Raw genomic sequence first — 454,628 nt, forward strand, 5'->3', positions numbered from 1 at the left:
TGACAAAACAGAAAATAGGAAAACAGGCGCTGGTGGAGCAGTCGCAGGCGGACGTGAAAAAAGTTACCAAAACAAAGCAGAATACCCTCCCCCGAGATGACACACCTATCGTCTTCTAGCAAGCCCTCCCCCCCCCCCCCCCCCTTCTCTTTATTTGACTCCATCGCGGTCTCTCGTCGCGAAAAAAGGAAAAGGGATTATGTACCTTTTGGCTGTGGCAAGTAGGTATCGGATATACATGTGCGTGGGTAATGCGAAATACGATATGAGGAAACATAAGTGGTAGGACATAAAAAAAAAAAAAATTGAGGGCTGGAACGAAGATGAAGATGGGTTTCGTTAGAGCTCCAGAATAGCCGCCGCCTTCTTCATGAGGGCCGCCGTCTTGGCGATATACTTGTTGGCATCGTCCCACGCCCCTGCGTCGACGAGATCGCGGACGGCTGGGAAAAACGCCTCGTCGTAGCCCGACCACAGCTGCGGCCCGAAAACGACGTGCTTGAACTGGGTCCGGTTGGGAATCTGCAAGTTCAAACCATCAGTAACCACCCCTTCACACGAAGAAACACACCCATCGTCAAAGAGCAACTTACGCCGCCGCCAAGCTCCAGATCCAACAGGGCCGTCTCAAAAGCGGCCATCTTGTCATTGTACTCGATCCTCGCCGTCCCCAGCTCCTTCGTCTCCCACCCGCCGCTGCGAATCACCATCCGGTCCCACTCCATCTCCCACTTGGAAAACTGCTGCGCCTTGACAGAGACCGTCGCCGCCGCGTCCTTGAGCTCCTCAAACTTGAGCACGTCCTTGTGCTTCTTCTTGTCCGCCTCCTTCTTCGCCCACGCCTCCAGCTCCTGGACCCACGCCTCGAGGCTGCGCCCGTAGTTGACCATGTCAAAGGGCAGAATCGGCCGGTCCGCCAGATCGAGGATGATGAGGCCGACGACCTGCGCCAGCAGCCCGTGATACGTGAAGCCGGGGTCAATGACCTGCTCCATCAGCTCAAAGTTGTCGTAGCTGGAGTGGTAGGGGAACGGCTCGCCCGTGAACTCGAGATCCAGCGAGCTCGTCCCGGCAATGTCCTGAAAAGCGACGTAGTCGCTGCCCGCTCCCAGACCCTCGAGCTTGCCACCGCGACGGTCCCAGAGATCCTTGAGCGTGGTGTTAAAGTTCGGGTCGACAACCCGTTCCAGGGCGTGGAACAGGCTCTTCCGCAGGGGCGGCGAACCGGCAGCTCGAAAGTCGCCGCCAGAGACGACCGTGTCCAGGTTAATGTAGGCGAATGCGTTCTCGCGCAGGGAATCCAGGTTCTTCTCGACAAACTCGGTCGACCCAATGAGGTTGTACTCCTCGGCGTCCCACGACATAAACTCAATCGACCGCAGGGGCCTCCAGCCGCGATCCACCAAGTCGCCAAAGATGCGGGCCAGCTCAATCATAATGGCCGTGCCCGTGTGCGGATCCGTCGCGCCAAACGCCCAGGCATCCCGATGGTTGCCCAGAATGATGGACTTGGCGGACTGCTCCATGCCTATAATCTTGCCGTACACGTTCCAGATGGGCTGCTTCTCGTTCTCGTCCTGCTCGTTCTGCAGACGAACGACCGGCGAAGACGAGTTGCCAGTCCACCACTCGCCCACCTCGGGCACGCCACCCCGCCATTCGACCGGCGCCATTTCCCCAAAGCCATCAAGGTTCTTGAGCAGGACTTGTGCGTCTCTCCACGAGAGTGGAAGACTGGGGATCTGGACCAAGCCGGGGGTTTCGTTGACCTTGAGGCGCGGCACCTCCTTCTTGCTCTCCCATCCCGGCGTCAGCACATCGCCCACCACCCAGCTCATCAGGCTGACGGAGCCTCGCTGGACGCCGTCCTCGGGCATGTACCGCCCGTTGGGGGCGACGTCGCCCTTGAGGAAGCCGTCGTCCATGGGGTCGCTGTAGATGATGCATCCCGCAAAGCCCGCCAGCTCCGCTCCCTTGACCTTGAGCGCGCGGTCCGTCTGCGTGCCGTAGTATCGGACCAGGGCAATCGCCCCGGTGGCGTTGATGCCCATGTCCTTGATCCTCTGGTAATCTTCCCTGGATCCGTAGTTGGCGTAAATCAGCGGGCCCCGGACGTCGCCAGACTTGGAGTGTCCGTGGAAAACGGGAGTCTGCCTCCCGGCCGTCTCGCCGCCGCGCTCAACCTCCTCCAGCGCGGCCGTCCAGACGGCGTACTCGCCGCTCTCGTCCAGGATCTGCACGGTCCGGCCGTTCTCGCGGGGGTAGTTGAGGTAGACGTAGTAGTCGTCCATCTCGACAATGTCCAGGCCGGCCTTGTTGAACATGGACTCGACGTCGAGCGCCGTCGCGTAGTCGCCCTCGGTGCCGGCAATGTGGGCGTAGCTCGAGAAGATCTTGACGGCGGCGCGCATCCTCCGGGGATCCACGCTCTTCTGCAGGTGGACGCGCAGGTCCTCCGGGTCGAAGCGCATGCCGCCGTTGTTGACGCCGTTGGTCAGCCCCGTCAGCATGCCGCTGGCGAAGAGGAAGTACATGAAGCCGATGACGATGGCGAGCGCCAGCAGCCGCGCCACGGTGACAATCACCATCATGCTGTTGACCTTGGGCAAGGCAAAGTCGCGCATCCACGACCGCACGTTGTCGAGGTCCTCCCGGTCCGCAGCAGCCTCCTCAGCGGCCGCCGCGCTCTCCCTGTCCCGGTCCGCCGGCGCTGCGGACGGCCGCGACGGCAGCCGGATTCGGATCCGCGGCAGCCTGGGCCGCCACGACCACTTCCACGCCGGCAGCGACAGGTTGAAGCCTATCCTCTTCCCCCATATTGACCCGGCCGAGCGGCTGGGCTCCTCAATCTCCAGCTCCTCCATCTCGCGGCGCACCTGGTTCGTCTCGTCGGCATCGCTGTCGCTGTCCCACAGGCCGTCCTCGTCGTCCGTTTCGACCGTCGGCGCCCGGTAGCCGTCGGGCCTTCTGCTGGAGCCCTGGCCATGGGCGCTGCTGTCGCCGGCTCGGGGCAGCAGTGATCGCGATTCCGTCTCGGTCGCGTTGCGCTCGTCGATGGCGTCTCGGGTGTGCGAGGGCGTCCAGCCGCGGCTGCTGCCGGCCAATGCCTCATCGTACGTCGGCGGCACCGGGTCGTAAAACGGCACCTTTTCCGAAGGCATGGTGGGCTGGACGTGAGAGGGCGGAAGGAGAAAACAAGGGTATCGCCGTGTGCAAGCACGGTTGCGCAATCATCCGTAGGTGATTGTTTCGTCTTAGAGATGGGATGACTGGTATGGAAGAGCACGCGATGTCGGTGCGGCCATTCAGATCGAGTCGAGGGGGCGATTGTCGGAGCCTTTTTGTCCGTCGAGAAACACAGCCGGAGCGGGCTAACTAATCAAACGAATGTCGAGAAAGCGAGAGAGAAGAGATAGAAAAGGGAGAGTAGAAGCAGGCAGGTAAGCGAAGAGGTGAGAATCGAAAGAAGTGCGAAGCAAGAAGTTGACCAAACAAGAACCGACTTTCGAAACGTCTGGGCCAAAAAGAGGTCGGATAAAAAAAAGACTGCCGGAATCACCAGCGCCGCATAATTATCCAGAAAGAAACAAGAAAGAAAGAACGGGCTGAATGACAGACGCAGCCGATTCTCGACAGTCTGTTTCGCTGGGGAGGGAAACTTGAGGGCGAAGAGGGAAAACCGGGAGAGGAAAAACGAGGCGAATGGGATTGGGATCAAGTTCCAAGTTGCTGACGACGAAAAGATAAGGGATGACGATGCTGCAGGACCGCTGCAAAGGGCCGGGGGCTCCGCTTTGTCTTCTGCTGCTCTGCTTCTTTTGATTGATTGCACTGCCCGCTTTTTGAGACGACGAGCCTAATGCGGAGTAATTGGACGTTCAATAATACCTGAAGTTTAAGAGACAACTGCAGCTGATATTTGAGATGAAAGATGCAACAATGGTGAAATGTATTTGCACAAGGTAAACTACCTTATTGCAAATGATATTGTGCCTTTCATGTATCGCCAAACCGTCCCTGATCCTCCATCAAAGCCCCCTATAGATTTGCAAATCGCCTCCCCGACCCTTCGAAACATGCCGGGTTACATTAAAACCCGCCCCAGCTGCACCTCATTTGGCCAAGTGCTATTATTAACACTATTATTCAACCAGCAACACGCGGACTTTTTATACTTCAACCCCAGTTGACGTGGCAATTCATCTTCATTTCACCAACTAGAACCAGCTGAGAATATTGACTAAAGGAGATAAGGAAGCAAACCACAAGAGATACTACAGAGCCTGACAACCTCGATACGACCTCCGCACAAGATGCCAAACCTGCGAACCTGATCTGTCAAGATTGTTAATACAGTGGGATCATGGCTAGGCTACTAAGCCACGCTCGACTAGTGCTCAACCAGCAATTAGAGGGAAATGCGGTACGTCGGAGTGATGGAGACCTACAGTAGAAGCTCATCTCTCAGCTCCGATCGGAGTCGAGTCAATGTGAGCAATTGGCGACTATCTGGAACACTATGAGATATAAGATCATGAGACAATGATAGCAGATGTAGGAAATATGCAAAGGGGAACAAAAAAAAAAGGTGTCTACTGTTGATACTCTACACTTGCGAGAAGCATCTCCAGGTGTGGAGGTATATTAACCGATTAAAGTACATCAATTGTCATGCCCTGTTCCTGCTCCGGCTGCGTCTCAGTGAAATCATGCATCTTTACTCGTGCGCTCTCATCCCGTGCCGTCTTTACTCGAAACACTGCCGAGCATCTCCCTTCTCAGCATGTGTATATATACCTTCTGTCTCCCTCTTTCTTCTTGACTGTATCGCAAGTTTCAACCCTCAAAGCAACCTAATCGATCGAGCAGTCACCCCAATCTTCTAGCTTGGATACAGCACAACCCCCTCATACTGCCTGGATTTGATATTCTCCAGCGTCTGATAAAAGTGCTTTTTGCTGGCCTCGACCGAAGCCGAGTCCGGCTGGTTGCCCGCCACGTTTGAGTGAATTAGTTCAATCAGTCCGTTCAGGTATTTCGTAGTCACCTGCAAAAGTAAAAAGGTCAGTGATAGCTTCACACGCGATGGTCTCGGCTCAACGTACCGATTCGTTCTGTTGGTCATAGTAGTAGACGTAGCGGTCCAGAATCTCGACAAACAATTCTATCGAAGTGGCCGACTCCATGCACGAGTCCGCCACGCGAAGGGCACGCTGTAAGCACTCGAGCACCCGCTTGCCGTCGCGGTAGAGCTGTCAAGCAAGTATTAGCGCATGCTGCTTTACTCTTGCTCTTCTCTTCATGTCTTACCTCGGTCTCTTCCGTCTCCCCATTGACAGCATTCGGGGTCGCCCACCACAAGTGACTCGCCAGATAGACCGCTCGGCACTGGTCTGGTTTCCGCAGAAGCTTGCTGCCGTGCTGCGCGCACTTGGTGATGAGTGTGTCGTAGTTCTCCTTGCCAAAGTTGCGAGTCTGGTGAAGAGAGGTGGCAATGACGCAAACGGCCTGGAACTGGGCTTTGGAGTCTGAGATGGACTCCTCGTAGGCGGTAAAGGCCTGGGCGTAAAACTCATATGCCACCTCCTCGAACCCTGTCAGGTCTGCCGTTTGCCCTGCCCAGCAGAACAGACGCAGGGCCAGCTCAGCCACCCCCGCGCCGTTCACGCGCGTGTACAGCGTGCTGATGGCAGAGTGGATAAACTTGTACAGAGCGTTGATCTGCGTCTCCCAGTTGTCGTCGAAATGCTCCCTCAGCTTGAATTGCCTCGCCAGCTTCAAGGACGCTGTGATCAGCGGTGGCGTGGTTGTCCGGATGCGGTCGTTGCCCTCCGCGAACGCCTTCCGCGTCATCTGAAGCAGCTTGAACTGGGTGTCGTTGTCCTCAGCCTGAAGCAGATGCACCATTCTCGCCAGCCACCCTTGCTCCTCCATGGTCTCATCCGTCTCTACGGCTCGTCGCTGAGTTGCTCCGGGGTATCCTTGGGGCGCCTGGGTTCCCTCCTTAATGAGCACCGACAGCACGTCCAGAACATGCTCCAACTGGTCTGTCTTGGAGATCTTGATTTGGTCCTTCAAGAGGCCGCGGATGATGCCGCCAGCAACCGCCCGACGGGTTGGATATGACTGAGCCTGGAATAGGGGGACGTATGTCGGAAGGGATAGGGCGGTAAAGATGGACACGTAGCGGTTGAGAGGCGCCTGCAACAGCGCAAGAAGACTCTGCTGGGCCGCGGGGGAATGGAGATCTGCGTTGTTGATATTCTCTTTTGTCTTCGTGGTGGCATAGGCCAAGATCTGGTCAACATAGTCCAGTCGATCGGGGTAGTTGTTCAGCGCCAGATTACAGAGCGATACCAGGAGCGCAATGGTGTCTTGGATAGGGAGGTGCTGCGCTTCGACAAGGTTCTTGACTTGTGTAAAGAAGACTTCATACAGCGGTACGTCTGTCGCGTCAAGCCCTTGCTGCCCGTTGACAGCCGTTGTCTCTGTTTCGGCGACGGACGGCGCCGTTGCATCCACCGCAGCGGCTCCATCCGTCTCGGCGGCTTCAGGAGGCGCCGATGGCTCGCCGCCTTCTGGCAGCTGTTCAGCCTCGGCGCTGGCCTTGTTGTCGCTGGCATCCTCTGCAGGAGCCTGTTCGGAAGCGGCCGGGAGGGCAACCTCTGGCTCGGTGCCTTTCTGAAGCTTCACCTTCTCGAGCAATTTGGCAAGGGCTTCGGCTTCGGCCTTTTCCTGATCCGGTCCCTTGTCCCTCCCGCCTTCGCGTTCGGCATACTCGGATAGGCGGTCCATAAGGCCGCTAACAATGGCCTTGACATTGACGTGGGGGTTGAGTCTCGATACGGCACCGAGGAACTGATCCAGCGTGTGTAGGTGGAATTCGTCGGGGAACACCTGGGTGATGACTTCGAGGAGATACTCCTGGGCCAGGACGTCTCGACACTGCACGACTTGTTCCAGCAGAGGCCCAAGAATGGCCGTCTTGTACGTCTCGAGATCAACCAGCTGGCTCAGACGCACAATGTTGCTTCCCACGAGAAGCTGGAGCTCTTTTCGTTCACGGATCCTCTGCTCCCTCTCTCGCGAATGTCCTTGGTGCTGTAGACGGACCCACAGCTTGTTCATCTCGACAAAGTTGGTCAGAATGAAGCTGATGGAGTCGTTGAGGTTGCCCTCAGGGCCATCGCCGCTGCCGGTAGGAAGGTAGTCCCTAGCCTGACCAGACATGTAGTACCGCAGAAACAAGCCCCTGATAGGGTGCTGGACGCCGCGGCTCATGTCCATCATGTCCTTCATCAGCTCCTTGACCGGCGCGTCGGGTATGGACATGTAGGCGGTTCCCACAGTGACCATGAGGTAGAGCCTGGGGATGATGTTTCCCGCATATTGGACCAGTTCGTAGAGATCGGCCAGGTGATTAACAGGGTGGTTTTCTCGAAGATGGACCGCCAGGAAGCGCAGGGCGTCGAAGATGGCCATGTAGAGCTCGTAGTACTGCTTGGGGCCGAGGCTGCTGGTGCGGAGCTCGGAGACGAGCGTCGAGCTGCATCGAGAATATCAAGTACGTCAGCCTTCTGGTCTCTCACAATCTCTCCCGCCAATTCCCCTCTCATCCTTCTCTTCGCTCTCCATATCCACGTCGCATGGGCACGTACCAGCACTTGAGGGCGTCCATGAGCTTCCCCGGCGTGTCGAGGCATTTCCGCATCAGCGACGTCTGCTGGCGCACCGCCACCAGGGCATCCTCCAGCAGTCGGGCCTGATCCTCCAGGGGGGCCGGCGTGGCCATTGTCGCTTCTCTTGCAGCAGGCGGCGGGGTAGCTTTGGAGGGACGGTCAGGCAGAGGATGGTGAGCCCCTCAGCTGCGCATTGATCGAGCAGGGCGAGGCGATTTGCGCCGGTATTCGGGTGGTGATCGGAGGTTTGGTGAGGACAAGGCAAAAGGGCAGCGCAGAGTGGCTTGGCTGTGCCAGTGACGACAGCTTGAGAATTATGGATACTGTGAGGCTGCAGCAAGTTGGGGAGCTCTGGGAGAGGTACGAGGGGCTTGTACCGTCCTGGGCAGCCACGTGATTTGAGGCATGGATACAAGGAGATGTCAACCGAATCATGAGCAACGGACTTCCAACTCATTCAGGACTCTTAACATCACTTAAGTTCGCTCATATCGACGGTACAGCCATCTCTCTGTCATGATCATGTTCGAGGTGACCGATGATATGGCGTTGCGCAGCTTGACCCCCACATCAAGGTCACGACTGACTCTGGGGGAGTAGAGACGAAGGACGAGATCCCATCACGACAATGGGCTTCAAGAGCAACGGAAGCTTACTCGCTCGACGTGTCTTTGCTTGGCTCGTCAAAACTCTGATCATAATGTAGCCTTCAAAGTGGCCGAGAAGCAGCCTTCTATTCCCAAACATCATACCAAAACATCGCTAAGAACAGTAGAACAAGACCCAAATCCTTGAGAACAAAAGCCCGCCTCATACAAAATCCCTCCCAACCCTCAACTTTCACCACTTGACAACCTTTTGTGGAAAAAACTCATCAATGAGCTCCATATAATAAGGCTTCAGCTCCTCCACGCTCGGCACATCATCACTCTTGCTGTACAAGTCATACGGGTTAAACGCCTGCACAGCCTTCATCATCGCCCAGTCCTTGTCGCACATAAACTCCCTGTACGCCCCCTCGCGGTGCCAGGGATAAAAGGAGTGGTAGCGAATCATGGCCAGCGCCTCGTCCGGCAGCGTCGACTGGTCGCGGACCACGTGGTAGAGGTACTCGTCGTGGCCCCAGCTGAGCATCATGTTGTCCAGGCCGCAGCCGGGCGAGTAGATGCCGTACTTGGTCGAGTACACGGGGTCCCTGGTGTCCGGGTTGCCGGCAAAGGTGTCGGAGAGGATGATGCGCTTGTCAAAGGCGCAGCCGACGGGGAACGTGTCGCCGACGACGTCCCACTGGCCCTGGGTGCCGAGGTCGTCGAAGAAGAGCATCAGCTTGCCGAGATCGTGGATCAGGCCGGTGACCTGCATCCATCGCGGCTTGCCGTCGCGGCGGATGGCCTCGGCGGACTGGAGCAGGTGCTCGATCTGGGACAGCGACGTGTCGGGGTCGGACTCGTCAACCAGCGTGTTGAGCTTCTCGATGGCCTCCCAGACGGTCATTTCCGGGCGCACCCGCGAGGCGCTGTGGAAGCGGTTGCGAGCAGCGAGGTTGTAAGCCACGGTCTGCTTTTCGTGCTGCTCCTTGTAAAAGTTCTTGACGCGGTCGCAGGCATCCTCGTACTGGCGGAAGTTTGTCTTGTCCTTGCTGGCGTCGAACTTGGACTCTGAGTCGTACTTGATGCAGTTTACATCGTCGATGGCGTCGGAGACGCTTTCCAGCTTCTGGCCGGTAGTGTAGGCGACCGTCTCGCCGAGGTCAGCAATAGCTGTTGGCGCCATTATATATGTAAGGTCTGGTGTACTTGAAGGGGGATATCAGCCCAAGTATGTGAAAGGGGTCGTGAGATATGAGTGTAAACTGAGAAAAGATGTGCTTCAAAGACGGTTTTTTAAGGAGCTGTAAATGCCTTGAAGATACTCCTCGAGGTCTCTTGTATAATTCTCTCAATCCAGTAAACCTCCTGAACGAAGAGAGCCCTCGAGGAGACAGCAGCCCTTAAGTATCTCGCCATCCCATGCCCGCCGTTCCCTCCTCTCGATAACTCACCTTTTTACGTCATTCAAGACCCTCCTCCGCCCCTAAAAAGAGAAAAATATGAAAAAAGCCATCGCCATGTGCTGCTCGTCGGTTGTACGAATGGGTCAAGCTTCCCCTGGTGGTGGAACTCGCATCTCGTCCCCCCTTCACCTCGGCGGCGGCGTTTCCATATTCGGGACCACCTCAAAGGGTTAGCGCCGCCGAAGACTTTCCCAGTCAGGAGATTCCCCAGATTTTCTCTTCTCCCCTGCGGACCTGGATCTGGATCTTGGATGGCGGGCGCCATTGCTCGTTCAGGCAGACACCAAGCTGTAGAATTGGTCGTCGGTGGTGTATGTACCGAGATGGAGGAGAAGATCAGAGGACCTGGGTTGTGGTGGTGCCAGCCTCAGCTGTTCATCGCATCGGGGTAGATCTGGCTTGCTCATCTTTCATCATATTCTGTGCATTTCTTGTTATATCCGGTGGGATCTCACCAATGAGGACCCCCTACTGCCCATCATTTTATATCTTATACGGTATACCAGGGGACTGACACTGTCCGACGATGCACATCATGATGCATTGCCACAGCTTCTCCTCCTCACGGAGCCCTATGCTATTCCGAACGAGACTGACGATAAGCAGCTTCTCCTCATCATCCCTCCCCGCCGCTTCCCGTTCGAGGCTCTTTTTCTTCTCCTTTACTTCGTCCGCTGGAATCGGACATATATACCGTGGCTCATATGGTCGGGTGACTTGCAAGATCCACCCTTCGCCGCCGGTGTCGCCCTGGATTGTCTCGAAGCTTGCAGTTGACGCCTGCGATACCTGCTCTAATCGGACAGTCCACACTTCACTACTACGTTACTCCCGATAAACATTTGATGAGATAGGTCTTTTCTTTTATCTCGTACGATGGAAATATGTTCGGACTGATAGAACCGAAGTAAAAGCTGCTCAACAGGTCTCTCTGCTAGGTCTCCTTCTTATCTGAAAGTTCACAGTCCCAAGATGGATCCGGATATGGCAACCGTCGGCTTGCCTCGCTATCTGAGAACATACCTGGGTGTCTTGAAAATCTGAAGATGCGCAAAGTTTTTTTTCCCCCTCTAGATTCTTGCTAAAGATGAGAGTAAAATGTCTCAGAGAGCCTATGCCTCTTGCCGACGCTATCCCCATCCATCTTTGGCAAGAAATGGCTTAAACATCCGTTCTTCTTTTACAATACGAGCACGGCTAAGTGGATAGCATGCCATGCCAAGCCGAGCAGGTCATTATCACTTCGTTATTACCGATAGATAATGAATATCAGCCTGGTGATAAGCCAAGAGCGAGTGTCTCTTGGATCAACAAGACGCCCGTTCGCATAATGGTCCTTTCACTCGGTTTCGTTGCGTCTATAGTTTGTCGCAAGTCATTCATATCGCACAATGAAGAGCACCAACTGCTGGAGCTCTTCCGCACTGTTCTAAAGCGACTGAGTCGCACTTCTCGTTCGCCGGGTAGTTCATGCCGTTTCGTCACCTCAGGAACCACCAAAGTCCTTCTTCCGAAGCCTTCTTCACTCTATAGATGACAGTAATGACTTAGAGTGGCTTAGTCTTGAAGGGCCTTGACTCTTTAACAAAACTGGTCTCCAACACTCCTCAGCAACCTCTTCGAGACAAAAATCACGCTCTCAGTCAACGAATATCTACCGGCTTCCTTACTCACACTAGACGTTGATCCATGAAGCATTAGAAGAGAAAACCTTGTTACTAGGGATATTGTACAGAAGCAAGAGACAACTGCTCCCCATATGACAGCACGGTAACATATACGGCTGTTTTACCAACTCCGTCTTTGATTTGGTGGAAAATGATCAGTGATCCAGTTATCCTCCCATGAAACGGCGCCTTTAGGAGCACAATCCCAGTGTGAAGCAATGCCCTTTCATCATTCGTCGCAATGATCTCTCACCGACGCACAATGCGAACTCCCCTCAGATGCAACACCCTTCGCCCAGAAATCCCCCCTTCCTCGCACCTACAATACACCCCTCCACATCACAACCTCTTCCCCCCCTCAAATCAACATAAACGCTCCTCGCCCTCACCAAAACCTCAACATCATTCAACTTCTCCCGTAGTCGCCTCACCAAACGCATCACTCCTCGCGCTCTGAAGCCCCTGGGTCAACTCCAATACTCGGCCAGAGCACCATCCCCCAACCAGCCTTCCAGAAAATCCCCTCGGAAGCGAACACGCCGCAGCCCTGGACGCATTCTCAAACGACGCATTTCCAGATCAGAAACCAAACAAAATCATCCAGACACTCTCCGAAAGATTGACAACATCGCTGCGCTCATAATTGTTAGCTCAGCGCAAGTTGCATGGCGGTGTTACACGCCCATGCAAAAGACGTGCCCATAGAAAGGACGGCTCATCGCCCGTGACCTCGATTCTATGCAGCATGAGCGCGTTCCGAGCCGGCACCAGCCGGACAAGTAGCACGCTAAACGGGAGCGCGGTCATCCTGAGGACCCGGGCGGCGATGAGCAGGACAGAGGAGCCGGGATCCAGAGATGAGTACCTAGCCATCAAGGTATTTCTGGACCCGTCGAGGCGTGGCACCGGCCCAGTCAGGTACACAGGACGATGACTCGCGGGCAAACAGCGCTCGTCTTTGGGGTTCCCTTTGTGTCCGTGTCCGTGTCTGTATTCCTGGTTCGATCGGGATCTCGATGCCGATACATCTTGTCCTATCCCCTCGAGAGACCAGAACATTGCCGAGAGGTCATTGCACCAACGGGATACAACCTCTCACAGACTCGAACCTCGATTCCATTCTCTGTGCGAAGCATGGATGCGACAAAGGAGGGCAGAGCGCCTGTTGGCTCCCCCGTGGTCAAACGGCTTCTTCCACCGTTGGGCGAATCCTTTGTGCTGGAAATCTGCCTGCAAGTGGTTTCTTGGCTCTATGCTTTTGTTGTCCATCGTCCCTCTTCCAACCACAATCAACTTCACATGTTTGCATCCTGAGGTATCTCAGAATGGAATCGATATTGGTCGAAGTCTCTGAAAGTTTGGACTTCTTCTTCTTGAACACCTCATGACTCTTGAGTTACAGAGATCGTCTCGGCCTTATAGGCATTTCCATGCAGTACAAAGTACAGGAGATTGCGTAGCGCAGGCTGACAGCATCGTATTGCAGCTCCCAAAGGCAAAGGTGCGAACGAAATGTCGTATTCGCAGGCATCACACTCTCACGCCTTGCAGATGTTGGTCATTGTTTTTGCCAGAGTTTGCGGATCATTACGTGTGAGCGCAGAATTGCACCACTGCAAGCATCACGGCATCCTCTGAAAAAGCACATCGATAGCGTCTTGAAGCGAATCTGGTGAACCCAAGGCTTGAACGCTGCCGTCTTCATATCGTAAGGACGCCTTCACATGATTGAGACACGGCACTGTCCTGCCTGCTTGGCGTATCCCCATGTTCAGGACTTGGGATCACAACGGTCTTGACTCGGAAAAGCTCGTTCGGTAGGCTATTCCTGGGTTCATGATCAGTTGCATGACTTTGGTCCCGCTGACTCCCAGAGTGGCCGATATCCCTCGAAGCCCATTCGATGCCCATCAAGATACAGAATGACAATGTCTGCACCTCAAAGCTCGTGGGCATCCTTCTGCTTGGGTACTGGCACCACCGTCATGGCTGCTGTGGTGCGACTGGACAAAATTTTCGGTCTCGGGCGGCAGCGATCCTGTCCTACCTCTTAGTGCTGCTGAGAGCGTCACATGGGGCGCCTTGGGATGAGTGAAGGTGACGCTACCATGATGGAGAGTGGATGTCAAGCTCGCCGCGATGCCTGTGTCCTACCCTACCAAACCCTCCAGCACCCGAAGTCCAGCGGTGAGTGTTTCCATATTGAATTGATGGGGCAACCCGGCGTCTTTGCGTGTTTGCCCGGGAGCTGGTTTGCTCTCTTTGGACGAAGTAATCGAAAATGGGCGTGCTTGTCAACTTTTTTGTGCGATTAAGTACGTTCGACATCAACAATTTAATGCGCGAGAAAAAGACAAACAAAACAGACGACGACCAACGTTGGAATCACCTACACAGATACACATACAACTCGGTACGTCGTCATGCATCGATATGATGCACGGCGTGGCCTTTTGGATCAGGACAAGTTGTAATTCCCATGGTCTTTTGGCATCTTGCTGACAACAGACGAGGATCGTTTTGCGCGGATGCAGCTTGCATCAGCTCAGGCAGCAGAGACAATGATCCATAGGTCCGCTTTGGAATCCCACGCCAACACGTGTGTGCTGGGGCGATACAGCGTCAATGCCGTCGTGGATTCCGTTTGCCGAGGTGGCAGCTCGAGGCACAAAAGACCCCAAATCGTGCAGACACACTCCCTGGCCGCCATGCCCCCCGCCAACCACTCGGGTCTTTCGCTGCGTCGCCGCACAGGGTCCATCATCGTCACTGTCGTTGTCGCTTAGTGAAGCGTCAGGCATAGCTGCCTTACTCTGAGGGAGAATCCAGGCGGGTAAACTGTGAAATTAATGCCGCGGCCTCCCTATGACTGCACGCACCTGTGGCTGGTGTTGGATGAGTTGTCGGCCCATCACCACCACTAATACCCGAAGAACTGACTTGACGCCGAGGCTGCGGTTGCCGCCCGCTAACAAGCCGGTGAATCCGGATGAGAGACACTAATTAGCTGGTAAGGGACAGAGTGGTGGTCCATAACAAGCATGTCTTCGTGAAACCAGTTGCTGAATGGGGGACAAGTTTGCCGGTTGATGTAGAACTCGCAGTAGCTCTGGTGGCAGCACTCGCAGTTTCGGGCATTGATAAGAGACTGGATACCCTGGGGGTTGTCTTGTTTCCGGCGCATGATTTGGTATTGGCTCATGTAGACTTCTTCGTACAGCTTGAGGAGGAGCTGCTTGCCTCAGGGGCGACAGCGCAGTCAACCGGATCTCTTACCTCCAGTTTGACGCTGATGGTCGTGTTGGCAGATGGAGCATGGGACCCCCGTCTCTCCCCCACATGGCCATGTTGCGTCAATGGGGAAACATGAGAAACACCTGCTTGACCGTTAGACGTGGCTCACAATGATATGCCCAGCATCAGAGTGATAAGTGGTGCGCCGAGTCGTGGACCTGCCAATAGCTCGAGCCTCACCACTTCACGTGGCATCAATACATCGAGCTCGGTGTTGCCCTTGCTCAATGAGGATGCAAACATCATATTACCTGGTGCTCTGCTGCCGCCTATCAGGCACTAGTACAGGCGCCTGGAAGAGGCTTTGCATATGCAGGCAAGCCGACAAGAGCATGGAGCAGAGATCTTAACGTCACAGCCGACGAGGGCCTTGGTCGGCTCCGAGTGGATGGGTCAGCTCTAGCCACTGCTCTCTTGGCGAATATGGTCTTGCCGCAAGGCGTACTCCGTCAGCTGTGATGGTGATAGGCAGAGCCACGGCGAGAGGGTTTCGGGCCGTAACGGTGGCTGCACGTCATTGCTCGGTGGTTGTCTCTTTTCTCTTTGTTGGGTTCGTGATGTGGCGCTCGAGCACCTCAGCGTACCTCGTTACTCAACCCGTACCACAGTCCGTCCCACGCTTCGAGAGAACGCCTTGGCCCAGTCATCTTTGCTTGGCCCCTCCGTCCGCTGCTTGGGAACAACAGCTTCGTATACTCCGGCTGGACAGGGATTCTTGTGTGTCCTGGCCTCTGAGTGCTTCAGACTGACCGCTCGGTGCTCTCATGGACCACTGCTTCGTGCCAAGGCAATCCTAGCCCGGCCCAACTGAGCTAGAGGAGTAGCTCTCTGATGGGCGGCCGCAGCAGTTTAGACTTTCAAACACTGTTTTATTGGCACACCAGCGGCTGTCGATTGGCGAGTGATGCGGGTGGTCGATAGCAAATGTGGCCGTCCATGATGAGAGTTGAAGGCCGCGGGGATGCAGGACAAAAGTCTCAAGTTGGTGCCTGAGGATCGACAAGCGGTAGAGACAGGTACCGAAGCCACTGCAGTGGTCAAGCGTTTTTAGTCTAAACTCTCTGCTACAGGACAAGGACCAGGAGAAATGAATGAAAAGCAAACATTGCACAGCAGCAACCGCATGGGAATAAGCATGCAGCTGATTCAATACGCGCCTGCGCCAGCACCGCAAACAATTCGGACATGATGCCTTGGGTTTGATACGGCCTTGCGTGTACGAAGTACGAGCACGTACTTCGCAAAGTAACTCGAAGCAAGGGGCCCGTGGACATATCAGGCCTTCAATGAGTACATGTACTCCAGACTCGGCGCAAGGCGATGGGGCGACAGGGGATCCCGGGACTCTGGGCGTCCTGCAGCCCAAGCTGCATGCGCTCCCTCCGTTGACCTTGATGGGCTTGAGCTTCGCCGGAGCGAGTACTCATACATACCGGTACAAAAGCAAGCATGGCACCTCAAGCAGCTCCAGAGGCGGCTCCAGACGCGAAGCTTGATGCTTTGTTCATGACCATTGCCCTCCGTCGCACGGTTGACAGTGGCCAGGGGGAGAGAGACTGACAGCCATTGGAAGAACAACCTTGAAGAGCTCGAGCCACGACCAGGACAAACTGCAGACGGTCGAAAGGCGCTCGAGTGGCCAGAGGCGCGAGTCAAACAAGCATCTCGAGCTGGAGGCCAGGCCTAGCAATTGCCGTCTGTGCCCGTCCTTTGTTTACCGGAGGTGCCAAACCTGATATTCTCCCCGAGTGCCTCTTCTCTTCCATCTTCATCTCCGTTTTATTCTCTCCTTGTTTCCTCTCGCCATTGTGGCTCTTTTACGTCACCTGCTGCACTTGACAATCAATTGCTGCGTCTCGATTTAGCAGGAGTGTCCGGCCGCCTGCCCGAGAGCTTCCTGCCTCATCATTCGAGTTCCGCTGGGTTGTAAGTGAAGGACCGCGACTCCCTCCTTCCTCCTCCGACTACCAAACCACCATCCCTATTCCTCCTCCCTCTTTGTCCTTCTCCTCACCTTCACCTCCTTCTTCCTCCTCTTCCTCCTTACTCCTTCTTCCTGCAATTTCGCCTCGAACCCATTGTTTACTGTTTACTCGCATCTCGCAAACAGCGCATGCCAACTCAAAGTCCCAGCGCTGCATCTTCTCGCCCATCTTCAAGCCGTGATCCGGTACTCTAGTCCGCTTCATACTACCACGTTACTGCAGACATTCTCGTCGAATCTATTTTGTCTAGGTAGTCAGCTTTTCTCTCTTTTTCCGCAAGACCAAGCTTTGTCCCGAATCGACACGGCCATACCGCGTTCCGGTATCTCTGAATCTCCCAGCCGTCCGCTTATTGCAACTCAGCCCTCGACATCGATCGACCTGGGCCTTGGGTCTACATCCCGCCTGTCATCTGGATCCGCAAAAGCGGTAGCCCATATCACTCCGTCAAGGGGTTCCTGGCATCTGGCTGTTGGCTCAACATGGCTGCCGTTGCCAGCGAGGGCGCGGTCCTCGTGGCTCTCAAGTATTTGTATCCAGCTGCTGTCTTTCTCTATTATCTCGTCTCGTCTCTCCTGGCTACATGCACTCTGCAAGCTCTCAAGAAGACTCAGAATGCCCGGCCGGAGCGTCCTAGTCGTAGGGCCGTCATCTACATACTCGGATTCTTCCTGTCTACATACGTCGTTCAACTGATCATCCTCGGCACACAAGCCATCATCGAAAAAGCTGCTCCCCTCGAGCATCAGGTTATCAACTATTTGTCATGTACTCTTGTCTTCGGCATCCTGTTCATTCAGCTTCGTGAATCCGACACCATCGTATGGTATCCTTTCCGCGGGTCATGGTTTATCGCGCTGTTCTTTGAGGTCCTCATGGTGGTTCTGGCGGTTCTTCATACAAGTCGAACGGTACAAACCACTTATGACATGCTCCATATGGCAGTCCTCTGCCTGAGACTTGCTTCGCTCCTCACTCTAGCGGTATGGACTTGTCTTGGCATTTGGACGAAAGCCCAACCCCCAGCGACAGATCAGGAAAGGCAGTCACTTCTACCCAAGCCGGATGGAGACCAAGCCGACACTCAAGCAGCTGCTGGAAAGCATGGCGACAGTTCCACCTATGGATCAACAACACGAAGCGGAACCGCGTCCGACACAGAGTACAACTGGGAAAGAAGACAAAGAGAAGCCCGTGAAAGCATGGAGAAGAGGCTCGAAGAAGTCGGAAGTTGGTGGGAATATGCCAAAGGCTTCGCGGTATGCAGTTCCCGTATACATCTTCTCGATCCAGACACACTCACGCAACTGCCGTGATCCCATCTCGAGCCATGCTGGCTTCATAGCTTATGGCTACACGGCACTGAGACCTCCCGTCATCGGCAGAGGCTATACTCTCAGACAATAACTGAATCATGTTCAGCTGACAACCATTCCTCTTCTAGATCCTATTTCCCTACATTTGGCCTGTTGGGAACCGCACACTGCAGCTACGCGCGGCAGCCGTCATGCTATGCCTTCTCATTTCGAATGCGCTGCATCTTCTTATACCACGTCAAACCGGCATCATCATGGACACCCTTAGTGATGCATCTGGTAGCCCCTGGGCAGCCGTCCTGGTTTTCGCGTTGCTTAGACTGGCAGCTTCTGAGTCTGGAATTGAGCTTGTCCGCCAGCGGCTGTGGATACCCGTCAAGTACTATTCTCAGGATGCGTTGACTCGCGCGTCATATTCTCATATGATGAACCTATCGGCTGATTTCCACGACTCTAAGAACTCGTCAGACATGCTGATGGCCATCCAAGGCGGCTATGCTGTCTCAAACGGAATCGAGAATGTTCTCCTCTCTGCCGTCCCCATGCTGGTTGACATGTGCGTTGCCGTTGTTTACCTTTCCATCACTTTTGGTCCATACGAAGGCCTGATTACCGTGGCCACCGGGACCGTCTTCATCATGTTCGCAACCCGCTTAGTTGCCGGGTCCAAGTTGGCCAGCCGCAAACGCGTCAACGCCATGTATCAAGAGCATCACATTCGACATTCTGGGCTGGTTGGGTGGCAGACCGTCAGCGCCTTCAACCAGATCGGCTTTGAGGACAACAAACATGCCAACGCAGTGACGAACCGATGGCTTAAGGAGCAGCAGTATATGATGAGTTGGTTTGTTTCCATTGCACTTCAGACGACTGTTCTCATTGCGGGCCTCATGGCCAGTGCCTTTCTCGCCGTCTTCCGTATTCACAATGGACAGGCGACGCCGGGACAGTTTGCGATGCTTCTCATGTATTGGGCTCAGCTCACTGCGCCGCTGCAGTTTTTCGCGAGGCTGGGCAAGAGCGTGAGTGATAATTTCATTGATGCGGAACGTCTCTTGGCCGTCATGAAGACCAAGCCTACGGTTCAGAACAAGAAGAACGCGCGACCACTCAAGTTTGTATCTGGGGAGGTTGTGTTTGAGGATGTATGCTTCAGCTATGATAAGCAGAAGAATATCATCAACGGCGTCAGCTTGCGGATCCCGGCAGGACATACAGTGGCCTTTGTAGGGGCAACTGGAGCAGGTAAATCGACCCTGCTTAAACTCTTGAACAGGTTCTATGATGTCACAGGAGGCAGTATCCGGATTGACGGTGAAGATATTCGCGATGTTGATCTCTTTAGGTAAGTTGTCATCCATACGGCCTCCCTAACATTGCTGATTCATGTCTTCTAGTTTGCGTGATCGTGTGGGCATCGTTCCTCAGAGTCCCATTCTCTTCGATGACACCATCATGAACAACGTGCGCTATAGCAGAATCACTGCAAGCGACGAAGAAGTGTTTGAAGCGTGCAAGGCTGCCAGTGTTCATGATAAGATCTTGAGTTTTACGAATGGTATGGGCTATAGGATCTAGTATCGGTATACGTATGTTGACCTTGTGACCAGGCTACGAAACGCGGGTTGGCGAACGAGGAGTGTGAGTACTTAGCTTTATTTCTTGGATTATTCTCCTATCCAGTTCCAGAGCCTTGAGCTGACCATCACAGGAAACTGTCTGGCGGAGAGCTCCAGCGTGTGGCGATTGCCCGGGCCATCTTGAAGCAGCCTGACATTGTGCTTTTAGATGAGGCTACAAGCGCAGTCGACACAGATACCGAGCAGCAGATTCAGCGCTCGTTCAAGAAGCTCTGTCAGGGCCGCACTACCTTCATTGTGGCGTATGTTTCCTCTCGTACTTACTGAGTCGTCGGGACATTTACTGACCAATGTCGACGCAGTCACCGGCTCTCCACCATCGTGAATGCAGACCGTATTGTCGTCGTTGAGAATGGTACGGTCATCGAGCAGGGCACTCACGATGAGCTCATCAATACCAACGGGCGATACGCGGATCTGTGGTCGAAGCAAGTATTCTTGAAGCCGCAGGACAACGACTCTGCCAAGGTGTCGGATGATGCAAAGACTCTTGCCAACGATTCTTGCTCGGAGAGAACGTCCACTGAGCCGTGCGAGCCGCAAGACGAAAGCGCACCCGCTAAAGTGGCCCAAGAAGGCGATGCCAGGGCGGTGCAAGAAAGCAATGGCAAAGCGACACAAGAGAGCGATGTCAAGGCGCCCGCAGGCAAGAAGTGTCAGAAGGAGGTAGATTCTGACATTAACTCTGAGGCTCCACAAGATACTGACGGATCCTGTTAGGGGTCCCGATTGAATCCAGTGGCCCCTGAATTCACCCCTCGGTCAATGGCAGCAACCGCGACGATTCCCTCTACCAAATCGACGTCCGCGGCCTATCCGATTGTCTCTTCGACCGCTGGAAAGACTGGGACTTAGGCAGTCACCGGCCACCCAAGCAAACTACGATGGTCCGACGAAGTGTCCATCATGGACGAACGCGGGATGAACAGTACACCCAAGAGCCTCTTGACCGACTCAAGTCGGCACTCGGAAGCAAAAGGCAGTTCTGAGAGCAGTGTCACCGTCTCTGAGCTCCGCGCACCAAGCATTATGCCCGTAGTGATTGTCCAAGGTTCGAACGTGAAGCCGCATCTCGTGGAGAAGAAAGCCAATACGAACGACGCTGTACCGTCTACACAACGTAAACTCAACCAACCCACACTTGGCGATGCAAAAAGCACCGCAGATACAGATGCCATACCCTCCAAGAATGGCAATGTCACGTTCATGCGACCGCGCTACTCCCGTCGCGTCCAGTCAAGGAGCGAGCCCGTTTCGACCTCCCCTGTGTCCGAGTTCGCCGAGCGCAACCTGTCTCCAGCGAAGCCAGCAGATGACACTACCGTATGTATACCTGACAGTTCCACTGAACTGAAATGGCAAGCCGACTAAATCATTTGACAGGAGCAACGTCGTGTATCCGCCCCGATTTCCCAAGCCATCAGCAGCGGCAGCGGCACCAGCAACAGCAGCCCGGCGCCATCTCTGATCCCCAAGCCTGGCAACAAAGGCCTGCCCGCCGTGAGGCAACTTCCGATCCCCCCACGCAACTCAAGCGATGGCAAATGCGGCATATACCCAAGCCCTGCTCCCAAGGAAAGCCCGGAGCGAAGATTGGAAAGAACCCCTACGGTCACCAAAGTGGTGAGGGATACGACCCCCGTTCCGGCAACAGGTACCCCCGCCAGGAACGAGAATCAACCACCGCAAAAGACTGGCGAGAATCTGTCGGCCGTGGCAACTTCCAGCCGACCTGGTCGAAGCATCAGACGCATGCGAGCCGGAGCCGAACGTGCACGCCGAGGCCGCGCTCCCCAAGGCCCAGCAGCACCCAACAGCTAACAACCACAATCAGAACCAGGGGATAAAGACAGAAGACACCCAGGACTATGTAGGTGCTTTTTGACGCAATATTGTTTTGGTTTGTATAGACATTATCATATACATAATGGTTAAGCACGCCTAGACCGAGTTGCACAGCATGCATTTGCTGGGCGATGAACATCTTGCGTGAGTCTGGTGAGGGAATGGATGGGACTGCTATCAGAATGAAGAATGGAAGAGCAGCACGGGAGAATGATCAAAGAAAGGCGACAGTATACCAGTGTTATATATGTATATACTAGGGATGGTTCCAGAGGCACTCTGCTTGGTGTCGATGGGGACTCCCAGTGCGAGCATCATCATGATGGAAAAGGAGTGCCAGTTTAGCTTGCTCTATTCATATCATTAACAACGCGCGCTTCGGCCATTGCGCCCATTACTCGGTCCTATCTAGCTGAAGATGTAGGGCCTTTTGTTTCTGTACCTGTTTCCTTGGTCCCGCTTCGTCCTCCTCTTGCAATATCGAAGTCGCCTTACCGTCCCGCACCGCCGGAGCCAGGAGCACCTCCAGCACCGCCACCACCCATCATATTTCGTGCCCTAGAAAACCCAGTGATGAGCATGCTACACATTGCACCATTGCACATCGGTGTGGGGGAAAAGGGAACTTACATCTCGGCAATGTTGGGGTCGGACATGAGAGATCCCAAGTCGGGCATGCCACCTCCGCTGCTGAACTGGTTGGCCATGTCGCGAAGGCGAGGGTTGCTCATCAGGTTGTTCATCAGGTCCGGGTTGCTCATGAGGTTCTGGGCCATGCTGGCGAACATGGGGTTGCTCATGATGGAGCCCAGGTCGGGCATGCCACCGCCGCCGCCGCCGCCGCCGCCGAACATGGAAGCAAGGTTGCTGAAATCGGGCATGCCACCGGCACCGGCACCGGCGCCGGGCCCGCCGCGGGAGGAGGCGACGTTATCCTCGGCCTCGAGCTCCTCGACGCGGCGCTTGGCCGTCTCGTAGCCCTTCTTCATGGCGTCGGAGCCGCCGTTGCCCTCGTACTCGATGCCCTTCTGGTAGGCCTCCATGGCGCCCTTTGGATCGCCGAGGGCGAAGCGGGCGAGGCCGAGGCGGGACCAGGCCTTTGTGTAGGAGGGGTCGATGGCGACGGCGGCCTCGGCGTCGACGCGGGCGGAGGCGTGGTCCTTTGCGGCGGAGTGGGCGGCGGCGCGGTTGGAGAGGAAGACTGCGTTGCGGGGGTGGAGGTTCAGGGCCTGGGTGTAGAGGTCGATGGCGGCGGCGTAGTCCTTTTGGGCCATGGCGGCGTTGCCCTTTGATTTGAGGCCTTCGGCTTCTTTTTTCTGGGCGTCGGTCGGTTCCGGGAGGGAGGTGGAGGTGGATGAGGAGGGCGAGGATTGGGCGGCGGATGTGGAGGTTGAGGATGCGGAGGCTGAGCTGTTGTCGTCCTTTGGCTTGAGCTTCTCGTAGAGGGTGAAGACGTTGAGGAGCTTCTGGGGGCCGACGGCGGCTTTCACGGCGGCCTCGTCGGAGGGGTCGACCTTGAAGGACTCGGCAATGCAGTTGATGGCCACGTCGATGGAGTCCTTGTCGTCGGCGGTGAGGGTGCCGTCGGTTGTGGAGGTGGAGAGGAAGTCGCAGATGGCGAGCGCGAGGCGCTGCTTGGGGGTTTGTTGGGCGGCCTGTTTGGGGGGTTACATGGTTGCGTTAGTCGGATTGGACATGTTGAGTGTTTTTTTTTTTCCTCTCTCTTTTGGTAGGGTGATGGAGGTAGTAATGAGGGTGTCATTTTGTGTGGTTTTTGCGTGGTTGTTGATGATGGTGATGATGCGGCTCGGAGTCAGGCGGGGAGGCAAGAGGGGGGAGGGAAGAGAGTTGAGCGATTCGGGGATTCGTACCATGGCTGAGATTGCGGTTGGCGCGCTTTTATAGAGAGAAGCGCAAGGAAGAAGTTATAGAGGAAGCTGAATATATAATAAGGAAAAAAAAATTGAAGCTATTCGATTTCGACAACGGTGGGAGGTGAGGATACAAAAAAGCGAGGATTGATCGGCGAAGGAAGCAGCAAGATTTCCGAGATGGAGAAAAAAGCTGAGGACTGGGAGGGACCCCGCGGGGCTTGGCTTTGGTTTTGGGTTGGTTTTGGTTTGCATGTACCGCCCGGTTTTTATTACCTAGGCTTGTCATGGATTATTGGAGAGGAGGGGCTGAAAGTGGCAAGGCGCGGGTGCTGGAATATTCTTTGTCTACTATACGGAGCAGGTGTTACTTGGATTTATGCGTGTAGAGGGATTGATTGATGCCGATGATAACACGTTGAATAAGGAGGAGTTCTCCTCACAATAGAGCAGAATTCGTACTCTTTGTTGATATGAGAAGCATATGAATTCATCAGCCTGTTGCTGGCTACAAATACACGTACGGCTCTACCGTACGACTTGGATTGAATATGCCGGCCATGTACCACCACCCCCGAAGCAGCCCCCTTTGCCATTCCACCCAAAAGTACTAGTAGGTACCATTCTGATAGACCCTCATGCGAGAGTCTTCTTCATAAGCAAGGTACGCAATCATCCCGCCAGATTTCAAATTCAAAGAGCAATAGGCCTGCCCTGTGACCGCCCAAACTCCATTCCCATGCCCCTGTTTCCCATGCTCGCTGCCAGTGTGTGTTGATGCAGAACAAATCGCAGTATCAGTCGCTCCCCAGCTGTGTGAACGTCCCATCGTCATCGCCACTCACTTTCTCCGTCGCGGTCGATCTACATTCTTCACCTTGCGGTTCTGCATGGCTGCCACCTTGCGAGACTTGCTATACACCCGGATCACGTCGTTCAAGACGACATAGAGGCACCCACCCACCAAGCTGCGCCCCCATTGCTGCTGCAGCAGGCCAGGCCGCCCCGACGGCGACGGGCCAAAGAGCCAGTGATTCTTGGGAGGAGCTGCTGTCCAGGATCGTGGGAGCATCAGCCGGAGAGCCTCGCCCATGGCAAAAGAGATACCTGGCAAGAGGAGAGCCCCGACGATGGAGTTGGACACATTAGACAGGAGACCACCGAGCCCCATTCTTCGTGCGGGCGGCGCTTGAGGTGCTTCCCGCTGGTTCTCCTGAGCGTGTCCGTTGGCCAGCTCGTCCTGGGCCGGGCCCCAGCGCTGGCGACCAAACTCCTCATCCTCGGGCATCACGACCTGTACCTCGTCCCCATCTTCCACCACCTCTTCGATGAGAAGCTCAACCCGGATTTCTTCTCCCTCTTCCCGCTGCTCCAGACGAATCTCATGCTGAGCGCCCGCTCGCGCATCGCGGCCCCCGTTGTTGGCCCCGGCAGCGGGCTCTTCCTCATCCGGATCCAGCACGTCCAGGATGTTCTGGAGGAGGCCGATGAACCCTCCCTCTCCGTTGCGCTCCAGGTCCTGCCGATGAGCGCCATCGGCCTCTTGCTGCGGGTCGAGAGGCGGCAGCCCCGAGATCTGTCGGTTAAGCTTCACCTCGTATGGCATGACAAAGTCTCTCCAGAAGCTAAAGTACATCTTTCGGATGATGGGCAAGGCCACCATGGCCATGCGGGGAGAGGGAGGCCACTCCAGGAAGTTGTCGTTTCGGATCATGCTATAGATGCCGTACTGTCAAGCCAAACGTCAGCATCACGAACAAACATGATTCTTCCTTCCAGTTCGAGGACTTCAAGGGCTCACAATGGACGCAGACTGCATAAAGTATCTGTTGGTCAGCCCCGGCAGCAGCTGGCTCACGAGCAGCGTCGGCGCGACATTCATCAGAATCAGCGCATTCACGATGCGCTCCTTTGCAAAGCGCAGCGCCCCCGGCGACCGCCCGTCAATCACCATCTCGGGCCCCAGCGCGAAGCGCATCAGCGCCTCCTTGCCGGCAAACGTCCACAGGGCCATGGCGCCGTACATCTGCAGGCTGAACTGGACGCCGACGGACACGCCCGTGAGCAGGATGAAGGGGCTCGCGCGGGTGAAGCGTTGCTGGATGGCGTCGTGCAGCGAGGCGATGGGGTCCCAGGGCCCGTCCATCTCGATGGCGGACTTGCACACGGGGCACTTGAGCGGCTTGTTGGAGCGCTCGCAGTCCGTCACCCAGGACAGCATGCAGTCCTGGTGCGCCTCGAGCGTGCAGGGGCACGGGTCGACCCAGGAGCCTGGAGGGTCGGAGGGCTCCTCGTCCGTTAGGCAGATGAAGCATCGTCGCGGCGCGTCGGACGGGCGGTCGACGGCGGCGGCCTGGATGGCTGTGGAGGGCGGGGAGGAGGAGGATGGAGACTGAGGCTCGGCCTTGGCCGACGAGTCCATGGTAGTAAGTGTTGTCGCTCTTCTCCCCGATCTCTTTTTCTTCTTATCGAGGCTACAAGCGAGTTCCGTATGCGAGGGCTAGGTTTCGGGTCGTAGCATCATCTTCTGCGCTTCAGCTGGAGAAGGAGGCGAGGCAAGCAGAGGCGAGGCAAGCTGATGCGATGGCTTTGACAAAAACAAGGTCGCTGAAGTGGCGAGGCTATAAGGCTATACGGAGAGTGCGTCGCTAAGCAGAAGCGCTGTCGTCGTCGGTTCTGCTGAGTCGTACCAAGATGTTGAAGTGAAGAGGCTCAAGTCGTTTCCGACCAAACAGCCGCTCGAAGGCGTGACGAGCTTCTTCTCCAACCACGAGGCAGCGATAATTGATGTCAGCGGCCCACAGAAGGCGCGGAACGGGCCAATCAGAGCCGCGATGATGTCGGGAGCAGGTGCGCTGGTACCCAAGTACCCACGAAGTCCCCGAGTTTCGCTTCTAGGGACGCGATGATGAGCACGCGGTACTTTGCGAATGACAGAGCATTGCTGATGGTGAAGAGTGAAGCATTTCTGTGTAATTTTGGGGTAAAAAGTCAAGCTGAGATGAGAGTAACAATGTGTATACGATAGAGATAATGACAGGAGACATTCTACCAGAAATTCAAGAATGATGAAGTGCACCTTAGGTGGTAAGGTAAGCAACAATCTCGACGTCTACAGCAGTACCTCACCCAGCCGCTGCCCTACACACTCGCTGGAATGAGGGCGCTCCCACTGGACGCCAACGCGCATCGCAATCTACAGCGGCGCAATGTACCTTCGTGTAACACACCTTGATCAGCCATCCACCATCAACAGCATTTCGAGACCTAAAAGACTTGCGTCCACCTGCGCAACTGTATAGTGGCACATCCTTCACCAACGGCATTTGAAGCATCAAAGCTACGATCACGGAAGAGTATTGTAGCCTTTAAGCAATGGAACGCCTTTATTGTGCTGATTCTATTGCTTTCTCAGGTCGTCTGCCCATTCAACCCCAAGTCCGCCACAACCCAGCATGCTGATCATGTAGTCCGGTCAAAGGATGATCGAGTCGTTGCCCGCATCTTCAAGCTCGAACGACAGTTGTAGGGAAGTGTGAGATGGAATGCCACCAGATCAAGAGCGTTGAGGAATTTGTTTATTTGTGCTGCGGTCGAAAATTGGTCAGCTACTATCCAAAGAAGCGAATGACAAGGCCTATTGCTCGAGAGAAGCAGAAAGAGGCAACTCACAGGGCAGTTGTCACAGGTGCAGCCGGAGCCGCAGCCGCAAGAGCCAGATTCAGCACAACCGCAACCGCCCATGATGTCGAATTTGTTCTTGATTTGGTAGAAGAAGAAGTGTGAAAAAAAGTCTTGAAGTGAGAGCTTGGAGATTTTGCTTTGGAGGGGAGAAGCTTTCAAAGAAGGTGGAAGAGGGGAAATCGGGCGGTCAGGTTTATATAGCACTTGGCTTGGCAGTAACGATAAGGCAACGGGCAGATCGAGTTTGAGCTGCCTTACCGTACTCGTACCCGTCCAGCCCGAGATGTGCAGGGGAAGGATCTACTAGACTCTTGCGCCTCCTTCCTTGCTGCTAAACTTTCTATTTCATACTGTATGCCGCGCCAAAGAACGGGCAACAGGGGCAAATCTTGCTGCACTGTGCAGCTTTTCTTCTTCTTTTGCTGTCTTTCGATTTTTGCCCCTCATCAGCTGGCACCCCTCACTCTTGGTTTTTCGTGGCGGTGGAATGCCGCAAAAGTTGACAATGGAAGCACCTCAAGCTGACACTCATTGAGCTGCAAGAGCCTCTGAAGATGGACTGAATCATATCATTTATCATGTCCTCTTTTGTTTCGTCGTCTTCTTCGCCTTCTCCTCCTCCGCCTCCTCCTCCTTCTTCTGCAACAAGCTCGTTCTTCTCAGTTCACGACATCGAACCCTTGTCCGTCCACAGGCGATCCCATGGGTCTGCTAGATCCAAAGAGTGGAGTTCCAAAGGGTTCCCGTGCAAGAAAAAACGTGGGTGGGACAAAGAGACGGGCTATTGTTGACTGAGAATCAATACTGTGTGCATGAATTTCATGCGTTTAGCGCTGGAGCCGTCGGATCGTCGCCCAACGTGGCCCGTTCGACTGACTGATTCCATGGGAATCCTGAACGGGAGTGTGACGTCTGTTTCGGGGGCTTTTGTGTTGTCTCGCCTTGTGCCTTGTGGTTAAAGCAGGCAGCAGGTTTCTGGTAGGTTGGCACCGCAAACGGCGGCGGAGCAGCGGTTTTCTTGGTGCTCGTTTCACGCGTGGCCACGATGCTCATGTGAGGCAAGGGACGAGGCAGGGGACGAGGCAGGGCGTGGGGTGCAAAAGGTGCTGCTGACATGCAGTGCGCAACAAGAAGCAGACGTTTGTTATACAGAAACTCGTGTGAAGTCACTATTCGTAGCTGACCTGTGCAAGATATATATATATCATCAACCAAACCTCACGATGCTGCACGACGACGGATACGAGCATCACACCAAGGGCTGCTGCTTATCTCATCTGCATCCCCGGACTCCATCGTATCTCTTCCTCATCTCTTCTTTTCCTTCTCTGCTCGGTACTCGCCGTCTTTTCCACGCCAAGCCGGCCGCCAGATGTCATATGGCGATCGGAATGATCGACAGCCAGCCAGCCTTGTTCCCACTGACAGGCGCAGCTCCGGGTCCTTTTGTCCCTTTCTCCAATTTATCGTACGTTACACAAAATGATGCCATGGGTTCAAGGCTTCGCGTAGCACAAGGGAGTACTACAACGTGGGACAAGGACTTTCAGGTTTGTAATGCCTGATATACCAAAAGCTCCCTTCATGCGGCGACGTCAGTCAATCTCTTTATTGTTTCTGCTGCTCTTGCTAGGTGTCACTGATAGAAGTATTACGTTATATCTCGTTATCAAACATCTTCAGACAGATATTCGCCGTCCGATGGAGGGGTGAGACGCATCATCCGATAGGACCAACTCCCTCCTCGCATTCGCCTCATACCTGCTGCAACACTATCACGACGCTTTCGCCCCCCGGAAGACTCACGACACACGTCGCAGAAGCAGGGACCATCACATGCCTTTCTTCCGAGCTCTTACCAATCTCACAAGGGATGCCTTAATTCAGCAACAAAACGTTCAGCCAGCAGCAACTGACAAGAACCCCCTACTTACATGGGGGGGCATTCTGGTACAGGTATTACTACATGGATAGTCTGCCGTTCTGGACCCTGTTTGTCTGCCTGCATAGACGTCAAGGGTTCCAGCCAGCCGTGCCGGCAGCCTGGGGAATGTCAGCAGCCCGACGGCAGGGGAGGACCCCGATGACAAGCAAGCTAGATCGCCGACTCAAAAATCTGCACGCTTCCCAGGGATGGCTATCGCGGCTTGTCCGCAGCAGCGGTACAACGAGGAGAATGTGTTCCGCGACTCCGTGGACGGTCGGGCCAGGGGCTCGGGGAGGAGTTATTTCAGGTGATGGTTCTGGAAAGCACCCGTTACGGCAGGTTTGCTGCTATGCCGTTATCGTGGCGTTGACAACGGAGCACAGCGCAGTGGTAAGGAGTATTACCTACCAGACGGCAACCATCGCGGGGATGATGCTTGCTCGCGTGCTTGCTCTTTGCTCGTCACTACTAAGTCTGACGGCATATCTAGTATTGATCTATCTATCTCTGGATGGTTACATTGGAGAACGGCCTCAACTGGCATTTCAGTCCAGCTCGCAATACTAACCCGCTCGAATCAAGACTCTCTCTCCTGACTACTCCGCATTCTATATAGTAGGGATCATGGCAACCCGTCTCCGAGTAGTGGCATAATTGCGGACTTGTTTCCGTTCACAAGAACCAACTGCGGAAGCCATCTCGGACCCTGTCCATCCCTTCTATCATCATCGGCTAGATCAAAGTCGGTCAGGGAAGAAGGGGGGGGAGGGGGTGTAACTGTTTCCACTCGTTGCTGCATATTCATCCTTGCCAGAGCCACCGAGCCGCCTCACCGGTTACACATACCCCCCCGAGGAAGTACATGCTGCTGCTACTGCTGCTATAGTATTCCCTGCACAGACAGACCCTGTTTGCAAGCATCCTTAGTGTTACTATTTTGTCTCCTCACGATCCTTGGTTTTATCTGTTCGCAGTACCACAACCCGGAAGAAGCTAACCAACCATTCCATTTTCTTATTCCGCGTAGTTGCTGCAGAAGTGGCAGCAGTAGTGCTTGTGGTCCTCCGGCAGTAGCTCAGTAGTTGTACATAAGTAGATAGAAGTCCATCCCACAACCCCTTTGATGGATGATTTGTAAAGAGAAGGATATAGCTTGACGCACCCCGTTTTCGCCTAGATTCGCCCCCCCCCCCCTCCCCCTCTTATCCTTGCCCCTTACTTCCTGTCACCCCGTTCGGACCCCGTTTGGACCCCGAGATCTTGGCGATGAGAATCAAGGGGGGGAGAAGGGCAATCAGTGGGTTTTTGTCTTTGCTTGTTTTAGTCCGATGAGTCGTTCGAGATGTGTTCGATAAAGAGGATCCCCTCGTGTAAAGTAGTGACGCGAGCTGTGCGTCTAGCTCGTCTCCCTGTGCCAGCTCAACCTAAAGGTTCGGGAGTCCCAGCGGTGGTGCCACGCCATCACGAGCGGACACTAGGCCCTGTTGCGGTAGTCGTCCATATTTTGCGTGCTGGTGCCTATATTATGCCTTTGATAAAGGTATACATACCCCTATTTTCACAAATACACTCACAAGTTGTAGCACTAGTCACAGGCAATAAGTCGAACATATCACAATCCCCGGCGGCACTTTTATTCGGCATTCTCCCGCTGCTTGCTCACCTGCTGCACGGCTGTCCGCGGTGTTAGTCTTCTCCGGGAGCACAAGCCCGCCCCCCGGATGCCGAAGCCCCTCAGGGCCTGCAGCAGCTGTCCTGTCTCCCTTGTACGCCCAGCTGAATGCGCCTCCTGAGGGACATCCGCGTGGCGTCCGAGCCCGTCCCCATATCTGTTACCATCACCAATTATTCCTACCGCTATGCCGTGGGGATATATGCCGAAGGGAAGCATCAAGAACGGGAGGAGGCGAAGTGACGACGCGTGCGGACGTACATGGGCAACCCAAGATGAAGGTCCTTGTAACTCTGAACCAAGGGTTTTTGCTGCTCTAGACAGTTTCTAGGACGACATCAGTACATTCCGCATACTTCCACAACGTTACTCTTTACCAAAGCTATTTCTTCCAATACGCCAAGCTCTAACCGCACGATTTCGGAATCGCTACAAGCGGCGTTGAGCCAATGTTTCCACGATCTTTCTCATCTCTGGATGGCATAACTTGCCCATCTCTGGGGATTTCTTGTACAGGCCATCGAGAATCGAGAAGAAAAGGACCCTGATCAGGGGTTGTAACACGTACCCGTATCTGCAGGCATGGTGACAGACGCATCTCCCGTCCAGACAAGCGTGAGGAATGGGGGGGAGGGGGGAAAGGTCATGGTAGTACAAGCAGAGCGTACAGGCAGCACAAGAAGTAGTACCACTTGGAGCAGCAACCCCATGTCCGCGTCTGCTGCTGCTGGCGCGCGCGCTGGCACCGGAAGCAGCGCCGACGATATTCAAGCCCATGGCTGTCCCTCCACCCTCCTATGCTGGCGTCGATCATCGTGGTGCTGGGACTTGGTATTGCCGGTGCTGCTGGGGCTCTGCGGCGACCGGTTCCAGGTGCCGGTGGGAGTAGATTTGCCCATTTGGAGGATCCTTCTCTGACGATGCCGTTTGCCTCGATAGAAATTGTAGGGTCGGCATTCTTGGGGAGATGAGTTTGAGTAGGTGATGTTGGATTCCTATATGGGGCGTTCGATTTTCAAGGACAAGGATTTGCATTGTAATGTAACTGGAGTTTTGGTGGGAGGGAGCTTTGAGTTGGAGGTTCTAGGAGGTGCTGCTCTTCTTGGAAATTCACGGTTCGTTTGAGGGAGTCGGTTGATATCTTGGTGGTGATGGTGCTTGTAAGGCGACAAAGGGGAGACACTGCTTTTCAAGCACTTTTCTTTCTCCTTTTCTTTCTTTCTTTTTTTTCTTTCCTTCGTTCTTTTGTCACTCAACTTGGGCTTCAAAGGGAAACGCAAATGGCTTCTGTCAAACCCCAGTGGGGCACCGACGAGCCCAAAAGTGTCGACACTGCATCGGCCGATATGGCTTCAACTCCGTTGGGCTCGAGTCGAGACGGAGAAACTGCCGGCGGCAATGGCGGCAATATCGACTCAGATACCCAGGGTGCTGACAGATTTGCCGGCGAGATTGAGAATCTCAAGAAGATGATTCGGCAACTTGAACAGAGACAAAAAGGCGCCGCACCGGTTGATGCTGAGCAGGAAGCAGAATTGGCAAAGAGAAGAGCATACCGAGAGAATTACAAACGCATGGAGGAGTGCCTCTACNAGCTACCCTACGCCTTGCCAAACTCACAACCAAAAATGCACCTTTTTCCGTCTCTAGGTACTCAGTATAGCTGATGCTCTTTAGCCTTCCGACGGTTTGGAATTTGGAATTCCTCGCATTGTCCGAATAATCCTCCGTCTTGTTGAAACTGCTCCATGTCTACTCAATCCGTAGAGTACCTAAATGGCGACAAAAAAAATGCTGCTGGTCTTATATCCTGCCTTGCCGCAGTTTACCAAAAAGCCTCTCGCAACTACTCTCGGACTATATGAATCCCCAAACCCGATGGATTTCCCGCGGGAATCTGGCGGGGTTTCTCAAACATCAACTTGCAACCCATCATGGCTGCGCAAACAAATTGTAGCAACAAATCCTTACCCGACCTGAGGAGTTGCGCGCAACGAACCAGGCTATCCATCAATCATACCTCAACCCATCATCGTCCGACCTGCAGCAGTAATACAGTGCATACATGAACCAGCTCGTTGAGCTTCCCTCTAGCCAGTTCTTACTCGTGCGCTTATAACAAACCGGAATTGGGGCTCAAGCCCATCCCCCGTAGCCCCCGCAAAACGGCCGAACACACGGACAAGCATCCCCAGCGGGGTCCCTTTGAAGGATCACGCCAAACGGATCGCCACTTCTTGTATTATCGCGTGTTGATGCATATTTGCCTGCAAGTATTCCTTCAAATCCTGACCATCACAGGGGCGCTTTTCACCTCTCATCGCATGCCTGTGTCCCTGTTACCCTCACCAAGCGCTCTGTAACGGCCTGATTGCCTTTCATTAGAGCCTTGGTTCATCGTCCGTGTCTGCATCTTGTGAGCTCCGGAGCTGCATACATACGTCATACAGGGCAGAGCAACGAACCCCTGGTTTCTCTCCGAAAACCACTGCGGGGTACAGCTTCGCATACCAAACCTCGCATCGCGGGGTCTTCACTCTTCTTCCTCTCTATGCAGACATCTCTCCATACAAGGGACCAAGTGCAAACCGCCGAAAGGGAGGCCTCGTCAACTCGCAGACAGCACCGCCAACATGTCCGGCCCCGTCCCAACCGCCACCTCCCTGGCCGACATCTACCCCCCGTCCGCCCTCGCGGCAGAGGCCCCGAGATGGAACGCCCTGCTGGCCAAGTTCGAGCATGAGTTCGGCCACCCGGCGCGCTTCATCGCGCGCTCCCCCGGCCGCGTCAACATCATCGGCGAGCACATCGACTACTCGCTCTACTCGGTCCTGCCAATGGCCATCACCGCCGACGCCATCATCGCCGTCGCGACCAAGCCCGCCGCCCCGGACGCCACCTCCTTCAGGATCCGCGTGCGCAACGTCCAGGACGCAAAGTTCGCCCCCGCCGACTTCGACGTCCCCTTCGGTGGCGACGTCGAGATCGACTCCACAAAGTTCGAGTGGACAAACTACTTCAAGAGCGGCCTCCGCGGCGCCCTGGGCCTCCTCTACCAGAACAAGGGCGCCGACTTCCGGCCCTGCGACATGGAGGTCCTCATGGACGGCAACGTCCCCGTCGGCGGCGGCCTGAGTTCCAGCGCCGCCTTTGTCACCGCCAGCGCCTTGGCCGTCATGACCGCCAACGGCGAGAGCACCGTCGACAAGAAGGAGCTGACCGAGCTCGCCATCGTCAGCGAGCGAGCGGTTGGCGTCAACTCCGGAGGGTACGTCTTGGTGATCATTCCTTGGCCCCGTTCTGTTCCGTTCTCTGCCTTTGCCTCTCGTGGCTCCGCTGCAAATCTGCACCAGCAATCCCCATGATCTTGCTCGCAGCAGGTGGAAATACAACGTATCTGCACTGCTGCTGCTCCACGGAGTCACATCTCCTGCGCTCATGTACGCTTGTCTTGCAGCAAGAGAGCACGCGGAGGGGACAAGCGCACACCTCCCACCCCCCTCCCCCCTAATCCTGGGACCAGCAGCACACCACTATCGCACCGCCAGATCCCCCCTCGTCGTATACCTCGCATGCATAGTACAATGCTGACAATCACCGCCACAGCATGGACCAGGCTGCTTCCGTCTTCTCGGAGCAAGGATCCGCCACGTTCGTGTCCTTCACCCCCAGCCTGTCTGCGCGGCCCGTCAAGTTCCCTCCAACAAGGCCCGAGCTGTGCTTTGTCATCGCGCAATCATTCGTCACCTCCAACAAGCATGTCACTGGACCCATCCACTACAACCTCCGTGTCGTAGAGGTTAGTTTTGCGGCTGCTTACCTTCATGCCGTGCTCAACCCACCCGGCACGGAGCTGCCACAGGATGCAGGCCCCCTTGGCGTCAGTCTCCAGGGGTTCCACGATGCCTTCTTCTACCACAACGGCGGGTCAGACTATGCCGCCGCCAAGAGCCTCACTAAGGAGGAGGAGCTGCGCCGGCTGATAGACATCACCAAGGAGACGCTGACCCGGGAGGACGGCTACACGCGGGAGGAAATCGCCTCCGTCCTCCAAATGTCCGTGCCGGAGCTAGAGCAGCGCTTCATGTCCAGGTTCCCCGTCCGCGCCGACCGCTTCAAGCTCAGGCAGCGAGCCCTGCACGTCTTCACCGAGGCGCTGCGAGTCGTCCAGTTCCTGACCCTGCTCGAGGCTCCCCTGCACACGGGAGCGTCAGACACGACCAAGTTCAACGAGGAGCTGGGCAGGCTCATGAACGAGACCCAGGACTCGTGCAGGGACTTGTACGAATGCAGCTGCCCCGAGCTGGACGAGATATGTCGAATCTCACGTGGCGCAGGGGCTTATAGCAGCAGGCTGACGGGAGCCGGGTGGGGAGGATGCAGCGTCCACCTCGTGCCGGCCGACAAGGTGCAGGCCGTCAAGGAGGCGCTGGAGCAGCAGTACTATTCCAAGCTGGACCTGACCGACGAGCAGAGGGAGCAGGCCGTGGTGGTGAGCCGGCCCGCTCGTGGGAGCGCCGTCTATATAGTCGAGGGAGGCCAACTAAGCTGAAGGAGGCAGAGGCAGAAAGGAGTGGGCAACGAAAAGAGGAAAAAAAAAAAGTAATGTGACGAGTTTGCGATGCGAGGCTGGACCTAGTCGTTTTCTTGAATCTCGCCAATGTAGCGTTCTGGATAGACAATGATCCGTTTGCCCTTCTATACTGGGAAAGAAAAACCCGACCAGCAAGCAGTCAATTTGGAATACAACGCTGGAATCCACGTACTTGTTTCGACGTCCCACTTCGACGCCCACGTACCGTACATCTCTGTGTAGCGAAGCCGCGTTTGACACCTTGCTGATGTGCTGGATCCAGCAGGCAGGCGCCCCCTGAGCATGACACGACGTCGAGCTCGTCCATCGTGGTAACGAGCCGATGAGCGTAGCCCAGCATCCCTGTGAGCTGACAGCACAGTCCGGTATTTGTGCTGCTGAGACGCGGCAAAGAGTAAAGAGAGAGCAACTCACGAAGGAGTCCCATGAACACGACCCAATGCCTCATCGTGTCCCATCACATATACGACGAGAAACCCACAAAAGTCAGTTCAACCCACGGGCGAGGGGTCATCGTCGTCTCAACACGGCCCGCAACCAACTCCTTCGGGGACTCGCTTCGTATCAAAAACATAAAAAGACGAGAGAGCCAAGTCGTCTCAACTAGCACGGCTCGTCTGACCGAATGCCAAAGGAAAAGAAACGGCCTTCTGGTGCTCTCACCTTTCTCACACACCCCTTCCCCCTCCCCCCCTTGGCCCCTTGTCTGCCACACACCCAAGCCTCGAAAACTGGGCAGTGGTGAGCATTTGGAAAGGGGAAAAAACACGATTGGTCGTTCTGACACTCACCCCACACACAAGAAGTCAATCTCGTAGCCAAGACCCTGGAGAGCATGGCAGCAAGGGAGCGGACGAAAAAGAATGTGTCAAAGAAAACGGAAGGGAAAATCTGTCGGTAGCCAATGAGCGTTCGTATAACGGAGAGTGTACTGCCGTTTCCGTTGCTCCCCTCTTACATCCTTTACGTTCGTTGACAAAGGCTGATCGCGCCTCATGACGAGGCCGCTCGAGATTACAACTGCCGAAATGGGCGCAAGCGTGCCGGCAAGGCCATGCTGCGACTGTAAGAACACACTGAGAGAAGCGTCCATAACCAAATGATAAGACAAATAAAAATGAGAAGAAGCGCTACGACTGGGGAAGCTTACAAGGCGGAGACACTTTTAGGTTCCTATCATGCGTTTGGTCTCTTTCCCTTTCCTCACAACCTGGTGTCCTCTCGTCATCTACACGGATGCTTGGGCGTCTCTTCTCTGATTCCACGTATGAAAAACATCCACATCAATACCCCGTAGTGATCATCACAGACACTCGCTCTTATCGAGGACAGGTAATCAACGGCTTCTCCCGAGAGCAACCAGTCCACACGAGGAAACTAAACTGCCGACGCCGCTGTTTGCCTGCCCATTGGAGGAAAAAGTATGGTTCGGATATGCAGTCTGCCCGAGCATTAATATAGAGCCGCTTGGTCAGTCATATTCCCAGGAGATTGGAGGGTCTTCCCGATAGAATCTCGTCAACAAAGGGCCGGATGGCTGTCGGCAACAGGGGTCCGGGAATAGTGCGGTGTCACCAGCGCCGAAAGGTGGGGATGACAATGGAGAGTGACGACCGTTGCTACTCTTGTAGCTTCTTCGTAGAACGCCTCGTCGTTCAGGATTACTCCGTATGACGCCTGACGCCCGGATATGGGCCGGAGATTGCTGAAAAGATGCAAGCAAAGAACTAATTGTCGCACAAAGTCCTGGCAGTAATGATCTGGAGGCACCGAGGTCAATACTGTCTATCTCGTTTCGAGGGGCGTGTGCCCCTTCGACCAACGGCGATATCTGCTTGGCTGCCTTCCCTGATTCGACTCATGGCCGTTTAGTCTAACCGCTTGAGAGGACCTGTAAGGCTTAGCAGGCTCCTTCGAAAATCACGGCTTCCGTCTCTGGACCCAGCGGGCTTGCCACTTGTTTAGCGGACCTTGCAGTCGGTAATGCGGAGGATGTACAAGTAATACTACTAGTAGGAGAATCATCAGCCTAGAGAGAAAAGTAAGGAGAACAAAGTATGGAGAAAGGAGTAATCACTAACAGAGGTGCCTCATTTTCCCTGTTCTGGCGTCTCGTAGGCTAGCTGGATCAGGTTAATTGTTCTGCTATCAAGTTACGCACACGGTAACATCCAGGGAGACATGGCCCATCATAGCAGAGGCACGCATATCCGTGTGTTGCTGCCGGTCCTTGGGCATGAGTCCCTCTCCATCGAGGAGCTGAGCCACAGGAGCTGGGATGCGTCAGCTGCCGGCAGAAGCTGTAGCAGCATCTCGGCGTGTCGTTGCCCTCCAGATAGTACCTACGACCTGCGGCATCTGTGCCACACGTTCAACCGCCGAGCAGCGCCGAGTGCCGGAGGTGGTTTCCTGATTTGCCCGTCGCGGGCCTGGAGCGGCATGACACAGGCGCGCACAGCGCGGGCCCTTTTGCCGACTCGACGCTTTGTCTTATTCGGCAAAACGGCAGTCATCTCGTTCATATCAAGACACCATGGGGCGCTGGCCGTGATGATATGCTCCACCGAGACCTGCTCTTGCCTTGCGCTCCGCTCTCCGTTCTCGTTCCGAACTAGACGTTTTGGGGCAGCAGGTCCAGTAACCGAAACAGAACACCACGCTCACTCGCGATATTTCACCCTTCATCGGCTCGCCCATGGACGGCGGTAATGGGACCGTAGCCTTGCATCCGTGCTGGACAGCCTCCTTTCATCCCGGACGTTGTTTGCCAGTTGTCTCTGGCATCATTGGTCCGCCTAGATCCCAATCCGAAGGGGGGCGCATTCCAGATCTGTATCTGCCTCCGGGAGCCAGTCAAACTGTCCCTGTCACCCACTAGCTGTAGTAGTACGAAGGACCAGTCATCGTCCCTTGTTTATGGCATCTTCCTGGGATACAAGTATATCATTAGGTATCAGACGAGTCTCTCATCTTCCTCCAGGCCAGCAGATGCCCTTGTCCGTCATAGTAATACGTTGCCAGAATCCTTCGTTTCTTTTCGGTCTTGTTCGCCTGCGCAGCTAGAAATTTCAGGACAGTACGCATATGTAATCGGGACTCCATACCTGGATATCAATCAAGAGGATACCTGCGTTGATCGGGTTGAAGGCGGTACCATGTTCCTCTTGATCGATGAGGATCGATAGACTGTTGGCTAGCTCTCGTCCCGGGTGTCATCCAACGCCATAGTACTCATACCCCCCCAATTCCCAAAAATAGAATCAGCCAGAGTAGACGTACTCGTACATGTGCGAAGTACTTTGAGCGGCAGGCGCATGCGCCCTCCCGGTAAGGCTATCAGAACCAAGGCGCCATTCACGGAACGGAGAAATTCTCAGACCAGAGTGACCGGCTAACATTATGGCAAGGATCGTGAGAGCGCCAAGTGGACAGCAGCTGCATCATCGTATGTACTCGTACATTCCAATGATTCCCGCGTGGTGAACACCACGGATATTGTTTCTGGTAGTAGCCTGGCTTGTGATGATTCAGTGTCTGCATGGTTCAGCAGCAGGCTGTCTTCTCCATCTGATTTGAAAACGTACCCATCGGTCTCGAAAGCAGCGCAGCAATCGATCGCCACTGCAACACTTCGGGTATGGAATCATCTTTGGCAAGTGGAAGTACCACAACACCCTTCGTGAGGTATGTATTCTGTATGAGCAAGTTGCCAAAGCAGCTAATGCTGTACGTAAGATTCGTGAAGCTGGCTAGCATCTGCCACGCTGTGGTAGAAAAGCGGGCTAATTATTCGCCTCACGTCTTCTGCGAGTATTCGATGCCATGGGGCGGACCAAAAGATATCCGGAGCGGACTCTTGGCTATGGACATGAGCGGTCATTTCGTCCGCCTGGGGGGATCGTTAGCGTCGAAGCGGTGATGAACTCAACTCTAGCCTCCAGGCATCTACTCAAGGCCAGGGCTAGTGCAGAACTTGCTTCTGAAGCAAGCGAGCCAGTGGTTGGAGGAGCCGTCCTGACTGGAGGATTAGAAATGCTCATGATCCCGGAAGCTTTCCGTGCGTATGTAGGACCGTTTCCAGTAGTTGTGTCGAAGCAGGCTAGTCGATCGCTACCGGCGCAAGGATCCGATAATCAGAGCGTATGTACTCCGTAATACAAGTACCTACCTCGGCAGTACTGGCAGCCTGGGGCATAGATTGGGCTCGTAGTGTTGCAAAGCCGCCGAGTGGTGCCGGATGTATCAACGCAAAGGGCCAAGTTGTTGGATCAACGGCTCGACGTCTGGCAAGTTTCATTCTGCGGGTAACACGCAAATGCTAGCACCACTGCTCATAAGTAGGTATGTGCATGTGTCTGACCATGCTAGCGAACATGTGTCACCTGTTCGTGCCGGGCAATGTAGTATTGCAGGCATGGATGGGGTCGTCTGCACTCCGTACTCCGTACTTACACAGAAGACAGGCCGGTGTGGCCTCGCTTTTTTTGCGGAGGTGGCATTTGTGGCTCATTTGCGCAGAACAAGACAGGCATTGCCAAGTGGCGACCAAAGCTCCGCCCTATGGGTGGACCTGCTGCCACTTGAAGGATGCTGAGGATGGATATTGCGGCCATAAGCGATCTGACTGGGCTGGGACCCCTGCCAACTCGCGTTTGTCCCTATTTGCCAGTCAGTCTGGGGCACTCATCCAAGAACAAGATCACTGCTACATACGACGGTGCTAGTGGTAGCACAAGCAGCTCTCGGTGTTGAAGCAGATCAACCGACCTGGATGGGTCCAGCTTATTCTGGTGTCTAGATGATTATGTGCTTCAAAGTATAATGGCAGCTGTGATCCATCTCTCCGGGCAATGGTAGGCGATCCGAGGTTCTTTGACGGTGCGCGAGTGTATCCAGCAGTATCCCTACCACGAGCACGCGGTAGGAAGAAATACCTAGGTGCTTCATCTCGCCCAGGAGCTCCAAGATTGACAGACAGCGTTCATGGAAGAGAACTCTTCCCACGTGTAAAGGACAGGTTCGGCCCTGGATTCAGACGCGGATCCGCCATCGAAAGGGCATCCTAGCGCCGCTCGAGGGAGTGTCTAGCTGCACTTACACATCCCCTGTTTTGGCTTTCAGAGTTTATTGGGGTTGGGGTCAGCATACGGAGTACTGTGAGGGGTCAAGGATTACCAGGAACAAACCTGATGAGGCGCTCCAGCCCCTGGGGAGGGACAGAAAGAACTGCTGCCACGAACGCCCACCCATTCTCTTATCTAGTATCTGCCCATATGCCGTATTCCGGATCGCGTACCCGAGACGCCAATGGCAGGCGCCCCGAGCAACTGCAGTCGGTCGTCCGACGAATGATTATAATAGCAGCTGCAGGAAAGGGGTTAGCACAGGAGCGCCTTGCCAGGTCCCTCGTGGCTGAGAAATATCATTCTAATCAGGGCGGAAGATCCTGATTTGATTTTCTCGGGGCCCGTCAGGGTCTTTTTGCTGGCTGACGGGAAGCCCGGGACGATCGCTGGCCAGGGGGTCGAAACTGGCCCACGTTTCTGCTGCTGCTGTCACCGCAGCGGCCCTTATAGCCGACAGAAAAAAAAAGGGAAAACGGCTGAGGGTAAACGGGAGCAGAAGAAGCGAGGGATTTGAGGGGGAAGGAAGACTGAATCGCAGCGTACAGGTTCTTCGTAATTCGTATACGCCCTTTTTTTTTTTTTTTTTTTTTTTGGTGTATACCGGCGTCACTCACCACCATCTGCCCAGGGCAGCTGCCTCTAGCGAACTGCCTCTTGCCATCTACAGTCGGTCCTTGGATTATTCCGACAGCCTCCACCAGGCCGTAGCGAGCTGCTAACGAACTCCATCGTCACTCACCTGCCGCTTCATGTCGACTGATCGCGTTACATGGCTCGCATTCTGTTGCTCTGCATCTGGTCGCATTTCATCCCTCAGCTCCGTGCTCGTACATGGGCCAACCAACAGCCTCTCCGTCGCACCGCACTGCAGCAACTGCCGTTCTGACGCATCCGGCCTGGCTGGCATCCCATTCCATCCCATCCCATGGCCCATGGCGCTGCCTCTGGTGATCGCCGCAAACTCGGAACCCAGATCTGCTTGTCTTCAGCCTGATGGCATGACTAAGGGCGATGCTTTTATTTTATTTGTTTCTCTCGTCTTAACCCCGAGCCGATAGTGCTGCGAAACTATCTGGCAATTTGTGCCGACTGGCCAATGGCGCACGATACCTGCAGCGTGGTTGACACTTCCATGTCTCGCAGACGGATGACGCTGTGCCGGAGACCGCTTTATCCGCACCACCGCGGCTCATGTTTGACGGTAACGATCCTTGCCGGATGCTTGTACAAGTAGGGCATTCTATGCGAACTAAGTTAGGCGGCTGACGAGAGCACTCCGTACATGTACACGGCACCATTCCCTTCGGATGCAAAGGCGAGCAAGCGTTGGCCGGCTCAACTTACAAGCATTGGCCCTTCTGGGGGGGGATGCGACGGTCTACCAAATTCAGAATCGCTTGGGCTTGCCGTCAATGCACAGCGCTTGCTTCTGCTGGGGATGCCTTTTGACAGCTACCATATGGTTCTTGGCCCATGCAGCATGGGCGGTTCATTGTCCGACATTAGACGACGCTGTTCACCCAATACCCGAGGGCCCTGCTCATGTCACGGAGTATGTACTCGTCCGATCGGTATAGAATGGAGAACTACTAACTTTGAGCCTGGTACCTAGAAAGGGGGGAAGGACCGCGACGTTTGCAGCACGCAGCCTTATGATTACTAGCTCCTCAAACTACACATTACCTGCAGGAGGAGATTTGCAGTCCCAACTGCTACTGATGCTGTATTAGACAGCAAAAGCAGGGCTCAGGAGTCTGCCGTACGCCTGTCTCGGCGATAGGGGCTTACCAGGATCTGCCAATCCGAGTTCGTCCATTTCGGCTGTCGCTCAGGCATCTCTGCGTTCTTGACTCGGATTTCAAACACCCCCTCCAGATGCGTGTCGGTGCGGTAGTTCATCCACGGTCGACAACAAACCTACTCTAGAAGCATTACCGACGAACAGGTAAATACCTCGTTTCTTTTCTCATATCCACACCAAACACCCGATGGCCAATGATGCTGAAGACACGACTGACATGATCTAGAGTGCTCAACATCTCACCACTATAGCCTTTCCACTTGTTGATGAAGCTGTTGTGTCTCAAGGGTAATACGAAGCACAGGGCGGAAACGCCACAGAGGCTGTACCGCTCGGGAACAGTATGCTTGCTGAGATTGTGAAAGAGAAAAGGGGGAAGAGAACAAGGTAAGGCAGTAGAGGTGTTATTCGGGAACTATGCTTGCCGCGAAGCCGGGCTGTTGTGGTTGACGAACATCAAGTTATTACAGCTTCTGCTTTTGCGTTGATCACAGAGCAAAGCCACAACTCTCGATTCACTCCAGCCTGCTGCCAGGTGAGTAACGGCGTGTCAAGGTGTCTCTTCTGCTTGCCAGGTGTTTAACCATCAGAAAAGACACAAAAAGGGGCGTGAAGGGGTGGTTGTCTTCGAGAGGCCCCCGTTGATTTCCATATCACATCGCAATCTGGTCCCGAGAGCACGGCCCCTCGGCGCTGTCGTTCAGGACAAGTACCAAAGCTTCTGGGATATCCCAGTCGCTACTCAGCCCTGCTGTCGGGTCGTGTGAGAGGCGTGCGTGGAGCGAATGCGGGCATGCTTCTTGGACCGCACGCCGGCCCAACCAGGGTGGAGAGGACATCACTTCCATTGGGAGACTGGGGCATTGCACTCCGCAACACTACGGCTGACTGCGGATACTTGGCGCCTCATCGAGTCCTCTCTCTTCTCACACAAAGTCGCAATACTCGGTCCCGTTTGTTGCAGGTCTGCCCTATGTCGGCGTGGAGGAAGAGAGTGACGCTGTGATGCTGAATCGTACAAGTACTTGTACTGCTGGTGATCCAAGCTTTCTATCACTTTTTTGGCAATTGCTCGTCTAGGAAGCTAACCATGCCCCGTCTCCTTTATTAGCCGCGCTCGTGTTACACAACTTTGTCTCTCAAATAAGGTACGAAAACACTGCCTTACTCGGTCAAACAGCCGCATACCCACACATCTCGGTGGCTGACAGCTAGCTTCTAACATCCACGAAGTCGGGCATCAAATCTATCCGCTTCTTCTTAGCCCTCCGCAACCAAGGGACTGACGGAATATAGAGGCATTGGCGTGAGCCGAAGAAGTTGCTGCTTCGCGTTGACGTTGCATTGGGGTTTTCGGCCCAATCTTGTCGGCCCAATGCCTTGATCAGTCCGGAGAAGATGCGTGCGGATGCAAGCTAACGATGCATTGAAACAAAGCACAAGTCGAAGGAAGAAATCGCAGGAGCACTAATGGCGTCAGATTATTAGGCCCGAGTCTCCTCCATCTGCACTTCCAACGAGGCCGTGCTGCAGACATTGAAGCCTTCTCGCCCCTTCTTTAGGCATGCAGGTCTGTCTGCGTTTCCGTCAGGGCATCCAAAGACGTTGGAAGCCTGCCTCTATCTCGAATTAGACGGTTCAGTGCCTGGCAGCCTGGTTTGCTTGAGTGGATCCGCAGGTTCCAGTCCGCTGGCTTGGTGACAACAACCCGGCCTTGTATCTGGATCCATCGATGGTGCATGGACAGCCAGCCACTCAACCCTGCCGCTCATGCCGCACGCCCCTCTCAACCTGCTCACTCATCAAGTGGCCCAAGCATGGGATGCCTGTTGGCGGTCCTCCGAACCGTCTGTACGGTAGCAAGCCGCCAAGATAGCCTACTTGCTACAAGGTGGTAGTGCTATCACCACGCCCTGCATACAAGTACATACACGCATGGTACAAATTGTCTGCACCACCGACAAGACGAGCAGCCACAGGCGAGATAAAGGGGACTAAAGTACAATCAGCACCAGAAACCGCTAAGATAGAAGAGGCTTAGCAGGTCTCTGGATGTCGCAAGACTTGACGCCCTTGGCATGGGAGAAGCAAAAGAAGGTCTCCATTCGAACTGTCGACTCATGCCTAGACGAGCAAACATGAGCGATACCCGCCTGGCTACCGCCTGAGTACAAGCACTCTGTCTGGTGGGAATCTTTTCTGCTCACTGTCACCCGCCTGCCCTGTCGCAGGGCTCGTCAACAACCGCTCCATCTCGTCGTCCTGATTCTCTCACACCCCCCCAGCTTCACTAGCGCTCTACGTATGCGCTCCCTCGTGCTGTCAGTTGGTGGCACACACGGGTCGATGGGCCAGCCCTCGGCTCGCCTGGGCCTGGCTCCAACACAGAAACCGCACCCATCCCATCCGGAGGGCGTCTGCTTGCAAGGCCGCTCGGCGACCCTCCGCTCTCGCTGCTGCTGCTGCTGCTGCTGCTGCTGCTATCTCATCGCCATCTGGCGTGGTGTTTCTGCGTGGCATTGATTTTCGTCCTTGTTCCTGCTTTGCTCGCCCGCACTAGGAGGTGCCGTAACGACCGAGGCGGAGCCCTCCCTCAGATCAACGTCTCCATAAAGACAGACGCCTCCGGCGCATCTTAATTCTTTAACCGGCTCCTTCGTCTTGCTTGCTCCGAAACAGGGTTGAGGACCTTTTTGTCCAAAGCAACCCAAATTCGTCATCGTCGTACCCGCTGGTCGTTCGCATCGTCCGACTAAACGGAAGCTAGATCACGGGCCTACACGAACGCCTCGGTCAGCACGTGTTGAGCGATCCCCTCCCCCATCACCAACCCATCCCACTTAATTCTCACCAGACCCTGCTCGTCTCTCACGAGCTGGACGGATCTCTCCTCCGCGTCCTGAACTCTCTCGGGCACCGCTTCTACTTATATCTGACAACCTCTTCACCGCCCTTGGCCGCGTCTCTTTTCGATCCTTTGCTCCCAATAACCGATCGTGATAAGCGTGCAACGTCTCCCGCATCCCTCGACATACTCCCCGTTGCCTGCATTTGCTCTTTGCTTTACTAGCTTGCTTTTTCTTCACCTTTAGCTCAACATCATCCTGTTGCGTGGTATCAAGAGTCTTCTGTCCGATTTCGTCTCTGTATACCAAATCACTCTCGCCTCTTTCCCTTTGATATATGGTTCTGGGATCACCAATCTTCTCTACTAGACTGGTTTCACAACAGATATGGCTCAAGGACTATGGCCAGATCGTGAGGGCGTGTCGCCCGAACTTAACCTACCTCAGCAAGAGCGGGTCGACCGTCAAATGATCCGGCACCTACTTGGCAAATACTCACGAGAGGAGCTGGGGCGGCTGCTGCAAGAAGAAGGGCGCCTGTCACCATCGTCATCATGTGAGTGCTTGATACGCTTTTTTTTCTGTTGGTTGACAGGCGCAGCTAGTCTGTTGTAAGCTTGAGAGTCCGTGGCGGCGCCTCTAACGCGACCGCTCTCTTACAGATGAAGAACGATCCTTTACGCTTTCCAGCAGCAACACATCCAATCGAAGCTCACACGATGATTCATCCAATGTGTTTGATTCAACGGGCAGCAGCAACGCATTCTCAGATACGTCGTCGACATGTGGCAGCGTCACTTCCAACATTTCGCCTCGAGCAAGCAACAATCGCAAGCGTAACGCAAGCCCGTCGGCGACTCGAGGGAGCATCGCCCTTACGGACGAGTCGTCCTGGGACGCCGAGGACGCCACGCCTACAACAGCAGCCCCCAAGCAAAAGGGCTCCTTCACCTGCGGCTTCTGCCTAGAGGAGGGCATCCAGAAGACATGTACGCGCAAGAACGACCTCAAGCGCCACATGGAAGACTTCCACCACACAAACGCACAATGGTTCTGCAGGCATCGGGGCTGCCAGATGGTGTTTGACTGGCAGACGGCTTACAAGGCCCATCTAAAGAACGCCCACGGCGGTTCGAGGATGAACTTGGACGATGCCAAGATTCCACTGTGTCCGCAGACGGTGTTTGCGTGCGGCTTCGAGAACTGTCTCCAGGTCTTCGAGGCGCCGAGCGATGCCCATGCGGGCCCTACCTTCAAGGAGTACGTGAGCCATGTCGTCAAGCATTTCGACGAGGGCGCAAGCAGCGGCCAGTGGAGCTACTCGGCGAGGATGCGCAACCTGCTGCGGCAGTCCAGCGTCCTGACGACCTGGTCGCAGTCGCTGTGGCCCGATGCGGACCCGAGCCGGCTGCGGTGGAATTCCCAGACGAGCAGCGTCCTGAGAAAGCGCCTAGAGACTCGACACCTTGGCGACATGCAGTTCCTTGTCCAGTACGCCATAGCGCTTGGGTCCAGCCCCAATGGCGCCATTCAGAACTTCCGCGCGGACTTTGTCACTCCCATCCGCAGCGAGTGCCGGTTGGCCATCCACGGCCACGCCAGGGCAGCTGTTCCGTCCGCCACGCCGACTCCTGAGCCAGACCACATGCTTCAGTACGGCATGCCGACGGGCGGTCCGAACCCGGCCATGGTCGCCTATTACCAGCGGCACGCATACCTGCCTCAGCCGGCGCAGCCGCAGATGCCCTCGCCGAGCTACACTTTCCAGAATGCGCCTCCCTCTCCGGGATACGATGCCCACCAACAGGCCTTGCAGCAGCAGCAACAACAACAACAACAACAACAACAGCAGCAGCAGCAGCAGCAGCAGCAACAGCCACAGCCGCAGTACATGGGCATGTCCGACACTCCAATGGTTGGGTCGGATTACGTGCCACATGCGAGCAGCAATCTCCAGACCATGCCCGGTGCTTATGCCACCAACGGCATGCAGAGTCCCGCACCCACGGACATTTGCGGTACCGCAAGCCTGGGCTCGGGCCTGGAACAGCGGACCAATACGTACGCATACGACTCATCCCCATATGCATATTGAGAAATCACGAGGGGTAGCAGCGCTACCTCGTACCACGGACGATTTAGAGTTCCATTCCTACACAGAACCAATGTGACCACTTGCCGTGGTGGTTGCTGGCCTCGCGGCATAGCAGATCGGACGCTTTCTTCTCCTTTTTTTGTTGGTCGGACACACTACCGGCACGAACGGATATGCATACATCTAACGACAGCGGTTCGGTTGGCGGGATTTTCCAAAGACCCCTGGGCGGGCTGGAGGGTAGACGATGACACAATAACGGCCGACATGCGCGTTCCTCTTAATCTATTCCCTTTTTTTTTTCTTTTTTTTTTCTTCTAAGTTTCTAATTCCCTCCCTTTCTTCTATTTTTTCGATATACCCTCGCCAGCCCGCAGTTATTTCATGAGTAAGATTGATTCAGAAGACGAGGGCACAGGCCGAAGAGCGACGTTGATAACGTCTTTTTTTATGACCTTTTCTCTTTTATCTAAACATACACGAAAGAACAGCGAGATTTGGCTTTCTAACTATCAATTCGTTTCCTTTCGGGGTTGGTGCAAGTTCATGCGGATGTGATTACGGACAAAGGGGATATCTGCGATTTACTCGGTTGGCGACAGTCGGGGCTACAATTTGTCCCCTCCCTTGCTGGTCTTTTGGCTTATTCATTTTGGGAAGCGTTTCAAACGGGGAGATATGATTTATCAATGCGGGAGTGCCTTAGGATCAAGAAAATCGGATGTTACTGTACGTCTGTGTGTGTGGTGTGTGTGAGTGTGACTGATTGCGAGTTATCACTGCTACTGCTACTGCTACTGAGGCCAAAGATGTGTGGGGCCTTGTTTAAAAGAAGGAGAGTGGTCTATTGCAGCCATGGGATGCAGCAATGCATGTATCAATACACCCTCATCCTTTGGTGTTAAGCGTTGCTGCTATTACTGTTTTGTACGTAGTCAAATGTGATGCGTCAACTTTTGTATATACGAGGACTTGGGGTAATAGTACGTCAGTACGGAGTAATAGTGGCCTGTGAATTGGGGGTAACTAAACTCCAACTTGCAGTACGTACTACTACTCCGTAGCAGCAGCAGCAATCCCATCAGGAGGTAAGTAGATATTCAATATTAAATGACTGAGGTGGGAAAAGCGCCGAAGGCGGCAATTCTCGCCAAAATGAGACACTACCAACTATCTACCCAAGGGGGTAGTAGAAGCTGAGAATGATGAGAAAAAAGGTGACGGGCATTTTAGATTGCTGCAGAAGTGCAAACCTTGCCTGGGGTGATTTTTATCTTGTTTGTTTCTATTCTTGTCGAATTGGAAAGCAATCTATAATCCATACATCGCATTTCGTATTTGTGATATCGAAACCTTGTTTTTTTTTTTTTTTCCCTCTCCCTGTCTTTTTGCTTGGCTCTTTGATGTTATTGAATGCTTGGTGGCGATGGAGGAACAGGGATTTTTTTGCTGACTTGACTTGTTCATTCATTCATTCATTTTTTTTGGTCAAATTCCTTCTGGATGGGTTAGGCGGCATTGAGGACTCGTAATCCTTCTTGTTAGAAAGATGAAAACAAGAGGAAATGTGATGTATGACTTTTTAGGGTTGTGTAGATGCAAGGCGCGTAGGTAATGCTTTATTGGAATAAGCATGGATGCAAGGTATTTTTTGGAAAGAAAGTCCCTGGGAATGATGAGATGAGATGAGATGAGATGAGATGCGTGGAGGGGGTGAAAAGGACGAGGACGGGGACACAGGATCAGACACATGGAAGGGATCAAGCGACGTGTATGAGAAACGTTTGCTCTGCATTTTTACCTATTCTGTACGGAATAAGGGAGAAACATTTGATGTGAGGGTCTGGACGAATTGATATGACATGAACACGGGTGGGTCCATGTATGATTGAAAGGCTTTGGCGATCGGTGATGGGAACCTGGACCTTGGCCTTGGTGTAAATCATGCGCGTTCTTATTTTTCGTTTCTTTTTAAATCTTGGGGTTGTCATTCCTATTTGTCTGGACATTTGTATTTGATGCATTGACACATGCAAATAATAATCAGTGTGAGAACCTTGCCATGTCCGCATGAGAAACACGACAGAAGCTCTCTATAAGGTACTACAGAAAAAGCTGGTGATGTTGTTGTTGTTGTTGTTGATCATTACAGTAACGAATATGACGAAGGAAAAAAAAAAGCATGTACAGTAGGGTTACAGCAGGACGTATGGGATGCATTATCCCTTTTTCGCGGCAGAGCGTTTAAGCGGGCTCCTCTGCGCATCATTTTCCGTTTTCTTACTTGCCGTGCCGGGAAGGATTGCTGATGTGGGTGGGTTCCCGTGTTTCTCTCTTTTTTTCTTATATGCGTGTGTGTGTGTGTGTATCCTCAGAAGGAGCATTTTTGTTGTTGGTTGGGCGGGACGGGAATGGCATGGGATGGGATGTTGGTTGGGTTGGAATGTGTTGGATCGGGGGTTTGACGGTTTTGTTTGGATGCCTTTTTGGGGGATGTCTTGGTAGTTTTGAGTGTGTGAGTGAGGCTGATATAGAGTGGAAGGGAAAGAGACAAACCGCATATGTAGATGCAGATACATACATGACACGGGGGGAGGATATTGATGATGGGAAGAATGAAGGCAAGGAAGGACACTGGTGGGGGATTGGACTGTGGAAAGGGCGATCTCTCGCGGAGTCAAGGCCCATGAGTACGGAGTAGTTGTTGGAGATTCCTCCGGCCGATGTCGAGAGTTTGACATGCCATGAGGCGCAGAGGATTGATCAGCAGCTTAGAAGAGCGAGACGACATTGTGCGAATAAGAGAGCAAGAAGACAAAAAAAAGTAAAAGGGTTACATAAAAGCATCAAGGTGGTATGGATTATGGGACACAAAAGCCAGAGGGAATACAGTAGTGAGAAGTTTACTTCGTTTTTTTAGTATCATTGACAGGGGAGAGGGCGTGCGAGACGGTGGTTGGATGGAAATATGCTTTATCATATTCTTCCTTTCATGTAGATGAAAAACTTGTTTTCTATTTTCTTATTTGTCTGTGAGGGTTTTTGTATGGTTTGATTTGATACGCTTCTTCTTTTTTTTTCTTTTCCTCCGGAATGTAGAGGTGCATGATTATGTGCGGATGAATAGTGATGTGTCATTTCTGATTTTCTGGCATGTGCCGGGAGAAAGCCAGGGAGACGGCGGCGATGAGAGTGAGACGGGGTTGTGTTGGGTTGGTTGGGGTGGTATTGTGCGGTTTGACGGTGAAAAGGAAGGGTTAAGGGAAAGGCGAGGTCGGGGAATGAATGAAGCACGGATTAGGCCTGTATGAATTAATGAAGCAACTGATACAATCACAAGAGACAAAAGAATTGAGTAGAGGAGCATACTCGGGGGTGGTTGCAATGTATGATAGCCGAGCTATAGACGAGAAAAGGGCGAAAGATCGGTACTATGAGTACTGCGATGTGAACCCATCCGAGGGGGGTGTATATATAACGAAACAGCTGCGGAAGTGTAATTGTATCGCAGTTGAGTTGGGCGAGCTTCGTTACCGAATGCCTGGATGCATGCTTACCTTGGTTTGCCTTGCCTTGCATGGATGACATGGGGAGGACAAGACGAAGACCATGGGGAGAAATGCTGTCAGAAGAGTAAGCATAGGTAGAATGTCGATCAAAGATTGTTCATCTCCTCATTCTAAACGGATTAATTTGTCTTTTGTAAGGGAAAAAAAAAAAAATAAGAGACAAGACCATGGCTATGAACTGCGGGGTGAATCAGTAAAGAAGCAGCTGAAAGGGTGCAGGGTTCTGCCTAGTTGCGATGCGATCAACAAAGGAAGCCGAAGCAAAAGTTGACACGATCCGTTGGGGTCTTGGTGAGCGGCTTTACGGACGGAGACAAGGCCTCGAATCGCCGCACATTAGCAAGCAGAATACTAATCCGAATATCCCCAGCGAATACGCTGCTCCAATCATCCTCGAGCAAGAAAGCAATGTATTTAGCTTCGATTCAACAACAGCAGCATAACCGAAGAAGGGGGCGTGTGTCGAAGGGCGGGAAGAAAAAGAAGAAACAGAAGAGAATACCAACCCAAGCGGCCCTAAGAAGTGGCGGAGCGGTCTCCGAGGACAACTCGCCATGGAGACCGGACAGGGCTGGCGGGAAACGGTATAAGCCGTCAGATTTCGGTCGCTTTTGCTGGGGATCTCCTGGGGTTTCTTGGGCCTTTGTCTGGGGGCAGCGCAGCATTTGACCCAGGTGCGATTTCCGTGGTTCGATTTGTTGTAGAATTTGGAATCTCGAATGGGGAGGGCGTAAGCACTTCGTCGCCGACAAATTAACAACCCATCGTCAAGTAATGCATGTATGTATGTTGGTAGGTAAGTAATGTAGATAGAAGGCGCAGCTAAAGGCAGTCGGGGCCTTGTCTTCTCTGTGTTTAGAAACTTGTGCCATGAGCAGGATATCAATACAGCTTCGGCAAGGCATGGCACATGATGCAAATGCGGGTGAGAACCAGGGTGATGGGAAAAACCAAGAGACACTCGAGTGATGGAGCCGATTTCCGCACGGATGCCGATGCCCGAGAAGTTGCTGATGGACGGAGAGGCCGTATTACCATTTCTACCAGTCACTTTTCTTCCGTCCAACAGATTGCTGAGAAGCTTGTTAGCAGACGCAGTAATACTAGCAGCAGAGACTAGCAGCAAATCGTGGTTCCTGTTCCAGACCATTGGCACCTTTGACAGGCCGGTGACAAGAAACCAGGTTGATGCGCGGCAGTGGTACCACAGGGCAAGCCGCTCAGCTGACTGGCGTCGACATGTCCGTTCCATGGGCCGGGGTGAGGAACATGTTGCCAAAATGGGCGTCAACAGATGCCCTCTTCGGCACGGCTCTGCAATGCTTTGAAGCTATTGCTATTCCTAGCTTCCCCGTATACTTGTCTGTTGGATATGCAGTGTCATGTTGATCCATGCAACGCTTGGTGCGAGTTCTCGAGAATGCACGATTTCTGTACCCAACAGCCTAGTATGTGATGGATGGCCCCGAGAACGAGACGAGCAGCCCGGTTGCTTGGCTGATGGCGTCGAGGGGAAGCGCCAAGTTGGCCTTTGGCTTTGTGGCTGAATGGCCTCCTCGGATGCGTCTCGTGGCAGCCAGAGACTAGGTCGTGTAGTAGCACGCTGGCAGCCAAGGCATCAAGATAAGAATCACATCGACTGAATTCAACTGCCACAATTGCTGGTCGCAAGTTGGTGCTGGGTCGCATGCAGAAAGCGACGCTACTGCTGGGGCGCTATCTTGTCCCTGCCTCTTTGTTCTGTACCCATCCATGTAGGTGAGTCAACAGGTGCAGCAGTTAGCTGGGCAGGAGGGGGGCCAAATGTGTCAAGTAAACTAATAAACCTGCAATGCATCCATGTTTGAAGGTGTGTGTGTGTGTGTGTGTGTGTGTGTGATATGGTGATGAGGCAAAGAGGCCACTTGTTCACACGCTGTAGGGCAGAGCTGGGTGTTCCTAAGCGACTCCCATCCGATGCCATCTGCTACGAGCAAGTGGGTGGGCGACTCGAGCAAGCACACCAACAGCCAAGTCCCGCGGATAGAAGAGTTCTGGAAGTGAAGAGGGCGCACAGCTCCCGGGCACCACGTGGCGGAGGGTGTTGGAAGGGTGGTGAAGACAGAGAAGAATCACGCCATGACTGGTTGGCTGGCGGAATCAAAAGCTGGCTTGGTGTGGACACCATTTCTCTTGGTTGGTCTACCCTTCTCACCGATGGCCGTCGGATGTGATTGGCGCTGGCTTGATCCTTCGCCAACATCCCAACAGCAGTCAACGGGCACTGGGTGGTGTGCTCGCCAAAGGGGTCAACTCTCCAGTGAATTGCGCGTGGTATCACTATGTCCTGCTCCGTTGGCAGTGGCAGTTGTTGCAATGGGAGTGGTGGAAGAAATGGCCCTCATCCACAGTGGAATGTAAGTCGGCAACGGCACATGCTCATTCTGGTCCTTTGAGCCGAACGCTGTTGGTCCCAACTACGCGGCGGGCCCTCGATCTTCATTAGGGCTGAGAGGGACATGAGGGGGATTCGCCAAAGCCAGGATATCGTCCGCAGGGCTGGCAGCCATACTCCTAGCGGCAGCAGTAGATTGCCCTTGGCATCGAGCTGCGGCGACTCCTCCAGACGCCGATTCTCTTGGCTGCTGTGGCTCACTTGAGTGGCTCGCCCCATTGCCCACTTCATTTCCGTAGTGTCACTGAATTCCTGGGAAGGTCGGGCGTTGCGAAGAATGAGGCTGTCAGCCGTTCTCGTCCTCACGAGCACTCTCCAGCCGGCATCATGTGGTAACGCAGCCGTTCAGAAGGAGGCAATTCTGCGGAGAACTGGGGGGGCCGGGGTCACGTCCGAAGATTGGCTGCCAAGCTCTCTTTTCTTCTGGTCTTTCTTCGTTATCTCCCTCTTCTCTCTTGGCTTGGTCGCTGTCCATCGATTTTCACAGACGGAGACGGCGTCAGCGACAAAGTGGGCAAGAGGGACCGTGCGCCGCGTCGAGGGATTGAGGGCATCCATGAAGCTGGCCCATGGCGATTGGGTTCTATGGTCATCATTACTCCGAAATCCGATCCCCCAAGCTCGTCACGCGTGTTGCTAGTCTTTCCTCATGGAGCTCGTGGCAGATTGTGAGAAGCAACATCAATCACTCCTGTATCGCAATTCAGTGAATGACTGCGGAAGGAAGAAAGGGGGGAAGGAGTGAGCAAATTTGCAGCTAGACTGAGCAGCAAGCAAGCTACGCCGGGTCAATATAAACAGAAAAGCAAACACCAAGCCAGCCGCAAACGATGGAGCGGAGGCGGGAAGCAAGACGACGGCCCTGACCGAGACTTGAGAGATGAACCCGGAGAGCGGCGACGCCGGGACGGGATCCTGGCAAGTCCCTGCTTGCTTGACCAACCAGGCCATGGCTGCACGACGCTGTCGCTGTCTAGCCTTGACAGCCCGGGTGAAGCTTTCGGTGAGGCAGGGCTGGCCACCGATGGGCTCGTGCGCGTGGACCGGGTTCACGAAAAAGCATCAATACCGTGAGCTCCGCATTTTCTCTTGAAGAAAATCAATGACTGATAACCGTGATAGCCGCCATCAGTCACAGCCGGGAGAGCGAGGACTCGCGCGTACAGACTGGGATCACCAAGACAATTCCAGGTACAAGTAGGGACCCAGTATCAAATACGTTCGAGTCATCTCGAAGCGACGCCCAGACTAGAGGGCAATCGATAGCGGTCCAAGCAATCAATCCGGAAATCAACCAATCCGTATCACCAGCCGGGATCGGCAGCCCAACTCCCCACGCGCGGCCAGGAGCAGGACGAAAGAGGAGGAGGCTGGAGGCAGCCAAGACAAGCAGCTAATTGCTTCTGGCCGTCGTCTTTGCTGCCCATCGTCTGCCGTCGCTTCGAGCTTGGCGTGATGCCGTATAGAGCAGGAGCCTAGCTGGGAGCAATCCTACGGAGAGTATGTTGAGCCTCGGAGCCGAGCTGGGTCGATGTGAGGAAAAGACTGGCCTTGCTCAACCTAGCGTCCTCCTGGGCAGTAAAAGGGTGGGTGGTGGCGACCGTGAAGTTGCTGGTCCGAGTGTTGGGAATGTTCTGTTTTGGTAGATGGCGTTTCGAGGCTGCACGCATTTCAGCCTCTTTTGTTCATCGGGCCTCGAGCTGAGCTGAACCTGTCAGGCTGAAAAGCCTTCTGTCGCATGGACTCTCCGTTTATATCTATTCTTGACCCGAGGTGACTCCAATGCACAGACGAGAGCCTCCTTTGGATCACCGGCTGCTCGAGCGAGGACCCCCCAATCCGATCCGTAAAATTTGGTCCGAGAGAAAGACAAGCGCGGGTCCATCATCGTCACTTTCGATTGTCCTTGGTGCTGCTTGGCGATCTGCGTTTCGCGGCATCGTAATACCATGTACGGGGCATCTTGGCAATGATTCTGGAACAGTAGTCCCTGGAAATGACGAGGGCAGTATTCATTCCAAGACAGACAGGCAAAATGCCGTCTCAGACGCCGTCCACCTCGAGCTGCACCTCCACCGTTGTGCGTGCCATTTCCCTCGTTTGTTCAGCCTTGTACAACACAGCGGTATCAGGTTGATTGCTCATCGGTCGACCTCCGGTAGTAGTTGTGCTACCACCCAGCAGAAGCTGAGGGGACGGAACGCATGCATGTCCGCCATCGATGCCATTCAGGCTGCCAGGTCCGAATATCCTCGTACTTGTATGTATGTGCTGCCGGCTGTCCCAGTAGTATACGGCGACTACTGCTCGAAAGCAATCAAAGCCTGGTGGACCGTCCCTTGTCGCCCCGAGTTTTGGCGTCATCCTGCCCCGTGCATGTGCCTATCCAGCCTGGTTGGCGAGTAAGGTCAAAGTATTTGCGTGATCGGCCTAGCCGGTTTCCATGACGTTTGATAACCGGCAGAATTCACACATGCGAGGCAGTCCGTCATGCCGCGGGTCTGGCCTCTCCACCTGCAATTTGTCTCAAGCGTGTCTTTCCACGTCGATACGAGTCGTAGTGCATATGGAGTACTGTTGCTACAAGTAGTTGTACGAGTAATAATCCCCCGTCGTATTGATGCTGGACCGGAGCTCCTGATCGCCAGAAGTCAAGTCGCAGGCAACTCAAATCGAATCAACTGCCTGTGATCTGGTGTTTTGCCGGCATTTGGCTGCAGGCATTGCTGGGCAGTGACTGTTCGATTCTTTTCTCGGGAATTGCGCTAGCTGGGTTCATGAGCAACGGCATGCCGCCAAGCGTCAGCACTTGAGGCGTTGCTTGTCGACCTGTCGATATTCTTGGCTGGTCTTGACGGCATGCTGGACAAGCCATCGTGGAGGATCTGCTCTGCCTCTCTGTTTGCGCAGGAATGGTGGCTGATGCCTGCTTTTCTTAGTCGGGGCTGCATTGCATCGCATTGCATCGCATCGCCATCGAGCCACAGTGTCGCATGATTCCCTGGCTTGGAATAAATGGCTAGAGGTGGATGTGAATAGATGATGGTAATAATTTGTAGCCGTGGATATTGGTTCGTGATGTTCAGTTTGGGTTGAGATTGGATTTGGATTTGCGTCTGGGTCGAAGTGCCTTCCATGTTATCTTCCGCCCTCGTACTTGTACCTGAAGATGCCGGCAAAGGTACTGTGTACCAATCCCGTGCGCTGCTTGCCCAGCCCCAGAGGCAACGTGTTTGCCTGCTGCTGCCTTTATCGCGACGAACCCCGGTACCTGCCCAGCGGTAGCGCAAGACAACTTCCGCGCCCTCTACCTTACCTACGGAATGCTCGCCTACATGTTGACTTTTGCAGAGATTCCTCTCCCCTCCCACGCCGACCGACTGCGATACCATCGCCATCGTTTTTCGCACATCTGCCATGCAAGCCGCCAATGTTGGGCGCATTGCTCCTCCAAATCGTCGCTGCCCAGAACGCCTCAAACTGCAATTGCCGCCGTCTGATTGGCCCGGCCGCCCATCGCAGACCCTCCTCCAAATGTCTCGCCTTTCCCTTCCAGAAGGACGGCAGAAGCCATCTGCCAGGGGTCTGGCCAGCCCGTCTCCCGCATCCATGGCAAGATGCAGGGGGCCCAAGAGCTGGTAATTTACGACGGACCCCCTGCCGGGTCAGGCGACGAGGCTGCGAGCGCTGTGGTTGGCCGTGGCCTCTCCGGACGGGGGCGCCCTTTGGCTTCGACAGCGGACAGCTATCGTCCTGGTCCCACTCCACCATCGAATCTCTTGTTCGATTGCTTGCGGCCTTTGGCCTCCCAGAGGCGACGTGCGTTTCAGGACGAACATGGGGGCCGCTGTGAGAAATGACACTGTTCCTGAAACGGGGCGTGGTGCGTGGTGCTGGGCAGGGGAATGCGAGCCACCAATTCGTCGGATTCCACGACTCGACCAGGTGCTGGGCGAGGGAAAAAGGATTTGGGATTAGGGGGGGCGCATTCATGCTTTCACAAGGGTTCCCAAGAGTTAGGTCCCAGATGCGGCCCTACCACACAAAAGTCATCCACAGCATCAACAGCGCCCCGGGCCAGTGGCGCTTGGTTGCACTCGACTGGACTGGCCGGACAGGACTGGGCTCTGCTGGGCTTGCGCCTTGGTGTGCTTTTCTCCGACAAGATCTTCTAGAAGCCTTCCCCGGCTTTTCCACCGTTTCCTCCCCTCACCATTCTGTCCTTCTCCCCTTGCCTGGCCCTGGCGATTGTGCACCTTTCCTCTCTGTCGCTCCTTCACCCGCCTTTGGCCTCACTTGTCTCAGAGCGACCGGAAGACGTCCTTTCGTGACCGGCAGCATCTAGGCGGCTTTGCAGGCAACCCAGCGACTCCAAGTTGGGCAGCGTAACCGCCTGTCCATGCAAACTTGAGTCGATTCCTTCGATCGAGGACGTGCTCACCGATTAATAGCTCTCGTCGGCCGCGAGTGGGACGCGAGAGCCGAGAACTGGACAGGATACTTTCTTCTCACCCTCACACCAGCGACGTATCGCACGCTTCTCGGCGTGTCGTCTCGGCTTCCTCTTCCTCTGTTTTCTTCTTCTTCTTCTTCTTCTTCTTCTTCTTTTTTTTTTTTTTTTTTTTTTTTTTTTTTTTTTTTTTTTTTTTTTTTTTTTTTTTTTTTTTCTACTTCTCCTCTCCTTCATTCTTCCGGTCCCAGCCTCCGCCGCCGCATTGCGCGGCAATTATGCGATTTTGACGACGAGGAGTGGTGCCGAGTTGCCAGCTCTCACTCTTATTTGTGCGGATAGAGCGAGAAAACCGCGTTACTTTCTTTGACGTGTCCGTGGGAAGCGACCTGTCCACTACCGACACCACCGTTGTGGCTGCGGCGATAGCTGGTGCGCGCTGTTGATCGATTCTCCTCACGAGGCCGAACGCGGTTAATTGTCAAATCAACAACTTCCCCCTCACATCATGTTCCCGTACGGTGCCGCGCCGGACGAGTCCACCGTGCGTCCGTTGACGGATGAGGACCAGCAGTTGCTCCTCTCGCTCGTTCAGAAATACGGAACATCGAGCCTTATCTTTGCCCTGACGGGCTATGGCGAACCATGTGGGTGACTCAGAAGCCCCCAACCCCGTGCCTCGACTTTGCATCTGACACAGCCTAGCTCGAGCGTCTGCGTTCTCTGCAAACACCCTCCTCAGCAGTGCGAGCGCGTCTTCAATAGCATGGACTAACTCGGAGGTTGCATCACAAGCCCGGTCTGACGAAGCGTCCATCCACACCGCCTACACATGGCCTGAAGTGCAAAACGACCTACCGGTGGTTCACGATGGAGAGGCTAACAAGGTGACTGATCGCTCATGGCTCGACTCGCCCATAGCCGTGCCCTCGCCGATGATGCAGTCTCACGACGTCACGTCACACCCCTCTCCGCGGCTTGTGACGCCCACGTCCAAGAAGTACCAGTGCCCGATGTGCTATCTGGACAACAGCCCCGTCGGATTCGGCAGGAAGAGCGACTTCAAGAAGCACCTGCACAACTTCCACGGAGCCGACGTCGTCTGGATCTGCCGGACCAAGGGTTGCCATTTGTCCTTCTCGACCGAGCGTGCCTACAGCACCCACGCCAAGGAGGCTCACCGGATGAAGGCTCTCCCCAACAGCGCTGCCCGGACAGAAATGTGCCCCCAGCTCGTCTTTGCCTGCGGTTTCGGCACCTGTCGCGACCGGCTATTCGAAGCCCACGGTACGGAAGACGCCCCTGCAACACGCGACAAGCATTTCGAGCACATTGCCAAGCATTTTGAAGATGGATTTGACGTCAGCAACTGGGAGTATAGGGTTCAGATGCAGAACCTCATGCGCCAGAAACAGGTCAAGCAAATCTGGAAGACGTGCATTTGGCCCAAGGAGAAACGACAGCAGCTTCACTGGCGGCCAAGGTCCTCTGGGGACTTGAAGCGCATGCTCGAGTGCCGCCACCTCGGCAGCAACATCTCCAGCCTCGTCAGATTGGCCTTTATCCTCGGAACCGCACCGTTCACGACCGCTTCCACCCCGCCGCCCAACGAAATCGACATCTACTTCCAGCTTCCATACCGCAGCCAGTGCCTGCTAGAGTCCTCGGGGCATGCATCCTTGGCAAGCACCCTGAAGATGGACGAGGGTTCGCCCACGCCGAGCCTTCCCAAGAGCCGGTCGGGCATCACCAGCATTCCCCAAACCATGCTCAAGTTTTCCGGCCGCTCGTTGAAGAAGGGCACTCGGCCGTCAACTCCTGCCAGTGTCATGAGCAATGGCGCCGACACCATCATGGGAGACGACCCGGCGGCTGGCCCCCACCCGGGCACTCCGTTCCCCATCCCCAACGAGACTGTGTGGCCGGCGGACGCTCCGACGTTTGCTCCCGATATCCCAACCTCGATGCCGAAGCAGATGAACAGCCCTGTCAACACGCCGCTCTTTGACCCTCAGCAGCAACAGCCGCAGCATCACCAGCTGCAGCAGCACTTGCCACCACAACACCAGCTTTCACACACGCATTTGCAGGAGCAGGAGCAACAGCAGCTGATGTATTCCATGCCGCCACATGATGCATCACAGGAAGCATGGATGGTGATGAACCAGCAGATGCCCGCATACCAGGCTCCGCAAGTGTTCCCGGAGCAGGCGGACATGATGAATGGACTGTACGACTACTCGATGAACGCCAGCCAGGCGTCTACGGTGCGGCCCGGGACGCCGACTCCCAACAAACGACCGGCGCCTTGGAATCGAATGATTAGCATGGAGAACCTTCGACCCTCCAAGAAGTCGACGCCCGACACACCGCCAGGAGGGATGATTATGGGCATGTGAGCGCGGCGGGAGAGGGACCTTGTACCATTCAGCTTACCGAGGAAACCATCACCACCCTCGGATTCTTCTTTCTTATCGCCAGCAGGATCCTGACAGACGCTCTGCTAGCGAACTGCTCCGCTCTCTTATCGATTCCTATGTCTCCTACAAATATCCCTTGCCGCGATTGATTTCATGTATTCTCGAACATATACCACTACTTATACCAAACGGACCGGGACGGCAATGTACGTGTAATTGGGGGGGAAAACCGATCTGGGGGGCAAGGGGAAGGCATTCCATTTTTGTCGCTTGGCTGACACTGAGATACCATTTTCTTTTTTTTTATCCTTTCCTTTTATTGCTTGCTGCCATGTGATGAACCGGCGTCGTTCATGAATCACACACATATAGACGGGGTGGTATAGGTCATTCTGTGGCATTTATGTGGAGCGTTGTGCTTTTTATATATCTCACGTTGTCTCAATGAGAGGAGAAGATGAAGAAAGTTTGGAAAAGAAAACCGGCATGTACACGAATTGAAATGTAGTGATTGATGTCTAGGTGGAAATATGACGTTTTGCTGTTGGGAGTCGGTGCAATTGACACGCCTACTATTCGAGTGACCATGCACTTTGAATCACTTCCCGTATTTGTTTCAGTCGTAATCCTGCGTGTTGTTGTTTGAAGGGCGGATCATGGTCTAGAGATATGACGTGAAGGAATAACGTCATGCCCATTTTGGCGCGCATACGCCGTATCAGTTGCGATTTCTCTGCTCACAGGTACAGTATGACGGACGGGATGGGGAATTTGCAGGAACAGGGATGTCTGGGGGAGCGTATCGGGCCGTCAGCTTACCCGCCTATTGGGGCACTTTGATCCACCTTCTATTTCACACGCAGGGCGAATGATGAAGAGTGGCGGAAGGCGGGAAGAGATGTGTGCTTGATGGAGTTGTCGGGGGGGGGAGGAAGTCGGTGAGAGTGTTTGAGGAATGAGATGGTGAAGTAAGTTGAGTATAAGGTTGGTTGCGTGCTTTGGAGTGAGACTGGGGAAATTTTGCGGTGTTTGTGCGGCTGAAGTGAGGGGCGGGATCTATTGCAGACGATCAGGCACGAGTAAGGTAAGGTGAGGTAAAAAAGGTCGAGGTAAGGGGATTGGGAAAATGCCGTAAGATGAAGGGTTGGTATTACTACATGTACCAACGAGGAGGATTCGACGGATATTACTGTGAGGGAAGAGGACTTGCTGCTGAGTGAATGAGTGGGGGCTTGCTTGCATCGTCTGGATATTGGCATTGATTGGGTATGCGGAAGATCATGGGGGGTTTTGGAATAGCGGGTGATTCTAACCGAGGTGGATGAGAGACAGAGAGTGAGGCTATGTAGGTAGGAGAAAAAGGATGGTGACACTGCAGCTGAATGGGCGCTTGATATTCTTTCCTTTTCTCCTTGAGGGGTGGGGATTGTGTGGTGTGACTTGCAAGAGGCGTTTCTCGGTGAAGAGCTGTATTTACTGGAGGGTAGGGATTGGGTCATTGGAGGAGGAGGAGGCTACTGGGATGACTCTCTTTGTTTTGTGTCTGTGTTAAATAGTATTTATACGGAGAGCTGAATCAGAGTGATTCGGTGTGATGTGGTGTTTGAAGATGCAGGAGAACGATGGACTGTGACACTTAGACGAAGGGTGCCTCTGCGTCTGCTACGGCTGGGTGACGGCAAGTCAAAGGCTGACGACTCGAACACAACTGTATCAGTCCCAAAGACAACATGAAAAGAAATTGTACATGCTCAAATACAACCGATCATTTACTCAAATGCAAGGCAATACTGCCATTTAATGTCTTCGATTGGTCCAGGTCATCACGCAGTGCAAGCTCTGTTTCCTTCCGGTCTCCGTTACGGGATCCGTCTCGGGTACTGATCCTCGGAATCTCGCCTACTTTGAACTCCTCGAAAAGAGATAGAAAACAGCGGCTGCTGCCCGCACTCAAGGCCTTCGCAGTGCCATACGTACGCGTGAAATTGAAGTGGACAAGTCTAGGTAGGGTAGACCGTCATTAGGTGCATGCCATGTCCAGTAGTACAGTAATAACCAGCAGGTAGCGCAGTGAATAATAAGCGCCATCGGAGCCCGCGATTGAACTTGTGCTGCTGCTAGCCTGGACACGAGCACCTTGGCTTTTGCTTGTCGAAAGCAGTCCGGGAATAAGGACCGGTCGTGGATGTGATCTTTGTGTGAGTCAACATGTTTGTTTGGTTGACTGCTCCGGATATCGCAGTGGTTATTTGGCTAAAGTGAAGGGATTTGGGGTTTGCTTTTGGCTGCAATTTGATGGGTTGAGGTAAAGGAAGGATCAGGCACAGAGGCTGTTGCATGTGTGTAAGGGACCTGGTATGGCTGGGTAGAGGCCTGAGATGGGTACCACTGCGTTGGGTGCACGTTGCTTCACACACGCAAGGGGAACACGTCAGCCATGAGAATCACGATCTTCGTGTGCAATGAGACTCAATGACTGCCATTGTGGAAGGACAATCATGTAGGGCAATTGTGGGCTTATTAGACAGATTGACAGACCATGAAAGTCGGAGTTCCGTGGAAGCAGGGCGCTGGACACAGGGTGATTTAGGCGGTACCCGTCAAAGTCGTCATCCAAGGTCGAGGTCCGGCAGCCCGAGGCGCGAGACAACCTTGGCCGGAAGAGCCCTCAGGTACCTGCCAAAGCGCTGCCAGTACCCTCCCTTGGACGCCCTATGGGATGCCCTTGGGGATGCAGCTGTTGCCCCGGCCCCGCACTTTCGAACGCCCACGAGTCTGCTGATTGGCTACCTTCCACGGGCTGGCGGTCCCTGAAGTTGTTTGCCATCTGAACTCTGCCGGCGCTGGCGTCTGAAGCGCCCAATGAGAGGCGAGGCAAATCAGGGTAGAAGAACTGACAGAAGAGCAAAACCGAAAAAAGACAGCTGTCGCATGGCAAAACAAGAGAAAAAAAATTGATTACCCCACACTCAGGCACAGTAAGGCACAGTATGGACAAGGCGGAAGCGATACTGCACGCCCCGGTACCTCGCCGGCGTCACACAGGCGACAGGCTACCCGGCGGCAGGTCGCTGTGGCTAGACATTATTACCTGTACTGTGGTGACTGGGCTGCTGCAGTATTAGTAGATCTGCCCCGGCATCGCCCTTGGACTCGACCCGGACAGGAGGGACCCTCTGACTCTAGGCCGGGCCGGGCTTGGTGACTTTTGTCCGATCCAAATCGTTCGCTTGGCTATTTCTCTTCTTTTTCTCCATCCTGCTTCTGGCCTGCAATTCTTCTTCGCCACTCCTCCCTCCCCCCGCGATACCCTCGAATTCGTCGAAGAGAATAGAGAGCAAACAAAAGGGCAGCAGAAGACGTCGGATTGCTCACGTGCTGCACCTCTGCACACTCTCATTTTTTCTTATTCTCCGACCCCTCCCTCGATCTTCTCCTTCGTTGACAGGCCAAGCCTTGCTTCAACACTCTCTCTTTCAATTCTTCTAGTTCACTTTTCTTTGTTGCGTGTTACCCACCATAGCTCTCTTCACGATGCTCCGAAGTCGCCAAGTCACAGCCAGGGCCGTCCGGTCTCTGGGCCAGGCGCGCGCCTTCACCTCGACGACGAAGCCCGTCATGATCCAGAGCGGCCAGAGGAAACAGGCCAACGCCAGCGCTGCTCCGTAAGTCGCCCATTGGCATTGCATTTTCTGTCTGATGTGTCTTTTCTGCTGCACGTGTGGCGTCGTCTCTCGGTTATGCGTGTCAAGGGACCAGGTGTTTCTGCATCGTGGTTTGCATCGCCGATGACCGGGGGACGAATTTTTGGGTGCTCCCCTCGCGCGCATTCTGGTCCTGCCTTTACAATGTTGAACGACACTGGCTAACGTGATGGCCATTGGCCATCTCTTCATACAGACAAGTCCGCCCTGTACCGAGCCCTGCCTTCAACGCTGAAGGCAAAGACCGCAGCCATGTGCAGCCTCTGGTCAACCCGTCGAAGCCTGACATGGATGAATCGTATGTCCACCCTCGTCCCGCCCTGCGAAACGCAAACATATACCAGAAAATCGCAACAGACGGCACCCCTACAGACCAATTGAGCTTGTTTCTGACCAATATTTTTTACTTACAGATTCATTGGCAAAACCGGAGGCGAAATCTTCCACGAGATGATGCTGCGACAGGGCGTCAAGCACATTTGTAGGTTCCGATGCCGGCCGCCCACCCGGGCTCCATCTGCTCCATCGCTCCAGCTAGGCAAATCTCGCTAACCTGAGTCACCATGCAGTCGGATACCCTGGCGGCGCTATCCTGCCCGTCTTCGACGCCATTTACAACTCAAAACACTTCGACTTCATCCTGCCCCGTCATGAGCAGGGAGCTGGCCATATGGCCGAGGGCTACGCCCGTGCCTCGGGCAAACCCGGTGTCGTCCTGGTGACTTCCGGGCCTGGCGCTACCAATGTCATCACGCCCATGCAGGATGCCCTGTCGGACGGAACCCCCTTGGTCGTCTTCTGCGGCCAGGTCCCCACCACGGCCATCGGCAGCGATGCCTTCCAAGAGGCCGACGTCGTGGGCATCTCGCGGGCCTGCACCAAGTGGAATGTCATGGTCAAGAGCGTTGCTGAGCTGCCGCGGAGAATCAACGAGGCCTTTGAGATTGCCACCAGCGGCCGTCCTGGCCCCGTCCTCGTCGACCTGCCCAAGGATGTCACGGCTGGTATCCTGAGGAGAGCCATCCCGACGGAGACTGCTCTGCCGTCCCTGCCCAGTGCTGCCTCCCGTGCCGCCATGGAGCTGAGCTCAAAGCAGCTCAACGCCTCCATCAAGCGTGCCGCTGACCTGATCAACATCGCCAAGAAGCCCGTCATCTACGCCGGTCAGGGTGTCATCCAGTCCGAGGGCGGCGTTGAGCTCCTGAAGCAGCTGGCGGACAAGGCCTCCATCCCCGTCACCACCACCCTCCACGGCCTGGGTGCCTTTGATGAGCTGGACGAGAAGTCTCTGCACATGCTGGGCATGCACGGCTCAGCCTACGCCAACATGGCCATGCAGCAGGCCGACCTCATCATCGCCCTCGGCAGCCGATTCGACGACCGTGTCACCCTCAATGTTTCCAAGTTTGCTCCCGCAGCCAGGCAAGCTGCCGCCGAGGGCCGCGGCGGCATCATTCACTTTGAGATCATGCCCAAGAACATTAACAAGGTCATCCAGGCCACCGAGGCCGTGGAGGGCGACGTCGCCACCAACCTGAAGCACCTCATTCCCCAGATTTCCGAAAAGTCCATGGCAGACCGAGGGGAGTGGTTCGGCCTCATCGACGAGTGGAAGAAGAAGTGGCCCCTGTCCAACTACCAGCGCGCGGAGCGTGCCGGCCTCATCAAGCCGCAGACGGTCATGGAGGAGATTAGCAACCTGACGGCCAACCGCAAGGACAAGACGTACATTGCCACGGGTGTCGGCCAGCACCAGATGTGGGTTGCCCAGCACTTCCGCTGGAGGCACCCTCGGTCCATGATCACCTCTGGTGGCCTGGGCACCATGGGCTACGGTCTCCCTGCGGCCATTGGCGCCAAGGTCGCTCAGCCCGATGCTCTGGTCATTGACGTTGACGGCGATGCCTCGTTCAACATGACGCTGACGGAGCTGTCGACTGCTGCGCAATTCAACATTGGCGTCAAGGTCGTTGTGCTCAACAACGAGGAGCAGGGCATGGTGACGCAGTGGCAGAACCTCTTTTACGAGGACCGATATGCCCACACGCACCAGAAGAATCCCGACTTTATGAAGCTGGCCGACGCCATGGGCGTGCAGCACCAGCGCGTGACGGAGCCGGAGAAGCTGGTCGATGCCCTGACGTGGCTGATCAACACCGATGGCCCGGCCCTCTTGGAGGTCGTCACGGACAAGAAGGTGCCTGTCCTGCCCATGGTGCCTGCTGGATCAGCCCTGCACGAGTTCCTCGTGTTTGAACCTGGTGAGTCCAACTGATGCAAGAGTTTCTGATGATAAATACTAACAATCTCACAGAAAAGGATAAGCAGAGACGCGAGCTGATGAAGGAGAGAACAAAGGGCGTGCATTCCTAAGTGATGTCTGTCCGAGGGGTGTGCATTTTCTGTTCGACCCTGTTTCAGTCCATATCTTACCCTTCTATTTCCCTTTGGGCTTACATATTCTGTGTCATCTGCGCACGACGTTGTCCGGTTGGAGTTTATTCTTTTTGTCATTTACTGGTACCCATAGGCGCGAGACCAGGTTTCCGTGTCGTTTGCGATTAAAAGTACTTTTGAGGGGATGTCTGGGGCCAGACGAGGGGAGCAACCTCATACTGTTGAAAAAGGTGGCTGGATGGATAAGACGGGGGTGAAGATAGATACCTGCATTGTTGACGCGACGGGGTGGGCTTGAGAAATTAAACGACAGTTCTGGCCCGGCCTTACAGCTAATGTATTAATTGAGTGACGAAGCTTAACGACGAGAAGACGCGTTGAACTGGTAGTGATGACCTCGTCTGATGGATACATGTGCCCTTGTTCGTCTTGACCGATGCCAAGGATAAGCGTAAACTTAAGCTGCATGATGTCAACGAAGGGTCTCGACCGTGTCAACACTGTCCGCCATGCATGTATTTACCCCAGGCCAGACCGGCCACTGGCAATCAGCCTCACTGCGTCACAGGTCCAGGGCGTTGGGCTAACTGGTCAGCCACTTGGAATGCAATGGATGGTTTCACCATCCCCCCCGCCCTTTTGCTAACGACTGTACGATTCTGAAGACAACAATCCTGAAGAAATAGACAAAACCTGCTATCAAGATTCTTGCTCCGCTTCTTGGAAGTTTGAAGCATTGAAAGCCGGCGTTGCGGAAACCGGTCTTATAGATTTTGTTGGATGATATTTCGATGAGTGAGGGCGATGAGAGGCGTGGTGCTGGGGATGAGGACGGGGTGAGGGTGGTGGGCGTTTCTACGCGTATGTTGATGCTGATTTGACACCTTTCTTTACTTTCGTAGAGGTGCAGAAGTGTGTTATCTTGGAGAAATTGCTGATGATTCCCGTGTGTTTAGCGCTTCTCGAAGAAGGTGCAGGCAGACGTCGTGATGGCGAAAACAACAGAGACGAAGAAGACGTCAGTGAAACGAGCACATTGCTGCCCACCACAACCCTCACCTCACCACCACCACCACCCGCCTCACCAACCCAACAACAACACCACCAAAGCAGAAGCACGCACAGAATCACATCCACAGACGAAGAGGCCGCAGAAACAGGGCTCGCTTCCCCTCGGACCGGAAGAACCATTTTCAACGGAGAGACGGTGTTGAGGATGCTCATGCTGGCGGGGATGATGGCGGTGGTGGTTCTTGCTGTGGCGAGAGCGATGAGGGGAGGGTTTTCGCCGGGGCTTTTGGTGGGAGGGGGGTTGATGATGGTGTTGTGTGGGGTTGTGAATAGCAGGGAGGTTAGGGGGAGGTTGCTGCGGGATTGACGTCGTTTTCGTCCATCATGTTGAGGCGGATGTTATGTGTGGCTTGATTTTTGGTTTCAGGGGGATGAGATGTGATGGTATACAAACACGAAGCTACTCGAGCATAAATCTACAGTTTCTCCATCATCAACACCCGACAGGTTTCCAGCTACAACCACCTCGCCTCATCAGACCCCAACGGCTTCGGCATCTCCCCCCATCCAACCTCACACCCCTCCACCTCAGCACTATGCCTCACCGCAACCATCCTCCCAAACGCCGTCTCCATCTCCTCGAGAAACTCCCCCGGAACGTCCCCCTGCGCCATCACATCCGCGACCCCCTCAAATCCCGTCCTCGCAGGATACTGGCCCAGACTACGCAGATACTTGCCCACGCCCGCGAGCGAAACGTCAACAACCCAGGAGCCCCCCTGCGTTGCCCGGCGGTGCAAGGCGGCGCAAATGCCCGTGGCGAGGAGGTATCCCGCCGCGTGGTCGAGCGCCTGGCACGGTAACGCCCGCGCGGGCTCTCCGGCCCCAAAGTGCTCTGCCTCTGAAACATTTATGCCCGAACACGTCTGCACGAGGGAATCAAACCCCCTCCGCCCCGCCCAAGGCCCGTACGGCCCAAACGCGGAAAGATTGGCGTACACAATGTGCGGATTGATGCGCTGGACGTCTTGGGGCGAGAGGCCGTACGCGGCGAGGCTGCCGGGGCGGTACGACTGGATGAAGACGTCGCAGGTGCGGAGCAGCTCGAGGAGCGTCTCCTTGTCGGAGGAGTTGTGGATGTCGAGCTGGATGGTGCGCTTGCCGCGGCTGAGGTCCCGGTCGAGGGGGGGCTGGGAAGGGAGCGAGGGGGACGTGAGCCAGAGGACGGAGGCGCCGTGGGCGGCGAGGGAGCGGCCTGCTACGGGGGCGGCGATGACGCGGGACATTTCGAGGACGCGGAGGCCGGCTAGACACCCGCTGCTGGAGGACCTTGAAGGAGAAGAAGAAGAAGGGGGTGACGGGAGAGACTTTGGTGGTGAAGGGGCGAGGGGGCGGAGGATGATGGGGTTGTCGGGCGTGGCTGCGGCCTGGGGATGGGCGTCCCATTCGGCGTATGAGCGGAGGGCGTAGATGGCGAGCTTGCCGTGCTCCGTGGCGGCGGTCTCGAGGTCGATTGCTTTCCAGCGGAGGACTCTTTCGGCGACGTCTTGCCGGGTTGCGGTCGGGGGGAGGGACAGCAGGGAGAGGGTGCCGAGGGCGTGGTGGGGGAAGTTGTCGTGGATGCGGACGTGGCCGCCATCTGAAGTGGCGTGGAGGCCGCCTATTGTGCCCCAGGAGGATTCGGGGGGGAGGGAGTCTATTGTGTAGAGGCGTTCGGATTTGAATTCTAGGAGGGCGTGGTGGAGGGGGACTGTGACTCGGGGGATCGGTGTTGCCGAGGAGGGTGGTGAGGTTGTAGAGGGAGATTGACGGCTGCTGTGGACGAGGGATGCTGCGAGGGCGGACAGGGCGATGGAGCTCTGGGCGAGATGTCCGATCTTGAAGGACGATGGGGTTGCTGGGCCGGGTTGCTGGTCGGGGAGGATGATGGAGGAGAGGGCGTGAGGGGGGAGGTGGAGGCTTGTCCAGATGTCTTTGATGATGTCTGTTGCGGAGAAGGAGGTGCGGTTGATGAGGATGTTTGAGGGCATGTTGAGTTGTGTGATGTGTGGTGATTTATATGGGATGCTGTTGGTGATTTATATGAGATGGTTTTGTGGTTGTCGTATGGGATGGGTCCTGTTAAGACAGCCAGTTGGAATTGAGTGGTTGAAGTGATTGGTAAGGCTGAGCAGTTTCTGCTGAGACATGTATCAGGATAAATTTGAGTTGGTATTTCTCCGTAAGGCTTGTGTTGACGAGAGTTTTTGTTCAGAGACGCGCCCTTTTGATGATCAGTCTCGGATGACGGGAAGAGATGATGGATGGCTAAATGTGGAGTTGTAGGAGGACCGGTCTATGAAGCTTCAGCCGCCGTCAGCCGAGGCTCGTTCATCCAGCAGTGTGACAACTTCATGTGTCAATTGTTCTTTGTCAATTCGTCCCCATTATATTGTAAATGCTGATATCTAACTATATCTGAAATCTAAAACCAGAAAACAAACTAAATCTGCACGCTTTTCGTAAATGCCGTAGATCCTCCCTCTCATGTCGTCCTGGTATCTCCTCCACTCTATGCATCATATGTAACAGTAACCCAACCAATGCCCATGCGATCTAAACCAAAGAAAGAGAGAAGAGAGTAATCATAACTCGCTCCCCAAATCATCAATGCGTCTCTCCAATGCAAAATCAGCCAGAGATTAATCAGCCCCAGCGCTACCTCACACCACCCTCCTGCTCCGCCCTCGCCGCCTTCTCATCAGCCGTCAACTCCGCCGCCGCCCGATCAATCTTAATCGTCACCACCATCACCATCGACACCCCCGCCAACGCAACCCCAATCCAGAACCCAATCTTGTACTGCTCCCTCAAACTCAGTCCCTCCGGCAGCGCCCGCCTATTCGCCTCCGAGACCGCCATCTCGGCGATGCCCAGCCAAAACGCCAGCCCGAGGTACAGCAGCGTGTTGATGAGCCCGCCGGCGGTGGCCTGCAGGCGGCGCGGCATGGAGGTGGTGATGAAGACGTTTGTGACGTTGTATGTGATGTCGACGCCGATGGTGCCGCAGAGCATGGCGGGGAAGATGTACGCCCAGTAGAGGAAGCTGGTGGACGGGGAGCCGTCGGCGTGCCGGTCGGGGATGATGGCGAAGAGGAGCACGGATAGCAAGAAGCCGACGCTCGAGATGAGCATGAGGATGCGGTTCGAGATCATGTGCATCACGAAGCCGCCGCCGACGGCGAGGCACACGCCGCCAATGGCCAGGGGGGTGAACCAGGCTGCCGTGAGGATGGGCGTGGTGTTGAGCACGGTTTCGATGCTGTTGGAAAGGGTTAGCGGAATAGTTTCGGAATAGGGGGGGAGGAGAGGGAGTCAACATACTAGTAGCTCGAGTAAAACAGATACAGGCCAAACACGCCGTACAAGCAGAACAGCGCCAGAGACAGCCGCTTCATGTACTTTGGCCGGAACAGATCGGCCGGCAGCAGCGGCTGAGCAGACACCCAGCCCTGCGTGTAGACACCCGCAATGAGAAACAAGACGCCAATGATAAACGTCACGTAAATGTACGGCGTCTGCCACCCCTTGGGCGCATGTCCTCCGTCAGTGAAAGCATACACAACAAGCACCAACCCCGGCACAATCGTGCAAAGCCCCCACCAGTCCATCCGGATGCTCCCATCCTGCTGATGCAGATTTCTCGGAATCGTGAGGAACCCCGTGACGGCGATGCAAAAGACGATAATGGTCCCGATGAAAAAGTACCAGCGCCAGGTGAGGAAGTCGGCGCACACGGCGCCCATGAAGATGCCAAAGTAGAAGCCCAGGCAGGCAAAGGCGCCCCAGATGGCGAAGACGAGGTTCTTGCGGGGGCCGGGGCGGTACGTCTGGCCGAGGAGGGCGAGGCCGGCGGGCGTGAAGGCGGAGGTGCCGATGCCCTGGAGGGCGCGGCAGACGATGAGCATGACGGTGCTGTTGCTGAAGCCGCAGACGAGGGACCAGATCATGTACCAGACGTGGCCGAAGAGGAAGACGGAGCGGGCGCCGTACATGTCGCAGAGGCGCGAAAAGGGCATGAGGAGGGCGGCCGTCGTGAGGTTGATGACGCCGGCGGGCCAGGTGCGCACGTCCTCGGGCATGGCGAGGGCGTCGGCGATGGGGGGGAGGACGATGTTGAAGCCGCCGATGAAGTACTCGCTCATGGTCATGGACAGGACGATTGTGACGACGAAGAAGACTTCGGTGAGCAGGGAGGGGAGGACGGAGGGGCGGGCGCGGCCGAGGCGCTCGATCTCGGCCTTGTCGGGGAAGTGCTGGCTGTTGTTGTCGGAGGAGGTCCGGCCGGAGGGGAGGACGAGGCCGGATTCGAGGCCGGGAGGGGCGTTTGGGTGGCCCATGTTGTCCTTTTTCTTTGCTCTCTTGTCCTTTTTCTTTGCTCTCTTGTCCTTTTTCTTTCTTGATGTCTTTCTTGATGTCTTTATGAGTTGTTGGATGTGAGTTGGTTACTCTGTCCGATGGCGTTGACTTGGTCGAGGGTCTCTCCGGGATGATGGCATAATCTCTCGTCTTGCTGAATGTCTCTCCCGTCTTATTTTATAGACTCTCACCCTCACATAATGAATATTGAACAATAAGCAATACAAGTCAAGAAAAAGTAAAAAGTCTAAGCAAAGCAATGACAGATGATATAAAGAAGAAATGTCGAAATGGGGTCGTCAGAGTTATTAGTGGGCTACCGAGTTTTTTCTTTGCTCTCCGCTCATTATCGTCCGGAGGGTTCATTTTAGCTTCTGGAAGACAAAGGCAAATAAGCAAGACAAAGTGCGGGATTGTGGAGACTCGCTTGGGTCCTCCGGGTGCCGGATCGGGGCAAAAGATGGCAACGAGGGACGCCATGGATGAATCATGATTGTGTATCTGAGATTCTCTACTTTTCTTTAGATGGGCCGGGAATAACGGAGAGGGTGTGGGTAAAGAGGGAGAAAGTGTGGGATAAAGGGGGGGGGAGGGGGAGGCGAAAGAGCTTGTTTGTATGGATTCGTTTTGAAAGGGGGGGGATGAACTCTGAGGGAAGAATGCCGATAGGTTGGAGAGGTTGTACAAGAGTCTATGTGAAGACGATACATGGACACTGCTCATTAGCTAGAAAATTCCATAACAAACAGTGTTGACACAACACGAAACAAGTTGATTGGAAGAAATCTTTGCTGTCCTTGTCATGCTATCGAACGTTTTATTACAGCATGTATTCGAGCCCACCCCGTGGGTGGAGATTTTCGGGTTGCTTACAGCGGCGCCGGAGTTGCGCCTTGGCTTCCTGATCAAGGCAGGGGGGGCGAACGAACCGCGGCCGCTAAACTTTTTTTTTTTTTTTTCTCTTGACTGTTGCTTATTCGTTGAAATCATACAGTGGAAGGGTCAGAAGTTGGTGATTGATAAGGCAAACTGGTGCTCACTCTAGTTGAGGTGGTCTGTCCGATCGGTGTGTCTCTAGCTTGAGTTCAAGTGACGGGTTGCCGGTTGGCCGCGGAGACCGAGCGTGTGGGTGCGAGCCTGATGAGGAAGTTGGATGGCATTTCTCTTACTGTTTTCTTTAAAGAGTGGGATCTGGATTCTCAAGGTGAGGGTTTGCATCCTTTTATGGATCTGAATCCCGAGGAAATGGGCTCAAGACCGTTGTTGCGGTCAAGCGTCACATGATTGCTTTGTTGGAGTCATATTTGCAGACAATGTTGAAGTCATCATATGGAGGTCCTGTCCTTGACAGCGTCACAGAGACCAAGACAACCTGTTCAACAAACTCAAACCACGGCATGTTACACCGCACGCATTGTCAAGTCAATGTCTCATCATTATTGGGCCTGTAGCTCATATACTCGTCGTCAAAGCACCGCAGATAAACTCCCGCATGAATTAAGAAAAAAAATCCGTTATCCCCCGCTGACTTGCAACCCCCATCGTTACAGCATCTGAGACGCCGCCGTCAGAGCCGCCAACAAACCTCCCAGCATCAAACTGCTCGTCAAGGCACTCGCACCCGATCCCTGCGTCGGGCTCGTCGTCGGGCTACCGGTTCGCGTGGGCACGGTGCTGTTGCCGCCGCCGCCGCTGGTAGGAGACACGGTGGGAGCCGGAGCGGTGGTCGTGGTAGCATTAGTACCCGAGCTGGACCCCGAGCTGGTGCTCTTCTCGAACTGGCTGACGACAAAGTCGACGATTTCGTCGCCGTAGCGCTGGATGTACATGTGGTGAACGGTCGAGTTGGTGCCGGCGTCGCAGTAGATGTCGCCCGTGTCGCAGTACGAGATGATGCGGCTGGCGTACGACTTGCACACCTCGATGCTGGACGAGCTCCGGTTGAAGAGCTGCATGCAACACGTTAGCTGCCGGGTTCCCACCTCTCGTCAACGGCTTCTTCATCGTCTTCAACTCACCCCGTTGTGGATGCTGGTGCCTCTGTCGTACGTCATGTTGGCGACATGGGTTGGGTCTCCGAAAATGGCAACGGCAACGACTGGGACAGGGGCACGCGTTCGTTAGCTCTCAATTGGCTCTTGATTGTTCATGATACGGAATCAAGGCTCACCGCTGTCCATGACATTGTCGGACATGCCCTTGTTGCTGGTAAACGGATCGCCGGCACCGCCGCAGATGGTGTCTGTCGCGACTTGGGCGCCCTGTCCATGAATTAGCATCACCATATCGAACCACATCTCAAAGTGAAGCCATCACCGGCTTTTCATTCCAGTAATAGAGTCGTTTCCATACCTGAGAATATCCCAGCACAGCAATCTTGTTCCCCGGGCAGGCCTCGCCGTAGCTGTTGAGCACCTGCTGCATCGCCTTGACGCCGTCGCCCTCGGACGCCTCGTAGTCGTCAAAGCTGGCCGGGTAATCCACCGCCACGACCTGACTATCGGGCACCCGTGCGGCGATCTGGCTCGTGAGGTTGCCCGTCACGCCCGTCCCGGCGGGCTCCTCACTGCCGCGGGCGACGACCATGTAGAGGCCCTTTGCGCATGTCGTTGTTGTTGTTGTTGCTGCTGCGGCCGTTGAGCTGGCGGCGAGCAGCGAGAGGGTGAGGGAGAGGGCGCGCATGATGAATGATGAGTGAGGTGCTTCTCGTGGTCGTGAGAGTTGTCGGGGTATTATAATGGTGAAGCCCTTCTTCTTCCAGCTCCGGACCGGTAGCGAATATCACCGATCGGCGACGGCAACGAGACAGACCAACGATGATGGCCAACAAGAACAACAAAATCAAAGGGAAATACAAAGAGAAAAGAGGAAAAGAAAAAGCGGAGATGTCAACGCGTATTTATCGAGAACCGAATCCTCCCTTGACGAACAAATAAAAAAGCATTACGTAGCAGCCGGGGAACTTGAGAGAAGCGCTCGAGAGGATCCGCGTCTGGGGTTTCGATAGGTTTGGCTGTTGCGCCTCGGCCCTTGTCTGCCCGCTTCCAGGGCGGAGTAGCATGACGAGTCTAGTGCCTGTCAAATCAATAGTCTCTCTTTTTTGACCTTTTTCTCAATCACTGCTCTGTTTGTCTTCTATTCAGCTCCCTTCAGGTCGACTTTGTTTTGCTCGACTCATCCTAGTAAGTGTCTTGTTATGTGTCTGAGCCTTCATACCGATTCTCCCTCCCTCTCCCTCGTGTCCGAATCGCATCTCCCAAAATGAAGAGCAACAGAGAAGAGCTGAGCAAATCGGTGTGGCTGCATCGACTCACTAACCCCTGTCCGACCAAGCCTTGCATCGCTAGCCCGCAGCTGGAGAAGCCCAAAAGGTCCCGGATAGACGGCTTCTTTTTTTCTCGGGCTGTTGGTGGGACACGAAAGACCATTTTCGATGCGAGCTTCTCGAAAGGGCACAAGCTGAGTTGCATCGACATAGAAAAAAAAGAGAGTGAAAGAAGTCCCCTGTTTGCTCGTGTAAACGCTTATAGCACATGTCAAACTGCATCCCGCCTTTGCGAGATTTAGGCGGATCAGTGCGTCCAACTTGTTTCGAGGAAATGACTTGTGCAGTACGTACATACTACATACGGTATCATCATGGCAACATGGAACGTTTTGAAGCTCGGAGCAAATGTCTCCGCCACAAGCGTCAACGTAACGATGCCGGATCCAGTTGGGGAAGGTCGTTCAAACCTCGGCCACTGTCGCTCACCTTGATACAGCGGGGCAGTAGATGATCTTTGCCTTTCATTCTTCTCCCGTCGTTCCTGAATTCATTATTTGTGTGATAATCACTTCGTTATCGTGGTCTTTGCTCACAGTTGCTCGTGATGGTGCGCCCTCTTCGTCGATGGAAAGCCACGGCCATCTTTGTCCTACCCGACGCTAGATAGATAGTGTGCTGACGCGGTGTTGCGTTGCTGGGATTCAGGGACTTTTGGCAGTTTATTCCCCTGCATTTTGTCATGAATAAAAAGGTCTTTGCGGCGCAGAATAACACTGCGCCACATAGGTAAAGTCAGCATTTGACAGCCATGTGACAAAGGTAGCCAGCCGTACTGACATGCCGCCGTTGAAAAGGAGCCATAAGCAGTACATCATACCTAGTATTGTCATTGACTCCAAATACAACTTACATCCGTTATAGTAAGTATATGCAACCAAACTTGTCGCTATGCCATTATGGCCGAACACAGAGGTTTGAGTTTTGGGGTCGGTCTTGTCTCGGTCGTAAGAACTCGGTCTTGCAAGTGCCTTCAGGAGTCATGCCTTGCGATACATTCGCCGTCCTAGATGCTGAATGAGAGACGGGAGACGTCAGCGTTCATGCGTCTCTAGAATTCATAGATCAAACGAGTCCAAGTATCGACAGAAGCAGCAGCCTCTACTCCTCTTATCTTGGGTGGAATCATATCCAATAAGTTACTCTCAAGACATAGACTCAGAGGAGACTCGAATTTCAAGGGCAATGGTGTATTGACCAAAGTTTGGTCTGGCCCGGACCACTAGAAAATCCATTTCTGTAGACTGGCAGAACGAGTGCCAACCGCCAGATGACAAGCCCTCACCCTCGAGTATTTCGCTCGACTTTTACTCTTAACCATCTAAAAAGGCATAATCAGACTGCGCTGAACTTTGCAAGAGATTATGAAGAGAGTCCAGCCTCTCATTCTCGGCTATTTTCCTTATTACCATATTCGCATTCCGGCATGCCCTTGTCCGCTTATCCTCGTGAGAAGATCGAGTCATATGGTGTTTGACAGGCTGCTTAACGCTTCTACCCGCTAATTAGTAGGACAAAGCAGAGAGTGGTTATCGAAAGATGTTTCGTACAAGGCAAAGGCCTCGGCGCCTTGCTGGCAATCGAAGCCTGCATTATCCTCCCAAACGAGATCGAACTTACTGCATTTATCGTACCGTATAGCCCGAACACTGTTATTATCAAGAACCCTGTTTATAGCTTTGAGAAGTTATAGAGGGACATATACATAGAGCCAACAATATTTAGAGTGATTGAAGGAATCAAGAAGGGTGTAAGATAAAATATCCCAGGTACACAGAGGTCAGATGCAAAGAGGAAATTAAAAAAAAAAAAAAAAAAATTCTCAAGCATACTGCTGCTAAGTACACCTGGTATTAGCGATTGCGCAGGCCTTAATCTGTAAAGAGCCGCAAGAAAGACGGCATCTGCGCAATCAAAACATCAAATGCGAATCATAGGTGGCCACCTACAGCTGATGATTCTAGTCCGCCGGCCTGATAAAGGTGACTCAGCCGCTCCCAGCTAGATTGGCATCCCGATCGGCGATTCACGCCTTCAACTTACTCTGCTATATCGCAGGGAGTAGCAGACGGTTGAATACTGCAAACATCTTGGCAAGGGTCACATATTCACACCTCTGCTCCTCAAGTCGTGAGTTTGTTCGTGACGCTCACCAAAGATTCCGGGTAAGCGCAGGTGACATAACCTGCGGGGGAGTTTCGACTACTTGAACTCAGCAGACGAATAGTTGAGCCTTCTTCTACTTTTCCCTCACTCTTCCCCTAAAAGAAAAGGGCGCCACTGCAGATGGCAGTCCTAACTGAAGAAGAGTAAAGCCCTCTCTTTGCTGTTTGGCTGTTTTGTTTGTTTTGCATCATCTTTTTGGGCGATTGTGCAGATGCAAAGTGCCGTCATCGAATCTCAGCTTCGCTTTCATCATCGCCACACCGACAGAGCTCTTTCGAATACTTACGTCAAACGCATCTCTTAAGACAGAAATCAGTGAGTAGCATCTACGCGCGTGTTTCTGACGAGGAGCACTTGAAGATTCGTCCTGCTTCCAGGCCAGAAATATACAGCAGAGCGAACCATCTCCTACCATCTGCTTCGTGGCAATCGAGCTGACCGACTCTCTCCTTAGGAACAGGATCACATTGCTTTCCTCATCCCCCAACAGCACTGGCGGCTCACACCATCATCAGCAAGACGCATCCAATCCAACTCGAAGCCTCGGCTGACAGATTCGCGCCATGGGTGGCTCCGCCTTCGCCCAGGGACAGAACCCTTTGTCCACACCCCGAATGCCAAAGGAGGTCTACGACGCAACAAAGAGCCGATGCAAAGAGATTCTCCTTGGTCTCTACTCTTGCGTAGAGTCTCCCGTGGAAGGCCCAGCCAAGAAGGACCATGGAGACATTGATTTTCTTGTTGCGTCGCCAAAGTCAGACGCTGCCAAGGGCTCGCTCGCAATTCCCACCATCGCTCAGGCTCTTGGAGCTGAACGAAAGATTGTCGCGGGAGGCACCGAGCCTGCGGCCAGTCTGGCTATTCCGTGGCCTGAAGATGACAGGGACGAGGACGGCAAAGACAAGAACGACAAGGCAGAGGACGGCAAAGACAAGAATGACAAGGCCGAGGACAAGGACGGCAAAGAAGAACACGCCAAAAAGTATATCCAAGTGGACGTCCGAGTTTGCGAGTCAGAGGAGAAGCTGCGCTGGATGCTCTTCAAGCACGGCCATGGCGACTTTTGGAACGTGATGGGATCCATGATCAGACCCTATGGCCTGACAGTCGATGACACCGCCCTGTGGCTCAGAGTTCCCGAGATTGAAGAGCACAACAAGAAGCGCGCCAGGATCTTTCTCACTTCCGATCCGGCCAAGGTCATGGAATTCCTTGACATGCGCATGGAAGGATACTGGGACAAGGCTTTCTCTAGCATGGAAGAGCTCTATGACTACATTACTACTTGTCGACTGATGTACGTTGACCCTACTCTCACAGAGCCGGAAGAATCGAAACTCAAGTCGAACGACCGCCGGCGCATGAATTACCGGCCTGTGTTCAGAAAGTGGATCGACGAGTTTCTTCCAGAGTGTCGTCGCCTCGGCAAGTTCTCCGAGCAAAAGTTCACCAGAGAGCAGATCACCGAAGAGGCCTTTGCTGCATTTGGCGTCGAGGAAGAGTTCAACACTCGCCGCGACAAGTTTCTCGCCGAGAAGCAGAAAGAGTACATTTGGAACACGAGCATCAAGGGGGGTGTCCCCGCGCCCAAATCCAGAGATCACGCCGACATCCTCTACAGATCGTGCCTTGTCAAAGCCCTGAAGAGGATCATCCTCGAGGACGATACGAGCTACGGCATTGCCCCCTTGAAGAACCTCAAGAAAGCCGACGGCATGTACGATTTGGAGCTTGTCGAGGACTTTATCTCAAAGCATCAAGAATCTGTGGGAAAGGCAGCCATTGCCCGGCACCAGGGCGCTTACAGCGAACACATACACCTAAAGGAGTGCCAGGAAGGGCAGCCACTGCGCAAAAAGGTACGCTCAGCCTGAGCTGAGGTCGGGGTTGGGTTTGCATAGTCTACTCTATTCATGAGGATTGGTTAATTGGTGAACCGTTTCTGAATAGTAAGTTGACCAGCTTGACCCCCATTCCTTCTGATGGCCACCTTCATTCTCATATGTTGATTAATGGAATGCCGGCTAACTCTTTACTAGTGATTATGGCGGGAGATGCATTGGAAGAGGCAAAGAGAGACGTGTCTCTCACAGGAGCAGTCTGGAGTACGGAGTCTCCTGATCTCTTCAGGCTTTGGAGCTTTTCATGGGAAGACAGAGGTAGGGCGTACAAGGACCTACCATGCTACAACACGTTGCTAACAATGCTGCTTTTTAGGATGTTGACTGCATAGGTTTATCACGCATTATGGAATCACGGCCAAGCAATAGCTCTCGAATGACATGATTTTTTTTTTTCAGATGACCTTCCTTGCAGTGATGATTGTGAGATCAGTCCGGCTTGGTCATGCTGACTAGAGCAGGGTTAGCCTCGAGACGGTAGAGGCTAAGCTTCAGGTGCCCAAACCCTTGGTAAGGAGATGGGGACTCCTCTTCTATCCTTTGATTTCAGAGACAAACTTTCTTATTGTTGATACTATCCAAAGGGCTCGGTGAAGATGCTGTTTCGATACTGTACTGAAAATTAACACTGACTAGCTATATCAGGAGAAGAATCATCGTTTGGGAGACAAACACAAGCGAATACCAAAAGCGACTATGTTTGAGACGATTTCGACGAGAACCAGTTTACAGATCCGAGCGACCGCTTTCGATTTCTACATATAAAGGAGGAGAGATTTAGTGAGGAATAGGAATGGGGTATAAATGAAGGATACATTATCATTTCCGCCGAATAAAAGAGTGGGAGGCTGGGATAAAGAGGAAGAAAGGGGTCAACAGAAACAGGCGAAATCAAGGGAGAGACAGGGAAGAGAAAGGGAAAGAGAACCAGCCTGAGAAAATAGCAGTCTAGCATGAAAGTCATCACCTATAGAGAGATGGCGATGAGTGTATGATTGCAATATTAATATAGATGTATTATTTAGAGAAGTGTCATAACGGAATCGTGAAGACGGAATCTTTCCTAGGAGCCATCTTGTCGCTCGGGGAACTGCAATGCCACGGCTGCCATGTCTGTAACCACAATAAGCCCCAATACTTCATCCGCAAGAGAGAGACTGTTGTTTGATATGTTATGGAAAAACTATAAGCAAAACGACTTATAGTGATATCACCATGTCGCACAGTTGAGGAACCAGTCCGCGTCTTCAAGACATATCGCCCTGACAGCTGTCTCCAGGCTCCAAACTCCCTACGAGCCCTCAAAATCACGCCCTTTACTCTGGAACCTGATGGACTCTCGGACCTGATTTGCAAATGAGGACGAAGCTGCGGAAGCCTGCCCCACCTGATTGACTGCCTTGTCACTCTTTGACGGCATCTGTCTGATATACCAGCTGCACCACTATAATATTAAATCTGCTGTCCGTAGAGGAATATCAAAGTAAAACAGGGATGCACTACAGCAGAAAGAATATCACATCTACGAGATACCTTGAGATTGACATCTGCTACGCTACAGAGAATCAAACTACTCTTCAAAGCCATGCTCTCGTCGAAGAGTGTCACAAAGATGACCCCGTAAGTCCTCGTCAGTCTCGCACTCCCCAGACGCGTCCTGTCGAGGCTCGACTTGTCCTCAGCAACGTGCTCAAAAAGGGGGTCCACCAGCCGTCAGCTGCCCGTACCATAACAGAATAGTCCTGCCACTCGCCTGCACCTCTCCCTCTTTCTTCCTCTTTTCCTCCTCATGAGCAGCGCCCAAAATGCCTTCCCCAAGGCATTCAAAGACCGAGCCCGCCGCCGCCAGCCCCCTGCCTCCCGCCCCCGGGGCAGGAGAAGAAGTCCCTGCTGGAGAGGCCGACTCCAGCGATGAAGGCATCGTCAGCCCCCATGGCGATGCCGAGATGGAGGAGGCTTCTCCCGCGGAGGCTTCTTCTCCTGCTGGCAATAGCCGCCTCCCGCCGCCGCCCTCGTAAGTCGCTTCTTGCACCCTCAGGCAACGAGAAGGCATCGCTACTTCGATTCGATTCGTACTGACCATAAATGAAAACAGCGCCATGCCTCCTCCTCCCGGCTTCTTCGAGGAGCCTTCTGTCGCCTCTGCCCCCACAGAGGCGCCGCCGTCCTCGGCGGGAGAGCATCCCAACCCCCTGGGTTGCTCTCCTGTCGGGCCCGAGCACTTTCCGGAGTCGCTCGGGCTGGGCCATCACTATGAGGCCCAGGATGTGCGGGAGAACGACTGGGATCTCCCCGGTGCCGTGAGTCTCTTTCCTCCCCCTTTGTCCATGATTATATGGCTTTGCTGATTGTTGTGATAGGAGACTGCCCCTTCGGGGTACAACGACCGGCCTGTCACTGGCCACTGGATGTCTGGGTAAGTCATACATGGCCCTTGGTTGTTTGAAAAAACCTCGCTGTACAACGGCTTTGCTGACGTTTTCTGAGCAGAGAATTCATCCTGGTCAAGGTTGGCGGGAAGCCCTTCCGGCTTCCAATGCGGCTACTCTCCAAGTACCCGTTTTGGAACGCCCTGTTGTACCTGGAACAGCCCCCCCAAGGCTGGTCGATGCCGGGCGTGGACCCGGACATCTTCGTCGTCCTCATGGAGTGCGTGTACTCGACGTCAGGCCTGCACGGCACCGAGGACGGCCTGAACCTGCTCAAGCTCTGCTACGCGTACCTGCTCGCCGGCAGATGGAGCATGGCGCACGACAGGCGCAAGGTGCGCGACACGGCGTACCGCTACGTCGTCCGCAAGATCTTCTTCTTCAACCCGCACCTTGCCGAGGACCGGCGGCACCTCCACCGCGGGCACTTCAGGTACCGGTCCGAAGAGCTGTACCGCACCTGGCAGCTCGTGCGCCGGTATCCGTCTCTCGAAAGGATCTTGAGCCAAGGGGATCTTGTGGCGCTGTATACCGTGACCATTCCGACCTGGCTCTGGCCGGATCTCGCTGAGAGGTTTGATGACTTGTTTCCGCAGCTTGTGGAGGCTTCGCTGGAGAGGAGGATGAGCTCGGATCAGAATGCCTTTCAGAACTGGTTCCTCAGGTTCTTTCGCCTGGCTGGGTACTCTGATTTCGGATGGCTTACGCGTGAGGCTGCAGACAGGTTTTTTGGACCGCTTCATCTAGATGATGATGGTAATCCTGTGCCTCTGCAATTCAGGACTGAGTTTGCCGCCGCTCGAGCTCGCAATAGTGCCTTGGTCAACGAATACGAGGTACGGCGGGATCAAAGACAGCCCGTCTTTCCAGATACTCCCGCCTATGCCGCAGGAGATGCTCATCCCGAAGAAGACGTTGACGCTGAAGGAGAGGCCATCACCGACGATGACCTCGACGCCGAAGGAGGGCCCAACCCTGGAGACGATCACGATGCTGAAGAAGACATTGATGCCGAAGGAGAGTTCATCGCCGAAGACGACGTCCTTCCCGGCCCTAGCATCCTGACCACTCCCACCAAGCGTTCTGATCCCGGAAGACGATCTCGAGGCCACCCTGATGATCGCGTGCGATTCGCCGACGAGTCAGAGGTTTTTGTGTTTGAACCTTATCAAGGGCCTAGTTTCGTCGAGTCGACACCTGCTCCGTCTGGTTCTGAGGACATGGACCCTATGGACTGCGATCCTTTCGTGGACTAACGTTGCGCTCTTCTGAAGCCCTTGTCTCTGAGAGCTAGCCGATTTTTTCACCACGTATTTTGTACTTTTCAGTCACGCTTCTCTTCACCTTTGTCTATTTTCTACGCTGGCCCGGATTCTGCAGTTCAGCATTCTTATCGTCTCTCACCTCTCACCTCAACCCTTCTCCTCCTAACCGACAATGTGGAACGCTTTTTTCTTAAAAGACTAGTTTATCCCCTCTTTCGTCTTTACATCTTTTGTCCACAACTGGTCACAGTGAGCTCAATATACCAACGTCGGTGTTCTCCTTTTGCCTTCCTAGTCCATTTTCTCAGCATGAGGCACTCGAGTCCCTGAAAAGGAGCATTTTGAGGATAGGGGGATCCCGATTCTGCAACTTGACATACTCACGACTTGCCTTTGGTCTCTAGTTTTCGGTTTCTATATCAAGGTCTCGGTATATTTTTAGAGGGTCTCGGTTCTTCCTTTTAAAAGGTCCTGGTATGCCCTTTAAGATTTCGGTTTTCACTTTTTAGCTTCTCGATTTCACCATTTCTCGTCATTCCTCGACTCTCGATGCTCGGGCAGTTTTCACACTTTCGATCGATGCTTCTACAAGGATTTGGTGTGGTGATGAGTACGAGGGTGAGCTCGGAAGGCAACACAAGACCGATCCTGGACGTGGCGGACTCGATGTGGTGAATATTCTGGAACTTTTTTTTGAGAAATGAAATGGAATGGAATGGAATATCGGCGTTAGTTACGATCTGTCTTCACGAATTCACTTGGTTTGCTCCTCAATATTTCCTCAAGCCCCGACGGCCTTTGTTTCCTTATGTGGCTCGTAGAAATGACAACAAAGTTTTGTTCTTCCTCCTTTTGTGGCACGTCATGTACTGCCTCACTCTTGTCCGCTCTTACAAACGACAGAGAGTGTATCCAACGTACTCACATCCACAAAGCCAGCATACACCAAGCTCAGAAATTCCATGCTCATGGTCATCACTTCGATATATACCATCAGCGCTATACAAACTACAAAACGCAATCTATACAGACACCTCCTCCCTCCNCCCACCTCCTCACGCATTCAAATACCACAGCCCATCCCCAAGGTAATGCGCATCCTCCACCACCGGCCCCTTCCCCTTCTCCTTGACCTCCTTGGTCCCCACGACCAGCGTCCCAACCGCACAAGCCTCCTCCTTGCCCTCCGCCATAATCACCACCGGCTCCCCCTTCTCCAACTCCCTACTCCACCTCCCATCCTCCACAATCCCCTGCTCCATCTCCTTGCCCTCCTCAAGCGGCTTGCCCCCATCCACAGGCAACCGCCCGCCCTTGGACGTCAATCCCGGCGCCATGAGCGTCGCCCCCGAGAGCACGAACCGGATGGCCCCGCGATCGATCCGGATGCTGGGGAAGGCCTGCGGGAAGCGGTGCACGAGCTTGAGGTGGGGAAGCAGCTCGGCGCCGTCCTGCTGGTAGAAGAGAGGCACCGAGTCGAGCACGTAGAGGGTGTTGCGGTCGGGCAGCTTCATGCTCTCGAGGGAGGCCTTTTTCGGGAGGATCTCGTCGATGTAGGGCGTGAGGAGGGGGTATGTTGCGAGGAGGGCGTTGCGGAGGGAGCGCTGGACGGAGGATTTGAGCTTTTGCTTGGGCGCGACGGGGAGGCTGCGCAGAGATATTGTATTAGCGGTCTAGAATCGAGATTTGGTTGTATGAGGCGTGCAGATGAGATGAGATTGAAGTGTTCTTGTGGGAGGATGTTGTGGTTTGTGGTGGAGGGGAGGAGGGGAATGTGTGTGTGTTTTGCGTACTCTTTTTTGAACATTTTGGCGGATCACTGGATGATGCGAGGGATTGGATGGAGAGACGAGTGGAATTGGGATATAGAACGCCGGATGGGAGCTGCGCAGAAGCTGAAGGCCGAGGCTGGAGGATTTGCTGCGGTTCTTTGCTGGTGTTGAAGGTGATGGTTGAAAGTCGCAGCTTGTTGGCGCGGTTGCAGGGCAGTTCGGGTTATCGCGGCAGCCCCGCCATGGATAAGAGAGAGGGAGGGAATGGCGGGGCAGAATCGCGAGATGCAATCAGGCGGGGAGCATCGACAGCTTCAAGCAGTACATGTTGAACAGCTCCGAATCGGACAAATTAGATGATAGCAATAATTGTTTAAAGAAGAAGATTCATTCAGAGTGATAAGTCATTAATAGTCATTGATCTGCTATTGTATTACAGCGTGAAACCATCCGCAAACACCAGCTCGTCACTCTCCAGCATCCAGCCTCTTAGCCATGCCGCACATGCGACACGGTCCCATCCTCATTCAAGTGAATGTTCAATCTCTCCGGCCGAAAGTCCTTGGTCACAATCGAGCCGGGCTTGATGATGCGGTGCACCTCTGGCAGATCCCGCTTGCAAAACATCTGTCCCCTCATACAATTAGCCTCGTGCTTCTTTTACCTGCCTCAAGAACAACCAGCAAAATCCCGCCTTCAATTGATACGCGCAGAAGAATGGCATGATGCCATACTTGGTGGTATAAAGCAACAAGATGCGGAGACAGATAATGGAGAGGCGGTAAGAAGGGAGAGATGGGGAAGCGCGTACCGTCTCGTTGGATTCCGATTCAGAGTACGTCTTGCCGACGAGCTTGTTGGCCCATTCCTGGGTCTTGTCGTCCGAGTTGGTCATGATTCCGGGCACGACGAGAGGCATGGCGACTATGATATCTCGAGCGGTGTGTGTGAAGGCTGCACAATGGTCAAGGCAGATGGCAAATTGACAAGAGGTATGTACTTCTCAAGTTTCAAGAGAGTTTGGTGGTCGTGGTGATCAGTGCTTCGGTTATAAGAAGCCAGGTCGACGCGAGCTGTGTCTGTAGTGTCAAGGTAAAATCCAAGGTTAGAAAGAAAAAAAAAAGGGAAGAAGAGGAAGCTATATTATAGATATAGATACGGTAGATCGACCCTGATAGCAATGTTACGTCGCAAGTGACGAACTTCCTTCCTCTTCCGGCCGAGGCCAAGCTTGCACAACAGCTGGCTATTCCAGCCTTCTTCCCTCGTTCCAAGGCCTCGCGGACGATGACGTCGACTCGGGACACAGACAGAGCAGGCGTACGTAATGCAAGGTCTTGCTTACCTTAGCAACCTCATTCAACCCCTTTCGCCACCTGTAAAATGAAGAGAAACAAAAGGGATAGTTGAGCACATTGGTAGTACTGGGCAGGAGAGCAATAACACTGCTCGGCTTGTTTAATGTCGCTTCAGCGTTTGCCGGCACTTGCATTCTATTCCTCTGGCTGCCACGATTCGGCAGGGCGAGCCACTCACGGCGCTCTGGTCCCGCTGAATTGCTGCAGCTCTGCCCGGTTGGGCTGTCGCACGGATTAAGCAATGCTGATGATTCACGCCCGAGCTAGGCTGTCCAGAGCTCGAGATAGCGCAGCTTTCCAACTTGAAAGGGAGCGCTGATGACTATTCCTACTCAATTCTTGCCTCGAGGGCGTCAATATCCGATCGAACCTGACGTGAATCATGTTGGTAGGACGACCACACAGCACTCGGGATTTAGCAGCGTAGCACTACGACCGTCTTGCCCGCCGGTGCAAAGTGCAATAACGGGCAAGGATGATGCGCATTAGTGAGGTTTGGGAGAGAAAAAGGGTCCGGTGGTTTATTATTAGCGAGCCACAGGTGGCGCTGATTCAGGGCCTGCTGATGGAGTCAGGAGGATGGGCCTTGATCGGTGCGGAAAACCGATGCTGTGCTGCCTCGTGAAGGGCACATCAAAGATGGAATGAACTGAAAGGCAGATATCAAGAGAATGGAACAGACGAAAAAAGAGAAGAACTGAAAGCACACCTGTAAAGAGAGAGTGGGCAAAGGTCGACCTCGTTGATCGGCTCCAGACTCTCGTGCATGAGTGATTTGCCGTCGAGATTCCTCATTCTGCCCCAAGATGCCTGCCATGTCGCTAAAAATAAAGCAATCGTAGATTTCATCTCCAGCCCCGACGAGGGCCAGTCCTCACCAGTTCCATAGAAATGCAAGAGACTAGAAACAGAATCAGCTGGCCGGCAACGCCTCACCCGTTCGTCTCGCCCTCAGCACCGGCAAAGATCTGTAATTGCGGCTGTGATCCCAAAGCAAATTGCACAGCCATCATGGCGCCGCCGCAGAGCACGCAGTAAGCCGTCTCATCAGGCACTCGCGTCCCCTAAGAAGGGCTCGGCCACCAGGACTGGCACGCAGAACGAGCATTGGCCGGGGCTGGCTGGCCAATCTGCCACCCCTGTCCCCTTTGTTTGGAGCGTCCAAAACCCAAAGCCCCAGTCAGACCCAAGGCTGACTGTAGACCCCTAACTGAAAGGGGACAAGTGCCGCTCCCCGTCAAACCAGTTCTCTCGACTCCTTTTTCATGTTAGCAAAACCGCTGCCTCTTCTCTGTTTTGCTCCGGCAACTTGCACTCACCACCTCCTTCATCTCCCATCTCCCCCCTCTCCGCGAGCTTTGCCCTTCCATCTCGTGGTTGGATCACCTTCACTCCTCAGGGCCTCTGCTAATCCCCGCGTCGAGACCTCACCGTTCCGTTCAAGCTGCCGGATCACAGACGACACCCGTCGACGACAACATCCCCCCTCTCTCTTCAAAAGCAGCAGCCCGCCATGAAGTTCTCCTGCACCGCTGCCCTCGCCCTCAGCGGCGGCGCCCTCGCCCTGCAGGCAGGATGCTTCTCCCAGCACAGCCAGCAGCTCGCCGAGTACTCTGACTGCGGCCAGCACGTCTCGCTCGAGTACTGCCTGTCGACGCTGACCTACGACGACACCGCCAGCGACCTCGAGGCCTGCTACACCAACGCCGGCTGCTCCCTCGCCGAGGCCGCCGCCGAGGCAAAGTACGCGCAGAAGCGGTGCGACGAGCTCGCCGACATGGGCGACCTCAAGAAGCGCTACCGCGGCGTCCTCGGCAGCCCCGTCAAGACGCTCGCCGCCCGCAACGCCCACAACGCCGCGCCGCTGCCCACCCACTGGGTCCGCGACAGCAGCGACCTCCAGTGCAAGGTCACCTCCACCGTCAAGACGTCGTCGTGCGACATCTCCACCAACAGGGGTGTCCTCAAGACGCTCTCCTGCGTTCCCACCGAGGTGGCCAAGGCCGACTGCGCCCCGGGCCTCATGTGCTCCATGGACTCCCTTGGCGAGACCGTCTGCATGAAGAAGAAGAACAACCTCGACATTGGCGGCGTCATCATCGCCATCATCTTCGGCGTCGCCATCGTCGTCGCCATCACCTTCCTGACCTTTGCCTGCTGCCGCGAGAGCCGCCACCAGAAGCAGCTCGAGGCCCGCGCCGAGGCCACCGCCCTCGCCCGCGCCCAGACCAAGAAGGCCCGCGCCGCCGAGACACGCGCCCCCCTCATGCGCCAGGAGGGGCCTGACCCCTTTGCCGACCGGAACCAGTCTTAGAGAGCGAGGTTCGGTCGTGGCCGCGGCCGTGACCCGGCACCGAGCAGGCTTGAGGTGGTTAGGGAACACGAGACCGGCCATGAGGGCGCTGACGGTGACGGTGACGCAGGACACTAAAAAGTGGGAAGAGGAGATGTCAGTTGTACACACTTTTCTCTCCATTTCTGACGTCTTGCTTTGTGTTTTTTTTTTCTTTTTTTTTCTTTTTTTTTTTTTTTGCAGGCTTTCGGCGCATCATGAATGCTCTTTGAGCCGTTGGGTACCAGGGACAGAACAACCATGAAAGAATCGGTGTTGGCATTACCTTTTTTCCATATAGCACACACATCAAAAAGCAAGGAGTAGAGCAAGCAAGCAATTCTTTGCCGCTTGTTCTTCTTGATTCTTCTCATCAAGGCAAGATAAGCAGACACGCAGCGTTTTTGAACAAAAAGAAGATTTCCGGCCAGAGACCGAGGCGAGCCTCATAGGGAATTCGGAGGGGGGGGAAACTTGATGTTATCAGCATTGATCTAGATAGGGCATTTGAACTGTTTATTCGGACAAAGTCTGGGGATTTGGGACATTGTGACTGAAGATACACGATGTCTTTTGCAGTGTGTCTGTGTTCACGTGTTTTGATTGAATGCCTGAGGTATGGCGTGTATTTGAGGTGGGAGCTACTCGTCGTGGTTTCACCGTGCCTGCCATACCATGTGGAGGATGACTCGCTTTGTTATCACAGAGGGATTCAGTTTCCCGATGATAGGACTGCCAAAAGTACTTGATCGAATGGTGTGTTATAGCAGATATTTCAAGTACCTACTGTCAACTCATTTCCAACACCGTCAAACACATCAACGTCGTCAAGTTGCACATGTAAAAGCAGAAGGAAGAGATCCGTATCGCTTGAGCATCTCATCTTACGCTTGACAGACAACAATTGCTTGATAACTTATAATTGAATACACTGTTCGGGGGGGTATTCATGCGACGCGCTTTCGCACCTAATGGCTACTCTCGTGTCTTCCCTCCCAATAATCCACACGTCTAATTCACACAAGAACACGCGCATGCGCAATGCTGGTTGATACTTGCTCCAGTAGTCCATCCCACAGCCCGTCGCCGAACGGCGTTGCTGTCCTCCCTCGCGTCTGCCCTGTTCGTTTCAAGATTCTGCCCATCAGGGGCCTAGAGACCTTCTGGCGCTCTTCCGAGGGTTGTAAAAGCCCACCCAAGTGTCCACCTTGCTCGATTCATCATCAGGATCATCGTCGCGGAACGAGCTGTATGTGATGGTATCGCTGATCCCTTTCTTGTGCGTTCGCTTCAGAGCACTCTGCCAAGGCGTCATGCCGCCCTCCCCGCCGAATGCGTTTGCAACCATAGCAAACGCAAAGTTCGGCGGCAGGCCTACCACGTCATGGGCACTCGGTTCAGGGCGGGTGGCATAGGACGACTCAACCGTGGCGGGCTGCGGCGTTACTCCCAGACGCTCAAGTAGGGTTTTCCGCCTGGAAGGGCTCTCTTCGGTCCTCGTGCGCTGCGTCTCACCGGGACTTGCCTAAATCCCGCGCAAAGAAGCGTTGCCTACCAAGGGGCTACCAATCTCGCCGGGGGCTCCAACGGCACGAAAGTGCGGATTCAGCCCCTCGTCCGTGTCGGGAACCCAACGTATCTTCCTCAGTCCAGACACATCTTGCTTCACGTCAAAGGACCCTCCGCCGTTGGACAGACTGCCCACTGTGTCGCAGAGGTTGAGCAGATCCTGCTCCGAGATGCTGGGGTCGCCGGATATCATATCGACACGCGCCTTGATGCTTGCGAGCTCAACATAGCCCTCCTTGTCGCCAGAGCCTGTGTTGGCCAGGTCTTTGCACGCCTGAGAGAGCAGCACGCGCACCGCTACATGGCGAGGCTGGGAATGCGATCGGATGGATCCCAGTCCGCTGGGGGAGCCAACGTGAAATCCCGGAGGACCGCTCGGAGGGCCCCAGGTTGGATTTCCAAAGGTCGGTAGAGCAAATGGCTGGGCGGCTGTCGTAGAAGAGAAGGGCTGCGGAGGACTGTTGATGGGGCCCCAGGGGTTGTGGCTCATTGGAAATCCTGAGTCGATGAATGGGCCCGCGGCGAAGCTTGCTCGTGGTCCCGGAGGCTGATGGCGCAAGCCGCCAGCGCTGGCATCGGTACCCAGAGGCTCATCGTCTTCGACAAGGACACGGCTTCCCAGGTGTTGCGTGTCCTCCTCCCTGTCGCGCGAGAATCCTTGACTGACGCTGCCCGGTCGGCCTATCGGCGCTGGCCGTCCCATCAGCGGGCCAGGGGTACCGGGTGAGCTCTCAAAGCCTACGGAGCCCTGGCGCCCGTGATTCAAGCCAGGTCCGTCTCGAGCAGGCATGGGAAAGCCTTGGCCCATGGGGAAGTCGCCCGCTGGCTGAGAGAATCCAGGGGGAGGCATTGTGACTGGAGGAAACCCGCGAACCGTCGAGTTGCTAATGCCAGGTGGCGGGATCATCATATTGTGTGCCGGACTTGGCCTGAACCCTACGGGGAAGATGGGATCGTGATTCGGTCGGCTCGGGAATCCCGGCGGAGGCGGAGGCGCATGCGGACTCAGACCCGGCGGAGGTTGCATACCCATCATGGGCATCTGGAACGGGGCAGACGGGCTGGGACCTTTGGGCAGCGGCAGCCCAGGCGGCGTGCCGGACATTCCCGGCGGCTGCATCGTGACCGGAGTGCTTCCGCTGATTCTCCTCTCCGGCCCGGTGGAACTAGGACTAGTATATACAGGCGTGACAGAGTGTGGCGAAGCGCTTTGGCTTGGAACAGACGCCGTCTGGGAATCGGTCGAGCTCGCGGGACCAGTTGCTTGTTGCTGGGATGTCGTCCTCGGCCGTATAGGGGTGGGCGCCTTGGGGAGTGCCGGAGTGGCCACGGGGATCTTTGGTGAAGCAAAGCTTGCTGGGTTCGGGGGGTGCTGAGGTAAGATGGCGGGCAGCGAAACGGGAGGATGCTGTTGCGGCGGCGGCGGTTGCTGCTGTTGTTGCGGTTGGCTTCCGCGCTTGGCCGGCTGCGTCTGGGTCGCGGGAGCGGAGGAGACCTTGGGCGCGGACTTTTCCTCCTTGGCTCGTTGCTGCTGGAGGAGGAGTTCTTTGGCAGCCTCTGCAGCTTCTTGAGCTTCCTTGGCTTCCTTGGCCTCCTTTGCCTCCTTGGCCTCCTTGGCCTCCTTGGCCTCCTTCTGGGCTTTCGCGGCCCGGGCCTCCTTTTCTCGCTTGTCGCGTTCCTGTTTCTCTTTTCGCTCCTGAGCTTCGCGCTCCTTCTGTTCGCGGGCCTCCCGTTCCTTTATGCGCTGTTCGTCCTTGAGCTTCTTTTCGCGCTCCTTGGCTTCGCGCGCTTTCCGCTCCAGCTCGGCCTGCTTCTCCTTCTGCTCGTGGATTCGGCGCTGCCGTTCGGCCTCCTTCTTGAGGCGGGCGTCTTCCTCTGCCTTCTTCTGAGCCTCCTTCTGCTTGCGCTTCTCCTCGGCCTTTTGCTTCTGCTCAGCAATCTTCTTCTTCTCGGCTTCGATTCGGGCGGTTTCCTCGGCGGCCTTTTCGGCCTCCTTGCGAGCCTTCTCCTCGGCGAGGGCCTGCTTTCGCTGAGCCGCCTTGTCCTTCTTCTTCTGGGCGTTCTTGGCCCTTTTGGCCTTTTGCTCGTCGACCGCGCGGCTCTCCTCCTCGAGCTCCTCGAGCAGCTTTTCCTGCCGTTCCTTGGCCACTTTCTCCTTGTAGGCGGATAGTACTCGTTGTTCGAACATGCGGGCGGCGAAGATCTGAAACATGCGACGGCCTTCTTCCATCCGCTGCTCTTCCGTCATCGGGTCCTGGCAACAGCATTCAGTATTATGGAACTTGGGCGGCATCGCAGAAGGAGGGTGGCAGTATACCTCTTCATCCTCATACTCCTCGTCCTGACTGTCGTCGTAGTCCTCTTCCTCCTCCTCCTCTTCGTCCTCGTACTCTTCGTCTTCGGGCGGAGGGTGGTTGTGAGGAGCGGAGTATGAGCCGTTGGGATGACCGTAGCCGCGAGCAAAGTGCTCTCGAGCGTCCTCTTCTCGGGCCATGCGACGTTCCGCGAGCTGCTCCATCATTTCGATGAAGCGCCTGCCGTCGTTTTTGAGTAGGTCATCCGCCACGGTGAGAATGCCGCCTAAGTCCATGTTACCATATCTGCGCAGAAGTGAATCAAGAAGTTGCGTACCCTTGACTTGGAGACTGTTACCAAACGTCAAGAAATCAGCTACGTCTCGGTCGGGAGAGCCGTGAAATTCCTCGGGAGGTTCGTCGTCGCTATACTCGTCGTCCTCGGCCTCGTCTTCACTGTAGGCTTCCTCGAGCTCTTCGTCGTCGTCGCCGACGTGTTCCACTATTCGACCGCGGGCCGGGGGCGGTCGCGGGTACGCCCCCGGCAAGGTCCGCGACGGGCGCATCGAGAAGTCTCGCGGGGGAGGAGGCAGCATGGGCGGGCCCTCTCCCTGGTTGGCAAACTGCTCAAGCTCGAGATAGTACGCATCATACAGACCTTCCAGCTCCTCCTCGATGGCGGTACGCTTCCGTCCGCAGACGGTGCAGCTACACGTGTGCTTCTGCTGTTCCTTCATCTTCTTCAGTACGGCGTCCTTTTCCACCTTGACCAGGGATTTCCGGTCGTCCTCGCCCAGGCCCAGCCAAAACTCCTTGATACGCTCGCGCTCCTCGTGATTGCTAGTGCTCCATATCTTATCCCTAGACATCCCGGAGCCTCGCGTCGTCGCCGGAGCCGCTGGCGCGGAACCGTCCCCGTGATAGTGATGGTGGTGATGATGGTGGTAGTTATTACGATGCTGATCCGACTCCGCCTGTCCCGCGTGGCCTCCGCCGTCAGTCCGCTTCTTCTTTTTCTTGTTCTTCTTATTAGCTTTCGAGTCTATCGTGTGGCCGTTGGCCGTCGACGTGGGCTCGACGTCGTCAGCCAGCACATATTCGACATCATCCTCATCGCTTGCGACAGGCTCATAGTACGCGGACGTCTGCTTGTCGGAGCTGAGAGCGGGGCTAGGGTGGCCATTGGCAGCCTGCGCGGCGGCAGCCTTTGCCGCAGCCTTTTGCCGTCGCTTCTGCTTCTTGCGATTCACAGCCGGCGCCGACGTGTCGAGGGCTGTCGAGTCCGAGGGCGGCGGGGCGCTGCTGGATTTGGCGACGGTGGGAGTCGAGGGCCGGGACGAGTCTGACGGGCTGCCCTTGGGGACGGTGATGAACTTGGAGCCATCCTTGTTAGTGTACTTGGCGGTGTTTCGAGGCGATGCCGGCGCGAGGGGGGCCGGTTTCTGGTGATGGGCCGGCATCGTGTGTGAGGTTTCTACGGAAGCAAGGCAGCGGCGAGCATCAAGGTCGGACTCGGGGCTTCAAAACGACGCAGTCTGCAGCAGGAACACGGAAGCAAAAGTCAGCTATCGAGACACCGGGCAGAGGAGCGGGAGGGCGATGCGGACGGTTAATAGTTTCGCAGAACAAAGCCAGCCAGCGGTGCTTGAGGGGGGGGGGGGAGAGATCCAAGGCAAGGGCAGAGCAGGACAGGGCAGGGCGGCGGTGGCAGCTGGTGATGCTGGGTTTGTTTGTTGGTGGAGAGACGCTTTGGCGGCCAGTCAAAACGAGGCACTCACAATGGGCAAGGCAAGGCAAAGCCAATTCAGTCAGGGTTAGGTCAGCAATGACGCCAGTGGGGGTTTTTTTCGAGGGTCCGAGACGAGATGCGACTGAGGTGCGGCGCGTCCAGCAGAGGGTTGAGCAGGGCAGCTCGCGTCGGGGGGCGGTGATGCGTGGGGATGGTTGGTGCTGGCGATGTTCAGCCGTTGATGGAGGAGGTCGATGTCAGAGTCACCGGGCGGCTGCAGTTACATGGCGGCATGTACTTGTCTGTCATGCAAGAATTGAATGCCCGTCCCTGTTGAGGCTGGCCAAAACCGGGGCTGAGCGCCGGCTGCCAGATTTCGCGAAAGGCCAGGTGTGAGCGGGCACGTGATGCCCTTGTTCCGTCCCAGATCCGAGCCGAAATCTGGGCTTTTTGGCTGTGGCTTTGGCTTGGCTATCAAAGCTATTCAGTGGCTTCGGCTCTGCTTCTTGGTGGTGCCTGAGGCCCGTTGAGATTTGAAGTTGGCGGGAATACTACAAAGGATCAGGTGAACGGGCCCTTTTTTTCAGGAGCTTTCATCAGGGCACAAACAGCTGGAGACAAGCAGGAGCAGGAGCAAGGCAGGGCGGCTTTTCAAGGCAGTAGGGCGGCGTGGACCTTGCTGGCCTTGCCGAGTACAAAGAGCAGCGGCATGGGTACGTCGTGCTTTGCATCGTGCGCAGCTCAGCCTTTGTCTCTGGAATGCGTCTGCCTGTACCCCGTAATTTGCCTCCGGTACCGCCTCTGGCTGCCCTGCTGCTCTCGGTAAGGACATCAAATGACAACGCAGCACACCTTGATGTACGAGTACAGCTACAGGCGCATGTACAGGTACCTACAGGTAACCCCGGCTGTTGCTGGAGAGAAACCTTGATGGACAGCACTGTCAGGCAGCTGCTTGTACACATGCATCGATGCCACAACACCAATCCCAAGACAAGCAGGGGCTCTGATTGTTTGCCTCACGACTTACATAAAGCATCCTCTCACTTCTTACTGCAGATTTAGTCATTGTTGAGCCATGTTGTTTGAACAGAGGCAGATTCACGACTATTCTGGACTTCCTAGGTATATTTGGCATCGGCTGGTGATGTGGTGTCTCCCTGCGCTCAACAGAATCGTAGCTGCCCCTCAACTAAATCTCACAGGCAAGGACGACTCAGGACATCTGATGTATGTATCGTTGCTTTAATCAGCAATCAGCGATGCAAGGAGCAGACGTGGAATCAAAATGGCCGTGCGCCTCGTCCACTGTGGCTGCATTCGGTATGCCTGCACGGGAAAGTATACCTACCAAGCAGGTAGGTAGTTACTGTTGCCTCAGCTCGTACCAAGGCGCCATCTGCACACCGAAGGCACCGTGAGGCAAGCGGCTTTGTCTTGATATTGCTCCTGCAAGGCTTTGTCGCGGAACAGGCAGCATGCCATGATGCAGCGACCACAGCTCAACCCAGCAACGGGTGGATCTTCAATTCATGAAAGTAATACCCACGTCAAACTGCCATGATATAGTCTACCAAGTAAACCAGAGCTATCACCTGCGGTCGGCATGAATACCACCAGGTACTCCAACAGCCGTGATGCAGCTCAGACATAATCGACATGGCAGCTTTCCGCATTGAGAAGAAAGCCTCGTGCTCTGCATCGAGCTTTGAACTACCTCTTTGGGACAAGAGCACCCAGGACCGAAAGCTTCCAATGCCTTCGAGAACTTTGATGATGATTTGTCTTTGTCTTTGTTTCTTTGTCAAGCTGATACCTCTTGTATGTCTACTCCATACGCAGTGAGCAGGCAGCAGGCTTCTAGTGAGTCGCAATACTCTCAGCTTCTCTGTATGAACTCGACGCTCATCTCTGTTTGCAACTCGAAGTGAGCCATCCATGCAACGTCAGAATCCTACAGAGGGCTGAACCCCACCATTTCTGTCAACGCCGCCAGTCGGAAGCAGATGCAGGCTGTTCAGCAGGTGCAGCTTGTCTACTACTAGGTAAGTGGGCAGTGACAGACCAAAGTTACGTGATGCAAGCCACAGATCAACAAGGCAACTATCAACAAAGGCAAGGTATGCCCGCCAGTCTGCAGAACACTTCGAGAAGCTTCACATGCACAGAACTCGCTTTGTCACGACTCCACTCAGCCCGAGATGGATCCTTACGAGAACTTTGGTGCTTTCACGTCAGCATGAAAGCGCACTCCATGTCCTGTTCAGTCTGACAAAGACGAGCCCAACCTCTTGTCTCGTCCAGCTTGCAGCCCCGAGTCCCTGCAGGAGACAGCCCCAAAAAAACCAACAGAACCGCGTTTTGCAAAGCGCATCCCCAGGCGCGCGCCCACTAGTCTTGCAAGCCCGTGCTTTGTTTGCTTTGCTAGCGCTGCTTCTCTTATGCGTGGTGTTGCACCATGGCTTTGCAGCGGCTCGCTCATTCGCCCGCGACTCAGCCTCGCTTGGGACGGCGGGACGATCGGGATGATTCCGCCGACGAAGATCAGGAAGGGGGTCCGAGGAGGAGAGGGAGAAAAGAGAGGGAAGAAAAGAGTGTTGAGCGGTGGATAGACTTTTGATGGTTCGCATTAGACTGCTAGTAGTCCTGCCATATTTGCATGTGAAAGAGCACCCCGACTCAAAACCCTTTGGCTCTGGACATGAAAGTGGTAGATACTTGTACGTGCCCATGAGCCGCAGCTCTGTAAGACGACTCGTCTCGCTGTGAGCCAGGCAAGGTACCTTTCCAGTAGTATTACCGATTCGCAGCACTTGAGCAGGCAGGCAGAGAGAGGGCACTCGTACAGCCCCGATTCCTGCCGTCCAAATCAAGACATATCCCAGCTCAGCCGCTCGCTGGTTGGCTCGCCCGCTGCTTTGGCATGTTTTTTTATGTAAGCCGGGCGCGAAACTCGTCCGGCTCTGCTCGCCTCTCCTCTCTTCCACGCAAGTCTCTCGTAAACTCCGTCAGCCAGACCCAAGCCTCACTTGGCTCGATCCACCAGCCAGCCCAATCTCGCTGGTGAAACGTTGCCGGCTGCGGTGGCTAATGCTGTGCTTGTACTGTAATCACGGCCATCGTCTAACCAACATACTGTACTTGTTTAGCGCTCCCAGCAAGCAGCAGCAGCAGCAGCAGCAGAGCCCTTTTCTCTCCTGCCCCCTAAACCCTGTTGATCCCTCGTCCTCTTTTCTCTTTTCTTCTTCTTTTCTTTTCTTTTCTTCCCTTTCCCTTCTCGTCTCTCGCTTCAATTGCCATTGCGCGATCCTGTGACAGCCCTCCTACCAAGCCCGATCCGATTTCCACTTCACCGGGCGCGGCCAAACAGCAACCGCTCCTGGACGAGCCGACACTCAGCACACCACAGCACACCACAGCACCAGCACCAGCACCGCAAGCCGCAGGGAATAACTGGAGACCTTTGTCCAGCTCGTATTCCGTTGAATCGCCTGGCGGCCAACCAATCCGTTCCACCGCCCTGGTCAACCCCGTATCCCCTACCGGTAGACGCGACAGCACGATTCCGTGAGGCAGCACAGTGGCGGCGTCGCCGAAGCCCACGATACCTGACGACAGCGTCCGATTGTCGAGCTCGATTTGCCGCTTAAAACTGGTCCTGCCATCCACAGATCTTCCGGCGAGCAAGCCGTTGGGACTGGGGGAGTTCGGGTCCGTTTGGCATAACACAACCAAAAAAAAGGACCGCCTGGCCCTGTTCTGTTTATTTTTGTCTTCCATCCGCTCGGCTCGGTTCGATCTCCAGCTGCTCTCCTCATCACATCGCTTCAACATGGCTAGTGGGAACCCCCAAAACGTCATCCGCAGGTACGATTGACACTGGCGTCTTTGCTGCTGCTGCTCTGGCTCTGGCCCTGGCTTGCTATTCGCTTGATACTGCAGAGCCACTGCTTCCGGCGGCAGATCTGGACAAGGGACCTGGTACTGACGGCCTTGTGTAGGAAGCTCGTCATCATCGGCGACGGTGCCTGCGGCAAGACAAGTCTGCTCAGCGTCTTTACACTCGGCTACTTTCCTACAGTATGTTCAATTCAAGCGCTCTCCTCTTGACGTTGTGTAATCGCTAACGTTTGGCCCAGCATTATGTGAGTTCCAATCGCGATTACGTACCCGCAGAGCCGAGATTAACAGCCCGGACCAGATCCCAACCGTCTTCGAAAACTACGTAACCGACTGCAGAGTGGACGGCAAGTCCGTACAGCTTGCTCTGTGGGATACGGCCGGCCAGGAAGATTACGAGCGCCTGCGGCCCCTTGCCTACTCCAAGGCGCACGTCATCCTGATAGGCTTCTCCGTTGACACGCCAGACTCGCTCGACAATGTGAAGCACAAGGTTCGATTACCATCATAAGCATGTGATGGAGAGGCTTCATACTGATATGCTGTTGCTGTAATAGTGGATCGAGGAAGCTACTCGCCTTTGCGAGGGTGTGCCCATCATTCTCGTCGGACTCAAGAAGGACCTGCGCGACGATCCCGTTGCCATTGAGGAGATGCGCAAGAAGTCTCTGCGATTCGTCACCACCCACGACGGTGAAGCCGTCGCTCGCGAAATAGGAGCCAAGAGATATCTCGAGTGCTCCAGTTTGAGCGGAGAGGGTGTCGACGATGTGTTTGAGGCGGCCACCAGAGCTGCTCTCCTCACGTTTGAAAAGGGAGAAAGCACCGGCTGCTGCGTCGTTCTGTAAGATGGGGTGTCATGCCCCCCACCATCCGAGTCGACACCAACACTAGGCCAACTAAAATGGTCGAAACGCCCGTTACGAGCCTTCATCTGACAAACGAGGTCATGACATGATGCTGGAATTTTGAGCTTATTGCTCGTTAACGAAGCATGTCTCTTCGACGCAAAGTACAAGCGCATCCCGCTCGCCATCTACGGCTTAACGTCATCCAACGGGGGGCCAAGCGGATTCGTTCCTTTTGATTATGCAGTCGCTTGCATTGAAAGCAAACACGCCACCTTCAGACTCTCGACCAGGGAGACGCCGAAACCTCCTCGCCAGTTTGGGTATACATCCTCGGTGGAAATCTCTACAAATGTGTTTTCACTTACTGTTTCTTTATTCAATTGCTGTCTTTTTCGCGAGTTTGGCAAGCGTATCCTGTCGTAACGGAGACGAAAGCGCTTCACAGCGAGGCGGTTTCAACCTCTGTACTAATATGGTGGATGGCATAGAATCGATAGCCGGCATATTCCGGTTTTCCCCCCTCTGTGTGGTATATGGGTCTCTTTCATTTGGGCGAAAATGGGGAAATGACGGTTTGGAGCTTTTATACTGTGCTTTTGGCAATAAGAATGTCGAGTCTCCGAGTTCTCTGTTCTGTGCGCTTGTGACTGGTTTCCATTGTCTTTCACAACCTCAGGCTGCGTTTCAAAGAACCTCATGGCATTTTCATGGGTTGTATTATACAATTCTTGATATTCATACATAGCGTCTATCTATCCCATCCCTCCTTTTATGCCCCATTCACAATATCCCATCACATATTCCCCCCTCTACCTCTTCCAATCGTGATTCCACGCCTCCTTGGCCGGGGTATCCGTCTGAAACCTCGCATACTCAATCGGCACCCCCTCGAGCCCATAAACGCCCTTCTTCTCCATCGCAACCCGATACAGGTACCCCTCGCCCCTGTTTCCGGGGCCAACCGTCTTGCGCAGCTCCTCGCACGCGTTGAACATGCCGGCGTGCATCCTGCTGCGCTCCTTCTCAATGGCCTCGTGCTGCTTGCGGCGGAAGAGCATCCAGGCGCGGTGGATGGTCCAGTGGCGGAGGTAGCGCTGGCGGGCCATGCGCAGGGGAGGGGGCGCGGGGGAGAACATGTTGCGGCGGAGGGTGCGGATGCGGTTGAAGTTTTCGGATTTCGGGGCGGCGCGGTTGCGGCGGGCGGGTTTGGAGGAGGCGGACGATGGGGTGGGGAGTTTGCGGGCTTGGGGGGAGGAGGTGGATGAAAAGGGGCGGGAGGTTGCCATTGTCATGGCTGGCGATTTGGATTTGAGAAAGGTTGAGGTTGTGGTTGTGGTTGTTATTGTGGGTGTTGTTCGGGGGAGGAGGGTGAGGCGGGTGAAGAGCCCGGCGAGGGAAGTTGAGGAGGCCATTTTGAAGATGCTGATTGTATAGAGTTCGTGGGGATTCGTCACGCTCCTCGAATGGTCGAGGCGCAAGTGAGATTCGACAATTGTCGCCTTGGTCGTTCCGGGTTCGTGGTGGGATGATCGAGCCGTTGATGCTGGTGCTCGATTCTCGGTGACGAATTGAGATTCCTTAAGCAACGCCCCAATTGTCTCTTCCCTATTGCCGCTATATCTCGACTCGGAGCAGCAGTGGGTATCGAGGGCGAAGCTAATTTGTCGTGTGCTCGTGGGATGTACTCGAGGCCAAAAGTTGATGCTATCGCGGAGAAAATGCGCTGCTGGTGCGGACGACAAGTTGTGCATGCGGATAAACGTAGGTCCGACGCTGCGTCTGCGCCCACGTTCAAGGCCGCCCACCACTGCTGCTGCTGCGGTCTGTATTAAGTTCAAGTTCTTGATGCAATTCCACCATTTTCTCACTTCTTTCATCCTCTTTTCGACTCACAAACTTACTCGGAGATGCTCACTTAGAGGCTCCGGCAAGTCCAGCACTCGGAATCTTGTTGACACAGCTTAAGCAGTACCTCACATTTAAGCATTTCTATAGGCTCTATCGGAATTTGCGGGAGCTTGGGCATCTGCGCTGCTTCGGACGTCTCTCTCTTCTCAGCATTTCTAGATTCAACTCTTTTTCATGCACGCTGTAGAGGGGTTTGTCCCGAATCTGCATGTCATATCTTGATTCCCCCTGCTTTTTTGAGCTAATCATGCCGGTGGCGATGTTGCAATAAGTCAATTTTACTGCCGTGACTGGTTAACCCTGCAGCAACCCAAGACCCAGCTTCAGCTGTACAATGGTGACGTTCCCCTATAGTTCGGTACATGCTTCTGACGCCTATTAATTGCTTATGGAAAAGATGCCCATCTCTTCAGGACATTGGCCCCTGACTGTTTCTCTCCCGCGGTTTTGTTGTTGTAAACATTATGTTCTCCCTTGCGAGGGATTGAGAGGGATTGCGTTGAATGGGCCTGCTATCTGATGCAAGATGAAGAAAGGGCTTCTTGTGACTATGACAATGCTCTCGAGCCACAGCAGTCCTTTGACGTACTTAATTGCTTCTTCAGCCGTATGATAACCCAGTGCTCTTATCGAATGCCTCGCCTCCAGAACAAACGGCCCTTGTGCTTCGGGACCCGTCAACGAGCAAGCCGTCACGATAGCCCAAAGCCGCAGCGTCTCGAGTTCAACCGGAACCCCGTTGCAAGTCTCTTGCAACAGTCTGGTGAACCGATGGCGGAGAGGGTCCATGTCGGCGCAGTGGAAAGCTGCCAATTGCTTCAACCTAGAAATGATCATCAAGCACGCCAGCTGCACCATTCTCTGCACCGGGAAGACAGAGTGGCCAAGCTGAGGATTTTCTTCTGCGGACCTTGGCACTGATAATACCAAGTGGCTCGCAAGACCCAGCTTTTCGACAAGCACCACGTCCTGGGTCCAGAAGAGAGGATCGTTGGCGTTTCGATTTACCATTGTTATGACGGATGCCATCTTTCTCAACATGGCGTATATCCGTTCTCCTTTAGGGGCCACCTCTTCTGCTTTTCGAAGTAACTTGCGTAAGTTGTCGGGAACGTTGTCATCGTGGTCCAGGTTGGAAGGGTTGTTGAAATGCCTTGGGATGGGGAACCGTGGGTAGCGATCGAGCATGGATGCGCCTATGAGATCAACGCTTCCTACAATGTCAAAAGCTGTAGGTATTTCGAGACTTTCTTAGGAGTCCTCACAAGAATGCCATCAATGGAATCTCGGCGTCCAGCCCCTCAAAGCCATTCCGAAGCTGGTATATTCGTTCGAGACCATTCATATGCATACAGTACCGCTCCCAGTTCCCGACTCGTGTCTACTAACAACTCAGTCTCGAAAGTTCTTCGTTGAGGAGATTTCGGAATACAAAATACTTACATCGATGCAGATGAATCCCATAATGGTTGCTATAACGCCGCTGCTTATACACTCTTCGCGGTTGCTCAGTCGATGAGACAGCTGACTGAGTGACTTGCTGTAGTATTTATTTGCTTCAGAGTTGAGCAAGTACTCTCTGTCGGGTGAATCCATTCTATCTTCGTGTGAAATGCCGTCTCGAATTACAACAACCTGCGCAAGCCAAAGATTGAACGCGGTTGCATCAGACAGCCCAATCTGAACCCATGAGATGCGGAACGGTCGGTACACGTAGTCGGCCTCAGCAGTCACTGGCCTTTGGTTAAAAACATGCATCCAAGCTTCAATCTCTAACCCGTCTGTGTTAACTAGACTTACTGAAAGTTATGAGCTCGCAAGCGTGTGCATCAGTATCAATAAGGTGCGTCTGAAAAGACGGCGGCATTCTCGCGAGAGGAGCCGACTCGCTTGTCTCAATATGCGCTGCATCGCCGTTGGGTGAAGTGTCTCTGCTGGCAATTTCGAGGGGAACAATCTTCCATTTTGCCCTTTTACGCTTGGATCGGCCGACGTCTGCCATGACGTGGCGGCGGACGGAGGTCAAGACGCGGCGGCTCCGGCCTTCTTCGGGGCGGGAGATGTTGACGAAGGAGAATTGCCTTGATGATCCCATATTAGGATATATTGAGATACAACTCGAAAAGGTTAAAGAAAAGAAGAAGAAGAAAGACGTTTGCAATTGTTTAGCTTGGAATGAATAAGAGGGAGTGGACATGAGATCGGAGACGGAGCAACGCCGTTTATAAGTGCCCGAATTAGCCTCCCTATTTAGCAATCGATCCTTGTAAGAGGCCTTGCCGCTCCACCCAATCTCAGATTCCCCGGGCCAATACGGAGGAAGGATTTCGGTAGGCAATGCATAATGAGAACTATAAGAATCTATTATGATTGAGCAGAGTGGAGGTGCTATACAGTTTCCAGATCCAAACTCTCCCAAACCCCTCGTTTGAGGTTTAGAAAAAGTATTGCTGTCTAATTGCCGGTGATGCCTCCGCTGACAGAAATGCACTCTCCCGTAATCCACCGGCTCTTCTCATTCACAAGCAGCAGCACCGAATCCGCAATATCATCCACCGTGCCAAATCTCCTCTCCGCCCGCGTCAAGTTCAGCAGACCCTCCTTTAGCATCTCAAACTCGGCCGTCGGGGGCAAAGAGTCGGTCAGGACGGGGCCGGGCATGACGGTGTTGATGGTGATGCGTTTGCCATCGCTTCCCAACTTTCCTACTTGTCAGACTTTTTTTTTTACTGAGTAAACAGAGGTGGGGGATGTTATTTGGACTTACATCTCTTGCGAGACTGTAGGTGAGAGCGTCCATTGCTGCCTTTGCGGCTCCGTAGACGGCTTCGATTCCGAGCTTTGAAGCGACGCTGCCGACGTTGACGATTCGTCCGCCTTGGGGCATGTGCGGGACTGTGGCTTGGATGAGATACAGTGGTCCAAGCACGCAGGTCTTGAATGTTCGTTCGATGGACTCTTGAGTCGCAGTCAAGACCGGTTCCCGCGAAGCCCAGGCGGCATTATTAACTATGTAAACAAAGGTTGATAAGCTCACAACTCATCTCATAACAGCAGACGAAAAATGTACCCACCAAGAATGTCGATTCGATCAACTCCAAAGCCCTTGACGGCTTCATCGACCAGCTTCTTCGTTCCCTCGGGCGTGGTAACGTCCTGCTGGATGACGATGACGCTGCCCTTGCCGGCTACTTGTTCGATGCTGGCTGCCACTTTGGCGGCGCGAGGGGCGGTGGCCTCTGAGACGTAGTTGATGGCGACACGGGCGCCGTTGCGGGCGAGGGCGTGGGCGATGGCTGCTCCGATGCCGTTTTCTTTGCCGGAGCCGGTGATGATGGCTGTTTTGCCGGCTAGGGAGAGGGTGTCTGCGGCAGTCATTGTGGGGGAGTGAGAAGATTTGCAGTGAAGCTGTTGATGTGAAGAGCAATTGCTTGATGATGGATGGTGCTAAGAGGATATGAAGCCCTTATTTATGTCTTCTTGGGGAGAGGTTCTGCCATATTCCCCTTCATCTTCAACGGGGTCCGTCTTCATTCAACCCAGGATTACGCGGTCTGTGGACTGCGGATTTGTAAGATGAAGATTCAATGGAGCTACTATTGCTAGTATTTAGTCTGTTTCCCTGACAAAATGAGTCAATCACGGAGTCATTTACATGTCCAGAAACCCGTCAATAACTATTCACAAGGTGTGTAAATGGCATCAACGAGGCCGACTCTCATGGAGTTGTGCCAAAAGAGGAAATAAGACAACCTTGTCTGCGCTAGTCTTGTGTGGATCCGATGCCAGAGACCAGATCCAGGGACTATTCCAGGAATGGAAAATGGACATCCTTGCTTGCATCAAGCCTTGAAGAGTCGGGGATCCGAGTTCGTCCGGGTTATGAAGAGCAATGAGACTGTCAGTTTAAACGACGAGGGTTGTCCCATCAGATGATTCTGGAAGCAGGAGGTTATTAGGAATGGATATGTTTGAAGAACTGAGCGTCAAGTTCAGCTTCTTGTGCTGAATTCGTTGGTCAAGATGCTACTGACCTGAGGAGGACAGTGGTGGGCACTTAGATACACATGCTGTAATAAATGGACGGACTGTTTCCCTTTCGTTCAAATACATTCAGCTTCACAAGACGGAGATTAAGAGCGCTCAATATCTTCTATTTTCATAAACTCAAATACAGCAACAACTCTGTTAATCACGTGCACCCGACCTTATCAACGTCGTACACTCACACTCCCATCCCCAAGATCATCTCGTCCCCATCACGTCCCCGACTCATCACGTTTGCAAGACAGATATATCTGCACCGCAGCCTCAACAGTCTGAACGACTCCAAAGAATACAGTGATTACGAAAAGAGGGATCGCTATCCAGAAAGTATACCACCGAAGACAATTCCTCCGATCGTGCCACCGCTGAGACAGTGTCGAAGGGCTAGACTCATCGAGCACCTGCTTCAATATGACCAGACGATCGTGCCAATAGTTGAAATGCCCAAATCCGAGCTTGTGTCTCTCGATGCATTCGCGTTTTGCCAGCTGCGGGTCGACTTCCGTGAGGGACTTTAGCCATCTAGTGGTCTTATTGTCGTGCGAGGGGAAGAGAAGGGCGATACTGTCTAGAGTTTCTTGGATAAAGGATTCTGGAAAGGGGTTGTTGTTCAGACTGTTCAGCTGTCAGTCTGGCTTCTATTCGATTTGTTTGCTTTTGCATCTTTTACTTCATCTATTCTTACTTCTTGTGAACCTGAAGGAAGCTCGCGCAGTGGAAAATAAAGACTGCTTGATCAGCATCCACAAAACGAAGATGGTCCGCCAAGTTTGCAGTCCATCGTATGTCAACACCCGCTATGCAGCGCAGGTTCCAAGCTGTAAAGTCTTTGCTGAGCCTCGTTTGATCTGCCTGCAACGTCTTTTGAGAGCAGAAATAGCACGCAAGTGCATCTCTCAAAGAGCCCTTTGTCCATGGCACTGCTGCGATTCTGCAGAGACGAGCAGAGCTTTCGCAGTGGTGGACTTCCGTCATGGTAAGCAGCCTTGCGCACATGTCCATGTCATGCTCGATGTCTGCGGCAGTAGAGAGGTATTTGGTTGCTGATACTATTTGCTGGTGTTGTGCTAGTATGTCGTCTCTGGGAACGCCGGAGAGGATCGCTTTCGCGATAGAAACAACGTCGGAGCAGGATCTGGTAGTGGGTTCGTCTGAGCTGTTGAGTTGCGGGCGCCTAGCACGCTGCTGGTGATACTCGAGGTACGGCGTCATGCTCTCATGGGCTTCCGAGGCCTCCCACAGTACCTTGAGCATCTCCTCTTGCACCGATGCCGAGAAGGGGAACCTTCGCAGTGGCATGTAGCGGTCGTTTGATGCCATGACGGTGTCACCGAATGCAGATGCGAGCTGTGGTCTGCTGTACCAAAAAGACAGGGTCTTGAGGTTGGAGTCTCCGGAATCACCGACAGATGACCCCTGACTTATACCAGGCTTCGTCGAGAACGGCGCAAGGCGGACACAGCTCAAGAATTGCAAACAATTGCAATCAGAGAGTTCGAGCAAAAGGCTTCGTGGCAACCGGAATGGAGCGAACTCGGCGAGGGAACATGACCTCCAAATGCCGGATATGAAGCCCCGTTTCACGAGCATCAGGCTTGGGAGCTGGAAAGGCCCCTGGCACCAACGGGTCTGAAGATCTGAAAAGCCTTGGCAGGTATATCAAACTCGTGACTTGTTCTGGGTATACGCGCATGTATAGGATGAGAGTGAACAAAGCAGCGCCATCGAATGGTTGGCGTAGATGGTATCAGAAACACAAACAAAGCCATCTTTGAGCCAACTGTAACCAACGCTCCTATTTAAAGAAAGAAAGGACACACAACATTTGGATACTCGCTCACTTTCAGTTACAGTTGCCAGGCATCCGTCTCCATAATAATGCAATTTGAAGCTTCATCATCTCTTATACAGCAGAAGGGCTCAGGGCGGTCAGCAAGAGTCCATCTTGTCCGACTCTCGCTGGAAACATAGCCACCAAAAACACCACAGCCTTGATGAGATTAATCCCCCGAGACCTACAGAAGCGGCCTATGTGTGCAAACACGAGGCACAGCACTCGACCGGGAGTCTGTTGGGAGGCAAATGGTGGGAGGGACTGAAGCTATTGAACCGACTTGAAAAGGGCAGTTTTCCTCCCCTTGGAAGATGGCAGAGATCAAAAAGATCCGTCAACGACCCATCGGACGAGAACTCCCTACTCAAAGACGCCTTTAATCTCATCACGATGAGCGAGTTATCCATACATCGAGCTCCCCGCCCAGGATGCCCTCAAGCTTTCGGGAAACTCCCATGGCAAAATACTGGGTCTTTGCGGAGCATACTCTCAATGGCGAAAGGTGCTGGTTGGTCTCCAGGGTCCTCAATGAAAGCGAGAGTCCCAATGTGCGGCTTCGAATGGCCAGGATTGGCGGTGCTGTCAAACACAGAGAGCGTCACATGCTCTTCACCCACACCAGTTTCCTGGGCGACCAAGCGACGGCCGAGTTACTGCCCGTGGCAACCGAACTGTCCGGAAATCGTCAAGATATCCGGCGAGGATACTTTGTGCTGCCAAGCCACATTTGTTCACAGCGCTGATCCGCTCGAATATGCCATCTTTGAAGTCGAGGGCCGGTGTCTGAAGGATCTGCCAAGTTCCCCTCGCCAACGCCATTCCACTCGCCGCCAGTAGAGTCGAACTCGGTCCTCGCAGGACAATTGTCAAGATATTGTCCATGGCTTCAGGCGGCGGGGAGATTCACGGAAATCTCTCAGGGGCAGTCACAGACCATGTCACAAGCATGGAACCCTGCAGCAGATCATTGCACACGGCGACCTTTGACGAAGTTCTGGACCCTTCAGCTTGCGGAACTTGGGATGTGGACAAGGAGACTGGCCGCCTCTTCGGGCATGTCGTCGACGGCAAGGTTGAGGCGACGCTGGCAATCATTATGCCGAGCGGCATTGTTTTCCGACATGCCGCGGCCTTTTTGGATCTTCTACTTGCATTGAGGCCGCAAAAAGCTGTGATTTGGAAGAATAACGTCCGGAGGGTGGGATTCCATCGAGACAATGGAGTCATTGAGTAGAAGGGGGAGTTTTGGTATGCGGGTCATTTACCGGCAGACGAGCTGATTAAACAAGTGATAACCGTCATGGAGGACGATCCGGATTCTTCAAGCAGACAGGCAATGCTTCGCGAGCCGGCACAGGGATCCGTCGGCGGGTATACAGTGATTGGATCAATCGTCTGTCTCTCTGGTCTCTTCGAGCCGCAACTTGCTCCCTTGTTGTGGGATTGTTTTCTGATTTTTTCTTGGTGAGGACGCCGATTTTGATATCCGCGTTCTATGCTTTTCTTTTGAAGCGTTGTGCGTGTGCATAAGTTGGTGCGTTGAGTTTCTTTGTCAAGGCAGCTTCTGGTCCTTATCGGCAGTCGATGTCGAAGTGTCACAGTATCTGGAACGGGTTATGTTGACGCTCTTTTGCTTTGAAAAGAGAGCTGCCTTTGTATTTCTTCAAGCTTTCATTTCTCTTTATTCAGGTTTTCTTTCTCTCTATTCAAGTTTTATCCATGTAGCTGAGATTTCTTTCTAATCAAGTTCTTCAGACTGAATATTCTTCTCTTCGATTGCGTCTCTCGTGGAGACTGCATGATCTTGTGGAGCACCATTGCTGCGCTTGGTGTGTACCGGCATCTCACATGTCAGTATTATTCGTATATAACGCCATAGTCAAACAGATAGTGCTACTTTGTACTTTTCCTTCGATGCAAATCAGACAACTCGACAGCCAAGCCTGCCCATCATTTCTAACCCTGTTACTAGCAGCTCATAAGGCAGCAACTGAGGCATAGCATATCTTCAATCATTGGCCTCTCGCGAACACGACAGGACACGGATGTCCAGACAGTTGATCAGAGCTAGAATCCAAGTTCGTCTGCCGTGTCTCGGCATGTCGGTGCAAAAGTCGACACATAATCAAACCAATTGCCCGTGTCTCGGCACATCGGTGCAGAAGTCGGTAGATCCCCCATCAAGGCTAGTTACCGTGTCTCAGCTATACAGCATGGATAGGCATCTTGTTTGCAGATTCACGGGAGACACCACAGTCTGAGTAAGTCCACCCTAACATGACTCCAACTGCTCAACGCTACCCCTTGTCCTCTCTGCTAACATAAACCTGTTCTTGGATAATCAGTTTGGAAACTTACCCTACTCGATGTATAGACCAGAATATCACACGTACCTGGAGAGCAAGCACTGAAGCCCTTTGGCCTTACGTCAGAAAAATTTCGAGGCTATAATCATCTCAGGCGAGGAGCGTAGGTTGACACAAGGATAAGCGTCTGTCTTAGACCTCGGCGAAGTAATAAGCCAACCAGGTTATGACAAGCAGTGAAACTCCGGGGACGAGGTGGCTGGTGTGTCAGACCCTATGTCATACGCGCCGTCATGTCTGAATATCGCATCGACAGTGTTCGTCTTGAGAGTTCCGATAGGGAGCATCTCCGTGGCCCTGAAGAGCTTGCTGCGGGTTATAAAAAGGCCAATCGATTCCTCGTCATCCAGCCGGTCTTCATCTCATACTGCAACGCAGAATCATCTTCACAACATCACTCTGCCTCTCAATAAGCCACACAATGCTTCTCAAGACTATTCTTCAAGTTGTTGCCCTTGGCGCTCCTGCCTTGGTTTACGGCATTCCTACTTCTGCTGAGCAGCAAACCCCCGGAGAAGCCAACCTGTACGAGCCACCGATCGATATCCTCTGTCCGGTCCCTTGCAGCCCGACCACCTGCCCTCCTCCCCTCCGATGCGTCAATGGCTGCTGCGGTATCCCTTGATATCCAGGGCTCAAAGAACTGTCCCGGTTATGACATGCGACACTTGGGGGAGTCACCGAATACCGGGAATCGAACACTTAAGGGGGCCGCTGTTTCATGAGAATCAAGAACTAGGCATATGAAAGGGAGGAATATGGGCTTCGCAAGTTGTCTTATCAGGAAGAGCAACTGGCCTTGCACGTATATAGCGGCCAACTGGTGCCTGGATGCACAAATCGTGCAAAGGGGACGATGGTGATGAACTGAGAGATCATCGTCGGTGCATTCATGTACTTAGAATGCGCTTTGCCATGAAAGAGACGAGCCATATTTCCTACATTGATATGAGACCCCCGGCTGTTGGTTGATAGGCATGTGGCTTGTGAGAACTCGTAGACGAAAGAGGCATCTTGCTGCCTATTAATCGACATACTTGGAAGACGCACGGTAAAAACAGGGTTTCTTGTGGTTGTCCTGGTTGGTCATCGACAAGAGAGACCGGCCGCCTCCTTGGACATTGTCGTCCACTATTTATTAGCTTCTATAAGCACCTATTCATCTTGGTAAATCAATCTTCTTGGATCGTGGAATATTCGCTGCTACCCTAAAGCATGCATGGAACCGTCAGGGGGCCACCCAAAACCAGGCACTAATGCGGGGCACCGACAGATACCTCCGACTGCACGCCAGCGTAGCGCCTGCTCAGGTACACCGCAGCCCCTGGTGTTAAGCCCTGCCACGACATGGACCCCTGAAGGTTCAAGGCTGCTAGTAGTGAATCGTGGTCGTACAAAATAATCAATCGCGAGCCAGATCTTTCTCCCATTTGCTTCGCATCTTCAGCATCCTTTCCCCCCCCCTTCTTTCCCCCCCAATTGCTGGCGCGCTTCTCGCACTCGAGGCTGGCCTCATGTTGGTCGCGGCATTCCTGCGCAACGGCTTGGGCCTGCTGGTGCCTCTGGCGATCGCCTGCACCGTCTACCTCTATCTCTATCCCTTCTTCGGCGGCTGCGCGTTTCCCCTGCCCTCGCGAGACGCCAGAGAAGCCCTCGAGGCAACGAAGAAGCTGCATTGGCCGTTCAACAGGACCGACGCCGACGCCAACTCGACTGCAGACCATGTCCCGACCCAGCTGGCGCCCTTCCGGCTCCTCGCCCTGGGCGATCCGCAGCTCGAGGGCGACACCTCGATCCCGACGGTCATCCTCGGCACGTTCCCCCACGCCACCAGCATCTACGAGCGTGTCACCTTTCAGACGGAGCACTGGTGCTTCCGAGAGCGCCTTCGCTGGATAGCGCACGACGTGGTCGACATCCTCTTCGAAGACATACCCTACTACCTCGAGTCGTGGCGCAAGCGGTTGGATCACATCGGCAACGACTTGTACCTCGCGCACATATACAGGACGATGCACTGGTGGACACGCCCGACGCACGTGAGCGTCCTGGGCGACCTTTTGGGCAGCCAGTGGATTGAAGATGAGGAGTTTGAGAGGAGAGGCCAGAGGTTTTGGCAGAGGGTCTTTCGCGGCGGCGAGAGGGTGCCGGATGAGGTGGCCGCGTGGCCGGCGCACGAGTATGACCTGGCCGGCATGCTGGATGGCTCCGAGGAGGAGCAGGTCTGGACACGGAGGATCATCAATGTTGCCGGCAACCACGACATTGGATATGCCGGAGACTTGACAAAGGAGCGACTGGACCGCTTCGAGCGCGTCTTTGGCAAGGTCAACTACGAGCTTCGATTCGGCATCCCGCTCAACGACTCGGCTGTGTTGGCCACCATCCACGACGACGTGAGAAATCCCGAGTCTAACCGCCTCGACCCCGAGATCCGCATCGTCGTTCTCAACGACATGAACCTGGACACGCCCGCCAAGGACACCAGCCTGCAGGATGCGACGTACAACTTCATCAACACCGTCATTGGAACCTCGGCCGCCGTCGAATACGCGGGCATCTTCACCCTCGTCTTGACGCATATTCCTCTCTACAAGCCCGAGGGCATCTGTGTGGACGCGCCTTTCTTCGACTTTCACGGCGAGGAGGACGGGGGCGGCGTCAAGGAGCAGTATCTGCTGAGCGCGGACGCGAGCAAGGGCTTCCTCGAGGGCTTCTACGGCATGAACAAGGACCCCAACGCAGCGGGCGGCGGGCGAGGCCGGAAGGGTCTGATTCTCAACGGACACGATCACGAGGGCTGCGATACGTATCACTTTATCAACCAGACAAACGGCGCAGACCCCAGCGAGCGCTCCTGGGAGGTGGCGAGGTGGCGTGATGCCCAGGCTCGCGGACTGCCAAGCCTGACGGCCTCGGGCGTCCCGGGCAGGCGAGAGATTACGGTGCGCAGCATGATGGGCGATTTTGGCGGAAACGCAGGCCTCCTCAGCATGTGGTTCAACCAGGAGACGTGGGAGTGGGAGTACGAGTTTGCCAACTGTCGCCTGGGCACGCAGCACTTTTGGTGGTTCGTCCACTCTCTCGACTTTGGCGTCGTCGTCGTCTTTGTGGTGTACGTTGTGATTAGCCTGCTGGAGATTGTGGGAGTCGACGTGGACGCACGGTTCTTCAGGGCGGCTGCCTGGGTTGCGCCGTGGTGGTGTCGGAAGAGCGATGACGATGCGGTGATGCAGAATGGGCATGCTAGGATAAAAGGGTGATTGGATATAGTAGCGAATACCCCGCGGGTTTTTTGATTTTCTTTTGGAATTTCTTGTACGATAGACGTTCTGTGTAGTATTACGGGGCTCTTTTGTAAACGGATGGCTGGCCTTGTACACGGTCTCAAGATAGGGACTTCATAAAGAGGAGGCTGTTGTCTTTTCCATTAGACATGGAGGCTTTTTACAGGGATTGAAGAGGCCGGATAAGACTGATTTAGACGAGAGATGTTAGAATTTCCCCTAATGAAGACTGAGAGAGACATGCTTTCTAGGAGCACGTGCAATGTCTTGCAAGTTTGTCCCCATCATCATCACGTCCGTTGCACAGTTCTACAGACATGACACGAGATCCCGATCGAGAGTCTGCCGTGCCGCTGAGCAACGTCCACAGGAACTCAATCTTCAAGCATACCTCGCCATGTGACATCTTGATTAACCCCCCTCAGCCCTCTCAGAAGCCGTTCGATATAAGCTGAGTCGTTGCTCAATCTAACCACCCCTCTGAGCAAACAGACTGTCAGGCCATCTATTTTATGGCGTACAACTTGATGAGGATGAGATCTCAGGACTGGCTTTGTGCGATGCCAGCTAGAAAGTTATGCGAGATGAACTGCACTTATCCGTCGGGCATGGGATGGGAGTAACGTGTCATGCATCGTGGACAAACAAACTCGTTGGATTTAGTCTCCGAGAAACTTGACGCATAGCCAGATCTCGTGTCACTCACTACCCTTCTCAGATCCCGAGCCCTCATCAAAGACATATAACCTCTCCCTCACCATCAACCTCATCCTCCCCCCCCCTATTCTTCAAACCCTCCACTCAACACAATGCCAACCCCAACCTCACCAACCCTCCTCCAAATCACAACCCCAAGATCAATCTCATCCATCAAAATGCTCCTCCTCCGCATCCTCGCCTCCCTCCTCTTCCACCTCCCCATCGTCCTCTGCATCCCGCACCACCAGTCTCCTGCTGCTCCTCGTCAACACCGCTACAACAGGAGTCTCGCCGTCGCTTCTTTGCCTCCTCCTCTCCCGCCACCGCCGACCACCATTGTCGAACCGGTTCCCTTTCCGTTGCCACCGACGACATCGTTTCCTCTGCCCACCACTACGTCTGACCCGTGGAGGGATATGTGTTTGCCTGGTGCGGAGTGCGATTGTTCTCGTATCAAGGACAAGAATGGCGAAGAGTAAGTCCACTTGACCCTTTCCCCCCCTTTCCCCCCTCTTCCACCCATACAAACCCATCCACAACCGCCCCCCAGATACCTCCGACTGCACGCCAGCGTAGCGCCTGCTCAGGTACACCGCAGCCCCTGGTGTTAAGCCCTGCCACGACATGGACCCCTGAAGGTTCAAGGCTGCTAGTAGTGAATCGTGGTCGTACAAAATAATCAATCGCGAGCCAGATCTTTCTCCCATTTGCTTCGCATCTTCAGCATCCTTTCCCCCCCCCTTCTTTCCCCCCCAATTGCTGGCGCGCTTCTCGCACTCGAGGCTGGCCTCATGTTGGTCGCGGCATTCCTGCGCAACGGCTTGGGCCTGCTGGTGCCTCTGGCGATCGCCTGCACCGTCTACCTCTATCTCTATCCCTTCTTCGGCGGCTGCGCGTTTCCCCTGCCCTCGCGAGACGCCAGAGAAGCCCTCGAGGCAACGAAGAAGCTGCATTGGCCGTTCAACAGGACCGACGCCGACGCCAACTCGACTGCAGACCATGTCCCGACCCAGCTGGCGCCCTTCCGGCTCCTCGCCCTGGGCGATCCGCAGCTCGAGGGCGACACCTCGATCCCGACGGTCATCCTCGGCACGTTCCCCCACGCCACCAGCATCTACGAGCGTGTCACCTTTCAGACGGAGCACNGGGGGGAAGATACCAACCAGGCACTCAACGCTGAACAACATGAGACCAGAGTCAGATAAAATCACCTAATATTCACAATCGTCATTCTTGGTCATCACATCAAATTGAACTCATTCCAATTTGAACGCATTATCCCACTTCCCCTGTCAAACATATCTCATACATCCTCTAATATACAAGTCAGCGTACACACAAGTCCTTTTTCCTCCGTCCTGCCGTAGCATACGAAACCGTAGTCGTCTCTTCCTTCAGTGCCTTCTCAGCTAGCTCGTTTCCGTGCCATGTGCCGTAAAGAGTTTCTATATGCAAGTATCCCCGTCCTCAATGGACGAATCCGAGAACCATAACCTTGCCGCGTGTTCCCCCGTTTTGGTGTTTTTACATGGATTATGTGGCCGAAGCCATTATGTAGCGGAGAGATGGTGGGAGAGGGAAAGAAACGGCACATCCGTCACCTTTCCTTTCAAGTTGTTTCTTTCAATTTTTTTGCACCCTTCACTGGTGTCAAGTGACTCATGCCTTGCTCTCGCCGGCCTTCTTGGACGAGAAAATGCCGGAGAATGACCCCATCATGCTGTTCATCGCCTCCTGCTGGGCCTTCTCCATGGCCAGCTGCTCCTCCTTGAGCCACTTCTCGCCGTTCTCGCGAATCTCCTTCTCCAGAGCCAGGTAGTTGCGCTGGCCTCGCTCGCGGGCAATGTCCTGAATCATCTTGCCCTGGGAAAAGGCCTCGAGGGGATCCTGCTCTCCATCCACGGGCATCGTCATGCTCATCTTGCTGGGCTTGAGGCCGAGCAGGTTGCCCAGCGCGCCCATGCCCGACGGCTTCTTGTTCTTGGACTTTTCGGCCAGCTGCTTGTTGAACTCTCGTCGGGCAATGGCTTCTCGGCGCGCAAACTCGGTGGGAATGTGCTTTCCTTCAAACGACTTGAGGACCTTTCGTACGTCTGAGTACTGCATGGTGTGGATGTACTCGAGGAAGGGAATCAAGGCCACGAGCTCCTTGTCGTTGGGATCGCCCTTCCAAGGCTTCAGGATGATGGCGTTCTCGGGCTGCTTGCGGACGTGCTCGGGCTTGGTGTCGAGGATGATGACTTTGGAAAGGTCACGGTTGAGGTAGGAGAGGTCCTGGATAAAGATTAGCTCATGTCGCCGTGATAGTTGGAAAAACGTTTGAGGCTCACCTTGACAATCTCTCCATCCTCGTACTTGGTCGCCTCGCGATAGAGGGGCCACATGATGAAGCGGAAAGGATCCAGCTTCCGGACCAGCGGCTCCGCCATGCCGAAAGGCGCCGTGGTGAAGAGGACGAGCTCGTAGTATTGACTCAGGTACCGGATAAAGTAGTCCATGCCAGGGCGCTTGGCCACCCTCCAGCCGTGCTCTCGCGTCCACTCGCTGTGGATGAGCATGTCGTCCAGGCTGATGCAGAGGGTGTACGGACGCTCGAAGCTCGGGTCGGGATCGGGCAGCAGCTTCTCAAAGGCCGGGTCCTGGTAGTAGGACACAGACTCTCCCCATCGCGCTCTGGTGCGCTGCCACCAAAGGCTGGGGCTCCATCCGTTGGGAATATCGGGGTGGCGCTCCGCCTCGATCGAGTCCTCCCAGTTGCGGCCCATGTACGCAATGCCCACCAGCGATCCCGTACCGGCGACGGTCAGCATGAAGCGAGTCCACCACTTGCGGTTGCGCTCGCTGGTCGAGACATACTCTTCCCTGCCACCTCGGCCACGGCCTCCTCCGGAAGATGATGGTTCACCCTCGCTGACTTCCAGGTACGACGGCGCCTTGCCGCCTCTCTGCTCGAGCTCGGCCTCCAGTGTCGAGGGAATGCCCTGGGTGAGATCGGGCAGCTTGTGGAAGGGTATCGGTTCAGGCTCGGCATCGGCGGGCTTCTTGTCAGCGGCGGAATCGACCTTGTCCTCTTGCGCTGATGAGCTTTCTGCGGGGTTCTGAGGACCTGTTGAGGGCTGCTTCGATGCTGGTCTGGACGACTCGTCGGAGCTGGGCTTCTTGTCCGCAAAGGCACGGAGGAACTGCGAGGCGGGAGCGGCCGTTGCTGGGCGAATCCGGAGAGGTTGAAGCGCGGCGGTTCGTGGCAGGCGAGCGGCCGTCAGCCCCAGCCGAGAGGCTTGGGCTACTCTGGAGAGCATCGTGATGCGACTGAGGGAGTGAGAGAAAGACGGAAGAGGGACACGTTCAATTGCGGATGTCCAGGTCGCTGGACGGCACTCGCGATGTCGCCGAATTCACGATTCTCCTGGTTCGCTGTTGCGGCGATTGTCCGTCGACAGAAGTGATGATGCTGTTGGTATCAACTTGAAATTAGTGGCTCAAGGCAAAGTTCATCTTCTGTCCCTCTCTTGCGTCTTGACCCGCCGCCGTCATCCAGATTTTTTTTGCTGGGGTGTGATTTGCCGACGTTTAAGCGATTCTGGCATGTTCTTTCGTGAACTGTGGGGTACCTGAGTAATCGGAGCCTTTGCCCCGATCGGTCCCCTCACTGCCGCATCGCTACTAGCGCTCAATGAGTCCGCTCACGTGAAGCCGCCAATTGGGGAATTATCGTCATTGCTGCTTCCTTCTCCAACCGAAACCCTCCGACTTGCGCAAGGTACCGAGTACGTACCTCTTTGTACTTTTGCCTCGACGATTCTGGTTTGTCATAGAGCAAAAGATCCGACTTCCCCAGCTTCCGACCCTTTCAATTGTCTCTTTTCCCCCCCTCACGCGAGCAATACCGTGTCTTACTCCTCAATTGAACCTGTCTCTGAATACGACCCTGTTGCTCGAACACTCGATACTGTCACTCTGTTCACTCCTGTTCCCGCCGAACCCTGAATCAGTCTGTCCCAGAACAAAAGCGCCATTCCTGAATATCGGCGCATCTCAAGACAAACCGCAAGCGAAGCCGCTCTGTTCAGTCCAATCATCATCATGGCCGCTGCGTTTGCTGCATTGTAGAGGGTGGTTCAACTCGACAATTGTCCCTCTCGCCATGGAACCACCCTCTGCTACGAGGTGTCTCGTTCCTCTGTGATTGACTGACCGAATCTGTCCCGTCACTTTCCCGTCAACCCGTCAACCCGGTCCTATTTAACCGCCAGTGTGGCATGCGCAAGACCAGGTCGAAAAGCACCGTAACGATTTCATTTTTACCACTATTCGCCACACCTTAGATTGGAACCAGATCGAACCTATCTATATCCCCTTCACCCACGCCACCATGTCCGAGCACCCTTCCAAGAGCACCGGTCGACGACCGTCTCTCACCAAACCCTCTCCGCCACCAGCACCCAGAAAGGCGCAGGCCACCGCCAAGAAGTCGCAAGCCGCGACGCATAAAGCGCACGCCTTAACGGGCAAGCCTCCAGCCGCGATGCAGAAGAACCAGGCCCTGGCAAGGAAGCCTCAGGCCTCAGAACCCAGTCTTGAAGCACCGAAGCCAGAGTCGGAAGAGCAGCCGCAAGAACCCCAAGCGCCTCCGCCCAGCAGCCTCGACGATGAAATCAACAATATACCAATTGCCTCCCTCACCCTCGACACCCCTCTGATCCCGCTCCGAAAGAAACCACCGCGTGTCCCTGCAACGCCGTTCCACTTCCTCTCCTTGCCCACCGAGCTGCGCATCAAGATATACGAGTACTACTTCCAAGACGACGACGAGGTCATCGACCTGTCCCCGCAAAACTACAAGCGCATCCACAAGAAGCTCGGCCTCATGCGCGTCTGCAAGCTTCTCCACAAGGAAGCGACGTACTACTACTACGGCACCCGGACGTTTCGCCTCTTCCCCACGTACCCGGGCAAATACTTCAAGACCAAGCGCCCGCTGCTCGCCCGCCTCAAGCCGCGGCAGCGCGAATGCCTCACGACGCTGGAATTGCGCCTCGGCCCGGGGTGGAATGCGCCGCCCAAGGGCTGGGCCGTCAACGAGGCGCTCGGGCTCGGGGACTGCGTCAGGGTGCGCAAGGTCAAGGTCCTTGTGGAATGCGACCCCAGCGACAACATCTTCAAGGGCTTCCGCCGCTCCAACGGCTACTACGAGGGTTTCAGCCAGAAGCTTCTCGCCGACGTGCTTGCGGCCTTGCCGGCTGTCGCAGAGGTCGAGTTTGACGCTTGGTCCAGCGTCAAGAAGTCGGGCGCGATGATGTCGGGCCTCATCAAGGTCGCCTCCGAGACCAAAGGCGTGGTGATCCGATGGGGGCCAGAGCGCGGCTGGACGGACGGAGATGACGACGAGGCGACGGCGACGGTTGCTGGCTCCGACCCCAACAGGCCGCTCGAAAGCGTTCCGATTCCGGGATTCGAGAACCTGCACGGCATTTTGGTTGAGGCGTGAATTATTTTCAGTAGCGAGAATTGGCATGTGAGCAACGGGATTGGGATGTATGATTCTTTATGTGTATGGCACTCTGTGGAATGGCTTTTGACGACGGATTTGAAATGGTTGGCTTGGCGTCTGTCTGCTTTTCATTTTTCTGGTTACGTTGTACTTTCACCATTATGTCTTGCTTCTCCTATGACAGCTTCTCCTATGGCACTGCTGGAGCCATTAGTGCTTCTCTCTCTCCCTCTGCATGTGTAGCTCAAATATGCCGCTCCTTCTATAGGCGTATAACTACCCCTGGAAATTGACTTCAGTCATTCTTGACGCTCTCATAATTGCTCGACCGTTGGTATCTCATATACAATTTGCAGCCGTCTCATCTTGATTCCCCTCACAGCGCCCCCAGCATAGAGAGGGCATTCCGCAGCTCCTGCACCGCCGTCGGCACGTCATCGAAATTCAGTGCCGAAATCGCCCACTTTGCATGTTTCTGCGCCTGCGCAATGCTCTTCTGGTCTGCCACTACCGACCCGCCGCTGCCGCCGAGGCTTGTAGCTGGAGGCGCGACGGGGGCCGCGACGGGGGCTGAGACGGGAGCTGATAAGGGAGTTGGCGATGCGACGGCCGGAGGGACGGTTACGGTGGGAGCTGTCCAGCTGGGCGGAATCGACGGGTTGATGGGTTCGGGAGGCTGCGGGGGAGGCGCAAAGGATGTGAACTGTGAGGGCAGCTGAGGAGGAGGCTGAGAGTCTACTGGCTGAGGCGTGGTGCTCATGGGCGAAGGGACAAACGGCTCGTTGTCTGGTTGCGCCAGCTGAGGAGGAAGGGGAGGCGGAGGAGGAGGAAAGTATCCTTCTGACACGGTCTCCTGTCGCGACGGCTCGCCTCCATCGGGAACCTCTTCAACGGATGCTGCCCGCGGCGGCGGAGGACTCGTAAGTTGCTGGACGGCGGGATCGAGGGGATCGAGGGCGGGCTCTTCGTCTTCTGCTTCGGGGGGCTTGGGGTTCGATTCATTGGGGTCCTTGCCCTCGCGGATGGCCTTGAGGATGCGCGCGGCGTTCCACTTTGCAAACTTGATCTTTTGCAGGACTTCCGGCTCGGGGGTGCCCCATTCGTGTGTAAGGTCGAAGAAGGTTGCCGCGGCGTCGAACGTGTCTGCCGTTTGCCTATGCGCGACAAGGAAAAAAGTCAGGAGAACATTCTTTCTCGTAGTGAGATGGCAATGGTCTGTCAAGTTACCTGGTCACCTTGTTGGCCCTCATCGTGCGCTCGGCGCGGTCAAACGTCTCCTGCGCAAACTGCTCGACGTACGCCTGCCCCGCGGTGTTGTCCATGATGGCGTCGTCGTCTGGGCGCTCGGCTTTGGTGGCCTCGAGGCGTTCGAGGAGGGACTTTGTGAAGGCGAAGCAGTCATCGTCGGTGTTGTGGAGGCCTTTTCCGACGATTTGGTTGACGGCATGGTATTCGCCTGTTTGTTGCCTTAGCGTTTATGTTGTGGTTTGAGAGGGGGATTTCAAGAGAACGTACACCAGTATGCGATGGCGGGCTTGAAGGCGCGGAGTTGGTTTGCGCGGTTGATGAAGCGGCTGATTTCGGGGATCTTGAGGGGTGGCGGGATGGGGAGTGGCTCTGCCATTGCAAGGTCTGTTTGTCTTTTATGGTACTTTATCGGGTGCTTGAGCTTTCAGATATATGGGAGAAGAGACTTGATGAGCAGAGGTGGGAGTTGAGGAGAGAGATGGTTCGTAGAATAATACAGGCGCAACGTAGTGCCTGATGACGATGCTATTTCCCCCACACTGGCATCAAAGCTGTAGCCTTGAGTTGACGGTTCAACAAGGTACAAAGTACGATGACGCATCAGCCACAGCATGATGCCCCGCTCAAGGTCGCGCCACAGCGACAGATTGGGAAGCTGCAAAGCTGAGAGTCGAATCACACTGTGCACGATCTGTCGCGGTGCAGCGATTGGATTATGACACAAGTCTGAGATGCTGCCTCTACAGGAACCAAAGGATTGCTACGACAACCAATAATTGTTTTCAAGCAAAATTTCAGATTTGACACTGTCTCAGAAACAGCCCAAAGCGAGAGAGAAAGAACGGGCATGAGGCATTCACGTCAAACATCACTTTAGTCGTACCCTCAATTACCCCAGACGGCAAGTAAGCCACCCCTCGCACTGTGCTTCCTCTCCAGCGTGGCCTTTTCCGCCAACTTCCATGAAGCCGCACACCAACACACACGCACCAATCTATAAAGTTCTCGAGCAGCAAGACACCCAGCAGCCACATCGTCCCGTCTTTTGGGCTGCAAACTCTCTCACTCTCCTCCTCGTCATAATTACCCTTTTTTTTTCCATACCAAGGGCCAAGAGAGTTCCTTTTCAACTGCTGAGATCCAATCTCGGTCAGTTCTCACTCCGACCAGACTCACTCAAACCTTCCAACTTACACGCAGCCAATTAAAGAAACCCCAGCCATGCATCAACAAACCCTCCTCGCCACCCTCGCGGCGAGTCTCGCTGCCCTTCCCTTTGCCCAAGCAGGCTTCTACTCCAAGAACTCTCCCGTGCTGCAAGTAGACGCCAAGTCGTACGACCGGCTCATCACCAATTCCAACCATACCTCTGTAAGTCTTGTCCTCACAGCTCACACACAACGCTTCACGTCTCATACACATCCATCCAAAGCCACCCCAACACACTACACACAACACACAACCATATGAACTCAGCTTTCAATCCATACGGATAAAAGATCAATGTATTAACGCCCCCAGATCGTCGAATTCTACGCCCCCTGGTGCGGCCACTGCCAAAACCTCAAGCCCGCCTACGAAAAAGCCGCCCGCAACCTCGACGGCCTCGCAAAGGTCGCCGCCGTCGACTGCGATGACGACGCCAACAAGCCCCTCTGCGGCTCCCTCGGCGTCAAGGGCTTCCCCACCCTCAAGATCGTCCGCCCGGGGAAGAAGCCCGGCCGCCCCGTCGTCGAGGACTACCAGGGCCAGCGCACCGCGGGAGCCATCGCCGACGCCGTCGTCTCCAAGATTAACAACCATGTTGTCAAGCTGACGGACAAGGACATTGATGCCTTTCTTGAAAAGGACGCGGACAAGCCAAAGGCCATCTTGTTCACGGAAAAGGGAACTACGAGTGCGCTGCTGAAGAGCCTTGCTATTGATTTTCTCGATGCCGTGACCATTGGCCAGGTCCGGAACAAGGAGACGGCCGCCGTCGAAAAGTTTGGCATCTCTTCGTTCCCCTCCTTCGTCCTCATCCCCGGAGGCGGCAAGGAGCCCATTGTCTACAGCGGCGAGCTCAACAAAAAGGACATGGTCGAGTTCCTCAAACAGGTCGCCGAGCCCAACCCCGACCCGGCCCCCTCGACCGCCAAGAACGGCAAGAAGGCGTCTTCCAAGGACAAGGCCGCCAAGGAGGTCCCCAAGGCCGACGAGTCTTCTTCGTCCGCCGCTTCCTCCGAGACCTCGACGGCCGCCGCGCCGGAGTCGACCCTCATCCAGATCCCCGCCCTGACTTCCAAGGCCGAACTCGTAGATCACTGCCTCCAGCCCAAGTCCCAAACCTGCATCCTCGCCCTTGTGCCTGCGTCCGAGTCGGAGATGCGCAACAAGATCCTCTCCGCCGTGTCCCAGCTGCACACCAAGTACGTCCACGGAAAGCGCCACTTCCCCTTCTTCTCCGTCGACAGCGACGTCGAAGGCTCTGCCGCCCTCAAGGAAGCCCTCGGTCTCTCGGGCAAGATTGAGCTCGTTGCCCTCAACGCCCGCCGGGGGTGGTGGAGGCGGTACGAGGACGGTGACTTTAGCGTCCACAGCGTCGAGGCCTGGATTGACGCTGTTCGCATGGGCGAGGGCGAGAAGAAGAAGCTTCCCGAGGGAGTCGTCGTCGAAAAGGCGGAGCCTACGGAGGAGGCAAAGACCGAGACTGAAGCTCCCGCAGCTGAAGAGGCCACTGAGAAGCCCGAGCATGATGAGCTCTGAGGAGGCGGAATAGTGCCAGCTGCAAGTACAATTATCCAAGTTAGCAAGACAGTATAACAATAAGATTGAACATGTATTGCCATGTATCATCATGACCATTCCCGTAAAACGTACCTGGTATCATTCAGAACGAAAAAAACAAAAAGTACCGTGTCCCCCATACATTGCTCCCCCCTTACTCCTCCAAGCTCACAGCCATCAAATCGCTCCTCTGCACCACCCCCTCTTTAATCATCTTACTCCCCTTGGCCCTCACAATCCCATCCAGCAACCTCCTCACCTGCCTGCACCCGTCCACGCCCACAACCAACATGCCCTCCAACCGGCTCACCTGCACCCTACTCTCGCACACCAGCGCCGCAACCTTATCCGAGTCGCCCAGCGTAGCGACCGTCAAGAACGGCAGCTCCTGCTCCTCCTGCGTGTTCAAATCGAGCAGCGGGTCGGCGGAGTCGTCGCCTGCCGCATAGGACGAGGTCGAGCCGGCGGTGCAGGCGGTGATGTAGTCCGTCATGGGGATTCCGGCGTCGATGAGCGCGAGCGTCGTCGCGTTGATGAGGGCGGCGAGCAGGGAGCCGTCCTGGGAGAGGACGTGGAGGGAGACGGTGATTGTCGAGTGCGGGAAGAGGTGGGTGTGGAGGTTGGCGGCCAGGGCTTTCTGGATGGTAATCTCCATCTCTTGGATGCGCCTACAATCCCTCTCAGTTAGTAACTCGACTCTCACTTTTCTCCCCGTACTGTTGCTCTTCCCTCTCTCTCCTGAGATTCGTCCCCCGTGCAACTCACCTGTCATTCCTCCCCCTCCTCTTCCGATCCACGCTCGAAAACCCAGCAACCACCACATTCACCACAATGCTCGCCGCATCCTTCTGTCCTCCACCCAGCGCACCGGCACCACCTCCTCCTGCGGTCCCCCTCTTCTGCTGCCCTGCCTGCGGCTCCGCCGGGCCCGTCACCACGCACATGACCTTTGTGTGGCCCATCTCCAGGTACGACGAGCCGTCCGCAGCCTCTTGCGTGTGGATCTGGGCGTGCAGCCGCCGGAGGTCGTTCCACCGGCGGCCGTCGATGCGCAGGAGCGCGAGGGAGTATGTGGACGTGTCGAGAGGCATTGAGTGGGACTTGTGACTGTGAATTGAGGGACGAGTGAGAGACGTCAGGGGAGAGTGTGGTTTGTCATGCGACAAGTCTCTCAATTGACGATGGCAGTTTTTTGAGGTTTGCTTGAGATCAAGAAATTTTGGAGCTTCCAACGTAGCCCGGTGGGGTCGATCTGGGCTCGGTTGTGGCTGACAACTTGATGTGGCGCCGACCTCCTCTCTAGACTACCATACAAACACTGAATGAAGATATCCGCATCTAGACAATAATCGCTAAATTATTTTCAGGGAAAAGGGGTGTATCTAGAGAGCATGTATATTCATTGATGCTGTCACAATATCAATTCGTATTGGCCATACATTCGACAGGCCGGGTATACTAATAGGAAAGCAAAGCTTCCACAGCTCCAGCACAAAAGCATAACACGCTCGCTACAATAACAACCTAGTCTCCTCAAAGGGAGCCGCATCAAGATCAACAGTGATCCGTCCAGACCTGGTCAACGTCGCCCCCAGATCGGATATCGGCGTCACAAGCCGCGTGTGTGCCACCTCCTGTCTGCTCACACGAGCCTCGTCACTCGGTATCCAGAGAGTGGGCTTCGGCATCCAGAGCTCAGGAGGCTGGTAGGTGGCATACTTGTTTCCATCCGTATACACAATCGGCGGCCGGTCCTCCTGTGGGATCAGCTTGCGCAAGGCCACAAAGTCCTCGTGCTCCTCCGGGTGCAGCCACCGCACCAGAAAGCCAGGAGGCTCTTCTCCATTTCCACTCCTCGCAAATGCGAATACCTTGGCTAGGACTGCCTTGAGCCCCGACTTTTCCATCTCCTCCTTCACCTTTTCGATAGCTGCCGATTTCATGGCCGCCGTCAGGGCTTGCCGGATGCTTTTGGCCCCTTCAAGAGCTCTGTTGGAGACAACGTGGTGATCATCCTCGTCGATCTCCTCAATGTCCACCTCTTCGTCTCCGAACGCTTGTTCTACATCAAAGTAGCTTGCTGCCGCACCCCCGCTATCGTTTCCGTGTGTTCCTCCATCGTCGTGGTCTGCGAGTTTTGCCTTTGCTTCTAGCTGCATTTGTTCCTCCAGTGCCAACGTCTGGGGCAAGCTCCACATGAGGCGTGAGATGGCGTCTCTAAGTAAGAAGTGAATCAAGCCCGTCAAGAGAAGGAGGGCTATGACACATCCCATGGGCCCGTACGCAGAGTTTAAAACGAGGAGACCGATCAGACAGATCTCTGCGAGGTAAAGGCCAATAATCAGTTGCTGTAAAGCACGGGGGTAGAAGAGGCCCTTGCTGTCCGTAGTGGTGTCAAAGACGTAGAGTAAGTTGTACTTCCAAACTGTGGCCATGAACGCCATGCCTCCGGCGCTGAACACTAAGATTAACGGCGCAATACAAGCATATGAAAGTGCTGTTAACGGTCAGGTCAGCTTTTTCCTTGTCAGGACAGTGAGAAGAGGTAAGATCAGGCCATACCAATGACTCCCATGTTCGTAAATACGGGAAAGATGCCACCCCAGCGAGCGGGTCGAAGGTTGCGCCAGGTTCGGAACCGAGTCCTGGGCACGTCGGATGCTTTTGCGACAATGTGATGGCGGATCAACGAAAACACTTGCAGCAGCTGTGATCCACCACTAGCCAAGCACTGGATCAAGATGTAAGAGAGGTAAAAGTTGGACGCTTTGGGCAGGTTCTGCGCGAGGAGTGACTGGATACTGAGGGGATCCTGGATAATGTCCTGGAGTGCTCCCGAGGCGGCCGAGGTGATGGTGGTGACCAAGAAGACCTGAACGACTTGGAAGGCAAAGTAGGCGTTTTGCGTAAAGAGCTCCCCGATAATGAGCGAAGGAATGCCGGTTTGAGCAGCGCAAACTAAAAGAGAAATGGTCAGTACATCTTCCATCGACAAGATTGAAGAAGATGATTCCTTACTCCTCAGCAGGATTGGCACCAGTGCCATGAGCACAGACAAGGCAAATGGTGGAAGGAAACCGCTAATGACGCCTTTCACAAAAGAAGGCAATATGTCGAGCCAGTGAAGGAACGGAATCTCCTTGGTCAAAAAGTCCATGTTGGACACGGCGCCGATGAAAGCCGACGGAATCGACCAGAAGATGATGGCGGCGGTGATGCCGCAGAGGATCAACAGGCGTCGAATAATGCGCTCCCACCACTTCATCCTCAGAGATTCCCAAATAACCTCTTCTGGGCGAATCCCAAGCAGACCGGGAGCCATCTGTAGAGGCAAATGATGCACCACAACTTGCTGGGCGGCATGGGCAGCTTCCTGGGTATCAAACTCGATAAAGGCAGCCGGAAGAGCCTCGGCATCGCCTCTCTTGATCTGACGCCGCAGTTTGTAAATCTGGATGTTGAGCTCCTTGAGCCGGTTTCGAGTCCACCTGATCGTATCGACTCGGCGTCCAAAGTTGCCAAGGGGTCGATGATATGGCCGAGCTTCAGCTGGGAGCCATTCATTCGCGACAGAGCCTCTGACGTCCGGCAAGGTCGGCCTCAGGCCATATGGGTGCACATAGTCCGAGTCCTCGGCTTTAATTTCCACCTCTTCCTCTACATTGGCTTGCTTGTTGCTGGCTTTCACGCTGACGGAACTCTTCTGGTTCTCAAGGTCCAAGGTGACCTCCAGCGGCCCGCTGGATTGCTGGACAGTTTCGGCACTGTCCAGCGTCGCAATCTTCTTCCTCAATGACGCTTCGGCCGCTTGCTTTTCGGGGTTGTTGAGCACATTGCCAGCTTCTGGGTGCTTCTTAAGCCATTTGTTACGCGCGGCATTGGCCTTCTTGATAAGAGCAATCTCTGCCTTCTCCAGCCGCATAGCCGTCTGCTCTCTCTCCTCCACCAGATTCGCCAGGTCTTTGCTTGTGCGTGGGATGAATATCCTCTTCGCAGAATCGCCATAGAGCTTCCGCAGTATCGCTTCATCGCGATAGGGCTTGGGGATGCACAGCAGAAGCAGTGTTTTGGACGACAGGCGGTCGGCATAGTAGGGCGACGACAGATACGCCTGGCGCAGATTGACAAAGTAGATGCACTCTCGGACGACCGTAAAGAGTACGAATCCTTCCGACTAGATGTTAGAAAGGGCACCATAGGACGACTACTATGCTCCAGCTTACCAAAGAATAACCAAGCAACTACGGCATGGGCCCATAGCTTCTTGGACCCGGTGACGACGTTTCCAATAGTCAAGAATTCGAGCTGTTGAAGGCGGTTGCCACCAGTGCCGTGCACCGGAAGGAGAATGGGCCACACGATGCAGCAGCCGACAAAGCTAATGTTTCGCAGGACCTTGAGATAGCGGAGGAAGAAGTAGGCATCAAGGGAGCCATTGTTGAGAATGTAGGTATCTGGAATCTTGAAGAAGGGTATGATCCAGTTGAACAAGCCGGAAGGCAATTCGGGGATGGGTTTCCTATATCTTGCATCAGACCTGCGTCCGGCGTTGAGAGTGCAGAGTGGCTTGGGACCGGTGGCATCGAGATGCAGAAGAGGAAGAGAACTGTGCCTTACTCTGGATACCGAAGACTGGGAATGGTTTTCGGCGCATACACTCGCTTTGAACGATTCCGCAGCAGAACGAAACAGGTCAGGCACAGGCCCAGGTATATGGCGACGGGAGCAAAAGTAGCACCAAGTTTAGACAGCGACGCCGTTTTGTTGCCACTTGATGTGCTGAGAGTGCCACCTTCAGAGCCATCGCGGGCAGACCCCGTCCGATTGTCACTGGGCTATATGAAAAGCGAGTCAGATCATGAGTTAGCCAACAGGAAACGGTACACGGCGGTGATTCAAGGTGTGGCTTGATGGGCCCCCAAACCCATAGTCCATCTGCCCCCGTCCCGCTTCAGCTGTTCAGGTGCAGCGCCGCCGGATGCTGCAGATGGAAGCGAGTCTCCAGACGGCAACAGACAGCTAGTATCATATAGCATAGCTGGGATGACGTACCAGCGTGAGGCTCCTCACAAGGAGCTCGTGCCATGGCATGGCCATATCAAGAAGCTGGCGATGGGGACGAAGCTCAGGCTGCAAAGACATGGCGAGGGCAAGACATCTTCATCGCCGAGAGGAAGCCAGCAGACCGGATCTCGTGTATCGTGCCGGTATCCCGTTAGACAAGACGATGCAATGCGAGCGAAGCACTACCAGATCGATTCGAACTGTCCAGCTGGGTTTGTAACAAAGGTCAAGACGAGCCGACCGCGCACAAGTTCAGTTGGCGTTCTACTTGTACAAGTAATATTCTGCACAACGCTGCCGCCGTGAGCAACGACGCAGGAATTGCATTTAGCCCGAACTACCGGCTAGGGGACCCAGGGAACCGCACATATCCAGGGACTGAGCTGGGAGGGACCGGGGTGGCCAGGACCGGCAATCTACGCATCAGCAAGATGGGGGGGCAGGCAGAGGTGATGGATGGCAGTCAGCCTCTTTTGGCCCTCTTCCCCCCTCATCGCAACCACACAGCAAGCAGCTCCATCATTGGCAGTGTCTCTGGCGGCCTGCCAGAGATGCCCCGTTCTGGTGGACGGCAATCAAAGGGGCAGCATGATTTGGTGCTAGTGGCCAGCAGCGATCTGTCCTGGCAAGGCTCTCCCGACCCGACGTGGCCACGGGCTCCAGGGTGGCCCCTGTTGGGCGTCGCCAATCGGAAATGCAGACGGGCGTCAGTTTGTCTTTGGAGGCTGCCGTGATGGATTGCGCAGGCGATCGGCACTTTGATCAGGTCGGCGATTGTGCCAGCCGCAGGGCTATCGGAGAGTATTCATTTGGGCCTGAACGGACGGCATGGGAGGCTGCAACGAACAGCAAAAGTAGACTTAGCGATGGCGCGTCTAAGGCGCTTCGGTGATGGTGATGAGGGGAAGAGACGGAGACGAGGCGAGGTCCGCTGCGGATGAAGATGCTGACGACCCAATGGACCAGGTACGAGGCCATCACGGCGTTGGCCGACATGGTTTTCGGTTCGACACGGCGAGTGGCGAGGTTGTTGAGATGCAACGCTAGAGCGGGTCGGTGTAGATTGCCTTGGACAGGACGAGGAGATGATGCGCTGATGACAGGATGAGGAGTTATCAAACAGAGGTTGGATACTGGCCTGGATTCAATGACGAGAAGTCGAGCTGCACTCAACTGTGACGGTGGCGATGACTATAGGGTCTATAGTGGGTGGTGCTACCTATAATACAGGGCATCTACACACCTAAAGCACCCGACCTGTAGCGAACATCGGGTGCTGCATCTCACCTCGCGACATACAAAGCTGGTACCACGATAGCACTGCGCAGAGAAGTGACTCGATCCCAGTTCCTGCTCGAAAATGATGTGTCGGACGGGGGTCTCTTGGCTTAAGGCATCACCCTCCCTTGCATCTCGGTTTTGCCTCCGATGCCCTCATCTCAAAACCCGAGATGCGAGACTCCTTCACTGACACTCGCTTGTACAGAGTGCACATCTATGTCCTCGACTCTGTGACTTTCTCCTCCGATTACCTACTGCAAGTATCCAACCTCACCGAGACACGGAATAGCCGCAAACTACATCGGAGTCCTCCGTAGGCCTCCCTTCTCCAACGGTGATTAGCGAGTCTGTCCTCCAAAAGAAAAATCGGACGTTCCTGAGCCGTTCGCCGGCGAGGCCCTGCTGTATCCAGTTTAGTTCCTGGATAGTGGCCAGCTGAAGTCAAGGTGGGTGGGTGGGAGGTTGACAGGGCAAGGGTAGACAAAGGGCTTGTCAGGGATACGAAGCGATCGGTGGCATCAGCGGGAGGAAGATTCATTCGCAACCACAACGCTTGCAATTACTCGTACAAGGGTAAGGTGTTGTATACTTGCCTTGTCTGACTTCCAATTGTAAGTAACTTTCAGCTGCTGTCACTTTTACACGAGTGTCGATACAGAAAGGCCCCCGTTCTACGCGCGTATTGGTCGCCTTTCGTGAGGCAGCCTTGCAACCCTGGCAGGACATGTCAGATCCTCGTTTTCCTCTTCTTCAGCTTGACTCAGCTCCAGCCTTTCCATTGCCAAAGGCTTTTTTACTCCAACGTTTCGACGAAGATGCAACAAGGCGATATACGATGAGAACTGAAACTCGATTCAGCTAGACGTGCTTGCTTCGTATTCCGTCGTGTCTTTGTGGTTCTGTTATGGAGAAAGCTTTGTCTAGGTTCAAACAAGATTCTCCCTAGAATTCAACTCAGAGCATTGACAGCAGCAGATTTCCCACCCATTTTCAACTCCATACGCCTTGCAAAATGTCGCTCGCTCAGCCAAATACTCGAATGTCCAAAGACGGCCCAAATGACCAGAACGCCCAGAGAAGACCCAAACGAACAACTTCAAGAAAAGAAGTCACATATTCAACTCCAAATCCCGATTATTCCTCCGGCTCATCTCAACGGTCAACCATCGTCCAAAAACACCAAAACATCGAAATCCTCCTGGACGACAACCCAGTCGTCGTCCTTATTCTTCCCCTTGCCCTCCTCATCCGCCGACTCGGACTCAAGGCCATCGTCCTCAAGGCTGACGTCCTCCATCAGCTGAGAGAGCTCCGATATGGAGCACTGGGTGGCCTCTTCATTCAGCCCTATATTCCTCGATATCAGTGACAATGTTTCACTCAACATTTCCTTTCTAACGTCACAGTTGCCGAAAGACATAAAGCAGGAGCTGAGCTGTCAAAGAGTATAAACTCACCAGTGACTCCCTGCGTCCTGCTCTCCCCCAAATATCGCGCCCGCAGAGCCTCTCTCCCAGCCTGAATCCTCGCCAACCACCTCTGCTGCGACGCCTCCTCCTCGGCAATCTTCGCCGCCGCTCCAATGAAGGCTTTAAACGGGCTGCTCTCTCCCCCACCCAGCATCAGCCATCAAACCCACCAAGACAAGAGAGAGAGAGAGAGAGAGAAACTTCCAAGCAGGAAAAGGAGAGAGAGGTAGGACTCACGCAATCAGTTTCCCCGCGCCCTGTTTGCCATCGCCATGGCCAAGGTCCGTCGCCTCCTTGGCCCTGGCGCTCGCCGAGCCGGTTCTGTTGTCTCCCCGACGACTGCTCTCTGATGCGGTCGACGGGGAGGCGGCGGGATGGTTGCTCCTCTTTGGAGCTCTTGTGTGCTCCGCGGGGCTCTTGTACCGTGATTGTCTGTCTGACATGGTGGGTGTATGGTACAAGAGGATGAAATTTGAGCAAACAATGTAGATGGATGGAGATGGGATATTGAAAGGGTGGCAGGGAGGGGAGGAGATCAGAAGGTCTTTATACCACGGAACGAAAGTTGTTGAGAGGCTACTCTTCTTTACGTTAACGTTGTTTGCGTGCTTGCTGGGAGGAAAGATATGGACTCGGGAACTTCATGTGGTTGGGAGATGGATATCCTTTCCTTGGACTTGAACTTCTTTGGCGTGCTTCTGGAGGTTTCTCGGTCTGATATTGCATCGCTACGGAGTCATTGCGGCCGGTTATCTAACCGAACACTGAATCACGGCCGTTTCTGGCTTGAAGCGGTCCAGAAATCAAAACCAGTGGAGGATACCTACCACCAAGACGGTAACCGAGGGCGCACTTCATTGAGAAGAGCATCGACTACTTTACTACCTTTGCTCACATACGGCATCATTGGTGCGAGCTTGACGCTGTCAAGAAGAAAGAACGGAGCTGCTATGAATATGGTTCCTTATCAGGGCAAGTTCCTCCTGTAACCGACTTGTTCAGGCTTCTTCACCTCGCCAAATACAGATCCACAGCTGAATCAAGAATAGATTAACCTCGAGAATAACCTTCAGCCACAGACCCGGCGATGACTGTTTTGGAGTTCCCCTTCTTACCTTTACCGCAAAGAACATTTCTGGAAAGAAAATTTGCCGAGCTGTCGACTGATGAGGCCAGGAGAGAACCTAACCCACAATGGGAACAGAAAGAGCGAAATGGCAGTAGTGGTTGAAAATAAGAGAACTTAAGGGGATGGAGACCTCTCCCGCCTTTGTTGGGACACAGCACGTGCTAAGATCTGTGATTCACGGCCTTAACATAGACCTTGTATCGGGAGACCTCAACAAGGTTGGTCACATAGAAGCCACTCTTGCTCACGTCCAATTTCGTGTCCCTCACGTACCCAGTAACACAAATGACGATCCTACTAATTCACAGCAAACATCACATCAAGAGAGCCCAAAGTATTCCTCATCAGTCAGAACCGTAGATTCAAGAGTCGTCTATCTAGTATCTAACACGGCAGTATTCCTTAACCATCTGCCAAATCATCCCCATCATCCACAGAATTCTGTATGGCTAGCCCGGATCATTAGACATAAACCTGACCCGAGCCACATCCATCGTCTTGACGTTGCGGAGCTGGACATCCTCTCCTCCTCTGTGTCTTCCACGAGAGAGGGAGAGGACACTCCGGTCTTGGCTAAAATAGCGAGAGAAGGACGGGACAGGTACCGCCCCAGTCCGACTCTTGCCGAAGAGGCTCAAGAATCAACTACTCGCGCAGCGGGAGGGACCACTCGCGAGGGGCCGCAGCATCGACCCAATGGTCATCACACGCGTACCCCTTGAGATCACAGCATCCAAGGCCAGCTTGTGTGCTGCGATTCCTAAGGGACGCGGTGGGGAGGGATGATATAGAAGCAAGAGAATGTGCTTGTATATACATTACCACACAACAACATTAATGTGTGTTTCACCGAACAGAAGCAGGCGATGCAGGATCATGATGCAAACCGCCCGAACCGTCGTGGCGGGGAATAAACATGTCGGCGACGTTCTTCTCCAGAACGGCCTCCTCATATCGTCATTATCATCAAGCATGGTCCAAGAAGTCTCTCACGCAACAATGATTCCGTTGCGGCGGGAAGCATGGGGGGAAACCTCGTAGTCGTACGCCTCGTCGTCGCTGACGTCGCTCGCGCAGGAGGAGCTGTCGTCGTAGCCACATCGGGAGCCGCCACAGTCGATCTTGACACGCTCGCCCTTGCGGGTGATGCCGTAGCGCTCGCAGGTGCAGGAGCTGCAGTCTGAGCTGGGGGTGCTGTAGCCGGAGAGCGAGGAGCTGGGCGAGGAGCTGTCGGAGCGGTACGAGAGGCTGGAGCCGTTGGACGAGACGGGCGAGGTGCTGAAGTCGGTGAGGACGTCCTCGTCGAGGCCGGTGCTGCCGAAGCGGGCAGTGAGCTCCTCGAGCTCCTCGTTGCCGTAGTAGTCGGACTCGAGGATGTGCTTGGTGGCGTGGGGAGACATGGGCTTGGGGGCCTTGATCTGGGAGACGGACAGGGGGCGGCCCTTGGGGATGTCGACGGTGAGGGAAGCACGGTGGCGGGACGACTTGCTGTCCCTGGAAGAGCTCTTGCTGCTTGACTTGTGGGACTCGGTGACGTCGAGGATGTTGAGCTCGCGGCCGGTGGTGGGCTCGGTGGTGGACTCAACAGAGGGGTTGTGGGCGATGTGGTAGCCGTCGATGATGTAGTAGTACCAGTATCGCTTGCCAGCCTCGAGCGTCGAGTTCTGGAATCTGAAGGTGCCCTTCCAGGTGCCCGACTTGGAGGTCTTGTCCTTGGCAAGGGGGAGCTGGCCGACGTAGTTGTCCCAAGAGCCGAGGAGGTGGACGGTCTTGACGCCGGAGGAGACGCGGAGAGAGAATGACAGTTGAACAGCAGACATGTTGATTAGTGTTGATTAAGTTGTTGTGATGAGGGAGATGCTTGTAAGAGGTTGACGTGATTCTTTGAGCAAAGATTGGTAACAATGTGTGTTGATCGCCAGCGAGCAAGTAAAAATCCACAGTTCTGTTTCTAGGGAAAGGGGTATCAATTAGGATGCCGTGAATGTGTGAGAAAATGCAAAAATTAATGGTTCAGTGTAAAAAATTATCTCGTCTCAAGCTGACCGGCAACTGAGATGTTTGATGGTGTAGTTGACAGGTGAAGGGTTTGTGTGAGTGAGGACGAGATATGGTATTAGAAGATTAGGGGGGAGACCAGCTCCAGAACAAACAAACAAAAACAAACAAGGGGGGAATGAAACAGAAAGGTGGATTTGAAGTTGGCAGAACTTGCTGAGGAACAGAAAAGAAGAAGACGAGATGAACGGGTGTTGGCCGCCTTGATATATGTTTTGCGAGGCCCAGCGAGAGCCCGCGATGACGGCCGACTTGGTCCAACCGTGTGCGGCCCATGTCTGGAACCTGATCCAGAGCTGCAACCTCTTGCACCTGCTTGCCTGGATCTGCCCTTGCCAGCGGGCCAATAACGCGGCAAAGTCACACACCAAGGCCGCTTCTGCATGCACCTCACTCACCAGACAGGGGTCGGGCGGTTAACCACCTGAGTGGCGCCCATCCACCATCCACAGCGCTGCCGGCGTCTAGATGCGGCGCTTGATTGGACTACTGCCAGCAGGACTCGTCACCCTGCAGACCAAGGCCGCGGGGTCTCTTCGTGCTCTTGGTTGGCTCATGGCCTGATTGCCAGCCGTAATTGCGTCCTCTAGCATCCCGTTAGTTTCCCTTTGAGGTCCTTTGAGGGAGAGGGCGAGCTGGTCGTGATTCGCCGGAGCGCTTGCGGGTGGACCGACGTGGTATTTGGCCCAGCCGACAGGTGCATATAGGCGAAGAAACAAACAAACAAACCGGGCTGGGACAAAGGCTAGAGCTGCAGCGCTGCTTTTTGATCACACAATGTCGGTGGAGGCGCGGAGAGTTGCAAAGCTTAGGTAGCTTGGTCCTACTACTTGTACAAGGATGCGGACGAAGGAGTTGGTGAATATGCACCTATCCAGCGGTACGCAAGTATGCCATGTCCAAGTCATGTTGGAGATGGTGAATCACCGGAGAAGCGTCGACGAGGCTGAGAAGTCGATGTGTATCTTGTAGAATTCCCAGTTGGTCGATGGGTAGCTAAAGAGATCGACTCGCCTGCTGGTACCATGCTTCTTGGTCTGACAGAGGGCTCCCCGATCCCAGCATTAGCAGTCAAAACGAACAAGCGTGCAACCTCGGCATCTATGACCAGAAAACAAGCCTTCCAAGGGTCCGAGTCTCCACGAGGGACAGAATCTGAGAAAACAATGGATGCTGATTGACAAATGGCTAATAATCGACAGGGTGTCGCCTTCGGTATTGCGGCTTCTTCGTCTCGTATGGCATACGCCTGGTATTATCATCCTCTCGGTTGCAGGTGTCGATATCGAGCCCAAATTCGGTTCGCTCCATCGGACTTCCATAGTTAAGCCTGAGAAATGATGTCCTCATGATATCTTGTACAGTGTCCCGTTCCCTCACTCCAAGCAGCAAATCAGCCCTCAACGCCTTGAGTATGCTCTTCCTGAATTTTCAAGGTATATCCTCTTCAACCCTCCATTTTCACGTCCGCACTGCTGTCCTTTTGGTCGGCTCCGCGGATATACAACACGTTGTTACACCTACATCGCCATCGTCAGCACATCAACATACAAACTCGTGACAGACAAGCGGTATCGCGTGCCGCTGCGGCAGCACCCTACCTGATCAGGACTTGGCCCAGCTCGCCCGTCAACTTCTCGTTCAAGTACTCCTCGGTGTTGGCCAGCTGGAGGTTCATGTAGCTGTCGATGGACTGGAGAGACAGCAGACGCGCAATTAGCATCATTCGGGGCAGACAATCGCCTTCTCCTAAAGCTGGAGCTCGACTCACCACCAATCTCCCCTTGTACTCGGTCTCTCCCCACTTGAGGCGCACAAGGACCGTCTTGTCGACGAGGTCCTGCAGCATAGGCCGAGGGTTCACCGGCACGAAACTCATCTTGTCTGTTGGCGTCGAAGGTGTAGAGGGTTTCTGGCTGGAGGCACGCGATCGCAAGGCTGAAAGTTTCGTGACGAGAACCAATGCCACACGGGAGAGCAGACCGCCCCACCAAGTTCCAGGTCCGGCTGAATTTCGGCTTTCCGAAACTAAGCCTGAGGTGCACAGTGAGGATAGCGACATCACCTCGATAGGTGCATATATCTGCAAATCCCCAACTGTCGTCAACCCCTGTCTCCAGCCGCGCTTTGTCACATCACTCCATCATCGAGGGCCCGGTAAAAGCAGCGACAGGCATTTCCTTTCCACCTCATGGCTCGGCCTTCGGACGGGCCTCTACGCGGCCGGTTAATGAGCCCAACCACGGCTTCATCCGCATCTCCCCGTCGCGGCCGCAGCAGAAGCGACCAACGTGTAAGCGTGATACGATGTACTGCACGGCGTTGATTCGCTTGGTGCCATGGAAGAAGGAGGATTGTTTCCCATGGTCTCATGGCCTCCGTCGCATCTCTCTGCCGTCATGGCCCACAGCGAGAATCATCGATCTCCCTTTGAGCGGCGTTTATCAGTATACCTGCCGGTATCCTACGAACAAGGACACGATACGGGTGAAGACTCGGCACTCCCAAGTCCTGCTACGAAGAATGTACGTAGTACTTGCAGAGAGCCAGGCCATCGCCGAATCCTTCTGCGGCCCATTATGGCGACCGCCCGACGGTTGACTGGAGTGGCTCCCTGGTGCCTTGTGCTCATCCGCAGCCGTCTTCCTTGCATCTATATTTCCCCTCCTCTGTGTCATGCGTAGAGTGATGATGCTTTGGAGTACGAAGTACGAAGTACGGGACTCAATTTCCATTTGTCATTCCATTGCCGTCGTCCTCTCCATTGGAGGCATTTCGCATGACTTAACCTATCCCTAGCGCCGGCGGCAAAAGCCTGCCATATCAAAGCCTGCGGACAACAACTGTGAGTATCACTTCGGACCACCAAGGAATATTGGCTTGAGCGTGACGAGACCATACCCATCTACCACCTGTTCAGAGAAGACGGCTACCTAGTGCCTGCATCGACAGTAGGAACAGCGGAGAATGTAGGTGGGCTCGCCGACAGGACTATCGATCTGCTCGATATTGCAGCCAAAGGAGGCCTCTGCGCAAGAAGTGTTGCGGCAATACTCTCTCTGGTTGATTTCCTCAATGATCTTGGCAAACCTTGCCGTGACGCGAGCAGTTCCAGTCTCGGCGTGCTGGCGCATGGCGACGAGCTCTGCCTGCTTCTGGCCCTGGTGACGCATGATTTCGGCAGCAAAGTCGCCAACGAGGTCGGTCAACTCGGGGCATCCGACCAGATCTGTCATGTTCTGAGCTGCGATGCGCGCCATGGAGTCGTGCAGCGTCTTGTCGCCGCTGGCGCCGAGGGCCTCTTTGGCAGTGATCATGAAGGTCTTGGGATCCCAGTTGTCCTGGAACGCCTGCTTGACCTTCTGGGTAGCGAGGTGGCCGAGGGCCTTGACGCCGTAGTAGTCGGCGATGGCATTCACACGCACATGAAGCACGGTGCCTGGGGTGTCTTGATCAGTGGTCAGAGGACCTAAGATGCAATCAAGTCAGTAGAGGTGCCTGGGAGGACTTTGCACCACGTCTACAGTACGCATAACGAACCTTGAGTCTGCTCCTGCGCCGGCTGAGGCTCCTGAGGCTGGCGGTCATAGTCTCCCGTGTAGAGAAACTCGACCAGGCGTCTCACAGTCTCGGGATCGAACTGATCTATTTTTATCACGCCGGTGCGGCCCTCCTGGTATCCACACACCGTCCGTCAGCGTCTCTCCTCTGATTTGCCGGGATTCACACACCCTCTCGTCTCTCTCTGTCTCTTCCCTCTTCTCTCTCTTTGCTTACCTGAAAGTCGCTGTTCACAGCAGCGAGAAAGACGGGCGACTGCAGGCACGCAATGACCTTGTGCAGCTTGAACTCGGTACCCCGGCAGACGACAGTCAGATCCGAGAATTGGCCGGAGCGCAGCAGGTCGCGAAAATCAACGCCTGCGGTTGGAACCGTCGCCATCATGGCGGAGGGAACTCGAGTCAAGGCAAGGGGTACGAGGTACAAAACTGTGGCTTTCACCAGGGTCTTGGCGCGCTAGAGTCAAGACGGCTTGGGGTTGGTGACATGGAGAGGGGAGAGGGAAGGAGCAAGGGTGCACAGATGGCTGGCGCTACTTTCTCCACCCGTTGTTGTGATCAGTGACGCGGGGCGTGATTGGTGGATGGTGTATGATAAGCGGGACTGGAGGATTTGCCGGAATTATTCCGGAGCTAGTCCCGCAGTCAAAGAGGTGAAGGATTCTGCACGCTTTTGGAGGTTCACGGATGAGATGCAGCTCGAGTTCATCAGGCGGGTAAATGAGTGAAGATTGCCACTGTAATTCTGCTCAGTGAATTCACCAGATTACGTGAAGCTTCACGCACAACTGCCAAGACGCGATACGGAAGATACAGAGATTACGATAAGGCGCGGGTCACGTGAGTTTTTGCCGGTTGAGTCACTCTTTGTCTTGGTGGTTGTCTGTTCTCGCTCCGTCAGACGAAAACGTATCACGACCAGCAAAGGCATCAGATGTATAAAAAGCAGCGACCTCTTATCCACTGATCCAATTGAGGGCTACTTTTCTAACATTGGCTTGACAGACTTTGAGCAATTGGATAGGTTCTCAGGCTGGTGAATTGGGCATACCCATATTGGCAAGCAGGAAGAACAAAGAATCATCTTGTTATCATAACTCCAGCCTATAAGACAAAAAAACAAACAAGACATATTCTCCTCCAAGTTTTCACACCCTTCGGTGTCACAATGAGCTCTCCCCTCACCGTGGACCCGGCACTCATTGCCAAAGTGACCGACTACATCAAGGTCTACATGTCAAACTATGACCCCTCCCACGACTACAGCCACATCAAGCGCGTGGTGCACCTCGCCCAAACGATCCAGCCCAGCGTCCCCAACACGAGCCGCGACATCGTCACCCTCGCGGCGCTCCTCCACGACGTCGGCGACAGAAAGTACCTCAAGCCCGGCGAAGACGGCCTCCGCATGGTCTACACGACGCTCGTCTCCCTCGGAGCGTCAGAGGAGCTGGCGGAGAAGATCCAGACGATATGCCTGGGCGTGAGCTACACGAGCGAGATGAAGGACTTGGCGCGCGTGCGGGAGCTCATCGAGGAGCATCCGGAGCTGGCGGTTGTGCAGGACGCGGATCGGCTGGATGCCATTGGGGCGGTGGGCATTGGGCGGGCGTTTACGTTTGGAGGCGCCAAGGGGAGGGCGTTGGGGGATTCGATTGGGCATTTTGATGTGAAGCTGGTGAAGCTGGAGGGGCTGATGAAGACGGATGTTGGGAGGGAGATGGCGAGGGAGAGGACGGAGAGGATGAGGTTGATGCAGGAGTGGTGGCGGGAGGAGACGGAGGGGGTTGAGGAGGAGGCATGAGCTCTGAGCTGATATAACACGAGATAGAAATTAGAGAGCATGTATGCTGAACTCCAGGAGGATGGTGATCAAATCTCAACATGTGATATGCTTCGGTTACCCTGTGGTGATCTACCTTTCCACAGCGGGCCAACAACGTACGCAAGTACGTATTTTCAGCCGCAATGTCTTTTCCTCCATTAATGAGCAGAAGATTAGAATGATATGCTTCAAGGCATCATCCCTCTGGTAGACAGAACGCTAGAAAAAGTTGAGGCTCTCGGTTTCTCACCCCGTCTCTCCCACATCTGATCTGGGGTAGTATTCCCACGCCAAAACTCACGCCATCTCGGGACAATGCGATTCATACATTCATACCAGAGCCTCAACAGCGAAAGAAACCATCAAGCAACGCATATCAGCTACTAACACCAAAGAGCCGGCAATTCGCCTGTTGGACGCCATAGACAGCGCCGAACCTCCTCACAAATACCCACCGGCCTGTCTGCGGAGTAGTGGATCCCCATCATTTTCTGGGGTTGTTATTGAACATGCTGCAACGCAGCTTGTTCCCGAGTCAAGAGATGATGGCTGAGCCTTATCGTTAGGCTTCTTGATTCTCTCAAATTATGTCCCGTTTTGTAACGTCGATATGCGGGTGTCTTGGAGGACGAGATGACTCAAACTCAAACTGCCACGTCTTCAACATGCAGCTTGCATGATCAACTCCCCGATCCTTCACGCCCATCAGCCACATTTCACGTGCAATCCTCTCGCCCGTCATCCGATATACGAGTCATTGCCACGCAGCAATCGCCATCACCAGTCACTGCATGCGTAACACCAAAGAGCAATCAAATTGCCAAAAGTTGATGCCCATCGTTTTTGTTTTGGCCAATCCGAAATTCGCCAATACTTTCCGGATTGGGCAATTGTAGGGAGGGGACTTGTACCTTTTATCTTTACCTCTTCATGTGAGAGATGCTAGCTTCATGCTATCCATCTTCCCCAAGCCACATAAGCTTTGGCCCGAGAGCCGGTGCTTTGGAGTCATCTGTTTAGTGGAATCATCCTAATACTGCTTGTCTTTTTGCCGCAAGTTGCTTCGAATTTGGAATATGTGGGATTCCGTCTTGATTAGAATACATGTAGTCGGGTCGTCACCGAATGAGAGGTGGCGTTGTGCCTTTCATTCCACTTCATGGTATCAAATCACACAATCCCGGGGAGCAGCAAACACAGCCCAAGTCACACTACTATCTCCCCTTTCCCCCCCAGTTATTGCACTCACACACCCCTGCTTTCTCTCCTCATGGGATCTGCATGCCAACCAGTCCGGTAACCTGTAGCGTGGGACCGTTCTTCTCAGCCCATCTGTTCCCCCTCCCCCACAGAAGAAAAGGCACCGCAGATGCCACAAACGCCTCTCTCACGGATAGAAAAAAGGCTTACCTGAGGCAGCCCTAATGATCAAGTCAGCCTACCTCGGAAACTAGAACCAAAAAGACAAATTCCGCGACCAAATCTCCCTCGGCTTCTTTGTGCCAAATCATGCCCTCTTTTTGGGCACATCCCGTCAGCCCTAACGGCAGACTTGCCATCAAGGTCTCCAGCGGAATGGAGCGGCCCCAGAATCTCGGAAACGTGAGTCAGTCTATCCGAGGCCGAGGACATGTTGAGGGAGAGCGCGGGATTCCGATTTTCTGGGGACGGCGTGGTAGGGGAAACGTCGGTATTGATTCATTAATAACGAGGGTAGCTATGATGGTGTATTCGTTAGCTGCTGGGATTGAGGAATGTCTTTTGCGTCTCACGTCAGGAACTCTGCTGCCCAGGGGAGGCAACAACGTCAATTATTAGCCTCCCATTGTATATCAGCAGTGGCAGCAGCATGCAAAGAGGGGCGTGCATGTGGAATTACAGAGTGAGAGAGAGCCCCGAGAGCCAGGATTGCCTTGGCTGGATCTACAACCGGGTCCGACTCCCGGCAGTGGTGCTGCGTTGGTCTGGCGTTGGGCTGGGGCTTTGCTGGGGGGGCGGAGAGTAAGCAGTGAGCACGGCCTTTGCGCGAGGGAGGCCGTGAACCTTGAGGGGTGAGGCGAGGCTCACGAGGTGGCGGCAAGGGGGAAGGCAGTATATATATATATATATCTGACCCTGGACCGCTTCATTGCATCCATTGTTGGATGATTTGCTTTGCCCGTTTGCTTCCTAAATTATCCTGCGCAGAGTTGGAGCTGGTCATCGCGAGGTCCCAGCCATACATGGACGACACATCGCCATCACTACTCACTCCCTGATTCACGATACCCTTTCCGCCATCCTGAACGATATAGTCAATACGAACAACACAACTTCCTCACCTTGACGGAGTTATTTCTTCTCAACCACACACCTGAACTCACCTAAACCCTCAATCTCAACATCTCGCGATCAAACCTCCACCCACCAAAATGGACTCCCTCCCCTTCGAGCTCATCACCCACATCCTCGCCCACCTCCCCCATACCGACCTCCCCTCCGCCCGCCTCACCTGCCACGCCTTCAACGCCGCCCTCGCAAAACCCACCTTCTCCACGCTCGCCTCCTTCATCGACCCCGCCGTCGCCCAGCGCACAATCGAGCACCTCGCCGCCGACCTCCGCCGCCGGCCCAAATCAATCTGGTCCCCGGGTTGCTCCGTCCCGCGCGGGCTTCCCGTCCCGGAGAGCTTTCTCAATGCGATGCGTTCTGCGTTGAAGGGGGCGGAGTGCCCTTGTCATACCGCATCTTATACTTCTTCTGCCCCGTCGTCGTCGTCTCCCATGGCCCGCTCCTCTTCCATCTCATCATCGTCTTCTTCTTCGGCAGACAGCAGCGCTGCATGGAGCGACGGCGAAGAGAGCGACGCAGGCTCAGACATTACCATGTATACCGACGGGGAAAAGCTCACGGCGGACAACTTTGGGCGAAGCATTGGCATGGACGAGGTCACGGAGGACGTGCTGCGGCAGGCGTTGTTCCGGTATGCGCTGTACTTGAGCTACGTCTATACGGGGGAGGGCGAGGCGCCGCAGCTGTGGGTGATGAATTCGAAGAAGTGGGCGCAGCAGCGATGATTTTGTCTTGAGGCATGGTGGTTTTTCTTTGTATGGTATCTTCGGGCATGTTGGTTTTCCTTTTATACGGCATCACTTGCGGCTTTGGAAGGCGTTTATACTACATTCATATACCAGACATACCAGACAATACAGTAAATAATATACAATTCTCGATCAAGACCCGGTCAAGGCAGCGAAGCATGAAACGCAACAGTTCGCAAGGGTAATAGTATATTCCGTTGCTCAAGGCATGTAGAAAGGTATAATGCGTAATCTCCGTCATACGTCGATATCTAATAGTAAATAGCAAAAAGGCAAAACAAGCAAACTCCCGTGTCCAACATTAGTCCCCAAGGTATAATATTCCCCCTCCCTTCATGGCTTTTCGCTTCCTTTCCCTCTTGCTACCACGTTATATGTACAACCACTCGCAAGAGGGAAAGGAGTCCGAGAAAGAACATGACTGTCATCCATTGCCTTCCCCGTAGATCCCCCAAGATCAATGAAATGGTTTCTCGTCTCTCTTCATTCAGTCCGCTCCAGACAGTTCATAAACATGCTCACATATTGTGAGAGATAGAATTCAGTCGTAAAACGTTATTCCACTTGACAGAGCAAGGAGCCCAAGCAAGGCATGCTCGCTTACAGGAAGCAAGCGGCAACGAGACCCATGACGGCCAGAGCACCGGTGGCGTGGTTGGCAACGGCAGCGTTGGTAGGGACAGTGCTTGGGCCGGTGCTGCCGCCAGTGGTGGTAGGGCCAACGGGGGTGTTGGTGCCGCTGGGAGCGGTGCCGTTGCCGCCAACAGGAGGAGGAGGAGGGACACCAGTGCCAACGGGGGTGGTCTGGACGGGAGGAGCAGGAGCAGCAGTGGAGGTGATGGTAGGGACGGTGCCGTTGGGGGTGGAGTAGACGACGGTGGTGGTGACAACCACGGAGCTCTCCAGGGTGGTGGGAGCAGCGGTGGCAGAGGCAGTGAAGCTGGGAGTGCACTCAGAGGCAGCCAGGGTGAAGGAAGGCTGGGCGTAGACGACGCACTGTCATGAGAATGTCAGCTGGAGGTCATCTATCAAGGCTGATTGGGAGAGAGAAAGGACGTACGTTCTTCTGGCAGGCAGCATCACCAGCCAGCTCGGAGCTCTGCCAGCACTCGGCAACACCGCCCTGAGGGGGGTATCCGGCAACATTGTCGGAGCATCGGCCGGCAGTGCCAATGCTGTTGCCGTCGCAGCGGACGATGATGTCGCCGCCCATGCAGTAGGCAGCGTTGGGCTTGGCGCACGACACCTTGTTGGTGCCCTCGGGAGGAGCCTGGGCGCTGACGAGAGCGGCGGCGACGGCGACGATGACGGCAGAGGTCTTCATTTTGTCTGTTGTTTTGTTTCTTGCTGTTTTGAGAATAAAACGGGCGTGGGGGATGAGGATGATATTAAGATATTAGGCGGATAACGTGTATAGCAGGCTGTTGAACGAGAGTACAGCTGACGCTGGGCTTGGTAACTAGCGAGTGTAGTATAAGATGTTTGGAGTTTTGGTCCGGAAGCAGAAAGTCGGACGACGTGTGCGAGGACAGGACATGATTATATACCAAGTGTGCCAATGTGTATGCCTCGACAATACGAGGTTGTTCTCTTCGTCTTCCCAGCAACCCAAGCCAAACAAGGCACATGCAGGGAGGCGGCCAGGGTCCCCCTCGAGTGCCGGGGATCCCAAGTGGTCGCCAGGTGGTCTCCAGGCGCTGGTGCTGGTACGGGCTGCGGTACCTGCCTGTTGGGCGTAGCGGCGGCCGAGTGACAAGCCCCCCGTCTCCCTTTTCCCACCTCTCCCACACACTTGTGCTAGGACCTGCCGCTTGGCCGCCCACGCGGTACGTCGGTCGTATGTTTCCTGTGCTGGGCCGCGAGTAGCCTGCTTGTACGAAGCACTCACGGCGTGTTGCTGACCAAGGTGCATCGTGTCACTGTTAGCCCATCGCAATGGATCCCGTATGCGTGCAAAGGACGATCCGAACTGGGGACCTCGTCTGGTAGCAAAACCGGGGGGATTTCTGTAGCATCTGTCCGTATGCCGGCTCAGGCCAGTGCAGAGACAGCGAAGAAAGGGAGCATGCAGCAAGAGTCGGGCCCAACCGTCAAGGTGCTAACCAGGGGTCCTCTGGTCGTCCCACCAAAGGCCCCAGCATCCGGTCTCTAGCTGAGTAGCGATACCTGGTCCATACTTGGGCCGACAGCCCATCGCGATGTCCTGGCCTGTCTGTCCGCCATCGCAGCTGTAGTCGGGGGTAGCGGTACCTGGCCAGCCACGCGTGGCTCGGATGCGGTCACGATGAGAGGCGCCAAGAGAAGACATTCAGACGGTGGCTAAGTGCTGTGCAAGCGCCGGGCGCCACACAATGCCGTCAGTCACTCGATCTGAGGAATTCGCATGGGTTGGAGAGAGGGAAAAGAGAGGGAATTAAAAAAAGAGATGGCGAGACAAGAGAAGCAAATACGAGCTTTCCTTCCGCTCTATTCGCTGGCCGAGGCCCCGAGCATGGCTAGCAGCCGTAGTAGCAGCGAGGAAAGTGCGGTGGTTGCTGCTTTCCCCCCATTTTTCTGCTCGCTCTTCCCCTCTTGCGCTCGCAGCTGACTGGTCCTGACCCGGCAGCGGCTAGTCCTATTCAGGCAGGATGAGGCCCGTCCCGGGCTGCCATTGGCTCACATTACGTCATGGCGCGCAATGCCCCCCGGTTTTGCATCTCCACGTTTTCTGTTGTCGGAAGGAAGGTGCTGTTCGGTACCTGGGCACGTACTCGTACGAGCTTTTTCCCTTTGCCTTTTCTTCGTCCAAGGACACACGGAGAATCTTTTCCAATCTGCTTGGCCTCGTCTCGAGCACCAGACGCAACGTTTCGCCGTACAGTGTGAACAGCCTCATAGTCGCGATCATCGGATCCCTGCGACGCCCCTCATCACACCGACGATCACTGCTTGAACACAGGGCAATTGGGCAAAGGGACCCCCACATATCGCACTGTGTTCCATTGATGATGGTGAAGGCAAAGATGAGGTAGGATAGAGGGAGGCTGAGAGGGCACAGCAACACGAACAAAGTAATAAACCAGGGAATAATCAGCGGCGTCTCCCATCCACAAACGACGGATAGTGACGCCATTGGCTTCCAAAAAAAGATCTCTGCTCTCCATCTCGGCCCCAAACTGAACAGATGAGTGTAAGCCAAGCCTAATCCATCCGCCGGCAATGAAAAGTTCACAGAGGCCAGAGGCAACAGGGCATCCATATTGATTACGCCCTCGTATCGGTCCCGTTTTCGAGCAAGGCGAGCTGTTTTCACTCGAGGCTATGATGCAGCCCGTATCAATAGCGCGGTGATGAGAGAAAGGTCTGGGCACGAGACACGACTGGATTCAGAGAGAGACAGAGGGACGACATGTCACCATCACATGGGTCGTTGCTTGTCGCCTCATCACCAGCAAGGCGGCACTGCCCACGGAAAGACATGTGTGAGAAGGTGCTCGAACGCACAAGCATCACATCGACAAGCGAACCTGATCTGGGCATTCCACAGACGACACAAGATGATGGCGGCGATACACGTGTTGCAACCGCTCGAAATTGCCGGCCCAGCCTGCTTCGATGGCCTGTCAGACTCTTAATCCTGCTCCTCCTAGGGCACAAGAGCACATCTATCTGACTGAGGCGCCCAGCGTCACAGACATGGATCCCGCTGACAGGATGCTGGGGTTCTCTCCGACATGCCGCCGCTTTTTTTTCCTCCTGACGTGCATCGACCGGTGTGGAATCTCGTGCGTTCCCCTGCTGGTTTTCTTTTGTTTCCTGTGGGAATTGCCAAGCCTCTGGGGACGTGGGAATACGATCTGGAGGATGATTGAGCTTCTTTGACTCTCTCGTGACTTTGATTTTTTTTCGCTTTGTTTCTTGAGCACCCGGAATGTCGTGGGACGGGCCGCCAAGAGGCGGTGATGTGACAACAGGTATCACAGAGCCGGGGCAACCCTTTTCTTTTCATGACGGGAAGCAACCCGGCATGCAGATATGACTAAGACGACCAGACGATGACTGTAGCGCAGGAACAGGCCGATAAGGCAATACACGTAAAGTGAGGATGCGCATAAGATGGAAAAGGAGGATAGCCAATGGACGAGATACGGCACGCTCAGCCAGAATATTAGGCCAAAATATGATAACTTTCACATACGAGAAGAAGAGCCCAACCAACCTATTTTCCCGTCTTTTCTCTTTCAGATTCTTCCTCTTTCTGTCTATTTTCGCCTCGTATTTCAAACATACACGATGGAGAAATGGGTAGAAGAGAACGGCAAGCTTTTTTTATTGAGCGCAGTCCTGGCTGCGCTCATACGGCACGTACGACGAATTACGAAGACATTACATGCAAATGATGGAGATGATGCAGTGCGCTGCACGCCGTACACGCAGTGCTACTCTTTTCACAAGCTATCTTTCCGACCTTTGAATATGATTTTCGCAATCCTGTTACATGAGGAGACAACCCACGTTGTAAGTTTGGAGTGGTCTGGAGAAGAGAGAGCGAATCGTGCAGGTCCTCGTATTCTCACTGGGGACAGCCCGGATCAGGAATCTGGGTGAAGAGATGGAATCAACCAATAGCCCAGCGGCCGAACAGATCGACGAAAGCCAAAATCCCGTATCTCTGAACGGGTAAAACTTGACGAGATGCAGGTACAAGACGCCCTGGACAGTGCTTTCGTACGGTACAGGCACATTCACGCAGACCGACATCCATCCCTTTTGCGCCCTGGAAAATCGTTGAACAAGCGGCGGGAATGTCGCCTCGCCCGCGCCCCAGACTACTGCGCGTTTGTGACCCCCTGTTCTGTGGACAAGGGCTGGAGCTAGGCTATGCAGCTTGGGCGGGAGAAGCGTTCTGTGCTTCTTTTTCTATTCCTGACTCGGGCAGGATAAGCATCCCAGGATCTTTTTCTTTTGCTTCTTTTCCTGACTTCTGGGGAAGGATAGATTGGATATGGAAGTCTGCAGTACGAAATAAACTGTGAGAGACCTGCCAAATGAAGATGCCCCAGAGACAACTTGTACGTATATGACTTGCCCTGAATGTATTGGCGCATGGGGGTTTGATAGAGAGCTAGTATTTCTTGCCGCTCCCTGAATCCAGGAGAAGTCTCTCCGCGCGGGTTCAGCGTTCGCCGATCTGGCTTCACCGCGATCTTCAACAAGGAAAGTCATAAGCAAATGGAGCAAATCAACACCTATCCAATTGCTCCGGCCAATGGCCCTTTTTTTTTTTTCCCCTTCCCAACTTTTTTTCTGCCCCTGACTAGCCCTGTTTACTATCCAGTGCTTCCCCTGACCTTCGCTCAAGACCACCCCCCTCCCTCAAAAAGCCAGCCTCTCGTGCTTCCACGGCCTCTTGCCCTCGCCCTCGCCGTACGCCGTCGTCGGCTGGTAGTCCCCTCTAATCTTGTACTTGTAGATCGTCAGCCCGTCGAGGCCGACCGGCCCCCGCGAGTGGATCTTGTTGGTGCTGATGCCGACCTCCGTCCCGAAGCCGTACCGCATCCCGTCCGCCAGCCGCGTCGATGCGTTCCAGTAGACGCCCGCCGAGTCGACCCTGTTCATGAAGTGCTCCGCCTCGGCGCCGTCCGCCGTGAAGATGGAGTCTGTGTGGTGCGAGCCGTGCGCGTTGATGTGCGCGATGGCCTCGTCCACGGAGGAGACGGTCTTGACGGCGAGCGTGAGCGAGAGGTGCTCCGTGTCGTAGTCCTGCGGGGTGGCGTCCTGGACGGTGCCCTCGGGGAGGGGGACACCCGCGAGGGCGGCCTTGCTGGGGCCGTCGAGGCGGAGCGTCACGCCCTTGTCGGCCAGGGCGGCGGCCACGCCGGGGAAGATTGTGACGAGGGCCTGGTCCTGGACGAGCAGCGTCTCGACGCTGTTGCAGGCGGCGGGGTAGCTCGTCTTGGAGTCGACGATGGCGACGGCGGCCTTGTGCTTGTCTGCCGTGGCGGTGAGGTAGATGCTGCAGAGGCCGTCGGCGTGGCCCAGGACGGGGATCTTGGTGTTCTCCTTGATGTAGCGGACGAGCTCGTTGGAGCCGCGGGGGATGACGAGGTCGATGTTGCGGTCCTGGCTGAGGAGCTGGGAGATGGCGTCGCGGGTGGTGACGAGCTGGATGGCTGAGTTGGGGACTTGGGTCTTGGAGAGGGCGGAGGAGATGACTTGGGAGATGGCGATGAAGGATTCCGTAGACTCTTTGCCTCCTGTGACGGTATTAGTGAAGTTGTCGGGTTTCGTAGCATGTATACGAGGGAGAAGGAAGCCTACCCTTGAGAATGGCAGCGTTGCCGGACTTGATGGCCAGACTGGCAATGTTGGCAATGACTTCGGGACGGGCCTCGAAGATGATGAGAAGGACGCCAATGGGGCACGATACCCGTTCGAGGATTAGGTCGTCGTCGAGCTTTGTCCGCAGTTGAGTCTTGCCGACTGTGTGCTTGTTAGCATTTGACTTGCTTTCTAAGTTTGTGGCTATCATGGCAATATCTCACTCGAGATTGTTGCCTCAGCCACAGCAGAGGACAAGACGCAGTAACCACGCATGTTCAATACATGGCATGACCACCACCAATCTCATGAATCAAGCAGCAAAAAGACTTTCAAAACATACCCGGATCCTCCAGGTCCCTCACATCAAGGATCCCCTGCAGCATGTCCTCCCACTTGCCCTTCTTGCCCAGATCCAGCCTCGACACCAGCGCCTGGCTCAGCGTCCCGTCCGCCGCCGCCTTGCGCGCCAGCTCCAGGTCGCGCGCATTCGCCGCCAGGATCTCGTCCTTGGACGCCGTCAGCGCCGCGTGGATGGCGTCGAGGGCCTCGTTGCGGGCCGACGCCGGGAGCGAGGCGAGGGTGAAGGAGGCGTCTCTCGCGGCGGCGGCGGCGGCCTCGGGGGAGCCGTTTGTGAGGGACATGTTCTCTCTGTGCTTGGATTCTTTCTCTCTCCTTTTCTTTTCCTGGGTTCGTGAGATGAATCCCGTGGTTGATATGGGCGTCGAGTGTGAGGTTGAGGTATGAGATCAAATCATGAGCTTATGAGAGCGGGTACAGTCAGATCTGATTTTCAAGCTCCGATCGGGGCCCACGCATTGCCTAGTCCGGTAATCAGTCATCAGAGGGCCGACAGAGATCGCACAGGCGACACTGCTGTATAAAACATCACCATTGCTTGCCAAATTTTGTTGATTGTCTGACGAAAACATCGACAAAAAGTCTCTCCTCAACATGTTCTTTTGACGCTCTGCTTAGCCGTGTTTGTTGTGCTGAATCCACGCATTTTCCTCCTGCGATATCGGTTCCGCTCAAGTCCCGTTTAGCATCGACCAACGAATCTCCAACCTCAACACAGGCTCGATGCAAGACTACCAACAGTAGCCCCTAAACTGCATCAATTTGGCTTGCGAATCTCTTGTTCGTTTGTTTCGTTGCAAATCCTCACTTTAATCTCCCGTGGTCGCCATCCACGCAAGCTTGTCCCTCTGACCGTCTCCCTCGTCGACTTTTGCCCACTCACTTATTATTGATGAATCCGCTGATTATCTCCATCGGAAAATCACCTCCCTCACGGACAAGCAGACGAAAGGCCTTCTTCTCCCATAGATCTCCCAGGTGGCCGCGCACAACCTGCAGGATCGCCTTTCTCATCTCGTAGCCCAGGCCGGTTGCCCCATACACCTCTCGTATGCAGTCGACAAAACTCTCGCTGACCCAGAGGTGCTTGATCTTTGACTCGAAATTGTGCAAGGCGTATTCCCTTAGGCCCTCGACTCGAAAGTAGTCGGCCAACTGGTAGACGCGAATGTCTTTGATGAGTTCGTCATCGTCGGCTGGAGGGATACGGTCAGCTTTTCCGAAGGAAGGACAGCGAACAGCGTACGAGGTAAGGCGACGAACCTAGTGGGAGCAATGGCTGGGCAGGATCTTCAGAGTACTCTCCTCTGTACATGTACTCAAAGACCCTCCAGTGCGCATGCATGCTGCCCTCGCTGTACCCAAACTTCTTCTCGGTGGCTTCCTTCATGGGAGACCTCAACGCTGCCTTGAAATATTCGCTCTGCGCCGAGAGCACGATTGCATGCGCCGGAAGCTCAACACTGCCCAGACGGATCCTGACGTCTGCATAGATCTTGCTGTTGAAGCACCTGCGATGCGGTCAGACTCCATGATGCTCTCACAAGGACGGGTCGAGCCAGGAGCGTACATGTGAATCGCCCAGAGAAGGGTCTCGGAGTGCTGATTCTCTTCTTCCTCTGTACCCGTCATGGCGTCGTCGAGGGTGTGCTGAGCCGACAAAGTACCCAACTTTTACTACGAGGCAAATATGGTAGGTCGCTTCAGCTCCTCAAGGCATGGATGCTGGTAAGGCGGATGGAGAATGAAAGTCGAGTCAAGGTGAGGATGGGAAATTCCGCTTTGACGAGGCAGATCACGGGACTGGATGATCGATGGCCCAAAGCTGGAGCAGCTGGCACCGTTGCTCCTTCCTCCCCATCCTGATCTACCCTCTTGCCAGCTTCAACCCCCAGAAATTCTCCTCAAGAAACTCAAAGCCACCTTAACACTATACCTTGCGTATGGTCGACTTGCCATCATACATAAGGTATGAATGCCCGAATAAACCTTCAGAATCGGGACAATGGCCTGTTGATTCACCGTTCGAAGGCCATCAGTGGGTTTCTAAAGGCCATTTCACGACAAGCCCGGACGATGTATCAAGATGCAGACTTGTGCCAAAGATCCTGAACTCCTCCTGTCTGAACACGTCCGTCGATGCAAGATAGCATTCTTTGGGCGGCAACCTCACGCCCTTGCACAATCTCCAAGTTTTGCAGTGATTCGTGACCAAGCAGGCTATTGTCAAAATTCAAGTCCGCCGCACACCTGTCCGAAATCTCCTGCAGCAACCTCCTCCTGAAAGACGCAGATCTCACGGTGAGCATTGCAGAGGTCACCCGAAAGGGATGGTACCTTTACAAGTCTTTGCTGGACTATTTGCTTCTGTCGACTGTTCTTTTTTCACATGGCCCTTTTGCAACTACTTGTGCTTTCAGCAATGCCAGCATTACCAACGATATCTGACCACCTATGGATATGTTCAACGGCCCCTCTACACAGAGCTCTGGGGACGATAAACACAAGCAATGCCATCTTTAAGCCTAACTCTCAGCATATCGTCGAGTTTGTGCTACGCAGCCTCGAGGAATTGCATGTTTCTGAATTGGCTAGCCTAGGAAAGAAAGGCGTTAAATATGTATCTCCTATTCAAGATGTAACACAGCCGTCTGACGGGCGGCACGATGATGGGCTCCTACTTGTACAAACGCCAGCCGAGGGTTGAGTTGTCCGAAGAGCCCAAGTCTGGTCGTTAGGCATCAAATTGTGGCCTTGGACAAGCACCTCTTCTGACGAAGCGATGCATCAGCCAGTCACGTTGCCGCCTGCTTCTTTAACTCATGGTGACTTGTTGGTATTTTCTCATGGCTCTTCCAAAGCCTTTATTCCTACAAAAGAGGGATCGTGTGGGTAGCTGGGCGAACTCTTAGGCTCCGTCTACTTCATTGCGCGGCTGGAAGAGAAGACAAACGGCGCCGTGACACAAGCTGAGGGAAACTCCCAAGGTCATTTGTTACCTGGATTGAGCTTTGAGCCCTCTCACGGTCAAAGCTGTGCTTCATATTGACCGCTGATTGCTCTATTCTTGAAGGCCTCGTCAAGAAGAATCACACTTACACAAAGCTGAGGTGACACGAGTAGATATGCTTGTCCTGACTGGACTATGCCTCAAGTCCTCGACCTACACGACGTGCTGACTCTGTTTCCACACTCCATCGACGCACTCCATAGCACAGCATACAGATCGAAGCGTTGCAAAAGACCATCAGTCTTCAATTCAACTCCAGCTTGCTCAACTCATCTCAACCACTGAAAGCCCCGTGCCTTCATCTACAAGTTCAACCTCCAACACGTCCAATCCACCCCAACTCATGTTATGTACCCCGAGTCCCTCAACTTGCAATTTACCCCCAATGATTCCGTGACTAATGGCGTATGACCACCAACCAACTGGCTTGCCAACCAATTGTCAGCCTCTTGACCTACTGCCCCACACGGACTGTAGGTGGAATCCATCGAAATCTGTGATGGCCTTGATTTCCTTGTCCGGCTAATTCCCAGCGGCACGCCTTAAGCGGTGCCCCTGCATGTGCGAGGTGACTACTGCAGATTTGCTGACTGCCTGCCATTTGCCTCCGAGTTGGCTGCATTCTCTTGTGTTACTGGAAGAGAACGAACGATGAATCTCGTCATCATTGTTGACTGACTTACATCAACATGTCTGTAGATAGATACGGTACTGATACAACCAATCTCAGCAATAAGGCACCAACATCAACCAGACTCTTAACACCAAACTCAACCCCTATACAACCAGAGATCCAGCTAAGAAAAGCACGATCTTTGCCTCCCTTCTTATCGTCGGCCCCGTCCACGGACCTCGGCCCTGGAATCCAAGCCGGCGCGTATCCGAACAAGGCCCACCGTTTACGGAGAATGGGCAATTTTTCACCGTCCTCGTAACCAACAAAGGTGCAAACGAACATGGGGGGGTGGGCATCGAAGGAGGGATCGAAAAATGGAAATCCTTGGTTCCATCTGATTGTTTAGTTTGTTGCCTTTGAAGTTTTTTTGGTTGCTGCATGTCATCATCGTTGTGCTGCTTCAAATACCCTTGTGCTTGCTCTTTTCACCGTCCTTCGTTTTCCTCTCCCCCTTTTCTTTTTTCCTGGAGTGTGCTTGATGTCTGGTGACGGAGGGCTGATGTCGATTTTATCTTCTTCGCTGTCTTTCTTGTTGTCACCGCTTGATCTGAGTCCATGTCGTCACGACTGCTCATGCTGTATGATTCATAAGTGAGAAAAGAGAATATCACGTCGAACCAGCCTGCCTTGGACAACAACGACAACAACAGCAACAACATCAGCTACTCATCGCCGTATATCCAAGAACCGCCACTCACAATGCCATCGACACCCGATCCTGAAAAAGCAGAGGGCTTACCGCCATCCTCCCCTCCCTCCATACATTCCTCCAGCGACAGCATCACCTCGGCGCCATCAGAAGACCAGGACACCAGCGACGAAAAGAAGACCGCCCGCAGCCTCGTCCAAGAGGACGACTCCGAGCCTCACCACGACGCCCTCGTTCCAACCGTCAGCATAACCACAGCAGCACAGCCCGCAGGCGACCTCAACGCAGCCGGACAAGAAGCCGGACGTTCAAGATCCCGTGCTTCAACCACACGGTCCAAGGCCCTCACCATCGTTCCTCGCTCGCAAAGGCGAGGCGTCCTGGCTCGTTTCGCTCTCGTCCCCGAGGTCGAGCGTCCGTACGACTACAAGAACTCGACGAAATGGGGCATCACGCTGACCATTGCCCTGGCCACTGCCGCCGCCCCCCTCGGCTCATCCATCTTCTATCGTATGCATACCACTCTTCACATCATTCAAAGTCCATCAAGCTGATCGATTCGCAGCCGCTCTCCCTGAAATGACAAAGAGCCTGCACACAACGGAAGACATCGCCAACCTCTCCGTCGCCCTCTACATGATCTCCATGTCCATCTTCCCCCTCTGGTGGTCCTCCTTCTCGGAGCAGTTCGGCCGCCGCTCCATCTACATCATCTCCTTCGCCCTCTTCCTCGTCTTCGCCGTCCTCTCCGCCGTCTCCTCCAACATCGCCATGCTCATCGTCTTCCGCATCCTCACCGGCGGCGCCTCCGCCTCCGTCCAGGCCGTCGGCGCCGGCACCATCGCCGACATCTGGGAGTCGCGCGAGAGGGGCCGCGCCATGAGCACCTTTTACCTCGGGCCGCTGCTCGCGCCGCTCATTGCGCCGATTGTGGGCGGCGCCCTGGCCCAGGGGTTCGGGTGGAAGGCGACGATGTGGTTCCTCGCCATCTACGGGCTCGTCATCCTCCTCTTGCTCGTCGTTTTCCTGCCGGAGACGCTGGCAAGAAGACCAAAGGTGGAGGAGCCCGCCCCCGAGTCGATCCGCCGCATGACGACGGCCGAGTCCGCCAAAGTGCGCACGAGAAACCTCGCCGCGGGCGCAAAGCGCGTCTTCATCGACCCCCTGGGCGTGCTGCTCTTCTTGCGCTTCCCGCCCGTCTTCATCACCGTCTTCACCGCGGCGATCGCCTTTGGCGCGCTCTTCATCTCCAACATCTCCATCCAGCAAAAGTTCTCGCAGCCGCCGTACAACTTTAGCGAAATCATCATCGGGCTGATGTACATCCCCGCGGGCTTGGGGTACTTTGTGGCGTCCATCTTGGGGGGCCGGTGGATCGACAAGATCATGGCGAGGCAGGCCATCAAGGCGAATCGGTATGACGAGAACGGCAAGCTGGTCTACCTCCCCGAAGACAGGTTCCGGGAGAACATGTGGCTGGCGAATACCATGTATCCGATTGGCTTGCTGATATACGGCTGGACGCTCAACTATGGCGTTATTTTCATTGTTCCAGCGATAGGCAGCTTCATCTTTGGCGCGGCATCCATGCTCGTCTTTGTAAGTTCTCCCTCCTTTTTTCTGTCTCCTCTGTTCTTCTCGCCACATCAACTAATCGTGCGTCATGACAGTCTGCCGCCACCACGATGCTCACGGAGTTTGTCCGCAAAAAGAGCTCCGCGGGCGTCGCCGTCAACAACTTTGTCCGCAACATCCTCAGCTGCGTGGGCGTCATCGTGGCGGCCCCCTGGATCAACGCCGTGGGCGTCGGCTGGGTCTTTACTGCTGTTGCGCTCTTCTGCATGGTGGCGGGCTTTATCGGGATTTGGACGCTGAGGAAGAACGCGGCGCGGTGGAGGAAGCAGATGGACGAGGCGTTGAAGGATTACTGATGACTGAATGATACCCTGATATGAAGTTATGTTTTGCTTCTAGACTGAGTCTCTATATAATAGACTGAATCTCTATATATGATAGACTGAATCTCTATACATGATAGACTGAATCTCTATATATGATAGACTGAATCTCTATATATGATAGACTGAATCTCTATATATGATAGACTGAATCTCTATATATGATAGACTAGACCTCTATGGGATAGACAACGATACAAGAGTCCAGGAGGTCAATTCTCCCCCCCAAGCAACTTCCCCAACGCCTCAACAGCAACATTCCCACCACTAAACACAACCCCCAAATCCCATCCCTCCTCCCCCGCCTCCCTCTCCACCATCCCCCTAAAGTCCTCATCAAACAGCGCCACCGCAAGCGGCACGCACGCGCTCGGCTCGACAACCATCTTCATCCGCTCGTACACAAGCCTCATGGCCCGGAGAATCTCCTCGTCCGTGACGCTGAACAAGCCGCTCACCAGCCGCCGCTCGTAGATGACGCTCCAGGGATGCTTTCCCACCGGCGTCCGCAATCCGTCCGCCACCGTGAGCGAAGACACCGCTTCAACACGCTCGCCCGCCTCGTAACCACGCTTCGCATCGTCGGCGCCCTGATGTGAAGGTTCAGCACCAAAGACACGAATCCCCGTTCCCTCGCAACTCAGCGCCACGCCAGAGAGCATCCCCCCACCACCACACGGCGCAATCACAGCATCCAACCCCTTCCTCGTCTTCTTCAGCGCAGCCCCCTCATACACCCCCCTCAGCGCCTGTCCCGCAGGATTCACCCCCTCGGCAATGCTCCTCTCGACCTGCTCCTGCAGCTCCAACCCGAGCGTGCCCTGGCCCAGCATGATGTCCGGGTGATCATACGGCGAGACGAGGCGCGCCCCCGTCTCGGCAATGACCTTTTCGGTGACGGCCTCGCGCTCGACGCTCGTGCTGCCGCTGAAGATGACGTTTGCGCCGTAGCCCTTTGTGCCGGCGATTTTGGCGGGGATGCTGATGTGCGGCATGACGATGTGGGCTGCGATGCCGTTTTCTCTTGCTGCGAGGGCGAGGGCCTGCGCGTGGTTGCCTATCATGATCCATCAGCATATGAGAAAAAAATCCCCAGCAGGTAAGTTGAGAGAGTCGGAAAGAGAAAGAGAGTCTTACCAGAACTATGCGTCACAACGCCCTTCTCCCTCCCACCACCCTCCACCCACCCCGGCTCCTGAGCAAGTCTATGCAGCGCATAAAACGCGCCCCGGACTTTGAACGCTCCGATGCGCTGCAGGTTCTCGCACTTGAACCACAGCCTGAGGACGGGCTTCGCGGGTTCTCGGCCGGCGAAGCGGGTGCCCTCGAGGTCTTGTCGCGGGGTCGAGGCCAGCTGGGAGAGGGTCTGGTTTGTCACGACGGGGGTGCGGTGGACGTGCGGCTGGATGACCTTGTGGGCTTGGAGGACGGAGTCGCGGGTTAGGGGGAGGGTTGTTGAGAGGGCGGCCATTTTTGGTTGGTGTTTGACTCTTTTGTATATGTCTGTGTGCTGGGTGTGTTTGGAGTTGAGTGTTGGGAGGTGAATAAAGAGACAAGTCAATCGCTTATAAGAGATAGAGGAACAAGTCAAGAGTCGAAGATATACAAGCTCAAGTTACGGGCTCATCTCATCACTCTTCAAAATGGCGTCAAACCAGGTGAATCCTCAAAAGGCGCGCACAAGACATGGATGAATGGATCAAGGTCAAATCACCCCGCCCGCCAAATTCTAACCCGGACTCTAGGGTAGCCTAACCAGCGGCAGCTAAAATCGATCTGGAAGCCTCCTCCCGTTCAATTAAACCGCCTCGTTCACCGGACTTTACAGCTCTGACACGGTATTTTCCACCTGGGAGATTCAAGAGAGGCTTTTCATGCTGCTGCTGGTTCTATTTTTGCCATACGATGTGGTCAGCAATCGAGTTGACCTCTTTGCCTCTGAGTTGTCTGATTATCGGAAGTTTGCGGAGAGATTAGTTGTCAACTTCACCCTCTTTCTGAACAGACAAAAACAAAGAATCAGAGGGGAGAGGAAGACAAAGATGAAACTGCAAGATTAACTCGTCTGAGACACGGTTTCTGTTGAGACACAGCTGTAAAGATCCATGTGGATTGTCTCCCCCTCACTTCTCGATTCGGCATCCCGTGCAGCAGCTGGGCCGTGCCCAAGCTCGTCGACCCTTCAGGCGCATCACCTCTTCTCGTGTAAACATACCAAAACAAAGAGAACATCACAAGCAAGCCGTCAGCCACAAGCCCATCGCATCTACAAGACCCAACTATCGAATCCCAATCTTCCAATCCGATTCCATCATCGCCTCTCCCGCATCTCCCCCTCAAGAGCACACCACCCTCATGTTGGAGCGATCTTGGGGGCTGCATAAACGCCATCATGATCAGCTTCCCCCCCCCAACGTCAATTTCAATGCATCGATTCAGCTCTGCCAGCATTCCCAGCCTCCAGCACGACAGGGCATCATCGTCAAATCCTGCAGCTTATGACTGGCCACGTCAAAAGGGCTGCCGCACCTCACACGGCACGTGCAGGTAGTCCCCCACGAAATTCTGCCCACAAGTTGTTTGTGAAGCGAGGATATGGGAGCCCGGTCGCTTGGTGACGATACGGACAGCCGCGTGGTCCATGTCCTGTCAGTTTCCCTGAGGCTCGACCAGTCCCCTACCACCTCTGTCTCTGCTTGAACAGGCCCCGTCCTGTCTTTCACCGTTCCTTTTCCCTCCCAGTACTGTGGTGCCCACCCTCAGCCGACTATTGAGAGCCATTTGGGCAAATGATCCCCTCTGCTGCCACGGGACTGACATTCGCGTAAAGCAAATCACATTGTATCCCGGTCCGTCGTAGGTTCTCCGCGCAAAGTACAGCATACTAACGGTCAGCCAGGGGAGGGTGGACCTAGCGGGAACCATCAACCGCAGGCGTCCCCAACGGCGAATACCAGCAGACTGGATCCGAGCAAAATGATTGCCCGGGGACATCGAGTCGCGAGCCGGGACAGGGGGGACACGGGGCGCCGCCAGTGATTCGACCCATGACCGGGCCGTCAAATCAAAAACCAGCGGCCCGGGTTCTGCTGTTGGCTCTAAGCACAAAGCTGCCTCCGTCATTTCCCTTCTCCCACGAGGGCTAGTTGCTTTCCCCCCCTGCTCCCATTTCCAACGTCTGAGGTTGCTTCGGCCAAAGAACGAGCGGGCGCGGTTCCGCCGGGAATAGAGGCCGTCAACACGGAGCTGACCGGTCAGCAGCCAGTCGGTCCAGCGAGCCTCGTGCTTAGAGACGGCAAACAAGAAGCACAGTCCCCCTGTCGGCCATGGAGGCGGTTGGCTCTTGTCTTTGCCTGAAGATAGTACTGTACGTGCGTGGTATCGCAGGTGATGGCATCCTTGGTGAACGCCAAATCTCTCCTCTTCAGGCGAGATGCAGCCTTTTCAGCTGGCAAGGCTGTCACCGGCCAGGAGCGTGTGCCATCTCCGCGGAGCAAGCCCTCCAGCCTCCGTCCTTGCGTCCCGCTTCAGCTCAACCGAGGCCGAGATCTCGTACTTGGGACTAAGCATATCCCGGGCAAGAGACGGAGGGCGGACAGAACCACTGGCAGTAAGCATCGGATGCTGCCACCGTGGCCGGCCGACTCTCATCCCATGCATCTGTTACCAGGTCCTCGTATCCTTGCCTTGCCCATCGGACGGCGCCCCGCGTTCGGCCCTGGCCGTATATTTGTCCCCCTTTACAGCAGTCTCTGGTAGTATTAGCCTCCTGCACCCGATATCTTATAATACCACCTCACCAGGATCAGAAACATGAGAGTGCAGGCGGGTGTCGCATTGGCAGGGAATTGCCGGTGGCCCGCCATTGCCCAGTCCCACACGGAAGTCCTTCTCGATGCCGGTTTCGCATCCACTCCTTTGCTGCCTTCTTCGAGGGCGGATCCATTGGACAAGGAAAAATGCATTAGTGCATCCATCGTCCTGGGACACGGGGCCAAAGATGGGCTTTGTATGAGGCGACCAGCTACGATTGCTACCTGCCAGGAGAGGCTGAAAAGGCTCGGATGAGAAGCCCCGTTCCCTGCTGATAAGCTCATCCAGCTCATCCAGCTCATCCCCAAGATCGGCCGCACCTGCAAGCTGCAGGGAGTAAGCAAGTGCTCGATGCTCGATGCTTGGTGCTTTGGTCGTCTTGGCCGGAACCTGGACTCATACTTCCCTCCTTGCCTAGAGGCCCATCGGCCATCTGCATCCAAGTCCTTGTCCTGCGTAAGCCACAGCGAGACGATTCGCGCCCCGGGTTCGCTTCGGTCTGGGCCCTTCGCGTGAACTTGCCGCTCCCTACCGTACCACTTGTTGTAAGCTTAATGAGACACCACCATCCTCTCTTTTCCCTCTTTCTCTGTCTTTTCCTCGACTAGTAGTCCTCGTCTTTCTCCCTGCCGATGTCAGAAACGCGGCCGGGCGGCCGACGTTGTACGCCACTGGTCGAGAAAAGTTTTGGGAGAACAAGATCAAGCGAGAAGTGACGCCCAAGAAAAGCAAATAATCCCAAGACAACGAGAAAAAGCAAAGACCGTGAAAAGCAGAGAGAGGAAAAGGAAAGAGAAAACAATTAGTCAGACCCTGGAATACCTACTGCACCCCCCCATGCACGGCTTTGCTTTCCCTTACTGAAGGGTCCCTTCAACGTCTTTTTTGTGGCTTTTCCTCCCTGGAAAGCTGTAAACCGGGGTTGGAGTGATTTGTCCCAAGTACAAGTCAACACCGGGAAAAGGACAAACAGCAAGTCGGGGGGCAGCGTTTTTCGAAACCGGGGAAAATGCCAGGGGCGTGTGATTATCGGCATACGAGATGCGACATGGTCGTTCTCCATGCTGGTCAATGTCTCATCAGGTTCGTTCCAGGTTCCTGGGAGAGGCGTCTATCTGGTTCGCGACCCAGCGGGCGTCACTTGATTGCCCGTCTTTATCGTACGGGACAGTGCCTTTTTGCCAGCGTTTCTTTGCCCATTTCTCTTGCTCGAGTCGGCCCAGGGACTTTAAAAGGGGGACAAGAAGCCCACAGGAATGATTCTTTTCGCCGAGATTGTCCTTCCCTCATTCAAGACATTCCTCAGTTCAACTCTTATCAAAGTATCCGTCAGCATGGAGAACCAGAACTCGCAAGAAGATGCGCCCAGCCGTGACAGCAGCATCAGCCTGGAAGACCACAACGGACGGTTTCCAAGGTGAGCATTGTCTCCCAGACCCGAGTTTCTGGCGAATGTCCTTTTACTGATTCATGTCGGGCATAGGCTCAGCAGGTCCGATCTCTATACTGCACACCAGCAGCAGAGAGTGGCGTACGGCCCGACGACGGAAGAGCCATTCTTGATGATACCTCTCGACTTCCCCAGCACCTACTCCGGGGATGATCCATCCGCTGCAGGAGAGCCTTCGGGCGCAAGCGTTGCATCGTCGTCGCTTTCGGGTCTTCGTCTGGAGCGTTACTTGGCGGAAGAGCATTGCCACGAGCGCTTGTCGCTTGGAGTGCCGACTCTGGGGTCCAACAAGGCCACCGTCAAGAAGTATCTTGACGAAATCATACACAACATCGAGGGTAACGAGGCCTCTCAGGCAGGGGCCACTTGCGGCACGACCACAGACTGCGACGAGAGAGGCTCCCGAAGGTCCACCACTTCCTCAATATCCACATCTTCAGCCGAGTCGTCAGAGCTCGCCGAGGCGCACAATACTAATGACGCCCAGAAATCCTCAGACTTGATCCCCAGTTTGGCGGGACTAGGCGGGACTGACGTGGCTCGCTTCAAACCAGAACAAGCCCCGGCTGACAGTGAGTCCCATCACGACGGTCCAGACGTTGATGAGGGCCTTGAAACGGGACGGATCCTGATGTATGTCATTGGCAGGCTCCGCGATTCCCCCTCCGTCACTAACGGGCAAGCTGTAGGCGCCACAGAACGAGAGGCCATGAGAGCCATGACAGGTGGCGCGTGGGGAAGCGACCGCGCGTCAGAAGGAACATTCGCCGGCGAAGGAGGAGGGAGGAGTTGCACAAGGGCGAGGCAAAGTGATGCGACAGCGTCGAGATTGCCTTGCGAGATGTCTTGTTAGCGGCGGCATCGATGACTTGACCTGCACATAGATGGCACGGCGTTGGATAGACGGTTGCGCATGCAACCTGGTGGGCATTTGAATAGACACATATTGTCGTTACCAACGATGCGAACCGGAGTGAAGAGTGACTCAGCTGGAGCTTTGATTTGTTCTGCAAGACTGTGATGGAAGATGCTTGATTCTTCCAAGTTGTGTCTCGACATGGTATCCCTCAGTAAACAACCCCACTCATTCGTTCTACAGCAGCAGGTACTCCCTGGGGTCGTGCCTTCCTCCAACAGATCCCAGGGAGATTCGGTAACGTCACTCCATAAAGTCATTTAGAATGATTCGTATCTACCTAGATAAGGCAGTGCCTAAGAAATGGCCTGGGATGTAGTTGTATTTTGTTGTTCATGGTGTTTACATCGCAACAAGGTTGAGTAATTGACAGCATTAAACCTGTGTATGTATAAGGCTTTGACTTGGTCCAGCGTTGAATTACAATCGAATGAAGTGTGGCTCTTGAAGCCTTCAACTCTATTCGTTAGTAGGCTTATCGGATGATTTAGCGATAAGCCACGCTGGGAGTGGGGTCGATCCAAGGCGTCTCTAGCTCCCGTCTCTTATATATGAGACGAAGGAATGGTTCATTCATGCCTCTCCCCAACTCGAATTATTCACTCACTCTTCTCCTTCTCTTCGACGTAAGTAAATCACCATCTTCCCTTCCCGTTGCTATCTCATTCGGTTTTCAACCCTTTAGACCCATGGTTTCTTCAGTCTTACAGTGGATTGCGATTATATCACAATGTAGAACCGTCATGACCTCGATTACGGCGTTCAAGCCCGCCCTTTTGGTCGTCGATTTCCAAGAGGACTTTTGCCCTCCAGTAAGTTCACCTCTCTTATACATGACTTACTATATCTCGAATCTCTTGTATCTCTTCTCTCTGTACCATCTCATTTTCTCTACTGTCTGCCATATGGATAACTTTCTAGTTATTTACTACTCTCTACTATTTTCACCTCATCTTATAAACTCGTCTGTTTAATAGAGCATTTGAATCCATATCCCGAAGCAAACACTTCTCATAGCATCTCCTCTCACTAACCCCAACACCCAGAACGGCTCCCTCGCAGTCCCTCAAGGCCGCGACATCGCCCCCGTAGTAAACACCCTCCTCACCCTCCCCTTCGCCCTCAAAATCGCCACCCGCGACTGGCACCCCCCGAACCACATCTCCTTCGCCGACAACCACCCCGGCGCCGTCCCCCTCCAATCCTACCACACAATCGTCCACCCCACAGACCCAACCAAGACCGACACGACGCTTCTCTGGCCAAGGCACTGCGTCCAAGGGACCAAGGGCGCAGAACTCGTGCCCGAATTCGACGTCGACAAGGTCGATGAGGTGCTCGACAAGGGGCTGGACCCGAGGGTCGAGATGTACTCTGCGTTTTGGGATCCGATGAGGGTGAGCGTGAGTTCGTTGCCGGAGACGCTGAGGAGGAATGAAGTGACGCATGTCTTTGTGGTAGGTTTGGCGGCGGATTACTGTGTCAAGTCCACGGCGGTGTCGGCGGCTGAGGAGGGGTATCGGACGTTTATCGTTGAAGAGGGGACGAGGGCTGTGATGGGGGAGACGTGGGAGAAGGAGGGGAAGAAGGAGGTTGAGGCGAAGGGTGTGAAGTTCGTGAGCGTTGATGGAGAGGAGATTGCGAGGGTTCGGGGGTTGGCGTGATGATGATCACGACGGTCGTTTGGATACGGCGGCAGCAGGGCGCGTGTGGCTTCATGCCGCCGCTGATCATGAAAATCTGGATAGCATTGGATAAGGGGGCTACTCAATATGCGGCAGGCTGATCTTGGCTAGACTGTTATGCAGCAATTGACAGTGTCTCTTAGACAAGCAACCTTCTACGTACTTCTGGGGTGATAGAATGCCACTCTGACATTAGTAGAGATGCACATAAATGATATGGTAACTTGGGGAAGCACACTGTCCGCGGGTATTAAGGTCTGCCATTCGCAGCCTTTTCAACTCTATATACTAAGCATATATCGTCTATAGAGCATGCCAGTGCATTGCCCGGATCCCATTACATCCAATCAAAGAACAAACTCCGTGTAAATCCCTACACCCGACCGTTTTACTGCGCTTGATCTCTTTCACATTACCCAACGTAAAGAAAAAAATGTCCATTTCATCATTATTTTTACCTCCGAACAGCAGATCCATTGGACATGGCCAAGGATGCTGACGAGGGGGCCGGGGTCATCGCCCTTGAGGGAGCCCCTGAAGGTGCGGCGCTTCGGTTGTGCGCCATGTGAGCCTTGACCAGGTGGCCGGCGGCGAGAGCACTGCAGAGGGACAGCTCACCCGCCAGGACGGCTGCCGCGATAATGCGAGCAAGGCGGCGGGCGTTGTCTCCGGGGTTGGTGGGGTGAGATCCTCGGACGCCGAGCAGCTCCAGCATGGATCCCTGGGGGTCCAGGATGGTGCCACCGCCAAGGGTGCCGACTTCCAGAGAGGGCATGGAAACGGAGATTTGGAGAGAGCCGCGGAGACTGGACAATGGTTAGCATACGATTGAGCATTGACGAGGGGAAAAAGTAGGCACTCACTTCTTCATAATGGTAATGCAGTTGGCACTCTCCACGACCTGTGCGGGATCCTGACCAGTGGCGAGGTACATGGCGGCGACAATGTTGGCGGCGTGGGCGTTGAAACCACCGATCGAACCAGCCATGGCAGATCCGATCATGTTCTTGGACGTGTTGAGCTCGACCAGAGAGTCGACATCAGTCTTGAGGACGCTCCTGACGACCTCACCGGGAATGATAGCTTCAGCGACAACGCTCTTGCCACGGCCTTCGATCCAGTTGATGGCAGCTGGTTTCTTGTCCGAGCAGTAGTTTCCGGAAAGAGAGACAATCGTCATGTCGTCGAATCCGGCCTCGTTCTGCATCACGTTGAGAGCGTGCTCGCAGCCCTTGGAAATCATGTTCATGCCCATGGCGTCACCGGTCGTCGTCTTGAAGCGGATGTACAGGTTGGTGCCGGCAATGGCCGTCTTCATCGTCTGCAGTCGGGCGAATCGGCTGGTCGAGTTGAACGCGTTCTTCATCACGGTCTGACCCTCTTCAGAGTCAAGCCACAGCTTGGCAGCACCGGCGCGATCCAGAGTGTCGAAGCTAACAACGGGTCCTCGGGTCATACCATCGGCAGTCAAAACAGTCACGGCACCGCCTCCGGAGTTGATGGCCTTGCAGCCTCGGCTGGTGCTGGCGACAAGAACACCCTCGGTAGTGGCCATGGGGATGAAGAAGCTCTGTCCATCAATGACAAGGGGACCGGCGACACCGACGGGGATGGGCATGTAACCAATGACGTTCTCACAGCAGGCTCCAAACACGCGCTCCCAGTCATAGTGTCGGTAGGGCAGCTTCGAGTTCTCCAGAACGCTGGTAATCTCGGAAGTGGCTCGGGTGCGAGAGATGATGGTCCTGCGAACCTTGACGGCACGAGTAAAGTCCTTGAGAGTCTTTTCGAGGGCATAGCCGGGAATCTTGCCGCGCATCGAGAGCTCGACAACCTCTTCGTCCGTCATCTCGCTCACGCGTTTCTCCGCCAGCATCTTCTCCAGGACGGCTAAGCTGCGGTTCTCAGCCTCCACCTTGGGCTTCTTAGCCTCCGTGTCACTCTCATCATCCGTAATGGCAGGAGTGGCCGGCTGAGTCTGCTGAGGGGTTGGCGGCACGTATTCGCCAAGAGGCAAAGTGGCGGTAGGGGTGTCGTTGAAGCGCTGTGCGCGGGCGAGTTCGTTGCGGTCAATCTGGTGGTCGGGGGCGTTGGGGTCCTTGATGGTCCATCGGGCAACGTTGAAGAGATAGCCGTTGAGACCGACGCTAAGGGCGAGAGCGGCCACGATCCACTTGGAGAGGACAGGGTCCTCGAGACTGCTGAGGATGCCACCGACAACACGGCCTCCAACGCCGAAAAGCTCGCCCTCAGAGGGCTCGGTGGCGGAAGGCAGGGCGTAGTGAACGGAAGGATACTCGAGCTCGTACTTGATGGGCGTGATGATGCTCACAAGAACGGCAGAGCCCTTGGTCTTGGCCATGTCCAAGATGGCGTCAAGTCCGTTGGAAGCAACCTTGAAGGGGTCGATGGGGGGCGTAGAGACGACGCCGCTGAGTCCGCCCACCAGCGAACGGATGTTGGAGAAGGAAGCGCCGTTGCGGAACAGAATTGTGACGACGTTGATGAGGTTGACCAGGATGAAGCCAGAAACCATGAGGCCCTTGAACTTGGGAACGCTGGTGCTCTTAACGTTCTTGCCAAACAGCGAGTTCTCCTTGGACGTCGGGCCATCAGCACTGGCGGCGGCGTTCTCCGCAACACGACGGCTGACGCCATCGGCCTCTAGGACCATGCGCATCTCGACGTGGCGCTTGATGCGGTTGATGACCAGCTTGATGCTCAGGATGGCGGTGTAAAAGGTGAAGAGCAGGATGCAGTCGAAGAAGAGGATCCAGGCCGCCAGGAAACAGAACTGCTGGAGACCGCCCTGCACGCCGGAGGCGGCGCCAAGGCTCAGGACGAAGATCTCCATGGCGTAGTCGCGAACGATGTCGTAGCCCTTTTCCTTGATCGCAGCCTGAACGGCGTAGGAGATGACATTCTCCTGCTTGACCTGCTTGCCCTTCTTCGTCTCCTGAGCGCGGTGCTCGATGGCATGGCTCAACACAGCCTTGGTAAGGACAATGTTCTTCTCAAAGCCAATGGTGACGACCAGGAAAGGGAGGCCTTCGGAAAGCAGAAGAACGCTGATGGGAATACCAAGACTAGTGGTAACGGCCAAGCCGAAGAGGAAAGCAAAAGTCGAAGAGAAGAGCGTCGTGGTGCCCAGCCAGAAGTTCGAACCCAGGCGGCGCATGGACAGGAACAGAGAGACAAACGTAAGGTGCATGGCGAGGTAGCCCAGGACCATAATGGTAATGTCCAGCCCACCAGCGTTCTTCAACAGATCGAGGAAGTTGAACCAAGACTCGCGAGCTCGCAGCACGAGGTTGTTGCCCACGTCGACCTTGGCAGCCTTCATGATCCACATCTTCTTCTCACGGCCATGTTGAGTCTCCATCTCCTGGGCATTCTCGACGGGGATCTCCTGAACAGCAGCGACGAACTCGGGTGCCTGCTCATAGGGCACAGAGTACGCCAAGACGCTGTCGCCCGCGTAGGCGGCAAAGGAATTAATCGTGGCAGGTAGGGCGGTGATGGAGAGGTTCTGGGGAGTATGCACAGCATGGGCATGGGGAGCAGCAACAGCCGAGTCCGCGGAGACGATCTCGGGGAAGACAAGGGTCAAGAGGGCAAGGTGGTCGACTCCTTCAAAGGTCTCAGAGCTCTGTTCCACATTCTGCCACTTCCAGCCGGTTTCGGGACCGGCTATCAAGTCTCTGCTGCCCTCAGCCAGCGACGTCCATTCCGCCTTGCTCACGCTGGCAGTGTTGACGAGCAGGGTCTCTTGGAGCAAGCCAACGTAGGAGGTACTGGCCAAGAGAGCAATGACACCAACGGTATGTATAGGATGAGAACAGGCCACCCTGGCGAGGAACTGGAGCACAGGCGTGATCCGCTTGTTCAGACGCGACGGGGCCGCAGCTTGGGTCGGAGCAGGCTCCCCACGAAAGCGGCTGGGGAGCAGCGTGGAGGGATTCATGGCGTAGATGGAAAATGCTTCGTTTGCCGGCTTTGCAGCTATTCCATTGGCAAGTCTATCGTACGATGTCGACTAGATGGGTACCTGTGCGGTCTAGTGCCCACGTCTCATTGTAAGCATCTCGCAGTAGAACGGATGTCAAGGTCCCGCGGAGGCGGGAGGGGAGCAGAGCGGACATGGGCATTGATTTATAGAGAAACAGAAGGCCTCAGCTGTGCCGTGGGATCCAGACTCACCTGATGACGAACGATGGCCTGCTGTTGAAAGCACCGGGCCAGCCTTGTTGACGGGATTGCCGTATTCGGAGTGGTGGCGGCGAAGGAGTGCCAATGGCAGTGCTGAGCGCCTCGAGAACAATAGGATGCTGACAGCAATTGAGGATGATCCGGCTTAACAAAGAGTGACGAGGGCGTCGGACAGCTCAGCCACAGCGCCTGGGATGCCTCCAAGGAGCAGCAGATGGGGGGAGAAGGAAGGAAAGGAATGAAGCAGACAGCGTTCCCCTTTTCTTCTTAACGTCGACGAGAGGGAAAAGAAGCGGGCGAGCAAGGGAAAATTATGGCCACTGCAGTTCCCCTGATGGAGAAAAAGAGGCCCCAGAGAATGCAGATAGCAAACTGGTGCAAATTAAACGTTCTCCAAAGCCGCCGCCTAATGGGGTAGTAAATGGGGGTCGCCGTCTTGAGCGCTTGGCCTTAAGGAGCGATTCGAGTTGGTTGATCGTGGGGCGTTGAACCGACATCGATCGAATCAGAGGCGGGCGGAAGGGCAATTGAGGGACGTGATTCGTCCAGAGCCTCATGCGGTTGGCTCGAAAAGTTGGTGGATGATGAAATGAACTTCGCTAGTGAGTCTGCCGCTGGTGGTGTTTATTTCATCATGTTTTTTTTTTCAAGGTCCCTCGATTTTTAGGTGACAGAACTGGACGGCTCTAGCCGATACGAGTACGAACCCGATAAGGCGGGCAAGGTACGATTGCGAGTAACAGGTACCTGCCTCGTTGCTTGCTCAAGCACATTGAAGGTACAGCTTGCAGTTCCCGTTCCTCAAATTCTCCTGAAGCAAATTTTGACGTAGCACAACATCTGCAGAGGTGTTTCAAATTGTTGGCCGATGCCTTTATCCCTTCACTGGAATAGCAATTGCTCTAGAGGACCGAATCCTGCAGTTAGTATCTCATATCATATCCTGCAATCCTTCAAGGTTCCTACAAGGTACCTATTTCTTCTTTTCGCTGGTGGATCCGCCATGCACGTGTTTGGCAAATGATGGCGCGTGTTTGAACTTCGCAGCAGAAGCTGGTGGCAGGCACAACCCGCAGCGGCACGTGGCGTCCATACTTGCCTGATGCTCGCCCAATTACCTCGCAGTATCTTCACCTTCTTTTGCGAGTCGCTCTTCGTACTCGAATTCTGATTGAAACAGCCCTCAGACACAAACCAGGGTCGTGTCGTCAACATCCTCGCCTTCGCCCCCGAGATTCGACTTTACCAAATTACATGGTCGACTCGCGCCTAGTCGCTACTAGCCGTCCATCCACGCCCAATGGCGGGCCTCAGACCCGCATCGTTACGGAGGACCTGGTCGACAAGCATGTTGGCGCGGTGGATGCCACTTGAATCCCAGCAGCCGGCCGGGCTTGGGACTGCAAAGAAGACGGAGACGAGATGGAAAGGCCCGTGCTTCAAGGGACAAGTACGACCTTCAAGGGCACCATGTACAGTTACTCCCGCCTTGAGATACTGATGAATCCATGCAGCCCTAGAAGAGGCGAGGTCTCATCAGCCGGGATGCCGTATCGTACTGCTATCTGGCCTCCAGCAGCAGCAGCAAGGCCGCTTCACGCCTGATGGCATCGCTACTACTACTGTACGCGCATGGGGCAATGCTCTCTGATGCGGGCCTGACACGACAAGTTGCATGTCTGGAGCGACATACCGCTTTTGTCGCCTTGCAGTGATAGTGTCGCCAAACGCCATCTGTCTGTTTGATAATCACAATGGCGGCGGCGAGAATCCATGTTGGCGGTACTAATGCTCCGATATTTGCCATGATTCGTCCGAAAAACATGCGGTGAGGGTGGCTAAACTTGAGATTTCCAGAGTTTGCCCGCGGCTGGTCAAAGCCTATCACGCTCCATGACTGGCTTTACATTTCGCGGCAACCCATTGACAAGCACTGTTTTGTAGGAACTCATTTCTTGTCCTCCCTTAAAGGTTGACATGGTTCCACGACTGGCTGATGACTGCATCAATTATCCGGACACCTGGGTAAGCAGAAGCAACTTTCTTCTTTCGAGCAATGGGGAACCCTTCTCACACCAGCAAGCTGGAACCCGGTATGGCGTGCTATGGCTTTTATCCACCGTCACTGTCTCCCAGACGAAGAAGTGAGAAACGGCTGGGTAATTGACTGAATGCCGAGTCTCTTTTCCGCCATTCGTGGGAAGCACTCGGCGACTCACAGACACAACCAAAGAATCCGCCGACATGATCCATACGATATATCAGTGCTTGTCCAGTGGGATCGCCGATACAACGCTATGCTTATTCTTGGGTATCCGGCGCCCATCCCAGGCATATGGGTAGTATCCTCGTCTGATAAGAGCTGTGCGAAGCGTGTAACCCCAGTTCGAATCCCAGAAGCTTCGGGCAACTGTCAACGGGACTGTGTTGCATTTGCTGAGCTCAGTACGGCCGATGCCAGTCGACGCCACAGAGTTCAGGTATACGAGTACGCGCGCCGCTGATGAAGTCTCTTCAGCTTGGAGTAGCACAGCAGTGATATTAATTCCACTGACCAATTACCTAGTTCAAAAGAACCAAACGAGAACCATTGCGCCCGCTAACCATCTAATGGCAACAATCATCGCATACCTCTCACAGTGTCTCATCGTCGTCCCGAAGCTCTTCTGACGCAAGCAACCGATACCGGCCCTCCTCTTGAAGCCGAGCGGTGGTGATGCGGTCAGGATAGTTCCTCAGGAACATGTTTGTGAAGTGCGTACCATAATGGATCCCGCCAGTAGGTGACTGCCCGGCATTGAAGCCAGGAAGCGGTCGTACCACGGAACGGAAGTTGGGCTCGTGAAAGTACGCAAATGCAAAGCGTTCCCGAACATTGAGCCCCACCTTATGCGGCGTCGACTGCAGAAAGTTGTTGGTCATGTACTGCATCATGTCGCCTGAAGAAGACGTGTGAGCTACGACCGCCATGGACGGGACAGCCAAGCGTACCTGGAAAGACGGTAAAGGTTCCTGCAACAGGAGGCACGTACACCCATCCGGCCTCGTTTTCTCGGAGGCCCGCCGAGCTCCTTTCCCAGTTGAAGAACCGTTCATTCTCACGCGGAGGCCGGACAAAGAGCCCTTTAGGACATCTCGTTAGGTCTGCGGCTCGACGAGTTGTTTGATGAAGCTATGTACATACCTCCAACGGAGTCCTGCGCTGCAATGACGAGCAAGCCGTAGTCGGTATGGGAGCCGATGCCGCGCCCCTTTTTACCCTTTCCATTGGTCCTGTTGTTTTGCGGAAACCTGCAGAGTCACGCAGTCAGTCACGGTTACACTATCCTATGAGAGAAGGCCATTTACCTCAGGACGCGCATGTGGTGCCACCCGTCGTTTGTGTACTTCGTGAGGGATCCCGTGGGGATATCCAGCCCCATCTCGATGAGCTGCAGAAGCTTCTCTCCCGATACGGCCAAGTCTTCCAGGTATCTGGTCATGACGGCTTTCATATCCTGGTCTAGCCAAGGGCAGGGTCCATGACACGGCCAGCCTTGGGCGACTCGCTTGTCGGTGTGCGGAAGATCCTTGGTCACGGTGAAGATTTCGGAGTAGTCGGCCACTCCGTCGGTGATCTCCTCGCCGGACGCAATGTATCCAGAGTAGCTCGAGCCGTCTACGCAGGCCTGTTTTCGCGCATGCGGCTGAGCAAAGAAGCGCCTGCTTGCGGCGCTGGCGGCTTGGTAGGTCCTTTGCTGTGACTTGGTCATGCCGATTTGCAGGATGCCGTCTCGGCGCCAGGCACCGATCATGGCATCGGCTATGGCCTTGTCAGACACGGATCCGGAGACTGATTCCGGCAGGGTAAAAGTTTCCAGCCGCCCGACCTTGGCTGTGAAGCCCGGCGGCATGCTATGGCCGACGGATGACTGCGTAATGACCGCCGCTGTCGACGCAGCTCGTGCCTTGGGAAGGAGATGACGGGCCACATGTACACCCCGGTTTGCGACCTTGACAACAGCCATTCTCATCAATAGGGGGAGGAGATTGGGAGATGAGGAATATGTGAGAGTGGTCTTGTTCCGGGTAAGTGGTGATGATATTGGCTCCTTATGGTCGTCCTATTTTTTATCTTTTTATGTGGCCTGCTGATGATACCAAGGCTTGAAAGGGGAGGAGACGAGCGAGCATAATATATCTCAAGCGTCGACATCAACCACTCCTACAACACTCGAGTCTTCACCATCTCGACCGGCCGCTCTTCTACGCATCTCCGCGCGAGGTTACTCAAGGTGGTACTAAGCTCACCAGAGAGCTGCCCAGTGCGATAATACCGCCTTAAGCGGTGGTAGCCGCAGCTCCGCCTCGCGAAGAGGCTTTTCCTCAATACGCGTGCCCACCCAAGCCGTGTGCAACAGTGGCTCTCTGGCTCTCTGGCGGTTCGGGGGCTCGTGGGTGGACTTGTATTACCGAATTACTAAACTAATTGGAGGCGGTCTGAGACAAAACGGCCGAAGCGACAATAGGGAGGAAGGCTAAAGTTTAGAAAGAATTGAGAGGCAAAGACCCAAAGCAACATCGGGGGGCTTGCTGGCCTCTTCATCTACGAGCTATAGGAAGAAGCCTGAAGAGTTGGTTTACAAAGAAAAGAAGGAAAAATCGCAACAACCCCATACACTGGCCACAACCCACCTACTTTCAACAGCCTCGAGACGCATGACCTTCGGACGAGACCAACAGACCGGCCATGTCCGGGTGAGCTTCAATAGTGGCGGGGAGCTACGCATCCGTTTTTCCAGAATGGGATTGCATTTTCCCATCCACTGGCTCGCTCTCCAACGCCGCCCTACCTGCCATGAAGAGATCTGAGAATCGATATGCAGCTAATCACAGCCGACATATCGGTGAGCCCCCTCGAATCAGGCCAACCTCCTCCCCTTACAAGACCACCAGTCCATTGTTTCGGTCCAATCATGGGCAGGCGTTGACATATCCGTCGTCTCTATCTACATGCTCGTTGACAGCACTACCCCATCACAGACACGTCACGCTAGCGTTGCCTTTATTTCGTCTTCCTGGGAGCTCCAAAGGAGATGGGGGCAGGCGAAGCCGTGTGTCCAAGTGGCACAACACATTGAAGTATGCTGTGCGGTATGAGAGGCTCAGGTGTGGTGTGCTGTCATTGGACACTCGGACTGGAGGAGACGGGTTCTGATTCTAGCTGGAAGTCAAGACGAACAGCTTGAGCAGCCAAGGGATGGACGATAGGGCGGACGAACGATGAGGAGCTTGTCCCTCGGGTTGAGGTTGAACAAGGTTGGGCTTGAAGGAAGTATCGACGTCCTCCTCAGAACCCAAGACGCTCGGTCCAAGCCCCAGACGCCGATGCTCGTGCAGAGGCTGATGAAGCTTCGATCGGGGTTTTGAGGCATCATCGTGGGTCTGCCTGCTTATTCATAGCCGAATGGCTGGTCTATATCTAAGCCAACATCTCGCAAATGGTTTACCAAGAGATCTTGGATCTCGATCTCATTCGGGCTCGGACATGCAGGGACAGCCCAACCCTGCGGAATGCATGTCGAAGCGCGAGAAGCTTCGGTATCTCTCGACCTCCTGGCACGACAGCGTCTCGACAGCGTTGGTTGTCTCTCGGTCCATACGAGCCTCTGACCGATAGTCGAAGCCGAAACACGGAGCCCCTAGGAAGCTCAACGATCAACCGTGTCGAAGCGACGCAGTATTTCACGTACAGCACCGATGTCGAAGGCGCCCCCTATTCTCCTGAAGCTGCTAGCCCATCTTCCTACGCGGCCAACCGCATGCTGATCACGACTCCTCTTCTCTCGTCTCTCACACGCTTTCTAATCATCCCATCTTCAGCCACGGTCACGTCAGGAAGCAGCATGACCACCTCTCGCGCTTTCGACCATTTACGCCGTGCTGGCCATCATGCTGCGTGCGACCCGTCAGCGTTCAAGTCGGACAATCGCACAAAGCAAACCGCTGTGCGGGAAGGGCTTCTCACTTGAAGCTGTCCAGCGCATCCACTGGCTGCTCCTCACGTGCTCTTTGCTGTCTTGCACCGCCTGCGTTTCTTGCAAAAGGAGGAAAACGACCGATCACACCCGACTTTGTGCCACCAAAAGGAGCTTTGCACAAGAGTGTTATCTGACTACGATGCATCCCTCAAGTTATGCATATGGCTGATAATGGTGAAGCTAGGAGAGGCTGTGCGACTGTTGTCTGGAAGAGCGGGGGCTGAGTCTTAGACACTGTCGACGGCAGAGTTTTTCTTCACTTGGCGGTCTGAAGACGAGATGCTTTGCGCGCCATCGGGAGAAGACGGGGGCTGTTGTGAGCTCCCTCGTGTGGAGATGATGTTACAGCGGCCAAGGTGTGAAGAAGAAGAAGAGAAAGATTGCCGCAGGTCGCTCAGCAGGTTCTGTGAAGCCACTCGCCTGGATGGAACGCACCATGGTATTCCATGAGCAACCTGAAGGGACGGTCTAGGTCTTTCACCTCGCCGCACTTGTTCGCCTTGAGTGCTGCCCCCTATTCGTCGCGGAGAAGTTCGTCCCAGATTGGTTACACACAAAACTCCCCTTTTCTCCAAACAGACCTTTGCCAAATCATCCAATCCCATCTACATCGTCAAACCTGGAGCTCACTTGACCAACTTGCCCGTCTGATGCTCCAGCCCAGCATCCTTAGCCTTCTTGTCCGCAATCTCACACAGCGTCTCCCACTCCTCCTTGCTGACCCTGCTCACGCTCAGCCGGCTCTGCTTGAGCATCTGCATGTTTTCCAGGGGCCCTCCCGGCTTGCCCAGCTCGCGCAGCTCTTTGAGGCCAATGGGCACGGCGAATTTCTTTCTGAACTCGACGTGGACTAGGTTCCAGCGGACGTTGTCCTTGGTAGAGGACGGGTCGTAGTAGGGACCTCCAGGGCGGCGGGCGCTTTCTATAAAGCATGTCAGTCTTGACAAGGCTATGCCCCGCGTGATGTGAGGCGGGGGGGGGGGGGGNACTTGCTGTCTTCTGAGTACTCTTTCACAATCTCCATGATGCCTGCAATCCCTGGCTCCTTGCAATTGGAATGGTAGAAGAATGCTTTATCCCCGGCATTCATATTCCGCATATGATTCCTCGCCGCATACGCTCTTATTCCTATTCTCACTCAACCCCATCAGCAATCCATCATCTCTGTCAGTTGCCATCAGAGATCAAGAAGGGAAAACGCACCGTCCCACCCCTCGGGCTTATCCTTGGCCCTCAAATCATCAATCGAAAAGCTCACGTCGATGCCATTCTCAAGCCGAGTCTCCGGCTCGGCCTTCATGAGCCAATACCATTCGCCTTGGTGGCGGGGTGCGTCGGGGTTCATCGTGGGAATGGAGTCGACGTCTGGGTCCTCCGATACGGCTCTTGAGCTGCTGCCGTTGTTGACACTGTCCTTTGCTTTGGAGGTTGTTGATGGCTTTGTCTCTTTTGCATCATCGGCTGTTTTCTTTGTCTTGGTCTTTTGTGTAGGCTTGTCCCCGGTCTTGTCGTCCATCTTGTTAGTCGTAGCGGATGTCTTTCTCTCTGCCTTCTTATCAGGCTTGGTCTCTTTTCCGCTGGCAGCACGCTTCTTCGCGGGCGTGGACTCCTCCTTCTTCTCTTCCTCCAATTGAGCTTTTGCCTCGGTTTGCTTTGTCGATGCAGCTGCCGCCTGGCGAGCCGATCGCCGCTTAGCAATTGGTTCAGCTGCGGCTGCATCGCCGTTGTCACTTGAGCGCTTCCGGGGCATGTTTTACTTCAGCCGACGTGAAGCCACGAAAGAAAATAATAAGGAGAGATAAAGAGTGAATGTGATTTGATCACTCTAAATCCAGGAGACCAGACTTTCCAAGACGCGATTTTCAGTATAATCCCAACAAAACCGCAAAACAATGTCGAAGTCACTTGAGATTCAGCCGCCCTGCTCGTAACAAACTCTCCGGCGGCGCGTCCAATTCCAACAGCCACACCAGTTCTCAACGCGCTTCCACCCTCTCTCTTCCTTCGATAATAGATAAGCCACACTGTGGCTTGCTTCCCCCGTGCCCGCTGTCCCCGCCTATTTTTGTCCTAGCGCAGGCTTTTTCCTCAGGGTCGATTTTAGCCGCCGCCCGCCAAAAGACCAGCAGCACGGACGAACAACTTTCACGCTTCTTTTCTTGATTTGAGTCTCGGCTTTTTCCCTAGTGCTGCGGCCTCCACTGGAGAGCCTCACTTTCAAACCGCTGAAGGATTCTTCTCAGCAGCAGGAAATCTTGGAAAAGGAGGGCGGAAATCTTCATCGATGCTATTTTGGGGAAGTTCCTGTTGCGAACAAATTGAACTGGTTCGTGATTGCGTGGAAGTCGTCGTATGCAGGTCAACAAACGTCCTGGGCTCGAGACCCGCTGACTAAGGAGCCTGGTGTGTGGTAGCGATGAGTCAGCGATGATGAGTCAGCCAATCCGACGTTCGACGCTCCATGAGACGACTTGCCGTCTTGACGACATGCGGCATGCACCCTTTTGCAATTCTAATGGACGTGGATTAATTCACCTTGCAGTAGCATTGAGGATCAAACAGTGGTATCAAGCCTAATGAATCATCATAAAAAATGTAAGTCGATTTGATTGATGACGGTGGCCTATAGTAGTATACGTAGATTTACAGCCGCAGGAGGATTGGGAAGCAATACGATATACGAGATATAAGTCGTACAAGCAGCTATATCAACAGAAACCACGGCGCCGCATGTTGATATCAACGCCGTAGACTATGGTCAATGGGCGGCTTCAAGGCATCAGGCGAAAGAGGAAACGGCCTCAATTGTGTAGACGACGCAGGCTTCTGGCCGTCGTCCCGAAAAGGCGACCGAAGGTGATTAATTCGGCATCACCAGCGAGATACCAATGGGAAAGATCCTACCGCAAATGACCCAAAGGTTAGGAAGTCTGTAAGGCTGCGTCGTAAGCTAGCGACGTTGCACAAAAGAGTGCGTAGGACTTTGGGGGAGATATCAGAATATCCCTGAAGGAGCGGCCAGATGGTGATAGAAACACGCAAAAACAAAAAAAGGTAGGAATAGAAGGCAAGGCGAAGACATGCAGGGGTGCAGAAGCCAGTGGTATCGACTTTTGGAGCAGGAGGGCGATCGCTTGATATCTCTCCTCATATGAACCGGGCCTTGATGCCGGCGACAGTCAGTTGCCAAAAAGGGTCTTGTGCGTACGTGATATCGGGGAATATACCGGCCGGCGACGGCAGCGACCAGGTAGTGGACGGCCAACATGTCTGGGGAGGGATGCGAGCAAGTGATGGTGATGACAAAGGCCTGCAGGTGTGGTAGAGACGCCAGGAGGGTGAGGTACATCGGGTGAGGTAGTGTCCAGACGGGGGCTCTCATTGGCCGAGAGCGAGGGGGCTCCCTCCTCAGGACCTCTGGGTATAAAAGCCGTCTGCCCCCGACTATCCTCCCCCCATCACTCTCCCCTCTTCCACCTCGACAACTCACATCTTGTCGACCAACAACCGAGAAACATCTCTCAGAGTTGCGCTCGCAAGAGTCTTGCTGTTGAAACCCCTTGCACGTCTTCCTCCTGTTAGTCTTTGACCAACACCTCGTCGTCGCTCACCTACCTGCCTCCCACTGCCGGCCACCCCACCCAGCACAGGCTCGACATAGAAGGCCGTCCGTCATCATAACTTCTTCTGCCCTTGATTAGACCATGAGTTTCATCAAGGTGGACAGAATGTCGCCGAGTTCCTTGAGGGAGCCTGGCATGAGCCTTGACTATATCAGGGCCGACACACCGAGGACTCGCGAAGGCCATATGGAGCCTCGGGTCCGCAACGTCGCCATTGGCAATGCCATGGCACATAGGAGCCACAGACAGCATCGCTCGGGCTCTTCGACAAGACGCCATCGCTGCTTAGAAGAGGATGAAGCTGTTCATCATCACACCTCATCTCATCGTTCGTCACGTGAGCTCGATTCTGTCCTAGCCCAAGCATCAGTGTCATCAAGAGGAACAAGCCAAGACTTGGCCGTGAGGCCCAGAAGGGTCAGGACACATCAACTCCCCTCTCCTCCCCCAGAAGACTTCCAATACCGTCGTGGCCAGGTTGAGCTTGCGCCTAGTGCCCTCGGAGCACATACAAGTCAAGACCTTCAAGGCTTTGGCGCATGGTGCGACCCAATTGCCTCACCCCAGCAACAAGTCTTTGCTGGAAGCACCTACAACTATGAGGATGCCCCTCAAAGCACTCGCAGCAGGAGGGATAGCATAGGCATCGCACCCAGCACACCTCGGGATCGGCTGTTGCCGACGCCTGAGTTGTCGCCCTTGCCCACCCACTTCGTCTTCTGTCCCTGCTGCGTCGATGAGGAGGGCAGAATAAACGAAACGTGGCACATGGCAGGACCCGAGAAAATGGACACTCAATGTAGGTTACCTCTTATGGTGAGCCCAATCACTTGAATGGTGATACTGACCAATGGCAGTGGAGTATGCAATGGCATACATTGAGCGGATGAAGTCGACGTAGAGCAGTTGAAGAGAGGTCGGAAGAAGAAAAAGGCGGGCAGAGGGCTGCCGATGACCAATTTCGGGCAATGGCGTTTGGCGTTTTCTGCTGAGTGGCTTGATTGAGCTCATTGCAAGGATTCTCGTGCTTCGCGATCAGCGACCTGCAACCGCTTTCAGCTTTCCATAATACTAGTAGTGAATTGTACGCAGCTCATTCTCTTAGAGACGTCCCGCTTGTTGAGGAAGAAAGTAGAGAGAGTGGCAAAAAGGACGGCAAGGCTCAGGACGAGTTGCAGCCAGCGTCTCTGAGGGTCAGGTGCCTTGGGGGAACATGGTTCCTCAAACGCTAGGCATCATCATCCAATCCAGTGCAGCGGTTGGTGAGTCTGCCTAATGGCGAGCGTCATGTACTTGATAAGCACGGCGCGCCCTTGGCCGATCGTTCCAGGGCGACAGGAGAAAAGAAGTGACGGTTGTTGGATAAGAAAAGAAGGTGCCAGAAACTTCTCTCTCGGTCGCGCATGAGGAGAAGAGATGCTCGAGGCTGAAACTGGCGAAGGACATGCGGTGCAAGAGCGAGGAAGAGGGAGGTGAGAAGATGGAGAGGAAAAGTCCTAGACTGGGGAATGAGGAGGGGGTGGAGCCAGGCGGCAGCCCCAAGGCCCTCTTGTCCTAAGGTATCGCGCCGGGCCGTTTCGGGACCGAAAGGTACAAGGCCGTTGTACCACTCTTTTGAGACCTGAGGCTGAAGCTGTGGGGTGAATCATTTTTCCATCCCGCCGGGTCGCGGACTCCATTGTTCCAGTTCCAGCTCCAGCTCCAGCTGCCAGAGTTCAGCCGCGCGGATAATAAGTGGAGCTAGTCAAATTATTTATGTACATACTGCGCCTAGCGTTGCCGGGCCAGCGAGTCCCCTTTAAGGGTACAAGTAAACAGTGGGTACAAGATTTAATCCAAATCCCTACCTCCAAGGATCATCACCTTCCCCATTACACATCTTGGTGTTAATCCCAGCAGGCACCAGCGCAAACATTCACTACCTTTCTACGCTACATATCACATCATCGCTATCATATCATCCTTCTCTTTGCTCTAGCATTCTCACCATCCACAGGCGGATCTCCCGTCGCGTCGCCATGGAGCCAGGCTCGATCACCCAGAAGCTCTTCGAGGTCTATCTCCGACTGCGACCCCCGTATCCAGGCGCGCCCCAGACCGAGCCCATTCTCCACGTCGAAGACCCTCGCGACAACCTGCATCCGTCCCACATCACGCTGAATCCGCCCGCGGATCGACGGAGGGCCATTGAACGGTTCGGCTTCACGCAGGTCTTTGAGGAGGACGCCAGCCAGCTCGATGTCTTCCACTGCACCAACACATCGTCCCTGATCGAGGGCGTGCTGGCGCCCCAGGGCGGCGACGGAACGGATGCCTTCGTGGCCACGCTTGGTGTCACCGGCTCAGGCAAGGTACGCAGGCGGCGGTGCGAGGTGTTTGGCTGTGTCCATCTAACCTCAGGGGTAGACGCATACGATCCTTGGCAGCCGTAACCAGCGCGGCCTCGCCCAGCTGGCCGTCGACGTCATCTTCCGCTCCATCATCGACAACATGGTCGAATCCGCCCAGTCGCCTACCCTCGACTCTCTCCAAGCCTGCGATGCCTCGGAAGCCACGCTCGTCACGGCGCCATACTTTCTCGACACGGTCAACTCCGATCAGGGGCCGACGTACCGCGGCTCCGGCTCCCGATCAACGACACCCATGATGGTACGAACCCAGTCAACCCTCTCGTCTTCCCAACCAACCACTCCCAGCAAAGTCCGGCCAAAAGTGCAGCTAATGCCCGGCTCTTTTCCGGATTCAGACGTCACAAGCCCGAAAAGTGTCGGGCCTGTTGAGGAGTCAGAAGAGGACGCGCTCAAGCCCAAGGGGCCACAGCAAGCGGACAAGGAGAATCGCCCTACACAGCAGCCTGTGGGAATGGGCCGATCCAATATGGTTACCGGGAATCCACCACCCAAGCGGGCGTTGGAGCGACCCTTTATGTCGTTGACGGCCGCCAGTCGCCTCAAGACAACAGCTAAACAGACCAAAAAGGGCGAAAGTATCTCGAGCCAACGACGAACCCTCCGCCGACACTCGACTCTTCTATCTTCGCTCCCCAGCTCCCCCGACGTCAGCGACTTCATAGTGCCGTGCGATCCCGCCGCAGAATACGTCGTCATTGTATCCATGTACGAGGTTCACAACGACCGCATCTACGATCTCCTCACCCCCGCCAGCAAATCGCCGACCAGCAAGGACTACCGTCGCCGACCGCTTTTGTACAAGCCAACGGAGCTGTCCCCCGATCGCAAGGTGGTGGCTGGTCTCCGCAAGGTGGTGTGTACTGATGTGAGAGAAGCCCTCTTGGTGCTCGAAGCGGGTCTACAGGAAAGACGAGTAGCGGGCACGGGTAGCAACAGCGTCTCGAGCAGGAGCCACGGTTTCTTCTGCTTCGAAGTCAAGAAGCGGTCCTTTGGCTGGAAGAACAATTCTTGGAGCGGCAGCAAGCTGACGGTTGTCGATCTGGCGGGCAGCGAGAGGGCGAGGGACGCAAAGACTCAGGGCGCGACGCTGGTGGAAGCGGGCAAGATCAACGAGAGCCTGATGTATCTCGGACAGTGTCTCCAGAGCCAAAGCGAAATCAGCTCTGGCAAGGTGAGTTTCTGGACCCCTGTTGCGGCCTTCACTTCAAGATGTCGTCTAACTCTAGCAGCCCAACATTGTGCCGTACAGACAGTGCAAGCTCACCGAGATTCTCTTTTCAAACTCGTTTCCATCTGCGGCGGGATCCTACAGCCACGTTCCTCGCCGAAACCCCCAGCGAGGCATCATGATTGTCACGGCCGACCCCCTGGGCGACTTCAACGCAACATCCCAGATTCTGCGCTACAGCGCTCTTGCTCGAGACGTGACCGTTCCTCGCGCGCCCTCGTTCAGCGTCAACATGCTGGCGCCGAGCCCGACGCACTCGACGCAGCACACGCGGCCGTTTGGCAATGCCGGCTTCGGCTCCATGAGAAGCCACTTTTCGCCTGTCAACGCAACGGAGGAAAGGGTGACGATGGAGATTGCCGCGCTGGAGATTGCCAGGATGAGCGAAGAGATTGAGCAGCTGCGCGACGAGATTGAAGTGCAGAGCGAGGCGCGCATTGCGGCCGAGGCTCACCTCCTTAGCACGGAGGACCGCATGATTGACATGGAGGCCGCCGTGCGCGAGGAGTGCGCGATTGAGTTTGAGCAGCGCCTTGCCATTGAACTGGCGCGCTTCAAGGCCTCGATGCAGATTGAAAAGGAGCGCCACGAGGAGCACTGGGACCGCAAGGTGGACATTCTCGAGCGCGGCCTCGACACGGGCTTTGAAGAGGACTTTGACAAGGAGAACGTGCTCGTGGAGAACCTGACGCAGGAGGTGGAGCGGCTGCGGCGGGAGAATGCGATTCTGAAGAGGGAGCTCTCAAATCGCAGTCCCAGCAAGCGGAAGCCGCTCGAGGAGAGGGAGGACTTTTCCATGCCGAGCGGATCCTCGAGCAAGCACGACAACTTGACTGTGTCGACGCTTGGGAGGAAGCTGGAGCGCATCAAGATTAGCGACGGGTCGAGGGCTGGGGCCGGGCCTGGAAGTCCTAAGAAGATACGCAGGCTGGTTGCCCGGCGGTGGGAGGATTCGGATGATGCGTAGGGGCGAGGGGGACAAAGAAGGGGGGAGCAACGCTCTTCGTCTTGAGCTTGTGAGCTTTTGATGTTGTTTTGGAGATGGATTTGCTTTGGAGAGATTCACTTGTTTTCGAGGGCTGTTTGGAAAGCGATTGGACAAGGGGGACAAAATGACGACGCCACGACCCTTAGATATACCCCATGCTTGAGGATTTTGGCGATGTTGGGATTTTGCAAGTTTCTTGGCTTTTCTTTTACGCATCTTTGTGGTTTAATACTTAGTTTTCTCTTCTTGTTGAATTAACTGTATGGTTCATAGTAAGGCCCTAAGCTCTTCTTTTCGACTTGGTTTGCAGAAAGTTCAAGTTGTTGTATTAAATACTAATATTAGCTGGCATGTATCTTTCGCTTCTCTATGCGCGAGAGAGATGGACATGTATGCGTCTGTCTCGTGAAACGTATGGGTATCTTCCATGATGCTGGCATCCTCCGCCACGCTCAGTATCATCTCGCCTCCCGTTATCTCATGAATTCTTCTCCGGTCCCAAATCGATCCCTATCTATACCGTCCCTAGCGGTCGGGGTAAATCCTCCTGCTTTCACGCCTGAGAACCACTGGGCGCATCATTTTCCACGACGGGATTGACCATGGGCTCTTTGCCTTTTCCCTTGCCCTTATCCGTGCTCTGGCTGTCGGTCTCTGTCTGAGGCGTCTCTTGAGCTGGAGGCTGGACGGGAGGCTGTTGCATAGGAGCCTGTTGCACAGGAGCAGGCTGCACAGGAGCTTGATACTGCTGCTGCATCGGCTGCCACTGCATCATCTGCGGCGGCGGCGGCGCAACCACATAAATCGGCCTCTTGGCCAGCCGATTCACCCTGTCCGTATCAACGCACGCTCCGACAAACAGTCCGAAATGGATCACGGCCACAATATACGCCACCACGGCGGCGGCCGTCGCAACCCTCTTCTCCTTCAAATACTGCCTCTTTACGGCATCGTCATCCGTGCAGGTATAATCATAATGACGCGACACGGGGTCGTACACGCTGGTGCAGTCCTGCCAGGGATACGAGCCGTCGCCGTCGCCGTTCCACGAGTCCTCGAACCAGGGGCCGAAGAGGGAGGGCAGGATGGCGCCGAGGAGGAAGATGATGAGGCTGAGGGCGACGTGGGCGCCGGGGTGGATGCCACGGTGAGGGTTGCGGAGGAGGCGGACGAGGAGGTCGGCGAGGGACCAGACGAGGGCTATCATGCACTGTTTTTTCACCACACAGGGTTTGTCAGTTTGATTTATGTATTTGACTGAGGTTAAGGGGGGGGAAAGACGTACGGGAGGAATAGCGGATATGAGGACCACGGCGTAAAAGTACTCGTAGTTGAGCGTGCTGAAGCCCAGGCCGATGCCCGTGGCGCCGAGGACGACGGACAGGACGTGGGCGCCCGTCTTGGTGAGTTCCCAGGGCTTGTTGGGCTGAGGCTCGGGCGCCTCAAAGGCTTGTTGCGGGAGGTGGATCGGGGCGTAGGGGAGGACGTTGTGGGCGTTGTAGACGAGGGGCTGGAAGCCGGCGGGCGTGTGGACTGGTTGGGGGGGTTGAGGAGCGGTCTGGGGGTCGGGGGGAGGTTGTTGTTGTTGTTGTTGCTGTTGCTGTTGAGGGGATGGGGAAGCCATTGTGGTGGTTGAAGCTGGATTCGAGTCGTTGGAGTGAGTTAGTTGTCGAGAAGAACTTGTGAAGATAGGTGCCTGATGGAGGATCGGTCCCTCGATTCGAGATTAACAAAGGACAATTGACTTGGATGAAATGAGTGGATGTTGTCGCAATCAACTCGCAAAGACGCCGTATAAAGAGCGGAAGAAGACGTAAAACAACTCTTCAGCAATCAAAGTCTCGCGCAACACTATCCCGTCAAGCCACCAGAAGCAGGAAACCAATGCCAAAGAACGATTCAAAAGTAAAAGTCCTCCAGAGCGCACAGATGCAAAGAAAGAAGAATCAGCAAAAAAAAAAAGAAAGAGTCAGCTAGAACCGTCCTCGCTATCCTTCAAGCAAGGCAGGGGAAAGATGACAAAGACATTGGGACAAAAGCTCAGCCGTTCTAGAACTCGGCACAGCCTTGACAGCGGAAAAGCGTACTGCTAATTAAAAACAAGCAGCCGACTAACAAAAACTAGGCAGGTACAAGTTCCGTAGGCCATCCCGCCCTGCCCTGCCCTGCATTGCACGAACTTCAGGCCAAGGTAGTTAGTATCAAAGAGCCTGAAATCTTGTCTCGCCTCCAGCTGGGATCCAAACAAGCGTTTAAGCTACTTGATCCCAGACCCCTGTCCAGTCCAAGTCTCGGCCCCGTCAAAGTAAGAGCGCAAAACGCGATTGGTCCAGATTCCGCGCTTCAACGCTCATTGGCTCGCACAGAAAGAGCCGAAGAGACGACAGTGGATCCCGTGATTAATCGGCCATTGCCTGTTTAGGAAAGGAGCCAGGGGTACTCCGTACCTAGCTCTGCTCCAAGTTTTTCTATTTTACACGTACCAGGGGCTTTTTGCCCAGATGGAGTCCGTGCAGGGTTATAGGCAGCATAGGCAGCGAGACCCATCGGGCTGAAGAGAGGAAAAGAGGAGACTGGCTGAATGGGCCGACTTGGCAGATGGAAGAATGAGAGCGAGAGATGGAATGAATTTGTTCAAGTGGAAAGAGTCCAAGATCGAAGCCTCATTATGGTGGTACAGTACGTGTCTAAATCGCTCTTCATAGAATCATATCGCCAGTAAAGTAAGACACCAAACCCAAATCCATTACATGCCATCCCACCTCCCGTTTCATCTCCCTCATGGAGTAGCATCTCCTTCGCCAACAAGTAGCATCTCCTAAGCAGGAGCATAGTACTCCCTCACCGGCTCCTGTCCCCGAGCACCAGCCCCAGCAGCAGCAGCAGCAGCAGCAGGCACCTGGACGCCCTCCGTCGAACCCTCGTTCCGCATCGGCTGCCACCCCTGCGTCGCCGGCCCCCAGTTCTGCGGCTGCGCAATCACCATGACCGGCCTCGCCTTGGCCGTGTTCCTCCTGTGCGTCCTCACGCACGCGTCCACAAACAGCCCAAACTCGATGGCGAACAGCATGCACGTAATCACCGCGCCGCCCAGCGCCTTGCCCCGCGGGTACTGCACGTAGTCCTCGTCGCACTCGTTGTACGTCCGCAGGTTGCCGTGGCTGTCGTACGTGCTCACGATGCAGTCCTCGTCGTCCTGGTGGCGCGAGACGTCGTTCATGGCGACAAACGCAGACAGGCTGCCGCCCATGATGGCCGTGATGAGCCACAGGATGAGGCAGATGCCGACGTGCGCGCCGGGGTGAATGCCGGCTTTCCATTTGCGCACCGCTCTGGTGATGAGTTCTGCGAGGCTCCATGCCAGACAAAGGCCAGCCTGTAGATGTCACTGTTAGTCTAATGTTGGACGTGGGAAAGGTCAAGGGACAACATACGCCAGGAGCTGCAGCAGCACTAATGCCATAGCCGTCATCCGCCCCAAGAGACGACAAAGACACGCCCAGACCAATGGCGCCCAAGATGACGACGGTGCCGTGGAATCCCAGCCTGGTGTACCTACCCTTGGCCGATTCGACCGGAGCAGGTGCAGCAGTTGGTTGGCCCGGATAAGGCTGGTAGTAAGGCTGGTAGCCGGCAGCCGCCAGCTCTTGAGGAAGCGAGTGCGCAGGAGCGGGCATCGCAGGGGCTGTAGTCGTCTGAGCCGTCTTCTCGGTCATCCGAGGAGTTTCTTGGGAGGCCATGGCGACAGATGGATCGACTTGATGGCGAGCTGTAAACTGAACTGACGAGGGGTTGTATGGAGAATTCGATATCAACGAGTGACGAGTTTGGACCGCGATAACTTCAGAACTTGACGAATACACAAACGAATGGTAGTGAGAACGACTGAATGTAACCAAAAACGGCACAAAGCGAGCGTGAGACGTGGTGCAAGACTTGCACCGAAACGAATGACAAGACAGCGGCTGCAGCAAAAGAGAATCAACCGTGATCCAAGCAAAGGGCGAGCGCCAAGGCTAATATAATCAATTCGACGTCGCCACCAAACGACGGCGCGGCTGTGCCTGCTGCAGATGGGAAATTTGACCAGGGAACCCCCCTGCGTTGCCGCTGGTCTAGGCAAAATCCACGACAAAAAGTGGCCAGCAGGATCCACACCCGTGATGCCGCCTCCTGTGGTCAGCCGCTTCCATTAGCCGCTGCTAACACGATTCTAGTCTGTGCGGCAATGGCTCGAAGAGTCTTCTTCCAGACCGAGGCATCGGAGTAGTAGAACGAAAAACCAGTGAGACATCTGTCGTCGCTTAGGCAAGGCAGAGATGGCCGCCGCATTCAGTCCTGAGTCCGCGCCGCATGGTGCAGCACTCGGAGGCTGACGGCTTGAATGGCAAAGCCGTCCTCTACAATTCCCGGCATTGCTGTTCAGTTCCCACCACTCGGTATGAGATCCGAAGGGGTCATCGCGAAAGCCTGGTGTCCGCCTATGCCAGAGCCGGCAGCTTTCGATTGCCGGATCATCAAGCATAAAGCCGAAAGCCATGATTCTATTCAAGCTTCAGACCCGAAAGACCGCCTAGGAGACATTTAGCACACGTCACAAGAATCGAAAGTGCTCGCATACCGGTCACCCTTGCGTCTTGGCTGCGATCCGCCATCTCTTCACATTCGCCATACGCGTGGCACCTTTATATCTTTATTCTCGCTGTAACACCACCATGAGGCCCATTATGCCCAGCATCACCGTCTTCAGCCACGGATACTCTGAGAGCAGGATCGTGACGTAGCCCACAAAGGGGATGTATCCAACCACACTTCCAATCATATCGGAGCGCTCCAGGTAGTCCTGGCCCTTGGCAAAGAGTTCAGTGTCGTCCGCCACGTTGTTGTCGCCTTTTGTCAGGTATTTCGCCTTGTCGCTGTGGAAGAGTAAGGTAAGCAGATGCAGATTGTGCCAAGGCGAGCTTCACCTACCCATGGCCAAACTTGCGCACTATTCGGTGCACGATGGGAATATCCTTATCCTTGACGTTGTAGACAACAACCTCGCCGACCGCGGTTTCGCTGAGCAGTTGGCGGTTCCACAGGAAGAGCAGGTCGCCTCGCTGGAACGCCGGTTCCATGCTTCCGCTGAGGACGACGACGATGGGGGATGGAGAGTCGGAGACGATGGAGAGACCTTTCCACATCTATGCAAATAGTCAGATTGGCCCGTTCCAACGTATCTTGCGCCGTGCGAGAGGGCCTGTGGCAGCAGAGCAACGCACCATGAATGCCGTGGAGAGCACCAGCCCAAAGTTCATGATCTGGGCGGCAAGATGCCGCGGGTTCTGGAGACTTGCAAACATTGTTGCGACTGTGATTCGAGCAGGGCGGAAGGTGGTGAAAGCAGCCGAGATGCAGACAAGCCGAGTGTTGGTGTTTGTTTACTTGACACTGAAAACGCCTCTGGTCAGATTCTGGTCCAATTGATGCCACGATCTTAAGCTCTGGGCGATCTGGACATGGTGGCTCTTTGGCGCGTATCGGCCAATCACGCGCTGCGATAAGCAAGCCCGGCCCACCCCCAGCTTGCAGCTTGCATCGGTACGTACCTCGTGCTGTTGCTTGTCTGGAATTCAGGACCTTTCGGGATTGAGGCGATCTGCGGGGACCCGATCTGATGTCATGGACCAGGAAGCCGTTGCGCGTGTATGTCATCGGTTGTCATCTGGAGCCGGGCATGGACAGTATAAATGAGGTAGAGGAGGAATTGATTCTACTCCTTGCCTTTCTTCACCATTAGATCATTGGCGACAAGAAAACAGAGCTCCATCGACAACCCAAACTCAACCACCACTACCAGATCATACCAACTACATACCCTGAACCAAGCATCGCAATCATGGACAGCAGCGGCAACAACAACACAAATCAGAACCAGAACCAGCAGAATCCCGGTCTGGTAGGAGCTCATGCGCAGTACATCAAGGGCGTAGGCGAGGTATGGTCTGGGAACTCCGAGACCTCCAAGAAAATCATCCATCGACACCTGCTAACCCCGTCACTTACAGTCCACCATTGGCAACATCAGCGGTTCGCAGGCCTGGTCCGCCTCGGGAGAGCACGACAAAGCGGCCGCCGTCGACGCAATGAGAAAGGCTGCCGACAAGAGAGATCCGAATCAAGGGTACGGCAAGGCCGAGGAGTGGGCGGGCAAACTGACTGGCTGTGAGGGCATGCAGAAGGAGGGCGCGGCGAGTTCCCAGAAGAGGAGCGACTGAAGGGTTTGAGTGGTTGGGCATTAAATACACTGCTGCTGCGTAACGTCGAGAGGACGATCAACTGCGGGATCGATAAATGTACACATACTGTAAATTAAACCGAGGAAATAATACGGAATACGGAACACCATTGAACAGCTGAAGTTCACCTTCCACGAACATATGTCGTGCCTTTGAACCTTCCACTCTCGACGCCATCACAGCTCTCTTTCCCAGTTTCAACTCTCGTATCTCCCAGAATGTCCTGTTGCCCCGGGCAAAGTTGTAACGTCTCTGCGATATAACCATCAACACCATTCCGGTATATACTCCTTCTCGCTGCTTAGACTCGGGCCTGTCGCATACACTCTCCTTGTACTCAATATTCCTTTTGGCTCCAGGACTTGTCGATACGCGAGCTTCATTTGCAAGTATAGTAACAAGTCACTCATCTCCTCCCGAAAGCTTTACTCCGTTTCGTTACCACACCTACCATGGACACAACGCCTTTACTCGATAACCGCCCGGCCTTGATCCGGGACCATGTAAGTGCACACAATCGTCACAACCTTGAGATAGAGACTCACTACTAATGAGTGGCCGCTCAGCCCGTCTTCCTCCGCGCCAGCCATTCTCCATGGTCCCTCATTCCGCAAAATGTGCTCTCCTTTGTCCGCGGCTCCATCCTCGCCTATCTCACAGTCGCCGCCGCCCTCATCTTGAACTATGAGCTGACGAATCCACCTCCCAACCAAAACCCAACCGATCCTGGAGCCCCAGACCCGGACGGTCCCGGATCTTCGGACCCAAACGATCCCAGCCTCTCAACTTTGGCCTCAACGGCAACAAATTGGCGGCTCCTGTTCGAGTTCCCCATCATCAGCTTTGGGCTGGTGCTCTGGTACTTTGTAGTCACATTCGTAGGTAATATGCATTGTGGCGGCAAATCAAGACGTGCTCTAATTCCGAATGTCTCTACAGTCATGGACGTTCACCCACTTGTACTACCCCGATGCCGACGACATCGATGGACGGGTTCAATATGCCATCATCAGGCTCATGTCCTTGCCCAGAGACCTGGGCAACGCGCGCTACCAGTTCTACTTCACCTTGTTCTACTTTACTACCGTCGCCTACGCGTTCATGAACTCGGCGATTTACTGGTTCGTTACGCGGCCGCATGACTTGGTGCATGTTGTCACAGGGCTTTTTACTCAATATCCTGACGAGGTCAAGCTGTGGGATGCGACAGCGGTGACACTTGCCCGTCCATGTGGGAATATGATCCCTGGTTGAGATGGCAGAAGACAGAGGGGTATACTGACACGAACGTGTAGTCAATGACATCTTTGGCGAGGGGTGGCTGCGAGCCTTTACCCTCATCAACCTGTACGCGGTCACGCCAGTCATCATGGCGATTGAGGTACTCTTCCTCAACAGCATCAGGCGCCCCAATGTGAGTTGTAGACAGCCTAGCCGCCGCAGCCGATACTGACGTGGGCGCAGGGCATCGGCGGCTATCTCTTTGCGCTCCTGGTATCTGCTGCGCTCTACATTGGCTGGGCCTTCATTGGACACGCCGCGACCGATGTCTGGCCATTCTTCTTCCTGGACGCGGCACAGGTCGGCTCGACAGGAGCGGTGGTAGCATACAGCATCGGCTTCGTCCTGCTGGCCCCTATTGGTAAGGCCCTGCACCCGGTGCTGGCGGACGGCGGCTAACAATGGCTACAGCCCTCGTCTTCATGCAGGGCTTCGTTGGCGTGCGGGAGTCGCTGCTCCGCCCTACGTCACTGTCCAGGACGCTCTTGGGGCCTAGACGCACAGCTGATGGAGGGGTATTAACGCAGCAATCATCGTGACCCTTTTGGTGCTTGGGATGAATCGGAGGCTTCCTTTTGGTAGTGTGACGCATCAAGGGACCTGGCCGATGGTCGGCGGCCGTGTTTAATCTTGGTGTCCTATGAAATTGCCGCACTGATGCGCTGTCAGTGTGGGGAGAGCAGTCTAGAGCACCCTCTTAACCTAGAAGCAATTCATGAAGTGTTCGCGTTCCTGACTAGAACCAATCTGTGGCCTTCTGGCGCGGGCCGCGATCGCGATGCTCGCATGTGTCTCCCCTGGAGGCCGAAGGAGGGGTTGAGGGGATGAAACAGACTAGCAGCGGCGGAGATGGTGGAAGGAGGAACACGTCGACGGTTCGTCAGGCTGTTTGCCAAGCTGTTTGGTCACTGGAGAGACGGAGAGGCATGCGTTGGCAGCTGGCGTTTGGGCCGAACCGTTGCCGTGGGCGGTTGGGAGCGAGGCGAAGCAGGTCAAGTCGGTCAGCAGTCAGTCAGTCAGTCAGTCAGTCAGTCGTGACGGTCGGGATTGAACCGTTTAGAAAGACCTGAACCCCTCTCCGTGGAACACGTCACAGGTACCTTTGGCCTGCGATGGTGGAAGAGAGGTTTTGGCGGGACCACGTGGTAGAGGTATCTAGGTACTGAGTACCAGAGGTGAGCCCTCTCTCAGAGACTGTGACTGAGAGCGCATGTCATGAGGGGAAATGCGAAAGAAGCAAAGCAAATCAAAAATAGAGGACTGCATGCGAGTACGAAAGAAATGATTATTGGACGACCACTATGCAGGCGAGAGAAAAGAATGAGAGGAGAGAAACAAAAGGCAAAAAAAGATTTTCGAAGCTGGCGGTTTCTTCTCTCCCGCCGGGAATTGAACCCGGGTCTCAAGCGTGACAAGCTTGCATACTGACCACTATACTACGGAAGAATTAAACAGCTTGGGAGCTGTTGTAGTGGGTCGCTTCGATGGGGAGTGAGATGCGTATCGTGCTATATTTGGGCTTCAGTGCATTCTCTTTGTGTGTTTTTTTTCTGCCTCGTACGGCACGGTACATTAGTGCGTGCAGAGACTCAGGGTAGTTGCATGTCTCAGGTGGTATGTAGGACTCAAAGTTCGGGTTGGCTTTCTTTTTGACTTGCGCTTAAAGCGTGAAGAAGAGAAGAGGAGGCAAAGGTGAGCTCGTCATGGTACGTTAACATGTTCGGTATTGAGGTACAAAAGAGGGAGTCAAGAGCGTGCGTACAGCTGGGAAATTGGAAGGGACTTTCGGGGGGCAACAAGATGGCCGAGTTTTGTCCTATCCGGCGTGTTTTATTCGATGTACTGTACGGTGCTGTACGGAGGAGCATGTTGCAGATTTGCATGTATGTATGAGTGGCTACATGTGAGGTGATAAGTAAGTACATTGGAAGTGGCAATACGTACGGTAAGTCGGCATGTACAGTTGAGTGGCTGTATGTGAGGTTGAGATGTACTCTTGAGTGGCTGTATGTATGTGCGTGATTCAACCTTTACGCTTGAATGGCTGTATGTAAGTCGACATGTCTGTAGGTATGAATGGCTGTAGGTAGTACATACTCATGAGCATTACATGTACATATGAGGCCACATGCAAGCAAAGAGGGGATGAGACATGTCCCTGATTCGACACCGTACCTGGCGTGCTCTTCTTCACGACACTTGTTGCCCAGTGATTTGGCTTGCCGCGTTACCTACTCAGCTCCCTCTTCATTGGCGAGCGCATATCTCCGTCCTCTGGTGCTCCCAAAGATGCCTCGACGGGACGATGAGTGCCTACATTAAGCCGTGGAGGAGAAGGGAGGGGGGTCTCGCATCTCCCATTGGATGCCGACTCCGGCTCCCGGCGGCCCTTGCCATTGGCCCATACTGGTGATGTCGACCTGCATCATCCATCCATCGTACACACGCACCCCCCAAAAGGTACAGCAAGTTGCATGTGTCCGCAACTCTCAGGCCGGGCAGCGTCGACGCGGCGTCCCAAGTACTGGGTACCTGCTGCTCTTCGCTGGCGGCCGCCGTGGCTTCAGACAGGCCAAAATGGACGCAAGACCTGGTTGTCGCCTCCGCCCCAAGATTGACGCTGCAAATCGTGTGTCTTTTTACCTGCTGAACTGTGTCCGTAAGAGGTACAAATAGTGGATCCCGTCTCTTTTTCCAGCTTTTCCCTCTTTTCCCTCTTCTTTCTCCCCCACACGCAAGCCAAAGAGGGTCGCGAAGCCTCTCGCGAGAAGAGCCATCTTCGGTGACTTATAAGAAGGTGGTCCTTTCCGCGCCCCGGACCCCGACAATTCTCTGGTTCCTCACTCATTGTGTGTCATTCATTCATTATCTCTAGGAATTCTAGTTGTGTGCTAGCAATTTCTTTGTTTCCAAATTCTATTTCACTCCCAATCCTCCGCTCATTCTCAACAACTTCGTCGCTCTCTTTATAAGTCAAGTCAGAGTATATGCATAGTCTCCCCCAGACGTGAGAGGGCGTCATCAGCTTCTTACATGCACAACCACGACCACCGCGCCCCTCACAAGGACAAGCACAGAGACAAGGACACCTCCTTCTTCAGCCAGCTCAAGCCCGCCAACATGTTCAAGCGCGCGTTCCGGTCCCAGCAAGACCAGAACCGCGTGGACAAGTCTTCGCGGCTCAAGAAGCCCGGCTCCTCCAAGGACAAGGCCAAGGAGCACGTCAAGGCAAAGGTGTCCAAGCTGCAAAACTCCATCATAGAGCACGAAGCGGCGCCCGCCCAGCCCGTCAACATCACCCCCTCGCCCATTGTCACCCTGACCGTCGGCCGCGAGGGACGCCTCTTTGCGGCGCACGAGGATGTCCTCAGCCAGTCGCCCTTCTTCGAGGCGGCCTGCGGCAGGGACTCTTCGGACGCCATGAGCAAGAGGATCTCGCTCCCTGACGAGGAGCCCGAGATCTTCTCTGCCGTCCTCGAGTACCTCTACAAGGGCGACTACTACCCGCGCCTGGTCCACAACAGGCACCGCAACTCGTGGGAGCTCGAGGACCGCATGAGGACTCCTCCTCACAAGTCGTCGCCAACCCCCGACCACGGGGGCGGCCACGCAGACGCCGCCGTCTACCTGTCCAGCGTCGGGGCCGAGGTCCTGCGCGACACCGTCATCTACTGCGCCGCGGACCGGTACGGCCTCGAGGAGCTCAAGCGGCTGGCCCTCCGCAAGCAGGGGCTGCACGCTGGCATCGACGTCGGCACCATCCTGCGGTCGGCCCAGTACGCCTACGCCAACACGCCCGACTCGGACAGTCGCCTGCGCGCCCACTATCTTGCCCTCATCATCCGCTGCCGCAAGACGTTCAAGCGCAGCGGCACGATGCAGGCCGAGATGGAGGCGGGTGGCAGCAAGCTGTTCTTTGACCTGTTCGTCGCCATGTGCAACCACTTGGACGACGTTATTGACGTTACCAACAACCGCTCCCCCAAGACTGTATGAGTGAGCGGTTGGTATCATGGATGACAAGGGGAGAGAACAGCGTCAACTTTTCGGCGGGGGTCGAGTGAGTCGCCCGTTGGAAGGCGGAGGATGAGAGAAACGAAACAAAAAAAAATCCAAATGGTAACATGGGTTTCCTTAGCAAGCATTTCTGCGCACTTGTCAAGACACGGTTACGATTTGTGCCGTGTCGGCAGTTGGTCGCTGTTTCAATGTCTTTTGCTCTCTTACCAATGTTGGTCGTTCGGTGTTCTGATGAGTTCGAAGTACGGGCGTCTTCATCATTGCGTCAATTCAGTCTACCGGCCGCAATGTCTCTCTCTCTCTCTTTTGCGTCCGGGCTGTTTGCATTGAGCGTGGTTCTGCACACTGCGTGGCTTTTGCATACTGTCCAATTTCATTGCAAGCCTCGAGCGAACTCCTCTTTGCTTTCATTTCACGGCGCTGAAATTTTCGCGTTCCTTGGGTGTTTTGGTCAAATTGTCAAGTTGGACCTTGTCTAAGCCCGTGTACAGCATACAGCATGTACAGCACCATGAGAAACAGAAAAAAAGAGACAGAAAATGGCAGCCTCGGAGGCTTTTTTCAGAACACGATGTCCTTTGGATTTGTTTCAAACCCTTTACGAATTTCTTTCTTAGGGTCTCTCAAACGTGGCGGAACTTTTTTTGAAATTGGATCACATGGGAAGAATCATCCGGGTACAGCATTTCGTTATGCTTACGGTACGGGTTGAGAAGGGATTTTGTTTATCTCGGACAAGATTGGAAAATCAGAGCCTTTGCTTCTGATACTTTTTCTTCTTATCTTTTTCTTTTTTCCTCCCTTTGACGAAGACATGACAAATGACAATCTTACCATTTCTGCATGGTGTAGCCCTGGGGGCGCAGCGCAGGCCAAAAAGATGTATAACAAAGAAAGCGACAACAAAAAAAAAAAAAAAAAAAAAAAAAAAAACAAGTTTATAGGGTCGCTGTTAGCGGTCCTCCCTGACTGGAGTTCCGTGTTCAGGGTGAGGTTAATGAGACAATTTCGCACCTCATATTTGAAGCTCGCCGGTGAATGTCATGACTTCTTGTGTATAAGCTGTGATGAAAACACTAATCAGACAACAACTATGAATCCTTGTATCATTGGGTATGATGGTCTTGAAGAGACGGTCGTTAAGCATCATCCCACTTCACCTCGATCCCCTCAAACCGAACCTCCAACTCATCCTCCGCATCTTTACTCGGCCTCGCCACCAGCGCCCCAACCTCCAGCTCCCACCCCTCTCCCCCATTCTCACCATACGGCCAGCAAATCTCCCTCATCGGCGTCTTGTCCTCGCCATCGACCCGATACACCCACAAGCACGACCCGTCATGCGCATCCAGCCTCTCGACGAGAATCGTCACGGCCCTGCGGCCGGCCTGGATGTCTGGCGCGGAGGAGACGTCGGCGACGCTCCAGTCGGCATAGTTGTCGCAGCAGACGGTGGAGAGGCGGGGCGAGGAGTTGAAGTGCTCGATGCCGGCTTTGATCCATTTGCGCGGCGAGGAGGATGAGGGGTGGGTGAAGAGGAGGAGGATGCCGGCTTGGTCGAATTGGTGGGTGTATGTTGCTGTGAATGTGAGGGTTGCGGAGAGGAATTTTGGAAAGGGGTTCTTGGAGAGGGATTTGTAGGGGGCTGTTGCGTTTGTCAGAGAGATTCACGTTGCTCTATCGAAAAGGGATTGTGGTGGTGTTGATGTGGGTGAGTTGGGTGTTTGGGGGGGGGGGGGGGGGGGGGGGGGGGGGGTGGTCGGGGGGGGAGGGGGGGGGGGNTACCGGTGAAGACGTCGTGGGAGGGGGGTTTCTTCCAGACGTCGGTGTTTGCTGGGGCGGAAACGGTGAATGAGGCCATGATGAGTCGTCACGACAGTTTGATCTTGGTTATGGGGGGTGGTAGAAGCATAGGCAGACTTGATGAAATATACCTCGAGAGTGTGTGCAGCAGTTGAAAGACTAAAGTGAGCTTTTATACCTTCAAGCTTCAGCTAATCTATCACAAGCCAAGCTACCTAGACATCGGAGTATTTGGTAAGGCCAAGACGTTCAATTTTCCCGGCTTACGATGAGACTTCATTAAGGTTACTCCGCAAGCAACGCTGTTGCTCGTAAATGATCGAGCAGGACATGTCACTCTGGGATCTAGTGATTCTATAGCCGGGGAGCGGGAGCGGGGGAAGTGGGTGGGATGTAGGAATCTCAGGCGGGGAGTGTCGGGGCTAGACAATTGCAGTTGACAAGAAGAGCCAACTTGAGTATCTCGACTAATAGGTGCATTGCTGAGCCCAAGCTGCAGCATTTCTTTGACCGCATAGTTCTTCTCTCAGTCAACAAACACACAACGTTGGCCCAGCGCTTAAACTGGCCAAGCCAAGTGCGTGTAAAATGATGCTCATGGGGATAAGGTGAGTAAGGTAGAGTTAGCTAAGGTAGAGACGGAAGTTAACGCGAGGTGAAAGTGAGGAAACAATCCGCCGACGATTAAGCGGCCGGGCCGACCACAGTCTTGAGCAAAGGCTCCAACTTTGCCTTGCCCGGTTAACAGTCGAGAATTTCGTCTTTGCAATTTCATCTACGAGCTCTTTGCAAAGGTCGCTTCGACGGGGATTCTGGTCTGCAAAAAACCATCACAGATCCCGCTGTAGGCATTCCCGCATCTCAAGTAACGCAGCTTTCGATCGTCCATCATTTCCATCATTTCGCAAAAAAATCGAGCATCACGAGATTCGAACCAGCGGCTTGCGCCAACCCGCCGCCTGCAACTCAACTTGCCCGGAAAGACTCTCAGAGTTTTCCAGCGAGCGTCTTCCCCACTCGGCCACTAGTCCTGCCTGGCAGCTCAACAGCCATCTGCAAGGCTCGCCCCGCCCGATTTTTTCCTCGTCGTTTTTCTTCTGCCAACCTCAGCGCGCGCTTCGGATTTCATTTCCATGATCTTTTCCATGGTGTCGGGATTCAGGGGGCAGCTCTTTGACCTGATTCTTACATCGCTTGCGCTCGCGAACCCTGCATAGACGGCCAGAGACGGTCTTTTCTACAGCGGCTGGACGGTCGCTTGTGAGAGAGCCTTTGCGTGGAGGAGCGAAAAAGAAAGACTGCTGCTGCTGCTGCAACCGGAATCTCTCTTCTGTTTATCGATAGCATTCGCTGCTCACTTACAACTTTTTGTCGCCCTCATCCATCTCGACTCTCAACCGTCTCATACTCGGACACACCTCTATTTTTTTCACAGCATCACGACGCGACAGCCATGTCGTTCCTCACGCCCCCGCCGAAGCGGCCGGCAGGTCAGGGCAGCGGCCCGTCCAAACCTCGCTTTGCTAGGCCGAATCCCGTCCGCGCCCTCCGCGAGCGCGAAGAACGCTCTCATGCGTCTGCTGTGGCTCGTGCATCGTCCATCCAGAGGCCGGGCGTCGTCACTCCCGCTCACCAGCAGTGCGCCAACAAGGCCTGTCCGAAGCCCAATGTCGTCGACGGAACCTGCCAGACCTGTGGTCGTGTCGCGGATGACAGCAACATCGTCTCCGAGGTCCAGTTCGGCGAGACCTCGTCCGGAGCTGCCATGGTGCAGGGAACCTTTGTCGGTGCCGATCAGGCCGGTGTTAGAGGCATGGGCCCGGCTTTTAGGAGAGTCGGCGGCAGCGAGGACAGGGAGAAGAGCATTCGGGAGGCGCGCGGCCTCATGCAGGGCTATGCGCAGCAGCTCAACATCAGCGACAGCCTCGTCACCGCGGGCACGCAGGTCTTTAAGCTTGCATCCAGCGCAAACTTCATCCAGGGACGCACGCTGGCGAGCGTTGCGGCTGTCTGCCTCTATGCGGCCTGCCGTGCTGAGCCGCCCTGCAAAGTCATGCTCATCGACTTGGCCGACCTGGTCCAGCTCAATGTGTTCAAGCTGGGACGCATCTTCAAGAAGCTCAACGAGGTGGTGCCGATTGGGGCCGATGGCTTGATTCCAGTCTACCCCGAGGATCTCATCTGGCGGTTCGCAACGAAAATGGAGTTCCACCAGGACACAGCCAAGGTCGCCGAGGACGCCGTTCGACTGGTCAAGCGGATGAGCAGGGATTGGATGGTTATGGGCCGTCGCCCTTCCGGTATCTGCGGCGCCTGCCTGCTCATGGCTGCTCGCATGCACAACTTTCGACGAACGATTCGCGAAGTCGTCTACATTGTCAAGGTCACAAACCACACAATTCAGAACCGATTGCAAGAGTTCAACAACACCGAGTCCAGCCGCATGTCGGTCGAGGACTTTTTGAAGCAGGACTTCCTGGAGAGCTCGCACGATCCGCCTTCATTCTATCGAAAGTCGGATGAGTACAGGAAGAAGGCGGAGGAAAGATCACGCAAGCGCAAGCGCGGCATCACGGGCGAAGACGTCCAAGAACCCAGCCCAGAAGAGGCCCCAGCCAAGCGGCATGTGGAGGGCGGAGCAGATCTTTCCAAGGCACCCGAGGTCAACTATCGCCGAGACGCCGATGGATTCATCATCCCGCCTCTGCCCTCGCAGATCCCACAGGGAAACATCAGCCTCAACCCGTCAAAGGATGAAAACGAGGACGGACCCGAAGGCCTGGAAGATCTTGCCGAAGCATTCGGAGACGCTCTGGAGGATGAGACCGCAGACCAAGAGTCCGGAGGCCGCGGCAAAGGCAAACGCGCCAAGCCTCAGCTTCCCATCAACGAAGAATGGGAGCAAGATGAGCAGGAGCTCGAGGGAGTCATTGAGGAGATCTTCAACGACCCGCTCACCTATGAACATGCTCTTGCCTATTCGACTGCCGAGCAGCGCGCTCGCATCCACTCCCTCTGGGCTCGTCAGCAGCAACCGCAGAAAGAGGTGTCTATGGCGGCCGACGTCACCGAGGATGAGTTTGCCGACGATCCCGAGGTCATCAACTGCCTGCTTTCGCCAGAAGAAGCTCGCATCAAGGAGATTATCTGGGTCAACCAGAACAAGGACTGGCTCCGGAAGCACCAGGAAAAGGTGTTCCGACGCAAGATGGAGGCGGAGCGCCCCAAGCAGACGCGCAAGCGGAGAAAGCGCGCCAGGATGGGCGAGGGCCAGACCAGCCCCGCCAGCTCTGCGGCAGAGGCCGCCATCGGCGTGGCCAAGGACCGAGCGTGGTCCAAGAGGATCAACTACGACGCCATCCGCAGCATCTTTGACATTCCCAACGTCGGGCTCGGCTCTGCGGCTACCAGCCGGAAGACCAGCTTGGCCGGAAGCACATTTGGCGCCGACGACGACGACGCCAGCGAGGCTCCGGACGAGAGTGTTGCCGGGGATGATGCCCAGGAGCACGAGGAGGAAGAGTACGAGGAGCCGGAGGAGTATGGCGAGGGCGAGGGCGAAGAGTTTGGAGGTGGCGGCGAGTACGAGGGAGGCTATGACGAGGATGATCCCGAGATGGATAACGAATATGGGCTTGAAGACGAGTGAGGGCATGAAGCTTTTAAAGGTTGTGGTGTTTTACAACGTCAGCTATTGCTTTGAGATTTGGCGTTGGGGATCTGGCTTTGAGGATCTGGCTGAGCATACGGCTGGGAAATGGCGTTGAGGTTTAGCTATGCTGTTCGTTAAGCTTGCGGTGGACATAGGTGTAGATGTATACTACTAACGCCTGCATATGCCACTTGCTAGTGACAGGTGGGATTGATATACAGGTACTCGATACTATACGTTGCTCAATACCATGTACGAATTTTGTCTCATACACAGTTCTTCATGTCATCGTACCTATACATAACTCATGGATAGTGTCAACTCTCTTGTATGCTATGCCACTTATTAGCCCTTGTACGTGGATCGCGTATACTAATGGATGAGTAAAGTACCCTCTCACTGGACCATCAGAGCAGAGGTCCTCCAAGGACTCTCTCCCTCGTCGCCTGATCGGCGCCCCTTCCACACCGTCACTCCCCTCGCCGGCACAGTAATACCCCTTGAAACCCCATAACCACAAACTTCTCCTCCATACCGACACAGTTGGGTCCTGGGATTGAAGACAAAAGTGTTGAAGAAGATGTTGGCGCTTCGTCCAACGAGTTGCTTTGCAACATGCATGGGGGGGTTTTGAGTGTTGTATATAACTGGTGGTATGACTGCTACCAACCAAGTTTTGTGTGGTTCAGGGGATGTTGGGATAGAGACTTGAGAGTCGGTGGGACTATTTCATCGAGACTCTTGAAGGACTTTTGGGGTATGCAGATTGAGCATTTTTTGCTACTGATTTGCTGTTCTGTCTGTAACAAGGTGGTGCATATAGAGTGTCGAAGCTGCCCTTGAATTACTCCCCCCCATCTACAAAAACTGTCCAAGTACTTGTAATTCGACACCCTCCCATCAACAACATCTCTAGACAATAACCACGGAGTTGACAAAACACATTCATCTATGCAACTCATCTCCTCAAACCTCAAAAGAAAAACGAAACACACCGGTCAACTCTCTGGATCGCAAAGGCAGACGTTTATTCTCTCGTGCACGTTCCAGAGGAGTAAGAGGAAAGAAATCAAGTCGCAAGCCAAACTCCGCCAGCTTCGACTATTGCGTAGACTACAACCCTAAACGTAATACAACACTCAAGGACTCACATCACCTACAGGTCTTTCAGAACCAAAAGCATCGTTCATTGTCAAATTTGTCATTGCTCCGCTATGTGCTGACTTTCTGGCTATATACACCAAGAGCATTTACAAGTCTTGAGAGCCAGACTTTTCTTTTTCCCATTCCGTCATTGATCCCATAACCTTTTCACAAGTCCACGTCGCCGCTTATTTCTGAGCCCAGCCCAGGCGCTCGTTGCCAAGGTCAAAGACAACCAGGGCAGCCTTGAGGGCAACGTCGCCAAAGATGTTGATGCCAATACCAGAGCTGCTCTGGAGACCACCGAAGCAGGTGGAGCTGCCCTCCTCGAGGGGAGTCAGGTTCAGCAGGTCGCCGGAGATGGTGATGGTGGAGCTTCCAATGCCGAAGCTGAACGAAGGGAGGTCCTCGGAGCAGTCGAAGACGACACCCTCCTGCTGGTTGTCGTACTGAGCCGACTGGACGTTGGCGTAGTAGGCATCGACAACGTCGTCGTCGAGGAGGAGCAGGGTGGTGCCGGTGTCGGCAATGCCGCTGATGGCGTTGCGGTTGAGCTTGCCGCCGCCGACAGAGTAGCCCGAGGCAGTGAAGCCCCAGAAGCCCTGGCTGTTGTCAACGGAGGTGTAGGCAACAGGGCCCTTGGCGACGCTGGTGTCAATGTAGCCAAAGTTGTAGCTGCCGTCTAATTTGTTTGGCTCAGTCAGTTTACTTGATTCGATGGCAAGAGGAACAACTTTCAATGAGCGTCTACTTACTCTCTCCGTGCCTCAGGTCGGCGGTGAAGAGGGGCTCGGCCAGGCTGCTGGCAGCGTTCGAGAACCAAGTCTTCTGCGCGTTGGGCCTGACCTGGTTGCCGCTGTCAAAGGCAAGGCCAACGAGGCCAGAGATGACCGTGTCCTGGACGAACTCGGTGGACACGCGGGTGGCAGACTCGACGCCCTGGGTGTTGACGCTGAAGCCTCCAATGGTGACCTTGTCGGTGTAGACATCGCCGCTGGAGCTGCTTCCGTCGCCGTAGCTGATGGACCAGCTGGCGCCGGAGACCTTCTTGGAGGTGGACGACTTGGAGGGGGTGTAGATGGCGTGTCCGCTGGCCGAGGACTTGGGGGTCTCGGAGCTGAAGACCCACAGGTCGGAGGAGCCGGTGTCAAAGTCCAGGGGGAGGACCTGAGCCGGAGTGCCGATGGAGACGGAGGTGACGTACTCCGAGTCGGCGCTGTCGCTGGGGTGGTTGGGCGCCGAGCCGGTCTGGCGCTTGGCGAGAGCCTGCTTGGCCTGCTTGGCAGCCACGATAGACCTCAGGTTGTCGCTGATGGGAGCGCCGTACTTCCTCTTGGCGTTGAAGAGAGCGGTAGGGCCGTGGGCCACGTAGTTCTTGTTGTACTGGACCTCGACGGAAGCCGTCTTCTGTCCCTCGGTGGGGAGGGCCGCAGCCAGGCCGCTGGCGGCGAGGAAGGAAACGAGGAAAGCTCCAAAGGTCTGCATCTTGAATCTCGGAGAAAGCTGCTCAGGGGCTTGACTGGACTTGTCTTTGAAGGCTGATGAGGCTGATGAGAAGAAAGCTCCAACAGCAGACGGAGGGACGCCGGCCGTCTTTATATCCCTTCGGACCCGCGTTGACGACGCTCGTCGATTTCCCCCCATCTCCGAGGCAATCTCGTTGTTGACGGCCTCAAGAGCATGGTTTAGGAAGGTCAATTTGCGCCATTCTCCCCGAGCTTCACACACTTGCTGGGGCACGGTGATGGGAGGAGGAGTCGCGATGGTGGAATTGACCTCCGCAATCAGGCCAGATGGCTGTAGATCGTCGTTACCGGCCCGCGAGCGAATGAAGCGTCCGCGGCCAGGGGTGACAGCCAAGTGGAGGGCGTGCCTGGTCTCCTAGCCCACCCGAGCGAGGCCGGCCGAGAGCGTACTGCCATTTCTGCCTCTCTCCAATGGAGACGCCGGAACCTTTGTCGATCACGTATCGTGAAGCATCCCAAGATAGAAGTACAGAGTCCTGCTAGCCCACGGCCGCGGCTATTCGCTCGGAGGCGGCGCAACACACTGCGGTCGCCAGAGGGACATTGTCCAGATGGTGCGCTTTGAACAATCGTCCTCGCCACTATAGCCGGCCAATCCGGAGTCGTTGCTGGCTGTGCAGCCTCGACAACTGCGGAGGCTAAGGGAAATAAGCAAGCCTCGAAAGAAGGATCCATTGCCGATCTTTGTCTATCAAGGGTCCTCGTGCTCAACGCTTAAACAGCAGCCCACAGTTCAGTCCGTGTGACGATATGACAGGCTGGGGTAGGCGGGCCTACATGACTTGGGCGACGATGCTGCGCCCGCGTCTTTGCTTCCTATGACCGAGGTCGACCTGAACAAACGAAAGAAACGAGCCCATCCTCCCCCGAGCAATGTTGCAACCATGTTCCACTGCATCCCACTACCCAGTGGCATGCTCGTGTCCCGAACGGCGAGTCATCAGTCCCAGACACGAATCGGTTCCCGTATGGCCCAAAGGCTCATTTGCATCAACGGCGAACCAGAGCCACGAGGGCCATCCCATGCCTTGACTCGGATCTGTCTCGTGCTTCTCGCATAGGGGACTGAACAAAGAACTAGCCCAACCCGCCGACTGGGGATCAACAGCCAGGCGGCCGAATTAAGTCTAATCCGTTAGTCTATGTTAAATCCGCCGTCCCATCAATCAGAGTGACCGGGCATGAACAGGGCCAATCTGCTGTGGCCTCCGATCCTGGGGCTCGCCCGGATGCCCTCGAGGGCCATTGGCTCTGGCGCTGCGGCACTATTGTGCTGGTCCAGGGACAATCGACTTGGCGTCCGGCAGTCAGGGGTGGGAACTTGTGCCAGAATCGCCATCCCTCTCATCTCGTGCTGCTCATCCCAATCGACGCCACGCCCTTCTGGCCGTCAAATCACGAGCTGCCGTGGCTGCGGTGCGGACAGAAGTTCGTTACAGCGAGCTCAAGCCCAGAGCGGCATGTCCAAAAGGCCCAGCGCCCAAAAGGCCCGCTCCAGCTGCCGGACAGGGGCCAGGAAAGCACCAGAGCCGCTGCTTGGCTCTCGTCAAAGCTGCTGGGCCCCTTGTCTGCTGGCCGGCTAATCGGCATGCAGCTGACGGTGGTTGTTGGATTCTCGAAAAAGGGACGTGCACGAGTAATTGCCAGTGGCAGTTCGGCCGGAGCGAAAGAGGCAGCGGAACCGGCCGAACAGGAGGCTTGTTGTTGTTGTTGTCGAGCAGGTGCTGGCGTTGGAGGCGAATGCGACGCTGCGAGTTGAAGTTTTACGAGTTACGAAGTCTGGAGTAGTATGTATGAGAAGAGATGAGGGAAGAAGACGGAAGTTGCTCGATCGTGGAGCACGTGATGGTTGCGACAAGGACGACTGCCTTTCCTTCCGTGGTTGAGGATGGCGTCACGTCATCCTGTTGTTTCTGTACCTTATAGCAATACTAATGCCTCGACGATGCCTTCACTCAACACTGGAGCCTCGATGCTGACTCTACGAGCACTGGCATTTGACAAGACATAGCACATGTTACAAACACCATCTCGACGGAAAATAAATGCCTTGGCGCTGTATCCAAGCCGACAGCCGAGTCCCGTCACACGCATCGCATCGCATCGACAAGAAACAGCTGCCAAACAGCCTCTGATGCCGGCAGTCCAGCACAAATGCCACTGGCAGGTCTTGGCCGACATACCAGAGCAGCACCCGCACAGGCACACGCTCAGCAATGGCACTCCAGCGTCGCACGCTCGAATCGTCTACAGTCCGTCCAGCCAATCTGCTTCCGTGTTGGCGCCCTCCTTGGTCCCCTGGTCCTTGTCCCCTGTCCGTGGCTAGGAATCGACGCCACTCGGAGACCATGACGGCTCTGGAAGGTGGCTCGCGAGGCATCGCAGACTTTCAGCTCGCGTCTCAATGCAGGACACGACCACCATCGGAGATAATTAGCCCTGCTGTTGCGAGTGGTGGCGTCAAAAGGACCTGGAAGAGGGCCTGGGCTGCTTCCATCAGTGGCGCTACATCATCATTCCATCAGATGCCATGGCGTGCTGCACCGACGCCAAAACAGGAACCGAATGGCCAAAGGGCTCTTTGTTTCCGCGAGACGAGCCGCTCGACTAATACGTTGCAATCTCTGCAACGTCCGCCGTCGTCCTCGTATCTCTTCAGCCCCGATCCTCCCCCGCGAGAACCGACCAGGACAGGGGCTACCCATGGCTTCCGTGTAGGTCAGATCGCATGTGAAAGGCCCTGTTTGGGACTGCCGCGCTTGACACGACCCATGATGCAATCGTGAATGATACGCCCGAATTCCAGGCATCTGCACAATGGAAGATGACCGAGCTGTTCTGGCACGAAACGGGCCGTCCTGCGGCGTGATATCAAGCCATGCAAGATGAAACAGGATATGGCGTTAACTCTTGAGCATATCGGGCTGTGTGGGATAGGAAGATGAGTCGGCGATGGCCCTCTACAGTACAATGGGTGGCATGGCATGGCACATGAGATACAAGACAGCCTGGAGAGGTGCACAGCCGCAAGCATGAGATATTGCAGGGCTATTGCATTCGTATATCCAGTACGAACACGTCTTGCCAGAATCACAACTGCTCCCCAATGTGGCAACTTGCTGCGAAGCTGCCCATATAAGTCGGCATTGCCAAGTATCTGCATCATGGCTCCACGCAAGGCTGCAGAGCAGAAGTTCCTTGGAGCTGCATCACGTATAGTACTATTCTATGCCTGTTTCCATCCTACGCGCTAAGTCAGTCGACGGTGAAGCAAACTACATCATCAAAGCTGGTTTATGCTCGTGGAGGGCGTCACGGCTCATTGTACAGATGAGGAATGTAGAGAATGCAATGGAATATACCATCTATGCGGTCTACCTGCGGTGCAGTCACCAACTCCGCGGACTTTTGTCTGTCCCGGCAGTCTTTCATTGATGAAAATTTTTCATATGGAATCTGGTAGCATATGGCATGTATCACGATGGTGGCTTCGTCGCTCTTTGGGAATAGCTTCCTTGGTCTGGATGAGGTGCAGAGGTTATGCTCGTGACGCCGACCTGTGTAGAGTTCACGAGGCAATGATACGAGACAATGATCATATTTGTCAAATAGGTCAATATCACCATGATAGTACACCAGGACGATATATACAGTAAAGCTTCCCTTTATGATCTCTGTCTTAGGGTAGGCAAGTTGCGTGGACTGAAACCCAGCAACTCCAACGTGTGTGTAGCATTGACGTTCCATTACGCCCCTTTAAGCACAGGTATGGGCTTCTACCTCTCTCGACATGTATTCAAGATGTGCGTCACAGAGTGGTGTTGATGCCGAATGCTTCTCCCTTGATCGCGAGCAGATAAATTCCTGTACTGGTTTTGAGACGACGAAGTCTCCTTGGTGCGGTGCAAGTTCCTCATCGCTTAGGCGCCCACTTGCACGGACAGTATCAACCATATGCGAGGCCAAATAGGAAGAGCTATACGGTACAGGCCGTAGTGATTCGAAGTACATCTGATATCAACATACATTAAATTGTAGCCATTCGACCTAAAGACACAAGCCCATGCGCCATATACATTTCGTACAATGCTCGAAACATGCATCATCCAACTCAGTTGTTGCCAATCTCCTCCTCCTGGTCCTCCCACTCGCCATCCTCTTCCTTCTGCTCATTCACCTTGAACTCAGCATCGCCCGCCAAGCCCTCGCTGTCAAAGTCATCCACATCCATGTCGCTATAGTACTCGTAGTCGTCCTCGTCATCCTCCTCCTCCTCCTTGTCGTCGCCCTTGCCTCCCTTCTGTGCCGCCTTCTGCGCCTCCTTGGCCTTCTTCTTCTTCTCCACGTTGGCCTTTTGCTCGCGGCGCCGAGCCTCCTTCTCCTGCATCCGCTTCTCCCATCGCTTCTCCAGCTCCTTGATTTCCGCAGGCGACTTGTGTATGTACTCGTGCCACATGACCTTGCCCGAGCACATGCCCTCCTCGACCTTGGTCAGACGCAGCCGCATGCGTGGCCCCAACTCGACGAGCTTGACCACGCGCTTTTCCACATTTGCTTCCTCGATTTCCTCCGCTTCGCCGTTCTCCGCCGCGGCGGCGCGGGCTTTGGCGGACAGGACCTTTCGAGCCGCGGTGTCCTGGACTTCGACTTCCGCATCCGTGTCCACTTCGCTGCCGCTCGTCGCGTCCGAGACGTATCCGTCGCCGCCCTCGCCGCCGATCATGTAGTCTGCAATGTCTTCAAGCTTGCCCAGGTTGGGCATCTGGCTCCGTCGGCTGGTCTTGGTGTTCAGGAACTGCTCGGCGGCATCGATCCGGCGCAGCTGCTTGGAGACGCCCGAGCGCCGCGTGGTGATGGCATAGTGTCTGAAGTTGAGAATGAAAGTGCCGTCGTCCTCTGGCGACTGCTCTCGGTTCAGGAGCAGCACTCTGCGAATCGTCTTGATTGGTGTGGTCTGAGGGTTGATCGGGGGGAACATGGATGAGAAGACGGTGGTGGCTAGTGATTCGAGATGCTTGGGGACCTTTGACTTGGCAGTAGCGCCGGGGCGAGAGAATCCGTTCATGACCAGCTATTATTCGTCAGTATGCAACTCTAGCTTCAGCCGTAGCATTGTAGTTGGTCCTTACCAAAGGGGCAGAGAGGAACTCCTTTCCCATGCCCTTGGGATGTCTCTGGATCTTTTGAATGTCCTTGCAAAGAGAGTACTTCTCAACCCGAAAGTTCAGCGTAGGTCCTCGAGGCGCCAGCGCCACTCTCATATTCGTATTTCCCCCCTCTGATCGCGAAAAGAGCAGCAAATGTGTCACTCCCAAAGGACCGCACATGACAACGTAGTCCTTCAATCGGTTTCCCCTCCGCTCCTTCAGCCTGCTGGCAGTCCCAGGATCCATGACTTTCCTCACGTCGGCTGCGAGCTGGCTGACGCTTGAACCGACCTCTCCGGCGCCGATTCGAATGACCATGCTCTTGGGATCGCGGGCCGAAGCATGGCCGGCCGAGTTGGGCTGCGGGTTGTTTGCGCCCAGGTGGGTTCGCTTCTTGACTCTTCGCTTCGCCATGGCTGATGGAGTTTGTGGTGATTGACCCGGTCTGTCGACTTTTGGCGTTGAGATGGACGTCCAATTGACCCGTCAATATCAGAGGAAGAAAAAAAGTTCAGACAGGCCGAGCGATAAGCGCTTATCGGTGATGCACCGCCCCACCCAACTTTTTTCGAGCTTGGGTAGCCCGCTTATTATGCAGTTATACAGTCCGTCCACATGTTTTTGCATCTATCAAGCTTTTGCAACAATTGAACCAATCATGACTTCTTCGCTCTCAGCATTTTATCAGATATTCAGATGCTTGCAACCTTCAACTGGAACAGTCTAGTTCTCAAGGTCTTCCATAAGTCTGAGCAGTCGGAATCTCTCAATATGTCTTCTGTGGCTCTGAAGTTCATCTCGTACAACTCGAATCAGAATCCCGTTTAAAGCACCTTACGCTATATATGCATATTACAACTAGTCTCGCCCCGCTTTCTCGCTCTCGACAGGGTTCATCTCTCTGCATCCTGATTTGCTACCGCAACGTCGAACCCAGAAAAAAGTTGCTGGACAAAGGCTTCCATCTTCCTCCGTCCAGACAAAAGTCGATATCAAGAACACACAAACCGACACAATGAGCGGCCCAAAAAGGCAAAAGACTGCGCACGATGCGCCGCCAAAGCGCCAGAACGAAGAAGCTGAAGACAGTGCCTCTCAGTCATCTCACGATGCGCCCACCGAGGAAGAATCAGCGACTCTCGATGTCGCTTCTACTGCCGATGCTGCGGATGCGCCAGAGGAGCCCAAGACGTTTAAGGAGCTGGTAAGAAGATAACTTATATTCCATATTATAATCCACCAAGTCTGACATATTCTAGGGCATCGTCGATTCATTATGCGAAGCCTGCGAGTCCCTCAACTATAAGCGTCCCACCGCCATCCAGGCGAAAGCCATCCCCGTCGCCCTCCAAGGCCGCGACGTCATTGGCCTCGCCGAGACAGGCAGCGGAAAGACCGCCGCCTTTGCCCTCCCGATCCTGCAGGCCCTCCTCGAGAAGCCCCAGCCGCTGTTTGGCCTCGTCCTAGCACCCACTCGAGAACTTGCCGCTCAGATCGGACAGTCATTCGAGGCTCTCGGCGCCCTCATCTCGCTGCGGTGCGCCGTCATCGTGGGAGGTCTGGACATGGTCCCCCAGGCCATCGCCCTCGGTAAGAAGCCCCATATCATCGTCGCCACGCCCGGCCGACTGGTCGACCACCTGGAAAAGACAAAGGGCTTCTCCCTGCGATCCCTCAAGTACCTCGTCATGGACGAGGCCGATCGCCTGCTCGACATGGACTTTGGCCCCAGCATCGACAAGATCCTCAAGTTCATCCCCCGCGAGCGCCGCACATACCTCTTCTCCGCCACGCTGAGCTCCAAGGTCGAGAGCCTCCAGCGAGCCAGCTTGCGGGACCCCGTCCGCGTCAGCGTCAGCTCGAGCAAGTACCAGACCGTGTCGACCCTGCTGCAGCACTACATCCTCGTGCCGCACAAGCGAAAGGACACGTACCTCATCTACCTCGTCAACGAGTTCGCCGGAAAGTCCATCATCATCTTCACCCGCACCGTGTTCGAGACGCAGAGGATAGCCATCCTTCTGCGGACCCTCGGCTTCGGCGCCATTCCTCTCCACGGCCAGCTGTCGCAGTCGTCTCGTCTCGGCGCCCTGAACAAGTTCAAGGGAGGATCCCGCGAGATTCTCGTCGCCACCGACGTTGCCGCCCGTGGTCTGGATATCCCCGCTGTCGACGTCGTGCTCAACCTCGATCTGCCGCAGGACTCCAAGACGTACATTCACCGTGTCGGGCGAACGGCTCGTGCGGGTAAATCCGGTATCGCCATCAACATCGTCACGCAGTACGACGTCGAGATCTATCAGCGCATCGAGGCCGCGCTCGGCAAGCAGCTGGACGCGTACCCGACCGAGAAGGAGGAGGTCATGGCCTTCCAGAGCAGAGTCGAGGAGGCGCAGCGGGAGGCCAGGATCGAGATGAAGGCTTTCCTGGAGGGTAAGGGTAAAGGCAAGGGCAAGGGCAAGGCAAAGGCGGGCGGATCAAAGAGGAGGAGAGACAACATGGATGAGGAAGAGGGTTGAAGAAGATGCTGTAGAAGAAAGGAAAGGAAAAGCTTGTGCGGAATTATAGGCGCTTATCGTGTCAGGCAAACAAAAGGTGTTCAGGTGCAATTTACATTGTCTATATAAATTCTAAGGGATCGAGTAATACACACTTATCTAGCAATTCAACTCCAAATTGAGAAAAGGCATATCTTTAGTAGATGCTTGATGACTACGTTGAATTTGTTCGAAGCAGACAAACACACATCCTAAGCCTCCATCCCTCTGACCCCCGATCCAGTAAGCAGAAGTAAGTAGCGTAGCCTCCCTGTCTATCCTTCCTTCAAATAGAGGCCTGACGCGATGATGCTGTTGTTTGTGATATCGTTAAAAAAAGACGAAAATATTAAGACTTCTCCTCACACTTCCACAAAATTATCAACCCCCCTTCAAGCCTATGTTCCCATGTCGAGCGAATCGTCCGGATCTCGGCGGGGCGTATGCGGCTCCGCCATCTCCGCGTCTTCAGGCTCATCTTCATGGCCTCGTTCCTCATCCTCTTCATCTTCCTCTTCGTCGTCATGGATGTCTTTGCTGTGGTCACCCTCATGTTCTTCTTCCCCTTCCTCAGCCTCTTCGGCCTCTTCGGCTTCATCCTCCCCATGCTCCTCGTCGTCGTCGTCCTCTTCATCCTCGTCTTCTTCTGCCTCATCACCCTCGCTTTCGCTATCGGCGTCCTCACCACTAGTCTCACCACTCTGAATGGTGCGTCCAAGGTGCGGGAACATCAAGCTTGGCGGGACATCCTCTTCGTAGTCCTCCGGAACATCACTCAGGTCGCTGTCCACAGAATCCTCAAGGCTGTGCGCATCGTCGCTCTCGAGCTCTTCCTTGTCCTCGAGCTTCGAGTCGTCGTGGCCATCGTGGCCGTCCTCCTCGTATGCATGCGTATCGGGCATATCGGTATCCTCCCCTGCCTCTCTCCGAACTTGCGCGTCTGGCCCTTCGTCGTCGCTGTCAACATCGCTGACGCCCGCGTTGGGCGTCTGGCTCCCGCGCTTAGCGCTCGACATGCTCCCCACTCGGCTCCTAGGCAGTGCCGACTTGGGCGTTTCCAGAGACCGAGTGACCGCTTGCTCCGCCTTACGAAGGACGTCGGGCCTTCGGACTCCAGTCTTGCGGACCCGCGGCGCCGCCTCAGACTTCTCGCCTTCCAGCGGTGTCGCGGTGCCCGGGAGGTTGTCGTGAGTGCTTGGGGGATTCAGGATGTTGCTGAGGGAACTGGTTGGCTTAGATTCAGCTTGAGCCTGAGCATGGGCCGCAGCCTCCAGCTTGGCCGCAATCTCCTTGGCTTGGTTGCGCTCCTCAATGATCTTGCTCGGCTCCTGACCTGGCAGCGTGGCAGCTATGTCGACATAAATCTTGGCATAGCAGTCGTTGATCAGATCATCGATGCCCGCAACCTTCATCAGATTAGCATTGAGCTTCTTCAGTTCGATGGCCTCCTTCATGCAGATGAATGCTGGAATGTTGGCCTCGTCGCGAGTAGCCCATTCGGTGATCCGCTCGCTGATAATCTCAAACTCCTCGGTAGACAGAGACTTGAATGCATCGTCTGTAGGATGCGGGATGTCGTGAGCATCTCTCAGCAGCTTCAGGTATGCCATGCAACACGACTGCCACAGATCGACAAAGTGATAGAAATCTGCGCCCTTTTTCCGAAGCCGGCGAAGCAGCTGCTCCAGGTTGGTCTTGTCGGCCATGACCACAAGCAGATTGGTCATGAACCGCACGTATTGCTCGGTAAAGACATGGTGGCGGCCTGGGCGCTCGGCATCGCATTTCCACACATTCATCACCATGGTCTTGGTGAACATGTTCTCTCTAAGGATCGCAAAAGCGGCCTGCGCGGCCACCTTGTCGCTCACTTGCGCCCCGTGGCTCTCGTCAAACAGGATCTTGGCGTGGCGTGCAACGATCCGGTGCTGCCAGTTAGACTTGTCCTTCTCCTTGAGCTTCACAAGCGTGGGGATAATGTATTCTTCCCAGTCTTCGGGCTCTGAAAACGAAGCAAAGACATCATCCGGTTTGAATGGCACGCCAAAAGGCTGCTCCGACAGGATCTGGGCTCCTTCTTTGGCAGGGAGGTCCCCTCTGATCACAAGTTTGTGTACAATCGAGACGATTTTGTAGTGCGGCTCGAGGATGGGGTCGCTGTGGCGGGACCTTCTTGCGTTGTAGGCGACTTTGACAGCGTCTTTGAGCGCTTTGAGCACCGTATTGGTGCTGATCTTGGTCTGCCTGTCCTTGCTGTCGAGCTCTTCATCTGGCGTCTGATACATCTTCCAGTAACACTTGGCCAGCATGTACGGATTCCTGCTCAAAAAGGTCAGCCACTGGTTTCTCATCAAATCATAGCAAATTGCAAGCTGCACAGGGTCAACTCACTTCCAGTTCCCTGGCTTCCGCTCCATGGCCATTCTGAAGAGCTTCGCAGCAAACTTCCAGACTTTGTACTCCGTCATCTGCTCATGGAGGATTCGCTTGAACGTTCCCGATCCCATATTCTGAATGAAGAATCGTTCTTGGTCAGAGTGCTGAAATGGCTCCATGGCAAATGGCTCTCGACTCGAAGCGTACAGACGCATCCCAAACTTGTGGTACAGGTCGTGTAGCGGGTCTTCGTCGGTAGCCTCGATCTGTTGATATCGAGAATGTGACAAGGCCAATGTGTAGCAGTGAATTGCGTTTCTCTGAAACTTGACCAGTTCTGCCCGGTCCTTGTTCATCTTGTCAGCGGTCCACAGCACAGCCTCGTCCAGATCGTAGTCGAAGCATTCAGCCAGTCGGAACCACGACTCCCAGCTGTCTGAACTAAACTGCAGCTGCAGCCTCAAAAAGGTCGCCCCGATGCGAAGGTCATCCGTTGCGCCCGGTGTCTGACGTCGGTTCAGGTCCACAGCCTTGAACTTGGTCAATGCTATCATTCCAAGCAAGAAGAACCAGCCGTGCTTCGCCAAAGCGGCTTCCGGCGTATTCGTCGTCACAGTATCCACCGTCACCTCTCCGACCAACGCTTGATAAAGTCGAAGAGGATGGATGGGCTTCTTGACAAGTTCGGTGAAGTTGCGCAAGTTGTGGATCATCTGTGCCGTGGACTTTGGCTGGCCAATTGTCTGCTGCATATGGTCAATGGCAGTCTTGAGATCCGACTTCAAGAGGTCCTTCATCGACATGCGGTTCGCTAGGGTCATAACCTTTTCCACAAGCTGCATTGTCTTACGCTTCTCGAGCTTCTCGTGTGGACAGCCATGATCTTGGACTTCCCACGCTCCGACTCCAAGCTTGAGACCGTACAGATCGTAGACCACTTGCGGCAGATAGTCCTCCCAGTTTTCGATGTTCTTGTTCTTGAGCAGCTCCATGCGCATGACTTTGAGAAAGATCTTATTCGAAGCCTTACAACATTTTCGAAGACCAATCACTTGATGTATAGCGGCGAGGAAGTCTGCCAGCTCCTTCTCCGAATCGATCGAGTCATGGAGAGGCAGCGCTGCCCTGAACATGGTGAACTGAAGAGACCAGGTGCGCACCTGCATTTCTCGCAGCTTGGTGATGAGAGCTTGGAAAGTCGAGTTTGAGGATGGCGCCGTTTTGACTCCTATCTTGACCTCGTCTTCGTACAAGAACGCAACGTGAAGAATAGAATTCACCTTGGCAATGGCACTGCAGCTCGACTTGAGATGATCGTCATCGATAATGTCAAATGCGGAGGAGTCGTTCAAGGCCAATGTCAAGGCTTGGATTAGCAGCTCGTCGAGAGACTTCAAGGTTCTCATGTAAAGAAGCAAGCGAGACTCATCGGGCAGCTTGGCGTACTTTTCACTCTCCAGGTCCGCCACGATAAGTTCGATGCTTCGAAGGAGGCATGAGAACCGCTTTGTCGTGTATTTGATCGCTTCGTACGCATCGCCAAGTCGTGACCAGAGAAACAGCCTCAGCTCAGTGCTGCTGCCGCTCAGAAACTTCCACAGATCACGCATGCCCTGAGTTGCGCAATTCGATATGCTTTGCTTATTCTTCTGCTGTTGATGTTCCTCCGATTCAGGAGGAGAAGATGCCTCAGAGTCCGGCGATTCCTCAGGCTTCTCCGCAGATATACAGACGGACGAAGGGTTGAGGACAGGCTCCAGTGTCTCAATGACGTGAACGGGGCTCTCCATGCCTTCCTGGAAAAGGCTGAGGAAGAAATCCATGGTGGTGAGCTTGGATATTTCTCGGTCTGCCGCGGCCGGGGAGATTGTTGGCATGACCACGTTGTTTGGTAGAGTCATTGGCTCGACTTTCTCCTCGGTCAGGAAATCACGAAGCGACGTCCACAACAGGAGAATGTGCTCCCGAACTGGATTGTCCGAGAGCGATGACACCAGGACGGACGCCCACAGAAACCTGACGCATAGGGGATCAGTTGGGGGCCGATTCATCAGGCGCACATAAGCCGACGCCAAATCCAGCCACCGCTGGAGTCGGTACTTGGTCTCCATGCGGGTTGCATAATCCACGGCGCTGCTTGGGTTGGTGATTCGCTCGTAGATGTCAATGTAAAGTTCAAACACCATGGGAATAAGGGATTCCAGCTCCGCGAGGGCTTCCGGGGATGACCCTGTCCGCAGCGCCTCCGAAACCAGTGTGTAGAGTGATGAGTCGGCCGTGTTGAGCATCTGCACTACCGCAGTCTTCACATCGTCAGACCACTTAAAGGAGGCATAGCTCGAGCTCATCGTCTTCATCCACTCGAAGACAACATCATGACTTGTCATCTGCTCACCTCTCTCCTCAACTCGCAGCGCGAAATCCCTCAACCCTTTGGTCTCGTTGAAAGGAACATTCACGGCTTGATCCTCCGAGCCAGTCTTGGCATGTTCCAAGAAAGAAGAGAGCCCCAGCGTCGCCTGCTCCTTCTTGTTAAGAAGGACCATGGCAACATCTTCCTTGAAATCAGCAATCAGCGTGCGCAAATCTTTGGCTCCGACACGAGTGAACTTGGACGACCGATCTTCTGCCACGCACAGGTTGAGCATCTCCTCCAGGTAATCGAAGGTTCCTTTATCCTCGACTCCAATGACCTCCAGCAAGTGCTTGGTCATTGCAAACAGATGCTGGTCAGCCTCTTGGAAAGGACGCAGTTGGTTGGCTATCAATTTACTCGGATCGGGAACTTCTTCGGCCTGGGTTGTTTCGGCTCTCCTGCGGACTCTCTTGCTTCTCTTCTCCGTCACATTCTCTTCATCGGCACCGTCTGGGAGCCCCGCGGCGGATTGTGATCGCTTCCTTGCTGATTGCGTGGCGCTGGGCTCCTTTTGTGTCCCACCGGAGCCTTTGGCAGCGTCATCGGCACCACCGTCAGATGCTTGGCTCCTTTTCGACTCCCGAGGCGGCGTTGTAGACGCCTTTGCCTTGTTGCCGTTTGCATCTGAGACCTTTTTGTCCTCGGAAAGAGTGCCATTCTCGGGTCCGTTGGGGGCCTCATCTCGCGGTTCGTCCATGTCCGTGTCCTGCTTGGCATTCTGCAAGATCCGTCTGCAGATCTCCAGAGCATCCTTAGTGCTCTCGGCACATTTCATGAGCTCGAATCCGAGATCAGACCAAGACTCAACGTCCCTGCTCGCCATGTCCAAGTCGCTAGATATGGTAACACTGTCGTCAGCGCCGCCGTTGTCCAGAAGCTGCTTGCTGATCTGCAATTCCGCTGGAACTGATAACGTCGCAGTCGGGTCCGGCAGAAATGGAATGGGGTCGAGATGTCGTTTCAGAAGCGCTGGCAGCTTCTTCTTCATCCAAGGTGCCATTGCAGGATGCGACAATGCCATGTCATCGCCGAGGAGATTCAGGTATATTTTGAGCTGCTCGCCGGCCAAGCTTTCAGCAAGAGAAGGAGGTTCCACCTCCATCACAGCAGGATCATCGTCCAGCTCTATTGCGGCCTCCAGGCAGTATCGCTTGATTCTTCCGCTGTTAAGAGCGCCGGCAAATCTCGCAACTTTTCTCCAAAGCTCCGGATCTGAAGGATCCTGGTCCAGCGCAGCGGTCCAGCTGCCGAGGATCTTCTTTCCATGGTCGCTGGAATAATATAGCTGTAGCTTGCTGCCCCAATCAGGATCTGCATCTTTCTCATCCTTCAGCTTGTCCAGATAAAACTGCCCATAATTCTTGTAGGAGAGATAAAGCGCAAGCGCAAGATTGGCAGCTACTCCATCTGCGCCGCCCGCGGCCACATCGAGTCCGTCCGCGAAGAATTCGGGTGCTGAGGTTTCTGCCTCGCCATCAGCCTGTAGCTCCGCTCGTTCGTAGTCGGTCTTCGCTTCTCGATACTTGAATATCTCGGACTCGAAGAGCTCGTCGTAGGCGGCACTGGCTGCTTCGCGGGACCGCAAGCCTTGCGCGTGGAGCTTCAGCGCATTCTGGAAGCGCTTGAGGGCTTCGTCTACCTGCAGCAAGGGTTAGAATCGTGGCCCACCCCGTGTCCATCCATCGGGTGCACATCTGCAACTTACGTGAAGCTCCTTGGTGGTATCGATCTGCTCGTCGAGGTTTTCCTCAGGCTCGAGGTTGATGGCCTGGAACGCGGGCTGCGGCACAGGGTCAGGTCAGCACATTACCGTATGCACAATACAATACACAGCAATCAGACGCACCATGATCGCAAGCGATATGCGGACGCTGACAGAGCCAGCATTCGCGGAGTCGTGAGGTGAAGGTTGGAGGAAGTTGGGAGTTTCATCTGGCCCTGAATGACGTTTGAATACCGATTCAACTGGCGCGTCGCGTAAATTCGATTCAATTGGCCCCAGCCGAGGCGATAAGATCAAATCACAGCAGGCCTGCAGTGACTCGCTCGACACTTCAGCGCGGTGAGTCCACTGTAGCCTGAGGGGAGGTGGCGCACCGGCCGCTGACTAAGAGCGCTGTGGCCGCCACTGCAGCCCCTGTGGTGCACCCACAAGCCCCCCCGTGCCTGGCCTGTCTGGCATCGAGATACCGGTATGTACATGTGCGGTACACGTGCAGGTGCCAGACCAGGGCGGAACCTTGGAACGCCGGTCATACGTGGTCAGTGTCCAGCCCCAGAAGCCTCGAATCCTTGCTCGAAGCTCAAACAGCTGCTCCAACCACCGCCTGCGCAACTTCCAGCTCTGCATCTGCGTGGACCGCTGCAGCCGCTCTTCCATGGTTGCCGCAGCCCTCAATCGCCCTGGAGCAGCTCGAACCCCTTGATCGCGCAGCTTCATCAGCCCCGTTGCCGCCATGGTTGCGCCGGCAGTGCCTGAGTGAGCCTCCCGCCATGCACGCAGCTCCAGACAAGGGCGCCTAACTCTTGCCCAGGTTAACCGAGGACATCCTCCACGAGTCGATCGACGCCCGGACAGAACAGCTTGCGGCGCTGCGAGAGCTGGGTCCGCCGGATCTGGTCCATCTCGTGAAGCAGGCCGTGCGCAATCCGGGAAAGCAGGTTAGCAACGGCGACGATTTCGAGGCACGAGACAGGCAGCTAAAAGGTGTTGATTGCAGACCGGCGTCTACCATCACGTCACGGGTGTCGATGCGTCGTCCTCGGCAAGTCTTGCGGCTTATATCAACACACTGACGTACCGAGACCACGACCCAAACACAACCACCAGGATTGTCGAGGGTGTGTACTGGTAGGTGGCAGAGACGATGCGATGGCTACGAAGCATGGGAGTGCTGACAGCGCAAAGCTGCTACAATGCGTTCTCGCGCCTGGACATGCGCGTGCATGTGTCTATCCCCGGAACCGTCGAGAGCTATTGCGTTGACGAGCGAGGCGAAAAGCGAAAGGCGTCGGACGACCTGTGGCTGGAGACGTACCTCTGCAGCGTCTTGAGGGCATATTCCTACGCCGATGACGGTAGCGGAGACAGCATTCGCAAAATCGTCGGCGTCCGCAGATTCAATCCCGTCACCAACACAGAGACTGAGCATCGATTCCTTAACGCGGCCGAGCAGCTCTTCTTCAGAGGCAAGAAGATGGATCGAATCGCAGGGTCTGTCAGCAGTCAGCTAACATCACGTAGGGTGGCAGCTTGGATCAGATTCCATCGTTCAAGTCCCTACCAATGTGTCGAATCATCTTACCACCGGACTGCTCAAGTACCTCGAGACTACCGGCCGATACACATCCGGCATCAACCTCTTCGAGAAGCTCCGAACTCAAAGTGTCGAAGTCGCCTCACTGCTTGCAAAGGTGCTGTTCATGGGCAATGAGGAAGTGGCAGGAGTCAAGGTTCTGTACCAATCGCTTCAGCAGACCCCCATGGACTACGTCATGCTCGATACGCAGGCAGACTTTCTGATGAAGAAGGCGCTCAAGGCCGACACGCTGGAACTGAAGGAGGAGAGGCTGAAGATGGCCCTCGGGTGCGCAGACCGCGGTACCATCGCTGCGCCAAGCGAGTTCAGCACCTGGGCCAGACTCGCCCAGGTCTACGTTGCCATGGAGGATTGGGAGAATGCTCTGACAATACTCAACTCGTGCCCCATGTTCACCTACCAGGACAAGGACTCTCCCTTGATGCCCGAGCCGAGAGACGTTCACCTCCCTACGCTGCCCGAGACGCGCCTTGACGAGATTGACAGCGAACCTGAAGCTAGGTATTCTGAACAAGTCGATCCGAGTCTGCTGAGCCTGCGGGCAGCGTCTTACCGCGGCACATTCAAGAAGGCGTACAGCATATTGACTGAAATGACATCCAAGATTGGTTGGGACCAGCTTCTCAAGATTCGCAGCAATGTCTTTGTCATGGAGGATGAGTACCGTACAGAGAAGCAAGAGGCTACCCAGGCTGCTCAGCCGATGCGGAGTCCGAGTATGGATGGCCTCCGGGGCAGCCCCGACCCTACCACGAACGGGGACGAGGGCTCAGAGAATGGCGAGAAGCCCGCCGAGCCAGCCGCATCCACACTGGCACCCAACGGAGAGAACAGCGGAGTCGAGAAGCCCTCCAGTACCGCAGACCCCGACGAGGTCAAGGCCGATGCTGAAAATGTGAGTCGATTTGCGCGCGCTGAGAGGCATTGCTATTTGCTGACACACCAGGGGCATAGGGCACCAATGCTGACGACCATCTCTCCAAACTAAATACTAAGCGATTGTGTGAGCGTTGGCTCGACAGCTTGTTCATGGTTCTCTACGAGGATCTGCGCGTCTACACCATCTGGCGCACGCAGATGGCTCAGTACCGCGCCCAGCAGATCCAGTACAAGAAGTCAGCCGAGGAGTGGGAGATACTCGGCTCACTCGCGGAGCGTCTGCAGCATTTCGACGAGGCCGCCGAGGCATACCGGGCGTGTCTGTCCTTACGCTTCAGCCCCAAGGCCCTGGCAGGCGTGCTGCGCGTCTTTGAGAAGACCAAGAGCACCAGGGAGACGGAGGCGGCGGTGATTCGGCTGGTTACCTGGCAGTACAGGTGGTACAGCGAGTTCAGCCCTGAGCTTCTTCACACGATCCGGACCCTGATTGAGGACGAGGGCGCCGTCAAAGTCCGGAGCATCATCCAAGCAACAAGCCTCCCACAGAACGTTCTCGACCTGACGCACCACTACGCCGCTCTATGTGCGACATTTCGCAGCAGCGGCACCGACGGCTAATAGGGGGGGGCAAGGAATGGCTTCAAATGGGGACTGGCTGGGACTGAACTTGGGCGGGTTTTTGAGGAATCAAAAAGAGGTGCATGTTCGAATGGGACTATGGGCTAGCAGTGAGAAGTTTGTCATTATTTCTGCGGATATCAAACAGCCATGCAACAGATACGCGTTACTTGTACGGGGTAGTTGTAGGTATAGTAGTAGAACTTGAAGTTGAGGCTGCTTATATAATACTTGAGGATGGAAGCTTGGAGTTGAATCTTCACACGTCACCGCGGGGCTTTTCCGCCTTCGGTACCTTAGTTTTCCAGTGAACAAAGTTTGGCAGCGGGGCGGCTTTTTCATCGCCGGACTTGCCTGTACCCAATTTTCTGGCTCGATCACCAAGCTCTTCCAATCTCTTTGCTTCCTACATCCTTCATAGTGTTTCCAGGCTTCGGATCTCCTACGCGGCAACTCATTGATATTCCGAGCTTCGAGATGGCCTCATCATCTACTGGCGGCGCCCCCGCGATGACGGCATCGTCACCACCCGTCGTCGTCTGCGTCGGCATGGCAGGCAAGCTTCTCTCAGCATCGACCGTCTCATGCTCCCGATTGTTCAATCTAACCCAGGGAACCTCTCCCACCCGCAGGATCCGGAAAGACGACCTTTATGCAGAGAATTAACGCCCATCTCCATTCAAAGGGAACGCCTCCCTATGTCATCAACCTCGACCCCGCAGTCCTCAACGTGCCCTTTGAGAGCAACATCGACATCCGAGATTCAGTCAACTACGAGGAGGTCATGAAGCAGTACAACCTGGGTCCCAACGGCGGAATATTGACGTCGCTGAACCTCTTCGCCACAAAGGTCGACCAGGTGGTGAATCTGCTGGAGAAGCGCGCAAAACCCGACCCCCAGAATCCCAATCGCAAGCCCATTGACCGGATCCTGGTCGATACTCCCGGCCAGATCGAGGCCTTTGTGTGGTCAGCGTCGGGAACCATTCTTCTGGAGTCGCTCGCATCGTCGTTTCCTACCATTATCGCCTACATTATCGACACGCCGCGGACGGCTTCAACGTCGACGTTCATGTCCAACATGCTCTACGCCTGCTCGATTCTCTACAAGACCAAGCTGCCTATGATCCTGGTCTTCAACAAGACAGACGTCAAGGACGCTTCATTTGCCAAGGAGTGGATGACAGACTTTGAGGCATTCCAGGAAGCTCTGCGCCGCGACGAGAACTCGGACGTGTTTGGCGGCCAAGAAGGCTTCGGAAGCGGCGGAAGCGGCTACATGGGCAGCCTGCTCAACTCCATGAGTCTGGTTCTGGAAGAGTTTTACTCGCATCTGAGCATGGTGGCCGTCAGCTCCCGTGTTGGAACTGGCATCGACGAGTTCTTCGAGGCCGTTGAAGAGAAGCGCAAGGAGTTCTTGGACGACTATCTGCCGGAGCTGGAGCGACGGAGGGAAGAGCGGGAAGAGCGGAAGAAGAAGAGCCGCGAGCAGGAGCTGGAAAAGATGATGCAGGGCATGTCGGTCGACGTCAACAATGTGGCCGAAAAGGGACCCGTCAAGGTCGTCGCCGCGGACGATGACGATGTGGACGTGCCAAGCGACAACGACTCCGAGGACTCCGAGGACGATGAGACGACCGCGGAGGGCCTGCAGGCTAGATATGCGGCTGCCGTGGACGGCCAGGACCAGGGCATCTTGGGAGACGCGAGTTTTGCGAAATACCTGCACAAGCAGCGGTAACGCAAACGTGGGCTTTCAAAGGCGTTGCGGGTATTTTAGGCGTTTTTGGAATATTCAGGTGAACACATCGGGTGCGCAAAAGGGACTTGGACACGTTTGATATGGTAATCATTTGAGGTTGCGCCAAAGCAAGAAATACAGGCGTCTCTCGAGACGCGCACGCAGAACAAGTAATATCGAAAAATTCCCCAGTCATGATAATCTGACTCCCTGAGTACTCTTGATGATGCCTGATGATTCTCCCCAACTCCTCGTGTTGTCTATGTCGTTTCATTGTCTTTTGAACGCCCTTGATATCGGTATTTCCGCGTCCCTCTCGCCGTCAAACGTCACTCTATTCCATTCATCGCCTATCGAGCCTCAAACTGCACCATTCTGAAAACAAAAGTCAGCAAAGCCCTCGCCTCACCCCAAGCACAAGGCAAGAGTCCAACGGGTTGGGACAAAAAAAAAAACTCACCGCTTGGTCCGCTCCTTGTACAGCACCCTCCCCGCGCAGTGCGGGCACGCGACCAGCGCGTCCTTGCTGAGGGTGACGTTGCCGCCGCAGTCGCCGCAGATGTAGGTCATGACGGAGCGGCTGTCGTGACGCTCGCCGCCGGTCGCGCCGCGGGCGATGGCGCTGGCGGAGGAGCCGGTTGCGGTGGGGACTTGGTATTCCTCGCGAGGCATCGTTGTTTTGTGTCTGGTTGTGAGGGATTCGGGAAAAATAGATGGAGATGAGGAGCGAGAGTTGCGGGTTTGACGTTGGCGGATGGGAGGGATGGTATGGTATGGAATGCTGGATGATGGGCGACAGTATGGAGGAGATGAGTGGTTGAGAGAGAGAAAAGTGTGGCGGTGGAGGAGAATTTTGTCCGGCAGAATTAGGCGGTGAGTAGCCTGGGAGCAGTGCCTTACGTGAGTGGGAAGTTACTGGAAGCCTTGCAGTGGTTGGTTCTCAGTTCATGTCATCAATTGACTTTCTGTCTGCGGAAACAATAGTTTAGCAATTCAACAGTTGGTTCAATTCTTTGAACTCGACTCACTTCTGTTGTACCTAAACACTGAAATTGCAATCTTTGGGTGGTCCGTCTTTCCAGATTAGACCCAGTCGACCACAGTGTTGCAGCAGCAGTCCGCGCCTCTTGGGTGCTTCACATACAGACAACCTCGGCAACTGACCAACCTTTGCCGTGTCAAACAATCCATAGATACAACCGCATCCGCTCTCCTCACCCGTTCCACGAGAATCGTCCATCTACCGACCGACTACTGCAGGGGCCCGACAACCACAGAAATAATATTACCAAAGTACCATGTCATTGAATCGCTGCCATTGAAGCAGTACATCGAAGCTGCTTGCAGACCGAAGGAGCGGCGTGTTTGCACGGGCGCATGTTGGTGGTGGTGACTTTAGCCGCACGTACTACCGTATTCTTATTATTAGCGGTTGCTGGGATCTTTGTCGATTTACCTTTGCGACAACAAGCTTCGATTTCCGCCGAGCTTTGAGGACCATGCCCTGCGATTCTGGCTGACCGTTTGTCCCTTTTTTTTTTTTTTTTTATCGCGAGCCAAGCTTAGAAAGCAGAGCAACAGAAACCAGGAGAGGGACGAATTGCTTCCCTCTTGTCTCTTGTCTCTTGCGACGAAACATCATCCTACTCTCTATCCGCCGGCGCACCACATTTACCGAGGCACCAAGACGTCGCAAAACACCAAAAACCACCACAATCAACAAGAACCACACAGAGAACAACCGGCCAAGATGCACACCTCGTTCGACCCGTCCCTCCCCCCTCCCACAATCCGCGAAGAAGACTGCCCCTTCTGCGCCATCGCCGCCGCGCACCCGCCCTTCGACCCCATCGACCCTCCTCACCCGTTCCCCTCGCCTCCCTCGGCGCCCACGTCCTATGTCGTCCTGTCGACGCCCGCGCTCATCGCCTTCCTCGACATCCTGCCCCTCAGCCACGGCCACCTGCTGCTCTGCACGCGCGCCCACCGGCCCAAGCTGACGGACGTGACGGGGCCCGAGGCGCGCGACCTCGGCGGCTGCATCCGCCTGCTGTCCGCGGCGCTCGTCCGCGCCACGGGCATCGCCGACTGGAACGTCGTCCAGAACAACGGCGCCGCCGCCGCGCAGGTCGTCCCGCACATGCACTACCACCTCATCCCGCGGCCCGAGATTCGCGCCAGCGGGCGGTATCGCGAGAGCTTCACCATGTTTGGCAGGGGCCAGAGGGAGGAGCTGGACGAGGATGAGGCGGAGCAGCTTGCCGAGGAGCTGAGGCAGCAGATTGCGGATATCTTGAGGGAGGAGCAGGAGGCTGGGGGGAGCTTTTTGAATAAGCCTCCCAAACAGAAGCTGTAGCTGGTGGATTGTGTCGACTTTCTCTCATTGTTTTCTTTGTCTTTTATGTTGAATTGCGCTTCTTTGTCTTGTTTCGCCTTGTTGGGTTTCTTTGCGAATATCGAAGCGGCATGCATACGATGGCTCGAGTCCGAAGGAGCGGCTAGAACTTGCAAACTCCTTTTTCTGCACGGAACTGCGTTATACTGGAGCGTTGTCTTGTTACGCTGAGCGCATAGATGGGAGTACCTACCCATTCGATATCCATACACCAGATTCTGATTGTACATATTGTTTTGTCACTGTAGTGAAATGATTGATCTCTCGTCGCGTTTCGCCATTGATGCGGAAGCTGCCGTACGTCCCAAAGTGTGACCTTTCACAATCTGCTTTGAATCAATTAGAACAAACAACTACAAAAAAAAAAAAATCGCCACCAATTCAGCTTTCAGCGTGTGAATTGCTCTTCATATCGATTCAAGGACTCCTCGCTCGCTTTTTGTATCAAAGACATGCGCGTTGGCCAAGCATTTCACAGCACGTCTTCACTCTCAGCTGCACGGCACGGGCCGACAAAGAAACAGTGAGAAAGCGCCGAGCGTCACAGGCATACCCGCAGTGGCACTCCGTCCAAACGTCGGTCGGCATCACTTTGCATCCAAAATGCTAACGTACATGACTGGTAGATGACAATCATTATTGTTCAAGGCCAGTTTAACCCGTCGCCCGTCCAGATGACCCCAACGTCGCCAAGGTGCAAGGCCCACAAGACATCACACAGCCTCTTTACTCGTCGCCTCCAGCAGTTACCGCCTTGGGCTCTGGCGTGTCCGCCGCCTTTGCCGCCTCGGGCGCCTTGACGGCCTTGGCCGGGGCGGAGGCATCGGCCGTTTCCTCATCAGCTTCGGGTACGTCGGCCTCTTCGGCGTCGGCCTCTGCTCCGTCCTCCCCCTCCTCCTCCTCCTCCTCTTCCTCTTCCTCTTGCTCTTGCTCTTGCTCTTCCTCCCCCTGCTCCTGCTCCTGCTCCTGCTCTTCGGCGGCGGCCTCGCCGTTGGCTTCTTCCTCGCCTTCTTCAGCGGTCTTGCGCTTCTTGCGTGGAGGTTGCTTGCCTGCTCAAGGTGTTAGTCATCGTAACGTCACGTTGGTCGATTGGTATCTTGGTGTGGGAGGAAATGAGAGGGAAACAGCAGTAATAGTGAGTCGTCGAGACGACCCGCCTGCTGCTGTCGCGGACCAAGGGCAACGGCGATGATGAGGGCGTCACTCACCGTTCACTGGGGCATCCGCAGGCTTAGCCGCTTCTTCGGCATCTCCCTCTTCCTCCTCGTCACCCTCCTCCTCCTCTTCCTCCTCCTCTTCTCCGTCGTCATCGTCGTTTTCCTCTTCGTCGCCGGTGGAGACATATCTATCAAGGAAGTATATTAGCACAAAATGTCCCCAATCGATGACGTTTTGGTGGTGGAAGCAGCCAGTAGCCATCGAGACCGGTGCCAGAGTGCGGTGCAGGCTGTGCGGAACGCGGCCAGCCGCAACGCTCAATTGACACCCGCGCTCATCTCGCTCTCACTGTTCCAACAATGATCGATAGCTGAAACGGAGTGCTTCTCGTCACTAACTCTTCTTCCTCTTCTCCATCGTCGTCTTCGGGGAGAGAGACGAGCTCTTCCTCGTCCTCCTCGTCACGGGTGCGCTTCCGGGTGGACATGGTGTGGGATTTGCGTGTAAGACGGATGAGATACTGTAGAAAGGTGGCAAGCAGGCGCAATTGGGAGTGATCGAAACTGGGTCGAAAGACGCTGGGCAGTCCGAAGTAAGAGGGGCGAAGGGGATGCCTTTTATATGCGAGGCGGATCAAAGAAAGAGAAGAGAGAAGAGAGGAAGGGGAAAAAGAAAGACAAGGTAGGGGAGTGACAGACTGCGAGAGCGCGACAGCTACCTAGACTCCAGTCTGGGCTGGAGGGAGGGGGAGGGCCGGTCCAGTCTTACTCCAACCGGTACAAGTACACGCTGCGCGGTACCTCGAGCCTCCGGACCAGCCAGTTCTGGCAGGGAGGCTTGGGGCAAGCAATGGCAACAGTACATGCAGTACATGTACCGGCTCTCGCAGGGCATGGACGGGCACTATAGCTGCGGACCTACAGCTGCGCTGCTACGACTACGAGTACAGGATGCGCTGTCCAAGGTAGGGGAGCTGCAACGCTTCAATGGCACCAAGGAGCCTCGTCTTCAAGGTTCTTTGTCGTCTTTGTCGCGAGGTGAGCCGCAAAGTTGAAGCATGTACCCCCATAACAGCGGCGAGGTACCTCGGAGACGTGGTGGTGGGCTTGCGCCAGCCTCAGCAAGGTGAGGTCTGGCGTCATCACCCGCAAGCTCAGCATCTCCACGAGAACTTGAGCGGCGCTTGGGGTGGACCAGAGCACGGTACTGGGTACTTGTACTTCCGATCACAAATCAGCGACGGGAGGCAAGAACCAGAGACCAACAAAGAGACGAAAAGCAGTGTGAGAAGCGAGGAAGTGGGCGCGAAGGGCCAGAAGAGGCGCGAGGGTGAGGCCCCGGCGTGGGAGGACGTGTGAGGGGATCGGAGACGCCCAGCCAAAAGCCCAGCCACCTCTGCGTGTACTTTTTTTCGCAAGCGAGTTCTGGCCGTTGCTGCTGCTTTTGCTAAGGTAGCCCTGGATTGAGCCTCTCCGGCTGATGGCCCGGAGCAAACAGAATCCTGCTGTCGCTCGCAGCAACGAGGGCGTGTCTCTATTGTCTCCGGAACCGACCAGCAAGCTCTTTTGTCCAATCAGAACTGCTGGGGTCTGTCCAGGGCCAGCTCCGCGAAAGCCAAGACGCGCATGCTTGATACACACACGCCTAGAGATTCCCACGCAGCTCCAGCTTTTCTAGGCCGGAAACGGGCGGGCTGAATGGGACAGAAAGCCGACTGTGAGCGTCTGGAGGCTCCAACAGGAGAACCATCCCTCCACTGCGGAGGGTGTACAAGAACATGCTGGGGGCAACGGTCTGGTACCTCCGACTCTCTCTCTCTCTCTCTCTCTCCTGCTTGAAGATGGGCCACTCCCCTCTGGCCACATTCAGACTGTGCAGATGGGACGAAGTGGGCTTCAGTGAGCGAGCTTCAGCAAGCACCTTGGGTGTCCCAGTACGTACCTGCAGCCCGTCATCGCGATCAACGAATCGTATCATCCCGCCACGTGACGTCCGCTCACTCGATCAACCAGCTTTTGCTTCTTTCTCCTCATTTCTGTTTTGTCGGCTGTGAGATCTTGCGTGTGAGAGAGATGCAGATCATTGAGATCCCGCTTCTTCCCCCTCCACTGGCTAATTTCTTGCCTGCAGCGCCTATGTAGCTTCAGCCGCAGTCTTGTGCTAGCATTCATGCTCTTTATGTTCAAGCTCGAAAACCAAAAAGAAGGAGTATCTTAAGGTAGGTACATAGCATGGGGATCCCTAGGGAACAGCAAACTCCAAGGACGAGTACGTTGAGCCCAAATCTCGTCCACCAGGAAACCAACATCAGCTGCGGGGACACACACACTCTCTCTCCCCTCACAGCCTCCCCTCTCACTCTCTTTCTCTCCTTACTCTGCCGCACTCCCCCAGCAAAACGGGGTCGCCTATCGCCGGGCCGCACCAATGCACGTTGTCCTGGCCGAATTTCCCCTTCCAGCCACCACATTCTCTGCTATTCGGCCGTCGGCGGCACTACAGTATGGGCAAGATCCACTTGGAGCCTTCACAGCGCGGTTTTTGCCATACAATTCCGGGGTAGAAAGGCTCGCTGTTTTGTATGGTTGGGTTGAGAAGTCTACCATGATGCGTGGTGTTCATGAAGCGGTTGGAACTCCATCCCGCTGTTCTCTTGGATGCCCTTTGTGTGTGTGAAGGAGGCTGATGCCTTTTTGCTCGAGGATATGACGTCTTCTTTTAGTGCCCAGGAGAAGATGCTCAGCAAGGCGCAATTGCGTGCTCATGAATGAGCAATTTCTCTACATTGTACGCCTATTATTCAACAACTTGATAACGCTCTACGGTTACAGCACGTGTCCCGCGTATCTAACGCACTCTGCCATGCGGCGATGGCCTTAATGAAATGGTGACGCGAATGCTTGGTACGTGGCTAAGGTAGCAATCCTTACTCGTACATGTCAGAGATCGATCGAGCGCCGTGAAACGCATGGCTCTGAGTTTCCGCCGCAGCCGATGAACGTGCTGTAACTGCCATAACGCAATATCCTGACGATGGTTGAGAATGCACAAACGAATCTCCGTTCATGCGAAGAAGACTTCTGTTTGTGCGGAGATCAAGGTACGCACGAGGATGGGATATAGGGTATTGCTGATTGCTCGATTCAAGGAGAAGAAGGCGTGGAAGAGAAAGGGAGGACACGAGATGGTAAAGAGGTGGGACAGGAGGAATATCTCAATGGGGAACTGATCACGCAGAATGTTGTTTTGTTTGCCCAGTCCGAAGGAGGCTACGTCAAAACTTCGAGATCTATCTTGAGAACTCAGACTAATCTCGTCTAAAACAAGTCGAGATCGGCTTGACAAAGGACCAAGGTGGCCGATCTCGGTAGTAGAGTATAATAACGGCAACAGATGACACAGACGCTTTATTCGCGAACGACTACACTGACCAAAAGCGCAACACTGCCTTGGTCAAAGTTGATTACCTGCAACGACTTCAACCTCAAGGTCATGTCGTGACTAAGGTAGAGACTGTGGACTGGGACAGTCCCTGAATAGACTCAGATATCCATCCAGAAGCCAATTTTTCTAAAGAGAAACTCGGATCGCATGTGGCCTTCCTCATAGAAGTCTGTCTGCTGGTTAGCATTCACAAGTTGTGAGTAGGCTGGGGTCATTAAGCTCGAAGCCGTTGCAATCGATCCAGTTCATCATATATCTCCTGGACTACAAAAAGGATAGAATAATCGTGTACTTCATTCTTCCTGCAAGTCAAGTCAAAATCGGGGCAATCGTAGGAAGATAATCTGGTAGAAATCGGCCATGCTGTTGCAGGTCATAATGGGTATCTCTCGAAACCATCAAATCAACGACTGGCTGCCGAGCGGGCAAGCGGTCAGCAGACCCATCAGGCTGTGTGACCGTGATAAATACTCGGTAACGAGAGCGATGTTGCCATATTGGGGCAAATTCCGTGTACAGTGCTACCCTCGAGCGGTCCACGAGTTGATCATGTTTACCCTCTGGCGGTCAAAGGCATCCAGATGAGCTGCACCATCATGAAGACAAGGCAACGTGAGAGTGTATGCCTTCGCCGTTGGTACACCATTCGTATACCACATGGATGGAGTCATGCGGCTTTTCTTCCTTTGTTTTCCTTGAATTTCCCTTGTTTTCTCCTTCTTCCTGCTCAAGTGAGTGAGACATGCATACACAGCTCCAACACCGCAGCAGCATCCCGTTGGCGACCTGTTTGCCCAGACCATGTCAAGTCAAAGATACATGTACCCGTCGGCATTAAGGAGCCTCATCGGTCGTCACCTTTCCCCCCAGCAGGGCCATCCGCCATACTGTAGGTCTGCCCATGGCCTGGCTGCAGGCTGCATGGCAGGACGTGAATATGACATGGCCAGCTGGACATAATCCCATCAAAGGGAGCCGAGGCGGGGCTTGGAGGCCCTTTGATGCGATGATTGGCAAAGTCTGACATGCAAGGGAGAAAGAGGCTGCACCACCAACTCGAAGCTGTGAAGGAAGGGAAGGGAGGGGGGAAAGGGTTCCGTAAGTCCAATCTGCCCTGTGGACGGATGGCGACATGAGGACAGACGGTGGGAAAGGAGCCGTGGTTGTCGAAGCGGCATGAGGAGATTCGCCGCTTTTATTATCTGCTTTCTCTTATGAGTATGAGATTGGTCCCGATCTTGGTCGAGGAAAACCCGCATCAGCCGAGATGAAGGCACTGCGAGCAGGGCTGATTTAGATGACAGCGGCGGCTATTCCCTAGTTCTGTCCATATCCTTGGGGAGAAGAGGAAGAGCGGTCTCGAACACACAAGTTTGATGCATCCCCAGATCTGCAGAGGTAGTAGGTTAGGCAGGATTTGTGTGCCTCGACCTTGTTGTGCCCTTGCTGTCTTCATGCAGTGCAGCTAGCAATCCAATGCAGAAAAGCGAGGCGGCGGCTTGATGCCTTGACAGTCCAGTCCTTTACTTTGCGCATCCGTCGCATAGAAGTGGTGAGGCGGTATGTATCCGACTGACACATGCGGAGTATCGCAACTGCACCTTGTTCTCGCAGCTGCTGCATGCGATTGTCGGCCAGTCTGTACAACCTGACCTTGAAGCTGTCCATTCGCGTAGGTGCTGATGAGAAATGTGTGTCGGCGACAGCATGACAGAGGATTGCGGCTTCGGCTGTTGGCTGGCCGCTTCTGTTTGGGAGACAAAGCCCCTGACGATGCGGAATGATGCGAGGGAGAAGAGATTTGCTGTCAGGCTGTTTAAGGCACGAGTCAGGTTCAGCTTGTAGCCTCAGTGTTCGGGTGTGACCGAAAGGAGAGGGGAGACTGCATGTGAAGAGAGCACAACACGCGATGCTCTGAGCGACTGACACGCACCGCAATTTGGGCGGTTCCTGAGCCGATTCCCCGGGCAAGGCACCTGACAGAGGTAACAAGGTACATGTAAAGAACTTGCTAGCAGTAGCGACACCCGATATGATCCTGGACTCTGAGTTTCACAGGATGAGGGAGAATTGGTAGAATCGTCTTGCTAGCAGAGAAATTGAGAGATTCTCCGCGTGGCCTAGGAAATTTGGCCGTCAAGGATGCGATGTGGAAATGGGAATCTTGGCAGCAGGGGACAAGAAAAGAATGGAAGCAAGGAGGAGGGGCACTTCTAAGGTACGTGTAGCAGCTTTGCGCGTATAAACGGGCACTTTCGATACGGAGAAGGAAGAGGGGGATCAATTCGCCGAGAATGTGAAGCATTCTGATGGCAAAGTTAGAAGTGATGAACAGGCCAGGGGTTCATGATATAACGCCTCTCGCAAACGCACGGCCTGACGTCGTCCTGAGACAAGAATGCTTTAGAAACGCAGGGCGTCCGTGCCTTGCATCGTGGTGCTCCGATGTCTCCCCATGACCTACCAGGAAAGCAAGCCAAAGTACAGTAGAAGAGGGAGAGTCCGTAATGACTTTTGAGACTTTTGAGCTCCTTGATGACATGGAATTCCATCATCCATATCCCGGGTACCCGTACTTTTCGACTGTACCTTACATGAGTGGGATGGGGTACGTGATGACAGCAAATTGAGCTGGACAGGGGCCTACCTTACGCAGGCTAGGTATGGGCAAATGAGATGAGATGAGCCAGGAGTCGGCATAGACCTTGTGGAACTTTTTTTTTATTTTTTTTAATTTTTTTTTATTTTTTTTATTTATTTATTTTTTTTTTTTCATTCTTTTTTTCTTCCATTTGCGATCATCGAGCCGTCATCGTCGGGAATATGAGATGTTACTAATAATTGTAGCCTAATAATTACCAGTTACTCACGACGTCTCGAGGCTGCGTTCTGGTGTTTTACCCGGTGCCCCAAACGCCCGCCTCAGACGAAAGAGATGCGAGACACAAGAGACGAGACGACGAGGAAGCAAGGCAGAGCCAAGGCCTCCGTAGGGCTGCGTCGAGGGGCCAACGAACACTTCCTTGATGTTTGTTTTGGGTCTCTTGCCCTGCATCTTGTCACAATACTACTTCAATGCATGGCTACGGACAAACACACTGTTGGTTGAGTAGCAGCTGTCATCTTGCATTGACGGCTAAATCGACAAGCCCCCAGATCGACAGGATGCCGAGGATGAAGAGCTGCTCGCATGTCCTGTTGCAGCGATGACGCAGCTGAACGCGGGAGCGCCAATCGGCCGTAGCTGGACTTGACGCATGAGCTATTACTGTGTGAGATCAGGCGGAGAATTCTGTTTCGAAACCTGGCCTTGCTGTGTAACCTGCTGTGAGCATGTGCTGCTTGTGATGGAATGCTGGTAAGACGCATGTGCCGAGGGATTGACGAACTGGGGAAGGACGGAGTTCGAAGGACCAACTGCGCCATATACTGTAAGACATCATGGATCGTTCGTCAGCCGGATGAGGTCTTTGTCATGCCAAGCATGAGTTGATTCCATTGATCAATGGGAGAAGAGGGGACAAGCCACCTTGCAACACAAGTTTCCCGCCCTGTTCAGCCTGGTTGACTCGTTCTCCATATCCCGTGTGTTCCGCCTTCGTATTCCAATTTTGCCCAGCCAACGCTACATACATGTATGTACTCGTACTATGTAGGCGACCGAGGAGGGAGAGAGCGCCGGTTGTCAAGCTGCAGCTCCCACTGCGCTGAACCCCCTGGCTAGCAGCACAGCTAGCAGTTATGGTTAGGCATAGCATCGAATAGCACGGCGGCCCCAAATGCAGGTCCCAGCTCGAGGCTCCATGTCCATGTTCATGCTGGCTGCTGCTAGCCAGGATCTGCCAGAAGGGCCGCGGCGGTCGGATGGCCGGGATGGAGGGGGCCGAAGCGCTAGAGCGTACAGGCACCAGCGGCTATTCATGCACACTGCATAGTTCCATTGCGGTTTGCTGGCCCAGCTGGTGTTCCAATTTTCTTCTTTCTGTTTTTTTGGTGACCGGGGTAAAGGGGGGGGAACCACCGTTTTCGACTGGGGCCGGGGCTGCCGGGGTCGTCTCGTGGCCTTTGTCCAGGGGGATGATGGAGTTGATGTCGTCTCTGGTTCCAGTTCAGGGTCTGTGTGTTGAGTTGGCAGGTGCAGCATTGATGAGGTGAGCCAGCTCGGTTATGTCTGGTTTGTTACAGGCGAGAGCTCGAGGCGTTCGGTGCCTGGCTTGAGTGCTGAGCAGCCCGCCAGCAGCAGAGATGACCGCCTGTGCAGTCCACTTGTAGCGGCCTGTAGCGGCCAGCAGCCAGCGACCCCCGGCGGGCTTTTCCCCTCCCCTCCCTAGGGAGCAGCTGTAGGGAGCCGCCCTCCACCACGACCACCACCATGGAGGCTGCAGGTGGCGGCGTTCCTTTTTCCCATCAGCGAATGAATGGCGACGGCGATATTGCACTCCAGCTCGCAATCACATACTGCCTGCAGCCAGACCCCTCATAAGCAAAGAACCAGCGCTTCTGGCTGTGATTCTGCCTGTTCTCTCTTCTCTCCCTCTCTCTCTTTTCTGCCTCTGCGAATCCTCCCCCGACTGCCATCGCCGTGCGAGGCGCTGCAGACGCCGTTGGACGAAGCCTCCTGGAGCCCTGCTGCTGACCCGACGGATTGAAGCCTCTTCCCTGACAGCGGGCTCCTTACCAGCAATAACCTGCCGCCGTTCCCAATTTTCCTTCTTCTTTTCCACTCGTCCTCGGCCGGGGTTGTAGAATTTCGATGACGGTGGCTTCCGTCTACCCCTGCAACTTGCACTGGACGCTTACGCTTGACCAACGCCGACAAATGACGAGTACCAGCACCAGCACCAGCACCCGCCACAACACCAGCCGTTCCGTCACTGCAACCTACTGAGGAGCTGAGGCTGCAGCGAGCTGCGTCCAGTCTCTTCAGTCGTCTTGTAAAGAGATTCTCGTTCTGGTGCTGATTCTGATTCTGATTCTGATCCTGCTGCTGCGTGAGGAACCGGGCGTTTCTACTTCAAACGCGCTTCTGTTTCCGTCTGTCCAGAGCACCTTTGGCTGCTGGTCGTCCGCTACCGCTCTTTTATCCGGTATCCGGGGGAGGGAAGCTCCAGCTGGACAACCCGCCTCGTTGATCGATCCTTTCTTTTCTCGACTGGTGGGGATTGGTTTTTATGCCGGTGACAAGATCCAGATTCACGCACTTGATCCTTTTTCTACTGCTGCATGCATCTCAGCCCGACATCCTGCGACCTTTACCTGCCGGCTGCCCTCAGCTGCAAGCTCTTCCGAGACTAGCCACCTGCCCTTGGGTACAGTAGGTAAGCTGGGTGCATCTGCAGCTGGGAAGCCGAAAGGCGCACCGTCTTCTCCAACTCCAACTCCTGCGACTTGATCATCCGTAAAGGACCCCCGACCTGCGTGCGACGGGCGGCAATGGCACGGGGCGGCGCCCTCTTCAACACCAGTATTGACCATCTCGAATCTCGAGTGTCGCTGTCGAGGCGGCCTGGCGTCGGTTCTCCGCGCAGTCTCGCTCTCAGCACCACGCAGAAGAAGACGGCCTCACGTGCTACAGGCGGTTCGCCGAGCCCGGCATCAGCCTCCAGCCGTCGCTGCTGGGCTCCCAGGACGCGCAGGACGACGACGGGCACAGGGACTCGTCAGGCATGAACTCGATGACCATCTCGCACGCCGCTGGCGGACACGGCCGCCAGCAGAGCATCACCAAGCCGCCGCCGCTCTACGCATCATCCCGCATGAAATCTCCTCCTCCGCCTCTCACCTCGCTGCCCGCCAGCGCCAGCAGCGACCGCCAGCGACCGCCGCAGCTCTCCCCTATGCCCATCTCCCCCCGCTGGGACTCGCTCGCAAACGGCTCCCGCATGCTGCTGCAGAGCCCAATGTCGCCGCTGCCGCCGCGGTCGCCCTCGCAGAGCAGCTGGTACGACCGCTACGGCCAGCTCGAGGAGGCATCGTCGCCACACCACCAGCCACAGCAGCCCGCGGCCGGCCAGCACCAGCACCAGCACCAGCATCATCACCAGCTTCAATTCCACGCGGCGACGACGACGCCGACGTCGATGCCCGCGCGGGACATGGCCACCGCCAGAGGACGGCTGCCCGCGCCTCTGCAGCTCGACTCGTCCGGCGCCCTGATGACAAAGTCCATGCGTGCCCACGCACCGGGACGCACGCCAGAGACCCCTGCCGTCGAGAACTTTTCTAGACCCCGGAAGCAAAGTATTAGGTCGCCCCCTGTCGGCGGCCCAGGTAACCTCCGGCTGGCCTCCCTCCCTCCCTCGGATCGCATGCCGGAGATGACCAGCGTTTCACCTGCCTCCACGCCCTCCTGGCAGCGCCCCCGGCGTCCCTCCGTCTCCTCAAAATCCTCACTCTCCTATGCCGCCTCTCCATCCTTTCCCCCTACTGCCGAGTATCTCGAATCGAGAGCCAGTCGCTCGTCCAGAGGCACGTCTGCACAACCTCCAATCGCCGGCCATCGCCCCCAGCTCGGCCATCCCAATCGCGTTGACAGTCCCGTCAGCGTTGCCGCGCCCGGTGGGCCAGCTCCGTGGATGAGCGACGACGAACTGCGATCCAGCTACAGGTCCCAGCTTACATCATCGTCTGCCTTTGGCACCGCCCTTACCGAGCGCAGCAGCGTCCTGACCAAGGACAGCTCCGTCCCGTCGATCTACGGAACCGACGTCGACGCACAAGCAGACGCAGACGCCGACGCCGACGCCGACGAACCGAGCTTGGAAGATGTTATGGGCATGTACGAGAGAGGCTTCTGCGACGACGACGACGACTACGACTACAACAACAGCAACATCAATACCAACCAAAACGACTACTTTGACCCCCCTCACAGCACCCGCAATTCCCAAGACGACTACCACCACAACCACCACCACCAGCCCTCATACGACCACCACCACTACCCATACGACGATCAGTACAATACTGGCTACGGCCCTACCCCATACGACTCGTATCCCCTCGAAACACAGCTAGAAGAAGCAGAGGAGCCAGAGCGCCAGCAGGGCTACCCACAGGAGCGCGAGGAGGAAGAGCAGGAGCTTGAGCAGGACCGCCAACAGGAGCCTGAACAGGACCTGAAGCAGGAGCACGGGCAAGAGCACGGACACGGCGTCGAGCACGGACACGCGCCGCTGCCAACTCATGAAGAGGAGGCAGAGGAGGAGGCAACAGAAGAAGATCCCGCCGAGACTGAAACCGACCCCGTGCCTGACAACATGATTAGCGTCATGCACCGCCCTGTGACCTCGAGGTCCGAGCCGGGCCCTGAGCGCATTCACAGCGAGGACTTCAGCGCCGACCCGGTGCCCCCGGTGCCGGCGACCCATTCCGCGCTGGACATGGAAATCAGGCAGTCCAAGATGCTCTTCTCCAGCACAGCCTTCACGTCCACCGTGCCCGCCCTCACCCACGACCATGACCTCGACCACGACCCCGAACACGATCTCGAGTTCCCAGAGAAGCGCGACTCGTCCAGGACGGTCGAGTCGAATCCCTCGGTGGACTCGGACGGCCTCCGCACCGACGCCGCGAGAGGCGCCACGCCCAGTCCGAGCCCATCACACATCTCGCCGCCGTCGATGCCCGGGTCCCGATCGGTATCCCCTTCTCCGTCTGTGCAGCTCCCCGCCCCCAAACCCGAGGAGCCGGGCTCGCGCGATCGGTACGGCTTCAAGAAGGAGAACCAGTTCATCACCCGGCAGCAGTACGATGCCTGGGACAAGGTGTACTCGCAGTATCTCGCCCGCCGCCGCAAGAAGTGGACTGCCTACCTCAAGGACAGCGCCCTAATGACGGATCGCCCCCAGCGGTTCCCGGCCCCCAATGCCAAGACGAAGCGGTTCGTGCGCAAGGGCATCCCGCCCGACTGGCGCGGTGCCGCGTGGTTCTACTACGCCGGCGGACCGGCCATTCTGGCCAAGCACGGCGGTCTCTACGACAAGCTGCTGCTGAGACAAGCCAAGCACGTCGACATTGAGGCCATCGAGCGAGACCTGCACCGAACGTTTCCCGACAACATCCAGTTCAAGCCCTCCCAGGCCACTGCGGATATGCTCGACAGCACGACCAGCAGCGAGCGGGCGAGCCAGTCCACGGTGAGAGGAGCGGCCCTTGACGGCAGCGGGCCTGGTCCCGTGGGCCTGGAGGGTGAACCGCCGCTGATTGCCTCTCTGCGCCGCGTCCTTCTCGCGTTTGCCGTCTACAACCCTCGCATCGGATACTGCCAGAGCCTCAACTTTATCGCCGGCCTCCTGCTCCTGTTCGTGGACACGGAGGAACAGGCTTTCTGGCTGCTCAACGTGATTACGCACATTTACCTTCCCGGCACACACGAGATGAGCCTGGAGGGCTCCAAGGTGGACCTTGGCGTGTTGATGACGGAGATTCGCGATACCATGCCTGCTGTATGGGACAAGATTGGAGGAGAGCTGGACAACAGCGACCCGCAAGCGAGACCTATGACGAGCAAGTCGGTTCGGAACCCTCTGACACCTCGGCTCAAGAAAAAGGACACTCAGCTTGCGCTGTCGTCCGAACGGCTCCCTCCCATCACCCTGTGCATGACTGCGTGGTTCATGAGCTGCTACATCGGCACCCTCCCCATCGAGACGACGCTGCGCGTGTGGGACGTCTTCTTCTACGAGGGATCCAAGACGCTGTTCCGAGTTGCCCTGGCCATCTTCAAGCTGGGCGAGGCCGAGATCAAGGCGATTGGGGACCCGATGGAGATGTTTGGCGTGGTGCAGTCGCTGCCGCGCAAGATGCTCGACGCGAACAAGGTCCTGGAGACGTGCTTCAAGCGGCGCAACGGCTTCAACCATCTGAGCCAGGAGGTGATTGAGGAACGCCGCCAGGAGAGACGCGACAAGGCGCAGCAGGATCTCCTCCTGCGATCACGCAGCAAAGCTGCGACTGCCCCCGGGGCGACGACTAGCAAGGAGGCCGACGGGGAGCGAAAAGGCGGCAGCCTGTTTGGGCTGATGAAATAACCTTTTAATACCGACAGGGGAGGTTGGCTTGTTTGCATTGATACCACTTGTGTCTATTCTCATCTCCTTTCTCGCCTTTTCTTCTTCTTCTTCTTCCTCCCCCTCTTCTCTTTCTTCTTCATCCTTCTTCTTCTATTCCCATACATTATAATTCTCTCTTCTTCTCATTTCGATTCATAGCACGGCAGGCGTTTGAGGGAGATGCCAGGTGTGGCCTTGGAGACCGGCCACGATGCATCTGCATGAAGCATTAGCATTGCGTTTACCTCTTTTCACCCTTTCTCTTCGGCTCTCTCCGACTTGAACCTTCTCCTTTGTCCCCAACTTGAACTCTTTTCTCTTCTTCTTCTTCATACCTCTTTGATCTTCATATGGGGTGCGCGGATCATATAAAGGCGCTCCCTTGTTTCAAATACCATGACGACGGTTACGGCTGCAACCAGTGGCAGGTCCCTTGTTAGAGGAACTAGAGACGGATGCCTGTTGCAAAATACACGGGAGAGGAAAAAGGGGTGCCTTTGGCCAGAGGAGACGAAAGAAACCAACTTCTTTCCGCCTCTTTTTCTTTGATCTCTTTCATCTTTCTTTTGACTCTGTTTTTTCTACATCTTGTGGCTGCGCAGCATAGAAGGGTGGGAATGTACAAAAATCTGTGTTTTTATTCTATTGTTTTTTTTTTTCTCTCGTCACTGTTTTTGAGAATCTGGATAGACTAGGACACAACAAAATCTGGGGTGGAAAGAGGGAGTAATTGGCAAACCCCCACTGGCGTGGCGAGGATGTATTTTCCTGTCCGCGGCCAAATGATGAATTTCTGAAACGAAGATTTGATCTACCAGCGTTTATGCGTGAGTGACTGTATGTAGGCGGTTGTTTGGAGGTGGGTGCAGTTGAGTGCTTGGTGATGGAGCTTTGGTGGTTGCCTCTTTTGTGCTCTGGACGAGAGGCCCATTGCTAGGTGTTGTTTTATAGCACGCAAAGAGATGCGATGTGGATAGCATTCTAGAAGAAGCAGTCTTGTTCTTTGTTAGCATTCTAAAAGAAGCAGTCTTGTTCTTTGTCTGTTCTTGACCATGAATTCAACTACCAGCACAATCTCATGTTATTCCATGTTCTGTTTATCTAAGATCGATCAATCGGTGCTGCCGTGATCCCACCATGCCGGTCCGTACTACAATCTTGCAGACGTCTGCCGTACGTGCTCTTGGCCATGTTCCAAGCCCTCCTCACCAACCCGATGGAAACTGCTCGCCCTCGTCCTCCATCATACCGCGCCGCTCCTCTGCTTGCACCTCCACCAAGACGGATACCCATCCCAATAAGAATGCGTCGCATCGCAAACATCAACAAGACGTCGCCTCAGCCCTCACACTTGCACGCCCCTCCTATGCTCGACAACATAAAAGACAACGAGAAAGAACCAAGTCTATGACGCCGGAAAAACAGGCTCCTCCAAAGCATACCGATTCACAAACTCCCTCGCCTTGGCCTCCCACGCCGCCCTATCATTGCGATACTCGTCCGCGATCCTCTCCTCGAGCGGATCGTCCGGCTGGGGCTCAATCATGAGGTTCATCAGCGCCTCGAGCACGGCGGCAATCTTGGTGCTGGGCTTCCAGTTCTCGGGCTTGAGGATGCCGAGGCAGACGTTGCCGAGGGAGTCGTTTGTGACGTTTGGGTGGTAGAGGCGGGTGATGAACTTGACGACGGGGGGCTTGAAGGGGTAGTCTGTCGGGAGGGTGAGGACGATGCCGAAGTGGCCTGGGTGGAAGGGCGTGGAGGGGGGCGGGGTGAGGACGATGTGCCATGTGTGGAGGGTGGCGGAGGGGGGGAGGGTGATTGTGAAGCCTTCGGGGGGGGACTGGGAGACTTCGGCGAATTCCTGGGGGGTTTTTGTTAGAGATTGTGGTGGTGGTGATGGGGAGGAGGGGGGGGGGGTTTACCTTGGAGATGCGTTTGGTGGACATGGTGGGTGTTTGTTGGTGGGTTTGGTTGAAGTACGGGATCGGATCTTTTGATGCGGGAGGACGAGGATGGGTGATGGAGGTCTATTCCGTCGAGATGCTTGCTTCTTGTTGTATCGCTCGCTCGCTCGTGTCGTCGAAGGTAACAGTCGTGACGTCGATGCAGGAGAATTGGAAACAGAGGTCTCGTGTCTCTAAGAAGAAGCCGGAGATATAATAACCTGAGAAAGAGAAAGACTCCAGAGAAGAGACGCCTCGTGATCTGCAATCAGTCGGGTTGTAGATGGAAGAAACGTTGTCTCTGTTTTGTAGGTTCGAGCTCTTGCTGTGACTCCTCTGGCTGACGGCATGACGGATGTGGGGTTGTGACGAGCTCGAGCTGCCAGTTTGCTTCAGGTACCGAGTACGTACCGATTGGCGGGGCAGATGGCATTTAGATTTGCAACATGTACAAACACGAGATGCTGGTTGAATACTCGATAGGTCTGTCTTGATGTCTTTGGCATAAAGACGAGGGTAGAATGAGTGAGTTCGTAGCCGTGAATTACTTGGATTGTAACGCTCTGGAATACCACAAGTTTGTCCTTAATCTCTACCTACTCAGTAGGTCATTGTCCAGCTGATACAGCATCAAGGGACCAATCTCGGTCAGACGAACCAAGTGGAGCCCCTCTCTTCACCGTACACCGAAGCTCACCTTGATTTTTTCCAACCCTTCAAAATTTCCCTGCATCTTCTCTACACCAACGCCATCGACTGTTCACCTCCATACACAACCTCCACTTCTTCTACACAACATCCAACCACTCAATCTCGGAACTCAACATACACAGACACACACAGACACACACACACAGTCCTCAATCCCAATCTCACCTTAAAATGGCCGCCGACGCCGTCTCAGCGCAACAAGCGCAACAAATGCCCTTTATCAAAAACCTCGCCTCGAGCGGTCCGTCTCTCTCCCCTCACAGCACATAGAAATCACCTAACAATCCAGCCAGACCGCAAAATGCGCACCGAATCCCTCGCATCCCTCCAATCTTTCCTCTCGTCCCGCCCCGCGCTCACCCCCCTCGACGCCCGCAAGCTCTGGACAGGCCTCTACTACGCCCTCTGGATGACGGACCGCCCCCGCCCTCAACAAGCTCTCGCCTCCGACCTGGCGAACCTCGTGCACGATCTGCAGGACGCCTGCATCGAGACCTGGTCCGGCGCGTTTTGGAGCGTGCTGGGGACGCAGTGGCCGCATATCGAGGCCTTGCGCTTGGACAAGTTTTTGCTGTTGGTGAGACGGGTTTTTGCTGCGCAGGTGAGGGTTGTCAAGAGCAGGGGATATAAAGGCGATGTTGTGGAGGGCGTGAAGAGGGTTCTTGGGGGATGGTGTTTTGATAAAGAGGATGAGGAGAGGGTTGCGCTGGGACTGAGGCTGCATGTCCTTGACGTGTGGGTCGATGAGCTGGAGAGGGAGGGCGTGCTGGGGGATGTGAAGGAGGGGAATGAGGATGCGAGGGGGTTCGTGGAGTTTGTGGGGGGATTGGTGGAGGGGCTGAAGAGGTGTCCTGTTAAGTCGGTGAGGCAGCGCGCGGGGGATAGTCATGAGGATGAGAGGCTGCCTTGGGTTGAGAAGCAGGATGGGGGTGAAGAGGAGGAGGAGGAGGGTGGTGAGGAGGATGGTGAATGGGGTGGAATTGAGAATTAGGGGGTCGGGTTGTGATGTTTGCTTTGGGGGCTCGAGGGATACCATGTGGTGGAGGGAGAGGAGTTTGGCGTTGATATTCGCGGTACATGTTGATTTTGATGCATCTTGAAAAAAGGATAGAGTTATATACAAAGTAAGCAGACTCCATGTTCAGCAATGCCATCCTGCGAATCGACTGGAAAGAACTCTTCCGATCGAATGTCTCGAAACTTGAATATCGCAGGTTTTGATATTCAACCTCCCTTCCACCTACCAACCTTTCAACCAAACCAAGCGCATTACACATTATGCTCCATACTCCGTATTTGCAAGAATCCCAACTCCTCATCATTACATCGTTACAAGCGATTATTAAAAGATACAAACGAAAAGAGTAAGAAAGAGACCAGCAAAATCACGACCGCCAGCCACCGCCGTAAAAAAAAAAAAAAGAAAAAAAAAAAAAGGACCTCTCCAAGCCATCGCAACATCACCTCCACCCCTTAATCTTCACCCAGCCCTGCTCTTCCTGCTCGTCCCCCGCCACAGGGATAGGCTTGGGCATCTCCTCTTCGACCGTCGTGTACCCCTTTTGCTTTTCCTGGTTGGCACGCTCCTTTGCGAGCCGTGCTGCGCGCCACTCGTCCCATTTCGCCTTGTCTTCCGGCCGCGGCGCCTTGGGAGAGGCAATGAGGCCCTTCTTCCGGAGACGTCGTCTGTGCCGTCGCTTTTGCTCGGGAGAGAGCGCTTCCATGTCCACGTCGGTGATGCTGCGTCCCAGAGCCAGATCCTGCATGTCGGCGAACAAGTCGTACGCTTCCTCGTATGCGACGGATGCCAGCTGACGTCCCGATCCGCCAGTGATCCACTGGTCGAGCTTGATCGGCAGGGCGGTTCCGAATTCCGTAGGGTCGTCAAAGGACCAGACGCAGGGAGACTTTGAGGCAGGACACGTAGTTGGGCGGCAGTACAGCGAGCACATGGTCGCCTCGGTAGCGTACCACAGCGAGAGTATCAGCGTAAAGAGACCAAGCCAGGTCAGGCGGAACGTCGGTTCGCGGCGAAAGAGTCGCGGCAGAGCAAGATGCAGATATGTGACAGGGGCAGAGGCAGAGGCAGGTTTCGACGACGCGCAGTACGGGCAGTCTGCCGTGATGTTTTGATGAGCGTGATGCTCGTGGCCTTCGGGCGCCTCTGTCAGTGCGGCGCTCTTCTTCTCGGGCGTCGGCTGGGCGCGGGAGAAGCGGTCCTCGATGCGCTCGATGCCCTGCTTGGCCGAGCGGATCCGCAAGAGGCCCGTCTGCAGCGTCTTGTTCATCCTCTCGTAGGCGGCAATCTCGCCGTCGGAGCTGGATCGTTCGGCGTCCTTGGTGCGCTCGCTCTTGACCACGGGGGGGGCGTCAGACTCTGAATCGAGGCCGAAGTCCAGGTCGAGATCCAGATCGATGCCCTTGGAACGAGCAGCGGCGCCGCTCTCCGGGGCGGCGAGCTTGGCCATCTTTCTTGCGTTGGCCAGCATCTCGTCCAGGTCGTCAAATGTCGAGTCGTCAATGTTGTACTCGCGGCGCAGCTCCATCAGGTCGTCCTTGACAGAGGGAGGCCTGGCCGAGTTCTTCACGGGCGGCCGGCGTCGCGGCAGCGACTTGGCCCGCGGCTTCTTGACAGCCGCCAGCGCCGACGCGCCAATTTCGCCGCCGTCGTCCGTCGTGCCGGGGTCAGAGAGGGTGTCCTGGTCTTGGTTCCTCTGTTTGGTCCTCCACGAGGAGAAGCTGGGCTTCCTGTCACGGAAGAGCAGCGTGGGCTTTGGCTCGGCTGCCTCGGTCTCGGCTTGTTTTGGGGGCACTTCTTCCATCCTCGGCTCCGGCTTCAGCTCCAGCTTCTCCGTCTTGACGGACACTGGCGTCTCGACGTAGGCGCCCGTGACCCTCGGCGTCGCCATGGTCAAGGGGTCGGGCTTGGAGGGCTTCGGTGTCGCGTCTGACGACGACTGCTTGTTCGGAGCGTGGTCGTCCAGGTCAGAGTCGTCAACCGGCGGAGACGGCGCACGCAGAGAGCCGCGCTCGGAGTGGTTGTCCGACGGCGCAAACAGCTTCATCTCGGCCTCGATCCTGGCCGTGGGGTCTGGCTCTGACTGCATGCTGGACCGCTTGCTCTTAACTGAATCAAACGATCGCGTCCGCTGCAGGCCAGTGAATGCCACGCTGGGCTTTGCTTTTTCCGTCTCTTTGGTGGCGTCGGGCGCGGTGCCCGTGTTCGCGAGTGTATTCCAAGCTGTAGTCGCAGTTGTAGATGTAGCTGTATTCCAGGCGTTTGTTGAAGCAGGTTTCTCGCCGGTGGAGGCGCGTCGGGGGAACAGGCGAGACGCGATGCGGTCAGCGATTGTTTTGGCGGTGGATTCCTTGTTTTCTTTTTCCTCGTCGCCTGGCGGAGGCGTGGGCAGCTGGTTCGCCCGCGGCTCGTCCTCGACTGGCGGGCTGGAGCTGGCGGCCCTTGCCAGCCGTCGCAGCAGCTCTCGCTCGTCGGGCCGCCGCTCCAACGGCCGCCGCTTTCCCAGCAGGGCCTCGATCTGCTGCTCGGCACTATCGAGCCTCTTCTCCAGCTCCTGGGTGCGCGACGATGCCGCTGCCGCTGCCGCATCGGCCTCCTTCTTCTCCTCTTCGCCTGCACGCTTCGGGCCCTGGCTAAAGACTGTGGCGGGTGTGTCTGCCATCGGTCGACCGAGCTCGTTGCTGCCAAAGGGCGTCCTCGAACGCAGCAGCGGTGGCGCCTCCTCCTTCTTCACTTGGTCGGCCACCTCGGTCTTTGCCGATCGTCGCCGCGCCAGCCCAAAGGGTAGTCGAGGCTTGGACGCCTCGTCGGGCGAGCGAGGGCGCGCCATGGAGTTTTGCTCTTTAATCTCCTGCAGGCGAACAGCCGCGTACGCCCGCTTCGACATGCCGTCGGCCTCGCGCTGCTTGATGTCGTCAATCTTGGTGTTGTTTCTCGGCCCGTCCAGGTGCCTGCTGGCGAGCGGGATCTGTCGCTCGACCTGCGCTTCTCTCTTGAGGATTTCGTCTAGCTTTGTGTTCTGCGGCTTCGGCCGACCCGGGTTTGCGAGGGGAATATGGCTACCGTTTGCGCGGAGCTCGAGCGATCTGATTTCGTCCAGCTTGCTGTTGCGAGAACCGGGGGCGGTGATTCGCGGCAGCTTGTCAAAGTCTTGCTTTGCATCGGGGGTGAATCCCAGGCGGCTGGCAAACGGCCGAGTCCCGACCCTAACTCGCGGACTGTCGGATATCTGCAAGTCGCTGCCGGTGAAGTCCTCGTCCATCTGCCAGACGAAGCTCTTGCCGGGAGAGGGAGACGATGGCTGGACGAGAGTTGCTGCCGACAGGGCAGGCTCGACGGAGGGCAGCGGAATGTCCTCGATGCCCGGGACGAGAGAAGGAAGGCCGCTGGAGGCGGTGGTCGCGGTGCCCTCCCTGTTGGCCCCTGTGTGGCCGACACGCAGGCCGAGGCTGCTGCCCCTGCCTGGCGATGTTGCCCCTTCCCTGCCGCTGACGAGCGTTGCGCTGAGGTTGGAGTTGCGCGCCGAGGGAATCTTGCTGCGCGCCTTGGTGTCGAGATGGTCGGCGCCGAGCTCGCGCTGCAGCTGCGACACCTCCGAGGCCGTCCGCGTCCTCCAGGGCCGCGGGGCGGGACTCGGCGAGCCGTCGACGGCAACAGGGTCGTCCATGCCGGCCTCGAGCATCATCTTGGCCGCCTCCTCCTCGCCCTCGGCCAGCTCCATGGCCTTGCGCAGGGAGATTGGCTTCCGGCGCGACTGCGACAGGCTGTTGAGTCGGGGGATCTTGGTGCCGCCGGACGAGAGCACGCTGGCGTTGGCGTTGCCATTGGCAGTCGCATTGCCGTTCGCATTGGCGCCGGCCTGGTCTCGCGCGGCCGAGGCGAAGCTCTCCGAGACGGGCCTCGGCTTGCGCAGGCCTGTCGCGTGCGTGTCGGCGGCGGCGCCCCCCGTGCCGATGCGGCCATAGCCCGGCGTCCTGGCCGTGCTGTATAGATGCAGCGGGTTCTCGGTGTTGTCCTCAGGCCGGCCGAAGAGCGGCTTGCGGTCGTGGTTGACCTGGAAGGGCGTGGCTCGCCCGCCGGGCCGGACGCCGAATGCGTTGTGCATTGCAACGGTTGGTGACTATTGCGATGGAAAGAAGGAATCGACGGAGTGGAATGAAGCGGCGGAAAGGCGCATGGTTATCGCAGCTGGAGCGGGAGTTGAAGGTGTCGAGTCTGTCTGTCTGTCGCAGCTGGTGAGTCTGAGCTGTTCAGTCGAGGCGGCGCGTCATGGCCTGGTGGCCGGAGTGCGACTCGGTTCTAGGATTCGAGGGACGAGTTGATGTCTGATAGCAGAGTGATTTGTAATCGCAACGCCCGTTTGATGCTTGAAATTGCCTGCTTGAATCGATAAGTCGGGCTCCGAGAAGCAGGAGGAGAGGGAAAAGAAGGTGAAGGGAAGAGGAAAAGTGTCGGAAGGGATTGAAGGTGAGCGCGTCTGGCGACTAGCGGTCGATTCAACAGGGGGGGGGGGCATTTCTGCGGTCTGGCGCCTTTTTTTTCTGGGGACTCGACATGTGTGCTGTGTCGATGGCCCGTGCGCGAGCTTCAGGAGCTGGGGATGCTGGGGCAGCCAAAGAGTCAACTGTAGGCGTTGGATGTATGAGTGTGTAATTGATTGATTCCTATTGCTGTTGTGCAGTTTGATCAATGAGTGAGAGGGCAAGTTGCAGGACGTGTCGTGGTCGTTTTCCTGCGCCGATGAAGCGGGCGTGAAATGGCCCGTGTTTTGGAATACGACGATGACGGTAACAAAAGGTGCATGGCCAACGAGTTTCGGCTATCTCGCTTGGGCTGAGGCGAGAGGTGAGATTGGTCTGGAAGCAAGAATCAAGAAACTTCTTTCTATTTGAAGTGTCGTTTGATTTTCATGTATCAGAGGACCGATATCCAGGTGCGAAAGGCGTCATCTGTGAAATTCACATGACTGAGGGCAGCAAGCACATGCAGATTGGAGTCGAGCTATCAGTTGGTGTAGCTCCAATCAGCACATGCGACACCTCGAATTTCTACCATTGACAAGCACAGCAACTCTGAAAATGAGCGAGTATTGTTCAGGCCAGTGGTGGAAGAGATGTCAAGGTAGTTTCAATTATTCAAACTGCAAGGCATTGGAGCGATATGCAGCAGGACAAGCACGTATTGATGCCGCCTGCTGACATGTGACTTGCCTACGAGGTACTTCGTATTGCTTCCAAGGAGACGGACCTTCCATCTAATTGATCCCTTGATACTTCTGGCATCCGCAAGTTAAGGTACTCACTGGGCAGTTGGCTAGATACCTACCTGGTATAGTACAGTTTGTTTTCTTCTTCTTCTTCTTCGTACCAATCAGCTCAGCCTTTCTCCCAAATCTGGACCGTCTTTGTTATTTCCATCATGATATGGTCCATAGCTGTCGAAACTTGGGAACATCATCTTGACCAAAGCCATGATCGCAGTCGCCAAGAGAAGCTTGCCGACGCCTCGTTACGACTCGACTTTCCACTTGGGAAACATTAGCTATTGGAGAGTCATCCCTGCGCTTGAACGCATCGTCTCTCGGTCCTCGCTCCTATTCAACAAGGTCAAACATAGCTGTCAACTGTAGGCACTGTTGAGGGAAAAGCCCATCGGGTGGTTTCTGGGAGGAACGGTCGAGAGGGGGAAGGACCCAGCCTTATATAAAGGACTGCGGGGCATAGCATAGGTCAACATAACTTAGCTTCTACAACAACCAATATACACTGCGTTCTCTTGCTTCCAACAGGCACACCTCAACCACACGAGAGATTCGACTTCCATCTGCTAACCCTCGGTCATACAGAGTACAAATTGTCACAATATGAGACGATGATGACAGGAAGAAGCTTGATTCTGGCTAAACCAGACTGCAGACAGAGGACGTAGTCCCTGGAGTGATGACCAAGCAACGACACCCTGTCGACGATGGATATAGTGACAATACCCTCGCAAAGGAAAGACGACCTCTGTCCCAGTGTCCCGGCACCCCCAGCTTTCGCATACGGACGTCGTCCGAGGAATGTCCAAGTGAGAACCTACCGGTCCTCTGCTGTCTTGAGCTACTACGGGGCGTTTCAAGTCAATGACGGCTAATACTTGGAATTGACCAATTCTTTCAATAACGCGACCGATCTCTTCGCCAACAGGGCGAACGTCCTCAGCACCTAGGCGTCAGACGCCGTCGACACTGTCGCCCTCTTCCACAAACAAAGAATCAACACTACATACTTACAGTGGGCTCAGCCACTCTTGCAAAGAATTCGGCTTTTGTGAGTTTTACCAATTTGATTTTACTAGGTTACTTATTAACTTCATTACGGTTTCCAGAGGATCTCTCCTCTTATATACTTTCTTGCAGCAATTGCGACCATATGCTCCTACTGGTTCTTGGGTCTCTTTCTCTGCTCAAAGACTGTGTTGGCCAAGGACGAGTAGAGTAGGGTAGGGTCGACCCAGGGAGCGCATCAACAGAGAGGAAGCCTCCAACATCTCTGAAACCCCTTTCCGTCTCCACGAGACGGCTCTGATTGCTTGTCAAATCATTGCCGGAAATCTTTTCCATACTGGCTACCTGAGCCTGGACCAAGCGGGACGGCAAAAGATTAACATTTTTTTTTTTTTTCATCATCGAAGATAATGGTCCATGTCCCACATTCGTCACTCATATATCCACTTGTTCATCTGTGGCATTATCTGGATCTGCTCATCGTGCTGGCTGGGAGGACTGTTAATTGTGATGGGTGAAGCAGGCAGACCGCAAGGCAGGTCCAGAAACTCTATGTGCTTGGGTCAACTGCCGTGGCGTTGGCGTTGCTGGTAGTGAACACGACTTTGCGCTGAATACGGGGATGTCGCTGCTGTCATGGATTTGCACCGCTGTGTTTATCGGGCAACTTTTCAAGTTGCCAGTACAAGCATCTACTTCTTCTACTATAATCGAGTATCGCTATTTCTTGCGTGTAGTCTTATCTTTTCGTATGTTATACAGTACTGCAGTTCAATGCCGACTTGACCTTACGCCATGAAAAATAGTTGCACCACCAAGTCAGCTTCTCGGCAGCCAATGAGACGGCCTCCAGGGCACCACAATCGTCCCGTTTTAGCATTGTTGCGTTGGTCCCAAGGAAATCTTGCAAATGATTCTTCAACGGCTCTTATGACTATTGCTAAAACTTGTCCTCATGCGTCGACTTATTGGTTGGTATTCGCTGTTTTGAAGACGGAGGTTGTCGCCGTGTCAGCCATGTCTCTATAATGTGGCACTTTACCTTGCCGCCGGCGTTGTCAATTCAACCTCTCACCATACATACTCTCACAACATACATCGAATCTGCTAATCCATTGTTTCATTCTCGATCCTGGATACCAGACTGACATTTCCTCCGAATCAATCGACCCATTCCAGCATCTAGTGCACCTTGGCAACATCCAATTCCGCTCCGGATCCCGGCTTGACCGGACCGGCTCCCTCACTTGTAGCCATCGCACGTCTCTTATCCACCATCCAACGCACGCACTTACGCGGTCCAAGGTATCCTCGCCAGGCCTCCAACATACCTAGCAAACCACCCCTCTAGCCTCAAAGGGCCATTCAAACGGAAGTCCCGAATGCATTGCCCTCTAAAGGTTTAAACCCTCTTCCATCTTGTTTTCAGGCCCGGCGGGTATCGATACCGCAGGAAACGGATGTATCTAGAATTTCTTGCGAGGACCGAGGATTAGCCTCCTGTCTCTTTTCCTTTAGTCGGATTCGGACCTTTGAGAGCAACCGATAGACAGATACGCCCTTATACGCCCTTGGGACATCGATTCCTTACTCAGGCAGCATATGCAGGATCACTTGGGCATAGTACATGTAGCTGGTGCTATATTATCTCATCCTCCTCTCCCAAACTGAATCGTTTATATTTCCACTTCCAATTCGCCTGGTCTTCCGTTCTTGTCATCAATTGATCGTTTAACTGCCCCTGGCAGAAATTGACTGGTCTGACAACTCATCACACAAGAGCGTCAAACCACCAAGAATCCAGTCACAGCCTCTCACCAGCAATCACCGCCGCTCTCACCCATCTCTTCCAAACCACATCAATTCACCAATTGCTTCACCAATCCCCTCAATTCATCACCAACAAGTCGATCCTCAACATGACCACCACAACCCCCCATCTCCTCCGCAAACTCGGCGACATGTAAGTCTCTCCTCCTCCTCCTCACCACCACCACTAACACCAAACCACCACCCAGCGAACACTTCTCCTCCTCCCGCCACCACCTCGGCATCTACCGCTGCGTCACCATCTCCGCTCGCCACCAGCACCCCCCCTCATCCTCCTCCCACCTCACCTCAACCTCCCCCAGCCCATCCTTCATCGCAGCCCTCGCCCACGTCGTCCGCCACCAGCCCATGCTCCGCGTCGGCATCGCAGGCGACGACTCCAACGACGCCCACTTCACGCACGTTTCCTCCATCGACCTCCGAGACCACATCTCCGTGACGCTCATCCCCTGCCACTCCTCGCAAGAATACGAAGACAGAGTCGCTCAGCAACAAGGATGGGAGCACGACCAGAAATTCACCGATATAGCCGTGCGCCCGCCATGGAGAATCAGCATCTTGCGTCCGAGCAGCGACGTCCCTGAACTGCAAGACATTGAAGACGTCTTCTTTGCGTTCCATCATGCTCTCATGGATGGAACCAGCGGCCGCCTCTTCCACGAGATGCTCCTCGCCGCACCATCCTACCACGGCACTGCGTCTTCTCCAAACCCCATCGAAGCAGACCCCATCCTCTCCTTTCCGGATCCCCCCTCTCTCCCTGAATCCCAAGAACAGGGCCTCGACTTTTCCCTCTCCTGGAGCTACACCCTCCGCACCCTCTGGACCGAACTCGGCCCCTCGTTCCTCAAGCCCGCCAAACAGCCCATCTGGAACGCCACCCCCATCGACTTCTCCCTGCCGTACAAAACCCGCGTCAAGACAATCGACTACTCACCAGAACAGCTCGAGACTCTACTCTCCGCCTGCAGAAGCCACGCCGTGACACTCACCGCGCTGTTGCACTCTCTCGTCTTGACGTCCCTCACGAAACGCATCCCCTCTGCCGAAGCAGCACCGGCGTTTGCTGCCGCGACGCCGCTTTCTCTGAGGCCGTATCTGTCCCCTACGAAGAGTGATCCAGCGCATGCTTCCTCGCTGCGATGCCTTGTTGCGGGCTGCACGCACCATTTTTCTCCCCAGGCAGTTGCCGCGCTGAGAGCCACAGACGCAAATGTCAACTCACTGATTTGGAAAAACGCGCAGCATGTAAAGGCGGAACTCGCTGAGAAACAAGCCAAGATTCCAAAAGACGACATCATGGGCTTACTCAAATACATAAGCGACTGGTTCGCTTTCTGGCGCGGCAGAGACGGCAAGCAGCGCGCGGATTCATGGGAAATAAGCAACATTGGCGTCTTCAAGAATCCCTCCTCTCCCCGAACCGATGCCCAGGCTGATTCCACCGAGGGTAAAGAACAGGTTGGGATTCCGAGGGCGACTCGTCTGCTGTTTACGAATGGAGCAATGGTTGCGGGACCGCCGATGGGGATCAATGTCGTGAGTGTGAAGGGATCCAAGTTTACGATTGGGTTGTCGTGGCAGGATAGGGTTGTTGAGGATGAGCTGATGGAGTGGTTGGCGGAGGACTTGACGGCGTTTGCTGTCAGGTTTCAGGAGACGGGCGATTCTTTCGTCTAGACTTTTTAATCGCGCCCCTTCTTTTCTGTCTTTTCTTTTTTCTTTCCCTTCGACTAACTGCTCATGTTTAATCACTGTTTGAAAGGCAAAGATGCTTTCCCCCATGTTAGTTTGGGCATTCTTCTATGGATAGGATCATGACTGGATTGCACATGCAACACAAGCAGTCGCGCAATAATCATAATATACTTCAATATACATCAAACCAATATACAGTGTGTCCGTAATATTCTGCGCTATCCAGAAAGCCAATATGGACTCATACCATATAGAAATCTCAAATGTCAAGGCGCCACGCCCATTGTCAACCCAATCATCATGGTCTCGGCCATCTAGTCTAAATCCAAAACGCCATGCAGTAATACCTCCCTTGGTCAAATACAGAAATTCTTTCTCATCATCTTGGGTCCCGTCTATCCACATTCCCTCTCTTTCTTACCAGCCCTGTCCGGGAGGCTTTGTCGGCCGGGATCCCCCTCTAAAGTAGTTGTACTGCATCGGATCCATCTCTTGGCTCTCCGGGTCTTCATGCTGAGGCAGGCCGCTGTATCCCCGCGGGCCGCCAATTCCCGGGCCGGGCGTCGGGACCGGCATACCGACCCCTGGGCTCCGGGCCCGATCCAGGGGCACGTTGTGGTAGCCGCTGGGGAGGCCGGGACTCGGTGCTCGCTCGTGAGACACGTCTCGATATGACGCGGGCACCACGGCCGGGCCGACTGCGTTGTGCACCAGGCCCGACGAGCTGCCATTGTCCTGCGCATAAAGCGGGCTGCGATGACGGCCCATCGAGTTGTCCTCATAGGGGCTGGCCCGGTAGGCCTGGTAGCTCGTCTCCTGCGGCGGCGGCAGTCTCACGTTGGCGGGCGAAAAGGGCGTGGCGTGACGGTTGGATGGCGTTCCCGGCCTCGAGCCGCTGTCTAGAGAGCCGGGCGTGCCGGGCCGCTGGCTGTCAAGCTCCTTGCCGTAGATTTCGCCGCCTCCGTGCTCTTCGGCAAACTCTGCCCGGTTCTTGTAGTACTCAAAGTCCATGTGCGACTCCGAGACGTACTCGAACCCAGGCACCCCGTCCGCAGCCTTGCCGGGCTTGCCGCCCTGCATGGCGTTGAGCGCATACATGTCGGAGTAGCCACTGACGCTCATCAGATCTCCAACGCCTCCGGCGTCTCTGCCGTCCGTCAGACGTCCCGAGTAGACGGACGGAAGCAGGTTCTGCGCCTTCTGATGAACCATGGGGGTGATGAGCGGCTTGTAGAGGGCCGGGTGGCCAAAGCGGCTGGCCAGCTTCTCGCTGCGGAGGCGGCTCTCCTTCTGCATATTCCCGTGGCTCTGCTTTGCTGTGTTGGGCACTCTGTAGTATCGGATCTTGTTGTCAAAGGTTTTTCCGCAGTAAAACTTGAAGATGATCAAGAGAACGGGCAGCGGGCACACGGCATAGAACTGGATGTGAGAAGCCTCTCCCTGCACCCAACACGTCAGCAGCACGACGCCGTTGGACAGGATGGTGCCAAAGATGAAGCGGTTGAAGATGACGCGCCAGAACAGGCCGCCCGACTCCGTCTTGGTGACGTAGCGGTACAGGATCAGGTACTTCTTCAAGAACGAGTCGATGCAAAAGTACAGGGCCGTCGCCAGGAGCACGAGGGGCTGGATGCCCGCGAAGCACAGCGTCACGGTCGAGTAGTACAAGAAATAGCAGTAGTAGCTGGCATAGTCAAAGGCCGGCGGGGCCGTCAGGTCAATGAGCTCTCTCGGCGTGGGACTGGAGAACCTCTTGAGGAAAAAGGCGCTGACCAGCGGCCAGAGCTGGGCGAGGTCGATGGCGGCACCGAGCTGTCGCTGCAGCAGATACGTGACCCAGAAGGGGCTGTTTTGGCAAAAGGCCTGGAAGATGCTGAGGGCAATGTTCTCCTTGACGATGGCGTCCCACGCGCTGAGGCCCTTGTCGGTATCGGTGATGATGGAGGCGACAAAGGACCAGATGACGCTGAAGAAGGAGAAGACGATGAGGTTGTTGAAGACGAAGAAGGAGTAGAGCTTGGCCATGACGTGTCGCTCGCGTCCCGTCTTGGTCTTGTCTCCTGCCCTGATGGAGAGGCGACGGAAGATGACGGGGAGCGCCAGGTAGACGCCGGACGTGATGGCGGGAGACGCGATACCCTGAACGATGCCCCAGAAGGTGGTCTCCTTCTCCAGCGAAACCTGGAATGCGTGCCAGACCTTGCCCAGGTTTCCCAAGTTGACGAGGAAGATGGCAATCATGGCGTTGGGCGCGATCCAGAAAATTGTCAGGACGACGATCCAGAAGCTGTTGAACCACCGCCTGCGGCTGCGGGTCGAGCTGGACAGCGGCATGTTCTGCCAGATGATGTCGATGGGCTTCGGGGCCAGGAGGATCGTCGTACCGTGGGGCTTCTTGCCGCGAGCAATGTAGGCAATCTCGTGCGCCTCGGCGACGTCCGAGTAGCTGGCGAATCCGTACGGCATGGAGCTGCGCTTGTCGACACTGGCGCGGACCTCCTTGATCTCCACCTCGAGCTCTCGAATGCGCTGGGTGTAGTATTCGATGGCATCCAGTCGCTGGCCCTTGGGATAGGTGCCGTACGAGCGGTCCTGTCGGGAGGGCTTGCAAGTCGGTCGCGGCGGCAGGTTCTGGGGGTTCTTCAAGTATATGGCCAGGACCTTTTCCAGCTTCCGAACCGCTCGGCCGTGCTGCGCAATGAGGTCGGGGAGGTCCTTGACGTTTCGGGCAATGGCAGTTCGGGCAAAGGAGGAGTTGGGAGCGACGTTGTCGATGATGCGCGCGATGCCTTCATCGGAGCAGGCCTGCTTGGGGATGTCGTACAGCTAGTTTCATCGCCTGTTAGCCATTCATCATCATCTACGGTCAAAGGGTGTTTGGCGAGGCCAGCCCTACCATGAGCGTTCGCGAGTGCAGACTGTTCTGGTAGTCCTCACTCTCAAAGTACTTGCGACGGAGCTGCATGATGCGGCGATAGTTCCACCAGAGGAAGAAGCACACGATAATGTCAAAGACCCAGGCAATGACGACTTGCGACCACAGCACGCGACCATAGACATTCAACGGCGTAATCGTCATGATCCAGCTGTTGGAGTTGGTCGGGGCCCCGGGGAACTTGACGGACATGGTGGAGTTGATGGGGACGAGGACGCCGATGCCGATGAGAGCGAGGACCAGGAACATGTTGCGACACATGCGCATCACGCGCAGGAAGATGGTGGCGTCCATGCCAATCTGTTGTATCAGCCTCTCTTCCTGGGTGTGCAGCAAGGGCAGAATCCATGACCACGGCTTCTTGCCCAGCGGCGGCGGCGCGTGCTTTTCGTCGGCATGTTTCAGCTTCGGGGCGTAGACGGACTGGTTGTACGGTCTGATGAAGGAGAAGAGGAGGGCGGTAAAGGCCGTGATGCCGAGGGAGATACCCAGGGCAGAGAAGACGGATGCCGATTGAAGCTGGAGACGGCCATGTCAGAACAGAGAAGAAGCGGCTTGGGGCAGGTTGAGAGTTGCTCCCGTTGAGCGAGGTTGACTAACCGTGCCAGAGAAGGGATCTTTGAGCAGCTGTAGCAGCTGTGTTGCCGGGTTGTCGCTGTTGTCACGCTCATGGAGCCAGTACGGAACAGGCTCTCGAACTGACATGGTGTAGTTGGGCGCCCAGCGAGGGCAGAAGGCCTGCGATGGGCTTCACGAAAGATTTCGAGCCAAAGCGAATAAAGCGAGCGCGAAAGCGAAAGATGGAGACGGAGAAGAATCACGGCGCGATTCCACCAACGGTTGAGTTTCTCACCACGCACAATGCGAGAGCGCTCGAGTCGGGGTGGTTTGGTGACTATTTGCGCCGCGCAGCGGATACACGGCCAGCGATGGCTCAGTCAAGAGCTTCAAGGGCCGTCGGGAGAACGCGTGCCAGCCTGAGGACGCAGTCCGTCTGTTGCGTCACCAGCGTTGATGTCAGGGGCAATGTCGCTTCGGAGGATGCCTGTCAATCTCGCCAAGTCGCCAGACGGAGCAGAGCAAAGGCGCGAGAAACGAAGGGAAAACGAGCGTCGAAACGGAAATACCCAAGCAGCCGGAAAAAAAAACGAATGACGCTCTCTGCTAGAGAATCGCAGGTGAGCAGCGCTTTGGGGAGGCAAGGGAAGCGAAAGAAAGAAAAAAAGAAAAAGAGGAAAAGAAGACAAAACAAGCAGAAGGAAGAGGAAAGGCTCGGGTCCAGCCAGGGGTCATCCGATGGGGGTTTCGGGGTGGCACAAGGACAAGGCCCGGATCCAAGGCGCAGGTGAGCAGGCAGGAAACAGAGGGAACCCGTTGGCTTGGTGTCGTTGGAGTGCCCGCGTGTGCGTCGAGGATCACAGATCAATGGCAATCGGCCCCAGGCTCGGATGGAGAAGCGAGACACGCCAGGGAGTGGAAGAGAGGGTCCTCCAAGTGCCCGCAGGGCGGCAGAGGAGGGCTGCTGTTGGTGAGAGAATTGGATGGAGAAGGATGGAGAGGCCGTTTGTTGGTGGGCATGTCACTCGCTGGAGGCAGCTACTATATTTGCAGCAATCGATAGAAGATGCTGGTAGTGGTGGACTTGGCGAGTACAGTTGGTGGATGGGTGCATCTGGTGATGGGGCCTGTATTCCACACGTAGCACTGCACCTACCCCGACGGGCCAACGATGTATCACCAGCAGGTGCTCGATCGACTTCATCGACCTCAACTGACAGCATCGAGGGCATCGCCAGCCCTGCAGTTCGTGCAAGTACTTTGCTCTGACCCAGATGCCAGATTGCCACTGGCAGCTACCTACCTAGTTTACAGTGGCTTAACTCCAGACACGGATAACTGGAGACGTCTGTTTCAGCACTCAATTTTTCCCTCCTCTCTCCCGTCCTGCTCCAAGCAAACGGTTCAACGGCCTCTCTGTGGCCTGTCTTTATTGGTCCGAGCATCCCCCCTTGTCTCTCTTCTGACCCCCCTGTGGGCTCGTTAGAGCCTTGGGAGGGCGAACTCGGTGGCCACTAGAAATCCTCCACTTGTCTACGTTCTCGATTCGATCTCTTTCAACTTGTTTGTCCTCCCAAGCAACCAAGCCAGAAATCAAGGTCGAGCGCTGGAGTCGACTTTTTTTTTTTTTTTTTTTTTTTTTTTTTTTTTTTTTTTTTTTTGCAACGAAAACAACCCCTTAAAAGCCACTGCAGCACTAGCGCGCCTTAGCACGCGGAACGTGAGCGGTGGCTGTTTGATGCCAGGAACCGCTTCAGCCAGTAGGGCGGCCCGGTGGGGCGGCGGTGGAAGGGACAGGAAGGAAATACGAGTCTGAGCAGTTTGACTTGGCTGGCATTCGCTATAAGCACTAGACGCAGTTGTATCATGAGAGACAAGAGAAGAGAAGAGTAACATGGATGAGAGCGAGTGGGTGAGAGTGGCAGCGGCAGGTGATGCGTGAGGTCTGGTGGTAGACCAACGCTGATTGTGAGGGTATTTTGGTCGCGCGTCATGACATGCAGCAGTTGTGTGCTTCCACTCTCATCTGCCTCATTCTATGTGCAGATTCTACGCTCATCGATGCACCATTTACTGTAGCTGTACTGTACAGCATCATCGCTCCTCTCGCCTCACACACACACACAGACACGCACACAGAACACCTTTCCGTGCGCCTACTCGCCCAAGCAGCAAAGATCATCGCTGCGGGACCTCTCTCTGTGTGATGCTCGCTGGGATGAGACTCCGGTCAGTTCCAGAGCGTGCTCCATGTTGCTATTTTTGCCACCAACAGACTGGACCCCCCCATCGACAGCTCCGTTCCTTAGCATCACCATCTGCATGCGCCTTATCGATGGTGCGTGTCATTCTGCGCTCTCGGCTACAGTATGATTCCCCCAGATTCTACTTGCTGGCTATTCCCTTAAGCAACTTTCGTGTACGTCGGATGAGCTGAGAAATAAAAGGCTTGGTCTACTGGTTCAAAGCACGCACTCACGGGCCGAGTCCCTCTGCCAAATGCTGATCCAAGCCCGCCAAAGGCGCGGGTCTAGCGGTAGGGCCAAGAGTCGCACGGCTATAGCCGATCTGTGCTTCGCCACTGACGGCGACGATCAATCATGGCCGTTCCGGGGGGTTGCCTGCTGCTGGTGCAGGTATTCACGTATTTCGTCCCCTTCAATGCTGGCAAGGCTGGTTTGAAAAATGAAGCCGAATTGGTAACTAAAATAGGAGCTGAAGCAAACAGTTGAGATTGAAGCAGAGACTTTAGAGCCCTTACCAAGAACATTGGCATTGATGCTACCTTGCAAGCTGGTAAATGTCACCCTGGCTTCCGCAATAGCCGTAGACCTGGTAGTTGCAGAATGCTAGACATCATCACTCGGGATGCAGAATGCTCAAGAAGAGTCTCTGTTTTCTCCGATGACATCTATCAGATCATTACTTCGGCATACATCCTTCTTGTCTTTTTGCGGAGATGCGTTCGTAAAAACTTTAATACTTTTAACCAGAAATTGTTTCTGCTTGATTATTCTCGTCCAGCATCAAATTTCCTTCCGTTTATGCGACGGCCCGTACTCGCGGGTTTTGTTCAGATTGGGGCTTACAACCCTTGCGCTTCGCTTCCTGTAGCAGTCATGCTCCTGCATGTACGAGCAACGGCCTTTGGTCGCCTTTGTCTAGAGATATTTTCAGCTTCCACTCCATGGCGCTCTGCTGTAGATGTTTGTCTGTGCTGAACATCATTCGCTGTGCTGTCACGCGACATGGCTGCATGCGATCAATCCGTTCCGTTAGACTGCACCACCGGAGAGGCCTCCGTGCAGTTGTCGTATACCTTACCTTAAGCTTAGATAGGATGAGACCCGTATACGAGCATTGTCGAACCTTTCAAATCCACCTACCCATCAGCGACTGCGCGTATTCACGGGAACCATATCCCAAAGTCGAAGTCGCTGCCATCTAATGCTTGCATGCCAAGCACAACGAAGTCTGCTCCCCCTGAATCTCATCCCGGTCGCTGCGTGTCGTTCGCTGGAGCCAAAATGCCAGCAGTGGAGGCCCCTTCACTCCACTCCGGAGTTGCTCTATTGCCCGGTTATCCGGGGAGAGCAGGGGGCCTTGTCGACGAAATGATGGTTGCAAAGTGGGAATGTGATGGGACTTGTAGAAGTGCATGTTTTCGTATTGGCGCAGATTGCATGAATGTGCGTGGAAGGTGAGAGCTTCACACATACATGATGACGAAGTGTTTTGAGTAGCGGAGCGAGCTGGTATTGATCGGCTGGAGATGGATACCTTGGGAACAGAAATAGAGAGTGAGGAACAGAGATTGAGAAGTTTTTTGCGTCACATGCAATGCATCTATGATGTACATGGAGGCGAAAACGTCCCCACTATCAGGCAGTTGACGATGTCGCTCAACGAACGCATCTCTAGTCAATCTTTGTCAATGGGGAGAGAAAATAGACGAGAAACTAAATAGCTTAGATATATGGCATCATGATCTCCGTATACAAAGAAACAGGCCCGCAGAAAGAGATCGCACGCCAACTTACGTCACGCTTATTGGAGACCAAAGGAAAGATTCTCACCAACGGTCTTCAGAGTCTGCTCCTCACCTCCATTCATTACAGATGCACTCCTTCGCTTGCAAAGTCCCCAGTTCTCAAACTCATCGGCTGGCTTTCTAGACTAGGTTGCCCTGCAAGAGTTGGAGAACCATCGCAAAGCATGGCGATCCCCTCCATTGAACAGCATGTCCACGACGACCGACTTCCTACTCGAGCAAACTCCCCTGAGTGTGGTCTCAGTCCTTTCCGCTCATGTTGAACACTCGATCTGACTTGGGTCCGTTTGGATCGTTTCCGTCTCAGATCGTGTCAGATCCAGAGTTTCAGTGAACGACGTCCCTCAAGATTCTCATATGCGCTGTGGTGGTGAGGATGAAGGTTTCGCTTGAGGACCGGTGCCGAAAGACACATATAGATCAAGAATACTTCTGAAATCCCGAGTATAGATGGTCAACCATGCTACTGTTGATGCCATCCAATCACATCGCCAGTATCGGTACTGGTACTCTGGTAGACATCGTCTTCCGTCACTTTGCTACAATTTCTCGTCATACAATTTCCATTATCATCAAAACTGCCCAATACATGAAAGCTATAGGAAAGAGTACACAAACGTAATAATAAACTCGAGCTTGCCAATGACACGGGGCATCTCAAATGGACAAGACCATGCCAAGGTACCGTTGGTCCATTCTGACAAATACTTTTGGCAAGGCAACCAATATACACACAGCGATAGCTAAGCAAACAGATCCAGCACTCCCATTCCTCGAGCATAGCCGTTTTCGCCGTAAAATCAGAAGCAAGATGAATCAAGATAGGTCAAGAGCCCAGTAGTAGATTTGTGGTAGCCGGTTGGCCGGCCATTGGGCTCAAATCTCGACAGGCCCCTGACTCCGGGTCTTGCGCAAGGTCTTGCCCACCACAGGAGCAGCCTTCTTATCCTTCTTGGGGCGGCCCGGCTTACGAGTGCCGCCGTTGCTGGCCGCCTTGCCGTTGTCGTCGATTTTCACCTTTTTGTCTGCGCGCTCACTTTCTTCAGAGTCCTCCTTCTCGGCCGCTGCTTCGTCGGCAGCAGCGTCAGCATCAGCCGCGTCGGGCTGCTTGCGCTTCTCCCCGGCGGCCGTTGACGACGTCTCCGACTTGTCCTCTGCGTTGCCCGTCTGGAGAGCGCCGGCCATCAACTCGGCAGGCTTCGACTCGCCGTTGGGAGTCGCGGGCTTGTCAACAATGGAATCAGGTCCGACGTCACTTCCGGGCGCAGAAGCCGAAGGCGTCGGCAGCGGCTCCTGAACCTCGGTGATGAGGACGGGGTCTTCCTTTGGCTTCTCAGGCTCTTCTGGCTCCGCGGAGAGTGGCAGCTCTGGCCGCGGTGACCCGTTGGCCGGAGTCGACGTATTGACGGGAGTCTCGGGGACGGACTGGACTTCAACAGAACGCGGTGGCTTATGGGACTCCTTGAAGGCCTCGGCCATGCTTGGGGGTTCCTGTGCCGGCTTTGCATCCTTTGCATCCTTTGCATCCTCAGGCGCTTTGGTGTCGGAAACGATGGGAAGCTCTTTGGGCTTGTCAGAAGGAACTGAGGAGTCTGCGGGAGCTTCTGGCTTGGCCGTGTCCGCGGAAGCTTCTGGCTTGGCCGTGTCCGCGCCCATGTCCACGGTCGGAGCTCCAGCTTGAGCTTCGGGAGCTTCAGGAGCAGGCGCACCGACTGTTGGTAGAGGTCATGTCAGCAGGTTTGCGATTGGGCTCAGGATCAGAAGAAGCGCGCTCAAGGGGGGATCGTCTTGTCCTTGCACAGCATAGATCAATTGAAGTCAACTTGGAAGGAATTGAGGCTGGTTCGCTGGAAAGGGCAGTACCTTTGTCAACAGCTGGAGCGATGCCGTCCGACATGGTGTTGGTGTTGATGACGTAAGAATCGGGAGAGTTGTCGCGCGCGCAATGGCAGCGGATGGAGAGCTCAGGCAAGAGGGTGCAGGCGATGGAGGAGGATGAGATGCGCGCTTGCAGGCAGAGAAGATTCAATTAAGGGCGAATGTCACCGATGGAAGCGGAGGAGAGGAGAGGCGATGATTGGGGGGAGGTAGAAGCAAGCAGAAGCTGCAACAAGAGAAGGTTGGAAGCAGAAGCAAGAGCAGAGAGACTCCAGCTTCACCGGTCCCGCGGTTCCACAGATGGGCGATTACTGTACTTGACGACTCCTCCTCCTCTTCCTTGCTCGTTCTTCGTTTCTGCTCACAAGGTACTGTAACATCTAGTTATTCCGAGATGATGTCGCGCGCCCGCCATCCCACTGCGGCAGGGAACCTTGCCTGCTCGAAACCCTTTTGCCGTTGAGCAAGAAAAGGCCATGCCTGGCGGCGCCGTGTGGGTACGTCTGCTGCGAGGAAGCGGCGCTGATTTGTCTGTCAGCCCATCGCGATCACGAACCAGGACAAGCCGACACAGTGCCTGCGGCGGTCGCTCGATGGAGGTGGACAAGGTTGGCGGCGGCAGCAGCAGCGAGGGCGAGGAGTGAGGACCGGGGGGGTTGGACGGTGTGAATTTGTCGCCATCGGGACCGTAGGTTGAAACGAGCAACTCTTGCGGGGAGATGGAGCATCGTCCGTCGTTGGCGCATGTTCGTACTGTACGGCATTTGATGCTCGTACCTTATGCGAGGCACGCAAGGCAAGGTCAGGGCACTGTACTGTAATACTAGTACAATGGAGGCGACGCCACCTTGGAGCGCCTTTCAGCTCCGGATTCATCCAGTGAAGTCGCGACGTCGGTTGTCTATGGGCGGGGCTGCAGCGAGTTTGACGTACTCGTACCTTCTGGACGAATGTACCGATGCGATGCGCTGCGATGCGATGCGATGCATGCACGTCTGTCTGGCTTTTGGTTGTTTGCGAAGAGGGGACTGGCTGGCGATGGGGAGGTGATGGGGTTGATTATTGGAGTGCCTGAAATGCCCACGATGCCATGGATAGCTGTTTGATACCGGATTCTGGTAGCCAGCCGTCAAGTATCTGGATTGGAACAATATCAGCATGCACATCAAGAGTCTGATACTGATGAATGCCTTCTCAATCCTCAGATTTCTCCCCAGTAGGTAGACACTTCACCTCATACCTCGTAGCAATCGTTGATGCTTAAGATGCATGGCACTTGTTTGAACCGCTGGAACCAACATAGCCCAACGCTGTCAATGTCTGCTTAGTCATCAGCCATTCAGCACCCCTAAACTGCCACCTTTCGGCAGCTTCCACCTCCAGAGGACAAGTCGTATCAAGCTGCAAGACGCGAAACCCAACTTCAGCACACTCATTTATCGCCCAATTTACGCGTCTCTTCTTCGTTCTTCTCCTTATTTAATATACTCCAGCACAACGACACCATGGCCCCTACAAAGAGCACCAAGGACAAGTACTCGGTCATCCTGCCGACGTACAACGAGCGCAAGAACCTCCCCATCGTCGCCTGGCTGCTGAACCGCACCTTTACAGAGCAGTAGGTCCAGTTGTCTCTCGTCTTCCATCTCTACTTTTCAATCTAGAGCAGCACTGACGTGCCCAGTCAACTCGATTGGGAACTCATCATCGTCGACGATGGCTCGCCCGACGGCACCCAAGACGTCGCCAACCAGCTCGTCAAGGCCTACGCCCCCCACGTCGTCCTCAAGACTCGCTCCGGCAAGCTGGGCCTCGGCACCGCCTACGTCCACGGCCTGCAGTTCGTCACGGGCAACTTCGTCATCATCATGGACGCCGACTTCAGCCACCACCCCAAGTTCATCCCGCAGATGATTGCCCTGCAGAAGAAGGGCAACTACGACATCGTCACCGGCACGCGCTACGCGGGCAACGGCGGCGTCTTCGGCTGGGACCTGAAGCGCAAGTTCGTCAGCCGCGGCGCCAACCTGTTTGCCGATACCGTCCTGCGACCCGGCGTCAGCGACCTGACGGGCAGCTTCCGGCTGTACAAGAAGAGCGTGCTGGAAAAGGTCATTTCCAGCACCGAGAGCAAGGGCTACACGTTCCAGATGGAGATGATGGTGCGCGCAAAGGCCATGGGCTGCACCGTTGCCGAGGTGCCCATTTCCTTTGTGGACCGCGTCTACGGCGAGAGCAAGCTGGGCGGCGACGAGATTGTCGAGTACGCCAAGGGCGTGTTTTCTCTGTGGCTCAAGGTTTGAGCAAAGCAGTTGCAGAGACGGGCGAAAAAGGAATGATTTTATACGAGAGTTCTGGTGGGCCGGCGTTGATCTTACGGAGAAGAGTAGCTCCCGCTTCCATTTTCACACATAATATACCATTGCCATTTTCTGTTTATACAGGTACCAACGCTCACATCACACGACATGCCGGCATGAATATGCGAATATACACACATCTATTCTTTCAGTCTACATATTCCTCCCACCCGTCACCATGATGGTCTGTCCTGTTACGTAGGAGAACAGCGGGCTCGCTACAGCCAGGATCGCACTCGCAGCCTCCGCCGCCGTCCCCGGCCGCCCCAGGGGAATGTCCGAATGAGTGGCACCAGGCTTGCCTCTCCCCGGGACGCCAATGGCAATCTTCTCGCCGTCCGGCCCAATCACATACCCGCCGTCCTCCTTGGCCGCCGTCAACCTCGTCTGGATATAGCCAAAAGCAACAGCATTCGCCCGCACGCCAAACGCAGGGCCCCATTCCTTGGCAATCGTCTTTGTGAACCCGACAAGACCGGACTTTGCCAGCGCGTAGTTGATCTGGCCCGCATTCCCGTGGATGCCCGAGGTCGACGAGACGGTGACGATGCAGCGTGGCTCGCCGTCCTTGATGCGAAAGTAAGGAGCCGCCTCACGGATCATCTTGAAGGGCGCGGTGCAGTGGATGGCGATCATGGTCTCCCACTGCTTGTCGGACATTTTGTGGATGACGCCGTCGTAGGTGTAGCCCGCCGAGGCGACGAGGATGTGGATCTTGCCGTTGCCGAAGGAGGCTGCTTGGGAGATGAGGGACTTGATGTAGGCTGGGTCGAGGACGTTGCCTGGGACGGAGAGGGCTTGCTGGCCGGATTGGCGGATTGATTCGGCTACTTGGTTGCATTTTTCTGTTTGGCTCGCGTCAGTGTCATTGGGACGTGAATGAGAGTTGTCTGATTGGGTGTGATGAGGGGGGATTAAATACCGGCATCAATGTCTGCGACTACGACTCTTGCGCCTTCGTTGGCGAAGAGGCGGGCGGTTTCGGCGCCGATGCCTTGGCCTGCGCCGGTGATGATTGCTGTTTGGCCTGCGAGGAGGCCTTTGGGGTAGTTGAGGTGGCCGACGACCTGGGAGATTCTGTCTGTCATTTTGATGAGAATCTAACCAAAGAGCATGAAGATAACTTGTAAAGATATGAGAATGAGGTGAAGGGTTGTATGAGAGAGAGCTTTGAGCGATGTAGCTTAGGTATATGGATGTAAGGTACCGAGGCTCGGCGGCTCGAGTTTGCTGGATCGGGAAATGGGGACGGCAGGCATTGTGTGGGGTAAACTGGGAGATGGAGTACCCGGTAGCTGTGAGGATGATACTCGAGAGTGCTCAAGGCTCTTCAATTCAATGACTTTCCAGAGATTTGTGTACTGAAAGGGAGTTTCCTAATCATTTCCGTAAAGTATTGATTCCAATGCTATTGGTTGCATACGGCGCTGTAAGAAAGCGTTGATAAGTGTCTATCCTGAATGATCCAGACTGGACAGCCTCCTGCTTAAGCTCACCGCGTATTCATATCATAATGTACGCTCTACCTAACAAGTCTACCGTATACCCAAGTCATCCAGGTCAAGAATCCAACTTGTTGCTTTGCCCAGCAACTCTCACAGCTTAAAGTCGGCATTCGTCTTCTCCCATCCAAACGGCGATTCCTCAAGGTTAGCCACCCTGTCTGCGAGCCTCGCCTTGAGTATTCGGTTCCTTTCCGAGCACAGTTCGTATATCGTCGAGAGGTTGAAGAGGAGCGTATGCGACGACAAGCCCGAGTCAACCAGCTTCTCCAGTATCGTTCGCCCCTTTAGACCTTGTCAGTAAAGCGTCGACAGCGTGAGAATTGAGTGCAAACGTCACCTCTTGAATCCGTCCAAGATAGATGAGGCACACTGCTTGGTTCACGCCAATCATCTCGTCCGCTATGGAGCTGTCAAATTCCTGCCACTTCTGCAGTGCCTCCTCATAGTTTGAATCCGCCATGTCGCACAGCGCCAGAATGATCTTCTCCACGTTCTCCATGTCTGCAGAGCACTGGCTTGCGCAAGCCTTTGCATTGACCGTATCGCCAAGGTGCAGCCACAGCAATGCCTTGGACAGCGCAAGCTTGCCGTCGCCTCGATCCCTTAGACTGCTGAGATGGTGCGCTGCGCCAGAGAGATCGTCCATCTCGATCAGGGCGCCTGCGACTTTGATGCCCAGCTCGTGCAGGCGTGACTTCCACAGCTCTCTTGCAGAGTTGTCGTGTGACAGAGACGCCTTTTTGATGCGGTCCCTGGCTTCTCTGGCGAGGTCGTGGTAGCTCATGACGGCTCGGCGGGCATCACCAAAGCCCAACGCCTGCAGACGCACGTGCAGCACGCGCAGCTCCCACGGCACGAGATGCTCGCCCGTGTTGTCGTCGATGTATCTGCGGGCGTCGTTGAGATCCTCCAGTGCCTTGGCTTCCTGGGCCGCAAGCGAGGTGGCATCGATCAGGGTGAGACAGGCGAGCCGGGTATACAGCAGCCGAAAGATCCTGGTGGCATCTTGCGGATCAATGGGGCTGCCGTTGACGGTTGATCCTGTCAGTTCTTGAGCTGCTGCGATGGCTGCTGCTCGGAAGTGGCCTTTGGCGAGGAGCTCTTCTAGGGGCGTCTCGGAGGTGGGCTGCTTGGGAGAGTTTCTGAACGCAGGCGGGACGTTTTGCACGTTGAGGGGATGATAGATCTCGGGCTGGAGGAGGAAAGAAAAGTCCTTTGGCCTTGCCTCTCCCAGATGGGGAGTCGGAGATGGCGGGACGTTGCGAGGCTGTGATGCGAAGGCTGGTGATGGCTGGAGGCTCGGGCTGAGCTGAGGGGTCGAAGTCGTCGGAGATGTCAGGAGTGCACTGGCAGGCGATTAGACAGAGTGATGGTTTATACATGGCTCCATAGACTGACTTGTCGGCATCTAGAGGGCCTTTGGTAGAGGACCTCGGTCTTGTTGCTGCGTATGAGCGTCAGCAAATGTACAGAGCATCTCCTATTACTTGGTGCGTCTTGAATCTCATATCATGGCCACTTCGCTATGAGCACATACCCCGGGTAATGGACGCTTTGTTTCTTCTGTGGCCCTGGTCCTGTGTAGGAGTACTCTGTTGTTCACTCATTATATCCAGAAATAACAAACAGTGAGTAAGTAATTATAGATTCTTTGTAGGGAAGCTCAAAATGTTGTTCACTGAGTTTATTGCGTAGGTGATGACCGCCAGTCAGAGGCCTATTGGTGGTGGTACTGCATCGCCGGAGAATCTTCGGGTGTTGCTTCCGTCTCGATGACCAAAGAGCGTCGACATGCAGCAAACTGTAGGCCATCATTTACCAACAAACCATGTGGTCATCATGAGTGCTTTCAATTGCTGAAGTTTCTCAGAAACATAGAAGAGACAATGGGATGAATCATTATCATCGAGATCTGGAGACACGAAGCTAATGGTCGAGACCAAAGGAATGTATCCCTTCTTTCACTCAGTGCCCCACCAAGCCGTGGCTCTCATTCTCAAAACTTGACAGCCCATGCTTCATTCTTACACCCGCGACGCACCATGAGAACCAGAAGGTCGAATCGCGCAAAACGGTACACGCTCGATCAATACGACTTCCTCGAGTCTGGAGACGAGGAGCAGCCTCAGAAGCAAAAGAGTCGCAAGACTGCCGACGACAATGACGAGAATTTTGAGGCAGCCGCCGAGGAGCGCAGCGCTGGAGAGGACGAGGAGGAAGAGGAGAATGAGGACGAGGACGAGCAGATGAACGACAGCGGCAGCGATGTAAATGCAGCAGAGAGGCCGTCTCGCCAGCGCTCAAAAAGGACGAAACAGGTGAAACCGACCAAGCAGAGCAAGCCAGTCGACGTGGGCGTCCTGGAAGTCACCGGATATCTCGACATCGAACTCGTCCCTCCAGAGGGCCAGCACAAGGGCTATGTCGGGCCTTATGACCGCGGAATGCGCAACAAGGCCCTGGCGAGGACCTGGTTCGGCCCCAATCCTGATCGCATAAGCATGGCCATCGAGCTGCTGGAGCGCTGGGCCGGCTGGACGCTTCTCCCTCCAAAGGTGCCGCAGGACGAGGACGAGCCCACGGACAAGGGCTTCTGGATTCCCGGCGGGCTCGACAGGGAGGCTCGTCTTGCCGAGAAATGGCACGTGCAGATGAGCGCCGCGCTGCCGTCCGAAAATGTCTGGTTGGAGCTGAACTGGGAGGAGTCTCAGGCGTATCGATTTCCCCAACTGAGCATGCCCATGTTGACGGGCCCGTCGGAGACACAGCTGGAGCTGTCGATGGAGCCTGGACGCTGCTATTCCATGTCGCAGAGCAACATACCGTACGACCAAGACAAGGACGAGGACAAGGTGCAGAGCGGATGGGTGCTGGATGTGGGCGGCATCGTCCTGAGCATGGACTGGGCGCCCCGGCGAGACAAGAATCCCAAGCAGCTGCTTGCTTTGGCAGTCATACCCCAGTCCGACCAGGAGATGTACAACTACGAGGAAGAGTCCGTAAAGCCCGGCTTCCAGAAGCAAGGCATTGTTCAGATCTGGGAGTTTCAGGGGGTCACGACGGACGATGCGTTCATCCGACCATCGACCGAGCCTGCAATACTGCGAAAGACGCTGTGCGTGGACTGCGGGAGGATCAGACGAGTCAGATGGAGCCCGTCGCGCAACCACATTGCTTTCCTCTGCAGCGATGGCAGCGTATACATTGCCGATGCTGGGGAGCTTGACGGCCAGGAAGAGGGTGTCTACCGTAAGCCCACCGAACAATGTTTTTTTTTTTCCCTTTCTTCCAGTCCTAACAAATCATAGATCAGCTACATAGGCCACTTGCGGTTCTCAGTCTAGCTGATGAGTACGCCATCAAGGCGACAGCCATGACTTGGGTCAACTGCAATCGAATGGCTGTCGGCTATTCCGACGGCTCCATCGCTCTCTGGTCGATTTACCCTCAGTGCCTCTTGTCTCGGCATCCTGTCCATCACAACGACATTATCGACATGGCATCGGGATACCCGACCATGCCGACTGTTATTGTTTCTCTTCCAGTTGGCGGCACCGCTCGGATCCTTGACCTCCAAGCCCCGAGCTACGAAGTCACCGAAGCCCAACGACCGCTGGTGCATACTCAGCCAGGCCTCCTGGGCTACAGTGACCATCTGCTTGGTTTCATGTCCATATATCCTTCCGCTAGTGCCTTGAACACTGTCATTGGATTTTTACACCATGCGCATTTCCCCGTATGCAGGAGGATTTTCACGGGGGATAGTTTCCTCACGTGCTTGGCCGTTGGGCGACTTCATCCCTATCTACTCGTCGGCACTATGGACGGCTCTCTATGGTGTTTCAACGCGCAGACGGAGGTCTTTAGCAATCGGCACGAAATGACAGACAAGATTCGCATCTTCCGGCATGAGCACAAGCCGGGATATCTGTTCCCTCCCGACTCTCCTGCGGCTGCTCGAGGGGTGTGTCGCGTGTCGCACGGCTATGGAGTGGACAAGAATAGGAATTCGAAGCTCGACGGCAAGCAGACCGCGAAGAAGGGCAAGAAGTTGCGAGCCAAGGAGCCAGCTGAGGTTCCCGAGGCCGAGCGGGAGGGCGACGGAGAAGAGGACGAGGATGAAGCTGGGGATACGGATCCGTCACGAGCAAGGCTGCACGAGGCGCTGACGAGAATTACTGCTATGGAGTGGAATCCGAACGTGGACTATGGATGCTGGGCAGCGGTGGCCATGGGGTCGGGCCTTGTACGAGTAATTGATCTGGGACTGGAAAAGTACCCTGAGACGGCATAAGGGCATGAGGTGATTGAGTGTAAGTGTGATAGCCAAGTCTATGTAATGATCAATCTATATCTCAATATGCAAATGCATGCACCAATGCTCTACCTATCACGTTCTAGGCTATAGTGTCTACAATTCTAAGCATAGGGAGTCCTTGTGTTGATGGTGATAATCAAACGCCTTCGCCATGCCGTAGAAATGGGTTGCTGCAGCAAACACGACAAACATGTGGAAGATCTGATGGGAGTGGCCCCAGATGTCAAATGCGCCAGGATAACTCCTCTCCGGCCAGCGAGCCTAACAAGTAAACGAATGTCAGACAGAGAGCGCTGTTTAAGGAAGCACACGATAATGAAGAGGAGAAGACGAACCGCATAAAGGAATGCACCGAAAATGTACATGAGGCCGTGCAGGACGACCCAGCTGAGGCTCATCTTGTCCTCGAGGGTTTGGTAGCCGAACTTGAGGAGACCGTGGCATACGGGGATGATGCCGGAGAGGCCGAGGCTGACGAACATGAGGGCGCGGTAGGGCCTCCAGGCGGGTGTCCGGAATTGCTCGACCCAGGAGACGACGACGCATCCTATACCCAGGAGGCATATCTGTGCCCCTGCGTTAGCACTTCTTTACAAGGGGGTTTCTTGTTGGAACTCACCAGGTACAAGTACTCCGCCATGAGCACCGGATGGCAAAAGAAGCCGTAATAGAGAGCAGGCACATAACTGCCCACGATCAAGGCCACGATGCCCGTGTAATCCAGCTTGTTGCCCCATCTGGCAACCTCCGGGCTATGGTCCGTCAAGGCGTGATACGTGGCGCTCATGCCCAGACAAACGACGGCACTCCCCAGGAAGCACGCAAAGACGAGGACGTCCGACGACGTGGCCGATTCATAACGCGGGCGAATGACAAGATACAAGTAGATTGCCGTGAGGATGGCGACGATCGCGCCAGACAGATGAGACCAGATGTTGACGGACTCGTTGTGCAGGTACAGCAGCGAGCGGGCGGACGCGGCGTACGAGGGGATGATGGGGCGGTAGCCGGTGAGGATGAAGGCGTTGTCGCGGCGCCAGGCGGGAAGGTCGTCCCAGGAGAGGAGGGAGGAGAGTTTCTGCTCGAGGGCGTGTTCGGCGTGGATTGCGGCTGAGAGGAGGGTTTCGGAGAGGGATGGGCGGCGGTTGCGGAGGGTTGAGGAGGATGAGGATGAGGGTGCGTCTGAAGGCATTGGGGTGGGTTTTGGTGTTGTGTGTTGTGTGTGGTGTGTGTGGTGAGGATTTGTGTAAGTGTGTTTTTATGTACAATCTGATTTGATTCTACGTTACAGAGAAAACAGAGCAATTGAATGGAGAGTGAAAAAGCAAATATGACTGATTTTCATCCTTTATTTCAGCGTTCCCATCTTGTTGGCGAGCTGTATAAGTTGTTGGGGTTAATGATGATCCATCACCTTGTTCTGAAGTGGACCTTTCGGTGAGTGGGTGCGAACAGTAGTGGCTTGACATGTGACGGAGCGATGCCGCTTTTTGCTTGCTACAGAGTCTTTATCTTCGACAACACCATACAAGTCATCATATGGACAACTGTGCCGGATGAGTGACTCGGCATTTCTGAGAGCCCAACATTGCCGTTCAATAATACGAGAATAGATCTGCCAGCATCGCTCCGCTGCATCATTAGACTCGTTCTAGTTCAAGGGCAGACGTCAGTTGGCGCATCGCAGAGTGTTAAAGATATATATTCCCAACGCCAGAAGTTTCACCCTACATTCTAGACTGTACTGTCCCGGAAGAACGCATTTCCTACAGCCGTCGTCTCGAGATAGACTCCATCAGAGACATGCCTGCCTTGTGGCTTTCCGTATTATCGCCGCGAACAAGCAGTAGCCCCATGTAACATTTCCAAATAGCACATCGCTTCGCTCGTCGTCGCTTGTCATCGTCGTCGTCTATTTCTTGCCGCTCTTCTTGATGCCCTGGGCACCGGTATTCAGAGGGCCCTTGCCGCCGGCCTTGGCGGCCATCTCCTTGCGCGCCTTCTCATCTGCAAAAGATCAGTCTCCGTTGTCCATCGGTCTCGCAGCTTTGTCGGGAGAAGTCTCTCGTACCGGCCTTCTTCTTCTCAAGATAAGCCAGGTCGTCCTCGTCGAGGTCCTTGCCCTGCTTCTTCGGGGCCTTCAACGGCTTGGCCTTGCCGCCTAGAGTCTCGATCGTCAATCTTTGTTCTTCTTCGTGGAGGGGTAAAATTTGGCGGGGCAGCAGGGGACAGAGCGAAGAGAATCATACCTTCTCGGTTGGCACCACCCATATTGAAGTTGCGATAGAGGGAGAGAGAGATAGTGATAGAGCGTGGGTGCTGCAGGAGGAAAGGCCGGGCAAAGAGAGCGCGGTTGTATGAAGCAAGTCGGTGATGGCTGGCAGATCGGCTGCGCCCCAGTAAAAAAAAAAAAGAAAAAGGCCTCCAACAAGGCTGAACCCCGAAAAGGGCGGGCCGACCGTCGGGCTGCAGGCTTACGTAACGCAGCGCTAGCGGACGGCAGCACCCCTGCAGCGCTTCTCCAGAATTCGGTCTGGAGCGATGCGGAACGAAGTCCATTCGCCATCATCATCGTCACGATACGACGCTTCTCGATTCCGCTCTGCTCGCGTCGTTCCAGTGGCTCGAATCTCTTTTCCACAGCTCCTCTCTGTTCTCTTCTTACTGAAGCTCCTTCCTCGCACAATCCATCGTGCTGGCTGCTGGCACTCTGGAGAGTCAAAACGTTGACCTGGTTGGACTCTTTGCCTGCCACACACCTTGCCTTGTTGATCCATTACTGACACGTCTTCTGTCGACATTGATAAGAGCCGCAAGTGGCCAGGTGGCAAGATAACTAGAACAAAGGCACCAAAATGGCAAGCTCCGACGAGGGTGAAATCAGGGACCAGAGAGCTGGGGATTTGAAGGCAACTTCACTGTCGCACGCGGAGAGAAACGGTGTTGACCGTCAAGACAGACAGCGGAATAGACATTCCTCGCCCGACTTCGATACCGCCTCCAGATACAGCAACTCGTCGAGACGAAGCCGCTCGCCGCGAGGATTCAAGCGGCCGCGCGACGATCGGGATCGCTTCCCGAATGCCAGAGCCCGAGACCAAGACTCTCGCCGTGATCGCGGCGGCCGCAACGACTACAGGAGGGATGAGCACAAGAGATCGCGTGTAGCGTACGACGATCTTGATCGCCCTGCCCCGCGCGGTTCGAACCAGAGCTATGACCACGACTGGCGCAGTCGCAGAGACCGGGAGCGCGATCGAAGTCGCGAACGCCATCGATTCCAACGCGGCCGAGATCGATTCTCTGGCCGCTCGCCGCCCCGCCATCATCGAAGCCCCTCCCCGCGTCAGTACCCGCGTGGCGACCGCCGAGATGGCAAGCAATTCGCGAGAGAAGGCTACTCTGACCAACGCGATTCGAGAGAATTGCGGTACGACGACGCCGATGTGAGCGCTCGGGACAACAATTCTGCAGCTAGGAAAGACTCCGTGGGAGACGCAAACGAAGCAGGAAAAGATGATGCTAAATCTCAGAAGGATACGACTCAGAACGGCGATGCCGCAGCTCCTGCGGCTACTACGAGGTGAGTTATGCTTTCGCTTTGTCGTCTCTGTACTTTCTCTATATTCTCCGTCTCTTTTCCACGTAAAACGAGAAGCTGATTCACGGTTAGTGATGTTCCGATGATGGAGGACTACGAGGAGCCCGAAGAATTCGATGAAGAAGCAGAAATCGAACGCCGCCGCAAGCGACGCGAGGAGCTCCTCGCAAAGTCTAGCTCTGCAACGCCTCTCCTCCGTCACGCTGTTGGAGCTTCCACTTCCATGGCTCAAGCATTGTCGCCCGCCTCTTTCCAATCGGACACGCCGCAAATGTCCCAGCGATCAGACAGCAAAATGTCTCAGTCGCCTCGCTCAAGTAAGTCCCATACTGCACGTCATGCATCGACACCAACTGACTTGCCAGGCTTTGAATCGCCTCGCTCGCCCATGTCTCAAGATGCACCATCTCCCGGAGCCCTGGATGTTTTTGATGGCAAAGACTTGGTCAATTCACACGCTGCAGCCAAAGCCAACGACGAAGACGGCCCGTCTGCTGCCGAATACGACCCTACTGTTGACATGATGGAAGATGGACGAAGAGATGAGCTGCGTCATGGACAAGTCGTCATCCACGGCGAGCCTGAACCTGCTGCGGCAATTGAGCAGAACCCTGCCAAAGAAGCGCCCAGTCCGTCGCCGCAAAAACCATCTGCAGGCGAAGGAGAAGACGATGACGACTTTGATATGTTTGCGGATGAGTTTGACGAGGAAAAGTACGCAAGCAAGGCCAAGGCCAAGGAGACGGCGGTGCCAGATGAGGTAAACGATGCAACAGAGGCAGTTGACAAGGGAGGCATACTCGAAGGCGACGATAAAGACGGCTACTACAAGATCCGCATTGGCGAGGTTCTCAACGGTCGCTATATGGTCCAGGCCACGCTCGGCAGGGGTATGTTCTCCGGAGTCGCACGTGCAGTTGACATCACGACCAAGCAGGTTGTCGCCATCAAGATGATGCGAAACAACGATGCTCTCCGCAAGGGAGGGTACACGGAAATTGCCATCCTGCAGAAACTCAACGACGCGGATCCCGAGAACCGAAAACACATTGTCAAGTTTGAGCGCTCCTTTGACCACCGAGGCCATCTTTGCATGGCTTTTGAGAATCTGAGCATGAATCTGCGCGAGGTTTTGCGCAAGTTCGGCAACAATGTCGGCATCAACCTCAAGGCGACGAGGGCATATGCATACCAGGCCTTTGTCGCTCTGGCTCACATGCGCAAATGCAGCATCATCCACGCTGATTTAAAGCCTGACAATATCTTGGTAAGTGCTTTCATAATCTCTTCTGCCCTACATTGCTGACTTGTACTCTATTCCAGGTCAACGAGACTCGAAGCGTCCTCAAGATTTGCGATCTGGGAACGGCCATTGACCGCTCTGATGCCGCAACCGCACACACAGAAATCACACCGTATCTTGTGAGCCGCTTCTACAGAGCTCCCGAGATTATCTTGGGCATGCCGTATGACTACGGTGTCGACATGTGGTCAATCGGCTGCACTCTGTATGAGCTCTACACGGGCAAGATTCTGTTCACGGGAGACAGCAACAATCAAATGCTCAAGGCCATCATGGAGGTTCGCGGCCGGATTACTCCCAAGCTGTATAAGCGCGGTCAGCTTTCCTCTGTCCACTTTGACGATCAGGGACAATTCATCAGCGTTGAGCGCGACAAGGTGCTTGGCAAGGTATGTGCAGACACCATCCGGCTTTTCTGTTCTATACTCCCCATCACAAGTGGATTGTGACTAATAATACCAAATACAGACGACACTGCGGCCGCTCAACATCATCAAGCCGACGCGAGATCTACGCACCCGACTGCTTGCTGCCTCGAGCGGCATGGACGACGCAGAAAGCAGGGAGCTCAACCATTTCATTGACCTGCTGGATCATTGCCTGGCCCTGAACCCCGACAAGAGGATCAAGCCTGCAGACGCTCTCAAACATCCATTCTTCGTCCATCGCTCGGGAGCTCCCCGGCGGTAGGGCCACCGGGTGTGAGCATTGATGTGGTGCGGGGAATGCCAGTGCTCCTCTACGTTCTACATGACGTACGGCATGTTTCGTCTTTGTCCTTCTCTTTTATATATATACGTGGCCGCTCTGGTTGCTGGCCACGATACAAATGTGAGTCACTCTACTGTTGAGACCACTGGAACCTCTGCTGACATCCATGCAACTAGATTATCTGCGTGCGATGGTTTGATCTTAGTGATGAGAGACAATACTTTGCTTTCGTGTACAAATATGGGGATGTCAGTTGGTCCTCCCTTTCAGCATAAAAGCCTATGACACTCCGTGCTGGATGACGGCTTCTTGCGGCTGTCTGCTGTTGTACGTTTCTATACGATCAATCTCGACGATGGTATACAGGAGATTCGATATACTTTGGCGGTAATGGCCAGAGGCAGGCATCGGATACACATTGTTTCTACACGTCTATTACTTTACGTACGGTTTCCGCCTAAGGTTACTCTTAGAACTGCACAATGTATGACTTTGATGAACCGAGCTGTAATGTGTACTACCTACCTGACGAGGAGATGAGTAATGTGGACGTTTGAGATTCCTCGTGCGACGTGGGGCCTGCGAGAGAGCGATATGGCGTAAAAGGGGCAAGTTTCCAAGGTTTGCTTGCGTAGCGCGACTCTACCAATTGCGTGTGTTCCGTGGGAGAGGGTGACGCGTTGCTACTGTCCTCGCCGGTTTCCGGGAGGACAAAAAGTCGAGCTTCCTTTTCGATCTTGTAGAGAGTTTGCTGCTGTAAGCGGGCATATGCTTTGTGTGTGAATGCGTCCAGGGTGGGATTCTGTGTTGCGGGAGATGTGCAATGTGCAATGTGCGATGCAGTTGGGTATGTTTTGTGATGTGTCGTGGTCCGGTTCAGAGAAGGACCATGGGCTGGGGGAGCTGAAGGGGTGTGTGTATTAGCTTTGAGAGCTTTTTTTCCAATGTTCGGTTCCACGAAGGGAAGCGGTAATTGTGTTGTGTTGTGTCAGTTGAGGTATCAATAGGTTGGAGTTGACTGGTTGAAAGTGTCTTGGGATGAGATGTAGGGCTTGAGAGGCTTGGTGGGTTTGGCTCGTGATAGGGGGGCACTTTGTGTATGTGTGATGTGAGGATAGGATGGAATGAAGGAGGGGGGGTTGAAGGTGGCTTTGGCTTGGGTGTTACCCTGGGTGAGGTGAGGCGAGGCGAGGTGACAGTATGCTGTGGTATGTGAGGTGATGCTGTGAGAGGTCTGTGTTGTGAGACTGGGCTAATGTCGTGGGATGTATGTTGTGGAACGGGAGCGCCGTGTTGTGTAAGTGTAAGAGCTTTGTGGCAGGTGGGGGCCGCTGTGCTCGGAAGAAGGATTTTGTGGTGTTTCAATGTCTGGTTCTTGGTGCGTGGGCTTTGATGGGGGGAGTGGGTGTAGGGATGTGGATTGGAGGGTTGTGTGTTGCGCGGGAGGATGGCTTTGCGAGATGTTTTGTTTCCACGTTATTGTGTTGTGTTGTATGATATGTGAGGGTTTACTGTTTCGTGGTTAATTACTTGTTTGAGGGTGAGTTTTCATTTGTGATTGGTATTTTTGTGAACTGAGAGGTGATATAATTCGCCGTCATGGATTGATTGGGGGGGGTTCTTGTAGTTGATGTCATGGAGTAGTGCTGGTGATGCTGCTCTCTATATCCGAGCTGTTATTCATTGACTTGGCAAGGCATATGCCACTGCTAACCCCCATTCTACTACGCCTAGTATTCATTACTGCCCCTTAGTATCATCGTGGTGTTGCCTATGATGACGGCGAGCATTCATTCGGATTCTTATGCATCTAACTTTATGACCGGCTAAAGTTTCCCCTACAGAGATGTGGGTGTAATAATCTACCTAAGTAGCAGCACGCGAGGGATACGAGAGTTAAGCTATCGCAGGCTCGGGAGCGAAAGTAGCGGAGTGTGAGAGGCGGAAGAGCTTGGTGCGGTAAAGCACTGCATTATCCATCCAGGGGCTTTGCTTCTTGGCTCTGCATCTGCCAATTTGGCATTCGAGGAAGCTTAGCAAGAGAGACAGTCGGCGGCTTCAAGTAGATTGGTCTCTCTATCAGGGTGCCAGTCAGCACGGCTGTGGGTAATGGTATGTTGAGAGCTGTGCTGGCCAGTCGTCTGCTTTGTGTAAAATGAGTGGGCTGACGGCGAGGATGCTGTGTGCCGTGAGCTTCGTGGCGAGAGTGGCTCGTGGCGAGTGTGATCAAGCCAGGGGGATGTGCAGACAGGCGGGATCAGAGTCTAGACTTCAGGAGTGCATATCACAATAAAAACAAGAACGGGGGAGTTTCGATTGGCCGGCTGACTCATGGCCAAGAGGCCATTGTCGCGGCTTGTCTGCGATATATTGATGACAGGTGAGTGATTGGATGACACTAATCCTCACCGATATCAGATTGTATGCTATGAGAAGAGAAAAAGGGTATATAAGACTTTCTGAATAAGCCTTCGATATATGCTCTATGACTGTTGCTCACATGCTCGTCTTTGCGATGCTATTGGTCCCGGCTGTGCCCGGCTCAGGGGCTGGGCGTGTGGGGGTGGACGGGCCGAAGCGCCGGAGGTTGGACGACGGCTGAAGCAACTTCGAAGTGGATGTCAGTGAAGCTGCGGTGAATCTGAGGGGATTTGTTGTTCTCTAGAGACCTGGAAGATGGCGCAAAGAGGCTGACTGTTGGAGAAAAGGCAGTAGGATAGGTATCAAGTCTAAATCCTCGAGGCAAGATTCCAGCGAGTGTGTTACCAAGAGCACGGGGGATATCAGGGGTTTCTTTAGGGTATTTCCATTGATGCCATGCTATCCTCAATCCTCATCCTCCATATCACTGCGCATGGCTTTGCTGTCTTCTGCTCCTTGCTAGCCCCCTGAATTTTCCCCATAGTACCATTCCTCCCCATCCATCATCCATCATCCATCCATGTCAGCAGGGAATCCCCGAGGTTGTTTCAGCCAGGCTAAATCTAAGCCCACTCCCAAGAAGCAGTGACACGGCCGAGGCCAGGATCGCCAATCACGCCCTTGAACGCCGCGGGCGAGAGATCGAGGTCGTCCTCGGCGCATCCGGCGCAGCGGTCGACGACGGTGACCACCTCGGAGCGGCCCTGGTAGCTGACGCGGATCTTGCGGCCGCAGGGGTGCTCGCGGTCGTAGAGGGAGGCCGAGACGGCGACGACGAGCTCGCCGTCGTTGTTGGTCTGGCCGCAGGCGCCGAGGCCGGTGTTGTACCAGGTGATGGATCCGGTGCGGTTGATGGCCGCGCGGGTGCTGGGCTCGGTGGGAGCGGCGGAGGTGGTGAGGGCCATGGCGATGGCGGTGAGGGCGGTGAGTATGAAGGAGACCATTTTGTGTGATTTGGGAGTGGAAGTGTTTGAAGTGTTCTGAATGGAGTGTAGAAAGGTGAATGTTGGAAGTTGCTGGGGAGTGCTTGTTGTGTTGTGGTGAACTTGGTGAGGAAAGAGAGAGGATATCGTGGGATTTCGAGGGATCTATATAGAAGAGGACGCAGTCGAGGATTTCTCAATGTTTGCTTGATGAGCTGCTTCGTTGGCGGTGTATCGAGTCTTGATCCCATGTTTGGGCGGTGTATCTTGGCGGTGCTGTTGGTGGTCGTGATGCGAGATGAAGAGAGTTCGACACTCGGTGTGGGATGTCTGTGAGCATCTTCTTCGATTCAGGGGCCCTAGAGATGGGAGTGAGACACTGTTTCACTGAGATTAAGTTGGAGTTTCTGGGGAAATGCGGTGGAAGCAAGGAGCAGAGTCGCGGGTTGGGAGTGATGTGGTGGCTTTTGAGCGGAGGACCTGGAGTTTGTTGTTTGATTTTGGGAATGTTTGTGTGACTGTGATGTTGTCACTTGGAGGCAGAATACTCGGTCATTGATGGATGGAGTAGAGAGGCGCTTTGTCCTTGATGAGTGTCGAGTTGATGTTGGTGACGCTTGCGGGAACGGCATCATGTGGACTCGATGGAGTTTGCAGAGTTGGCAATTGTCATATGCTATTAGTGAGTGATTGGATGAGCTTGACAGGTAAGGAATATGTTTGCGAAAGGCTGCAATATCTTGGACTTGGGCGTCAAGAATGCCATACGAATAATTTTGAACGTGCTGAAGACAACGTATGGTCACCAGATTCAGCATAATTGGACCCAGATGTACCATCACGCCCGATTCAACAAACGATACATTTCTGTCTGGCAGATCGACTCTCACACTAACATAGAAGAATATCTCGAGGAGAGATAACGATGTGCCATATGTAAGTAAAGTAGGTAGAAATAGTGATCTAGTAAAGCCGAGACAGTCTGAACATCTTCCTACCACATTAATATCCAGCTGGGGATGGTCTCGACGAACGATACTCAGTATGTTTGCTGATCAAACAACTGGGGTAGAGCATGATTGATGGAAGTCGTCTTCGACGAAGACGGCAACTCCAATTACACGATGATGACTTTGCATTGTAAAATCTGGCTATATCCAGCAGCATCAACTTGAGTATCTTACACTCTGCAACAGCTGTGTTCTCATATTGAAAGCATTGCCAAAGGATCTACGAATCAGTACAAGTCGCAGCTGAGTTGCAAAGAGTCATAGATGGATAACACCCCGCTTGGGTTCGGCTTTTGATGCCGATCTAGGGTCCGGCCTCCACTTGGCCGACTCGCGCCCTTCCAGTCGTTCGGGGGGTTATGCCGGGTCCTATCGGTTCATCTTCGTTTTTGATCTCGATAGCGTCGTTTTAATAATAAGTATTTGCGTCGTCCTTATCATTCGTATCACGGCGATGGAGATGGAGATGCTCGAATGACTCTTCATGCTTCATTCATGCCCTGTACATAAGAGAACAGCCATGTGCCATTGAAAGCTTGTCCTGCAGCATGCGGATCACTGCAGATCTTGAATCTCGGCAGGAGTCCTGACAAACATCGCCATCAGCTTCACATTCCAGATCGTTGCTCAAGCCAATAACAGCATGGGCAGCACCAAAGAACCCGACTTCATCATCTCCTCCATCACAGACGCTTCAGCCGTGGAAAAGCACCTCCCTTCGCTACGAGTGCTCCTCCAGCACTGCGTCAACGATGAGCCCGAAATCTCATCCATCGGCTTCCTGGCGCCTCTGACCGATCACACGGCCACCAGCTACTGGCTAGATCTGCTCTCTTCCTCCGTCATCGGGCCCGGAGCAACAACAACATTACTCATAGCAACAGCTCCGGGAAGCGACCAGGTCGTCGCCACGGTGCAGCTCGCGAGAATGCCCAAGGAGACGCACGCTTACAAGGGCGAAGTCAGGAAGCTGATGGTGCATCCGGAGTATCGGCGGCACGGGCTGGGACGGAGGATGATGGACGAGGTGGAGCGCGTTGCCCGGGAGGAGTTTGGGATGGAGATGCTGGTGCTGGATACGTCCAAGGAGACGCCGGCGAGGTGGTTTTACCTGCGGACGGGGTGGAATGAGTGGGGGATCTGTCCGGACTATGCAAAGTCGTCGAGTGGTGTGAAGCATGACTGCTGCTTCTTTTGCAAGAGTTTGGTATAGGGAGGAGCATTGTGAGGTGTGGGATCAGATAGACCAAGACACGAGATCTCGATGCCTGACGATGACAACATATCTTCTCTGTAGTCGTCACTGCACAGAACCATCACCATGCCCTTGAACAGGCCATGTCTCAGCTACAGCTTGACACAGCACCGAAGGCCCGGCCCCACCCCGAACCTTCGGCCTCCGAATCTGTCCGGGCCGGGGCCATCACAGCTCCGGGTGGCTTCAGACCCCGGAAGGTTCTCCATTCGTAAGCTGATGGTGATGGAAATAGGGGACTTTCCATAATCGTCAATTCTCCACGACATGAGAGCCGCTAGCCAGGCCGTGCTCACTTTCAGCCTCATCAAGATCCCGGCATGAATCGGGGGGGTGGGGGGAGATGGGAAGTCGTCACATGGCCTTTGCCTCGTCATCATCGCTCATCGCCCATCACTCGTAGAGGCATCACTGCAACGCGCAAATTCGGTAACCTAGTGGCAACGGCGATGGCATCGTCTCGACTCCTCTCACTCGGGATTTCGCGGGCCTAGACTTGTGCTTTCTAATGGGAGTACACGCGTTTGATGACTAGAAGCATGGCTTCCCGCTTCCTCCACGTGTGACATTGGAGAGTCTTTTCGACAAAAGGCTTACGGTGACATACAGACAAGCTCACCGAGCGGCAGCTATTCCCACTTAATGCGGCATCATCGCTGTCTCCTACTCCATTCGCATCCACTCGGGGTTGCCCCGATGTCCGAAGAGGCAGCTTTTGATGAACTACAACACTTTGGCTCCCCGCAGCTCCCGTGTGTTGTGCGGGCTTATGGGAAGAAGGATGCCGTCTCGAATAGGCATCTGAGCGGTAGATGATTTCCAAGACGGCACGCCCAGAATGTCATGTGGGATTACGCGATGATTTGATGGAGACGCGGCCCAGTTCTGAGCTATGGATGTTGTTCTTTCTATAGAGGCCTTACTGTGCTGAATAGTGACGGACTGTGCTTTGACTTACTCCGATGGCTCCGGATTGCGTGGGATAACGCGGGATGGGGGACGGGGACGGGAAAGTGTTCTCGTGAGGATGAATTGGTTTGGTGATGTGGAATGCGCGGGAAGTTGTTGTGGGCGTGTCATTGAGCGGATGAACCGGTGATAAGAGAAGATGCTATACCAAGGTTCATGGCGAGATGACCTCCTATAGAGCTCTGGGCGTTTAACAATGGACTTGGTAGAGGCCTCACCGCGGGGAGCAGCCGGCGTTAGCTGGACAAGTCTCCGAAGGAAGCATTCCGATGAGGCGGGCGTGACAAATGGCATCTCACCGTTCAGATCGCCACGACGAACTCTGTTAGCTGACGTTTTTCCCTCATTCTTGCTCAAGACTACCCGCTGTTCAGCCTCGTGGAGCCTCTAGCGGATTCCTCTCCGAGGTCCGAAGTTGGTCGGATGTCGTAGAGCAGCATTGCCATTCACTCGGGACTTGTAAAGCTTATTTTCTGCGTGACTCTTCCAAGTATTGTTGGCGCTACTCTCTCTTCTCTCATAGATTCTCCGTCTATTTCTCCTACCGACTAGGCAAACCCCCGATTACCTATATTTGCAAAGTGGCAGATGTTTTTGATATAGTGGCATCAACGACCATCGGCCTTGTGACCAGGTCCACATATCAAAAGCTTGCCTCCTTTGGCTCTATTTGGAGAACTTCAGAAAGGCTGACAAATGAGAAAGCCGCCTCTGTTCCAAATATTCCTTGTCGACGAGACGCCGCCATCCCGTGAACCCGAGGCTCTCGCTGCGGGCGACAGCCGGGCCATCATACAACTCCTTCTTTGACTTCAGCCTCGTTACGCTCTGCTTGCCTTACAAAGCACATTGCCACCACCACAAGATTGCAAGCTGGATCTCGCTCCCGATCGAAACCACACGGATCTCGCTATGAATGGCTTGAGCTTTCCACTCTGGTGGAGGATGCAGATAGGATACAGTACGAGATGGATTCACACGAAGACATCCGCCACCAGAATCCTCAAACTGTGCTGCCACGGCCATCCAACAGTCGCCTTACAACACACACGCCCCCCCCCTTGGTTTCCATTCCGTGCACTGGGCCCGGGACGGGCTTGGAGCTCGTTCAATCTAAAGCTTAGAGCACGGCGTGACGCCTTTGGCGTTCCGCCTCTTGCTTCTTGGATGTCTTGATAGGCACTATTGGGTACGGCAGAGGGTGGAAATGATGCACTGTGGCTGCGGATGGCCTGTCTGACCCCGGGGAGTATGTACAAGACACCAGCTGGGTACCATCTCTTCGCAGCCCAATGCTCTATCGTGGCCACGATGCCCAAGTCTGGGCGAGGGAGCGAGTACATTGGCCCGAAGATGGACAAACAAGGCCCCATGGCTGGCGTGGTCTTTGCAGGTAAGCATCGACAACTTCTCTGTCGTCGGCAGATGGACTGGATTACATGTGCCCAAATGATAACCACCAGTGACATTCTCACGTTCCAGGTACGGAGTAGTAATTCAGCTCTCACTTCTCAGCTCTGCAATCTCATCTGTAGCAAGTCGACTGCAGGTGGATCTCCTCCTTCTCCGCGGCAACAAGCAATAAGCACTCAGTTTCTCACTGCTTTGGCTGCTTCGGGTCATGGCATGTAACATCCAGGGCCGACATTTCTTACCGCGAATGTGGAGAAGCCGGCAGTTGCATATTAGCTCCTCACTTGAGAAGACTACTGTAAGATAAGTAGCAGAGATTCATCCAATCATTGCTGTTATTACTTGGTTAGTATGAGTAGGAGAATCTCTGGCCGCATGCTGCCGCTTGTATGCATGCAAGGGCCGGTCTGGACGTGATTGCTCGCTCCGCGCCCATATCTGTGTTGTACAACCTCGGAGCCCTCCGTGATACCCCATACTTTGAAACTCCGTACAAATCACACAAGATGCTACTACTTGATCCAACCCGCCTTTTGATTGCATCCAGGGGGGAGCAAAGGCGTGAGATTCGCCTGATGGCAAATCATGTAACATTAAGATGACACCCATGCCTGGCTGCTGCAAGCGAGAGCCGTGTCGCCCTTGGGCCCTGACAGGAAGGCAATCCAATCATCATCATCTGTTCCTAGACAACACGGATATTGGAAAGGAAACAAGACATGGCCCAAACTTGGCTGGATGCAGAGCAGCCCAAAGGAAAAAGCAAACAAGGCAAAAGGGCTCCAAGCGAGCCTGCTCGACCCTATCAACTGTCACCTCCTCGATGCTCGTTCCCTCCTCTCACCACAGCAACAAGCCCCAATATGAGAGCTCATAAAAACAGCAGCAAGATAATCCTACAGCAAAGTAACCAGACAGCAGAAGCATGTCCACAAGTTGCCACAAGCAGTAAGCACCGCATCTGCAGCTTCGCGTGCGCTGCCCTTCTTCGTGTCACCAGCAGTTACAGGAGCGGCAGCCCAAGGGTGGGAAAATGCCGCCTGACCCTCTTATGCGTGCCTGGCCGGTCGTCGTTCTTTGATCGTGACTTGTAACATGGGCGAAGGTTCTCTGCATGCATTGTACATGCTGCTAGCATGGGGGGGCGCATGGAGTTGTGTGTGTGTACTGTACTGCATGTTACTGCTGCTGGGCTGTAGGTATGAGTCCTACGACTATGGGGGAGAACAAGGGGAATCCCGAGCTGCTCCGTTGCAAGCTGCGGAGTAGACGAAGTGATGACTCCAGGTACTGCAGTGCAGCTTCAACGTCGGTTCGCTCTCTCCCCAGCTTGCTCGCCCCCGGATTGGCCGTTGCGAAAATGCCCGTTTATGGAGAGACATGCATGGAGACACATGATGGCAGCAAAGTGGTGCGCATACGTGGCGGTGGCAGAGTAGGTGGAAGAAATGGGCTGGGGGAGGGCGGGCCGGGATTCTGCTGCTCATATGAGTGCTTTTTTTTTTCTGCTTGGGTGGTGCCCGTCCTGCATTGGATTCATGCGGATTTCATGCAAGGACGGACTGGTCATGTCTCGAGCCTTGAGAGTCAGTCGTGGCCCGTAGGGAGTGGCTTGTGATATGGAGAGAGAGATGGAGAGAGCTTGGGTGAATCTGCCTCTCCCTCCTCCTGCGCTGCCCCCCCTTTGCGCTGCCTCTCTGTAGGTCGCATCTGCCTCGTTGTGAGCCGTCGGCCTCTTCGCATCAGCATCGTCTTCTCCGTCTCCATCATTGGCGGCACCTTGCAGTTCCCCTCAAAGAAGCCCCAAGGATGCGGCACGGCTTGACTCGACGTCCGTCTTTGCTTTAACAAGGAAGAAGGGCTGCACAAGTCACAATCACAGCAGCAGCAGAAGCCTCGCTTGCTCTCGCTCCTCATCAGCATCGTTCCGACGCCCCGCGTCTTTTTTCGGTGTGGAAAATGCCTGCAAAACGTAAGAAAAAGAGAGAGAGCGATTGTCACCGTCAGCCAGCCCCGAGTCATTCCTGGCGTCTTTTCAGCCTTCAGCTGGGCTGCCCTACGAAAATTCCTCTCATCATCCTACAGCGACAGATGCTTCCTGCTAGCATTCGTTCTAGCATGATCCCGGCTGCTGTCAACTGTCATTAGTTAGTTTCTTCGCTTCTTTTTCCAGCTCGTTGCAGAAGCGGTGTGATCATAATCTCCCTCATATCACCCATCACCCATCACCCATCACCCATCACCCGTGATGAATGGCAACGGGTAAGACAGAGTGATAGAACCCCAGGAATAGCTCATCCCCGCGCTGTGATTGGGTTCTGTGTTTCTACCCCGTAATCCGTATGTTTTCTTTTCTTCCTTTTTTTTCGTTGTCCTGGCCAGGCTGCCATGCGGCCGGACTGACAGGGGGGGTGCGTGACCCAACCAACAACCAAAGACAAGACAAGAGTCAGAGAACCAGAAAGGAAAAAGGGAAGAGCCCAGCCATCGTCATCTTTCTCCGCTGGAAATCACAGTCACCCCCGGTCAGAAAGGTGACCGATGCAAAGAGAGACACAGGAGGAACCTTGTCTAGGCTCTCGAGCCATCAACCCTTGCTGCCGTGTCTCAAGGTCCCGTGAGGATCCGTCTGTCGAACCCATCATTAGCAACATCATCAGCAGGGNCAGTCCAATCCTCTGCCCCCGGAACCCGCGGGGGGGGGCGGGCGTTTCTTTGCTTTTGCTTTTGTTCGAGCTTCTTCGTTGCGTGTTGGTTTGCTCTCATTTGGGCCGTGATTATCATCATCTTGCCTTGACGCCAGGACCAAGGTAATCGCTTGACAGCAATGAGTAAGAGTGAAGAGATGACGCTACCGGAACAGGAGCCGGCTTACATCTTGCATGCTTACCCTTACTTGCTGCTTGTCTTGTTACACGGTTCAATGACCCGACGGAATCCATCGATATGATCCTTGGCTTTGCTCTATAGACTCGTCAATGAATATTGCAGTGCTCCAAGCATCAAAGCGGCAGCACAGCAGCATTCTGCACTGCTTGCCAAGTGCCTCCCCCCTTAGCATAGCCCAGATGGCTGGGGAATTCGAGTTCGACCACCACAGCCTCCCGATCCTGGCTCCTCTTCCTCCTCCGCTTTTCTTCCTTGAAAGTACAAGTTATGAATTACAGGAGCAAAACGTGCAAGATGACCCGGCAGAAGTCTCGGGGCTTCGCAGCCACCCGACGAGCGAGCATCTAATGCTTCCCACTATTAGCAACTCCTTTCCCCAGCCACTAGAATCCTTCTTCGCCCTGCATCCAACAACAAACAAACCCAGTTGGCCTCGTTATTTCCTTGTCATTGTTGCCGCTAGACACTAAGAAATCGGACCAAAAAGCCAGACCTTCGATAGTACAGTAGCCAAGCAACCTTAGTTCAGGTGCTATTACGCACTTCATTCATCCATCCGGGACAGATGACGCCGTTTCCCTCCTCCCTTGAACCAGTGAGCCCGAAGCCAGGGCCAGGCCAGGGTCCCGGCGCAGAAGGGAAGGAGGACTTGACGCTCAGATGTTCGGGACGGCGCCTTCAGCCTTGATCCCACAATCCCAGTGGCCTGGGGCACCAAGACAAGCCCCCCCGAAACAGAAAAAAAAGAAGATAAGAAAAAAAAAAAGAAAAGAGGATCAATCTGTCCATCAATGTCTGAGCTTTATTTTTGTCCGGGATGGATGACGCTTTGCCTCCCTTGCGCTTGTTCTGGTCTTCTCCCCCTTGCTTGGGTATCTGCGTCACTGGGTGTCCCTTGCGTTCTGTCCATCTGCCCTGCTTCTACTGACAGGTGTGTGAGCAACACCTCATACACGGACATACAGAAGATGATCGGAGGATGAATGAATGTCAGGTGGTTGGGCAGTTTTGGCTCCCCGAATCAAGTCTACAGCATTCCTTCGCAACCGTACATACACGCCTACATACTGCCTCATCACAATCAGCATCGATCCTCTGCGCATCTTTCTCTCCTCTTCATTCTCCAACCGGCATCGAAGCAGACGCCAATGCACCACCAGAGAGTCCATGACCGCATCCCGCCCGCCTTTCCGGCGACAGGCATCATGGCCCATCCTTGCTGTCCCTTCCCCCCAAGTTCACGTCAAGTTCAAGTCAAGTCAAGTCAAGTCAGCTATAGCAAGTTACATTATCACTCATCACCATCATCATCCTCATGAACCCAACCCTTGGCAGCCATGTAAATCGGCCCAATCATCGCCTTCCGCCTCACACACCCCAACTCTCTACGCCAGTCCCTCCTCTTACCTACCCAAGCCAAGTCAACTTCACTCCAAATCTCTCCTCAATCCACGACCCAAGGCTTCTGCCGCTCATCTGTCGAGCATGAAATAAGCCCAGCCAGGCCAAAGTAACCCCCCCTTTACCTTGTTCTGTAAATGTGCATTGCAACCCCCTACCACCACGACATACAGTACCGTACTACACCACAACACCCCCCTCAGTCCAATCTCCCCTATGCTACCCAACCAGGCACGATTCTCGCCACACCTCCCATCTTCTTCTTCCCTTCCTTGACGAAATACGGGGAGGCAAAGAAAAAGCTAAGCTTCGCTTCTAATCTCCCATCCAATGGCATCCCATATCCCACATCAAACCGCCATCACGCTAATCCATCTCAAGGCGTATTCATGCCCAGCACACCACCACCAGGTTGCCAATGCCTTATGTAGCTAGCATGTAGGGTTGGATCCAACGAGATGAAAGCTGTGCTATTGATGCTTGCTTGCTGCCTTGCTTCCTTGCTTCCTTGCTCGGTTTTCTTGCCTCTGGCTTCGTCTCCGTGCAGATGCAGATGCATTGCAGTAGCCTGGATACCACCTCACCACACCACTTCATCCACGTCGAAGCAAGGCAACAAGGCTTCTCCAACTCTGCCCAAGCCCCCAAAGCAATCTCATTCCCCTCCCATCTGATCAAGGACCTTGTCAGTAAGAAAGAACCCGCTTCCTCACCCTTGTTTACATCCGATAATACAAACAAAGAGCCGTTTATAGCATCATGTTTATCAGTTTCTCCGCAGTTGCATACACAGTTAGAGCCCTTCTTCTCCGCAGGGGGGGCTTGACGCCTCTTCCAAGCCTATGCTCCTCCTCCTCCTCCTCCTCTTTTTCACACATCATCAATCAATCGAGCTTCTTGCCCTTTCCCCGCGACTAATCCCATCCCATCCAAGCCGCATTTCTCACAAAGTTCATCCAATCCACGGCGCCTCATCCCCCACATGACCACATTAGATTCACACACACACACACTTACACACTGATCGAAACACCACCAACAGACGGCCAGGAACCCCCCCAAAACCTGACCTGGTGGCTAACTTGAACATGGCAGAGATTCGCCTGCTTCAAGCCACGGAATGTGTATAAGCTAGGTTTTGATGTCTAGGTATATGCGGCTTATCAATCGCTTTTCGCCTGTCGTCGATGCCATCGTGAAGCTTGCTAGCCTTCCACTTCATCGGACACGCCATCTACGTGCTTCGTAGTTTCACCGTCTGTGCGTAGCTTTCCATGGCTTTGCTAGCGTTATCATTTTCCTATTAGCTATCATGAAGAACAAGTCGACGTATGAAGGAAGAACATGATGCAACATGATACATTCTCTCTTCCACCGCTTGACCCCTCATGGCCTCCATACCACATATCCCATACGCAGGTCTAAACAGCAGAACCACGCAAGAGAATCGTGATGCCCCATTATCTTCTCACAGCCCCCTTGACTCACACGTCCGCCCCCCCTCCAAAATAGCTCCTCCCTTCCTAGTCCAACTCCAGCAAACAATGTCGTCAATCCTACAGTCCAATCCTCTGCCCCCGGAACCCGCGGCCACTAACTAGCTCAGGGACGAAAGTGGCTGCGCTGGTTCGTTTCGTTCGATCGATGCTTCGCTTTCGATTGCTCCGGCGCCAAAAAAAATGCCACTATGAGATCAATGGCCGTGTCGGTGGCACCCCCAAGATTTCGAGACGAAGTTCAACTCTCTTGCCGATCACCGCATCAAGGAAAGTAGCCATAGAACAATGTTGCGTTCTTGTAGATGCAAGAGTAGACAGTAAGTAGGCAAAGTGTTTTATGGTGTCTGCTATAACGTATATTTGGTTTGGAGGCGTTGGGGATTATACCCAGCCTCCGTCTTCTGGTTAAAAACGTGGTTTGCGGCAGCAATTGAGCTGATCCGCAGGGGGGGGGCTACTGAGCCCAATGTCTTCTATCTTTGCAGTCCATCTTTTCCCACACAAACAGTACACCAAAAGAGACTCAAGTGGCCAAATTGCCCCGACAGTCTCTGCAGTTTTCCCATCCCAAGGAATTCTTTTCATATCCATCCGTAGACAAAATAAATGACCAAAAAAATGGCAGTCTGGAAACAGTGTTCCTTGCCGCCTCAAAACGAATGAACGCGTAGCAATAAGCCTCCTCATCAGTGTTTGTTTTTCTCGTCAAAAGTCGTTTCCATCAAATAAACCTTGGCAAATAACTCCCCATCTTTCGTTCTCCCAAGAAAATAAGATTGCAGTGTATACCTTCTTTCTCCCAGATAAAACTGTGCGCCAGAACTGATGCCTTGATGCAAAAGCGACACGCTTTCCGAACTCCTCATCCTATAGATCCGAACAAAATATGAAATAAAAAACGCCACGCTATGAAGGAAACCGCGCTTCAAGGCGAATATGTAGTAGAAGTGAATAAAGGAAAAAGGTCGAATGAGTGATGAATCGAGAGTTGAGTATTAGGCTGGGCGCCTCAGTGGGAGACGCCCAAGTTTTCGTATTTGTCGCCTTGTATTAAAGTGGTTGTCCCCTCAGTAGCAGCCGTGGAGGGGGGTGAGGAAAGAGACTTGTTGGTGAAAAGGCACATGGTTCGGCTGCATCATCTGCACATGCTGAACATATTTGAACATGTCCACACAGAAAGGCAACAAAGATTTGAGTTGGTATCCAGGCTGCACAGGCATAGGAGCCTGGATAGGTGCCGAGGCTTGCTGGCAGGGCGCGTGTTGAAGAGGCGCTGCCGGCGCAGCAGTAGGCACCATGTGAGGATGCGGGTGAAGCAGAGGAACGGAGACAGGGCCGGTGTACTGCTGCGGCACGAATTCGTGGCCCTGGTACACGGCTTGCTGCGCGTCGAGCTCTTCTGACTCGTATGCCTGAGGAGAAATGTATTCCTGAGGCAGGTCCTGGTGGGCGGACATGTACTCGTCGTCGTCTTCGTCGGTATCCAGGTCGTCGATAGTCGACACGCTCGAGGCCAATGAACCTTCGGTGGACGACGACGAAGCAGACGAGAGGGCCGAGTCACATTCATAGTCATCGACTATGGCGTCCTCGTTGGAAACGTATTGGTCTGGGGCAGAGGTGGGCGCGGGCACTGCCGGCACGGTGAACTGGGAACAAGCCATGATCCTCTTTCGCAGCTCGGTAAGGGTGATGCGGTGCTCGGGGTTGGGGTTGAAGATGCGTCCCAAGATGGCGTTGAGCTCATCGGTAAGCGGGAGGATCGTCTTGAGAAAGTCCTGCGAGCGAACATATGCCCGGTAGGTCGAGTCTTGGTAGGAAGCCTGCTTCCAGGGGTTGCGTCCGCAAGTCAGGTTAACCAGGATGACTCCCAGGCTCCAGACGTCATTGGGGGCACACATGTAGTAGGGCTTTCTCGCGGAAGGGTCCAAGCACTCTGTGAAGTCGTCTCCGTTAGTCAATTGCACCTTGTGATCCTCGGCGGGGGAATGGCGATAGTTACCTGGACTCATGTAAAAGGTTGAGCCGCATCCGTAATCCTCAGAGCGGTCCTCACTGGTAGCCAGTCCAAAGTCGGCCAGCTTGACCGTCTCGCCATTGTCGGTGACGAGGATGTTCTCAGGCTTGAGGTCCCGGTGGTAGATGCCGAGGTTGTGGCAGTGCTCAACGGCATCCAGGATCTGGAGGAAGACCTTCTTGGAGAGCTCATCGTTGCCAACGTACTGACCGCGCTCGGTGATATTGGAGAACAGGTCGCCCTCGGGGCAGTACTCCAGGATAACATAGATGCAGTCAGGGTCGTCGACAATCTTCATCATGGACACCACGTTCGGGTGCGCCGACGCGAGGTAGTGCAGGCGAATCTCCCGCTGCTGATAGGCAACCTGGCGGCGTTCCAGCGGAGTTCCATCGGCATTGTACTTGCTCAGGCACTTGACGGCATACTGGACTCCAGTGTTAATATCCAGGGCAGTGTAGACGACGCCGTATGCGCCGGTACCAAGGATATCGGTGAGCTGGAGCTTGCCCTCGAGAAGCTGTCCTAACCGCTGCTCTGGAGCAAGGGGTACACATCGGGGCTGGAAAGTCCGTGTAGCAAAGGGCTGCTGGACGTTGCACTTGAGGTTGTCGTACGCGGGAGAGGCCGGGGGAGTGGGATATCCGTACGGGGCATGGTGCTGCATGTTAAGCGACTTGTAGGGTATAGTCTCCAAGAGTCTGTTTGGTCCTCTCGAGAGCTCAAGTCGAATAACCAGATCCGAAGATGGAGACGACTATTAGAATGGATAGGAGAAAAAGAAAAAGAAAACGAAAAGAAAAGGATCCTTTGAGATGGAGCGAGGTGATTGGCGTGTTTTTTCTTCCTTAGGGGGAGGTCGTTGTCGAGGACTTGTGTGAAGAGATTCCGTATAAATCACAGGTCGAGGTTCCAATGAGATACCAGAAGCAGCCGCATAAGGTGTTAAAAAGTTCTCGAACAGCCGAATGAACGGGTCAAGAGCGGCGTTGAATTGTCAACGGCTTCAGAGTATCGACGGCACCGGACAAATAAGAGAGGATAGTATAGGAGAGGCAGGCGGAGTTGAGACGGCCTGGAATCTTTGAAGTCCAGAAGGGAAAAGAAAAAAGAATCGAATTGGCGGCAGAGAGGAAGATTGGTACGTTGAAGGAATGTCGTGAACGTGGTGATGCGTGTAAGTGACCCTCGGCCGAGAGTGGGCAACATCAGGTAGATATCAAACCGCACTCGAGACACGGCGTGAAATCTGGCCAGACTAATGGCGAGGCGACAGAAGAAACGTACCCTTGTCTCTTTGGTCTCGGGGGGCTTGCGAATTGCGCGGAGCCACACCAAGAAGATCCACCGCCATGGAGAGCTCATCAGACCCCGGTCCTTTTTGGAAGAGATGAATGGCATGGGTGGTGTCTAAGGCGGCAGGGGGGTTGCCACAGTACATCCATGATGCGCCAGCTATTCTTAACCAGCGCTGCAGGGCTCGTTCGACAGCCTTGGTAAAGAAGCGGGACTAGCGAAGCAGGGATCGTAGCGCGACGCTGAGGAATACCTTGTAAAGGTATACGAGGATGCTCTGACACACCAAATGAAGCGGTTCGCTGGACTGTGCGAAGTCACTCGTGTGTCATCCGCCGCCGCTCGCCCTCCCTCACACAACAAGATGCCACTTCGCTCACACCCCAAGCCCCCTTCGACATGCTCGGCTGGCACTAGCGACCCTTGGTTCCACGTCGAGTTGGGTGGCCAAAAAAGCCAACACTTGGGCGATTTCCAGCCCCCCCAGCCAGTCGGCTTCGACGGTGTCACAGGAGAAAGATTGAGCCGCCGTAATGGGGCGAGGTTGTCGGATCTGCGGTGGGCTACAGCATGTCACACCCTTTCATCAACACCCCGTGCGTTGCTCGCACTGCTCGACATGACTGGTGGGCGTTGCCTCCCACCACCCACCGGCCAGGCAAAGGCGTCATGGTCGGCTGCGTGACTGGCATGACCTTTGCGTGAGAATGTCGATGGGGAAAGGCTCGACTCGCAACCTCTAGCTGCTCCCCTTCTGAGGCGGCCGAGCGTGTGTTTGAGTGTGACGACTGGAATGGGGACGGGAGATTTCGATGAAATCCGTCAGGCCACCGAACAAGAGGCTTCCGTAGCGGACGCCATCAGATGGGTGACTGTGGAAGAGACCGGCGCCGTCTCCGCACTGTCGACATGGCGCTCGTGCCGTGGATTCGAACAGTGCACTCCGCAGTTCATCCTGCCAGCATTCGTCCTCTGCCCCCCCCCCCCCCCCCCCCCGTAGCTCGTTTGCTCAACGCCGGGTCTTCCTCTCTCGCTTTCTCCCCCATTTCAAGCTGCTGGTGCAATGGCAATCGTCAATGCGCGCTCGCCCACTGGCTGGGTCTCCCTTCTCCCTCTCCCAGCGAAGCACGGCACGCGAACATGCTGACCCTCTCAGCATTAGGGCGCCGTGGTGGGTAATAGGCAGCAAGCCAGACCGAAATGCATGAAGCAATGCTGCCTGCCTGCCCGCCTGCCCGCCCGCCTGCCTGTTTGCTTGCCTGCTGGGCCGTGTCGCCTCTCGATCTTTCAGTCTGGCCATCGAAGGCGAACTCGCTCAACGGCAGTCATTTGACACGGAAGCTATTACCTGTATGTACGTGTACCTCGCGTAGAGCGTTGCTTCGTCGTCCACTCAACATGAGCGGGGACGGCTGCTGCTTTGTGCAGATCAATGGCTGCAAGCGGCCATGTCAACCCGGCAGCAAAGCCTTGCAAGCAAGAAACTAGACCAGCATCTGTTCAGTGGGTTTGGGTAGGGAAACCTGCATTGCAGGCGTCTGCCACCTGCAACCAAAACAAGTAGCAAGTCGCAGCGAGCAAGTGAGTGAATGTGTGAGTGCCTGTAGCAAAGCAGCATGGGCCGTGGATGCGTAAGAATCAATTGGCACTGTGGTTTCTCCGCCGTGCAATGCACCTGTGCAGGTATTCCCCATCGACGGTGATATTGATGGCCACCGCAAACCAATGGAGAAGCCAGCCTTGGGACCTGTCGTGGAAGAAGTGGTGATGGCCGCTGCGATGTGACTGGCTCGAAGTGGCTGGACGTTATGCGGCCCAAGTCCACACCCTGGCACGGAACTACAGCGCCTGTTGCCAGCACGGTATGAGTGGCCACGTTGGGAGCTTGTTTGCGTCTCTGTATTCACAGACTGTGCCGTGTCAGACAGTAGGATTCAGGAGCGTAACGAGGTTGCCAGATGAACCTGTGCAGCGCTCTTGTTTCTGGCCAAATCGAGGGCGAAACACAGCATGACGCAGCCAATGGAATGCCCGAGGAATGCAATGCAGCTTTCCAAGAATACTATTAGGCGCCATGTGGTCGAACAACTCGGCCGGTGTTGGCATCAACATTATCCCTCTGCGCTGGCGGCCCCTAGTGGACGTGGACGTGGACACGGTGGGATTGGAACGACGAGCCCAGGTCAGCATGGGCACACTGGTGTCTGCTCGAAGCGAGAGTTGGCCAGTCCGATAGATGATAGAGATAACAGACAGGTATGTGTTTTACTTGCTCAATCGGCCGTCCTCCGCCTGTTGCCGTGCTGGACAACAAATCCACCCCGGGGCCGCATGTCAGGAAGCGGAAAGGGAGAGACCAGCCAGCAGCGAAAGAGCCCCGTGTGAACACGGAGCAATAAACGTGGCCACCATCGCCCGCAGCAGAGATGAGCCAACATGCTCAGCCGATAGACCACACACGGGCGCTGGCCTAAAGCGGAGGCTTGCATCGGCTCGCGGCATCGTCGTATGATTGGGTACTTGATGCCAGGCACTTGGAAGACGCCAGTCGAGCAGGAGCTACACCGGGCCAAACCCGCAAGGTCTCCCCATCCAAAGTCGTCTCTCAAGGAGAGGGCTAGCAGGGCCGCACAGTGCTGTGCCTACACGAACGCATAGTGCAGTAGTGAGCGAGTACAGTACTGTAACCATCTGTAGTATCCAATAATACTTGACCAGCCTTGTCTTCGTTTGAGAGCAATCTCAAGCGGACAAGGGAGCAGAGGTCCCACGCCGAGCCGGGCAGTGTGAGGCTGTTCTCCGGGACCCGTTGCGGTTGCATCGCCATTTGCCTGATGCTGCATCCATGATAATATGGGGTTGAAGAAGGAGGCGTCCAATAGCAGGGGGCGCTCAACGGGATGGTCGGATATTGGCAGTCAACCTGATGCACTTGGCAGCCGCCATTGGAGCCATTGGAACTGGCCTGCAGATTGACCACGGCGCCCAAGCAGGCAGGATTGGTGCAGCATTTGCGGCAGAGGTGGTGGGCCGCGGGCCACTGATGGTTCTTTGTTTGGTTCGATTCGATTCGATGTTTGTGCTGCCCGTCTCCTTCGCACTACGCAGCGATGATGGAGCACTCGAAGGACGTGAAGTGTAGAAACCTCGGGCGTGTGTGTACTTTGTACACGTAGCACGGTACGCTGTTACGTTAAGCGCCTGTCTCTGTTTCACTCGTCAAAACAACAGCCCAGAGGAACCTGAAATTGACGACAAGCTGCTACGATGCACGAAGCACAGGACGCAGAACGAGCCACATACCTGTAACCCCGCCGATCGCCAGAAGGCCAAGAAGCAAAAGGAAGAAAACGGCGATGAAACCCATCGGCTATCAGTGTCTATGACCAAGCTGGCAGATCGCCGTGCGGATCGCAATCGCAGCGCAAGAGCAAGCACAAAGAAGAGGACCCCCAAACCGAGCCAAGACAAGACCCCGTCGTGTCATTTCTCGCTCATTCGTTGACTCGGTCAGGTTCACGCTCGCTGGGCAAGGAGTGCCAGAAGCCGAGAGCCCGTGCTCGCTGGGCCATGCAAGTAGACACATTGGGACCACTGCCAACTCGAGAGAAGTGTCATGGCCGGTGGCACGGCAGGACGAGATCGGCGGATCCCAGCAGAAGGCCGCGAGCGAGTGAGAGGATTCGCGCCGAGTCAAAAGAGTCAAAAAAGACCGCACAGGCCACGCAGCAGGGAACAGAAGGGCAGGGGGCAGGACAGCAGACAGGGGGCAGGCGAGCAGAGCAGAAGAGCAGCCCCTTGCACCAAGAGGGTCGCGATCGAGGTCGTGCTTCGAGGGCCAGGGATCTCGGCAAGGGCTAGACCGGAGACGGCTAGATGCGGGCGAGGAGAAGAGCCAAGAACGAAGACGAGAGAATGATCCTTGTCGCAGCTGGTGAGGGTGGAGGAGGAGGAGGCGACGAGAAGTGAGCGAGAAGGAAAAAAGGAGACGGGCGACAGATGCAGCCCAATCCCAAAACAGCACTAGACCGCCTGTTTGCGCTGGCCCGTACTGGGTACCTGACGCCACGTGCGGATACGCGATCAGGCGCACGGACTAGCGCTCTGGATGCTGAACTGGCAGCGGAGACGGAGAAACGGCGGCCGCAGACTGTGTACGTGGCCGCGCACGTGTACAAATACCTGCATGAATTCTTCGCTCAGGAGTCGTGTCAAAGCTGGAGTCAGATGTGGGGCGGTCACGCGGCGACGAGCCAATGGTAGGGCTTTCCCAGGTGGCTGCCCAGGGTTCTATTGAGATCTAGACAAACTCTATCGAGTCACGACTCTGCATCGTTTTTTTGGCCACGAAAATACAGCACGATATGAAAGTGCATCAGGACTCGGTATTTGTTACTGTGCAGTTGCAGGGGGCTGAGCTTCGAGATGAGTCTGATGAGCACTTGCCGTGGAGATGACTCGATAGCAGAGGCTAACGAGAAACAGCCAGAGACAACAACAACAACAACAACAACAACAACAACAACAACAACAACATCAAAAATACAACCATCATTTGATTGCTTGCGGCATACAGTACCCTACAGCACCGCCTTACTAGACTGCCTTACAAGTACGAATATGTGGATGCAATCAGTCACTTCGCGCTGCTCACATGCCCCTCGAATGTGGCCCAGTTCCAGTCCCTTCTGTTCTGGGTATCTATTTGCAAGGTTCTCCATTGCCTGTACGCATACCACCGGCTTGCATGCTAGCAGCGTTACGAGCCCATGTGTGCACCTCCAATAGATTGCCTACCAGCCCTTTTCGCCTGGATCCCGGAGCATATGCCACTTGTGACGGGCTCGGATATTATGACACAGTCCTGGCCCCGTCTGGTCTGGCTCTGAATCCATCAGTGTGACATCGAGGATGGATTCTTCTAGCCTGAGGCCAAACTTGTCGACAGACACGGAGCAGTATCCTGCCCCCCCCCCCCCCCTTGCTGGCTACCGACATCAACTTGGGAGGAGGGTGGGCAAGGGCAATATTACACGATGATTCTGCGAGCACTTCGAACTGGGTGCTGTCACTAACCTGCCCCGGCAGCCCCTGGAGCATTGATGATCCAAGCCTAGTTGAAAAACCACACACACACTGAGACTGGACAAGCAGGACAACCTTGGATGGGTGATTGATTGGATCTGGTCGAAGCCGAGTCCTGGAGTGCCAGGCGGCTTCGGGATCCAATGAGCGGCCGTCCACTATCTCTCGAACTGTGGCTTTGCAGTTATCGTGGCAAACCTGGGCGCTCAGCTGAGCAACACCCTCTGTGCACCATCTTGGCGAAGTATCCAGGCCATCCCCAGGGCCAAGGCCCGGGAGAGATGACGGCGGCTGGAGCTCTACAAGCCAACCGCACAGGCTTGCCACCGTGCCAACGGCCCTAGACAAAGCTTGTCGCGCCGTCTATCACGCAACGTCGAACCATGCACCAGTCGTCATGATCGTACTGTAGCAGCTTGTCTGAGGCGAAACGGCAAGCTTGGATCTTCAAACGGTCGATCGATCATTGTGTATGATGATGGTTATGATGAAAGCCAGCTACGCAAACTTGCGCCGTTCTGTGAATCCGTCCAATAGCGTCAACGATCCACAGACAATATACAGGTTTTCGCTCCCTTTCCCTTCCATCTCTCTACTTCACCTTCCTCTTGTCGTCCGACTGATCGAGAGTTCGATGTCACGGATGAGCCGGCGGGGAGCCATGAGTCCGCCTTATCCAACTGGGCAGACTGAGAACCACCATTACACAAACATGCAGCTCTCCAGCCGCCAGCAAGTGATACCACGCCCACTTGCTCAAAACCCGTTTGATGCACACCGGATAGGCAGAGTTTTACTTACCACTCCATACCAGTCTCTCTGCCTGCAGCAAACCCTGCATGCTGCCAGTGTTATCACACCACAGGTGCACAGGGTCATGCCCTCGAGCCAAATTTTCTTCGTTTTGCCTCCCTGTCTTTCAACAAAGTGAGACAAACCACATGGTCATTACCGCAGAAACAAGGGCCAGGGCATCCACAACAGCCTTCAGGTGTGTGTGTGTGTGTGTTATTTTTTTTTTTTTTTTAGGAACGGCTCATGGCCAATGAAGCCGAAAGGAGCCAATATCGAGCACCCAACAGCTCCCCCAGTGGTCGAGTCACCAGCGCCTGAAGAAACGCCAGGAGGCAAAGAGGCAATGCGGGTGAGGAGCGCTTCTTGCATGGCTTAGTCCCCGCGGCTGCCTGCAAGTCATTCGGTGCACGCCACTCACATCCATATCGGCATCTCGCTAGGGGCTGGCCGCGGGCTGCGGCCTCGATGAGAACAGCAAGACGGCACCAGCAAGCGCCCTGGATCTGGCAGTGCTTACCAGCTGGGCCTATTGTTGCTCGGCGTCATCTTCTTTCTACAACCGGAAATGCCGTTTCCCTACTTCTCCAGTGCAGCCACTAGACGCAGGATGGAATATCCACGATTACTGCTAGCTGCCAGAGTGCATCCGCCCTGTCGATAGCTCAGCTGCCCATTGTTTCGAGATTGTGCATGACCTAGCCAGAGTTTTCCTTCCACCGCTTCTTGCTTGCCCGCTGAATTTGTGCTGTTCTGTTTGCACCTCAGACATGGCTTTGCCGCGCTCTGCGTTCCTCCGAGTTCAACCACGGCCGGAGGTGACCGGAATGTGGAGCCGGAGAAACCGATGGGTTCAATATTGAAGCACCGGAATGCTGTTGCTTCTCCCTTCTATCGGGCCGGGCCAGGTCTCGGGAATGAAATTGAAGACGTGTGAATAAAGGAAGCCGAGGAGAAATATCAACTTCAACTTGTGGGTTGGGGAGTAACACTTGCGGTGAAAGCTTGATGGCACACTTGTAGACACATGATACGGTGTGTTTTGTCCAGCAATTCTGAATAAGAGCCGAAAGAGAACGCCGTTGACGGTAGTTGACAGCCCGTCTATGTGGCTGGACCTGAAGCGCAGTCTAGTTCCTCATTTGTCTCTATGTTTAAACAGGGCAGTTATTAATAAAGCTGATAGTACTTATGGGAGCTGATGTCCAAGTTCGAGTATTGGTGTGGACGCCATCAACTCAACAGCTTACCCTAGATACGGGCTTGAGCTTCTGCTCTTGCGCCTCATCGACCGAAAAGTAGGGTAGCTGGGAGCGGTTGATTCAAGAGTCACATATGGTTCGATAAACAAGCCACCTCTGTTTCTCTTGGCACCCTTTGTTGATACGCCTAACAGCCAAGATTCGCGGAGGATCGGTTCGTTTAGCTACCTCATCCGTATAGCTTCGAGATGGCGTCCGTCGGCATGATGAAGCCACGAACCGGACAAGCCACGGGTGAGGCTGAGCGAATGACACAGATCTCCTCGCCATCAAACAGGAGAAGTGAAGACGAGTTGGTCCAAGCTCCCTCAGGCTTTGACCCAATTCTGTTGTAGTCATCGGCTCGAGGCGCCAGCTAATCTCGAGGCTTTGGTCATCTAGTTGTGGTATGGGTTACCGAATGCCATAACGTGGCTGTTGAGTTCTCTCCAAGGAGGAAACCAAGATGGGCAAAGTCGAGCGCCACTGAAGTCAAAACCACAGCGTGGGGACGAACAGTGGGGGAGGACGGCAGATCGTGGTGAACATGGAGGACAGTATTCGACGTCGCTCTTTGCTGTGGACAAGGGGCTACCATTAGTTCCTGACCAGAGGCGTCAAGGCCTTGTCCAGAGCTGCGGACTTGGGACGAAGAACGTTGCCCAGTGCTGTGGTTCTGGGATGAAGACGTTGCCCAGAGCTGTGGTCCTGGTACGAGGCTAGCTGCTATCTTGTGGCGATTCAAACGCTTGTCGGTGGTGCTGCTTACTCTGCCAAGTGGCATGAACAACAACTCGGGCTCTCTTTGACTAACTTCCTGGCTTATCAACTTGTGGCTCTTTAGCAAGTGAAGCTCAGCTGGCTACAATGAATGTATAAGTGGAGTTTCTCTGTTCTAAAACCCCGAAATCACTTGGCAAACTGTTTGCTGCAGCACTATACTTCAAACTCGCCGGATCTCATCTTGATGGCGGAGGAGCTCGCTTCTGGGGTTACCCCGGCGCGACGATCTGACAAACCAGCCCGTCACCGCTGTGATTGTTTGCGATGAAGCCCCTTACTATGATACATATGGTGATACGCAATCCAAAACACTTGCGGCGGCAAGAAGATGAAACCTCCTCGGGGAGCGCTGAACCTGGTCAGATCGAGATAACGGGTCGTGTAGCGCACTGGCTGCTCCGCGGTGATGAAACCATCATACAGAGGAGCTACCATCACTACCAACTACCGCTGCTCCCGTTAGCCAGGATCCAAGCCCTCGGTAATTGGGAGTTGGCTTCGCAACTGGGGTTGAGCATGCTTGGTCCTGAGATATTGGATCACGGGCTGCGCTATTCGCCGTCATTGATAAGGAGGCGCCCTGAAAATGGTGGACACAATAGCTTTGCAACGCCCCATGAAACCAACGTCTCAGGAGACAGTCAGCCTTCTACCATTGCCATGTGTACTGTGGCTCACGAGGGGTGTATATGATTAATGATAACTTGTTCGGATGCTGCGAACCGAGTAGCTTTCGATGCTACTTTAGCACTCGTCGATAGCCGTGGTTGAGGATGCCATCGTCGACCAACAATGGCCTGCTTGGTCACCCGCTAGACCGGCTGGCTTCCGTGCTGTCAAAGCTGAGTTACTGGGATGGCGTCTCTTAGAGCATTTCCTTCTCTATTGTTGATGGCAATACAGTGTTAGTCGATATCATCAAGGGAATGGCCTGATCTCTAAGATCGTTTTGAGTGTGTGTCGGAGGACTGTGCCCCGGCATTGGGGGGACTGGACGGACTGGTCGGAAACTCGGCCGCCCCAATGAGTGAGTATCGTGCATTGAAGTCCAACTTCGAGGGGATGCACACATCAACTTGGTTTCTGTAGTACCATACGGTCTTTGGGAATCCCAAGGAAAGCTGTGGCTGCTCGGCTTGACCAGTGAGGTGATATCTCAAGTTATCAGAAGATGGCCTCCGCTCGTGAGGGACATGTCCCACGGGGAATCCCGCATTCATTCATTGGACCTCTTACTACAGACTGTGCTTGGGTCGATCAGATCAGGATTTTGATGCTGGCTGGCTCTGGGGGATGCTGTTGCACATTCGGTAGAAAGATCGCATGATAAGTGAGGTGATCTAACTGACCCTTCTCGGCTCAGTCCCTTTGCTCTACCTCTGCCGCATTCTTGCATCGTATGACGACAAACCCGATAAAGAAAAAAAAGAAGAATGCGTAGCATCTTTGACGTAGGCTCGTTCTGAAGTAGAAATTTTTCGAAGGAGAAAGTCATACGACGCGGGGTCGCGTGTGAGCAATATGTCTCCAGATGCGAATGGACGTGTGTCTTCTATCAAAGCCGTAGCATACCGACGGTGATTGCATTCGCGGAAAGCTAAGAATTGTGATCATATGAGGTAGGATCAACATGACTTGATCGTTGGTTGGCAAGCCGTTGCTTCCTGCGATGTCAACCTCTGGGCTGTATCAGGAGGTAACGCGGGGGTTGATGGCGGCGATATATGAGTTGTCATTGTTACTGATGCCCGTGTCTTGTGTGTCAAGCTTCTGAAAACTGGCAAGGTATGGGAAGCTTTGACGAAGAATGAGCGCACGTCCGCCTTTCGCATACAGGATGAAGTTGGTGGGCATATGCTGCAAGATGCGATGGGGAGTATCACCTCAGCTGGATGATTGGCGATACATGGGCGTATAATAGCATGCAAGTTTGTAGCATCTGCACTGATGAATATCTGAGGAGGTCAACAGAGACTGAAAGCGTCTGTGAGTGAGTAGCTGCCAGGTCTAGACACGACTGAAGCAAATTGGAATCTCTTCCGTTGTATGCTACAGTTCGAGTAGTGGGACCCTGGTATAATCAGATTTTATCGACGTGATCTCTCCTAGGAAGCGTACGGAGTAGACACAGACAGCCTGTGGTTTGAACTGCGGCTCCGTTTTAGTTGTGCGAAGAGACACAGAGAGGAAGCCCGTTCAAACAACGCACACACGGTGAATGTTAATCCTCCTGTGAAGATATGACAAGTTCATGTCTTGTTCGACTGCTGGACTTCGTGTTGACCCTTTCCCCGTGACTTTTACTTGAGCTTCTAGGCACCATCGCTCATCTTGCTTGTGTTATATAACCTTGGAAGACTGCGGAAGCTGGTCCTGTAAGTGAGCGTAAACATAAATCTTGTCGCCTGCAAGTTGTTCCTTCTAAGCTACGCATTTCTAGTTTGCATTGTCATAAGATGACGAAAGAAGACAAAAACCACAGAAGTGAAGTTAAATGTTATATTGGGCGACATGTTTCCCGAACAGTTCATGCTTCCTTTCAGATCCCGCAGAGCCGCATCTGCAGTGGAACACAACGACAACCAGCATATGCGTCTATAATAAGCGACGGAACACATCAAAACCATAAAGCAGACCCAAACTCCAATACCTATTGTGCAAACCTACACATAAATTACCCATCTAGAAACGTGCTTCCTCCAGGATATCTCATTACAAAAGGGCCAACCACATCGCCAATCTATACATGGCGATGAGAAAAGCGACGGCAAAGATGAAGTTGACAAAGTATCGGAGGGCGACATTCTTCATCTGGTTCCGGTTTCGTCGCCGAGATCGTGACACGAAATCCGAGTTATCATTGACATTAGGGAACGAACAATCCTTAGGGATAGGGTCGCCGAGAAACTCGCAAAGAGGCCCCCAGCCATCGGTGACCTTGTACTCGAGCAGGCGTTCCTTTGGCACCAGATTGCGGACATGCTCGTAGTGCTTCCGGTAGACGTCCTTTCCGCGGTTGGGAAAGTCGCCCTCGAAGAAGGTGTCGAAGAACTTCTTCAGCATAGGATAGTACATGCTGGCTGCCCAGTCAAAGTTGGACAGCCAGCGCAGCTCGGGGTCCGTCGCGCGCCAGTACACCGTCTTCATGGTGGACGCATGCCACGAGTCGACGTCGCGGTTCGTGAGGACGACCTTGGCCTCGGGGTAGGCCTTGATGAGCTCCTCGGCAAAGGCAACGGCGGGCCAGTCGCATACGGCTTGACAGGTGCCGAGGAGCTGGTCCCAGTCTTCGCGGGTGAAGGGCTTGCCTTTGCCGTCGTATTTGGCGCAGAGGGCGTCCATCCACATGAGTGCGTCGGGAGGGTTCTCGATGGAGCAGTTCATCATGTGGTATGTGTCGACGTAGCCGAGCTGTTTCATGGCCGCTCGCATAGCTGGACGGGAGTTAGTGATGTGTAGACAATTTGGCAGTTATGACTTGACGACGATGAAGTGAACGTACAGGCAGTGCCGGTGCGTCCCAAGCCCAGGATGAGGACCTTCATGGGCACGACGCGGCCGAGCTTTCGGCGGTTGATGTCGGTATCGCTGGTGAAGATGTCGGTCCGAGGACGGGGGGTATACTTTGAAGAGTATGCCATTTTGTCTGTTTGCTGTATGCTTCGTGATGTAGAAACCTTTTGGAACGATCGAGTGGGTATAAACGCAGACGCTTGCTTAAGAAGCCAAAGAATGACGGTTGAAGAATGAATGAATGTGTAGTGAATGAATGGACGACGAGGAGCCTGCCGGATGCTAAGGGATGCAGCAAGCTTTATGCCTCGACACAGAAGGGTCTCAGTATGTATGGAGATCAACACCAACAAGGGTTTATGTCAAATGAGGAAGACCGCTGGCTATCCCGAATATATAGGGGTTGCTATCTGCACATCTAAATCTTAGGGGACCGGAGCTTGTACCTCAAGTCCGTCTTGAAGTGAAATGCCCCTGCTAAGAATAGAACCAGGTATTGAGTCAGTGTTGACGTTCTAAATGGGCCTCTTTGCCTGTTCAAGTTCCAAATGTCTTCTGGTTGAGGCCGGCCCTTGAGTGGGGACGATACCACAAACGAGCGAGCGATCCGCGATGAGATCTGAAGCCAGTTGGCGACGTCGTGGGAAGCAATAGCTAAAGGCATGCACTTGCATGGCACAGATCAAAAGCACTTGCATGGCACAGATCAAAAGCACTTGTATCTATCTACCAAAGTTGCGGAAGGTCTCTGCTGTCGGTCCATGATGGACATTTCCCCAAGTCAAGTCTCAGATCGCAGGTCTGCATTCGCATGACTGTTCTCGCTCATCAGGCCATATGTCACTGCTCCCTCTAGGCAAATTCTCTCCTAGGCAGCGATTCATGCTGATCGTTAAGGCAAGGGAGGATCATCAGGGGAGTAGATAGATAATAACAGAGACCGTCCAAATCCTCCGTCCAATTCGGCGATGCCTATCTACTGTATGGAGATGATCCATACGTGTAGTCGAAAAACATCGGCCCGTCGGTCACCGAGTTCCGCACTGTAAGTTGTCTCCACGAAGAGATCGGCAATTCCAGCAACAGCTGACGCGGCAGAATGGGTATTTGAGGCCCGTCTTTTGTTTCATAAAATAGGAGACATATTAGAGGGACTGGCCGTCATTTACGTGTAATAGCCCTCTGCACATATTCTCTACGCAGCCGAGAGGTGAGGGTCGGTATTAAGCAAGGGTCATGGTCATGGCTCATTGGCTGTTGATTGCTTGCGTCAGTGTTTTACGCAGAAACACAGTTGCGAAACTATCGCAGTTGGATCTTCGCAACAAAAGGAATCGTCTGGTTGAGGCGTTGCTGAGATTTCTCGAACGTTCAGGTTTCCCAACGCCAATGACATTGCTCATGACGATATCGAATTCTTATTCCCACCTTCTTGTTATCCACAAGTGGTTCCCCTGATCATCATTACTCGAACTGTATAGTGCTTCGGCGTGGGGCTTCGGATCGTCGCCTCCCAGCTGACGAAGAGATATTTTCTGGCTTGAACCATGGGCTGTTGGGCACCGATGTCCCGATAGAACAAATAATAAGCACTCCCCCTATTCTGAAAGGCGGGAATTCTTGCCACGACAACTCTTGATGGCTTGCCAAGACATCGGAGCTCTTGATTATACCCGGGTTGCGCGTCTCTATAGCCACTCACCACTGTACATGTCCGCCCCCGTGGATCTAAACTCCTGAGGATCGGCGGTCCACGATTAGAAGAGGAGGCAAATAAACAAGAATCACATTGATGAGTAGAATAAGCTTGAAAAAGCGAAATAGACGAGCGGAAATCGGAGCGGTTTGGACCCGAAGCAAAACGTCATGTCTTCCCCAGGCGTCATGCATCATCTCTGCCATGACCATCCACTCCTCGTTCCCCGTCTTCTTTTCACCTTTGTGTTGTTTATCTCTTCTTCTAGATACTTTTTGTTCTCCATTTTTTTCCTGTTTAGCAAAACGTTCCTTTGTGTCTTCCGTTAAACCTCCCAACGTTCATCTGCATCACTTGGACTGGCTCAGTTTGTAGGCTATGGCGGGTTCGCACGCCAGATCCTCCAGCAATGACTTCACCTCCAGCTTTCTACTAGATCCACTCAAACCACGAAGAACCCTCGAACTGCCAGATGGAACCTGGGTTTCAAGGGACACTTTCGAAACTCTCAACGAGGTCGACACCCCCTCCAGCCATGAATTCGGATTATCAGCATCGGAGAAGCCACCGGCGAACAGCTCGTCTGGCCCGGTGACGTGGATGTCTCTTCCCCGAAAGGACCAGCTCTTCATCCTCTTCCTCTCGCGACTCGTCGATTTTCTCCAGGTCGCTTCGCTTCAGGCATATGTCTTCTTCCAGTTGAAAGCCTTCGACGACTCTCTTTCGGATGCCCAGATTTCGCAGCAGGCGGGCATTTTGCAAGGATGCTTCACGGGCGCTCAAGTGATGACGGCCATTCTCTGGGGTAAAGCCGCTGATGCAAGCTGGTGTGGGCGGAAGCGGGTGCTGCTTATTGGACTTGCCGGAACAGCTGTCTCGTGCCTGGGATATGGCTTTGCGAGGACGTTCTTCTGGGCGGCGTTCTGGAGGGCCTTTGGCGGCGCTGTGAATGGGACCGTGGGAATTATGTGAGTTGTGCTTCTACAGAGATGACTCTCAGAAGAGCTAAACGGGGTCGAAGACGGCTGACGAAGATGGAATTGCAAGTCGAACTATGATTGCCGAAATCACCAAAGAGAAGAAGTACCAATCTCGAGCGTTTCTGCTTCTTCCCATGAGTTTCAACGTGGCGGGAATCTTGGGGCCGAGTGAGTAAACCAGAAGCCCTAGAACTTGTATACACAACCTTTGATGCCCATGAAACTGGCCGCTGACACAATGAATCTGCAGTCATGGGAGGTATGCTGGCGGAGTCGTCACAAACGCTTCCTGGGCTCTTTGGAGAAAAGGCCGTCTTTGGCTTTCAATGGGTGCGAGACTATCCGTACGCATTGCCCAGTCTCATCAACGCTGCTGCTTTATCCATCGTGACCTTGGTCATATTTCTCTTCCTGGAGGAGGTGAGTGGTGCCCTTTTGAGTCTCGTTTGTGAGAGAGCAACTTGGCTGACGCCTGACGTAGACGTCGAGAGCGCGCCGACACAAGCCGGACATTGGCCTTCAACTTGGATATCGCATCAAGGCCGCCATATTGGACGACAAGCAATCAGATGACTACGCTCGAGTTCCCGCCTGGGAGGCCCATGCCATGGAAGACTACGCAGACAGCGGCATCTTGGCAGAAAAGCCAGCAACCCGAATGCGTCAGCTCCCCTTCCGTAGACTCTGGACGCGAAACGTCTTGTTTACGCTGCTCACGGGCGCCTTTTACGACTTCCATCTTGGTGCCTTTGGCAACATGTGGTCGCTGTTCTTGTCTACTCCTCGGTATATCGTCTCCACGCCAGAACGCTCAGAGAAAATGCGCCGATATCTGCCTCTGCTGTTTACGGGCGGTTTGGGCATGCCTGCTTCGACGGTTGGCGTAGCGACATCCTTTCTGGGCTTCCTAGGCATGTTTCTGCAGGTAACCATGTATCCTCCCATCCAAGCCCGCCTCGGCACGATGAGGTCCTTTCGGTGGTTCCTCTTCCTCTTCCCGGTTGCGTATTTCGTCGCCCCCTATCTCTCCATCCTGCCGTCCTGGTCCCCCCCTCCCGAACCGGCATCGGGAGGCTTCATCTGGGCGGGAATCATCGGCGTCGTGTTTCTCCAGGTCATGGCTCGCACGTTTACTCTCCCAGCCAGCATCATCTTGCTCAACAACTGCAGCCCGCACCCGAGCGTGTTGGGCACGATTCACGGCTTGGGACAGAGCGTGTCTGCGCTGTTCCGGACGGTTGGGCCCGTGATTGGAGGCTGGTGGTACGGCTACGGGCTGGACATCGGGATGGTGGCTTGGGGGTGGTGGGGAGTCGCTGCGGTGTCTGTTTTGACGTGCGGGACTGCCTTGGGGATGCATGATGGGAGCGGGCATGAGATTCTGCTGGAGGGGGAGGAGATGGAATAGGAGGCTTGGGCAGTGTTGTGAGAGGCGGTGGCTGATGTGATTATAGCCTGCCTGTATATGGCATCCTGCATGGCGAAGCTTGGCACAAGAGAAACAATTGATTAAATAGACAATTTGCGTTCTGTTAACATCGGATTGGTCTCGAGGAGGCCGATGCATCATCCCCTAGCCGCAAGCCCCTGGCTGCCTAACATCTGACGTGGGCCCGGTCACGATCCAGGCACCCGGCGCAAGGATCTGGGGATAAGCAAACGGCATTTCTCACCAACAAATAGGTGGTAAAACCGCAGCTGAGCTGTTTGGCCAAGTCTGCCTAGTATTTAAGCTTGGCGGGATTTAGGTAGCCTATGGAGTAATATTGAATTATCTGTCTACTATAGGTAGTCAGGATGCATGTCTGGCCTGTTTGCTGTCAACGCCAGCTGAGCGAGGCTGTGCAAGATGGGCGAAATGGCGTCCAATCCTAGGAGGTAGTTACCTTCTTAAAAGGAAGCTGAAGTTCTCATTCAAGAAATAGAATCATCATCTAATACTGTGCTTTGCATTATACCCATCAGCAATACTTACAATGGCGGCCTCCCTATCTCAAGATGCCCTCGAAGCCTTGGCCAAAGAGACAATGCACGATCGCATTGTCGGCTGTCTCTTTGGATCAGCTTTGGGCGACGCAATCGGTCTTTATACCGAGTTTCTCTCTGGAGAAACGGCCCGTCTGGCCTATCTATCCCACAAATTCATCCTCAGTCCGCCATCTGAAGCGACCCCCTTCCGGCGAGACGCGCATCGTGATCCCAACGTTCCCGGAGAATGGACCGACGATACCGACCACGCCATGTGTATCTTGCTCTCATATCTGCATACAGACGGCAAATGGATGTCGCCTCACGACTTTGCGTATCGTCTGCATATCTGGGTGCGGATGGGGCTTCGGGCGCTGGATACGCTGCCTCTGGGCTTGGGCAGAACGGTGGGTGCCATTGTGAGGAGCAAGACGTATCTCGAAGATCCAGAGGGAACTGCGAGGAGACACTGGCGAAATGCAAAGTGCAAGATCGCTCCTAATGGAAGCATCATGAGGACGCATCCGCTGGGGCTGATGTGCATTCATAAGACGATGGAGGAGACGTTCCAGGTTGCTGCCGATTACTCTGTCGTTACGCATGTCGATCCGAGGTGCATCATGTCATGTGTCATCGGGACGGCGCTTGTGAGGGGCCTCGTGCGGCATGAGGTGTACAAGGAGGAGCATATTGATGATGTGGTTGAGCAAGCCATTGCGTGGTACTCGGGTTACAGGTTGCGACAGATTGAACGGGATCCCAGTTGCAAAGACGAACCCGAGCTGGACCTGGACGAGCTCAACAGACACGTCAAAGTCAACAATCTGGCCGACCTCGTCCTCGACGACATGTACAAGATCGGATACACATACAAGACTTTTGGCTCAGGCATTCTCCTTCTCCGCCTGGCTATGAGAGAAGTCGCCTCTACCGAGAGCCGTCTTTGCACGCAAAAATCCATCTTCGAACGACTCATCACGGATCTGATCATGCAGGGTGGTGATGCTGATACGAATGCATGCTTTGCGGGTGCGCTTCTTGGTTCATACCTGGGCTACAAAGCATTGCCGGCACACTGGAGAGACGGACTGAAACACGGCGAGTGGCTGATGAAGAAGGCGGAAGGACTGAGCATCTTGCTGGGAGTTGGGCAGGGGACTTATAGTGGTTCACAAGACAAAGATACGGCGCCCGATGGAGGGAGAGGGTGGCTGACTGAGAGACAGATGGAGGAGAAGGTGATGTTATTGCAGGCTGATATGGTCAAGAGGGGGCAGGAAAGGGATCGGATGGAGGAAGCTGAGAAGAGACGGGCGAGGACGAAGAGAGGATCATGGCTGGGTGGGATGGGTGGAAAGTGGTGATACGTGGAGGATGATGACATGTTGAGACATGGCGGATCGGATATTGTAACAACTACTGGAAAAAAGGCCGCCTAGAGAATAAAGAAATGAGGGCGGCTTGCAGAGGATCCCTCACACATCACTTTTACCCGCACAACTGCGAGAGGACCTGTTGGCATTTAACTTCAATTTTTCCTCAGGCGTTCCTGGGCTCCTACGAGAACATGCCGCTCCTTCATCGAGGATTGGCACATCGTACTGATACGCCGGTCTCAGAGCCTTGAGACGCAAGGTGGTGGGGGATGTTGTGAAGGAAGGTATTACTGGTGGTGAGGGAAGGTCCCAGATAGGCGTACCTATAAAAGGTCGCCACTGCTGCTAGCGTTATATCACAACTTAGCTTCGTTCATCATCACATCAATCAACTGCGTTATTGCTTCTCTTCTGTTTAACAGGTTATGAGCCCTCGTGCTCAAATTTTGGACTCATCTTTTGCTTCCTGATCACGAGGACGCACGACAACGGCGCTCCATGTGAGACCATGCCTGATGAAAGGTGTCGAGATGTGCTATAAGGTCCTCGCCATCGTGGTACCTTATAGAAGTGAGGTGACGGAATTGACGGATGGTGGAGTGGGTAGTATCTCGGTCGTACCTATCCCGCAGGGCAGTCCAGGCTTAGTGAGCTGAAGTTGCCGTGGTGATTATGGGTATGTGGTCGGGGTGGACTGCTGACATCAACATAACCAAGGCCTTGTTGTTGTCTTTCTTCCATTGCGCCTGCTGTTCCACGTGCGCGGCAGCAGCGGCAGCAGCGGCCGTGGTAGCATCGCTCGGGGGAGCCCTTGGTGGCTTTTGGTTAACCACGTCCCAGAGTTCGCACCATTCGAAAGCGATTTGCCAGGCTGGCCTCCATTCAGCGTAGTTGTCTCCCTTACTGGTGAGCTGTAGGAGACTGGATAGATCCAGTTTGAAGGCAAAGGCGTTTAACGTCATGGCGTCGTAGGTCGTAGGAGTCGGCGTGGAGTCAAGGAACGCGGTGTTGACAGGTGTGGAATGAGTCGATCCGAACGACATCTGGCCACTGCGCCTACGACAGCAATAATGACCCTCTATGGCCATCCGACTTCGTCCGCTGCTCATGTCATTGGGAGACTCCGGCTATCAGTGTGACCAGCCTGACCACATTGGCAGAATTACCTATGTCGGTCGGGATCTCACATCCACAGCTGTCACCAAAGCAGACGTCACCCTCGAAGTCCAAGAGGTCTACAGTGTTTCTACGCCACCTGTTTGTATGAGTGACTGCAGCTGGCAAGCCAGATTCTCACTTCCGACAGATGGGTGTACAGAGCTCGTGCTCGTCGAAGACCGCCACCACTACATCAGATGTCCTTTAGGAAGAGCAATGTATTTTGATGAGCGTCTCCGCTCAATGTCGGAGCAAGCTATGACAGCGCCCAATTCCTCGAACGAACCGTAACCGTACCTCTAAAAGGCCTCAAAAAACTGGATGCCTGAAACGCCGTTGTCAGACAAAGAGCTGAGCCGCCATACGTCCAAACCAAATCAAGAGTGTTAGGAACTTACAGCATAGACAACCCCGAGCAAGAAGGGAGCCGGGGAATCAGACAACCGACCAAAGGAAACAGGGAAGCAGAACAAGACTTGCAGAACCATCATTCCAAAATGCGAAAAGAGAATCCGTCCACCGTCTTGAAAGGATGTCGTACCCGTACGACTAAATTAGGACTCTCACAACCTATCGTGGCGTCTCCTTCAGAGACCTCGGCCCTGGATCCTCTCAGCCGCTATGCCATAGGACGACATGGTGTCGCCAACCTCACACGGGTCGTCCCCAAACTCGACCTTCTCAACTCCGTCCTGCCGGTTCTTCTCCAGCGACATCTTGCCCATCTGGGCCTGGCACCGGTAGCTTCCGAAGCGGAACTCGACGACGGCGCGGTTGCCGGCCCTGATGAGCGGTATAATCTCGTCCAGCTGGAAGATGAAGAGCCCCTTGAAGTACTTGAAGAGCTCCTCCGGATTGACGAAGTCGGCGTTTCCGGTGATGATGAGGCACCGCGATACCTTGGCGCCCTGCACCGCATGGCTGCCATACTTGATGCGGTTGTGGGACACCTTGACGCGGTAGTCGGAAACGAAGAGGCCGCGCGTCCAGGAGATGGCCAGCAGCTGCTGGGCGGCCTCGGGGGTGAAGAAGACGACCTTTGCGGCGGCGGTTTGGTGCACTGCAAAGTCCGGGTAGTTGATGTAGGTGCACCAGACGCGGCCGACGTTGCGGATCGCGCCCAACAGCTCGTGGACGGTCACCGCGGGCGGGAGGTTGGTGAGCCAGAGGGCGCAGTTCTCCTCGGGATCGAGATGCTCGGCGCTGGCGTTGGCGTCGGCATGCATGCCGCGGTAGCGGGAGGAGAAGCGGGAGGAGGAGGAAGAGCCGTCGGGAGAGGAGGGGGAGGTGAAGGCCGCGGCGGGCGTCTGCTGCATTACGGCCTGCATGGGCAAGAAGCCTTGCGGAGGCTGGTGCTGGTGGCGAGGCTGGCGTGGGCCGCCGGGGTGGAAGTTCCAGGCCGGGGCAGGAAGAGGGGCGTGAAGGGGCATGGCATGATGAAGGTGATGAGCTGCAATAGGGGTCGTGGTAATAGGAGTAGGATGCCGTTGGTGACAGATAGGGGGACCGACGGGCTGAGTCTGGGCGGCAACTTGACGGAGAGCATTCACCCGGGCAATCTTCTGCGCGTAGAGATCACCATGAGCATGGAGATAGGCGTCAGCAGCATCTGGGGCGGCAGGATGAGATGTTGGAGGAGAAAGGCGGATAATATCAATCCCGAGAGGCTGGTCGTTATCACCACTATCGGCTTGAGGGGTTGGCTCGATATAGGGGCGGTGGCCGTTGGTGCCGTTAAATGAGGCGTTGCTGGAAGAGGGCACATCTTGCTGCTGGACAAGCTGTCAGCGAGGGCCTTTTGATGAGGTTGTACCTCAAGTTCTTGAAATACCTGGATGCTCATGTTGCTGAATTGAGAGTGAAGTTGGCCGAGGTCGGCGGCATTTGTCCGAGTCTGATTGCCGGGCTTGGGGACAAACTTCTGCTGACCCTCCACGAACGCGGGAAGCTTGCTCTTCGCAGCCTGGTAAGGCAAACGCGAGATGGGGTTCTCAAAGCCGTGAAGCTCGCTGCCGTGGTTCATGAAAGTGTCTGCAGGAGGCCAACCCAAGTGACTGACAGCTCCACCCACGGCGCCTGGGTTCTCTCTAGGGGTTGAGTCAGGACCCCAGATCCCGTGATGGCGAGTGCCGATGGCGCAGTGGCCGGCATAGCGAGGAACGTCAGCGTCTGGAGTTTGCATGGCTTTGCCTTTGCCTTTGCCGTTTGAGGCACTGGTGGGAGATTCGCTCATCCTGGCGGAACGATAGGGGTTGAGGGGGAGATGAGTGAAGTTGCTGAGGGAGGCAGTGCTGGCTCTAGCAGCAAAGGCAGAAGCAGCAATGATCTCGGGGCAGTCGACTAGGCTATCGTCGGGGGTGTCAGCTGTGGTAGCAGAGTTGAGGCTCTCAGGGGAGCTGAGCAGATGGTAGGAGGCGTGGCCCGGGGTCATCTCGCGGAAACCTGGGGTTCCCATGGTAGCTGAGGGCGATGGCGGTGTTCGTACGTGACAATGCTCTGGGCAAGTAAGCTGGATGGGGAAGAGTAGAGTCCCTTGCGGTGCTGTGTATGGGACAGAAACGCTTGAAGTCTGCGAGAAGAGCACGCTGATGCTGTGCTGTAGAATAGGGAGAACGAGGTTATCCAAACGCCGGGGAAAGCTGTAGAAAGTCCTGGTGAGATCGTGTGCGGTCTCGCGGAGTTGAAGGCTGGAGACTTCATGAGTCAGTTGACAAACGAATTCGCGGGTGAAATCCGAGATGATACAAACGTGTAGGGGAAAGAAAGGAAGCTGAAGATGAGTGACTGGCTTCGAGGACAATCCAGGAAAGTAGGGAATGGGTGTGGGATACGTACAAGATGTGCAGCTACTGATGCGGATTGAAGATGAGGATGCCGTAAAGGAAGGACTTGCAAAAGGAAGAGAAAGCAGAGGAAACTCCAGGATCGTGTTTGATGGATAAATAGACGAGCGGGCGTTTTGAACGATTCACTTTGCATTCACTCGAGGCCCCAATGGGCGGACCGCTGTTAGACAGTTGGATAGGGGGAGGGCTGGTGAATCGATCTTTTCGTCGGAAGTCGGAGGACCAAAACAAGGAAAACAACCCAGTCACCATTCCAAACTCCCGGAAATAGAGAGTGAATATGCAGTTGAGGAGCCGAATACGAAGAACAGAGGAGCAGGAAAAGAGAAGACAAAAGAGGAGAAAAGGGAGGAGGCGGACTACGGCTGTTGAAGAGGACATGTGCAGCATTATGTAGAAGAACTAAAAGTCTTGTTGAGTTTGCCTTTGCAGCCCTAGAAAGTGGCCCTTTATGCATGTTGCCTGGGCTCGTTTTTCTTCTCCTGTGCCTTTGCGGCTGCATGGAGTTGTTCGCTTGCAAAGGTCGTATATCTGGCAGCAGCCTGCATATGGCTTGGGTCCCGTCATCTGAGAAAAGTTCCGCGTACCGTAGAACGAGGGACAAGGAATCCCGATGGGTCAGTTGCAGAGTTATTGTAGCTCCTATTCGACCAGCTTCCAGATGGACGGCCTGTTAGGCGGCCGCCAGAGGCCGCAGAAGCCGGCCACCGACGGATTCAGCCAGCAGATGCCTGTGTAGCCATGTGGAAAGGAAATAATGAAGCCGGGCTACGTGCATTAAATTGTTTTTTGCGTTATTGATCACCAAAGGAGACGGAATAGGAGCACGAAAACCGCCGGAAGATGGACATGCTATTCCGGTTCTCTATCCTTGCATCTTCTCTTTCTCTGGCAAGTTGCTGTACGCTCTCCTATAGATGTATCCGCGCAATTGAAAGGCACGCACGGCTATAGAGTGGACTTCTGGGGGCTGTCCGGAACACCATCCGGTTGGGTTTCAAGCCTCCTTGCAGATTGCAGGTAGGAAGGTCTCACAAGATGGGGGTCTTTGTGTGATGGCCACAAGTAAGCAGTCCAAGGTTACGGCTGATGGCCGGGAGACAACTAGGACGGATGGGAAGAGAGAGTAGAAAAGGGACGGGAAGGAAAAAGAAAAGCCACACCGGCAGGGTCCCATAAATAAATGTAAGGGGGGGGCAAGAGGAAAACCGGGTAACTTTAGGATTGGTACAGATAAAGAGCTGCGCGGGAACCAGACGGATGGCTCTTGTTGCCTTTATTGTCTCTTCTTTCGATTCTTCTTCTCCCCCCATGACAATTGCTTCAGACATGAGGTGCGTGTTTGACGGCTTATTAACCGTGATATCGATCAGGACGGGGGCTCAGGGATGCTCTGATTGAGAGCCGGAGTAGGTGACAGGGAATACATGTAAACTGCACACCTCAATCGGACAGCAGCCGGATCTACGTATGTGTTTCTTGTATGATCCAACTTTGACGGAATAACAGCCGTCCAAGCATAAAAGGATCGCTTTGCGTGCATCCGACCTCGATCACAGACTAGCCATCTGTTTCTTTCCGCTCTGGCGGGTTTCTCTCGGGCCAGCGATGCCAAGCAAACGAGCGCGTGCCATCCCTGGCATGTTTTGCAGCCGCTCTGCTTAGGCGTCTGCTTAGGCGTTTGTGATATCTGATGGGCTATGATGTGAGATAATTGTCGGAACATGTAAGAATCGCATCAACAAGGTTGTGTCATTGGACGTCGAGACGATGACCCCCCCTCCCTCCTCGAGGCAGCATCAATCAGAAACATTGAAGTGGAAACAACAGAATGGACCCCAGATCCGGAGGAGATCCGGAAGTCTGATGCTTGTTGGTCCTGCTCCTTTTCGCAACAGAGACATAACTGACACCAATAAACAAAAAAAAAAGAAGGCAAGTCAAAGAAAGCGGAATCGCAGGGATAGAATGTGAGCCTCGCGACATGGACGGCCCCTGCAGCTGGGGCCTGCATCCGCCTGTCCAGGGATGCGCTCAGCCGTCGGTTCGAGCTTCCGCTGTCCCAATCCTTCTGTTCCTCTTTCATGGAGCTGTGCGGAATAGTATGGGAATAGAACTGCGGCGGCTGGGATCTTGTTTCAAATGCCCCAGTCTGCAAATCGTTACAAATAGACAATATGGACAAGACGGTCTTTGCCTGCATGTTCTGGGAGCTGCTTGTACGACGGGGGCTATTAATAGGTGGTGTCGTGTTCATGTTTGCTTTACCACCTACGTTGACGCAACTCCACTGCTTTTGATGCAGTGTTTTGCGAGACATGATGTTGGTCCTGAGAAGGAAGTAGATGCAGGCAAACCACACGCTCAGACTACGCGACAGAAGAGAAGAAGACGCAGCATGTGAGAAGCTTCATCCTGACTATCGTCCTGTGCGTACATAATGTAAACAGGGGGGGGGGGGGGGGGGGGGNGGGGAACAAAAACAAGGCGCAGCCCCAGATCCAGCATGTATCTTCCAGGATCCTCCTCCCGGCGGCCCCATTACGGAGAATAAATTCGAGCCGCTGCAAGATTTCGAGATACGAGTATCCAGTGCCAGATGCCACGCTGGGGCATTGCGGGCGTTAGTATTTCCCTCCCTGGCGATCATCTATACATCTATACACAAGTATCTAGTGAATATCTTTGGTGCTTCGCGATGACCCTGTGCTGAGACAACCTGCTTTGTTCACCATTTCCCTTCCTCTACAAGGCAAGCATCTTCAGCTCATTCTTCAAGCTATCGCTGTTTACATCCATACGCTGAAGCCACATGCATTCTGTCAGTGGTAGGGGTATCGGGATACTACGCTCCCATGCCAAATCAGGCTACCCGAACCATCTCTCCATCTCTCATTTCCCCAGGATTCCCAAAGCAGCTGTCGAATCTCAAATTCTCCTCATCACAGCATCTAGCGGCTGAACCCTGGCCTCTCCCTCCTGTCGTATATCACATCTCCAACCGCTGATAAACCGCCCTCAAAACACGCGGCTCAACCGCAGCTGAACGCTTGCCGGCGTCTACATGAAACACAAACTCGTCGACAGCGATGCCGCCGTACATGAGCTGGTCAGGCATGCCCCAGGTCCCTGCCGCCGGATCAAACACCTTGCGGACCGATGACTCGTCGTCTTCGGGCACAACGCGCTGGAATATCGCTCGGTACGCGGCGCGGTTGTGTGTCTGTAGGCCGGAGGGGAAGAGTCTTACGGACTGGATTTGGCCGCCGCGGGTGGCGTTTGCGTAGGCTTGGCCGGCGGCGATAAGGTCGTGGCCCTGGTGCGTCCAGCTCTTGATCAACAGACCCGGGCGATCGTCAACCGTGACGACGAGGGATGAGCTCGAGGCGCCTATTGATGCGAAGTATTCTCCACAAAGCCTGTTGCATGCCTGTTCCTTGGCAGCCTCTTCCAGCGCAGGGAGAAGCGTCTGGATGGTCGTTTCAGTAGCGGTTTGTGCAGCTGCAGAGGCATCTGGCCCAGCCGCGAGAACAGCCAGAGTAACCTGATAGTCAGGCACAAGGATGATGAGAGACTGATAGGCCCCGACGCTGCCAGACTTTGTATATAGGTCGACAAGGCGGCCGGTGGTGATGCCGCTTCGGGTTCGCACGATTTCCCAGGGCGCGCCGATGAAGAGAGATGGTGAGGCTGTGAATGACTTGGGCTTCATCCAGCGGAGGGTTTCCATGGGCGAGAGCTGCTTGTTGGAGAAGATTGCGCGGCCGAATTCGATGAGGTCGTTTGTTGAAGAGAGGAGGCCGCCAGTGCTATGTCGGAGCGCTCATCAGTCATTCGCATTAACATTGTTCACAATACAGCCTTGTTCAACGGTCCAGTTCTTTGACTCACGCAATCTCGTCACCATATGCGCGGTTCCAGCCCGCATCACCATCGGGAATGACACCTTTCCCTTTAGCAGTCGGTGGCAATACACTCGAATGCTTCATGCCCAAAGGTTGGAAGATTTCATCCTCGACAACGTCCTCGTATGAGCTGCCGGTAATTGCTTCCAGAACGTATGCAAGAACCCTATAGGCCCCGTTGGAATACATGGCTTTCGAGTATGGTGGGAAAACGGCATGTCTCTGTATATAGCTTGCAAAGTATTCTGGCAATCGTACTGTTAGTGTTGACGAATAATTGCACTTGATGCAAACTCTCTCACCTTTGCGAGAACAAGGCAGCTGGTCATCATTTATGCCACAGATGGGAATATCTTGAGGGGCGAGGCTAGGGAGTCCGAGCTGAGTCCACGGAAAGTCTTGAACTGCTAGGTCTGCTGAGTTGCCTTTAAGAGAGAGTCAAATCAGTCACCGTTCTGAGCCATAGAGAAACTGGGAAAACATACAGTCTCTTCCAATGCCGGAAAGCTGTGACGCAAGTGCACCAACAGTGACCTGATCCCATTGAACAGCATCGATAACAGACAAATATTTATATGGTGAGCTGGGAACGGCCTTTCGCAGCTCTGGTACGAAGTCCGTGACGGGGCGGTTCCAGTACTTGGTGCCATTGTTGAGAAGCAGAGCGTACACGGTAAAGAGCTTCGATATGCTGCCGATTCGATAGACGGAGTCGCCGGTCACCTTTGACGTGCTGCCCGCGGAGACATTGAGCGAGCCAGATGTGTGGTGGAAGTCGATGATGGGGGAAGAGTCGAGCTGCGAAACGGCAGTCAAGGAGAAGGACGTTGTGCTGCTGTCGAAGCTGCCGAAGCGACTTGTTCCAGTGTAGATAGCTTCCCTGAGGGAGTTTGTGATGTTTGAGATGGCGGTTTGGATGATTTTGTTGGTTGATAGATGGGACGGAGGGTCAAAGGCTGCTCCTTGTAACACCTGGTCCGTTTGTGCAAACGAGATGGAACACAGCGTTGCCAACGCAACCACGAAGTGCGAAATCAACACCATGATTTGCGACTATTGATTGATAGGACGATAATAATTTCTATTCTATATTGATGCCTGTCGAAAACAACACAAGAGAAGGGAAGGATTCATCTCGAGGTGTTATATAGCCAGTTTGAGCATAGATATGGGTTCATAACGGCGATTAAGCGGACATTGCTTTGACCTTGGATTGTCCGCTTCGAAATGTCCGCTCCGTACACACCAACGGCGATAACGAGGAGGAACTGGCAGGATCTGCGTTCATAATGCTATGGTTGATATTGATTCTGGTTGTAGTGATTGGTCTCGGGCCTGAATTAAATTTGTGTTCCTTGTGTGACGGCGATTGAACGGCAACTCATTGGCACCTCTTGTCTTGGGTGAGCTGCGCGATCGCAACACGGAACGCAGATGGTCGGAAGCTGCAGAACTACTTCTTTTAAGATGATTCAGAATGAATAATAGACAATGTTTACTACACAATGATGGGGAAAATGACCCGCATAGATATTGTTTCTAGGGTAAATGCAGTCAACCGCTCAACCGAGCAGTATCGTCCATTAGCTCTGAAGAATGGTGATATGTAGATGCAAGTCATCTATCTCTGCCTGTAAGTAGCTTGGCGATAGCCTCAAAAAAACAAAGAATTGCAGATAAGTGATATCAGATTTTCCATCCCAATCACATGCTAACTAGGCATTCGTATCAATTACTGTAACAAGGAAAATGCTATAGTAAGACAAGATCTGGCCTGCGATACTATATCGTCTCACATCAGCTGCCAATAGGGGGCCGCGCAGACTCTAAAGATAGGCGCAAACCTTTATCCGTAATTGTTGAAGCCAAACAGTTACCGCTTGATTCTTGACCAGAAAACTAGATATAGGGACGGTGTATCCAAGATCCTCCGGAAATTATGTAGAGGAAAAACGGTGAATAGGACACGAATTCCTGCACAATTACGTTGCGACGTCGCTATCCGAGGATCGCCATCATCCTCCAACGGCGGATCCCGCGGCATAGGTAAGGAATAAGTGAAATCGCAACGGTCAGATCGAGCTTTATCAATCTGATAGCACTATTCTACCCCGTGAGCAATCGCATCAGAAAATAAGACCTCATCCTCCCCATCTTACCGCCTGTATACCTCTCTAGCCGTCTTACAACATCACATGAAGCGGTTCCATGAGATTGGTTCGTTTGGACGGATGCCGCGGGTTCCACTAACGAAAGGTGCCGCATACGGTGTCGCGCAGGATTGGCGTCAGCTCTGAGCCGCTCTTCCAATGAATGGTTTGCTGGCAATGAACAAGTGGCTGGACAAGTGCTGATGACGAAGAGAAACGTGGTCTGTCTTTTCGGAATCCTTTGAAACTATGCTCGTATTGGCGGTCAAATTCGATGGTGTTGGCCTGCCATTCATATACGTGTCAGGATGCCGCGGACTTGCTTGCAGAATTGTAACCCTCATGTATCGTCTTCATCGATGATGGGATTGCTTCAGAACAGAAAATGGGATACATAAAAGTGCTCAGGACGAAGTTGAGAGGTCACTATGGAGGTGTTGTGGCATCGAAAAACGACAAGGGCGACCTTGTCAATTCGTCGTCGACGGGCCATAGCGAACGCAAAATGAAGGCCGTCAAGCATCCGAATCTCGTCGAGATTCCAAAGGTCAAAGGTGATTATGGCCAGACAAGCTCTTCCAGATTGATGCAGTCAAGCCTTCGGATTTCGTACTGATATGACTTTCATTTGAGGCTATCCCGTGGTGGGCATTCTGCCGCACATCGACCTCTCATCGCCGCTCTTCTCATTGATAGAGCTTCTCCAGCCTTATGGGCCCATTGTCCAGTTCTCGATCGGGGGCGAGCTCAACATCTTCGTGCACAGTGTCGAGCTGATGAATGAGCTCTGCGACGAGTCGAGGTTCCACAAAGACGTCAAACAAGAGTTGGAGAAGCTCCGCCACATCGTCCACGATGGGCTGTTCACGGCAAAGAACGGTGAGCCCAATTGGGCGATTGCCCGTGGGATTCTGACTCCGATATTCGGGACTATCAAGATTCGCGAGATGTTCCCCGGAATGAGAGACGTCGCGGAGCAGCTGTGTCTGAAATGGTTCGCTTTTCCCCCTCGTAGACATCGCTCGTGTCTCGTTGGTTGCGCTGACGGTAAGAAACAGGGCTCGCTATGGTCCAGAGTATGTGATCGACGTTACGTCCGACTTCACTCGCCTCACCCTCGATACACTTGCTCTGTGCACTATGGGCTACCGATTCAACAGCTTCCACAATGGCACAGTCATGCACCCCTTCGTCGTCAGCATGGTAAGGGCATTGAAGGAGTCCACCATGCAAGCAGCGATGCCAGGCGCCGTCAACTCTCTTCGAAAAAGATCCTGGCACCGATTTGAGAAGGACACGGCTTACATGCGACAGCTGTGTCGAGAGATGATTCAGAAGAGGAAAGCCGAGGCGGAACCAGACTCCCGCGACCTTTTAGGGGCGCTGCTCCAGGGCCGAGATCCCAAGTCTGGAGAGGGCTTGTCTGAGGATTCCATCATCGACAACATGATAACGTTCTTGATCGCTGGCCACGAGACCACGTCGGGGCTTCTGTCCTTTGCCTTCTATTACATGCTGGCCCACCCCGAAACCATGGAAAAGGCTCGTCAAGAAGTCGACCAAGTCACTCAAGGCTCCCCAGTCACGGTAGAGCATCTTTCACGGCTGCCGTATCTCAACGCCGTCCTCAAGGAGACGCTGCGTCTGCAACCGACGGCTCCGGGCTTCTTCCTCGTTGCAGAAGAGGACCAGATCATCGGCGGCAAATATTTCATCCCGGCGAAAGTCCCCATCGGCATCCTGCTTCACATACTCCATCAAGACAAGGCCGTCTATGGCGAGGACGCTGCCGAGTTCAAGCCGGAGAGAATGCTGGATGAAAACTTCAACAAGCTGCCGCCTAATTCCTGGAAACCATTTGGCAACGGCATGAGGGGTTGCATAGGCAGAGCCTTTGCGACCCAGGAGGCACTGTTAATTACGTCTATGCTGTTGCAGAACTTTACGTTTGAACTGGCGGATCCGACATACAAGCTCAAGGTCAAGGAGACGCTGACGGTCAAGCCCGACGACAACTTTCGGATGAAGGCAAGGCTCAGGCGTGGAGGCACTGCCACGGACTTCCAACGTGAGCTGTACTCGGTCGGATCAACACGAGACGCTAGGCCGAGCCTTGATCCCTCAACTAGTACCTTGTCACAAGCCGGCGGAGGCAAGAAGCCGCTCACCGTTCTATTCGGGTCTAACAGCGGCACATGTGAGGCTCTGGCATACAGGCTGGCATCCGATGCCACTCTCCACGGATACTACGCTCGTATGATTGCGCCTCTGAACGCGGCGTGCAACAACCTGCCAAAATCCGAGCCTGTCATTATCCTTGCAGCTTCCTATGATGGTTTGCCGTCGGACAATGCCGAAGAGTTCTTTGACTGGTTGAACAAAGTCGAAAAAGACTCCTTGAACGGGGTCTCATACGCGGTATTTGGCTGCGGGCATCGTGACTGGGTTGCAACATTTCAGCGAATTCCCATCCTCATCGACGACCTCCTCCAGAGGGCCGGTGCCGAGAGATTCGCAGCAAGGGGTCTTGCAGACTCGGCGGTGATGGACCTCTTTGTCGAGCTTGAGAAATGGGCGGCGGATTCCGTTTGGCCAGCTATTGCGCAGACCGAGGGAGGAGGCGAACGGGATGACGATGGAGAAGGCCGGCTCATCACCTCGCTGCTCAAGGTCGACTTTTCACAGCCGCGCCAGCTGAAGCAGTATTCTCACCTGGTAAAGGCGAGCGTCACGGATTCGCGGACTTTAACAACAGCCTCTGCGATTGGGAAAAAGGTGCACATCGACATTCAGCTCCCCTCGGACCAGTCATATCGTCCTGGCGACCATCTCCTTGTGCTCCCTGTGAATCCGATGAGAACTGTTAAGCGAGTTTTGTCACGCTTTCACTTGACGTGGGACACGATCGTGCGGGCGTCTGGCAATGATTCTGTGCGCATACCGGCTGACACGTCAATGACGGCCTATGAGTTGCTGAGTTCGTATTTTGAACTGTCTCAGCCGGCGACTCCGAGGGTAAGTTGCATCTCTTTGTGCTTTTACTTCCTCGTAGAGCGGTACAATGCTGACAACAACTCCAGGACATTCGAGTCCTTGCAGCTGCGGCTGAGAATAACGCAACAAAACAGCTTCTGATGGACTTGGCAACTTCGTCCTACGTTGAGAGCATCCAGGAAAGGAGAACGTCTCTGATCGATCTGTTGGAGAGGTTTCCCGAGATACCCATGAACTTTGGAACTTACCTGACGCTTTTGCCATCCCTACGCCTTCGTACGTACTCGATCTCATCCTCGCCTTCCTGGAACCTAGGGCACGCCACCTTGACTCTTTCGGTGTTGGAAGAGCCGGCGACAACAGACGGCGGCGAACACTTTCTAGGCGTGGCTTCCAGTCATCTCGCTGGCTTGACGCGAGGAGACCTGATTCATGTGACCACACGCCCAGTGAAGGGCATTTTTCGGATGCCTGCCGACTTGTCAAAGGTACCAATCATCATGATTGCAGCAGGGTCCGGCCTTGCGCCATTCAGGGGATTCATCCAAGAGCGAGCTATCCAGCAGCGAAACGGAGTAGAGCTTGCACCCGCCGCCCTGTTCTTCGGATGTAGATCGTCACATGATGATCTATACCGCAGCGAGCTCGATGAGTTCGAGTCATTAGGAGTGATTCGCGTGTTCCGGGCCTACAGCAGAGAAGACGTTGGTTCTAAGCCTCATACCAGGAAGGGGTACGTCCAGGACAGCATGACGGCGGAGAAGAATGCGTTTATCCAGCTTTGGGATGCCGGGGCGAAGATCTATGTGTGCGGAAGCGTGAGGATGGCTTCGCAGGTCAAGGATCTGGTGACGAATCTGGTGTATGCGGCTGAGACGACGGGGGCCTCGAAGCAATTCACCCCTCAGGAGTGGTTCAAGCGCTTTGAGAAGACGCGGTATGCCGCCGAGATTTTCACCTAGTAGCCGAGGTCTGGGCTCTATTTGTCAATCTTCTGTACTTTGAACAGTTTGTGCTGTCTGATACTTAGCCATCACGTTGTTGATATTGGATGCTCGAGTAGAAAAGGTAGCAATAACAGAATGGTACCTTGTATGGAGCTGTTGGGATTGCTGCGGCTGAGTTGTGAAGCCGTGGCTCTAGTAACCGCAGCCTTCATGGTCGCAGCCTCGTCGAGAGTGAGATATTGCGGCATTTCACGCCTGAGGGCGCCAGCAAGTGACTCGAACTAATGCATCAGCCAAATACAAAAGGAGAAGAGAAGTCCTCATATCGAAGCCCGCTGTTGCTCAAGAGGAGGAGAGACGTGTGAAGCGAAGCAATTGGTTCAAGGTGGTGAGAAAAAGAGGCCCCGACGTCATTCGGCCATCACGTGATGCCGTCCCCCCAAGTGAGCGCGTCTCCCTTGACGGCCCCCGTCACCTCTAAAAAAACACGCGTTCGCATGAAATTCACAGCCAAAGGGCAAAACTCACATGTCGCAACAACGGCCGCATGCTGCACATGCATAGACCGAGTCTTTGTCATCCAGCGCCTCTGACTATCGCAGCTTCAGCCTCAGCCTCAGCCTCGGCAGCCTTGATGACGGCTGCGGCGCGAGTCTGCAAATCATGTCAAGGGGTGACGAGAGCTTCCCCCGCTACACTTACATGATGGACTTCAACCCCGACGAAGACACGCCGTTGAGGGACTACTGGCAGACGGCCGACGACCTGGACAACGAGGATGCCGCCACCATCGCCAGCCTGGCCACGCAGGCGCTGCAGTCCAAGAACTACGGTTACGGCGACGGCCAGGTGAGTGAGTCGCTGGTGGCAAACTACATGTACAGCGAGAGTCGCTCGTCGCCGCCGTCGCAGTACTCGACCACCATGCAGGCGGAGCCGGCAGAGTCGTTCCGCGGGCTCATGGAGGATCATGATCGCGGCGCTCAGCTGGCCGAGGACAACGCCATGACAGAGTACGACTTTCACCATGACACCAGGGGCCACGTATCGGATGAGGTGGCTGGAGTGGAGGACCCGAGTGCGTTGTCGAGGGAGCAGCACGGACATGAGGAAGAGCACTATGCGCATGATTCCTACATGTACAGGCCTTTGGTAACCGCGGCGACAGCAGATGAGAACTTATCGCATACATACCGGGTTGAGATGAGTGCAGCGATGACGGCCAGCCGCGTGGTGAATGGGGTGTTGCGCCGCTCATATGCCTCGACGCCAAACGAGATGGACGTGGATCCGCAGTCGCTTCAATCACAGGCACCTCAGCCAACGTCGCCCCAGTCGGAATCTTCTCCTGTCAGCGTAGAGACGCCCGAAGTGGTGGAACCGGAGCAGGAGGTGACGATTGCCGATGATGAGCATCAAGTTGACGGCGAGCCTGAAACTGCACCTATCATGGAGCATGAGAAAGGGAACGACGAAGGCGACGGAGACGTACTGGAACAAGGAAACGAAGACTCAAGGGAAGAAATGAAAGGGAGAAGGGATGATGACGGTCAGCAAGGGGAACAAGTGAGAGAGGAGGAATATGGTCAAGCAGGAGAAGTGAGAGAAACGGAAGTCGAAACATTGGAGGAAGCGGAAGTGGAAGAAGACGATGCGCAAAGGCGGGGAGATCATGGGCAGGAAGAAACGGAGGAGGAGCAAAGAGAAGAAGCATGGCAGGCCCAAAGAGAAGAAGAAGCCTGGTCAGAAGCCGGAGTGCAGCAGCAGCTCATCATGGAATCCAACGAGCGACCGACGATCGACGACAGCGATGACCTGCCACCACCCCGGCAGGCACCGAGAAAACGCGGCCGTCCGCGGAAGAGCGATGCGGCACTAGCATCACAAGATGTTATCGCACCATCAGAAGTGCCAGAACAACTCCAAGGCGCCGAGGTATCTGGGCACGAAGAGGCCGGCTTTGTTCGTGCGGCGATGGAAACGACTGCGACTGATGGTGCTGACCTCAGCCGAGCTGAAGAGGTGCCCACCGAGAGGAAGCGCGGCAGGCCGCGCAAGAGTGAGGTCTCGGAGTCTGCGCCTACACCTAGATCAAGATCGGCATCAACAAGGAGAAGACCAGGAAGACCGCCGAAATCGACCCTTGACAAGACTTCTCACGCAACTCAAACGACGACAGTCTCTACCGGCAAACGGGGACGACCCCGCAAGAGCAGTATGGCAGATGGAACACAAGCACCCTCAGTCCAGGCATCAACCGCGACACAACCAGCCTCGGGCAGACGAGGGCGACCCCGGAAAAGCGAGACGATGGAGTTAAGCCTGCAACCCTCCACTACAGAAGCCGAGGTGCCCAAAATCGGGGAGGTGGGAGCTGGAGTTTCGGTTCCGGCCAAACGGGGACGACCACGGAAAAGTGAGACGGTAGTTACTGACGAAGTTCAATTGCCCACGGTCGAACCGACAGCATCTGCAGCGCGAGCTTCGAGCAGAAGAGGGCGGCCGCGGAAAAGCGAGACGACCAATACCGCACCCATCTCTACTCACAAAGCCCAGCCATCTACGACTGAGGCAGCCGCAGTTGAATCAGCACTGCCGACAACCTCTTCAGGAAATCGAGGGCGACTACGCAAAAGTGAGATGATGCCGATTGACGAAGCTCGGGCACCTCTGGTCGAATCGGCAACGTACGCAGCTCGGTCTTCAAGCAAACGAGGGCGTCCTAGGAAAAGAGATGTCTCGACGCACGAAGCTGGCCTACCTGACCTCGAAAGGACTTCAGCTGGGACGGCAACACCTGCAGCTCGATCGTCTAGCAGACGAGGACGGCCTAGGAAAAGCGACACATCAGGCGAGGCACGACAAGCCTCTGCCGTTGACTCTCAGCCGCCTGCTGTTGAGCCAGCTACAGTCGGTGCCGCAACACCTGCAGCTCGATCTTCTAGCAGAAGAGGACGGCCCAGGAAGAGCGATCCATTGGCTATTGCACAACCCTCCACCGGTGAGGTCCGGCTATCCGCGGATGACTTAACAGCACAAATCGCAACGCCTGCACCTCGATGTTTGAGCAGACGAGGACGGCCCAGGAAACGGGATACGCTGGACACCACACAATCCTCTACCAACATATCTCAGCCATCCGCGGATGCAACAAGAGGTGAAGCCAGCACATCTGCAGTTCGATCTTTGAGCAGACGGGGACGATCTAGGAAACACGATACGTTGGACATGACAAACATTTTTACCGGCGAGGACCAGCTACCTGTGGATGAAACAACAGCTGAAGCCATGATACCTGCTTTTCGATCGTCTAGCAGACGAGGTCGTCCCCGTAAAAGCGATGCCATGAGCGAAAACACACAGGCCTCTGTCAATGGGTCTCAGTTACCTACGGTTGAAAGAGCAGCTTCTCGAGCCCGGTCCTCCAGCAGACGAGGGCGACCCCGAAAGAGCAGTTTTGTAGGCTCAGAAACACAGGCACCCACTGCAAAATCTCAGTTACCTGCGGGTGAAAGAGCAACTTCTCGAGCCCGATCATCTAGCAGACGAGGGCGACCCCGGAAGAGCAGCTTTGTAAGCGGAGAAACCCAGGCACTTACCGCAAAGCCTCAGCTCTCTGCGGTGGAAGCACCCGAAATTGCAATGCTGGCTTCGAATCAGAGAGGGCGGCCGCGAAGAGCCAGTGTCGCGTCGACGACTACGCCCGGTAAGCGCGGACGTCCTCCGAAGAACACTGTTCCATTATTGCCGGCAGATGTCGAGGCTCTGTCTAGCGATATTCCGACAGCTACAGCCGTCTCGACTTTCTCGATACCCTTGGGTCAGCCAATTCGATCTTTCCTAGACGCTGATGAAACCGAAGAAGAGGAAGAAGCTGCCCCTCCATCTCCGCTCTCTGCCACGAAACGGGGCAGAGGTAGACCGCCCAAGGGTCCAGCGTTGTTGCCTGTGAATGCACCCAGTTCTGCTCCAGAAGCGGACCATGCTAAGGACATTTGGGAATTCGAGTCTCCAATCTCCAAAAATGTCTCGCGAAATTTGGCTGCATTCATGAAAGCCTCTCGATCAACTCAGGAAGCGACAGAGGGAACACCTGTGAGGAAACGGGGCAGGCGGAAGTCTGTGGTCGTGGACCAGCCTCTTCCTGCGGTGGACGTTTCTATTACTTCCCCGTCAAAGAAACGTGGCAGGCCGCCGAAACAAGCTGCGGTCATTCACCTGGCAGAGGATGATGGGCCGTCGGCCGAGGTGGAGGACCCTTATGAAGAAGAAGGACCCATGACCAAGAGAATGCGCACAGACGACGACACCGTCATGGAAGACGCAGTTCAGGAGGACGAACCTCAGATGCAGACTCTGGAAGATGGAGTGCTCAGCGTGTCAGAGCAGACAGAGACAACAGCACCAAGTCACACTGCTCATCAGCAGTCCGCTTCAATCTCGATCGAGCCGCGCAATTTTGGTTCAACAGGACAGCCGAGTGCTGCATCTGATCTTTTGATGTCATCCTCTCGACCCGATGGACGTTCGCGCGTTACAGAAGACAGCCCCACGACTACCGAGGTGCTCGACAAGGGCACGCAGACGAAGGCAGTCGAAAAGCCACCCGCCGAACCGCCAAGGTCGATCTTCGAACTATTAGCTGGAGCAAGGAGGACGAATAAGGTGCAAAAGACGTACGGTAAACGTTTTAAAAGATTATGAGCCGGGGTATTTTGACTTGTTGAGATTTCATCAGATGGATTTGGCTGGCATGGTCGCACGTGTGACGTGCAGACATCAATGAAGGTATATACTATAGCTGCGGCGCAAAAGGGGTTTTCTTTTCAATCACATGGCAAAAGTGAGTGGCCGACTCCAGTTCAGAGGTCAATGAACAGTGGAGGGGTCTTTCTATATAGATGCGAGGGGAACAAGGAAAAATCATTATTCATTAAGTCTCATCAAGATTGCTGCTGCTTCTTCTCACATGCTTCGTCTAGGCTCACGACCATTGCTCCCACTCATTGCCGCGGCTTCTTGGTGCGTGCTTGATCCACCAACCTAGGATGGCGACGTTCCATCACTTGCGACAGATGATCTCACCGTGAACAACTGAAAACCACGCGTCCTCCTCCTTTCCCCACCTCGTCCACGCCTCGGCCGCCTTGTCCAGCATCTCCTTGGTGCCCGTCCCGTTCTCCAGCGCCGTCTTCGCAAACGACGAGGCCACCGTCCGCTCCGCCCACAGGCCGCTCCACCAGGCAACCTCCTCGGCCGTGCTGTAGCACCAGGTGCTCGATCCGCAGGTGACGGAGCCCGGCGCGAAGCCGGCCTTCTTGGCCCAGGCGTGGATCATGCGGCCGGCGTGGGGCTCGCCGCCGTTGGACCGCGCGTTGGCCGAGTAGAGGGCCAGCCAGTCGTCCATGCCGTCGACCTGCGGGTACCAGACGAAGCCGCCAAAGTCGGACTCCCTGGCGGCGACGATGCCGCCCGTCTTGGCCACGCGGCGCATCTCGCGCAGGACGCCCACGGGGTCCTTGACGTGCTGCAGCACCTGGTGGCAGACGACGACGTCAAAGGTCTCGTCGGCGAACGACAGCGCGTTGGCGTCGCCCTCGACAAAGTCGACGTTGGCGACGCCCTTTTCCTGGGCCAGCTGACGGGCCTGGACGAGCACCGCGCTGGCGTTCTCGAGCCCCGTGACGTGGCCCTGCGGGACGTGCTTCGCGGCCAGGTCGACGGTGATTGTGCCCGGGCCGCAGCCGATGTCGAGGATCTTCATGGAGGGGGTGAGATGGGGGAGCAGGTAGGCGGCCGAGTTGGCAGCGGTGCGCCATGTGTGGGAGCGGAGAACGGAGGCGTGGTGGCCGTGCGTGTAAGTGGCGCCCTCGGTCTTTGACATGGTGGCGATGTTTGTCCGGATGGTGTTTTCTGTTTACCGGGTTGGTTGAGGGGGTGAGATCTGAGGAGGTGGCGATGGTGAGTATGAGATGCTTTGAAGAATGGAAAATGATAGCTTGAGAGAAGATTGGTGAATAGTGCTGACTAGGTAGAGATCAAAGATATACTTTTTGGAGCAAGTTTGGAGATTGGGCTTGTTTGGATCTTACTCGCCAGTGGCTTTGGAGAGCTCCGAACTGAGGGGAGGCCGATATCGGAGACGCAGCAGGTTTTCGAGTTGCACATGCTGCAGCATCGCCTTTATTGGTCTTCGTAAAAGTTCAATTAATTACATGGACTCCTCAATGGAGTGGTTGGGCATATTGTGACGGATCGGGATTTGCTGCTGAAAGCGGGATGGTTGGGGATGCTGATGTGCAGGTGATACAAGAGCTGAAGTTGAGGGGAAGATTCGGGTATAATGGCTGGAATTAAGACGAGCACGAACAGAAGAACCAGGAGAAACTAGAAATAGAAGACGGATGGCATTCGAGACGGTAGAAAGAAACCGATACTCTAAATCAATGCATAGAGACGGAGAACTCTCTGACATGCAAGCCCTCATTAGTTGCTCCCCAGGATATCCCAACTAACACCACCACCAAAATCCCCGAACACATATGCCGAGAAGAAAACATTATGAAAGCTACTCGTACAGATCTCTGTCAATGCCACACTCCTTGGCGGCATGCGGATTCGTCGCCTTGCTTCCCCTCTCCCACCTCACCAGTGTCATTGCATAGCCCTTGTGGTCGCACCAGCTCTTGACCATACGCACCGCATTCTTGATTTCGCGTCCATTGAGCTGCAATAGCGAGAGCCGACCGATCTCGGCATCTCCAAGAGGCGCCCTTGTGTTTACATATGTCTCTGTATCTATTTCTGCACCCAAAGTTGGCACATCATCTCGTTCGCGTAGTGATGCCTCGAGCCCCTTTTGCTCAGGCAATCGCTGCAAGAACTTGCGCTAAACAGTCCCCCTGGCCTCCAAATTCAATGACTGAAACAGAAAGTGCAAGCAGACCCTGAAAGCACTCGAGCTCGCGCAGAAAGATGCTGACCAGCTCGTTCCGGTGACTGTTGTTGGGATTACGCTCGGCCATGAAGACGTCAGCCTCATCCAGCCGGATGACGGCGTTCCACTCCGGCGCCATGTCGAACACGCGCTTGATGCTCGCGCCGAGGGACGCCGCGTTGATGCCGTGATCTTCGACCTGCAGGTAGAAGGGCGGGCGGTGGGTGCGATCGGCGACGGCCTCTGCGATGGGGGTCTTGCCGGTTTCCGGAGGGCTCGAAAGGAGGATGATGAGGCCTTGGACATTGCCGACGATGACGTCTTCGATGGGGGTGGGAGGCCGTTGGTAGTTGAGAGGGCGGAGGAGAATGAGGATGAGGAGAGTTGCTGAGATTGCTTGGTGAGATTTGTGGTTCTGGACGAAGGAGGGGATAAGGTCTTTCTGCTGGTCGTCGTAGACGAGGCGAGAGAAGGCCGCGTCGTTCCAGACATGGGCTCCTCATCTTCGACGTAGAATTCCACTGGATGATGGCTTGTTAGCGTTGTTGTTCAGCCTGGTAAGACCAAGGAAGAGACGTGGACTTAGTCCATATCTTGTTCTTCAAAGCATATCCGCCCAGAATCCCGGAAATGAAGCATATATCATCTTCTCGCGACTCTATGTGCTTCTTGCTCTGTTAAAAGTCTCCGTCTCTCAGTCGGCGCACGTCGGTCCGCTTAGCAGCAGACTCCTGGTTCAGCGAATCGGCGTCCGAGTCAAAGCTTGTGTCAGAACCCGAGTCAAACGGTCTGAAGCCCATGTCATCGTCGTCTTTCTTATTGTTTTCTCGGTTCCCTTGGCCGAGTGATACTTGTTGTAGCCGACAGCATCAAGGAGGATCCGGCCTTGCACGTTATGCTTCTCATAACAATCCTTGCTAGTACCATAGAGAGCATTGCCATTATACAAGCGATGTCGAAGGCCCTGAAATCGAGAACTTTGCGGCCGCGAACTGTGAGACGTTACTTGACGTTTTCTGGGCTCGAGTGGGATTCGAGCGGATAATAACCCGGTTCGACGCAGGAGGAAGGCAGAACCAGAATACTTGGGCCTCTACCGAGTGAAGAAGAAGACGGGTTACCGGGGGAAATATCTTCAGACAACGCTGCCCTCAGGAGATGACGAGATGAAGATCAAGTGGTTGGGATATAACAAGGCACGATGAGAACTAGAGCTGTGTGAGACGCTCAGGATAGCACACCTGTACACAACCACGTTCTGAAATAACTGGTAAAGGCTGGGAGCCTGAAGCTTCCAGTCACAGCACGTGGTGAGACTGGAATATCACCTGGAGATAGAGGTCTGCCAGCTGCCCTTCGTTTTTATCTTCCAAGTTGACATGTACCACTTTTATCGACAGCTGGCAGCTTCAGGTCTCCCGTCACCAACACGTGATGAGATGCGGATATGAAGAAGCAGACTTTTGCCAGCTGCCCAACTTTTCTTCCTTCTTCCCTGCATTTCCAAGACGCAACATTTATCTCAGGACCAGCTCAGTCCATGACTTGCGATTCTACAGCCGCGCACCACCTCTGAACTCGTCTCCCGCCATCCAAGACATCACCAAGATGCAAACAAACCCGAACCTGTCGTCGAGAGCTCAGGGCAGCCGAAACTCCGCGAGGGACATAATCAAGGAGCTGAGCGACCTCGAAGCCTTATTTAGCAATATAATGAAGCTGGAGGATCCTGAGCTAATGGGGGTCATCAGGGCGATCGCCGAAAGGTTCCAAACACTGTTCATCAAAGCCAGACGGATGGAGATGGAGCTTGACAGAAAAGAAAACCTTCTCCTGCGATCCGCCGAAAAGGTTCAACAACTGAACATCACCATCAGAGAGATGGAGCCCAACACCTTCCAGAAAGATTTGCTTTTGGACATTGTCGCCGACGCCATGCAGGATGTGGAAGCGATCTGGGAAATCGTCCAAAACAGCAAAGACTTCTATGGACGCCTGAGCTGCGAGCTGGCGAGAATCTGCGAGTATGTCGCCGCCTACCCACAGGTGACGAGAAACGAGAACCAAAACGATGTGGTGGCCGACGCTGCGCAGGACAATCAATCGACCGATGGCACCGAGAAAGAAATGGAAGAAGGAGCGGAGGAAGAAACAGATGAGGAAATGGAGGAAGAAACGGATGAGGAAATGGAGTGATTGAGACGGCTGCTTGGACTTTTTATTCTAGCGAATTGCCAGGCATCCATATAAAAGTCGATGGGAAAAGGAATATGAAACACAATCAATGAAGCCTCCGGGAAGTATTGGAAGGCTTGGAGAATCTTGGGGATTTGAGATCCGGTGTCGATGAAGCACCACGAATTTTATCAACTCATCATATCCCCGAGCTCATCAATACGCAGCCCATAACGCCATATACTGTTTCTCCGAAGTTCCATAAGCCTCCCAGAAAGGTGTGGTCTTGAGTGTGGTTGAGACTGCAAGATGATATCCGAACATAAGAAAAATGTTCTCCATTGAGCAGCGTAGAATAAGCCGTCCGTTTAGTGGTCCGAGTTCTGTGTCTCGTTCTCATATATCTTTCAGGCAACCATTTTCGGTGAGACACCAGGGGCGCATTTACGTGACCAGAGCTGGTTTGTGCCGGGCCTAGAGATGGACGAAGCTTATATTGCATCTTCCGTGGTATCATGTGTCGAGGCTGCAACCAACCGCCGTGGCCGGGATACTGACGTCGATACTCGTGAGTGAGATGCGTCGTTAGAGTTACTACCTGAGAAGAAATGCTCGTCAATAGAACGCATAAACGGCCGTTTACCTTTTCCCCTGGCAGATTGTTGTTCGCTTCCTAGCGACAAGTCAAGCTCCATCAACCGGAACTGGGACTGGACAGGATTTCAAGACGAGAACCTTTTCTCTAACTTCAAGGACCGATACATCATGGAGACATTGCCGATGTCGCTCGATTATCGGATATTCCTGGCTGTCTGGAAGAGATGCTCGAGTGGTGCTCTTCGATCGCTGCCTCTGCCGATTTGCGCAAGGCGCAGATGAGGTAAGAGGATCGAATAGTTCCATTCGAAGCTGAGGGGAATCTGCATCTTCTTCCCTGGCGACCAAAGGTGAACGCAGGCTTCACCTTGGCCCACAATCTGAATTTTGTCACCAGCTGGAACTGCATTCACTCGCCATACAGACGATTTAGCTATCTCTCGTAACTAGCGATCGATGTTGGAGATATGTCGGTCAATTACTGTGGCTAGGTGTTACATCTCAATTCGACGGGACGAAACCTGTTGAAACCACATGCTACATTGGCCCTTGTTGCTCTTCCCCCAGTTCGTGTAAACGCTGGACAAAGTCTTCATCACCTGCTACTGCCAATTCCTGGAAATACGACATGTTATCTTGAATCCACTGATCCTCTTCTCCCGTCTACCCGACATATCAGTAGTCTGTCAGTGAGATTACGGATGTTTTCTACAAATATACAAACGGTGACTCACCTTCACGCCCGACAATCCTCTCCCAGTGGGTTACGATTTGTTTGCAGTGGTCCAAGTACACTTCACTCGTGCGATTACTGCCGGCTCGTGTACGGATAATGGTGCGGTTATAGCTTCGTCGAACGCCCCCACGGAAAACGACCTGGTTGCTCACATCTGTGTAGCGGACATTTATATACAAGCGCGGAGTGTTGAACCGCTGTGAGTGCTCCTTCGTAAATGCAATGGAGAGCTGCTCTTGTTGTTCAAGAGTTAGAGGATTCACGTATTCAACGTCGTAAAGAGGCATTGTGGAAGCAATTTGAAGTCTGATTCACAAGACATTGACAGCTGTATTAGGTATCTTGTGAGAGTGGCATATGTAGGTATGCACCGGTCGTGCTATACGTTGACCGGTATGTTGTGATGTGGCCGAGGTTGAACAACTTGTGCACTCACTTGCCTCGGTTCGAATGGTTGCTACGCCCACCAATTGTTCAGCAACTCCTCCACTCAAGATTCTTTGAGCTGGTGATCATTCAGCGGGTTATGTTCTGTCTTGACATTGCCGCTCATAGTACAGTTTCAATGGCTTGGACATCTCGTGGACAAGTAATATCCATTTGCACATCTACCCAGATATTCTCTCTGCAACTGCATATGCATTCTGAGGTTCATAATCGATCAGGGATCATGATGGCACTAACACACGACCACATCGAGGATCCTGGTTGCCTACCAGATCCAGGGTAATGCCAAGGAAACTGGTGAGTCCTCGTTTCGGCCTTCTCACGCTAGCAGTCCTCGATATCGGCGGGGGTCGAAGCTGAATGCAGGTATACGATAGTATCCAATCAGAGATGCTGTCAGCACGCCCTACAATTGACCAGGCTTACTAACGCGACGGTGAAGCAGTCATACTCCACGAGTCCATTATACTGCTTGAGTCCTGATATAATCACGATGCGACCTCACTGCGCCCTAACATAGATTCGCGACCACGGAAGTTGCCGAGACTCAGATTCCAGAACCCAACTCGACCTTTCACTTAGCCCTGAAAATGGCACATTTGGCTACGATGGACCCCGATGAGTTTATAGATTTCTCCGATTGCATTGACGGCACAGCCGTCCCAAACGAGTCATGTGAATCCTGCACTCAGCAGCACATTCACTGCCGAGTGACATCAGAAAATATCCCTCTGGGAGTCTGCACGCCTTGTATGGAATCGGCGAGAGTCTGTTCTTTGACGATTGCGAGGGGAGCTGTCGAGGGTCAAACAGGGGCATTTACCAACGATCATCAGAACATGCCCCAGCAGCTTGCGGGACACACATACAGCAGATCAGAGTGCAGCTTCACGATAAACGAATCACAGGGCGAAGATGCCACAGATCATGTGGAAAGACAACCCAAAGCTGGCGCCAGATTCTCCCGAGAGGCACTCCGGATCCTCAGAAACTGGCTAACGTCCAACCACCGCCATCCCTACCCTAGCAACGAAGACAAGGAGAACCTGGCGCGTCAGACGGGCCTGAACAAGACACAAATCGCCAACTGGGTTGCAAATGCTCGCCGAAGAGGAAAAGTCCGGGCTCCTCGGTCTACCTCGTCAAGTCCGGGCCGACTTACTGTTGGTATCGACATTCCACCGAGAGTCACCCCCCTTACGAGAGAGATGAGCCCAATGGAGCGATGGCGGAGTTCTCCGCCGGATCAAGAGCCGGCCTCAATATCTGCCATTGCTACAGCAGTCTCATCCTCGGAACTTTTGGCTGGAGCCCACTACAGAAATAGGAGCATCGATGATGGTTTGGCGGGCTCTATCGATCGACTTTCATCTGCCGGCAGCTCGAGAACGTCGCATTCCAGCAATGGTTCGCTTAGCACAGTCAACTCTCACAACTCTCGCGAGTCTCTGGTATCTCTATCCTCAATTCAGAGTCGCGGAAGACGTCGCCGGCGCCGAGAGACCTCCAAGGCCGTCAATATCTCGTCCATGCTTCCCACTATACATACGTATCAGTGCACCTTCTGCACTGAGACATTTAAGACGAAGCACGACTGGCAGAGACACGAGAAGTCACTTCATTTGTCCCTTGAGCGATGGGTTTGCTCCCCGGATGGGCCCATCCAGTTCTGCGCCGAATGGAATTGCCTGGCGTGCGTCTATTGCGGATTGAAGAACCCAACCCAGGAGCACGCCGAGCAGCACAACGACTTTGTGTGTGCTGAGAAGTCGGAACAAGAGAAGACCTTCTACCGAAATGATCATCTAAGGCAGCACTTGAACATTGTTCACGATGCAAAGTTCCAGAAATGGCCCATGAGTGATTGGAAAGTATCGACACCACCTGTGCGATCTAGGTGCGGTTTCTGTGGACTTCTACTGGATTCCTGGGATGCCCGCGTCGGACATCTTGCTCAGCATTTCAAGAATGGCAAGTCCATGGCGGACTGGAGAGGTGACTGGGGTTTCCCGGAAGAGATACTGAGGATCGTTGAGAATGGAATGCCGCCTTGTGAGTTCTTGATACTTCGAGGGAGGACGACGGCGAAGTGTTAACGCTATTCACAGATCTCATCCACCATGAGCGGAATACTCTTGATCCGTTTGAAGCTTCCAGAGGCGACATCAAATGCGGCAAAGACTTGGAAGATTATGTCAAACTTTGGCTTGTTGACTACGTCAATGACCGGACTGTATCCGGCATGGCTGTTACAGATGGCCAACTGCTTCTCGAAGCTCAGAGAATCGTCCAGAAGGTTGACACAGAAGACACCTCGCCTACAGGACCTGCTGTATCATGGTTTCGCGATCTCATCATGCTCCATAGACCGTCTTATGACACGGTAAACGAGGGACCCTATACGACTTCGAAGACTGCAGCCTGGACAGCTCAAATTGAGAAGCTGCACGCATCCAAGTGCGCAAACTCTGACTTGGGCACTCTCGGATGCGAAAAGGAGAAGATGCTGCTGCAATATGTCAAGTCCAGACAGACATTCGGCCAACCACCTACAGATGCCGAGCTACAATTCCAAGCCTGCAGGATTTTGGAGGATGTCGAGCCCAAGTCCAACTTCAAATGCAAAGAGGCTGTGCAATGGTTCAAGTTCTTGATCAACTCTTCGACTCACTGGCTCTCAGACTTCAAGCGCCGTGCAGGAAACCTGACTGTAGCTGATCAGCTCGAATTTTCGGGAGCTGGTGCTGCCGTTTCTCTCCAAGCATTACACTGGGGTCTCTCTGACGAGACCATCGGCACATCACCAATGACTGCGAAAGACTCTCAGCCCTCATCCTCGGTAGAAACGCCACAGTCCACCAGCTCCCAAAGTCAGCCGTTGCGCTACTTTCTGAGCGATGCAAACTGTTACGGGAGGTTAGAAAAGGAACTCACTCAATTCGTCACCAGCTGTCTCAGCCCAAATAACCCACTTCAACACGTACGTTTCCGCTTTCTTAATACCTCTAGGCCTCTCCATCATTCGTTGTCACGAATTTGCCTGACTAGTCTTTAGATTCCCACAGACGAAGAGCTTCAATATCAAGCTCGCTGGATCATCTACGACGATGATGATCCATGGAACCAAACCGCTGCTGACAATGCCGAGTGGCTGGCTCGTTTCAAACGAGACACTGGCCTTGTCACTTCTGACGGCGTCAACGGCCTGGCAGCAGCTGGTCCCCCTCGCCCTTGGAGGATCAAGGACGGCGGAACGGGATTCATGCCGCCGTTCGTGAAACCCAAGGCGGGCGCCACGATAGAGGTTACGGAAGATTCACCCGTATACATTGACTACCGGTTGTACAATGTGGGCAAAGATACAGCAGAGCGGTACATTCGCGCTCTCTGTGAAGGAGAGTATCAGCCTCCCCCCTCAGTGTTTTGCTCGCGCGAGCTGGAACATGGATTGAATGCCTACATCGAAGAATGCATCAAGGAGCTCTATGTGCCTTCCGATGACGACTTGCGCTCCAAGGCGCGCGAAATATTGGGCGTGGAGAGTACTGCGGCCGATGACCCAAAACTGCTTGAGGCGTTCAAGGCGATGCATGCCCTTTGGAATACGCAAGTAAACGGCACAACTGAGTTTATGTCAGACGGACATGCGAATAATAGCAATATGGGAGTCACGGGTGGTGTGAATGACTGGGGAACGGATACTGAGCAGATGAATGCTTTCGATCTACTCTCGAATACATATTAAACAAGGTGGTAACGTTATGATCCCCAGAAACCATGTTATACAAATACAGACCAGATATGTTACAATAGCTGGATAATATGTCTAAGGCCCTTGCTTCATGCAGAATACGTGACTCCATCAAGGCGTGAATTCGATCACATCTCCAGCTTTAGGGGGAGCCAGGTAATCCTTGGGTAGCTTATCGGGAGGCGGTGCCTAACTGGAGGTTAACAATTGGAGCATCGACAATTGAGCGATTTTCCTCACCTGCATGCGTTCTGCCCATTGGCGCACATCGTCGTAGTTTTTGCAGACATGCTTTGTGCTGAAATCTGGGAATGCCGTTGGCTCCTTGGGATCAACCCACACCTGTCCCAGCACACCTGTATCTACGTTGCACATCAAGACCTGACGGACTGTATCTAGGCAATGTGCTTCAAGGTGTTAAACGGCTAGTTCTGATTGCATAAGCCTGTTGTATTTATTGGAATGTGCTTACTGATGTGCAGCCGTAGGATAAATTCTTCGTTAACGAAGGCGTGCTCCCCTAGCTCTTTGTAGTGATCGTAGTTGAAGTAGAGAGCTTTGCGCACCAAGTTCTACCAGAGCTTTAGTGAAACTTTGAATCTTCAATGGTAATGAGATGGAAGGCTCACCAAACAGTGCAAATGATGCATTCCCTCGACGTTGACAATGAAGCCTCCCCCATATTTCTCCGCTCTCTGAACAAAGGATGGCTCCAGACCACTTGCTATGCCATCCTCATATGATATGACACCGGCCCGGTCTTCAAAGAGTCAGACATGATTGTTTTGGCTAGAATAAACAAACTTACAGCCAGTCCCAAGATCCTCCCATGCTTTGTCAACTTCCGCCGACCCAACTTTTCGATATATATCTTCTTTTAAAAAGGAGCCGTTGAACTCTTGAAACGTGTATTTGATGGGTACGTCTCTAACAAGAGGAGCTTGACGGCATTGTCTGTTAGTAAGGGCCGACAAAAGAAGCTCCAGCTACTTACACCATTGATTTGTATGTTTTGCACATAGACTGTCAACATCTGCTTGTCGGCCAGGCACACGAGTTCCAGCCCAAAATGACAGGACACAGGCTGTCAAGAAGATTAAAAGAAAGCTGCAAGGCTTGACCAGTAGCCATGAGACATGGAATTTCTTTGTTGGCTCTTCTTTGCTTGCATGTTGAGGCAAGCTTCCTTCATCATCAGACTCGTCTGAGACGCTGGAGAGCAGCCGGCGTAGATGATTCTCTCTGGCCATTGTGACACGATTTGCTGGATTCAAAGGATGAGATGATGTCAAGGGGTAAGCAGATTCTCTGATGACGGCGAAGTTTGTATTTCCCGCCTTCGTTATGTCGAGCTCGTGAGATCGGAAAAAACTTATTGCTGTTCATCGGGATATGACGTCGACTCTATCACAAGCTCTTATTCTCACTAGTACTCAGCCACTTTACATGGCTCGAGCGTTCAGCTTCCAACACCATTGATTCCGACCAGGCCGCGATCGTGGGGCTGAAAGTTTCTTTATGGGCTTCATGAAAGTGAAGTTGAACAAAGGAACGATTCGCGTGCATGTGAACCATTCAAAGGGGATTTCATGGTAGTCTCTCGGGCGATTTAAAGGCGCTCTAGCGTGGCGCAATCACGACTATCACCCACCCAACTTGAGAGTTTGCTTGCGTTCCAATGGATGGCTGTAGTAGCTAAACACCATGACGGAAATCATAATCACTCTCTGTCGGAACAGGCTGCAAACCAGCGAAATAGCCGAAATGGATGCAACACCGATTGCTTGTGAGCCTTCTTTATCCCGCCATTGTTCTGGGTAAACTTCAGTTGAGGCTGTCTGCCATGTGGAAGGCGTGATTTGATGGAATGGTGGCGTTTCTGATAGTAACCACAAAATATCGGCCTAGTAGAACAAAGCGTCCAATGCTATCGCCAAGTTGATATTCAAGGTTTCGTATTCCATCTCGAGGCGAGCTGGAATCACGTCACAAATGACAGAATCTGCCCTCTGGAACAGAACGAAAAGCTTCTCTAGGATCTTCAGCTATTCATTCCACGAATCGATGGCTGAAGATAGGATGAACTACGTATGATCGGAGTTGGGGAGGCATCTCGCACATAAGAATGAAGCTGTCCCGCTGCTCAAAGGGAGGTTATTTCAGATCTGTACAAACCTGGTTCATCAACATCAGGGTCTGTCTCACTTAATATCTTCAACCACTTTCAACAAAGCAAGAGTCACAGAGTCGCCATCATGAAGTTCATCTGGGCCACTCTCCTTGTCGCAGCCTCAACGGCCTTCGCCAGCCCCGTTGCTGAAGCAAATCCCGACGGTGCTTCGAAGCCTGATGCCGGCAAGCCGGGCCACGGAGACCATGGAAAACACGGCGAACACGGCCGGTACGCGGACTACGGAAAGTACAAGCCGCCAAAGGGAGGATACGGGGACTACAAGAAATACCCGGAGCCGAAGGGAGGATACGGAGACTACAAGAAATACCCGGAGCCGAAGGGAGGATACGGAGACTACAAGAAATACCCGGAGCCGAAGGGAGGCTATGGCGATTATAGAAAGTATCCCCGGGAAGAGTCAGATGAATGATGTGGAGGTATTTCATCAGACAACCCGACCGACAAGAGGAGGCTGTCGTAAATGGAAGAGTAATTTGGGGCTTCATACTCGACTGAGATGATGTTGTTCTTTCTATTGGCATATCCCTACAATACTGGAACAAAAGTACTTCAACTGTCACACTCATTTCACCAAAATAAAAAGCTTTCTTGGGCCCATTTAGCAAAGTTGCAGTCTTTAGCACTTTTGAACGCTCTTTACGTCACTCGAAATCAGATGAGAACCCTGCGAAGGAGACAAGTGTCTTAGAAAATAATAATTTGATGTCGACGTTTTTGGACATGAGTTCAACAGCAATGTTGATGGTTGATACAGACTGGCTGCTTTCAAGCTGTGCGTCCTATATGAGAGGCTCGATTTCCCACGATAACATGTCGTATCGCACCAGCTGCGTTCTCCCACCGAGGCATGAAGGTGCCAGCAGAGAGATCCAGATCAACAGAATTGAGCAAGGACCCATGCGTGCGCTTTGGGCATGACAGAGCCATGACTTTTGTCCCACGCATTGGCATTACCCGCTCAGTGCCGACGCTCGCGCTCAGACCATGCCTCTGGCAAAGATGGACTCGCCAGAGAAGCAAGGGCCATATCACTGAGATCGGCCATGGAGCATGTTGACGGCCGCTTGCTGATCTTCTCTATGCATGGTTCTAGAATCGGTGGCGTCGTGGCAAACGTCCCAGCGATACAGTACTGCGCTCCAGATGCACAGGGTTGCTGATGGGGGTGGTATGGGTACCTGAGCAGATGACTTGGAAAAGGGGGGTGAGGCCTTCAGTTGGCCGTCCATCATCAGCAGCTCGCCACTTTGTGGTAACACCAGACCTCCAATTCCCGCGCGAACTCGTTGTCATCACATCTATCTTCTCAATCCTCGGTTTATATACCTATCTCTGCCGGGGCATGAGGTGCACGGCATTCGCGCGTCTATTTGCGCCATCGCAAAAGTGGTACCCAAACTGGCGATATTATCCTGATGAGCTGCACTGCGTGAACGCGAATAGAGGCGGTCCAGATGTTCCTGGTAACCACGGTCAAGGTGGCGTACAGAGCTCCTCATACAAACCGACTCTTCACACCTTTGCGCACATGGGCAGCAATGCGGCGCGATGTCTGGGTCCGGCCGCCAAGAGGCTGCCAAGGCTGTTTGGATTGTGGTTGGGCTGGTGGTGGAGGTCGCACACCTGTCTCCCCTGCCTCTGTCCGTCTCTCAGAGCGACTTGGCCCGTTCGTAGCACCTCATCCATAGGAAGCACTTGTACTCGTATGCATCCTCATGAAGCTCGTTGGGATCGTTTACGTAACGAACGATACTCACCTTCTCCCTCCTTGTCTTATTTTCTCTCTCCCTCGTGCGTGAGATCGCGGACCGGACAGAAATTCCCAATATGCTCCGTAAGTCAGCCGCGGGGAAGAAGCCTTGCTTGTGGCGCTTCCGGCGTCAGCATCCACAGCCAGGAAAGCAGCCTCATCACTCGTCCATATCGTCTTGCGTTTACAAAGGTTCCCGGCCTAGACGACCCCGGCAGTTAGCCAAGAGATCCAAAGGTTCCATAGCCTTGGTGGCGCTGGATAAGTGCATCAAGCATGGGAGCCGGCCGCCTTCCTGAATTAAGCTTAGTTGACGTATCCTTATTTGCTTTAAGGAACTTAGCCAAGCCAAAGGTAAACCGGGACCTTGTTTTCCACACTGTGTGACAAGAGGATGCGGCGGTGCGTTGGGCGTCTCTCGGCGAGAGCGACCTGGAGTGGTGAGAGATGTACGAAGCATGGGATTCTGTCCTGGCTTCCTATTCCATTAATAATACAAAGTACAAAGTATTTCCTACAGTAACGGAAACACCGAGAATCACGATGCTTTGTACATATCCGTTGTTCGGTGCCATTTACACAATGGTGTCAGCATCGACCCGGCTGTCGGGGTTCTCCAGAAATGTACGGGCTACACCATTTTTCATTACACGGCTGTCACCTCAGAAAACGTCCGAAGAGACGCGATGAAACCACACAAATCGGAGCTTACTGTAACCTGGAGAAACTGGTTCCCGAATGTCAGGGTCCCCGCAGTCTTTTAATCCGTGTCCGCAAGTTGTTCTTCTGGCAGTCTCCCTGGAAGTTCTTGGCCGCGTCGCGGTTTGTGCCCGTTATCTCACCTACTATCGACAATACCACCGGGTTCCGCTTAAGAGGATGAAAATTCTACGCGTACAACTACTGACATCGAAGATTTGCACGAGTTCGTCCATACTGATCAACCACACCATGGGAAGCGCCTCCTGGTCTGTGAGCAACAAGTAGCCAACAGCATGCGACCAATCTCCTGCACCGTTGCAGCGGACTTCCCGGTAAGACAGTGCCCAGGATCCCTCGACGCACTATTCGACAAGGGCCACTGACCAACATGCAGCCTCGGCGATTTCCAAGATGGGTCACCTTCAGTTGAGACGGCGTCGTTTTGAAATCGTTTGCTGCCGCTTGGTATGTATATGCGCTTAATGGAAAGCGTTCCGTAGGAACTTCCCTGGCGCCACGTTGTTCGATCTCAATGATGGACGTAATTTACCATGCCTCTTCGTTCTCGAGGACCTTCTGTACACCGAAGGCCATGTGAGGTCCCCCCCCCCCCCCCAAGAGCCCCAGCTGCAGCAGTACACCCACCAGGGCCAGGCAGATTGTCAGCGCCGATTGCTTGCAGTCAAAATCGCTTGGCGGCTACTGATATGCCCGCTAGCGAGGAAAGGGCAGGATGCTCGTTATTGGTTACTCATTGTCGTGTGTAACGGGGGAATGTCCCGCTTTCGTCCAATATTCTGTGGCGACACGACAAGAGCTATGAAAAAGTTCCTTATCCGCGATGTGCCAACAACTGCGGCATCAGACAAAGGTGCCTGCCGAAAGAGGCGATAACTGGATCGTTCTATCGGTCGTCCCATGCACGTTTAGTCTGTCATACGGCGAGCTGGGGCTTCTGTTCTGGGGTTCGTGATGGTGGGTGCTGGGTGTCTTGGCCGGAGTGGAGGCCGGTGCTCTCTTGTGTGACACTGCATTTATATATCATCCCGTTGGCCTGCAGGTCTCATCGATTTGAGGTCCTTGTCAGCTATTGCTCTTCAAGCGTTTCACTGCCGCCGGCGAGGGACTCTCGGTCAGTGCCAACACACCACCATGGCTGCGCCTATTACAGAGCCCGAGTATGTGGGCGACGGCGGTATCAAGGAGAAGCGAGTCTCTGTCGAAGTCAACCGCGAACCCGATGAGGAGGACGAGGAGGATGAGGCCATCACCGATCTCTTCGTCAGCCTCCCACCCATCAAGGGCGTCGAGGCCGAGCCCAACCCCTTGACCGTCCGCGCGGTGTTGACGGGCATCGTTCTGGGATCTCTGGTCAACGCTTCCAACGTTTATTTGGGTAAGAAGTCGTTCTTTTGCGTTTGGCAAACCTGTCTTTTGCTATATGCAGAAAATGGGTTGTCAGTTCTTGATATGCGGTTCATCTAACCATCCGACTCAACAGGTCTCAAGACGGGCTTCACCTTTCCAGCTACCATGTTTGGTGCTATCTTCGGTTACGGTATGCTACTCATGCTTGGACTGTCAATACTATCTAGACTAACACGATGAGTATAGGCTTCATCCTGTTCCTGACCAAAATCTTCCCCGGCATCCCCGGTATCGGCACACGCTTCGGCCCCCAGGAGAACTCGATCATTCAGGCTTCTGCAACCGGCGCCGGAGGCATGGCAGGTCTTTTCGTTGCCGGTCTTCCTGCTATGTACCGCCTCAGCTTGCTTTCGGATAACCCCAAGGACGATTTTGGCCGCATCCTCACCATCACCGTCGTGTGCGCCTTTTTCGGCCTCTTCGCCGCCGTGCCGCTTCGAAAGTTCTTCATTATCAACGTTGCTCGTGAACTCAACTTGGTCTTCCCGTCACCTTCGGCTACGGCCATCAGCATGCGAGTAGTTCCAAGACCTCTCGATGTGATGCCCTTACTGACATTGCAATAGTCGATCGATGCATGCCGTCAAGTCTGGTGCTGGTGATGCCATGCGCAAGGTCAAGGCCCTCGGCTTCGCCTTTCTCGGCGCCTTTACACACATCGTCGTCTCGCAATATGCCGATGGAATTCTGCACAACTGGCACATCTTTACCTGGTTCTACATCTGGAGCGGCTACAAGAACTGGGCTCTGAACATCGAGAACTGGGGCTGGTACATCCAACTTACACCCGCCTTCTTCGGCTCCGGTATCCTAGTCGGTCTCAACGCTGCCGTCTCTTGGTGGCTCGGCACTGTCGCCGCCTGGGGGCTTATTGGACCTCTTCTTGTTCACTACGGCGAGTGTGTGGGCAAGCCCTCTGGAAAGGGCAAGTGGGAAGGCCTCACCAACTTCAACAGCATGAGCGGCATTGGCACTGAGGGATGGGTTCCTTCTCCCCGATACTGGATGCTGTGGCCCGGTGTCATGGTGCTCATCGTCTACAGCCTGGTCGAGTTCCTCATCCACATCCGCGTCATTCTCGACGGCTTCAAGTACGCGCTGCGTAACATGGCTGGCTCGGTCAATGGCGCCCTGCAGAAACGCGGCAAGAACAACGCTTTCCTGGAGAAGCAGGCAAACAAAGCCAACGAAGAGTCATCCCTCATTGAGGACTTTGCTCCTCCGGAAGACCAGGTCCCCATCTGGATCTGGGTGACCGGAACCATCGTCTTTGTCGTTGTTGCCTGCATTGTCTGCGAGCTGCAGTTCCATATGAACGCTGGCCTGGCCATTCTCGCTTGCATCCTGGGTCTTGTCTTTGCTTTCCTCAGTATCTACGGAGGTGCCGTTACCGATACCACCCCCCTTACCGCGTCTTCCAAGGCTTCTCAGCTGGTCTACGGCGGCATCACCAAGGGCCACTACTCGATCCACGATGCCCAGCGAATCAACCTCATTGCCGGTAACATTGCTTCCGGCACTGCTGACGTTGCCACCAACTTGGTCAGCGACTTCCGTGTCGGTTTCCTTCTCCGAACCCCTCCCAAGCTGCAGTTCTACGCTCAAGCCGCCGGCGCCCTGGTCTCCGTCTTCCTCGCTCCCGGTATCTTCGTCCTCTTCATGTCCGCTTACCCCTGCATCCGCGACCAGACCATCGAGTCGTGCCCCTTCTCTGCCCCTTCAGTCGTTGCCTGGCAGGCTGTTGCCGAGGCCGTGACCCTCCCCAAGCTCCCTATCCCATTGTCCTCGGGCATCTTCGCCATTGTCTGCGGTGTCTTCTGCGCTTTCCAAGCCCTGTTCAAGAACTTTTACCTGGTGGGATCTCGCGAGAAGTACCGTGACTGGCTCCCCAACTGGATGTCTATTGGTGTTGCATGGGTTCTCGGAGTTGACAGCGGATATGCCAAGTATGTTTCCCTCCAATATGGACCAATCTTGAGATTTGTGCTAACTCCTTCGCAGCGCCATTCTATTCGGCAGTATCACCGCCTGGTGGTGGAAGAAGTACTTCTCCAAGGGCTTCGACACGTACGCATTTTCTGTTGCTGCTGGCCTCGTCGCCGGCGAGGGTCTGGCAGGTGTTGTTAATGCTGCTCTGACCCTGGGAGGCGTTGACGGAACCAAGAAGGGTAGCAAGATCGCTCTGCCCGGCGAGGACTGGTAAAAAAGGATCAGTGCATGATGATTTATAAAGCATGAAGTAGATACCCAATTAATGAAAAGCACGGCGTGCTCGTTTTACAACTTAATTACCAATGTCTCTCTTTCTCTGTCATTATCTTGGCAATGTCTATCGTGTGTTTTGCCGGTATGATCCGTCTGAAAATACTGCTAAAGTGAGCAGTAAGAGATGACATCATCAGTCATATGAGCTAATAGATCAAATGGGAATTCTAGACTCGATTCGTGCCTATCTTTCGGTGTTATACCCTGAGGTTGTCCCAGATGTAGCCAAAGGAAGGCATTGGAAAGCTGGATGACAAGGCATGACATTGGTGAAGCGTCCTGAAGAAGCGGCTCAAAGAAGCCGTCGTAAGGGGTGACTGACCCAGGGTCACACACTACTATCGCTTTCGAGTGAAAGCACTTGGCGGTCATGAAAGAAGCGATCAACGTGTCATTTGCGCTCACACATCCCAGACATCCATCCTACACGCCAATTCTCCGTCCATCGACAAGCAGTTCTGTTCCCTTGGGGCCCATCCTCGCCCTCACGACCAAGGCCTTGCCCGCCTCTTCCCCCGGATCTTGCTCGATCAAGAGCTGGTTATGCGTGATCATCAAGATCCAGCCGGCCATCCTCTGCGATATCAGACCACACCATCGCACCACAGCAGCTTGGCCCGCCTCGTCCAGACTGTCAAACACCTCGTCGACAAGCAGATAATGTGAGCGATGAGCGCTCTTTGCCCACGACTGCTGCAGCAGTGCGAAGAAGAGCGCCAGGTCGACGCGTTTTCTCTCGCCGCCGGACCGCTTACCATAGGAGAGCGATGAGCTGACGGAAAGTGTTCGATCGAGGACGGAGCCCGACGAGGAAGACGTAGTCATCATGGTGTCGACAGTGTCAGAGTCGAACAGCGAACGCAGCATCCCGGTCGCCATAGCGCGCGCATGACGCGTATCATGGTACAGAATCATGAGGACCTGCGCAAGCAAAGCATTGAGCTCCGACAGCGACTTGACGAGGACGTGCTCGCGGAAGTTGACCGTTGCGCTCGCTGTGGATCTTTTGGACGACGAGGCCCGACGGGTGCGCTTGCTCAGGTTTGAAGACCAGAAGGCGAAGAGTTCGCGATCGGCGGCGAGCTGTTGAAGCCTGGTGTCCAGGGTGGCGTGTTCTGAGAGTATCGAATCTAAAGACGCCTGCTCCTTTTCCATCAAGTCCATATATGTGGCTGCGTCTCTCTTCTTGAATGCAACCTCCTGCTGCAGGGCTGTACATGTCTTTTGAGCCTGGATGACTTGGTCGAGCTGGTGATTAATCGTCTTGGTGTGTCGGTCTTCCAGGACAAAGACTGTGTCCAAAAGTCTGTCTACCTCGTGCTTCAGCTTATGCAGCCGCGACATGCCACTCTCGACGTCTTCGCGAAGACGCCGGATAACTGCCTCTTGATGTCGGTCTTGGGCGCTGGTTTTATGATGGCCGTCCCTTGATATTCCAGATATGTATAAGAGGGTCCTGAGCGTCGTCAACTGGAACCAAATAATCATGGTCTTTGAGGCATGCAGCAGTTTGCCCAGCCCCAAAGGTGCCGCAGCCATGTCCTTGGCCCTTTGTCTCATTTGCCGGTGTAGCTGATGAAGCCATGTCGTTGGCTGAGCGTGCTTTTGTCGTTGAATCTGTTCAGACCGCATCTGCTCATAGGATTTGTCTAGCCGTCGTAATTTCTCTTGCTCTTTTTGGATGTGCTTCTTCAAGGCCGAAATCTCATCGTCGAAATGCTCGCTATCTATGGCTGGCCCTTGTCCATCAGATCGTGATTCGAGAGCCTTGAGCTCTTGAACAGCCACCGCTAGGGATGAGGTAAGTTTTGCCGCCTTCTCTTCGAGTCTCTTTCTCGTCTGCTCTAGGTCATTCAGTCGTTGTTCCGAGGACTCCTTTTTGCCAAGAAGCCCTTCCATCTTGCGTTCTAATCTGTTCGACTCGTTGTCAATGTCTTTGAGTAACGCCCTGGACACCTGTGCGCAATGATCCAACATTGACAGCCCGAGCGATGTCTCGATCAGGTCTCTCCTCTGCGCCGGCGTCGAACTGAGAAAGCTCGCTGCGCTCTCGTGGCTCAGCACCACCGTCCTGATATACGTCTCGAAGTCAATGCCGAGTAGCTCGTCGATGGCCGCTTGAGTCGAGCGAGTGTCCGGAAGCTCCAGTTGCGGCTGCGGCTCACCATGCAGGGAAACGATGACGCGGTTGCCATGGCTCTTGTGCTTGCGATACCGCGCAATAGCGTATCCGTTGGCAAATTCCAGCACAACAGAGCAACTATTCCCGACAACGTCGTTGACCACATCGTTGACCGCCAGGCCACTGCGGATGCAGCGACCAAACTGGCACCAAACCATGGCCTCGACAAGCGTGCTCTTGCCGGAGCCATTGTCGCCTATCAAGAGGGTCAATCCCCGTGAAAAGTCCTGTTGGAAGTCAATGGTGATGGTGCCCTGGACGCCGAGAAAGTTGGTGATTGTCAGCCGACGCGGCTCGGCATTGAAGACGTGGCTCGACGACTCAACCAGCTCCGCGGGGGTCTTGGTACCAAAAGCTCGAGATGAACCGTTGAGAAAGTCTCGGTGGTCAAGAACTTCGGGGTCATCGTTCTGGTCTGCTAATTGTCGAGACACTTGCATCATTCGCTGACCGACCCGCACCAGCTCTTCTCGTCGCATGCGAAGAGACGCGTCCAACTGCAATGACTCGACAAACTCGCGAGCTTCGGCAGCTGGATCAAGAGTTGAAGTGGGAGGCCCAGTGACTAGGCCAGAGCTCGACCCGTCTCTACTCGTATACCGGCCTCTACTGGTCTCTGAGTTCGTGTCATCCTTGTTGAGCACCTCTGGGATCTGTATAGCAGCGTCACTTGCGGGTGCCGATGCCCCGAGGCGGCCAGGTGACAGGTGCTCATTACGAACGGCAAAACCAGTGGGGTTCCATTGCCTCACGCTGCGTGCGCCTAACGAGACAAGTCTGTCACGAGCTGTGGCGTACCGACGAAGCGTCAGATCGCCGAGGAGCATGACATGCTTGTCCGCGACGGCAGCCTCGTCAACCCGACTATCAAGAACCTGCTGAAGGTCAACGGTTGTGTAGCCAACGGCATGAGGATTGACGAGCAGCTGGTGCTCAAGCGTCTCTGGATTTAGCAAGACGATACCTCGTCGCTCGTCATAGAGATCGGCCCAGTTCAGCTGCAAGGGCGAGCCGAGATACGTGACGCTGCCTCGAAGGTCGGTCTTGCTGTGTCCGGAATGCTTCTGAAGAATAGTCTGGTGGCTGTGGAAGTGCCCCGTGAACGTTCGTGCTAGAGATGCAAACCGATCCGGGCCTGTCAAGCCGCGATAGGCGACGGAACTCGCAGCCCCGAGCTTGCCGCCATCAGGACGGACAATATGACGCTGTGTGATGGCCCTGTTGATTGCAAGATGGGCAAAGCCAACTGTCTCCCTCGCCTCTCCGGGATCAAGTGCATCCACGGCCTCTGTGAGCTCGTCTTGCTCCTCGCGAAATGGCAGCAGCAAGACTCGCCGGCCGTCCCATTCGTGGGTGGCGATGCGGCTATGCAGCGACACATACGGCGACAAGCGCCCTATATTCAGGGCATCGAGGGCCGTTGTCTGGTACTCGCGGCGATAGGCCAGGTCATGGTTGCCAAGCAGGACGTGAACTCGCGGCACGGCCTTGCTGAGGAGGTCGATGAAGCGGAAGCACGTTGACAAAACATGCGTGGGCTGCATCGTGCGGCTCGTCAGCAGGTCGCCACACACAATCGCCCGCCCGACGCGGTTCCGCTCTGCTTCGGAGACGATCCATTGCGCCGTCTTCCACACGCGATCCAGGTCAAGATGCTTGAAGTGGAGGTCGCTGAAGAGCAGCCATTGCGCCGTGCTCGTCGAGGGCCTGAGCATGGTTCATGGTGATGAAGAGTTGAAGATGCCCTAACGACGTCACCGGTGTGTGGTTGGTGAGCTTTTACAGAAGCACCTCAGGTAGTCCGAAGTAACACCTAACCATACCTACATGGCGGCATTCGCAATCCATATACAAATATTACCAACCGGACAAGCTTTCTTCATAGAACCATAGCCTCCATCTTCTAGATGCCCCTAAAAAATAAGTTACGTTAGACATAGTTGTGATGATCTATGTGTATGCCAGTACTAGAACCTGATATTTTACCTCGCGCACACTGTCCTAGATGCCGCTAACATGTTAGAGGCTGCGGGAGAAGTCAACCGGGAGTCGCTGGGAGCGCAAGATTGTTTCTACAATAAATCCTTGGTACATATGGTGGAGGAAGAGCGTAGACATTAATCATCCCATATTGCGTAGCGACGGAGGGCCCTGTTTGGATTTAAAATCGGGCTGTTTAATAGTGGCTTGGGCTATGGAGGCATAGTGAGGACTGCTTCACGTCCCACAAATGTTCCCAAAAGCTCTTCCTGTTCCTTGTATGAAGCACGTCGTACCTAACCAGCAGTGATTTCCTTCAACTGTTACTACAGCTAAACTTCGTATTCAGTATCCCTTCACCATACTGACTCAAGTCCGTTTACGCCTGATGGCTTATCAGCCTGAGTCGCCAGCCGGATTCCATGGCGAAGGCCCTCCTGCGGGTTATGGTGGTCAAAGTCAGAGATGGCAGTGTGCGCTGTCACGCGATTATCCCATAGCGCAACCGTTCCCTCCTCCCACTTGACACGGACCTGGAAGTCTTGGCCAAGGGCGATGTGCTATGCATTTTGATTGAGGCGTTAGGAACGTGAACTGAAACGCAACGGTAGAAATATCTTGGATCTGATGCTTACGTTGAACAGCAGCTGCAGGAGAGCGTCCGATTCCTCGTGCTGGAGGCCAATGATGCGCTTCGTGAAGCCCTTGTTCACAAAGAGGGCCTTTTCTCCCGTCACCTTTGAACGCACACATTAGCATTGAGAACTTGATTGCTGCATCTCAGGCACTCTTTACTTACTGGATGAACCCTCACGATAGGGTGCTCTGACTTCACTGGCTCACGACGGACATGCCTTCCATCACGGCGGGCATTCTCTGCCTGGTTGAAACCGCTGTGCTCAGCGCGCAGACCCTCGAGGAGAGTCTTGATGGGTTGCGACAGACGGGAGTATGCTGCAGTCTGCGATGCCCACGCCGTGTCACCACCAGTTGGCGGGACCGAGAGGAGAGTGAGGATCGTAATGCCAGGGGGCTGATGCTCGTATGAGACATCAGAATGATATCCCGTGGTTGTGAGTCTTTCTCTTCGCTGCCGAGCCCGATATTCGTTGTCGGGGCCCAGGTAGATGTTGTGATACTCCAGATGCCCCTTGACATGAGCTCCAACGGGCTGCGAATATCTGTCAGTGTCTTGGCATCTCCACGATTCAAAGGGTACATCACTCACATGGATATGGAGAGGACCAAAGTATCTCGCGAATTCCTTCTGCTTCTCTGGTCCGATATCCTTGAAATCCTGCCCACGGAAAATGACGACGCCCCTCTCTGCGATCAACAGCGCCAGCTCATTCTTCTGCGTGTCGTTCAACTGAGATAGCTGAAGGCCTTTAATCTCGGTTCCAATCACCGGAGTGAGCTTGGACACCTTGAGGTCAGGGTTGCTGTCGGACAGAAGAGCAGACTTGGACTTGTCTGCTGCAAGGCCCCGATCTGTGAACTCGAATGGCTGAATCGGGTCAAAGTGAGTCTCCTCGTCGTAGACAGGGAGATAGTCATGATATTTGTACTATCAACTAACGAATTAGAAAACCCGCTGCGGTGGAGGAATAGCATTCGGGAGCCTACCTTCTGGTGGATGGTATCATCATATGCCAAGGTGAGCTTCCCGACGGCGGTGTCTGACTTCGTGACTGTCTGTGTGGCCGACATCTTGTTGTGCTGAATCTAAGAGTATATAGAGTGATTTCACTTGTATCGGCAAATGTCAATGCTTCAATTACACGAGAATATGACCGAATGAAGGGATTCCTTCAGATATATAAGTCTACAGACGTGCCATATTGGCTCATCCGCCGTTCTGAAGTTCGGGACGTCGGCACCATTCGCCAAGCATTCGCCCGATAGCGGCATGTCAAGCCTTACTCGTGATCGATCGCCAATATGATGAACTGCGGGGGTTCGTCCTTTGCGGAAGGTGATGCCAGCTACAATCGTATTACGGTTTGTGAGGATCACGCCTTATCCATCCTGAGATGGCAATCGTGGGGGTCGTGAGGTCTGAATCCGGATGCCGATATCATTTACGACGTCTTTTGTTTGAAGACCTTATTGGCAAGCACAGGATATACTCTGTCTTATCAGGTATCGAATATCTGGGATATCACGGACTATTGGTGTTGTTGCAGTAATATGAGTATCGGCTAAAGCTGATTCGTGAGTCGTGATTTAGACCAAGATGACGACAGCGGGATGTTTCATAGAGAGTAGCAGTCAAACCAACCGCACAAAAGCTTACTAATAAATGATACAATCAACGAGGTGTATTGCATGCGAAGGTGACAGCTACTCATAATGGCTGTTGCCATTTTACGACGGAGAAAGACGAGGCTTCACAACAGCACTGTATATACGGTCTTCGCTCTTGCCATTCCATCCTCAGCAACAAAGATGGTCAAGAAACGGACAGCGAGATATGTGTAAAAGAGATTGGCCAGTTCTCAAACTCTTGTTAGTATTTCTGAGAAGAGAGGTATTGCTGTCGTTTGATCGATAGGCCAGTTGTTGCCGCGACAAGGTCCCTTGAAAGACGATGATTGTACTCATCTCAACGATGCTTTGAACGAGTGCCGCCCTGATGATTATACCAGTCGATAGCACATGTCGTATATCATCTACCCCTAAGGCTCACAAGAAGTCTTTTAAGGCATGGCATTTCTTCCGAAAGAGTTCATTGCACGTGCCCGGCCACGGTTGGTCAGATCGATAACAAACAAGGTAAAAGCAAGATATAAATATAACCAAGGTCATACAATCGTCATTTTTCATATGATTCACCCTATATAGTTCAATGTAGACCATGTTTCACCCAAAGTTAGGATGGTATCAATTTAGCACAACAGTGACATTATAGGTAGAGATGGAACCAAGACGGAGATACAACTACTCTACACAAAGAACATATGCAGTGTACTCTTCCGATATTGAAGAAAGAGATTCGACGTCTTCATGTAATATCCACTAGGAAGTCGAAGGCTCAATGGATACTGACTGCTCGCGATAACAAGTCCTTGCCCAGGGTGGAGGCACCTTTCAGATCACCTCAACCAATTGCATAGCTCGTTTCATCTTGATATAGATGGTAGGCATTCCCGAGATGTCTCTAGCTATGAGATTTAGCTTAATGTGAGCCACCCAATCACAGAGCTTACACATGCAGATTGGGAAACATGTAGTGCTTCGCTAATTGAACTCTCTATTTGTAAACTCGATATTGGTCACTCTGTCCGGAAATCCACTCAAATAGCAAAATTTATCAGCAGTTAACAATCGCAGTTGGCTCTTCTATCGTGATAGGTATGCAGCTGTGGCATCCTAGGCTGCTCGGACACGATAAGTATATAACCCTCAAAAATCATGAAAACAGCTAGGTATTCCCGATCCCCGTAGCACAGCACCACGCACAACCCCCGCTACATATGCCCTTTCGACCTTTATAATGAGTCAATCTGCTTCTGAGTCGAGTAAGGCGGTGCCTGGCCCTCGTCCAAGGGGGAATGTACTCCCTTTTGGAGAAGCTTCTCAGAAGTTGGAACATGCGGTTACACGTATGGCCAACTGCTCATTATGGAGCCTTTCCAGAGCATAATTACTCTTGGGAAAGTAATTCGAGGTATTGATGGCCACCCAGTTTCTTTGTTGCCAGATTATTGCCCGTTTGTGCCAGATTCACCCATTTCAATTCCCCAAATGCTAGGCCGCGGCCATCTCTGGGGCAAGTCTACAATAGATGCTTCCGGCCAATCCGAAGAATCTGCATTAATAAACGGGAGACTATCCGCCTGCTAAGACATGACAAAGACGATCAAGCAGCAACAGAGGATCTCTCACGGATACGCCTTTCCAATGCTTATTCACATACATGGTAAGCAGTCCCGAGGTTCGGCAGTTGCGCCCAGCAACACACAGCTGGAGAAGCCAAGCCCGGCAAATGTGGGAACACGGAACCGGCAGGTGGGGAAGATGGAGCACAAAACCGGATCGGGGAACGATGACGTTGATGTTTGCTTGGTGGTGACATGATCAAGCATGTGCTGTAGACATGAGAATAAGGGCTCGTTATGTCGTGAAGACTGCAGTTTGCGGTAGAGCAGATGGAAAGAAATGCTTCAAGGCATCAACAATTGATAGCAGAAGTCAAATGCGACAGATAAGCAGCAGCCAATTGGCCGCATCCAGACACCATGAAAAAGGTTAAATGAGGTACCTACCACTAAGAGACGAACCATGACATCATGGCACCTGCAACCCGCAGCCTGCCTGTCCGGGCATCTCATGATTTGCCCGCGAAGCCACGCTTGAACGACTCTCCTCCAGTCAACGTCCTGCATCCGGATTTCGTGGATGAGGGACAAGGGGACACGTACCCACCAGAAGTAACGCCACGCTCGCCTCGGGGCGAATCCCCTCGCGTGCCTTGCCGAAGTTGCGTCAAGGAGAGGGGTTTCCCTCGGCCAAAGGCTCAATGTCGATTCTTCGTTCCTCCTTAAAAGTCCCTCCCCTCCTCCTCGAATCCCGTCCGGCCATCCTCAAGAAGAATATCTCGTCAGCCGCCACGTCCCTCCTCTCCCGTCTCACCAGCCGCTGTCAATCAAGATTCATCACAAAATACTCTCCATCCTCCGCATTGCCCACCATGCCTCAGCCCGTCCCAACCGCCAACAGACTCCTTGATCTCTTCAGCTTGAAGGGCAAGGTCGTCGTCGTCACCGGCGCTTCCGGCCCTCGGGGCATGGGAATCGAAGCTGCCCGTGGCTGCGCCGAGATGGGCGCTGACCTCGCCATCACCTATTCGTCTCGCAAGGAGGGTGCAGAGAAGAACGCCGAGGAGCTGACCAAGGAATACGGCGTCAAAGTCAAGGTGTACAAGGTCAACCAGAGCGACTACAGCGATGTTGAGCGCTTCGTGAACCAGGTGGTGTCTGACTTTGGCAAGATTGATGCCTTTATCGCCAAGTATGCCCTCCCTGCTGTCTTGTTCTCCCTCTCCGCCAAGGATCGGTTTCTGCTAGCAGTGCAGTGCTAACGTCTCGTCAACAGCGCCGGAGCCACAGCCAACAGCGGAGTTGTCGACGGCAGCGCCAGCGATTGGGATCATGTCATCCAGGTCGACCTCAACGGCACCGCATACTGCGCAAAGGCCGTCGGCGCGCACTTCAAGAAGCAGGGCCACGGCTCCCTCGTCATCACGGCTTCAATGTCCGGCCACGTCGCAAACTACCCCCAAGAGCAGACCTCATACAACGTCGCCAAGGCCGGCTGCATCCATCTGGCGCGGTCTCTGGCCAACGAGTGGCGCGACTTTGCCCGCGTCAACAGCATCTCGCCCGGCTATATCGATACTGGCCTGTCTGACTTTATCGACGAGAAGACGCAAGAGCTGTGGAGGAGCATGATTCCCATGGGTCGGAATGGCGATGCCAAGGAGCTCAAGGGCGCGTATGTCTACCTTGTCAGCGACGCTAGCTCGTACACAACGGGTGCCGATATCGTGATTGACGGAGGCTACACTACCCGATAAAGTAACATTTTGTTTTCGCGTTATAAAGACTATAATTCTTAATGTTAGGAACAAGATTTGGGATTCCAAGCAAGGGACAATCCTCCCTTATTGCTGCCCGTGTGAGATGAGAATAGGGTGCTTCACCAGCCGTGAACCTATCGCCCCCTGCCATCGTGGATTTGTCGCCCTTGAAGTCTTGCGCTCATCGCAGCGAGATGCGCCATCCGAGGCTCCGCGATGAATTCGTCGTAGCTGCATGTACAGTAAGCTACAGAGGTGTGGCCGGTGCCGGGGTCTGGCATTTAGCCGCCATTCAACTGCCGCTGGCAACTTTTCAAATGACACGTTCAATCACAGATGCTAGAAGCAGAATTGAGCGAGCTGAAAGAAGAATAAAGGGAGGCAGCACCGCTAGTCTAGAGAATATCAGGGCAAGGCAGAGTAGTTATCATCTTTTCGTGTCGTGGCGGCCTTAGAACAGCAATCTCCCAGCTCCAGCCCTAGAACCCGAAAACTCCGTGCAAAACTATTCTCGTGACCCTTTCACCCCCTTGTCTCTCCGCAATCTCTCATCGCTTTCGTCCCCGCGATCTGCCCGGTCGCTCCCCCACCGATGGATTGCAATCCCCAGCATGGGTCGCCGACAGAAGTTCCCGATGGGAGGGGGATCGTTTCTGCGGCTTCGCAAATGATGGGCGTCGGCTCATCGGTACTCTGAACAACTGCCGCCTTGGCCCTCGACACTTTGTTCGAGACCTTTGTTTGCTGCAGGGACGCTCAACGGGAGTCAAAGACACCGCTTTCAGAGACAAAAACGTTCTAGAACAAGGTAGAACAAGACGGTATCGAGGGCATGAGAAAGCACGCCGGATGTTGCCGATCAAGCATACCTACTGAGAAGCGAACCATGACGGCTCAAGATATGCATACAACGTCTCATGCCGGGGCAATTACTAGCTGCCTACCTTCTGCAGAAGCTCTTCCGAAGGTTCGTCCTAATCTTTCCCGTTGTTTCTTTCGGAGCTCCAGTTTTCCTTCCCGGATCAGCCCTTCGACTTGCTCTTCTCTTTCTCCCCAAGCCCGACGGCTATTCGTGGCTCTCGGAACTGCAGTCTTACCGGCGGAATAAGAGGTGGTAGTATCGCTTGGATGTAGAAATTACAATGTACGGGCAGCTGTGTATCCTCAACAAATGGGTTCGCCCTTGTCAGGCCGAGTTCCCTTGCCAAGCAGTATTCCTATTCATAGTGTACTCCTTCCTTAGGCATCCAAGTCGAACGACATGAACATCCTAGAAACCTTGGAAACGCTGCCGGGTTGCGTCGGCTGCGAGACTTGCCTTTAGTCTCCAGGAGTTGCCTCATTTTCCCCTTCTTGAGGCTATTGAAGTCTATGGGAAGTGGCGATCGTAATCGCTAACAGGATTTCGTGTACACATAGAGGCCTTCCGTCCAAACTCAAGCATCGCAGTCCACAAATGAGGGGAAATTGTTTCCATGTAACCATCGCCCACAGTCACTGTAGCAATCTTAGGACAGGGGTTGGAGCCTAAGCATTGGCCAATGGCAAAAGAACTGGTTGGGTGATGATATCACAGACTTACTACTCCCATCTCAGATGCCTTCATCCTGGTAACCAACATCTCCGCCAACCTCATCCCTTTCTGCTGCGTATCTATACTACCAGAACCATTTTTATGTCGAAGAAATGATACACATTCTTGAAGAAGGTAAACCGACGGATATTTGGAGCAGCTCCAATTCTACCCATCCACAGTGGTGACGGCATCATCAGGAACCAACAACCTTGAGCACCTGCTGCTCGAGGTAACATGGCGCCTTGAGCCTGCAGCCGGCGTTTCCACTTCAAGGAATGATCACTGGCAAAGTCGTATTACCCGGAACTTCCCCCGCCATCTCCAAGCTTGGTGAGACCATGGAGATGAGGGGGATTGGCAGGTTGGAATAGTAATTCGGAGGCGGGGAGGGATGATGCTCTGCGGGATGCTTTTGTCTTGGAATTGTCCAACCAAGATGCAGATGGCGGCCGAGACGCCCCTACAGAAGGAGGTCTGACGATACTACTTAAGCCACGAGTTCCGCAAACATGATTCACTTTAATGCCACTCACAGGGCGAGCCTCTTTCACGTGGAATCTACCCGGGGTGATACGAGGGCTACCTGCTTCGTTTCCCTAGGCCCCTTCAGTCGCAGCTTCTTCTCCTGTAAGTTACTGACCGTGAGTCTCCTAATAAAACAACAAGGAATGCTGACAGAGTGATTCAGGCACATCAATACAGCGACCGCGACATGCACTTCCAACAATTGGTGGCCTATTGGCCACTCTTGCTTGGATTGAGCCAAGCAGCAGATCAGCACTCGCAGTTTGATGTCCTGGACTACATCGATCCGTTGATTGGAACCGCAAATGGAGGTACGAAAAGCCCCTTATCAAGCAATACAACGATTGTGCTAACGAAATCGCATTGTAGGCCACGTCTTTCCTGGCGCAAGTCTTCCCTGTGAGCATCGGACCTTGGACGAACAGTGCTACAGATATGCGGTCTGGGCTAATACCGCTTCAAAGATGGCATGGCAAAGAGTGTCGCAGACGGCAACAAGGAGATTCAAGGAGGATATGCCTCCAATGATGGGTTGAGTACGTGCTGCTATACCTCACTGATCATGGAACGATTCAACCTGCTCAGCACTGACCGACTTTTGTAGTCACCGGGTTCTCTCACATGCACGACAGTGGCACGGGTGGTGTAAGTCCGATACAGCTCCCTCGCAGAATGGCAAAAGCTCTAACATCCGTGTCGACAGGGTGCGTCTCTGGGCAACTTCCCTCTCTTTGCCCAGACCGGCTGTCTCAACGACGACATTAACAACTGCTATTTCCCTTCGTCCTTGCGAGCGTCCGAAAAGATCAACAGCACCGTTGTGGCAAAGCCAGGATATTTCGCTCTGCAGCTCAACACGTCGGTCAAGGCTGAGATGACCGTCACCAACCACACGGCCCTCTACAGATTCTCGTTCCCAACCGACGGCACTCCGACCAAGCTCCCTGCGGACGGAAAGACGCCCTACAGCCCTCTTATTCTGGCCGACTTGGCCGATCTGTCTGGCTCCCGAAGTGCTGCGGTCATCTCGGTTGATGCCCATACCGGTCGCATTTCTGGCAACGGCACCTTTAGGCCCTCGTTCGGCATTGGCACATACAATGCCTATTTCTGCACGGATTTCAAGGGTGCAAAGCTCCGTAACACGGGAATCTTCGTCAACAACCGAGCCGGGAGCGACCACAAGAGCTTCCGCGCCTACGATGATGGGCAAAGCCCAATTCTGCCAGCGGGTGCCTGGGCCCAGTTCCACCCACCAGCCAACAACCAGATTCTGGCTCGCGTTGGGCTCTCGTTCATCAGCACTGCTCAAGCCTGCCACAATGCCGAGAAGGAAATCCCCGACTTCGACTTTGAGGCCGTTAGGTCCGATGCAGAAGATGCTTGGCGCAAGAAACTCAGTGTCATCAAGGTTGATAACTCGGGCGTGAGCGACTCGCTTCAGCGAACATTCTGGAGTGGCATCTATCGCACTCTGCTTTCACCTCAGGATTATACCGGTAAGAGGATAGGCTTGTTGAAAGATTACAGAACCACTGCTCATCAAGTATAGGTGAAAACCCTCTGTGGAAGAGCGACGAACCTTACTTTGACTCGTACTACTGTATCTGGGACAGCTTCCGAAGCACACATCCCCTGCTCACTCTGGTTGACCCCCATGCTCAGGCTCTGATGGTCCGCAGTCTCATCGACATCTACCGCCATGAGGGCAAGCTTCCAGATTGCCGCATGTCGCTCTGTAAGGGTTTCACGCAAGGTGGCAGCAACGCTGACAATTTACTGGCGGATTCGTATCTCAAGGGCTTGAAGGACGGTATTGACTGGGACACGGGTTACAAAGCAGTCGTTTCTGATGCTGAGGGTAAGTGTTATTCTCGATCTCTAATTTGTCACCACCACTTTCTCACAGTTTATGCAGAGGAGGGTCAGATTTGGACGGTCGAGGGCCGTGGAGGCTTGCAGAGCTGGAAAAAACTGGGCTACATCCCAACAGATGACTGGGATCCCAATGGCTATGGTCTCTTTACTCGATCCATCTCCAGAACCATCGAGTACTCGTACAACGACTTTTGCATTGCCGAGATGGCCCGCGACCTGGGAAAGCACGCGGATGCTGAAAAGTACCTGAAGCGCTCGGGCAACTGGAAGAACATGTTTGATCCGCACTCCAAGTCCAAGCTGAACTTGACTGGAACCCAGGACTACAACCAGTTCACCGACAGTGGGTTCACAGGCTTCTTGCAGCCTCGGTATCTCAATGGCACATTTGGATTCCAGGAGCCCGCTATCTGTACTGACTTGTACAACTTTGAGGGCTGCTACCTCAATCCCGGTGGCCATGAGACGTACGAAGCCGGCTCGTGGCTTTACACGTTTTACGTGCCCCACGATCAGGCAACGCTCATTACCACGCTTGGCGGCCCTGACGAGTTCGTCCGCCGGCTCAGGTACATGCACGACACGCCTGGCTTGTTCTACATAGGCGATGAGCAGGCCTATCTTCTTCTGTTCATCTTCCACTATGCTGGAAGACCTGGCCTCTCTGCCGAGTACGCGCACAAGTATATTCCGAGTGCCTTTAACGACACAGCAAGCGGACTTCCAGGAAACGATGACTCGGGTGCCATGGGCAGCTTCACGGCGCTCACCATGTTGGGCCTGTACCCCATGAGCGGACAAGACGTCTATATCATCATTCCGCCCTTCTTCCCGGAGGTCAAGCTCACTGATCCACGGACTGGAAAGACGGCCGTCATTCGAAACATCAACTTTGATGCTGATTACAAGAACATTTACATCCAAAGTGCCAAGTTGAACGGCAAGCCGTATACCAAGGGATGGGTGACGCACAGCTTCTTCGCTGACGGTGGAGTGCTGGAACTCACCCTTGGACCTAAGGAGAACACTAAGTTTGGAACCTCTCAGAAGGACTTCCCGCCGAGTGCGTCGACGGACTTCTGGAAATGATGGGATGTGGAAAGACGAGAGTTTGTTCGTACGAATAATGAGTGATGCCGTATACCTTTGCTTGCATATAATATCCTTGAAGTCTTATCTTCATTCTTCCTACCCTTGGTGAACAAGTCGCTGTCGTGATTCTGATCTCTCATCAACTTAGTGTGGCTTTGGGTCCATTTGACTCAATGCTCAACCATATTCCGAGCGTCCAGCGCGCGGAGGAGCACCAAAATCCGATACATAGTCGACCGTCATTAGCCTTGTGTGCTGCCATCATCAGAATAGACATAGAGAAGCTTTGGATGAGATTTCACAGCAGACAAGTTTCAATGCCCGTATACCTCAGCAAACAGTCTGGAATCAGCGTATCTGTATCATGGCTCAGGATGAATCGGCAAATGCGGAGTAGATGTAATCATTTCGCCATTGAACAATGCTTCGCTCTTCAAATATCCATCTACAAATGCATTCCGTCCTCTCTAAGCCTTCGCTTTCAGCAGCGTAAACTGCTCGCTGAACGGGAAATCGTGAAAGCCTTTATCCAGCTTAGGGGTGAAGAAGGTCTCGCGCTGGAACGGCGTCAGGGGAATTCCCTGCTTGTAGCGGAAGGGCAGGTCGGGGTTGGATGTATAAGGGCGGCCGATGCCGATGATGGCATCGTAGTCCTTGTACTCGTCGTCAACGGCCTTCTTGCTGGTCTCGGGCTCGTAACCGCCGGCGACAATGACGGGGCTGGCGTTGTCGTAGGCCTTGATGATGGGGAGCAGGCCTTTGCCTTCTTCGCGCGACTCGACATAGTGAACGTATGCCAGGTTGAGGGACTTGAGCTGCTCTGCGAGATAGACATACTGGGGGAGCACGTCGTAGTCAATGACGCCGCCACCCAGCGCTTCTCCAAAGGGACTGAAGCGGATCGCTGTGCGGTCTGCTCCGATCGCTGCAACAACAGCCTTGGTCACCTCGAGGGTGAAGCGGGCGCGGTTCTCGATGCTTCCCCCCCACGCATCCATCCGCCTATTGGAGAGCTGCTGGATAAACTGCTCGAGCAGGTAGCCGTTGGCAGAGTGAATCTCGACACCGTCAAAGCCGGCAGCAATGGCGTTCTTGGCTGCCTGTACGTAGTCCTGGATGTATTCAAGGATCTCGTCCTCCGTGAGAGGCCGCGGCTTAGCGCCGTCCTCCTTCTGGGGAATGTCACTGGCGGAAACCAAGTCAGAATTGCTTTCCTCCTTGAGAACCTGTGCGTTGGCAGTTCGTCCCAGCGCCCACAGCTGAAGATAGATGAAGGAGCCTTGCTCGTGGACGGCTTCGGTTACGGCCTTCCAGGCATCGATTTGCTCCTGGTTGTAGATTCCTGGGACGTTGGCGTAGCCGCCAGCCTTCTGAGAGATGAAGGTGGCCTCTGTAATGGCCAGAGAGCCGGGAACAGCTGTCCTCTGGGCGTAGTACTCCTTGACGGTGGGCAGAGGCACATGGTTATCGTCGGCTCTGAACCGGGTCATAGGAGCCATGGCGATGCGGTGGGCGAGCTCGACGCGGCCCACCTTGATCGGGGTGAATAGCTTCGACATGGTGATGGTTCGACTCGTCTTCCTCGTTTTCTTGTGACGGATGTTAGATCTTGATAGCAAACATAACAAAGACGGGATTGTCGCTTCTTCGTATTCTTATATTACTACTTCTTAATTCCGGGGTCCGAGCTGATTCCACGGATTGCACCATTCTGCAGATTAGAAATCCGAACCAAACCCCCGCAATCATCTTGTAAGTGCTACGCTAGGAGGCAATTAGTCGACTTTCGAGTTTCGATTTCTTCAGGGTCTACCAGAATGACAAGGTACTTTGAGATCAGTTATGGATTCTCGTCTTCGACACGTTCGAAGGAAGTGCACCGTTCGGTCGATATGTGGCGGGATTGGCCCGTTAAGCTGCATGCAAGATGGGATCTTCACTGATCCTTCGTACATGTTATTTTATAACCCCACAGCGTCTCTACGTATGGCAAAGCGGGAGGCAGGGTCGTTCACGTAGTCCATGGTAACATTGAGCCTATGTGGGCAAAACTTCGATGCATGCACCCTTCCTTTCCTGACCTTTTGGAGGCCATTCACAAAAAGGTTACGCAATCACCTATACAAAGAGACAAGACACAACAGATTCCCTAGCCGTCAACTTGCGCCATCGCTCTTCGGGATAATGCTCAGAAGGAACGGGCCGGAGAGTCATCATTTGGGTTCTGACTTCTGTGGACTCTTCGTTTGTCCGTCTTACAAAGGCTTGCGCTAAGCAATCCCGATCTTATAAATGGGAAAGGCCATCGATCTTCGATCTCAAAGGAACCGCAATCCTTCCTGTACCGAACGCCGAATCTCCACACCCGCTTGCTGACATATTCGCTCTTCCAAAGGTACAGTAGGTTCAGACATGAATAGGCGTCGAATTTCCGGTTCCGCAAAACGACCAACAGTGGCGGGGAGTTTCCAGAACCAGTCTGGAACTTTCTCAACACCGAGTGCCAATAAGACCTGCTCCACACCTTTGCGGACCGAGGCATGAAATTGACCTCGAGCATCTTCACGTAACCTCTTCAACGTGGTTTTCATCAAGGTGAACTTCATCAATGCAACCAGAAGGACAAGGGCATTGACATGCCTCACGCAACCTTCATGAATGATACAAGTCGGTGCATTTCCAGGTTCATGATTTGATCGAGTCGTATGCAAATCTCGGGCTTTGTCACACTTAGTAGTACGAAGCACTAATTTCGTTCAATTCAGGGACCAAACTCCGCCGAACATCTCCGCTCTATTGACACCGAGCAGATTGATTCGGCCTAGTGAATTGAGCCGAGGCTGCGTTCGTGTAGAACAGGGATCGCCTAAGGTAGAAGACTGAAGAAAATTCAGCGGCCATGTCCGCTCTATAAAGACAACAAGTACATACACGTCTTGAACAACTTCTCTGTTTTGGTAATTCGAACAATTCTAAGAATAGTCACGATCAGACATCACTCGTAAAGTCAACCAATATGACAATCGCTCAATTCAAGCTTCAGGAGCCAATCACGCTCCCATGCGGTCTCACGCTCCCCAATCGGCTGTCCAAAGCCGCCATGGCAGAGAACTGGGCAGATGATGATTATCTCCCTGGCGAAAGAATATTCAAATTGTACGAAACGTGGGCTGAGGGTGGATGGGGCTCCATTCTCACAGGAAACGTTGAAGTCGACGTCCGATATCTGGGCAGCCCTCACGACATGAGCCTCAATGAGAACATTGACAGGGAGAGGATCCTTGCCGCATGGAGGAAATGGGCGCAAGCAATCTCCAAGAGTGGCACACCGGCTATCATGCAGATCAACCATCCTGGACGACAAAGCCCAGCGAAAACCGGCACCAGGGGCTTCTTCGAGAAGTCGATTGCTCCCAGTCCGATTCCGCTACATCTGGGCGACGGCATCATGGCCAAGCTTGCTAGTGCCTTGGTCTTCGGAACGCCGAAGGAAATGACAGTGGAGGATATCCAGCGCGTCGTCTCCCAGTTTGCAGAAACCGCCAAGTTAGCTGCAGAAGCAGGCTTTGCTGGCGTCGAGCTCCACGCAGCGCACGGCTACCTGCTGTCTCAGTTCCTGAATCCCTCATCGAACCAACGGCAGGACGAATACGGCGGAACGGCCAAGAAGCGGGCCAAGATTGTCGTCGATACCATCAAAGCTGTGAGGGACGCTGTGCCAAAGGGCTTTTGTGTTGGCGTCAAGATCAACAGTGCCGATTATAAAAACAAGGAGCAGCTTGCCGCCTGTATCGAGCAGCTCGAGGATATCGCAGCTGCGGGCGTCGACTTTCTCGAGATTAGCGGTGGATCGTACGAGGACCCTCAAGTAAGTGCCCCTACTCTTCAACTGTTCTGTGCTCCGAGCTCCTGCGCTCGGGTTGTACAGAATCCACCGTAGCACGAGCTTACTCTAGGCCTCCTCTAGATGATGCAGACGTCCAGTACCGCATCCGCAAGCACCATCGCACGCGAGGCTTTTTTCCTCGACTTTGCAAAGGCCATCCGTGATCGATTCAGGCACGTTCCCCTCATGGTTACAGGCGGCTTCAGGACGCGCAGAGGCATGGAGACTGCGCTCCAAGAGGACGCTTGCGACATCATCGGCGTTGCCCGTCCTGCTGCGATAAACCCTTCGTTGCCTAAGAGCTTGATCTTCAATACAGAGATCAAGGACGAAGATGCCAGGGCGTTTACGCGAAAGGCGCCGGATCTGTTGCTTCCTAAGCTGCTCGGTATCAAGGTAGTGGCTGGAGGAGCAGAAAGTGTAAGTACATGTCGTTTCTCGAGAAGCAATCCACACCTGTGTCATGCTTCTGGTGCTGAGAAGGTTACTAACGCGACTTGCAGGCTTGGTATATGAAGCAGATGCAGTCACTGCCAACCACGGCATAGAGTCAGATCGCTTTGTCAGAGTTGAGGAGCAATTTCCTTTTGGAATCCGTATTGTCTTTATTTGCTTGATCTATACCCAGAATTTGCCTGATTAGACTACTTATCAAATAGAACAGTCACAATCCTGTATGATGGCATCATGTAATCTGCAACCTCCTCATGCACCATCGTCTGAATCCAGTTCCCGATGCTACACAACTGCACCACCACCTCTAAGACCCAATATAAGTTGTAGCCTGCCACTGGTCAACAGGGGCCCATCACTGGTCCTGAAGATCTGTGCAACCAACATCGTAATAGAGAACAATGCCGCCATTTTAGCGTTAATGTTGGACAACCGTGGTGACCACGCTTTGGAGTTCTGTGCATGCTGGCCGTTGCGCCATTGACAGATTCGGAGGCGTATTGTTGCATTTCTGATTGGACATCTTCTTACAAGGTTGTTGTTATGCTTGTTTACAGATGAAGCTGCAAAGAGGTAGTCAGCGTTCTTCGTAAATACTCCCTTGCCGTCCTTGCACTTGGCAACCTTCCAGTTCACTTCATCGCTCATTGCCTCCCCTGACCATGAAGGCCTTGTCGTTATCAGCATGGGCGCTGTGCCTCATCGGCGCGTCCGCAGCTCCTGGCATCCAGCAGCGAGACGGGGGGTTTTCTGAAGGACAGCCCATCGGTCACGATGGTAAAGGAGGGCCCTTCTCAGGTACGCGTACATTTACTCAATTTACCAACAAAGGAAAAGAAAATCCTGACAAAATGCAAGGGGGCACAAACCACGAGCTCGATCTGCAAAACCCTAACAATCTTGGCCAGCAATCGACCGACAACGGCGTTGTTCCAAACCTCAAATGGAGCTTCTCCGATTCCAGGACGCGCATTTTGAAGGGCGGTTGGGTTCGGGAGCAGGTCATCACCGACTTGCCTGCCAGTCACGACGTTGCCGGTGCTCAGATGCATCTAGAGAAGGGAGCGATCCGAGAGATGCACTGGCATCGAGTGGTGAGCCTATGTTCCCTCACTTTTCTTGTCTACACCGTGGCTTGTCTAATGTGTTATATAGGCGGAATGGGGCATCGTCTATGCCGGCAGAATCGTCATGTCGGCCGTTGATGAGAACGGTAACTGCGAAGTCGCGGAGCTCGGATACGGCGACGTGTGGTATTTCCCCAAGGGAGTTGCACATACAGTCCAGGGACTCGATGAGGAGAACGAGTTCCTCCTGGTCTTCGACGACGGCGACTTTGACAAAATTGGGTAAGCAAACAGCCTTCTCTCTTTCGGCAGAGACTGATCGGTCAAGGACCACTTTCAATGTCGACGACTGGATCGCCCACACTCCCCGCTCCGTCCTCGCAAAGAACTTTGGCGTCGATGAATCTGTCTTCAATTCTCTCCCTGCATCTGATCCATACATTATCAACGGCACCGTCACCAAGCATAACGTCGCCGGCTATATCCCAGCACTTACCGAGGCCAGATCCTTTGTCTACCGCACGCTGCAGCATCCGCCGGAGAAGATTGGCGGAACTGGCGGCCAAGTATATAAGATTGACTCGACCAATTTCCCGGTGAGCAAGACAATTGCCGCGGCGGTGGTGACGCTGAAGCCAGGCGGTTTGAGGGAGCTCCACTGGCATCCGAATGTAAGTCGCTTTCTACAGCACCATCGTCTTTTGCGATGGAGAGGTAACTAACAGGTATATACAGGCTGAAGAATGGCTCTACTTCCACAAAGGCACCGCCCAAGCAAGTGTCTTCATCGGCAGCGCCGCCGCGCGAACCTTCAACTTCCGTGCCGGCGACACGGCCGTTTTCCCGGACAACTCGGGCCACTACATCGAGAACACGTCCGAGACGGAGGACCTTGTCTGGGTGGAGATTTACAAGTCGGACCGCGTTGCGGACATTCCCTTGACGCAGTGGCTAGCACTGACGCCGCCGGCCATTGTTGCGCAGACGCTCAAGGTGCCGCTGGAGTTTGTGGAGAAGTTGAAAAAGGAGAAGCAGGTGCTGATTGAGTAGTTAATGATGCTGCTCTAAATGGCCGCGCTGCATCAGTCGATAAGTGTCCTGGCCGTGACTGGGCCAACCTTCGGAAAGTGTGTATACAAAATTGGAGATTTGAGGCGGGAGTTGCCTGAAGCAACACGGGTCAGTTGAGATTGGAGGGAGCAGAAGAGAAAAGTCACCGAAGAGCAACGGCCATATCTCAACGCGGCAGCGACTCTGTTTCTCTCTTCTCATCTTCGAGTCGCGGGTGGTAAAGGGGAATCAGTCACAGCGGACACGGGTCTGGAATTCTGTTGTGATCCAGCATTCGGGCAAACTATTGTCTTTTTTTCCCTTGCCGCAGCTGTCTATAGAAGAATATATTCCATTTCTGCTATTATTGTCCCGCCTTGCTAGTGAAACCATACTTTTCTAACCGGGCTTTTGAAGTTCATTATTAATTCAGACAACTCTTGCTATGCAGTGCTTGGGAACAGCTCTGCTTTCTAGACCTTCAGCAAAACAATCGCCTCAGAGCTCTGAACAGTAAACGAAAGGTTTCCGCTGCCGTCAGCCTTGATAACCTTATCCGACTCTTTCCCATTCACGCGCTTCGCCAAACCGTTGGAATCAGCGTCGTACGAAAATCCGTTAAATGTGACGCCCGTCTTGTCCGTAGCACCAGCGGCGGTAAGACGCTGCGACTTCCACGAAGAATTGGGAGCGACCTTGACGGTGTAAGTCTGTGATCCGCGAGTCCCTGAGCCAGCATTGTACTGCCTCAAGTTCAGAATTGCAACGCGACGCAGGTCACCATCGACGTAGGCGCCGTATCCAGAGTCCTTGTCAGCATCCATGTTCAGAGCAATCGTCTTGACCTCAATGGTATTTGAGTTGGCCAAAAAGGTGCTGGCGGCCAGCTTTCCGTAGTAGGGGGCGTTGGTCGCAAGAGTTCCCGAGGGAACCCAGGCGGCGTAGGGAGAGCCCACGGACTGGTGGAAGTGAATGCGCTTGATGACTCCGGTAGACGCAGCATAGAGAGAGAACTCCATAGCCCAGAGAGCAGCCCCAAAGACATCAGACAGACCCGAAGCGCCGCCGCCGTACAAGCTGTTGTGCTCACCAATGAAGTAGTCGGCATCAATGGTGGACGTCTTGGCGTAGTTGACGTGGTTGTTGATCGAATTGACGACGGCATTGTGGCTCATGAGCGTGTTCTGCAGTGTGACGCCCGGAACAGTCGCGCCGTTCATGTAGTTGTGCACAGACACCTGGGTGATCTTCTCCGTGGCATTACCCTCGTCGGGGAAGATGTCGGCAATGTGCAGCCTGGCACCAGGCGAGCTCAAGGACGGAGCAATGTACTTGACGTTGCCCGAGAGCTCGGGACAAGCCGCGCGGAGGTAGCTCTCGAAGTGCTGCGTCGTGTTCAGCCACTCGTCCGCGTACTGGGAAGCGCTGTATGTGCTGGGCCGTCGGCTTCCGGTGTAGAGATCGGGCTCGTTTCCAACCTCCCAGAACTCGAGTTGGCCTGCAAGCGCCTTGCAGGCCAGCGGCACCGTCGTTTGGAGAGTGTTCCATCCGGAGGAGTTGTAGGCGCCGAGGTTAAACTGATGGGAGTAGCGAGTACCAACGGGAAACGCGCCGTATGACTCGAAGAACGTCTTGCCAATGCACTGCCAGGCACCGGGATCGGCGTTGGGGCATGCGCTGGCTGTGGAAGTGGTCAAGGTCGAGTCGTAGATGGCACGATCACTGATTGACAAGCGTTTAGGAAAGTGAGAATTCTCATACAAGCTGCAGGATAACTCACCCAGAGTTTCCACCAATTCGCGTCACGATGCCGCTGCCCTGGAGAGAGGCCAAGTTCTGCATAAGGTTGTGCGAAAAGGCGTTGGGCTGGCTCTTCGTTCCTACGGATGACCTTCAGTTCACATCGAGACCTTCGAGTAGCATGCAGAAAGCGAAACTATACTTACCAGCAAACGTAGGAAAGCCAATAAGCTCGAATGACAGGCTCACATACGAGTCATACAGAGTCGCGGCCACCATCGACTGCGCCAGCAGGAGAGACGCTGGAACCAGGTACTTCGCCATTGCAGCGGTCTTCTTCTTTCTACCTTTTACCGGAATCGAGTGAAGAAGCTAATTTGGATCACAATGCCTACACCTAAACATCCAGAAAACACAAAAATGCTTCGTCGTAGCCTTTATGTATACTCCTTTTCTCAGCAACCACCGGCTTCTCCATGTCGTCATCCGATGCTACGCGATCCAGGCACGCTCACCTCCTGACAAGTCCCTGATTTAATACAGCCCCCCATTTCCATGACAAGCAAACGTTTCCCCGGGCCCTCACGATCAGTTAATCCATCTATAGGAACAATTCCTCCCCCTTCGACCGCTCATCAAAGACTTAGCATTTTACCCAATTCAGAAGGTAGACAGGGGAGGCAAGCTGGCCAAATTCTGATGGGGATTATCGGTCCTACCCTTGTTCTTTTCTTAGCTTTCCCCCACAATCTGGAGAGGCGTAATGCCCGTAGTGCTGATGCCCCCTTGTTGAGTCTGGGATGGAATTTCCCAGCGATTGGCATCAGCAGAAAAGCACAAGCCAGTTTCTCTTATTGTCTTATACAGAGTGTCACATGGGCTGCTCTTTTTTTTTTTTTTTTTTTTTTTTGGCTTCTGCTGCTCTTTTCTATATCTATAGCCTGATTCGTCGTAGTTGCCGGGTCGAAATAGAGTAAGCTTTACAGCTCGAGGATTCCTCAGGCTCGTAAGACGAGGCGATGATGGATCGCCAGCCGGATATTCGGCTCCGCCACACAGCCTTTTCCCCTTATTCTCGCTGCCGTAACGACTGCAGATTGAAGCATCACAAATTTTTCTATTTCCCCGCATTGCATGTGGACATGACTGGGGAGCTAAAGATGCCTCAACTACTGTACTCCGTAGTAGGTACAAGTGATATCAAGTTGCATTCCGGGCCGACTTTAGCTGGTACCCCATGTATTCGACGAGGAATTGCAATATAGCATGGAGTAGCCAATGATACGACGTCTGTTGCAGATTCAACCGACCACGAAGCTCTCTTCAAGAACGATTCTAGGCCATTCGACGATCCTCACGCAAGGTTTTACGTAGGTATTGGGGCCCATGGTTCGTACGGATATGGAACCATCATACCGTTCGATTGCGATTTCAGCTGGTAACAGACCGCAACTCCATCACAATGCCATAACGCCTCAATGCCTGAAGCATCCAAACAAGAAGCCTCGCTCCGGGCATGTTGAATTCTTTCTTGTCTCCCTGCCGTAGTTGAGAAACTGGGGGAGCACTGCGTAGAGCCGACCCCTACCTCGTACTTGCGTACACGCGCTCTAGCCAAAGGAAACCAGCCCAGCCCATCATGAACACTCAAACGCCGTTCTTTCATACTATACAGGTACCGTCTAGACCAAAGACCCCTTTCCGTGAAACATATAAACACCAAGATGGAGTCATCAAAGCCAATGCGCCAAATCAATCCCGCCTCCTGCCTCCAATAACGGAAACAGGTTTAAAGCCGAATTTGGATCATTATCATTATTTCCCACAATCCCGTCCCAGTAGGCATTCGTATCAGGTGTATGCAGCATCGGCTCCGACAGTCCCAGAAAGACTGAATCCATTTCAGCCAGCCGCGGCGAAGGCCCGCCGGATGACAAGCCCTGGTGCTGTAGAAACGATGGGCGATCCAGTGAGCCGCGGTACCTGGCCATAGTCGTATCTGGCGTGCTAACTCGCAAATCGACGTCTCTCATCGCCGCCGGAGACTTGTTCAATGGTGATCTTGCATCAGGAGCGCCCAGGCCGAAGAGCTGGCTGGAGCTTTCGGTGCGTCGCATTCGTTCCTGGAGATCCTGCCGCTCGAGGTGCTCCAATGCTGTCGTGAGTAGTGACTGAGCAATCAAAGAGTACTGTTTGGCATGGGCGTCGTTCTGGGCGAAATGGTCCATGGTTTGTATGGACAGTTGCGTATACTTTTCCAGGATACGGCCGAACCCGCCCAGGAGACCAACACCAAGAACGAGCGAAGCGGCAAAAAGCCACGATCTATTGCTCATTAGTCCACATGCTCTCTCTCTTATATCCCTCTTGGCGCGAGAAACAGAAGAGGAGGACGAAAGGCAATAGGAGTTTCTTTACTTACACAAGCAGAGGAGCCTTGCCTTTCAGCACTCCTCGTTCAACCAGATCCAACACTGGATCAACCATTAAACTCGCAGCATCAATACAAGCATCCGCCAGCTTCGACCGTCCCGAAGCAAGCGCCGGTCTATTCGACGGAGCCCGACCACCTCCCAGTCGCTGACACACCTCGTACATCAGGAACGGCCGTGAAACGAGCATCACGGCATAGTAATACGACGACAGCACCTGGCAGGCTCCCGTGACCTGGGCTTCGTTGCGAAGGGCAGGCTGTGCGATGACGTCTTTGAGCTGGCTGAGCCATCTTGCGGACCAGTCGCGCAGCTTGAGGGATATGCCTTCGGTCAGCTGCATGGAAACCTTTTTCCGCGAGTATATCTCCATGATGATGCACTCCAGTATGAGCAGGATCTGAACAGAGGCGTTGAGCAGGTTGAGCACCTCATTACCATCACTGCCTATCGCGCGGTAAGGAACGGTGCAGTCGAGGTCCGAAGTGGAGGGAGGCCGTCCCATGGAGCTGCTGAGGAAGAGATCTAGCACTCGCAGGCTCTTCCATAGCCGGTCTCTCTGCTGGTGAATCTCGTGACCAAATCGAGCATTCACCTCGGTCCTATGCAGGCCAATTGAGTAGGCCGCTCTCGCAGCAATCCCGAAAAAGAGAAAGGCTCCGTTAATCTGACATGAACACAGCATGTAAATGGTTACCAAGATAAAAGCCTGGACCGTCTCCACGCCGAGACTGTCGCTCAGATTCGTGTATGCCAAATCTCGGGCATACTCGAAGTATTGCTGAGACAGCACTTCGTCGTCCGCCTGTAAGCCAATAGCGAGGACAAGAAAGTGGACGATTGTCGTCACATTGTCCGGCTTATGCGCCAGATTCGCCCACAGCATCAAATCGTCCAGCAGCCTCTCACTATCGAACAAGTCCACCAAGCCCGCCGTCGTCGCCAAATACGCCGACACCGCCGCCGCAACATGGACAGGCCGGACCTCGGGCACGCCTGCGCCTCTCAAAGGCCGCTTGGACTGCCGCGCCGGCGCATTCTCCAGAACTGAGAACCGGCTCGTGTGCGGCGCAAAGGCATTCTGGCCGACCCTATTAGTGACGAGCCTCCGCACCGACTGAAAGAAGGATAAAGGCGCGCAGTCGCCGATGAAGGTGAGTTTGCCGTGGGCGTCACACAGCAGGCGAGCCTCTCGGGGCACCTCGGTCTCGTCCTCGGCCACGGAAGCATCGTGAGGCTGGTTGACTGCTGATCCGCGCCTTTCACTCCCCATTCTTGGAGACAAGGCCGCGGCTGAATCAGATGCGGATGAAACGGCCACTGAGGAAGGCGGCCTCCTCGAGCCAGGCGTCTGCATCGGCGACGGCGACCTCACCGAGCGATCTCCCGACTCCCGGGCCGAGAGAGGCGGTGATCTTGGGAGCTTCTCGTGGGACTGCGACTGCGACTGAGATTGTGAGAGGGATTGGGACTGTGAGTGTCTCTGCGAGTGTCTCCGTCTCCTCTGCGGCGAGTAATGGCACATCTGCGCCCTCTGTCTCGCAGCGCAGAACCCGCACGGCAGCCTTCCGTCGCACTTCACCTTGCGCGCCTTGCACCCGTCACAGGCGTTGGTGATGCGGCTGCGGATGTATCGAACGGGCGGCAGAGGGTCCGGGTCTGCAGAGCCATGGTGGCCAACGTCCATTAGAAAGAGAGAGCCGGAATGGTCGAATGGCACCGTAAGATTGTATGGCAGTAGAGTTCTGCGGTCAATGCGACGCTGCGGATGTGCGGCCAACGAATGAATAGATTCTGTGTATCTTGTTGGCTGTAAAAGGGTGTAAAAGGAGCGGCAGGGCGGAAGTGCGGATGTCAGATCTAGGGATGGCGAGAGGTTGAAGTCGGACGGCGAGCGGTTAGAGGTGGGAAAAAGCGGAAGCACTGTGCCGAGACTGGGAGTCGTGGCGCGTCATACAGTGTGAGTAATGCACATGCGTACCGCTTGAACCACTTGCCCAGATGATTCATCGTACCTATGGCAGGTGATGGGTAGCATAGACGAGAGAACAAATGAGTGCCAGCTGTTATATCTCTTCCACGGAAATCTATCAAAGACTCGACGCATTCATGGAGGCTCCAGTGATACAATACAACGCATTAATCAGGTATCAATTCCGTATCTCTTTAGAGCAATCCACGCCTTCGACAGACACACCCACAGGCGGTAGATGCAAGAATATTCTCACCACCAGCTACAAATCAAGGCTGACGGCATCCAACTCAATCGCAGAAGCGCACAACGTGAAGAGGGATTAGATGTAAACCCATCTGTCCTACACAAATATGTATTTCATACAGCGAGTCATACACAAATTAATCACGCCAATATGCCAATTCCGTGACCCCATTTTCTCCTAGACACCCGTGCTCGTAAGGTGTAAATCATGGCCAAAAGGCCGAGAAGAAAGCAAAACATTGCTCAATGCGTATCCACCTCTATATGTAGGTAGGGAAAGCAACCCTTGAAGCAAACCAGAGGACGCTATAGTACAAGACAAAACAAGAAAACAATATAAGCACACAAGAGGAACACAGCTGGTCAGGAGCCAAGCCTTCACCTAATCGGCAAGCCTCCTCGGCTCTCCAACCTCCGGTGTGCAGCAACACCGGCAGCGGCACCAGCCGTACCAACGCTAATGGTGACGCGGCGAGGCCCTTCTGGACCAACTCCGTCGCGTTGCGTCGCACCGTGATTGTCCAGCCGCAAGGGCGCGCCCATGTTCATCCGCCTCGCCTGTCCAGCAGTGAGGTCGTCTGACTTGAGCTCTGGAGGCGAGCACAGCAGCGGCGGGCTCTTGCGACGCTCCAGACTCCCTCTGCGAAGGCGGGAGATGCCGTTGGTGGCGCTGGCCAGGACGGGCATGCTCGATCGGGACGCTGGCCTCTCGACAGCGGGAGGGGCGATCGAAGCTACCCGCCTGGCAACAGGGACCGAGCTCTGGCCCACGAGACTCATCCTCCGGGGCTTCTTGGACGCAATGGCGTTGCGGAGCTTGTGCATGTCGATCGTGCTAGACTCGGAGTCGGATCCAGAGGCGTTTGGGGGGTTGTTCTCGTCCATGACCGCCTGCAGCTGATGGTACGGAGGACTGGGCCGCGGTACTTTGCTATAGGCCAGCGGCGACATGTTGTCGGTCTTGGACCCTTGTAGTGATCGCAGGGGCGGCGTTCTGGTCACGTCGGGGGAGCTCGAAGAGCGCAAGTGCATGCTCAGAGCAGGGGGCGACGAAGACACCGGCAGCCCACTACTCCCCGATGACAATCGCGGACCCCTGGACAGGAAGCCAGCTTGGAACCTCCCGGGCTTAGCGATGGAAAGGCTCGGCGCGTCAGACATTTCTAGGGAGTCGTCGTTGTTCGCAGCATCGCCCTTAGCCACGCTGTTGAACTGCGGCGGAGACGGAATCTTGCTCTTAGCTACCGGCGACGGCTGCTCAGCCCGCGGGGAGCTGAACAGCTGCTGCGGCGTCCTCTCAAAATCCGCCAGCGTCCCGTCCTCCGTCTCGTCGTCCCTCCATCTGACTCCTCTGCTTTTGGTCGTGCGTTTGACAGGCGTAAAGCTGACTCCCTTCTTCGGCATGCCGAGTGCCTTACGCCGTTTCGGCAATGATTTCATGGGACTCGCATACACATGCTCGTTCTGTACGGCCACGATAGCCGGAGGCGCGATAGGCCTGTAAGCTGACAGCGATTTCCTCTTTCTAAGTGTTCGCCTTGGCGCCGGGGCAGCAATGTCAGGCACAGCTGGCAGAGATCCATCGGGCTTGACCACTTGGGACGCGGCTGTGAGGCCAGTCTGGAGCAGGCGAGAGATGACCTCTTTGGCATGCGCAATTGCGCCATCTTCGTCCATCGACGTGACTGCATCGAGCGAGGAGATCATCTCAAACTGGGCAGTGAGAAGCATCTGCATCATGGCAGCATCCCCGGCCTTCTCTTGTTCCAGAACTTCTCGATAGGCCTCGCGGTGAAAGTTGGACTTGAGGAGCTCGGCCTCGCGTGTCAGACTTGCAATCTCGCCCGTGTCGTTACCTTCGGCGAGCTCGAGCTGTCGGACACCATGAGCCAGGGCCGTGTCCAGATGGCGCTCCCAGGCCGACTTTTCCAGCCTATGGTGAACGTGATGCCTGCCGTTCTCCAGCTCTATCAGAATCCCCTGGGCAGTTTGTCGAATGGCCGCCAGGCTCCGGGGCATTTCCCCCTCTTCCTCTCTCTGGTTGGCAACAGTGTCAAAAGCTGCAATCCACGCGGAAAGAAGGCTGATGCGCCGCTCAAAATGCTTGAGTTTCCGCATGGTGGTGATGCGCTCTTGACGCTCCCCATCAGCATTATCATACGCAGCCCGAAGTCTCTGTAAGGCTCCTCGTGCGATGGCGTCTCGTTTTTCGTACTGCTTCCGGAACTTGGCGAAGCTGACCTTTTCCGACTCCCTCTGCTGTGCTCTCAATTCGTTAATGAGGGCTATTTGTTCATCGATTTTGATCAAAAAGTCCTTGACGTGGCGGTTGACATTGAAAACGTTGCGAGTGACCTTTGTCTGGATGTTCTTGGCCCGGTTCGCATATCGCAGCGTGTTCTGGGTTTCGTCGTAGTGAGCGCTCGACGGCGAGACGCAGACAATCATGACGGTCTTGCAGTTGCCGCCGAGCGAGAACTTGAGCAGACGCGTGAGCTTGCTGTTGCGGTACGGGACGTGCGCCTTTCCTCGCCGGTCGCAGAGAGCGTTGATGCAGCCTCCAAGGGCGAGAAGCGACTTGTTGATGTTGGCACCCTCCGTGAGGCGCTCGCCTCGGTTCTTGGTGACGGAGGCTCGTTCTGAGCCCGCAAGATCGATGATGCTGAGAGTCGCCATCGTGTGAGGCTCGTTGACGTCGGCGTTTCTGTCCTTTTGCGAGATGTTGATCTGCAGCACGGCGTGGGATCGTGAAGAGGTCGCGTTGGCCTCGGTTGGCGACACGGTTCGGTACTCGTTGCCCTGCACAATCATGTCCATGACCTCCTGGACGTCTCTGGGGCGATGGCTGGTCAAACCAGGTACGGCGACCGCCTGGTTGCTGTCCTCGCGAAGGGCCAGGCCGGCCTTGCTGCCACCGGGCACCAGCAGGTCCCGGATTGTCTCGTTGTAGATCTCCAGGTAGCTCAGCGTCAGCTCCGTGTGCTTTTCTTGGCTGCGCTCCTCAATCTTCTCGAACAGCTCCTGCATGGTCAGGAAGATGATGCCGGGCTGCTGCGCCGTGCCGGTAATCGTATGCGTCTTGCCGCAGCCCGTGGCGCCGTAGGCAAAGACCGTCGCATTGTATCCGTCCAGGACGCTGTCGAGCAAGCCGCGAGTGGTGCCCTCGTAAATCTCGGCCTGCGTTGTGTTGTCGTCGAAGACTCGATCAAAGGCAAACACTTGATCTTTTACTTTTTTCGAGGCGGGGACGACGGTTCGCGAGAATTTCTGGACGGGGCTGTCTTCTGGGGGATCGAATATCCTGCAGAACAAGGAGAAAGAGTCAGTGGATGCTGCCCATCACCGTCATGGGCCGGGATCAGAGTGTATGCATACAGGCAGCGATCATCAATCACCTTGATGACGTTTCGGATGCCCCGCTGGTGAAGCTTGGGCGTCGGCACTGAAGCAAAGGACCCGTCGCCGAGGAATATTGTGCCATCGTCGTTTCGCTGCCTGTGAGGCCGGGTTAGCATCAAGCTCGTTCGATTCGTGACTAGGGGAGCGGAGCCGTATCGTACAGTTGAGCCGCTTCTCGGATGGTGAACGGCCGTACTCGGACTGAGACATTGTCAGCAAACCCCGGTTTGACCATCCTCTTCTCTCTCTATTTCTCTCTCTCTCTCTTGGCTTGGATGACCATCCACATACCGGCCACTGTAATGGACGACTGTCCCGGATCGTCCATGGTTCACCGCTTCCCTCGATTGGCCTCTTCAATCTGCCCACCCAGCGTTGCTGCTGTTCGTCTTGTGTCGTGCGAATGCCTCGATAGGGTTCGAATTCCGATCTCGAGAAGTCGTCGGTGCGCACGATCGAGCGCCTGGTCCAATTTCGGCTCTTGAGCGATCCAGATAATCGAGGACCAGGGGGGGGTCCGAGTACAGCTGATACTATCGACAGTTCCTCCCTCAGGAAAAAAAAAATAAACAAGGAAAAGAAGGAAGAAAATCAGGCAGAACCAGGCGCCCCGAGATCAAATCAATAGTCGCAGCGGTTAGCAGTCCGTAGGAAATGTCGAATAGTCAAAACACAATGGCAAATGCAGATTAGAGCAGTTGATATCCCGTTCCCTCGAGTCGAAGCTGTCCAAAGTGACGTGCCAATCAATCGGTTTATCTGTTGACCCTTGTCAGGAGGAAAATGGCCCTGTTGCCCTTGACAACGCCTAGCGCTTGCGGGGAGTTCCACAGAGAGCACGCAGACACACCAGACTTTACTTGTGAGCAGTGTGAGCTACCCTGTGGTTTGACTGGGGTCTCGAGTCAAGCCAACAGAGATTCAGTGCTCTCGAGAAAGGCGGTCTGATGTTCTATCACCAAAATGAGAGGCCACAAAGAACGTGTATGATTTTTCTTAATCATTTTGAGCTTGAATCGGTGGAAATGGAGGTCAGGGTTGGTGGTTTCTGTTGTCGGTGACGACCAGTATTGAACTTGATTGGCTCCAGAGCTGACCGCGTATCTCTTCCGCCTTTTCACGCTCGCAAGTCACTCGTCCGTGGCCTATCGACTCTAACATGACCAGTATCTAAGGTACGTGAGGTGCCAAGCGACGGCATCGCGCCTTTGACGTCGATAGAGCAGGAAATGAAGAGGATATTGCAGATTACAGATCTTGATATGAAAATGGGAGCACTAATACCTACTGCTACGAATTCAATTCAGCTCTCGGGGTATTCTGATCCTGACGCACCATATCAAACGGCCTGTGAGTATTCGATTGGCATCACACATCACACGGGCAAATATACCAGAATGTTGAGTGCCTATATAGAAGAGGCGTCACTCCAGCTTGTTCACTCAAGACCCAAAAGCCTGCAGTATTATCGTGACAGGGGAAGATGGAAATCGTCATATCTTGCCCCCCCGTCAGATCTACCGACGTCAGAATCAGTAGAGGCGATCCGTAGCAGTGTGAAATCCTCTGTATATTACATACACAATCCCAGACGCCAACCCTTGTGAAAGTGCCTCAACCATCAATTGTAAATCGAACATTTGTGCAGTCCGTGTACATGTTGCTCGTCTCAGAACGAGTCCTTTTCTGTTGCCCAACGCATCCGGTAGTAGAACCTATTGCTGCACTGATATTAAGCTCCGACTGGCGGTATATACGCGTAGCGAGGGAGAGCCGCCATCTTCTCCTCGGGACTGAACTCTGCATCATCGTACACCATCCGACCCTTCTTGTCCTTCTCTTTCTTGGCCTTGGTTCCCTCAGCCGCCTCCTCGCCTTCGTCTGGCCTCTTCTGTGGCTTGACGCCGGCTTCAGCCATGCGAATCAATTGATCAATCTCATCGCCCGTAGCCGCAGCCTGAGCCGAGCTGCCCCAGAAGCCAGGCTGTGAAGGTCGTTGTGGTAGTCCCGGAGCGCCGACCAGGTTTGATGAAGGCCGCGCCGGAAGATTGTCTGCGGAGTAGCCGTAGGCAGGCTGCTGACCGGGGAAGCCCGGCTGGTTGAAAGCTTGCTGAGGGAAGGGGGGGTTTGTCTGGACGACTCCATCCATCGGGCCGCCGCCGCTTGTCACTCCCGCTTTCTTCTGAGCGCGATACTCGGCAAACCTCTTGAGGAGTTCCTCAGCCGTCTCGATCTTGATCTTCTTTCTCGGATTCTTCGACTGGCCAGGTGGGGGGTTGCCGGTCGCGATTCTGCGATCTTCCTGCGCCTGATAGAAGTTCTGAATGATGCGATTTCGGTGTTGCTCGAGCACTTCTTGTGGAATTCCCTCCATGCCGAAGATCTCGACCTCGAGTCCCTGTCTGTTGGGTAGCGCATTTTCGACTTGACTGAGCGTCTCCTTGTGAACCTGGTTCAGATGGACGGAGAGACCTACGAGGGCGCCGGTCATTAGCAAATGTCTTCTGATCGGGCAGGTGAGTTGGAGTCATCTCATCTGCCAAAATCTCCATCAATCGCAGACGTACCTCCTGCAGTGTTCAGTCGTCGGCCACATCGGTCGCATTTGAAGTGCTTGGCTTTTTGGTGGGAAATGAGGAGCTTGAGATCTTCAAAGTCACGTTCGCCTGGAAAAAGCACAACGGTTAGAGATGCAAGAAACGAGGAACTGCAGATTGCAGATGTGGAAAGAAAGGGATACGCACAGTAATAGCACCACGGTCGCGCGAGGATTTCCTCGACGTCGGGATGGCCGCGCTTCTTCTTGCCCATCTTGCTGTGCTGCTCGGGGAGTTGAATACGAAAGGTCGATGTGGTCGCGTGAGTGTTCTTCCAGAGAACTAATGGCTCGGGAGTTGGATACGGGGAAATGGCGACGACGAAAGGCTGCGATTGAAGGCGAGATTGGCGTTGAATGTTTGATGGTTGAAGCTTCACTGGTCGTGAGCTCACTGGTTTGGATAACTCGGTCGGTTGAAGGCCGGGTAAAAGCTCGGGAGACCAAGACCTCGCAGCGATTGTGGTTACTAGCAACAGCCTTGACGAATTAAGGTGCGTGAACAGTAGGTAGGGTAAAAGACACAGAATAACGCTGGTTAAGAACTGCTTCCGTCAGTCTGATGATTTTCTACGGTTGCGCGAAATCGGTGACTGGTATCTATGCAACGCGATCATCACATCGGTGGATCACCGCCGCTCCCATCCTCACCTGCTAGTACTAGTAGGTATTTGCCTGCCTTAGGTACCTTACCTACCCTGGGACGTCTGGAATGAACCAGCTCTTTGCTTTTTTTTTTTTTTTTTTTTTTTTTTTTTTTTTTTTTTTTCCAACAGACACTGAAGCCTGCGAGGATCTCTGTGCATGCTTTTTGGAGGACGAGGAGGGAATTCAAGAGTCCGAAAAGTAACTTACTGCTTGGAACCTTTCTCGAACAGTTTGGCAGACCACTAGGAAAAAAGTGCCGATTTCATAGACAGCCTCCGATATCCGCGCCTTCGCCGCCAGTATGCTCCAATAATGTTTCCAAGTCCAGGGCACTCTGGATTCATTGCCGTGATGAAGCGCGATTGGAGAAGTTAAGCCTCTATGCTGTTCATCACTGGCATTGAACAATGCTCCAACCACCTTTACCCTGTATACATGTATAGGTAGAGGACAGACCAAGCCATCGACGGCCATACTACATATATAAAAAGTCACAGGAAAATGGTCAAAATCGTATGCCACCCGCTCCTCTCAATGATTGCGTCGAATGGCCAAACCTTATGAAGGGCTCGAGTAGGATCCAAATGAAGCATCATTCAGAGTAAACGGCTACTCGCGATCACCTCATTCGAGAAGGTACGGCGCTGAGTATTACTCCCAAATGTACGACAGCCCGTCTCACACCATGTCCGCCAAGAGCGTGACGGTGGCATTGGAATGAATATACTGTTTCACTTTACGGAAGAAATCGCTGAATGAGCTGAGGTCAGGCACGATGCTGCCTCATATGCAAGGGAGAAACTCAATCTCGGAAGTGTTCAAACCATCCTGCCGCTCCACGGAGGGAGTAGTGGCTCAACGTGCCTAGTATGTGAACACTTTCTTCTTACAGCTTCAAAAGAACTTTCCACCTGTATTCTACGTCTTTATTCAGCGTTGTACACTTCGTATAGTCCTCAGTTAGCAATGCAGCTATACCACCATTGATCATTCTGGACAGATGGCATCGTCTAGCGGCTATGACATCTCTTCAATGACTTCACATGGACTCATCATGCTTACCAGCTGTGCAAGAAAGTCATTCAAAACCATCAGACTCCTCTTCAAGTAAGGCGAGATCGGCATCTCGCAACGGATAGCCTCGTGTCTGGATAACCTCCGCACTTCCAAGTCGAACCGTCACCTACGAGGCACATGTAGTTCAAGCTTAATTTGTGCCACGCAAGCCAATGGTCTTAATAGGCAATCAATCGAGCCACTGCCTCCGGAATCTCACCAACATGCAGGAAACAGTTCTTCCTTGCAGAAGAGGCAAGCTTGTCATTGGCCGGACTCATCAAGTATATTGGCCGTCAAGCTCGCAAGACCACCTCGCCTCCACTTACAATCATTGACACTCTTCACAAACCAACTTATAGAAGACGCGAAGCCCAACTCAGATGAGACCTTGTCCAGCGCAGGGCTGCCGGGAAGATCCTAGTGTGTCTCTCATTTCCTTGGCACAATTATACCTTGACCGATGTTTGCGAGCACAAGAAGCTCTTTTTTATGTGGCCCTACCATTGCTTCTGTGGCCTCATCGTGCATCCAGGAATGCGGATCTTGGGCAAGAAGGGCGTCTCGTTAACCTCATTGCGAGAGCTCCCTTACATGTCATGGAGGAGCGGTGTATGGGACCGTTACGATGTGCTGGCCATGACACAGATGTGTCAATTACACGTAGACCACAAACCCTTCTAACGTTTGATGAGCAAATCACAGCAAGTGATTCCCAAAGAATTCAAGAGGCGCAGCATAAAGAAGGCTGAAACAGAGAAGAACCAAAACGGGTATATAAGTTCGTGCTCCAGACCATCTGGTATCTATCATTCCATCTACCACTGGCGCTCACTTTTCATCCTAAACTAAGGGGTTCAAGTATCCGCAACATGAAGCACACATTCTCTTCGCTGGCCGCCTTGGCCCTGGCATTATCCTCCGCAACTGTTGCTTCTCCGGCCCCTCAACTGGTGCCTGGTATCGTAGACCCAGCCAGCTGCCTTGCTGTCCAAGTCATTGTCGGGCTTCTCGTTGGAGACCCCTTGGCCGTGGCCTACTGCGCTGTGAGCATTTTCCGACGCCCGAGATGACACTAGAACCCCTTACTGATGTGCATAGGCCGTGGTTCCTCTCCCAAGCGTCGTCAAAACGAGTACCACCACAATTGCGAGACCATTTACGGTTACAGTCACGACTACCGACGCCAACTCTGTCCAGCCCACCATCACAACTAGTACCACCACGTATGTTTGCCACGACCTCCTCAACATATGTATATTCACTACGTTATCAGTTAGTCTAACCACACAGACATCACAGAACAACTACCATTAGCTCTTGCACCGCCAGTCCCACCCCATTTAATCACCCTGGTGACGGAGATCTTCCTTCGATCCCCGACTTCGTCACCCAGTACCCAACTCCAGACGTTACCAAAGCGTGTTCATGCCTCAGCCTGCCCACCTCGACGGTCACATCCGTCAAGACTGTCATTGTTTCTCCCACCGTCACTATCACCGAGACCACAGGCCTTGCCGGAGCGGGCAGCCCCATCGTGACTACTGCAACAGTCACGCAGACCTCGACGACGAATGGTTGTCCTTAAACCACGCTCTTGCGTACTATAACAGAACTGCTGGCGGTGACTTTGCAGACTTTCAGCCCGAAGCCTACAAGGTGAGTTTGAGCGAGCCACGTTCAACGCCATATATCGCTCAATCAACGTGAGCTCTGACATGTAATGGCCGCCATAGACAATCCAGCCAGAATACGGGTCCACCACCTCAGCGTTCACCATGAAGCGTATGAGCATAGTTGTGAAATTTGACTTTTAACTAGTACATCTGGGGTTAGTATATGAGGTGTGCCTCTGGAAGTTTGATGTTCGCAATCAATATCCTGATTTGCTTCTTTTCTTCTGCTACTATGCGCAGCAGAGGGCCCCATTTCCCATAGATGCTGAACAGGATTCCGACGCTGATATTGTCCATTTCCCCAAACATGACATATTGCACCCGCAAAGTGACTGCGAGTAGATCTTCAACGAGAATAATGATTTCATACGTAAGAGGCAATGCCCGAGATCAATCGGGGAGGAAAGTGCACCATACGTCAGCATCGCCTGGGCAGGGTGTTGACATCAGGTACGGCCCTTGCCATGAAATGAAGCTCAAAATCCTCGTATGCTGGGAACTCAGAGGGTCGCTGACCTCGGCTTTACCTCTCTCTTCATGCAAGCGTCATGGAATAGTTGAAGGGCAGAGCCGCGCGTGCTGAGGTACTTCGGTATTTCTCTCCCTACTAGTGAATAAGTGGCTCACGCAGTCCAAGCGGATGAAGCCGAGTCCAAGATCACTGCTCATAGAGTGCCTCGTCCTCCTGCGGCCACTCAACCTCAAACACAACATCTCCCTCCTCTTCAAGCCCGTTCCCGTCTCCATCACCAGGCGCAAACGCAAAAGCGACAATGCTATTGTCTTTGAGTCCGCACTTGGTAGGAGTATTCGAGGCACCGTGGCCAACATTCAAGGGCTTCCACCCTTTGGACGGATCAGCGGGCGCACGCAGAACTCCATAGATTATGTTTGCGTCATCTGGCACTGGCGTCTTTTCATCGGGCGCAGAAGTCGACTTGGTGAGGCCATCGGGGTATCTTTCCTTGAGAACGGCCAGCAGCTCTTGGGTGACGGAGGAGAAAGGGGCTAGTGAGTCGATGAAGAGGAAGATGGTGTGAATGCCGTACTTAAAGCGCACGGAGATGTGCGCATCGTCGACATCGATTGGCTGTGAGAGTGAGCCTTGGTCACTGAAGTCTGTGAGAGAGGGCGTGAACCAACCATCTTGATGTGACTGATTCTGCTGTCGCACAGACGAGTAAAGTCACTTCCCGGTCAGACTGCTTTGATTGACTCAAATTCAGTTGAGGCTTCTCTTTCTTTCGAGCTCAATGGGAGAAGATTGGGCATGCCTTCACTCTGTATTCCCTTGCAGGCATCAAGTGCAGCAGCACTGCCCCGCGATTTTTTGAGGCGCGCGGCCACGTGAGCACGCGTTAAGTGGTTTAGCAGCCGGAAAAACATGCGATACGGAGGAGCAGATGCTGAGATAAGCCTGCTTGTAACTCTGCAGCTGGGGATAGCTTCATTGCGCTCAGAGACATGCTATACACCAACATGATGCAGTCACTGTAGCGCATCCGACCTGAGCAGCTTTCCGCCCATTGTACAGAGAAGGCTCCGCTGGACTACTGACTAGATCTCCCATATTCGCTCATCGAACGAGGCCGTCTTTAACAGCTCACGACTCCTCGACGTCTTGCATCCTCCACCATGACGAGAAGCGCACGCAATGAGGAGCTCTTCCTCAGCGCCCGATCGGCTCCCGCCAGCCAGCCCGTCTTCCCGGCCGAATCGCACCCACGACTGTCCATCATGACGCCCACCCGGTTGCTGCTCGGATCCGTGGCCTCCAGCATGGTCGGGTTCTCGCTCGGAGCACTCCAGGGCGGGCAGATGGCACAGCTGCGGTTCCGGGCAGAACATGCACACAAGATGCCTGACACGACGGCCGGATGGTATCTCTACCACAAGTCCAAGAACTATCACGCCATGCAGGGCGGCATTCGCGAGGGCTTCCGCATGGGCTTCAAGACGGGCATCTGGAGCCTGGTGGCTCTCTCGCTGGAGAGCACCGTGGACCGCTATCGGGGGAGTAGCGACATGTTTTCGACGGTCATTGCGACGCTTACCGTCGCTGGCGCTTTTTCTCTCTGGCGTAAGTTCTCTTTCATCTAACCCATCTACGCTCTCCTTCCTGGTTGGACCCTTGTTCCGCAAATTCTTCACATTCCACCAGAGGTGAATGACACCACAACTAGCCAGGGGTTCCGCCGGCTCTGAGCTTTGTTTCCCCACGCTACTGGCAAGTGTCGGGATCACGAGAAGAAGACAGAAAATCCTCCGGCACGGGCAGCACAATACCCTGGACACCATTAGCTAACAGAAAGCCGGTCCTCGGCCGGCATTGGGCGTGATACAGATCGATTCTCGCTTTCGACCGCTGCGCGCACCGCAAAGTACGGGCTTGTCTTCGGGTTGGCGTACGGAGGCGTCCAGGATCTGGTAGGCTTAGCCCGCGGCAGACCGATTGGCTATGTGGAGACGATCCGACGTCGGTTTGGCTCTCGGTCACGCGAAGACGATGGCGATGCCAGTGGCCAACAACGAGCGCCGTGAGCAGCCGTTTCTTCGATTGATGACGGTGGGGATGGTGTCATTCTACTCTGAACATGAATCAGCCAACAGAGAGAACGATAATGGTGACACACACAAAGCCACCACCAGACAGCAACGGATGCAGTTTGATCCCAGTCCAGCATGGCAATTGTCAATCTCCAGGGCTGCTCAGCCAGCAGGGCTTCGGCACGCCATTGACACACAGCTTCTCGCCCCCAGATGTTCGGGTCGTCTTGACCGACCGCAGGGAACCCTGATGGAAGACGAGCTATCCACGACGGTCAACTCTGTGGTGTGGTGTCGTGGGGGGATTTTGCATCATGTCATTGACGCGAGAGGACGAGGAGGGCAAGAATCGGCGATTGGCCATGTCCCATCGATGCATGCGCGATGGAGATGCAGTGCGAGTTCACCTGAGGATACCATGCATGCCATCAAGCAACCCCGTATTGGGGGTCTGTAAATACAAATTCCGCTTCTTCTCGCCATAGCTTCAAGATGTGCAGTACATACATGCACTTCGTACAGATGCACAGACGAAGCAAGCCGGGGCAGGACGTGGGGGGCAAGCCATCGGTCAACGACCATTCTCGAAGTCTCTCTCCCATCCGTTTCATCTCCAGTGCATCTCCTTGCAATGCTGGTGTCATGGTAATGCATCTCCACCCAAAGTTTAGCCCGCGGCTACTCTCGGCTGCAGGCATCTCCAAAAAATGCCCAACTTTCCCCCATGAGGGGCCACCACGTGATGGCTTTTCCCATCATGGATATTGTCGCCCCTCTTGTCTACCGCACGTATGCGCTGCTGCAGCATGACCACGGGTGGCTTATCAACGTCCAGTCTCCAAGCCCAGGACGAAAGGACTGTCAGATAGCTTCGACTCCATCTCTCTCCTCTCTTGCGCGCGGCCTGATACGGAGATTTGCGGGGAAGTCCAAGCCATCCATTCATTGCCTTAAACCTAGAACCATGCACCAAGCCAAAACGATATGTTGTACCACTCTATGCTTTTTCGTAGGCTCGAATACCTGCCGAACCGAATCTCGCTATCCGCGATGATGCGGCGGCACCGGCAACGGAGCTTGCAGTTCTGCTTCCATTCTTATACTGTCCTATCGCATGGCCCCATCCTATCGTATCACATCCATCTTTGAGAGGTAGGTATGTAGGCACTTAGACTAGATCTCGCCTGTCTTCGGCTGCCCGTAGTTGCCGGGTTTGGCTCAGGTCCAGGCTCTTATAGAATAGCGGCGTCGCTTCGTGCCTGTCCTGACGGAACAACCTCGAACTCCTCCTCCTTTACCCCCCTATATATCCAGGCCAACCCTCTTCACCCTTCTTTCCCTTATCTCCTCCTCTTTTGCACCCTTATTCCCCGAACCCATACAAGGAAAGGGCTACGTCATATGTCTCGTAACTACCCAATTGTCTGATACTACTCTACCCATTAACATTAAGTTCGCCTTATACAAGCCAAGCCGGTTGCTACCAGACGCCACTCGGTTCGCTATCACATCGCTTATCTACCTACCCCGAAGCAAGCCTCGTCTTATAAACAAAGCTGCCCGCCAGATCAGACAAAAGACGACCTCTTGAAAGGCAGCCCTGGACAAGAGCTGCCAAGAGAACCATCTCGTCCATCGACATTCACTCCTCGTAGCACAGCAAGACCTCGTCTGTCTCTGCATATTCTCGCGATCATGCTCTCCGCCCCGGGTCGACGGGCGATTCGCCTGCCTGGTCGCCGGACTCCCGTTTGTTCTCCTCTCTCCATCTCTTCGCTCTCATCATCACGGCTCCTCCTCAGACATAGCTCCTTCAGCCTAGATTCCTCATCACCGAGGCAGCAGCACCACCGCAACATACATTCCTCTGAGCGACGAACTTCAACCGTCGCAGACCTGCCGGGCTCCATGCCCCCCGTGCCACCGCAAAACATGGAGCCCAGTCGGGCGCCGCTCTCCGTCTTGCCTCTCAGCATGGTTCTCCGTTCGCTGGCAACGACGATGGTCTCGTCTTCACCCATCCTGTTGCCGCCCTCGCTGCGCATCATGGTGGCGCTGGCCCACGCCAAGTCCCCCATCCTCAACCCGGACAAAAACCCGGTTCTGAGGTTCTTTTTGAAGAAGTCCTTCTACGCCCAGTTCTGTGCTGGAGAGAATGCGGCTGAGGTGCGGCAGACGATTCGCCGGCTGAAGGACATTGGCTTCACTGGCGTCATTTTGGGGTATGCCAAGGAAGTCGTCTTGGAGGGCTCTGACGCCAGAGACACGAGCGCGGCCAAGCTGGGCGAGGAGACGGCAAGCGACATCGAGAAGGAGATTAACCCCTGGAGAGACGGCACCTTGGAGACGGTTCGCTTGGCTGAGCCTGGTGATTTTGTCGCTTTGAAGTAAGTCTTGTACTCCCCGGGCTGGCCCTTCGTATGCCGTGCTAAAGCAAGAGCCACTGCTAACTGTCATCGCCTAGATTCACCGGTGCGGGCAGCCTGGCCCTCAAACAGCTGGAGAACAGACTCCCTCCTTCTCCGCATCTGAGTGAGTCCATTGATGCCATCTGCGAGCTCGCTCGTGACCGTGGAGTGCGTCTCCTCTTTGATGCCGAGCAGCACATGCTGCAAGACGGCATCGATGACTGGACCATGCAATTCGCGCGCAAGTACAACGATTCCCCGGACACCGCCACCATCTATGGAACGTACCAGGCGTACAAGAAGGCTTGCCCTGCTGTGGTTTCCCGACACCTGGCCGACGCGCAAAGGGATGGCTTCACCCTCGGTGTCAAGCTGGTGCGCGGTGCATATCTGGGCTCGGATCCGCGGGAGTGCTTTCACGAGACCAAGGAGGACACGGATGCGTGCTACAACAGCATCGCGGCGAGCATCTTGACGAGGCAATGGTCTCCTACCGTCCAGGGGCAGGGCGAGTTCCCCAACGTTCACATTGTGCTCGCCACTCACAACGTCGAATCTGTGCGGCGTGCCAGGGCCATTTGCGATGCCGGTGGCGCCAAGTCTGACATTGCCTTTGCCCAGCTCCAGGGCATGGCGGACGAGGTGAGCTGCGAGCTTGTCGAGGCCAGCCAGTCGGCGCAGAAGGAGAATGCCAACGCCCGGCCGCTGCCCGTTTACAAGTACCTCGTCTGGGGCACCACTGGCGAGTGCATGAAGTACCTCCTACGCCGCGCTCAGGAGAACAAGGACGCCGTTCAGCGAACAAGAAACGGAAGAGACGCCATGTGGGCGGAACTTGTCAGGCGATGCAAGAGCGCCGTTGGCATGGCTTAAGGCAAGAAGTGAAGCAGTCAGAAGGGTGGGTGAAATTGGATGGGTAATTGTTTGCATACACCTTTGGATTCGAAAGAGTTGCTCGGGCTGGTTAAAGCCGGTCTTTGTTTCTGCTGTCTGCTATACAGGTTTGGAGTTTTGGAAAGTCTGGGTCTTTTGAGGAATTATACAGAACCGTGTTGTAGATATCTAGCGAGAAGAAGGCGTCAATAACTGGCGAGAGACAAGAATTACAGAGATATTTTGGTAGTTATCCAACTGACCTGTTTGACCAATTCGATTCCCGAAGCATATGCGCCTTTAAAATGCTCTTCATCATGCACACTCCTTCTTTCACCTTGATATTTACGTCTCTCCTTCTTTTGGCGTGGCTATGCTGGCTCAGCCTAAGAGTGTGGCCTGATAAATCGTACCAGCGATTCAAGCAACGAACTGCAAGCATATTTTGCACCAAGGGTTGTAGCCAAACCCTCAAATTTACCGGCAATGCTGAAACCTTTCCTCATACGCCCCGCAGCGCCATCCCTCCAAGAATGAGCCTCTCAATCTCTTGACGCTTCACCAGCTCGTCCTTGATTGCATCCAACCAGGCCAAGCCATTCAGCTTGTAGCTCTTGCGCACGGTTCGAACGTCGGTAATCGCCTGGATAGTCTGGTCGGTAGCGGGGACGGCGTCTCCCTCGACGTTGTCTTTGAGGTGCTGCGAGATGGAGTCTGCGGACGGAGGCTCGGGGGTGGTGTCGCTGGGGAAGGTGACTTTGACGACGAAGAGGTCGGACGTGGATGGTGATACGCCAAAGCGACGGTATGCGTCGGCGATCTAGAGGTTTGATTTGTATGATCAGCTTTGCTGAAAAGAGTCAAAGAGGGCATCGTCGGCGCAAACTCCACACTCACATTGCTAGAGGAACTCAGTGACACGACGATTTCGGAGTGGATGTTTGGTGTGCGTAGCGTGCCGTTGGCGGAGCTATTGACCGCCTTGAACACGGCGGAGAGCAGATGGACGCGCGAGACAATCTGACAAGCATACAAGAGTCAACCTCTGGCATTCGATCGACAGCTTCTGAGTCACCATACCGTAGACGCATCGATAAAGGCGTATTCAAAATCGGCATTGCGCGCGAGGAGCTGCTGGTGCAGGAAGCCGGCGTTCTTCACATTGCGAAAGAGCGCGAGGTGGATTTGGTAGGATGACGGCACGTGTTCGAGCTGGACGATTTCGACGGCCATGGCGGGCGAGTCGCGGCGAGGAGATGGGGGTTTGTGGATGATGGCGGAGGAGAGAGGGAAGATTGAGGCTTATCTTCTATCTTATCGGGATGCGGGATGTTGATAGCCCCGCCACACCCCGCGCTCTCGATCTCCTCCACCTTGCTGTAGCATCAACTCGTTACTGTTGACGATTTTGCACAATTCATCTTAGTCTAGCCAATAGCTGGTAGACCTAATTGTCTCCACGGTTCGGAAGCGATCTGCTTTCAAAGGGATGAGAGGGACAAACCACAGAGGAGCGGGAAGTGCAAGAAAGAGGAAACCAAGCCAGAACACTGATCCACAGCCATGATTGCTGGAAAAAGAAATGCTTCAATCAGACAGATGCATTGTGCCGTATGTCGTATGTAGAGGCCGAAGGCTCTTTGGTCTACAGCGAAGGGCGACCTGTTCTTCCGTATGTATACGACTGATGCCGTGTCTTGTCCACTATTAACCCTCAAACGCATCTATCAGCTTATACGGCCTGGACTTGTTCATTAAGGATACTTTCCCACCGTCTCTATAGCAATCTGCAACCCGGCTTATAAGGACATCACGCACGCAAGTGGCGATGCACTGGCAAATCCTACGGAATCCACAAAGAGGACCATTTGTGATATATTGCTTACAAAATCTAGAAGGAAAAAAAAATGCATGCGGCCTGTTAAATGATGCCGTGATACTCGTCCGCCAGAGAAAGTTGATTGATAGTACATAGGGAAACCGGAAACAAGAAACCATGGTCGATACGCGGACCAATGCGACCCAAAACACGAGAAGATGCCGACGGAGACGAGTGAGAGGGGAAGCTCACCGCAAAGAAGCCCAGGGCAGAATGTTGAATACAAGACTGGATATTTTTTTTTTTTCAAGAGGGAGAGGAACAGGAAACGAGGAACCAGCCTCATTGGCGGTTCACGTTGATTAAGCTCAGAAACTCGTTGCGCGTCTTCTCCCTCCGCTCAAAGCATCCGAGCATGCAGCTGGTGATGGTGGTGCTGTTGGTCTTCTGCACGCCACGCATCACCATGCACAGGTGGCTAGACTCTATGACCACGGCAACGCCCTGGGGCCGCAGGACGTCGAAGATGGCGTTGGCGATTTCTTTGGTCAGGCGCTCCTGGATCTGCAGGCGGCGGGAGAACATGTCGGCGATGCGCGGCAGCTTGGAGATGCCGATGACGGCGTTGTTGGGGATGTAGCCGATGTGCACCTTGCCGGTGAAGGGCACCAGGTGGTGCTCGCAGAGGGAGAAGATGTCGATGTTCTTGACGACGACCATCTCGGAGTGGCCCTCCTGGAAGATGGCGCCGTTGACGATGTCGAAGACGTTCTGCTCGTAGCCCTGCGTAAAGGTCATCATGGCCTTGGCATATCGCTCGGGCGTGGCCAGCAGGCCCTCTCGGTCGGGGTCCTCGCCGACGCACTCGAGCAGCGTCTTCACGGCGCCCTTCATGCGCTCGAGGCGCGCGGCCTTTTCCTCGGCCGACTCCTCCAGGCGCTGGCGCGTTCCCACGCTGGGCCTGCTGAGGCCGTCAAAGTCGATGACGGGGCTCTCCTGTCGCGACGCAGGTACGGACGTCGCAGCCTCGGCGATGGCACTGTCGTCGCCCTCGCCCGCCTGGCGCCGCTTCCGCCGCTTGTGCTTGAAGACGGGCTCGTCGCGCTGGTCTCGCCCGGGCTTGCTGATGCTCGAGCGACGCACGACATGGCGCTTCTCCCCGTTGAGCCCCGCGGTGTCGCTGTAGCCGCGCTTCTTGCTGCTGCGCTGCTTCTCGCTGGCAGAAGAGCCGGCCGAGTCTCGGGCTCCGGTGGGCGATGGAGGAGCCATTGCGCAGGATCGAAGCGCTGTCGCAGCTGCGAGGGCGTTTTCTGGTGATGGGAAACGGCCTATGGGGGCCTTGCGACGACAATTGAGGGCCGAAGTGCGATGGTTGATGGTTGTGGCGGGACGAAGAAGTGCGAAGGATGGATGCGAAGAAAAAAAGTCAGCCAACTCCGACTATCTGAACGAGGCTCGCTCCGGTTGCGCGCCGGGCCTTTTGTAGGTCCGCTGACGTCCTGCCTGCTACACCAGCCAACGTAAAATAAACATGGTAGTACGAAGTGATAATCCCCCGAAGTGACCGAAAGGATCGGAACATTCGTTACAGTCGCACCCGTGCGGCATCAATTGATGCACAAGCGTGATCCAAAGACAAGAACCTCTGCCGCCTATCACCTCTTGTCGATGAAAGATCCGTTGGCCTGGGTCTTGACGATTTGAGTTGTCGCCGAACTCGTCTGACAGGTACCTAGGAACTACTAAGGTACTAGTACCTGTTGATGCTCAGCTTAGGTACCTGTATGGTAGTCCTCTCGGACAAGTTTGACTGTGGATCTTCTGAGCTTGAAGCCTTGAAGCCTCGAGACGATCTTTCTGCCGACTGCAGCCTTTCTGCAGACATACCTGCTACCATGAATCCAACTTCTTTGTCTCTCTGTATATTTGCGTCGACAGAAACTCGCGGTGACGAAATGCCGCCTGCCGATTGCAAAAGGGCACCTGAAACCGACAGACGGCTGCATGCACTTAAGCATGAGACGTGGACGGCCAATCGCATCAGCCAGTCCACATGCTTTTCTGCGATATGCCGCAGCTCGTCGGTGAATACCACTGTGAACTGCGCGTAAGCAGCAGACTACTATACAGGCAGAGGGAGTCCCTCGCTAAATCCAGCCAGTTATTCTCGGCAGATGCCGTATCATGGCCCCGGAGGGTGCAAGAGAACTGCAGTTGCCCTACCCGCGTGCTACCGCGAGGCTATTTACAGTACAACCAGTTTCAAGTTGATTAGGCAGACTCCGTAATTGGGATCTAAGGCAGTAATAAGATACTAGATAGTAGCATTGGGCCAAAATGAAGAACAGCCGTCCCAGTAATTGAACTGTAAGGTACAGTATTTGTTCTCTTCGACGCGAGATACGGATGCAGCCGCTTGAACCTGTTATCCTTTGCAACGCACTCTGATTCGAAATCTGTAACAATTCATGACAAATTTCATGACAAATTTAGACATTTCAGCGAACAAATTACCTGCCCATTATCTCTCTCTAGATCCATGGTTTGTCTTCCATGCCTTAGAGGCCACTGGCCAGCTGTTCAAGGTACCTAGGTACCTAGGTAGGTAGGTACTTGTGTGAGACTGCCACCGAGATAGATGTAAGGCGCCATGAGCACTGAGAATAAATTTATGCCATCCAAGACAAAGATATCTTCACAGAATAAAAATACCATACACAGCCAAGCTATTGCTACTACCTGTAGCTTTTATCCAGTTACTTCGGGCAGGACAACCTGTAGACGGAATGCCTCACTGCGATGATTATGTTTTCTCTCTTCAAGCGGCGACCCTGTGACGTGATCTACTCGCTGACTGTCAGGTGACGACATAATGCCAAGCGGCCGTAATCTTGCCTGCAGGCAGCTCAAACCAAGACGTGACTGTATCACCACCAAGGTTTACATTCGCCTGCTTACAGTACTCTTCGCCAAAATGCCGTGGAAGGATCATCTGAACAAGTTCAAACAAGAACTGAATCAGATCATCGCCGAACCGAAGCCTGCACCAGCACCTGCACCGGCGTCACAGCCTCCTCCTGTGCCGCCTCATCCGCCCAATGAGCCGCCGTTTCGTGGGCAAGTATACTGGAAGCCGCAATTCCATCCCAATGTTCCCATCAACCACGAGTGGGAGGCCAAGATAGGCAACGGGCCGGATGGATGGGGAAATCAGGAGCTGGAGTTTTACACAGCAGACTCGCAAAATTCTTTCCAGTAGGTCGAGGCTAAACACATAGACCGCGGATGTCTTCGATTCTAAATGGTGCTGTCTAGTACGCCTGAAGGGATGCTCGTTCTCCGAGCCATTGCAAGGAATTCCGCGCCTTCGCCAGAGCAGCGGTATACGTCAGCTCGCCTTGTCAGCAAGAAGACCCTGGCCAGCGACAGAGGTGTTCTGACAGCCACGATCCTCTCACCCTGTGCCGAGGGTGTTTGGCCTGCATTTTGGCTTCTACCTCGAGAGCCCTTTTCCTGGCCGACCGACGGTGAGATTGACATCGCAGAGACCTGGAACGGGGATCGAGAGAACCGGACGTGCCTCCACTGGGGGTTCCATCATGAGCCGCAGAAGCACCGAGTTCTGGGCACCCGCATTCCGGATATGCACTGCCGTCCTGTCCGCTATGACTTCGCCTGGGACCAGCCAAACGGCGTGCCAGGTCAGGGAAGGATGATTTGGTACATTGATGGGAGACCGGTGATGAAGGCCGAGGTTCCCAGCGGCACTCGACCTCTTCGGGAAATGACCATACTCTTGAACGTGGCCATGGGAGGGAATGTATGCGGTGGGAAACGGCCTCACGATGGATACTATGATATGGTCGTGTATAATCTGGCCTTGCTGAGTGAGCTGGAGTACGGGGGATGGGGCAGGTTTGAGCAGGATTGGCACCATCCATCCGTATCCTTGGGAAATACGTACTGATGAGTGAACTTGTTATGTTTATCGATCCAACACACGATAGTAATGAGCCATGCGCAGTGAGACTCTTTGCTGATACCTACCACACATGTCATGGAACCCGGCCAAGTGCTGCTTAGTGTACTTTCATTTGGATGCTATCTTCAGGCTATATACAGTCAGCATCTTACGACTCGTAGGTAAGTGCTTTTGCCCTTTTGCCCCCAGTATTCCAAACCTCTAAAGGCGCACATCAAACGACCTAAGACTGGCTGGCGATGTTGGCAATCAAGGTTCCCCAAGATCCGCCATATCCGTCATTGCCACCGTTGCCGAACTCGACGCCGTTGGGCAGCCTCATGGTCTCGGCAGTGTTGGGTCCGCTGGTGAAGCCGTACAGGTGAGCGTTGCTGATCGTGCTCTGGATGAAGTTCATCACTCCCTGGTTGACCTTGGTCAGGCCGATGAAGTTCCAGCTACCAGCAGCGTAGTGGAAGATGTTGCTGTTGCTGCCAGTGTAGTACTGAGCAAGGCCCATGCGGCAAACGTTGTCGCCGCCACTGCACCACGAGAAGTTGGGGTCGATGGAGGTAGCGTTGAAGGGCGAGCCGGGCAGCGGAGCACCGTTGCCACCCTGGTTGTAGTTGGTCTCGCTCTGGAAGAGGGAGACGAAGACGTTGGCGGCATTGTGGAAGGACAGCTGGTACAGCCAGTTGTGCTCGGAGCCGAGGCCGGTCAACCAGGTTCCGTCAGTCGCCTCGACGAGGACTCCGCCCTTGACGGCGGTGCGGGTGCCCTTGCCGCTCTGGTCGGTCGCGTGGTCAGCAACCCAGGACCAGAAGTTGTCAATGTAGGCAGAAGAACCGGCGGCAAGGTGAAGGCCGAGGTAGGCAGCGCGGCAGTTGGACTCGCTGTTGCAGCTGAGAGAGGTGTCACGGGTGCCACCGATGGTGTTGAGAGAGTTGAAGACTGCGACGTCACCGGGGTTGTTGCCGGCCATGTTGATTCGGAGGAGAATGGCGCCGGGAAGAGCCTCGTTGACAGTGAATCGGATGTCCTGGACGTGAGCCACGCCCTTCTGGCCGGGGGTCGCGCCGATCTGGACGACGGGAGTCGGGTTGGTCTCGGAGGAGAAAGCACTGCCGGAGCCGGAAATGGTAGACCAGGCCTCACCATACAGCTCAGTTCCGGGAGGGATGGTGATGGTCGACTTGACGATGTAGATGCCGAAGGGCAGGTAAGCGATCTTGCCCTGGCTGGCGGCGGTGTTGAGAGCACCCTGGAGGGCGGCAGTGTCATCGGTGAAGCCGTCGCCCTGCAGAGTGTGTCCACCGTTCTGGTTGGGGTCCTTCAGGTTGACAACATTGGCAATGGTCTTGTCGGCATACTGAGGGGCATTGATGACGGGGTATTGGCCGCCAGGAGCAAGCGCAGCAGGCCTGTTCACGGGCTGAGACGTCGGGTTCGTCTGGTACACGGGGTTGGCGCCACGCGTGTTTCCATAGACGTAGGTGCCCAGGCTGGTAGAGCCGCCGACCTTGACGTTGCCGCCGACGACGACCATGTTGGAGTTGGTCGTGTCCTTGGAGATGTTCTCGAGCATGAAGTTGGGGAAGCCGACGTTGCTGGTGAAGAAGTCACCAGAGTTGATGCTCTTGCCGTCAATCACGGCGACCCAGGCATTGCCGGAGTTGAGGACGATGCAGCGGCCGACGGTGTTGCAAGTCGGGGCAAAGACGCTGATGGTGAAGCCACTGTCGATGAAGATGCCGTTGGTGCAGTCGGTGAAGGTCATGCCCTTGATCTGACCCTGCTGGTGACCTACAAGGAGTTAGTACCGACGGATGAACCTAGTCCTCCGAGACTACCAATGGGGATGCTTACCGTTCCAGTGCAGACCGATGTTACCGAAGTTGAAGGAGACGTCGGAGATGGAGATGGTAGATCCTCCGCTGACGAGCATACCAGTGTGGACGCCCTGGGGCATGTTGATTTTGACATTGACCTAGCAAGACATCGGCCATGTTAGTACGACTTGCACCCTCGTCTTGCTGGCGCATGGAAGTGTCGACTTACCAGAGCGCAGTTCTGAGCAACAGCCCAGCTCAGGGCAGTGAAGCTAGAGGAGCCAGCATTGGCAGTGGTGTCGAGAATGACGTTCTTGACTGAAGACATCGGCGAGTTAGCCATTGCTTACGGATATGAAATACTCAACGCGATCGACTTACTCATGACCGAGAAGTGAGTTTCACCACCAGAGCCGCCGCAAGGGTGGTTGCTGCCATCGCCCTGACCACCAACAATCAGGTAGTCGCCGCTGAATCCAGCAGCAGCCTTGATTGTGGGAGGGTTGGCAGCATCACCGATGATGACGGTGTCCGTGTCAAAGAAGATGGTGCTTGAGACGGTATAAGTTCCTGTCACCAAACTGTTAGAGCGATGGTGCAGACACACGGCAACGATTCACAGACTCACCTGGGGGGAGGTAGATGACACGGGGCTCTCCAGCCAGGTAGCAGTTGTCTCTTTGGCCACCGCTGGGTCCGTCAGAGTACAGAGCGTTGACGAAACCTGCCGAATCGCCAGAGGCCACCGTCTTGTAGACGGGGTACGTGAAGTTCTGCTGCCCGGCGCTGTTGAACAGGTTGGGCACGTAACCTCGGACGGCACCCGTCGTGTGGTCAATATTTGGCAAAAACCACGACGAGCCGCTCTGTCTGCCTTCCAGCTTGGAAGTGACGCCCTCGGTAGGCAGAGCCCACGAGAGGGACGTCAACAGGCTCAGGGAGCCCAGAAGGGAAAAGGACTTCATTCTCTCGACAACGATGATCAACGCCCTTCCTAGAAGTCGAGTTATCTAGAGTGACCCGAACGGCGAGGTCTGCTCTATCTACGGAGTACTAGGCGCGCCATTCTAAGGTAGGCACAGATCGTCCCTTTATATATTTTGTTTCATCTGAAACCCCGTTGGACTTTGATTGCAGGGCGATGAAAGTCATAACAACAAAAGCCGACGCTTAGTACCTTCTTCCGGTCCCTATCGCTGCTATGCTGGGTCAACAATGGAGGTCTTACTTCATCCCAACCTGGGGATCCCTGCAGGTCCCCTGCCGACACAGAGACCCAGTTCAGCGCTACGAAACTTACGTATCCACGTCTCCATACGTGCGAGTGCTGTAAAGGCAGCTGTTTGCCCGCTGGAGAGCCGCTGGAACAAGCAGCTGACCGCAGAGAAGACAAAGCAGATTCCTAAGGCAGGCGGCCCAATGGTGGCATCGGGCCGAGCAAGCCATCCCGCCTTCCAATTCTAGCGTAGGGGGGTCCAACTAATAGGGCAGCCAAACGGGGGCGCCGTCATCTCAATCGGGTAGAAGGACATTATGGCGATGGGGATTTGGATTTAAGTGAGGTCTCAAGCTGTGCGGAGTTTGCTGTAAGCAGTGGTCGACCACGGAAAAATAGGCACCACACCACGGGAATCCGGCAAGGTGATGCATTAACACATCGAACCAGCTTCCTACTCGTGCTGTTGCTGCTTCAATACGGACCGCGTCCCCGCAGGGAGCCATCAAGTAAAGTGGTTTCTGGTGGGTTCATCCCTTGTCGTCGAGTAAGAACTTGGTCCAGGAACTGGGCGCAGTCACACTATGAGATCATCTAATGTCACTGTTGACACTCTCTGATTTTGCAATAATATGATACATGGTTGAACGAAGTATTACAGGTAGAACGCGATCCCAGCCGCCAATCGAGCACGCCTTTCTCACGTGGGAGAGTGATATAAAGGGGTCGTGTTAGTGGAGTTAGTCCTGCACACCCCCGGTCTGGGTTTCAAGCTCAACAAGCAGCTACGAAGTACTAATATACAGCAATTGAGAATGGTATCAGTGGCAGACAGCAAATGGCAAGCTTCCCGCCTTTCTCGTCTACATCTAATGGAGGCAGGCTTGTGCGTGTCACACATATCCAGTAATCTTCATGGGATCAATGAGGAGATGGTATGACATATCTGGAGCGGTAAGGAGACATGGTACTACGAGTAAAAGAATACTACCTATCTGACGATGAGCTGCTGCAGCCTTGAATCCTAAATTCCAGTGCTTATCCAGAGCTGGTTCTGCCCAGTCCTCGATTGGCTGCTAGCGATTATGCTAGAGAGCAAGTAAAACACCGATTTTGCGATCTCACGACTCCATTCGATGCTCCCCTATTGACATCGTAGCTCAATAGTATCACCGTCTCGATATTGTGCTTTCATCCTTCGCACCGGCGCCTCCCGAGTCACGCTCGCAGGCGATATCATGAGTTGTGGCTAAATGATATTGGTATCAGCCCTACATCATTCCATACCTTATTGTGGGCTTGGGTCATTGATTCCTACGTGATGCATGTCAGCTGCAAAAAGTTTTCGAACAAGGCCACCAATCGTTAAGCATAATCTTAGCAGCTGCATGCCGGCATGCAAGTAGCATCAGCTCCAAAGTTCGAAGCAGCTGAAGTCATCGGGCGCGTGACCCCCAGCGTTCCACGAAATGGACCGCCTGAGCGTGGGTCAGTGGCATAGGTGACATCTCACTTGCTGTTGAACATCATGTAAGTCAGACTTTAGGGGGGGCGCCCGTAGGAAAAAGCAAGGCTGTTTACCACAACTGTCAGCGCTTTGACCGGATGGATCTACGAGCCTTACAACCTACCGGAGCATCCATTTACCGGGCCTCAAGCTCTTATTCCGTAGAAGAAAATATGCTAGGGTTCGTTCGAAGCGGCCGTTTATGCTATGGAGGGTCCTCTTCGAGCCATTCCTCTGCTGAATGCTCTGTTCACTGATGCCCACTGGACGGAAGAATTGGCAGATGAGCTTCTTGACGATACTCTCTTTGAAGTTGCTGAGCAATAGCAGCCGTTCTCAATTCTCTGATCCAACTTATAGCGGAGTGGACCATGCGATTGCCGCGTTTCGTCTCACTCAAAATAATGCAGGGTAAACGGCGAAAGCGTCTGTAGACGCGTGACGAATCAACATTTATCTGTGGTCTAGACTTCCCGCTCGGTTTAGGTCAGTTGGTTCAGCAAGAGTCGGTTTGTTGAGCAGTCTTACCTTTCTTCCAGGGAGGTCTGATATTGAAATGCTGCAGCTTGCAACGCATCAGTCCCGCTGACTGTATTGCTCGTTAGGGCGGATCGTCGAGGTACTCTCTTGGGAGCTATGTCTTATGAAGAGGGCTGGAGCGGCTCATGATGACGTCGGACATGTTATATTGATGAATCAACGGCTCGCGTGTGGAAAGCCTCTTTCTATGGTGCCATCGGTTCAAACAGTTAATCTGGCGCTGTGATGCTGACTATCGTTGTTGGCATGTCGAAATAGGATGCAATTGGACGAGGCTTGCAACTGGGAGGGAAGCACGATGATGTCCACGATCTGGGGATCTCACACCTTCAAAATTCCTCCCAAATCAAACTTTTGACTGTATGCTACCTTGTATTCAACTGAGCAATGCACTTACTTGCGGTGTTGCTGGCTGCCTAAGACTTTAATACGCAACGCAGACCATATGCTCATCATATTGCAAGTCCGCAGTTTAAATGAATTCAGCTTTGAATAAGAAGTTGGCTATAGTAGTGGTAGGTGGATATTCCCTTCTATACTATCGGCGAGTGGCCATATGGACCCTACATCCCACTGCGTTTGTAGACAGTAATCAGTTCCTTTCATTTTCTACACCGCATGTCGTCATTCGGCCTTTATAAAGACTCGTGCCATTTTTGACGGGCACCTCCACCATCGAACTTGAGGTGGCGAGATTTTACCTCCTCCAGCTTGGGGTTAAGCGGCTCTCCAGCGTGAAGTTGATTGAAGGCCAGCTCCACGGACTGTGGATTCGTTATAATATCTGGTATTTCAGTGAAGTAAGCCCAGAGTTCATCGTCTAGAGACCGACATGGTCCAAGACAGCGGTAAGTGGTAAGGCTGAAGCTCCACTCTTGCCTTTTTCTGTCTTGTTTGCAGACACGTCGTGATCGGTCTCGCATAAGAGGCATCTACCCTCCGACCCCATGAATAACTTTGGCCATATCAAGGTGTCTGGCCATTCCTCTGTGACAGAAGAAACGTTTTCGAAAACGGGGGTGTCTTCAGGCAGCTTTCGTCGTCTGACAAAACGGCGACAGCGGACTTGTGAACTCGGTGCTGAGCATCCCAAATGTTGACAAATTTTAGGCCCTATGTCGGCGATCACACCTGCAACATGCGTCCAGAGGTTGAGTGGACTTCCAGCACAAGTTTCTGAAGGGGCCAATAGTCCCTCCATGATCTTGGCCATCCCAGCCAAGCCCGGGGCTCCACGGGCGAACTTTGTTGCAGCAGAAGCAGAAAAATCTGTCAGGTACGTTCCTCACCCATGCTGACAAGGAAATAGCCAAATTCCTTACTTTAAGACATAGAAGCGTGTCTTTAGGACACATGAGTTCCTTGAGGTGCTTGCAGATCAACGCGCACGAAGTTTGCCACGGTACTTCTAGATGCGCGTTTATCGCCAAGACAATCTCATTTGGCATCCTCAGGATAAGACATGCTAGATCCTTCTGTGCTGTGAGGGTGAGGCCGTTCGTCGCCTGTAACCTTTTCTGAGCCCTCAATGAGGCGCTGGCTCCGCCGTTTACGCGGGTTCTGGTTGTCCGTGCTGAGACAATAGGCATGTTTAATCGGCCGTGTGTGTAGAAAAGGCTGTCGCTTGCATAACACATCTACAGGGGGGATAGCACCGACCTTTACGTCCTATTCCCGCATGGCCTCCAGCACACATATCATCAATTAATTCGTGCGGAGAAAGCTCTTCTTCTTCAGCCTGTCCGCCCCGCTGGCGGATATCGAGTTCGAGGCATACCTATTATGAGTGGTTATCTTAAAGTCAGCGATGAGTGGCTTGCTCTGTACGCTGATATGGCCTACCGAAGCCCGTGACGCCAGTCTTTGTATGATCGAGAAAAACCAGTCTTTTTACGATGAAATCGGAAATTCGAGCTGGATGTCAACGATGGTATAACCATGAAACTCTTGTAGTGCATCATAAGCCAACTCCTCCCGCACATTACATTTCTCAGCATAGTTTCGAGAGAGAGCTTGCCGTACGTATGTGTATGCCCGTCGGTGACGGGTATGATCGACGCTCTCCATTCTCAACTGTATGCCGCTTCTGCATGTATCTCTAGGTAGTTTCTGATGATTCAGCGCTTGTGCTGGACTGTGGGCTCTGACGACGTCATTATCGATAACACCGATTTTGACAGGCAGGGGTCGAATGAGGGGAACAGCAGATCCGCTGTCTGTATCATTGATATAATTAGCAGACAAGGGTGCGTGTAAGTTGTGTTTGTAAAAGGTACGGCGATCCGTTGGTAAGTGATTACATACTCGTTGCTCAGACTCCGGCTTCCTTATCCTAAATCGATCCTGCAACACAGGAGCAATTCTCGAAGTATCCTAGCAAAATTTTCCTTCACTGAACGTAGGTTGGTTTGCAAATCACTTGCTGAGTGAGCTCCTAGCGGCAACGCCGACTGATCCGTAGGAGCTGCGTCACCCGCCAGTAGCAGCTGTGGCTGGCCATCGGGAGGAGCGGAAGACGGTCGGTAGTGGCATGTTGGATGATATAAAGAGCGGGACGTCACAAACCTGCGCCACTCCGGTGATGGTTATGAACCGTTTATCAATGTCCCATAAATTGAATCTGTTCTAGAGATCCGTCCACTACTTCTTGAGTTTTGGTATCAGCCACCAAGTCATTCTTCCTACTCTCTTGTATTTGCAACCTGTCGAGCGATCACGATGCAGAAGGTCAAGTCCAAGCTGCCGTCTTGGGATTCGACCAAGACAACCAGCAAAAAGGGCTTCGACAAGGTCTGGGGCTGGGCAGATAAGCTCGGAGCACCCGTCAATCGACTCTCCAACCGCATTGGCAGCGAAGCGTTTTGGCCGACGACTTTGGACAAGGAGAGCGACAAGGCGGCGAGAATCCTGCGATCATTTTGCAGTGCGTATCACCTTCTCTTGCGATGTTACCGATTGTTTATATTTTCCCATGACGTGGCGATGTCGTGACCAATGCGCAGAGCAGGCGTGTGAATCGCCATCTTTTGCCTCCTTCTCTGCTGTTGAAGCTCCACTTGAACTTGCATCTGCATTTTATTTCTTGAGACCAAGCGCTTACCAATGCTGGAATGCAGAGGATGGCTTCTACACGGAAGAAGAGCGCCCAGCCGATGCTGCCGGCCCGAAGCGAAAACAGCGAGTTGTCAAGAAGATACCCCAGAAGGTTATAGAGAATGCCGTGGGCCTCGCCATATTCACGACAATGCGCACCGGACTGTGGGTATCCGGCTCCGGCGGTTCCGGCGTCTTAGTGGCCCGACAAGAAGATGGATCATGGTCCCCTCCGTCCGGGATCCTGCTCCACACGGCAGGATTGGGATTTCTTGTCGGCGTCGACATCTACGACTGCGTACTGGTAATCAATAACCCCAAGGCCCTCGAGGCCTTTACCAAGATTCGGGCCACGCTGGGCGGAGAGATCAGCGCAGTCGCCGGTCCCGTCGGCATGGGCGGTGTCCTGGAGAACGACGGCAAGTGGAAGCAGGCAAACAGGCCGGTATTCACATACCTCAAGTCGCGTGGCTTCTATGCAGGTGTCCAGTTCGACGGTACAGTCGTGATTGAGCGCACCGACGAAAATGCGCGCTTCTATGGGGAGAAAATAGGCGTCGCCGACATCCTGGCTGGAAAGACCAAACGTCGACCACCAGAGCTCAAGATGTTGATGGAGACACTGAAAGCTGCTGAAGGCCGGACGGATGTTGACGAAGAGCTGATGGACGAGCTCGAGGGGCAGCCTGCACCTGGCGACGTGAACGTCGAAGCCCCCTCCGACGGGAAGCTATTCGGTATTCCTGAACCCGACGACCCAGATCCGTATGGAGTTCTGGCTCTGCAGAGAGAAGGATTGGAAATTGTGGAAGCAGGCACTCATACGAGGCCATCCAGCAGCCAGTTTGAATACCATCCAAGTCCGTCCAGTCCGGTCTATGGCAAGTTTCATAACAGGCACAGCATGGACACGTCGGAAACCAGGAGCAACCGCGACAGCTATACATCCTCTCGACTGAGGTGGAGTTCGGATCGCCACTACGAGTCATCGGATGCCGGGACACAGACGGACGAAGTCATCACTCCAGTCACGAGCCCCGTCTTCAACACCTTCCACCACCGGAACCTCTACGACGAGTCCAACGAATTCTACAACTCTGTTCACGACAGTCCGTGGAGCTCAAAGGGCCGTAAAAACAGCGTTCACCGCGACTGGGGGCGAGATGACAGCCTGACATTCTTCAGTGAAGACGACGAAAAGTCCGAGGCTGCATTCTTGTCGCCCTCCGATCTGCGATCACAATCCATCAGCGCTCCTCCAGTGGACGCCCTAGTCACACCTGCTCGCGTGCCGCCCCCGCTGCCACCGAGGAACATTTCCCGGCCTCTCCAACCCGAGTTTGAGGAGGTGGATCTGAAAGGGGCCGTCAGCGAAGAGGCGAATCACGAAGAAGATTTCTCGTCTGCCCCCAGATCAGAACTCACAGCCAAGGAAACGGAAGGCAGCACGAACGATAACACGAGCGACGCAACGTCCCTGTCACCAAAGGAAACGCCGGCTAGCAAGGAGACTGACCTCCCGGTTATACGGAAAGAATCCACCAACACCCTGTTCGACTCTGAACACTCCGCTGAAAACAATGCTCGGGATGAAGTCGATGGATTCCAGACGCTTCCTGGCAGCTTTCTCAAGTCTGACTGAACGATGAGCAGTTGGGGGAACGGTGCATACTCCGTCGGGAGGACTCAGGTATGAACGATACCTTTCTGGATAAACGAAGACAATGTATTCCTAGGAAGTTATTTTGCAGCCAATTTTGCTGGTGAACGGCATCTTGTCTTTGTACTCATGGCATGCATGGCTGTACCTCGCTACCACCCCTTCGCACCTGGCTCATTTATGTCTGACTGAGCTTGAATGGGTATCAATGATGAATTGAAGTGATAAACTGCGCACCAGCGACTAATCCGTGTCTGCAAGAATCCACGCCTCATGACTTGCCAATTCCAATACGTTCCAGCTCAGCTCCCCACTCAACTGCAGCTAGAAGCTTGTAGTTGATCTCGAACCTAGGCTTCCATCTCATCATCTCTCGCCTCGTATGGCCGTCGGCGCCACAGCCACGCAGCATCAGAGGACATTTTGAGTCATTCGACCTGGCGCCGCTACCAAAGAGGTACTCCATATAATCCCACCAAGATGCCGTGACTGCTTCTGCTGCATTCTCTTCCCTGAGCTCATGCCAAAGCAAGGATAGCACGAATGTCCTGTAACGACGCAGCGGCCGGATGTTGGGCGACAGGGCCACTGCATGCCGCAGCCTTGCATCGTTGAAGAATGGGCTCTTTTGAACAAGGTCCAGAGGTAGATCGTGTATCTCCCCCTTCATGCGTTGCAAATCCACTGCCAGCATCTCGAGCACTGACAAGCTGTAAGTAATGTCACCGCCGTTCCCTGCAGAAGCCAGAGATTCGGGCTTCCATTTCGCATCAGGTCCCAAAGCCAGTATTGTCAACGTCTGCACGCTTGGTAGAGATCGGATGGCGACTGCGCTTGTGAACGCCTTGATGTCTCCGGGAATTTCGCAGAGAGCCACGTTTTGTATGCGGTTCCGGTCAAGAGCAATGAAGCCGTCTACGGGCTCATCGTCCGTATTCGCTAGGAGCGGATTCAGAAAACCATCTTCTGGGATGCCATTCGAGGGCCATCCGTCGAAGACGGTGAAGATGTCGGTGTCGTAGCTGATAAACGGGGTGTCGAAGCGTATAACAACACCAGACACGTGGCAAAAGTGACAAGGATGGAAGAAAAGAGGCAGCCAAATAGCTCGGGCTTCGCGATTTGCGTGAAGCAGTGGGAATATTGCGTGTTCCTTGGGCTGCACGATATATCGGTAGTGATATCGCTGCTGAGTGCTTTGTTCTTCGGCCCTTCTGCTTGCTCGAGACCCGATATAGCGAAAATGATGGCGATACCAGTCAGAGGCTGGCGGCAGAATTCCAATCACACGAGAAGGCCTCGGTACTGATTTCCATATCTTGAGTCTCAACTCGGCGGGCAGACGAGGGAACAGTGCGAACTCGGTGGGAAGCGACTCCATGGTCACCGATGTTTATACAGCTTGAACGCGAAGATTGCGTGGCGCGTTATGCTCCAGCCAAGACAGAATGCCGAAGTTTTGAGATTGATGACGCTGTGAAGAGAGAAAAGCATTTGTCTCGCCTATAAGAAGACAATCAGATGCCGATTCACCAAGGAGAGAAGAGTGATCAAAATAACGGAACCTTTGATCCTCACGCACGCAGCCCCTCTTTGTGGAGAGCCTGCAGTCTTCTGCTCAACGCCTTTCTTACCTTATTGGTTATGCCTGCTTTTCGTATGCCAGTCAGGCTCAAATTCAGGGAAAGATGCACCGGTGAGAAACGCCTTGTTCTGTCCGTCTTATGAGCTTATGCAGTCGTCGCTGGCGGTCGTTACGTGGCTTCGTTCCATACGCTATTCGATCGAGGCATCGCAGAAGCTATGTAGGACAACCACCATAAAACGGCTGTCATCATCATGTTCGTCTGTTTGCTTGTTTGCTTGTTTGCTTGCCTGCCAGAGAAACGTATGACGAACGTCCAGCTGTTAGCCTAATCAGAGTAATCCTCATCCGAGCCTGAACAGCGGGGGTGAATAACGCCTAATTTTAGACAATGCCCGTGATTGACATCTGTGTGGTCCATTGAATCACGGAATCGGACAAGCACCAATGTAAGCAGAGACTAGACGTCGTACAAGGTAAAGTGAAACGAGGCGATGTGCTTGCCCGTCAAGTCACTCGCCAGTAAGACACACTGATTAGAGCGGTTATTGCGAAGTCACTAAGCCATATCTTGTCTACAGAATGAATCAGCGATTATTCTCAATCCGTTCGTAGTCTATCCCATATATACATAGGCAGCGAAATCTCGCATTCGTTCTTCAATCAATACTTCCACTGGTCACACCAGTTCCTCATCAAGTCCTCGTCAATCGGCCCAAGACTCCTCATTGTCTGACTGTGTGCCACGGTTCTCGTCACATCAAGGTAGGCGTGTCCAACGCCTGCCCTTCTTTGTTCATCCATTCCCTTGTAGGTGTCAATGAGTTTGATTCCGGGGTTCTTCTCTGCATCCTCGGCTGTAGCATTCACAGCGCTTGCTTCAAGGGCACGAATCCACTCATCCAGAGGGACGATAGCCTTGATGCGGTCTGCATAGTAGTTTTTGAGGATCCTTGTCAACTCGGCCCAGCTCGTAACTGATGGATTGACTCCGTGGAAATAGCCCGAAATGTCTGACAGGGGAACTTTTTGGGTGACTCCGGCAACGTCCAAAACTAACCCAGCAATATCTTCAACTGGCGTCCAATCTATAACGTCCATGGGCCCGAGGCTGTCTGGCAGCATGCCGAGGTGAACCGAGCTGGCGATCAGACTGGGAATGAATTCCTGGGGATTCCAAACGCCTTCCTTGATTCGCGGGCCAGCAATCTGCCCGACGCGAATGATGGCGGCCGCAATGCCCGACTTCTCCACAGCCGCATCCAGAATGCAACTGGCAGCATACTTTGACTGTCCGTAGCCCATCTTTGGCAGCGTCGGATCATCAAGACGATGCTCAGGAACGGGCTCCTGCTTCGTCCAGCCATTCACGGTTCCAATGCTCGAGATGAAAATGATTGGAACTCTCTTGGCTGCCTGATTCGAAAATTTGGCGAGTTGGCGGACACCGAAAATGTGCGGCTCGAACGAAGTAACGCTGATGTTGAAATTGACAGGCCACGCGTTGTGAATGATGCGATCAGCCGTGGCCAAGATATTGTCGTATTGGGCTTGAGTGAGGTCGAACAGTGGCTTAGAGAGGTCGACACCAAGAAACTCAACCTTTGAGAAATCCGTGCTCAGCCCTCGAGCAGCGCTGTAGGCAGACTGGCGAGAGCGTCCTCCATCCACACCACGATTGAAAGCAAACACCTTGGCTATTCGGGGATTCTTGATCAGCCGATCTAGCATATAGGCACCAAGCGATCCTGTGGTACCAGTGATGATGACCGTCTGTTCTTCATCCGAAGGATCGGACTGCGTCGTGTTGGGAGGCGGTAGGTCGGCGGTGTACTTCTCAATAATTCGAGACGTGGCGCGAATCTCTTCCTCAGCTGCGTCGCCTACGTTGTCGCCACTGATGACCGTCGAATATAGATGCCGTGCTAAACCACTGATTGTTGGATTGGCGTAAATGGCACGGGCAGTAACAGTATCCTTGTCCGTCTTGACGCCAGCAGATTCTAAGGCAGAGCGTAGAATCCTGGAAAGACTGATGACTTGCATCGAATCTACTCCGATACTGAAAAGATCAGTCTCGGGGTCAACCTCAACTTTGCCAACCTTCGACCGGACAACATCCACAATGGAATGCGTCAAAGCTTCGGGGCTAGATATGTCCAATGACGGTGTTTCTTCCATTTCGATGCCCTCGTCCGTCTCCGCATACAGCTCATCGATGAATTCCTTGTAGAGCTTCACCGTCGCAATTCGTTGGAGGGTGCCTTTCGGTGTCAGCGCAAATGGTTTGGTAGGATCTGAGATGGCAATCATATTGCGAGAAATCCTTCCATGGGCCACGGTGACCTTGTTGACCTCTTCCACAATTGGCCACACGCTGTTGATAAGAGCTTCTCTGGCCGCTTCATCCTTTGGGTGCTCATATGGCTCCAAGATAAGAGCGGGCTGGAACCTTTGTTGCCCGACCACAAGGGCGACTTTAACAGCGGGGTGTCCGACGACAGCGGCCTCGATGGTGACAGGGTTGAGCTTCTCGCCGTTTGAAAAGACAATGACGTTGTCGGTACGGCCATGGTAGAGCCAATGGTTTGGCTTTGTGGGATGCTTCTTGTACATATCCCCCGTAGACCACTCTGTCTTGTCCGGAAAGGTGTAAAAGAGAGCCTGTCGCAGCGGTTCAGTTGGATGTTTCCGACGAACAAACATTTCGTAAATGTCATCGTCGGAGATTAAGCGGAACTGGGCGCCCATTTCCTCAGCGTTGACGATGATCCATTGCCATAACTCAGGATCCCTCTGGTAGTGGATCAGATACGGTACGATCCTAGTCTTGTTAGCCATAAGCATCGAGAAGAATCAAAGTCAAACTTACTCTGTTGAGGATATGACGTTTGTCAGCTTGACACCTTTCCTGACAAGATCATCGCCGATTGAAGGAGAGAGATTGCCTATGCATTTGTTAACAGCTACCCATCAAGGAAAGGGATGAGAAAGAAGGGGTATCGTCTGTTCTTACCTCCACCGAAGCCTGTGAACTTGAGCTTGGCTAAGAGCTTCACATGTGTGTCATTCAGACTCATGTCCTCGATGATGGATGGAGGTAACAAAGCCGAATCGGACTCCGAGTGGGCCAGGCATTCAGCAACCAAATCAGCGCTCAGGGGACGATTTGAAACGCCATACACCATAGGAACCCCGTAGTATATTCCGAAAATGGCTGTACACGCAGTTCCGGCCATATGGAATAAGGGCATTGGTGAAAATATCTTTGAGCTGGTGGCAGCCCAGTAGCTCCACATTGACGGAGCACCGTCCAGAGGTGGTTCGTCTCGAAGAGTATCCGCGATGGCGAGACTTCCTTGGCGAACAACAATGGGTTTCGGAATGCCGGTTGAGCCGCTGGTATGCATAACCAACATTGGATGCCATCTCGCCTCTTCAAACGGCGTGTCGTATGGTAAGTGAGGCGCCGTTGATTGAAGCCAGACATCCGTGTCGGGAGCTACCGTTGCCGGCATGCGATACGACTGAAGCCATGACTCTACGGCGGACTTCATCGAGGCATCATAGATGATCTGAGTGCAGTCCGTGGCCTTGAACAGCGAAAGCTGGGCTTCAAGGCTGTTGCGAGGCGAGATGAACAAGGCCTTGTGATGAGCTTTTATGCAAGCAAGCATGACGATAACATATCGTACGTCGTTTGGCCCAATGTAGGCCACCGTGGGAAACTCGTCTTTCTCGTCAATTTGTTCCGGAGTTTCACGAAGGAGCTCGCGAGCAAGATGGTTCACACCATTGGAGAGTTCCCTGAACGTGATGGGACGGAACCCATCCTTGGGGTTGCTGGACAAAGGCTGATAAACAAACGGGCGTTCAGGCTCTTTAGCCGCGTACTCATCAACGACGTTGACTAAGAGGCGCCGGCCGTATTGCAGGCTTGGATGGATTTGTTCGCACATGTTCGATGATTCTGGGAGGCAGCACCGGGGTTTTAAATCGCTTGGAATTAAGGGTTGAAATGCAGTTGATCGAGAATATTGTGATTCTGGCGCAGCTTGTGAGAGGATTCCCTGGAGGGCACTACAGGAGCTTTATATACCTCGCGACGGCAGATAATCCAAGTATGAACACTATAGTAGACGTCACGCATCCAGTTCCCTGGCTATTGCTTCCTTTGCGCTTCTGGAATCGGCATACATCGTAGATCGGAACTCCCGACGACGCCACAACCGAAGCCGTCAACCGCCTTTCAGGGACAACCTAAGTGGATCATTTGACCCCCTGTCGGTGTGGAAGATTGATGAGAGCCGGTCCCGAGGATCGAGCGCATATTATGGGGTAGTACATTGCCTTTGCATGCTAATCAGTATTCCAGAATAAAGCCTCGGCTCTTAGCACCTTTTGAGAAAAGTGTTTGGTGATGCAGCATCGTGGACTTTCGATAAGCCGAGTCCACGGATTGTGGCATACTTCGTGCGACGCTACAGCTCCATAGGTTTCATTTGAAAATGGTCATACTAAGTTTGGTTATCACATTGGGTTACCTCCATACAGTATGCTCTTATTCCCTCGTCGCGTGTGCTCTATTGTTGGCTCCTCGGACCGCCAGGAGATGGAAACCACCAGAAGATGTGGAAAGGAATCTATAGCCTTGCCGAGATACCCGTCCACAAAACGCGCCATATATTTCCGGCTACAAGAAAGATCGTGATGTCGACTCACTCTACTGGCAGCACAGCGAACCACCGGTGTCTCTACTGGAGGCAAAGAAGGCAAGCCAGTAATGCGACACTTAGCCCAGAGAGCTACGCGTATGTACAATGTATAATAGCGTACCTGGATGGAAGAAAGCTCCCGGTTCGGTGAGAGGCATGCCCCTACCCCTGACGACCTTACATATACCTATTCATGACTGGCTTGGTCGGTGTAGAGAAACTGCCTTCAGATACAGGCTACTCTGTCGGATCATTGGTCATCAATCTGCGTTTGTTCCGCCTCGTGGCGGTTCTAAACGATGTGGCTGGCGGGCCGTCGAGATGGCTCCCGCAAGATTATCAGCCTATCGGCGTTAAAAGCGCGCCACAGAAACAATGCAAGTGCCGTGCCGGCCCCCGATGTACGGAGCTTTGCCAAATTCTCCTTACGCGCTTAACTACTGGAGTAGCAGCCCAGTACGAAGAATTTTTCAGTTCATACTCCCTCAAGATCCGCTAGAAGTACGTCGCACTGGCGAATGTCAAACATCAGAATGCTTCAGCGATCCACATGTGCCGCGGAGCGGCCTTTATTTGACAGCCGGTGCTCCGTTGCATCGCCGCGGCGGCATTTGCAAAGACTGCTGCAGATACAGGACTCAGCTCAGGGGAACACTCCCAAGGAAACCCCTGACGTAGGTGGGCTAAACATGCCGAAGAAGGGCACTCATGCCTCGGGAGTACTTATTAGGAAAGTCTCATAGCTCCGGTATTTCTAAGTCTCTGAGTACTACTGTATGTTCCCATAGGTAGCGCAAGTAAATTTCAACGTCCGTCGTCCATGGACTCCGTGGCACATTGGAGCCGAAGGAATCTCGGTGTTGTTTACTCAGTACGAAGTCTTCCCACAATTTTCAAATAATAGCTTTGCAATAGTCCTAGCTCGTCTTTCCTTTTTTTTTTTTTCAGTAGATAGTGGTATACATACACACAGTACATACAACATGGAGCGAGATGGTGAGTCCGCCAGAAAATCCAGCGTCACATTGCTCTTTTCTGTTCCGAGGAGAAAATTCCTCTTTGGGAACCAGATACCGGTAGTTGTAGCTCAATGTTACAATCATTTCCGTCGCCCAGGTGAGACAATGATTCCCAACCGAGAACACAGGAGTCTTCGCCTGCCTATCCGTCATATATCCGTCACCTACGGGGTAGCCGCCACTTTATCTTGGGAACAGCAAAAGCCCTCTGTGCCATACGAGTCAGGCACCGAATGGCCCCAATCTGTTAATAATTGTTGCCAGACAAAATACCGTCGCGACTCCCCATGGGCCGTCGTCATGCGGAACACGAGGGTACTGTAGCTTGAAGCTCTCGTTCTAAGCGTTCTGTAAAAAAACAGATAAAAAACAGCCTCTACGATGCGTAGCACTCCAGATTCACTGGACATGAATGCCCAAGATGCGGGCCCCGATCAACGCCTAACCCGCTTTCTAAGGAGATCCGGGACCAGTCGACAAGTAGACCGATAGATTCGCTAGGCTCTGGAGAAAGGCATCAAGTGGAAACGTCCTTCGTCTTACTCTTTGGATGCTTTCGTAAGAATGCCCGTGGCATTGGCATCTAGGGTCGCCCTCATCCTCTTCTTGTACTAGTGTTGCCAGAAAGTTGAATGGAAGCTCAGACGGCTATGTGACTACACCAAGGCGAGCTCAATTAGGGTAGCGAAGGGCTTCGCGTTCATTGCGAGGTTGTGGTTGAGACATCATCATCAAATTCCGCCAGAATGTTGGATCCAGCATCGAGCTTCAAATAACCGATCAATTTCGGCATATCGGAAGACTCATGACATCGTCTCCCGTATTGATCATTTCTATAATTATTCCTTTGCAGTTAAACCGGCCGCATCTTCGACACTAGGGTGTGTCTCCCTGGTAAGTGCACCGGGACATTGGCGGGCTCCTTCAAGGTGGAAGCCCGGGGTCACCGCTTATCGCAGATTGCAAGGCCAGGTTGAAAAGGAGGCAAAATGTCAATCCTTCGTGTGTTTCGCGCATCATTAGTCTCAAGCGACACTTTGGTCGGAAATAGAACATTTTCCAAGGTTTGGCAGGCGGTTACCATCGTCATCGCGTGAGCCTGATCCAGCGAGTCATAAGTCGGGCCACCTTGGCCAATGGCTTTTGCTACATCGCGGAGTTCATTACAAGGCTTCAGAAAGTTCAATGGTGAGGCCTCTGTCCTTCCGAATGACTTCAGACTGCAGAAGAACACCGGTCAAGTCCGTCAAAATCTTTGTAGGCTCTTTGGACTGCTTCCTTCCTCCAGAATCTGTTTCGTGACGAATGGGGGAGATATTCCCACTGGGGTATTCGACTTCGTATGTAACCGTCGTGTGTTATAATAGACACAAACAGTTTATCGCAAGTTGAATCAGGAGTGCGATACTTGTTTTCGTTAGCAGTGCTTATTTTTTTTTTATTCTTTATTTTCTATTTTCTGTTTTCATCTTCATTTTAATTCTTATTCTTATTTTTTTTTCTTTAAGCTTCCGGCAACGGCCCCCAGAAGAATCGTCAGTCTTCTGTTTGGGAGATTCATCGAAGATAACGTAGTCAACGAGGGATTCACATGAAGGTGCTCGTTGGTTGGATGTGGCGTGGCCTTTCCATCCCCTCTGTGACACTCTACAGCCCCGTCCATATATGTAACTCTGTCCGATAGCTGTGGAATGGCATCGCCTTTGTAAGTGACCGCAATCGGAACCGGTTGCGGTTGAATTTGGGTACAGACGATCAACAAAGCTTCTGTGAGACTAGCTTCAGCGTGCTCGCTCGCAAAATTAGTGTTAGTGCTATTCATTTCGACGTGCGCCCGCATACATACATAAGGTTATCAGTCTGAGATGGGAATCGTAACTCAGGAATACAGATAATTGACTGCAGATACTACCTTGCTGTAGGTCCTGTTCAATGGGAGCGGAAACCCCACTGCTCAAAAATCAAGCATAGAGGAGCTGCTGGTGTGAGCTTGGACTCATTACAACCGTTTGCATGAAGTTCATAGCAGCCAACGACGTTCATAGCACTCAGGAGACGAGCTTTGCTGGTCATTTGTGCTGTTCCTGTGTCTACGGCCTCATCATATCCTCCTTCTCTGCAAAGCCGAGTCAAACAATTGGCTAGCATTGCTCACACCTCGATGTCACCAGTTGATTCAGGTTGGGATGTGGGGATTTGGTACTAGTATTCTCGATTGCCTCAATAATAAGCACGAGCAGGGATGCAACAGAGATGCGGGGCGGTATTTTGCCGTGGGCATCGGGTATGCCCACCGTCAACAACTGTAGTAGAGCGTGCGATCCCATACCTACCTAGTTCCATCCTACGCCAAAGCCTTCGTAATTGAGTCTGGACATTTCATTCTCGCATGCGAATCGTGCCTCTCATTCATCTATATTACACATTTCTGATCTAGCGATGACCGTTAGAGAAAGTCCACCAATCAGGTTCCTACTATCCCGGGTATTGCGGCACAGCGGAGATTCTACGCTCATACCATCCTAGCAAGCATTCGAGTACCTGTCGATTTGGTATTAGTGCTGTGTTCTACTACTAGTCAGTCTGAAACAAGATCATTGAGCTTCATGCGTCGTGAGCACCGTGTAAGTGCGTATATAAAGCAGATGAAAAGCTTCCTGATTTTCTCGGTATTCTCTTCCAGCGAAGGAACTACAATACTACACATTGCTGTTTAGCGGTATTCCTACAATCATCATGCCTGCCCTCAAGACTCTTATTGCTTCCAGTCTCCTGGGAGCTGCCTCAGCCCTCGACCCCAGCTGCGCTCCAGGTGGAAACTTCGACCTCAGCAAATGGTCTCTCCAGCTTCCTATCGGCAACCCGGGCAGCCCAACTACCATTCCGGCATCCCAGCTTCAGGGCTGCAGCGGTTATCAAGACCCGGGTCACCAATACTTCTTCACCGAGAGCGGCGACGGCGCCTTGGTCATGAAAGTGCCGGGAGCTCCCTCAAACACCGGCTGTGTCACCACGCCCAACAGCCAGCACTGCCGTACAGAGCTGCGTGAAAGCAACCCTAGCAGCTGGAGCCCCAACAGCCCCAACAACAAGCTGACGGTGTCTTTGGCTGTTGAGCAGCCTGACAACTCGGGCCACGGTACCGTCATTGGTCAGATTCACATAGATGACAGCACCAGCACGAAGCCAGTATGCGAGCTGTATTACAACTCCAGTGGTGTTCTCGCCATGGGGGTTGAACAGACTCGCTCTGGTGGTAATGAGATCATCACCACGGTCGGCAATGTTCCAGTTGGTCAGCCTTTCACCTACACCATCAGCTACTCCAACAATGTCCTCAGCGTCAGCATCAACGGCGGTGCAGCACAGACGCTCAGCACCTATTCCCTGGATGCCCCTCCCAGCTATTTCAAGGTCGGCAATTACAACCAGGGTTCGAGCGCTTCCGATGTCCACTTCTACTCAATCAATGTCTCTCATTAAGGAAGCTCACTCGTGGAGGATGACATTTTCATGCACATATTCGTCGGAGCTACCTAAGGCTATTGTATATAATAAAAAGGGAACCTAAGATATGAACATCTCATTCTTCCTAATATATCTATTTTATATGCATAAGGGCAGTATTGTATCGTTCTTGAAAACCACTAACGATGACTGATGTGACTGAAGCCCACTTCTCCTCTCTAAACCGTCTCTGTTTATCGATGTTGATCATTTTGACAGAAGGATCCAAAATAGACCAAAGTCATGTTCCCTTTCCGTCTATTATAAAGCTTGTCCTCCTCAGCTCTAACAGACCCCAGAGGTATCATCGCCGTTTCGCCGCTCAAGGTCTAGCCATGGCTGTGTTTGCCGCAGGTCCGTTTGTGGGACCCGCCTTGGGGCCGATAGTAGGAGGCGTGGGTGAAATTCATGGCTAACGCTGGGTTTCTGGACTGCCCGCCATCTCTCTCGCCGACTCTGTGGATCGTCAATGCTCTTCTTGTATCAGAGACTCTTGCGCCGTACATTCTACCTAAAGGAGCAGAGAAGTCCAAGATGACGGGAATATCTAACGCAGCAAACTTGAGGCCAACAAGAGCGACATGTCTGCTTGGAGTGAACTTGGATGATCACTGACCCGCCCATACTTTAGGCCTTTCTGTTGCTTGAACCACTTACTGCTTCTATCGATCTACATGCCCGTTATCTACCGGACTATGTGTATGTCCTTTGTAGCGATACCAGTTGTCTTTCAGAAAGACGGCGGTTGAGTGGAAGGAAATGGAGGTTTGACTTTCGTTGTAATATTGATCGGGGCAGATTTGGCCGTAGTCCCATGGATTCTCTACCAGAGATAATACAAACGGATGGTGTAGCAAAACAGAGCCGGTTCTGGGACAAGATCACTTCCTCCAAAAGCTCGCCTAACGATGAGCATGGTGGGAGAATTTCTCTTCCTAACGACCTTATTTGATCTGCAAGGGCGAGTTCTCCCCATATCCCTTGGATGGCCAGCATTGCAGCAGGTAAACCATTTGGCCTTGATATGGTGCTTGTCTTCACGTCGGCCAGTGCCTATCTGGTCGACACATACTCGGTTATGGCCGCCTCTGCGCTGGCAGTCAATGTGGCGAGGCGTCATACGTTCGCAGCCGCTTTTCCTCTAGTGACGGGACAGATGTATAACTCGCTGGGCATTGCAAGAACGGGAGGTCTACGGAAGAAGTAGAAGCGACTAGGAAGATGTCACAGACGTTAACCTGCGGTGTTCGAATTGAAATGCTGTCACATTAGTCTTGAACGGGGTCATCGTATAATCTCTACGATAGACTTATTAGCAGCACCAGATTCCAACTTCAAGGGCCAATGTGAAAGCGTTGACAGGAGATCTTGATTTGATCTCCTCCTGCCAACGATCCCGGCTCAAAATGGCTTAGTCAATCATCAAAAGGTGAGAGATGAGGCTTTATTAAGCTAGCTAGCTAAAAGCAAGAAAGAGAAGAAGGGAATTGCAGAATTGCAGAATTGAAATGTCCGTTGGCGGCCTTGGTAATAACACCAGTGTGTAACACGTTGTAACACAGCGTTTCTAACCTCTCGGGATTGGCTCCATGTCGTGCGAGTCAGACGGCATGTAGGGTGGCGTCCATCCAGATGCCCAAGTGATGCCCCTGGCTGGCACTTCAATATTAGTGAGACTAAAGGCAGCAATTATTCCCTTACCAGCAGCGGTCTTCTGCAAGTTTGCATATTCCTGCTGTGACGTCCGGCCAACGCCAGATCCCCAGAACAGACCATCAAGCATCAGGGCGAAAGCAAAAAACTTATTAGAGTCGGGATTCCATTGAGCATCCTTGGTGTTCCTCATGGCGTGTGACGCAGCAAAGCCATGTGCTGAAGGGGAACCTACATGGAAAAGATCAGCAGGAGAACCTAGATAGCTTCTAAGGGATTGGCCTACTGCTGACAGAGCCAAATGTCCACATGGCCTGAGTATACAGGGCGCCGAGCCAACTCTTGCCTGCTACATCAAGCGTCGTACCACCAGCAAATGTAGCAGGTCCGTTGCTGGTGAAGCCCAGCGGCAGCTTCATATTCTTCGTGCAGAGGACAACATTTTGAGACCAATTATCCGGATTGGCGGTCGAGTACGACGATTGGCCGTTTGTCGCGCATATGGTGGTGATTGCATGATTATGAAAAGCATCGCTGTCGAGCTCGAGTTTGGCATGATTGTAAGGGTCCGCTTAGGCAGGTTAGTAATGTAACCGATCACTCCATGAATCTTTTAACACTCACTGTAAATAAGCTTGTCGTTGTTGTTCTTCGACAGATACGGGGCATCATCGCAGACCAGGAAGATATACGGCTCGCTAGTATTCGTAGGCCCCCCCCATTGAGCTTGAACTCCCCAAAGTTGCACTGTGAAAATGTGTTAGTGGCCAACCTTTGCCTCTCGCCTGACCAGCTGTATAACTTACATGCCACGTTATAAACGCCTGGATTATAAGCTTTCGTATCTGTATTGTTGCCAAAGAAAGCGTCGTAGGTCGAATTCAGTCGATATCTCTCCCAAGCAAGAACATTGGCCGGGAGGGTTGTCGGCGACTGCTTGCTAGGGTTGTATATGCGATACAAGCCTGCGCGTGTGATCTCATCAAGAATACCAAGAGCAGTTGTGAAAAGACCGCCGGAGCCAGCAGCAGCCGGAAACCCATTGGACTTCGCCCAGGGGTCACATGTGGTCGCATCAATCCACACCCCTGTGCTACCAATTCGTTGAGCAACTGCTGCTTGGAGACCTCCGAGGGCCGCCAGCATGGCAATTGCCGGAGTTTTCATTCTGGTTGGTAGGGAGCAACGAATGTATTGTCTCAGAGATCGTGAACGATTGTCTTGGTATCGAAGGGAGCGAAAAGTGGAAAGGGTATCGAATACTGAGGTATAGGAAGAAAAGAGATGAATAGTACTAAGAAAGATGGCCTATGCGTATATAAGTAATGAGTATAAGAAATCACCGGTTGGTTTTACCCTTCCTGACCTACAGAGAGGCGTTGGTTCTATCCTTTGTGGTGACCGACTCTTCGACGTTGGTTCTACGCTTCGTGGTATTCCAGGGTTCCGCGGTAGGATTTTAATCTCACTGCATTCCAGGGTCTTGCGCCCATGTAGTATTCTTAATTTTACAGTATTGTTCTACCCGCGAATTGACTGATATATCTCCTTTTCTAAATAGGCTGACATATCTAACTTATCTTCTCACCCTGCTGCATGACTGAGTGGCTGACTACTAAAAGAACCTGCAAAACGGAGCGCACAAGTGTTCTCATTGACCCCTTTACGAATGTCATACATACCGCCCTCTAGAACTTCAGGTTAACTATAAAAACTGGCGTAAGAGGTATAGATACCATAAGAAAGGCCAGAAATGCAATATTCACAGCTACCAAGATAACCAAGACTGTAGACATTCGTCACATCTGGCCGCAGAGACTGAACTGACTGTCGTTGAGCGACCCGGAGTGAAGAGGGCCAGGGCAGATGCATGTACGTTGGGTGACACGCGAGGCGAAGCCCGGACTTGTTGGTCGCGAATGCTGGAACCAACGGGCACATTGACTAAAGACAGGAGAGGTAATCACATCTGTCCAGTATGGGCATTCCAAGAGAACATCTCACATCAAGCCTTTTTCTTTCTTTTTTGATATCACATCCGGTCCCAGATTGCAGTCCTCGATCTGGCGCCTCCACGTTCGAAATTTCCCTTATCCACTACAGCCGAATACCACTCAATCCATGTCCTTCTTTCCCGTCGAAAGCGAAAGCTATCACTTGTCCGGTGTGGTTGCAGTCCTATAACGACTGCCTGGTCGCTTTCTTGCGCGTCTCCGGCCACCGTCTCCTTCGCATTAAGGGAATCAACGAGGTTGTAGTGATGGCCTTGGTTCGACAGAATACTTCAGTGCCTGTGGCCAGGGTTATACGCTAGGATGCCGACACAAACAATCCATTAGGTGATAAATTCACCCTTCTACGACGACTCCCCGGAGTCCCAATAAGCGAGATTAGTTAACTCTCACGTCTAATGTTAGACCGTACCATCGATCAGACGGCTAACATTAGGTATCCAGAAGACGCATGCGAACTTTTGGCATTGCGTGTCCTGTCTTCATGTTGATGAGGAGAATGTCGTTCCTGGGCTTGTGATTGACAAGGCGTTCTGGTAGCAGCCCCGACGTGGTCGGATATTGACCCAGCTCAGAGTCACGTGCAGTCTCTCAATATCGGAGGTCCAATACCACTGCTTTGCAGGTTACATAGTGGTAATGGTGCAGGACTATCAGCATGCGATTGTTGTCCATCCGTCACTGTGAGATATACGTGATCTGCTGCCGCGTCTCGGTGCCTCTGTGCAAGCCCTCTCTCATAATTCGAGCTCTATGGCAGCAGAGATCTTCTGGCGTATGGAGATTCGCACTTTGCGAACATTAAGGTGCGATGAGACTAGTGTGGCCTAGTCACTGTGATTCTGGACTGGGAGCTTTCTGGCATCATAGCCGCGCCTTGCTCGAGTCTTATAAGGGCGTTTCTCTAGAACGGTCAACACAGCAATGAGGCTATGGAAGAGCGAAATCCCGTTGGCACGTTATTTGTAGAACTATGCGCCGCACGGGAACTGAGCTCACTGCTGGAGGAGACAAAGCCTAAAGCGGCAATGCAGCAGGCGATGCAAGGAGTAACCAACTGCCTACGAGGTATCGCGGAGGCTCGGTCCCGGAACCAGAAGGAAGAGAAAATGCATGGCTGGCGTGGCTCTCTTAAACGCTCGTCCAGAGATGTTTGGAGTACAAATCAGCACCAAGAACCACAAGCGAGAATAGATATAGCACCAAGCATCCTAAAGGGGTTGATCGTCCATATCACATGTTTAAGCTGGAGGAAGAATGCGACAAATCGTTACACACAGTGGGTGGAGTGACATAGCCGATACAAAGATCTGTCGGCGTCACGGTTGGTTGATTGGTTAGATGCAATGATGTCTTCATTTGCTTTGATGAGCTGTTTAACATGCCCCAGACGTTAGAACGAGAGTTTGGGTTAAGTGCCCGTGCTGGTAAATAAAGAAGTATATTTTGCGACAGATCTCGACGTTATCGTTGGCTGTCCTCCTGATGGCCAGTGCTGATACCGTACGATACCGACCAAGCTCCTCAGCGAATGAAGGAACAAGTGAGGGATCTGCTTTCAGCTGCGCCACTTGTTCTGGGTGATGAAACAAAATATCAACTCCTTGATGTCTATCAGCCACTATTGACTAAAGGTGGGAAGAATGTACTCCGTAAAGAGACGTGTCGCTGTACCAGCTCAATCATATTCACCATGGTAGCATTGCCAGCTATGAGAAGCAAGAAGGCAATCTGTACAGCGTCCGCCTTGTCGATAATTTCCGGCTTCACTTGCTCGACGACGAGTTTACTGATGCCTAGGCTCCTGAATCCTCTGGTCCGCTAACATGGGAAGATAAACACGCTCCCCCATTGATGTGTTAGCCACGATGCTATACTTCCCAGCAGAATGATAAACAGACTGGTTGGCGGCTGAAGCCTCACGAGCTGTAGAGCTTAGGGGTTATTGTTCGGACTGCATTCTGCGGTGCCCGATATTCGAAATCATGAACCAGCACACCCCTAGGAGTGTAGGTGATCTTCAAGTAGTCGGTTAGTTGCTGGCCAATCGCCGTCACAGTATTCATAACAGCATATTCACTCACATACGATGGGGGCGGTCAGTGCAGACTCTTACACCAAGCCGAGTAAACCGTCAGCACATCCCTTAGCTTTGATAGCAGCCAAAAGATCAACAACTGACTTTTAGACAGAAGGCTTGGGTTAATGTAGAGCGGGATTCGTAGGCTTGTTCGGGTAGGGCCGGTTGCGGCTCCAGTATATGCAGAAATAGTTGAGAGCCTCTGAACAGGATGAGAGTTGCTTCGACGTCATAACCTTGGTTTGGTGCGCTGGTCTATACCGAAAATCACTTCGCGGCAGCAATATATCAAGAAAATACTGACATATGTACATACAACTTCATCTAGGTGTTCTTTTTTTTCCTCTTTTTCTTCTAGGCCCTCGTCACCTATTATAATCAAGTAGATGTCTTGTGATATAGCGCAATACCCTCACTCCATTGACGTCCTTTTAGACGCTCGTAACCTGCAACCTAAGCCGCCCGTCTTATACATGATGCTCTTTGGTGACACTGTTTTTGGGGAAACTGTCCGGCCCAAACTTGCCTCCGAGCTCGCCGGCGTAGTCGGCGAGTTCGGTGCTGTTGCCGCGGTAATCCCCAAGTATCTCTTCTGCCGAGTGGTATTCGTGTGGCGTTGGGAACATCCGCCCCAAACCAGAGCTGCCACTTTTCCCCCCCTCTAAATGACTGTCTTCTCTCGAACTCCAACCCTGCAGCCCCAGAACTCCTCTAGCGTGTTTGATGAGAGGGCGTAGCGTTGGAAGACAGGCGCAGATGATGGCACTGGAACAATGGTTAGCTACCTACGGTAGTACAAATCTACGTGAGAACAATATCTTACCAGAACAACTCCAGAGTGGTCCAAATGATCTGGTCCACCGTATTCCAAGTGAGGTCAGACAAATCCAAAGAGACCACAATGGCAAGACGAAAAATTGTGACGAAACACGAGCTATGGATAACAGAGTCAGCATGCTTATGTTCTGCAAGCAGTTGGCAAAGCAGTACTCACAACCCTCCAAAGACCATGGTCAATGCTAGTAGAACTTTTTGGAACGTGCGAACTTTTAAGTTCCATATGTATGGCATCGGTAACACGATGAGCCCGAAATCGGTCACGATACTGCCAACTGCAACACCAACGTAAAATCCATGGAGGTCGATGCAATTCTGATTCGTTCCGTCCCAGAAACTACTAATTGGCCAGCAGGTTCGAATAGACGGGACAAACTGTTGTCACACAGGGTCTGAGTAATCGAACATTAGAAGTCAAATGCAGATGCTCATTCTTCACTCACAGTACTAATGCTCCACGCCACGATGAAGGCTGTAAAACCATGTAAAAAGTACTTCATATTCGATGAACCAAAGATGCGGTAGTAGAGGAATACGATGGAGAGCCGTGCAAAAGCCAGGCCTGCCGTGTAAACAATCTCGTTTGCAACAATAGTCTGGAGAAAGCGAGAGAGGTTCTGCGGGTCCTCTTGAGCGACTACCACAGCATGCCTTCCTAGACCAAAATGGAGATAGAGCATAGTGGTGACATAGCCGCCGATACCGCAAATCTACCCCTGGTCTCAGCGGAAAGGACTTTGCGTTTCCTTGAGAGGGAAAGGACGATTCGAACTTACTGTAGCAATTATCGCAAACCAATCATCCCACCAAAGAGGCTTCCCGGCAATCCTCGCAGCACCAAGACGGCCGGAAAGAGCTAGAAGGCTCAATACAAAAAACACAGTGGCGACAGCATATACCTCTGCTTGCCTATTTTCCGCTAAAAACGCAGCACTCTCAGGCAGTCCAGTTGCCGTTGACATGTCTTCGCTCTCTTCACTCGGGCAATGGTAGGATAAAGTTGTAGGGATGGTGTGGTTCTTCTTGGTGTGAAAAGGAATGTGTGGGAAAAGGGAACACACAGTTGCAGACTCACTGTAGATATACATGCAATGTTGCGTGGAACAAGGCCGGGATGTCGTTTTCACCGATCAGACAAGGTTGGTTTATTGAGCCATGTCTGTACATGAGTCGCAAAGGGGCCAGCATACTTCGTGCAGCAAGGATCCTGCTGGTCTTTGCAAGATAGCTGAGACTTAGCGCACAGGAAGCGAAAGTCGAAGCGTAGTGTCCGCGCTGGCATGCCGGAGACCTTCCGCAGGATTCGACAAATGCCAAGTTGTTTGAAGTCTTTCACGTAGAGCTCATAGTTCTGAAACTCATAGTACAGTGGGGAGCTGTACTACATGCCGGATAACGATTGCATTCTTTGTAGTTCAATTCGAATCTAGTTCTTGTAGCGGCAAGCACCATTTACTCAGCAGCCGCGTCTGCTATGCAAGCCAGCAACGAGGTGGTTGCGCAAACGGTTTGCTCACAAGTACCGACAAAAAAGGCATGGGACGCCTCTTCAACTAGTACAGTGTGCTTAATCTCCGAGATACCTGCATAATACTTCTGAGCCTCCAATGGGAGAACCCGGTCATTCCCACAAAGAATGTATCCGGCCAGACCTTTATAGTTTTCATCAACCAAGGGGGAGTATGAAATAGGCGTATTAACAGAACGGAAGGCTTGAGGTTTGATCTTGGCAATCCATTTACCAGCCTCAACCTCCGGGATGTTGTGATACATGTGCTTCTCTGCCTCGATCAACAATATCTGGCCTCGTGGTTCCTATCAGAATAGTCATAGTCAGCTTGACGATCATGACAAAGCGAGATTTCTTGATAACCCACGTCCAACTGAACATGTGGTGGCAGGTTTTCCGGCGTGAGTCCCATCATGTCTAGCAAGGATTTTCCAACAGCTGGCGTAACGGCGGTAACGTAAATAAGGCCTGTTACGCCTCCTTTGAGTCCGGCTTTCTTCCTCTCCCTAACACTCAATCCATCCACTGCGGCTGAGCCGTAAATGCCACCGTAGGAGTGCATGAGAAGAACAACATCTCTACCTTCGGCAAGCAGTGGAAGAAGGATGTTTTGCCTCAGGGATTCAGAATCCTTGTCCACCGTACTGTTGAGAGGATCCTCGTTGAGAATACCAGGCGCATCTTGGCTGACAAAGGGATATCCCTTTTCCCTGAAAGCGGCTGAGAGATCCTCAAAGCAGCTTGCTGGATGCCACATTCCAGTAACGCCTACAATCGTTGGCAACATCGTGGAAGAAAAAAAAAAGAATTGCTCAAATTTGGGCGTAATTCCGACGTCGAACTGAGACAAAGCAGGGAACTAAATTACCTACAGCAAGGAGTAAGAGGAAGGCCCTGAGTTATACTTGGTTCTTTTCGGGTTTCTCCTGAATTAGTGGAGAATAGGCGGAATCCTCTGCGAGCCCCTTGAGAAGCGCATCTCGAACTGATACGAAAGGTTCACCAGCAGTATCTTGAGTCATGATACCCTTGTTCTTCACCTCTCGGCCCAGCAATTGAAGTTTAATCTTCATTGATCGTCGTATATAGCAATGCCAGAGCACCACCTGAGGCGGACGAACCTGAAGACAGCAGTCTTCAATCTGTTTGTAATCGTCATCCTGTGCAATGCAATTCTAGAGTGTTATATAGCGCGTTACCATTAATGCTCTGATGCCAGAGATATTGAGCACCAGAGGAGAGTGTCTCTCACACATCGAAGCCACGCCAATCAGAGAAAGTTGCGGGGCATGGGGTCACCGGCAGTTATTTGCCGATTCCATGGTGTCCCCCCTGTGATACTATGTCCCTGCAATTCCTCTAGGGCCCAAGTCAGCGAACAAGTCAGCATACGGTTGCAAGAAGTGGATAAGTAGATAGGAGAAGCGCGGAGTGATTGCGGGTGGCTTTTTATCTTCTCCTGAACGAACAGGGCTTGTGTACCGGGGACGGCCTCTTCGGAAGGTTCTGTGTATGAAAGATTAGTGAACTGCTGGCTACATACATACAGGAGCAATGAAAGACTCGCGAGTCTTATATAAGTCTCCCGTGACAGCTCTGGCCTTTTCACCCCTTTTCTTTACATGCTAATATGCCGCTGTTCTTTCTAGATGGAAATGCAAAGTGTTCAGTCAGTGAGGTACTTCGTAGTCCCATACCTGGAAAATAATGGCAGTAGAGGAACGAGACTATCAGGAAGAGTTTGGTTTACCGGCTCTTTGCAAGTTTACGAAGGTCATACTAATAAAGCCTCGTGGGACTAGCTCAAAGTTAAGAACGTGACAAAGATTTATTACCACCTCAAGTTATTATCCATGCAATTCCGGCAAATCCGGATATAAAAGCCGCGACTTCTACGTTATTTCCGTCTGTAATCAGGCATTTCTTATTTGAGAAAAGCCAAGATGAAATATTCATGGATTGTTTACACAGGGGTTAGCTTCCACTCCATATCCTAGGACAGGAGCCCCGGATTCGGCCCTGGTGTGCCTTCTAGCGCAGAGACATGGGATGCAACGAGATCTTGTCTCCACATACCGGGCCGCAATGTGGAGTAACGTAACCTTTGACTGGACGTGGGCTACTAAGTCAATGTAACAATACTCCGTAAAGCTACCTCTGCAGATTCGTGATTAGCACACGCTTTTGATAAGATTATATCCTGCAGGCCGCCTCTCTCCCTGACTATAGGACGCGCATACTGTCTTTACGTCTTAACATACCTATGACTGGCTGCAACTCCTCTTCTACCATCGTAAGGGTTTCTCATGTGGTTATGTGGTATTGAAATCCGAGATGATGGGCTACATTTGGTTTTCAAGATTTCTCGTCATATGCCGGCTGTGAACTGTCTTCGCGTTGAACGTGGAGATGGTGTAATTGTATGTGTATTGGTGGTGTGTAAAGGTCTTAGTCTATCTGGTATAGAGTTGGGGGAGGCTGGACGTCTTTATACTATGCAGTCTGTGTGAGGAATGTACGGATCGTACGGATCAGTCTGTCTAGCTTCAACACTCTGTTGTGGCTTCTTTCTGTCAATACGCTTTCTGTGCCACGACTGGTTCTGCTCAGGCTTTTGCCACTCCTCCCCGGCCCCCTTGCACTCTCTCTTTCTCTCCTTGACTTCTTCTCTCTTCTCCACTGCATTTGCAAGCATTCGATATATTTCTTCATTCTTCTCTTGTGACCTCTTTCTCTCTGAAATTTGGGCCTCATATCATGTGCACAGTGCCCTATGAGAGTTTCATAATGCTTCGCTAGGTAGCGTAGATGTTACTGCTTTTCGCATCAAAACCCAGCAACTACCTACGCTCTCCCTATTAATTTGGCCCACAAAACGTGAGCTACACGGCAGCCTTGCTTAATTATCCTGTCTCCTTCACTGCCCGTAAGTAGTGTGCATAGTAAGAATTTTACTAGGCCCTTCTGGCTCATTCCGAGGTCTGATAGAGCCCAATATCTACCATAGGTAGTACAATATACTTCTTCTGATATTGTAATGCTTTTGGCCATGTCTAGATACTCACTCAACGTGCCTGGACTCGCGCATCCTGGACGTTGGAGACTGCCATGTCTTGGTCAAACGCTGTGCGGATTAGGGGCAAAAGCTGGCACTCATCTTGCACTCCCCATCAGGAATTGGTTTTCCGCTTGATGAGAAGAATTCAGGACGACTTTAAGACTCCCAAAGTCTACACCTTTGGTTGGCTTCTAAATATCATGAGCAACAACATTCAGCTCAATGCTAATGAACCAAATTTCAGACCAGCAGGTAGGGTCTGAGAGTGTCTATCGAAAGAAAGAACAAAGCTCCGCTCGGAAGAATATCCCTGGGAAAGTGACCAGCTCTGTCAGCACCCTTGACTATATTCCCATCCTTTGGATGCTGCTGCACTCAAGACCAGGAGTCGATAGGAGAAGACCAGGAGACTCCAAGGATATTGACTCTCGTTATTGAAAACCAATCACAACAACGCAGGCCATGAGAATGACATCTTTGGGTATCATGCACACCCAGTAGGCACCAAGGTGGATATGAGGGTGAGTCAAACACTGCGCCCTGAAGACCAGAATCGACAGCCCAGTAATACCTAGAAGCCAAGTGGTAGATGGGCTTTACAATCTTCAAAGAACTATGCCAGAGATATCAATCCCTTGTCAGACTTTTTGTGCCTACCGGGCCACCACTCGAGTTGCCCGATTCTGCAGTTATTCTCATCCCATTTTTAGACGCTTCATATAAGTAAAGTTCAATCTATTTTAAAGCAGCTCTTCGAATCCAGACCACAGCCGCTAATGCTCTCTCTAACACTGCAGTTTAGCTACAAGGCCCACTACCTACAGGCTTTCATTACAAAACTGGTAGATGGACCTGGCACTCCAAAATATACGATACGACCACATGCATGCTTGACAAAGCGTACTAACATCGGCAATGGCAGAATATACGCCATATATCGGAGATATATTTCTCACTGGTGACTCTACCAGTAGGTCAGGATCTATTAACCCACGTCTTCGCCGAGATTGGTATATGCGGGTCACTAGCATCTGGCTAGGCAGAGTCTGGAATGAGTAGCCGTAGGGTAGACTTTGCTGTATTCCACCTCAGAAGTGATATTTATTCCAGCGCTCAAGCAAGCCTATTAATAGACCGTCGCAAAGTCACACGTCCAACATATGTTTGACTTTCTTCCATCTCTAATATCGTTGCAAATAGGAGAACGGGCTGGTTCCTTAGGATGTTATCAACGACTACTGAATGAGCGTCCATTGTGGATTCTGGTGCAGCCGGCAAAATGGGTCTTAACTTCTCGTGCCTCCCGGGCCCGTTTGGCTAGAGCGAGGATTGTAAGCTTGTGGGGAGAGGGGGTTCTCGGTCATAACAGGAACGTTTGTTCGATTTGGCAAGCTCCACCTGGAACTTTTGTTTCTTTTTTCGGGCTTTCGCTACTTCGTAATTACTCCGCACTTACATACGCAGGTCTTTCGTCTTGCTTCAAGTCTTCTAGGACCTCTCAGCCTCTGAATGTTGGCTATGGAGACTTCGTCGCAAACTCGCATTGCTGTATCTCATATCATTCGTTTCAAAGACTGAAAACTTGCCTCAACCATCTCACATCCTGTCGTACCTCGAGACGAGACTCTCTCGCCACTCGCCATGGTTCCTCCTCAAATTAACTCAACTTTCCACGTCCACAGCGGACAGAGCCACCTCAAATGGTCCAAAGCCATCACACCCGTATTAACTGTGGACTCAAATGACGTTGTAACCTTTGACACTATTGATGGGAGCAATGGGCAAATCACTCCTACTTCGACTATCGAAGACGTTCTCAAATTCAAGGCTGAGCTGGCTGACCCTCTCTTCGGGCCCGTCTACGTTCGTGGCGCGGAACCGGGCGACACTCTCGAGGTTGAAGTGTTGGAGCTCAAAACCGCCGACTGGGGCTGGACGGCCATTATGCCTGGGTTTGGCCTCTTGACGAACGATTTTCCGGAGGCTCGGCTGAAAATCTGGCAACTTGATCCCCGCGGTTCTTATGCGACATTCAAGGACGGTATCCGAATACCAACCCATCCATTTCTTGGAGTCATGGGGGTGGCTCCGGCGGAGGGCGAATTCCCTACCATTCCCCCGCTTGACACGGGAGGAAACATCGACACCCGCCACATCATAGCTGGGACAAAGCTCTTCCTACCTGTCAGATCTCCTGGCGCGTTGTTCAGCTGCGGAGATGGGCATGCCGCTCAGGGCGATGGAGAAGTGTGCGGAACAGCCATTGAGACTCCTATGCAGGTTAAGCTACGGCTCACAGTCAGAAAGGATATGACTTGGGTTACTTCCCCGAATTACACCGCGCCCTCGTCGACACTTACTTTGGCGAAGGACAAAGGATATTATGCCGTCCTCGGCATTGACTCGGATCTGTTAGAAGCTACCCGCAAGGCTGTTCGCGGGATTATTGAGTACATGGCGCAAACAAAAAACTTGACGCGGATCGAGGCATATATGCTTGCTAGTGTTTCCATCAGCCTAAGAGTTTCAGAAGTTGTGAACGTCCCCAACTACGCTGTTTCCGCCAGCGTGCCGCTCGACATCTTCAGAGACACTTCTTAGCATCTTGCATAGCGCTGAAAATAAGGACTGGTGAGCAGCTACAAGTCGAATATGGCCAGAAGAAAGTACGGCAGTGTGGAATATGCGGACGTTACTCATGTATATCGAATTACTATATCAATGTTTAGATAAGGTACGGCCAAGTATCTTCATATATGAAAGCTCGATTTTCACCGTGCTCAAGGGAACTTCCTTTTAGGCGTTTGCAGCGATGGTGAACCTGGCCCTACATGGCTCAGTGCGACCTCTAATAGAGAAAGGGGCTTGGGCTCTTCTGACTCTGGGAAAAATCATTTGTCAGGAGCTATTAAAGAGTGCACCTGATGCGCAGGGCGCTTACATATACCCCCGTCATAAGTTATGGCATACTGGCGAGGTCACAGGAGCATGATAGTGTGCAACCCACCTACGAGTCAGGCAAGCAATATATGATGCCATTGCTGCATGACAACAGCTACTTAAGCATCCAAAATCCTTGAGTCTAAAAGCTTCCATATTTGTATACGAGTCGAGCTCTTTGGAGGATGAAGATCCCAATGCGTGGCTTTACCGGGTGCTGTTCATTCGCGGTCAGTCCTCATTCATGACGCCTCAATATCCTGCCCTAACGTCTAGAAGCAAAGCCGGGCTTTGGCAAGCCCTTCTTGTCTGCCATCTTAATCAATGGTCTGGCCGAATTGGACTCTAAGCCACAACGACCGGAAATTCGCCCTCATGTGCCGTTCGTTCACCACAGCTAGTTGAACCGAATAAGACTTCAGTCGGCGGAATCTGCTTTAAGGGCTGTAGCCACGCAGCTGGGCCACAGCAGTCGGGGCTGATAGGATATCGTTTGATGTATTGATCATGATTGAGACTGATGAGGAGTGGTCAATCTGTAGCCTCGCCCAAAGACGCGAGAACGGTCATCGACATACTGCTTTGGGAACAACCTGCGCTTATTGTAATGGACGGAATCGACGAGTGTGATTAGCGAAGCCGTTTGCTAGAGATTGTCTGCAGCATATGCCTGAAACACGACTGCCGATTCATTCTCCTTGGGCGGCCCTACATCGCTATCCCGCATCAATGGAATGTTTATGAAGGTGTATACGGGGCTCTCGATCTCAGTCCCGAGTTTATGTCCGACGACCTCATATCTCGGAGATCATACAGGAAACATGGCCTCTCGGGGACTTTTTGGCGAAGACATACAACGCAATGAAGACCTTGTCCGCCACATACGCCGAGGTATCTCGGAAGACCTCGCACGTCAGGCCGAGGGGTTTTTCCCTTTAGGCAGCTCCTCGTGAACATGCTAAAATCGCCATCGCTATCCCCGAATGACCGCTTTCAGATATTGACAGGCCCTGGATATCTTGACGGCCTTGACGAATTATATAAAAGAACATTGGATATGCGACGGCGGAAGTTGGTCAACGAACAGCACGTTGCTTAGACACTCTTCCGCTGGCTGTGCTGCTCCTCGATGCCACTGACGTTGAAAGCATTCGATGTTATTCTGGCTATCAATCCCGGCAAGCCGACGGGCAAACTTGATCATTTGCCCGACTGCCCAGGTGCATCCCGATTATCACCGGAGCTTTGGTGGAGGCGGTTCCAAGCCAAAACACGCTTTCATTCAACGATTTTTTTTTTTTTTTTTCATCATCACCAAACCGCATGAACGAACGGTGTCGGCGCTTTCTCTCACCGAACGAGTTACATCGCCCCCAAAGTGTCAACTCTGCTGCCGGGCGGTGGCCCCAAACAGAATCGGAGGGTGCAGATGCGCAGGTCAATTATTCTGAGGACCATCACTTTTCCAGCCCTATGGGCGCCTATTCTGCTCAACACCGAGCACCCTAATACTCCCTACACCCTGGAGATGAGCCACGGGAAGATTCGGAGATAGAGTTCAAAGTATCCAGCCTCAGCTATGTGCATTTTGCAATAGCACAAACATGTCTATCCTACCTCGTGTTTGACATTACGTCTAGGTCCCTAACCAAGCCGGCGGAGGAAGATACGGTGTTGCGCTGGACCTCGACGCCAGCCCGGTAGTTGAGTTAATCAGTTCCATTTTAGCAAATCGCAGAAATGTGCAAATACCTCTACCTAGTATCCTATCTTGTCCGATGGCTGGAGTAGTTGCAGAAGGCTTAAATACTAATGATGTACTTTGGCATTGCTTCAAAGACTTTCTCTCTCGGAGAGGGAAAGATACGGTACATCACACACATAACTCGATCTCGCATCGCATTAGCCCGGCAGCGAGACAGATATACGGAGTAGGCTTGGTAGCCCCTCCCGTTGCGCCATACGGTGAACAAATTCCGAACTACAGAGTTGCGAGGATACCATAAATCTCTGAGAGCTATGGGACTAAGCAATTGTCAGACCGAGGATATGTATGTTTTGTATAAGAATGGATCGGCTTGATCTAGCACACCATTCATGCATGCACGAAGCTCAAAGCAGCTTCTGAATTTGGCTGCTTGATAACCCAATTCATGATTGCAATTTAGCCGAACGGTGATGCGAACTGCAAGCTGATGGTGATATCTGCCATCTCAGACTGATCCACTATGGTGCGATTGACATCCCGGGTTACATGTCAAGTCCATAAATACAGAAGCCGGTGCCAAACAGTTTTGATTGAGGTCCGACGATACATCCTCTTCTATCAAGGCAGGACAACCCAGTCTCTCCGACCAGTGATTGAGACAATGGCTCGTTTCATTCTACAGACACTGCTCGCGCTGGCCGTAGCGACGTCAGCCCTGCCGACCGACAACTCGACAAACTTGGTCGGACCCGAGAATGGAAACCTGGTGATCGTTGGCGGCGGCTCGCTGGATGATTCCATTCTGCAGAAAGTCATTGATCTCGCTGGCGGCAATGACAGCTCCATTGTCGTCATACCAACCGCCCAGGGCGACCCAAGCTACGACCAGAATGCCGCCAATGCGGATGACTTCCGTCGGCTGGGATCAAAGAGTGTCACCGTTCTGCATACATATGACCCCGAGGTTGCCAACACTGAAGAATTCGTCCAACCACTCCTCAACGCCACCGGTGTATGGTTCGGTGGCGGCCGGCAGTGGCGTCTGGTTGACGCTTATGCAGGAACGCTCACTGAGCAAAAGATTCGAGCGATACTGGATGCTGGGGGCGTCATCGGAGGGTCATCTGCCGGAGCATCAATCCAGGGAGATTTCCTTGCTCGAGGCGACACAAAGAGTAACAGCCTGATCATCGGCGACCACCAACAAGGCTTCGCCTATGTGAAGAACGTGGCCATCGACCAACATGTGCTTGTACGCAATCGCCAATTCGACATGCTCAATGTTCTCAAATACAAGCCAGGCATTCTTGGCATTGCAATCAATGAGAATACTGCAGTACATGTATCAAAAAACACGGCCGAGGTCTTTGGCGCCAGCTACGCCATCATTTATGACGGAACATACTGGTCTCGCGACGGCGACGATGCAAACCAGATCCCAGATCCCTCAGGCTTGTTTTATTTCTTGAGGCAGGGAGATGTATATGATCTTGGACTTCGCAAAGTGGTCCACGCCTCTTGATATCTCAGACGCATCTGCCAAGAAGGCTGCTACAATGCAGATCTCTAAAATGAACTCTGCAGCCTCTTGAGACAAGAGGTCACAAACAGACGAGGAATGATTGGGTGGTCAGTTGGCTTATATAGATCCTCATAGGACAACAAACAGCTTCATCGCTCATGTCACTATTCGAATGAGCCATGAGTTACAGTGGATCAATCTCCGGATACCCTACTCAGTGCGGCAAGATGACACGCAAATGTCAAATGGTTTCTTTTTCGCCTTTCCATCGTAAGGTTGGAGCTGTGAGACATAGCTACAGATGATGGCCGAGTACGCCATACCGTTGAAAAGGCCGGGGGCCATCTTTCCCTCGAAGGCGCCATTCAGTTGGAAATTCGCATCTGAATTTTTTAGTAAGAGAATCGCCACCGAGGATCTTTATCCCCCTTCCAATCCACTGCCTCGCCCACATTGTCAATCTCTGGTGAAATCTCTGCTCTGGCCTTGTTTTCAGCCTTCAGACGCCATCCGATATAGAAAGCCACAATGGCATTTGCGCAAAGATATGCTAAGGCCATTGAGTGCCCGACAACAAACCTCGGCCCGTCGTTTGCTCGATATAGCTGTGTCCCCATTACAGCCCCCAGATTGCCGATGCTGATCTGCATGGCGTTTGCAATCGCCCTCTTTGTCTGACCAGACACGTTGATTGCAGGCCACGAAAGAACAAGTGCCGTTGAGGGGTAGATTCCTGCGGCGGCGAGGAAGGTGCCCACGTATGACACGCCAGGTCGGGCAACAGGGTCAGTGTTGGCCAGTAGAATAATGTATCCGATGGCGGCTATGAGAGAAGAGCCAGCAAGAAAGATGGCCCTTTGCCCCAGCTTCTCTGATGCAATGGCGACCGCTACTGTGGTGACAAATGCCAATGCGTAGGGAGGGATTGTCAGGAGCTGCGCCTTTGCTGCTGTATATCCGAGATTGCTGATGATTGTCGGCTGAAGCCTTATTTAGTCAAAGGATCCCGCAAAAAAGACCGTAACGCGCCGAAACACTTACCAAGAACAAAGAGAGAGTGTAGAGTGGTAGGCTCATTGTATGAAAGCCCAAGCTATATAGCCAACAGTTTGGGTCTCGGATTGCTTCAAGTACGGCAGCCCAGTTGAACTCTTCTTTAATCATGGCGTCGGAGTCTGCGGCCAACCTCGTTTGAATGAGCTCTCTTTCGGGTTTGGTGAGAAAATCGGCAGTATCGGGATAGTTCTCGATGAACCAGTACGCAATAATAGCAACAATGACGGTTGCAATTCCTTCCTAGGTCGAGTTGTTACTTGCGTATGCTCCGGGGAGAGATGCTTTGGGGAACATACCAGAATAAAGATCCAACGCCATCCATTAGTCCAAACCACGCCTGCCATCTTGCCGATTCCCTAGCAATTCGCATTTAGTCTCCCTTCAGTGAATTAAAAATCGTGCAGCGCTTACATATGCTAAGATGCCACCGAATGCGCCTGCAAGTGACGCTGCGCTGAAGAACAAAGAGATACGATACTGCCGCTCTCTTCGCTTATACCACATCGACAGATAGAAGACAACGCCTGGAAAGAGCCCGCTTTCCGTCATACCTAGAAAGAATCGGGCAATAAGGAACCCCGGGAGGTTTTGAACTACACCGAGAAGCGTGGCAACAATGCCCCAAGCGATTGTAAGTGTTGGAAGCCATAACCGTGGGCTTGTCTTTTTGAGTATAACGTTGCAAGGAATCTAGCTGTACTATTAGCCATTGTTGCTCCATGCCAACAGGGGATGCACAGTGTGCAGACAGACTTCAAAGAGGACATAGCCAATAAAGTAAACGGTCAGGCCAGTAAGATACTGGTTACCCGCTGTGAGGAGTCAGAAAATGCCCTCCAAGAGGTAAGGGAAGGGAAGGGTTTATATATTGTACTTATGTGTAGATCATTCACCATGCCCTCAATGCGGGCATTTCCAACTGATATATCCATTAGCAAAGCCTGACAACATTCAAGTTTGTGACGTCCCACCATTACTACGATCCAGGAATGAAAGGAGATACAGAACACCAACAGCAGGTAGGAGCCTCCTATCCAGCTTGCGGAGCAGCGATCTCTCGTTCAGCTCATCGTCTATGGCTATAGCTTCGGTGTCTCCTCTTGGATCATGCGACTTGCTTTCGTTATCTGCCATTTTCTCCGAGTATAACAGGATTTTCGTGGTGTATCTGTGAGGTCTGGTATTAATAATTGTTTCCTCTGCTGGCACGACGACTGAGCCTTGGTTCCTTACATATATAGTAGAACTCAATCCCGGTCACTAATGGATATCTTTCCCTCTTCCTTAATCTTTATTGGGCCCTTGTTGGGGAGCCCTTTGGTTCCGTTCCGAGTGTCTGCATTATGCAATGCGGTTTTCGTGATTCAGGGCCGAGATCGCGTCAAAGTTGGAGTCAGCACGCCATCGGGGCAGAAACACCCCACCCATATCTTCGAAACGGCTTGTTAATCTCGAACCTTCAGTAGGTCGTCATTGTCTGAATTGCAATTCAACCTGATTGTCGGTCTTCATTTCGATCAACGGCTAAATGTGGGAGCCGCGTCATACTTTTCTTCTTGAAGTACGAGCACGCATCTTCGCGCATATTCTGGACATTCCGGCAACCCGGCGTGCAATGTGACGTGAGAACCACTTGTTAAAGGTAGTTGTTTTTAACTTCAAGAACCTGTCTCCGTAGTACCACCTCTCATCTTCAGTCGGTAAAGACAAGCTGGTATTTTTTTAACTTTGCTATCCGCTTCAGTATTTTCTTTCGCCCCATTTGCGGGTGACTGGCTGTTGCTATTCACCTTTCCTTCGTCAATATGACCAGTAGAGCCTTTGGGCTCACCGCCTCAATAGGCCCGTTGCGATCTTCGATGAAAACGGAGAGACTCATCGCTATTCCAGCATAGAAGTAGCATCAACACTCACCCAGTCTGCCACGGGAGAACTTGCAAAGAGCTTGTTCTCCGTAACAGGCCGTGACGCTTGGCGCATCGAGAGCTGTAACAACTTGAAAGGCCAACCTCCCATCTGCAGCATCTGAAATGGTCGGTTGAAGACGCCAAGGGAGAGGGCCGCTGCTGGGCTCTAATGACAAGAGCTCATCCATCCCCTTAATGAAATGTGTTGAAGTCAGTAGACCGGGTGAGCCGTCGCAGTCTGATTGACTATCAAGGATAGGGGAGAATTTAAGCTCCGAGTCCTAGCGACAGAAGCCAACAAGGCGTTGTTGGGCCTCGACTGACGCCTGCACTACATGTGCCAGAATTAAGAGCCCACGATAACTTCTATCCAAGGCAAATAGCGTGACATAAAGAGTTGACTGTGAGCTGGAAGAAAGTATGGTAAATCCTACCCCATAGTCTGGGAGCAAGAGGAAGTATGTGCTGTGAGCACCCGAGTCCCCAGCTTGGTGCAATGATTGGTTACACCTGACGGATGCGTGTGGTGATAAATCTCCCATGGGTGGCCAACCAATTGCTTCAAATTGGCAGTGTGGGCAAAAGATTTCATCCACAGACGCGTTTAATCGGACTGGAGCAGAGTCGAATTGCGTGCGCCAAGGCCGAGTCTCGCCCTACCGTTCAACGTTGTGAGCACGGCACCCCCAGATAACATAGACACTAGCTTTGAGCACAAACTTGCTGATGTCACCGGGAATCTCAAACCGATGCCGCCTGAGATGGGGAAGAGTGATGGCGCTGGACGACGTCACGTTGAGGGCTCAAAAACCTCCGGTGATATTCCAAGACCGAGGAGCGAGAATCCATTGTTGGTATAGCCCGGGGTAGTATAGGGCAAAAGGCTGGGGGTGCTCCCTCACTGCTCTCTATATACGGCACAGCAGCACAGGTCATTGCATTAGTTAAGACGCAGGGCAAGCATATAAATGTATTGTTCTGACTGATTGGAGGGAAACCCAATGTCGTGAGGTCTGGGTTCGGTGGTTGTCCATTTAATGCCCGAAGAATGATATTAAAAAAGCGCTCAAATCGGGAAATTCATCCCAGATACCTCAAATATCTGAGCAGGAAGAGCATGCGGAGTCATCTTATCCCATTGTACACTGAATACAGAATCACCCCCGTGTCCCNCCCCTTCTCCCCCCGCCGAGCTTTCGTTGGCGAATGTGGCAAGAGGTGGGAAATACTTGTAACGGGGCGATCACAGTCGCTGCTCTTCAATTACAAGCACCCAGTCAGAACAGTGGATACCTTTGAAACGCTTGCAACGCGGTGTATACTATTCGCATCTACTCTATAGGTCGGTGCCGGGGAGTTTGCAATCTCTGGAGATGTATGATGGTACTGCAGCTTGGTGGCTGCAAGACCGTTAATCGAGAATAAGCCAAGGGAGAAGGCCACATTGGGTATGTCCGCAAGCGAGCGATTGTGACAGCGTTTTCCATTTGCTGAGCTTTTCGAAACCTACAGCAACGAGACTCTATTGGCTAGTGAGGTCTGTTGGTGCTGAGTAGCCTGGCCCCAAATTGCCCGCAAGAATTGGCGCCAGCCAACTTGCTTGGAACAGAAGCGTGGCTCCGCAGGCGAAGCGCATGTTGAGTTTACACGACAGTGGAAAGAAGTGTATCGACAGTCAACGTTGAATGGGCTCTGCCTCGGAATTGATGGGCTGAAAGAGCCATCTCGGATGGCTTATGTATTCCAAGTCTATCTTGCTTGGTACCGATCGCGCAACAACCCATGACTTCTGTTCCGGTCCGGCGACAGTAGCTCACCTTCAAATTTCTGTTTTCCCTTGCCCAACCAAGACTTATGACGTGCAAGGCTCAGGAATAATCGAGTGGCTGTTGTTATCTGGTGCCCTTTCCTGAGGCGTGGTACCCCTTCCACGGCCCTTGGTTTAACTGGATTTAGCCCGATGCGCTGCTGCAAACGATGCGGCATCCGACCAAGCAAGGCAACTTGACCTTGGATGACCTCCAATGCTCATAATATGTACAAATGTGCGGCTCACTACGTGGGCTGAGCTGAGCAACGCGTATGCGAGACTAGATTAACCGCGACAATTCTTCGAATGGCATTCACTGCAGAGTAGCGGAGAGGTTTTGACACGAGGACGCTTCGCTGCAAGATCGGGACATTGCGCGGGTAAACTCACTAGACCACCGATTCCTCAGAGAACGAAGTATGACTCGTGTTATCACCACGGTTATTGAAACCGAAGCCCAGAGGGTGTGTACGACAGCCTCGAGAATTGCAGATGGGTCATTATGGTAAACTTTCGTGCAAATGCACTGAATCGTGATTCATCTACAAGGAAGCCGCAAACAATCTTTATTCTCGGATCCGGAGCGATCACTTTAGATCAATCGTAAGACGAAAGGACATACCCTACAGGCCCTGATATAAACTTCGAGTCAAGAATACTAAAGAAAGGTCGCATATTGAGCCTGCCGCATGCCGATGATAGTTCTAGAGTTCCCACACATGGAGGCAACAATCTGCTTTGCACAGAGTGCGGGAGCTGTAAAAATGCGTCGATCTGGAAGTGAACTTGTCTCATGATGCAGACTGGCCACATGATACTCGTGACAGAATCAGGTTCAGCGGACTAGTCTGCTAAAGAGCTGAGATTGTGAGTACCGGACTAGGATTGCCTCGTATGTAGTTAACTGTATTGCATAATTCATCATGTAGTTCTATTAAGAATTTGAACAGTGAACCTTGAGTATCTGCCATCTGCGCAAGGCTGTATATCTGATCATAGGCGCGACATGTAGTGGGGATTGCCACGCCGAGCAATGGCAGCACCTGCTGCAGCTTTTCCTGCTCGTCGGCCAAATACACTGCCTGAGGTGAGACCAGAACCACCTGGATAGTTTCCATAGAACAAGCCGCCAAGCATCTCACCCACGCAATACAGCCCCGGAATCGTCGAGTTCGACGCAGATGAAATGACTCCCGCTGTCTTCGGATCCACCGCTAAGCCTCCAAAGGTGAAAGTAACGCCGCACGTTACTTTGACAGCCATGAAGGGGCCTTTGCTGAGAGGAACGGCCCAGTTCGACTTAGCAAGAGAAAGACGCTTCGCCCTGGACTGGGTGGAGAGTCCGTCTTTGATAGCCGGATTCCATTTCTTTTGCGGGTTCTCTTTCTGGAAAGCAGTAGCAGCATCGTTATATTCTATGATTGTTTCCACAAATTTGGTTGTGTTCGTCAAGCCGCGCTGCTCACACTTCTCCGCCAGCTCTGTAATTGACGAGGCGATAATCTTTTCCACACGACCGTCTCGATATTCTTCCTTGCGAAGCCATGGAGTCATCTGGGAGTCCCAAATCTGAAAAGCAGTATGCCCGGGCTGAGCAAGAATTGCTTTGCCGAAGATGGCGTAAGTGTAATTTCGCAAGTCAACGCCTTCGTCAACAAACCGGTCGCCCTCAGTATTGAGCATCAGGCCCAGCGGGTAGCCTGATTTGGTGTACTCATTGGAGACGAGTCGATCACCCTCGTGAGCAGGTGCGTTGGCGTCCCAGGCGACCGAGTGACAGCCAGACCAGTTTCCTGCTTGCTTAGCAGAGGCGTCTCGGATCGCCATCTCCAGGCACGCGCCCGTGTTGTAAGGCGTTCCGCGCACCTTGGCCAGGTCCCAATTGGGGCCAAGGTACTGCGCTCGCATTCGAGGATTGGCTTCGAATCCACCTGCTGCCAGAATGACTGAAGCCGCTCGAATCTCACGCTCAGTTCCCTCGGCAGTCTGCACGAAGACAGACTGAACAGATTCCGTTGAAGGATCGAACCCCAATCGCTTCGCCGCAGCAGAAAACACGATGCGAACCCCTAGACCTTGGGCAGCTCGTCGGAGATCCTCAATCAACCCTTTGCCTCCGTCTTGCGTCTTCAGTGACAAGCCGCCCCAGAACTTGAACCTGCCGTTGACCTCATAAGCCTGTCGGTTGAACGATAGCTGAAACCTCACTCCATGCTTGGCAAGCCACTTCACAGCCGAATTCGACTCCTGTACCAGAATGCGCGACAGCGCAGGATCTGATCGACCGCCACAGATGCGATGAATATCGTGCGAGAAGTCATCAACTGTATAGGCTTGCATGTCGATTTTCTTGGCCAGTGCCTGGTCCACATTGTTGACAATGGGTAACAGGTCCTCCAAGCCATAGTATACAGCTCTAAACGCGCCGGCTGTGAAGAATGAGTTTCCTCCAGCCCAATGCTCGGGACATGCGTCGATGATCATTACGCGACGGGCGCCAGATTCAGCTGCCGAGATGGCAGCGCTGAATCCAGCATTGCCGCCGCCAACCACAAGAACATCGACGTCGTTTATCAAGGAAGCCATGGCACATAAGATTGAAGAGTAGCAGACAAAGGATGAAAAGTCTTTCAGTGTGCAGGAGAAGGCGTGATGTCGACACTACGGTTGAGATCGAAGGTGATTACTGTAGCGATGATGTAGCAGACTAGAGCGAACGCAGTGAGCTCTTGGAGAGGCCTCTGGATCACTTCGGCCAATGTGTAATGAGCGTAGATGGCAGCCCCGCGGATGAGCAATTATATCACCATGAAAGCAAGGCCGATGCATTGAAGTGAGACCGATGAAGACTCCATATGATGGAGGTATAATTGAGCCTCGCACTCTCGGAATTACTCTGAAGAAGCGGGGACGTGATATCAGTGGTTTTAGTCTCTTTGGACAGTCCCGCAGATCGCACCTACGGCGCGCAGCACCGGGATATAATGTTAACGTTTACGTCCCAATGGCAGGCCAGGGCCAATCTACAAGGTAGGCCTAGAGTCGGAAATCATGTGGAATACTCGTTGAATTTTTAATTGTGCGGAGCCCCTTCGCGACGATTGAAACCCAAAGGTTGCAGCCGCCGATGTTGAGGGAAGTTGTAGCTGTTGAGTTCACCGAGGTCATCCAAAAATTGGCGGCTAGGAATCACATATACATCTTCCACTGATTGGCTCAATTACGCAAAGTTTAAAATGTCATGTCTACTCGACAATAGATTCTATGGACATGAGGCGCCCTTCTATTAGCGGTTGCGACTTCACCATAGTCTCACGTATCCACATCAGCCTCATATATAACAAGTAATCAATCAAGCAGTATTCTATAATACATCAAACATACTAATCAAGAGAATAGAGGCATACTCTGCTTAAGCCCGAAAATATTATATCTTAGTGCCCAAGTCTTATCCCAAGCTCTGGCCTCTCACCTGGATTAGCTGGAATCCATTTCTGAAGGCTTTCTCGCCTCGCAACAGCAAGCCAATCTCTCCTGGGTGTCTCCAATGAAACCAAGACACAACGACAAGCATTGGCAGCGCATCAAAGACGTAGATGAAGGCCTCATTTTGCAGTAGGTACCCGTCATTTCCCTGAGCGTACTCAATGACGCGAAATAAGTTTCGGACGATGATAAGGCAGCTTGCAACGTATAGCCCTTGAAGGTAGACTTGCCATCGGCACTCCGGCTGCTGTGAGCGGACAGTTGGGACTGATCTCATGCGAAGATGGAACACGGCTGCGACGACGACGAAAATGCCGAACCAAATCAACTGCAACACAAGACCTCCAATAATAATATTGTTCCCGGCGTTGCTCATGGATGGATTAGTACTACCCGAAGCTAGAATGCCGCCGCCTGATGTCATAAACCCTGTGTTAGCAACCGACGAAGACAGGGATGTGAAGGGCAAGTGTAGATCGCACCTCCAGAAAGAAGTAAGAAGCAGACGACGTCTCCAAAAACGAATATCTTTGTCAACCATTGTGGCTTGATGATAGAATGATCCTGTCCGTCGGTGAGGAGAATGATTCGCCCGAGGATCATGTAGACGGACGCCGCGAATAGTGCTGGTGCAAGAAGGATAAACATGCTCTGAGTGATGTAAGGACCCAGCGTCCAGCAGCCAGCCTTTTCAGCCCCAGACGCGGCTCTGGCAGCGAATCCCATGAATTCGACTAAGCCGCGTTTTGAAAGTCAGCGTATTTTCTTTTCCTTTGGTTCTGTCTCTGGCGAGGACGGGATTTGGAGACAAAGCATACAGAAGCACCCAATCACCAGTGGAGCTAGGAACCAGCTTTTCGTTTTCCACATTTGGATGAAATGTATCACGGAAGATATAAAGAACAGAACACAGAAAAGTGCAGCAGCAGCAATAGAGGGAGTGTATCGATAGAGGGCAAAGGCAGCATGTTGCCAATCCGGGTCGCACTTGGTTTCCATAATGAGTGAAAGATAGACAGCGTATGCCTGGATATTGAGAAAAAGAAGCACGGCATGCGTAGGAATGGAATTGAAGCGACTGGGACTAAAGGAAAATGTCACGTATGATAACCTGTGATCTTTATACCTGAACTTGGGCCACCTTTCTCCCTCATTAAGGTCAATGTTCAATCTCAAAAATAGATGCAACAGCACCGGGGTTTCGGACTCGAGGGCCAATCCCAAAGCTTTGACAAGCAATCTCTTGTTTATTCTTCTTCTGCCAAAGACTTCGGCTTTCATCAAGTGGCTTGGCAAAGGCGTAAAACTGCCATATACGCGGACATGCGTATTGTCGAGCTTGTGATTGGCGAATCATACTACCTGGGATTTCTACATGCCAGTATCTGCCAGAAACCTCCCAAAAATAACGGAATATGACCGCATACAAAGGAAGGGTCATGTACCCAGACAACACGCCTTCAAGCTCCATTTTTATGCGGAACGGCGAAGTGGTCTACGCAATCACTGTGGTTTTGACTACAGACTTGAGCGTGCCGCTACTAGAATCAACCTGGGTCGAGGATTCGTCCCTACCCCTGATCCACCCGCGTATTCCTGCATTTCTCATTGGGTGGTCAAGCTGGGCCTGCGTGAGTTCCACCCAAGTTCCAAGCCACAGGTTTGCTCAACAGATGTTTCAAGAAGAATCGATTCATTTTTAGTATGTTATCTTGGCTTCACATAGTGAGTGAATCAGCAAAGTCTATATATCAGCAATTCGCCTACATGATGAGATTTCCAGCCCTGACGGGCCTTGATGCTCCCTCAGACATCGAAATGAGCTGTAAAGCTAAGCTAAGTCTCCGAGTCCTGTCGCCTATTGTTGCTCTATCATCCATACCTAGTGTGAGCCCATTCTACTCGTGGTATCTCAGATCCCGTACCAACGACACCTTCTGCACATGGCCATGAACCTGTATTTATGGACAAGTATCTTCCATGTAAATCGCGGGGAGTTTGCCAAATATGTCAATCAACAGGTGGCATTCAATTGTTTGTTGGGCCATATCATCCACCGCGCCCAAGGTGTGCCTAAATGAGTTGAGATAGACTGGATCAAAAAGCGACCGGAATCGCCAAATATCCAGAACTTGCGTAGACGATGCAAAAGAACGGCGTGAAAGGCTAATATGACAAGTGCTTCCGGGACGCGTCCCTGGAGCATTTCTGCAAATCGGGCTGGCACAAGAATGGACCACGCAATGGTGAAGTGCACCCGGAATTGAATCCCTGAATGAATGCGATGCAAATCGAAAATCCACTGAAGAATATCAACAGCCTCAAGGCATGCTTCCTTATCCGCTTCTTCGAGGTCACACCCCTCAATGAGAGACACGATATCGTCAAGCTCTTGCGAGCGGCCCTTGCCAAACCCTCTGCCCGGGACATCACGATGTCCAAGGATTTCCTCGACTATGCCCTTTATGGTTGGCCAGGATTGTTTAATTACGACGTAGACGCCTCGGTGGACCGGAAAGTAGGTGGCGAGTTGTTCTAGAAAGGAGTCGAAATTGCGGCACTGAAATGTCTCGAACATGACCTGAAGGCCGAGAAGCGAAGCATACAGAAACCAGGAGCATGAATTCTGCTTCGAGATACCCACTTCAGACCGGTTGAACAGTGTCAATGCCCGCGTCTGAAGTTCCGTTGCCTGGTTGCGAAAATTCCTTTGTTGCTGTCCTTGGCGGATAGTGCTCATATGTGCTGCTGAGAGTGCAAGAATCTGATCCATGAGGTAAGGGCTGGCGAGAGCACATTGCACAATGACCTGACGCGTCGATGGAGGCAGCTGAAGCATGCTCGCCTCTTCGGACCCGCGGGACTCAAAGTGATGAAGCAGCTCGAGGTGCCCCAAACCGTACGTTTGAGCCTGCCACTCCTCGGTATAGCACTGTGCGAGAGACAGAAGCGTGGGAGGCGACGGCGCCATTGCTGATGGCGATGGCGTAGCTGGTAGTGCCCTTGGGCCACGGGAGCGATGGGATGGGCGTGTGAGGCGATACGAACAGGAGCGGTTGGTGATGGAGCAGTTGAGGCAAGTCGGCCAGCTCTCATCGCATTTTTTATGGCGCTGCTTGCATTCCCTACACCCATTTCGGGATTTGCGGTGAGAAGTACGCATGGTTCGAGCGTCTTTGGGGAAGAGGTGCATGGTCTCAAAGCTGATAGGGCAAGCAAGATTCGTCTGCATTGAGGATCCAGCAAGACTCTCCTGAGAATATATCGTCGGCTTTGCCATGAGGCAGTGGTGGATGTCTGGTCTCAGGGGTCACGGAGCCTTAGTACGCGACAACCCGAACAAATTGGTGGCTGTAACCCAATACGCGTATTTTGTACGTCGTGTTACTCAGCCACAGCCCGATTGCGTAGACCCACAGCATGGATGGTAGTGAGCAACGCTACACCTGATTCATTAGATACTACAATGCCGAAAGGCAAGGATTTCAAAGAGGACAAAAAAGTCCTGGTGTCTTGATTACGAACAACAAAATTGTATATATATAACAGACTGAAACAACCTTGATGAGTGTTGCAAACCCGCGCCACCCGAAAAATGCAAGACGTCGACTTCTCAAGAATGGCTGTACTTCTCAAAGCCTGAAATTGCCTTCCAGAAGTATATTGACAGCCTCTTCCCAGCCTCGAGACGACGCAATGTCAATGACAGATCGGCCTTGGTCATCCTTGACCTCAAGATCGACACTGAACTTGCTGCTCAGGAGCTTGAGGATTCTCATGTCGCCATTCTCGACAGCCTGCATGAAGGCGTTCCAGCCACGGTAGACCTTGTTCGGATCCGCGCCCTTGTCGAGAAGCATTTCCAGAATGTCCGTGTCGTCGCCGCGGCATCTTCTGACGGCCTTGACGATGGGGAGATGTTCACCAGGAGCATTCAGATCCGCGTGGCCATCGGTGATGAGGAATTCTACCATCTCCTTCATGTCCTCGCGGATGGCCGTGGTCAAGGGAGAGAAAACTCCCCCGTTCTTATCCTCCACCGAAACGCCTGCTGCGAGCAACAGCTTGACGGATTCGATCTGGTTCGCTGCCACTGCCATCTCCATAACACCCTTGTACGCGCGTGGCTCGGCGAGAACGGATAGTATGCGCCTGAGAATTGGAGGGCTTCGTACAGCCATGCACACCGGCCAGTCCTGTCCTCGCTTGTTGGGGTCAGCTCCCCTGGCAAGCAGGACTTCGATCATTTCCATGCGATGCTCCCGGATGGCGGTCGTCAACGGCGAGCATCCCTTTGGCGTTCTCTCGTTAGGATCGAGGCCCTGGTCCAACAGCCAAGAGAGTGCTTCCATATTATTGCAGCTGACGGCCGTCTCCAAGATTCCTTTCGGGTTATGCAGATCTGCACCAGCGGCAACCAGCGGAGGCAAGAAATGGACACGATCATGGGTGATGCACTTGTACGCGGGATACTCGCTAGCCATGACGTTCGGGTCAGCGCCATTGCCGAGTAGCAGTTGAAAAATGTCCATCCTGTTGTCGCGGATTGACGTGCAGAGAGGAGTGTAGACGCCGTCCTTTTTCGCATTGGGGTCGACTCCGGCCTTCAGGAGCACGCGCACTGACTCGATGTTGTTAATGCTGGTCGCCAACTCCATGATGCCGGGGCACTTCTTGTAATCAGCACCGTGGTTGAGTAGCAGCTGAAGACAGGACGTCTGGTGGACTGCCGGCCAGAGCATATGCTTTGGCCCGGGGAGGTTGGCATTCGCCCCGTTTTCCAGGAGACTCTTTACAATGTCGACTCGGGAAGCGTTGATTGCTTCGAAAAGGGCAGTTTTCCCTTCTCTGTTCTTCTCGTTGGGATCGACACCGTAATGGAGCAGAAGATCAATCATCCTCCTTGGCGTCTTCTTGTTGATGGCTGCAATGAGCATTGTGTTGCCATCTGGCGTGACGTGGGATAGATCGCCGCCGTACATCAGCAGGAGATGCGACAGACTGACCTTGTTGGACGTGATTGCGACCGCGAGAGGAGATTCGAACTCTGGCCCAGCCAGAAGGTTAGGATCCGCTCCATACTTGAGAAGCGTGATTGCCCCCGAGAAGAACATTTTCTGAACGGCTGCCAAGAGGGGCGTGATGCCATCGCGCTCCGCCTCGTTGGGGTCTGCCCCGAAGAGAAGCAGCAGCCGGATGCTCTCGGAATCATGGAGGTTGACAGCCTCTGTCAGGGCTCCGTTGGGAGACACTCCTCTGTCCAGCAGCTGCTCAACCAGTTTGTGATTCTTCCCTCGCACAGCGGAAGTGATGCTGTTTTTGAGATTCTCGGCATCTGAGCCGATTGTGCTGCGAGGCGTCCAGCGCGGCATGGTGAATGGGTCGACCTTGAGCCGTACGGCCTTGGACTTGCCAAGTTCCATGCCGGCAAGTTCTTCCAGGAGCGCATTGGACTCTGTGTTGGTGCTGATGTGCGACGATGCGTCGCCAATGGTGCTGGCCCGATCAAAAGCTTGGACAGCGTTGGAGTTGACTCTCTCAGACCGTATTGAGCTGGGGGTGGTGATGCTGTAGTGGTGAACAATGTCGTCTGATGGACCACGCGAATCGGCAAACGGCTTGTTCGCCAGACTTGAGTCGGGCCTTCGAGACAAGGACCGTTCGCTCCATGCGGCCGAAGAGTTGAGGGCTTGTTGATGCAGGTGCTGTCCATCGACACTCGATAGTCCTTGGCCGAGGGGGGACTGCCGGTGGCGCGCGAGATCTGGCTCCGACGCCTTTACCTTGACACGGCCCGAATTGTCATTCAGCCTGTCCAACGCCGCAGCGAGTCCTGTAAACCCAATGCCCATGCCGCGTTCGATCTTTTCACTGCCCAGGGTCCATTGGAACAGCAGGGCGCTCATCCTTAGCCCTTCCTTGGTGCGCTCGAGGACCGACGTCATCTTGTCGACGTCTGTGTCTCCAAATATCTTGCCCCATCCGCGCCTCATTCGGCCCATGGTACCCTTGCGTTCATATTCTAGGAGCTTCGTTAGTATCTGTTCGAGGATGTTGAAGTCTGCCTGAGCAACCCGCAGTTTCTTGTCCAGCTCTGTTACCACATCGGGTGGCAGCTCAGGGGTTGTCCGTCCACATTCGCCGAGGCCAGCCTCGATGGAAAAAAGGATTTGGCATGTATCAAGGAACAAGTGTGCTAGGCGGTCGAAGTTTGGTGACAGCTGCTTGACCGTCGTGAGGTACTCGAGCATGCGCACCGAGGTGCGGTCTCCGCTCGCCGCAACAACATGGCAGAGCTCGGTGCATTTTGTAAGGGCCTTTGATGCTTGGGGCGACATCTTTGCGGACTCTTTAGTGGTAGGATGCGAGCTGAGGGAAGACTTAATGTTCGAGGCACTTGCGGTTTTGGGAAGCGGCTTTGATAGACAAGCAGAGGGTTTCGGCGAGATTGGAGGGCGACTGTGATTCGCAACAGGCAATGAGAGGAGTTCCTTGGCCCCTGGTGAAAACGGTTCCTTCTGAGGCGAGATTGAAAGAGCCTCGAAAAAGTCAAACTCTTGTGCGCGCTCTTCCTTTGGCACAACCACTGCTGATGGGGTTGAGAGCATGATGCCCGGCAGAAGAAGCAGTGGGCATTCCTTCGGCTCCTCGGAAAACCGGGGGGGGGGGAAGGGAATAGGCAGTATTTGGCAGCTATTTATTAGGCTAGGACTCTCTGAATCAGGCAGCTGCCTACCGGAGGGCAGATTTCACATTTAGTGGACATCAAATAGAATTACTTCCCTCAAGATTTTGTCGAAGCTCTGGTACGTCTTCACTTTTTGCATTTGATGTCTCAGCCGTCACTGTGCCACGAGGCGCAAGGAATGCCCATGTCGAATTAGTGTGCTTACCTTCCTCCACCCCTCAACAATAGTCTATTCAGCTATTCTTGGATTGACGAATCATTGCTCACCGTCCTCTGGCCTGGATCCGGTCATGTGGATCCCGGCTGCTGTTGGCCTCCGGATGACTGCACGAACATACTCGCTTCGTGATATTCTACGGTCCAAGCTGAAAGGTCCTGCCTGTGCGTAAACTATGACATGACTGCTGAAACGCACCATCACAAAGCGCGGACACTTCACTCGCCGATGCTAGGCCTGATGCTGCAAGAGGCAGACGCCTCGATCCAGGGGATTCGGGCACAAGAGGAAGATTTAGGCTTAGGGCCGGAGCTCTTCCGGGCAATAACAATGTTCTGTTAGGCACTCCACTTGCCACGGTTCCGCGTACAGTAAATGTGTACCTTACGTCTAACTACCTAGTAGGTACCGAGGATCCCATTGATCGAGATTTCCCGCCGTCCGCTAGCTGATTCACTTAGCGGTTACTGGCCATGGGCGGCAGCATTTGCTCCTTATCGCGATAGCCATACCGATCAGCTACGATTGCCATCCGCCACAGGGGAGCCAGAGTCTTTGCGGGCAGACTCTTGCATGCACGATCGATCTCGATGCCGTGGAGTTTCCCCCGCAACTCTCTTTTCTCGTCTGCCATAAGTACTACTACGACGTTCTTACGGATTACGTATCCGGAAGGAATCTAGGCCCCTTGCTCTGCCTGGTCACAGCTTTCGGTCTGGTCTGGAACAAGTTCCTCTTTTCGCTCAGTGGCAAGTAGTACCGCCTGGTGGTACAAAGGGGAACTGGCCGAAATCAAGGTACGGCCTGTGTTACACACGTGGACCTCGTGGTTGATCGTTTGTAAATAGCGCGGTTGACGACCCCGTACTTGAAAATTGATGCCATTCAGCTAGACCCCTTGTTAGATGGGCCCATATAGCACAAAAAAAAAAGAAAGCAAGACTTTGAGCACTAATCGACGTCCGGCCCAGCTTTGGTTCCGATCCAAGAGATATCGCCGTTGTGACGAGAGGGAAACAGAAGCAAGAGAAAGGAGACACATTGACCAACGTCGTGGTTCTCGATATGGGTGGCTCTGTTGGCAATTGGCATATGGCGGAATGAAGATGAGACTGGTATGCGACTGACGGGAAAACGTGATGGGGGAATGATCTCGTACGAGTTACAAATCAACGACCGACACTCGTTGACGTGAGACTTTGCGTAAATAGCAGCGGGCATCTTTGACATGACGGCACCACCAAGCTGTAATGTCAAGTAGGCCAGCTCTCACCAGCCACTGGGGATCCGACCAGGTTATTACTCAAGCGCGTTGGTGCATTGTAGGCAAGATTGGCTGTCCGGATCTGATGTGCCGTTATGGGGTCGATTAATGCTTGATCCCTGGACCAACCCGGCGAGGAGTGCTCTGCGGCCGTTCTTGCAGGCCGCCGTACACACATCAAAACCCCTTGCGTTGACATATCCCTTGCATCGACCTATTGGTTTACCAGCCCGCCTCCTAAGTCCATCAAACGTCGGGCCGCAACGCACTGCAGCATATGACTTGTGCCTCAAAGCAGATGGTGTGGAATCATTGGTCTATTGCTCTGACATAGAAAACTTGCGAAGATGCTCATTATACGTACAGACCTGGGCTGTGGCGGAACCTTTGAGAAGGGTAGCGTTGTCGACTCCAAGCTTTCTGTTTCCAAGCAAGGGACCATCGTCGCACCAATACCGCAGTTGTCCCTGTACGATATCCCACGAGAGCGCAGTGTGAGGTGCGTCGTGGCAGATACCTCTACATCCGGCATCAACTACGTTCCTTTCCAAACGAGTAGAAGACGCTTGGCCCTGCTCCACTCGACTGCGAGGCATCCTCCATTCACCGGTAAGTTTATACCGGTCACGATTGCAGTTCCACCACTGGTCAGGGCCATCGCCGCTTGTGCAATATCATAGGGCTCCGTCATACGCCTTAACGGCACCTGTGGAGCAAGCCAAGTTAGCATCAGCCATTGCACTTAAAACTTGCCGCTCCTGCAAGGGGTAGAGAGGAAATTTACGCAGACTATAGACGAGCCATGCTCAGCCGCCGGACATTTGGTCATTAAAAGTGCATGTGGTCAGCTGCCAATGATAGTAACAACGTCAACAAACCATGTGGAGGAAGGCATGTCGCATTATTAAGAAACCCCTTTCATGCCTCGGCAGCATACTTAACCTGGACGCCCCCCTTGCCCTGGCTATGGACGAGGTGTGCAGGTAGAGTCCCTGCTTCCCTCTTGGAAAATAGGGAACTACTACGGATGCGCTCAAGTTGATCCCTTGACGTTGATAGCGATGATTTCGTCAAAATTCCATGTTTAAACCTCGACGCTGGATTAATACCTATCGACCATGCCTTCATTATTGACGACGGTATTAACATTGTAATATTGTATAATTACGGAGTCTAGGCCTTGTTCTTAAGCATTGTGACTTGTCATGTTGAACTCCCAACACCTAGCGAATCTTTCACATGGATATACCTTGTCGGCGGTCCAATGAACGACTCACTTCCCTCCTTCTGGAGCAAAATTCGGCACGTGCCATGGCCTCGGCAAAACCAGACCTCACACCTGTGGCAGTGACAACTGTCCTTCCAATTGGACCGGTAGCTTCATGGTTTTAGACAACTGCATGGCAAAAGGGATGACATGACGCACGCGGATAAGACGAATTGATGGGGTTAAGCCCCAGGAATCTAGAGAATGGCCGGGAAAGAAAGCTGAAATACAGGATCATAAACCATAGTCCCGGTCCTTTAAACTCCGGCCTTAGAGGAAACCCACCGAGCGCCAAGCTCGACCGTCTGAGTTGTATGATCATGTCCCTCTCTTCCACTCACTGTGCTTTTAACCGTAGATGTAAGTAATCTAACGGACCGAAGGATATTTGCGGATGTATGTTAGCCCCCGACGACGAGCTTCTACACCTTGAAACATGTTCTGGTTGCTCCCTATCGCCGGTATATTGATGCTACCGTAATTATCACATCCGGCATCACGTCCCTAAGCCAGGAGGCTAGCGGCCCATGAAACCATCAAATGATATCTCCGTCTGGTGACCCGTCGCAGTAGACCTATCCCAACCCTGTCCTTCGATACAAGCATGGGTAAGGGCCAATGTAGAATCTGAGTTCCGCCATGCCCATTCTGAAGTGATTCCGCTTATGCATGTACATCGAGTGGTACCAGGCTTTGACCGTTGCTCCCAATAGCTGTCAATGGCGCTGCAAGCCCCTCTACTACCATAAGCATCCTAATGATCATAATAGGCCGCGCAACAGCTGAACTAGGTATGGGGAGCTCCCACATACGTCGCGGACTCCATGATAAGAGAACTGAGTGGTTGGCATCTCGCTCCCTAATAGCGGCAGAATTTCTTATTTGGACAGTATAAACCCACATGAACACTATAACTGATGAGATACGGCCCTTGTTGTAGACTGTATCTGACCCGGTATTCTTGGCTTTACGACCATAGGATATTACTTCTAGGACGGTGTAGAAGCTGCTGATGGTAGATTTGAATAGACTTCTGCAAGAAGTGGCTGACGCGTCTTAATGATAACTGCGTTATAGATAATATACAATGCGAAGATGTTGGGATCGCATGACGGTTGCTAAGAGCAGCTTCTGAGGTACGATCAAGTAAGATGGAGCCCTGAGGAGATGCTTCCTCTTGATTAGTGATGCGTCTAGGCCACCCGTATGCCTAGATATTAACCTGTCATAAAATTAACTAGTTGGCAATTCTACAATACCTGTTTGGGTTTGCAAAAACCAGCATATAACTGCGGAGGTATTCCCATAATCACCTGGTAACCGATTTGACGCACCCGATTTGCACGAAAGAGCTAATTGCCTTGTACACCGGATGCATCTTTTGATGTTCGTTATTATGTTACTTGTGGAGTGCCGTTTTTCTATTTCGAAGACATACATTATAAGCCAAGCCGTTAGCATTATAGGATTTTATGCTTATGCAAAATGTTCTTGCTGGTCTGGGTGCTGGGGCTGCTGAGAGCCTGCTGAATCCTACACCGAGTGAACGCATCAAGACCACCTTCATTAATGAGGAGTCGGGCAAGAAGTAGTTGAAGGGCGGCTTGCATGCCATACAGATAAGATGACGCTGGCAAGGAATCAGAGGACCGTGTTGAGCTCCTTCATTAACGTCCCAAAATTAGTGAATGAAAGCTGCAGCACATAACCCAAAGATATGGCGTGTGTGTAGCTGCCAGTACTTCGTACCCTTGGACTCTGATAAAGCTCGGTCATGGTGATTGAATGGCACAAGGCCATTAAGGAACATCTTCTAGGACTACGGTATAAAGGGGTTATGGCGCAGTAGGACTATGAGACTTGAGCGGCTTGTTCCTCAGCAGCGGCATTCCCTTTTCTATGTATGAGACTGGTGGGGGATACGTGAGACTATTGCGAAGGCTCAACAGCAAATAGAATGGCGTCCTATATTGATGCGACACTTGCTCATAATCTATCATAGTATAAGATCAATCAAACCTTTGCGTAATCGAGCCCATCAGTGGACGACGTATATTCTTTCCTCCTCTTTGCTACCCTATCAAACGAGGTGTCTGGAGTGACCGCTTGCTGCTCGGCATCGCTAGACTGGGAAAGCCCGGTCGCCTTGGAAAGCGATGGGACATCAAAGTCCAAATCCGACGGCAACTGGTCAATAGCAGAGCAGATGCCCTCAAAGTGAGCTGGCATCCACACGTCATAGACGCTTTTTATAAACCGATATGCTGTCCATTTATCTCTGCCATCATACGCAGTAAAGTCAAAAGTATGAATCGGGTGCCGGTAGTACTTGATATCTTCCCCGGTTATCACCGGGTAGTGGCCGTAGATCCGTACTGACCGGTGATCATGTGAGACAGAGAAGGCGAGGATCTTCCGGTTAACCTCATCCTCGCGCTTGACAGCACGGAAGAGCTCGACAACGCCTCGCACCGCAAGCGTCATGCTGTGGGCGTTCTGCCGGTCTGCAATGTCAAGCCCAGCAACACCGCAGTTCACCTCACAAGTCAGGAACGGGAAGTACATGTAGTATGTGGCCATAAAGAAGGATTGGTCCCCAGAGAATAAGTCGCCAATAAAAGGCGACAGCTTGCCTCAACCGCAGTAGCTGCCAGAAGTCTACATGCTTTGTCCAGAGTAGCAGCCCAAGCAGCGTCAGAAAAGGTTATTTCAGGACTCCTGCCTGAGACCACCACCCCTACCACCCCCCCAAACAACAGTCGGAGAGACCTCGGAGCCGGCATCGCATCTCAGGCCTAGCATGTTCGTAGAACTTTAGCCAGGTCCTCCAACGATGCTGATGGTGTTAGAAAGAGCAGCCAAAAGGCGGCCGGTGATGCATGCGTCGCGGATAATTAGATCCGGGCCCCTCTGTCTAGCCGCCTGGGTGTGTTACATCATTCCTCGAGCAACGGCAGAACCCCCACCACGTGACACTTCTGAAGCCACTGGCAAATGCGGGGCATCGCGAAGATTTCAACATGTCGTCATAGATTTTCCAAAACCTGCAAAGCTCTAGTGTTGTAACAGCTGCCCTCTTCACATCCTTGATCTTGTGCTTTATCGAGGCCCAACATACTATAACCTCAGTCTGGCCACATAAGGCATAGTACTGTACGCCATTCTATTTTGTTATCGAACCTGCCGAGTTAAGCGCATGACCACCATGCGTGAAGTTTTTTGTTGTTCAAAAATAGAGCCATACCGGCCTCGGCGACTAGATCACGAACCCAAGTTCACGGCGTTCATGACTTGGGCTGATGGTGTCACGACCTCACTGGCATCCAACGACACACATACGCCTGTCAACAGTGCACCGTATGCGGTTCAGGTCGTCCGACAGGTTAACTTCGGGCCCCAGGAGTGGATAAGATACTTCATTCCAGCCAGTGTGGGATCTGTCTTTGTAGAAGCTACCGAAGACGACCTTCTCGAGGCGAATTTCGAAAGGCTGAACTCGTATTTATCATGATAAATCTTTTAGCTTAGTGGACGTGCTGATTGTTTAATACATGGCAGATACAAGAACTTCAGGTGTGCGAAGCATGACCGATTTTTCGAGGTCAATTTGTACCAAAAGAATGCCATTAATACTCACCATTGGCGAGCCACCCTTTCACGACCGTCGAGGGATATTGACCTTTCCTTTCGACAGAAGAGAACTGAGGTGGATTCAGACGAAATAGAGAAAGCCACGGAGGGATTACAGCAACCTCTACCTTCTACTTTACATCGCGAAGCTTCAACTCTCCAAGCACAACACGAAGTTGCAGAGAGAGAAAACGAGGCCAGACTCTCTGATTGTAATAAGGGACCGGCCAGCCAGCCAGATATCGCCACCTCGAAGAACCTTCTTCGCTTCCTGCTCCCGAACACCGGAACGAGCCTCCGCTCAGGCCACATCTTGACCCTACTCGCCCTTGATTGGGTCAACAAGGAACTAGCTCTTGGCCTTGATTTTGAAACTCGTTGGGACGCCGAACTGAACAGTTCAAATATCATCCTTTTCCTCTGTGATTGTTTCGAGATGTCTGTTAGTGACAGTGTCGATCTCTCGGAAGTGGAAAACTTAGTGATCCCAGCAATACGCCACGTCGAACTTCTCGGAGGACACCAAATTCCCGGACGAGATAGACTACAAGGAATTGTCGATCATATCCTCGACCATGATCCTACGGTTGATTGGGTATCCAAGTACGGGGCCAATATTGCTCGAGTCCTTGCGTCCGCCCCTAACGAGGAGCTGCTGGAACGATGTCGGCACCGGAATAGCAAGCTGCAACAAGATGAATACAGCCACAGAATCGAAGCAGCACATGATAAACACATTGAAACGGTACTGTACTGACCCTTGGGATTTTATCCTCGGATGTAATGGCTTATCGATAGAAGCAGGACGAAGAAAATTTCGGCTTCTACTCCAGCGATAGGGAAATAGCTGATGACTTTGGCTATGATGATTACCGACATGACTACGATTACGATGACTCCGGATCTATGAAGGACTTCACGGCTTGTGATAAAGAATGTGGATATTGTGGACACTGTGATTATTGAAGGATTATGCCAGCTGAATATATCTAGTGTCGCGCATTCAAGCTTGAAGCATATGCTCGGGAATTCCTTGCGAATTGAAGAAGCTCATAAAGGACAGCAGGTCGGGAGCAGTTGGCCTCTCGTGACGCATCTGGTCGAAAGTGATCTGCCAAGCGGTCACGATCGAGTTGGAGACGGACTCGTCCTGACCGAGGTCACTTGCATCTCTATTGGGGAGGTTTGCCTTCATCTTATCGCTCCTCCGGAACTCGTCCAGGTATCTGGATATTGACATTCGCGGTGCCCGATGATTAATGAAGGCAAGAGGCACGTAGTCGAGAACACGTACTAAGTCGGCTGCGGATCCATTATCATAGTTAGGTCCGAGTTTTCCCCACAGTAGCTGGCATGCCTCATCTCCTTCTATCGCCAGTATTATAGAGATATTACTCCGACCTGTCACGACCCAGCCTTATAGTCGCGACAATAGGTTACCTTTAGTAGGCAGTACTGGATAAACGTCAGGCCGTCTAGCCAATTAGAAGCTACTTAATAGAATTAACTATTAAGTATATTAAGGATAACTTAATAAACTTAAGGATTAAGTGCATTAAGGATATTAGGATAACTAGGTATTTAAGTTTGCATTTATATTATTTATTTAGATAGTTTATTATAACCTAATATCTTATAGTTAGATAAACAGGCTATAGTATATACTTATAGAAGAAATATAGTCTATAAGACTAATAGATAGGAAGCGCTTACTAGCGCTTAGTAATTACTTATTTACTTACTTAAGATTAATTAGTGATTATAGGAAGGCTTACCTTAGGAATAGTAATTGCCTTAGGGATAACTAGATATATAAGTTGCATTTATATTACTTATTTAGATAGTTTAAATAGCTAGTTATTAATATAGCACTGCACTTTAATATAAATTAGAACTTAGATATTTACTATATAATTAAAGAGCCTTACTGCATAACTGTTTATTACTTATTAACTGCCTAATTACTAACCTAACCTCTTTACTAATATAAACCTAGATAGTTCTCTTATTAAAGCTATTTACTTAAACTAATAGTTTATCTTTTAGGAATGTTTTATACTTAGGTTTAGGATACTGGTTTATTATATATTAATAACTCCTGTTTAAAAGGTTACCTTAGACCCTTAGGCAGTGTTTTAGTAAGGAAGTGTTACTTAAAAGTAATAATATAACTTTATTATAGCTAATTAATAAGATTTTAATATAGATCTGCTAACTAATAATTAGGAAGCCTAGAACTGCTTTTTAGCTCTTAAAGCCTTAGTTTAATAAATAGCTTAAGTAAGGGATAATAATTATACTAAAATTGCTAATTTATGTAGATAACTTATATAATAACTAATTATTAATTTACTAGTTTAGAATGCTAGAACTACTTTAAAGTAAGATAGAGAAATTATTAAGCCACTAATGCTAGCTATATATAATAAGGATATAAAGAAAACTAAAGTGTTTATTATAAATATAAAAGCATACTTTAAGTACTTCTTAATAACTATTTTAACTAATAAGATAAAGGTGCAGATTACTACTTCTTAACTTAATAAAGTAGCTAAAGACTGGTTTAAGCCTTATTAACAGGACTATAAAGCTACTGTTAATAATATTAAAGAATATAAGGTAACTACTGCTATAATATATAATAATTATAAACACTTTAAAGAATAAATTAAGATAATCTTTAAAGCTACTAATAAGAAAAAGGAAGCTAAAAATCAGCTCTTTAGTCTTAAGTAAAAAGGATTATACTTAAAGTTTACTGCAGAATTTATTTAAATTAGCGCTAAAACTAACTTAAATAACTTTATAAAATAAGTGCTTTATTATTAAGGGCTAAAGTCTAAAGTAAAGGATAAACTTATATAAAATAATCTTCCTAGAATATTTAAAAAGCTTTTTAAAAAAG

The 454,628-nt window shown here is 53.7% G+C and overlaps 155 protein-coding genes across 155 annotated transcripts; 72 read left to right on the forward strand and 83 right to left on the reverse strand.

The window, feature by feature from the left end:
• Positions 1 to 339: 339 nt before the first annotated feature.
• On the reverse strand, positions 340 to 3,261 carry CCMA1212_003136 (putative glutamate carboxypeptidase; the record flags this gene model as incomplete). The annotated part of the gene is made up of 2 exons (XM_073700493.1): positions 594 to 3,261; positions 340 to 522 (listed from the first exon to the last, which is right to left on the reverse strand). The coding sequence occupies exons 1-2, from the start codon at positions 3,159 to 3,161 to the stop codon at positions 340 to 342; spliced, it is 2,751 nt and encodes a 916-aa protein (XP_073561229.1). The 5' UTR covers positions 3,162 to 3,261.
• A 1,621-nt stretch (positions 3,262 to 4,882) lies between these two features.
• Positions 4,883 to 7,792, reverse strand: CCMA1212_003137 (Vacuolar protein sorting-associated protein 35; the record flags this gene model as incomplete). The annotated part of the gene is made up of 4 exons (XM_073700494.1): positions 4,883 to 5,047; positions 5,106 to 5,252; positions 5,311 to 7,546; positions 7,659 to 7,792. 4 exons carry the CDS (start codon positions 7,790 to 7,792, stop codon positions 4,883 to 4,885), a joined length of 2,682 nt encoding a protein of 893 aa, XP_073560922.1.
• A 727-nt stretch (positions 7,793 to 8,519) lies between these two features.
• CCMA1212_003138 (Inositol oxygenase 1) lies at positions 8,520 to 9,452 on the reverse strand (the record flags this gene model as incomplete). Its single annotated transcript, XM_073700495.1, has 1 exon — positions 8,520 to 9,452. One exon carries the CDS (start codon positions 9,450 to 9,452, stop codon positions 8,520 to 8,522), a length of 933 nt encoding a protein of 310 aa, XP_073561235.1.
• A 7,708-nt stretch (positions 9,453 to 17,160) lies between these two features.
• CCMA1212_003139 (Heavy metal tolerance protein) lies at positions 17,161 to 21,455 on the forward strand (the record flags this gene model as incomplete). The annotated part of the gene is made up of 8 exons (XM_073700496.1): positions 17,161 to 17,937; positions 18,123 to 19,339; positions 19,392 to 19,552; positions 19,605 to 19,635; positions 19,706 to 19,876; positions 19,937 to 20,300; positions 20,490 to 20,957; positions 21,018 to 21,455. The coding sequence occupies 8 exons, from the start codon at positions 17,161 to 17,163 to the stop codon at positions 21,453 to 21,455; spliced, it is 3,627 nt and encodes a 1,208-aa protein (XP_073561233.1).
• Positions 21,456 to 21,970: 515 nt separating this feature from the next.
• CCMA1212_003140 (Small glutamine-rich tetratricopeptide repeat-containing protein 2) lies at positions 21,971 to 23,353 on the reverse strand (the record flags this gene model as incomplete). The annotated part of the gene is made up of 3 exons (XM_073700497.1): positions 21,971 to 22,061; positions 22,110 to 23,134; positions 23,351 to 23,353. The coding sequence occupies 3 exons, from the start codon at positions 23,351 to 23,353 to the stop codon at positions 21,971 to 21,973; spliced, it is 1,119 nt and encodes a 372-aa protein (XP_073560859.1).
• An 838-nt stretch (positions 23,354 to 24,191) lies between these two features.
• Positions 24,192 to 25,772, reverse strand: CCMA1212_003141 (uncharacterized protein; the record flags this gene model as incomplete). The annotated part of the gene is made up of 2 exons (XM_073700498.1): positions 24,192 to 25,079; positions 25,152 to 25,772. The coding sequence occupies 2 exons, from the start codon at positions 25,770 to 25,772 to the stop codon at positions 24,192 to 24,194; spliced, it is 1,509 nt and encodes a 502-aa protein (XP_073560855.1).
• A 5,569-nt stretch (positions 25,773 to 31,341) lies between these two features.
• On the forward strand, positions 31,342 to 31,551 carry CCMA1212_003142 (uncharacterized protein; the record flags this gene model as incomplete). Its single annotated transcript, XM_073700499.1, has 1 exon — positions 31,342 to 31,551. The coding sequence occupies one exon, from the start codon at positions 31,342 to 31,344 to the stop codon at positions 31,549 to 31,551; it is 210 nt and encodes a 69-aa protein (XP_073560860.1).
• Positions 31,552 to 31,913: 362 nt separating this feature from the next.
• CCMA1212_003143 (uncharacterized protein) lies at positions 31,914 to 32,300 on the forward strand (the record flags this gene model as incomplete). Its single annotated transcript, XM_073700500.1, has 1 exon — positions 31,914 to 32,300. The coding sequence occupies one exon, from the start codon at positions 31,914 to 31,916 to the stop codon at positions 32,298 to 32,300; it is 387 nt and encodes a 128-aa protein (XP_073560861.1).
• Positions 32,301 to 33,266: 966 nt separating this feature from the next.
• CCMA1212_003144 (Galactokinase) lies at positions 33,267 to 35,185 on the forward strand (the record flags this gene model as incomplete). Its single annotated transcript, XM_073700501.1, has 2 exons — positions 33,267 to 33,901; positions 34,240 to 35,185. 2 exons carry the CDS (start codon positions 33,267 to 33,269, stop codon positions 35,183 to 35,185), a joined length of 1,581 nt encoding a protein of 526 aa, XP_073561698.1.
• Positions 35,186 to 45,387: 10,202 nt separating this feature from the next.
• CCMA1212_003145 (uncharacterized protein) lies at positions 45,388 to 47,095 on the forward strand (the record flags this gene model as incomplete). The annotated part of the gene is made up of 2 exons (XM_073700502.1): positions 45,388 to 45,556; positions 45,663 to 47,095. The coding sequence occupies 2 exons, from the start codon at positions 45,388 to 45,390 to the stop codon at positions 47,093 to 47,095; spliced, it is 1,602 nt and encodes a 533-aa protein (XP_073561699.1).
• Positions 47,096 to 58,056: 10,961 nt separating this feature from the next.
• On the forward strand, positions 58,057 to 59,947 carry CCMA1212_003147 (uncharacterized protein; the record flags this gene model as incomplete). Its single annotated transcript, XM_073700503.1, has 2 exons — positions 58,057 to 58,195; positions 58,254 to 59,947. 2 exons carry the CDS (start codon positions 58,057 to 58,059, stop codon positions 59,945 to 59,947), a joined length of 1,833 nt encoding a protein of 610 aa, XP_073561700.1.
• A 3,555-nt stretch (positions 59,948 to 63,502) lies between these two features.
• On the forward strand, positions 63,503 to 66,045 carry CCMA1212_003148 (Acetolactate synthase catalytic subunit; the record flags this gene model as incomplete). Its single annotated transcript, XM_073700504.1, has 5 exons — positions 63,503 to 63,633; positions 63,869 to 63,970; positions 64,086 to 64,153; positions 64,242 to 65,933; positions 65,987 to 66,045. 5 exons carry the CDS (start codon positions 63,503 to 63,505, stop codon positions 66,043 to 66,045), a joined length of 2,052 nt encoding a protein of 683 aa, XP_073561701.1.
• Positions 66,046 to 67,595: 1,550 nt separating this feature from the next.
• CCMA1212_003149 (Succinate-hydroxymethylglutarate CoA-transferase) lies at positions 67,596 to 69,110 on the reverse strand (the record flags this gene model as incomplete). Its single annotated transcript, XM_073700505.1, has 1 exon — positions 67,596 to 69,110. The coding sequence occupies one exon, from the start codon at positions 69,108 to 69,110 to the stop codon at positions 67,596 to 67,598; it is 1,515 nt and encodes a 504-aa protein (XP_073561603.1).
• Positions 69,111 to 69,777: 667 nt separating this feature from the next.
• Positions 69,778 to 71,459, reverse strand: CCMA1212_003150 (Drug resistance protein; the record flags this gene model as incomplete). Its single annotated transcript, XM_073700506.1, has 2 exons — positions 69,778 to 70,381; positions 70,444 to 71,459. 2 exons carry the CDS (start codon positions 71,457 to 71,459, stop codon positions 69,778 to 69,780), a joined length of 1,620 nt encoding a protein of 539 aa, XP_073561340.1.
• A 1,563-nt stretch (positions 71,460 to 73,022) lies between these two features.
• Positions 73,023 to 74,180, reverse strand: CCMA1212_003151 (uncharacterized protein; the record flags this gene model as incomplete). The annotated part of the gene is made up of 4 exons (XM_073700507.1): positions 73,831 to 74,180; positions 73,649 to 73,739; positions 73,497 to 73,576; positions 73,023 to 73,427 (listed from the first exon to the last, which is right to left on the reverse strand). The coding sequence occupies exons 1-4, from the start codon at positions 74,158 to 74,160 to the stop codon at positions 73,023 to 73,025; spliced, it is 906 nt and encodes a 301-aa protein (XP_073561339.1). The 5' UTR covers positions 74,161 to 74,180.
• On the forward strand, positions 73,542 to 73,754 carry CCMA1212_003152 (uncharacterized protein; the record flags this gene model as incomplete). The annotated part of the gene is made up of 1 exon (XM_073700508.1): positions 73,542 to 73,754. One exon carries the CDS (start codon positions 73,542 to 73,544, stop codon positions 73,752 to 73,754), a length of 213 nt encoding a protein of 70 aa, XP_073561338.1.
• Positions 74,181 to 77,532: 3,352 nt separating the features above from the next.
• CCMA1212_003153 (uncharacterized protein) lies at positions 77,533 to 78,843 on the forward strand (the record flags this gene model as incomplete). Its single annotated transcript, XM_073700509.1, has 1 exon — positions 77,533 to 78,843. One exon carries the CDS (start codon positions 77,533 to 77,535, stop codon positions 78,841 to 78,843), a length of 1,311 nt encoding a protein of 436 aa, XP_073561287.1.
• A 1,832-nt stretch (positions 78,844 to 80,675) lies between these two features.
• Positions 80,676 to 82,555, forward strand: CCMA1212_003154 (uncharacterized protein; the record flags this gene model as incomplete). The annotated part of the gene is made up of 4 exons (XM_073700510.1): positions 80,676 to 80,884; positions 80,966 to 81,170; positions 81,231 to 81,286; positions 81,361 to 82,555. 4 exons carry the CDS (start codon positions 80,676 to 80,678, stop codon positions 82,553 to 82,555), a joined length of 1,665 nt encoding a protein of 554 aa, XP_073561286.1.
• A 1,064-nt stretch (positions 82,556 to 83,619) lies between these two features.
• CCMA1212_003155 (Translation machinery-associated protein 20) lies at positions 83,620 to 85,290 on the reverse strand (the record flags this gene model as incomplete). Its single annotated transcript, XM_073700511.1, has 3 exons — positions 85,148 to 85,290; positions 84,841 to 84,963; positions 83,620 to 84,237 (listed from the first exon to the last, which is right to left on the reverse strand). Exons 1-3 carry the CDS (start codon positions 85,253 to 85,255, stop codon positions 83,620 to 83,622), a joined length of 849 nt encoding a protein of 282 aa, XP_073561335.1. The 5' UTR covers positions 85,256 to 85,290.
• Positions 85,291 to 87,207: 1,917 nt separating this feature from the next.
• CCMA1212_003156 (uncharacterized protein) lies at positions 87,208 to 88,008 on the forward strand (the record flags this gene model as incomplete). The annotated part of the gene is made up of 1 exon (XM_073700512.1): positions 87,208 to 88,008. The coding sequence occupies one exon, from the start codon at positions 87,208 to 87,210 to the stop codon at positions 88,006 to 88,008; it is 801 nt and encodes a 266-aa protein (XP_073561333.1).
• A 1,162-nt stretch (positions 88,009 to 89,170) lies between these two features.
• On the reverse strand, positions 89,171 to 93,349 carry CCMA1212_003157 (Stress response protein nst1; the record flags this gene model as incomplete). The annotated part of the gene is made up of 2 exons (XM_073700513.1): positions 89,171 to 89,530; positions 89,582 to 93,349. The coding sequence occupies 2 exons, from the start codon at positions 93,347 to 93,349 to the stop codon at positions 89,171 to 89,173; spliced, it is 4,128 nt and encodes a 1,375-aa protein (XP_073561332.1).
• A 2,503-nt stretch (positions 93,350 to 95,852) lies between these two features.
• On the reverse strand, positions 95,853 to 96,248 carry CCMA1212_003158 (uncharacterized protein; the record flags this gene model as incomplete). Its single annotated transcript, XM_073700514.1, has 1 exon — positions 95,853 to 96,248. One exon carries the CDS (start codon positions 96,246 to 96,248, stop codon positions 95,853 to 95,855), a length of 396 nt encoding a protein of 131 aa, XP_073561496.1.
• Positions 96,249 to 97,450: 1,202 nt separating this feature from the next.
• CCMA1212_003159 (GTP-binding protein rho2) lies at positions 97,451 to 98,366 on the forward strand (the record flags this gene model as incomplete). The annotated part of the gene is made up of 5 exons (XM_073700515.1): positions 97,451 to 97,485; positions 97,620 to 97,698; positions 97,758 to 97,763; positions 97,820 to 98,011; positions 98,076 to 98,366. The coding sequence occupies 5 exons, from the start codon at positions 97,451 to 97,453 to the stop codon at positions 98,364 to 98,366; spliced, it is 603 nt and encodes a 200-aa protein (XP_073561288.1).
• An 812-nt stretch (positions 98,367 to 99,178) lies between these two features.
• On the reverse strand, positions 99,179 to 99,781 carry CCMA1212_003160 (uncharacterized protein; the record flags this gene model as incomplete). The annotated part of the gene is made up of 1 exon (XM_073700516.1): positions 99,179 to 99,781. The coding sequence occupies one exon, from the start codon at positions 99,779 to 99,781 to the stop codon at positions 99,179 to 99,181; it is 603 nt and encodes a 200-aa protein (XP_073560934.1).
• A 958-nt stretch (positions 99,782 to 100,739) lies between these two features.
• CCMA1212_003161 (putative oxidoreductase) lies at positions 100,740 to 103,755 on the reverse strand (the record flags this gene model as incomplete). The annotated part of the gene is given in 7 exon segments (XM_073700517.1): positions 100,740 to 101,523; positions 101,543 to 101,658; positions 101,721 to 102,010; positions 102,078 to 102,358; positions 102,769 to 102,977; positions 103,045 to 103,286; positions 103,352 to 103,755. The coding sequence occupies 7 exon segments, from the start codon at positions 103,653 to 103,655 to the stop codon at positions 100,740 to 100,742; spliced, it is 2,226 nt and encodes a 741-aa protein (XP_073560935.1). The 5' UTR covers positions 103,656 to 103,755.
• A 781-nt stretch (positions 103,756 to 104,536) lies between these two features.
• Positions 104,537 to 105,644, reverse strand: CCMA1212_003162 (uncharacterized protein; the record flags this gene model as incomplete). Its single annotated transcript, XM_073700518.1, has 2 exons — positions 104,537 to 104,939; positions 105,010 to 105,644. 2 exons carry the CDS (start codon positions 105,642 to 105,644, stop codon positions 104,537 to 104,539), a joined length of 1,038 nt encoding a protein of 345 aa, XP_073560932.1.
• A 942-nt stretch (positions 105,645 to 106,586) lies between these two features.
• Positions 106,587 to 107,392, forward strand: CCMA1212_003163 (uncharacterized protein; the record flags this gene model as incomplete). The annotated part of the gene is made up of 2 exons (XM_073700519.1): positions 106,587 to 106,842; positions 106,959 to 107,392. The coding sequence occupies 2 exons, from the start codon at positions 106,587 to 106,589 to the stop codon at positions 107,390 to 107,392; spliced, it is 690 nt and encodes a 229-aa protein (XP_073560933.1).
• A 2,646-nt stretch (positions 107,393 to 110,038) lies between these two features.
• Positions 110,039 to 111,787, forward strand: CCMA1212_003164 (Protein TED1; the record flags this gene model as incomplete). The annotated part of the gene is made up of 1 exon (XM_073700520.1): positions 110,039 to 111,787. The coding sequence occupies one exon, from the start codon at positions 110,039 to 110,041 to the stop codon at positions 111,785 to 111,787; it is 1,749 nt and encodes a 582-aa protein (XP_073560930.1).
• An 899-nt stretch (positions 111,788 to 112,686) lies between these two features.
• On the forward strand, positions 112,687 to 112,989 carry CCMA1212_003165 (uncharacterized protein; the record flags this gene model as incomplete). The annotated part of the gene is made up of 1 exon (XM_073700521.1): positions 112,687 to 112,989. One exon carries the CDS (start codon positions 112,687 to 112,689, stop codon positions 112,987 to 112,989), a length of 303 nt encoding a protein of 100 aa, XP_073560931.1.
• A 312-nt stretch (positions 112,990 to 113,301) lies between these two features.
• CCMA1212_003166 (uncharacterized protein) lies at positions 113,302 to 113,725 on the forward strand (the record flags this gene model as incomplete). The annotated part of the gene is made up of 2 exons (XM_073700522.1): positions 113,302 to 113,632; positions 113,706 to 113,725. The coding sequence occupies 2 exons, from the start codon at positions 113,302 to 113,304 to the stop codon at positions 113,723 to 113,725; spliced, it is 351 nt and encodes a 116-aa protein (XP_073560928.1).
• Positions 113,726 to 114,169: 444 nt separating this feature from the next.
• On the reverse strand, positions 114,170 to 115,809 carry CCMA1212_003167 (Mitochondrial import inner membrane translocase subunit TIM50; the record flags this gene model as incomplete). The annotated part of the gene is made up of 2 exons (XM_073700523.1): positions 114,170 to 114,784; positions 114,841 to 115,809. 2 exons carry the CDS (start codon positions 115,807 to 115,809, stop codon positions 114,170 to 114,172), a joined length of 1,584 nt encoding a protein of 527 aa, XP_073560929.1.
• A 1,073-nt stretch (positions 115,810 to 116,882) lies between these two features.
• Positions 116,883 to 117,998, forward strand: CCMA1212_003168 (uncharacterized protein; the record flags this gene model as incomplete). Its single annotated transcript, XM_073700524.1, has 1 exon — positions 116,883 to 117,998. The coding sequence occupies one exon, from the start codon at positions 116,883 to 116,885 to the stop codon at positions 117,996 to 117,998; it is 1,116 nt and encodes a 371-aa protein (XP_073560926.1).
• Positions 117,999 to 118,377: 379 nt separating this feature from the next.
• Positions 118,378 to 119,625, reverse strand: CCMA1212_003169 (Vacuolar protein sorting-associated; the record flags this gene model as incomplete). The annotated part of the gene is made up of 3 exons (XM_073700525.1): positions 118,378 to 119,155; positions 119,229 to 119,457; positions 119,517 to 119,625. 3 exons carry the CDS (start codon positions 119,623 to 119,625, stop codon positions 118,378 to 118,380), a joined length of 1,116 nt encoding a protein of 371 aa, XP_073560927.1.
• Positions 119,626 to 120,470: 845 nt separating this feature from the next.
• Positions 120,471 to 121,994, forward strand: CCMA1212_003170 (Putative protein disulfide-isomerase; the record flags this gene model as incomplete). Its single annotated transcript, XM_073700526.1, has 2 exons — positions 120,471 to 120,620; positions 120,771 to 121,994. 2 exons carry the CDS (start codon positions 120,471 to 120,473, stop codon positions 121,992 to 121,994), a joined length of 1,374 nt encoding a protein of 457 aa, XP_073561311.1.
• Positions 121,995 to 122,169: 175 nt separating this feature from the next.
• Positions 122,170 to 123,106, reverse strand: CCMA1212_003171 (Exosome complex component ski6; the record flags this gene model as incomplete). The annotated part of the gene is made up of 2 exons (XM_073700527.1): positions 122,170 to 122,683; positions 122,781 to 123,106. 2 exons carry the CDS (start codon positions 123,104 to 123,106, stop codon positions 122,170 to 122,172), a joined length of 840 nt encoding a protein of 279 aa, XP_073561728.1.
• A 420-nt stretch (positions 123,107 to 123,526) lies between these two features.
• Positions 123,527 to 127,157, reverse strand: CCMA1212_003172 (Uncharacterized protein; the record flags this gene model as incomplete). Its single annotated transcript, XM_073700528.1, has 6 exons — positions 123,527 to 124,512; positions 124,578 to 124,973; positions 125,034 to 126,182; positions 126,239 to 126,552; positions 126,633 to 126,850; positions 127,068 to 127,157. The coding sequence occupies 6 exons, from the start codon at positions 127,155 to 127,157 to the stop codon at positions 123,527 to 123,529; spliced, it is 3,153 nt and encodes a 1,050-aa protein (XP_073561730.1).
• Positions 127,158 to 129,372: 2,215 nt separating this feature from the next.
• On the forward strand, positions 129,373 to 129,729 carry CCMA1212_003173 (uncharacterized protein; the record flags this gene model as incomplete). The annotated part of the gene is made up of 1 exon (XM_073700529.1): positions 129,373 to 129,729. The coding sequence occupies one exon, from the start codon at positions 129,373 to 129,375 to the stop codon at positions 129,727 to 129,729; it is 357 nt and encodes a 118-aa protein (XP_073561729.1).
• CCMA1212_003174 (uncharacterized protein) lies at positions 129,520 to 130,272 on the reverse strand (the record flags this gene model as incomplete). Its single annotated transcript, XM_073700530.1, has 3 exons — positions 129,520 to 129,707; positions 129,818 to 129,960; positions 130,067 to 130,272. The coding sequence occupies 3 exons, from the start codon at positions 130,270 to 130,272 to the stop codon at positions 129,520 to 129,522; spliced, it is 537 nt and encodes a 178-aa protein (XP_073561732.1).
• Positions 130,273 to 131,947: 1,675 nt separating this feature from the next.
• On the reverse strand, positions 131,948 to 132,778 carry CCMA1212_003175 (uncharacterized protein; the record flags this gene model as incomplete). Its single annotated transcript, XM_073700531.1, has 1 exon — positions 131,948 to 132,778. The coding sequence occupies one exon, from the start codon at positions 132,776 to 132,778 to the stop codon at positions 131,948 to 131,950; it is 831 nt and encodes a 276-aa protein (XP_073561731.1).
• Positions 132,779 to 132,994: 216 nt separating this feature from the next.
• On the reverse strand, positions 132,995 to 133,240 carry CCMA1212_003176 (uncharacterized protein; the record flags this gene model as incomplete). Its single annotated transcript, XM_073700532.1, has 1 exon — positions 132,995 to 133,240. A coding segment is annotated over one exon (246 nt), but the record flags the coding sequence as incomplete, so codon positions are not given.
• A 1,373-nt stretch (positions 133,241 to 134,613) lies between these two features.
• CCMA1212_003177 (uncharacterized protein) lies at positions 134,614 to 134,895 on the reverse strand (the record flags this gene model as incomplete). Its single annotated transcript, XM_073700533.1, has 2 exons — positions 134,614 to 134,709; positions 134,788 to 134,895. The coding sequence occupies 2 exons, from the start codon at positions 134,893 to 134,895 to the stop codon at positions 134,614 to 134,616; spliced, it is 204 nt and encodes a 67-aa protein (XP_073561733.1).
• Positions 134,896 to 135,949: 1,054 nt separating this feature from the next.
• On the reverse strand, positions 135,950 to 137,631 carry CCMA1212_003178 (uncharacterized protein; the record flags this gene model as incomplete). The annotated part of the gene is made up of 4 exons (XM_073700534.1): positions 135,950 to 136,455; positions 136,557 to 136,689; positions 136,794 to 137,005; positions 137,628 to 137,631. 4 exons carry the CDS (start codon positions 137,629 to 137,631, stop codon positions 135,950 to 135,952), a joined length of 855 nt encoding a protein of 284 aa, XP_073561735.1.
• Positions 137,632 to 137,744: 113 nt separating this feature from the next.
• On the forward strand, positions 137,745 to 138,380 carry CCMA1212_003179 (Uncharacterized protein; the record flags this gene model as incomplete). Its single annotated transcript, XM_073700535.1, has 1 exon — positions 137,745 to 138,380. The coding sequence occupies one exon, from the start codon at positions 137,745 to 137,747 to the stop codon at positions 138,378 to 138,380; it is 636 nt and encodes a 211-aa protein (XP_073561312.1).
• A 2,432-nt stretch (positions 138,381 to 140,812) lies between these two features.
• On the forward strand, positions 140,813 to 141,457 carry CCMA1212_003180 (uncharacterized protein; the record flags this gene model as incomplete). Its single annotated transcript, XM_073700536.1, has 1 exon — positions 140,813 to 141,457. One exon carries the CDS (start codon positions 140,813 to 140,815, stop codon positions 141,455 to 141,457), a length of 645 nt encoding a protein of 214 aa, XP_073561620.1.
• Positions 141,458 to 142,081: 624 nt separating this feature from the next.
• On the reverse strand, positions 142,082 to 142,810 carry CCMA1212_003181 (uncharacterized protein; the record flags this gene model as incomplete). Its single annotated transcript, XM_073700537.1, has 2 exons — positions 142,542 to 142,810; positions 142,082 to 142,477 (listed from the first exon to the last, which is right to left on the reverse strand). The coding sequence occupies exons 1-2, from the start codon at positions 142,803 to 142,805 to the stop codon at positions 142,082 to 142,084; spliced, it is 660 nt and encodes a 219-aa protein (XP_073561621.1). The 5' UTR covers positions 142,806 to 142,810.
• A 4,026-nt stretch (positions 142,811 to 146,836) lies between these two features.
• On the reverse strand, positions 146,837 to 148,425 carry CCMA1212_003182 (putative gamma-glutamyl phosphate reductase; the record flags this gene model as incomplete). Its single annotated transcript, XM_073700538.1, has 3 exons — positions 146,837 to 147,717; positions 147,782 to 147,943; positions 148,125 to 148,425. 3 exons carry the CDS (start codon positions 148,423 to 148,425, stop codon positions 146,837 to 146,839), a joined length of 1,344 nt encoding a protein of 447 aa, XP_073561622.1.
• A 595-nt stretch (positions 148,426 to 149,020) lies between these two features.
• Positions 149,021 to 149,773, reverse strand: CCMA1212_003183 (uncharacterized protein; the record flags this gene model as incomplete). Its single annotated transcript, XM_073700539.1, has 3 exons — positions 149,021 to 149,337; positions 149,405 to 149,652; positions 149,712 to 149,773. The coding sequence occupies 3 exons, from the start codon at positions 149,771 to 149,773 to the stop codon at positions 149,021 to 149,023; spliced, it is 627 nt and encodes a 208-aa protein (XP_073561623.1).
• A 2,753-nt stretch (positions 149,774 to 152,526) lies between these two features.
• CCMA1212_003184 (MFS antiporter QDR3) lies at positions 152,527 to 154,407 on the forward strand (the record flags this gene model as incomplete). The annotated part of the gene is made up of 3 exons (XM_073700540.1): positions 152,527 to 152,986; positions 153,042 to 154,075; positions 154,147 to 154,407. The coding sequence occupies 3 exons, from the start codon at positions 152,527 to 152,529 to the stop codon at positions 154,405 to 154,407; spliced, it is 1,755 nt and encodes a 584-aa protein (XP_073561624.1).
• A 239-nt stretch (positions 154,408 to 154,646) lies between these two features.
• On the reverse strand, positions 154,647 to 155,937 carry CCMA1212_003185 (putative serine racemase; the record flags this gene model as incomplete). The annotated part of the gene is made up of 2 exons (XM_073700541.1): positions 155,572 to 155,937; positions 154,647 to 155,491 (listed from the first exon to the last, which is right to left on the reverse strand). Exons 1-2 carry the CDS (start codon positions 155,903 to 155,905, stop codon positions 154,647 to 154,649), a joined length of 1,179 nt encoding a protein of 392 aa, XP_073561625.1. The 5' UTR covers positions 155,906 to 155,937.
• Positions 155,938 to 159,308: 3,371 nt separating this feature from the next.
• CCMA1212_003186 (uncharacterized protein) lies at positions 159,309 to 160,510 on the forward strand (the record flags this gene model as incomplete). The annotated part of the gene is given in 4 exon segments (XM_073700542.1): positions 159,309 to 159,314; positions 159,483 to 159,664; positions 159,683 to 160,330; positions 160,396 to 160,510. 4 exon segments carry the CDS (start codon positions 159,309 to 159,311, stop codon positions 160,508 to 160,510), a joined length of 951 nt encoding a protein of 316 aa, XP_073561626.1.
• Positions 160,511 to 161,356: 846 nt separating this feature from the next.
• On the forward strand, positions 161,357 to 162,277 carry CCMA1212_003187 (Pyrazinamidase/nicotinamidase; the record flags this gene model as incomplete). Its single annotated transcript, XM_073700543.1, has 2 exons — positions 161,357 to 161,425; positions 161,660 to 162,277. 2 exons carry the CDS (start codon positions 161,357 to 161,359, stop codon positions 162,275 to 162,277), a joined length of 687 nt encoding a protein of 228 aa, XP_073561627.1.
• A 475-nt stretch (positions 162,278 to 162,752) lies between these two features.
• On the reverse strand, positions 162,753 to 166,262 carry CCMA1212_003188 (3-hydroxy-3-methylglutaryl-coenzyme A reductase; the record flags this gene model as incomplete). Its single annotated transcript, XM_073700544.1, has 2 exons — positions 162,753 to 163,104; positions 163,162 to 166,262. 2 exons carry the CDS (start codon positions 166,260 to 166,262, stop codon positions 162,753 to 162,755), a joined length of 3,453 nt encoding a protein of 1,150 aa, XP_073561628.1.
• A 2,879-nt stretch (positions 166,263 to 169,141) lies between these two features.
• On the reverse strand, positions 169,142 to 170,514 carry CCMA1212_003189 (2-oxoglutarate-dependent ethylene/succinate-forming enzyme; the record flags this gene model as incomplete). The annotated part of the gene is made up of 4 exons (XM_073700545.1): positions 169,142 to 169,446; positions 169,499 to 169,630; positions 169,692 to 169,798; positions 169,856 to 170,514. The coding sequence occupies 4 exons, from the start codon at positions 170,512 to 170,514 to the stop codon at positions 169,142 to 169,144; spliced, it is 1,203 nt and encodes a 400-aa protein (XP_073561629.1).
• A 1,473-nt stretch (positions 170,515 to 171,987) lies between these two features.
• CCMA1212_003190 (uncharacterized protein) lies at positions 171,988 to 172,518 on the forward strand (the record flags this gene model as incomplete). The annotated part of the gene is made up of 1 exon (XM_073700546.1): positions 171,988 to 172,518. One exon carries the CDS (start codon positions 171,988 to 171,990, stop codon positions 172,516 to 172,518), a length of 531 nt encoding a protein of 176 aa, XP_073561365.1.
• Positions 172,519 to 172,754: 236 nt separating this feature from the next.
• CCMA1212_003191 (Thymocyte nuclear protein 1) lies at positions 172,755 to 174,277 on the reverse strand (the record flags this gene model as incomplete). The annotated part of the gene is made up of 4 exons (XM_073700547.1): positions 172,755 to 172,947; positions 173,158 to 173,445; positions 173,517 to 173,655; positions 173,731 to 174,277. The coding sequence occupies 4 exons, from the start codon at positions 174,275 to 174,277 to the stop codon at positions 172,755 to 172,757; spliced, it is 1,167 nt and encodes a 388-aa protein (XP_073561364.1).
• A 1,245-nt stretch (positions 174,278 to 175,522) lies between these two features.
• On the reverse strand, positions 175,523 to 175,909 carry CCMA1212_003192 (uncharacterized protein; the record flags this gene model as incomplete). The annotated part of the gene is made up of 1 exon (XM_073700548.1): positions 175,523 to 175,909. One exon carries the CDS (start codon positions 175,907 to 175,909, stop codon positions 175,523 to 175,525), a length of 387 nt encoding a protein of 128 aa, XP_073561363.1.
• Positions 175,910 to 176,131: 222 nt separating this feature from the next.
• On the forward strand, positions 176,132 to 180,756 carry CCMA1212_003193 (Kinesin-like motor protein 9; the record flags this gene model as incomplete). Its single annotated transcript, XM_073700549.1, has 6 exons — positions 176,132 to 176,949; positions 177,243 to 177,343; positions 177,526 to 177,701; positions 178,147 to 178,501; positions 178,557 to 179,732; positions 179,791 to 180,756. Exons 1-6 carry the CDS (start codon positions 176,232 to 176,234, stop codon positions 180,754 to 180,756), a joined length of 3,492 nt encoding a protein of 1,163 aa, XP_073561200.1. The 5' UTR covers positions 176,132 to 176,231.
• Positions 180,757 to 181,330: 574 nt separating this feature from the next.
• On the reverse strand, positions 181,331 to 182,401 carry CCMA1212_003194 (uncharacterized protein; the record flags this gene model as incomplete). The annotated part of the gene is made up of 1 exon (XM_073700550.1): positions 181,331 to 182,401. The coding sequence occupies one exon, from the start codon at positions 182,399 to 182,401 to the stop codon at positions 181,331 to 181,333; it is 1,071 nt and encodes a 356-aa protein (XP_073561367.1).
• A 1,194-nt stretch (positions 182,402 to 183,595) lies between these two features.
• Positions 183,596 to 184,517, reverse strand: CCMA1212_003195 (uncharacterized protein; the record flags this gene model as incomplete). Its single annotated transcript, XM_073700551.1, has 2 exons — positions 183,596 to 184,153; positions 184,212 to 184,517. 2 exons carry the CDS (start codon positions 184,515 to 184,517, stop codon positions 183,596 to 183,598), a joined length of 864 nt encoding a protein of 287 aa, XP_073561166.1.
• Positions 184,518 to 185,470: 953 nt separating this feature from the next.
• Positions 185,471 to 186,130, reverse strand: CCMA1212_003196 (Signal peptidase complex catalytic subunit SEC11; the record flags this gene model as incomplete). Its single annotated transcript, XM_073700552.1, has 3 exons — positions 186,042 to 186,130; positions 185,749 to 185,963; positions 185,471 to 185,693 (listed from the first exon to the last, which is right to left on the reverse strand). Exons 1-3 carry the CDS (start codon positions 186,120 to 186,122, stop codon positions 185,471 to 185,473), a joined length of 519 nt encoding a protein of 172 aa, XP_073561366.1. The 5' UTR covers positions 186,123 to 186,130.
• A 528-nt stretch (positions 186,131 to 186,658) lies between these two features.
• On the forward strand, positions 186,659 to 187,037 carry CCMA1212_003197 (uncharacterized protein; the record flags this gene model as incomplete). Its single annotated transcript, XM_073700553.1, has 2 exons — positions 186,659 to 186,757; positions 186,828 to 187,037. The coding sequence occupies 2 exons, from the start codon at positions 186,659 to 186,661 to the stop codon at positions 187,035 to 187,037; spliced, it is 309 nt and encodes a 102-aa protein (XP_073561165.1).
• A 473-nt stretch (positions 187,038 to 187,510) lies between these two features.
• CCMA1212_003198 (uncharacterized protein) lies at positions 187,511 to 188,878 on the forward strand (the record flags this gene model as incomplete). The annotated part of the gene is made up of 6 exons (XM_073700554.1): positions 187,511 to 187,561; positions 187,625 to 187,936; positions 187,998 to 188,289; positions 188,354 to 188,472; positions 188,523 to 188,700; positions 188,751 to 188,878. The coding sequence occupies 6 exons, from the start codon at positions 187,511 to 187,513 to the stop codon at positions 188,876 to 188,878; spliced, it is 1,080 nt and encodes a 359-aa protein (XP_073561201.1).
• Positions 188,879 to 191,372: 2,494 nt separating this feature from the next.
• On the forward strand, positions 191,373 to 192,335 carry CCMA1212_003200 (uncharacterized protein; the record flags this gene model as incomplete). The annotated part of the gene is made up of 1 exon (XM_073700555.1): positions 191,373 to 192,335. The coding sequence occupies one exon, from the start codon at positions 191,373 to 191,375 to the stop codon at positions 192,333 to 192,335; it is 963 nt and encodes a 320-aa protein (XP_073561159.1).
• A 1,163-nt stretch (positions 192,336 to 193,498) lies between these two features.
• Positions 193,499 to 194,220, reverse strand: CCMA1212_003201 (Uncharacterized protein; the record flags this gene model as incomplete). Its single annotated transcript, XM_073700556.1, has 2 exons — positions 193,499 to 194,004; positions 194,145 to 194,220. The coding sequence occupies 2 exons, from the start codon at positions 194,218 to 194,220 to the stop codon at positions 193,499 to 193,501; spliced, it is 582 nt and encodes a 193-aa protein (XP_073561158.1).
• Positions 194,221 to 195,615: 1,395 nt separating this feature from the next.
• Positions 195,616 to 197,811, forward strand: CCMA1212_003202 (Transcription factor IIIB 60 kDa subunit; the record flags this gene model as incomplete). Its single annotated transcript, XM_073700557.1, has 1 exon — positions 195,616 to 197,811. The coding sequence occupies one exon, from the start codon at positions 195,616 to 195,618 to the stop codon at positions 197,809 to 197,811; it is 2,196 nt and encodes a 731-aa protein (XP_073561157.1).
• A 1,334-nt stretch (positions 197,812 to 199,145) lies between these two features.
• On the reverse strand, positions 199,146 to 200,442 carry CCMA1212_003203 (Endothiapepsin; the record flags this gene model as incomplete). Its single annotated transcript, XM_073700558.1, has 2 exons — positions 199,146 to 199,639; positions 199,713 to 200,442. 2 exons carry the CDS (start codon positions 200,440 to 200,442, stop codon positions 199,146 to 199,148), a joined length of 1,224 nt encoding a protein of 407 aa, XP_073561156.1.
• Positions 200,443 to 204,594: 4,152 nt separating this feature from the next.
• CCMA1212_003205 (uncharacterized protein) lies at positions 204,595 to 206,046 on the reverse strand (the record flags this gene model as incomplete). The annotated part of the gene is made up of 2 exons (XM_073700559.1): positions 205,613 to 206,046; positions 204,595 to 205,554 (listed from the first exon to the last, which is right to left on the reverse strand). Exons 1-2 carry the CDS (start codon positions 206,042 to 206,044, stop codon positions 204,595 to 204,597), a joined length of 1,392 nt encoding a protein of 463 aa, XP_073561162.1. The 5' UTR covers positions 206,045 to 206,046.
• Positions 206,047 to 206,645: 599 nt separating this feature from the next.
• CCMA1212_003206 (ATP-dependent rRNA helicase RRP3) lies at positions 206,646 to 208,149 on the forward strand (the record flags this gene model as incomplete). Its single annotated transcript, XM_073700560.1, has 2 exons — positions 206,646 to 206,834; positions 206,890 to 208,149. 2 exons carry the CDS (start codon positions 206,646 to 206,648, stop codon positions 208,147 to 208,149), a joined length of 1,449 nt encoding a protein of 482 aa, XP_073561161.1.
• A 327-nt stretch (positions 208,150 to 208,476) lies between these two features.
• On the forward strand, positions 208,477 to 210,173 carry CCMA1212_003207 (uncharacterized protein; the record flags this gene model as incomplete). The annotated part of the gene is made up of 3 exons (XM_073700561.1): positions 208,477 to 208,484; positions 208,961 to 209,768; positions 209,796 to 210,173. 3 exons carry the CDS (start codon positions 208,477 to 208,479, stop codon positions 210,171 to 210,173), a joined length of 1,194 nt encoding a protein of 397 aa, XP_073561160.1.
• CCMA1212_003208 (Histone transcription regulator 3-like protein) lies at positions 208,566 to 215,339 on the reverse strand (the record flags this gene model as incomplete). The annotated part of the gene is made up of 5 exons (XM_073700562.1): positions 208,566 to 210,486; positions 210,559 to 214,598; positions 214,665 to 214,739; positions 214,806 to 214,897; positions 215,171 to 215,339. 5 exons carry the CDS (start codon positions 215,337 to 215,339, stop codon positions 208,566 to 208,568), a joined length of 6,297 nt encoding a protein of 2,098 aa, XP_073561164.1.
• A 76-nt stretch (positions 215,340 to 215,415) lies between these two features.
• Positions 215,416 to 217,776, forward strand: CCMA1212_003209 (uncharacterized protein; the record flags this gene model as incomplete). The annotated part of the gene is made up of 6 exons (XM_073700563.1): positions 215,416 to 215,438; positions 215,494 to 215,620; positions 215,680 to 215,810; positions 215,868 to 216,177; positions 216,212 to 217,174; positions 217,234 to 217,776. The coding sequence occupies 6 exons, from the start codon at positions 215,416 to 215,418 to the stop codon at positions 217,774 to 217,776; spliced, it is 2,097 nt and encodes a 698-aa protein (XP_073561163.1).
• A 477-nt stretch (positions 217,777 to 218,253) lies between these two features.
• On the forward strand, positions 218,254 to 219,517 carry CCMA1212_003210 (uncharacterized protein; the record flags this gene model as incomplete). Its single annotated transcript, XM_073700564.1, has 2 exons — positions 218,254 to 218,319; positions 218,462 to 219,517. The coding sequence occupies 2 exons, from the start codon at positions 218,254 to 218,256 to the stop codon at positions 219,515 to 219,517; spliced, it is 1,122 nt and encodes a 373-aa protein (XP_073561572.1).
• Positions 219,518 to 219,867: 350 nt separating this feature from the next.
• On the reverse strand, positions 219,868 to 220,202 carry CCMA1212_003211 (DNA-directed RNA polymerases I, II, and III subunit RPABC4; the record flags this gene model as incomplete). The annotated part of the gene is made up of 2 exons (XM_073700565.1): positions 219,978 to 220,202; positions 219,868 to 219,892 (listed from the first exon to the last, which is right to left on the reverse strand). Exons 1-2 carry the CDS (start codon positions 220,187 to 220,189, stop codon positions 219,868 to 219,870), a joined length of 237 nt encoding a protein of 78 aa, XP_073561573.1. The 5' UTR covers positions 220,190 to 220,202.
• Positions 220,203 to 221,267: 1,065 nt separating this feature from the next.
• On the forward strand, positions 221,268 to 221,873 carry CCMA1212_003212 (Adenylylsulfatase HINT3; the record flags this gene model as incomplete). The annotated part of the gene is made up of 1 exon (XM_073700566.1): positions 221,268 to 221,873. The coding sequence occupies one exon, from the start codon at positions 221,268 to 221,270 to the stop codon at positions 221,871 to 221,873; it is 606 nt and encodes a 201-aa protein (XP_073561574.1).
• A 765-nt stretch (positions 221,874 to 222,638) lies between these two features.
• CCMA1212_003213 (uncharacterized protein) lies at positions 222,639 to 223,557 on the reverse strand (the record flags this gene model as incomplete). The annotated part of the gene is made up of 3 exons (XM_073700567.1): positions 222,639 to 222,961; positions 223,121 to 223,257; positions 223,469 to 223,557. 3 exons carry the CDS (start codon positions 223,555 to 223,557, stop codon positions 222,639 to 222,641), a joined length of 549 nt encoding a protein of 182 aa, XP_073561575.1.
• A 499-nt stretch (positions 223,558 to 224,056) lies between these two features.
• Positions 224,057 to 224,428, forward strand: CCMA1212_003214 (uncharacterized protein; the record flags this gene model as incomplete). The annotated part of the gene is made up of 1 exon (XM_073700568.1): positions 224,057 to 224,428. The coding sequence occupies one exon, from the start codon at positions 224,057 to 224,059 to the stop codon at positions 224,426 to 224,428; it is 372 nt and encodes a 123-aa protein (XP_073561576.1).
• A 3,538-nt stretch (positions 224,429 to 227,966) lies between these two features.
• On the reverse strand, positions 227,967 to 229,569 carry CCMA1212_003215 (uncharacterized protein; the record flags this gene model as incomplete). Its single annotated transcript, XM_073700569.1, has 4 exons — positions 227,967 to 228,396; positions 228,448 to 228,552; positions 228,737 to 228,820; positions 229,385 to 229,569. 4 exons carry the CDS (start codon positions 229,567 to 229,569, stop codon positions 227,967 to 227,969), a joined length of 804 nt encoding a protein of 267 aa, XP_073561577.1.
• Positions 229,570 to 231,947: 2,378 nt separating this feature from the next.
• CCMA1212_003216 (uncharacterized protein) lies at positions 231,948 to 232,184 on the forward strand (the record flags this gene model as incomplete). Its single annotated transcript, XM_073700570.1, has 1 exon — positions 231,948 to 232,184. The coding sequence occupies one exon, from the start codon at positions 231,948 to 231,950 to the stop codon at positions 232,182 to 232,184; it is 237 nt and encodes a 78-aa protein (XP_073561578.1).
• A 5-nt stretch (positions 232,185 to 232,189) lies between these two features.
• Positions 232,190 to 235,546, forward strand: CCMA1212_003217 (GTPase-activating protein gyp3; the record flags this gene model as incomplete). The annotated part of the gene is made up of 1 exon (XM_073700571.1): positions 232,190 to 235,546. One exon carries the CDS (start codon positions 232,190 to 232,192, stop codon positions 235,544 to 235,546), a length of 3,357 nt encoding a protein of 1,118 aa, XP_073561579.1.
• Positions 235,547 to 236,972: 1,426 nt separating this feature from the next.
• On the reverse strand, positions 236,973 to 237,513 carry CCMA1212_003218 (Ubiquitin-conjugating enzyme E2 14; the record flags this gene model as incomplete). Its single annotated transcript, XM_073700572.1, has 2 exons — positions 236,973 to 237,428; positions 237,490 to 237,513. The coding sequence occupies 2 exons, from the start codon at positions 237,511 to 237,513 to the stop codon at positions 236,973 to 236,975; spliced, it is 480 nt and encodes a 159-aa protein (XP_073561580.1).
• An 879-nt stretch (positions 237,514 to 238,392) lies between these two features.
• CCMA1212_003219 (uncharacterized protein) lies at positions 238,393 to 239,212 on the forward strand (the record flags this gene model as incomplete). The annotated part of the gene is made up of 2 exons (XM_073700573.1): positions 238,393 to 238,462; positions 238,515 to 239,212. 2 exons carry the CDS (start codon positions 238,393 to 238,395, stop codon positions 239,210 to 239,212), a joined length of 768 nt encoding a protein of 255 aa, XP_073561581.1.
• On the reverse strand, positions 238,499 to 239,257 carry CCMA1212_003220 (uncharacterized protein; the record flags this gene model as incomplete). Its single annotated transcript, XM_073700574.1, has 1 exon — positions 238,499 to 239,257. One exon carries the CDS (start codon positions 239,255 to 239,257, stop codon positions 238,499 to 238,501), a length of 759 nt encoding a protein of 252 aa, XP_073560904.1.
• A 424-nt stretch (positions 239,258 to 239,681) lies between these two features.
• Positions 239,682 to 243,344, reverse strand: CCMA1212_003221 (uncharacterized protein; the record flags this gene model as incomplete). The annotated part of the gene is made up of 1 exon (XM_073700575.1): positions 239,682 to 243,344. One exon carries the CDS (start codon positions 243,342 to 243,344, stop codon positions 239,682 to 239,684), a length of 3,663 nt encoding a protein of 1,220 aa, XP_073561205.1.
• A 4,082-nt stretch (positions 243,345 to 247,426) lies between these two features.
• Positions 247,427 to 249,017, forward strand: CCMA1212_003222 (uncharacterized protein; the record flags this gene model as incomplete). Its single annotated transcript, XM_073700576.1, has 2 exons — positions 247,427 to 247,470; positions 247,526 to 249,017. The coding sequence occupies 2 exons, from the start codon at positions 247,427 to 247,429 to the stop codon at positions 249,015 to 249,017; spliced, it is 1,536 nt and encodes a 511-aa protein (XP_073561206.1).
• A 435-nt stretch (positions 249,018 to 249,452) lies between these two features.
• On the reverse strand, positions 249,453 to 252,675 carry CCMA1212_003223 (uncharacterized protein; the record flags this gene model as incomplete). The annotated part of the gene is made up of 3 exons (XM_073700577.1): positions 249,453 to 251,861; positions 251,932 to 252,489; positions 252,571 to 252,675. The coding sequence occupies 3 exons, from the start codon at positions 252,673 to 252,675 to the stop codon at positions 249,453 to 249,455; spliced, it is 3,072 nt and encodes a 1,023-aa protein (XP_073560905.1).
• Positions 252,676 to 257,455: 4,780 nt separating this feature from the next.
• CCMA1212_003224 (uncharacterized protein) lies at positions 257,456 to 258,476 on the reverse strand (the record flags this gene model as incomplete). Its single annotated transcript, XM_073700578.1, has 2 exons — positions 257,456 to 258,291; positions 258,443 to 258,476. 2 exons carry the CDS (start codon positions 258,474 to 258,476, stop codon positions 257,456 to 257,458), a joined length of 870 nt encoding a protein of 289 aa, XP_073560901.1.
• Positions 258,477 to 259,962: 1,486 nt separating this feature from the next.
• Positions 259,963 to 260,760, forward strand: CCMA1212_003225 (Dolichol-phosphate mannosyltransferase subunit 1; the record flags this gene model as incomplete). Its single annotated transcript, XM_073700579.1, has 2 exons — positions 259,963 to 260,075; positions 260,142 to 260,760. The coding sequence occupies 2 exons, from the start codon at positions 259,963 to 259,965 to the stop codon at positions 260,758 to 260,760; spliced, it is 732 nt and encodes a 243-aa protein (XP_073561204.1).
• Positions 260,761 to 260,970: 210 nt separating this feature from the next.
• On the reverse strand, positions 260,971 to 261,905 carry CCMA1212_003226 (3-oxoacyl reductase; the record flags this gene model as incomplete). Its single annotated transcript, XM_073700580.1, has 2 exons — positions 260,971 to 261,662; positions 261,740 to 261,905. The coding sequence occupies 2 exons, from the start codon at positions 261,903 to 261,905 to the stop codon at positions 260,971 to 260,973; spliced, it is 858 nt and encodes a 285-aa protein (XP_073560903.1).
• Positions 261,906 to 262,412: 507 nt separating this feature from the next.
• Positions 262,413 to 263,929, reverse strand: CCMA1212_003227 (uncharacterized protein; the record flags this gene model as incomplete). The annotated part of the gene is made up of 4 exons (XM_073700581.1): positions 262,413 to 262,604; positions 262,660 to 263,668; positions 263,721 to 263,766; positions 263,860 to 263,929. 4 exons carry the CDS (start codon positions 263,927 to 263,929, stop codon positions 262,413 to 262,415), a joined length of 1,317 nt encoding a protein of 438 aa, XP_073560902.1.
• Positions 263,930 to 264,364: 435 nt separating this feature from the next.
• CCMA1212_003228 (uncharacterized protein) lies at positions 264,365 to 266,616 on the forward strand (the record flags this gene model as incomplete). Its single annotated transcript, XM_073700582.1, has 2 exons — positions 264,365 to 265,571; positions 265,631 to 266,616. 2 exons carry the CDS (start codon positions 264,365 to 264,367, stop codon positions 266,614 to 266,616), a joined length of 2,193 nt encoding a protein of 730 aa, XP_073561203.1.
• A 117-nt stretch (positions 266,617 to 266,733) lies between these two features.
• CCMA1212_003229 (uncharacterized protein) lies at positions 266,734 to 267,832 on the reverse strand (the record flags this gene model as incomplete). Its single annotated transcript, XM_073700583.1, has 3 exons — positions 266,734 to 266,901; positions 266,976 to 267,206; positions 267,260 to 267,832. The coding sequence occupies 3 exons, from the start codon at positions 267,830 to 267,832 to the stop codon at positions 266,734 to 266,736; spliced, it is 972 nt and encodes a 323-aa protein (XP_073561202.1).
• A 720-nt stretch (positions 267,833 to 268,552) lies between these two features.
• On the reverse strand, positions 268,553 to 269,331 carry CCMA1212_003230 (uncharacterized protein; the record flags this gene model as incomplete). The annotated part of the gene is made up of 4 exons (XM_073700584.1): positions 268,553 to 268,647; positions 268,712 to 268,801; positions 269,119 to 269,304; positions 269,325 to 269,331. 4 exons carry the CDS (start codon positions 269,329 to 269,331, stop codon positions 268,553 to 268,555), a joined length of 378 nt encoding a protein of 125 aa, XP_073561331.1.
• A 164-nt stretch (positions 269,332 to 269,495) lies between these two features.
• CCMA1212_003231 (Serine/threonine-protein kinase prp4) lies at positions 269,496 to 272,234 on the forward strand (the record flags this gene model as incomplete). Its single annotated transcript, XM_073700585.1, has 5 exons — positions 269,496 to 270,223; positions 270,314 to 270,558; positions 270,607 to 271,508; positions 271,565 to 271,933; positions 272,013 to 272,234. 5 exons carry the CDS (start codon positions 269,496 to 269,498, stop codon positions 272,232 to 272,234), a joined length of 2,466 nt encoding a protein of 821 aa, XP_073561633.1.
• Positions 272,235 to 275,239: 3,005 nt separating this feature from the next.
• On the reverse strand, positions 275,240 to 275,620 carry CCMA1212_003232 (Allergen Asp f 7-like protein; the record flags this gene model as incomplete). Its single annotated transcript, XM_073700586.1, has 1 exon — positions 275,240 to 275,620. The coding sequence occupies one exon, from the start codon at positions 275,618 to 275,620 to the stop codon at positions 275,240 to 275,242; it is 381 nt and encodes a 126-aa protein (XP_073561068.1).
• Positions 275,621 to 277,252: 1,632 nt separating this feature from the next.
• On the forward strand, positions 277,253 to 277,822 carry CCMA1212_003233 (Acetyltransferase; the record flags this gene model as incomplete). Its single annotated transcript, XM_073700587.1, has 1 exon — positions 277,253 to 277,822. The coding sequence occupies one exon, from the start codon at positions 277,253 to 277,255 to the stop codon at positions 277,820 to 277,822; it is 570 nt and encodes a 189-aa protein (XP_073561632.1).
• A 108-nt stretch (positions 277,823 to 277,930) lies between these two features.
• Positions 277,931 to 278,113, forward strand: CCMA1212_003234 (uncharacterized protein; the record flags this gene model as incomplete). Its single annotated transcript, XM_073700588.1, has 1 exon — positions 277,931 to 278,113. One exon carries the CDS (start codon positions 277,931 to 277,933, stop codon positions 278,111 to 278,113), a length of 183 nt encoding a protein of 60 aa, XP_073561336.1.
• An 8,989-nt stretch (positions 278,114 to 287,102) lies between these two features.
• Positions 287,103 to 288,719, reverse strand: CCMA1212_003235 (Negative regulator of sexual conjugation and meiosis; the record flags this gene model as incomplete). The annotated part of the gene is made up of 1 exon (XM_073700589.1): positions 287,103 to 288,719. One exon carries the CDS (start codon positions 288,717 to 288,719, stop codon positions 287,103 to 287,105), a length of 1,617 nt encoding a protein of 538 aa, XP_073561337.1.
• A 278-nt stretch (positions 288,720 to 288,997) lies between these two features.
• CCMA1212_003236 (uncharacterized protein) lies at positions 288,998 to 289,453 on the reverse strand (the record flags this gene model as incomplete). The annotated part of the gene is made up of 1 exon (XM_073700590.1): positions 288,998 to 289,453. The coding sequence occupies one exon, from the start codon at positions 289,451 to 289,453 to the stop codon at positions 288,998 to 289,000; it is 456 nt and encodes a 151-aa protein (XP_073561334.1).
• A 184-nt stretch (positions 289,454 to 289,637) lies between these two features.
• Positions 289,638 to 290,033, forward strand: CCMA1212_003237 (uncharacterized protein; the record flags this gene model as incomplete). The annotated part of the gene is made up of 1 exon (XM_073700591.1): positions 289,638 to 290,033. The coding sequence occupies one exon, from the start codon at positions 289,638 to 289,640 to the stop codon at positions 290,031 to 290,033; it is 396 nt and encodes a 131-aa protein (XP_073561307.1).
• A 415-nt stretch (positions 290,034 to 290,448) lies between these two features.
• CCMA1212_003238 (uncharacterized protein) lies at positions 290,449 to 292,197 on the forward strand (the record flags this gene model as incomplete). Its single annotated transcript, XM_073700592.1, has 7 exons — positions 290,449 to 290,698; positions 290,722 to 290,851; positions 290,883 to 290,979; positions 291,108 to 291,210; positions 291,487 to 291,530; positions 291,770 to 291,854; positions 292,084 to 292,197. Exons 1-7 carry the CDS (start codon positions 290,549 to 290,551, stop codon positions 292,195 to 292,197), a joined length of 723 nt encoding a protein of 240 aa, XP_073561631.1. The 5' UTR covers positions 290,449 to 290,548.
• A 77-nt stretch (positions 292,198 to 292,274) lies between these two features.
• Positions 292,275 to 293,209, forward strand: CCMA1212_003239 (uncharacterized protein; the record flags this gene model as incomplete). The annotated part of the gene is made up of 3 exons (XM_073700593.1): positions 292,275 to 292,479; positions 292,525 to 292,724; positions 292,772 to 293,209. The coding sequence occupies 3 exons, from the start codon at positions 292,275 to 292,277 to the stop codon at positions 293,207 to 293,209; spliced, it is 843 nt and encodes a 280-aa protein (XP_073561306.1).
• Positions 293,210 to 299,961: 6,752 nt separating this feature from the next.
• CCMA1212_003240 (uncharacterized protein) lies at positions 299,962 to 300,890 on the reverse strand (the record flags this gene model as incomplete). Its single annotated transcript, XM_073700594.1, has 2 exons — positions 299,962 to 300,683; positions 300,752 to 300,890. 2 exons carry the CDS (start codon positions 300,888 to 300,890, stop codon positions 299,962 to 299,964), a joined length of 861 nt encoding a protein of 286 aa, XP_073561466.1.
• Positions 300,891 to 302,836: 1,946 nt separating this feature from the next.
• On the forward strand, positions 302,837 to 304,846 carry CCMA1212_003241 (uncharacterized protein; the record flags this gene model as incomplete). The annotated part of the gene is made up of 4 exons (XM_073700595.1): positions 302,837 to 303,426; positions 303,506 to 303,606; positions 303,689 to 303,858; positions 303,920 to 304,846. The coding sequence occupies 4 exons, from the start codon at positions 302,837 to 302,839 to the stop codon at positions 304,844 to 304,846; spliced, it is 1,788 nt and encodes a 595-aa protein (XP_073561465.1).
• A 568-nt stretch (positions 304,847 to 305,414) lies between these two features.
• On the forward strand, positions 305,415 to 306,770 carry CCMA1212_003242 (Uncharacterized protein; the record flags this gene model as incomplete). Its single annotated transcript, XM_073700596.1, has 1 exon — positions 305,415 to 306,770. The coding sequence occupies one exon, from the start codon at positions 305,415 to 305,417 to the stop codon at positions 306,768 to 306,770; it is 1,356 nt and encodes a 451-aa protein (XP_073561464.1).
• Positions 306,771 to 307,426: 656 nt separating this feature from the next.
• CCMA1212_003243 (uncharacterized protein) lies at positions 307,427 to 307,825 on the reverse strand (the record flags this gene model as incomplete). Its single annotated transcript, XM_073700597.1, has 1 exon — positions 307,427 to 307,825. One exon carries the CDS (start codon positions 307,823 to 307,825, stop codon positions 307,427 to 307,429), a length of 399 nt encoding a protein of 132 aa, XP_073561463.1.
• Positions 307,826 to 307,862: 37 nt separating this feature from the next.
• Positions 307,863 to 308,231, forward strand: CCMA1212_003244 (uncharacterized protein; the record flags this gene model as incomplete). The annotated part of the gene is made up of 1 exon (XM_073700598.1): positions 307,863 to 308,231. The coding sequence occupies one exon, from the start codon at positions 307,863 to 307,865 to the stop codon at positions 308,229 to 308,231; it is 369 nt and encodes a 122-aa protein (XP_073561462.1).
• A 296-nt stretch (positions 308,232 to 308,527) lies between these two features.
• Positions 308,528 to 310,395, reverse strand: CCMA1212_003245 (uncharacterized protein; the record flags this gene model as incomplete). The annotated part of the gene is made up of 2 exons (XM_073700599.1): positions 308,528 to 309,712; positions 309,772 to 310,395. The coding sequence occupies 2 exons, from the start codon at positions 310,393 to 310,395 to the stop codon at positions 308,528 to 308,530; spliced, it is 1,809 nt and encodes a 602-aa protein (XP_073561461.1).
• Positions 310,396 to 313,775: 3,380 nt separating this feature from the next.
• CCMA1212_003246 (Beta-lactamase-like protein) lies at positions 313,776 to 315,735 on the reverse strand (the record flags this gene model as incomplete). The annotated part of the gene is made up of 4 exons (XM_073700600.1): positions 313,776 to 314,595; positions 314,678 to 314,936; positions 314,994 to 315,116; positions 315,177 to 315,735. The coding sequence occupies 4 exons, from the start codon at positions 315,733 to 315,735 to the stop codon at positions 313,776 to 313,778; spliced, it is 1,761 nt and encodes a 586-aa protein (XP_073561460.1).
• Positions 315,736 to 317,346: 1,611 nt separating this feature from the next.
• Positions 317,347 to 320,797, forward strand: CCMA1212_003247 (Bifunctional cytochrome P450/NADPH-P450 reductase; the record flags this gene model as incomplete). The annotated part of the gene is made up of 4 exons (XM_073700601.1): positions 317,347 to 317,395; positions 317,475 to 317,835; positions 317,900 to 319,856; positions 319,922 to 320,797. The coding sequence occupies 4 exons, from the start codon at positions 317,347 to 317,349 to the stop codon at positions 320,795 to 320,797; spliced, it is 3,243 nt and encodes a 1,080-aa protein (XP_073561459.1).
• A 413-nt stretch (positions 320,798 to 321,210) lies between these two features.
• Positions 321,211 to 322,929, forward strand: CCMA1212_003248 (uncharacterized protein; the record flags this gene model as incomplete). The annotated part of the gene is made up of 3 exons (XM_073700602.1): positions 321,211 to 321,215; positions 321,367 to 322,846; positions 322,873 to 322,929. The coding sequence occupies 3 exons, from the start codon at positions 321,211 to 321,213 to the stop codon at positions 322,927 to 322,929; spliced, it is 1,542 nt and encodes a 513-aa protein (XP_073561088.1).
• Positions 322,930 to 323,516: 587 nt separating this feature from the next.
• On the forward strand, positions 323,517 to 323,813 carry CCMA1212_003249 (uncharacterized protein; the record flags this gene model as incomplete). The annotated part of the gene is made up of 1 exon (XM_073700603.1): positions 323,517 to 323,813. The coding sequence occupies one exon, from the start codon at positions 323,517 to 323,519 to the stop codon at positions 323,811 to 323,813; it is 297 nt and encodes a 98-aa protein (XP_073561087.1).
• A 1,019-nt stretch (positions 323,814 to 324,832) lies between these two features.
• CCMA1212_003250 (uncharacterized protein) lies at positions 324,833 to 325,486 on the forward strand (the record flags this gene model as incomplete). The annotated part of the gene is made up of 1 exon (XM_073700604.1): positions 324,833 to 325,486. One exon carries the CDS (start codon positions 324,833 to 324,835, stop codon positions 325,484 to 325,486), a length of 654 nt encoding a protein of 217 aa, XP_073561554.1.
• Positions 325,487 to 325,844: 358 nt separating this feature from the next.
• On the reverse strand, positions 325,845 to 326,666 carry CCMA1212_003251 (uncharacterized protein; the record flags this gene model as incomplete). The annotated part of the gene is made up of 1 exon (XM_073700605.1): positions 325,845 to 326,666. One exon carries the CDS (start codon positions 326,664 to 326,666, stop codon positions 325,845 to 325,847), a length of 822 nt encoding a protein of 273 aa, XP_073561555.1.
• Positions 326,667 to 327,350: 684 nt separating this feature from the next.
• Positions 327,351 to 328,519, reverse strand: CCMA1212_003252 (uncharacterized protein; the record flags this gene model as incomplete). The annotated part of the gene is made up of 3 exons (XM_073700606.1): positions 327,351 to 327,656; positions 327,706 to 328,161; positions 328,427 to 328,519. The coding sequence occupies 3 exons, from the start codon at positions 328,517 to 328,519 to the stop codon at positions 327,351 to 327,353; spliced, it is 855 nt and encodes a 284-aa protein (XP_073561556.1).
• An 808-nt stretch (positions 328,520 to 329,327) lies between these two features.
• CCMA1212_003253 (uncharacterized protein) lies at positions 329,328 to 329,915 on the forward strand (the record flags this gene model as incomplete). The annotated part of the gene is made up of 1 exon (XM_073700607.1): positions 329,328 to 329,915. The coding sequence occupies one exon, from the start codon at positions 329,328 to 329,330 to the stop codon at positions 329,913 to 329,915; it is 588 nt and encodes a 195-aa protein (XP_073561511.1).
• Positions 329,916 to 332,264: 2,349 nt separating this feature from the next.
• CCMA1212_003254 (Homeobox protein 4) lies at positions 332,265 to 335,419 on the forward strand (the record flags this gene model as incomplete). The annotated part of the gene is made up of 3 exons (XM_073700608.1): positions 332,265 to 333,726; positions 333,783 to 334,654; positions 334,730 to 335,419. The coding sequence occupies 3 exons, from the start codon at positions 332,265 to 332,267 to the stop codon at positions 335,417 to 335,419; spliced, it is 3,024 nt and encodes a 1,007-aa protein (XP_073561550.1).
• A 117-nt stretch (positions 335,420 to 335,536) lies between these two features.
• On the reverse strand, positions 335,537 to 336,675 carry CCMA1212_003255 (uncharacterized protein; the record flags this gene model as incomplete). Its single annotated transcript, XM_073700609.1, has 6 exons — positions 335,537 to 335,614; positions 335,666 to 335,832; positions 335,898 to 335,997; positions 336,055 to 336,185; positions 336,234 to 336,365; positions 336,420 to 336,675. 6 exons carry the CDS (start codon positions 336,673 to 336,675, stop codon positions 335,537 to 335,539), a joined length of 864 nt encoding a protein of 287 aa, XP_073561551.1.
• Positions 336,676 to 337,680: 1,005 nt separating this feature from the next.
• CCMA1212_003256 (uncharacterized protein) lies at positions 337,681 to 338,028 on the forward strand (the record flags this gene model as incomplete). Its single annotated transcript, XM_073700610.1, has 1 exon — positions 337,681 to 338,028. The coding sequence occupies one exon, from the start codon at positions 337,681 to 337,683 to the stop codon at positions 338,026 to 338,028; it is 348 nt and encodes a 115-aa protein (XP_073561552.1).
• Positions 338,029 to 341,223: 3,195 nt separating this feature from the next.
• CCMA1212_003257 (putative metal-nicotianamine transporter YSL7) lies at positions 341,224 to 343,702 on the forward strand (the record flags this gene model as incomplete). Its single annotated transcript, XM_073700611.1, has 5 exons — positions 341,224 to 341,467; positions 341,573 to 341,629; positions 341,686 to 341,986; positions 342,066 to 343,445; positions 343,501 to 343,702. 5 exons carry the CDS (start codon positions 341,224 to 341,226, stop codon positions 343,700 to 343,702), a joined length of 2,184 nt encoding a protein of 727 aa, XP_073561553.1.
• A 485-nt stretch (positions 343,703 to 344,187) lies between these two features.
• On the reverse strand, positions 344,188 to 347,661 carry CCMA1212_003258 (putative DNA double-strand break repair Rad50 ATPase; the record flags this gene model as incomplete). The annotated part of the gene is made up of 1 exon (XM_073700612.1): positions 344,188 to 347,661. The coding sequence occupies one exon, from the start codon at positions 347,659 to 347,661 to the stop codon at positions 344,188 to 344,190; it is 3,474 nt and encodes a 1,157-aa protein (XP_073561509.1).
• Positions 347,662 to 348,282: 621 nt separating this feature from the next.
• Positions 348,283 to 349,636, reverse strand: CCMA1212_003259 (Alpha-ketoglutarate-dependent sulfonate dioxygenase; the record flags this gene model as incomplete). The annotated part of the gene is made up of 5 exons (XM_073700613.1): positions 348,283 to 348,486; positions 348,562 to 348,663; positions 348,726 to 349,097; positions 349,155 to 349,493; positions 349,553 to 349,636. 5 exons carry the CDS (start codon positions 349,634 to 349,636, stop codon positions 348,283 to 348,285), a joined length of 1,101 nt encoding a protein of 366 aa, XP_073561510.1.
• A 2,983-nt stretch (positions 349,637 to 352,619) lies between these two features.
• On the forward strand, positions 352,620 to 353,504 carry CCMA1212_003260 (NADP-dependent mannitol dehydrogenase; the record flags this gene model as incomplete). Its single annotated transcript, XM_073700614.1, has 2 exons — positions 352,620 to 352,939; positions 353,024 to 353,504. The coding sequence occupies 2 exons, from the start codon at positions 352,620 to 352,622 to the stop codon at positions 353,502 to 353,504; spliced, it is 801 nt and encodes a 266-aa protein (XP_073561114.1).
• A 2,015-nt stretch (positions 353,505 to 355,519) lies between these two features.
• CCMA1212_003261 (putative secreted glycosidase) lies at positions 355,520 to 358,575 on the forward strand (the record flags this gene model as incomplete). The annotated part of the gene is made up of 8 exons (XM_073700615.1): positions 355,520 to 355,555; positions 355,772 to 355,919; positions 355,978 to 356,007; positions 356,073 to 356,144; positions 356,213 to 356,253; positions 356,312 to 357,107; positions 357,161 to 357,469; positions 357,527 to 358,575. 8 exons carry the CDS (start codon positions 355,520 to 355,522, stop codon positions 358,573 to 358,575), a joined length of 2,481 nt encoding a protein of 826 aa, XP_073561113.1.
• A 470-nt stretch (positions 358,576 to 359,045) lies between these two features.
• Positions 359,046 to 360,137, reverse strand: CCMA1212_003262 (Chanoclavine-I aldehyde reductase easA; the record flags this gene model as incomplete). Its single annotated transcript, XM_073700616.1, has 1 exon — positions 359,046 to 360,137. One exon carries the CDS (start codon positions 360,135 to 360,137, stop codon positions 359,046 to 359,048), a length of 1,092 nt encoding a protein of 363 aa, XP_073561116.1.
• A 1,457-nt stretch (positions 360,138 to 361,594) lies between these two features.
• CCMA1212_003263 (uncharacterized protein) lies at positions 361,595 to 363,012 on the forward strand (the record flags this gene model as incomplete). Its single annotated transcript, XM_073700617.1, has 3 exons — positions 361,595 to 362,446; positions 362,546 to 362,884; positions 362,968 to 363,012. 3 exons carry the CDS (start codon positions 361,595 to 361,597, stop codon positions 363,010 to 363,012), a joined length of 1,236 nt encoding a protein of 411 aa, XP_073561115.1.
• A 567-nt stretch (positions 363,013 to 363,579) lies between these two features.
• Positions 363,580 to 365,034, forward strand: CCMA1212_003264 (putative oxalate decarboxylase; the record flags this gene model as incomplete). The annotated part of the gene is made up of 5 exons (XM_073700618.1): positions 363,580 to 363,715; positions 363,776 to 364,011; positions 364,073 to 364,266; positions 364,313 to 364,655; positions 364,720 to 365,034. 5 exons carry the CDS (start codon positions 363,580 to 363,582, stop codon positions 365,032 to 365,034), a joined length of 1,224 nt encoding a protein of 407 aa, XP_073561118.1.
• A 473-nt stretch (positions 365,035 to 365,507) lies between these two features.
• Positions 365,508 to 367,098, reverse strand: CCMA1212_003265 (Beta-glucuronidase; the record flags this gene model as incomplete). Its single annotated transcript, XM_073700619.1, has 3 exons — positions 365,508 to 366,756; positions 366,815 to 366,914; positions 366,981 to 367,098. 3 exons carry the CDS (start codon positions 367,096 to 367,098, stop codon positions 365,508 to 365,510), a joined length of 1,467 nt encoding a protein of 488 aa, XP_073561117.1.
• Positions 367,099 to 368,507: 1,409 nt separating this feature from the next.
• On the reverse strand, positions 368,508 to 370,893 carry CCMA1212_003266 (Filamentous growth regulator 27; the record flags this gene model as incomplete). Its single annotated transcript, XM_073700620.1, has 2 exons — positions 368,508 to 369,099; positions 369,197 to 370,893. 2 exons carry the CDS (start codon positions 370,891 to 370,893, stop codon positions 368,508 to 368,510), a joined length of 2,289 nt encoding a protein of 762 aa, XP_073561120.1.
• A 909-nt stretch (positions 370,894 to 371,802) lies between these two features.
• On the reverse strand, positions 371,803 to 377,934 carry CCMA1212_003267 (Kinesin-like protein; the record flags this gene model as incomplete). Its single annotated transcript, XM_073700621.1, has 4 exons — positions 371,803 to 374,725; positions 374,800 to 374,919; positions 376,581 to 377,295; positions 377,391 to 377,934. Coding segments are annotated over 4 exons (4,302 nt in total), but the record flags the coding sequence as incomplete, so codon positions are not given.
• Positions 377,935 to 379,985: 2,051 nt separating this feature from the next.
• Positions 379,986 to 380,711, forward strand: CCMA1212_003268 (uncharacterized protein; the record flags this gene model as incomplete). The annotated part of the gene is made up of 3 exons (XM_073700622.1): positions 379,986 to 380,169; positions 380,225 to 380,349; positions 380,426 to 380,711. Exons 1-3 carry the CDS (start codon positions 379,996 to 379,998, stop codon positions 380,709 to 380,711), a joined length of 585 nt encoding a protein of 194 aa, XP_073561112.1. The 5' UTR covers positions 379,986 to 379,995.
• Positions 380,712 to 381,457: 746 nt separating this feature from the next.
• Positions 381,458 to 381,945, reverse strand: CCMA1212_003269 (uncharacterized protein; the record flags this gene model as incomplete). Its single annotated transcript, XM_073700623.1, has 2 exons — positions 381,458 to 381,889; positions 381,943 to 381,945. 2 exons carry the CDS (start codon positions 381,943 to 381,945, stop codon positions 381,458 to 381,460), a joined length of 435 nt encoding a protein of 144 aa, XP_073561111.1.
• Positions 381,946 to 382,434: 489 nt separating this feature from the next.
• Positions 382,435 to 383,340, forward strand: CCMA1212_003270 (uncharacterized protein; the record flags this gene model as incomplete). Its single annotated transcript, XM_073700624.1, has 2 exons — positions 382,435 to 382,879; positions 383,144 to 383,340. The coding sequence occupies 2 exons, from the start codon at positions 382,435 to 382,437 to the stop codon at positions 383,338 to 383,340; spliced, it is 642 nt and encodes a 213-aa protein (XP_073561546.1).
• Positions 383,341 to 384,841: 1,501 nt separating this feature from the next.
• On the forward strand, positions 384,842 to 386,627 carry CCMA1212_003271 (uncharacterized protein; the record flags this gene model as incomplete). The annotated part of the gene is made up of 2 exons (XM_073700625.1): positions 384,842 to 385,733; positions 385,811 to 386,627. Coding segments are annotated over 2 exons (1,707 nt in total), but the record flags the coding sequence as incomplete, so codon positions are not given.
• A 502-nt stretch (positions 386,628 to 387,129) lies between these two features.
• CCMA1212_003272 (EKC/KEOPS complex subunit) lies at positions 387,130 to 387,860 on the reverse strand (the record flags this gene model as incomplete). The annotated part of the gene is made up of 3 exons (XM_073700626.1): positions 387,130 to 387,447; positions 387,525 to 387,647; positions 387,708 to 387,860. The coding sequence occupies 3 exons, from the start codon at positions 387,858 to 387,860 to the stop codon at positions 387,130 to 387,132; spliced, it is 594 nt and encodes a 197-aa protein (XP_073561545.1).
• A 928-nt stretch (positions 387,861 to 388,788) lies between these two features.
• Positions 388,789 to 389,715, reverse strand: CCMA1212_003273 (uncharacterized protein; the record flags this gene model as incomplete). Its single annotated transcript, XM_073700627.1, has 1 exon — positions 388,789 to 389,715. One exon carries the CDS (start codon positions 389,713 to 389,715, stop codon positions 388,789 to 388,791), a length of 927 nt encoding a protein of 308 aa, XP_073560908.1.
• A 1,705-nt stretch (positions 389,716 to 391,420) lies between these two features.
• Positions 391,421 to 392,413, forward strand: CCMA1212_003274 (Beta-glucanase; the record flags this gene model as incomplete). The annotated part of the gene is made up of 2 exons (XM_073700628.1): positions 391,421 to 391,701; positions 391,762 to 392,413. 2 exons carry the CDS (start codon positions 391,421 to 391,423, stop codon positions 392,411 to 392,413), a joined length of 933 nt encoding a protein of 310 aa, XP_073561543.1.
• Positions 392,414 to 392,651: 238 nt separating this feature from the next.
• CCMA1212_003275 (uncharacterized protein) lies at positions 392,652 to 395,230 on the reverse strand (the record flags this gene model as incomplete). Its single annotated transcript, XM_073700629.1, has 5 exons — positions 394,865 to 395,230; positions 394,618 to 394,806; positions 394,466 to 394,554; positions 394,274 to 394,394; positions 392,652 to 394,210 (listed from the first exon to the last, which is right to left on the reverse strand). The coding sequence occupies exons 1-5, from the start codon at positions 395,199 to 395,201 to the stop codon at positions 392,652 to 392,654; spliced, it is 2,295 nt and encodes a 764-aa protein (XP_073561544.1). The 5' UTR covers positions 395,202 to 395,230.
• Positions 395,231 to 400,217: 4,987 nt separating this feature from the next.
• CCMA1212_003277 (SH3 domain-containing protein) lies at positions 400,218 to 402,234 on the forward strand (the record flags this gene model as incomplete). Its single annotated transcript, XM_073700630.1, has 2 exons — positions 400,218 to 400,422; positions 400,616 to 402,234. The coding sequence occupies 2 exons, from the start codon at positions 400,218 to 400,220 to the stop codon at positions 402,232 to 402,234; spliced, it is 1,824 nt and encodes a 607-aa protein (XP_073561542.1).
• Positions 402,235 to 402,523: 289 nt separating this feature from the next.
• CCMA1212_003278 (uncharacterized protein) lies at positions 402,524 to 403,633 on the reverse strand (the record flags this gene model as incomplete). Its single annotated transcript, XM_073700631.1, has 1 exon — positions 402,524 to 403,633. The coding sequence occupies one exon, from the start codon at positions 403,631 to 403,633 to the stop codon at positions 402,524 to 402,526; it is 1,110 nt and encodes a 369-aa protein (XP_073561548.1).
• Positions 403,634 to 404,500: 867 nt separating this feature from the next.
• On the reverse strand, positions 404,501 to 407,796 carry CCMA1212_003279 (Iterative polyketide synthase CazM; the record flags this gene model as incomplete). The annotated part of the gene is made up of 3 exons (XM_073700632.1): positions 404,501 to 406,661; positions 406,710 to 406,785; positions 406,854 to 407,796. 3 exons carry the CDS (start codon positions 407,794 to 407,796, stop codon positions 404,501 to 404,503), a joined length of 3,180 nt encoding a protein of 1,059 aa, XP_073561549.1.
• A 4,511-nt stretch (positions 407,797 to 412,307) lies between these two features.
• Positions 412,308 to 413,054, forward strand: CCMA1212_003280 (uncharacterized protein; the record flags this gene model as incomplete). Its single annotated transcript, XM_073700633.1, has 1 exon — positions 412,308 to 413,054. The coding sequence occupies one exon, from the start codon at positions 412,308 to 412,310 to the stop codon at positions 413,052 to 413,054; it is 747 nt and encodes a 248-aa protein (XP_073561635.1).
• Positions 413,055 to 414,645: 1,591 nt separating this feature from the next.
• On the reverse strand, positions 414,646 to 415,898 carry CCMA1212_003282 (uncharacterized protein; the record flags this gene model as incomplete). Its single annotated transcript, XM_073700634.1, has 4 exons — positions 414,646 to 414,962; positions 415,018 to 415,302; positions 415,356 to 415,478; positions 415,538 to 415,898. The coding sequence occupies 4 exons, from the start codon at positions 415,896 to 415,898 to the stop codon at positions 414,646 to 414,648; spliced, it is 1,086 nt and encodes a 361-aa protein (XP_073561634.1).
• A 2,115-nt stretch (positions 415,899 to 418,013) lies between these two features.
• Positions 418,014 to 418,809, reverse strand: CCMA1212_003283 (NADP nitrous oxide-forming nitric oxide reductase; the record flags this gene model as incomplete). The annotated part of the gene is made up of 4 exons (XM_073700635.1): positions 418,014 to 418,115; positions 418,207 to 418,305; positions 418,418 to 418,556; positions 418,667 to 418,809. The coding sequence occupies 4 exons, from the start codon at positions 418,807 to 418,809 to the stop codon at positions 418,014 to 418,016; spliced, it is 483 nt and encodes a 160-aa protein (XP_073561630.1).
• Positions 418,810 to 419,642: 833 nt separating this feature from the next.
• Positions 419,643 to 420,622, reverse strand: CCMA1212_003284 (uncharacterized protein; the record flags this gene model as incomplete). Its single annotated transcript, XM_073700636.1, has 4 exons — positions 419,643 to 419,757; positions 419,818 to 420,035; positions 420,104 to 420,370; positions 420,437 to 420,622. 4 exons carry the CDS (start codon positions 420,620 to 420,622, stop codon positions 419,643 to 419,645), a joined length of 786 nt encoding a protein of 261 aa, XP_073560858.1.
• A 490-nt stretch (positions 420,623 to 421,112) lies between these two features.
• On the reverse strand, positions 421,113 to 421,957 carry CCMA1212_003285 (uncharacterized protein; the record flags this gene model as incomplete). The annotated part of the gene is made up of 2 exons (XM_073700637.1): positions 421,113 to 421,475; positions 421,538 to 421,957. 2 exons carry the CDS (start codon positions 421,955 to 421,957, stop codon positions 421,113 to 421,115), a joined length of 783 nt encoding a protein of 260 aa, XP_073560857.1.
• A 3,912-nt stretch (positions 421,958 to 425,869) lies between these two features.
• CCMA1212_003286 (Formamidase) lies at positions 425,870 to 426,829 on the forward strand (the record flags this gene model as incomplete). The annotated part of the gene is made up of 1 exon (XM_073700638.1): positions 425,870 to 426,829. One exon carries the CDS (start codon positions 425,870 to 425,872, stop codon positions 426,827 to 426,829), a length of 960 nt encoding a protein of 319 aa, XP_073560856.1.
• Positions 426,830 to 429,537: 2,708 nt separating this feature from the next.
• Positions 429,538 to 430,398, forward strand: CCMA1212_003287 (Cyanophycinase; the record flags this gene model as incomplete). The annotated part of the gene is made up of 1 exon (XM_073700639.1): positions 429,538 to 430,398. The coding sequence occupies one exon, from the start codon at positions 429,538 to 429,540 to the stop codon at positions 430,396 to 430,398; it is 861 nt and encodes a 286-aa protein (XP_073561636.1).
• A 392-nt stretch (positions 430,399 to 430,790) lies between these two features.
• CCMA1212_003288 (uncharacterized protein) lies at positions 430,791 to 432,588 on the reverse strand (the record flags this gene model as incomplete). The annotated part of the gene is made up of 7 exons (XM_073700640.1): positions 430,791 to 431,378; positions 431,440 to 431,694; positions 431,751 to 431,810; positions 431,866 to 432,144; positions 432,208 to 432,266; positions 432,329 to 432,373; positions 432,435 to 432,588. The coding sequence occupies 7 exons, from the start codon at positions 432,586 to 432,588 to the stop codon at positions 430,791 to 430,793; spliced, it is 1,440 nt and encodes a 479-aa protein (XP_073561314.1).
• A 3,576-nt stretch (positions 432,589 to 436,164) lies between these two features.
• Positions 436,165 to 437,757, reverse strand: CCMA1212_003289 (Fumarate reductase flavoprotein subunit; the record flags this gene model as incomplete). Its single annotated transcript, XM_073700641.1, has 1 exon — positions 436,165 to 437,757. One exon carries the CDS (start codon positions 437,755 to 437,757, stop codon positions 436,165 to 436,167), a length of 1,593 nt encoding a protein of 530 aa, XP_073561313.1.
• An 862-nt stretch (positions 437,758 to 438,619) lies between these two features.
• Positions 438,620 to 439,938, reverse strand: CCMA1212_003290 (Protein RTM1; the record flags this gene model as incomplete). Its single annotated transcript, XM_073700642.1, has 3 exons — positions 438,620 to 439,086; positions 439,140 to 439,391; positions 439,476 to 439,938. 3 exons carry the CDS (start codon positions 439,936 to 439,938, stop codon positions 438,620 to 438,622), a joined length of 1,182 nt encoding a protein of 393 aa, XP_073560936.1.
• A 733-nt stretch (positions 439,939 to 440,671) lies between these two features.
• CCMA1212_003291 (uncharacterized protein) lies at positions 440,672 to 441,850 on the reverse strand (the record flags this gene model as incomplete). Its single annotated transcript, XM_073700643.1, has 1 exon — positions 440,672 to 441,850. The coding sequence occupies one exon, from the start codon at positions 441,848 to 441,850 to the stop codon at positions 440,672 to 440,674; it is 1,179 nt and encodes a 392-aa protein (XP_073560937.1).
• A 439-nt stretch (positions 441,851 to 442,289) lies between these two features.
• Positions 442,290 to 445,265, reverse strand: CCMA1212_003292 (Ankyrin-3; the record flags this gene model as incomplete). Its single annotated transcript, XM_073700644.1, has 1 exon — positions 442,290 to 445,265. One exon carries the CDS (start codon positions 445,263 to 445,265, stop codon positions 442,290 to 442,292), a length of 2,976 nt encoding a protein of 991 aa, XP_073560938.1.
• A 4,841-nt stretch (positions 445,266 to 450,106) lies between these two features.
• Positions 450,107 to 450,673, reverse strand: CCMA1212_003293 (uncharacterized protein; the record flags this gene model as incomplete). Its single annotated transcript, XM_073700645.1, has 1 exon — positions 450,107 to 450,673. One exon carries the CDS (start codon positions 450,671 to 450,673, stop codon positions 450,107 to 450,109), a length of 567 nt encoding a protein of 188 aa, XP_073561515.1.
• A 625-nt stretch (positions 450,674 to 451,298) lies between these two features.
• On the forward strand, positions 451,299 to 452,480 carry CCMA1212_003294 (uncharacterized protein; the record flags this gene model as incomplete). The annotated part of the gene is made up of 2 exons (XM_073700646.1): positions 451,299 to 451,591; positions 451,652 to 452,480. 2 exons carry the CDS (start codon positions 451,299 to 451,301, stop codon positions 452,478 to 452,480), a joined length of 1,122 nt encoding a protein of 373 aa, XP_073560939.1.
• A 246-nt stretch (positions 452,481 to 452,726) lies between these two features.
• Positions 452,727 to 452,963, reverse strand: CCMA1212_003295 (uncharacterized protein; the record flags this gene model as incomplete). The annotated part of the gene is made up of 1 exon (XM_073700647.1): positions 452,727 to 452,963. The coding sequence occupies one exon, from the start codon at positions 452,961 to 452,963 to the stop codon at positions 452,727 to 452,729; it is 237 nt and encodes a 78-aa protein (XP_073560940.1).
• Between the last annotated feature and the right edge of the window lie 1,665 nt (positions 452,964 to 454,628).

Source organism: Trichoderma ghanense (assembly GCF_004382785.1).
Source record: "Trichoderma ghanense strain CCMA-1212 chromosome Unknown scaffold_2, whole genome shotgun sequence".
In the NCBI taxonomy this organism is placed as follows: Eukaryota; Fungi; Ascomycota; class Sordariomycetes; order Hypocreales; family Hypocreaceae; genus Trichoderma; species Trichoderma ghanense.